A 576,716-nucleotide genomic window follows, 5' to 3' on the forward strand; every position below is an offset into this window, starting at 1 on the left:
TTTCTCTCATAAAAACGGACCAAACTACCAGGGACCAGTGGATGAAATTCATTTTTAAAGTCCCCATGAATTCAAAATTGACCATACTTACTTTGTTTGCCTAAATTGATCGTTTTGTGGTGAACAATTCATCCATGCAAGTCAATCCACACAAAAAAAATGTTTTGGCTTCATAATCTTAAATCAAAATCTGAAATTTCCCCTCCCCTCTGCGTTGGAGGACCTTCCCTGATGACGTAGGTTTCACGGTTTGGGTGTCTTCTTAACATCCGTAATCACGCTCCTCCAACTGACAGTAGACAGGCTGAATGAAAACACCTACTTTTCTAGATCCAATCAGGTGCTAGTTGGGGAAAAAGCCACGCCCACTATTTTGCCTCATTTAGTATTCCGTTTCTCTCGGAAATACGTCACAACACTGGAGAAAAGTCGTTTGCAACTTCCGGTTCACGGGGACTTTAATGACGCTGTTCCAACAACCCTATCAACTGGCTCAACGTTAGGTGTCTGCGCTAAACATTTTACACAGGAATCCACTGTAAGCTGATAAAAAAAAGTAGACTACATCTCCGTTAATGTAATCTACATTAAATAAAAGGTAAACTTATGTGGGAGAAAATAGCAACAAACGTTTTAGCTCGTTACTGATGTTAATGTATGTCTCAGTCAAAATGATTGTCTTTACCATTCAGAGACATGTTGATGTAGACGTCCTTCCATTGACTCTATATCTTCCGTTTCCAGCTCTGGTTCAGAGTCTGGCTCAAACATATATGGTTGAATTCCGTGGGTCGCGGCCAGGTCGGGTTCATTCACAACTTGCGCCATGATGTCATTTTGGAATGAAATGCTGAAGTTACCTGCGGTGTCAAGCCCCCTCCTTCCTGCCACCAATCAACGCGCCCCTCATTTGCATTATTAAAATGACCATCCACGACAGCCAAAATATCGCATCAGATCTCGTGAGACAATAATGCATTCAGAAATAAGGGTCAGAGCAGCTCTGTGTTTATTTTTTTTCCACTTTTCTTTTTTAGAAGGGCCTGAAAGACTATAATAGAGCGTGGGTATCCAAGGTAATAGTAGGTTATGACTCCTTTAAATAAAGTTTTAAAAAAGACCAAGCATTCGATCTACGTCAGAGCATCAGAGCGTCCACGAATCTTTCCACGGCGTCGCTGACAGGGCGGCGAGAGCGAATTTTGCCGCTCTCGCCGGCGGCGGTGTGAACGTACGGTTAGTTGATGAATTTATGTAGCTTATGTGTAGTTATCTTCTAGTCATTGATTAGCATATTCTGTCATGATAATCTATAAATCGCGTTCCCGGGGGCGTGGTTTATGTAAATTTTAGGGTTGGTGATGTCACTAACCCGGGAGGAATGTCGTGTAGTCCCTACCAGCCGTGGGTTGTAGTCCTTAAAAAGCAATTTCTTTAAAATAAAATATCTCCCTTTGCTTTGAACTTTGAGCGTTGTAACTTTGCAGATGTTGTTTATGCTCAAACAGCAACATTACACACTAAAGTTAGAAAAGTGAAATCATAATCAGCCACCCCTTTACTCTTCATCTTCCTCCATGTTAAGTAAGGACATTCTCATATGTCCTGACTACAACTACAAACATTCTCAAACTGCTGAGGTGTTGTGGCTGCAGTCTGGACAACAGAAGATGGAGGCTGAGGCCTGGGAGGGTTGTTTGGAGGACTAGGAGATGTGATGGGAGATGGCAGATGAAACTGATAGTTCCTCTGAGCATGAAGTTACCACTACTCCTCCATGGATGTCAATACCACCACAAATGCCATCTGAAGCACTTGTGCCAAGTATTGACAAGGCCTTTTCTTCCTCTGCTGTGAGAAGGGACTCATCACAGATAGAATTAAGTTGACAAAACTTAAATGGATTAAGTAAGAAGAACTTGATGTAATTAAGGTATGCTTTCTTCATTAAATTAAGGCAATGAGTTTGCACAATTGAATTAAGTAAACTGAACAAAATGTTTTACGGTGGGTTCACAGCAGAACTCGCACTGTTTCCCTAGTTACAATACCATTCAACCAATATTTTTGGTGCATCCATCTAGCCATGGCACTGGCCAGATGTTTGAACTAAATTTGTTGTTCAGTGAAAGCTGCAAGTCAATTTCGATAAGTCAGAATTTTGACTTTTTGTCATAATTATGACTTAAGTATGTCATAATCTCAACTCTTTATAGCCTACATGTTTTTTTTTCTTATGTGGCGGAAATGGGCTTCCATAGCTCTGACATTGGATTCCGACGCCAACCCAACTTTCATTTAAACCAACGTCTGTCCGACGTTGGATGTTGACGTCAATCTGACGTTGGGTTCCGACGTCAACCTGATTTTCATTTTCAACCAAGATCTAACTTTAAACAGTTCAAATAAAAATGACAAACAAGTCAAGGTGGCGAGAAAATCTTTATTAACTCCAAAATCAAACAGAAAAAAATCCACACAGGGGTTCTGATCTCACACCAAGCACAAAACACAAAATAACAGTCCATGAGATCTCTTTCTCCCTGTCCCATGGGGCCTACATGAAGCCGGTTTAGGTCGCTAGCCTGATATGTTTTAGTTTAGTTTGCGCCAACCCTGGGTTTTAGGCACCATGAAAGTGGTTTGGCTTTTAGCAGTGTTCATCGCCATAGTAACTAACGCTTCATGGCTAACCGGGTCCGGGGCAAGTTATGTTCCAGGTAAAAGGTTGCAAACTGAACTTGGACCAATCAGCTGTGAGCAAAGTGACATATCTGATGCGATAAAGTCACTCCACCTGTTTCTACTCCAAATTAAAGGTCACTATATAGGCTAGCAAATGATTTTTAAAGACAAAATGTCTGGCTTTTAGTAATGCTTATTTAGAATAATAATTTTGTATGATATAGATATTATTTATGATATTATTACACCCTTAAATGATGCACACATATACAATTTTAGTTTATCAATTATTATTACGCACAGTTTAAATGAATAAATATAGAAAGGTAATATAAATACGCGTTAGAATCAATAGATAAAGCTATAAAATGACTACATATTGCCACAGTCACCGTCTGCACCTTCTGTCTTTGTCATCACTACACTTCCCAGGATCCCGCTTGTCTCCTCACCTGAACTCACTTCCTCATTAGCCACCTGTTTCTCGTCATGATCATCTGTGTCACCTGTCTTCACTTCGTTAGTGTTCATTTGTGCTTGTATTTAGTTCCTTCCTGTTCAGTCTGTCCTTGTCGATCGTTAGTCATACCCTACCAGAAGTTCTTTGTTAGTCTTGCCTGTTAGTCGTTCATAGATGCGTTTAGTGTGTGTTCCAGCCTGCCTGTACCTGTGATTTATATATTGGAGTAAACTGTTTAAAGTGGAGCTTTTGCCTGTTCGTCATTCCTCAACCACACCAAACCCTGACACATATGAGCTTAAATGTTCAATTCTCTATGCTGTACCTTTATCAACTGTATAAACTTCACAACTTTAGCACTGATATAGCAAGACTTTTTCTTTTAGTTGTCCTCTTTTAGACAGATATGTTTTTCTTGCTGTGTAAATTTGTTTAAATTCTTAATATTTTTCAATCTCGTAATATTCTGCAGAAGAGAGAAGTGAATCATGCTGCTTCTCTCGCGAGAAATGAATCACAAGGCTTGTTTGAGATGCGCCTTAATTGCCTCGCCTCTGAAATGTAGAGAACAGGCGGCTGCATGAGAGGAGGAGTGAAAAAAGTGCAGGCAAGACGGACAGACCGCTCTTCTCGTAGTGGATCAGACACCTGTGGGATCAAAGACTGATATCGCAGGATTCACGCCTGAGCGGTGTTGCTAACTGGATGTAATTTAAGTTCTGTTGCTTTTATATGAAAATAAATATAATGAATCAGACACCCAAAGTAGCCTACTTGTTATTTAATTACATTCCAAATAGGCCTACGTGTTTATCAATCATTTTTTATTTAATACAGACGTGTTTATATATAGCTATATATATATATATATATATATATATATATATATATATTATATAGCTATATTATTTATATAGCTATATTATTTATATAGCTATATATATATATATATATATAAATGACATATCGCACTCACTGTCAGAGAGTTAATTCACGCATAACAATAACATATGTATAAAACATGATATCAGTTTTAAAATCAAACATTTTAAAAGAGAACACTACATCACGGTTGTTTAAACCAATGAGCATGAAGCTGTGTCGTCGGCAAGTCGTTTCCCGTCATGCTTTTGATCAGCGCAGTCGGTGGAGAGCTGCGCGCGACTGCAGAATCCGACACGTGCGCCTTGCGGTCGCGAGAGTTTTTTGACATACGTCAGCATGACATCAGAGCAAGGCGGACCGCACTCGGACACATTTCTAACCGGCATGCATCAATGATCACCGGAGATCGGTCTGCGCAGATTTTGCTCAAATCAAACAAGCCTAGTATTGGCATGCAATTTTGGACTGGAACGCAGCCGAGCCCAAGGAGGTACCCCTCGCTGCAGACTGTAGCGCGGTGACATCACGTATACACGTCACGTATGTACGTCACGTATGTGTTACCACGCATGCGCAAAGTAGACGCATGTGCGCACGCGCAAATTATACGCATTTGCGCACGCGCAGTTCATTACAATCACTTCCGGCGATGGATTCGATGGCAGTAAGTCAATAAGGATTATTTATGCTGTTTTAACAATTGTTCTTTTGTGTTAACGGCTTTTAATTGTAAGAGATTCCATAGAGCGCATCAGAAATGTTTTAGATTTTACAAAAAATGTTATGTTTTATGATCTCATATTATCAAAATGACTTCAGCGAGTTTCAGCGAGTCTTAAAATGATATGTATAAGTCTTAATTCGCCTTTAAACAAATTAAGGTTTGAAAGATGTCTTCAAATAGAGCAGAAAGACTTATGTAAGTAATGTAGTTGATTGTTCCATCCATTGCAAAAGAAATGTTGTTCCTCAGTATCAGATCGTACTGTAAAAGTTACATTCGTGAATGTAGTACACTTACAGTACGTAAGTTATGTTAAATACATTTGTGGTGAAATTAATTAAAGTAATGAAGTTGAACATTGTATTTTGCTCAAATAAGATTCATTGTTATTCTCCTTAGTTGTTTTTATCATTTAGACAGCATAACTTTTTTTTTTTAAGTAGTTTATGTTAAAGTCTCTTAGGTACTTAGGTACTTTACAGACAAAGCCAATAACTTTGTTTAAAAAAATTATATATATATATATATATATATATATATATATATATATATATTCCTTGTATGACGACTCTGTACTGTATTAATGCCTTTCTTCAAAATGATTCATATTGTTTGTTCTGTATTTTATCTAAATTAGGTGTTGTGAACTGGAGTACATTTTCCAGCAATACAAGCAAGAGTTCCGGGTGCCCTACTCGTTAACTCTGTGCTTGCACTGCAATATACAAGGACTGCCCACCTGGGGCTGGGTGTGTGGGTGATGGCAGAAGGGGAGTCCTGCGTTGATTTTATTCTGATAAGGAGGTTGAGGGCTATGCTCAGTTGATTGTTTTTTCAATGATGGAGGGGAATTTCAAGCTGAGTAGTGTGTCTGTCTGTCTCTCTCTCTCTCTCTGTGTGTGTGTGTGTGTGTGTGTGTGTGTGTGTGTGTGTGTGTGTGTGTGTGTGTGTGTGTGTGTGTGTGTGTGTGTACAGATGTATGTGATTATCTGTATTTGTACATATTTCTTTTACACAATTATCTTTGTTTTGAAATAAAAGTTATGACTGTTATGAGTTTTTTTTTGAGTTGGCATGCATAATATCGGATACAGAGATTGACAATGTGCTGTTTAACTTCAAACTACTTTATTGGAATAAATGTTTTATGATAGCCTATATAATGCACAAAAATAAACAATTATTAACTATTAAAGGGGAATCATTAAAATAAGAAATATATAAGGTGCCATCAGTGTTTACAGTAATTTTGTAATTTACAAAGTGAAGTGCAATAAAAGACAGAATGAATCTAAGGCTGCTGGTGTCCTTTTATAAATCCACCATTGAGAGCATTCTTTCATATTGCATCTCTGTGTGGTTTGCTGGGTGTTCTACTGCCAACAAAAAGGCTCTGCAGAGAATCATCAAGACTGCAGAAAACATTATAGGATGCCCTTTACCATCTTTGTCAGACATTGCACTTCGTCGCACTCTCTCAAGAGCCAAAAACATCATCAAGGACAATACTCATCCAGGTCACCTTTTGTTTCAACTGTTGCCTTCTGGTAGGCGTTATAGGTCTATACAATCCAGCACCACCAGATTCAAAAATAGCTTCTTTCCAAATGCACTGTTTTAATTCAACTTTATACTGATTTTATACTGTTTTTATGTTTGTTTTATTTATATATATTATTTTATGTACTGTAAGGATTATTTAAATGTATTTATTGTATACACCAGTGGAGAGTGTTACCAATTTCGTTGTATTGTAAAGTACAATGACAATAAAGGCATTCAATTCAATAGAATGTAAAAATAAACTTTAAATAAAATACTACACATTACACAATAATACATTCTAAAATTTCTCATAAGTTTACCTTAAATCAGGCATAGTTAAAACTATGGATGTGTGTTTTACTTCTTTTTGCTGCTTTCATTATTACTTTAGAGTTTTTTAATACATTAACATTTTTGTTAAATATTATGTCAAATTGACGCGGGACGTCAAAACACGTGACGTAACCGCGTAACGCGCATGCGCTGTCGCCGCGATATGGCGCATGCGTGGTAACACATACGTGACGTACGTACGTGACGTATTGTATATACGTGACGTCACCGCGCTACAGTCTGCAGCGAGGAGTACTTGGGCCCAAGCCCGACTCCATTATTTTTGTAAACAAATAATGGCGGCTTCCATAGCCCGTGAAACTTACCGATCAACTTAACATGATCTTTTTTTTTCTCCACGTATTGAAACCACATTAGGATTTAGGAGTCCCCTTACATAATATTTAACGATGTAGTTAACAGTTTGTAAGATCGGCACAGATTTCGGGTCAAGTTTTGTGTGATGTGCTCACTGATGGTTATGTGCAGGACATGATCATTTACTCCGGATCTACCACTGACATCCAACATTACCAAGGACTTGGGATTTCTGGGTCTGTTGTGACGACACTTATAGCACCTTACCTAAGAAAGGGTCATGTTCTTTACTGGTACACTTTTCCAGCACCTCTTGTCACTTGGCACTGGAGCTTGTGGAAAGGGATGCCAACGTTCACCTGTAAGATGACAAAAGGTGAGGTGGAATTCAAAGAAAATGGATCACAGTAGGCAGTAAAATGGCATGACAAGAGCGATGTTCATGTCCTTACCACAGTCCACCCAACTGGTATAGCAGCCACAGGGAAGCTTGATCACATCACTGGGCAACCAAAGATGAAGCCAGTCTGTGTGCTCGAGACGAGTATAACAAAAAGATCTTCTTTCACCTACTTGACACTGTTTTACTCAACAGCCACATCGTGTACTGGCAAATACTGGTGAGAAATGGATACAAATCATCTAAAAATAAATATAAACAAGATAAAAAGTGATAACATTTTCAATTCATGTAATCTAAAGTGTTAACAACTTTACAATAATAAACAGACCACACTGTCACATACTATTCTATTCTCCTCACTCCCTATTGATGTGCTCTACTATAGGAAAGGAAATCACCTCCCTGCAATTCAGATGATTCAGGCTGCTGGAGGAGTACTGCACATCGCGGTGTCCAACCAAAGGACGGCGTCCTGCCATAGACACTCCTCTGCGCCTTACAGCCAGGCATTTCCCATCTGAAGTCCCTCAGACCTCTTCCCAGGTCAGCAAGACCAGGCGTCACTGCAAGGTCTGCCTCTCCAGCACACGCAAGAGCAAGCCGAGGCGCCTCACCAAGAACATGTGTATAGTTATAGTATATGTATAGTTTGTTTTAAACAAATTTTTTTTCCAAAAGTCAGAGTATATTTATTGAATTGTTTTGTTTATGGTGATACGGTTTTGATTGTTATTCATTGTAAATATATTTGTAATATCTTTTGTAATTATATTAGCAAGTATAAACATATAATAGTTTGTTTTAAACAAAAGGCATTGCATTTAACTGCCATCACATTGTCACTAGGTGGCATCAGCTACCCTTTGAAATAAAAAACATGACAAGGTGGACTATTAAATACATCAGTGTAGTCAAAATAATAACAACTGAAAAAGATGCATTTTCGTAATTGTTGTACATTTCAACTAATGAAATGTTGTATAGTTAATCATGCACAAATGCATTGACATAACAACTGCATCTGCCAAATTTAATAAACACAAATAGCACTTAATAATATGGGCAGGTCAGCCATGTCCATCAATAATAATTACACTTTCATTTTCAGCAATATGTGCACTTTAATTTTTCTGCAGTTCTGGGCTGCCTATGGAAACTGCAGTGTGAGGAGTCAAGCTCTCTGATTTGCTCTCCATTCTGATTATACAGCCTCACATCAGTCGGAGCAGATGGACAACCAAGTGAGAGAGTACTAAATTAATTCACATATGCATGCCTGCACATATCCAGTCCCAAGCTGACTATATGAACATGCCACTGAGCTACTGCTTTCCACTAATTTAAATTAAATTTGCATACAGAGCATGAATAGTTCATCAGTTGCAGCAGTGCTCCATTTCTTTTGCACTGCACACATACTTATTCCTCTCCTTCAGTGTTTTCTTTCATATGCCTGGTGTGCATGGATCATATTCAATGGGTCAGATTCTGATGTGTGACTGTTTACATCTACTACAGTATATGTATGTAGAAGTAACCAGAGAGGAAGAATGAGCAGACACAGTATACACACACAGTGCATAAATTCTCTGTTATTTACAATTAACATTACAAAGTCAACATTCCATTCCAGTGGAAGACATTATGCAGGCAAAGTATAAAGTAGACCGGATCATACGGAATTTTCTATCTGTTTGTCTTCAACTAGCTTTGCAATAAAATAACAATAAGTGTTTCAATAGATCTCAGCAAAATGAAAAGATGTTTATTTGATAAAACTTTGATAGATTTTATTGTATATAACAGTACAGACTTCTCTCAAAATGGATAAAACACACTCTTCTCTTGATGTTAGAGGGAATTTGTGCGGTGTCATATTTATGATTCTAAGGTGGTATCCATCATTTCAACATAGCAACCATAAATTATTGATATGTTTAGTCTTATCATTTAAATCAGTATTAGTATGTCATAATAAAAGAATGTTATAATTTATCATGTAATAGCTGCACTTATATCAATTTATACATATTTAATAGACTTTATTTTTGTGTATTTGTAGTTTTCTAAACTACATACTTATTACTATTAAAATATAAAATAAATATAATTTTAAATCCAATTTTACATAACAATAAAATGTATACGAAAAGCATTTTAGTGAAAATGAAATGAAAGACAGATTGTCTTTAGCACTGGGAAAGAAGCACTACATTTTTTAGTATCAACTTGGAAGTATAAACTGACTTAAAATGATTTGAATATTGGATAACTTAAAAAAAGTTGAAAATTGCTTAACTTATTTTGACGAGTTAGAGCAATGTAAAAACATATTTTGTCATAACTTATCAATCATATACTTTTTTACAGTGCATGCACATCAGAGAGAAACTCTACACCAGCTATCAGAGAAAGATGAGTAATAGCAGAGGTAAAGAAAGACAAAGAACAAAGGGCGTTAATCCACACAATTTATTGTCTTGTTGTTCTCATCTTTACAAAGAAATAAACTGCTGTCAACAGCAAGGTCAGCCTCCACTGCTCAAAGCGCAAACCATCAGAACTCTCTGTGTCAGATTAGAATTGCAGCAAATAAGCAAGTGTAAAAATTAGGCCATGGATTTGTGTGTACCATTTCACTTGGACCCTATTACAGAGGAGCTCAGTCGGTATTGATAATCCGCTGTGTCGTTAGATTGTAATCTGTTGTTGGAATTAAGGACACTGGAAAGGACTCTTACACAGAAATAAGACCAAAAATGAACTTATGTCATTAAGTCTACTAGATTTAATATTGTAGTTGTTCATTTGGGTGATGTCCATTGGGTCGGTCTCGCCAGGGTGCGACAACAAAGAGAGCTTAGATGTCTCCTTTTGTTGTTTAAACCACATGCATTGTAGAGAAAGAGGGGTCATGTGAAGATTGAATATGGAACATTAATCTCTAATCTTAATGTTAGTTTTGCAATATTAGCAAAACACTTTAAAATAATTGTTTTTGGTTTTTTTAACCACTGATCATCTGGATTTTTTTTTAATAAAATAATTCATCTGTGTTGATCCTAAATTCCTAAATACCTAAAAAAATATTGTGAATTTGGGAGAGGAGCGGAAGGACAGACAATACAATAACAATAAATAATATAATACATAATACGAAAACATTAAAAATGTATATCTACAATGCAGAAACATAGCCATGAGACACATAAAGTGTTGGGGGTTTTTTGTGAAACAAAAATAACAGTATCTTTAATGAGAGGTTTTCAATGTGCAAACCAATGTGACTACTTTGTTCTTGAGGAAAGGTGGAGTGCAGAAAAGATGAAAGGGGGAGATTGACAATAACATTTCAATTACTGGTTGGCAAAGAACATGGCAACAGCCCATCACAGGTGCAGTTTTCATGATCTAAATGAAAAGCAGAGCTTGGAAGCACAAGACAGAGATCAAGTTTGTAAAATTGTGTATCGTGTTATTGATTGTACAGAAAATTACCTCACAGTATTAATATTACTGTACGGCAGTGTTCGTCTTGTTGCTGCCCAGCTAACAGTTCTAACAGCTAACATTCTTCTAGTAACGTTACTAGAATGTTTGTTCAAAGTTATCTGGTCTTTATTAACATAGGCTACTCAAAACAGTAGCATGTACACGACATGCGTAACCCCTCCACCCGGGTCCCACTCGACCCGCTCCGAGCGGGCCTCGAACCCGGGTCTCCGGTGTGAGATTCAGGCGCTCTAACAAGGAGGCTAAAGACTGCAGCCTCTAGCGCCTTTTGAGATCAGAGGAGTGAGGTTTACTCGCACAGCAACTACTAGCTGGCCTCCGTTACACTCACCCCCCTAAACCTCACTCCCATCCGGGTCACGGCACCAATGTAACCTCTCCACCCGGGTCCCACTCGACCCGGTCCGAGCGGGCCTCGAACCCAGCTCTCCGGCATGAGAGTCAGGCGCTCTAACAAGGAGGCTAAAGACTGCAGCCTCTAGCATCTGTCGCTAGAGAGCCTTTTGAGATCAGAGGAGTGAGGTTTACTCGCACAGCAACTAGCTGGCCTCCGTTACACATGCATCTAACATTTTTTAAAATGTGTTTGTTCAAAGAACATTTAAAAGTATCCCTAAATGTTTGCAAAATTATCAAATGAAATGTTCACATAACCAAGAAAAGAGGTTTTTAAAGCATTTTAAAAACTGGCGGGAGGATGGGCAGGGCTCCTATCCATCCCCTCGTACTCCACAATGACTCCCTTGGTTGCGCATGATGTTGCCGGCTCACACACATGGTCAGACGTCTCATGAGATCCAGGCTCCGGAACGATGGTTCGCTCGTATGCTCCTTTTTGCATCAGCTCTTCCATTGCGGCAGGCATTGGCTCTCCGTCTGCGGTGGGCTCAGGCATGTCATGTCCGGGCTGAGGAGAGGGAGAGGTGTAGGGCTGGACTCTGGGTCGGGAGTGGGGCTGGTGATGTCCTCCTCAGGGCCTATCGTGAACTTCAATCCATTGTTAACTAGCACCCACCCCACATGGGCGGCGAAATCCTCACTAGGACCGTTCGCTGGTAGGCGTGCCTTACTTTGCTCGCTGAGGCCAGCATGGTAAAAAAACACAGAGCGAGTTGTCCAAGTAGTGCAAAAGGCACGGCAGATCTAAAAAGTCCCTGGTATATTCCTCCAGCGAACTATCCAGCTGCTCTAGGCACAGGAGTTGTACGGTGGGCAGGTCCATCGTGTGGAAAAAATGGAAAAAACAAAACTAAAATCTTAATCCTTTTAGGTCTGGTCTTCTGTCACAATCATGGTAGATACAAGCACACAAATACGAAGATGAAGATCAAACTAAAGTCTTTAATATATTCCACAAGGCAAACACATAAATATTTAATTCACGTCCCGTTGACGACACTGGACAAACTCAAATGAAACAGTGACGATGACTAAAAACATACTCCTAACTGAAAATAACTGACACCCATACATTTCAACTTGTACTTCATTTACCAATCCATTACAATTTTTTAAAACTGACATGGATAAATTACCTTGCTTTGTTTCATTGAGTTCATTTGTATAGCATGTTTAAAAAACAAGGCACTGGCCTCTCTACAACATACAGTAAAAACGAATGGAATACTATATGATGAACCCAGAGAAAAAAACTTTTTTTACTTTACATGGCTGCTGAATGGGATGAAGACATATGGTCCATGTGAAACTGGAATGATTGCATTTCTTTATTGTTCAAATATATTTCAGCTGCTTAAGACTGCAAATCACTGGGTTTCTCCTGTTTGCTTCAACCAGTTTCTTCAGGTGCTTCCCTGTTTGTATGATCTCCTGAGACAGAATGGTGTTTTTTAAAGAGTGATGACAGTAAACTGTGACTCACTTGGTTTGCCTCACACATCGCCACTTACATGGCAGCTGTTGTTGTTATTGTTTAAGACAACACAGTCCAAACACTCTCTGGCATTTGGAAATAGGGCAACATTGTTGTGGCACTTAATTTGCTCTGGATACCTCACCTGGGGTTGGCGATTTGGCAGACAGTCTGACAATTCAGTAGTTGGTGTTCATCCATCCTTTCCTCTGTCATTCATGACTCTATTCAAATCAACAACACACTGCCATTCTGTTCATAACCTTCATACTTGTTTCATGTCTGGCATGTTTCAAATGGTCAGAGAATCAAGAAGAGTGGCATTTTTATAGTTTATTCCAGTGGATTTTACCTAGCAGGTCGTGACCCAAAAATGTGTTGCAGCAGATCTGTTCTGATAAAATGCAGCTAATTAAGATAGCAACAAAAATATTTTTGTGTGCAGTGAATTATTGAAGAGCATGAAACATAAAAAAAATGCAGTGCTGTTAAGAAACCAATTTGTCATTTTTCTTCTTCAGCCTATATAATAATTTTGCATACAGGGGCTGTTTGATTTCATGTGCAGTTTGTGTCATTTTTGTATGGTAAACAATTTTGGTACTGTGTTGGGTCGACCACTTGATATTTAATGTAAAATATGGTTCTTGAGGCAAAACAACCACTTCATTATACTATCTACAGTCTGAAAATGTCAGCATAACAGTTTACACAGTGCAGTGGAAAAGCCTGGCAATAGCTTTAGGGACATATTTGTTTTGATATGTATTAAAAACAGCACAATTCAGCATCACTATGCCAAGCTGAAGGTTCCCTCATTCAGGTCTAATGCATTTGGATGTTTAGAGCAGGAAGCTACTAAGTGCACATCGCATTATGAGGAACACACTGCAGACAGCAATGTAAGAAGCTTTTAATTTGGATTTTGAGGCCTGTATGAATTATTTACCCTCAATCATTAGCATTACAGTGGCTCCAGTCTTGGATATACCATGATACAAAAGCATGACGACACGTTCAGGCAATTTGCCTATACATTCTGTTCATAATAACATGTTAACATTCCCCAAAACATTCCCTTTTCTATTTCTCTTGGGCATGTCATTAACAGCTTGATTGCAGATAACTAAATGTGGATATTCTATTGTAGCTCTATTAACTGATGCCTGTGTAAAAATGTCATTGATTAGGACAAGTGCTCACTCAATGCAACTTAAATAACCTGTCCTGAATAGCCGAAGTGCAATATCATTTATGTTCAAAACATTGTAGCCTACATAGCCTACACACTGTACACAGCACCAAGAATACAATAAAAGCACAATGTTTAACAGCTAAAAAAGAGGCCAGTCACATACTTGTGCTATTTGTGTTGCAGCTAAAACATGCACAATCCAGGGGCTATTAGAAGGCTAATAGAAGGCTATTTCCTGTGGATATGTAAGACTTCTGATTTATTAGCCGCTATAATTTAAATAAGAATAACAAAGTGCAGTAAACCGTAAAATAATATAACAGATACCAGTTTGCGATATCAAGCAGCATAATGAGAGCTGTTTTGTACACTGTAAAAAAAAATATTTTCATGGTTTATCAAATTTTTTCTTTTGTCAAATCAACTTGGATAATTTATGTGGTTCAAATAATGTAATATTTTGAGCTTCTGTTGATTAAACCAATTCTCCTTCATTGTATTAACTTCAAATTTTAAGGCAACCAGGTTACTTTTTAAAGTGAAACCAACACACATTTTTTAAGAGTAAGCTATAGTAACAGCCTTTTACATTCAAGATAAAATGTTAATATGTTAAAAAGGGGGATAACCATTGATCATTTATCACATTGATTGTGTCAAACTTTGACAGTAGTCTGTTTTTCTTAATTGTGTAAGCATACATGTTAGTTTGACTGGCTGATCAGTTAATGAACTAATTTGAGTTTTTAAAGTTAAAATGTTGAAATTTATTTATAAATGTCATAATTTCTATTGGTTAACTTACGGCCCTATAGTGACAATGTGTTATTTTGTAAACATATAAAGACTATATAAGCCTCTGCAGAAAAACTACAAAGCACAGTTAAATGAACGGCAAGAGTTTCGCTTATAACGTTCCCTCAATCTCGTCAATGAATCTATTTCCAGCCCTCGATTGCGTGGCAGTGATGATGTAATAGCGAAAGGGGAACACGCACTGTCCGCTGCAGCATCCGGGTTCCAGACCAACCCATCCGCGCGGAGAGAGAGAGAGAGATGTTCTGAGCGAGAGGCTCCTGTAGCCCCCCCTCGGGAAAACAAAAACACCGGAGCCAGAAATGCCCTACAGCCCAGCTGCGGACTGCCTTAACAGGCTCATGTGACGATTTTCTTATGGTTATAATTTGTTTAAATTATTATTTTCGGCATCGATCTTTGGCCGTTTTGACGTTAGTGTACTGGCTAATTGGTTAGCCATCGATTGATGTGTGTTGTGGCTGTGAGCTGGTTTATAGTGTTTGCTATCCGGCCCAACAACATACTGCTGATAATAAGGCTCTTATCCGCGGCTTTTGTGCCTCGGAGTTTCTTCATCCAGCAAAGACCACGAAGAAACTGGGTAAGTGATATTATGTCACTCTGACGTACATACAAATGCTGGAGTTAGCCTCTTAATGCTATCTTGGCGTGGAGTATTTTGCATATATGCTGATAAGGGTAACGTTAGGGGCTTCATCAGTAAACACATCACAGTTGTTTTATATTATACAGGTTCGTATATTTTGCTGCGTTGGCGTCTGAAAAGATTTTAAAAGGAAGCTAAAATGTAAACAACCGCAGGTTTGGAGACAAATAAGTTTACTGCCTTGATGTGATTTGATAAACATTTACCTAAACGGTTTACTTGCTACTGGAAGCTTGCTGCACCTGTGGCTTATCGCATAAATGGTCATGCCATATCCATCGCATGTTTGAATATGTTGTATAAACGAGAGTCACTTATGTCATAATGAAGCACCTTTTACTCACTTTGTTTTCTGGTTCTGTTTGTGGTAGAGCAAAATAAGAAGAATGGGTGCGTTCTTAGACAAGCCAAAGATGGAGAAGCACAATGCTCACGGGGAGGGGAACAGCCTCCGCTATGGACTCAGCAGTATGCAGGGATGGCGTGTGGAGATGGAGGATGCACACACGGCTGTGATGGGGCTGCCTTACGGCCTCGGCCTTTGGTCCTTTTTTGCCGTTTACGATGGGCACGCAGGCTCTCAGGTTGCCCGTTACTGCTGTGAGCATCTGCTGGAACATATTACCAGCAACCCAGACTTCAGGGGAGGGTGCTCAGGAGGTGCGGAGTTAGTTGGTTCCGGGCCCTCTGTGGAGAGTGTGAAATGTGGAATCCGCACAGGCTTCCTGCAAATCGACGAACACATGCGGGCCATGTCCGAACGCAAGCACGGGGCGGACCGCAGTGGCTCCACGGCGGTGGGCGTGATGATTTCCCCTCATCATTTCTATTTCATCAACTGCGGTGACTCCAGAGCCTTACTGAGCCGCAAGGGTCGCGTTCACTTCTTCACCCAGGACCACAAGCCAAGTAACCCACTGGAAAAGGAGAGAATCCAGAACGCAGGTGGTTCTGTTATGATCCAGAGGGTCAACGGCTCCCTCGCCGTCTCCCGCGCTCTCGGCGACTTCGACTATAAGTGCGTGCATGGAAAAGGCCCCACTGAGCAGCTGGTGTCCCCGGAGCCAGAAGTGTATGAGATCGAACGCTCTGAGGCCGACGATGAATTTGTGGTGCTGGCTTGCGATGGGATATGGGACGTCATGGCCAACGAAGAACTGTGTGATTTTGTGCGCTCACGCTTGGAAGTGACCGACGACCTGGAGAGAGTGTGTAATGAGATTGTGGACACCTGTTTGTACAAGGTAAGGTCAGTTATAAACATTGTGAGTTGGATGCTAATGGGTCATTTTTACATTAATTATTATTTATTAATAATTCATGTTATTTTTGTACAAATACTGTTTACCGTGACCCCCCCCCCCCAAAAAAAAAACTATATGGCTTGACATTAACACCCGCCAACCCACCAAAATGCGCGTGGTTTTCAGCAGTGGTGTATAACACAGTCACTCTTACTAGCCACTTTGGCGGGTTGAATTTGATATATAATATATACGTTTTTCAATTGTAGTCTTTTTAAAAAAAGCATCTGAATTAAACTAAGTGAAATGCAGTGTTGTCAAAAACATCGATATATCTATTCTATACATATTATCGATGCTGAAATATCTGAAACTCTCATGATCTCTCCGACAGCGAGTTGACACACAAATCCGCCTCCCCTCACTCACTGCACATATAGCTAAATTCAGTTCTTTTTCGCAGCTTATAATGCACTTAAACAGTCAGATACACACAAAATAATGTCAAAATGTCGGTCTTGGCGAGTAGTGATGTAAACGCAGTCAGTTATGTTTTAAGTTAACATAAACGGTTGAGAAAGAAAATGCATGTGTAACAGTATAATGGATCGATGCGTCAGGTCTTAAAGTGGTGGTGGGGGTAAAGGTCTTAGTATACCTGCTGCTAAATAATGAGATGCATAATTAGGGCTGGGTATCGAGTTCCATACTTTTTAAGGCACCGAAAAAAATGTCTTGTCATTTGGTACCAAATTTCGATACTTAAAGGGATACTCCACCCAAAAATGAAAATTCTGTCATCTTTTACTCACCCTCAAGTTGTTGCAAACCTGTATGAGTTTCTTTCTTCTGCTGAACTCAAAGGAAGATATTTTGAAGAACGATTGGAACCAAACAGTTGTTTTCATTTTTGGGTGGAGTATCCCTTTAAGGGGTTAATCTCGTCAACGTCAGTGAACCAATAAGCATGAAGCATGATTGGCTGTGGCGAGACATCAAGGAAAAACACTAGTTTACGCCGGTTACACCCAGTGACATGGCTCACACGTGAGGCTGTAGTGTGTAAGCGTCCCAACCCCCGTATATGTAAAAGGTGTGGAAAAGATCAAAAGTGTGGCTACATTTCACCAGGCTCGATGCCAACAGCGCGCAATGCAATATTTGCGACAAGATGATTGCTGCCAAGACCGGTAACACCACAAATCTGATAGAGCACTTAACAGTTCACGGAATAAACTTTAGAGCAGAAAGTTGATCTGTCTTCGACTGCAAGAAGAACTGGAGCGCATCACATAAATAAACCGAAACTCAGCGTATAGGCTAATTGCCTCACATACATGAGAAATAGGCATACAGAAAGCTTGAAATGTCTACTTTTAAATGAACCAATTCGAATCGAAAACAAATACTCTCTGATTATGTAATCTAAATGAAAGTGGCATGCTTTTTTTCTCTTTAGGAGCGTGCGCGTGTTCACTATACTGTAGAGATGACGAGTCGGCAACATCAACTTCATCTTTGCAGCCAACACTGTCTCAGAAAACACTAGTTTATTAATAAACAATTAAAATGTCTTGTTGCTATTTTTTCCCGACACATTCATAATCATTAGGCTACTTTTGCCATTGCTTCGCGGCAGGGCTGGAGTGGGACTCATTTTCAGCCCTGGAGTTTCATGCCTTAGACCGGCCCACTTTAGTTCCCGTCTGACTATATTAAAATAATGTAATTGAAACCTCAGCATATAAGTCTGCAATAGTGCAGTGTTCTGTACAGCCTTGTTATTCATTGTATTTTAAAAATATATAAATTTCTATTCAGTGCAATAGCCGTATACAAGGTTTTATAAATACAGAGGTCCGAAAAGTGATCTTGGGGGTTCGGGGGCATATGCCCACCCAGACAAGTGAAGTAATACAAACAGTGAAAAGTCCCAGTGCTGATACTGGGGAAATATAAACACATTCGAGGTATACACATATATATATGTATACAATAACAATGGCAATATATTATATAGGTGCTTGCGTTGTTAAATTGATCTTATTTTTACACTGATGATCATCATTCATTGGCAAAGAACATATGTATGTCTGTGTTAAATAGGAATCTATTGTAATAAAGTTATTCTCAATCTGGGCACAGTATGCAATAGGCTATTCCTCTGCTCTCATTTCTCATCTCCATCTTCTCTCATTCTTCTTTTCTCAGTCTCTTTATCTTTAGGTTACCTGTAAATCTCCCCTTCCCGAAGCTGAGTTTTGATTGATACAGTCTTTACAAACTGATTATTTCTTTCGGTCGTTTAAAACTTATTTCGTAATTAAAACAGCTGTTTACGTAGTTTAGCCACTTGCATCTTATCTCGTGAAACGTCGCGTTGGTATTCGCGCGCGGCCGCGGCTCGCGCTTCTGTGTGTGAACATAAATCCCGCTTGCTTTGATCTCAAACATTTTGCCATTGCCGACGAGCGGTGTTTTAATACTGAAGCAGCTCAGATTATGAGGTCGGTTATCCTCGCGATATGCAAATCATTGCAGCGCGAAATTAGAGTTAATATTAGACAATTATTTCACAACGTTCATTATACACTCTGAAAAATATACACTCAGAAAGCTGTGACTGGAGCCTATGTAAAGCATTCAACCCAGTGCCATGACAATAAAACACCGGCCCTCCTGGCCAATAAAACAAACCATTACAAACAAGAAATAAATTCTCCCGGTGCTCCCGATTAGCCAATCCGGGCCTGCTTCGCGGCAAGCTTTAAGCTTTATATGAGGCAACCTATATGAGTCTTTGAGTCTGTAAAAAAAAAAAAAAAGCTTTTTTAGGTCTTTTTTTTTTCTTTAACAAGATTACACAAAAAAGTATCATTCAGGAACCGGTATCGAAGTCAAGGTATCGATATACATTTTTGAATGATACCCAGCCCTAGAGACAATATTAAAAATATCAGTTTTTACCCGCATGGTATCGATGTCAAAATTGTGGCCAGTGAAAATGGTGAGTGGCTAGTAACTTTGGAAAACCACTAGCCACAGTGGCTGATAAGCAAGAAGTTAATGTCAAGCCCTATTTATATATATGAAATGTGTATACTTCTGTGTATTCAAAGTGTAAGGAAAATATGTTATTACTTGGTTATGCCATTTTTAGAGTCATTGATCTAACTTAAACGTTCCTTCTGTGATTATTTGTTTATCAACAGGGTAGTCGAGACAACATGAGTGTGGTGCTGGTATGTTTTCCTGGTGCACCAAAAGTCAACCCAGAAGCCGTGAAGCGAGAGGCGGAGCTAGATAAGTACCTGCAGAACAGAGAGGGTGGAGCATGTAAAAAGGCGAATAAATAAAATGTATTACAAAGACGAAGAGAGAGAGTTATAGAAAGTGAACATTCTTACTTAATTAGGTGAGTTTGTTAGATGGCAGTTTACGCTTGCCTAATTAAGTATGCGTTACAGTTAACGTAAAGTTTCCAATTAACGAATCCCCATATTGGAGAGGAAAGACTCACTGTTACTGTATTAGCACAGTTAGGACTATTCAGGATAAATTTACCAGAGAGAAACACAACAGTGTGAATTTATTTGAGCTTGTATTGATAATTAGAGGCCTTTGATTATTTATTGCCAATATTGAAAAGCACTTAACCAATTTAGAGGTAGCCTGTAGCTTTACCAGAGATTTTATTGTAGTGTATCCAAAAATCCTCCGCTCCAGTGTGTATTAAACGTCTGTATTGGCGTATTATTAGCTACTAAGTGATGGTAAGTGCAATTGTAGATTAGGAAAAAGGAATGACAAAACCCAATAATTGGTTCTGCACTTTGTCATTAAACGCTGCTATATTTCAAGGCATCTTCTATTAAGAGAGAGACCAAATTCGAGACCTCAGTTAGAATACAATATGTTTATGTGTCCGAACAGAATTAATACAAAGTGTAGTTTTGCGTTCTATTCGTGACAGTTTGTTATTTGGATAGTTGTATTCATCAACTCGTATGAGCATGTGTTTAAGTCTAGCACCCGTTTCATTCGCATCTTTCTAAAAAAGTCGTTCTAGATGAGTGTATGTCAGGCCTCCACTGCTGATTACCTGAAATTGTAGCTGACACTACTGTACATGGCCTGATGGTGCAGTTTTGTGTCTACAGCAGTGGCCATGAGCATTTTAATCTGCATGATTCCTGTTCTGTAATATGGAACATTGTTGCCTTAGTCCTAATTTACAGCGAGTACCTTGATTAGATTCGATAGGTAAGTTAGCATTTGGTTCCCAACTCCAACTGCTTGGAAGAGTAATATTAAATCCAATGAACACATGGTACTGAAAGCATGCACAGTACGGATAGCACGATAAGTTGTGTACACCTCCTGCATGGATGCAACATTAAGAAAAAACAAGGAAAGATCTTATTTAGGGTTAAGTTGGTCTGACAGAAGTTTTATACTTTGTACAGTATACATTTGTAACCCCTGAGGAACAGCTTCCGTGTGAACTGAGCATAGTATTTGAAAGATTGTGTCTACAATTGTTTTGTGTGTTTTACAATCCTCTCAGAGTTGTTTACTACTTGTTGCCTCAAACTGACACTTTGTCAATCCTCTGGTTTGTCTATGTAACTATTAAGAAAAAATGATGTAGTTCTAGGTAGGAAATTCTAGGTACATAGAGTGGGATTCAGCCTGTCAGCACTTTCTGAGATGTAGATCCTTGTCGGTACAATGATTTAATATTTATAATACTCTTTAAAACCTACAAGATTTAGCTTTGAATTCTCTTCCTGTACCTAAGATCTTGCAAGCGTTTCATTTAAGTTTTATTTTTGAACCCCTTGGACTTGTCCTAACATGGTGCGACACATTAAGATTTCAACGCCAAGCAATTTAAGGGATAGTTCACCTAAAATTGAAAATTCTTTCATCATTTACTCACCCTCGTGTTGTGCCAAGCTCATAGAAACTCGTTGAAAGCTTTGGATCCCATTTAATTTCATAATATGGACAAAAATTGTAAAACATTTCACTTGAAAAAATAGCGCAGAAGAAAGAAAACCAACTCTTTAGTGTTTGGAGTAAATCATGACAGAATTCTTATTTTTGGCAGAACTGAAAATGGGGCATGATGCAACACAATCAATCACAAAACTCAGCCAATCAGAACAGTTCCCGGAACAGTCTTGCTCTTTCACTCTCTCGCTTTGTCATAGAATATGTGATGATTCTAACTTCCACAACCAGTTTCTCCTCATCCACGGTTGATGTTTACGGTAGTATGCATGATTATATTTGAGCAGTACTTCAGTCTAGTGAATTTTGAGTGTGGACTAGGCGACTGGCACAGAAAAAGATACCATGCTATCGACAAAATGTAGTATTTTATCTCTTCGCACCTGGTTAGGACACGGAATAAGAACAGAAAGTGATTTTCTTGGGTGCATTGGTAAAGGATGGGGTGTTCTTTTTATTGATCTAAATTTCCCCTTAAAGCCAAAAGATTCCAAATGTTTTTAGCACGTGTTGGTGTTTTACCAGAATATATATTTTAGCTTTAAGATGTGGTTAACTGAATGAAAAACAGCGTGCCTGCTCTGAGAGAAATCTTGAGATTAAAATGATTGTAGGTCATTCCTTTACCATATCAATTTCACACTGCTTGGTTTGCTGTTGTATCTCCTCACTGTTTAACATGGCTCGACACACCTGCCGATAATCCACTGTTTATCAAATTAGCCTTAATTATTTTCTTCCATAATAGCACACCTGAGGGATCTGTATGCTTTGAGACACGTCACATACCTACAAAGAGTGACTAGGTCCTTCTAGAAGAGCCTTTAATTGTGCCTACGAGTCAGTCTATGGCCAGTTGTAGCATTTAAATGAACTTTTGAGAGTGAAAGTCTTTTGAGGTGGTTTTGTTTGTTTGTTTTGTAACATTGTAGTCCACTCATGCATGATTTAAGCATAATTGCATTGGTGAGCACACTTGGCCCCTTACAAAAAGTGCCATGCGAGTGATTTAAACCATTCACCTGAAATTATCGCAAAGCACAACCCAAATCCTATGAGTCAAACATTGGGTGGGGCTCTTAGTGGAAATATTGCCTTACTGAAAAACAAAGCAGGCGTTAAATGGGCCATAAAGTATTGTATAAGACATCGCCTTGATTTCTAACACTGTAGTACCATGAAATTGAGATGTAGTTGACATTTTCTTTCCCTATACACGACTGTCCATCTCCAAAGTTCATTGGATTTTCAGTGAAGCAACCAACTGCAAATAAAATAGTCCTTTGTAACACAGGATCATTTCAAAATGTATCTTCTGGAGTGTTAAACTAGGGCAAACAGAGCCCGCGTATTGTCATGTACTTGCGCTGTGTTGTGCTTTTGGGTTCCTGTGTGTCACTTCTGTCTTTACCTCTCAGGTCCAAACTTGACAAGCAACAGAGGACACTATTTATTTGAATTATTTATTGTCTTTATTGTATTTTACCTCTTTTGAATGAAACTGTCCATGCATTCCATTTTATTTAGCCAAATAAGCACTACTAATGCAATGAAAAGCTTATATTCTTTTTTTCCTTGTATTTATTGTTATACTTCCGTGTCATGAGTATAGTCCACTTGAACTGAAAGTTATGGGAGTTAAAAATGCATCATGTCTTGGGTTCATCTACACAAAGTAGTTTCTTCTCATAATGTTCATGCTTTTCACTATTCTGTCAGAGTAGATCGGTCCAAGGTTGACGATGTGTAAGGGTTACAATCTATGATCGGTCCTTTCTTAACCCAGCAGACTGTTTGTGTCTGTGTTTGTTCAATTTTACCTCTCAGAAGGTAACAGTTTTATAAAGCTCATTTTGAAAGATTTTTCAAATACAATTTCATAGAAAAGTATTTCAATATTAGAGGGTGAGCACCCAGTATTTTCTTTCTTTAGTTTTTATTTTTGTACATTAGCACTCGGGTTTTAGCAATGTAGACAAACTGTGATCTTGTCATTCTTGGCTGTCAAAGATGAATCAAATAAAATTATTTACGGAAACCCTGAATTTGTGAGTGAGTTTTGTTTTTTTAATTCAGAGAGATCTGTTATTCAGTAAAATTGTATGAAAATGAAAGTACACCAGATTTGCCTTAAAATACTGTTTTTAATGAAAAATTGTGGTCAGTCTCAGGGGTAATGGACGTGTGCAATGGTCTGTCACTCCCAGTCCAAATCTGTACATTAATCTAAATCTTACATTCTAAGATTTTTTTTTTAGGAAAATTTACAGTAAAAAAAAAATTAGTAGCCATGATTGCCAGAACTTACCTGTAGAAAATGTAGTAGCAACATTTTAAGTTTTACAGACTTAAATTTACAGTATTTTATATATATATAGATATATATATACTTGATTACCTGCAAGTGTTAATTAACCAAATTATTAAAATCAGTTTTTAAAATACTGACAACCATTTTTAAAACACAGATGGTAAAGAGAAAGCCACATGATTAGGTTAATCAAAGTTAATCACAAGTAGTTTTACACAAGCTGAAGTACATACAAAGTTCTGTCATGAAACTCTAGATGGCGCAGGCTGATAGGTCCTTAACGCAATCACATCATTCTCCGGGCACAGCTGATTGGTTCCTGCTGTATCAGTAGCCAATGAGCTCGCTGCTCAACCTTCAAATACTTGGTCAGCATTTGCTGTAGCAGTTGCAGCGCGCTTTCAGAAACCCTCCACCTTCCCCAGCTCCACCTGTATAGATCTGCTACGGGTAATTCATGTATGCTATATTGTACAGCAGCAGCATGTCTTACTTGTATTGCTCTGCAGCAGCAATAACAGCAGTAGTGTAGCAGATCTATTTTTTCAAAACCAAACATATCAACATTATCATATCCATTACTGTGCCAAACACTCCGAGAGTTGTCATGGCAGAAATACTAATATATAGAAGGTGTCATAAAAATACAAAACATCATGGTAACAACACTAAAATAATGCAATAAACATTCATTTTAACAACATGAAATGTTACATAAAACCGTAATGTACATACATACTGTAAAGTGGGGCAGCGATAATGTCAAATTCCAGAAGACTAATTCGCCACTGGTTCCCTCGAGATTTTCCTATGGGGTTTTATTAATGGGGCTTTCAATTTATGAGTAAAATAAGGTTTGTGGTAAACAAAACTTGACGATACCTTAAATGTTTTGCTTTACAACAAATTTTGAAGCAGTTTTTTTATTTTTTTATTTAAAAATCGCATGTTTCCAATATAAGATAAGAAGAATGTGTGCATTTTATGTTGTAGAACAAAACGTCTTAAGTATCGTCAAGTTTATCGTCATATTTACCACAGGCTTTATTTTACTAATCTCGAGGGAACCAGTGGTGAATTACTCTTACGGTTTTGATGTCATCCCTGCACCACTCTATTATAAATTTTATTACAAGTTGAATTGTTCTTAATTTTTAAGAAAAATTACATAAAATGTCTCATTAGATGTAGGCTATTACAGTTTTTCACCATATACAGTAAGGGAACTCACCGTTAACCAATTGAAAGGTTTTTATTAGAGCATTTTTACTTTTACCGTTAAAATTACAATAATTGCCAAATCTGAATGAAAAGTATTATGGCCAAAAGACTTCACCCATTTGAAAAATGTCATTAATTACTCGCCCTCATGTCGTTTCAAACCCGTAAGACCTCCGTTCATCTTCGGAACACAAATTAAGCTATTTTTGATGAAATCCGAGAGGTTTCTGAACCAGCCATAGGCAGCAATGTCATTGCTATTTTCAAGGCCCCGAAAGGTAGTAAAGACATTGTTAAAATGGTGGTTCAACCTTAATGTTATGAAGCGACAATTCTTTTTGTGTGCAAAAACAATGACTTTATTCAACAATTTCTTCTCTTCTGTGCAGACTGTTGACAGCACCCACTGACTTCCGTAGTAGGAAAAAAATACTATAAAAGTCAATGGGTGCCTTCAACTGTCTGGTTACCAACATTCAAGATATCTTATTTTGTGGTCAACAGAAGAAAGAAACTCATACAGGTTTGAAAGAAAAACAAATGATGACAGAATTATCATTTTTGGGTGAACTATCGCTTTCAATCACACAGCCACTACAGACATTATTTCAGCACTTATACTGATACACATTTAACAAAACCATGAGTAAGCTGGAGAGATACTGACTGAAGAGTGCAACAAACAAGAGCGGCTAATATGTGAGTCACCGCTTCTGCGTTGCAGGAAGCCTATGAAATGGCCTCCATGACTCATACTCTCTGACTAAAATAAAGCATGTTTTTCATTCAGATTTTGTGTTGGACTTGGAAATTATTGTAATTTTAACGGTAAAAGACTGTAAAAATGCTACATTAAAAACCTATTAATTGGTTAACGGTAAGTTCCCTTACTCTATATGTGGTGGAAAACTGTAATAGCCTACATCTAATGAGACATTACATGTAATTTTCCTCCAAAATGTACTTTACAAATACTGTTAAATGTGCACGTTTTGGAAGTAAAAAAGAACAAGTCAACTTGGTGCAGTGTAAACTGCACACATTCTTATCTAGTTACTTATTCGAATTATGTTTTTTTAAAATAAAAATAGCTATGAGTCATGACTCACTATTTGCTGAGAAGATTTTCATCAATGATTCTTCCCAGTGAGTTTTATATTCTTTGTAATGACTCAGTGGCTGATTATATAACTGGGATTTTTGATTAAACTGTCATTATTTACAATGTTTAAAAAATACATAATGTATGTATTGAATGCCAGTCACTCACACTGTATTACTGAGACTTTGTGGCTATACATGATCCACATGATACATTAACCAAGTGTAATGTAGATTATTTTTTATATATTGTGACCTGTAGAGGGTTCACTCAAGCTCTGAGTTTATGTAAACACCTTGAGATGCATAAAAAATACTAGGGATGTATATGTACCATATCGATGATATGTATCATAATAATAATATTAGTTTTTTTATTTATCAGTATCAGTCAGTATTATTTACTAGTGGATGCTCTTTTTCTCCATTTCAACATTTAGATGATCTTTGCCGTCATCTAACGCTTACTAAAAATGAATCTTTAAACATCTTTAGTAAATAGAAGATCTCTATTCAGCGTTGTTTTTGCTGAGATAAAGAGAAAAAAGAGAAAGGAACGTACATACGGACTCTTGGCCTTGCTCCTGCATGCTGTCTGACCTTCCACAGACCAGTTATGCAGTGATTTACTGTATAGCCAGAGACTGAATAATAAATGAGCAACTGACTACCTTTAGACCTCCCTATTCATGCTGCAACCTCCGGCAGCATCTGTTGATTAATAATGCAGCACACTGTGACCGGCTGAATCATTTAAACTTTGACTTTGACTTATTGACCCTCTTTTTTCTTTTATAAAATGATGGGAACCAATCAATATATGAAGCGCCTGACAGAATTCTTTAAGGTTGTGTATAAAACCATTTATTCTAAGAGTGCTTGTGCATAATAATGTTTTAGTTGTTTTTCCATTTAATGGGAACTTATCAAAAGGGTGACAGGTATGGATGATTTTTTTTTTTTATCTTGATCTATTTTTTGGCCAATTTACATTCTACATATATCACATTGCATTATATTTTTTATTTTTTTATGATTAGTCTATTACATATCCACTATGCAAGAAAGCATTATATATGCAACAGTTTCTACTTCCTAGAGTTATACTAACATTGATCAGTAACTGTTGGCTGCCTCTTCAGATTTGTTGAGTGCTGGTCAGTTCAGAGCATCATAGGCATCATCCTGCATCTGTTTGCTGACCCTTTTGCTTTGAGGATCAAAGGAGGGGTCTCTGGCACAGAGAACAGAAAATAGAAACAGCTTTGCTTTGAATGTGTGCTGGAGATGTACACGTCTGTCTGAGGCTTAATACTGCATACAGCCTTTAGAAAATATGTGATATACGTTATACATAACACAGTTATTTAGTTAGAATATGAATTGCATTCACTAGGAAATGTGGAATATTAGAGAAACTTTGTGTGTGTGTGCAATACATGTGTGTAATGTTAATTCCCTGCAGGTGCACTGTCTTAACATCAACAGGATTTGGCATTGGCTGTTGAATTGCAGGCCTAAGATCGCTTTGGCATGCTCTGTCCCTTATTTGGCTGTCTGTATAGGGCCTTCCTTTTTGTTTGGATTCCAGCGAAACTCTGGTTTAGTGCCTGACACTGGGGAGCAAGAATCAGTCAATCAGCTGTGTCCTTGAACATTATGGTTTTATCTGACTAGCACATTTTCAGCATTGCATGCACTACCATGCTTCATAAATATATGGTCTATGCTTGTCTACTTCTCTCTGGGCAATGTTTGTTCACTGATTCTGTTGAAAATGGTTTGAAATATCATGGTGTTTCATGGTGACGTAATTATTATTTAATCATTATTACTAACAACAACAACAACACTATTTATTTATCTACAAAAGAGTCATCATGAGGGATTACACTGCTGAAAAACAAACCAATAATATTGCTAATAATGTGCACACACACATTACATCATTTTCTGAAACCGGTGCTTTTGTGAGCTATTGACTTCCTCATTATTTGATAGATTTAAATCTTTAAAGTGTAATTCATGACCATTACATTTTATTTTGTTATGTAGAATAAAAAAATCATGATCTAAAAAAAATCAGTTTTTTTTTCTAGAATACATTATGCATTTTCTAAGAAATTAAGCAGCTCTTGTTAAGCTGCTTTGATATTTTTACAATGATATTTATGGGACTGGCATCAGATATTAACAGTATATTGGTCAAAAAAGGTAAGTTTCTCATACAGTGTAGCATTGCACATGATTAACACATACATAAGGTTCTGTTTTTTTAAAGAAATGAATATTTAGCAACGATGCATTAAATTGATCAAAAGTAAAAAGCAAAGACTATTCATCAATGAATCCTTTTAAAAATTGTATCATGGTTATTGTTGTCACAAAGCACATATGCTAGATCGTTTTTAGTATAGCCTATATTATCATACATTTTTTTTTTTGCACCAATCTTCAACCATAATATATTTTGAATTACTTTTTTTTTTAAATATAACAAATTGTGTATTTATAATCAGCTTTACAACATCTCATTTTTATTTTTTGATGCTAAAAGAGTTTAATATCTAAATATTTAGTTTGTCAATAAAATAGTCACAAACTGTTTTCCCAGTGGCAACTATTCTCAGAACTTCATGTATAATATTAAAACCTGACTGCAAAGGTTGAATATCAATGTGTTTTGTAAGACCTAATATTGTTTGGATCCTTTCTTTCTCTTCTGCATGGTGTCTCCTGTCGTGTTTTATCAGCACAGAGCCAACTGGTCACCCAAACAAAAATGTAACTGTTTCAACTCTTTAGACATTGATGACCTTCCATTATTCCTAATTTGCTGTGTATAATATGTAAATGGGGCCCCTGGGTGTGGTGCTGTTCTCTAAAGACCCCTTTGTTTTCAGTATCACTAATGAGGATAAGATCATCAGGAGTCTCAACCACGCGGATCAGCTGACCTAGCCGTGCCTGTCTAATTACAGCATTAGCAGCTTCACCGATCGCTCATGCATGATATGCCGTGCTATCTGGAGCTCTGAGCTCCCAGGCAGCCATATGGCGGCGGCCTACTAGTGAGGGGTGGTTAGCTCGACTCGGCACTCCCCTGGAGCGATCGGAAAGGGAGAGAGAGAGAGAGCATGTAACGGTGCAAACAAACTCGCACAAACACATCTGGTGGCGTTGAAGAATGTGAGCAGGCCTTGAGATTTTATTACTGCAGATCGCTTTAGATTTTCATCTGATTATGTGTCAGATGGAACAGAAATACACATAATATATACAGAATAAAATAATATAAATTGAATAAATTACTGTATCGCTGACAGAAACGGTCATATTTATTGTGTGTTTTTTTTTAAATGTATTTACTTATAGGCCTACCGCATTTTAGCCTATAACACAGTAGGCAGAAATACACATTTCTCCTCCTAAATAGACTTTAGGAATAGCACTATCATCTACTCTGGCTAGAGGGCGCCAGAGATTTTCTCATCCCTGCGGTGCCTTTATCTTTTCACCCTGGCTCCTGTTTGTTAAATTGCCATTTGCCTCTCTCTGTGTCACTATTTCGATTTATTTTACTTTCTCATTGACACATGAAAGTGTGTTATTTTACCTGGAGTAGCCTACCATTTCATTTTCTTTCCTGCAGAAATGAGGTGACCCTCCTAATATCGTGGCTTGGTGTGATTCAATAGGCTATTGCCTACGTTTTACTTGTATAGATATGTTCAGCCTTGTTCAGCCTATTATTGAAGACTGCTACAGTAACAACCTCAATGCCTTCTACACAAATCAGCTAGTCAGATGGATGACTGTAAGAGACGGGGTGCAGTCAATAAAAGCATGTTTACATTTCACATAAAGCAAACAAAAAATATATATCCAGATATTACATTACTGCTTTTTTTGCTGGAGGTAACATTGGGATTGAGAGGGAAAGACACAAATTAGATTAGTTAAGGCTAGCACTCTCATTACACTGAACTGCTGTTTAAGAGAGTGGGCGAGAGAGGCTAATGCGTTATAATTGATGTTTACTCCACACTGTTGCTGTTATATACTGGCCACATAGGTCCTTCATTAGTTGCAGTGTATTTTGGGAAAATGGAGGTTGAGATTCCCTTATCCATATTGGATCTATGGAATGGCACTTTTGAACACAAAGCTCTTCAGGAGAGAGCTTAGCAATGTTTTATTTGCTGCAATGGGTTTCACATACTTGGGCCATTACTTGGGCTATCTATTGTCTGATTTACCCTTTTAAATTTAAATTTGAATATAAAAATGAGTTTACCCTGCACTGTTAATTTCATTTCATTTTACTTAAGGTAAGCAATGTTTTTCATAAACACTTTTTGTTAAAACTTTCTTCACATCTTGATAGCAATCAATAATAGTAGTGCATGGTCTAAATATTAAACAATGTACACATATCTTTTGTAGGAGTCTCAGGAGCAAAAAATTTTGGTCCAATCATTGCATTCGGTTGTCCTATACCAGCTTGTCACCTATGTATTTCCATACCTCCGCGCACCCTGCTCGTGCAGACATCACATGTCATCAGTGCGTTCCATCACTGTAAAAAATTATATGATCAATAAGTTATAACAACATATGTTTTTACATTGCTTTAAGTTTAACTCATCAGTCAGTTTAATGCAATTTAAGTTGAAATGACTTAAACATCCAAGTTGATTGTACTTAAAAATTTAAGGCAGCAACTTTTTTTGAGGCTATGCAGAGTTATACACAGACAGTCACCAAGCGCCAAACACAAACAGCAGCCACCTTTTACAGTTCCTCCTGAACCAAAACGACAAGCTTATGCTGGTGGTCACGCCATGCCGTATTTACCGTAATTAAAAGATGGCAACCGTTGACACTATACTCAGAGCTTTTCACGTCCTCGAAATTATGCATTTGCAACACTATCAATGGCAAAATGAATCTGCAGCAGTCAGGTGTTACAAGTCAGAGCTCTTTGTTGTTAACGTTCATTATTATTGTAATGTTATGTGCTTTGAGACATGAGGTAATTTAATGCTGTTATCGTGATGCATTTGCAGACTCTGCTCTGACTGTGCACATTCATGTGTTTTGAAGAAGGCGTGACGTTGGAGACGCTCTGAAGGGAGGGTGGGAATTGGGATCTTATGCTTTCAAAGCTAGCTTGCTATTGCTAGCCTCTCCAAAATTGCCTATCTTACTTTTAATTGTCTTATTTTGTTTATGAACGTAAAAGTGTTTGCTTTTAAACACTGCATACATTCTTAAATGGTTAGTTCACCCAAAACTGAAAATTCTGTCATTAATTACTCACCCTCATGTCGTTCCAAACCCGTAAGACATTCGTTCATCTTCGGAACACAAATGAAGATATTTTTAATGAAATCTGAGAGCTTTCTGTCCCTCCATTGACAGCCTACGCAACTACCTACGTTTACTACTAAAGGTAAAATCAATAAAATAATCCATGTGACTTCAGTTGTTGAACCTCACTTTTATTAAGCAACACGATTGCTTTAGTTGCACAAAAAAAAAAAAACCTAATGTACCATTTTATTTACAAAATATGAATCTCCGACGTGCGTCCAGCACCTCCAGCACGCTTAACTGCTTAGAAAAGTCAAAGTTTGGTGGGGCGATCCTTCCCTGCACCGCACTCTTTCAAACCAGCCATATCAGCCTTGCTGGGGCTGCATGTGTTATTTAGCCCATGTCATCATGCTCTGTTTATCTCGCTGAGGCCATTAAGTGTGACTAACGCTGCCATGCAGCAGTTAGCCTGCTCCACCCCGAGGCCCAGGGATCTGATGTCAGCCCTCTCTCCTGCAGTTTACTTCCAGTCTTGGGATATATTATATCATTTTAATGGAGGATAGGATGAATGTGTGTGTGTTGTTGCCTTTGTATATAGTCTTCTGAGTCCAGTCCACTGCCTATTGATTGACATTCAACTGTCACCCCGCCTTCAAGTCAAACACTGTAAAAAATGATCGTGATTTTAACGGTAAAAGGCTGTAAAAATGCTACAGTGCAAAACTGTTAATTGGTTAACAGAAAGTTTCCTTACTATATACGGTAAATAACTGTGATAGATCTAACGGTACATTTAATGTAATTTTACTGTAAAATATATTTACAGTTTTTGAAAGTGAAAAGAACAACTCATTGTATAATTTACAGTGAAAAACCGTAAATTGACATTCCCACAATTCCCTGCATGACACTTCACATTTGATTTATTTTTGTTGAAATAACTGTTTCTTCTTAGTTCTTTTCTAATCAGTTATGTACATTAGGGTTTTATGTTACATTTAATGTTGTTAAATTAATGTTTATTGCATTTTTAAAATTTCATGTGTGTTACCATGATGGTGTTTAATGTTTGTGCGAATAACACTGTGCAGCTTCAATATAATAGTATTAACTTTCTTGTGGAAGATTGCTTGTGATGAGCTTTGATTTATCATGTGACTCTCATCACTCCTGTGTTGGTTGTCAGTGTATTACAATGGTACAAAACAGATATTAATACTTCAATAGGTTGGTAAATTATCATTATATCAGATAATGAATTACGGCATAATACTGTAAATTTTACGTTAAGTCTGTAAAACCAAAAACGTTGATACCGTATTTTTGACGGTAAAGTTCTGGTAACCACAGCTGCCAGTTTTTTTCCGTAAAAACAACGGGATTTTTTTTACAGTGAACGTTATCAAGGACAAATTCAAGGTCAACAGTAAAAAATGTATGATTGCACCCAAATATGACCTTTTACTCTGGGGTGACCAGTTGACTTGCAGTGCACGCTTGCTCTGCTCAACAAAACATGTATGTATATCCCACATGGAATGTCTTCAATACTGTGACAAAGACAGTCAAACTGTAGCTGGCGGGGATCTCTGCTTCTGCTAATGTTTCTCTTTACAGGCATTTTCTATGCAACTGCCACATCCCAGCCTGCGGCTTCACCCAGATTGTTTAAATTGCCCAGTTCATATCTGATGTCAGTTGACCTCATTTTGCTGAGCAGGAACATAGGCTGCGTTTCTCACAGTCTAGCACTGCGTTCTTCTCTTTGATCGTTTACATTCACTTCGGCTTCCTCCGCTCATGATTTGTCTATTTAATTTTTGACTGTAGGCTAGCAACAGCTATTGTTCCGGATGATGGCCCCCGTTAAACGTGGCTGAAAGTAGTCAAGCACATTGACTTCAGTTCTTCTTTCTCTCTTTCTAATTTTCCTGTGAAGGAATTTGATGAAATATTCCTGTCAGGGTAAAATGTGACCTTCGCTCATGATTCAGGTACCTCTCACTGTGCTCTCTCTATCTGATGATGACAGAGGCTTCTGCTGCAGTACTTGTTGGGTAAAAGAGCTTGCTCCATGTTTCCCCTGAGTCACCGGGGTGCCATTAAGAGCCCTCCTCACGCATGAGAGAGAGAGAGAGAGAGAGAGTGGCTTGCGTAACATGCGGCAGATCTGCAATGCAGGCAGCTGACGAGGGCAGTTTGTCCACGCTCCACTGAACCACAGCTGCGGTCCATCTGGAGCTGGGCTGGCATTGTCTGCTCTGCCTGCATGGGCCCTCTTGAGCCGGGCTGTGATTGACAGGACACGTAAGGGTTAAAGGCCGCCTTATTGAGCATGCTGACGAGCTGGAGATGAGCAACAAATATTGCGGTTAGCTGCAGGTCCTACTGAGTAACATTACACGGGGCACATAACATGTTGACATTCTTTTAGAGGGTCTGAAAGACCCCAAGACATTTTAAATTAGGGCACATTTTTTTGTCTCAATCAATTTATTTATTAAAAATATATTTTAAAAATGCAGTTCACACATACAATGAGTTGAATACATCTTCTCTATGATGAACATGTTTTTAATGTCTGAATTAAAATTCATTTTGACAGTTTTGGGGGGCATAAAGAAAAAAAAGGCTGTTCTGATATCATAATGAGAAAAGTAGCCTAATTGAATGGCTTAAAATTCTTAAAAAGAAAGCCTTGTTAAGTTTATTGGCATAATCTTTTATTATTTCTTTAAAAAAAAAGACAAGCAGTGAAGCATTTTTTGTAATAAATAAATAATAATTAATGCTTTTGTCCACAAAGTCATGTGTTGGAACCAACATTGCAAAAATATGCAGTCTCAATGAAATAATTTAATGACTGTGTCAAGGTCAATAAAATAATTAAGGTTTAAGGAAAATATGTTATGTTTTTTTATACATGTGACATTTTTATGGTTGTTAAATACATTCATTAACAGAATTTAACAGAATTTACCTTTACCTTTTTCTGAAGCCAAATAAAGTGTAAACAATATCACACCCTTTTCTGTCAACAGCACAACCATTCAAAGTTTACCTTTTATATATTTCCAAATTTATTTTGCCATTCATATTATTTTCTATTGAATTCATCCATAATGGTGAAAATGATTTGTTCACGTTCCCCTTCTGCAGGGAGCAATGCACATTATTGACCCCCAGTGTAACAGCAATTCTGCATTAAGCATTGGTCTGGTGTATTTCCTGCTCCTGGTTAGTTAAATGCAAAGTTTGAGGGGGAAACACTCGAGTGGTCCTTGCGCTGCACAATCACATAATACATACATTTGTACGGGGTGAGCTAACCTCCAAATAAAAAAATAATAATAATTTGCTTCTCTGTACAATAAAGAATAGAGGCTGTGATATTCGCAAAGTAATTTTAATGTTTTGTAATCTCTTCTCTTAGGCATTAGCCTGCATGTAGAAATCTGTCTAACTGATGATTCGCACAGAAATTATTATGTGGCACGAATTCCTTAATTGTTAGAAGCATAGTTTAAATGATTGAGTTGATACCGCTTGGTGTTCCTCAGATTTAGCAAAAAATATAGCATTTTTATTTTAATGTTTGAAGCTCCTTCCTCCATTCAAAATACTCAAATGAATGTATTAATTATTCCAGGTGGATTTTGAGTAGCATAACTGCTAGATAGCCTACTTTTTGGCCAATTGTGGCATTCAGCGGTTTGATATTTCCTAATATTCACCATCATTATGTCATTATGGCTTGTATCAGTCCGCTCTTCCGGAAATCGGCGCTATTTTCATGTCTTGCGTTAGCCTGGGTTTCCCCATTGTCCCATACTGTATGGAATTAATTTTGTGCCAATAATAATGAACGTAACTTTGCAAGAAACTAATGCAAATATAAATTGAAACTGACTAAAATATCTGTAAACTGAAGAAAAAAGATCGCAGGCAAATGTTTTGACGTTTTTAATACACTGCATGTTTTGCTAACTGTTTTCACATCTTTCTTTTGCTGATATGAACTCACAATGGCGCTCCCATAGTTTTCATTTACGCTTGTTCTCCGATCTGGCACATATCTCTCACGGGGGCGGGGTTAGCAGCAGTGTGTTCTCATTGGCTACTGAGTTTTTGATTGACAGCTTCTTGACCTGGAAGTGAAGACGTCAGTGTTGTGTTTAACGTTACATGTGTGGATGTAAGCGTCTGTAAGCACAGCGTTCTAGTTGACTTGAGTGAGTTATGAGTTTTGTTTTTAAAATTGTATCTGTATCTGCTGCTACTACTTTGTCGACAGATCAGCTTTTAGGAGCGCAAGAGATGTATTCAGTCTATTCAGGTGTAATTTTACATTAAAGTAGGCTACTGTATATAATTCTGAAAATATTGTAGTGTACAATGTTTTCGGAGAATATTTGTTTATTCCTGATGATTCTTGCATTGTAGGCTCTGATTAGGTTGAGCTGTTACAATTAAAAGAGAATACTAGTAGGCTATGCCTGTGTGATATTCATCCCCCAAATAAGTCTTAACCGAGGTAATCAGGGTTGGTAACCATGGCCATCCCACTACTCATTGTTAGCATATGCATTTGCACCATCACAATTAATGATCATTTAATTAAGAGGAATTTAAAAAAATATGAAAATTACAATCGTGGCTTGCTGTCAGATGATACATACCAGGGCATTTCTTTATATATTTCACACAAAGAATGTTCTTGTTGCCATTTTTTAAAATAATTTTCTGATAATTTTATTTAGTTATTTCATTTAGTTAATATTATCTTCTAACATTTAAAATTAGAAATACATTTTGAACAAACATCAACAATTTCAAAAGTGACTTATAAAACCAGTTGAATGAATGTAATTGAAAATATGAATTAATTCAAATAAATATACATTCTTTATTGTCACTACAGCATACACTAGTATCAAAGTGAAAGTCTAGGATGCAATTATGTTGTGACAGGAATCATTACCTGCATATACATGTAATGCACAGTATTCTCATGATATACAATTGTTAAAAAGGCCCATGGTAACTGTATTTGTATTTGAGTCTGTGAGACTTGTTCTGGCAATCAGCCAATGTCAGAGCACGCTGTCAAAGCAGCAATGTAAAGACACTAGGCTCCGCCCATCTCCAGTAGGTGGCATTGATTAGCATTGGAAGTAAATAGCTCTGCATGGGGTGAGTGTAGCAAACAGACTCTGTGCTTTCTTGCCATTGATGTGTGCGTATATTATACAAGTAAGTAGGTTTATGTATTTCAACTCATGTTAACTGTTTGATGAAATGCATTTGTTTGTTTGATACTATTTGTATACTCCTTGTTTAAGGATACTTCACATAGAAGTAGGGATTTGATTTGTGTTCACATGATGTTGCTTATGTTTCATGGAAGCATTTCTGCTACATCTCATTGTATGTATTTATCTTGTTATTGAATTGTTATATTGAGATATATACATATATATATATATTATATGTTTTGTTTTAGACCACACCTATACTCATGGCATCACGATTGTACTCATCCGCATTTATGTGCTAAACCTTTATTTGTAACCAAACCTTTGACTGTAACCAAACCTTTGGAGCTTTATGGAATTGTTGTCGAGAAAATAAAGCTATAAAGAGAACTTTCTGCTGCTTATTCATGTCTCTAACCGGACATCTGTGGTGATCTAGTCCCCTAATATAACACAGTCTCATCCCAAGACGTCATCTGTCTGACGCTTTTGACCATACGTCAACATCCGACGTTTTAGGGTACCCTTTAACGTCAGTTAGATGACGATCCTAGGGCGTCATCTAACTGACGCTTTACCTTTAGCGTCAGTTAGATGACGCCGGTAGGTTTAGGTCTGGGGTAGGGTTAGGATTAGATAGCGTCATCTAACTGACGTTAAAGGGTACCCTAAAACGACGGATGTTGACGTATGGTCAAAAGCGTCAGACAGATGACGTCTTGGGATGAGACTGGGCTGAGTCCCCCACTGGCAAAACCAAACTAATTGAAAGTCAACTGTTTTCTATATGATCCTTCGAGCCGGAGCTAGAGTTTTCTACAGTTATGGAGAAGCAGCTATCAGCTGAAGTCCCTGTTGTGCGGCCCAGGAGACGATCGTCTTTTCCACTATACATTTGCATTTACTACACACTGCGGCTAGCCAGATTAAATTTAAGGGTAAACCGGAGGATCTGCCCCTGCGCACAGTCAGACAAGAGTTAAAGGTCCTACATGGGGCGACTGTATCCTTCAACCTTTCAGCCTGTCAGCCAGACAAGGTATATCCAGTCAGTGGAGCTTTCACTGCGCCAGAGCTGGGGCTTGGAGTGCACTGTCAACCTGTTAAGGCTTTACGGAAAAGGGACAGTCACCTTAATGGACTTCCCCTCCAAGAGATTAAAACTGGTCATCCAGTTTTGCTCATTGGATCAGACTACCCTCATTTAATTACTGCAGTCGAACCAGTTCGCTTGTGCCCACCAGGAGGTCCTGCAGCGATTAGAACTCTCCTTGGGTGGACTCCGCAAGGACCAGTTCAGGCTCTGCAACACAGTCTCCCAGAGCAACAGTGTCTGTTCACAAGTTTGTCACCTTCTGTTACTCTGCAGAAACAAGTTGAATGACTCCAGGGCTCGAATTTCGGCGCGGGATTGCAGGTATTGCGCATAATTCTAATCATTCCCGCAGGTCTCCCATTTATAATGCGGGAAATTCCCGCAATCGTAATCCACACAGATAATAAAATCAAATCATTCTTTTAACAACTCTCTGCCAGACGCAATTTCACAAACAGCGTGAGTGTTCAGCGGTGCCGCGTCTTCTATCTCTTCTCTCATAATGTGTTGTGCAAGGCAAGCATCAAGCGCTGCGGCGATAATACACACTCGCGTTTAGGAGTCGGGACATGACGGATATTCACTTGCACAATCGGGCCAGCAGTGCATCGTGACTGAAGTTTTGCACGTCTTTTTAAGTCTTACCAGTTTAAACATTCAAGCGATTTTAAACTAACCAGTGCTCGCCCGCTCTCTGAGATGATTTTCTATTCGCACATTCATAGAAAATCCGCCTCAAGAACAGCTGGCCAGTCACAAAAGTTATTTTTCGGGGATTATATTACTTTAACACGCGAAATTGTCAATTTCGGTCTTCGTGAGTATACTCTAAACATTGTCGGTTTTGTCTTTAATAAGCATTAAACGCATGCCAGTATAATGAACACAGGGTCCGTGCACTAGCTCTTAAAGTGACGGAAGCCATATGTGTCTGTCATTAATTTTGTTGCCAAAACAACAAAAGATAGCTTTAAGTTAAAGGAATCAGGATTAATAGCCTATGTATTTAATTTATTCAGGACTAAAATACTACCCAGTGTTATTTTCCATTTGATTTCTTTATTCAGTTTCTGTAGGCCCTATATGAATACTAGTGTTAGACCTATTCAAAAACGTTTCTCTTTATTTGTCTTTATGTGTATCTTTATTCTATTGTATTTATTTGTGCTACTTTTTCAATTTAATTAAACAAATTAAATCAAGCTTCCTTGTGATGTGTAAATTCTTAACAACAAAATTACCCCATTGTAAAAATGCAATGAGCGCAAACTTTTAGGCAAGATAAATGTAATAATTTTGTTTGAAAAATTATTACCAATAATAATTTTCGGTTTTCGAAATTCAGGCCCTGGACTCTGGCAAATGGGTGTCCTTCCTTGGAGGGATGAGAAGACAAGTACTAGATCAGTACGCGACCAGCAGTCACTAAAACTACTGGAACAAAAAAACTGTCAGAGTTCAAGTCGATGGGATTCTGCGATATGCTACCCCACTGCTCAGAGTTAAAAATATGCCCTCTTCATGCACCCAAAGCAGCGGTAATGCCTCATCTAAGAAGCCTAGAGCGTCGCCTCAGTAAGTCTCCTGATCAAGCAGCTATATATCAGGCTGAGATTAAACGACTGGAGCAAGCAGGTTACATTGCTGAACTGCAATCAGAAGCTGAAGACACTCCAGTAAGTTGGTATATCCCACATCATATGGTTGAATATAATGGTAAACATAGAGTAGTTTTCAACTGTTCATTCCAGTTTCAAGGAAACAACCTCAATGAACTGTAACTTCCAGGACCTACACTGACTTCCTCCTTACTGGCTGTGCTACTAAGATTCAGAGAACATTCTATCGCACATTAAAGGAATGTTCCACCAGATAAGACTCCTTCCTGAGGATCGACCCATTCTCCCGTTTCTTATGGAGAGACCAAGAAAGAGAAGTTCAGCCCATAGTTTTTGAATGGCAAGTTCTCCCCATTGGGACCACTAGTAGCCCATGTTGCGCCGTCTTTGTCTTGCAGAAGCATATCTTGGAAAATAGTCAGCCTGGTGAAAAGTTACATGATGCTGTACTGAAGGCATTTTATGTAGACAATTACCTGCAAAGTCTGTCCTCTTTAGATGAAGCAAAGCTCATGGTAGCCCAGTTGCAGAGTATCTTGGCAGACGGAGGATTCGAACTCAGGCAATGGGCCAGTAATGCGCCTTCCACCATCAGTCAAGTCAAGTCAAGTCATCTTCATTTATATAGCGCTTTTAACAATGGAGATTGTTTCAAAGCAGCTTTACAGAGATAAACATACAATTTACGGTAACAGAGATTGTTTTGGCTTTATAGCGATTTTCTGAATGTTATTTCCAGCTAAAGTTGGTTTTGATTGATTCACTTCCCACAAAATTATCATTTGTTATTACATTAGGGGCCACTAAGACGACGGCGTTCTCTCTAAACAGACTTTAAACGCGAACCTGTGACCTGATGGCGTTCACATGCGCATTCAAAATTGATTCTATAGTTAAATTCGTTATGGATTTCCTTACCAGTCACTTACCAGCAGCATCCAGATCGGACAATGTTGAGCAATCAATTGTCAAGGGTTATGCCTCAAACCATGAATCAGTGCGTGGACTGCAGTGAACTTGTCAAACTGATACTTTGTCATATAAGCTCCGTGCTGTAAAGTGCCAATAAGTTACTATGTGCAATATATATATAAGGTGCTTGCCAGTCAATATGATCATCTTGGCTACATCATCCTGTACACCACACGTGCCAAGGTGATTGTGCAGCGACAATGGGACCAAAGGAGAGATTGGGATGATCCCAGGTTACCAGAAGATTTGATGAATGCTTGGAACAGATGGGCAGAGGAGCTTAGTGATCTACAAAAGATAGTCTTACCCAACTGTCATTGTACTGCACCGAAGGATGATCTTTTCAGCCAGCGAAATATCCATATCTTCTGTGACGCGTCTGAGTCAGCTTATGTGTCGGTCGCCTATCTTCGAACAGAAGACCGGCAGGGAGAAGTGGAGATCACATTCATAGTGGCCAGATCAAGAGTGGCTCCTAAGAAACGGCTGTCAATACCTCGTCTCGAACTATGTGCAGCCCTGACCAGTGCGCAGTTGGCTAAGACTCTTCAGAAGGAATTGACTTTGCCTATTAGACAAGTTTTCATTTGGACTGATGCCACCACTGTTTTGACCTGGATTAGATCCGAATCCTGTTGATTCAAGGTTTTCGTTGGTACAAGGGTGACAGAGATTCAGGACCTTACCAGCCACTGTGAATGGCGCTATGTGGCTTCAGATAGCAACCCGGCAGATGATATCACCCGAGGGAAAAGGCTGGCAGATCTAGGGCCACAAAGTCGTTGGAATACAGGGCCCCCATTCCTTCATCTTTCACCTGATCAGTGGCAGGTTACATCCCAATCCTCTTTTATTGACAGTGATGAACTGAGAAACTCTACATTCTGTGGTCTGACTAATACTTCACATCGCTTGTCCATGCCCGATCTAAGCAAATTTCTGACCTTTCAAGAATTACTGACAGCCATCGCAGAATCTCTCAGGGAGGATGGGGCCAATCTATCAGCTGAAGACTTACAACAGGCTGAGATAGCTATCCTTCAGCAAGCCCAATGGGAAAGCTTTCCCTCTGATATGGTACAACTTACAGCAGGGAAACAACTGAATAGCAACAGTTGGCTCCTTAGACTTGCTCCCGAACTTGACTGTGTAAGTCACCTCTTTAGGGTAGGAGGTCGTCTTTGCTGCTGTGAGGAGATTGAGCCCGAATTAATGCATCCTTTTGTGCTGGATTCCCATCATCCTGTTACTAACCTTCTCATTAAGGACTATGATACAAAGCTGCTTCACCTAGGACCTGAGAGAGTACTGGCAGAAACGCGTAGAAAATACTGGATCCTTCGGGGTAGGGAAGCAATTCGACGCTATCAGCGCAAGGATTGTTTAGAGTGTCAGAAGCTTCGTAAAAATCCTCAGATACCCAGAGTGGCAGATCTGCCTCCAGCCAGACTACGTCTCTTCAAACCCGCATTTTATTCTACTGGTATTGACTGTTTCGGGCCATACATAGTAAAAATTGGACGCAGGAATGAGAAACGCTGGGGTATCTTGTTCAAGTGCATGACTACTCGTGCGGTGTACATCGACCTCCTTCCAAGACTTGATACAGACTCCTTCCTTATGGCTCTCAGGCGTTTTATAGCCCAACGTGGGAAGCCTTTGGAAGTTTTATGTGATCAAGGTATGATTTTTAAAGGAGGGGAAAGGGAGCTACAACAGGCATTTGGTGAACTAGTTCCAGAGCTTCAGGAACAGCTTGCCAGTCAGCAGATTATCTTCCGTTTCAACCCACCTCATGCCCCACACTTCGGTGGGTGTTGGGAAAGGGAGATTCGTTCCCTGAAACAAGCGCTACAGGTCACTTTGGGAACTCGGTCTATACCTGAGGAAACTCTGCTCACTACACTCATTGAGATCGAAGGGATCTTAAATTCTAAACCTCTGGGGTATACCTCCTCGAATGCCTCTGATCCAATTCCTATTACTCCTAATTCGCTCCTTATGGGGTGGCCTGATTCATCCCTTCCTCAAGTGATATACTCTCAAAGTGAAATACTGAGTCGACGCCGTTGGCATCATAGCCAAGTCTTAGCAGATTACTTTTGGAAGCGGTTTATCAAGTTCTATTTGCCTGGCCTTCAGACTCGTGGCAAGTGGCAATGAGAGTCACCCGATATCAAGGTTGGAACTACAGTTATGATTATGGACCCTCAATTTCCCAGGGCCCTGTGGCCCACTGGTCAGATCTCGCAAGTATTCACTGGGATGGATAATAAAGTCAGGACTGTTGAAATGAGAATTAAGGACAAGTTTTATGTGCTACCTGTGGCTAAGGTTATACAGCTGCCTGAGATTCCAGACTAAAATTTGACTTTGACCTTTTTTTTGGACAGATTTCCTTATTCTTTAGAAATCTGGGGGCGGCTCTTAAGGCCCATTTGTATTTGAGTCTGTGAGACTTGGCAATCAGCCAATGTCAGAGCACACTGTCAAAGCAGCAATGTGAAGACACTAGGCTCCGCCCATCTCCAGTAGGTGGCATTGATTAGCATTGGAAGTAAATAGCTCTGCATGGGGTGAGTGTAGCATACAGACTCTGTGCTTTCTTGCCATTGATGTGTGCGTATATTATACAAGTAAGTAGGTTTATGTATTTCAACTCATGTTAACTGTTTGATGAAATGCATTTGTTTGTTTGATACTATTTGTATACTCCTTGTTTAAGGATACTTCACATAGAAGTAGGGATTTGATTTGTGTTCACGTATTCACATGATGTTGCTTATGTTTCATGGAAGCATTTCTGCTACATCTGATTGTATGTATTTATCTTGTTATTGAATTGTGTTTCTGTTATGTTATATTTTTATATATATTTATATATATTATGTTTTGTTTTAGACCACACCCATACTCATGGCATCACAATTGTACTCATCCGCACTTATGTGCTAAACCTTTATTGGAACTTTATGGAATTGTTGTGGAGATATATATCTATTCATTCTATAAAAAATCATCTCAACGATGTAGTGTAGCAGCAGATGAATACAAACTATATCACTAAAATGACATAGAAAGCGGCGCTTACAGACGCTTACATCCACACATGGAAACATAATTGACGTCTTCACTTCCAGGTTAAGAAGCTGTCAATCAAAAACTCAGTAGCCAATGAGAACTCACTGCTGCTAGCCCCGCCCCCACGCGAGATGTGCCAGAATGGCGAACGAAAACTCAGGGAGCGCAAACGAAAACTTCAGATGCATAAATGAAAAGTCTGGAAGCGCATTTGTAAGTACCAAGGGGGTAATCCACCAGCCGGAAACTGAAGTCTGCCCAGGAGCCGCCATTGGCTAGCAAGCCTTCACCTGTTGTTAGCATTCCATTGACTCCCATTCATTTTGGCGTCACTTTGACAGCGAATAACTTTACATCTGAGGCGTTTAAAGACTCCATTTGTCCATTGTTTATTTCCAAAGAAACACGACAATGTATAAAAGCTTCCATTACTTTGTATCTTACGTTATGGCCCCGTAAAAGCAGTTTTTGTAAAAATAGGCTAACGATTGCGTCATACTCTGTCGCACAGTAGAGAAATGACCGTATAGACAGGAGGAGAAGCTTGCGGGCAATCGGGGGACGTGGAGGCATAAAGTCAAGGGAGAAGCCCATAGAGAGTCATAAAGTTGATCCTGCTGCTAGCTCATGGACAGCTCTTACTCACGCTCTCCGTCTCTGCAAGATTCGGAAGGGAATGATTCAGATTCCTCTTGGCACAGCTACTAGAGGACGTACAGGTTGCTCACGTTACATATACGTCGTCAAGCTCAGTTTGAGCCTGCGCAGTACACTCGGCCATCAGGAAGTGAGTGCTTCTAATTGACTTCACTTTTCTCCATTGAAGGGGTCGCTGGGGTCGCTGTCCATTTCTTTTACTGTCTATGGTAACTTAAGTACAGATCAGCGAAAGAAAGATGTGAAAACAATTAGCAAAACATGCAGTGTATTAAAAACGAAGTCAAAAAAATGTTTGAGAAAAATATTTTATTCAGTTTAAATTTATATTTGCTTTTAGCCTGGGAAAATCCAGACAACTTCCGGCAAATTTAGATTTGCTCTGAAAGTTAGTCTGGCAAAGAGCTCATGGTGCGTTCTATTACAACGCATTCTCATCCCAAAGCGTAATATATTGACTCTTTTGCCAAAGCGTCTATATCCAACGCATATGGCACCCTTTAGCGTCAATGTAACACGCTTCGGTTTTGGGTAGGTTTAGGTCTGGGGTAGTGTTAGGGTTAGACCACTAGGAGGCGCCATATATCTGCGTCTCATAAGACGCTAAAGGGTGCCATGTGCGTGGGATATAGACGCTTTGGCAAAAGAGTCAGTATATTACGCCTTGGGATGAGAACGGGCTCTCTATTATTTATTGCGTCGGAGTTCCGACTAGGAAGACAGACGTTGCCTAGCAACACGCACCAACCTGGGAAACCTTTCCTCGGATTTTCCCACTCGGATTTCGGACAACCGTGAGGACACCGAGCAAGAATTCTGATACGGAATCCAAGATGGCTGCGCCCTGTGTGACTTAGTGTGAATTGTTTTCATTGTTTTTGGACCGCTTTGGTTGTTTAAATGAAGATTTTAATCACTCGTATTACTGCAATACCTTACTGCGTCCGTATCACTGCCTGTGGGTATGGGAATCGGTCTTGTTGTGAGTGCAATATTGAATGAAGCCTTGTTTCAAACGGGTGTTACTAACGTGGCTAGCGCTGCTAACAGAAGATAAACTAAAACATGAAATAAAGTGAAAATTTTAGAAGTTCAAAATGGCTGAGTTTTGATAAGCGCCTGGTACTCGGCCAGTGCTACCATAGCAACAGCTTTCCGGGTGGCGTCCATGTTTTTTCTCCGACTCGGACGCACAAAACATACCAGAACGCTTGAAGTGTGGAAATGGTCATATCCGAGGGCCGAGTCGGTTCGTTGACAATAGGCTTGTTTGAGATGAGCAAAATCTGCGCAGAACCGATCACCGGTGATCATTGTGAGATGCATGCCGGTTAGAAATGTGTCCGAGTGCGGTCCGCCTTGCTCTGATGTCATGCCGACGTATGTCAAAAAACTCTCGCGACCGCAAGGCGCACGTGTTGGATTCTGCAGTCGCGCGCAGTTGCTCTCCACCGACTGCGCTGATCAAAAGCATGATGGGAAACACTTGCTGACGACACGGCGTAATGCTCATTGGTTTAAACAACCGTGATGTATTGTTTTTTTTTAAAATGTTTGATTTTAATACTCTGATATCATGTTTTATGTGTATCAATTATGTGTGGATATTCCCAAACTCTCTGACAGTGCGATCTATGTGATGCGCCGGCGGGCCCATTTGCCATTGCATGTTTAAAACAATAATATCTTAGTAAAAACCTAAAGTAATATTGCCAAACTATATATCATTTGAAAGCTTAAAATCTCTAGTTTTCATATTTGGTGGCTGTTATCTAAAATATATTACAGAGGAGCAGAAATTTATCAATTTGCAACAAGAATATTTCATATTCATTAGGAGTATTTAGGCCTTTATTTTGAAATAACAATAAACATGAAAAATCATGAAAGATTGGTAGAAACCTCAGTTTGTTTTCATGCCATGAGTTCAAAAGATAACACCAATTCCATTTTATGAGAAAAAAAGGTCTGAAAATGTTTTAAATATAAAGAAAAATGTATGGATTCTCGATTTGTAATGCGGCTGCGAGCTATAACGCTATAACGTAGTCTTTATGCATTTATTAGAGGTTTAATTCAAATCAAATACTGCCAAACCACCCCTACTACTTCTGAATAGGATGTCTACTTCATAAATTGTATGAAAATTATGGAAATACATGGTTCAGATCACTCAAAACATATGAAAATGGAGGCGCCCTTATATGGGCAGTAATGGATTCTGGTGTTCACCTAGTGAAAAAGTTGGGTACTGCGCCCGAATAAAATCTTACTGAAAGCTCATTTTTTGAGATATCAACCTAAAATTTGGAATACAACTTGTTCAGATATTTGACTTTATTTTTCTTGCAGTTTTAGAGTAAAATATATTTTGTAATATATATATTTTATATAAAATATTAATCATTATATTTTTACATTACACAATTTCATAAACTCAAACTTATATAACTTTTTTTTCTGTTTCATTTTTTACAATTTCTGGACTTCTACAATAATCTGGAAAATGTCTTCTTTAAAACAAGACCAGCCATAGGTCTATATTCCAAAGCATTCCTGAATTACAACCATTTAAGTTTGGATAGTGATTTTTATGTCTATGCAAAAAAAAGGGGGGTGCCAGTTAACAGGTTAAAAAATAAAAACACATGTCTGTATTAAAGAAAAAATGATTGATTAACACTTAGGCCTATTTAAAATGGAATTAAATAGTACTTTGGGTGTCTTGTTCATTATATTTATTTTCATATTCAAGCTACAAAACTTAAATTACATCCAGTTTATTACCAACACCGTGCACGGGCGTGAATCCCGCGATATCCGCCTTTGATCTCTAGGGCTGCGTTCCAGTCCACTTTTAGACACGCACTTGCGAACTTCCCTAAGCACTTCCCCTCGGGGGAATCCCTGCCGCCATTTTGAAGTGCGTTCCACTTCGTGAAGTGGACAAGGGAAGTTTATATGGACATACACTTGTTCCCTCGATTTTGTCCGAGGTAGCGAGTCTACTTCATATGTACACTTCAGGCAGCTCCATATACCACAATGCAACACGATTGTGACGTCATCGCAGGTCTCGTCTAATCACCACCACCACAAACAACTCTGATATATTAATTATATTGAATTTAAAACAACCCAAACACACCTATATACATTTGGATGCTGCATTAAACAAATTCTTAAAGGAAAAAAAAAATGTAAATAATATATCAACTCCATGGCTGATTCCAAGTGATCAAGGGCTTAGGACGTTCCAATTCAGCCAATTGCAGTTTCCGCCAGTAGTGGGCACTCGTGCAACGTAAGCAATGACGTACACCCGAGTGAACAAGACGGAGGGAAGTTAGCAAGTGAAGGGCAAGACAATTTTGGACTGGAACGCAGCCTGGGTGTCTGATCCACTGCGAGAAGAGCGATCTGTCCGGCTTGCCTGCGCTCTTTTCACTCCTCCTCTCACTGCAGCCGCCTACTATTTCAGGCGGAGGCAAGGCGCATCTCAGACAAGCCTAATAATAGAACGCACCATCATTCAAACCCATTTCCAACCCGTCGAAATCGCTGCACCAATCAGAAACGTTGGGGCGGGCTTTACACGATGATGACAGCGCTGGGATTTTGAAGCAGATTTTGTAGCCTACATTACAAAGATGGATGCCGCCGTCGAACATCACTCGTTCGAATCAGCTATCGCGTCTGTTTTAAGCGATTTGAACGTTTCCTTTTTGTTAAAAACAGAGCAAAGAAAAACACTCGGAGATGTTTCTCCGCCGCTCTGCATATGTCATTTCCTTCATCGCTCTGATTGGGTTTAGGTCTATCCGCGACGTCCGTTGGTGACGCCCCTCTGGAAATGATTTGTCTATGACGCTTTGCCAGACCATAACTCAGTTACAACTGAGAATGGTCTGGTTTTGCAGGCTAATTTGCTTTAGTTTCTTGAAAAGTTACTTTCATTATTATTGGCACAAAGGTAATTCCATAGTATAGCGCGGATATTACAAAAATCTTAGATATTGTACCTTTAAAATAGTCTACCAATGCCTCCATCTTGTGCCTCCATCTCACTTGTTATTGAGGGTTGTAAAATTACATTAGAGGACTATGTACAGTAGTGTTGCAGTGTTCTTCTTGTTTATAGGCTTACTATTTTGTAAGTTGCTATAAACATTTTTTTTTTTTTTTGCTTAGCGGAAGCTTTAAAGTCACCAAGAAATCAAAATTGACAATTCTATTTTTTATGGAATATTGCATGCGTAGCCTACACATCATTAATTTTATTATTATTGTTATTACTTTATATTTTATTGTTTTAAATTCATGTGCCCTCATAATCTTTAATGCAAATAACTTTCCCTTCCTCTTGCAGCGACATGAGGGAAGGGAAGCGATCTCATATCTTCTGTTCTCTGACGCATTTGCTGGCGCGAGGGTAGGCCTACTTTATATGTACTTTATATTTTATTGTTTTAAATTCATGTCATAATCTTTAATCCAAATAACTTCCCCTTCCTCTTGCAGCGACATGAGGGAAGGGAATAAGCGATCTCATATCATGTTTAGTCCAGTCATTTTATGAAAAAAGGTTGAACAGAAGCAAACTCAACTGATTTTGTATCCTCAATATGTCCTGAGTAAGGAAAAAAAAAGCCCCGAAGAATCCCATTAGGGGAACGTTTCGAAAAAGACCCAAATATATCCCATTCATACGCCTATTCATTCTTTTTCACGTGAAAAGGGCAAAATTTTAACCTTTAGATATCACCATGAAAATCACTGAGTTGATTACTTACATCAAGACAAACAAAAAATGTATTACAAGTTTTTTTAATTGTTTGTTAACATGGACAAACGGTGCATCATTTAATTACGTATTAGCTAATTTGCATAATTACCCAAACAGATCTAAACTGGGTATAGCAGGTGAAAATGTTTTTTTAATCTTGTTGACATATCACAGTAAAAGACTTAATGTTAAGTTCTGAATGGAACCCATTTAGGCTACCCATGAAAATTAATACAGGAAGAAGTACTTTATTAATTATTATTGCAGAGATGGGGTTTGGGCATTGAGTGCATTGTGTACGTAATTAGATTTTTTGATCCAGACACTTTTTATTTCACCTACCTTTTGTCTTCTGCATTCTCCTTACCCATGTCTCCTGTTCTTCCCTCAGACTCATCCCCCAGAAACAGTCCCACTGACCCAGTCCCACTGACCCAGCCCCACTGACCTAGCCCCAAACCCCATCTCTGCCATAATAATTAATAAAGGCTGGTTTCTAAAGTACTTCTTCCTGCATTAATGTTCAAGGGTAGCCTAAATGGGTTCCATTCAAACTTTAATATTAAATAGTTTGCTGTTATATGTCAACAAAATTCTACAAGACATTTTCACCTGCTATACCCAATGTTTAGATCTGTTTGGGTATTTATGCAAATTAGCACATATGTAATTAGATTATGCACCATTTGTCCATGTTAACAAACAATTGCAAAAAACTTGTAATTATTTTTTTGTTTGTCTTGATGTAAGTAATCAACTGATTGATTTTCATGGTGATATCTAAAGGTTAAATATTTTGCCCTTTTCACGTGAGAAAAAGTATGAATAGGCGTATGAATGGGATATATTTGGGTCTTTTTCTAAACTTTCCCCTAATGGGATTCTTCGGGGCTTTTTTTTTTCCTTACTCAGGACATATTGAGGATACAAAATCAGTTGAGTTTGCTTCTGTTGCAATTTGTTCAAGGTTGACCCCCATTTTGGCTTAAAATGACTGGACTAGTTCTCTGACGCATTTGCTGGCGCGAGGGCGGGACAGTCTCTCACATAACATCACAGAAATAGCAAACCACAATCACAACCATCCAATCAATTCCCGATGGACAAAATCAAGTTCCGCCCCATTTTTTCTTGTTCGATAATCCGTTTCCCTTTACGACCAAACAGGGAAGAAAAGGTTATCGCTACATTGCCTACTTTAAGATAGGCTACACGTAAGATTATACAAATATTTTCAACCCAAATTATATTGTATGGCCACATTTAGCCTACTTAAGCCTGTAGTTGTGTATAGTTGTATAGTAGGCTAAATGTTAATTTGTGGTACAATTGACAAAAGTTTGGGACATGCGTGGTTGCTTTGTTTCAAAACTATAAATCATCAACAGATTCCTGCAAAATGTACATGATCATTGAATTGGACAATATGTCTTTTGGTTGAGTTTGAATGCTGTCCTTGTCAAAATGTGACTCAGTGGAAAATTCCATGCCACTTCATTTCTTTTCTTTATGTATCATACAGAACTATTGATTTCTGGTATGTGGCTTTTACTTGAACTGTAAGTACAAAGTCTTTGCTCTGTGGTTGTATTGAAAGTTCTGGTTCAACAGAGGTACTTTTTCTCTCAAGGCCCTAAACTGTGGCTTTACGTCCCTTGTTTTCAAAGCTTTTATTTTGTTCCTTTCTTTAGATATAAGGAAATGTGTGATCGCTATGTGACATTAACGGTGATGTTTAAATCCCTAAGCTCTGAAAGATAGAAAGATAGTCACTGAACTTTAATATTGTTGATTCTTTTTATTTTTAATTTAAATTTTTTAGAATTTATTTTATTTAAGTTTCTGTACCTGTATGTGGCATCTTTAGTCTACAATTTCAAAGTTGGCCAACACATGTTATAAAGACATATCCTTTTTGTTGTAGGCCTATAAGAGTCTTCTTTAGGGTTGGTCCACAATTAAAGCTGAAGTCGGCAAGTCTGGTAGATTGAGTGGACTTACACAATTTTGAATGTTTACAACTCTCATGGCCCTCCCCCACTATCAACTAATACCCTCCCACCGTGACCGAGTTCATGCTCGTCAGTGCGTGTGCACCAGATTTTCAGTGAACGCGGCCGTCTCATCAGCATCCATCAACAACATGGATTATTTGGAGGTATGCTGTCCTGGATAATCTACCAATAGATTGCAATTGCTAAAGTCATACTCTAAATGAGCTTACTTGATTTTCCGCCATCACTCTTCATTACTGCGCGAACTTCAGGCGTGTGCATGTGATTGTAACGTGCGCGAGGGGTGGGGTGTGCCCGATCTGTGATTGACAGTCAGATCTCACACCCCCCTGCGCTGATTGGACATGATGAACCGGTAGCTGTGGATTTTTGCAAAACAAATAACACGCTCCAGGTGGAGTTAGAAGCTCGGGTTTTTTTCTAAAACCACTTTATTTATGTTGTTCTGTCGGATTATAGTGTCGATTTCACTGAATATGATCAAAAAAATGTTGCCGACGGCAGCTTTAACTAGATGAGACCTTTGTATAGACATACACATACACACACACACACACACACACACACACACACACACACACACACACACACATCAGTTTATTTGAGCCCGCGCCCTCCCAGGAGTATCTAGGGCTTCACTTTAAAAAAATCACAACCGCGTGCACAGTGAGATGCGGCGCCTTGTGAAAGGTCAGTATTAATGCAAACACAGCCACAGGAGAAAAAGAAAAGAAAAGTGAGATTTTGAAAAAAAAAAATATATATAGCCTATATATTTAGGCTATATTTATGTATATATTTATTTGTATTATATAACATTTGAAAAACCTGTATAAACTGAACACCAAAGAACAATATTAACTATTGAGCGGTGGTGACGCGTTGCAAATAACATAATTTGAATGTATTCAATACATGTATTTATTTTATTTTATTATTATTACAAGTTTGGAGACTGAAGCCCTGCCTTTCCCTTTGTTTGCTGACATGGAATGCGGCCGTTCACTCCATGGACCAGAGGAATCTAGGACTTAAAAACAGTAAAGAGTAGGCCTAATATGCTAATTAACTACCTAGGCTACACGAAATAATATAAATACTATATAAATGCTATGCCAAATAGATGCTAAAATACTCTATCTTGGTCATTTTCAATACTCGCAATTCCAACTCCTGACTCGCCACAGTGGTTTTGACGAAACAAGATTATTATACTGCCAAGGGCGTGGTGAGCTGGAACCTGCTTACATCACCTCCCACCCCTTATGTCACGAACCACCGCAAACATCCAATAGGAAAATTCAACTGCAGTAGCCACCGTTCAACCTAAAGAGGGCAGCACTCAGACGTTTTTACACCATATATTGAAGAATTAAAACATTTTATACCCAAATGTCAAAGAAGTTACTCGAATCAATGAACAGCACTAATAAAGCCCCATTCTTACAGATCAATAACTAAAAAAAGTTTATTTAGGGTTTAGTTACACTTTAAGGTGGAACGGATAGCGTCAATAAGAAGCTGCGAATAAGAAGCTGGATTCAGCTTCGTAGACGACGAAATTGCGTTAGGCCTACTCAGATTTGTGGTAACGTCTTTAGCCATGTTCTTCATGTACCGGCCTTTTGACAGCTTCGATCGGCTGAAGTTGTCCTTGTGTTAATGGCCATGTAATAACTTCTGTATGAGCTGGCAATACATTTTTTTTGTATGTGTGTCTATAATGTGTTTCGCTAAACTGATTTTATTTCGGGTGCGGGTCGGGTGTCGGTTCTATTTTAAGCGGGTCGGGTCGGGTGCGGATTTTAGTGCTGCTGTTGGAAAACGGGTAGAATGCGGTTTTAACCACTGCGGGATACGGGCGGGTGCGGATTAACAAAATCGGACCTCTCTGGCACAATGCCACAGATGTCGCAAAGTTTTGAGGGAGCGTGCAATTGGCATGCTGACTGCAGGAATGTCCACCTGAGCTGTTGCCCATGAATTGAATGTTCATTTCTCTACCATAAGCCGTTTCAGAGAATTTGGCAGTACATCCAACCGGCCTCACAACCGCAGACCACGTGTAACCACACCAGCTTCTTCACCTCCAAGATCGTCTGAGACCAGCCACCCCGGACAGCTGCTGCAACAACCGGTTTGCATAACCAAACAATTTATGCACAAACTGTCAGAAACCATCTCAGGGAAGCTCATCTGCATGCTCGTCGTCCTCATCAGGGTCTCGACCTGACTGCAGTTCGTCGTCGTAACCGACTTGAGTGGGCAAATGCTCACATTCGATGGCGTCTGGCACTTTGGAGAGGTGTTCTCTTCACGGATGAATCCCGGTTTTCACTGTACAGGGCAAATGGCAGACAGCGTGTGTATGGCGCCGTGTGGGTGAGCGGTTTGCTGATGTCAACGTTGTGAATCGAGTGGCCCATGGTGGGCCTTGTCCACACGGACACGGGTATTTTTATAACCTGAGTTTTTTCCTCCTGCGTTTAAAAAAAAAATCCCGTCCACACATGCTCGGTTTAAAAAAAAAAATCTCGGTCTACATTAAAACGCAAAAACACGCTATCAAGCGCTGTCAAGAGCATGCCACACCAGCAGGCGGCGATATAACCCTAACCGTAAAGCCACGTTGGCCAATCAGAAGCCTAACAAAAAGTTATTACCGGTTCCGGTAGGTGGATAATGGCGCACAATCTGACGTCAAACACAGCGGATAACGCACACTCTGACGTCGCAAGGCAAAACCCCCGGTTTTATACACAACAACACTGTAACCGGCATTTCTGAAAATCCTCACCCTGGCAGGGGTTTTCAAAAATGTTCGTTTTCAGTGACCTGATACTGCGTTTCCGTGTGGACGAACGGCCGAACCGCGTAAAAAAAGTCACGGTTATAAAAATACCCGTGTCCGTGTGGACAAGGCCTTAGAGTGGCCTTTTATTGTGACCAGCCTAAGGCACACCTGTGCAATAATCATGCTGTCTAATCAGCATCTTGATACGCCACACCTGTGAGGTGGATGGATTATCTCGGCAAAGGAGAAGTGCTCACTAACACAGATTTAGACAGATTTGTGAACAATATTTGAGAGAAATAGGCCTTTTGTGTACATAGAAAAAGTCTTAGATCTTTGAGTTCAGCTCATGAAAAATGGGGGAAAAAACTAAATTGTTGCGTTTATAATTTTGTTCAGTGTATATATACACATACATACACACTTACAGGCCAGGACACAGCTGTGCAAGAGTGTGTTCCCATTCAGTGTTGTTTTGGGAAATAAATCAAATTGTATGGAAGCAAAGCCATGGCGAATTTTCCATTAAAACCACAATGGGAGTTAAAGTGACTGGCTGATTGGGCAGACTCATGTTATATTTGTGGAAAATCAATGCTATTGTTGCAAAGGTCACCGAAAGCATTAATGAGATTAATTTTGAAAAAGGAAAATATGAACAATAAAGAAATTTTCAATCTTTTTCAAATTTCTATTCATTGGTGACTAAAAAGTAACCAAATTAATGTGATGTAATTCCTTTCACGTTGATGCAGCAAGGTCAGTAATGTTTCCTACCTTTTCTTTTCTGCACCATATATCAGAAAAGACTCAAATATTTGCCTCAGCTGTGATCATAAAACACACTCTCTGACCTTGGATGTACAAACAAACCAAATTAGCATGATCTTATTTAATAGACATATTATTGATAATGTAAGACCTCCAAGCATGCAGCCTACTCTATTTGTTTCCTCGCCATTGACTACTGTATATGCACAAATACGTTGGCGATTGAAGAAATATTTTGTATAATGTTTATTATTATTTTATAAATGTATATTTTAATATTTTTTTTATATTTTATTATAAACTATTCTATTTTAGTATATTGTCAGTAGAAGTTATTTTATGAAGAAATACTTTTATTAAAATACTTTTATAAATGCACTCTTTTTAATTATTCTTACACTGTAAAAAAAAAAAAATTCATGATTTGTTATCACAACATTTTTTCTTTTGTCAAATCAACTTAGATCATTTCTGTGAGTATTTTTGAGTTCTGCTGATTAAACAAATTAATTTCAATGAACTTAAAATTTTAAGGGAACCAGGTTGGTTTTTTAGGTTAAACCAACAATAATTTTTACAGTGAAAAATCAATTCGATCAATCAGCCTTAGAAACAATAAACGGAACATTTATATTTTTACTGAGTACTCTATTTTTACTAAGTACTGAGTAATAATATTCCATATTTTAATAGGGATTTCAGTATCATTAATATCATATTATATCAGTATCATATAAATAATAACATTATGGTGAGAATAATTAATGCAGTGATTCAACAGAGCATGAACACAAGTTAAGTGACATCAACAGGCGTAATATGCACTCAATTTTTTTAAGCCTTTTTTAATATTTACGCAATTAAATTAATACTAAAATTTAATCAAATTGAATTGAATAATCCTTACATATTTTAATTGAATAATTGAACAATATAAATTATTCAATTAAAATATGTAATGATTATTCAATTCAATTTGATGGAATTTTACTATGAATTAAATTTAGATTGTGTAAATAAAAAAAAGCTTAATTTTTTTAGCGTGGTTTTGATTATCATTGGTTGTCACTATTTTATTGCAAAATGTCTTCATTTTGACTTTGATTTCAATTTCAACCACTGAAAAGAAGTCTGCTCAAAGCATAATGACTGTTGGTTGCCTATTTTGAGATTGGCTAAGGGCCTACTTCAGTCACCTTATGCCTTTCTTCAATTTGTAATAGGAAAATAAATGATAGTCTACTGAATACTCACACATACTTCCACCAATTTTGATTTGAGCTAGTTTTAAAAATTACATCTAATAACTTTCCCACAAACAAAGCAGTATTTAAGCCTGCACAAATGCAGCTTTTATAGAATAGTTAACCCTCAACCTATTTCATAGACATCAAGTCAGTTGGCTGTCAAAACAAAGCCCCCCCCCCCCCAACACGAGTTTCTCTGCACCTGTTCCTCAATCCACACACACACACACACACACACACACACACACACACACACACACACACACACACACACACACACACACACACACACACACACACACACACACACACACACACACACACACACACACACACACACACACACACACACACACACACTGAAACAAACCTCCTCTGCACCTGCTTCTCAGGGCATCGTGATGATTCCGGTGGTGTAGCAGAAAAACTCTTCACTCAATGATTGGGGAAAAGGGGTTGGTGGGTGGGCTTGACTTCTGCAGCTGGTCAGTTACTCTTCAGTGAAGGGCAGAAAGACGGACAAAGCTGCCTAAAACAGTCAAACAAATCAACAGCATCCTATGAATTCTCATGTAGAATAAAGACTGGAAGTCTTTGCTGCCTTCCTAACTAAAGCATCAGGTTTTCACTGACCATTTTATTCATCCTTGGTTCCTGATTAAAATCATGAAAAAGGTGTATGACATTCCTCTGACAAAACCCTTGCCATAAAAACAGTCATTATGCTCTGCTGTGGATTTCAATTTGATAAAATGACAGTAGTATATGACTGAATCTAACAGAATGGATTTTTTTAAGAGCGGAGAACGAAACATCTCACAGAGCTGAATAATAAAGCTTACAATAACAAAAAGGGTTAATAAAATAAATAAATAAATGGCACCAGATTCACAATGAATTCTTACATGAACCTTGTTTGTGAATGTCATGTACAGCATCTGTCATATATCTGTTTTTGATGTAGTTTTCACTTTTTGTATGAAATAGGGGATGTTGAGTTGTCTCATAGGAAAGGTGAATTTTCCATAAATGATTGTCGCATATACTTTAATTGTCATAAATTCATGCAATATTTGTAAAAAAAACAAAAAAACAATGGTTTGATACTTTGTAAGTTTTCTTTTATATTGTTTAAAATGTCCATTATCTTCAAAATTTCTAGGTATATGTATGCCTATACAGAAATTGATTAGAATATTCACTTGAATAAAAAGTGTGACATCTCGCCTCAGTCGTTTATACTGATTCAAAAAATTTTATACCCCAACCAACTAAAACCAAAAGTATTCAGTTGCATTGTAATTGGCCTTGTAAAACAACTTTCACATTGGATAACTACACTCTAAAAATAGCTGGGTTGTTTCAACCCAAATTTGGGTCAAATATGGACAAACCCAAATGTTGGGTTAAAAGTGTAATTAAAAAATTTACAGTTGAAAGTGAAAGTTAAAGTTGGGTTAAAATTTTAAATTACATTTTTAACCCAACATTTGGGTTTGTCCATATTTGACCCAAATTTGGGTTGAAACAACCCAGCATTTTTTTAGAGTGTATTGGATGGAATAGTTCACTCAAAATGGAAATGTTGTCTTCAGTCTGACTCTGACCAGCCATAATTTTCTTTTCTTTTCTTTTCTTTTCTTTTCTTTTCTTTTCTTTTCTTTTCTTTTCTTTTCTTTTCTTTTCTTTTCTTTTCTTTTCTTTTCTTTTCTTTTTGTGTGACAAAAAATAAGATCTTAAGCAGAATGTCCTAGCTACTAGAATAAGCTTGGACATCAAGATGTCTTTTTGTGTTTCATGGGAGAAAGAAATTATAATATGGAGTTGGAACAACATTTTGAACAACAAACATATCAGGAAGTGGAAGCTAAAACCACCCAGACACTTCCAACGAAAGCTGGACCCTCGAAGCTCTCTCAAGCTGACTGAGCGGGGCCACAGAGAGGTAAAGAATCACTCTGAATGAGCTCAGAGTTCACTGGCTGAGAATAAAGGTCAACCAATCAAGAGCTCTTCATATTGCTTGCATTGGAGTGTGACACCCACAAAAAGTGTCAATGTAAATTGTATATTTCAGTTATTTTTCTTACAGAAAATGTCATTCACATGAAAAATACCAGAACCAATTTCCATTGATTAAGGTTCTGGAGACTTTGCCTAGATTTCTGTTGATTACACCATTTACAGAAATCCAAAAACTTATTTTGATCGTGGCTTCATGTGACAGAATATAAACGTATAGCACTACGAGCGACATTCACACATGCAAAATATTCTGTGTCTGATGTAATTCAGACACTGGCCTGCGGGTACTGACGTTTTGAGTGGTGAAAACACTCTTAAGAGGCCACTTGAAAGCCTTGGAGGTCATGCCCTCCCTGCTTGGCATCTGGTAACCTTGTCAGATAAGATCACCAGCATGGAGGACTTCAGCTTTCCTTGTAAACTGAGATGTAATCTCTTTAATTGGTGTCAGCTTAGAGTCTCTGCAGCCGAGAGACACATCGAGGAGTTTTGGGAGGACAGCCAGTCTTCGTGACCTTTTTTTTCCCCAAACCACTATTGCTATGCTAAGAGGGCATCCATGACTGGGCCTTCCTTTCTGGAATTTGCCTTGGGTGATGAGTCCCTGCTCTTTATCAAATCATTTAAAAACTGAAGGTGACGTGAATTGTGAATTGCCCGGGAACTCACCTCCATGCTGTGTTGGAAAACACAGTCAAACTCAAGCTCATTATTTCAAGATGGCAGCAATCCCAGAATACACTCATGAAGCATTTAAAATGTACATGCGGTAGTACAAAAACATCCCATTTTGTTAATAAATTGTATATAAGATTTTGTGTGATTTTTGCCTGTGCAAAAATGGTCCACACACAAACAAAATCGGATTTTAATATTGCAGTAGATGGGTCATTCACAGGAAGCCCTGCCATTTATGCGTCATGTGTGTCCGCATACAATTAATACACATTAGGACACTGCAGCTCATTGACTTTATTTGAGAGATTTGCCCATTTAGTGATATAAAGTGAAATTTTTAAAGGATATTTATTAAAAGAAAAATATATAAAAATATGAGTTTGTTTGTTTTAAATATCAGCAAACAGGTGTGGCTAAATTCATCATCATCTTTACATTTTAATTGCTTTTAGATTAAATAAATTTCAATCTTCCTCAATATTGTTTGCTTTGTATAGAAATAACAATTTCATGCATTTACACATAATGTTACTTTTTGTCTTCCTGAAATGCTCTTTGCTCCTCATTTAATATTCACCATCCTTATACTGTTAAAATCCCTCCTCTTCAAAATAATGCTGTGATCTTTTTGACATAATATTAAGAGAGTTACCATCATATTTATTTTTTACAAACAAAGTAAAGTTTATTTTACATTTTGTAAATTAATATTTAATTAACATTACACCTCCCTTGCCAAATTCAACTCTGTTTTGGAAGAAAAGAATCAGATTTTTCACAGAAAAAAATTAAATAAAAATAAACTGTTTTTGGCAAAAAAGCATTTTTAATGTAAATGTGGTTTGGTGCAAAGTTATTTTCCAGCTAAAGCCATTTTTAGACAGTTTTTCACCTAAAAAAAAAAGGATGAAGGTCAACATTTTTAAATTTTGAGGTGAAAAACTAATGGCTTTAGCTGAATAATAACATTGCACCAAACCACATTTACAGTACATTAAAAATTATTATTATTATTATTATTTTTTACAAGAATTGATTTACAGTTTGGGAGTTAACTTATTAAATTAAATTAAATTATTAAAAAAGAAAATTCAGGCACAAATGGCACCATCTACTAATGACCTATACATTTGCACCTTCCTTTTCTTTGACTACTGAGAGCTACAGTATGTGTCATGGAGTCTGGCGATTATCATTAAAATGAAACCATTAATATTTGTAAAATATAAATTTGTGCATTCAGTTTTGTCAGATTTAATGTTATAACCAGTGGGTGACATGTGGTTTCTTTCATAAAGCACTGCAAAAAGAAGCACCTATTTCAATCTCAGTATGATCAGGGCAAACAGGGCTTGAGGAAAAGCAGAGCAATAATAGATTTCTCAATCTTGTCATTGTTCCCTGAGCTCTTCCTTTCCGCAGCTCTTACTGCTTTCAAAATGCTTGGTGCTCATTTACAACTCAAGTTGATTAATCTGGAAAGATTTGCAACCAAATATAGCATCTCTTCAGAAGCATGCAAAAAATAAACATTTAATAGAAGTAAAATGGTTATTTAGTAGCGCAATATGTACAGTTTACTGTACATTTTCCGAATGATTTCTTATTGGACTCCCACATGTTTGCCACCCTCCTATCTGTTTCTTTTTACAGCGCATGACCCTGCATGTACCCGCAGAAGCAGAAGACAAAGGGAAGAGACAGCGCAGGCAAGCCACTGATGGAGGTGAGGGGAGAATGGTCACCAAGGTGATTCTGAAATTCAAAAGCGATGAAAACAAGTTGACCTTTGTTTGAATGTGTCTATTGTGGCACCCCGGGTGGGACCTCTGATGGCAAAGGCCCTGCAATTTGTCTGTGTAGAAGTCTGAATTGCAATGTGGCTTTTCTGATGACAGAAACCGTCTTGTATTTTGCTGCGTTAACAACATGCCACGCATTCAGTAATTTTGTTACGCTTTCAGGTACTTTTTCTCCCTGCACACTCTTAAAAATAAAGGCTCTATATTGGCATCTGGTTCCATGAAGAAGAACCTTTAACATCGATGGAACTTTTCCAATGCACAAAAGTGGGGAAAAAAGCCCCTTTAGATTGTTAAAGGGACAGTTCTCCCAAAAATGAAAGTTCTGTTATCATTTATGCATAATTTATCCAACCCTATATGAGATTCTTTCTTCTGTTGAACACAAAGGAAGATGTTTTAAAGAATATCAGTAACCAAACAGTTGACGGTAGCTATTGACTTCCATAGTAGGAAAAAAAAAATGATGGAAGTCAATGGCTACCGTCAACTGTCTGGTTACCGACATTCATCGAAATATCTTCCTTTTAGTTCAGCAGAACTAAAGCTCATCCAGGTTTGGAACAACATCAGGGTGAATAAATGACAACAGAACTTTCATTATTGAATGAACTATCGCTTTTTAAAAATAAACGTTCCAAAAGGGGAAGTTTGCAGTAAAGCCATAGCATCGAAGAACCATTTTTCATCAGTGAACACTTCATAAAAGAACCATTTTCTTCTTAGTGTGAACAACATGGATGTTAAAGCTTTATGGATGCCAATAAAGAACCTTTAGTTTTTTTCCCCTTACTGTTCATTAATGAAAGGTTCTTTTGGTTTCTTCTATGGCATCGCTGCTAAACCCCCCTTTTGGAACCTTTATTTTTTAACAGTGTATGTGAAGAGCAGAACTAATATATTGTTTATCTTTGAGCTTCCTATGCGAGCGTTAATATTTATATGCAACTGGCTACTTAAAGATGGGTCTAATAGTGGTGCACATGTGTGAGACCCCAGCGCTTTTCTGTTCTCATTGTGCAGACACTTGAAGAGGCGCTCTGAGTTGTTCCAGGCGCAATCTCAATATTTGCCCACTCTACCCAGCAGGAATGCTTTCTCCTCATTACTTGGTGACAAAGTGCTGGCTTTAACAAGCATCCTTCTGCCCCTCCTCGGCATTTAGAGCCCCCCCCCACAAAAAAAGAACATCATTTTAATTATGCAGTCAATCACAATTAGAAGCAAATGTTTTCCCTGTTGGGCCTGCCCCTCTTTTCAGGGCTTTGTGCCTTGCCCCTTTGTGCTTTGGGAGAAAGGCCTCAGCGGTCAATGGGGTGGCTGAGTGGTTGTGGGTGAGGTGGAGGCTCGCGTCCTTCAGCACATCTCGGAACGTGCTTTGTCGGGGTAAGGGGAAGCAGGAGGCGAGGGGAGGAGGTGGAGTACATCCGTAGCACATTTACTGAATTAAGGAGCACAGTGGGAAGACTTTGGAAGAGAGGCTGAGGGAACGAGGGGGGTGGAAGACTTGTTGCTAGGTGACTAACAACCGTTGCATGTCCGTCTTTTTCTTCTCCTTTATGCGTTGTTCAAATCTCCGTTCTGCTCCCAGATAGTCAGATTGCTTTTTTTTCCCCGTCTTCCTCGCTGTATCCTGTCCTATACTGTGCCACTTACTCTGAAAATAAAGACTTCCCAGAGAGGGGGAAAAATGCCTTGCCCTATTTGTGCCCTATACAGTGATTCTCAAAAAGCTATTGAACAAAAACTCTGTCTATACAGACAACTAATAGAACACCACTTTTCAGCACAATGAAGCACCAAACACTTGTAGTAACTGTATGTTTATTGTTTTCTAATGTTGTCATTACATATTCACTATATCCTACTATTTTTTTTTGCGTTCATTATTGACATCAGAAAATTAATTATCTGATAAAAAAAATCTTTAGTCTATAGTTTCACAGTTTAGTGACTGGAAACACAGAACACAGTTTATCTTCTGTAAAATCATAATTTCAATTGATTTAAGTTATAATATTAATAGAGTCAATTTTCTGATGAATCTTTTATTATTCTAATATTCATTCATTCGCTTATTGATGAAAATGGTAAGAGAAAATGACCTCTGAATCATGTGGTCCAAAAAATGTATGATGATTTATGATGTCAATTCTCAATATGTTCTAATGAAATGCATATATATAGCACAAATTGTATTTATTGTGCAATTTATAAGCAGAAATTAGTTTTTAAGTGTGCATGAAATGCACTGTGTAAACCCCTTGGGTAGGATTAGTGGTATTATATATATATAAAAAAATAATAATAATAATGATATAATTACATATAAATAATATATATATATATATATATATATATATATATATATATATATATATATATATATATATATCATATTACATATAGATATATATATCATATATACAGATACATGTGTGTGTGTGTGTGTGTGTGTGAGAGAGAGAGAGAGAGAGAGAGAAAACGAATGCATGAATGTGTAAATATTTTCTAAAAAGCTTTGTCTATTTTTTGACAAACTGCGAGGTTTTATAATGCATTCTTTCATTTTTATCAGTATTTCATTTTGATTACTTGGCTTTATCAATAGTTGAACTCTGTTAAAGAAAAAAAAGTGATTTTACACAGAACTGAAAATCTGATATCTTGAAAATCTGATGTTGTAAAGATGTTAAGATTTAATACTATCAGATTAAACAAAGGTTCGTGTTTCTGTAAAGTCTCTGCAGGATTAAATATGAATGCCTGTCTTTTGCATGCTTTAATTGCAAATCATGTCATTGAGTTCTGATTAAAGGTCATATGCTTAAAGCAGCTCTCATTTTCCAGCACATTTTGTTGAACATGATTTTTGACATCTGATTATAAGTCATCCCTCCGTACCCTGAAAAAAAGAAACAGCTTCTATTGTTGCTAGTTGGATGACAACACAGTCTTCGGTGTGGAGCCGTCTCTGAGCTCATGGCATGATATCACAATCTTAAGGCTTGCATTGTTTGAGGTCTCAGAGCACCACTGTCATATACAGAGCACCAATTCTACCCAGTCCACCCAGTGCTTAAATCAGACATAAAATGTAAGTGCTTAAATCAGACAAAACAATCCTGGGGATATATAAAGGATAATGTGTGGGGTTACAGATTTCATATGCAGGGCATGGATGATCACAGAGGTCAGAATGATTCCCCCTTAGGTCTCGCGTATCACAGTCTTCAAGCCTCCATATCTGCATGTGGACAGCAGTCCTCGCCACTGGCTCCACTTACTGTTACACATCCACGTTAAGACAGGTTCCAGAGGGACTCTAAGCTCCTCCACCCGGTCTGGTGACAGCAAGCATCTGACAGCTAAATCAACCTTGACATGCCAGCCAGCAACACAAGACTGGACCTGTGCCTACAAGTGACCTGATACGATGTAGACTGCTATGACATCTGTCCTTGCCATGCCCAGAAAATCTCTGCCCACTGAGAGAGACGCTTTAACACAAATTTCATCATTTTCTGCAACACATTCTCATCCCAAGGCGTCATCTAACTGACACTTTTGACCATGCGTCAACATGCCGACGCACATGGTACCCTTTAAGCGTCAATATGAGACGCTCATCCTCAGGCGTCATCTAACTGACGCTTTTGACCATGCGTCTAAATCCGACGCACATGGCACCTTTTAGCGTCAGTTAGATGACGCTTCCATTATGGGTAGGTCTAGGTCTGGAGTAGGGTTAGGGTTAGACCACTAGGAGGCGCGTCTCATATTGACGCTTAAGGGGTACCATGTGCGTCGGCATGTTGACGCATGGTCAAAAGCGTCAGTTAGATGACGCCTTGGGATGAGAACGGGCTGTTTTCTTCCACTGTTAAGCTTGTGAAATCTTACACAGTTCATCAACATGACCTCCTTGGCACTTCTCATTCAAATATTCAATTTAGGACTTCTAACAACACACAATTCAGTGAATATTTCAATGAATTAATAAATCAATCTTATTTAAAGACCCCCTATGGTGAAAATCAAGTTTTTAATGTTGTGTTTTAAATGTAATGTTTAAATGTGGTCTTTTTATGCTTTCAGACAAGAGACAAACCATGTGCAAATTCATGTCAACACCATTGCTGAGTATTTTCTCCTTAAAACTGCAGTGAAAAAAGACATCGCTGCTGTATCTGACTTCGCTTGTGTTTCTGACGTCACAAACTACCTTTTAACCAATCCCTTCAATTAGTGGGCGGGCTTTAGCATATCATTACTGCGAAGCATTGGAGTCTCAAGAGAAGCCAGGTTATCCCGGTATATTTTTCTGTTGATATGGAATAACGGGTAGCCTAATTTTGCCAATATACCAAGTGAATTATGTGTATGATGTACATTATGATGTTATGATGAACAAGCTCCGACAGAAGCCAACAGACTCCGACAGGGGTACGACAAAACTTCACTGATACGACAAAACCCGACGGATTGTCTGTCGGTGCAGTGTGAATTGGCTTTAAGTCGGACCACTCTTGAACACATTTCTAGTGTTTCTACTGTTCAATAAAATACCTTTAGGCTACTCACCTTTTGAGTAATAAAAACGCCATCTCTGTGACGCTTTTACAACATTTCAAATCCCTCAGTTCTCGTCATCTCTGAACCAAGACAATGTTAGAGGTTAGAGATTTAGCTGCTTCATGTCAACCTTTCTCGCTCGTTGTGACAACTAACCTATGTCTCTCCCACAGCATACAAGCGTCAAAGAATCCAAAGCAACTGTTTTCTATTTATAGTCCAGTCATTTTAAGCCAAAATGGGGGTCAACCTAGAACAAATTGCAACAGAAGCAAACTCAACTGATTTTGTATCCTCAATATGTCCTGAGTAAGGGGGAAAAAGCACAGAAGAATCCCATTAGGGGAAAGTTTCGAAAAAGACCCAAATAGCCTATTCATACGCCTATTCATTATTTTTCTCGAATAGGGTAAATATGTTAACCTTTAGATATCACCATGAAAATGACTGAGTTGATTACTTACATCAAGACGAAAAAAAAGTATTGCAAGTTCTTTGAAATTGTTTGTTAACATGGACAAACGGTGCATAATCTAATTACGTATGTGCTAATTTGCATAAATAACACAACATATCTAAACATTGGGTATAGCCAGGTGAAGATGTCTTGTTGAATCTTGTTGACATATTACAGTAAAAGATTATTGAGGCAAACAAATGTCACCATAAGTGGCAGAGATTCAGTCATTCATTCAAGGTCCACTCAACTGTCACTAAGCTGTCAGTCAGGTAAGAAAGATTTCCTTTTGTTTCTCCTACATGGATTAATTTGATTAGTTTGATCCAGACACTTTTTATTTTACCTACCTTTTGTCTTCTATATTTTCCTTACCCTTGTCTCCTGTTCTTCCCTCAGACTGTTCTTCCCTCAGATTTTATGCCAATGCTATTACGGCAAACTCACATCAGCCCAAAAAGCTATGGAAAGTTCTTAGTGATATGGCCGTTAAAGGAAAATCTAAATCTAAGTCTGGTAATATTGGGTTAGTTATTGAGGATAAAATGATTTTTGACAAACAGCAGGTTGCTTGTGTTTTTAATACCTTTTTTACAACAGTTGCTGCCAGTCTTGTTGATAAGTTGGCGAGTGTGTCAGGTAGATATGGCCCATCGTTTGTAAATTCTTTTTATAAAATAAACATGTTACTCCTGATGCTTTTGAGATTGGCCCTGTCTCAGAGGAGAGGGTGAGATTGTGTCTATTAACATTGTCAACTAACAAAGCAACTGGACAGGACCTTATTCCGTCCAGATTTTTGAGTGATAGTGCAAATGTAATTTCTAGGGTACTCACCCATATAATAAATTTGTCTTTAAGTCAGGGTATCTTTCCAAGCGATATGAAAAGGGCTAGGGTAGTCCCCCTTTTTAAGAAAAATAGTAGGTCAGATGTTGGTAATTATAGGCCTGTATCAATTCTGACAGCCATATCGAAGGTGTTTGAGCGTTTGGTGTATGAGCAGGTTGAAGAGTATCTTGTCAAACAAAATCTACTGTATGAACTTCAGTCGGGATTTAGAGCAGCATACTCTACTGAAACCTGTCTTATTCATTTATATGATTATATTCGACAAAACTTCGATAAGGGAAATGTGGGCATGATTCTTCTTGATTTGCAAAAAGCCTTTGATACTGTAAACCATGCAATATCACTATCAAAGCTACAAAGTATAGGCTTCAGAAATACTGCGGTGAAATGGTTCACCTCTTACCTCACTGGACGAACTCAAGTATGTGATGTTGATGGGACCATATCGGATCCTCAGGATATTACTTGTGGGGTGCCCCAAGGTTCAATCCTTGGGCCCCTTTTATTTTTAGTTTATATCAATGATATGCCAGCTGCAGTGAAATGTAAGTTGCTTTTATATGCTGATGACTCTGCATTGTTGGTCTCTGGGGATGATATCAGTGAGATTGAGAAGACTCTAGGTAATGAATTAAATAGTGTTAGCAAGTGGCTTATAGACAACAGACTTTCAATACATCTGGGAAAAACTGAGTCCATTTTATTTGGAACAAAAAGTAAGTTGTCTAGAAAAAATTCACTTACGGTCACATGCAATGGCACTGAAATAGTGTCTCAGAAAAGTGTTACATACCTGGGGTTAACATTAGAGCAGTCATTAAACTGTAAATCCATTGCTGACAAAATATTATCCAAATGTGCAGGTAAACTGAAATTCTTGTATCGCAGTACAAGGCATTTTTCTATCAAGAAATTACTGGTCGTATCATTGATTCAATGTCATTTCGATTGTGCATGCTCTGCTTGGTACTGTGGATTATCAGTTAAACTTAAAAACAGTCTACAAGTGATGCAAAATAATGTTATCCGCTACCTGTTAAAAGCACCCCCCCGGACCTATATTGGTAGAGATGCTTTTAAAAGGGTGGGACTGCTGCCAGTACATGTTAGATTGGAGCAGTTAAAGCTGAATCATATGTATAATGTCATTAATGGCTCTGCTCCCAAATATTTATACTCCCACATAAAAATGGTTAATACACAGCATAATCATAACACTAGGGCCAGTGTTCGTTCTTGTAAAGTGCCCAGAGTCAATAATGCAGCTAGAAGTTCTTTTTTTTATACAGGTATAATATTATGGAATAACTTACCACTTTCCCTCAAAAATGTAAATACTAGAGGGGCTTTTAGACATCAGGTTAAGGCTTTTTTTATGGAATAGAGTAGCCAATCTTTTTAATTAGAGTAGACTGATTATTTTATGTGATTTAGGAATTTATGATTTTAGAATGTTTTTTGAATTTTGGATGATTTGTGCTAAATGTTTTTGTCTTTGACTTGTAATAGGTATTTGTTTTGTGTTAAGTGTTTTAACACCAAGGACCATGTTGGAAATAAGTGTTTACACTTTAACATGTTTATCCTTTGTATTATGTTGTCTGTTAAATCCGAAATAAATCAAATCAAATCAAATCAAAGACTCATCCCCCAGAAACAGTCCCACTGACCCAGCCCCAAACCCCATCTCTGCAATAATAATTAATAAAGGCTGGTTTCTAAAGTACTTTTTCCTGCTCCTATGTATTAATGTTCATGGGTAGCCTAAATGGGTTCCATTCAGACTTTAACATTAAGTATTTTACTGTTATATGTCAACAAGATTTAACAAGACATTTTCACCTGGCTATAGCCAATGTTTAGATATGTTGTGTTATTTATGCAAATTAGCACATATGTAATTAGATTATGCACCGTTTGTCCATGTTAACAAACAATTTCCAAAAACTTGTAATACATTTTTTGTTTGTCTTGATGTAAGTAATCAACTCAGAATGAGGCATGTATGCAATTTCCTGCAAAAACCAACGCTATCTGACGACTAATTCGTACGAGGTGGCGAATTCGTAGCCTACAACTTGTCTAAACCCCAGTGATGGGTAGGTTTAGGGGCAGGGTCAGGGGTAGGTAAAATTCGTACGAGAGAGGTCGTATGAGGTAATGGTTGCACATTGGTATCGCTCTTTACAACGTCGAACACATAACGGTAATTAGTAGGCCCCTATGGTTAGACTTTTGCTTGACTACATTGTCAAACAGCTAATAATGTGTTGCTAATGTTGAACAAACCATGTTCCCCGCCATCTCAGTCGGTTTTTTGAAAATCAGAATCCGCTTTGAGCATCATAGAACGTCAGTGGAGAAAGGTATAGATTTTGGTCCCTGAAAAATATCTGTCTGTAAGTATTTGTTTGATAGTAATCTTAGCTTCCTTTAGATACCAAATTTAGTCATTTTAGCATGTTTTCGATTAATAATTTGTAAGAAAATATGTGCGGTAGTATTGTTAGCTTCCCTAAGGCATTTTTCATGTATATTAACATTGTGCTATTCGCTCGCTATGCGATCGTTTTTTGAGGGTTTTAGTTAATTCTAAGCTACTTATTTTATATTTGCATTGTATATTCACCATATTGAGATTGTAATATGCTTCTCTTTGTTTCTGTATGTTACAGTTTTACAGTCCTTCCAGTAAAACATCCTAAATGATCAAGATGCTTTCTGGTTCTTTATTGGAGACTGTTAGCTATCTGTAAAGCTAGTTTATTCACACTAATAAAGGCAGAATAGTAAAAAGATAGTTGGAAGGTCAGCCAAAAGTCGACACAGAAGACAACACTGCTGTCCCGGATCACCAAAGTACAGTCAGCAACGTTGGTGACCTGTGGGAAACAAGATCGAACTGTACCAACATCTCACGAGGCAGTCAGCGGTCACGTGTCAGTCAATGGTCCAATGCAAGCGTTTTGGCAGCAAAAGCACGTGCTAAAGCAGCTGCCGCTCAAGCACAGGCATCATACGCTGATAGAGAAGCAGAGGTGATAAAAGAAAAGGCCCACATCGAGGCTGAGGCAACAAAAAAAGAAAGCAGAGCTCAGCGGTGACCTCCTCAAACTGCGTCTACAGAGTGCAGCTGCAGCCGCCAACGCCGAAGCAGAGGTCCTAGAGGCAGCAGCCGGGGATGAAGGTGGAGATACCTGGTTTCCAAAAATCAGCAACAACGTCGTCGAGTCCATATCAGTTCCACATCCGCCGGCTAATACCCACTTTGACTCTGCACAAGCTACCACACTAGTGCTACCAGCAGCTCAGCGAGTAAAATACAGTGGTGATTTTGTGCAAAATGAAGTCAAAGAGCATAGCGTACAAAAAAGTGAGATTAGTGAATATGGGTTTCAAGAGCTACCAGTGGCGGATTCCTCACAGTATGGCATCACCAGCGTTCTTATGCCCAAAGCTTGTTCAAAAATGCCTTTTTCACATCCCACTCACAGTATCCAACCCCAGTTACTACTGACCACAGATTTCAGCCACGCTCTATGAATCAGTCTGCCCCTTTCCAGCCCAGGCTATCGTCCCCACGCCCTGTTGTCAGTGCAAACGAGTCCAATTCCCCGGCGACATCAGACTTAGCCAAATACTTGGTTCACAGAGAGTTGGTTAGCTCAGGGCTCCTGACGTTTGATTATTGGACTTGGAAGGCATCCTTTTTGAACGCTATAATAGGACTCTATTTATCCCCAAGAGAGGAGTTGGATCTCCTCTGCAAGTGGTTAGGCCCCAAATCATCAGAGCAAGCGAAACGATTAAGGGCTGTACACACCTATGATGCCACTGCTGGTGTCAAAATGGTGTGGCAAAGACTGGAGGACAGCTATGGGTCCCCTGAAGCAATAGAGAATGCTCTCCTGAAAAAGTTGGAAGATTTTCCCAAAATCGCAAATAGAGAAAATCACAAGTTGAGGGAGCTAGGTGATCTCATCTCAGAGCTTGATGCTGCCCGTGTAGATGGTCTCCTACCTGCCCTGAGTTACCTAGATACGTCTCGGGGCATCACTCCTATTGTTCAGAAACTCCCATTCCACCTCCAAGAGAAATGGATTACTTCAGCATCCTACTATAAAGAGCAACACCATGCTTCATACCCGCCATTTCCTGTTTTCGTGAAGTTTGGTTGCGACAAAGCTAAAACTCTCAATGACCCAAGCTTTGCCCCCTTGCTTTCTACTGGTTGCCCAAGTGTTTATAGGCCTGAAAGACTGAACAAGCCCAACTTCAAAACTGCAGTATCTGTTCGAAAAACTGAAATAATTGCTCCAAAAGGCTATCGTGAATCCTCTGACCAAAAGGTGGTTGACCCAGATAAACTGTGCCCGCTCCACAACAAACCACACTCCCTTTGCAAGTGTCGTGGTTTCAGAGCAAAGACCTTTGATGAGAGAAAAGCCATTCTGAAGGAAAAGAACATTTGTTACAAGTGTTGTTCCTCCATCAACCACATGGCAAAGGACTGTGACACAAGTTTACATTGCAATGAGTGTAAAACCGACCACCACACCATCGCGCTGCACCCTGGACCAGCAGCCTGGAAAACGGAAACTCCAGGCTCTACGGCCCCTAACGGGCATTAACACAGGCACCAAAGTTTACACTTTGAAAACCTGCTCAGGTGTAGGAGAGACAAGGGCACGCCAAGCTGACGGGTTCATAGTGGAGTTTCTCGACGGCAACACTAGTGTCCGGCTTCCCACATTCCCACAGTGTTGAACAACGGACGCACATCTCTTTTGGACTCTTGCCCCAACTCATTCCATGTTAAAGAAAAGGTCCTGACCTCTCACTCCCCATTTAACTCTTTGAACATGGCCAGCTTTATGGATAGATGAAAACGACTGTCTCACCAACAAATTGTTCATGAGAACCCCACATGATGACAAACCCGCCATGTCAGTGGATGATGAACTGTTCCTGGAGATCATGGATGAGCAAATGTTCATGGACGAGTCCAACAGCTGGGTGGCGCCACTACCCTTCAAAACAAACAGGCACAGATTACCCAACAACCGAGACCAAGCGGTCAAACTTCTCAATTCGCTGCGTCGCGTGCTTGACAAAAAGCCCCACATGAAAGAACATTTCTTGAACTTTATGCAGAAAATGTTTGATTCATGACATGCAGAACTCGTCCTGCCACCCGACAAAGACCAAGAGTGTTGGTACCTACCGTTATTTGGTGTATATCATCCTCGCAAACCTAACCAGATACGAGTAGTGTTTGACTCTAGTTCCACTCACGAAGACACGTCTCTGAACAACGTTTTGTTGAGCGGTCCAGACATGAACAACACACTTATTGGGGTCCTCTTGCGTTTCCGCAAAGAACCTGTAGCAATCACTGCGGACATAGAGCAAATGTTCTATTCTTTTGTCATTTGTGAGGACCACCGAGACTTTGTGCGTTTCCTGTGGTACGAAGGTAACGATCCCACAAAGGTCATCAGAGAGTACAGGATGACTGTACACGTGTTTGGAAATAGCCCGTCTCCCGCCATACCAATATATGGCCTCTGGAGGGCGGCGCTGGCTACACAAGAGGAGTAAAGTGACGAGGCCAAACAGTTTGTTCTTAAAAACTTTTACGTTGACGACGGACTGGCTTCCTTTCCTTCAGACGCCAGCGCCATCCAAACTCTGAAAAGCACCAAAGAAATGCTTGCAGACTCTAACATTCGCTTGCACAAAATAGCCTCCAATAACCCAGATGTAATGGAAGCGTTTCCATCTGAAGCACATGCAAAGGAACTGAAAAAACTTGACCTTGGAGCAGAGCCCCTGCCCTTACAGAGAAGTTTAGGGCTTAACTGGGATTTGCAAAATGACTGTGTTACCTTCCTTGTGTCAAGAGAAGACAAGCCATTCACAAGAAGGGGCATTATTTCTGCTGTTAACAGCTTGTATGATCCCCTTGGGTTTGCAGCCCCCATCATCATGCAAGGCAAGGCTCTCATCAGAGAATTGTGCTCAGAGAACTGTGAATGGGACACTACATTGCCAGCAGAAAAAGAGGCACAATGGAAATCTTGGAAAAACTCGCTTGTTGACCTTGAGAAACTACAAATTCCTAGACAGTATGTGAACACGTCACTGCAATCTACCTGTCAAAGAGAGCTGTGTGTCTTTGCAGATGCTTCTACATTAGCCATTTCAGCAGTTGCGTACCTTCGTGTCTTAGACAACGAAGGTCACGTCCACGTAGGCTTCTGCATGGGCAAGTCCAAATTAGCTCCTAGACAAGTCCACACAGTACCTCGCTTGGAGTTATGCGCTTCAGTTCTGGCGGTGGAACTGGCAGACATGTTACTAAATGAACTTGACATCAAAATTCACAAAGTGAAATACTACACTGACAGCCGAGTAGTCTTAGGCTATATCAACAACACCAGCTGAAGGTTCTATGTCTACGTAGCCAACCGTGTTGCTCGCATCAGAAAGTCATCTGAACCCAGTCAGTGGCACTTTGTGAGCACGGAAATCAATCCTGCCGATCATGGAACACGCTATGTGCCAGTTTTGGTTTGAACGGTTCTCCAGTTGGATACGTCTTACTCAAGCTATCGCCAAACTCATTGAATAGGTCAAATCTATCTCAAAAGCTCCTGAATCAAATGAATCAAAGATGGACGCTCTGACACAAGCAAAGTTAGTTATTGTACGAACTGTTCAAGGCGAGACCTTTGAAAAGGAAATAAAAATTTTGAACAAAGGAGAGGACATACTAAAACACAGTCCACTGAAGAATCTCAATGTGTTTTTGGACAAAGAAGGACTGGTGCGAGTAGAAGAACGTGTGACTTCTGCTGAAATAACTCAAGAACAAAGGCAGCCTATCGTTATTTCAAAGAAGCATCACATTGCTGCTTTGCTGGTTCAGTTCTACCACGAACAGGTTGTGCACCAAGGTAGACACATCACAGAAGGAGCCACCAGGTCTGCTGGACTGTGGATCCTTGGAGGAAAAAGGTTGGTGACAAATCTTTTCAACAAATGCACAACCTGCCGCAGGTTAATAATAATAATAATAATAATTCATTACATTTATATAGCGCTTTTCTAGGCACTCAAAGCGCTTCACATGGAAGGGGGAATCTCCTCAACCACCACCAATGTGCAGCATCCACTTGGATGATGCGACGGCAGCCATAGTGCGCCAGAACGCCCACCACACACCAGCTTACTGGTGGAGAGGAGACAGAGTGATGAAGCCAATCAGTGTATATATATATATATATGGGGATGATTAGGAGGCCATGATGGACAGAGGCCACTGGGCAAATTTGGCCAGGATGCCGGGGTTACACCCCTACTCTTTCAAAAGACATCCTGGGATTTTTAATGACCACAGAGAGTCAGGACCTCGGTTTAACGTCTCATCCGAAGGACGGTGCTCTTTGACAGTATAGTGTCCCCGTCACTATACTGGGGCGTTAGGACCCACACAGACCACAGGGTGAGCACCCCCTGCTGGCCTCACTAACACCTCTTCCAGCAGCAACCTGGTTTTCTCAGGAGTCTCCCATCCAGGTGCTAACCAGGCTCAGCCCTGCTTAGCTTCAGTGGGCAACCAGTCTTGGGCTACAGGGTGATATGGCTGCTGGCAGGAAGAGGAAATGTACAACAACAAAAGATGGCAGACATTCCATCTGATCGTCTCTTCCAAACTCCTCCTTTCACACATGTCGGAGTGGACGTGTTTGGTCCACATCAGCATCCGCCGGACAAGAGGTGGAGTGTTAGAGAACAAACGCTGGGCAGTAATGTTTACCTGTTTAGTCACACGAGCATCCACATCGAGGTAGTTGAGTCCCTCTCCACTTCAAATTTCATAAATGCTCTCAGAAGGTTCCTGGCTATAAGAGGCCCCACCAAGCTCTTTCGATCAGATTGTGGAACGAACTTCGTTGGAGCGTGCAAAGAGCTTCAGATAAGTTCAGAAGATCCAGAGCTTCAATCCTACCTCAAAAATGAGGCATGCACTTGGAAGTTCAACCCACCTCACTCCTCTCACATGGGAGGGGTGTGGGAAAGAATGATCGGAGTGGCCCGACGTATTTTGGACGCTATGATGCTGAAAGTTCACTCTCCAAATCTGACTCATGAAGTACTTGTGACGCTCATGGCAGAGGTAACAGCCATAATGAATGGTCGTCCATTAGTACCTGTGTCATCCGATCCTCAACAACCCGACTTGCTGACACCAAGGGCCCTTCTCACTCAAAAAATCTGTCCCGTCTCTATTCCACCTGGAGACTTTGATCCAAAGGACTTGTACCAGAAGCAATGGAAACAGGTGCAAAGTCTTGCCAACTCATTCTGGAAATGATGGCGAGAAGAGTATCTTGCAAACCTTCAACCAAGAAGAAAATGGCAAGCAGATCAACCACACTAGCCATTGGTGACGTTGTTCTCCTAAAGGAGCTACCGTAGGGCAATTGTTCTCCTTACAGTCCCACAGAAAGTCAAACACAAGTCAAGAGTGTTAAAGTCTGTAAATTACTATTTTGGTCCCTGAAAAAATATCTGTCTGTAAGTATTTGTTTGATAGTAATCGTAGCTTCCTTTAGATACCAAATTTAGTCATTTTAGCATGTTTTCGATTCGTAATTTGTAAGAAAATATGTGCGCTAGTATTGTTAGCTTCCCTATGGCATTTTTCATGTAGGCCTATATTAACATTGTGCTATTCGCTTGCTATGCGATCGTTTTTTGAGGGTTTTAGTTAATTCTAAGCTACTTATTTTATATTTGCATTGTATATTCACCATATTGAGATTGTAATATGCTTCTCTTTGTTTCTGCATGTTACAGTTTTACAGTCCTTCCAGTAAAACATCCTAAATGATCAAGATGCTTTCTGGTTCTTTATTGGAGACTGTTGGCTATCTGTAAAGCTAGTTTATTCACACTAGTAAAGGCAGAATACCAGTTATAGCCTTTGCTTGCTCTGTTTGCAGATATGTGTGTGCTGAGCTAACTTTTTGAAGAAAACTTTATAATAAAAAAATATTTAAATAAAAGTATCTGATACTACTACATATTACATTTACAATGAGGTTGTGAGTGGTTTGCTTTTAGCCTACTTTGCAAGGTACAGTATCTGCAGAAGTGATTAGGCTATAATGCCCCGTTTATGGTCTTATGCCTCGAGCCACTTGTGCATCTGCTTAAGAACCACTGATCATATTAGCAAGCAACGTCTTCACTCCATCCTTACAATCCATCCTTAAGCCATGTTTTCCATGTACACACCATGGTAAAGTGACAGTTTCCAGTCCAAGTTGAAGAAAGACATATGTTTTGTGGATGTAATCCCTTACAGCCACATGCACAATTAAAGGCCAGCAAAATTAAATACCACCAAAAACTCTTATTGTTTTATATTTTTCTCAATGTGCAGAATTATTTTATTTGTTTGTTTGTTTATTGAACTTAACTGTGGAGTATGACCATGTCCAGGGTTTTAACCACATTTTTTTAAATGGTCATTTTAGCTGGTGTGGATTACCAGGTTCCTTTCTGATTCCCATCTCCCCATTGGCCTGAACTTTATGAGTTTATAAGAGGCTCAGCAGCGCTAAGATGGCATTACTCTAGGCCGCCTGGACATGTGTCACACATGAGGTCAATCTGTACAGCGTTAACAGAAGGGCAGCCAGCCACCCAAAACAAATGATTAAACACTTGCTCAGCCACTGCAAGAGTCGTGTTGATGTTTTATTTTTATTCATATTTTGAAGTGAAGATATGTAGGCCTATGTTAAAATGTAAAACTAAAGTAGAATACATCTACAGATTAAAAACAAATGTTGGACAATGTCAGGATTATAGCGGTACACATACTGTGTTTGAATTAAATTTTTGTCCGAATATGTCTAGCAGGAATTTTTGTGTCACAATATAATACTAGTTCTTGACTGAATGCAGTTGTCAAGCACTTGCGCATTTAACACCTTTCTGATGTCATTATTTCCTCTAGCTATAGCAAGGAGCTTTCATGGTCTCAGTCTTTCACATACTGACACTCAAGGATGTTTGGCTCAGTGTAGCCAGAGGTCAAACAAACACATGATGGCCGTTCATATAAACACAGATGGGTATATTTGATAATTCCCCGAGAGACTTAAAACCTACTCCTAAAACACCTGGGTATACAGTGCAGATTACAGAGATCAACAGTGGATTACTCATGCAAGTAAAACAAAGTTAAAACAACCTGACAAGAGGAATCTGGGATAAGGTCAGTATTGTTTAACATGACGTTGTCTGTATTTGTGACTGTGTATATATACAGTATATGGCTTCACATGGTTTGATTTTTTGAGGAATCACACATATAAAGATCTTTCTAGATTGTTTGTCTACATTTTCAGGTCTAGCATCCTTGCATAACTGACAAATTTCACTTATAAAATCTAAAAAAATTAAATAAAATAAAAACTTTACATGCAACTGAAGCGTGTGTTTTCATATGTTGCCTGTTAGAGATCCAGGTTATGTCTTGCTAAATTCATAATAAGTCCGAGCTCATTAAGAGTATGACACACAGAAGAAAAAGAGCCAAGCAAGCACATTTATAATGTAGAAACAGGTAGCGACCGAGAGAGAGAGAGAGAGAGAGAGAGAGAGAGAGAGAGAGAGAGAGAGAGAGAGAGAGAGAGAGAGAGAGAGAGAGAGAGAGAGTTGCTCATCCGGGCAGAAATGAAAGTTCACTTGTCCTCTCAGCCTGACAAGCTGACACCCGCGAGATGCTTTCGATGCTCCCTGTGCATGGACATGGAGAGCAGGCATCATGAAAGTTGCATGGGTGCCATTGGCCTTCTTCATTATTCAAAAGCTTCATATCCACACACGGCACCTTGGTGACAGCACTTTCTTCTTTGTATTAAACATGCACACTAGATCACTGCATGGGAAGAGCTGAGACTATCACAGGACAACCACAGCTTTAAGCAATCTGAAGATTTATTTTAACCCAATGAAATCCTAAAATTAGACTACACATGTTATACCACAATGCCACAGACCCATGTTAACGTAGTGTGAGGATATCCTCTGTTATTTTATAGTGCTATGTAGTGTATCAAAAATGTCCCATGACTTATTTGTAGTGGGAAAGTCATTCCTTCTTAAAATAGATGACTTAAATCTTACTTGGTGTGGCTCTTTAATCCTGACCTATTCTTGGAAATTGGGCTGTTCTGTTTATAGAACAGTGCAGTTCTACCATACATTATTTATTTATAATTCATGCTATTCACTTGAAATATACCAAACATGGTAAATAAATCTGTAGCAACATTTCATTGCAAATATGTGTATTCTGCCATTTAACAGCTCCTCTAATAACAAAACAAACTTTAGATTTGTGACTAAATTTAAAAAAAAATGATAGTGTATTGAATATGAGATGTAGGCTAAATAATGAAAATTAAATATTTTAAAAATATTTTCATTAAAAGTCCATGTAAGCGATGTTCTATGAATAATATTCTTTCTATATTTAAAATGTGGTGTTGTTTTTTCTCCAGGTGATATTTGTGGTCGAGCACAACAAACTGGTTCCAATCGCTATCATCTTTCTTGGAATCCTCAAAGGCTGGTTATAACCCTAATCCCGTCTGCTCACAGCGCTAAATAGATGTCACTTCATCCACAGGCATCAGATTTGGAAACAAGGCCCTCTTCAGAACATGTACCTTAGAGTTGAAAATAGAGCATGATCTACTTTGGTGAACACCTCTCAGACTCAGGTTCCTCAAGGCTCCAATTGGATCAGCGGGCTTCGTGCGGAGTCTGAGGATGACACTGAGCTGTCTGTGTGGGTGTGAATCGTAGCGGTCTGTAAAGGTCATGCGACCTTCAAGGTCAAGCGAGCATGCCATTAATCTTGAGGGCAGCTTTGTACATCTTGAGTGTAAGAATTTTACAGCTAACATCAATTAAGTGCTGATCTGTGAGCAATGAGGTTGGGTGTAATGGAAGAGATTGTCGCTGAGCAGGTCATATCCGAGTGCGATTCTGACTGTTTGAGGACAGTGCAATATACTAGAGAAACAGCTTTTTTTCCACATAATAAGACCTCAATTCTAAAAGCATTAAACTAACCAAGTTGTACTTAATGCAGCTTTTTAATTACGAAATTATTATGAAGAATTAATTACTGAATTACTTAGTATCAGTATACAGAGTAGCCTACAGAGGTCAAATGCTCAGACTGTGTTGTACATTACCTTAAACATGTAATATATATATATATATATATATATATATATATATATTACTAACTTATTATATTACTACCTTAAACGTGTAATGTAATTTTTATTTAAAATATTTTGGCCCGTTGAGTGATATCTTGTATTTCGTTGTCAGGTTGTTCCTCTGCACAAAATTGATTCACTTGATTGTTGATGATCTAACATAATATTTAACATTGTAAGAAATAAAAATATCAGTTTGCTTGGAATTTAACTAAGAAATATTTTTAGATGTACTTAATCTAAATATGCAATTATAGCAAACTAATACAAAGCCATGGCAACTTCAATTAAACATTCCGTGAAAAAACGTTTTGAACACTTTTTTTTTTTACAGTGTATGAGGGATGTGTAATATGAGTGAAGCACTATGTTGCCTTGCATATCAAAACAACTTAACTGAATCGAATAACACACACACAATGCTTGTGCTTATCAGCTTTTGCCATGGAATATAACTGAACTGTGGCACAGAGTCAATGCAAAGAATTAATGTACAAAAATACAAAAATGAATCATCAGAAAAAGCGCAATAAATAAAAAAGAGAGAAAATGACATATTCTGATACCAATTTCACAAATACTGAACCATGCATAAGTCAGCCTTGTGTAAAAGAAGATCCTAGTCCTAATCCAATCATCACTTCTCCAGAATCACACTATCTCTCCTGCATAGAATGATAGCTTGACCCTCCGGCCAAACAAGTCATATTTACAACTGCGCCTTCTGAGCCGATTTAAAATTGTTCCCAATAAGCCGATTAGCCAGGGGAAGTCCTGAACTCTTGTGTCTTGTCGTGACGTTAAAGATGGTTATGTAGTCATCACGCACAGACTGCTGGGAACTCCTGCTTCCTCCCACCTTCCTCCTACCCTCTGGGCTCCTCCAACCTGCTATTCAGCTGACTGAAAGAGCACTCACTTTCACCTTGGGCTGATTGTATGTGTGTGCAGATATGTATGGAAGCTTGTTTCCGCCACTGAAAAAGAAAAGAAATAATTGCGACTTTCTATCTCGCACTTCTGACTTTCTCCCCTCACAATTCCGAGTTTGTATCTCACAATTCTGAGAAAAAAAGTCAGAATTGCTAGCTATATAAACTCGCAATTTCGAGAAAAAAATCAGCATTGCGACAAAAAAAAGGTCAGAATTGCGATAGGCAAAAAAAAAAAAAAGGTCAGAATTGTAAGATAAAAAGTCGCAATTATCTTTTAAATTGCTTTATTTTGTGGAAGAAACAAGCTTCCATAGATATCTAATAAGGTTAACAATGTGTGCATGTGAAAAGATTTAGCCTATGCAATTGCCTAGGCTGCCAAATCTAACTGCGGTTGCAGTTAAACCAAGACAACACAACCACCTCTCTGTACATTTAGAGTTTTGCTCAGAGACATCAATGTTTCAAAATCATTTCATTTTATGTGAAATCTATAGGATTATGTAGAATAGTAGCCTAATTTTATTTTTCTTAGATAAAGATTTAATTTTATTTTTCTTAGATAAAGGTCCCTACGGAGTGGATTTGATTTAAAATATTACATTTAATGATCAGTAATAGCCTAGTTATTTATCATTGTGGCCCTGAAGGTCAAACAGGAAGCTGTGATTCCAGGGACTGCAGTTTGTCTGTTCACATCAGACGCGAGTCTTCGTGTATCGCCGTCGCTTGAGGTTCCCTACTGTCTATAAAACATTCAACAACAACAAAAAAAAAATTAAACAAATGTGGCACTAAAACAAACGCTATCTCGCGACCAATTCGAGGCGGGCATACACTGTGCGATGTGATTTCCAATTTATGTATTGCATTATTATTAGTATAATTGTAGTAGTAGTAGTAGTAGTATTAGCGAAGGCCTAGGCTACTTTTCTTATTAAATTGGTAGGCTATTAATCTGCCACGCAATAATTTCATAGCTCATCACCAAATAACCAACGCGCTGTGATGATGATACAATATTAGCTACATAGAAGCTTACCCCTCCTCATTGAAAATTGTCTAAAACATTTAGGTCGATTACAATGAATTAGGCATATAATTAAAATTATTAACAGTCTATTATATGTCCGAACACTGCAATAATTAGTCGTCAATGAAAATTAAAAACAGCTTTATTTCAAAAACATTGTTTAACAAATTAATAAAAGAAGGCAGGTGTAGACACGTCGCAGGTGGCTTGGAAGGCGTGGGTAATTAAAGATCTCCCTCTTTTCGTTTTCTTTCGCTGCAGATGAAATGGTTAAACTTCTGTTTTCGCGCAGGCGCAGTGAGGGGAAAAAAAACACTGAGTTTAGGGCAATAGGTTTGTAGCTTTGCTTCAACTGTGCGATATAGTAGCTACCGAGGAGCGACCAAAATTTCTGACATGCCAGAAATTCATCCGACCACCCGATTGCCGGAGAGGTTAATCGCCTCTCGTTTCTCCTTGTACACTGCACGACAAACGACGCACGACAAACGACGCACGACAAAGCTGAAAATCGGCCCGACCCGAAAAAGAGTCGTAGCCTACTCGCACGAGTCAGAATTCGGCTCAAAATCGGACGAAAATCGCACAGTGTATGCCCGCCTTAAAATGTGCTAATTCGTACGACCTCACTCTTGAATTGTTCATTCAAATGATGTAAATTCTTTGGGAGCTGTGCCACAACCTCACAACCATGAAAAGGCCAAATGATTTCCGCTAAGGCTTTTAAAAAATATAATATAATAATTTTGATTTTCACAGTTGTATCACCCTGATTTTTGTATTTATTTAAAACTTCCCCCACACACAAAACAATACCCTATATGAATGATAATGCAGACATTAAAAATATGGAAGGGGTGTAGCAGGCCTAAGTAATTATGATATCAATTGCATTTTAGTATAGGCCATATCTACAAAAAATCGCTGTAACATCACTGACCTTTATAAAGATCTGGACATGGAGGATGACCATGAATGTTGCTGTAAGTGTAAGCCTTCTTGTTTTTCAGATGATGAATGTGTCCGCTGGCCTGTGGATATTAGATATTCTCTGTTACTGTACATCCGTAGATTATGGTTTATAAAAAGACAGAAGCCAGCTCTTAATGCTGCATGGCACCATCCGAGCAGCAGATTTATCCACTACATTATCCTCAACTGTCCAAATGATCCTGGGATCCCTGTCACTCTAAATGCCCATTTACGGCTTTACCATTGCATATTTAGATCACCAGAGGGGTTTTTAATATGACTGCTGGCATGATACCTTAATTACAACATAATCCAACCAGAGCAATGCTCTCTGGCCTCTGAGATTGTAGCCTGCTTTCTGATAAATCCATGGTGCCATGACAAAATTAGGCCTGTGTTTAATCTCCTCCCTTATGGATATTTCAAAATTCACAATCTAATGGTCACTGATCCAACATGTTTGATGAATGATAATCCTTAGTTTGACTAAACAAAGCCAGACATGCACTCTAGGCCATTTGAACAAAAGTATGATACTGTGACACTAGCTGGAGGCATGTAAAGACAGGGTGGTGTGAACGAGTGTAAGTGAAAGGGATGTTTATGATGGATTCAGAAAGAGGGAAACAGAGGTAGAGAGAGAGAGAGAGAGAGAGAGAGAGAGAGAGAGAGAGAGAGAGAGAGAGAGAGAGAGAGAGAGAGAGAGAGAGAGAGAGAGAGAGAGAGAGAGAGAGAGAGAGAGAGAGAGAGAGAGAGAAGGAGTGAGAGAGCATGAATTGTGGGTGAGGGGCCATTAGATGCCCCAGATTCCTCTGGATGTGCAGTGCAGTATGAGAGCAGGCTGCTCATTCTCTCTCTCTCTCTCTCTCTCTCTCTCTCTCTCTCTCTCTCTCTCTCTCTCTCTCTCTCTCTCTCTCTCTCTCTCTCTCTCTTTTCTTTTTCTTTTTTTTCCTTTGCTTTGGGGCATGCTGTGACCCCACACCGTGGGAATCCGTGGTCCACAACGGATGACTTTAACTGTCTCACAAGAAAAAGGTTGAAGAGATAGAGCAAGGATCTGTCTCTCCCTTATTAGACCTTTGGTTTAAAAAACAAAAACAAATATATATATATATATATATACATATATATATATATTTGTTTTTGTTTTATATATATATATATATGTATATATGTATATATATAATTATTATGTTTTTGGTAATGGCAAAATTATACTATGATACTACACTGTAAAAAAACTTAACTCATTATTTTGTGTTATCTTTTTGCATGGTTTTTTTTTAGTTTAACTAACTTATTTCGATAAGTTGAGGACAAGAAAACTTAAAATGTCTTGTTGTCTGGACAATCTAGTTATCTCTACACAAAAAAATAAGTTGAAATAACTAAATTGCTAAAATATTTTTTACTGTGTAGTAGTTATAAACATGATAAATTAGATAGTAAATTCAAACGATAAGTTCCGTGTTGCTTGGCATTTTTCTTTCTGAAAAACTCATCACAATAGAAAAAACACGCTATCAATGACAAACAATAATCTGGCTCAACTCATGCATGCATGAAAGTAGGCCTATATAAATGTATGACTTATTTTACGTTAATTGGAATGAGGCACTTGATAATAGAAATGTATGCCGTGCATTGAAGCGATTTTAACTATGAACTTGTGAATTTGACTGTTGTTTTTAATAGTTTGCCTGAATCCATCCAAAATTTCAATTAAAAAAATCTGTCAAAATATCTGTTTAAAATATTATAAAATTTGAAATGATTGCAGGAACGTCTGTAATTGTTCTTCTTGAGTCTGAACGCCAGGCCACAATGACGCTTTTCTCATTCTTTTGAGCAACACAAAGGCAATTATTCGGCTATTTCAAACTAACAAGACAGAATATGAAATATTAAACGCCCTTTAAATGTTTGAAGCCTAAAACATGTCAGGCCACTAAAACAACTTTTTTTTCCTGTTTCATATGCTCGTACAGCCCGTAGTGTGGAGTACATGGCAATAAACCCACTATAGTCAACATGTCTCCGATGAAATCCTAAATGTTTTCCAGATAAGTATAGCCAACGAACGGGCTTCCCTATCCCCCCAGTATTTTCTCTTGTTATAAATGGAAATATTCATGAACCATTGAGTAATGAATAAATGCATCCGAAGACTACATATTTGATTATCTTTTGGCCATATTAATCATAGGCCTATAGGCTCTTTTATTTGGAAATATTGCCCACATAAAGAAGTAAACGAAGTTGCTTATTGCACATTGTAATGTGTGATAAATAGCCTTGTTATTATTATTATATCTATAGTATTATTGTTATCATTTTATTGTTATTGTTGTTGTTGTTGTTGTTATTATTAGGCCTATTATTAGCCTAGCTATAGCTAATATATATATATATATATATATATATACACACATATATACACACATATATAAAGCCTATGTTTGACATATATTAGTTTCGAGCATAACTTGTTGCTAATGTGCAGGGTGCAGGTTAAATTGTGTCCGAGGTAATGGTGCAAATCTAGATGTTGATGTTGTAAATAAAGATCAGTCTCTGTGTCATGACTGCAGTGCATGAAAATGAGCAGCTTCCCGTATACAGACTGTAGTTCTATAATCGGAGCTACGGGCAGCTCATACATCATGCAAAATGGGCCCGAAGGGTTTTCTTCAAATGAACTGTCTGTGTCTGTGGAAATAATATCAGGGGCTTTCCGTCAGAATGAACTTTTCCAATGTAGCCAGCCGTGAAATAATCTGACCCGACACTTTAAACCATCTGCGCTATCCATCCGCCTTCTTATTTATTGCGAGCTGTAGCTGATACTATTCCTTTTTTTTTTTTTAATATATGATATGGCATCTCCACAATCCGCATGGCTGGCAGGTTTGTCCATTGATACCCGTCGCAAATCTTTATCAATTCGCAAAAGAATTCAAAATATGTCAGTGATGCAAATGATAGCTTAAAATAAAAATAAAATAAAATAAATATAGGCTAAATAAAAAGTAGGCTAATTAAAATACCTTGGCTTAAAATAGCCTATTTGTTTTCAGTGATTACATTTGAAATGGTCGATTATAACTGATTATGTAAGGTGTTAATAGAGTCTTTAGCCTACTGGTTACCAAGGATCAGTAGACTCGTATCCACGTGCAGCTGGAAGGCGGAATGATTTGTCCAGTTAAGACTCGTTTCATTCTAAACACCACGATATTAAATTTGACAGGCCAATGACTGTTCCGCTGAGTTGTCAGATGTTTTTATTATTATTATTTTTTTTATTATTTGTTTCCTTTTTGTGTCAGTGGTCGTTATTCTTCACAAGCGAGAGTCCGGAGCGGACGAATGACTTCACTGGAAAATCCACACACGGATGATCTTATTTAATGTCGTTTGTCATTTTAATCCGAGCCATTCTCTTGTCGTACGCTGCAGACACGTAGATATTTGGAATGATAAAAAGCCAATCATGTCCTCTCCTGTGCTTAAAAAGGCAGACGAGTGAGAGCTTAAAAATAACATTTCGTGTTAGATAAGACAACACTGTAGCCTACTTTCTATTAGGCTTTAAAATTTTCGAAAAGTTAAAATGTGCGTAAAACGCGCAGTCGAGCGTAGTAACTCGCGGGGCTTGAGTAAAAGCAGAGGTCGCTGATGTTTACATTCTAAAAGGCGCTGTCGAGATCTGGGAGGTGCTGAAATCTACTCGAGCTCCGTTCCGCGTGATTGGCACGCTTGACAGTGATTGACAGGCGTCCGTGGAAACTACGCAACCAATCTGCCAAGTCCAATAGAAAACCAGAAGCGGGCATCACGTCTTTTCCCTCCTCAAAACATATCTTCATTCTTGTGCTATAATCTCGTGCCCTCGAAATCTCCAACGGAGGCAGCCTCAGACCGACAGAGCGACATCTCTATTTCTCTGCATCGTCAAGCGTTCATCAGCTGACTCTGGAATTGCCTTTTCGCCTGGATTCGACTGGGGGGAGAGAGAGAGAGAGAGAGAGAGAGAGAAAAGCCACATAAAGCAGGAAGCTTTGAGGTAGAAAGGACTCCGAGAGGAGAAGAGAAGCCTTCATGTTTCAGTTGCCAATCTTGAATTTTAGTCCCCAGCAGGTAGCGGGGGTATGCGAGACTCTGGAGGAGAGCGGAGACATCGAGCGTCTCGGCCGATTCCTTTGGTCGCTGCCCGTCGCACCAGCCGCCTGCGAGGTGCTGAACAGAAATGAGTCTGTGCTGCGGGCTCGCGCCATCGTAGCCTTCCACACTGGGAATTTCCGTGAGCTTTATCACATTCTGGAGAACCACAAGTTCACCAAAGAGTCCCACTCTAAACTGCAAGCACTTTGGCTGGAGTCGCACTACCAGGAGGCAGAGAAACTCCGAGGCCGCCCGCTAGGGCCAGTGGACAAATACCGGGTACGGAAGAAGTTCCCTCTCCCTAAAACTATTTGGGATGGAGAACAAAAGACGCACTGCTTTAAGGAAAGAACCCGACATTTACTTCGAGAATGGTACCTCCAGGATCCTTATCCGAACCCAAGTAAAAAGAGAGAGCTTGCACAAGCTACGGGACTCACTCCCACTCAAGTGGGGAATTGGTTTAAAAATCGAAGACAAAGGGACAGAGCCGCGGCCGCAAAAAACAGGTGTGTTTTCCCGATTTTAACCATGTGGGGTATATTGAGCAAATATTTCATATTTTAGCAATAAAATGGTTATATACTAAGAAGAGATATGTCGATCAAATCTAAAGGAAAGTCTATACATATTTAATAAAGGAAAGGCTAGGCTAATGTAGCCTATAAAATAATCTGTCAATGTCATTTGTCCTGTAACAAACACACAAATAAAAATACAGTCTTTAAATGGAAAAATCACAAATGGATTCATCAAAAAATGTGAACGGTTATTATTTGTAATGGTAGCCTATAACCTAAGCGATGTATTTTTCTGATTAAAACCGAAATTTGCAATTATATTGGACATCTATCTTTATTATTTTTGTTTAACTTTTCATTTCGGAATGAAAAAAGCGTAAAAATAGTCTACACGTATAGCGTACTGTTACTTGTCCCTTTTGACCAAAAATCAATGGCTATAGCTTTTGTGTAGCTGTGTTATGGTTTGGGCCTTGCCTGCATCAAAAGTCCTTACAGATACAATATAACAATTAACGAGAGCCTAAGATGTGTAAGAAAGATTAAATTATGATTATGAAAAGCTTTCTTGGTTTCGACAGTTAAGCTGAAGAAATTCTACCGTTATGTTAATAGGCTTTTAATTTTGTTGCAAGCTGTTTGCTGGAGTAATGCAAACAAGGACAGTTTCTTGCAGACAGTAATTTACCTACTCTATCAGATTGTGTTCTATATTTTGTTGGACATTTAAATATAAAAGCTGGTATAATAACCTTTAAAAATGACCAATTCAAAACTGTTAAAATTCGATAGGCCTTTAAAACCAGCATATTGTTGGTTAAAACTGTTTAGGCCAATTCACCACGAACATATTATTCTAAATTGGAATTCTTTTTATTAATAATAGACCAGATAATAAATATAGAGAATGCGCGAATTGGCTGCAGCCTATAGATTTTATGTTCTTCCGGACGGGGGGCATTCCGTTAGTAGCCTAGGCTAAACCTGAAGCCTGAGCGGAGCATCATTTCATAATATGTGCAGATTTCATACATAAAATTTGCAGTTAAATATCTTGATTTGGCCCACATGTTTTAACATTGATTGCACGTTCTTATTTAAAAATCAAGCAACACCTGAGAACCACTGATTTAGCTAATTTAAGAGGGTTTTTTTTATAAAGAAACCCCTTCATCTAAAACCCAGCCTTTTTTTTTTTTTTTTAAGGTTGCAACAGCAGGTGTTGTCTAATGGCTCGGTTCGGTCCTTAGCTGGAGAGGATGGTGCTGTAGACCGACTGGGGAACGCGTCGAGCCCTGAAGCAAGCCTGTCGAGCAAAGCCGCTGCGTCGGCGATCTCCATCACTTCGAGTGACAGCGAATGTGACATCTAACATCGCACCGCGGGCTATATGGGAAGACTATGAGAAAATTAACACATACGAACGAAATCGAGACAGACAATCAGCAAGATAAACAAGCACATTTGTGCCTGCCTTAACGTATCAGAGGCCGTGTTTTTATTTTTATTTTTTTTATTTGTAGGCTGTTAGCCAATACCAGCCTGGAATCTTGGGATTTATGGAATGCTTTATCTTCTTTAAATTGTATTTATCTTTTTGTGAAAGCAAAGTGGGGGCAAACACGAACAAATGACATGAGAAAAAAAAAATCTGATTTAAAACTACTTTTGTAAGCAAAATCGACTGCCTCAAGCAAACAGGCCCTACGGAAATGATATTCACACTTTTTGTTCTTTTTGAAAAGGACTTCATGGTGAAACATTTTACCTCCCAGGTTTTCTAAAGTGTTTACGCATTAAATTGTTGCTCTTATGGAATCTGATTTTCATTTGCTTGGTCATTTAAAGTCTGCTCATTTTTGGTGGTAAACCGATCGACTTTTAGAGCATGTGTGCGCCGATAGTGAAGATGAATGAAAGACTTGCCGCAAATAAACATTTTAAATTCAAAGTAACCATACAGACTTATTCTCATCCATTAAAATAGGGTATTATTTCAAATTAGTGTTTATTTCTGATATACATTTTCTTTATAATTGATGATTTATTAATATTATTATTAAAATGTGTTGGATTTTGTCATCTTTACCCGGACAGCAGCATTAACATATGTGAATGCATTCACCCTTCATTTAGGCAGACAAACCACTTGAACTTTTGCCTCTGTATTCCTGGTATAAATGGTGTGAGGTTCATGCACAGCACAGCCAGTAATCGGTAAATGTAGGCTATAGTGGTGTGTTTAACCTGATCGCTTGCCGCGTGTCCAGACGCGTTAACCGCCCCGTGTGATTGGCTTTGCCGTCATGTAATGCTTTCTGACAGGAGAAGGTCAACGAGAGGGCGAAACGCATTGGTTTGAGAACGAGCAAGCTAGAGGAAAAGCATCTAAAGGCTATAATTTATTAATTTACCTACTTATTAATTTAAGCTTTAATTGCTTACATAGATACTGTGATCGTTTAGCCTACTGAAGAAACTGCAAACTATATTAGTATCTATTTATTATTATCTAATTATTATTTTAATTATTATAATCATAAATATAGCTCATTTGGTGCTATTGCGTATGTTTATTGCGGTTTTTTTTTGCGGTTTTTTTTTTCGTTTAGTTTCGTTTCGTTTGGTGTTCACCGTTAAATTCCTTTAAGGTCACTTTTGTTTAGGGAAGGAATGACAAAGTAGGCTATGTCTGTTAATAATGCTTGGCTACTGTTATTGGGGGAAAACGAGGCATGTGGTAGGGAAAAGGAGAGCAGGCTATTGAGTTTGCAAAGGGACAAAAGCGGAAAGATTAGGTGAAAAGAGTGTTTCTGGCAGTCAATAAGGTTGTCAAACTCGTCAGCGCTAATCAGCGCTAATGACCGCTTCTCAAACCCAACTGGAACAATAGTGAGCTCTTCAAAGCTCTGTTGGGGTTAAGGGGTGCTTTCTCCCAAACGAGCTCCGAAAATCCCTTTTCAGTGCATATTTATTACAATATCGAAAATTTACTATAAATAAACGTGTGTGAATAGCATTATGGTATTCTTGATATCGTTTCAGTCACAAAGACAACGCCGATAAAAGTCGTAAAAAAATGAAAATAAATATTTATATATTACATTATATTTAAATATGATAATTATTTTGTTTATGGAAAACATTCGCTAGTGCACTGGCTCGAATGAAATTTTCATTAAATATCACTTTTAAAAATGAGCAGGGGCCTGCATTCACTGACACAAAATGAGGCCATTGAGGCCATACTAATGAGTAGGCTAGTGTATTCAGAATTCTTGGGTAGCTATATAACAATCGCCATGGGTTTCAAGGCCAATCCACGAAACTGATATAGCCTACTAAAATTATGATTAAAACGTTCATAAGTATATTTTATAACCATCACGTTCTTCGTAATTGTGTCTTAAAAATATCTTTAAAATATAAACAGAACATTTATCGTGGCAAGTATATCCAAACAATACTGAAATGGCTTAATTAGACGGGGTGACGTGATGCATAATAAGAATATCATCCCATGGCCCGAGTAAGATAAGTAAAAACTGTGTTGATGAAAGATCCTGTTGGCTAAAAGACATACTGCTGTATTCCACTCATCTCCAAAAGAGTCACAAAAGTCACAAAAAATAGACTATACACAAAACAAGTCATTATTTTCTATTCTATGTCAAACTGGATGTTATAATAAATACATACAATTTGCTTTCTTTGTATTTCACTGAACTTATTCAGGCTGTTTTGTTGTGAAAAGCATGGAAAAGACAAAATTGTTCGTCGGGGATGTTGCGGACCGAATGCACAGTCCATCTTTTTTCTTTAAAAAAATCGTAATTGATTTAAAGCACAATAGACAGTGTTGTGGTGCTTTTTACAGGTAAAGTCGCTTGAGTGTTTTTGTGATAAAACAATTACACCCACGTATGTCACAATAATTTGTGGCCATGTTTGCCATTTGGCGCTGAAAATTGAAAACGTTATTTTGTCCAACGAATTTGCACAGAATTATTTTTTTTCCCAGAACATTATCTTCCTTTGTGAAGAGTGGAACAGAAAACAATCCAAATACATCAATACAACATTGCAATAACATATTCATTACAGTGTTTACAATAGGCCTGTCTGTCTGGTGATAAAAACAAGTTGTGTGCTGGCTACTGTAGGCTATACAATGAATATTTGTTTCCAATGGGTTAAATCTTGGACCTAGAAGTTTAGTTTAGTTCCTTTATTGTCCACAAGTGGAAATTTGTCTTTGACTTCACTATACACCACACACAAGGACACCAACACAAACATAAAAATATACATAAAATAAAACAGTAACATTTCCATGCACCTATGCATAGCGTACATATCCACCCCTACTCATATTCATATCTTCTCAACATTTAAAATTCGAATAGCAGTTGGCACAAATGACATCTGGCACACATCTTTACTCGCCCTAGGTTGTCTAAACCGTCTCCTTGATGGTAGCAACTGAAAGTTAGAGTGTAAGGGCTAAGTCACTGAAATGATCAATGAAATGTCTCCATTCATTTTATTTATTTATTTGAAAAGGACAAGGTCCTTTGTGAGGGAATGTATTTTTCTTTCGAAACTGGAGAAAGGAGATGTAAATATGCCTTGGATTTGTTAGAGCTGAGCGCCCTCTGCTGTTAAGACTCGTCTGCCAATCTTCCCATACCATGGCTCAAACAAACAAGCAAGCAAAAAAATCAAATAAATAAATAAATAGGCTGTGGTTAAGATCAGCCATCAATTGGGTAGTTGCATAACAACGGAAATAGAATTTCCGGTTTGTCTGCGGTGGGCTGGATCACTTCCGGTCACTGCTTCCGTCAATGGCACTCGCGACCGTTCAGCGTAGTGTAAAAAAAAAGAGTCTTTTTGGTATTAAAACAGGTGTTTTACCGAATTCCGACTCGCAGACAAATCGCTGATCCCTAACCCCACCCCTAATCCTACCCATCTCCACCCCTTAGATCTGGATCCAACTCCGCCCCCTGGATCTCGTGTACTGCAATGAGGTGCTACTGGGTTAATTTGAGTGATGATAGGCTATAAAAGTGATGTTAATTTATTGTATGTAAAACAGTTGCAGGGTTTCATTTCTTGTAGCTAATAGGCTGCAATTATTTATATATCATCCATTCCAATTGGTCAAGGCCTAACTAGTTAGCCAACCTACGATGTCTAGGCCTAACTTTAATTTAAGGCCACGTGATCTGCACAGACTGCGGAATATCGTTTTAAAGCGATATTTTTATTCTAAAATATAGTGTAGGCTACAATGGCTTTGCAATACTAAATCATTACATCATTTAATTAATTTTAAACACTTTTACGGATCGCATGGTTACATATATTGATATATTGATTGCATGGCCTAGCTCCAGAACCCTGAACGTAGATAAAGGCCGCGGCGTAAGCGCGAGCACTGTATAAGAACTATCGGCAGTAAGTGTCACACTCACACAAGACTGACTTCAAGAATGTCCATTATAGATGCTGGTAGAATTATGTTTGATGTATGGCGGAGAAAAACATGAAATCTGTACAGAGGTAGCGGTTAGTAAACAAACTTAAATCATTCACGCCAATAACCATTGACGCTTTTTGGAACGAACCGTATAAGAACCTGGGCCCGGATCCCCAAAACGTTCTTATTGCTAAGTAGTTCACGAGTTCACACTTACATACAATTAAAGGGAATAAAGTATAATGGGTATTTGGCGTGCTGTCCGGGGGAGGGCTCCGAGCTCGGAATTCGGCCCGAACTCAGAGTGCTGCCCCCCCCCTGTATGTAAAGTGGTTTAGGACTAGAAGAGTGGAGAAGGGGTGGTGGAGGGACGCTGCTAAACTGTCAGAGAATGAGGTGAGACTGCTGAGTCTACATGTTTTAATCATGATTGCTGAGTGCTCTCCACCCGTGTTAATTATCTGAACGTGCTTCTCCCGAACTTTGTTAATAAAACATAATTTCTTAACCTATTCCTTAACCTCTCTCTTAACTTTATGGCAGTAGCGGTTTTAGGCACGGGCGAACCGGGCACTCGCCCGGGGCGGCATTTTTTCATGTCACATGGGGGGCGGCACGAGCAGTTAAAAAAAATCCTCTGCGCCGCGAAGGTTTTCTATTTTCTATAATTTCAATTCAATTATTGGCAATGGCGCCCCTGCTTGCTGAGAAGGTGCCGTGCACAGAAGCGATGTCAAGGGAGTCTCCTGGTTGGAGGTAACTCACCAAGGGGCCGTTCACATATCGCGTCTTTTGCGCGCTCGAGGTCGTTATTTCAAATGTAGGCGCACGGTGAAGCAGTCGATTCTGTTCCCTTCCGGAATTCCTGTTCCCTTTACGCAATTATACTACAAGTCATGCGTAGTTGCCGAGTTACCATACGTACCACCAGAACTGAATACGAGCAAGAAGCACAACTGGATGTACGGGAAACCAAAAGGTTAAAAAAGTAAATTGTATTTTTTCCGAAACTTGAAAGTGAGTTTTCCCCTGTCAATTTAATCCATCTTATTTCTTTTCAAATTTAAAACGTATTACCAATTTCAATATAATGTTATAATGTTTATTAAGGCTTTGATTAGTAGCCTACAGATACGCCTCTAGCGCAGGACTATTTAAAGCACAATCATTTCACATGTGCTTTTAATCCGAGCCCGCTGTGTCCGAGCCCGGTCCGGCCCTGCCCGACACATTAACTGTAATTATGAGCCCGAGCCCGGTTTAAACACGACTATTATTTAATACGTGGGTCGTTATAACTGACGTTCTCAACTACTTTCTATACTAATTTCTTCCGCCCGCAACATTTATGTTTTGTCCCGCTCCCACCCGCAAAAAGACTTTTTTTCTGTACCTCCAAATACTTTCAAGTTAGCCTACGTGTCGCCACCATACACATCAGCATACACATGCTCCTGATCACTTATAACATAAAAGCAAGCGGGCTGCGTGGTCTGGCATGACTGCGCGCAAAGTGCGCCCCCTTAATAATTCCTAAAAAGCTGACATCAGTTCATCGCGATCTCACACATCTCTGTTATTATCAATGAAGCTTTCATACACTATGTTTGTTATAATTAGAGGATTTGCCAGCATACAGAATTCAGCACTGAACAAAAAGTCAGTTTTGAGCGGTGAGGGGAGTCCATCGTAAATGCTGATTGGCCATTATTGCGTTCAAGAAATCAACACATATGTCTGTGATTGGCTACATCGCTCAACGTTGCAGACATGTTAGAAATAGAAACCTGTCTGCTTGTAAACCGTTTCTATTTTGTTTTAGTTGTTCTTATTGCTTTTCTGCAACAGATGAATAAAAATGTATTCGTTTTTATGTTTTATTCATATATATTTCTAGTTTGCGGGAGTCCCGCGAATCGTTTTATTCTCCCTCAACCAGCACACACAGAGTGAGTGCATTACCGCCCGCGCTCCCTTTTATGACGTCATCACCGTAAAAAAACATGCTACCTTTGAAGAAACCCCAAGAAATGTTATTTTAACGCATTTTAAGACAGAAATATTTACATATATACACATTGAGCACTTTAATTTACACATTAATTGGTTGTGGTGGTTAACCTGCAATTTACACTTTAAGCCTTTAAATGGCAATCAATAGGCTACTACCGCATTAAACAGAAGTAACTGGAGCTGCTTGCCAATCAATTCTGATTGTAAAGTACCTTACCCTTAATATAAAAGTGTATTACATACTTTTTAGAAGTCGTTAAACCCATGTCAAGAAGCGGCACAAGTGGCACAACGGGATAAGGAGGGTGGATGATTAGCGAGGGATACCCGGTTCGTCCCGTCACAGCTTAGCCTAGGCCTATCGTGTGAACATATTACTGACAATTTGATAATTAAATTAATTGTCTATATTTTACTGATAACTTAAACTATATTAAAATAAATGTTACTGGAATAATTTGAGGAATGTTTCATTTGCATAGAACGTGTTGTCTTTCTTAACGCAGTAATGCACCTTCGCGTGAAGTGGAAAATCGATTCCTGTGCAATCGATGCCAACTAATTCAGCACCTTAACTTGTGACAGCGCCTTTGAACGTAAGAGGCACTTCGGGGAACACACTTGGGAATATAAACAACTTTGGTAAGATATCTTTCGAGTCTAGCGCGCTAAGAGTAAGCGTTATCGGGGAACCGGGCCATGGGCTGCGTTTCCCGAAATCTTCTTAACGCTATGTCGTTCTTATGTAGGCCTATGTTAGGCTATAGGCTACCTTAAGCTGTACCTTATCGTTAATACGTGTTTCCCGAAACGTTCTTAGTTAAGTGTACCTTCTGTAAGTCATACGTTCGGAAGGTTGGTCTGGATCAGCATTGTCTTATACCGCACTGTTAACAGGTGGCCACCACTGCAACAAAAAACAGTGGTAAATCTCGAAATTAAGTAAATCTCTTTACATCTCAGTATAGCCATACGATTATAATTCTAAAGTTAATACAAACAGTGTTCAATTAGGCTAATTCAAGTGATTTCATGCACAGAATAAAATTGTAATTACACTGGTTAGCTTTTTATATTATACCAATATAAACCAAAGGTACATCAGCTGGCAAACCACTAGGCAGTAAAGTCTTAGGAGTCTATTTAAAGGGAATGATTGTGAATGATTGCTCAAACTATGGCAGCGATACAACGAATAGTTGTGCTAAATGAAAGACGGCGCTGTCCGCGGAGCCCTTTCAAACACTTTTATTGGGCTATTGAAGTGCTGGAAAGTATTTACAAGAACCTTAGCGAACAAAAAGGAGAAAGAAGAAAGCACGTAAACATTAGGGCCGTTATTGTGGCAGCAATATAGGCTATGATACAATTTTAAAATATTTAGCCTAGGCTATAGTTTTTATTATTTTTTATAATATCCCATTCATCCTAACAAATGCAATTTCCACTATTTATGAAGTGATTATTTTATAAAGAACACCGCTTTCTCACATAACGCAGAGAAGCAGCCCCTGCATGAGGTAATAATTGATTCTCGAGCCATCGATATCAACAAATTCAGCACCATCGCCACGGACAGCACCTGGCAACGTCGCACATAAGAAGATATAGCAACTTCCTATAAGGTAGCCTATAGGCCATATATGGTTCTGGGAACACGCCTAGAAATGGTATAGCCATGATATACCTTTAGAGTCTTAGCGCGTTAAGAGACAACGTTATCGGGAAACGCAGCCCTGCTAAACAAGCAAAAACTTAGTGCACGTGTAGAATCAGATGTTCATCAAAATAATGAAACATTTTAAAGACTCATGGTTTTGTTTATGACTCTGCAGTTTGTTTGGATATTTCTAGAGTGACCACACCTTTTTATTTATATGTTTTTTTCAGTATTCGATGAATAGATAACGATAGGCCTTTATGATGAGTCGTCACAGAAAAACGTGAGACGTGGATTTCAACGAGATAGCAATATCCTTTTCTGAGTGGAGAGTGGTATGTGATTTATACGCTTTCACGAGTTCACACTTACATACAAATAAAGGGAATAAAGTATAATGGAGGGACGCTGCTAAACTGTCAGAGAAATGAGGTGAGACTGCTGAGTCTATATATATGTTTTAATCATGATTGCTGTGCTCTCCACCCGTGTTAATTATCTGAACGTGCTTCTCCCGAACTTTGTTAATAAAGCATCAGGAGTTGTCCTGTAGGTTCAGTTGTCATCTATCTATCTAAAAATTACAGGAACGTCTGTCTGTCTGTGTGTGTGTGTGTGTGTGTGTGTGTGTGTGTGTGTGTGTGTCTGTCTGTTAATCGCATATCTCTCGAACCGTTAGTCCGATGGATCTCAAACTTGACAGGTGTCTTGGGGCACGAGTAAGTGCAGTGCCGAGTTTGACGTTGTTTGGATTAGAAATGCAAAAGATATCGCTAAATATATCGCTAAAAGAAGCACACATTGGTTTTTGCCGCTCTAGCCGCTGGCCACTCCCCCTCTCACACTGCACACTGAGTGAGCACAGCGCAGGACCAGAGACAGAGGGACGAAGAAAGCAGATTTGCTCCCTGAATCGTCGCGCTTATTCATTTGTTAACTGAATCTGCAAGTCAGCTACGCTGTTTACTTCTTAATATTATATTTAATGCGTTCGCAGTCTCTTTCACGGCCATCATTTGTAGTAATTAACGTTATGTGTCATGCGCGCTGAAGTTAGCATGTATATGTTAACTATGTAAAGGTAGTAAATCGCCCGCAAAATAAATAGGATCTGTATTCTTCAAAATTTCATTTTTCCGCGCTTATACTTTTGGCACGGCTTTTGCGCACAAATGCGGCCAAAAGCACTGCAAGCCTGTGAACAGCAATTTGCAAACCGAAAACAACAGAGGCAGGAACTGCAAAACAGATTAACTGCGTAAAAGTTTAATATGTTTCTTTAAACCTACGCTGTTTACTTCTTAATATCTATCTATCTATAAATAGATATTAAGAAGTCAACAGCGTAGCTGTTTTTACTTCTTAATATATTATTTAATTCTGGTGCGCTTAACATTTTCGCTATCTTTCACGGCCATGTAAATATATTACTGTCATGCTTAACATTATCGCTATCTTTCACGGGCATGTATCTGTATCCACTCTAAATATATCCTCCAATGCATCATGTCAGTATCAGTATGCTTTCTACCATGCACAAATAAAAATGTCATTGAACTTTTGCTGTGTATTTGTAACAATGAGCACTCAAACACACCAAACCAACAATTGCTAAAAACACACACAAAAAAAATTATTTTACATTTGCACTAGTTTTATTTAAAGGCACAATATGTAAGATTTGTTGTATTAAAATATCCAAAAACCTCTAGAACAAATGTTATATTTGTTAACTTGTGTAGTCTACTTAGGCTAATTATCCCAAATGTTTCCAACAAAGTTTAAATCCATATAGCCTCGATTTCTGTTTTTACTTCCCAAGAAACCATGCATTTACCAAAGATGCTAGCGTTTTATTAGACAGGTGACCAACAGTTTGGATACCTTTATTGACAGAAAACTAATCATTGTTAAACACTAGCTCAACAACGTTTATTGTTTGAATCTCTTGTTTTTTTCTTGATTTACCGCTAGTGACACGTTTATACCTCACATACACCTCATTATTTTGTCAAGGCTAACATGATAGCATATCACAAAGATCTTTATTTGTAGTCAAATACAGCATTTTCTCTGCCATACAATATAAAAATACACAAAAATATAAAACATTTAAATTGCATGCTATTTAGCAAAACAAGTCATCAAGCTTTAATTAATATGATATTCTAATATCGATCTACTGCATTGTGCAACAACGCAGCGCTGTCTAACTTGATCAAAACAATAAGTATGTAGGGTGAATTGCCCTAATGTGGGACACTGCCTAATGTGGGACACCTAAAGTCTAGTGTTTGTAGGTCCCCCATAAATACATGAATGACAGTGAAACTATGGGTTAGACAAAGCTGTGGTGTCATGTGATCAAAATCACATGACCTATCAAATGTCCAATCATATTTGAGGGTGGAGCAATCATCAAACAGGAGACACCTTGTGTGAAAACCATCCGAAGGTTAATGACATAGAGTTTTAACAAATTTGATGTTAAGGAGTTAAATAGATTTTAAACAAAGCAATCCTGCTACTTTTAGCCAAATATGCTTATGAAATGTTTGTCCATCAAAAAATAGTGTAACTTTATGTGTATAAACTATATATTTTATATTTTTTATCAAATTTCCTAGTGTCCCACATTAGGAAATGTGGTTTCCAAATCCGGGACAGCATGATCAGCCTAATGTGGGACAGTACTTCAATGAGTCAAAAATGTGTGGTGGGGCATGGTTTAAACATTTTTTTTTTTAAATGTAATAAAAATATTAATAATGTTTATATTAGACAAATCTTAACTAAAGAAAAAAATGTTTCACCTAAGGCATTGATGAAATGGAAACAGGATTTTCATGACTTTTTTCAGAATCTGTGGTCAGATATTAATAAATATGTAATTCCTAAAAAATAAGTCAAAGAAACTCACTTTAAAATAATAAATAGATATTATCCATGTAATGATTTTATCAGTAAGTTTAAAGAAGGGGTTTCTCCATTATGCTGTTTTTGTAAAGAGGAAACAGAAACAATTGTACATTTATTTTTTAGTTGTAAATTATTTTGGTCCAAAGTTTATTTTTTAGGTGTTTTACAAATTCATCACTATAACTGATATAATGGTCTTGTTTATGGATTGTGATACTGGTTTACTGGAAATGGATAATACAACTAAAAAAAAAATTACTTTACATGTTTCATCCATTCATAACCAAGAAAATTACTAACTAAGATTTAAGAGAGAATCTAAAATAAAATAAGATTTTACTATTCTACATGTATCAATGTGATTTTTTGGTCTTTTATCATAGATTTTTCAGTGTCCCATATTGGGGGCACAACTGTCCCACATTAGGAAGCTGCAGATTATTTCAGACAACTTGCAATAAGATCACTAATATGTCTTTAATATCTCTTATGAATGGGTTATCTGAATTTTCTCTTTTGATTTGATTAGGACACATACTGTTTTTTTTTAAAATGGTATTGGGTGTGGATTTAATGTTTTGGTTACACATCGCAATATGTCACAGAAGTCTGAAGTGCAAAAAATGTCCCCACATTAGGGCAATTCACCCTATAACACTCTTCAAGAATTTTAATTCGTCAAATAACCTGTATGAGTAGCAATTCGGCAATTGTTTTATTATAATTAGATAAATAATGTGAATATAATTGATCAAACATAACTGTAACGAAGTTCAACTTCAAGAAAGAAGGAAGTGGACGTCAAACGTAACTTTAATCGTAAAATAAACATAAACTGCACAACAAACGAAAGGAACTCCAGCGGCCTCGTTCTGCTCCCATGGCTCTCGGCCCTGCAGCCCTGATTCATAACGTTAATAAAACTAATGTTAATAATACATTAGCTCATCCATGAACATGATTTCTGCTCGATTCCTGTCTGCTTTCCATCAGCTGTGGAGGAGGTGAAGACTAAAACTCCCATGATTCCACGCTCATTCACAGCGTCATCAAGCTACGCCTTTGTTATTGTTTTAAATAAGCCAACTCTAGCATACTGTGCCTTTTGAGGGCATATTCGTTGTATGATTTTGTAAAAAGACGCCCCCTGGGGCTAGACGTCCTCTTTACTTCTAGTTTTCCTCTTGGCCATAGATGGCGCTAAATCTCTATTAGCAGTTTTACTGAAAGGCTTCGCTCCTCTTAATTTCGACTTTTCATCTGAGCAACAATTGTGAGATTTATTCTATTTGACACAGAAATTCATTTAAATGAATAATTAAAAAAAAAAGTTGTAAAGTTGTGTGTTGCAGGTATTAATTTAATTGTAATCCTGTGTTGTTGATTTTTTGTGTTGTTGATTTCATCATTGTAAATTAAATTTGCTTTTAATATTCTACACTCATAACAATTTTTGTCCCAAAATGAAAATGGAAATATTGCATTTATTTACTCTATTTATTTATTTTTTCTAACACATCATCATCATCATCATCCAGTAAATTCCAAACTCGTATCTAAACATGTTAGTATCAGTAAGCGGACATTGTTCTTAAGGGAACCTTGTCCCTGCTACTAAATTGACCTTTGCATGCAATTAATTGCTTTACTTGATACGCGGACATTTTGGTGGTTGTTCCCATTTTTCTTGAGCTAGAGCTGCTTCTTCAATACTTTTCACTTCCATGTGCTCCAAATGGCACCTGAATTCTTTAGAAAGTTGGACAACGCTTCTCGGTTGCTCGCTCAGTGTCTTAGCTGCAAGGTTGGCCTTGTCCTTGTTAAGTAATGTAAGAAATAAGTCAAGGTTATGTTAAGAATTATAGCCTAGATGTCGTTTTAAAACATTATTGATGGGACTTAAAAGTAACATTGACTCCGCAGTTACAAATATAACATATGTATTGATTATCATTACTGCAATGTGAAGCCACATTTATTTAAAAAAAAAAAAAAAAAAAATCCATTTGCTATTTGTGAATGACTATGACCTTCCTGTAAATCTGCTCTCCCCACTGTTGTAGTTCTTTAGTCTTGTACGGTTTCAGCACCATGGCCAGTGCCTTGCATTCTTCATATGCTTTTTTTCCACAAAGTGCTTTTACAACTGTTTACATTTGTCTAACGGGGCATTACTTCTTGCTCAGTCAGTATTTTGAAACTAAGGTTGTTTTTTTTTTTAAAGACGTTTAATCTGTTTTGGAGAGATACTTGTCTATTTGGGAAAAGGTCCCTTAACTGTTAACTCCCAACATTTCATCTCAAATTCAAATGTAAATCCAGACATAGCCTGCGCTATATGTAATTTATCAGGTGGGTATTACAACTACAGTTTTAGGTATGCTCTTTATTATTTCTTTTCATTTTATGATGCAGTAGGCTATTTTTTTTTTATCGATTACAGATTAGGTTAATCATAAATAGAATAGGGGCGTTCTTATTTTACTTTTCTTAAAATAACTAGAATTTGTTATATCAGATCTGGTGTTGTATGATTAATCACTAATTAACTTATTCCCCACAATTGCAAGCGTTTAGGCAGATTGTGTTGACTGGTATACAAACTCTCTCCACTAGAGGACAGCAAATATAGCAAAATGCAGCACTTTTACACAATTTATTCTCAAACAAGCCTGGTTCTTTCATTGGCTTGCGTAATGTCAGTTTCACGTAATTAATTGAGTGCTCAATCAGAATACATGGTTTTGGATTGCATCAAAGTTAATGAATCACTTTGTTACATTCTAAAATTCTATATCAAACTCTAAAAAGCTCTGACTCTTGTAATGTTGTAATGCCCAATAATAACCAAAAGATGGAGGTCTACCAATGACTAATAACTCTTGACTGGGTATTGATGGTGGGGGATGGGAAGCTTACAATCACGTTGCATCTGTATTGGTTACATTTTGCCAGTCTATATGACATCCGTTGATTTGCTAATGGTATCAGTCAAATACATAAGCATTTTTGTGGGGGGGGTTTTACACACTGACTGTACTGACTAACCACATAGCCTACTCACACAGTCAGTCAGACAGATATGAAAATCATAAATGCCTGAATGAAAACAAACAAATAGCTATTGAAAAAAAAGTCTGGTTGTCTCTGAATGCGTCATGAGAAACAAGTGACCCACAGTAATCCCACCTGTCGATTGCTATATTATCCCATGACATGACTCCCCTAAACAATCATTTATATTCGTGCATGACATGCATGGCACGTTGCTTTTAACGAAAAGATGTAAAATGTAAAATGAAGATGTAAGATGACCAGGAGACAAACAGTTCCCCCTTTACGTATACCTCAAACCTGCAGTCCAGATGGCATGGCTTTAGTGCTCCTTGTTAATATGGCAGCGCATGAATGATGCAGTGACCTGTCCTGAAAACAAAATTGATCCCACAACAGATGCACTGATGGGAAATAGAACATAGCATGCTTTTTTTTTTTCCTTGTTTCATTATTAGCAAAATACACATGCACAAAAAATGTCATGCAAGCTAAGGACTTTTTTTTTCTCTAACCAAAATGTCTAGATTCCTCATGTAATGAATGGCACGAGTTAATAAGTGCACTTGTCTGAGGAGGGATGCTGACTTGAAATCTTGCAGTAGAGGTTTTATAAATAACTCTGGTCTCTGGTTTCTGCAGCTGTCACCATAGTTAATTCCTGTTCCTTGTATCTCTCTGAGGACGCTCTGTAAAGTCCTGGTGCTCTGGATTGCTTGTATATTCATTCAAGACCAGAAAACATGCTGTTATAATGGAAAGGCCACTGAGAGGCACCACAAGAACTGTGCAATTAGACTATTTGTTGTGGGTTTTGCCTTTTTTTATTTATTAATAAATTCCATCTTTGAATATATTCAAAGATTCTTATCACTGGAATATTCTTTGAATAGAACACTTCTATAACATCCTGCTTTTAAATTTTGAATATATTCAAAAGAGATTCAAAATAAGATGATGAAATAGAAAGGCCTGGACATCCTAAACATTGGGTTTGATCTTTTATTTTTTTCTGCTTTAGATTAAACAGTTTGTCTTTGCAGTCCCTGAATAGAATGGTACTCGACCACCTTTCATTTAAGTGTCTTCCTAATTTGAAGCTTATCTTGCAATGTGAAACAGATCCTGGTTAAGGTGTGTTAAACCCTCATGCAACCCAGTAATTCTGGTTGAGGAGCGACGGATGCAGACTGAGCCACTGAATCTCTGTCCTCTTCATTATTATCCCCGTCCCACACACTGAATCCGACGGTCCTTTAGATGAGACCGGGTGCTAATGAGGCTAAAGCGGCCTCTTCCGTGGGGCTCTGAGTGAAGAACACCTACTAGGGCGCCAGTGGCTTGTTTTCAGTCTTCTGATATTACAGTGAAGCAGCTTCCATAAATTCAGTCCCTATGATGTTAAATTAGATGAGGACATTGGAGGAACTAAGATTCAGATGAGGAAGTTAATTTTTGTTGATTGACATGTATTTAAACAAATGTGCACAATTTTTTTTTTTTTCACAATTTGTTATCACAACATTTTTTTTTTTTTTTTGTAAAATCAACTTAGATTATTTATGTGGTTCAGATAAAACAATATTTTGATTTTCTGTTGATTAAACCCATTTCCATTTCAATTAACTCAAAATTTTAAGGCAACCAGCTTATAAAAGCTTTTAAAAGTTAAACCAACAATAAATATTTTCTACAGTGAATGACAATAAAATAAATATTGATATAAATTGGAGTCCATACAATGTACAAGGAGGGATGCAGGTGGTTGGGGTTGTGTTTGACATTGGATGAGGTGTGGGGTTGATAGCAGGCCAGGGGATGAACAAAAGGAATGGACATTTCTTTGTACTTTTTAACAAGGAAAGAATAAAAAGAAATAATAGTGGAGGGGAGCGACTTAAGTAATAAAATGATATTAAAATGATATAAATAGATTTTTTAAAATTTCAAATAAACAGTTCTGAACTTTCTGTTCATCTTAGAATGTTTCACGGTTTCCACATAAATATTAAGCAGCACAACTGTTTTCAACATTGATAATAATCTTTCTCAGCATACTGATTTCCGAAGGATCATGTGACACTGAAGACTGGAGTAATGATGCTGAAAATTCAGCTTTGCCATCACAGGCATTTTAAAATATATTCAAATAGAAGGTTTAAAAAAAAAAAAAAATTGTAATAATAATTCTCAATATTTCTGTTTTTACTTTTACTTGAAATAATCTCATAAACCCCAAACTTTTGAACAGTAGTGTATATATGTGGATATGTATGATATAGAACAGGTAAATAATGTAACAATGATTACACTCAATGGACTGAGATCATTTTTCTGCATAGTTTGAACTTTGGCTTTTGCATTTTCAACTACATATATTGAGCTTATTTATGAAGACTTTGGGGCATCAGGCCAAGCGTTTGTTAAGTATTAATAAGAATTAGGAATGCATAAACTAACCTTTTGGCATCTTGAATTGTCAGAATAATCCAGAATAACCATATTTGGATTAGGAACCAAGAGATTTGCTTTTGAGCACAGAATGATAAACTCAGGATAGTGACTGATCCTTTAAATTGTTTGCCATTTCTATTAGTATACAATGCAGAGACTAGATGAAGGACTAGTGATGATATTATTCCTTACACAGAGCTGTCCAGGCTTGCCTCGGCAAAAGAGATGCGGAGGACATCAAAGGTGTTTCCAGTTTGTCTTACCTTATGACTTTATGCTTTGTCCCTCATTTAACTCTCACGATATGCTTCAGTGAAGCATGACTAGCTCTGCAATGAGCAGTGACAGACAGCACTAAACATTCCAAGCAGTGGGGAACGGGACAGCTGCGTGGACTAGAACAGAAAAGAGAAAGAGAGCTTCGCGACATGTGACTGCTGAAGTATTTAAGCTTTATTGCATGAAAACATCTAAATGCATCCCTTTTTTTTCTTCTTCACTTTGTCACCTTCTCCCTGAGTCACCTCTCCCTCCGGCATCCTTGTCTTCTTCCATCTCACTCTTCCCTCCATCATCTGTTAGGTGAACAGTATCCGCCAGGTTTGTGAGCCTCTTTTGTCTTGGAGCAGGAGATGTTGGCGCAGCCGGATCATGTTTCAAACTTTCATTTCCTGAAATGTTTGAGGGAACATCCAGGGTTTTATCAGTGCCCGTTACACTGAGTGGAAGGGGGAAGGAGCTCGAGTTACCTGGCCGGTCACTTAGCCATCAATGAACAAACGACTCTCTTTGAGCTGAGATCAGGGGGCTCATGCAGGCCCCCTCCATTATGATTCATTTTTTTGCACAGAGCTCACTCAGAAACACACATGCACATGCGAAATGTATCATGCACCTACTGTAATAACGATATATATGCTTTCAGAGCAGCAGGCAAGGTCAATAATATGGTTCCTCATTTAAACCTTATTGAGCTTGATTTTGTCTGTGAACCCAACACAGACATACAAGTAGCTACACGGTATCTTAAAAGGATAGTTCACCCAAAAATGTAAATCGTCACCATTACGGTACTTACTGTCATGTTGTTCCAACCCTGACTTATTTTCTTCTGTGGAATTTAAAAAATAATAATATTTTGAAGAAGGTTTTAACTGTTTTTGCCCATACTATGTAAATGGGGTTCAAAAACAAACATAGACATTCTGCAAAAAAAATAAAATAAATGTATGTTTCAAGAAAGACATGAGGTTGAGAGGTTGGGAACGACCTTTTCTCTTGGACACAGATCAAGATGTTATGACAGGCTGTCTGTCAGCTCTGATCACCTGTGAGTCTCCTCCCACAATGCCCCTCTTCACCTCTGTAATTGTGCGTGTCTTCACCTCTGCTCTCCACAGGAAGGATCTGTGTTTGTCAAGTCGACTTTTAAAAAAAAACAGTGTGGAAATGTCCAGCGTGAAAAGAGCACTTGGTTTGTTCAGTTTAGAGCTTCAGAATATGTGTGTAAACAGTGTTCTCACCTTGAATGATCTCTTGGTGCATCCCAATTCACATACTTGTGCACTATACTATGACGTTGTTTGTATAAATAGTGCGAGTAGTGTGTTCACACTGAAAATTCCAAATAGAAAAAGTGCACTTTAAATACCTAGATGATGCACTTAATTAACTGAAAAAAAAGGAAGTGTGGAATGTTGGATACGTCGTCTTGCACTCATCTGTCCCAGTTTTAATTAGGCTACATAGCGAAGGGGGGAGGGGCATCAGACTCCCAAGGTGAATGACAAAATAACCTTATACAATTCATTCACTACATAGTGCATAAAGTACATGCGTCATTTGGGACATTGTCTTTGTGAGACTTTCTGAGATCATCATTATTGTTGTATCACTTCTGAATGGATCAAGACCTTACTTAAGATTTCAACTAGGGATGCACATTGTTTAAATTATGTCCATGTAATGCAGATTACCGATAAATGGCCACAATTAAAAGTGTCTATACTATTTTATTTAAATACATTTTAAATAAAAAAATCAATAATTTTAGATTCTACAAGAACATTTAAGCATCTCAAAATTATAATGTATGGAATAAAAAAATAATATCCACTTCATATTTACTAACAATTCAATTTAGCAGTTTTACAGTGTTGTGTATAGATCATGTTATGTTTCTAATATCTCAGCTGGCTGGCTGAATATCTATAATGCTCACAAAGGGTTCATTTATTGATCAAATATACAGTCAAATTGTATTGTGCTGCTTAATATCTTTGAGGAAATTGCAATACATTTTCAGGATTCCTTGATGAATAGAAAGTTCAAAAGAACATCTGTATTTAAAATAATTTTTAACTTTAATCTTTACTGTCCCTTTTGATAATTTTACTGACCCCAGACTTTTGAGCAGTGGTGGTGTGTGTATTTATTTTCTAGAATTTTCCTTCCATGTATATATATATATATATATACACTCACCGGCCACTTTATTAGGTACACCTGTCCAACTGCTCGTTAACACTTAATTTCTAAGCAGCCAATCACATGGCGGCAACTCAGTGCATTTAGGCATGTAGACATGGTCAAGACAATCTCCTGCAGTTCAAACCGAGCATCAGTATGGGGAAGAAAGTTGATTTGAGTGACTTTGAACGTGGCATGATTGTTGGTGCCAGAAGGGCTGGTCTGAGTATTTCAGAAACTGCTAATCTACTGGGATTTTCACGCACAACCATCTCTAGGGTTTACAGAGAATGGTCCGAAAAAGAAAAAACATCCAGTGAGCGGCAGTTCTGTGGGCGGAAATGCCTTGTTGATGCCAGAGGTCAGAGGAGAATGGCCAGACTGGTTCGAGCTGATAGAAGGGCAACAGTGACTGAAATAACCACTCGTTACAACCGAGGTATGCAGCAAAGCATTTGTGAAGCCACAACACGCACAACCTTGAGGCGGATGGGCTACAACAGCAGAAGACTCCACCGGGTACCACTCATCTCCACTACAAATAGGAAAAAGAGGCTACAATTTGCAAGAGCTCACCAAAATTGAACAGTTGAAGACTGGAAAAATGTTGCCTGGTCTGATGAGTCTCGATTTCTGTTGAGACATTCAGATGTTAGAGTCAGAATTTGGCGTAAACAGAATGAGAACATGGAACCATCATGCCTTGTTACCACTGTGCAGGCTGGTGGTGGTGGTGTAATGGTGTGGGGGATGTTTTCCTGGCACACTTTAGGCCCCTTAGTGCCAATTGGGCATCGTTTAAATGCCACGGCCTACCTGAGCATTGTTTCTGACCATGTCCATCCCTTTATGGCCACCATGTACCCATCCTCTGATGGCTACTTCCACCATGTCACAAAGCTCTAATCATTTCAAATTGGTTTCTTGAACATGACAATGAGTTCACTGTACTAAAATGGCCTCCACAGTCACCAGATCTCAACCCAATAGAGCATCTTTGGGATGTGGTGGAACGGGAGATTCGCATCATGGATGTGCAGCCGACAAATCTGCGGCAACTGTGTGATGCCATCATGTCAATATGGACCAAACTCCCTGAGGAATGCTTCCAGCACCTTGTTGAATCTATGCCACGAAGAATTGAGGCAGTTCTGAAGACAAAAGGGGGTCCAACCCGTTACTAGCATGGGGTACCTAATAAAGTGGCCGGTGAGTGTATATATACAGTAAAACAAATTATAATAATAATAAAAAAATTATATATATATACATACAGTAAATATATACCGTATATATATATATAGACTATAGATAATAAATATGGATCTATTCATCACACAGACAATTCAATTCTAGAAAATATACAGTATATACACACCAACACACTAATTTGTATATCATTTTATATATTTAGTGTATATATAAAAGTATCAATATATATTTTATATCAACTCTCCTGTGCAGGACAGGCCTCGCATATTCTGTAAAACTTCGAAATAAGAATGTGTGTGGTATATATGAGTGAACATGAGTGTGTACATATTAATGTCAATTTATATGAGCCCGTGCACTCTACACATCGGCTCCTCCGTGGTCATCACCCCTAAATGCCTGCTCTATGAACCCTGGAGCGACTGACGCCAGGCTCACAGCAAGTCTGTGAAAAACCCCTGCCCTCTTACTCTTCAGACGCTGCTGATGGAGGACTCCCTGCCTGGGTGACAACTGCCTCCACTCGTTTATCAGTGGGGCTTGGCTTTGAAACCTGAGCCTCTGTGACCGTTTGGAAGTAATCCGTTACCCAGCGCTGCAGAACAGACCATGACCATCGAGGGTGCTGGGAAAGCGTGTGACCTTCGAGTTTTTACTGATAAAAGCGTGAAGTCATGCCAAATTGGTGGAGTAATATTGCTGTCTTTTTGACAAATCTATAAAAGATAATATCTTCCCCCAGACAGGAAGCTCATCTGAAATCAGCTGTACAGAGAGATGACGCACCGGCAGGTGTGCGGCACAGGTTCTGCCTTTTATGACGCGTGTTTGCTCAAGTGCAAGTGTCAATGCATAGGGGAACGTGGCATGTGATGCCTTTTTTTTTTACCTCCTACATTGACAATAATTTCCCGAATGAGTGTACCGAAGTCTGAAGCTCTGATTGTTTTCTCCACACCTTCCTAAATTAGATAATTACAACAATTATAATTGTATCGTTAAAGTAAACGTTGATGTCATTGTAATGGAACACAATGCTGGATGATTGGCAGCTGGAGAAACGCGCAGTCACTGTGGTGATGCCATGAGTCCTGACTTCCTGTAAGGTGATACAATGTCCTGCACTGCTCGTTCATCTTGCTTCATTCTTTTGTTTAGTTCAGGGGTGCAAAACAGGGCTACAGTCCTGCAGAGTTTAGCTTCAACTCTAATTAAACACTTCTGATCCAGCTAATCAAGTCCTACAGGTTTGTGTGTGGAGCAGAGTTAAACTCTCCAGGACTGTGGCCCTCCAGAGTTTTGCACCATGGGTTTTTGTTTGGCGGGAGAATGAAAAGGGGTACACAAAATCTTTTAAAGCTGACTACTAATTTTTTTAATTTGCTAAACATTTTTTATTTATGAAGGAATTGGTCACCCTTTCTTCTGTGGAACACAATTCGTTTTTTTATTATTTTATTTGGGCAATGAAATTCAATGGGTCCAATGTTGATTTAGACCCCAATGACTTTCATTGTATGGACAAAAACAGTAAAAACATTCTTCAAAACATTTTCTTTTGTGTTCCACAAAAGAAAGTCAGTCATAAAGGTTTGGAATAAAGGTGCACACATGATGACATCATTTTCTTTTCTTTGGAACACTATTACTTTAATAATGAAATAAGAAAATAGAATATTATTTAATAATATTGATGGATCATATGTTTCTTTGATTTATGAGTGTGTATTGCAATAAATGTTCCATTGGGATTACAGGGTCCACTACAGTTAATAAGGGATTCTCAGCGTCTCTCCAAGGCCATATTCTTTGACACACAACCATATGGAAAACCACTTTCACTTTTTTTTTTTGTGCAAATGCCTAACCATTCCTGAGCTTTCCAGTGATTTATTATAAGCTGTTAGCACAAACTAACATTTGCCGTCCAACACAGAACCGTCTTAATCTTCTAAATTCTAAGGTTTGTTTAAAGAGTTTATGTCTATCTTTTCTCAACCATCCGTTTGTTAATTTATCAAATAGCTGCTGTAGTCACACAGATTCCTCCATTTGATATTTCAAATCTTTTCGGTCTGTACAGCTTCCAAACATTTTGACGTGTGTGTGTGTGTGTGTGTGTGTGTGTGTGTGTGTGTGTGTGTGTGTGTGTGTGTGTGTGTGTGTGTGTGTGTGTGTGTGTGTGTGTGTGTGTGTTTATGCTGTTTGTTTGTCCCGTCTTGTAATCCTATGATGCCTCACTGAGCCAAACCTCGAGGCAAGGGATGACCTGAGCTCAGGTGACAAAAGGTAATACGGGGAAGGGCAGGGAGCCATGAAGCCCACCTGTTCTCCCTTACCCCCCTTAACAACTCCCAAAAGTCTAAACTATTATCTGTGAAGAAAATAGCACTCAGTCATTCCCCCTCCTAAACCCCACAAAGGCTGCTCACATTACAGCCGAACCCTTTTCTTCCCACATGAGAAACACTCTATTTGTCTCATTCCCGTTCAGCACAGGCCTCTGCTTTGTGTGCTCACCTTGGTTTACAGGGCTGTAGAGCTTGTGCTCCAAGAGGGAAAGGGGGACTGGAAACCTGAATCCTTTAAAAAGCAGCGTTAGTCCGCTATAGAGCTCCAAACAACCTGCCCGCTTTTTCCGAAGTGACTATAACAGCAAACCGAAACTTCATACCATATCTTATTTTTAATTTACTTATAGTTATTTACTATTACTTTTTTTTTCTTGACTCTTAATTGGTTGTAGCATATTGAAAAAATCTGTAGAGGTTTACTCTTTCTGTTTGAGTTCAGTATTCAGTACATAAGGGTTAGTTCACCCAAAAAGGAAAATTCTGTCATCAATTACTCACCCTCATGTTGTCCCGTAAGACCTTCGGTCATCTTCAGAACACAAATTGAGGTATTTTTGATGATTTGATGGTCCGATAGCTTTCTGACCCCACATAGACTGAAACATACTCGAGAATAAAAGCGACGAGAATACTGAGCCGGCGTTCTGACGTATAACCCGGAAGCACTGCACTGTTTACAACAGCATCAGAGACTGACACAGAAGAGAAGAAATTGTTGAATAAAGTCGTTATTTTGGGGGTTTTTTGCACACAAAAAGTATTCTCGCTTCATAATATTAAGGTTGAACCACTGTAGTCACACAGACTATTTTACCGATGTCTTTATACCTTTCTGGACCCTTTAAAATGGTGATTACGTTGCAGTCTATGTATGGTCAGAAAGCTCTCGGATTCCATCAAAAAAATCTTAATTTGTGTTCCGAAGATGAATGGGTCTTACGCGTTTGGAACGACATGAGGGTGAGTAATTAATGGCAGAATTTTTATTTTTGGGTGAACTAACCCTTTGACATTTATTAAAGTGATAACTCTCCCAAATTTTAAATTCAGTCTACTCTCTATAATGACAGAATTTAGTTTTTTTGGAGTGAATTATCCTAAGTAGCATTTTTAGAAATGTTGATAGGTTGTCTTTGATTGGTGACTGCATTTGTTAAGAGCACAGTAACTTAGAATGTTGTGTATATATTTTCTACAAATAGGCCTAATTTAATATTTCCACAAATATGTTCTCATATAAACAAACAATGTTTAAATTTGTTCAAATGATGCATCAGTAAAATACTTGAGACTATGCTTCCTAAGCCATTGGTACTGGTTTGCGTGTTTGTTCTTTTGTTTTTTGATATGAACAAGGTTGGATTGTCCATTATATCACTTTTTCGTTTTAAGAGACATCTCTGAACAATTAACTCGGTTAATAATAATAGATAATAAGTTAATTTTAGAAAGTTGGTCTGAGTAGCCTAATTCCCTAATTTGATTATCTAATAATTAAAACAAAATACAGAATTTAGATAAGAAACGAAAACATTTGAATGGTACCCGCGGCTGTCAACAAATGTTGCATTTAATGTCAAAATTGCACGATTTGGTACCATGGGGGCAGAATTGAAGTGCCCCTCTATGGGCGGTTCTGGGCCTCCAGTGCTCTAATGCGAACCTATAGCGCAAGCAACTGGTTCCGATTAGCGACCGGAAATCCTCGGTACTCTCTGTTAAAAACAATTACACTGACATGCTTGCGTGGAAGATGGGTGGGAGACTGCCTGGTTACTCGACATGTCGCTGGGCTAACGATCCTTGTAAAGTCTTTCCTTCAGTTTGACCATATTTTAAATAAGCCAACATCGGCCAATGCCAAATAATGTAGCCTAGTTAGGCTATTCTGTAAGCGTTAAAGTTAGTGGAGGACATTATTATTACATAATATTATTGTCTTAAGATCATTGTGCCAATGAAACAACAAGAACACATGTCAGCTGGGCCCGAAAGCCATGTTTGCGTTTTTGCTCAAAAGAAACTTATGAATGAAGCCACGTGAGTTTGCCTCCCGCAGCTGGTATGTCTTCTCTTTGGCCCAGAACCACCAGAACAAACATTGGGAGAGCGCAAAGTAAACACCCCACTACAAACCTAACGATGCACTGTGACCACAAAAGCAACACGAGGCTAAAGGAAAATCAACAACTCCCCGCTTTTTGTTGACCCACAATATTAAGAGGACGTTTGTGACACGAGTAGCCTACATTATATAGAAAATTATAGGTACGGAGAAGGGATATTATCATAAGAGGATAAATAGGGTCATCCAATATGTATTTTATCTACTAGGCTAATTTATTTTACCATACTTTTTACAATTCGTTATTTAGTAGCCTATTGTAAGTATTGTAATTTCCATTGGTCTGTATGTAATTTCTTGTCAAAATATTTGGACACGGGGATTTCAAAACGAATTGTTTTGGGTTAAACTTTGATATTTAAGTCAGATCTAGGATTAACATAAAGAGCGGGAAAATGTTATTATTTACAATCATTTACTTTTGAAAAATAGGCCTATAATGATTTTGTATCTTTGGTCTGATGCATGAAGAGAATATTTTTCCCCCCTGATTTTAAATTTTACTTAACCATTTTCATTATTTATTTGGAACTATTTAGGGGACATGTTGTGATACAAAGACATGGCCCTTCATCTGTGAACACTTTTTCACCATTTAATATCACAGATTTATGGCGAACTTGTATTTTAATTTTCCACTTCATCTTCGTATTTTATTGGTGCAAAACAGTGTGATGAAATGCTAGAAGAACGTCTTATGAGTTTGAAGAAAAGAATCGCTTTATTAACTGCTTTTGGTTTGTCTTCTGACCAGTTTAACGACTTGGCAAATGTCAGTCCGTAATAGTCTACCACGGTAAAGCGTACCACTGAGTTTTTCTCTGAGAACCAGAGAAAAACTAAGGATTTTTATTTAGATTTATACTGTTCATTTTTCCTTTATATATATATATATACAGTAAAAGTGGCAGATCTCAGTCTATATTTGGTACAAAATAAACAAAAATAAATAAAAGCTCAGTCGTAATCACTTAAGAACCGAGGTCCACTAGGCTTGAAGTTAAGGGTCCCAGTAAAGAATCCTGGAGTTGATGTGGGTGTCCTTGCATGCCGTGTACCGACTGCGCGGCGCCGAGGCCGGTCATGGAATACGCGGACGCGCCGGGGTGGCTCATATTACCCTGGAGCAGGAGCACGGAGTTCTGGTCAGGACTCTGCGGGGGCGAGAACTCGTCCTCCGAGCTTGACATCAGGGACTTCCCGCCGTCCAGCGGTGAAAGCTGGTTCTGTTTGTTTGCGCCCGTGTTGTTGTTTTCGCTGTTCTCTCTGTCAAAGATAATGAGATGAGGGTTACGCAGGTACATTTAACATTTGTAGATCAAATACGCTGTGTAAAATATAAATTCGTAGTCTTCTCAAATATAAATCTAATTTGGTCATGACGGATGACTGTGCAAGAAGAAGAACAAATTCTCACATTAAAATGTATTTATATACCGAATGGCCATCGAAATGAAACCTTCGATTTCACCTGAAAATATTGAGATTTTATAATTAAGTTGAAACGTTCTCTTTTATTTTGACTGCTGACAAATATAAAAATGTAAAAAGAAATGATCTAAAAAAAATGTGCTCCATCTGCTAACATGGGCTAAAATAAGGGGTTTTATCCAAGTCAACAAATATTATAACTTATGACGTGACTATATCAACCTATATTTTCTAAGAGTTAATCAGACCCTTAATGTAACAACTGTACGTTTGTACACTGATACGATGTTAATATTTTGAGGACTGACCAAAAGCAGCGCTCTTGGAATCAAACTATAGCCTAGACGTGTCAACAATAGCATCATCAGCAGTCAGCTGTGAACTAAGTGGAACGAAGGGCTGAATTGGCTGTATGGAACGCGTTTTTATTTTGTTCTCAGGTGACTGAGCTTACCTTTCTTTTGCCTCCGCTGCGCGATCCCTCTGCCGTCTGTTTTTAAACCAGTTGCTCACTTGGGTGGTGGTCAGCCCTGTGGCCTCAGCCAACTCCCTCTTCTCCCGAGGAGATGGATAGGGGTTGTGCGTGTACCACTCCCGCAGCACACCGCGGGATTTCTCCTTAAAACAGTAGCTGGTCTCCTCGCCGTCCCATATTGTGCGTGGCAGAGGAAATTTCCTGCGCACTCGGTATTTCCCCACCGCTCCCAGCGGTCGCCCCCTCAGCTTCTCAGCCTCAACGTAATGGGCCTTAAGCCACAGCTGCTGCAGCTTCGGGTGGTTGTGCGGAGAGAACTGGTGACTCTCTAGTATCTTATAAAGTTCCCTGAAGTTTCCACGATGAAAGGCGACTACAGCCTTGGCTTTGAGGACGCTCTCGTTCTTGTGGAGATGGTCGCAGGCCGGAAGAGACCACAGAAAACGGCCGAGACGCTCAAGGTTCCCCCCTTGTTGCAGCACCTCACATACACACGCGACTTGCTCCTGAGTAAACCCGAAAGAAGGCAGCATTGACATGACGTCTGACTCCCGCTACCAAACCGCTCTCCTCTAGATGCTATAAAGGAAGCGGAATGGGTGACACCTCGTTTGCCTTCGTTCAATGGGAGCGATTAGGTCGCTTGACAAAATTTTTGGGGTTGGAGATGTCCTCTGCGCGCGCCGTGAAGTTTTGGGTGTTTGTTGGAGACAGTTTGTTCACTATCGACTCATGTCGCGCTAAAAGAGCACTGCGCGACTGCTGATTGGCTCTCCAGCTGCCCTATCCCCAGCAGCAGTGCGGAGAGAACTCTGCTTCCATTTCCTCCCACGGGGACTCGGTGGTCTGAAACTGGATCCCCCGTCTCCAGTTCTACCTGAGGGAGCCGGGCACCTCGATACTAATCAATTAGCAACTGTCTGAAGGCACCCAAAGACATTAAAGCGCTTATATTTAATCCTAACATATTTTTAATGAACAATATTATGTTACGTAAACCGAGTCAAATTAACGACATTATCTTCATTTAGCCTATTAATTTATGAGGAAAAAGTCGTGCCTCAATTGCATATTAATATTAGGTAGACAATTCTGATCCGCAGCAAAGAATCTTTGCAATCATCAGCTGATTGCTGTTATTGACTCTACTTGTGCCATTGTCAAAGGCACGCGCCCTGCGCAACGTCTATGCGCGCGGAGATATTTGGAGTTCCATTAAAAACAATCAGCCTCTCGAGCTGGTTAGATAACATAATGCTAATCACTAGATAAGCAGCGCCCCCGGCTCTTCAAACTATTCTACAGAACATGCAAGGCCAGTAGAATCACTGAAATGGCGCTGGTTACACAAACAAATTGCATTTATTTATAAGGATAAACTGAGCCAAATCTAATATCAATAAATTACCTGCTTCAAGTGCAATTTGAGTTTGCGTTCAATTTCAACTTATTTGAGTTCAACAAAATCGGTGAAAAACAAAAAAATTTAGACATTTTGTTATATTTAATATATATAGCCTATTAAATTAAAATTGATCATGCTATTTTTTTTTCTGTTTTGCCTTTCTGCTTTTACTTTATTTGAACTTGAGATCAAAACATCAAACATAGCCTACAGCACTTAAATGATTTGTATTCTTTTGGCTCAGAAAAAAAAATGCATTCTTTCCAGCTCTTTCTTTCTAGTCCTCTCCCCTCTCTCTGTACAGTGAAATCTAAAACCGATGCATTAGTAAATGAGTTCTGTGTTCGTCGAGGTCTTTGCCATCCAGACGCTGTTTTAAGGCATAGATCGCGTTTCTTTATCTTCGCAGAAATCTGCAACCTGACACCGCGGCGACGAGAAACTCACAATCACTCACCCAGAATGGAGCACCTCTTTTAATTTAATTTGAGACGCGGCGTTCATTTTTAAGTCGCTCTTTACGCATGGGCCAGTTAATGTAGACTAAAGCTACTCAAGGAGCCTCCACTGTTCCCTCTATGGGCTGAAATGATCTTGCAAGCCTCAAGACACTGGGATAAAACGAGGACTTAATCGGTTTTAGCAGCCAATCCGTGCACCTGTGAAAACAACTTTTTGCCCACTGTCTCTGAAGGGTCAGAGGAGCAGGCTAATGAAAGCGGCCCCGTCCATCTGTCCTGAGGGATCACCCAAGGCACAAAAAAACTTAGCAAAACGTAAACGCTAAAGATTTACCACTATAAATATTTTCTGGGCTTACAATTTCTTTTCAAATGCAAAATAAATGGTTGTAGTAGGCTACATTTGATATTTTTAGAACAAGAAAAAACACGATTTTGTCTAATTGGCTCACTTTAAGTTTTGTGAATAATTTTGTCTCATTTTACAAAATTAAACCAAACCTTACAAAACTTTAAACGTTTTTAAATGCGTAGCTTATTCATTTTTCATATGAATGCACAGCACTGTAAAACACTTTCTGCACTTTCTTTCGTCAAATCAACTTAGATAATTAATGTGGTTCAGATAACATGATATTTTGAGTTTCTATTTATTAAACCAATCTCCTTCATTGCATTAACTCAGATGTTTTATTTTTAATGAACTCAAAATTTTAAGGCAACCATGCAGGTTAAACCAACAATATATTGTAAATTATTTTGACTTCTCTATCACTTATATCTCAATGGATTAAATGACGTTTCATACGTTTTTAACGGTGGTTTCCCAATCCATAACCAATTTTCCATTGCTGTATGTGACTAGACTTTATTGAATTTAACGACATTTAGGTCTATTTCGTCAGTGGGGTCAAGTATCAGCGTCAGTGTAACAGCACACGGGCCTGTGATTGACGGCGCTCGGGTTGTCGTAATGTCTCCAGCACATTGCCGCGCGCCCCCTCCTTAAACCTCAGAAATCGAAAGGCCGTGCCCGTTCTCAGGCCTTGATCATTTCAAGATGTGCTCTTTTATGGCCTAAAGGCGAGGGTTGGCAAGGTCGACGCGAACTCCGGCACACATACCAATGGTAAACACACCATAAACTGCTTCCCTCAAAAAAGCAATCACGGTAGGCTATACAATGAACAACAATGAGGTCATTCTCTTAAAGTAAGGTTCAGTCATGTTCATAACTCTCCAAGCGTATTAAACAGAAAATCTGAAATGTAAAAAATTATTAAATCAGTTTGACGCAGAAATTTCGTTCGTAAACACGCTATTCTTAATTTGCTGCAGGTTTAGAGTCTACATGTTGTTCTATAATGCGATGTGAAAGGCTAACATCAAAGCAATCACATTTTTCACAAAACCTATCTGAATTAATGATCAGTAAAAAAAAAAAAAAAAAAAAACACAAATCTAATTTTGGTCATTGGTAAAGAAAGAATGGGTTTGAACTGCAAGTGACATTTACATTTAATTATTGAAGTCATAGGGCGAGTAAAGGTAATCTGGGTAAAATTAGGCCTACATTAGGTCATTTGAGGCATATGCTCAATAATTTTAAGCCTCTTGGTTTATGAAAATGAGAACCTGATTGAGAAAATGAGATGAGACCCTTTATATTATTTCACACATGATTATTTTTGTACTTGTATTTGATTGTTTTGTTTTTTGTACAGATTGTTTCTTGAGTTTTTCAAGCAGAGTTTAATTTACTGTACAAGAAAGACTTTTTTTCCGTTGTGTCCTCAGTAGAGGACATCAGGATGTGTGTGTGTGTGTGTGTGTGTGTGTGTGTGTGTGTGTTTTCATCTGCTGGGAGACACAGCAGATTAATTACATAGGCCTACTATTTTTATTTAATTCATATGAAATAAGATATTTCTTTCAAACTTATTTATTTATTTAGTTTTTACAAAAGTGGTTGTGTCATCTGTTTATTATGCCCCAAACACTACTAAATAATAAATAAATAAAAATAAATAAATAAGAAAAAAAATGTTTGTTTTTCCGACTCCCAGTAGGACATGATTAGGACACTCATCACTTTGTTTGTCACATTGTTAGTGTTTTTCCCCATTCTAATCAGAAACATCAATGATAACAATAAATGCGGTTATTTCAGAAAGTAGCTTGCACTTGCTGTCTGCACAATAATGTGATAGGACAAGTTTTGAGTTGTATTTTAAAGCTTTTATGTGTGGTATCAAGTCTTTGGTTTCCTCATGCCACAAACCCATCAGCATTCATGCTTATATTTTTCTGTTTAAGTAAAGTTTGCAAAGTCAAGGCAGACCCATGCCACAAAGCTCTCAATATAGCATTTAAAACTATAGCTTATGAGCATCCCTTACATTTAATGGATTAGATATTGAAGTCATTCTGCTGACCCCTGCTGGCTTGGATGTTCTAGTGATATTAGAACATATATTATTATATTATTATATGATATATAGAATTATATTTTAAATATTTATTTTATATATATATATATACATTTAAATATTATAAAATATGTTTCATAATCCCCTTGCTTAGAATTATTATTTTTTTTGTGTGTATGAAAGTATTTGGAAGTACTTGTTCACTCAGTGTTTGCATAAAACAAACATAGATTAATTTTCTCTATATTAAAGAGGGTGTGTGTGTACAGAAGTGGTGGGTCTCAGACCCAGTTGCCCCTTGACCTCACATTAGCGCACAGTATATAGTGCTGTGGTGCAGTGGGCACAAGGGTCCGGTTACATGTGCTTCACAGTCTGCTGTGCTTCACTAAATGCCACACTTTGAAACCTCCAGAAAAAGTCAGGGGTCAGGTTCTTTAATAAGCCCACTTCTGCAGGGTTTCTTATTTTTTATGGCCTGTCTTTCCCAGGATTTATGAACATCTTCACTTTGATTTAAAAAAATTCAAATATGCTGAAAATTGCTGTCTTCTGGGGTGTGGATCTGTTATTACTTTCTTAACATCTATAATATAATCTGCTAAACCATGATTTTTTTTTTTTTTGATGTACAGTACTTTTCTCATGATATATATATATTTGTGGTTGACACTAAGTTCCTTGTACTTTGCATTCTTTTGGTGAAACTGGAGAGCGAATTAAAAGAAAGGTGTTTTTTTGTTCTCTTCTGTGCCTTCTTTTGTTATAAAAGATGAATCATCCCATTCACGGTAGGTGATGGAGTGACGTATTTTGTATTTAAATAATACAGAAAAGCAACATAACACTGCTTCCCATGAAATGGACAGTGACATATAGTCTACCAAGGGGAAATTGGGGACATAAAACACACATGTCCCTCTTTCGTGCGACCACCATTTCTTTGCTTAAAGCCCCAGACAATAGTGCTTTCTTACCCTGCAGTATTCCAGAAGGCGCCACCTGATACCTGGCAATCAACTAATCTGGTGCCCTAGGCGACAGGGTCACCTTTGGGCAGGTAACAATAGATTCTTTACCCAATGTGCTTTTTTGTCTCCTCCTTTGTGCGAGGGAGCAAATCCTACCTGGGCGCCATTCAATTAGCGCTGACTCACACGGGCTGGTGTAGACAACTGCGCGCCAAGACAAGGAAATGTTCCCACAGCAGTAGGACATTCTGGCTCCTACTTTCACACTTTCTTGAACAATCAAAATTTGCATAGATACCAGTCTCATAAATGAAAAAATCTGCTGCCTATATTGTGCTACAACACATTGATGTGCGATATGAAATTCCTGTTATAATATATATATAATGTTATATTGTAATAATATTAAGAACAGAATATATATATCTCCTGTATCACCCGTTCATAATCTACCAAACGATGAGCCTGCATTTTTGCCCTGGAGTCCTGGCCAAAAGTCTATTCCTGCTAGATCATGTGAGGACGGTTCAGGAAATCTAATAAGGATCTGTAACTTCTCCTCATATACTCTGGCTTTTTGGATGACCTTTACTTTGAGTAATGTCATGACAGGTACCATATGACACTTTAAGAGTGAGCGGGGCTTATTCAGCTGCCAGGTTTTGGCTAGAGATCACAGAGGACGCCCCTGGTGAGAACACAAGCTTGATCTCCACCGTCCTGCATATGTGTACGTCCATGCATTAGTAATGTCTGAGATCACCGCCAGCCATCCAGGGGGTCCAAGTTGTAGCCTGATCTGGTTAAATGGATAGTCTTGGATGTCCTTTAGACCGACATCATGCCTGCCATTGGTTAAAAACAAATAGCCGACTTACCTGGTGCTTCCAATAAGAGATGATTCATTGAAAGTGATGTCATTCCCGTTACTTATTGAATTATCTGGCTAGGACTCTAATGTGAAACACCGGTGTCAGTGACATAGACAACCCTCGGATCATTCATTATATATGTACAAATATAAATATTTAATAGGGTGGAAGGGTTTAGAAAAAATAGGTTTTTCAAGCAGGACTGACGTTTTAGGTTTTCTCGTGGTTCTTGAACTATATGTACAGAGCTCACTTTTGGTGTAAAGGTGTGGTCACATTAGTGAAATCTTAGCAAAATGTGGAGACAGAAAATGTCATTTGTCTATTTTCAATATTGTAGCGATGTATGAAGTACTGAAGTCACTTTCAAACAAAGCAGCTTTCTGTTGGTCAATGTAGCGAATTTGCGAGACTAATTTGAACCTGTTGTGAAATCTGTGAGGGGAAACCTTTCACCCAAATGCAAAATATCCCAATCCCTATTAAAATGACTGCATTCTGCCAATGAAATTTGCTGAACTACAATAAATGTGACCACACCTTAAGAATATTCTTCTTGTCCTGCAAGGATCACAGAACTGAGCGCCGGGCATTTTCTAAAGATAAAGTAAATAACAGCATATACGCCCAAATCATTTGAAAACAGTCTGCACACAAATCAAGAAAAACAAACACTCATACTTCAGTTATTTCTCATAAATTCTACCAAACAAATGTCTTGTTGTCTAGCCTAGCTTCCTAGTATATTTACAGTTTATGAGGAAGGCACATGTGACCAGTTGATGGTCAAGATGATATACTTTACAAAAAAACAACAACAACAACAACAACAACAACAAAAAAGTCCACACAGGGATGCATAGAAAGAGTTGTATGTTTGAATCAAAAATTTTGTAACATAAAATTCCTCAAGTCAAACATAACAAAATACGCTTTATCACATTTGCATCGTCACACTCAAAGAATTTAAATACAAAAGACCAAAAATAACAACAACAAAAATCTGTGCTTCAGTAAAATCTTATCAAATGAAAAAAGCTGCAGTTTTTTTTCATTCAGAGCACATTCGTTTTGTGCTTTTTAATGCGTCTTTTCGTACATGTTTTGAGGTGTGAGTAAAGACACTGCAGCCAAATAATCTTCAAAAGGTCAGTGCATTGCCTGGTACATTCTGCAGCCCTCTTAGTGCAAGTTGGGATATCTGAGGACAGGAAGGCACTGTTCGTATTTTATATCCATCGGGGTCATTCGAGAATGATTTGTGCTCACAGAGTCCGTAAGAGTACAATGTGGTGAGACAAAACCGCTCCAGCACGAGTGAAATGCTGCTCTTCATTTTTAATGACATCATCAGAGGTCGCTTCCATCATCGTCCATCTGCACAGTCTGCAGCTTGGCCAGCTCTTTCCCTTCCATGTCCAGATCCCCACAAACAACCCTGACTGGGCCTTCTCCTGCCCTAGAAGCAACCTGCAGGCTGTTGGGCAGCTGGACATCATGAGACCTGTAGTCTGAAGACAGGGCTACACTGTTCTCTTGGAGTCCACGTCCAGCTTGACTCAGAGCGTGATGTACCTCGGTGCTGGAGAGGGCAGAGGTGACTGTGGCTGTTACGGTAGGTTGAAGAGAACCACTAGTGGAGGAAGACGAAAGGAAAAGGGAGGCTGTGTAGCCCAGGTTGCCTCCTTGGTCCAGGGGCATTTCAGAATGATAAGTGTAGCTTCCGGACACATCCAAAGGCTCCTGCTTCACAGTCTGGGTGTAGAGCAGGGTTTGGCTCGAGTGCTGGGAAGAGTCACTGACCACATTGCCCAAAGGAGCAGAGCCTGTATAGGGGATAAAAGAGAAAATGAAATCCAGTTCAGTAAGTGTAGTTCTCCATCTCTGGTAAGCTTCATAAAATATTGAATAGGCTATATAGACGCGCATGCTTTATCTATTTGAGCCGGAAGTTGCAGCTGTTTGTGGAGAAACAGGATTATTAAAAAAATAATATACATATATATATTGTTTTTGGTGTGTCTTATATTGTTTGTAATTCTAAATTTAAATACCGGTGTTTAATGTGCCGTGGGCAGATCACTAGAGCCGCATCATTAGTTAGCCGCATCATATCATTAGCCGCATTAGTTAGCAAGAAAATGGAATTTTAAAGAAGAGCATATTGCAAAATTTGTAAATATATTGTTAAAAGTAGGCTATATTTTAAATGTAGTGTATTTTTTACATGTTCTCTGATTTCTTAATTATTTTATGCAGGCCTATGTTTGAATAAATCTCCCAATTCTGTCAAAAATGTCAGTTTCTAATCTATAGAGACCATTTTTCTCAAAAAAAGTGGACAGGATTTTAATTATTATTCTGCATCATGTAGAACCATAATATTTATATCATTAGAGAAAACAGACTTTCCCTTTTCATTCAGTCCATAAAACTTACATGGAAAACCTACTCAAAAAGTTCACACATTGAGCTGTGACTTCGAGGTAAACCCAAACACCTTTGCAGAATGGCCTGGACATCAACCTCCCAGTTTAATACAACTCATTTGAGAATGGATGAGAGAGAAAGGACAGAGGTGTGATCTGTTTATCCAGATGGGACTCCTTTGTTCGTATCTCAAGAGGTTCGCATCTTTTTCTCTCTCTTTCTTTCTCGGTCATTCTTTCAGTCTATCTTTTTGAACTTCTTTTCTTCAGAACTTTTCAAGTGAACTGTAAAATGAAACACCTTTTTCATTTTCTGTTTGCGGTTAGACTCGCTATGATTTCCTTGTAACTCTAGAATGTGGTTCTTGGCACATGTCTCTTGCAGTGACAGCCTCTGGCATTCGGCCAGACACTTTTCTTCCATTAGGCTTGCACAAATGTCTGATAAATAATCACAGAGCCCAAACTCCTCCTCCCCTCCCTTTATAGCTCACTTTCTGAAACTAGAACCAATGTTTTCTACAAGTTTTCTGTAGCTTCCCGCAGTCATTGCTTGTGAGGGTGGGCTGTTGTATAAAGGGGGTCAGGAACATGTGTTCCTTCCATCTGACTTGTACGTTTTGAAAAAAAATCTGAAATTACATCTCACTTTTGAGTTTTGACTTCGCAGACAAGAATGGCACTGCTAATGTTTCTTTGTATTTGCGAGGCAATGGAGATCAAACTTTGTGTTTTTATGAAGACATATTTTATTGAATTGCCTTGAAAATTATGGGCACAAGGAAACAGGGTTTCGGCTAAACAATTTTAATATCGTCTTTTTCTTGCTGGATCGTTTGGGCCCAACTGTTTTCCTTCTAAATCAAAAGTTCAGCCAGGGGTGGGTTTGTTTTTATGTGGCTCGTAAACTGCACATTAAAGGATAAAACAGACGAGCGAGAGAGGAGCAGAACGCAGCTAGCCTTGCTGTTATTGATGTGGCCATAAAATATTCATGGAAAGAACCATTAGTGAGTGGTTAGGGCCATGAAGGGGAGGTGGGGACCGTGTTGAGAGGCCTGCGTTTGGTATGATCCTCTAGCCAGTTGACCTGGACCCTCACATGCCTCTCACAGTTTTACCCACAAATACACTCCAACTGCCCGCGACCCACATGGCTCTCTTGCAAAACCTCTGCTCTTTTGCATCTAGCTCTGCGGTCGCTTTTGGCAAGCTTAACCGCATAAATGTTCAGTCTTATTCTCCAAAGCGATGATGTAATTACTCTGGCTCTCATGAGCTCACTAGAAGTGCTCCGACTACTTAAGGTATTGTTGTTATTGTATCTTCAAAGAGATATGCATGAGACGCAGAGGCGCAAATCAGACGTTTTAAACTGGAAGTGGCAGACACCAACGTTGCTGACATTCATTGAATGCACAAAAAGACACTGAGACAACAAAATGTTCCTTAAGTGTTCTGCAGAAGAAAGTCAGTCATACAGGTTTGTAACGACACAATTTGTATTTTTGGGTGAACATCCCTTTAAGCAATCTCTCTTAATGAATAAGGTCCTCCTACCGTGAGTGGATGATGTTGAGGATGGTGGCAGCATTAGAGGAGGAAGACCCATGGTGGTTTCATTTCCTTGAAGATTGACCACACTGTAACTGCTGAGATGAAGGGCTCCTGAGGTAGTGGATGGCGTGGAGGGGGCCGAAGCAAAGGAAACTACTGAAGAAATAATTCCATCTTCAGCATTGGAAACTAGAGTCTGCATGGCGTCAAGCTTTCCAGAGGCAGGTTCAGAAACCCCCATTGGGAATGGAGCATAAGACACAGAAGACCCACCTAACAGCCTGTCCTGACTGTGATGGGAGACCCTCTGGGGATCAAAGGTCAAGAAATGGCCACTTGTGGTGCCAAGTCCATTCAGGAGAGCATTGCTACTGTGTGATTGAACGTAGCCTCCACCGTTGATGTAGTGAGCATTCACGCTCGCTAGGTCACCGTTAAAACTCATTCCTCCAGCTGCGTGTGAGGGCATTTTTACATCTCCAATTTGTTGGATGACGGTGGTTGTTCCTCCATCCGAGTAAACTGTAGGGGGGGCTGTTCCATGTGCGACTGAGCTAGAAGAGCCGCTGGAGAGGGGACGTGGTGACAAGTCCTCCTGGCCTTTACTGGACTCATCTTCTGTACTGTGATTATCTGACTCGCTGAAAAAAAAAAATCATTGTTTAAGAAATAGACCCTTTGGTGTGTGTGTGTTTATTTATTGCTTTGATGCTGAAAATGTGTTTTGCATGAGAAATTGCTTTTTTCCTACATAGTCATCATCCATTTGCACTCTTGTGAATTTACTCTCTTCATTTTGAATTGTTGTAGTTTACTTCCTATTTTCCAGAAAATGTATTAACAATAAATTAAAAAATGTCCATACTCATTTTATAATGCCTTATGCGTTCTGTGTGTAACATTAGATCTCTTAGTTTCTTTGTTTCTCTGTTAATCAGCAAATTAAAAAAATATGAGTTTCAAAATTAAAAACGCACGTAAAGCACTAGCTGCCTATAGGCACTTGTGTAGATACACTTTAGGAAATAGACTTTATAAACCAATTGATTAACTTGTAAGCACGTTGAAATCACAAATAGGCTACTGTAAAAGTCAACCTCTTGTGCGCTTCTAAAAACAGACCGGTATAATAAAATCATTTTCTGTAAATATCTCAGCCATCATTTCTAAAGTTGACTTCTTGCCCCCGGGGGTCAAAAATCAGATAAAAGGATCTGAGCTCTTGGAGGCATTTGGAGGGTCTTTTTACAGACTATGACAGCTGCGGGTGGATCGTTCGAGCAAGTCGCATCTATATACAAAGATCTTATTGACACGACAAACCGTTGATCTTTTCTGATCCAAAAGGCTCGCATAAGGAGTTCATGGGCATCTTTGTTCGAACAATGAATAATTATCTTTGTCAGGGTGACAGTGCAACATCAAAGCTAACGCTCACTGCAGACTCATACGGGAAAACTGACATCCCTTATTTACGAGACTTAAGATTTATTATTTATGATAAAAGCAACATTTTGTGGGCGGTGTGGTTAAGAGTTACTTATTTCCACCGCATCTTGAAACTCTGTGGCATACAATCAAGGTGCACGCAAAAGGTTACAAATACAGAGCTGCTTCTTATCTGCCTCAGTTGCCTCAAGCTGTGAAGAGGATTTTGGCCACGTCAGGAGATTGAGTGCAGATCCCTCTGACTGATTATCAGGGTGGGACAATGGCTTTAAAATCCAGAAACAAACATAGACAATGGCTATGGTAATGTAATGGCTGATCATATCTAAAGTAAACCGATGGTCTGTTTTAGTAGTGTTTGAAAGCAACTACACACGTCTGTTAAAATGTTTGTCAGCTCTTTGTTTTGCTTATCCAATTAATGTGACCCTTTTAATTAAATCTGGCAATTTATCAAATGTCTACATCGTTAAAAGAGGCTTAGTATTAGTTAGCTGAACCGACTCAAAATGTTGGTTTTGTATGTCAAAGAAGAACTTTTAAACAATTCTTCAAAGAACGTTATTTTATTCTCCAATTCTTTTGAAAATCATACTTCAAAATGTACTTTAAAATTGCTTTCAACGGTTTCAGAGACGAATATAATCTGAACAACTTTTTATACAACATAAATAACTTTTTATTATAGCCAACTCAAGAACCCTACAGCCAAAATGGCTTTAAATAAGAAAATGATTCGTTGATAACACTATGTGACTTCAAAGAAGCACTGAAGAACCTTCATTTTTAAGAGTGAACGCGTCACGGTCTTTAAAACTACACCTAGAAGCGCTCAAAGCTTCGTATTTCAAAACATTGATGAAACGTGTCCTCCATTCGGTCTCGCGCATTCCATCATACGTGTCCCCCTCTCAGTCAACGATTTAGATACGACTAGGCTATAACTGCGTCCTACCTTTTTGACTGCGCCTCGGATGGATTTCTGTCTCTCTGCCTCCTGTTTTTGAACCAGTTGCTGACCTGCGTCAGAGAAAGTCCTGTCATTTTAGCCAGATTTCGTTTCTCGGCCGGAGATGGGTACCGGTTCCGCTTGTACATTTCCTTCAGTGCGTTCCTAGACCTCTCTTTGAAACAATACACGGTCTCCTCTCCGTCCCAGATTGTCCGAGGCAGCGGATATTTCCTGCGTAAGCGATACTTGTCCACGGCACCCAGCGGTCTGCCCCGCGCCTTCTCCGCCTCGGTGTAGCGCGCCTTGTACCACATATCCTGCAGAGACGAGTGGTTTGACGGACTGAAACTGTGGTTCTCTAAAATGCAGTAGAGCTCTTGGTAGCGGGCCTGGTGGAACGCGACTATCGCTTGAGCTTTCAGGATGCTCTCGTTCCCCTGCAGCAGGTCACTCTGCGGCAGTGACCAGAGGAACCTGGCCAGGCGCTCCACATTCCCACCCTGCAGCAGCGCTTCGCAGACGCACGCGACCTGCTCTGGGGAAAAGGCCAGGGAGGCCGGCGAGCAGTCCAAAAGTTCGGCATTCTCCATCTGCAACTCCGCGGGGTCCAGCACTGACAGCTTGACACTCCCACGATTCTCCCTCTTGATCTCATCGGCACTAATGACCTCGCTTGAGGAAGAAGACATTTTGAACGCGTCCTGATAAGTCACTCCTCTGGGTTTCAGGCAGCACATCAGGCGATCGGGTTTCGCCCCTCCATCCAAGCACGATCAAGTATCTGGCCGCTGTGTGGTGTGGATAAGATCTGGCGTCCCCCGTTCCACTACAAGTTTAACTCCACAACCCACGTTGGAAAGGAGTCCAAGTCCTGAGCGCATTTTGATTCGCCGCTCTGGCCCTGCGGGGTGGAGCGACTGGGATGTGAAGATAATGTTTGCGCTGGGAACGTCTTTCAAGGGTGCCATTTATAACGCGAGTACCTGCGCAAGGTAATGCAGGCTGCACAACGTCCTCACACAATACTAAGAACGGGTTTTCACATTTTCATATGTACAAAGTAGTTGCTTCCTGTTCAGATTGTGTCATCACTGACTGCTATGAGGCCAAAACATGCCTTTTCTTGAAGAATGAGTAGTAAAAGCAACTTAGACATGAGCTTAATAGGCAATATCACTACCCTCCGGAGGTGATAGAAATTATAAGACCCCCCCCCCCCAAAAAAAAGAAGTGCAATTTTATATCATGATCTGTTAATGAATATTAAAAGATTATCATCTGAATGAGCATCAAATTCACATTTCAAGTTGACTAAACTTAAAATAAAGTAGACTGGACTATAAAACAAGTGAAATGAAATGAACATATAATTTGAGTTAGAACAACTTTACATTTAAAGTTGACTAAACTGCAATGATTTATTTCAGTTGTAGTCAGCTTTATTCTCTATAACATTTCAACTTGACTAAACTTAAAAAAATTAAGGCAGCACAGTCACAAACACTTACAATTTTCAGTTCAGATTAGGTGAAGTATATATATATACATACATTTTCTAAATACGTTTTTATATACGTTTTCCATATACTTGTATTTGCCTAGAAGCACAAACACAGTGTTTTTAAAGTAGTTAGCCTGCTTTATGTATTTATATATTTGATTTGCTGATAAATTAAAATATTGACTAAATATTAACTATTTTTATTCAAATGTTTAAAGTGAATGATGGTGAAATTTTTGATTACCACAATAAATTATTAATAGACAAACTTTAAAACCCCAGTATTGGTTATAACAACAGGACTCTTTGTACTTGACATTTATTTTTCACAGTTTTGAGTTAATTTATATATTTACAAACTTCTTTCATTTATAGCAGATAAATATGAGAATAGTATTAACGTTTGAGACACAGAAAGCAAAATAAATACATTTTTGCAATAAAAAGTTCCAGAAATTGAAGCAAAATGTGCTACAACACAACACTCCTCTATTTGACTTTTAGACAATTAAATCTCAGAGCCGATGCTTTGCTCATTGTCATGCTCCGAGTATATGCTATACGTTTATTTTGGAGATATAGTGTATTGTCTAGAAAGCTTCACCTTTAACTTAAAGAAATTAAATTAAAGAAATATGAAAAATGACCAAATTGTGCATATTTATTTAGGTTGTGTAAGAAACAAGCATTTTCTGAGTCTCAAATATTGCACTGTAACTTCCAACTGTTTATGTCTGTCCATTTGTCAGACAGGCACTGACAATCTGCCTCTTGATTACACTTTTTTTCAGTTTGTCATGCTGTTTACTGGAAACTGAAGGTCTGTATGGGAGCCAACAACCGCAACAGCTGACAGGAGGCCCCAGAAGCCTTCCACAAAAGCAAAGGGAAGTTTCCCTAAAATTAAACCAGCACAAACAGAATACCTGGCAGCAACTCTGTGCACAACCCTGAATTCACATGCTCTTGGTATGAAGGTGGAATGAAGGTACGTAGGTACCAGACTTTATACTGTCCAGTGCTTAAGCCCATGCAGGGGAAAGGCAGTAAACTATGTTTGGGATGTTCAGTCATATCAGGAATGGACTATGTAATGAAGTGAGCTGTCATGAAGTTGTGTTATGGTGAATTACAAACATCAGGATAACCTTGGGAGCATGCAGCTGTATAATGGCCACAGTGCTATACCTTTATCCCTTAGATTTCCAGTTTAGATTAGGTGAAGTGTTGCCTGTTGTTGTGGGCATGGCTTTTGTTAGCTGATAATTGGGTTAAATTGTCTGTTAGAAACAATTAGAGACAATGGAGGATGATCTATAGGTTTTTTTTTTTTTTTTGCTGATTTTTTAAATAATCGTTATAAGCACTTTGTCAATCTCTACAAGGCTTGTTGATAGAAATATCAACTTTTCTTGTCCTCATTTCTCTTTACAAGCATGTTATCTCTAATCAGGGTATGATGAAATGTTGTGGTATGAAGTGTTTCTTTACAATCCATCATTGTAAATGGAGCATATTGGCTTGCACACATGCACATGTGTGCACTGCTAAGTTTTATGTGATTTATGTCTTCTTCTTTTTTTACAATTTAAAATAGTCCATTCTCATTGTTAGTTTCTGTTCACTAGCTGCTTGGGTGGCTTGTGAAGATTTCCCTGGTTGAATCAATGTGTAAGAGTGGGATGAAAAGTTTGTCATAGGGGGCTGGGTGTTGGAATTCAGCAGAGAATTTTCTGCCAGTTTAAATCCTCAGTATACCTGGAGCTCCAGCAGATGATCCAAAACACATGCAACCATCCATCACAATGCTTCAGGCGACTGAGAGAGAGAGAGAGAGAGAGAGAGAGAGAGAGAGAGAGAGAGAGAGAGAGAGAGAGAGAGAGAGAGAGAGAGAGAGAGAGAGAGAGAGAGAGAGAGAGAGAGAGAGAGAGAGAGAGAGAGAGAGAGAGAGAGAGAGAGAGAGAGAGAGAGAGAGAGAGAGAGAGAGAGATCATTCATTGACTTTTTATGTCTTGATATCAAGGTATAGAGAGTGGGTCCCTATTCCTCTAAAATATGTTCACCACCCGCTGTCTCATTCATTGCTTGTGGCATCTCCACATGTCCGACACTATGGCCATGAATGAATCCTTTGTCGCACTGCAACTGCACAGAAGCAACCCACCCCAACCCTTTTGCAACCTCCATCCTTCCCTCCATATGTTCCCAATACATCTAAACCTGGCCTGGGGGGCTACCACTAAGCACCTGCCCCTGCCTGGGCTACAAAGGGGTCTATTCTTCATGATAGATTGACACAAGCTAAAACTTATGAAGACTTAGGAACATCAGCGAGATAGGAGGGAGTGGGATATTATGTCTACTTTCATAATGTTTCTGAAGGTGATGGTCTTCGAGAGTGCCGATTTGTGCATGAGCCATTGTTTGTCTATGTGCTTTGTGCATCTGTTTGTGCATGTCTTTCTTTGGTTTCCCCCATGTCTGGTTTTACCAGTCTTACAAAGGGGATTTTTGTTCAGTTTGTTCGCACCGCGCACTAAGCTGTTATCTGTGAGATCAGCGCATGCTAAATGTAGGATAAAATGCCCTTGATTTGACTGTAATGCTGAGTTTCGGATGGAATGTAAGCAAAACGAGTCAGCGCAAGCATTTTTTTATGACTTCTGACAGAGGTTTGGCACACTCTTTGGACATGCTTGTCTTAAAGAATGATCAATTCAACTTGCTTCACAGTTTGAACAGAGTTCAGCTTCCTCACTTCACCAGAAATGACATCATCATGGCTGTAAGTTTTAAAGTTCGTTCACACCAAGGAAGATAACGATAATTATATCGTTTTAAATGAATAATCGTTCTAATTCTACGAAAATAATGTCCACATCACAACTATAACACTATCGCTGGAATCACTTTAGGAATGATTTTTATTTATTTTTTGTTCAGCTGATGAACGATAAAAACATTGACAGCCAATCAGAATCCAAACAATTTTAAAGAAACAGATGGCATAACTGCAGCGCGCTAATAGTGTTATTTTGCATTGGCTAATACAGTTATCGTTTTCTTTACAGTTACCTTCCTTATGTGAACGCGGGCCTTAAAAGGATAGTTTAAGTCCTGTAATCATTTTCTCACCCTCAAGTTGTCCCAAACCTGTATGAATGTCTTCATACAAAAAAAAAAACGATATTTTGAAGAATATGGGTAACCAAACAGTTGATGGACCCCACTGACTTCCATAGCATGGAAAAAAAAAAATACTATGAAAGTCAATGGGCCCATCAGTTGGTTACCGACTTCTTTTTAAAATATCTTATTTTGTGTTCAGCAGAGGAAAGATATTCATACAGATTTGGGACAACTTGAGGGTGAGTAAATGATGACAGGATTTAGATTTTTGGGTGAACTATCCCTTTAAGAGTGTGCATGGTGTGCATTAGCAGGATGTTTGCATTAGTGTGTGCATATCGGGTAATTCTGACAGACAGGGAAATAAACAGAAACTCAGAATACCACAAGGGTAAACTGCACACATTGGATGAGACACCCCAGTACAAACAATTTCTTCACCTTTGTCTTGTTGTCAAGGTAATGATGACAACTATTTTTGAAGACTGATGGCTCTGTATCAAATATATTGTGTAGGTGCTTAATGTAGGTGTTACATTTCCCACCCCTTTAATTGAGTTCTAAAGAAAAAAGTGTCTTGTTGTATAGGCAAACTCTCATCTTAATGCTCTGATCTCTTGGCCTGTGTGGCAGGCATACATGTGTTTAATTTAGTTGTCACTCTGCTGGAGGGGGAAACATTTATTTTAACCTTCTAAGAATGATTGGCAGTGGGACAAACCATTGTCTTGAAGAATGTGCTTTTTGTTTCAGTCATATTACCTTTTAGGTTGTTGCAGTTTATCATCAACAGCTAATCTTGCACTATGTAGTATATCAAGTTAAGAGACTTGCTACTTTTTGGCACGAGTCCTGCTTTCTGTCATCACTAATTGACCCTTAATAAATATAATTAAATGCATTTTCAACTGTCTTATCTGCGGATAGAAAGGAGTGAAGTTAGAGGTCAAACAAAAATAATTGTTGTGAGTTAGTGGAAAGGGAAAATCACTCTAGTCCCATTGTTCAGCCATATCGGATTCCACCAATGAATATGAACAGCCGCAGATGAGTTGTTAAGATTATGCCTTTGCACACTGTAATGACATACACTGACATACATTCATTGTCAAATTCAGTGTTACTTATGGCAACAAACAAAGCTAAAATATTAAAATGACAAATATGACACTTGTATTGTAGTGACTTTATCATCTGTGATGACTGTGCAGTATTTTGTATTGCCAACAAATCTTCCATTCCCAGGCTTCTCTGACCAGGGTGTGTCTTAACCTTGTGTACTGTCAACAACGGAGGAGGGTCACACACACACACACACACACACACACACACACACACACACACACACACACACACACACACACACACGCGCGTTGGGTTTTCATGTTTTATTTGGACTTTCCATAATGATTTTTATACTGTACAAGCTGTATATTCTGTCCCTTAACCCTAACACCATCACAGAAAACTTTCACAGAACACACACACACACACACACACACACACACACACACACACACACACACACACACACACACACACACACACACACACACACACACACACACACACACACACACACACACACACACACACACACACATTATTAAGTTTACTGCTGAATAAATAAATATCTATGTAAATTAAACTATAGTGAAAAAAAACTATTTCACTAGACGATAAATCCTATTTTTCCTCTACATTGCTTGTTTTTTAATATTAATGATATGAATTAATGTTATATTATAATACTAATAAATGTATTAATGTTATTTTATTATTAATAGTAATTAAATACATGTTTTTCCTGAAATGTGTTGTGCATAAAAATTAATATCCTACATTAATTGGTCAATAATAACAATAATAATAGATTTATTAGGCCCTTAATTTTGTGATTATTATTGGATATGTGTCAAATCTACATTAAATACTGCTCCTGCCACTCACATGCACACACAGTCTGTGTACATACACCTTCACACCTTCACAATGGATAACAGCTAATCTGGTTTTGTTGTTTTTTGTAATTACTTCTAAACAGTGTTGCTCAGTGAAGGAGCTTAAGCATATGGAGTTGATCTCTGTGTCTGAGAATGTAATGTTTTGCTGACATACAGGCTTTAAAAGACAGAATATTAAAGATGAAGGGAATGAGGTGAGAAGAACCCCCCCAAAAAAGTGAATAATCAAGATAAAAGGGCACTTTCACCTTCAATATTGATCAGCAAAGTCCTCTGAAAATGCATTAAAGCATCAGCTCAGACAGTAGTTTTCCTTCTAGCCCCATCAATGTGGGAAATGTCTTGACTTATCTTATCTTATCAGCAGTTGACTATCTCTTTCTCCCTGAGTTTGCAGTGTTTGCATAGGGGCTGCTGTGGAGAGCTTGCAGGTGTGAAGTTTGCTCCGTCAGGGCTTTAGCTCCTGCAGGCATAGTTGGCTCCTTTCGCTGTATTGTTTATGTGTCCCACCCTCTGGCATCTATCCACCTTTCACAGGTATTTCTCTCCATCGAACGTCATTATCAGGCATTATTGCTAAAGAAATGCTTGAGAAAATGTGTTTTTCTTGGCCTCCGTCTTCTCCCCTGCGGAGAGGAGCTCAAATAAAGAATAATCCATACCTCTAATTTTGACACTGAAAAGAACTAATGAAAGGCAAATTAGGTCTTCTGTTGTCATGATGTATAAGGTTTTAATCTGATTAAACAGGCACATCAGTCCAAATAAATTTAAATAACATAATATCAGACTTATATTTCAGGTTGTTCTTTGAAGGGATGACAAACACATCTGCCTTGACTCCAGTCTGTCACGTAGTGATCAAACCCACATTAAAAGGAATTATGGATGAGTGCCTGCATGCTCCCCATGAGGATGATTACTCTTCACCAGTATGTTACATGTTTACATAAGCAAAGCAGGCCCGCTGTTTGACAGAGCCTCCTATGGTGATAATATTGACTAAAGGGGAGTTCTACTTAATTTGTTCCTCCGAGCACCTTTGGTTTGGTACCAGTGTTGCCAAGTGAGTGTTTTTCCCGCCGAATTGGGCTACTTTTACACTGTTGCCGCAGGTAGTTTGTGGATTGAAGCGACTAAACTATGTATATCTGTGAACTATTGTTAACAGCAAATCAGCAGCTGATTGATTGGGGAAGCTTTTTTCGTTTGGCATCGGTAAGACACTTTCAGATTTTGGAAAGAAGTCTCTTATGCTTGGTTGCATTTATTTAAACAACACAGTAAAAACATTAATATTGAGAAATATTCGATTTTCAAACAACTTTTTTATTTTAATATATTTGAACATGCTATTTATTCATTCTATAAATAGATTTGGTGTTCAAGAAACATTTCTTATTATTATTATCAATGTTATGCTCAAAGTTGTGCTTAATATTTTTGTGGGAACATCATCCTTTTTTCAGGATGCTTTGATGAATATAGACCGTTCAAAAGAACAGCACTTATTTGAAATAGATATAATTTGTAACATTATAAATGAAATGTATCTTAGCTAAATAAATTAATTAAAAAATCTTACTGACCCCATGTTTTGAATGGTGTTTATATATATTATTATTATACTCATACTTATAGGGTTAGGTATTGATATAAACTCTTAAATCTAATTATTAAACTTTAATGCGTAACTCATCCTGCTATTACTTTTTTAAGTAGATGTACAAATTTTGCCTGATTGATTATAAGCATTTAAAAACCACTTAGCACACTCTAGCAACACCCTAGTAACCAACCAGAGAAAACCTTAGCGACCATATAGTAACCACATAGTAGCAAATATTAAAACAACAACCCCAATAGAAACACCCTGCCAACCAACCACAACCAGTGTTGGGGGTAACACATTACAAGTAGCCTAATGTGTGTTACATAATCAGATTACTTTTTCAAGCAACTAGTAAAGTAACGCATTACTTTTAAATTTACAACAATATATCTGGTAACACTTTATTTCGATAGTCCACTTTAGACATTATACTAACTATAAGTAACTTAGCAGCTACATGTCAACTAACTGTCATTAGAGTATTAGTAGACTGTCTGCTTAATATCTGCTAACACTTTATTTTGTTGGTCCCCCAACAGACACTCTACTAACTATAAGTAACTTAGCAACTACAAGTCAACTTGTTCTTCTAACCCGAACCCTAACACCTAACCATAACCTACCAGTCTACTGACTGTCTACTACAGTCTACTAATACTCTAATGACAGTTAGTTGACATGTTGTTGAAAAGTTACTTATAGTTAGTAGAATGTCTAAAGTGACTATCGAAATAAAGTGTAACCATATATCTGAGTTACTTTTTCAAATAAGTAACGCAAGTTACTCAAAAACAATAAAAACAGTCAAATGCAACCTCAGAATTCTATGCAAACCTGCAATAATTAAATATGTTCAATTACACAATATACTTAATGTAGCCTATTTAATCTCACTATATTAACCAAGGTCTTTGCTGCTGTCCTTCAGTGATCCAATTCAACCATACCAATAAGCAAAAATGACTTTAGACAAACATCACAGTTTCATTTTTTTTATTTTTTTTCATTGGTGAAGTAAGAGCATTAACTTTCTTCAGCAGCAGAGCTGAATGGTTTGTTTGAGCTGCGCCCTCTACTGTACAGACGTGAATTTGCATTTCCTTCAGCCTGAGGCTTATTCATTTCGCTTTTGGTGAAATGCCTTTTACATTTGCCAAAAAGTACCTTTTTTGTTATTAAAAAAACAAGTTAACATCTAAGCAAGCCCAGCTTAGACGAGGAAAAGTAACGCAAAAGTAATGTAACGCATTACTTTCCATAAAAGTAACTAATGCAATTAGTTACTTTTTAGGGAGTAACGCAATATTGTAATGCATTACTTTTAAAAGTGACTTTCCCCAACACTGCCCACAACACCCTGACATCGTGGTCGAGACTTTTGCATCGGCATGCACTACTTGCATTTTCTTCAGAAGATGCCGTTTGGTGTTGTTTGTGTAATGATGTGGAAATTATGCACTGCACCTTTAAGCTTTGCTTGTGACTCTAGAAAGGGTGCATGGCATTGTTTTTGTAAAAATAGTTGCTGCAGCCTTTAACGGATAACACACGCATGAACAGACTTACACAACAACGCTGTTAATAACCTTAATAACCATGTTATGTCCTCATGCCAACCTTAATCTGGCCTGCTCATTTGTTTGTGATCAATATTATTCTCCAGAAGGATGAGAAATGGTCATTAGAGAACTGGGGAGTGAGTGCTCTCTTGCCATTACTATTGGCCATTATCTCTGCCTCCAGTACTTTAGCCTCTCTCTCTCTCTCTCTCTCTCTCTCTCTCACACACACACACACACACACACACACACACACACACACACAGACTCACTCTTTTCTTTACTTAGGCATGTTTTTTCTGTCAGGATCTTATAATCCAGCTGCAGGGGACCGACATCGGCTCATCATAAATCACCCAGCGTATTACAGTGTGAATATGGAACTTGAACCGTAGATGTGGCCAAGGCAGCTGCCATTACTCGACTCTATGTTTATTATACCGGGACAACACTTGTCCTTCGATAAGAGTCGAAAAGAAAAAGTTTGCGCTTAAAGTTTTTATGCACAGATGTTATGAAAAGTAACAGTAAGTGTGTGTGTGTGTGTGTGTGTGTGTGTGCGCGTGCGTGTGAAAATGTCAATCATGTCAATTCAAAAAATGATATAGTTCATAGATGTGTCACTGGTGAACACCTGGATTGATCCTTATCAAATCAATGTTATACGTTTTAAGCCTATATTATTGAAGTGGAAAGCATTATGTTTATATAGTCATATGCAATTTTTCACATCAATAAGTGGTGCAAACTGTATTTGAGTGCCCTGAGCCCTGACTCATATATTCTGATTTGCTGAGATCTGATTTTCGCTGTGTGAGTGAATGTTTTCTTTACGCATATCTTGGCAGTAGGCACCATGTGGTGTATTAAGGGAGAAACAAAAAACTCATGAGGATTGTGAGAGTTTGCAGTGCAGTTCCTCAAACCTGAATTAAACCTCAAATACTGTCAGCATGAGAGAAAGAAAAAAACAGTGAGCAATCTTGCTCTTGTTGCTGTTGGCACAGCGTAAGAAAATTACTTCATCTCGGAGAGACGCAGATTTCTCAGCACTAACTGGCAATCAGGAAAAGATTCCAAAGACATTTTCCCCTTTTCGGGTTAATTGGTGGGATACCCAGAATATTTTCTGTTCATTTGTTTTACCAAGGAGCAGTTGTCGGGAAACCATCTCTCATCATCAGAGGAAGAAGAGAAGTACATGAGTGATGAGTGTTTAGTGTGCTCCCACCCTCTCTCCAAGCAACAGCAACATGACGACAAAGCAGGAAGTTCAGCCTCTGTACACCCTCCTTATGGACCTTTGGGAAGCTGAGTGGTTGGAAAAGGTCATGATTAATAATTTAATGTTTATTAGTTTAGCTAACGCCCTTGCTTCACAAACTGGGGGAGTCTCAAGTTGCTAAACTCTCTGTTTAGGACCCATATATACAAGGTTAGACCATGTTTTTGTCATGAGACATGAGACGTTTTTTTTATATATTTTTTTTTATATTAACAACTTGTGATCTACCTACTACTATTAGTCTACTGAGCTGTAAATGCTCATATCATGTGTATGGGGAACCTACCCAACTAAGATGTTCTCAGAACATTCTGGTAAGGTTTCCTCAAAGTTATCTGGTCTTTAATAACATTCTCAAACCGTTAACATGAAAACATAATGTATACATTTGTCATGGAATGTTTTTTCTGAAACACTTTAGTTGGACGTTCATCTAAAAAATCTTTTAAAAAATGTTACTAGTTCCCTTTCAAGGGAACTCGCGCTGCGTCGATTGACGCTAAGGGAACGCTTTGCGTGATGTCGTCTTGAAGCACATGTAAAATCAGTCCAATCGTGTGACGGAACGTCAGAGGCGGGTGACGTCATGAACCAGGAAACTATAAAGCCTGCCCAAAACAGAGCCGCGCTAGCTCCTGTGTCTTCAGTAGCGCTCATTGTAAAACTGTCCTTGTCTATTTGGTGTTGTTTTGTCTTTATATATATATAAAGTCATGGCGAGCAAGCAGCAGTTCAGGATGTGTGTGCACCCCTGCCTGCGTTATTTAACGGGTGGGGACACACACATTCTTTGTGTAGCTTGTTTGGGAGAGGAGCATGCACAGTCAGTGCTCGAGGGTGCTGGCTGTGAGCACTGTTATGTGCTTCCAATACGGACACTCCGATCCCACATGGCGTTCTTCAGCGAGGACGCTCAGGCTCGCGTTCCCCAGGACTCTGGGCGATCACAGACATGGGGTTCACAAATGGATCTATCAGCGGGGTTAGAGACGGGCCCAGCCTTATCTCTGCCTTCACCTGATAGATCCAGTGCCTTCTCTCAGGGTTTGGAAGCGCGCGCTGCGGTTCCTTCCGCCCCCAATGAGGCACAGACACTGCAACTATCTAGTTCTGAGGAACTGGACGTTGTCAGTGTCGATGCAAGAGATTCTGAGGATTCACCACCTCAGTCTCATGCATTTGAAGAGATGGTTGAGGTTGTGACAAGAGCAGTTGAAAGGCTGAGTATTGACTGGCCAGCAGATAAACAGGACGTTCATTTCAAAAGTAAACTGGACGAACGCTTCCTACCATCACGGTCACAACCTCAACACCGGGGCCTACTGTTTTTCCCCGGAGAAACCAGTTTCATATAGAGTGTATAGTGCACAAACATCCAATTATTCCTCTATATCTAACTATAAAGAGCACGGTTATGGGGAGATGCCAAAAGGTAGCGGCATCTTCCCTAAAGTCCCCGGCATTACCCACTAAGCCAGTCAGAACCACATCACTAGTGGGTAAAGCTTATTCAGCCGCTGCCACACCGTGCCACCCAGAAGCAGAGTGTTGCCTCCCCTGCTCTTCGAAGGGTAAGACGGATCTGAGGACCATCATTATCTCTAAGAAGGCTGCGGGGAAGAGGTCCTGACGCCAGAGGGCTCAGGCCAATGAGGGAGCGACCCGAAGCGGAGCGGTCAACATCTCATTATACGGCGCCCGTCTCCCTTCGGTGCCCTCAGGGGACCGTTCTGCCAACCCTGCCACCTCGTGTGCTTCAGGGCGCAGCGGTCTCCGGCGAGCACATATTTTAAGGACCACTCGGAAACGCAGTGGCCTTGGGATGCCCGCCCCCTCTGAGAAGGGCTCCAGAGCAGTCAGTTCGCCCCTACAGGGCGTCGGGCTGATTGCACAACAAAAACCAGAAGCCAGCCTCGAGAGGCTAGTACCACTAGTAGAATTTTTGACAGCGTGGAAGTCAAATTTCTCGCCCGCCCAGGTTTATGGGGGTCCTATCCACCGTGGTGGGCCTCGAGCAGGTTCTAGTAATGGAACAAGAAGTGGAAAACCTGTTAGAGAAAGGGGCCATAGAATATGTACCTCCCTCCAACAGGGAAACCGGGTTCTACAGCCGGTATTTCATAGTTCCAAAGAAGGATGGGGGGTTGCATCCCATTTTGGATCTTCGAGTGCTAAACGAGTATGTCATTTAACTAAAGTTCAAAATGTTAATATTGAGACAAATCGTGCCACAGATCATATCCGAGTAGAGGGCTGCATTGGGATTGAGTCCCGCCGGGTCCCGCGGGACCCAACGCAAATCTCGCGGGAGCGGGCGGTTTGAACTTTGCTGCGGGCGGGAATGGGCGGACAAATAAAACCCCTGCGGGATTGGGAGGTAGCCTAACGACATGATGGAGATGTCAATGATGTGGAAAAGAACCTTAAACGAGGTATTTACAGTACAAAACCTGAGCAAGGCAAGTCTGACATTTACTATTCATCTTCCTGATCAGTGCGTCAGAATACATGCAGGCCAGGGAAACGAAACCAACAACCCCATGAATCTCTTTAACAATAGCAATACAAATACGCGTTTTTTTCCTGCGGGACAGGAGAAGACACAAAGTCAGTGCATCTCTATTATTGTGCGGGAATACATTCTCCGAGTTTTGCGGGTGCGGGCGGGAGTGGACATACATATTGCGGGAGCGGGCGGGAGTGTAACACATACGTTGCGGGAGCGGGCGGTAATGGTCAAAAATTCGGCGGGCGCGGGCGGGAGCGGGATGAAGAAAACAGTCCCGCGCAGGACTCTATATCCGAGGACTGGTTTGTCACGATAGATCTAAAGGACGCATACTTCCACATTTCCATCCTTCCATATCACAGGAAGTTCCTGAGGTTTGCTTTTGGGGACAAAGCATACCAATATTGAGTTCTTCCGTTCGGCCTAGCACTATAACCCCACACTTTCACGAAATGCGTAGATGCAGCTCTGGCGCCTCTGCGTCTGCAGGGTATTCGCATCATGAACTACATCGACGATTGGTTGATTCTGGCTCAGTTGCACCAGTTGACGGTTCGGCATCAAGATGTCGTTCTCGCCCACAAGAAAGAGTTGGGGTTACGGCTAAACCCCCAAAAGAGTGTGCTTTCTCTACAGAGGAACACTTTTCTAGGCGTGGTGTGGGACTCAATGTTGATGCAGGCATGCCTGTCACTGGCACGCATGGAGTCCATCCTTTCAGCTGTGAAAAGAATAAAGATAGGCCAGTCACTCACTGTCAAACAGTTTCAGAGGCTGTTGGGTCTGATGGCAGCAGCGTCCAATGTGATACCTTTTGGACTGTTGTACATGAGAACCCTGCAGTGGTGGCTCAGGACCAAAGGGTTTTCCCCGAGGGGCAACCCCTTTCACATGATCAGGGTTATGCGACGATGCTTACGTGCCCTGGTTATGTGGAATAAACCAGGGTTCCTGGGTCCCATGTTGGGAGCTTCTTGTTGTCGCAAGATGCTAACGACAGATGCCTCTCTCATGGGCAGGGGAGCGATCCTAGAAGGACGCTTGTCTCGGGGTCTGTGGAGGGACAATCATCTCTCATGGCACATCAACCATTTGGAGATGTTGGCTGTATTTCTTGCTCTAAAGAATTTCCTCGCAGATCTCAGGGGCCATCATGTGATTGTCCGCACAGACAACACATTGGTGGTCGCCTATATAAATCACCAGGGGGGTTTGCGCTTGCGTCCACTCTGCAAACTGGCGCACCAAATCCTTCTGTGGTCCTCCAGGGGAATCTACTGTCACTCAGAGCGGCTTACATCCCTGGGGCCCAGAATATAAGAGCAGACATCCTGTCAAGATAGGGGCTGTTCTCGTCCTAGTGCTGCTCCTCACGATTTCACACTGGGCAGACACTTGTCGCTATGGTGGCGTTGGTATAGACCAAAAGGGAACGCCTCGGTTATGACTGTAACCTCGGGTCCCTGAAGAGAACGCTGCGTCACCTTGGCATATCTCCTACGTGTAGGGCTGGGTATCGAGTTCGATACTTTTTAGGTACCGACCGAATTGCCTCGATATACCGAGTATCGAAACATGTCTTGTTTTTCGGTACCAAATTTCGATACCTAAGCGGTTAATCTAGTCAACGTCAGTGAAACAAAAAGCATGCAGCATGATTGGCTGTGGCAGAAAAACACTAACGTTAGTTTAGGCGGTTGCCCAGAGAGACGTGGCTTATCGCACGTGAGGCTGTAGTGTGTGTGTGTGAGCGTCCCAACCCAGATAGATAGAAAATATGTGGAAAAGATCAAAAGTGTACCTACCTATGTACCACACTCGATGCCAGAAGCACGCGATGCAATATTTTCGACAAGATAAATGCTGCCAAGAGGTAACACGATAACTCTGATAAGGCACTTAAAAGCGCACAGAATACACTTGAAAGTAGAAAGTTTATCTGTCTTTGACTGCAAGAACTGGAGCGCGTCACAAATGAACCGAAACTCAGCGTATAGGATACTTGACTCACAGACATGAAAAATAGGCCTATAGACGGTTAAAATATGTCTACTTTTAAACGAAACAATTAGAAATAAATAGTTTATGTAATCCATTTAAGCTCGCGTGCGTGTTCACTACTGCAGAAATGACGAGTCAACATCGCCATATTCATCTTTGCAGCCAACACACTCAGTAAACACTTGTTTATTAATAAAAAATGAAAATATCTCCTTGCTATTTTATCGCGACACATCCATAATCATTAGGCTACTTTCGCCAGTGCTTTGCGGCAAGCTTTATGTGTGCTGAGTGGGAGGCATAATCCCGCACACCAGTTGCCTATATTTAATTCAATTCACAGTTATTTGTATAGCATTTTTCACAAAACATATCGTTTCAAAACAGCTTTACAGAAAATGCATGTGTCCAAATTTCAATTTAGAGTGATCTGTTATTGGAGGTGACTGTGTGCAATGCATTTCAATTAATTTTCATTCAGTTTCATTGTTAAACAATGCATTAGGTTAAGGCAGAAACTATGAGCTCATTGAAGCAAAGAATACATGTTGTTAAATGATTAGGAAACATTTAGCATTGGTGTTTTTTTACAGACTCAAAATATGAGTGTAAAAAAGTCAAAAAAAAAAAAAAAAAAAAAGAATTAGGAAATGTAATATTGTTAAAACGGATTTCCTAAAATAGGTATCAAAAAAAAGTATCGTTCAGGAACCGGTATCGAAGTCAAGGTATCGTATCGGTATCGAAAATTTTGTTACGATACCCAGCCCTACCTACGTGACTGTCAGCGACTACTTCAGGCTTTTACGAAGCTAGCGCGGCTCTGTTTTGGGCAGGCTTTATAGTTTCCTGGTTCATGACGTCACCCGCCTCTGACGTTCCGTCACACCATTGGACTGATTTTACATGTGCTTCAAGACGTCATCACGCGAAGCGTTCGCGACGCAGCGCGAGTTCCCTCTTCAGGGAACCGAGGGTACAGTCGTAAGTAACCGAGGTGTTTCAGAACGTTCAGAGAACATACAAATCTAACATTGCATAACCAAGAAAAATTTGTTTTGGTTCAGAGAACCGAGGTTCAGATAACATGCAGAAATTATGTTTTTATGACATAATAGGAACATTCTTAGAACATATTATTGTTAGCTGGTAAGTGTTGTAACAGAAATCATACAACTTCATTTTACCTTTTTGCGTGTTCTGAATCTGATTTTTTTCTTTTTCTAACCGTTCAACCAGATATCCTGAATGGTTTCATCATTTTTCTCTCTAGAATAAAGTCCCTTTCAGTGTTTTCCCTCCCAGTATATTGCACTCAACACAGCTGGGAACTCCTAGATCAAGTTTCACACCAAAGCATCATGATCCCAAAACTACTGATTCTTAAAAGGGAGGTCTTCGAACTGACAGCAATTTGCATTGACAAAGCAACCGATGAGATCCAGTGATTTCTGGTGACATGATGTGGGTTTGTCCAGTGATGCAACAAAGTTAAGAGAAGTTTACCTTCATATAAATGAGCAGAAACTTGATGCAGAGGCTACCAATGGGAGTGAAGTCACTGGTGATCACGTGATCTCATTTCAGTCATTACCTGCTCTATTTGTATGATTACTGTATATAACATTCAGTGATATAATAAATAAATAAAAATCAGTAGAAAACCTTGTCAAAAAATCCATATAGACAAAAAATCCAATGTAAATCAATGGGAGTGGACACTGTTTGGTTATATATTGTTGAATAATAACAGAATTTTCATTTTTGGGTGAACTATCCCTTTTATGCCTAAAGGTTAATCACACATTAGACACTTGACTCCCTTTCTTGAGCAACATTTTTGTGTCTGAAAAGTCAAAGAAAATTGTTTAATTTGTATCATCAAGTACCAAGTTTAAAAGTTACAAATTTCAAGGTTGTTCTAGGATAGTCTATGTCTTGATGTAAAGACTATTATTATTTCTGTCAGTTGTCAAGTTGTCAAGTCATTGCCTTCAGGCACAGCAAACTTGAACAGGCATGCAGTCCAGTCAGATAATGGTCTAATTCGCCTCATATGTCTCTGTCAACCATGTCACATCAAACAGTGAATTCAACCCTATACAGCCAAAACTGAGGGAACTCATTTTTGATTCATATATATATATATAAGATTAGGAAGAAAAGAAAAGTATTCACACATATTGATTATAAAAAGAAATGTTCCTTGAGCAGCAAATTAGCATATTAGAGTGATTTCTGAAGGATCAAATAGTTATTTTAAATTCTAGTAATATTTCATAATATTACTATTTTTACTGTGTTTTTGATCAAGCAGCCTTGCTTAGCATAAGAGACTTCTTTCAAAAACATTATAAAATATTGTGTTTGTCTTGGTTTATATTCCCATGTATGCATTGTTTTTATGTAATGTCAGCTCTCACCCAATCTAAATTAAACAGCCACACAAACAACAGGACAGGACACTCTGTGTTGTGACACACACGTACACAGAGAGGCCTGAAAACAGAGCTGTGTGAGGAATGTTGGGGGTGTTCAGGGGTGGGCAGAGGAGAGTTTGATTGGTGTGGGCAGCTGAGATTTGTCCCCCAGCTGTAATGACAGATTACTCAGCAGGTGTGCCTCATCCCTCACAGTAGAGCTAATACAAGTGCTGGACTGCACAACTTAGCTCTCATTCTGGTTCTGCATGCAATATATGTACAAAACATATCGCATGCATGCCTGCATATGTGTGTGTGTGTGTTTCAGACTCCTTCTGCAGGTTACGTTGTTACACCAGTATGTAGCAACACATAACTTTCTTTACGAGTGAGTCACTGAATCATTCACTTAACCAATTCGGTCAAAATCTAAATCTTCAGAGGTGGAAAGAGTAATAAAATATTCTACTCAAGTAAAAGTACTACTACTTCAATGAAATTTTACTTAAGTACAAGTAAAAGTACCGGTCTAAAAATCTACTCAAGTAAAAGTAAAAAGTAGCTCATTTAAAATTTAACAGCGGGGGTGGGGGAATCCCCCGTGTAGGGTTATATTAATGGTATGAGATTTTCACAGTATGATAACGTCTCAGAAAATATCACGGTTTACAGTATTAATCAATTATTAAAAGTGCTATATGTATTTTTTAGCGGCCTCTATCGGTGATGTTTCAGATTGCAACCAATTTTTACAAGAGCGCTCGTGCTCTTGCGCGTGCTCGAACACAAGAGCGAGCACTCATGTAGGGGTGGAACGGTACATGTATTCGTATTGAACCGAAACGGTACGGGCGTCACGGTTCGGTGCACGAATTTGCACGGAGAATACACGGTAAAAAAAAAAAAAAAAAACCCTCTTAAATAGCGATAAATTTCGCTCAATTCGCTTTTGGTGTGACTGTGAACGCAGCAATGAACAGGCTGCGATCAAGATTGCAATGCTGGAGTGTGTGTGTGTGCGCGAGAGAGAGAGAGAGAGGCGCGATTAACAGTGTGTGTGTGTGTGTGTGTGTGACGTGTGTGCGCGCGCGTGCGAGAGAGAGAGAGGCGCGGGCGCGAATCGCGCGATCGAACTGTGTGTGTGCGCGCGCGCGCGTGCGAGAGAGAGAGAGAGAGGGGCGGGCGCGAATCGCGCGATCGAACTGTGTGCGTGTGTGTGTGAGAGAGGCACGGGCGATCAAACAGTGGAAACATAAAAACATACTCCGTCATTTTTTTCATACAGGACATCATTAAAACTGCAAATTGTTTACTTATATTTGTGTATACTCGCAATAAAACACAACATTGTGCTTTTGTCACACACTAAACTCTTATCAAACTGTAACCTACAACTGTTGACAAAAGTTTTTAGTGGTAGTATTATTTTATACGGAAATCAATTATTTATAATTCAGATGAGAATAAAGTTAGGGTTAATTAAAATGAAGGAAACAAATATATTGATCTGAAATAGCAAATTAATTTTAAATTCATTCAGGTACAATTACCAAACATATCTCAAGGTCTTTTCGTCTTTTTAATAATTTAATTAATAAACTAATTATATAAAACTACTGTCAGTGCACTACAAATAAACTGGTTATATGCCTTTATTAATAAAACTTATTTAAAAAATACAAGGCTTAAGACATTTATATAAAAAGCCTTCTATATTTTTGTTTTGCTATTCACTCCATTGTACCGAAATCGTACCGAACCGTGACGTCTGAACCGAGGTATGAACCGAACCGTGACTTCTGTGTACCGTTCCACCCCTACACTCATGGTACCGGCCACACTGAGACTTTCAACACACTGGAGAAAGCATCACACAACATGCTGGAAACTCATGTAAACTCCCACTGCAACGTTACAATAATAGGCTACTTTTATCAGCTTGACGTTGAACTAATGCTCCATGCTCGTACCATGATAACGTTACATTTGTGGTGTTATCTAGCATAAGGCATTTCACTTACTATTCGTGTATCTTTCACAATCAGCAATGTCAACATAGATGAATGTGATAACGAAAACGGTTAGTGAACTAGACTGAACAATTTCAGTGTAACAGTAAGATCGTAGGAAGTAACATTACTGTACTGAACGTGTCTGGAAATGTGTATTATAAACAATATGATAGTGGGATGAGTGACGTTAGACAGTAGATCTAGTACATAAAATAAAAGTTACATCCTAAAGCACCCACTTTTTGTTATCCTGGAACAGTCTTTTGTATTAATTTCATGTCTAATGTATTTTGTAGTTTACCTTGCTATTTCATAATAGTTTAACATTATTTCAGCATATCTGAAAACTTGTAATTTATCGCAATAAAAATAGCGGAGGTCTCTCCATAATTCAAACGCTCTGCCGATGTTGATCCGTGTTTTCGTCCTAAGTCGATCCGATTCACGTTTGGCCTGACGAGCTTCAGCAGATACATTTTTGTTTTGTTTTGTTTTTTATATTTTTGTGGTGTTTGTGTTGGAGTGTGTGTTGTGCTGGAGGCAGGTCTGTTATCAGCAGGGACGTGCACAGGGGGGTTGCTCAGGTTGCCCGGGCAACTGCCCATATGCCCTTCTCACTCAAGTTGCCCTTCTCACTCAAGTTGCCCTTCCGAGAAAAAAATTAAATCGTACAATGGATGCAGAATTTCACGTAGGCCTAGATTAAAAAAAAAAAAAAAATCGCAAAGCCTCATTCACTTCCATTCGGGCACCGAAAGTGAAAGTCAGTATGAAGGGCAAACGCTGCACGCGACCATAGACTGCACGCGACCGGCGTAGGGCCACGCAAATTACTTAAGGCCACGCCTCCATCTCGTGTCATTGTCATAGCGCGCCGTCAAATGTGTAGCTACAACATCTACGACAAAATGAAGCGAAACTATCCTTCTGGTCACGAAAAGAGGAAGAAGAAAAAAACCATGAGAGTGAATTGCGGGAACAACAATGAGGTAAACTTGTGTTCTCTCCTCTCTAAGTTTGATGTCAGCAAAGTTTGATGTTTTTCGGTCTTGCTAACCTAGCTGGGCAGGCAGTGCATCTCTTGCATCACTTTGTGGCTGACAAAAGTGAGAGTAAAATACAATTATTTATTACGTTTGATTTTGATAAACGACAAAGTGCAACGGTGTTTTTTACTGCAGCTCGGAAAACGTCTCTGGTTACTCACGTAACCGTAGTTCCCTGAGAGGATGGAACGAGACATTACGTATGGGGAAATCCATTTTCCTCGAATCATGAAGTCTGATAGAATAACTCTTTTGCTTGCAAATAGCCAATGGCAGTCCCGCCATCACCTGATTGGCTGACACTGCTCAATATAGGTGACGGCGGGCGCCAAAAACCTCAGAATCTTAGCTGAACGAGAGTAAGGAACTATGAGCCCTTCCCACACGGCAGGTTACGTAATGTCTCGTTCCCTCCTCTCAGGGAACTACGGTTACGTGAGTAACCAGAGACGTTCCCTTATCGAGTCGGTCTCTCGACATTACGTATGGGGAGCAATAAAACCCCCGCCGCGTGGGAAAAACCCCGCCCAGCTAGAACGAGCTGAAGATAGCACAAGCGCTAATCCCTATACAGCTCAGGAACCGCCACCGGACCTGGTCGAAACCACCTCTTGGCATCGAGCCAAGTCGGCAACAGCACCAACGTGGCCCCTCCCACACAGTTAAGCAACACTGAACTGAATGAGTGGGGAATTGCAGCAATGTGATTGGTGCTTAGGAATACACTGCCGGCTTATGAATGCGGGCATAATAATAAGGACACAACATAGAGAACAGATAGCTTATATTGCTATAACTCACGCTTAGTCGGAACCGCGGCTAGAGTGTGCGCCATTAGGGGCATGTCTAGCCTAGTCCAATGACAGCTCAGCTTTCTCTCCATGTACTGACAGTACGTGCGGTGTGAATGAAGGAATATTCAAGTTATAAAATCTCGCAAACGTATTACGCGACGACCAGCCTGCCGCGAAGCAAATGTCCTGGATAGACATACCTCTCGCCCACGCCCATGATGACGCCAAACTCCTAGTAGAGTGGGCGTGCACTCCTATAGGGCAAACAGCTCCCCGAGAAGTATAAGCCAGTCGCACAGCCTCCACTATCCAGTGTGATAGCCTCTGTTTCGACAGCGCGCCGCCTTTCTTGGCACCCGCGAAGCAGACGAAGAGCTGCTCTGAAGTTCGAAAATGGCTAGTTCTGTTCACATAAGCACGCAGGGCACGCACGGGGCACAAAGCGTCCTTCTGAGACTCTGAAATACTGACCCCATCAGGGCAAAATGCTGGAATTGTAATCACCTGGGCTCTGAATGGAGTTGAGAGCACTTTAGGCGAGTATCCGCGCTTGGGTAAAAGTCTGACCATGCAATCTTCCGGTCCAAACTGCATACATGCACTGTTCACTGACAGAGCCTGTAAGTCCCCCACCCGCTTACCGCAGGCTAGCGCGAGCAAAAGCGCCGTCTTGAATGAGAGGACTTTGATGTCACTTGACTCAGCTGTTTCGAAAGGCGGGTCAGACAGCGCACTAAGCACTAACGACAGATCCCACACCGGCATCTGACGAAGGCGGGGGGGGAAAAGCCGCCTCGCTCCCCGGAGGAAACCCGTTATCAAAGGGTGTTTCCCCACTGAATGGCCATCCACATTACGACAAGCAGCAATAGCGGCCACGTAAACTTTCAGCGTAGATGGCGAACTGCTAGCATCCAGACGTTCCTGTAGGAAGGTCAAAATAATGGCGATATCGCAATTCCTGGGGTCCTCCTCTTTGTCAACACACCAGTTAGCAAACACCCTCCACTTTAGAGCGTATAAGCGTCTCGTTGAAGGGGCTCTAGCCTCCGCTATTGTCTGTAGCACCCGCTGTGATACTCCGTGCTGATCTGCCACACGTGCAGGTCCCACAGCTCCGGGTTGGGGTGCCATATGGTCCCCCTCGCCTGAGATAGGAGGTCTCTTCTCGGCGGTATCCGCCACGGGGGAAAAAGCGCCATGTTCACTAGCTCCGGGAACCACGGCTGGTTGGGCCATTTCGGCGCTACCAGAACCAACGCACATCTCTCTTCCCTGATCTTTTGCAGCACCAGCGGCATTAACTTGATCGGAGGAAAAGCATACTTCCGCCCCTTCGGCCAGCGGCTCGACAGTGCGTCTCCCTTTAGAGGGGCCGTCGTCAATGCAAAGAACAGCGGGCAGTGGGTGTTCTCCTGCGATGCGAAGAGATCGATTTCCGCTTTGCCAAACAGATTCCAGATCATGTTTACTGTCTGCGGATGAAGCCTCCACTCTCCGTGCACAATGCCGTCCCTGGACAGCATGTCCGCGCCGCAATTCAAACTGCCCGGCACATGTACTGCTCGAATCGACAGTAGTACTTTGTCCGTCCATAATAATAGCCGCCTCGCTAGCCCCTGCAGGGATCGCGAACGTAAACCTTCCTGGCGATTTATGTACGCCACCACTGCCGTGTTGTCCGTTCTGATGAGAACATGACGGTCTTTCACAAATGGGAGGAACCCACGCAGCGCTAGATGAACCGCTTCCATCTCCAAGCAGTTTATATGCCAGCGCGTCCGATCTCCTGTCCACGTACCGAATGCCGGTCTGCCATCGCAGAGGGCTCCCCAACCTGACAGCGACGCATCCGTAGTGACCACTACGCGTCTGACCACTCTGCCCAAAGCAGCTCCCTGCTCGAACATGGTCGTGCCGAACCACGGTGCTAGAGTCTCCAGACATGAACGCGTTATAACAAGGCGTTCCGTTCCCGCTCTCCATGCCCGCGGCTGTACGCGCCCCTGTAACCAGTGCTGAAGCGGTCTCATGTGTAATAAGCCCAGTCTGCAGACGGAGGCTGCAGCTGCCATTAGACCGAGTAGCCTCTGAAACGTCTTTAAGGGGATGGCTCTGCCTTGAACGAATAGGGCTAACACTCTCTGAATCGACTGAATTCTCGCCTCTGATAACTTCGCGATCATAGTGCGCGAATCCAGCACCATACCGAGGAATGTGATGGACTGGCACGGTTGAAGCGCGCTCTTCTGCATGTTCACAGACAGTCCCAAATCCATCAGGTGAGCGAGGAGTCTGTGTCTGTGTTCCACAAGGACACTCCTCGAACGCGCGATGACTAACCAGTCGTCGAGATAGTTCAGAATGCGCATTCCACTGAGCTTCAGGGGAGCAAGCGCTGCATTCATGCACATTGTAAACACACGGGGTGCCAGGGCCAGCCCGAAAGGCAGCACTTTGAACTGGTATGCCACGCCCTCGAAAGCAAACCGAAGGAAGCGCCTGTGATGTGGGGCTATCTGAATATGGAAGTATGCATCCTTTAGATCCACTGCAAGGAAGTAATCGTCGGGCTGAATGTGCGCGAGGATCTGCTTCACTGTTAACATTTTGAACGCGCGTTTCGCGAGCGCTTTGTTCAGTAATCTCAGATCCAAAATAGGGCGCATACCTCCGTCCTTCTTCGGTACAAGAAAATAACGGCTGTAGAAACCGGAGTTTTTCCGCTCTTCGGGAACTATCTCTATTGCTTGTTTGGCCAGGAGAGAGGAGATTTCTTCCCGAAGTAACGGGGCGCTCTGTTCTGACACCTCTGTCACAATCACACCGCCGAAGCGGGGTGGTCTGCGAGCGAATTGGAGCGTATAGCCGCGTTTTATCGTGTTTAACACCCACATTGAAGCCGTCGGTAGCGCTGACCACGTACTCAGGTGACTCGATAGGGGGGGCTTTAATGAATGCTGCGGCGGGGGCTGGGCGCCAGCCACCGGGGAAGCATTGGCCGCTATATTGAGGGCAGATGGCTCGTCCACGGCTCTTTGCACGGGGACATAAATAACCACCTTCTCGGGTTTCCCCGAGCTTCCGCTCTGCGAAACGTCTCCCGGGGGAGAGGTTTCGCTTATGGAACGGGTAATAGTGTTGGGAGGAAGAAAGCTCTTTTGCCGAGACATGTAATGCATCTTGTTTATTGAAACAGAACACAGCGGTTTCAAAATCAACACATTCTCGTCGAACTCTGGGCGGGAACACGCCCTCTTTGCAGCGGGTCCGACGAACACGTCCCGCGCTCTCTCCTCCCCGACACACGCATCAGGAATGCCGCTCCTTTTTGCCCGCCGGGCGTCCTTGGCTACTAGAGGCCGGCTTCGCACCGAAGCGGGGCTGCTTCCTGAACTGCCTCTGGCGGAAGGGGGGCTCTGGCTCGCGACGTTCTGCCGCGCTCGGGGGCGCGCGTCTGGTAGGTCCCGCTGGGCGCTGTGCAGAGGAAGATCTGGATCTCGCCGCCGGGGGGGCTTGAGACCGTTTCGGCAGCAGATGCGGCATCATTCTAGATTGCTTGACGGTCTCTGCGTACTTGTCGGATAACGACTCCACCGCAACACCGAAAAGGCCCGTGGGGCTTACCGGGGCGTCCAGGAACTGCCTTTTGTCAGTATCGCGCATCCCCGACAGCGTTAGCCACAGATGGCGATGCAGGGCCACAAGACTGCCCATATTGCGTCCGATTCCCTGAGCGACCTTCTTAGACGCCGCCAGAGCGAGATCTGCCGCCGTGCGCAGTTTCCTGAGCAACTTAGGGTCCGGGCTTCCCTCATCCAGGGACCCTAGGAGTCGCGTCTGGAAAACCTGCAGGATTGCCATCGTATGGAGGGCAGATGCTGCATGTCCTGCAGAAGTGTAGGCCTTCTCAGCCATGTGGGCAGTAGCGCGACATGGTCTGGAAGGCAGTTGGGCGGTCTTCCAGCCAGGAGAAGACGCCAGATGAGCCGCGATAGCATCCTCGACGGGAGGCAACCGAGCGTATCCCAATTTCTCAGCTCCTTCCACTGTAGTCAGCAGCTGGGTACCTTGTACATGGGCTCGGGCTGAGTAAGGGGAGCGCCATGATCTGGTGAGTTCCTCGTGGACCTCAGAGAAAAAGGGGGCGGGTCTCCGCGGGGCTTCAGCTTGACGGCCCGCGCCGAGGAAGGAACCGTCCATCCATCTTTTCGACGGCAGCTCCTTGGGCGCCGTCCACTCCAGCTCCATATCTGCCACCGCCTCTGAGAGAATGGCCATGAGCTCCGCATCCAAGGAGGCGGGGGCGCCTTCAGACGGAGACTCGGACCACGCTCCTGGGTCGGAAGCATTGGTGGACATGGCGTCGTCATCGTCGTATCCAAACGAGACCATTTCCCGCGCTTCCTGAGGAGGGCGGTAAGAGGCCTCAGAGTAGGTCACGGGCTCTGCCACGTGAGGATGGCGTGGGCCTTGGGCCGACGACAGCGCCTCAACAGAACCCGCGGACGGAAATCTCTGCTGTCTCCCGGTCCGCGGCTCGACGGCGGCAGACTGGGGAGAGGCAGGAGAAGCAAGGTCGTCGTTACGTGTAACGGCCAGCCTTGCACGAAGGATCTTGATGGGAAGCTCCTCACAGGCGGGACATCCCGATCCCTCAAGTGCCGCCTCCGCGTGGTCCCGACCCAGGCACAGCACACAAAGTTTGTGTGCATCCGGGAATTCGATGGGTCCACCACACATGCGACACAGAGACATTGTAGAATCCACCGGAATGCGAGAGGGGATAAAAACTCCTAATTTTACTCCGCTCTGAATGCGTAAATCAAACGGTGAAACAGACTCGAGTGAAGAAAAAAGATTCTGAGGTTTTTGGCGCCCGCCGTCACCTATATTGAGCAGTGTCAGCCAATCAGGTGATGGCGGGACTGCCATTGGCTATTTGCAAGCAAAAGAGTTATTCTATCAGACTTCATGATTCGAGGAAAATGGATTTCCCCATACGTAATGTCAAAAGACCGACTCGATAAGGGAACATAACCGCGTCGCGTGTGTTATCATGCGTTAATATGCGCGTTGCCTAAATGAAACTCGCATTTTTCAAGCAGAAATATGTGGAGACCAGACATACTGTACAATACATGCACGTGAATGATGCCACTCCCAATCAAAGTACACATTATACTTTTAAAACAAGACACTGATTATCAAGTCTCAGTGTAGTTACAAACTCTAAACAACTGCACTAATTATGCAAGATAGAAAGCAATGTATTGACAATTTGACATTGATTGACTATTGATTTATAGGCTATATTGAATTAAAAATGTTGATTAGCTGGACATACTGGTCAAAATGGATGCACATCCCTCAGTAAATAATAACCATAAATCAAGAATTGCTTCAACATGCATAATAAAAATAAATAAAAAAAATCATACTGATGCCGAAAATGCCCAGGCTGTAGAAAGAACCAAAGTTAATCCCAAAAGCCAAAGCTCAGGGTTATTATTTATTATTTTCTTCTTATTTATGTTTACGTTAATATTCACTTACTTAATAATATTCACTTATTATCTTAACATTCTATAGAAAATACTCTATTCAATAAATATTGTGTGTTTGAACCTCATTCTGTTCTATATTGTTGTACTTATTATTTGACTTTTTTGTTTAAAGGGGGGAGGATGGGAGTGCTGAAGTGTCAGGTGTGACTGTGGCAATGGCAAATGGTTTATAGCTCACGACATCAGAGGGCCCCTTAGCAGAATTTTGCTTAGGGCCCCAGGGAGGTCAGGATCGGCACTGGGTGTAGCAGTCGATTCTGTTCCTTACCGGAATTCCTGTTCCCTTTACGCAATCATACTACAAATCATGCGTAGTTGCCCAGATGAGCAAAAAGCACAATTGAATGTACGGGAAGCCAAAAGGTTAAAAAAGGATTGTATTTTTTCCGAAATCTAAATCGAAATCTTTTTCCCCATCTGTCAATTCAATCCAGATTATTTATTTTAAAAAAAAATAATAATAATAATAATAATAATTAAAAAACAATAAACAATAATATGAGGAACTCTTTTTCTCATGTGTATTTTGGTGACATTTAACATATTGTTAATACATTTTGTATACTGTTTACAAAGTTGTATATCATAAACCTGTCATCTTTGACGTTTGCAATCTTTATAAATAATAATAAGACCATAATATGAGGCATTGCGTTTGGAAATAAACACGATCAGATAAGGCAATTTGTATGGGCAAAATTCAACTGAATATATTCCTTCATATAGCCTGTGAGTTTTGGGGGTAGTGCCCTTTTTTCAGGTCAGAGCAACTGCCCCACAAAATTCCTGTGCACGTCCCTGGTTATCAGACTCAATGTGGTCAGCTGCAGTGCCGTCGCATAGACTGTATATAAAAAGGAGAGAGGCTCGGGAGCACACATGCACGTCACATCCGATGGCTTTCGCAGAAAATCCGACCCGGAGACTTCACATAGAAATAGGAATACCGGCCTTCAGAGGTAATAGCTAAACCCGACAAGTGGATCATTGTAATGTGTGATTACAACCCCTTTACACACAGGCAATAAAAAAAGGATTCATTTTAGAAGAAAAGTTACATATAGCACCTTTAAATAAATAAACGGTATTATTAAATTATGGTTATTATTATTATTATTATCATTAGTTAAAATGACAGTTAAATTGATGAAAACAGGTTTTTTTGGGGTTGAACAAATGCTTTTACTATAACAAACTTGAAACCATTTGTTTGTTTTGTTTATTAAAATTTCAATAAAACATGTCTAATCAATTAAATTCAATAATTGATAATGAATTAGATTAACAACTTATTTTTAACATTAATCATTTATTAAAATGTTTAAGAATAATATAGTCCTATGAAATGTATTTTATTCAGAAAATGAATGTTTCTTTTTATGATTTAATCCAAATATATTATTAAAAACGGTGGTAATCAAATGTAAATTTAAACTTTGTGTCCTTTTATTTTTTGGGGAAGCGCTGCAAAAACAGTTTTACTAAATTAAACCATGGACAAAAAAAATATATATTCCTTTAAATAATGTTTAAATAAAATGTATTATTGTTGTTATTATTATTTTGAGAAGTTCGTTCTATTGTATGCCCAGAATTTCTCCTTAGTAAAACCAAACTTTTATTTTGACAGGTTGTAGTGAAGACCCGTTTAAAAGTGTATTTGACAATGGTTTTTCTCAAATAAAATTATGAAAATGCTCATTAGGCGTTCTCTCAGAGCAGCTCTGGAAATGTTCATGTATTCATGTCCTCAAATTGTTTGTGAGACGCTGAAAACACCATGAACGTCACGCGTACTTGAGTAGGCCTATGTAACGTTAGTAGACAAAGTGGCGCAGCTCAGCAGAACAAATATGTTATATATTTACATAGCAGTATTTTTGTGCTTAAATATTCACAGACCATGTCGCGATTGGATTTATTGCACAGTTCTACTTTCCATGTATTCATCCATCCATTATTTTGCGTGTTTTACGTGACATCTGCGTTATGTGAATAATTCCATTTTCATGACTGGATTCCGGGATTCCCTCTGCATCACGTAAGTCATTCGGCCTTAAGTTATACTAATCGGGACATACCTTTATCTGCAGGAGGGATGGTGTCCTATGTATCCTCCTTTTGCAGCCACTTTGCGTCCACATTTTTTGCAAATTGGATATCTATCCTCGAGGACAACCACTCGTTTTTTCTACAAAGTATTTCCATACTGGCCATAATTCGCTTCATAAGAATTCGAGGGCGCTTTCAGCTCAGCTGGGTCTGCGTCACCTTTCTTGCGCGTTTGTTCTCCCGCCCTTCAACCAATGCAGTAGTTTCCGGAGTGTGATTTTTTTTTTCTCCCTTGTATCATTATTTTTTACTCAGTAACGGATATGATTTCAAATGTAGCGAAGTACAATACTTCAAACAAAACGTACTTAAGTAAAAGTAAAAGTACAGATTTTAAAAACTACTTAAAAAAGTAGAAGTACACAAAAAAAAATACTCAATTACCTAACGCGAGTAAATGTAATTCGTTACTTTCCACCTCTGAAAATCTTAGATTCTTTCAGAAACAAAACAAGTCTGGCCCTATCCCAACTGGCATCCTAAGCTCTTGCAGTCTTCCTCTGAGTCCACACTTTTGTGACGTAATGCCAATTTGACTGTTAGGTAGAAGAGTTCAACTCAGTGTGCGCTCTACAGAAGTGTGCATCAAGGGTGCATAGTGGTCGCAAAAAAAGCCGGTCGTGAGCACCCTTCTGAAACTTAAAATGTCAAATGGAATACCCTGTACAGTCTTGCAATACCATGGGCCCTATTTTAACGATCTAAATGCATGGTCTAAAGCGCACAGCGCAAGCGCACTTTGGGCGTGTCCGAATCCACTTTTGCTAGTTTAATGACGGGACAAATGGTCGGTGCGCGGCGCATGGTCTAAAAGTGTTGTCCCTATTCTTAATGAGTAATGGGTGTGTTTTGGGCGTAACGTGCAATAAACCAATTAGAGTCTCATCTTCCATTCCCTCAGTTGCATCGCGCCATGGCGGATTCTCTATTTACATGGCGGAATTTGCAAGCGGAAAGACTGAATGCTTCTCCAGAGAGGAAACTGCTCGTGCATCTACTGGACAAGCCGGAGTCCACCATATCTTTATACAAAAAAATTCATTTTTATTTTATTTTTTTTATTTTTAATATTTGGCTAGTTTGTGTGCTGCGGGTCCCTGTGTGTGTAATAAGCAGAGTGTACGCGCGTTGTGGACAAGCCTATGGGCACATATTACTAATGCACCATTTAAATAAAAAAAATAATACTGCACCATTGACTTTAGACCAGGTTTTTGTTGGTTAATGGCGCAGTCTATTTCAGTTGCCTCAAAATAGCAACGTGCCAAAATGCACCTGAACACACCTCGTTTTCAGACCAGCACGCCCATGGGCGCACAGATGGGTGCAAATGCATTTTCTATTTAAACAACTTGGTGCAGGACGTGAAATTGATAACTGCGTCGGGCTGAAACTAGCAAAACACACTTGCGTCGCATATGATGCGGGTGTATGATAGGGCCCCGTGAGTGCATATGATCTGTGTCATTTTGGACAGGGCCTCTGTGTTAAAAAGTGGGTCATTGAATCATTCACTTATTCAATTTTTTCATTCAGGATTCACAGTTTTTTCTTTTGTTGCATCGTTTGAAACTATTTTTGTTTGTGCAACAAAAATAGACAAAGTAACTGGCAACACTGCGATGTCCAATATTATCACATCCAATATTAACTTCTTGTTTATTGAACTATTGTATGAAAGCTTTATCTACTTGCAGCAGCAAGGTTTTATTTATATATCTATACTATATCTTAACCATGAAGATATAGTTAAATCACCTAAAATGCACAGCAAAGAATGTCGTGATATTTTCATATCAGTCAAGCACATTTAATAATTGTGGTTGTGGTTCTGCTTGAGACACAAGTACAATAGAGGGAAACCTCAAGTTTATGTCTTCATGCAGACCTGCATTTGTGTTTGTGTGCCTGGACTCTCTCCAGCCCCTCATATACCCATTACAGCCCCTTCAGTCTGTCACACTTTCGTTTGATGGCTCTTTACAGCAGGGCGGGCTCATGCCGCAGGGGGGAACTCAGCCTTTGATAGTCTTTATGCGGAACACATGTGGGACAGAACCTGAAGCAGCCCTGCTGAGAAGACCTGGCCCCCAAAAGTCACTCTCCTGTTCATCACTTGCCATCAGTCACTCACAGGCTCCTATCTTTATTCTCAAAACTTTCCATTCAAACACAACCTAAATCCCTCTGTTATAAGGCCATAAGGAATTTTTTTTAAAGCATTTTGTGAAATAATTTGGAAAATGATCCTTTGTGGATCATATTGGCAACGCAATTGGTACTCAGAGCTGTGAAATGCTAATTATCTCAGCGAGAGATCTGTATTCCCTCAGCATGGCATTCCAGCAGGAATCAGCCTCACTGCAGTGGGATTATGTGGATGAGTGGGAGGGAATGTCTCCACAATAGGATTAGATTGATTTGTATCTTCATTATGTCCTTAATGGAGCTTGAGAGTGTGTCTGCTAATGTGGGGCCAGCCTACGTGCTCTCTTTGTTTGAGTTAGACGGCTTCCTATAGAGTTGCTCATTCTCCCATTTACAGTTTAGACAAAAAGGCAATGTAATACACTTTAAATGAGACTTTCGATAAAGTATATCAATAACTACCAAAATGTATTGCAGCAGAAAGATCCTAAAAAGCTATAAAAAACACTTTTCACTTTTCTCTCCCTTTGAATCTTCTCTCCTCTAGTGCCCCCTGTAGAACAGACTGGTCATGGCAGGAGGCTCTGTATTTATCCAATAACAAGGCTCTGCTTGAGGGCCCAGATCAAGTTGCATCTAATGCTATAGCAAGGACCTGCTGCTGAGAGACATTGCTATTTGAAACGGCTAAGGTTTCAAGGTGCCTAACAAAGCCTGTGGAAAGGAAATTATATAGAGGGAGAGTTGGGAAATAAAAAGGGAGGGCAAACGTAGGGAGGGGGAAAAGAATATGAAAGACACTCAAGATGGAGGGAAAGGATAGGGAGGCGAAATGATTGTGCATGAAATAGTCTGTAAAACTGAACAGTGGGAAGAAGAATTAAATGTGAAGAATATAAGTGGAAACAAGGACAAACAGGACAATGGCTAAAATGAATGTGTGCACAAATGTGGGTGTAAATATGGTTGAGTTGGTATTATGATGCACATAATTAAATTAGCATAGTTTTGAGGAATTTATGGAAATAATTCCATGTCAAAAATACTGTATCTAAAATATTTTTAAAATTATATATGAATGTTATTATATTTAAATGTAAAATATTAGAAAAATAATTTAAAAATGTAAATACCATTTATTTATGATTACTGAGAAATGCCAAACATAAGATAATCTGTATCACCTTTTCCTTTTTCATCCATAATGCACACCACTCACACACACACACACGTACTGGTTTTTCAGGGGCCCCTGTTAGTATTTGGTTACACATTGCTCTCCATTTTCTGGAAGGAATGACCACATCGGTTGCCTAGGGGATCAGACCAGGAAGGACAGCCGCCCGTGTTGAGCTGGAAATAGCCTTGAAGCTCTGACAGAGGAAAAAAGAAACTTCTAGGCAAATCGATAAGCTGATGGCCTCTCCAAGATAATCTCCTTTTAAGTTTTGCTTACCTTCATGGCAGCATCTCCACATGTTCGATCATCACCCTGGTATATTCATCCGTATGTGTTTAGCCCCCTCTGTCAGAATGTGTTTTGGAATTCCCTCACGTCTATCTGCGCTAGGAGATGTGCAGTTAGGAACACAGGAAGTATTAGTGTAATTTGAGGTCAAAGGTCAGCTGTTGTCTGGTTTGGATGAGGTGAACCCTCGGTTTGATGTTAAGCATGTGAGGTCCCTTAGCAGCATTTGAGTATTATTCTTATTTGCACTAGTAATGTTCATTTTTATATACAGTCACATTTAAGTTTGATAGCACTTGTTGTTATATGGTATATATGGTAACGTTAGTTGGCGTATTAGGTATCATGATAACAATAATAAACAATACTTTTACAGAATTGATTAATCTTGGTTATTTTAATATTTTAATTCATATTAAAATAAAATATTATTTTATTATTTAATGTATTAATTTATTATTTATATTTGATTGTAATATAAGATATATTTATCTTATTTTTTACTATCATATGAACTAAGATCAATTACCAAAGAAATTTTTTATATTTTTATTGTTAAATTAACAATAACTTTTTTAATGAATTGAACTTTATTGTAAAATGATGCCATGTTTTTATAGTTCATGTCCGGGAACTCTTTATTTGGTAAAGCTCAAATGTTCAAAGACCCCATTTCCAAGAAAATACATATTAGATTTATTTAAACAATTAAACCCAGATTCCATATCCTGTTTTTGTAGCTATTTCTTCTGTACTTTGTTTGCTTGTTGAGTCTAGGGAATAACCGAACGATGATTATTTCCCAAGGGACATTGTCCTACTTTGCTTATCCGTTGTCTATTTTCTTTTTATGCACTCACTATTTATTTATTTAATCAGATTTGGTCATTAAAACACATTTAGACAACTCTCGAGTAAGGCAATTATGAATGTAATTTTCAAATGTTATCAAATTGATAATATTTATTCTATTTTGATAAATGAACAATAAATGATCAACTCACACATAAGAGAAGTTAGGATGTTTATTTGAGATTTTGAGCATGTATTTAAGATGTCTTCTGCTGCAAAGCTGCATGGGCAAAAAGTGCCAGCTAGTTGGTCAGATCCTGTGAATCTCTTTGCTCTCTGTACGGTGCCAACTCCATTTACACTGTACCATGCTGTTCTCGTCTTACTGCATCACCCTGTCAGCATTTTCTTCTCCCAAATACACTTCTCTCTCTCTCTCTCTCTCTCTCCAAACTCTTTCAGTTGTCCTTCGGAAGGGCAGCAGTATAGTAACCCCTCTATCCCCACATGTCAATAATTGTAAGCTTCAGAGGGCAATCCTCGTGAATGCTCTAAACACACACTTCCTCAAATTTGGCAAGGGTAGAGTCCCAAAAAAGCCATTGCTAAGCCTCTTACTCCCTTGCGGATGGTAGCCATACAGAATAGTTGTCTGTCAACGAGACTAATAACACACATCCTCCAAGGAGAGGTTGTGATAGAGGTTCTTTTATTGTACAACCGCATACCCAAATCCCAATGACAGGCAGTTGCTACACACTTCAGATACGGTTAGAACTCAAAGTCTTTCCTATCATTTTCACAACTTTTCATTGCAATAAATAAAGTTTGCTACACAAGAATATCGAGAAGGTCAATGAGGGAAAATTGTTCTTTGGAGCTGCATGAAATATCCAGCTCCTTGTTGATTATACTTTGTACTTTGTTGACCCCAACAGAAGCCTTATAAAGGCCACAAGCTTTACAGTTTATTCTGCTGACTCTACATTAAGAGGTCACCTACCTAAAAAAAAAAAAAAACTCAGAAAGCTATCCCTTCCAAATGAGATGTGAATCAAGCTCAGTTATGTCAAGGAAAAAGATGGAAAAGAAATCCAAAGAACCTTTTCTTCAAAGTCAATTCATTTGGGCCTCTGAAAAAGTGGAAGGAAAAAAGACACTGGTTAGTTATTCTGCAGTCATCATAATTTATAATATGATTCATTTGCTGACTTACAAAAACAGAAAAATACTGAACGTTGCAAAACCAGGAGCACAGAGGGCATTTCAGCCTATTGTTCTCTCCGCTCCCAGAATCCCCTTGTTCTCCTTCTTCTTCTCTGCTCCTTATAAGCTCTGCCTGAAGAATCCCTCATCTATGCTTTCTATTTGAACAATGCAAAAATGACATATAAAGGTAATCAGATGTAACGTCACATAATCAACAAGACACCACAAGCGGCCTATCCTGTGGAATTATTGCACAATAACCCCAAGGTTGCCCTGCGTGTGCTTTGCCAGAAAGAGCAGGTGTTGTGCTGGTCCGGATCTGTCCAGTTAGAGGAGGATCACTAAGTCATTCCACCCCAGGCACACAAGACAGCTGCAGGGGAGCTCGGGCCCACTGTTGGCCCCACAGCTGTCACTGTTCCCTGGGTGGATGGAAAAGAGCAACCCTGCCAACCAACCACAGTGATACTGAAATACATTGTTTAACATCAGTCTGTTTACTATTGATGCCATTAGAAAGCTTTATTTTGATTGCATTTTTATAGCAATTTGTAATAGCAGAAATTATTGTTTCTTATATATATATATAGAGAGAGGGAGAGAGAGAGAGAGATGTGCAATTTGAATTAGTGTATATATATATTTTTTTTTCAGACAAGAATGTTCCTCCAGGTCACTGTGTAATACACTCAAACACACACACACACACACACAATGTTGAGACATTTGTAGTGAGTTCTAATAAGAGAGCTTGAAGCCCCCTGCTGATTACGGGTGGATTCAGAATTCTCAAACCTCACGTCCCCTCAGGGCCGACCTGCCACCATCAGCCTGGGTAATCCCTAATAGCTTGACTGCAGACCTATCCCAAACTATCCAACAACAAACCCACCTCTGCACTTCCATCTACCAAGCTTACCATATGCCATACAATTAGCCCATGTTGAGTAAACATCACTTAACCCAGTTTAAAGCTGATGAGCTAATTGAGTTTAATTACAGTCCCACTGTTATGGCAAGACAGCCTGGAGGGAAGGCATTTGTTCTAATTAAGAGGCTGCTGTTTGAGGTGCTGGTGTGTCATGAATTCCACTGCTGGGATGAGGACCATACAGCACTCTGAGAGATGCAGCTTTTGCGCAAGTTCTGCCGGGAAGACTCAATCATTACGTCACTGTTTTACCTTCACTTTATCCAATCGTGCTCTAAATACTCATAGTATAAATACTTCGCAGATGCTGACGCTTCCATTCACCTCCATCCTCCCCTCCACCACCAAGATGTCCCTTCTCCTTCACCCTCCCCAACACCACCACCAGGATGGTCCCGTCCCATAAGGGGGGGTCGGCTGTGCCACTGCCTTCGTCTTCAGGCAGGACATGCAGATTCCGTACCCTGTAAAAAAAATCTGTAGAAATTACAGTACTGGCAGCTGCTTGCCAGTAACTTACTGTAGTTTTAAATTGATGTTATTTACTGGCAACAGTTTGTTCAAAGTTAAATGAACATTAAACATTAACAAGTCTTTATCTTTACAGAATAAAACTAAAATAACAGCCTCATGCAAAGCATTCTGGGAACCAAAATCTGAAGGAAAAAAAAACAGAAAAAGGTTGATGAAGATTTCTGGTTCCCCGAATGCTTTGCATTAGATTGTTATTTTATAATTTTATTCTGTAAAGACAAAGACTTGTTAATGTTTAATGTTCAATTAACTTTGAACAAACTGTTGCCGCAATTTTTTTTAAATACAGCAATTTTTTTTACAGTGTACCCTCGGAATGCGAACTACGGACGGGGCCTACGCCAAAGAACTTTATATCATATTATGCTTGCTGAGCTGTTAATAAATGTTTACTGGTATTGGCATTATTCTCCCGAGTCTTTCTGGAAGAACTATTGTTTTATTCATTTGATATCATATCAGGACGTTGTTGTCATCTACAGCGGAATCAGAAACTGTCACGGGATGCACACGAGAGAAGGTAAGATCCAAGAGCAGTTTATTAGGGTAATCCGTATTCGTAATCCAGCCAGGCAAAAGGTCAAAATCCATGAAAAGCAGTCCAAAACAAGAAACAGTACAGAGTGGAACAAGTAGTGCAACAAGACAGTAAAACAAGGAATCCACAATGAACACGGAAACAGACAGGGTATTTATACACACAGAACTAACAGGATGATGGGAAACAGCTGAGTGCAATGAACAGATGATGAGTGCAGACAAAGGATTATGGGAATTGCAGTTCATGATGAGTGGGAGACAATATGGGGAAGAGACCTCTAGTGGACACCCAGGGAAACACACACCAGACACTGTGACATAACCCCCCCTCTACGGAGCGGCTACCAGACGCTCCACGACAGAACCTCAAAACAAACAAGAGTCCAGGAGGGAGGTGGAATGGTGGAGGATTAGGGGGAGGGATGGGGGGCCAGGTCCATGGAGGGGAACAAGAACAAGGGATACAGGAAGGACAGACCAGGGTGGGGCAGGGGAAATGGACAGTTCGGGAGGCCAGGGCGGAAATGTCAGTCCATCTGGCGGCCAGGGCAGAGACTTTCCCTCGGGCGGCCAGGGCGGTGAAGACCCCTCGGGCGGCCAGGGCGGTGAAGACCCCTCGGGCGGCCACGGCGGTGAAGACCCCTCGGGCGGCCACGGCGGTGAAGACCCCTCGGGCGGCCAGGGCGGTGAAGACCTTTCAGGTGGCCAGGGCGGTGAAGACCTTTCAGGTGGCCAGGGCGGATCAGACCTTTCAGGTGGCCAGGGCGGTGCAGACCCCTCGGGCGGCCAGGGCGGTGTAGACCTCGGTTCAGGCTCTGGGACAGGCACAGGCTCAGACTCTGGGATAGACACAGGCTCAGGCTCTGGGACCGACACCGGCTCCGGGTCAAGGACAGGCTCCGGGACAGGGACAGGGACAGACACTGGCTCAGGGACAGACATTAACACAGACACAGTCATAAGAACAGAAACAAATACAGAAACAAACATAGATTCCGGCTCAGGGACAGATTCCGGCTCAGGGGCAAACACAATCTCCGGGATCGACACAGGCTCAGGGACAGGGACAGACACTGGCTCAGGGACAGATACTAAAACAGCAACAGTCAACATAACAGAAACAAATACAGACACAAACATATCTTCCAGCTCAGGGCCGGACACAGGCTCTGAGACAGGCACCGGCTCAGGGACAGATACCGGTTCAGGGACAGGCACCGGTTCAGGGACAGGTACCGGCTCAGGGACAGGTACCGGCTCAGGGACAGGCACCGGCTCAGGGACAGGCACCGGTTCAGGGACAGGCACCGGCTCAGGGACAGGCACCGGCTCAGGGACAGGCACCGGCTCAGGGACAGGCACCGGCTCAGGGACAGGCACCGGCTCAGGGACAGGTACCGGCTCAGGGACAGGTACCGGCTCAGGGACAAGCACCGGCTCAGGGACAAGCACCGGTTCAGGGACAGGTACCGGCTCAGGGACAGGTACCGGCTCAGGGACAGGCACCGGCTCAGGGACAGGCACCGGCTCAGGGACAGGCACCGGCTCAGGGACAGGCACCGGCTCAGGGACAGGCACCGGCTCAGGGACAGTCTCTCGCTGGGCAGACGTGACGTGGACAGTCTCTCGCTGGACAGACGGGACGCGAAAAGTCCTTCGCTGGGTAGACGGAACGTGAATAGTCTCTCGCTGTGCAGACGGGACATGAGCGGTCTCTCGCTGGGCAGAGGGGACGTGAGCAGTCCTTCGCTGGGCAGACGGGACGTGAGCAGTCTCTCGCTGGGCGGACGGGACGTGAGCAGTCTCTCGCTGGGCAGACGGGACGTGAGCAGTCTCTCGCTGGGCAGACGGGACGTGAGCAGTCTCTCGCTGGGCAGACGGGACGTGAGCAGTCTCTCGCTGGGCAGACGGGACGTGAGCAGTCTCTCGCTGGGCAGACGGGACGTGAGCAGTCTCTCGCTGGGCAGACGGGACGTGAACAGTCTCTGACTGGGCAGACGTGACGTGAACAATCTCTGACTGGGCAGACGGAACGTGAACAGTCTCTGGATCGGCAGACGTGATGGGTCGCGGGGGTAGCGCCGGTAGGGCGAGCAGCTTGAGCGGGGCTGGCAGAGCAGGGCGCCTGGGCGGTGCAGGCAGAGCAAGGCGCCTGGGCGGCGCGTCAGGGATGGCAGTCACCTCAGGGATGGTCTCTGGGTTAGGAGCCTTTCTCCTCCTCCTCCGTCTCGGGACCACCGGACTCGGGACCACCGGGACAGGGACCACCGGGACAGGGACCACCGGGACAGGGACCACCGGGACCACCGAGCTCAGGACCACCAGAACAGGGACCACCGGAACAGTCACGGAAGAAGTCTTCCTTCTCCTCCGTTTCGGGACCACTGGAACCAGCGGTGAAGGGTGAGGCGGTGGAATAGCGGTTGGAAGCTCCAGTGTGGAAACCATCTTGTCTGGTGACACCGGCGACGAGTCGGCCACTCCTTCTGGAAATCTAAGCCCAACTGAAATATCCCACCTGCTGCGGGAATGAAGATATCCGACAAAGCCGTCAAAGTACAATATCTCCAGTCCCCTCATTTCCCAGGCTGGCAAGGGATCATCAAGGCAGCAATTAAAAAGGTCTTTCAAAGCTGCATCATTATATCCCATGCCTCCTGAAAGAGTCAAAAATGTCTGAGCCAAACCACCCACGGTCTGGCCCTGCTGGCGTAGTGTCACCAAATTTTGGACTCGTCCCTTCCTCTCCTTCTCCGTGTTGGGGGAAAGGATACGAAACCCCATAATGCTGGATCTATAAATGGTGGATTCCTTCTGTCACGGGATGCACACGAGAGAAGGTAAGATCCAAGAGCAGTTTATTAGGGTAATCCGTATTCGTAATCCAGCCAGGCAAAAGGTCAAAATCCATGAAAAGCAGTCCAAAACAAGAAACAGTACAGAGTGGAACAGGTAGTGCAACAAGACAGTAAAACAAGGAATCCACAATGAACACGGAAACAGACAGGGTATTTATACACACAGAACTAACAGGATGATGGGAAACAGCTGAGTGCAATGAACAGATGATGAGTGCAGACAAAGGATTATGGGAATTGCAGTTCATGATGAGTGGGAGACAATATGGGGAAGAGACCTCTAGTGGACACCCAGGGAAACACACACCAGACACTGTGACAGAAACAGCGGAGATGTATGTGCCAAACACTGAAACACATTTGTTTCTACATTACATGATTTGTGCACTTATTGTTCTTAAGCTTTAATAATCAGATCAGATCATCACCCTCATGTTAATTGATGTTAAAAAATACTATCCCTCTGCTCAGTGCAAGAAGTAACAAAATGTTTTGAATTATGTTGAAATCAAAACAAATCATTTATAAATAAACATAATAGTTAATGCTCACACACACATCTGTCATGGACAATAATTGAAATGTTTAACACAGGCCCAATGGAAAAACTTACCTGTGTCAACATTTTTGCAATACGCAAAATACGTACCAATACGTACATATTACTGCAGTTTTCAACAGAAATAAACAAATAAACAGAGGCTGTAAAACAGCACGCTCTTTTAATCGTTTTCACACACAATTATGATTACAGGGGCAGATTATGGATTAGCAAAGACTTATTTTCACATGGCTCCTTGCACAATTATGTTTTGAAAAGTATTGATTAATTTTTAGAAAAAGTATTGATTCTTTTTGGAAATAGCTATTCTTTTTGGAAAAAGTAGCGATTCTTTTTTGAAAAAGTATAGCAATTCTTTCTGAGGAAAGTATTGATTAATTTTAAGGAGAAAAAGTATCGATTCACTTTGGTAAAAGTATCGATTCAAAAGTAGCGATTCTTTTTGAAAAAAAAATAGCGATTCACTTTTAAAAAGCTATTCTATTTGAAAAAGTAATGATGCATTTTAAGGAAAGTATTGATTCTTTTTTTTTAAGTATCGATTCTTTTTCACTTTTGAAAAAGTATCGATTCACTTTTTGAAAAAGTATCGATTCAATTTTGAAAAAGTAGCGATTCACTTTTGAAAAAGTATCGATTCTTTTTTTAAAGTATTGATTCACTTTTGAAAAGTATCGATTCACTTTTGGAAAAAGTATCGATTCACTTTTGGGAAAAGTATTGATTCACTTTTCAAAAAGTATCGATTCATTTTTGAAAAAGTATCGATTCTTTTTTTTAAGTATCGATTCACTTTTGAAAAGTATCGATTCACATTTGGAAAAAGTATCGATTCACTTTTGGGAAAAGTATCGATTCACTTTTAAAAAAGTATCGATTCATTTTTGAAAAAGTATCGATTCTTTTTTTTTAAGTATCGATTCACTTTTGAAAAAGTAGCGATTCATTTTGGGAAATGAATTCACAGGAAACGCAAAATGCAAGGGAATCCAAATATCTTTGCGAAGGGAACACAAAAGTTTTGCGAGGGATTTTTTCACCAAATTTTCTCGGGGAACTCAAAAAATGTGAAAAATATTTTTTCAACATTTTTCCACCACCACGTCCCTTTAGGGGCTCCGTAAAATATACCTAAACAACCTTAACAACTAAAATTTAAAACTTGACATATACGATGATGCATATTTAATAAGGTTTGAAAAAAATGCCCCTGTAAATCAATGTATAGGGGGAAACATCACCTATTAATAGAAAAGTTTGTTTCTGTTGTTGTCAACATTGTTTTTTGGAAGTTCAGTTAGTTAAAAAATCTGAGAGGGCACAACTGTTTGAATGGGCATGATTTAATCCCGAATAATTCCCAATTGATGACTTGTGATTAATCAGTATCTAAGAGTAGCATCTATGAAATATGCTGATTCGATTTCAAACAGAATCAATCCCTGTGCGACTTCTTGCAAAGGCACGTCCATACACCTTTTGCGTTTCGTTTGGTCACACCACAGTTTCACTGTGGCCTCAAAGCTTCAGCACTGCCACTGTGAGCTCGATTGCAGAGGAAGAAATGTATAAATAAATAAATGTGGGAATAAATAAATGTAGAAATAAATAAATGTGGAAATAAATAAATGTAGACATAAATACATATATACATAAATAAATGTGAAAATAAATGAAAGTAAAAACCAATAAATGCGTAAATAAATAAATGAAAAATAAATAAATGTAGACATAAATACATATATACATAAATAAATATGAAAATAAATGAAAGTAAAAACCAATAAATGCGTAAATAAATAAATGAAAAATAAATAAATGTGGAAATAAATAAATGTAGACATAAATACATATATACATAAATAAATGTGAAAATAAATGAAAGTAAAAACAAAAATGCATAAATAAAGAAATGAAAAACTAAATATGGAAAAAATACAATTATACATAAATAAGGAAATAAAAGTATAAATACTCATTTATTTTATTTAGTTTTTACATTTCTTCATATATGTATTTATGTATCTATTTATCCATCTATTTATCTATCTTTTTTTTTTTTTTTTTTACATTTCTTCGTATATTTATTTATTTATTTATTATGTCATCTTTGGCATTCCATAAACGAGCACGATGCAAAGTGTTTTGCAAAAATGTTGCCACAGGTACGTTTTTCTAATGAGTCTGGGCTGGAAAGTTAAACATGGGATAAAATATAGAAATGTATATATATATATATATATATAAAGAATATCTATAAATATATATATTTAAAAAAAATACTTTTTTACTTTTTAAAATACACTTTTTGCCCTCTATACACAATAAAGAAAACTTTCTCCATTCATTTTCTACAGGAGGTGCATAATCTTTACTTTCTTGCTTATCATCAATGAAGAACTTTCCAGTATCCACTTGAGTGCTAATACTTCACCAGATTTCAAAACAGATTTCATTTAAATTAGTTCACTGTTAAATCAATTTCAGCCATGAAGACGTTCTAAAAGCTGAAACATTCCTCATTTTGTTTTCCTCATTGTTCCTCATTTTGTCGTGTTATTGTCAATGTGCACTGCCATGGCAACCCATTTAACATGTGCAAATAGATGATTTCTGAATAAAAAAAGATTTTATTAAATTCTGCCATTTTGCCAAAAAGTTGCCATCATGTGGTTTGTGTTTATTTTGTTGCTGGATGTTTGTGCTAAAGTAATGCATATCTGCATTTTTAAGTTAAATCAAATCCAAGATGCATTATGAAGTTTCATTTACACTTTATTTCGATAGTCCACTTTAGACATTCTACTAATTATTCTACTTACCCGAACCGTAACACCTAACCCTGACCTAACAGTCTACTATTACTCTGAGAATTAGTTGACATTTAGTTTCAAAGAAATTAGTAAGAGTTAGTTGACATGCTTGCAAAGTAGTTAGTAAAGTGGGTAACACTTTATTTTACAGTGTCCTTGTTATATGTACTTACCATAGTAATTACAGTAAATTATGCATAATTACAAGCAACTAACCCGCAACCAAACCCTAATCCTGTCTTAACCCTATACATGTTGTTAATTAATATTACTCAGTTCTTAAATATATAATTACACTATAACAAGACACCTTAAAATAAAGTGTAACCGTAAAACGTGTAAAGTGGACTATTGAAATAAAGTGTAACCAAATGTTGTACCTTTAATATCTCACTCTTGCATTTTACATTTTCAACACACAAGTTTTTTTTCTTCTTTTTTTTTACTTGTGTCCCCCATTGTGTTATTGATGTCATTTAGGTCATTCTGCAATGGCCTTGAAACACAAACCAGGTCCAGATTGTCTGTGCTGCATGGTCCCGTGGCTGATAAGATCCCGGGGCGGCAGCTGGGCAGAGGCTGAGCTGTTCGCGAGGGTCCGCCCGGCTCAGTTTACAGTGACAGCTGGCCTGCTGATGGTGGGGAAAAAGGGAGAGGCCAGGGCGGGAGGGCTGTTTCTGAATGGGACAGTGTAAGAGGACTACTTGTTGTCTAAGGCCGGGGATTACCTTTGCCGAGACCTGGAGTAAAACATCCCTGAGGGATGCTGTGCTGTGTTGTGAAAGCTTAAGGCTCATGGATGATGTGTAGCTGGGGATAGAGCGAGAACTGACATTTAATTATGGAAATATGTGTACAGTCTCAGTAACACCAAACAAAGTGAATTCATAAATTTGCAACAATGCAAAAGAAATGCTGGGAGATTTCTGTTTTATTTGAACTTGCTCTGTCATCATTTTTTTATTTCTTCCCCTTTCCCTTAACTCCAGGAGAGGGAAGAACAGGAAGAAGCGTGAACCCTGAGCTTTGAGGCATCCGGTTGAGGCCTGGATACTAATACTCTAGGCTTTCCGAGAGATTTCCTGAATGTACTGGCCCACTCTGTGAATAAGATGCGGAAAATGAGTCTTGGCTCAAATTCAGATTTTTTATTTTGATCTTTTTCAGATGATGTGTTCTCATTAGGTCTCAGAAGAGTCGCCGCCTATTTGTTTTGGAGCAAGCACGTCAATTATTTTAGACATGTCCCTCATCTGCAGTGCTCAGTCTTCCCAGAAATAGCCATTCACCCTAAGATTTGCCCTCTCGGCCAAATTTACTGACCACAAATTCGCAGGCAACTTGCTTACCTGCATTGACGGTGAAGCATTTGTCACTGGAATGTGCCTTTCATCTGGGGTTCATAGTAAGCCGCTTTGTGAAGTCGATAGGGCTTGAGTAAATTGTGGTTAAAGTTTGCTATGCAGTGTGACTGTGATTGGATGTGTTTAATTTGATTTTGGGTCTAATCAAAGCTGAGCGGCTCAGGTTCAGCTGGTTGGTGCGTGATGCCGTGTACAAAATCACAAAAGATTCAGTATACAAAAATTATGTAATAAAATTAAGTTTTAAAAAATGATTTCTGCTCTTTTTCTAATGTTTGTTCCTGTCAGTCTGTGGATTAGTCACTTGAATCATTTATTCAATCGATTTGTGATTCATTCAGGATTTAGGAATGCCACTACTGTGTTGCTTCTAGCTTGGACAATTTTCATTGGAGGAAAAAAAAACAGTCAAAGTAACAGTCAGTATTGTGTTTAAAAAGTAAGATACTCAATATGAACTTCTTGTTCATTGAACTGTTTTAAAAGCAAACAATAGCAAAACCACAACGATCCAACCATAAGCACGTCCCAGCCGGGTTCGTCACTTATTGGGGTCACCTGGAAACATTTCCGTTGTGGTCAGTGCTATTTGCAGCACGTTTCTGTATTTGGTGGTGTTGTGAGTATTTGGAGCACACATGTGTTGTGAAACTGATGAAGATGTTTTCTTAATTTGCGGGTGTTTGCATGCGTTTTCTTCAGTTGCAGCGCCTTGAGCTCTCTCGGCCATCGTAGAAATGGCTTCTTGAATAAGAAAAAAATGCAGGGCACTAACTAGGGTGGGACTTGAATTTGTCCATCAGGAATGGATTGGATCGTTGTGGTTTTGCTATTGTTTGATAGCAACTAGTTTGAACTAGTTAGATCAACAGCAAACCAAGGAAGAGCACTAAACCAAACACCGTGTCACTGCAAGGCCAGACCAGGATTTTAGCACACCTTGTGGGATGGGGAAACGCTTATTGATATCCAGGTTGAGAAAATTATGTTTCACTCTCAGTTTCTCCCCTCTGGTGAGAATCAGTTCATGCAGTGAGTGGTTGAAGCCTCATCCTCAGAGTGGCGTGTCCATACAGCTGGGCTGAATTATACTTTAGTGGTCAAATGTTTTCCACGTGTTCCACAGTCACAGGCATACGGCTTCATCTCATAAGCGTGGAAATTGAAGCAAACAGTAAAGAAACGCAACTTTGGCTTTTAAAAATATGACCTTGCATATCCACATCTTTACATTCCAGCTCTGGATTCTCCACTTCAGTTAAATCCTACAGAGGATTTGGGTTTTAGCTACAGTTTTACATTGTCTGGGCTGTTTGGTACACAGGCCTTAAAGTCACATTAATACAGAGTTAAGCGCTTGCTTTAGAAGTTGAAAACAAACTAAGATGGATAGTGAATTCACTACTAAAGTACAGGTTTCCATTTCATGCTTACTGTATGTGCTTGTGTGTGGGTGCTAAAAGCAGAAGTCCATGAGACATAAACCTCTTTCTTGGCGTCTGCAAAATTTGTATATTGATTGAGCAGAAACTCTCATAATAATTTCTAATTTAATCATACCTTTCTCTGCCTCTCTCTCACACAGACATAAGCTACACACACAATCTTATTTGCCCTTGAAGGAATAACTGAAGAAAATAGACAAAGCTTTTATTGGGCACTCTCAATCATCTGAAAGAGCAGCGGGGAGCTAGGGTTACATGTGTCCGGATTATTTCCTAAATCGGATCCTTAACATGCTGTTTTTCTTCTTCAAAGGTGAATTGTGGTGACCTGGTGGAGAGCTTATAGATGAGGTCGATAACTTTCAAATGGGACCACTTTGTATCAGAATCTTCCTATTAATGTGATCTGCTGTGAATCATTGCCTAAAGGTCGAGTGTGACATGACTGTCATGTTCCTTAAACAGATAGAAGGTGGTGAGAGTAAACATCATTGTCCACATAAGAATGACATGCAAGGTTAAGGCCTGTTGCAACACAATAGACAGAGAATTAACAATGCTACAAGTTTTTACATGCAGCATGAGTTATTTCAGCCCACTCTAGACAAAGTCAATTGTGTTACATATGTATATTTGTAATGTGCTGTCATTGTGTTGGAGAGAAGGAGCATCACCATTATCATTTTTTTATTTCAATGAAATTAATGTACCATATGTTTTTGTACTTTTAGGGGATTTTATGGAACTATTTATGCATATTGTATTCCCTTTTTGAGCATGGACCAGAAACTTAAAGGTGCCCTATGTAAAAATTGAGGTAAAATTATCCAAAAAATAAGCTACACGCATCAAAAGAATGAGAAGAAATAAGTGCAATGATGTCATTAAAAAATTTACAAGTTATAGTGCTGCCGAGATATAAACCTAAATTAGCATGCTAAATTACTAGCGCCGGCCCGACTGGTGTCGTAATACCAGTTTCGGCCATGGGAGGCGGTATGCGGGCAACATACATAACCACCAGCCAAACTGCAGTACACGAATAACTCGCACGGCTTGTGGGCGTACTTGAACTTAAACCTGATGTCAATCGCGTCTATATGAGACCGGCCTTTATAATTTAGTGTTGAGATGTTGTTCATTGAGTCTCTAATCTCTAAAAATCTCCAAATGAACTGCGGTCTTACTATCGTGTCAATTGATTTGATTAATATGCGCGAGGGAGAGAGAGAGCAGGAGGACTGCGCTCGTGTTGTTTGAAGACGTGAGAGTGCGCGCGCGCGGCCGGGGCGCTCTCTCTCTCTGCTCGTTATAAGCCCTGTCAAGCGCAGCAGTCATTATATTCTACATCACTCACCGATCAAAATAGGCTTTGGCGGGACAAAGCGGACGATTTGACGGTTTTAGAAGATTAACAACCCGAAACTAAAAAACAGACTAGAGTAGGCCAACTTTCTGGAGGTATACTGCCCCCATTTGGTATGGAATATGTGGAGTATGAATTTATTTTTTGGCAGACATTCCACATTGCACCTTTAAACTGTCACAAATCTTGAATGTTTTGGAGCACAGACTCAAGTTTGGTCTTTTTTTAAAGAAGATTATTATTGAAGTGCAATATATATATATATATATATATATTTTTTTTTTTTAAGGAATAGAAGTTTAAATTTTTTGTTATGGGAAAATGCACAGAAATATGTAATTTTTTTATATGAAATTTATATATTTTCAAAACATTTTATAAATATATACAAGTTGTGTTTCAAATTTGAGGTTGATAAAAAGAGCGTTCAGTAAGATTTTGTTTGTGCACAGTAACAAACGTTTCCACAGATTACATTTGTTTCCCATTCATTTCCAATGCAGTCATTTAAGTACAAGTGTGGCTCTTTTTTTTTCAGGACCTTTTCAAATTACGTTCATGATTTATTTTTGTGTGTGTTCACATAGCACGTGCCAAAACCTTTACCTAACCATTCCAGTGAAGTAAAAAATTCTAAAAACCAAACATTTTTCAGTCAAAAATGACCAAAGAGCACCAGAGGGTTGTATACAAAAATATTATTTAACATGACTGATTCAACCTATACACATACATTTTTACCAACAAAAATCAGGTAAGAATTAGTTCTTTAAGGTAACAATTGCAGGTTACAACTTTTTACAGTGTAGTTTTATGTAGGCAAATGTGTAGCAGCTTGCAGGTGGATATAGTTCCTCTCGTATATATAAGTACCAGCAAAAGCTTGGGTTTGGTTTCAAACACCATATGGCACAATTAAGACTAAAGAACATGCATGAGCGATCTGCCACTTAAGAAACATATAGTCGATTCCTCAAATCAATATGCCCGGCTATACAAAGGTGTTTGAGAGAGGCTTTGTAAATCTGCAGTGTCTATTTTTATGCATGTGGTTATGGTGCACGTGTTCCCTGGGGTTCTTTATGGAGTATGATGAATGAGGTGCTATTCACAGTTTGAGGCCTGACTCGTTCGGCTGCCAATATAGAAACTCAGTAGCCCACTTGCTGACATTCACATTGCAGGGCTGTGATGGCAAAGCAGGTGTTGTGTTTTCAGTTTTCAGTGTTTTCAATATATTGTAATTTTGTTTGTTTAATGTCACATTAACAGTGTTGAGGAAATTTACTTTTAAAAGTAATGCATTACTATATTGAACTACTATACTGTTTTGTAACTATTTGTAAAATTTACTAGCAATTTGAGTGAAAATAGTACAGCACATTTTTAGTATGACTCTTAATCATTGTAATATTCCTTTTTTTTTTTTACACTTTTAATTTTTTTCCATTAGGCCTACTCTATAATTCAGGACTTGTGTAATGAATTTTATGAATCTCCATATAGTGTAACTTTGTGTAAATTCACAAGGTAGGCCATTCGACTTTCAGTGTGGGCCAGATTGTTAGGAGAAGAGGAATGAAGGTGTTCGGCTAGACCAAACTCCTGACCCCTATACCCAGGCCGCCTGTGGAGCTGGACCTGTGAAGGTCATTTCATGGGTTAGCTGTATGATTGGCCAGTAATTACTATAATTTACCCTTGTCAATTATGTCAAATAGCCTACATGTAATAATAACAACTGTGTATCCTTTGTATCTTGCCAAATAGTCACCCTGTGTGCTTACAACTGTATAAACTAGCAGGTTTAACTTGCATAAATCACATACATTTGTATTTGCAAAGTAGATCTTCAGAGGCCTAGAGGCAGTGGCAAATCCTGGCGTAGGCAATATAGGCAGCCACCTATAGGGCGACAACGCGCACAGTGCACCCACACTGTAAAACCTGATGAGTTAGTTCAACTCAAACCGTTTGAGGAAACCGATTGCCTTAAATCATTTAAGTTTATTAACTCAAACAATTTAAGCTTAAAAAAATATTTAATTTGTGTTCAAGTAACTCAATAACTTATTGTTAAGATAACTTGGGTAAATAAAGTTAATAGTATTAATTCCATTCAGTTAATATAACTTAAATCTATGAAGTACACTGTAAACCCAAATAAGTTGGCAGAACTCAAAATACTTTTATTAGTATAAACTTAGTTAGCTTTAAAAAGCTAATCTGCTAACATAGTAAATGCTAACATATTAGCAATCGTATGTTATACAGAAACACTGTATGAGCACAGCAATATAAATGGATTATTTGCTCTCAAATCAAGCTGCATGCACCACTTGTCACCATGATGGTAACTATCCTAAAGCCAACATTAACAGAAATTCTTCTAAATTAGCATAACAAAACATGAATCACTACTAAATCTCACACATAACATTAATCTTACACACAAAAAAACATTATATTACACTTAATTTTAGCATTTACTCTCCCTTTCGAGTGCCATCGGCAAAGCATGCTGGGAAATAGACATCCCAGCTGTTTCAGTTAAACTTAAGTTCGTCTAAATTAAAATAAATAATTTCATAAAACTCAAAACAATGAAACAGTTCAGTTTACTTAAAATATATCAGTTCAGTAAACTTGAAAGAAAAAGAAAGTGCTAAATACTCATAAAAGTTAATTTGACTGAACTAATTTGTTTAATTTAAGTTTGTCCTACTCAAACCAATTAATTATTTTGAGCATTAGGGTTTACAGTGCAGCTTTCAGACAATGCATCTTCTCTTCTTTATAGTTCATTTGAGGCAGTTTCTATGACTTCATTTTAATGACAGTTCTCGAAAGCGCATCTATCTAATGCGCGAGCACTAATCTCTCGCTCGCACGCAGTTTTCCTTCACTATCGTACAAAACTGGACGCGCGCTCTCAAATATGTGGTCTCATGGCTCTGCTCTCGCTCGCTCGGTGCGCGAATCTCTTGTGCTCTTTCTTAGAATTATCTTCTCTCCTGGATTTAATGTTGCCAGAAGCTATCAACCACCAGACTTCCACGATTGACTGATGAAATATCAGAAATATAGGCTATATGTATATGGGTGATTCTTCAACTATGGTACTCTTTGAGCTAGACAGTTTCAGAAAATGAAACCATTTCTACAAACAGTTTTTTAGTATCATTTGGTTTCTCAATCTGTCTAGAAACCTTCCCTTAAGTTGGCTGTGCTGATTTGTATTTGAATAATATATATATTTTGCCATTTTTATCTGACAGTCCAAGAAAACGGTCATTTCCATCACATAGAAAAAACATGTGTTTTGAAGAGAAAATAATTAAATATCTTATGTAATAAATATATTTGATTAAATAGCACACACATCTCTGATCAAATTTGTAATTGATTTTTTTTTTCCAGAAATGTAACTGTAAAGATTTTACAATGTTTACACTAAAAACACCTAAAACTAGATGCCTGGAACATTTCATTTACTTATTATAGCTCAAAATCATGTATTTCTTAAAGTGTATACACATATCTTACCCCTAAATGCACAATTATCAACACCACTGAATATAGTTGGTTTGATTGTATGTTTTTTTATATGTTTTACTTTAAAATATGTGTTGTGGTGGAAATGACATGGCGTGGCGGAAGAGACAGTGTGTGGTGGAAATGACATAGACAGGCAACTTCCAATTAAAAACTATTTTTCTAATGCTCTATGTGGTGAACCAGAGCAAACCAATAAGCAACAGCATTAATAAACAAAAACATATCAATATTTTTAAATGAAAAACAATCCAAAAAATTAAAAAACATGTATATGTGTTAAAAATCAGCAAATCATTTATTCACTGGTTTCTACATGCTGAACTTGGTCAAAGTAGTTCAAATTAGAGCAAACCCTTTATGACATCATTACCTTAATATAACCTTAATATACACAAGACACAATACACAACCCTCAGGGTCCACATCCTGTATAATGCCAGGGTAAGGATCCCCATCATACCGTACCACACACCAACTTCCAATCAGTCCCTCACTGTCAAAAATTGCTGTTAAAAAAGGGCAAAGATTTGACAGTAACATGCTAGTTTCCATTAAAACAGCAATATACTGTAGAAAAAATGCATTCTGGGTGATATATGTAGTTTTCGAGAAAGTAGCCTACAGGAATATACTGTGAATTAACAGCGCTCAAAGTCAACACTCAGAGACTGTGTTCCAAATCACACCCTATACCCTCAGTCACTATTCCCTACATTAGTTCACTAATATAGTCCATTTGACTGAGTGATTAAAACAAGTGAGTTAATTCAGACACTGATGGACACCTGCTGTTAACAAGCAGAATCACTGAAGGAAAGAGGAACAAGAAGAACAGAAAAAAGATGAAATCAACTGAAGATAAAAGACATTAAATCTGTGAAGATCTCAGCAGAGGAGGATTAAACAACTCCACAAACAGCATTTCCAGCTTCACTTATTACTAACCAGTTTGACTTTATGTCAGACGTCTACAGAAGTTATTATTAAAAGGTGACAGAGGTTTAGATGTAATTTTATTTTTATTTGATGTTACCATGATGGTGATAAGTGTTTAGTTTAGTTGGGCTCTTGACCCTTCACTTTTGAACATTAGTTTTTCTTTGGCAGTGGTAACTGTGTTTTTTAAATACATTTGCTATTGCAAAAAAAACTGAAAGAAAACAGGATTAGATGACAGTGACTATTTGTTAGGGCTGTAACGATACACCAAACCCACGATTCGGTTCGTATCACAATTTTTGACCCACGATTCGGTTAGTATAACGGGGCGGGGCTTAGGGGTGAAAAAAAAAAGATTTTGAGAGAAAGAAAATATATTTTTATTAAATAACATTTGAAAACCCTGTGTAAACTGAACACCAAAGAACAATATTAACTATGCAAATTATTATACTAAACTAAGCAGTGTAGGCTGCTGATTTTGGGTTGTTTTCTGTGCTTCAACTAAATTGATTTTGGGATGGTGCCGTAAGATATGCATCTGCATGTTGGACGTGTTGCTGGTCATTTGAGCAAGCTTCTTAAAACACTTACAGCAAATTGTGTGGGTCTTGTCAGTAGATCCAATGCTACCACATCTTTAAATTACTATTAGTATTATTTGAACTTAACATTATAAAATATGTAGACCTACACCACAAAACTATTGAGGATCAATTAAAATTGGGCAATTTCAGCGTTATGGACGTGACATTTGCAGTCAAAACTTGAAATATAAATTCTCAGAAAATGCATTTAATACCAATATATTTTTATAAAAAATAATAAAATATTTCCTTACCTTAACTTCATTAAATGATTTTTTTTACATTTAAATTTTAGTATTATAGCCCAAATAATTTGCTGTTTAGCACGAACAATGTCATTTCCACCACAACCTGTCTTTACCACCACAATGAACACCGTGGTGGAAGTGACTGTGGTGGAAATGACATTTCCCCCCTTTCCCTCTAAAATATCATGATATGTTAGCCTGCTAATATTAGTTTTAGAGTTAGCATTAAATATACACAAATTATACATTATTAAATTAAATTTATCCAGTTATTGTTACGTCCATGTGAAATATGAGCCGTTTGGAAATGACGGCCAATAAACATACTCTCAGTTTTAGTCATATTTACCTTGATTTTTCTTCTTTACATTACCCCCTAAAGAGGTCACCCTTTCACCCAGCCATGTGTTCACTGTGGAGTTTATATTGCTATGGTTACTAAGTAAACAAACCTAAAACAATGATCCCAGGATTCTATTTTGTACTGTGTGGTGGAAATGACCGTGAACCCAAGGTACAGGGGTTCTACTTATGAAAAATATAGGAAAATGTGAATAAATATGGCAATACATAATATGTATAATTGAAATAGATATTATTTTATAATTTGTACTTAAAATCTACATTATTTAAATATTTAATTCAGAATTAAGCAAGGTTGAAGGTACAAAGTCTGGCTTAGGGACAGAGGGAAAACAGTAAAAATCATGCATAAAAGGCCTCATAATATATAATAAAAAGAATGATTGAGCCATGATACATTTTTTATAAGTTCCCCTTAGGGTGAAGTAAATGTGCCAAAAACAAAAAAGAAGAAATGTTTTTTAGATTTTATTATTTCATCCAGGGACAAGAAAAGTACCATAGTTAAAGAATCACCCATATGCTATAATGGAGATATATAGGCTATAATGTGCATTAAAGGGATAGTTCACTTTGGAATTAATTGTTGGTATGTTTTTAGCTTACCTCAAGGGCATCCAAGATGTAGGTGTCTTTGTTTCCGCAGTATTTTCAATTTTGATATTTTTAGGTCAAACCGTTCTTGTCTGTCAGTCATATAATGCAGGTCTATGGTCACCACCTCAAAGAGCATGCACAGAGAAGTCCAAATTAAACATGATTTAATGACTCGTAAATGTAAGTACACATTGATGGCCTAAGACACGAAACGAGCAGTTTGTGTGAGAAAACGAACAGTAGCCTATATCGTTTTTACCTCTTGTAAACACAGCCACGTCCAAGTGATCTCTCGCGCGTGTACGTCAGTCATACAATTTTTTTTTTTTTTTTTTTTTTTACTACGGTTTAAACATCCCGGATAAGCGCAAATTAGTACCATTTTAATTAGCCGTCTTACCTACGATCTGTTCTGTGTAAACAATGAGTGACGTACACGCGGGAGAGATCACTTGGACATGTGCTATGTTTACAAGAGGTAAAAACGATATAAATACTGTTCGTTTTCTCTCACAAACCGCTCGTTTCGTGTCTTAGGCCATCAATGTGTACTTACATTTACGAGTCATTAAATCATGTTTAATTTGGACTTCTCTGTGCGCATGCTCTTTGAGGAAGTTACCATAGACCTGCATTATATGACTGACAGACAACGGTTTGACCTAAAAATATCAAAATTGAAACTACTGCGAAAACAAAGACACCTACATCTTGGATGCCCTTGAGGTAAGCTAAAAACATACCAACAATTAATTTCAAAGTGAACTATCCCTTTAACATAGCCTACTTTGGGGAGGTGGGGGGTGTTGGAGGGGCGACATGTCTTTTTTCGTCTAGGGCACAAAAATAAGCCAGAACCGCTACTGCCTGGAAGAGCATTTTAGAAATTAGAAACCTAAATTGGTAAAGGTGACGTTTGATGCCACAATGCAGCGTTATGCAACACTGCCCTCTTCTGGAAAACTGAGCATAGCACTACTGCATAACTCTTGTTTGTTTGAATCATGTTCAAACAAACAAGAGTTAAAGGCAAATATTTTATGCAAGCTTACATAAAATATTTGCCTGCTATAGGCTACATCAAAGGGGTCCAGTATTGTTATTGTTAACTAAAACAATTACAAATTTTAGTTAATTGAAATAAAGATTATTATGAAATATAAATATTATAAGTTAAGTTAAAACATTAGTATTGTGTTGTTTAAAAATGTATTCAAACTAGTTTTCTTTGCATTATTCAAGGTCTGAGAAAATGACATATAGGCCTACAGTAGCCTATATATATATATATATATATATATATATATATAGCCTATATAATGACCATTTTTGTTTTATTCTATAAACTGTGTGAGCGTGTGTGTATATGCACACACATATTGACCCTGTTGTATAGACTTAAGATTCAGATATTAGATTCAGTTGCTGACTATCACATTTAACATAATTGTGTCACAAATGATATCCCTCTCTTTCACTTTCACTTTCCTCTAATGCTAGCTGACATCGTATTAAAAGTTGTTCTGCTCTGTTTTCTTGGGAAAAGATGTTGGCCTGTTACACAGTGCAGTTAATGCTTATTACATAACGAGAGAGATTTAATTTAAGATTTAAAGCTTCATTATAGACATCATTAGAAATAGTAGCCTAGTTGTGCACTGAAAAAAAAAAGAAAACTACTGGAGTCTAGCCCTAATTGTGATTCATTCTAAATGGATTTCCATATCTCTGTTGGTAGGAGAAGCACAGAGTCAGGTGTGTCTAATCATCGACTTTGTCTTTGTTATGCTCGCATTGTCTGCATAGTTATACTAGATGACGGCACAAACACGGAATGTAGCCTACCTATTTCATGTATCTATTCGTGACGCTTCGCATAGCTCAAACTACAGAGAGAGAGAGAGAGAGAGAGAGAGAGAGAGAGAGAGAGAGAGAGAGAGAGAGAGAGAGAGAGAGAGAGAGAGAGAGAGAGAGAGAGAGAGAGAGAGAGAGAGAGAGAGAGAGAGAGAGAGAGGTTTACTCTTGACAATTTTATGAAGAACGACAGCTCAGCACTCATCTGTGGTTTCGCTGTTTCAGGTTTTTGACTGTGACTATGTCAGCTCTATGTTTCTCCAGAACGTATTATTTAGTAGTTTAGCCTATTATGATTTCGTCTTAATTGAAAGGTGAATTATTTCGATTTATTGCCTTTTCGGTATATTGCATCGAATATTAAATAGCCTATTGGAGCTACGACTATGAAATTCAACGGATATTTGAGGCTGCGTATCGGGGAGGCAGTGGATTTAAAACCAACAACTTTTTCAACTCGCCACACCTTTCATAAGAAAACCCAACTGGATCCTTACATAGTTGTTAAAGTAGATAATCTGAAAGTTGGACAAACCGCCACAAAGTTGAAGACCAACAAGCCGACCTTCGATGATGAATTCTGCCCATACATCTCGAATGGCAAAGAGCTGGAACTGGCTGTTTTCAATAACACCCCTATAGGATACGACGATTTTGTCGCAAATTACAGAATCCAGCTTGACGAACTGATAGTGCCATCAAACACAAGACAAACCTTTGAAGGATGGGTGAGTTTTCACTGTGTATAAAACAATTGTTCCTATAGCTATATAATAGGCTATAGAGGTGTGGTAACTTGGTATAAAAAAACACACACACAAGAGAGGAAGACGAGGAGTTTTACAATAGTTATTATGCTAATTTAGGGCAGACATGTTGACATGATCATCACCATAATTTACTGTTTGACGATAAAAAAAATTGATAGACATAGGCTATTGATTGATATACAATTGTAACATGTGTTTGGTGTTTTGTTGTTTATATATGTTGTATGTTTATATGGACCCATGGGTCTGAAATAAAGAAATATATAACATGAAAAATTATTTGTGTTATCGATGTAAATTATGAAACATCGATCGAGCAACTGTTGCTATGGTTACCTTACCTCATATAGCATGCGATTTTATCGTTGTGAACCTTGATACTTAAAAAGGGATAGTTCACCTAAAAATGAAAATCCTGTCATCATTTACTCACCCTCAAGTTGTTGCAAAAAAAATTTTGTAGAATGTTTGTAACCAAACAGTTGATGGGCCCCATTGACTTCCATAGTTGGAAAAAATACTATGTAAGTCAATGGGGCGCAGTTTGGTTAACCACATTTTTCAAAATATCTTCTTTTGTGTTCAGCAGAAGAAAGAAATTCATACAGGTTTGGAAAAACTTGAGGGTGAGTAAATGATGAAAGGATTTTCATTTTTTGGTGAACTATCTCTTTAAATGTTATATTCAGAGTCATTCCCTGAACATGATATTTTTACTTTTGATATTAATACTTTGATATAATTTGCATACAAAATGCAATTAAATGCTAAGTGAGAGCTGTGGAACGCATCGCTCCATTTTCTTTGTAGTTTTAGTCTTTCCTGACTGCAGGCCTTTCAGTGTTCTTGTCAGAGGGTCCTGTCGCTTTTGTCTGTGCAATAACTAGGTCGTGCTCAGAACCGCATGTTGCACCCATAGACTGTAAAAAAGGTTGCACCCCACCATGCATCACGGAAACTCTCAGAGCGTCACCTTCTCTTACATCTATTGGGTAAACGGTGATGTGTGGTTTGACATACTCGTGTCTGCCTTCCCTTTAGTCCAAGTGATAAAATGTGGTCAAATGAGCCTTTGCAGTTGTTTTTCTCGTTGTGTTTTGAAATCTGATTATGATGTTTTTTGTGGGTGTTTAAGGTTATGTTTCATAGGCTACTAAAACTTCTGAAATGTACCTTTTTCAAGGTTACAAATTCGGCATAGAACATGAAATCATTATTTTCAGTAGGCCTATGTACAGTATTAGCTTTAGGCTTCATTTGGACGGTATATTTATTTTGATGGTCCACTTTAGACATTCTACTAAATATAAGTAACTTTGCAACTACATGTCAACTAGCAGTCATTAGAGTATTAGTAGACTGTCTGCTTATCTGCTAACACTTTATACTGTTACTCCCCAACAGATATTCTGCTGACTATAAGTAACTCTGCAACTACATGTCAACTTATTCTACTTTACTGAACCGTAAAACCGGGGGGGTTTAGGTTGCAGAAAATGTGCTGGTTATTTTGCAAATGTGGTTTTATCACTCAGTGTTTGCGGGGGATGCGCTTGCAAACTCACGTACCACCAGTGCAGACATGCTGCTCAACCAAACTAGCCAGATTCCTCTCTTTGACCCATATAAACCTCCCATATGTTGTAAATCTTTAGCTTTCCACATGTACTTGCAATAGCATTCACCAGAACTCAAGTTGACATTTTGTAATGATTTGATTTCTATTCGGCTGAGTGTTTTTTCATTTTAAAGCCAGCGGCCAAACATAACTGAGTTGGTGGTTGGTTAAACCTCTGCTTTGGCTTCACACTTCACAGCTGAGAGTTTGTTAATCTTTGCATCTGTTATGCAGTTTCCTGCTTAGATAATGTGTATGTAATATGGAAAACGATGTGCGTTGCTGAGTTTGTCTCTTTACATTTGATACTTTTTAAATACTTTTCAAGTGTCGTGGGTCAATGTTTAAACCTTCCTATCCCTAAACACTTGTTGTGCTTCATGGTGCGTGCTATGGATTTAACTCCCTGAACCAGCTAGTCCTGCTTTCCTCGTCTTGCCTCACATTACAGGAATTCCTCCCACTTCACAGGGCAAGCTAAATGATAGGAAGCAAGAGAATGACTTCAAAGATCAAATAACTGAGATTGTGATTGAAGGTCAGTGTGTAGAGAGAGAGAGAGAGAGAGAGAGAGAGAGAGAGAGAGAGAGAGAGAGAGAGAGAGATGACTGTTAATATGCTGCAGTGAAATATAAAAGTTAATAAAACAACCTTAACTCATAAGACATACAGACATTGAAGAGTAATAAAAGCTCACAGCATTTTGTGACCTGTCATGGTCTTAACCACATCAAACAGTACAGCCACATCCTTTTCTCTAAAAGAAAACATGTCCATTTAGCTAAATGTATCACCGTTTAAATATTTTCAGTTTGTGTGCAGACTATCATGCTATTTTTACAGTTTATATAATCACAATGTAAACTAAAAAAGTATTTTAAAATGTTTTTTTTTTTATATATAGTTTGTTTTTGCAACAGCTAAACATTGAACACAAATGCTATGAAACTCTACTACAGGATATTATATTTTATATAAAAGTGATATTTTATCATAGTGTCAGCACTTACAGTAGGTTTTAGTGTGCTTTTAAAGTGTAATATATTGTATCTCACCGGTTATCTCTTCTTCCAGGTGAATCTGGAACCAGAGGGAAGTGTGTATGTATCCATCTCTCTCACTGGCTCCTTTACAGATGGTTAGCTGTTTTCATTAACTATAAATATGTTTAATGTTTTAAATATAAATCTTGGTCACACTTTAGTTTAGGGTCCAATTCTCACTATTAACTAACTATAAACTAAAACTTTTGCCTGAATAAACACCTTATTACGTCTTATTAACAGTTAGTAAGGTAGTTGTTAAGTTTATGTATTGGGTAGGATTAGGGATGTAGAATATGGTCATGTAGAATAAGGCATTAATATGTGCTTTATAAGTACTAATAAACAGCCAATATCCTAATATGCATGCTAATAAGCAACTAGTCAATTGAACCCTAAACTAAAGTGTTACCTACATTTTTATTATTCTTATATAAAAAGCAATTATTGATGTGTAATTATAATATAAAGTGTTTGTTTATGTGTATATATGTCTGTGACAAATCTGCCATGAACATTTACAGTAGACAGTTAAGCTATAAATAGAACCGGGTGTGCTGTTTTTCTCTTAGACTGATGGAAAAAAAATATTTCACCATTTTATGTCTTTTAATAAAGATGTTGTTATATTTTTGTCTTAGTTTAAACATAGTATTCAATCTCTTTTTTAAGTTTTATTCTAAAAAAAATGGTCAGCATCATAACCAGCTTTTCATAATTCTTTGTAAATGTCCCACTTTTATGTGTACTTATCCACAACAGTTAGTTTTAACTTTACAGTTAATTCTGTTGGCATTTTAATTGTGCTGACTGAGTGTTGCCATCAATTTCAGATGAAGCTGTGAATGGATCGAGACCCCATAAAAAACTTACAAGAGAGGGGCAAAAAGCTTTAAAGAAAAGAAAGGTCCACCAAGTCTACGGTCATAAGTTTATGGCAACCTTCCTTCCCCAGCCTACTTTTTGCTGCCATTGCAAAAACTTCATTTGGTGAGACTTACATAGAAAACACACCTTCATGCACATAGCCTCAATTAATGTATGGTATGCCATGTGGTTATAAAAATATAATCTTTTCCCAGGGGTGTTATTGGAAAGCAAGGTTATCAATGTCAAGGTGTGTATGGTTACTTATATTAGTGGAATCATCATTTTCCCATATGCATACACAACAAGGTATAGCAACCTTCACTTTTTGCCTCACTATTCTAGTGTGCGCGTGTGTGGTCCATAAGAGGTGTCATAACTTGATTGTAAGTGAGTGTCCACGAATGAAGAAAGATTTAAATGAGGTAAGTGAGTGAGTGCGTGCGTGCGTGTGTAAATGCATGTGTGATGACAAAATGATGTCTTGTGGATCCATTTGACATGCATACCGGTATTACTCTGTGTACAGGGCCAAAGGCAGGGCTTCAGCGTCAACTTACCCCACCAGTTTAGAGAACACAACTACAAAGTTCCCACATACTGTAACCACTGCGGATCTCTCCTGTACGGCCTGATCAAACAGGGTCTCCAATGCAAGAGTAAGCACATTTGCTCGACTTATTGGAATACATGTGAACACGGCTGCTTTGTAGTCAAAGATTGTTGTTGACATCTGTGTGGTGTGGATTTGTTCAGGTTGCAAGATGAACATCCACAAACGCTGTGAACAAAATGTTGCACCCAACTGCGGAGTGAACAGTTCGGAACTGGCCAGCAAATTGTCAGAGATTGGATTGCTCAACACACTCTCCAATCAAAAGCCTCAGGTATCTTCATAAGAGCCATCTCGAATATCAATAATATTTGCTTTGGTTATATGCACATTTTGATTGTCTTTGAGAGATATTCCTCCAAATGTGTGTACATTGAGTACATTTCTCCGTATTTTTTCTCCGTAGAGTTCTCTGCACATGACAGGAATAAAGAGTCAGAATAACTCCATTAAAAGCATGCCAACATCATTTGAGGAGCAAGAGGACGAGACTGTTAAAGTTGGTCTGGAAGACTTTAGTTTCTTGCAAGTGTTGGGAAAAGGCAGCTTTGGCAAGGTATCGCACATGCAACTATGCCTCCTTACCACTAATACCAAGATTACATTCCCTTGCATTTGATCATTATAAATGTTCGATATGGCTTAAGAACGTCCTGGCACTTTTAACCACAGATGTGTATATGTGTGCATCTGTAGGTGATGTTGGCTCGTCTAAAAACTGACCACAGGGTCTTTGCTGTGAAAATGCTGAAGAAGGATGTCATACTGCAAGACGATGATGTCGAGGCAACCATGATTGAGAAGAGAGTGCTGACTCTGGCCCACCAACATCCATTTCTCACACAGCTCTACTACTGCTTTCAGACTGCGGTAAGAATCCTCAAATGGATTTAAGGTGCTAATAGCATGTCATATGATGAATAGAGGTAAAATAATGACAATCAATGTACTGTAACAGATTTGATCAATCCCATATTCCATACATAAGGCTTACCCTTGAATTACCCTGAATTATGCATTACGTTGCATCGTGTTTTAGGGTAAAGGAAATGTCCGTAAACTTAACAGATAATGTCCTCACAGAAAATGACCAGTATCATTACAGTGTACATTGAAAGTTTGATTCCTTGTTCTAAGAATTAATTCATAAGACAATAGAAGAATCTAGAAATGCTTCTCATACAGCTTTCGGGAAACCAGAGTAAATGCCGTAATCCGGTCAGGGGTGAATTCGGTTCAGTGTATGATTTGTTGACATGTTATCGGGTAGATAATCTGTAACGTGAGCCCAGAAGAAATCACGCTAGACTTTGCAGTAGAGGTTAACTTATGTCATCATGGTCCCCACATTGACAAGTGTTGTTGAATGTAGACACTCCATTTCCCTCAGGCCTCACTCAACCAGGAAACACAATGTTTTTTGGCAAAACCCCTCGGCATCATATCAAAATAATTGTTTAAGTCCATGAAATACTTTTGTTTTATCTTCAATCTCCTGAAACTTCATGAGAATATTTCCTGGGGTTAAAAATCGGACAGCTTAATAGCCGTTGGTCCATTTAATGCTATCAAATGAGTGATGACAGTTGCAATACCCAATGTAAACAGTAGATGGAGCGTGAGCGTCTTGGTTAGTAATGGTATTCACTTCCTGCTCTCCATACCGAAAACCTTTATAGGAAGCGATGCGAGTTTTTTGTTGACTTACACATTTTATCTTTCTTTTACTGTGTATGATTTTATCATACTATTGATGAATTGATAAAAAGTGACAGTAAAGACATTTATAAACTTTTGAACAGTTGTGTATATTAAATAAATGTTTTATAATTGCAATAGATGTATGTGTAAAATATAATATATAAATTGTTGTTTATAGCCATTTTTACACTATTAGCATCAATGTGTTATATAACACAAGTTCAAATATTGTACATATTTCATATTTACATGTTTATTAATGCTGGAGAAGTAATAGAATGAATATATTGAATACATCCTTTGTATTTGACTCTTTTATACTTTATAACACGTTTTTCCACATTATTTTTCTCAGTATTTGCTAACCTGTGCTCTTCCTTTTACCAGGATCGGTTATTCTTTGTCATGGAGTTTGTGAATGGTGGTGACCTCATGTTCCACATCCAGAAGTGCAGGCGTTTTGATGAGCCACGAGCACAGTTTTATGCCGCGGAGATCATTTTGGCCCTGATGTTCCTTCACTCCAAAGGCATCATTTACAGGTGAGGAATACTGTGGATCGTGTTAATGTCACTTATTTTATCTTTTCTCTGCTACATTATTTTTGAGCTAGCTGTCCAAGTTAGCTTATCTTTCCTCACGATTTTAAAGTACAAAACATGTGATTCCTTTGTTGGAAGGAAAGAATATTTGAAATTCATAATGTTCTTCTGAAATTACTGTAGATTTTCACACCCCAGTGCAACTGCCTTTCAGTTGTTTGCTTTGACATGCTTGTGATCAGTCTACGCATGTCCTGACACATTTAGTCAGATTTTACAGACAGTCTCCGCCCTAGACTTAGTCTTCCTATTCCTCGTCGGAACATTGTGCTCTTCCTGGCTGTAATCACATGACCTTTGTCTACCTGAATAAGCTTTCCGATCACCCTTGTAATAGAGCCAAGCCAAGCCCAAATATAAACAGATCTGGCAAACTGCTTTCCCATTCAAATGAGGCTCGCAGCATTTACAAGCTTCCCTGTGGGGTCTTTTCTGGAATTCCAGTGAACTTTGCTGACCCTCTGTCGTCTTTACAATCATAAGGGCCTCTTTATGGCCACTCTCACCTTTCCTTTTGATTTTATTGGGCTTTAAAGCAAATTATTTTAGGGTAATTATAACGCTTCTGTGAAGTGAAGCTTATGGGGAGAAGGGTAGCGTCCTGGGAAGGATGGCAGTGTTGTATTGTAAGAGGACTATGGGGACATTTTGAGTGTGGCCTTGAGCTGACGTCACAGGCCTGCCCAGCATGTAATGGAGCTATTATTACATAAGCTGTTTACTCAGAAAGACAGAGAGAGCAAGGGAGGGAGAGTGAGAGAGAGAGGCCTGTGCACTGCTCTGATTTTATCACATGAATCTTTTTCTGTTACAAAGTGCAATATAGCATAACATGCACATATATTATTCTGAATAAATATGAAAAATCCCATCACAATATTTCAGCATTGATTTTGCAGGGCCACCTGTAACACACCTTTTATAAAACTGTCAATACAACGATTCGTTGACCTCTGTGTCATCAAGCTGTTCCTCACCACTTCACCTAGCTTAACCCTGATCTTATATTAGATGTTGCTGTAATGCTGTGTAATCTGGCTCTGCTCTAATCCGAGGACTAGACTATACTGGATTTATTCAAAAAGAATGGACAGTGCATGAAGGAAATGAAGAGTTCATTAATGACTTTAGTGTTTTAGTCTCACTTCAGCCTGTTATACCCGGAGGCTTGGATAAAGTGCAAATGCAGAGTGTTTATTGACCTCTCAAATTGTTCCACTGTTGCTAAATTATATCTGGTCTCCAAAAGGGCATCAGAAATGACGCACTTTCCTTTGTTGTTTTATTCTTTTTTAAATTAAATGGTAAATGGACAGGATTTATATATAGCGCTTTCACAGACCCAATGGCCACCAAAGCACTTTACATATTGCCTCACATTCACCCATTCACTCACTCATTCATTCATACACCAACGGCGGTGTCAGCCATCCAGCTCGTCGGGAGCAGCTGGGGTTAGGTGTCTTGCTCATGGACACCTCGACACTCGGTCAGGTGGAACCAGGGATAGAACCACCAACCTTCCGGTTTGTAGACAACCTACATGAACCTATGAGCCATTGCCGCCCCATTATTTAAATTAAATGATAAACCTTTTTTTTTTTTTTTTTCAGAATACTTAGTGTTTGAAGACTTTTGTTGCAACATTGCAAGAGTCTTGGGTTGTTTTACGTAGAGAGGAAAGCATTCGGTTACGTCAATGATGGTTAAGCAAAATGAGAGATTTGCCCATTTTGCTGGCTCTGCAATAGTTCTGCCAGTTCTCCAGCTGCAGATTCGGGCTGTGGCTGATGGCCAGGCTGGTGAGTTTGCCATGCTGTTATTTTTGCCAGCGCCAGCCCTCTAAAACTGTGAGCGTGAGTCTCTGCATGTCTCTGTGCTTGTTCACTAGGCATGAAGTAAAGGAAGTTAAGATATCTTTTTGTCTCTGTCTTTCTTTCTCTTTTCCATTTGTGTATATTACCTGATTCATAACACTTGTGAATAACATTGTACAAATAATTTGAAAAGAAACAAGTAGACACAAGTTGCCAGAAACACACACACACACACACACACACACATTGTGTTTTAATGTTTTATGGGCACTTTCCATACACATAATGATTTTTATACTGTACAAACTGAATATTTTATCCTCTTAACTAACCCTGCCCCTAAACCTCCCATCACAGAAAACTTTCTGCATTTTTACATTTTCTATACTCAATTATTCTCAAGAGATGATTTCACACAGAAATGCTCCTGTTTCATGAATGAGGCTCCAGTGTTACCCTGACTGAACGAAGTAATGGGAGATGGAACAACACGTTGTTGTAAAACACTCTATTCTTTGTTGTTTACTGAGTAATGCGGCACAGTCATGCACTTTTAACAACACAGTAAAGAGGTCACCTCTCAATGTGTTCTCTGTTAATTTTTTTCTAATGAAATTAGACCACATTTCCTTGGAAACCTTTGGCCACAAGAAGCTGTTAATGCAATTTACATTCCGTCATTCTCTTTTCCACTGGATCAGTATGGCCTTTCCTTCTCTGATGACAGACTGAATGATGCTCCTCATGCTGATTACTCTACACACTTGTGTCAAGCATGCAAGCACTGCGCTCATTTGTCAGTGCGTCAATACCATTTGACACCTCTGTGTATCTCATTTGTTATTCACTATTGTATGTTTGCGATATTTAGTTTGCATTGTTCGTGCTACCGCAGGCTGTCTTTCAGCTTGTTATTTATGACTTATGTGTAGGCACACATAAATTACAGTTGTAATGTCTTTCATTCATAAAATTATACAAATCCTTCAGCTGTTTAATAAAATATGTTGGCTATGTTAAGCATTCAATAATGCTTTTAGCTTCCGATAAGAGTGTATTACTTTTTGCTTCATTTGATGCATTTTAACGTTTAAATCCTTTCAGCAGAATTGCACAAATTCTGTCTCAAAATAAGTGAAGAAAGTGCAGAAAACATCTAATAATAATAAAAATAATAACTTTAACCTTGTTGTCACTTACTTGATGGTTACACCCAGTGCGATTTTACTATTTATTAATAATTTGAGTTTTGTCATTCTGTTTTAAAGGGACTTGAAACTGGACAATATTCTCCTGGACAGACATGGCCACTGCAAACTGGCAGATTTTGGCATGTGCAAAGAGGAAATCTTTAATGGAAAAATTACTAGCACCTTCTGTGGGACTCCAGATTATATTGCACCTGAGGTGAGCACCACTATAAGAGGATATATAAGATAATGGTTGATGTGTGTGTGCGTGTGTGTGTGTGTGTGTGTGTGTGTGTTCTCTTCCCATGTAGATGTGTTTAATGCTGTGTGTCTCTCTCAGATCATCCTGGAGGAGCTGTATGGCGTATCAGTGGACTGGTGGGCTCTGGGCGTGCTGCTTTATGAGATGCTTTCGGGACATGCTCCATTTGAAGCGGAGACTGAGGACGAGCTGTTTGAGTGCATCCTCAAAGAAGAGATCATTTATTCATCCTGGCTCAGCAACGAGGCCGAGGACATCCTTAGAGGAGTGAGTCCAGATCTGCAGTCAAAAAAACAGATTGATGACACATGATGACTTAAAATAAGTCAGACCAAAACAATTTGTCTTTATAAAATGTCTCTTCGTAAACACTGCACGTTTACATGCACGTTCTTAACCTGATAATGCTTAATAAGTCGGCAACGTGTGTGGTCATTTAAACTCGTTAAACTTTTTTCCTACGCCTTAAGAATAAACTGATCGACACAGCTAGATTTTTGCCCATTACCCCGATTTCTCCCGGCATGTAAACTCCTTAATCTGCGTTCTGTCAGCTTATTGAAGTGTGCATGAGTGATATGTGAGAGAAATGCGTCCCTTTATGGCAGATTAAGTTTCACGGTAGGGAAGTAAACTCTTGCTTTTTCTTGACCCAAGAAGTATACAAAATGTGTTCTTATCTCATGCAGCCAAAGGACAAGTGGTACAGTTTTAGAAACCTCAAATACTAGAGGAGAATGAGTCTTTCCCATTGACATTTTAAAATACTCTGAAACACTGGGGTTTTTTATGCTTTATTTAACGTCACAACTCACATAATAAACAGTGTAATACATGGATGCTTACGTTTTGACGTCACCACCAGGCAGGCAATAACCTGTTTTTTTTTTAATACATTATTGTAAACGCGGTTACGTGCATTGGCGGTTTATTGATTTGCATGTAAATCAGGTATTTCAGTCATTTCGTCCAGTATGTTTACACGTTAATTGGAATACAATTGGCCTAAGCACATGCTCCAAACAGAGGTGAGATGCATGCAAATATTTGATTTATCTAGACTGTAGCTCAATGACACAAAGAAAGGCCTGTCTCAATTAAAGGGATAGTTCACTTTGAAATTCATTTTTGATATGTTTTAACTTACCTCAAGGGCATCCAAGATGTAGGTGTCTTTGTGTCCACAGTATTTTCAATTTTGATATTTTTAGGTCAAACCGTTCTTGTCTGTCGGTCATATAATGCAGTCCTATGGGGTCCACCTCAAAGAGCATACACAGAGAAGTCCAAATTAAACATGATTTAATGACTCGTAAATGTAAGTACACATTGATGGCCTAAGACACGAAACGAGCGGTTTGTGTGAGAAAACGAACAGTATTTATATCGTTTTTACCTCTTGTAAACACAGCAACGTCCAAGTGATCTGACGGCGCCGGCGGTTCGGTCTTTTCCGGAAAGCGCCGGAAGTGAAACCTCGAGCGTGTAGGTCACTCATTGTTTACACAGAGCAGAGATTGTAGGTAAGACGGCTAATTAAAATGGTACTAATTTGCGCTTATTCGGGATGTTTAAACCGTCGTAAAAGAAAACAATTCCTAAAAAATAAAACAATTGTATGAGTGACGTACACGCGCGAGAGATCACTTCCGGTGCTTTCCGGAAAAGACCGAACCGCCGGCGCCGTCAGATCACTTGGACCTGGCTGTGTTTACAAGAGGTAAAAACGATATAAATACTGTTCGTTTTCTCACACAAACTGCTCGTTTCGTGTCTTAGGCCATCAATGTGTACTTACATTTACGAGTCATTAAATCATGTTTAATTTGGACTTCTCTGTGCATGCTCTTTGAGGTGGACCCCATAGACCTGCATTATATGACTGACAGACAAGAACGGTTTGACCTAAAAATATCAAAATTGAAAATACTGTGGACACAAAGACACCTACATCTTGGATGCCCTTGAGGTAAGCTAAAACATATCAAAAATTCATTTCAAAGTGAACTATCCCTTTAATGCTTTAATGTAAGCGTACTCAAAGACGCCACTTGAATCGAATCCATTGTTTTGTACTACAAGTACAATTATCTGACTTTTACTACACCAGTTTCTTTACTTTTACTCTAAGGACACAACCCAGAATCTTGACTTGCATCTCAGGCAGCTATGTTGCGAAATCTGTGACTTTCCTGGCAGTGACGTCTTATGATTAAACCACTCTCTTCCTCTCCAATTGTGAAAACATTTCATAAAAATGATTCTCTACTCGAGGCCTTCATGCTGAAACCTGATTTTGTTCTAATCTTCAACAAGCTCTGATTCTTCTTCTCACCAGAATAACCTCAAATCTGGCTTCATTTAAAGAGCTCAGAGTGAACATGTTTCTTGGCTGTTCTGAGGGTCTTGGCCTTTTGTTTCTATAAGCACCAGTAAAACATAATGAGGCTAATAAGGAGCAGAGAGCACAGCCTGTGAGCAGACCCCATTGCTGCTGTTTGACCCAAGATGTCACTATCAAAGGCTATCCCTGCCCTTTGTGCCTCGTTACATAAGCTCCATTGTGCCCCATGAAGGGTTAAAGAGCTGTGTCATGGTAGAAGGATTAACATCACGTGACTAAGTAGAGGTCTTCTCGTATTAGTGGAGTAATATAATATCTCCTTTCCAAGGGCTTAAGTCAGTGATCTGATCTATGCAGGGTTGTGGACAGAAAACTTTGCAGACCAGTATGACAGAGACCATTTTGCCAGTGTAAAAAGACAAAGTTGTATTTGAAAAGTGCAAGTGCAATGAAAAAGTGGTAATTTTAAAAATGGTAACATCTAAATTAACTGGTTATATTCAAGTCTACAATGCTATTTAACATAACTGAACCAACCTATATACAGTACATTTATTTATAGCAAAAACATTATCTGTGAAATCAGGTAGAAGTCCCACTTTAAGGTAACATTTGTTACCACTTCTTCTTTTCTTTTTTTTACAGTGTGGCATTTATTTGAAAGATTGAGCTAGTGCACTTTTGTGGTCAGAAGCTTAATAATGAAGATTTGTGTTTGCTATCTATCTACCCAGTTACTCACCAGAGACCCAGCGTGTCGGTTAGGCTGCATGGATAGAGATGGAGGGGCAGAGGCCATCACTGCACACCTGTTTTTCACAGGACTGGACTGGGAGAAGCTGAACAGACGAGAGATCACACCACCGTTCACACCTCGAATAGTAAGCCTAGCTCTGCACTTCTACTGTTTAATTCTCCTCTGTGTGTTGTATGTAGACATTGACCAATATTGATTCAGTTATGGACTTTCTTTATATTGAATAATCAGAGCCAATTTTTGATTACTGATTTATTTTAATTTATTTCATTTTAATTCATTTAATTAGACATTATTTACCATGAGCTACAATGAACAATACGTCGTCCACAGCATGTATTGATCTTGGTTCATGTTAATCTCAACATTTACTAATACATTTTTAAGATCAAAAGGTTTATTTGTTAACATCAGTTAATGTACTGTAAAATAACATGAACATTTTATTTACTAACATTAACAAAGGTTAATAAATGCTGTAAAAATATATTGATCATAGTTAGTTCATGTTAACCAATGCACAATAAGTCCTTGATCGCTAATTTGGATCCACCTCTCCATCTCCTTGCCTGCTCACACTGTAACAAATAGCCTTGATTATTATTATTATTTATTCCATTATATTTACAAAAATGTTTGATAGAATTGAATACATTTTACAACACTTATATTAATATATTTAATTATATATATATATACTTAAAGGAAACGTTTAAGTAATTTAAGTAAAATTACTTTAGTTACTTTACCAGTGAAATACTATTGAGTGCTATTTTTCATAGATGCACCAAATGATGCTATTTATCAGCAGATGTGACATTAAAGAACCAATATCCGATTCATTTGAAAAGTTGGAATATGGTCAAAAATAATGTTTTGGTTTTGGTTTGTAGGAATCTATTGAGGATGTGGCAAATTTTGACCCTGACTTCACCCAAGAGGAACCCTGTCTTACACCCATAGAGGACAGCCTTTTCACTTTCCACCAGGATCATTTTAAAGACTTCACTTACACAGCTCCAGAGCTGCGACGGAACCAACATTAGCCAAAGCTTATTTAGATGTTACTTTCCCTTATCAACTCTCTCTAGCGAACGTGTTGTAATAGACTCTGTTGACAGACTTGTTGCCAAGACAAAAATATGGACACGTTTCAAACTTTAGAAGAAGGCAATGCAATATGCTCCACAGCACCATCCAGACCAAAGAATTATTTGTAATGACAATGTCAAGAAGAAAATGATGTTTTCCGAAATGAAATGATGCATTTTTAAGTGGTTTTATCTGCATAAATGTCTGCATAATGAATCTTGCATGTTATTTTTAGAAGTGTATCTATTTCTTACTATGCGTATTCATTGCAGCTTTATAGTAAGCATATGAACAAATTCATTCATCATTGCATTGAGCACTAATTGAGTTGTTATTGAGTCATTGTAATGAGTTAATTTATGTATTGTAAAGTATTGCTAACTAAAGTCTGAGTAATAAACTTGAAAAATCCTTTTGTAACAGATTGTAAAGAACAATTTTGGTTTACCTAAACCACACGTAACACATATCACCTGTCCAGTATTGAATAATGAATCAGGGGATCTGTGGCTTGAGATAGAAACATGAAATTTTCATGAGAAAAACAAAAAAAACATATCCTTTACACCTCAAAGACAAACAGACCTGCAGTCATGTCACAGTTCTCTGTTGGCGTGCAAATCCTCCATGAATTATTTATTATCCTGATTTATTTGTTGTTCTCACAAGCTCACTCTGTATTTGAAGCAGTGTTAATGCACTGATAATGCACAATAGTGCTGTACACCGTGATGGGAATTAATGAGATTAAGATGCTATTATGAACATCAAATATTTAGACTCAGGTCGATTCGACACTGCCAACTCATTTCCATTTCATCAAGTGACCATATAGCATACTACTGGACTAATGGCCCCATCCGTCTGCTTTTTTCCTTTTGATTGTTTATGCTTAAATTCCATGTCTGAAAATTTGGTTGAAGGGATTGGTTTTTGTCTAGTCAAGCATTCTATTGTTAAAAGTGGCTTGGTGAATTACCCAATATGGGGTTTTTTTACACACTTGCCCTAAACCAGTTTAACTGGAAAATCTGTGGCTCTGCCTCGAACACATTTTCTTTGGCATCATGGTCTAGCAGACAATATTAGTGATAGCGAGTTAAATAATGACAAACATGTTTGCACTTCTGAGATAGTGAAGAACATGTATTGGTCTGCTTGTTTATTGTCCAGCTCTTTATTTTCTGGTAATAGGTATATATATATATATATATATGCCAGATTCAAGGAATAATGCGGGTTCAGTACAGGTTAAGATCATCAGTCAACAGCATTTGTGGAATAATGCTAATTGCCAGAGAAAATAATTTTGACTCATTTTCTGTAAAAAAAAAGAAAACAAAAAGAAAATCAAGGTTACGATAAAGCACTTAGAAAGAAAGTGAATGGGGACATTTTTTGGAGGATTTATAAGAAAACATGTAAAGCTCATAATTTTATAAAAGCACATTAATTGTTTTCAAATTTGTGTATTATTTGAGCTGTAAAGTTCTCGTGGATTTTATGATTACGTTGTCATGGCAATAATGTTGTAAAATTTAATATAACTTTACAAAGAATAGATAAGATATTATAAATTTCTTAGCACTAAAGTCATGTAAACATGTATATCATTTACTTTTGTGGCTCTACTATTGAAACAATGAGTATTTTAACATTTATGGATACTTCCATTGTGTTTCACTGTAACCAATGTGATGGTGTGTAAAATGGTTTGACTTTTTTGTTTTTTGACTCATATTTTGACGTAGTCAGGTGCTCTGGTGATTTTCCCAGTTAGGCTTATGGTGTTAAACTGCCAAAAACCAGCCATGTCTGGCTGGGTGGATGCTTCATGACTCAGACCATTCATTGAGTCAGCATTGCTGAGAAGTTCACTGGGTTCCTCTAGCAAGAAATGTGCCAATTGTATTGCATTTATTTTTAAGCAGTTCAAATTTAAAAGTAATGGTTTTGGCAAGCAGACTACACTCTTACTGGAATTGAAACATTTCTCAGCTAATTCAGGGATTTGAATGTTTTCTGCAGTCTTCAGTGGAGTTTGGCTGTTCACATTTCCAACTTCATTTCAAATGCTAATTATTAAAAACAAACATCTTGGTCAGTTACACTGTTACAGTCACTTGCACATGTTACAAAAGATGACGTTACTGGGAAATAAATGAATTATAACAGTGTTTACAGTGTTATTTTGCAGTAAAAGATGAGCTGATTGCTTTTGATGAAACCTTTCCCAACAGCAACCTGATAATTGCTCTAATCTTTCCTGAATTGCAGAGATTTTTAGAGCCTTAAGTCCTTCACCACCCAATTTGACGGGTGAAAGAGTTTAACACCTGCTAAAGTAACTTCTTTTCTTAAAGGTTTGATCAAAGCTATCAGGTGCTGGTAGTCTGAAACTTACAGCAAATTGACACACAAGCTCCAATCCTCTCTTATATCCATATATCTGGATTAAAAACATGTATCACTCTTTATACAGTCAGGTGATCTTATAAATGTTTAAAAAAAAAAAAAACTTCTTTAGAATTTTCAGGACTTCTCCATGGATAATAACTAATTGTATGAGTTCGGTCATGGACAAACAAAACCATTAGATAATTTCAGTTTTCATGGAATACTGCATGGAGCAATTTTTATCTTTAAGTGAATTTGACAGAATTGTGGGCTAAATATTTGCCTTTACATATTAATCTAAACTACCACTTATAAATTAAAAGGACCTGAGGTTACACTTTATTTTAAGGTGACATATTACATTGTACTTACTCAAATAGGCCTAAGTATTGATTAATGTACATGTACTTACTATAGGGTTACGGTTAGGGTTAGGGTTTGGTTTAGGGTTAGTTACTTGTAATTATGCATAATTTACTTTTATTACATGTTGTTACATTTAACTATTACGTCAACTTAAAATAAAGTGTTACCGGACCTGAATATAGGCCTATATCATTTAGATTGGTGATGCTGAAAGTAAATATTAATTGCAAAATTAGGTCTTACCAGCAGTAAGAAATATGCTAACATTAACACACTTGAGGAAACTGTTGAATTTTCTGCAAAACATTTCATCATCAACATCAGTACTTCCCTATACGAGCAGAAATCTTCCACCAAGAGCAATAATGAAACAGTAAGTTGGCAATATTAGTGTCCACAACAATGCACACCATCTTTCTGTTTAATATGTCATATAGTCTACCTCTTTAAATGCTTGGGTGAATTCTGATGGTCTGTTAATGCTTTTATCATTCATCAGGTGAAAAAAAAATCATTTTTGTCAGTGTTCATAGGATTTATTTAAATATTTTAATTATATTTTAATGAGTGAAGGAATGTAACCTGTCTTTATTGTGTGCATTTTAAAATAAAGATAGGCTATATAAAGCAAGATTTGTCAAGAAAGTTTTTGTTGGCTTGACAAATCTTATCTGACCATTTAAAATACTTTTAAAAGTTAAAAGCTTTTACAGTGCTGTACAGTCAGATATATTACCAGGGTGTTGCTAGGTGGTTGCAAGAGTGTTCTGGTTACCAGTATGTTCACTGTAAAAAAAAATCTGCCTTACATTTTTAAGTGCAATCAACTTGGATGTTTAAGTCACATTAAACTGACTTAAAATTTTGTTGAATCTCATATAACTTTGATTTTTTTATTTGGATGAGTTCAACCAATGTAAAAACGTTGTCAACTTATTGATCATATACTTTTTTACAGTGTTGTTCAATAGATGCTAGATGGCTGGTGTTTTGGCTGGTCGTTTATTAGCTACTATTTTAACTATTTTGGTTGTTAAGAGTGTTCTGGCTGGCTTCTATGTGTTCTGTGGTTCTTTCCAGGCAATGTTAAGGTCTTCTTGATGTAATTATTTGGAAAACAATTGTCTTCAGTTACCTGATCATTATTATAATCTCAAAAAAAGAATTATAAAATATTGGACTTTTTATAGCCTACTACACATGAAAGAAAAAAATTGGTTGTATCCAGGATAAGCAAATAATTTTAAGTTACTCGATCTGTGGTCAAATCAATAGTGGTGATTACATCACACCGTGGGGGTCGACTGAACTGCTTGGATTGATGAAAGAGTTTTTGATGCGACACTGCCGTCTGTGCGCGCTCCCGCCAGCGCCTCGTGAACGCGCGAGCCACATAGAGAGAGTAGTAGGAGGCACGGCTAACTCTTTGTACCGACCAGAAGCTGCACCGATTGGGTGCCAGACAAATGATTTGACCTTCAGCGAACCGGAGGGTTGATCTCTACCGTTCTGACGCTTTCAACACAACATACCGGACTCGAAGTGGATAATTTTATCGCGTTTGCTCGTTTTATTTTAGAGACATTTTTATTTGTTAGCAAGAGGTGGCCACGTCCTTGATTTTCTGGCCTCGCGGTTTGGAAAAACCTAACACATAGTGAGTGGTTTTACCCAGGAATGGATACTGGAGTTGTCACTGAAAAGAAAAGGTAGGGATTCCCGTTTCTGTTTTATAGAAAGTGGTTGCTGAGCGGATTTTGTTATGTCTATGTAGATAACAGACAGACAGATCTTCGTCACACCGAATGTGTCGCCATTTTGTGTTGGATGGCAAACCTAACATTTCTGAGCAAGTTTAAAGCGCTCATGCCGGCTAACTTATTTGTTTTTAAAAGCCTATTAAATACTTTACAAAAAAATAAAGAGTTATATTTGATGATTTGTAACGCAATATTTGGCTTAATTTGAGGTAGCAGAGTGTCTGTCTGTGGAAATAGGGAAATAGGCTAATAAAGTAATAACTGTTAGCGGTAACTTATGCTAACTGATTTATGGCTTAAACCGTAAAGAGTTTATATATTAGTTGTATTAGTATAGACATATTTCAGTTTCATTGGGAGTGCATAAACAAGCTGATTATATACGTTAGGCATATACATCTTTGAGCACTAATGTCAAATGAATGCCTGCAATAAGCACAAAATACATGCTCCGCTTCTTTTCCCATAGTGAAATGATCAGACAGCTGTAAAGTTAATATACGTCTATTATACTAGAGGAGAAGGTAAATGGTATAATCTTTGTTCTTAGTTCAGTGGTTTGTACTTGGTATTGTGTACTTAAGCTCTGAATGTTTTGATGCCGTTTATTTGTGAGATAAAAGAGGCATGTGCTAGTAATATGATTGATCCCTTCTTCACCCCTCAAACCACTTGACCCCAAGGGTCACACTAACTCGTTGCCCTCGTTCAGCCAGCTCGTCTGGCATATTTGTTGATATAGGACTGGAAGCTGGAATTCATCCTTGGGTTCTGCTGACAGTGTCTTATTCTTTGTCAGGCCTGTCATCAGTGTGGGCTCAAATTTTAGATGAGATGGAAAGAAGTGTTCTCATTGCTAAGTCTGGAAATAGTTGCATTGTTTTTCTGTACTAGTGAAGTAGTTAAGCTAAGATCCAGTCACAGTGTGCCACCATTTATTTTATGTTATGGTGTCAATTTGACCCTTTTTGATGTACTGGTTGATGAACTTATGATTTATATAGATATAATATTGTTACTTTTCCTCATTTAGGTTCATTAACATGGCTGCAAAGTGTCGTGGAATGTGTGTACAACATTTCTATTAAGATTTTGATATCTCATCATTAGATCCAACTGTACGGACCCTTAATAAACTTTTTTGGGGGATATATATATATATATATATATATATTAGTCTTTCATATCTACCCTCTTTATATTTTATTCATTTGGAAGATGCTTTTATCCAAAGAAACTTACACTGCATTACATCATTCAGTTCGTTGGAAATCTCATGATCTTGGTATTGCTTGCAACTTGCTCTATTGTTTGAGCTTCAGAAATAGCACACAGAACTGCTTTTTCATGTTTCTTCTGTTTAAAATGTTAAACAGTTTTTTTTTAAAGTTCAAAAGTAGCTACAGTGCTCTTTATAATATTAATTATATTATTAATATTTTTTTTTGTAATGTGTGAAGGAATATTAATGTTAAAGGTTTGCTGTTTTTAGTCATACTCATAATTTGATTTTTGGTGGATAGTATTCAATCCTATTAGTGTCAATTTGACCCAGATTTTTTGAACATAATCTCATTTTTTATTTTTTAGTTAAACCAATACTGTGTGATAGGCCCCATATAAAGTGAATAATACCCTGTTTTCAGTGGCAATATTTTCCTGACATAAGTTTGGTTGGCATCCAAGTTCAAGCAACTACATGCTCTTCTCTCAAATCTTAATCACTCTCAGCATTGACGTCAATGCAACTTCCTGCCCAGTCTTGTGGCAAGACAGCTGCAAGTCCTCTATCAGTTTGAATATTAAAATGGGTCCCTCTTATCATATTTTCTTGTTTTGGAGAAGGGCTGGGCATTAAAACGATAATTATTATCGTGATGTAATTTTCCTCGATAAAACGATAAATGTTAGAAATAATGTTTAATTATAAACTATAATTTTTTTGGCCACACAGCCCAGCCCTTTTTTGTATGTTTTTAAAATCCTCGGGTCAAAGGGATGTCTATTGATTCAGTCATTGTGTCTCAAGGTCTTATATGTGATCTCTATATGAGTCCAATTCGACTGGGAATCATATCATAAAACAGACCACCTTTTAGACTGGCATCATTTTTGGTTTACTGATTAGTGGTCAACAAGGTATTTTTAGGACCTCAAAAGCCCTGTTCTTATGGTTGGTAGGATTAGGCCTAATATACGTTATACACCATAAAGGCCTACAGTATGCTGAGCAGTTAGGGCGTACAAAGAAACCTGTATATCTTCCATACCAACTAGTCAGTAATTTGCATTATGAAGTCGCAATTGCGTGTTATAAAGTCAGAATTGCAAGAATAAACTGTCAATTCTAAGGAAAAAAGTCAGAATTGTGAGATAAATTGGCAATTCTAAGGAAAAAAGTCAGAATTGTGAATTTATATCTCACAATTCTGACTTTTTTCCTTAGAATTGCCAATTTATATCTCACAATATCTTATATCTTCAGACTTTTTTTCCTCAGGTGTGCTAATTTATATCTCGCAATTCTGACTTTTTTTCTGTCTATATTATACCATTTAAATATGTTCTGACTGTCAGAGCTGATAGTCTTGCAGTGCTTCGAGAGAGTTTGGGTGTGCTTCGGGCGACCTGAGTTCGAGTCGCAGCTCGGGGTCCTTTCTTGATCTCAGTTAGAGATGTGAAGGTGAGGAGTTTTCCCCTCTTTTTCCACCTCGCTTTTACTGTACGGTGCGTGTCCACTGGCGCAGAGCTGAGTGTGCGAGCGTTTTCAATTAATTCCTCTGGAAGCTCTGGAACTTCCATAGGAATGAACTGAAAACGCTTGCTCTGCTCGCTTCGCACCAGTGGACACACACCATAATGATCTCCTGTGTGGATTTTATTAGTGGCAATTCGGGGGCTGCAATTGCTTGAATGGTGGGTTCATTATTAATCTTAATGAAAAACAACAACAAAACAGTACAATGACAAACTCGCTTAAATAGGCACTTTTACATTTCACTAGTTTGAAACCAAATCTTCCACAACCGTTTTGTCAGGCAAGAGTTTGCACACACATCTGACACATATTTTCTCAACTCTTTACTTTAATTTAAGACTTCATTTAACTCATTTGATTTATGCCACATGCTTTCTATGCGCACGAGCCGTGTGTGTCACACCGACAGGAGATTCACAGACGCGTGCCAGTACTGCACTGCATTCTCTCTTGTGTCTTATCGCGCTTGAATGGTTCAAAAGCATTTGCATGTATAAGAGTGTGTTCATATATTGACGCGCTAGCCAAAGGATGATCGAGGAAAAAAAATGGATGCAGCGTTAATTGCATCAAATATTTTTTTACGCGTTAAACTGAAAAATATGTATCTCATGCGTTAATATGTTAATTTGTTGACATGTTAATAATGTTAAAATAATGTTGAATAACAATGTATTATTCTTTATTCAGTTCTATGCAATAGAAGCAGATTTAACAGATTTATTTGTTGTCATTTTTTTTGTCAAAACTTCTGTAAAAAAAATAACAATATAAAATGCGCTACGGTCTGATTAGCTGATGATGGGCTAATGAATATTAATCACTCAACGTTGTCTGCATTCGCTCAAACTGATTAAAACGGGGACAGTAATAGGTGAGTGCTAGCCAATGAAATTTCAATTTGCGCGTTAGTTCCGCCCACTACCGAAGAAATCGGCAGTGGCTTTTGCTTGCTTAAAGACTGAACTTAGTTATTTTAACAGGAAAATACAACAAAGAGTATAATTTACATATAGCGTGTAAATTCACACTAGAGTTTAACGTTGCATCAAATATGCTGCGCATCCATCGAGATGAATTGGAATAGTATGAAACTCTCAAGTGCTCAGTCAGAGTGTTCAGCGAGTGAAAATATGTGTTAAACTTACACTTAGCCTCCAACTCAAACACTGGCGGGTGAAATCTAACATTTTATTAGCCAATGGCTAATGATGATAGACATTATTTAGTTGCCTAGCATGAAAATTTAGCTCCATATGCAAGTGATTTACTTGCATTGTAGAGGATTGACTGGGCTTGCGATTCACATGGGTAGGGTACTTTAATTAAAAAAGAAATCAAATGGGCAATTAAGTTTTACCAGTCATTATAAACATGAGAAGCTGGTGATTGCTTTGGCAAATAGACAGAGAGAATACAGCAAATTAAATTTGCATCAACAACAAATGCCGTATCAGAACATGACGCAAGGTTATTATCAGTTTGCTTTATTTGCCATCTTGTCATCATGATGAGAAACACCTGTTTCAAAGGAAACTATTGTATTGTTCTCTTCGTATTGTGTTTTAAAACCATACAATGCAACCTCATACTTATGCATTTACAGTTAAGTTAAAAAGCTTTCCTTTGCCAAAGGGGTCTTCCAGCTACTATGAAAACAGTCAGAAATGTAGACATATGTAAGTTCCATATATGGACTTCTTAATAATAAAAGACAACCATGTACTGCGCACAGACACAAACAGGCTGAAAACTGCAATGAAATGTGCATATGAACATCTCCTGTGTACTAGAGCTGGGCGATTTTTTTTTTTCCCTAAAAAAAATCTGCGATTTAAATTTTTTTTTTTATAAAAAACTCGATTTACGATTCGATTTGATTTTTTTTTTTAAATCAAGTAGAATTTCTATAACTCTGTGTGTTGAACTGATAATCACTCGTTTGTGTGTTAAACACAATCTACTTAATACAGACAACTTCATTATAAATAAAAACAACAAATCCAAAAAATATATGATCATAATCTATGACAAAAATGTAGGGATGCACGATATAGGATTTTGGCCGATATTCGATATGCCGATATTTTCAAACTAATTTTGCCCGATGCCGATATCGATATATTTGTATTTTTTTTTAAGTGCAAAAAAAGCTTATTAAAGCTTCTATTAATGTTCTCAGTCAAGAGCAGTGAGTGATTTCCTCTGTGTTTTGTTGTTTTATTAACATTAACGGGATAGTTCTCCCAAAAATTTAAATTGTCATCATTTACTCTCTCAAGTTTCTTTCTTCTGTTGAAATTATAAAAGTTATTTGGAAGAATGTGGCTAACCAAACAGTTGCTGTACTCCAGTGACTTCCATAGTATATTTAAGCACAAGAAAGAAATGAATCCAGGTTTGAAACAACATTAGATAGACAGAATTTTTATTTCTGGGTGCAGTATCTCTTTAAAGACAAGCGGCAGAATATTATTACTGTCTCTTTAAGAACTGCACGCGAGTAACGCGACGCGTCTAATATACACGCATTTGACAAGCAGATTTTCTCTGTTTGCTTTCACTTTAGACATAACCAACTTTGTTTATGTAAACCTTGTGTGTATTTGACAGTATCAGCGCAATAAGACTCGAAAGATTAGTCCAGTATGCAGGCGCTGTGACAGGCTTTTAGTTCCTGTGAGCGTCGCGTGTACGCGCTCAGAAAAGCGGATGTTAAAACAGCGCATCAGCACGTGAATGACATGTTTACCTAGCAAGACTTTGACGCACATGCAAACAATGAACTTTTGTGAATTGCAGTGTCCCGTGAGTGTAACTCTACCTCTGCGTTTACATGTGATGTAAATGTACGTCGCGTTGTACAGTATGTTGAGATGAAGGCGCCAGAATTGAACTGATAGAATGCACAATACTATGATTTTTCTTCAAAAGCAGATCGTGGAGACATTTTAATCGTCCACGATCAAAAACCGTGAGACGCGCACCCCTAGTTGGAAGTTTAAGTTGCTGGCGCTCATGCTTCGTTCACGGTCGTCACGTGCGCATAGGAAACACGCCACCCTATCGGCAAGACTCATCGGCAGAAATATTCATATCGGCCGATGCCGATGATGGTCATTTTAAGCTTTTATCGGCCGATACCGATGTTGTCCCGATATCATCGTGCATCCCTACAAAAATGCTATTATATACTAGATTAGTGGATAATTCAGCAGTAAAATTTAGTCTAGAAAAATCGCAAGTGCACAATAATTGTACAAAATCTGAACATTTAGTGAAAAAAACATTTAGTGGGGAACAAATAAGAGCACTAAATCTGGTAAAATGTTACACATTGCTCTTTGTATTGTTGTAAAATACATTCATGAAAAACAAGATAACAAATCAATTCAAAGATCAAATATTATATAGCCTAGTCTACTATAAAATTGAGACATGTTTTAAATGTATAGCACAGCTGTTTAATGAGGCAGCAACATATGATAGATAGGACAGAACAAGAAAGGCTATTAATAATCTTTCATTGCGCAAAAGTATTATGAAAGGCTCCAATACAGTGCGGCACACAGCGCTTATGCGCATCCCGAGCGCAGAATGATGCGCTTGAAGCAACATGGAGTCACAGCGCGCATTGAAAAGTTCAAAGCACAAAGGAAATACATATTGATGCGTCGTGTATTATACAGTATCTATCTATGCAATCGTTTATTGAGCCTTTTCTTTTAACAGTTTTAAATTTCAGTTACTGTGCGCGTGAAGAACAATTCGCATAGTGCTCTGACTCTACTCTAGTTTTGTGATCTAACAGACACCCGGTAGAAAGTAACATGATTACAGCAATAAAGTCCAGTAATATAAAGTTGTTTTATGCGAAACCATAGACCTTTATCTACCGATGAAGTATAATAATAGTAACATTTAATCATCTTAGAGAGAGTTTCATCGTGTTGACTGTCGTACCCGAACTGCGCCGCAGGGAGCGTGCTACGGAAACACTGAAGGAAGATTTGGCCAATGCAAAATGTATGTACGCTATACTGAAGAGGGGGAGAAAAAAAATCGATTTTTTGAAAATATGAATCGATTTGACCTACCAACTCGATTTTTAAATCAAATCGATTTTTTTCCCAGCCCTACTGTGCACAAGGGTTTTCCTCTGTTTCTGGCCAAATGATTTCCGCTTTGATAGGGAGGATGGGAGCCTTCTGTCTCAAGATTATGTTTTTTCCTGCCAAGTCACTAGGCTGTCTTAACCGTTTTCCTTCCTTTGTCTTGCATGGCTTTGACAGTTGACACAAGGCCTGCTCATTGTTTCTCATTGCTGCTTTGACCTTGGAGCTATTATGGGGAATAGGCCTATGTAGATTTGTTGGCAGTTGCGGAGAATCCTCATTGGTCATTTCACTATTTGCTTGTCTTCAGTAAAAGTCAGAAGCATTTTTTGCAAATTCATAACAATTATTTTTGATTCAATACTTTAAAAAAACACTTTGACCTATTTAAGAGCTTCCCCTAATGTATTTTAGACTCTTATTAGCTCAACTTCCATGGGAATTAATTGAAAACGTTCGCTGTTCGCTCTGCTGCGCACCGTTATGAATGCCCATGCATTTATCACTTGCACATATTTTTAAGTCTTACCAATTTAAACATTCAAGCGATTTTAAACTAGCCTATTCATTACTCGCATGCTCTCTGAAAGATGGTTTTCTCTGTGCACATACATAAGCCACCTCACAAACAGCTTGCGAGTAACACGACTGAGTTCTTTTTCGCGGATTATATTGCTTTACCGGTCAAAAACACAAAATTGTGTCAAAATTCCTATTCTTGTCAAGAATCGTCGTAAACACAGTCAGTTATGTCTTAAGTAAACAAACAGTTGATAAGGAAAACGAAACGGTAATCCTTGCACTAGCTCTTAAAGTGACAGCAGCCTTATATATCCCTGGAGATCATTCACGAGTTGCTCGGATGGCTCTGAAAGCTGTTTGAGATATGGTGGCCAATATATCATGCATCATAAAAGCATTTTTTATTTATTATTGGCCAGACAATATTTTGAAATTCAAAATTCAAAAATAATTTTCATTCTGTTCATAATTCATGCAGAAAATACTAACTTAATACTAACCATCTAATTCAAGCTCAAGACACTTTCACGTTTAATTCTATGACATAAAATACATCAGCATTACCCCACTCGTGACTTTTTTTAAGCTGTTAAGTGTCTTGAAAAAGGTCGTTGTTAACGAGTAGCTAAATGGGACTACAGAGACTGTCGAGTAGGGCTGTGCAAAAATATCGATATACAGCTAACTATCGCGATATTTTTTTTTCATGATAGTGTATCGATACCGGTCTCTCTCGCGCACAAACACCTGTCTCTCTCGCGCGCGCAGACACCGGCCTCCGTGACGCGTCCAGTTGTCTCTCATATACGGCCAATGTCTCAGAAGTAAGGGGGAGTGAGAAAATGGCGGAAAATTTAAAAACGCCTAATAGCCGACGTGTGGAAGCACTTTGGTTTTAAAAGTAAATCGGGCAGTAATGAACTAGATAAAAACAATGCCATTTGTAAACTTTGCCTGGCTACAATTAAATTTTCAGGAAACACAACCAAATTTTGTTTTCACCTAAAGCCTGGAACACACCAAGCCGACACCGACAAACTAGCGCTGATGAAAGCCGACTGTGTTGTCGCCTCGCGTCGGGGTAAAAAGCTGCACTTGAACACACCGAGAGAACTACTGCCGACTGTCAGCTAGAATGCGCGTTCTGCGCCTGCGTGTAAATGAGACAACTGTCTATTTCTGCAGATATATTTGTCATTCAAAAAGGGAAACCGACGCTGCCGGGTGCAGATAACCAAACCATATACAAAGCAGTGCGTGCTTACCGTTTTAAATATAAATCCTGCTAAACTTTCTTTATTCCACTCTGCTCGTGTTAATATTGAAATATTCGCCAAGGAACACTCAGGTAAGATGACGTAAGAACAGCCTTCTATCTGTAGAGTTTTTACTTCTTTGCTCGCTGTTTTGCTATTATTCTCGTGCATTGACTCTTTCACTAAGCTGAACAGCCAATCAGAGTTCCCTCTTTCACCGTCGGCCCGACGCCGATTCAACACGTCGAATCGGCCGAAACAAAGCCGACGAGGACCAATTTCAGCCGACATCAAGGAAACTTAGTTGGCCGACGCACAAAAACTGGCTTGGTGTGTTCCAGGCTTAACAAGACACCACGCAAAAAGTTACAAACACAAAAAGTTTAAAAAGAGTAAAGTTACTCACATTGGAAACTTAAAATGTAATAATTTATGAGTTTATGTACATTTACTTAATGCACTGCACTTTTTTTATTTACAAGTTACAACATACTATTTCAGTTTTATAAATTTTGTTTACTTGATGTACTTTATTTTTATATAATTTGTGGCATCTACATTTTTAGTTTTTAGTGATATGCACTTCCTAGATTTCAGTGTGTTCACTGTTCAGCTGTACAATGCTATACCTTTGCGAATAAATTGGAATATACGTTTTTTTTTGTCTGCTGAGTTATCAATATAATGTGATAAACATGCCTGAATACCCCAGGTGGTACATAGCAAGTTGTATATTCAGCTCTATTTTTTTTGTTTACATTTTTGATTTAAAAAAAAATTATTGCAATATTTATCGTATTGTATCATATTGTGATATATCGTATCGTGACCCATGTATCGTGATATGTATCGTATCGGGAGGCCCTTGCCAATACCCAGCCCTACTGTCGAGGAGAAACTCAGTTTGCTTTTACAGCCTCGGTATGCTTATATTTTTGCTCATATAATCTATTCTAACTCAAACTTTCTGGAATTTTTTTTTAAAGATAAAAACTGAAAGAGTTGTCGGAAGCTTGGTGATGATATTGAAGTCGAGCGACCGTGGTGTAGTCCGTTTATAGCCTACCTTTAGCTTTTTACTTCTTGCGACTGCATTTAGGCTTCAAAATTTGTGAAAGTTGTGTTAATCTGTGAAACTTATCTTGATGGACAAAATGTGCAATCATAAACTTTTGTTGATCACAGAGCTTGTTTTTTTGCGATAATCCAAAAGCCTATGGGAAAATCCTATTGGGTTTTGTCGAGGGAACCAGTGTGATGCTAACTGCAGGTTGGCCTACAAAGTGACGTCAGACCTAGAGTATGATAATAGGCCTTAATAGACTTTTTTCTTCTTTGTTTTACCTTCAAGTTTCCTATAAAATTCTAAAAGAATTAAGAAAAGACGAGTTTATTCGGGATTTAGTCAATTTTCCTTAGTTTCATTGCAGCTTTTGTTAACAGTGAACAACTTTCTATAACAATAAATCATAAATGAACACCTGAGGGTATTGGTGTGTAAGGGGACTTTTGTTAAAGGGTGTGCATTGCAAAGCCTAGTTGCTCTTTGTTGCCCATAGTTTGGCTTGTTTTTTTTAGAGCCCCCCATTCTTGCATTTAACTGAAACACTTGTTAAATATGTGGGAGTCTGTCTTGTAGGCTAGGTCCCAAGGGTAATAGATATGCTTCTTTAGAAATCATGATGAGATGGACACTCATTTTAGCAGAAAACTTTTTCATGGTGACCTATTTGTTAGGAAAGGGTCTATTTTCTGGCCATGAACTGTTTATTGTCCAAATCCTGACCTTGCTTGTTTGTAAGACCAGATGTTTTATGGCTTATTTGTGTGTTAAAGTTTGTTCCTTGTAGGGCACTGAAAAGTTTATGCTGGGAAATCTGAAAATTGTCTGACACGACAACATTTACCACCGTTGGCTGACCTCCAAGGGCTGTAACTGTGTCTCTCACACTGTGTCCACACTCCACACCCCTTTCACCAGTCACATTGAGACTATCTGTCTGTCCTTTGACGCTGCCAGTTTTGATGCCATGCAAATGAGAGATTTAAAAAAAAAAGTAGTCCTTGTTGCTGTCCTCGAGCACTAGCGCAGGATGTCTCTCTTTTCACAAACACAGAGCCAAACTAATGCCGCAATCTCCTCCCTTATTTTTCCAGGGTGAGCTCGGAGCGCAGGAAGGAGAAGTCCAGGGATGCAGCGCGATCTCGCAGGGGAAAGGAGTCCGAGGTGTTCTACGAGTTAGCGCACCAGCTTCCCCTGCCACACAATGTCACCTCCCACCTGGACAAAGCCTCCATCATGAGGCTGGCCATTAGCTATCTGCGCATGAGGAAGCTGCTCATCTCTGGTCAGTTCGCTGATATGAATATTTGTATCTAGAGGCGCATAAAATTTACACCGCATGCAAAACGGATTCAAAACCTTGGAGATACTATAAACATGAAGCAAGGAGGGAAGTACAATCTGCAGTCCTCAGAGGGTGCATATTAGTACTAATTTGTACCTTTTAGATATAATATGTACTAGGGCTGCATGATTGATCTAAATCAAACCAAGATCATGATTATGGCCAAGCCCGATTTTAAACCACGATGTAATTAAATATACACTAGGGCTGTGCGATTTGGGGAAAATATTTAATTGCGATCAGGGCTCGAATTTCGGCGCGGGATTGCGGGTATTGCGCATAATTCTAATCATTCCCGCAGGTCTCCCATTTATAATGCGGGAAATTCCCGCAATCATAATCCACACAGATAATAAAATAAAATCATTATTTTAACAACTATCTGCCAGACGCAATTTCACAAACAGCGTGAGTGTTCAGCGGTGCCGCGCGCTCTTCTATCTCTTCTCTCATAATGTGTTGTGCAAGGCAGGCATCAAGCGCTGCGGCGATAATACACACTCGCGTTTTGGAGTCGGGACCATAGACTGTAAGGTCGGGACATGACGGAATATTCACTTGCACAATCGGGCCAGCAGTGCATCGTGACTGAAGTCTTTTTAAGTCTTACCAGTTTAAACATTCAAGCGATTTTAAACTAATCAGTGCTCGCGCGCTCTCTGAGAGATAATTTTCTCTATGCGCACATTCATAGAAAATCCGCCTCAAAAACAGCTGGCCAGTAACTATTTTTCGCGGATTATATTGCTTTAACACGCAAAATTGTCAATTTCGGTCTTTGTGAGTAGTCTATACTCTAAACATAGTCGGTTTTGTCTTTAATAGGCCTAAGCATAAAACGCATGCCAGTATAATGAACACAGGATCCGTGCACTAGCTCTTAAAGTGACGGAAGCCATATGTGTCTGTCATTAATTTTGTTGTCAAAACAACAAAAGATAGCTTTAAGTTAAAGGAATCAGAATTAATAGTCTATGTATTTAATTTATTCTGGACTTAAAATACTACCCAGTGTTATTTTCCATTTGATTACTTTATTCAGTTTCTGTATTTGAATAGTGTTAGACTCATTGAAAAACTTTTCTCTTTAATTATCTTTATTTGTATCTTTATTCCATTGTATTTATTTGTGCTACTTTTTAAAATTTAATTAAACAATTAAAATCAAGCTTCCTTGTGATGTGTAAATTCTTAACAACAATATTACCCCATTGTAAAAATGCAATGAGCGCAAACATTTAGGCAAGATAAATGTAATAATTTTGTTTGGAAAAAATGCCCCCCCCTTTCTCCCCCTCAAACAAAAAAAAATCCCCCCCATGAGAATCATCTAAGGGGGGATTTCCCCCCCATTTTCCAAAACGAAATTCAGGCCCTGGCGATTTTTCTGACAGATATTGCGATTTGATTTACGATTTCATTTTGTGAAGTCAAGATTCAGCTCAATATTCTAAATAGTGTGCAGCACACACTCTAAATTAAAGGAGTACAACATGCCTTTAACTTTAGACCCCTCCACTACCTTGTAGTCTAGCAGATGCTATGTACCTTTCTGTTAGTGTTCATTTTGTCAGCTTTTTATTTTGTCTTAGTCCTGTGTCAAATGTATTTCATCCGAATTATTGCACTTTCACTTTTAAGCACAAATCAAGAGAATGTCAACCCATACACATGGTTTATTTGACCTCATCTAGTTTTCTGATTTATTATAGGCTATTTATCACAACTACTGGTAAAACAAGAAACTTCTCTCAAAAATTAAAACAGTGAAATTGCTAGTAATCCAATAAATCCAAATTACTTTAATGTTTTTCTATTAAAACTACAGCAAAAAAGACTAAGACTAAAAAGACTAAAAAGACTACCTATTGTCATACAGAGCGGCATAAGTGCAGTTATTCAGCAATCGATTCACAATCAATTGGCTATAGTCGAGATCCATGTTAGGATTTATTGCAGTTCATCACTGAAAAGGTTCAATCACAGATTTAGTCGCAGCAAACAGCGCAAGCAGCTTCTGACAGAACACAGACCGACTGAATGACACTTTCATTTAAGCAGAACATCTCAAATGTAGAATGGAGATCGCTAAACGGCAGGTTAGAGAGCGCGTGCGCATGGTTGCCAGATTGCAAAGATTAAGTAAAACACCGGGTAGAAAACGTTCTTTAAACAGAAAAGCTCTGATTTGGGGATTTAAATAGTTGAAATCTGGCAACCGCACGCATGAATGCTCAAAAACAACGAGTGCTTTTGGTTAAGTTTATTTTTAACCACATTTAGTCTTGTATTTTTTCGTCAACGATATTGCATGTTTATTTAGTCACAGTTATCGTTTAATGGCGTTGGTGTCGTCTCGTCTTCGTCTTGTCTTAGTCATGGAAAAAAGTTTGTCAACGAACATCTTTTGTCATAGATTTAATTAACCAAATGAACACTAATTTCTATCCAGTAGCTTCTTTGGGGTAGAACAGAGGTGCACTCACTCAGTTGGTTAGTAAGACTGACACATAAAGAGGACAGTCATGCTTTTGCTCTGGGACATATTTTTCATATCGCATCCACATCGCAGACTTTTGCCATTAGCTAATCGCAACGTTTCTAATCGCGATTCGATTTCGATTAATCGTTCAGCCTGTAAAGGGCGGCACTGTGTTCCTTTACACACAAGCAGCTTATGATCTGGTGTTTTCAGTGTCTCAGAGAGACTGTTTGCAGTAAATGCTGCTCATCTGCTTCTGCTCTGAGTTTGGGTCGGGTATAATGTGCCGACATGTGCCGGTATTCTGTAATTAGGGGTGTGACGGTTATTATATAACCGTGAGACCGACGGTTATAGTTGAACACCGTCATTAGAACTCTATAACCGCCAAAACCGTGCTATTAAAATATTTTTTTACAAACATTTTTTATCATAGAGAATGTTTAAATACTAATATCAGCTTAAGAGGGAAACGGAGGCTGCTACTGCTGGAGATGATTCGGGAGAGGTCTGTCTAAACTTTACCGATCAGAGCGCGCGCTGACACGGAGTAAAGCCTTGTTTATAGGCTACTCGACGCGTCCGCACGAGCGCAAAGGTGAGCGCAGCAAAAATGACGCGTTCGGTGCGCAAGACCGGCAAGACCCCATTTGGCTTGGCTGTGTGCACGGCTTTTTTTTGTAACAGCGCGCGCGGCGCCGCGTCCGAGGATGACCAACTTCAAAGCCGAATCTGCCCGAGCATGCACGTCTCACCGCACCTGCACGCAGTTTGCGCGTCCAAATTGCAAAGTTCATTCCAAAGTTTTTTCGTTAAGGTTTTGTTTACTGTGTGTGATTTATTTAAAACAAAGCACGTTCATTGCAACGTTTGTTTGTTTGTTTTGTTTGTTAAGGATTTGTTTACTGTGTGATACATTTAATGGAAATGTATCAAAACCACGACGACGGTTATGTTACGAACCGTCACATTTGACTCGCGTCATAACCGTCATCACCAATTCTGAAACCGGCACACCCCTATCTGTAATATGATATATCACGATAATGAACATGCACAATATTGTTATCGTGGGAACTTAAAAATACGGTGAATCATTATTTATTGCTAATTATTCACATTTTTTGAGTGCATTTTAAGAATACTTTACCCATCAACGGTTTAAAATGCACAACACTGCTGAATGCTGTTTCAAAAAGGAATGCACGGACTGATGTTAACAAGCCCAACACGCATGAGAAGCACATGGCGGAACGAGTGAACGAGATGCGCTGAATGAAAATGCACATTCACTCTCTGACAGCAGAGGCGTTGATGGAACAGCAGAAATGCAGTGGTTAACCCCGTAAACAAAGCAGCTGCGCTACTACAGTATTGAAATGTGTAAAAAATGTTGCATTGTATTTGCAATGGTGTTCATCACAGCACCAAATACTTAAAGATATTTATTTTCAAACTTAAACATTTTGACATTTTAATCTGGACTACAACATCCCCTAGGTAATATTGGTTGAATAAAAATCTGATTCTTTATTGTTCAGTCACACTTTACATTAAGGCACCATTATTTAACATTAGTTAATTAATAAACTGACAATGAAAAACACTTCTAGTGCTTTTATTGATGTTAGTTCATTTTAATTTCAACATTTATGAAACATTAACTAGCAGTTGTATTTTAAAAAAGAATTATTTTTTAACAAATAATAATAACTTCTGTTGCAAATGTAGTTCTTGCTCATTGTTAATGTGTTATGCATGAACTAACGTAATTGTTTAGTAAAATTTTAATTGTTTAGTAAAATATTACAATAGTAGTATTTATTATTTTCAATTCACATTTTTTGTATAGCACTTTTCACAATACATAGTTTCAAAGCAGCTTTAAAGAAAATGCATGTCTACATTACAATTTAGAGTGATCTGCTATTAGAGGTGACTGTGTCTAATTATGCATTTCAGAAATGTACATAAAAATTACACAGTTAGCCAACATTGCATTAAAGGCAGAAAACAATGAGCTCATTAAAGTAGTGAATGCATGTTGTTAACAAATGATTAGGATATTGTCTAATATTTTTTTTATTTAGTTGTAATAATAATATTAATAATAGTTATTGTTATTGCCAAATTGTAAGTTAACACAAAATAATGCAATTTAATTTTTTCCACACCAACTGCAGCCCTATTATGTGCTTTATGTACGGGTGCCTGCCTATTAGTACCAGTATGCATGCACCCTTTAGATTCTGTGTAACTTATCTACCTCTCAAGAGTACATATTAATGCTAGGTACTATAGTGCCCCCTTTAGGTATTAACATGTACCTTATCTTCCCCTCATGGGTGCATTACAGTACTGGCATGTACATTTTATGTACTAATATGCATCCTGTTGGTGTAACTGTAAAGGTGTCATATTTTGGAGTGTGTAAAGGCATAATGTGCCACTATGACTTTACATGGTTAGATTGCTGTTGTTTGACTGTGCAGATGACACAGAGAAAGAAAATGAGCTGGAGAGTCAGTTGAACGGCTTTTATCTGAAGGCCCTGGAGGGTTTCCTCATGGTCCTATCTGAGGATGGAGACATGGTTTATCTCTCTGAGAATGTCAGCAAGAGCATGGGCCTTACACAGGTAGCCAGATGTTAACATTTTATCCTCTGCTGTTTATATTTAAAGCTTATGGTGTAGCTAACTATCTCTGCACTCTATTCTCTCAGTTCGATCTGACCGGTCACAGCGTCTTTGAATTTTCACACCCATGTGACCATGAGGAGTTGAGAGAGATGCTGGTCCATAGGATGGGTGAGTCATGCATTGGTCATTTTTTTTTATCTGCAGATAAATGCATCAGCGATTAATAACAAATGCATTCTCTGAATTCTTTGTCCTTGTTTAGGATCCAAAAAGACCAAGGAACAAAACACAGAGCGCAGCTTCTTCCTGCGTATGAAGTGCACACTCACTAGCAGAGGACGTACTGTCAATATCAAGTCTGCTACGTGGAAGGTGAGATGTCTGAATTGATGCAGTTTTCTCACTAATCTCTTAGTAGCCACAGCTTATATATGGTTTTCCCCTTTAGCTTTACCTTTTCCTGGTAGATTTTTAGGTCTTTGTTTTAGAAGATAAGATTGTATTTCCCTGACTTGATTTTAAATGGTTCTTAAACAAGAATACACAAAATGTAACGAGGAAGAAGGAAAGGAAACTGGCTTGAATCCTATTGTGCATAGAGCATCCTTTAAATTATTTTTATGCATGTCTGACTTGCTATAAATGGACTGCAATAGTTTCGCCCTTCTCTCTCCTGCTACAGGTTCTTCACTGCGCTGGTCATGTCCGTTTGCAGGAGCGCAGCGAGAGTTCGGGAGACTCTGGCTTTAAAGAGCCCCCTCTGACTTACCTTGTGCTCATCTGTGAGCCCATTCCTCATCCCTCAAACATCGAGGTGCCTCTGGACAGCAAGACCTTCCTTAGCCGTCACACTCTGGACATGAAGTTCTCGTACTGTGATGAAAGGTTAGCAGAGAGATGTAATGACTTACATACACAAAACTACAAACAAATTTCCCCCAGATTAGGTGATAGACAGATTGGCAGACATCATCTTTTCTTTCTTCCCTTTATTTTGTTTTCGTGTAAATGGTTTTGCCTTCCCCACTTCACATTTGTCTTTTCTTTTTGTGTTTGGGTTTACCTTGATGGTATCTATACCTAGCAATGAATGTTCATACCTACGAGTTGTTTACATCTCTTTGTATAAAAGCAATGCTGCAGAACTGGTCTAGCATGGCAAAGAACAAAAGCCTGCATTCTGTACTTTTACGAATGTAATTAATGCCACCTAGTGGCAGAAGCCATTGTTTTATTTTAAGCCTCTGCTAACCGTGAAGCTGTTACAGTGACTCGCCTTCGTAGTAGCTAGAAATGCAGAACTGTTTTGTTTTGAGCAGTGTTGTTGTTATTCTTACCTAAAACTATTAACTAACCATTAAATGAAATGTTTTAGTATGTAGTTTAGTAAATTCACACACAATCATCTCATTCTGACTCTTTCCCAAAGGATCACAGAGCTGATGGGATATGAGCCGGATGATCTGCTGAACAGGTCAGTGTACGAATACTATCATGCCCTGGATTCAGATCACCTCACCAAGACACATCAAAACCGTGAGTATCTGGATTTAGATACTAATTTAGAACAGGTGACAATGTCTACCTGATCATGTTAGAGGTTTTACTTCAACATGCAAAACTGCTGTCTTGTGAAATAATTCTAATTGGAGAATGTTATTTTTTTCCAGTGTTCGCTAAGGGCCAGGCTACCACAAGCCAGTACCGCATGATGGCTAAGAAAGGTGGTTTTGTTTGGGTGGAGACTCAGGCCACCGTTATCTACAACCCCAAGAATTCACAGCCACAGTGCATTGTGTGCGTCAACTACGTTCTCAGGTACAGATCCAGTTTGGTTTCATTTTAACAGGGTTCCCGCGGATCCTTAAAAAGTCTTAAATTAGATTTTTAAAATTTAAGACCATAAAAAGTCTTATAAAGTCTTATTTTTACTTATGAAAGGTCTTAAATTTTAGATGACACGTTGACTTAGACATATCTAAAAGCTTTCCAAATTAAAACCATCTAATTAGCGTACGTATTTTTATTTATTTATTATTCTATCTTTGTGGATTTGCTAGTTCACGTGACATTTCGCATCACTCACGAGTCGCGGCAGTAACTGTCTCCTGCACGCGAGAGGAGAGAAAGAGAAGAAAGGTCGTAAATGTCAGTTCAGTTGTAAGTTCATTCTTTATGTGCGTATGGTTTGCGATGTGTATTGTCTATTATGAAATTGAAATCATTGTTTTAACAATGTACGAGGCACTGCGAGCTGACATCGCATTTGTCTCGTGCTTTCACTGCGTGATGTGTGCAGGTATGTCCCCAAATTAGTTTTTGTCTTATATTTGTATCATATTATGTTCTTATATTAGAATATCACATCAGAAAGAGTGCCGTTTTCCCGTGCACGATTCCAAGTGTGATATTTATGTTATACAACTGTTAAATTAACAATAAGTTAACATTGAAACTACTTTTTAGACACAATATTGTTAATATTGTTTGTTTTACCTTTATTTCGCCGACTATAATTTCAAAATGAAACCGTAGCAGAGTCTCAATGCAACCGACAGCAATGATTTCTTGACTGAAATCCGCGTTTTGAACGAATCACTTGCTTCTTTCCCGAATGAATCAGCCATTTGAACGAATCGGTTGAATGAATGACTCCCTCAACTCACTTATTAAGACTGATTTGCCGCTGCGGTTTCATATTTAAAGTACCCTTTAAATAAAACGTTAAAATTAGAAATCATTTCATATTTAAATATTGAATATTGATTTAAAATATATATCTCATAGCTTTATTTATGCAGTTGTAAATGTAAATGCAGAGTGTAAATATATTAATGCCACTTCTGATGCCGCTTCTGTCACCTCTGCACTGCAAAGATGGATTTTGATTGAATGATTTAATTTGACTGGTAACAGTGGTACTGTATGATTATTATATAATTAAGTATTATTGTATAATTACTGTAATTTAATTTGAATGATAGTATTTGACATTAAAGGTGATGCATAACTCTAAATAAGTTTAGAAAAAATGTCCATATATAGGTGAAAATGCCCCTGAAAAAATCAATTTAAGGTGGCAAATATTGCCCCTTAATCAAAATATTAATTTCTGTCACTGCTGTGAACCGACCACTGCATAGAATATGAAAAATATGAATATCTTCGTGAGTCAGCTGTCAACAACAGACCTAAACCAGCCATGGCACCAGCACAAAAACACAATCAGTAAAATATCATCTTAATTATTATCAACAAAACGTTGAAAATATCAAGATATATTTGTCAATACTGCACAGCCCTAATGTACGGTATTAATTTTGATTTCTTAAGGTCTTAAAAAGGTCTTAAAAAGCCTTAAATTTGACTTTCAAAAGTGTGCAGGAACCCTGTTTTAAGTGGATCGGCATTTTTATAAAAAACCAAAGTGCATCTGTGATCATATTTCTAACTGAACTGTTCTGTCCCGTCAGTGGCATTGTGGAGGGGGACGTTGTCCTGTCACTGCAGCAGACCATGACAGAGCCCAAGGCTGTAGAGAAAGAGAGCCAGGAATTGAAAGATGTGGATGGACATGTGGACATGCTCAAACTCTTCAAGCCAGATAGCCTCAAGTGTCCCGTGGAGAGCTCTGACCTTTATGAGAAGCTAAAAGCGGAGCCTGAGGCCCTCACTGTGTTGGCGCCTGCAGCAGGAGACACCATCATCTCTTTGGACTTCAACAACTCAGGTGCTTTCTGGTGGATGGTTACATTTTTTAATGGAACAGATTAAGCTTTGCTCACTTTGACAGCAACTTGCAATAATCGGAGGTAATTCGCTTTTATTGAGAGCTGGCGGTTCAAGTCAACTTGAGCAAAGAGCCAAAGTGTTTATTATATTTATATTCATTTTAACTTTTCTCATCTCGTTTAGCCATAGATGATATTCATGCAACTTGTATGAATGCTTCCCCTCCACAATGTTTGTTTTTAGAGTTTAAAAAAGTGTAATTGTCAAAATAAAATTACATTAATGATATATGGTTAGTGACATTGTGCAGCCCACAAGTACTGTAATGCTACGTTCACACCGGACGCGAATAGCGCGTCAAATTCGCGTCTACCGCGTCTAGTTTGACGCTTGACCACTTTGTGTTAATTCGCGTGTCAATGGCGAAATTGACGCGCGTAAAAACAAAAGTTTGAAGCGAAATTTACGCGCGTCAGAGGCGAAAGTTTCGAAACCCGTCGGCGGCCATCTTTTTAGATGTTTATCGAGCATTAGCATTAGCATTATTCGAGAGAGTCACCGCTCGTATATGCTCTGGAGAGCAGAAACAGCTGCGTAGGGGACATCGTCGCTGTACTCGGGTCCACCAGACCCTCCGGAGGGCTTCAGGAGTTTCACCATTTGTTCCAGGAGCTAGGTTTGGTGGACCTAACGGTGAGGACGCTGACGAGGACACCGTAGGCCGTGTAAAGCCTCGGCCTCGAGTGGTCGCTGCCTGACGAGCCCGCGCTCTACAGCCCGGCGCGAGGTTCACCCTCGCCCGCACATTTATTTGATAATAAATGGAGCCAGCCTCCAAAAGTGAAACCTGTCCTGTGATTTTTTTTATTTATTATACACTATGTGTTTGTTGTTTTTACATTAAAATAATAATGTTTCATATAATCTAAAATAGATATGGAATAAATAGCATTCAATACAAAATGAGTACTATCTCTCATATATTAAAATCGAGTTTATATGTGAAAGATTTGCTTTGTTGTGCATTAGAACCACACCAGACATTTTAGTAATATTACAAAATAATTTATTAAAATATCAAACTTTCACTTCACCACGTGACAGCAGCAAGCAGGCTCCTGATTGGTTAACGCGGCGCGAATTGACGCAGAAGTTCAAATTTTTCAACTCGGGCGGCAGACGCGAATTCGCGTCAAACGCGTGAATGCACAAATAGCACTAACTAAATCATTCGCGTTCGCGCTTCCGCGCCAGACGCTTCAATTCGCGCCATTCGCGCGAACTTGACGCGCGAATGAGGCGTATTCGCGTCTACCGCGCCGCGCTCTACGCCTCATTCGCGCCGCAGGAATTTTTTACTCGCGTAACGCGTCTTTGCATTGACTTAACATTGAAATCACTCGCGCCTGACGCGCTATTCGCGTCCGGTGTGAACGTAGCATAAGACAACCAGAATTTGAAGAACGCATATTTGCGATCGACAGCTAGTTGGTGACAACAGTGTCTGACACTGACATGTGTACATATACTGCCATTCAAAAGTTTGAGGTTATTTTGTGATGTCTTTGAAAGAAGTCGCTTATGCAGTTATGGTTTCTCAAGGCTGTATTTATTTGACAGTAATATTATGACATATTATTTTAATTTAAATAAAATAACTGTTTTCTATTTTAATATGTACTTAAAATGTAATTAACTCCTGTGATGACAAAGCTGAATTTTCCACAGCTATTACTCCAGTCTTCAGTGTCACATGATCCTTCAGAAATCATTCCAATATGTTGATGTTTGGTGCTCAAGAAACATTTCTTATCAATTTCGAAAACATTAAACAACAGCATTTATTTGTAGAAATCTTTTGTAACAGTGTAAAAGTCCAAGTTATTTCCCCCAAAAATATCTTACTGACCCCAAACCTTTTGAATGGTAGTGTACCATTACATGACCAAATGTGTTTTCTCAACAGCTTTTTAATCTTTTAAAGTCAGAAACATGTACAAAGACATTACCTAATCCTCTTAGACTTTGAGAAATATGGATTCATAATCTTATTTTTGTAAGAAATGAAATAATGAATTGTTTCCTTGGTCTTCTACCAATAATAATTAACAGTATTCAATTCCCTCCAGACTCTGACATGCAGCCGCTGAAGGAGGTGCCCCTCTACAATGATGTCATGCTGCCCTCCAGCAGTGAGAAACTGCCCATCAGTCTGTCTGCTCTGACACCCAGTGACTCCAGCCCAGTTCTGTCCAAACTAGAGTCCGGAGCAGAGGACTTCCCTTTCAGCTCTGCCTCTGATTGTGTTCCAGACTCCACAAACAAACTCTCCACATCTGGACTCATCTCCTCGGGGGTAAAGACAAATTAAACACTTGCTTTTATTTAAGCTGGTATTGTTATTCATTTCAAAATGATTGCTTCTTTTTAAGGGCTAATGAGATTCTGTGACTCTCAAAGACTTACTTGAGCTATTTTTTGTTCTTAGCCCAACAGCCCCATGGATTACTGTTTCCAAGTGGACTCCGACATCAGTTCTGAATTCAAACTGGACCTGGTTGAAAAACTGTTTGCTATTGATAACGAAGCAAAGACCCCCTTTTCCTCCCAGGTAAACCTTTATCTGCCATATCTCTCTCTCTCTCTGTGGTCATTTATGCATTTGCATAAACTTCACAACACGCATTTCTGTGACCTCTAGGCCATGGGGGATCTCGACCTAGAAATGCTGGCTCCATACATCCCAATGGATGATGACTTCCAGCTGCGCATCCCCTCTCCACTGGATCCGCTCCCCTCCAGCTCTCTCTCTGTTTCAGCCATGAGCTCCCTGTTCCAGCCCTTACCCTCACCTGCATCTCCAGCCTCTTCCTCCAGCAGCGCAGTGACACAGGACCCATCATCACAGGCCCCTTCACCTCTGCATCAGCTGCAGGAGGTGTGCAGCGCTCCTGTCTCGCCCTTCAGCGGCAGTCGGGACACTTCCCCGGCTCGATCCCCCACCCCACAGAGCAGCAATCAGCTCAATAACAGGTAAAGCTCTCGTTGGCACAACTGCCTGCTGGCATCATTAACAATCGATTTGCACAGGGATCGGATAGCTGATCCGTATTAAACTGCAAGTAGATTGGAGTCGAGCCAAAACAGTTCTATCATGAGCATAAGAGCTTTGGACTTACTTTTTGATGAAATTAATTGTAGATTATCTGATCTTCTGTCCGTTGCTCCAATTTCTCAGAGAGCTGTCTCCAAAGATGTTAGCCATCCAGAATGTCCAACGTAAGAGAAAGCTGGAAGTGACATCTCTTTCTGAGGCTGTTGGACTGGTCAGTATGTTATTAGATTTTATACACCGATTGTATGTAAAGATGCATATATAAAAGTACTTTATTTTGTTAAATATTATTTACATTACATTACATTAAATTGTTTTATGCACTATATATTCCAGTTTTTTTTTTTTTTTTTTTTTGCATGTATTTTTAACTTAAAGGGAAACATGGCTGATGAATAAGTGATCTTTTTGAGATCTGTTTTCTATGTAACACCCATGCTAATGGCCACTCTACTATTTCCCGCAGGGTGCTTTGCTTCAGAGTGTGGACAGTGCTATAGAGCCTGGAAAAAGGGCAAAGGTTGTAGAAGTTAAAGGATCGAGTGTGCTCGGGGGGAACAAAACCATTCTTATACTGCCCTCTGGTGAGTGACGAGACCATCATCATTGTACCATCTATTTTGTGGAATTTTAAAGTCGGCATGAAACGGAAGTTGCGATTAGTCTTTTTGTTCCCTATTGTGACATATATAAGAGTAAAATGGCCTTTGGAATGAGAAAAAAATGTAGGGTGAGACTTGATTTCGTCCTTCGGGAAATGATTGGATCGTAGGAAGTTGCCAGTTTGCAGTCAGCTGTGGTGGATATTTAGCCCACGAGACATGCATCATGAAGAGAACAACATCATTAGGAGGTGGAGGGGAGGTTGATATTTTTGATTTAACGATTACGAGTGCACATACGTTTGAAAAAAAGTAATAATGCACGGATAAATTATTTATAATAAACAACATTCTGTAAAATATAGGAATGGTCCATTTTGGTCCACCATCATCATGGTGACTTTAAATGCGCTCTACTAATAAAAACAATACTATTTTGGTGTGTATACACAGTTATAAGTAGGGCTGTCACGATTCCACGACAAAATTTGAGTAGTCGATTTAAAAACAAATACCAGTGTCGAGGAACCAGCAAAATACCGGAAGTGGCGCCTTCCACAGACGGGAATCCATGAACCGCCTATACTATGATCTAAATGGTTTTAATATATAGTGCAGCCTTAGAAAAAGGTCTAATAAGCATAAATACATTATTAGACCTTTTTCTAAGGCTACACTATATATTAAAACCATTTAGATCATTATATAGCATACTGCTGTTATTAATTCACAAAGGCTGCTATTCAATTAAATAAATATATTATGCCCCGCTGGTTTAATATGCACTTTAATTATTTACATACATGTAGGTAAAAAAAAAAAAAGCAGTTTATGTATTAAAACGTGTTTTATTTCAAAATGTTATCAAAAGCGGTATTGTGTAACCAAGATGACGAAAGCCATATTCATGATCATGATTTAACACTAGAAGTGCCAGAATTCCATAACTACTAGAACTGCCACAAGCGGTCATTTTGACCGTTAGATTGCAATCTCTATATCTTTAATGATAAATACCCAATTGAGAGATTAATGCATTTATTGTATTAGGATATCTTTTAAAAACAAAACAACACCAAACTGTACATTTAAAAAAAGTTGAATTATACATTTATAAATAATAATATCAGTAGCCCGTAATTATCACATATTCACAACAGATAGCTATATTTCCATATCCATTCAACATAACTCAGAACAAGATAATAACAACTAAAAGTATCTTATTTAGATATTCTTTTGACAGTGAGAGAGACAATGTCACGGTTTATGAATTCGCTGTCTCCTTTCTCGTCTTGTTGTGTGTGTGTGTGTGTGTGTGTGTGGTCGCTGATCATTGCAGCTGATCAGCACGCCCCCGCTCTGATCAACGCGCCAGCTGCAACTGATCAGCATTCGACCCTTTTTAGGCCCTGTCCCAATACCCGCACTTGCGCCCTTGTGCCCCTCAATGCGCGTTCTCGCTAAGGGGTGCAAGACCGTAGGGTGTCCCGATCCTCTAATAGTGTTCTTCAGGGGTGATCATAAGGGCACTTAATGCACCCCTTTCGCAAGTGCGCATCAGACCTCACTTTGCTGTGGGATATTACCCAGAATCCTTGTAGTGTTGTGACGTTTCGAACAGCTAACCAATGGGGGAGAATGGTTGCTATGGTGCTGTTCGGGAGCGGAAACTCCGAAGATAAAGGAAGCCGGTATGGTGAAGTGTTTTTCAAGGCCGCGAAATTTAAAAATATTAGTGTTATCGTGTCACGAAATGTAGTTTTAAGAGTTTTTCAGTCGAGAATATAGTTGTTTAAAGCTCAAATCTGTGGTTTGTTTATAAAGATAGCGCCTATTTAAAATTTTGATCGGACTTTTTCGGAGTTCCAGGGATCAGCGGGCGCACAGCGCTCATATACCCCGCCTGGAACAGCCTTACCTCGGCTAGTCATTCTGACGTTTCCCGCGGGCTCTGTGTCTAGTGGTTAAACATGAGCTATAAATCGGCTTGTGTATATCTAACGGGCGATCTTTGGTCTCAGTAATCTATGATTTGTTCCCTGGCAAATCGTTTTGGCTGAGGGCAAAGTGAAGTTTCATAACTTTATATATTTATGCTATTTAACTGTAATGTTGTAACGTTAGCCTGTTGACTTATGTTTGACTGAATCTTTTAACTTGCTTTATTTCTTGACTTATATAGCTTCTTATACTTTTTAGGCTACTTATAATTTAATAATGGCTATTATTGATCAATAAAACTGAAATTTAACAAAAAGAGACAGGGTTGTGTCATTTTATTTCATATAGCCTATGTAAGACTTTTAATATAGCCTTAGCCTATATATAATATTTCACCAACACGTCATGTATTTTTTCATGTATGGGATGGGAAGAATTTCATATATCAATTTCCATAATAACATAATTAAAATTGCATTTCGAATCGCTGTGAATACGGTAAGGCAGTATAAGCTCAGGTAAACCCCAATCACAATTTATCTTAGCCCAAAACTGTTTTAATATTAATAACATTAACAGAAAGGTTGGTAGCTAAGAGTAAAAAAAGATTATTTTTTTCATTCAAAGGATTGTGTCATGTTACAGCTATTATAAGCAGCACACACATTAGCCAAATGAATGGTGTTTGCTCTCCTGATCACAACAGAAGTGACGTGTGCAAAACTGTCCCAATTCTGCTCTTCACAGCTTTGGGCCCTTGCGCACTTACTCCGCTAAGTGCACTTTCAACAAGTGTCTACTTCCAGGAAGGCCTTAGGGCTCAAGTGAGAATTGGGACTGGGCCTAAGTGTCACTGTTGTCGCCTAGTCTTTGTCAGATCGTTGTGGATTTTTCCTGCGTGTTTGTTCCCTGCCTGTATCTGTTTTCCGTGTGTTATCCCGTGTTCAGCACTCCATGGTTCTACACGCAGCGTCCCTGTGCTGCCAAGGGCTTCATACCGGACATTTACACACCTTAACTCTCCCAGCATCTGACCAGCTCTCAATAAACATATCTGTCATTTTCCAATTGAATCTTCTGATTATTTCCTAATAGACAAAGGTCAACCGCGAGAAATGTAACAAAAGAATACCGCGAAATTCAGTGCGGTCAATATGGCCGAAATAGGTAAATATGTTCATTTGTTTTTTTTGCCTTATGTGTAATTTATATTAAAAACATTTTAAATGAAAATACAGACACTTGTAGGAAAAGTCAGGTACCAGCAGGATTTTATTTATTTTTTTAACAAAGTTATTGCAGATATAAAATTCAAAACGGTCAAAATGACCGCCGTGGCCGTTCTAGTGTTAAATATCAAGATATTTGTTGAAAAAAAAAGACGTATATTTAGTATGGCAAATATTTTTATTTGAAGGTAACACTCGAGAATTTTCCTTTGAATCTTAGCGTGTTGTTATACAGTTGTCAGTATATCAGTTTGTATTCTTTCCTCTCTGACTGTAGATGTGGCCAGTCGTCTGTTGTGCAGTTCTTTAGAGAGCAGCGGCGGGCTGCCTCAGCTAACACGTTATGACTGCGAAGTCAACGCTCCTGTGCAGGACCGCCATCATCTGCTCCAGGGAGAGGAGCTCCTGCGTGCTCTGGACCAAGTCAACTGAACTCTGCTGTGTTTAGCCATTCTGGACATTGCATCCCTCTCTCGCCCCTTGACCCCCACGATCCCTGAAATCTGCCTCCATATGTCTCCTTTTATTCCGAACCCCATTTATTCTCTATAAACCCCAGTGTTTTAAAAATGTAATAAATGACCTGCACCTTCTATTGATCCCGTCAGTGATGCGAAGAGGAGCCCAGAGGGAGTCCATCCATCCCAGTGTGTAGAGAAGCGTAATGTAACTTTACAGTGGCATCACAAGAGTTAAGAGCCTTAATGTGAAATGCACAACTTGCCCCGACACAGATGCGTGCAATCTCACACACTCCCTCTGGATTCCATAAAAAAAAAAAAAAAAATGTTGTCTTTTATCCCCCCCAGAGTGTGTGTATTGTAGCTACAGTCGCACAATAATCTATTTTCTTAAGACAGAATACCAGCAGTCCATGCAATATACAAAACCATTTTTACAAATATGTACTTTTACTGAAAGATTGAACAATTATTTTTTTCTCTTCTCTGTTTTGTTGTGTAACGGTTACGTAAGAGCTCTGTGTGTGTGCACTCATAGGCTCAATGGTTAAATGCTGTTGGATGTTTGTGAGTGTTGCTTTTCATTGCATTCATATTTACTTGCATACCTTTCAGTTTTCTCTTGAACAGCACATATGAATTGTAAAAGTGATATTGAAAGTAATGGAGAATGTGCAAAAAAAAGGGAATTTACAATCATGGTATGATGTTCTCATGATGAGGTTAAAACAGATTTATAGTTTAATTATGCAATAGATTTTTATATTTTTAGTGTTCATTTTTATTTCTGTTTAGTTCCCTAGGTGGTAGATGCTTAATGCTTGTAAGAAGCAGTTTTATGAGCTGTTTTAGATCATGCAAAGCTGAGGTATCATTTGTCCCAGTTTTACAATTATTTATAATGGCATTAGAACACAAATGCTTAGTTTTAAGTAAGACAATATTTGTTTTCATTATGCTTTCAGATTAATTCAGCCTGTTGACAATGTCCTGCAAGTATTTTATGACCTTTTATCTTGTTTTTCAATAGGAAAGACATTTTCTTTTTATGTTATTGTAATCTTCTGTTCATTTATCTCTGCAGTCTCCAGTCTTCTCCTTTATTCTCTTAACACTAAATGTATTGTTTATTGCATAAATCAGTAAAAGACAATTGTGGACCAGAATTTTGTGGCGCATGTTTCAATTGACATACCACTTTATTTTATTTTTTATCTGGATCTATTAAGTTATTCAGAAGTACATTCAAATGTAATTCATATGTGACTTGAATACATTTATATGATGAACATTCTTTCATTTTCCAAATTATTATTTTTAAGTTAAAATGTAATTTAATTACATTAAGCAGTAAAACAGCTTTGTTTTAAAATATGAAATTGTTTTTCTTTGTGTTTAAGAAAAGAAAAAAGTTTTATTTTTAAATATTATAATCGTAACTATATGCTGGAAGCCATTGTAAGAAGCTTTTTTTTTTTTTTTTTTTTTTTTTTTTTTTTTTATAATTGCATACAAGGCCAGTTTTATGATACAGTTTTTCCAAATTCTCAAAGGCTTAAACTGACTTGTCGAATAAACCACTCTTTCTGTAAAACCTTAAAGAAGTTCAGGCAGTTAGACACTATTTGCAATCTCATGCACTCTTTTTGCAAAACTCTAAACACATTCTTCACTGTGATGCACTTGTGTTGCAAAATGTTAAACATGAGCGGCAAAAGTTAAACACAACTACAACACAGCTGTCATCGTTTACACACAACGGCTCAAAATTGCTGTTTCTAATGATGTGATCAAACCAACTGTACAAAATATGAGCCTGCAGCTCAGAGTGCACAGGTGACACTGAATGTTGATACCAACAATAGAAGCAAACAATCTGAGATGAAGAGGAAGAGCAAAGTGTGGAGAGTGTTATAATATGTACGTTATTTTTTAATTTTGTCATTTCATCTGAATATTAACATTTGCGAGATTTAATCAGCCGAAACAGTTTTTAGATTAATGCATTTAATTTTATGTCTGGAAAATAGTGATCTATGACATTACATTATGTTGAATATCAAATCTTTTTGTGTTTATTTGTTAATGAGGGATTTGTGGACACATCAATGTTTTGGGATTTGTGGAGTAATAGCCTATTTTTTATTTTTGAAGTAAAAAGATCAAATAAGACCCTTGGGGTAAGATGACCCCCCAGATCTGGCGCAGAAGGCCCTAAGCGGGGCATGTTGTTACTTGTGTTATTATTTTTAAGATGAGGGTTTCATTTTAACCCTCTTAATATTTTACATCTTTTGTTATAGCAACTAAATTAGCAAATGTTTCTATTTATTTCCTATAATAACACATCATCATCCTTCACATGCTAAATATATATCTAAATATGTTACAGTTTAAAAGTAAATTCACATTGTTCTTAAAGGGGGGCATCTTCCCCCATGTTATGTCCATATACTGTATGTGTTGCAAAATGACCACCAAAACCACAGAGAACCATCCTCATCCGCTTGATGAGACACCTGTAGATAATGGGAGGAAAGAGGCAGGGAGAGAGGAGAATAAGAGGTGGTATCCACTTTCATTTTTCAATTGAAGCTCTTAAAATATCACTACATTCCTTCATTCTAATGTTGATTGGTGATTCTTCAATTATTAGAGGGACTCTTTTACAATTGGTAATTTTAACAAAGAATCATTGTTATCACACAAGGCATTTTGTGACAGTTGAAAGATCAGAAATTAAATTGATTTGATCGAGAAATCTATTGATAGTTTTCGTCAATATTTGAGTACAAGAGCATACTGCCCTCCAGAGTATTTTTGACATGGGTACCACGCAAAACCAGCAACAGTGTTTTCACTAGACGTGCTCCTGCAGGCCCGGCTCTAGCCCTTTGGTTGCCCTAGGCGAGATTGAGTTTTGCGTCCCCCAAAGACAAATAATTAAACGTGTGGCTGAGGGGGCGCCTTAGGATGATCATGTTTAATAAACATGTTTTTGTTTCGCTTGTCATTCTAATTCTGTGATTAATGGGTAGGAGGCCAAGGCGACACTAGAGAGCGCCCGCGCCCCCAACACGTTTGTCGCCCTAGGCAATCGCCGGAGCTCCTGTTTCTGTCCAACAGCCTGAACCTCATCCACAATGACTGGTCCCAATTTGTCTTCTCACAAGGTGAGATGTTCATCAAAGTTTAAATATCTTTCCTCCAGGTATAATCATTTTATAATATTTTTAATGATGTAGGCTCCTCTCTAGAGTTTCGAACTAACGTTGGTCATTGTCATTGAATGGCTTTAGGTGACATTTTGTTCTCTAGCTTTTTTATTCACGTCGTTGAAACACCGATTGAGCGATTACATGAGCCTACATTTCAGAAATCTGTATCTTTCAACATGTCAATTCATGTTTATTTGGTGCTATAACTAGTAGCCTAATAAAGAGCTCAGATTGGTTGGTTCAAGACACGTGCCGCTTGAGGATACAGCGATGCCACGTCACATTAAAGCGCGCCAAAGCGGTAGTTGTATTGTTTAAATTTTGTAATAACACTGATGCTGCGTCCCAATTCGCATACTATCCGTCCTAAATAGTATTCGAAAATAGAATTAGTACGTCCCAAATCGTAGTATGTTGAAATGAGTGTCCCAAAGAGACCCGGATGGTCTACTATATCCGGTCAGAATCCGAAGTGCAGATCGATGCGCACTCTAACGGCTGATATTGCCCACAACCCATCGCGCGCTGGATGATTCGGTTAGAACTACAAACACGAGTGAAAAGTGTTCAAAAACTACAGACATGGAGGACGCGCGAGTCCGACGGTTATGAGTTTTAGATAAAGGGGTTTGAGTGATTAATTAACAGTATCTAACCTGACGAAAATGTATTTATTCAATGTTGTCCACATTATATTGCATCTGCAGCAGCACCCACGACTGGCAGATGAACGTGCCACAACATTTCTCTCCGAAATCGGCGAAATGGTAAGAAGTTATATAAGATTGAATGGAGGATTTTAACTGTGACGAGATGATTGACATGCAGGGCAGTTTACGGTGATAGGATGCACGCGACAGATCTGTCCGTTAAAGATGACGAAGTAGTATGTCCCAAAGCTTGCCTACTCTTTTGCTACACACTCAAAAGTATGTACTTTTTCTTCACAAAAAGAGTACATACTTTTAGGGCGTAGTATAAGTAGGCGAATTGGGACGCAGCATGAGAGAATGTAATAACACTCTCTTGCCTGTTGGCGTGGTGTCAGTGTCCGCTTTTCTACGCGTTGTTTTTTTCCACTGCGTGAGAAAATGGGTGATGAGAGCGTGCCTGTGACATGTCACGTGACCTTATCATGTGCAACATTAGGATACATTATAATAAAATATTGCTATTCAATAATGCTGCAAGCAACGTGTATTCATATGAATATATTTTGATTATATTTTCCAGGTTTGAACCATAAGCTATAAGCCTAACAGAACGCACCCACACAGTAGGCCTACACCCGGTTGTTAAATCACCGCGCACAGGTGCACTCACCTAATCACCATTCTGTAAACAGGAAAGTTCGAGGACGTGAGGTGATGGCGCAGAGTAAGTTACTGTAAATATGATTTCATATATGGTTGCTTGATATCAATGTTAGGTTCTCACGTAAGTGTGTGGTTGAGTAGAAAAGCAGTGCGAGTACTACGGGGCTCATTTCAAAAGCGACTGCGAGGAGCTTCTGGGCCGATTCCAGCAGACCGAGACAGTTCGGTACGAGGAGTTTTCTGCCATCTGGAGGGAGATGGACTTCTCTAGTGTTTTTTTGTAAGTAACACATCTACAGCACTGCACTTAATCGTTAAGTGGTTTAAAAGATAATTAAATTGACTTATTGCTTATCAAAATCTGCGAATCAGGCTTGCATTTGTATGGTTGTTAATTTATTCACTGCTATTGAATCCCCAAAGGTCACCCGTACAGGCACTATGATGTTTTAATATGTTTGCCACACTTAAATGGTTTACCCAACAATGAAAATTGTCATTCACTCATACTCATGTTGTTCAAACACCACTAAGTTACTTGTTGTCTTTGGAAGAAAAAACTAAAGGAGAATTTAACATAATAACATTTCATAGAGAACCCGATTGTGTGTGAGGAACAGACTTCACCCAAAAATGAAAATTGTCATATTTACACACCATAATATCGGTCCAAATCTGTATGACTTTAATTCTTCTTCTGTGGAACACAAAAGAAAATATTTTGAATAGTGTTAGTAACCAAATTTGTGGTTACCACTGACTTCATTTTAATGGAAGAACAAACCTGAGGCATTTCTCAAAAAAAAAATAATCGTATTTTATGTTCCCCAGACGAAAGTCATACAGGTTTGGAATGAAAGGTTGGTGAGTAATTGTCAGAATTTAATTTTTTGTCTGAACTATCCTTTTAAGTCAGCTGAATTGAAAAATTGGATCAAGCTGATTCTGTCAGCATTAATGAAGTTCAGCCACTCTTACTGATTTGAAATCAGTTGTCATTGGTTCTTTTGTGTCTTACAGTATGTTGGATCATAATTGATGTCAGAACTGATGACCCATATTTTAATGTGTCCAAGCACACTTTTTGTGTGTGTATTCATTACCTTTCAGAATGGGAAAACCTGGAATATTGTCATAGACTATTTTAATGGGTCTTTGTCCATTTTTGCAAAGTCTGTTTCCATTCACTTTCACGGTATGCAAATAAAAATCAGCCAGGTCATTCTGCACTATCTTTTAATTTTTAAAGAAAAAGAGATATAATAGGCACATTTTTAAACATGAGAGTGAATAAATTACACTTTTTGTTTATACTGTAATCAAGTAAACGTGAAACATGTAATGTTTTTCGGTCACTCTCCTGTTTTTTTTTCCCCATCAGTGGAACTCATTCCAACCATGAGAACAGATCCTTCACGCGGCTCTCTTTCACCATAGCCTACAGATACGTTCTGCCCCCATACAGCTTTCAAATTCGGGTTGGAGGCCTGTATATGATTTATGGCCTTTACAATACACAACTTGTTTGGCCCAAGGAAAAGGTGATCCGTGTCTATATTCTCTCACTCTTTTTTATCAAGCTCGATGATTCAGCATTACCTGTAACTTTTTTTTCTGAATATGAGAAACATAAAGTTGATTCATTGTCTGTTTTACTCAGATCAGGATTGCTTTGAAGGACTGGAACGATGTGCAGAAGCTTATCACAGAGGCAAAAAGTTGCCAGCATTTGGATGTTGTTTACATCTTAAAAAGGCTTTTGTCAGCTAAGGCCTTTTACTTCACTGCCATGCCCAAGAAGGTCAGCAGGTTCTACCTATGGTATTGTGTTTTGGGGTATATCTTCCAACAGTGTCTGAAAACTCTGAATGTGACTGACTCACAGCTGACATTTGAAGCGAGCGAACGTGTTCAGCATGATGTGAACGAAGAGTTTCGGGCCCGCAAGGACAGAGTGGCTGAACTTGCTTCCTTTGAAATGCTAGGAGTGAGTATTTAGTATAGTGAAATGTTTTTATTGTAATATTTATTTCCTATTTAAAACAGTTCTGACTTGTGTAATCTCTTAGATAATTTGAAGTTAATGGAGGATTGCAATAATTAGTAATTGATTATTTGAAATTAATTAAGTATTTTTTGAAATGCAGGAAATTGCAAACGTGCACGGTCATTATGAGAGACTGAAGAAATCATCAGTGCCCACATCATCTGGAGTGACACTGCTTAACCTGACAGATTTGCTTCGGAAATGTACTTTTGAGTACCAGCAGTGGCAGGACAAAACCACTGTGAGTTGGTGGACTTGTAATACTATGCATTGACTAGTTTTCATTTCTGAATGTCCTTGAAGTATTCTTTTTTTTAATTGTTTTTGAAACATACTTTTTTTTAATTTTTTTTTATATAGGGCTAACTGTCTTACTAATGTGCATTATTACATTTGTACTTAGGCTGCAAAGGATAACGACTCTAAAAAGGAAACCACTCAGAAATCAGAGGTGAGTTAAACCCTGCTTAGAACTTTACATTGTAAAGACACCTTTCATATGGATACAAAAAAGGTGTCTGAAACATTGTGGCATTGTTTTCTGCAGTCCTCCACTAGAGCTGATCTGCTTGCCGCCATCAAGTCAAAATCATATGGTCATGTGTCAAAGGTTTGAGATTTTCTCGTTGCTACAAATACTGCTTTGCTTGACCTCATTAAGGTCATTGTTCAGTTTTAAAGGGTCATGAGTTTTTGTTTTCCACGCTTCTGAAACACCAGGAATTTAAACGGCCTCATTTGTAATGTCACAATTTTCCTCTACATGCCCCTAGCATGAGTATGTAAATCAATCACCTTAACAACTCTTGTCTGTCCATCATAAAGTGTGACAGAGTGAAAATGTGGATGGGAAAAGATCGTTTTTACAATTACTTTAACGTTTTTTTTTTTTGACATGCTAACCTCCAGAAACCATATAAAAATCTGATAATGCATTTTCACGGCCCCTTTGAGATCACTTTTAGAATACAAATATATATTAATCATCTGTATGTTTGTTTGTTTGTTTCAATTATTTGGCTGTACAGTCAACTCTTTGTTGACAGAAAATGAGTTGTTTCTCTTTTCACATGGCTTTGGCACATGCTGTAAAGGGAACTAAATCTAGGCGCCACAGAAAGGTTGAGATGGTAACATCAGGCTCTGGAACTCAAGCCCTATCTGGTCGTAAAGGGAGACCCCCATCCCTCAGGACCAGAACCTATCAAAACTTTGGCAAACCAGGTCAGAACTGGCTAAGGCCCTCTTTTAGACATATACAACGAACACATTTTGGGTCAGAAGTTGGTGCTGATATGATGTATTTTGTCTGAAAAAGGGGAGCCAGAACAGACACAGGACTGGCTTCTGAGTGTGATGGAGGAAGACAAAAATGCATGTAAGTGTAGTTTCAATAAACAGTCAATTTTACTGGGATACATTTAAGTTGTATATTATAATTTGTGTATATACTACTTGATTATATGCATGTATGTATATGTGTACGTATTTGTTTTTCATCTTCTAGTGAGACGCAAAGACCGGAGAAGATTCAAGTGGTGAAATGGCTATATTGTACTAAGTCACTAATTGTGTGTCAGTTAAATTGCACAAAACAGCACATTTTTCATCCTAGCATCTATATGTTAAATTGAAAAGTTGTCAAACATTGCATTATGTAATCCAGTGTTTTATTTTATAAATTGAAAACTTGAAGTCTAAAGCATTTCATTATTTCTTATGTTTATTATTTTTTTTATATATAGTTACATATATTTGTGTATACATAAATACATATAATAAAGAAATCTACCCATTCTCTTATTGCATTTCTGGTATGATTCAGCTTACAAATCTCCTGCTTTCTTGCAGATGCATTGTTCATATTGGGAAAGCACAGGTGAGCATTTATATTTTTAGAAAGCCTTGATGTTCTTTGTTACACTCTTCGGCCAAATCATTTAAAATTATTATTTAAAAAATATATATATACTGGTATATATATATAATATATATATATATAATAAAATATATATATATAAAATAGCTGTGTAAACTCTCCCTCTAGTGGAGAAATGTTCAAAATGTTACTGCACCCGAGGTTCTTTTAAAAAAAATGTAAGCATCATTTTGACACCACTCCAGTGGCCACATGACGTAACCTATGATAGTCCCACAGGGTAAATGAAATCCGATTAATTTAGGGGAAACTTTTTATCTGACCACAAAGCTCCCTCTGTGTCGGGTGTGCTCCACATAGTCATATCATGTAATAATCAGCATGAGAAGGCAGTGTCAAAGGTCTAAATCCAGTGTTGTGTAGTGCTTCTCTGTCTATTTAAACCCATGAGATGCAGTTGTACCAGTGTCAGCAGAACTACTCATTACACTCGACATGCACACAAGAAACCTTATTAAATGAGAAATCTGACTAATTCTGCATTTCAATCTAAACACTCACAAATTTGATCTAGTTGTACCACATCAGTTTTGGCCACATTTTCCTTTCCCCTTTTCTATTCTTAAGATAATTGATCAATACAAACTTAACATTTTTTTTATTCTAAATTATGAGGTATTTCATTATCCAAATTAACCCCATACTCATTTAGACGACCTATAGGTTGAAATAATTGTCTTGTTTATGCTATATTCCTGTTCTGTTTAGCCAATGCATCAGTTTCTTGCTTTTTTGAAAAGTTACTTGTGAATTATAAATGTATATTGCACAGGTTAAAAAATTACAATAATGATATTTACAAAAAATAGTTAGCGCTTGACTGCTTACAAAGCCGAAAACTAAAGGCCACAATTAAATCTTAAAAATTACGTTTTTGTCTTTGAAACAAAAGTTATTTTGTTTTTGTCTTTCCGCCATTCGTGCTAATAGCAAGCAATCCCTACAAAATAATTTAGTAGGCTAGTTTATCCAAACGAGTGTGATTGGTGAAGCCTGAACAGCGAGGAGAAAAGTAACAGGTACCACGTGAAAACGCCATTAAAACGAGCTGCTTCAGAAGCGTCGATCATTTACATTTGAAAATGACAACAAAAACGTAATATCCATTGAATATGCACAGTGAATAACTGAGGAAGATTTATTATTCGGACTCATCGTTCCTGACTATGTCGAGCGACACCCATTTTCAGATCCTCCTGTTTCATGATAGTTATAACTTATTAGTGATTAAATATTGTCTGCAGACCGTAATTGAAAATAACCGGGACCTACTGTACGTCATTACCAGCGCGCGTCCCCGCCTTCAACTACGTAACGTTACGTTTTACATCATATGCCTCATCTGTCGCCCTCCCTGCTTAATAACGGACGGGTACTTCCCAGCTCCCAGTCAAACAGCCACTCTGTTTTAGCAATGTCTGTTGTGGTTTGAAGACTCGAGGATTGTAAAGCTTCGCGCCGTACAATAATCTCCCATTGTTTAGCGCAGCTTTGCACGCGCTTGTGTTTACAGCATCTCGCGCAAAGCGCGCGCGTGTGATATTGATTCAGGTAAAAGAGCCCTTTCGGTTTCACCATGGCAGGCGAGGCGCTCCACAGATTCGTTTGCCTTTGTCGATACCTACAGGATCCCTGCCATGTCGCCAGATTCCAGCAGTTTTGCGGCGTCCGCGGCACGTTTCCTAAAAAAACAACCGAGGCTAGCGAGAGTGACGCGAAGCTTGCGGTCAACGGTGTTTGCGTGGGGCAATGTCAGGAAGACCGCGCGGCTAGTGGGGATTCAGCACACGGACTCCCGGGCCAAAGGCTGAGAAAAAGTTTAAATGCCGCTGGTGATGTTGAACCGGAAGAATGTCCCGCTGCTTTTCTCAACGCACCCTCGGGGCAAGAGGCAGAGAGAGACTCCAGAGGCAGAGTGAAGCCTTTACGCAGAAACTCTTTGACTGGGGATGTTGGCCAGGAGTTCATCATCGAGAACAAGTTTCTCTTCTATCTCTTCACCATTGGCACCGAGCTGGGCAATGAGATGTTTTTCATCGTGTTCTTCCCCTTCTTGATGTGGAACGTCGACCCCTATGTGAGCCGGCAGCTCATCGTGGTGTGGGCCTGGGTGCTGTTCTTCGGCCAGTCCACGAAAGATCTGGTCCGGTGGACCCGTCCTCCCTCTCCTCCTGTGGTCAAAGTTGAGGTGTTCTACAACACGGAGTACAGCATGCCCTCCACACATGCCATGTCCGGCACCGCGCTGCCCTTCTCTCTGTTCATGCTCACATGCAGCCGGTGGGAGGTACAGAAGCCTATACTTCCACACACAAAACCAATCGATAATCTTGCCCACCTGAAGCAAGTAGAAAGTTGACTATTTCTGTTTATGGCAATCTGCTTTAACAATTTTCCTGAACTAACTAGCATTTATTTTTATTTTACGTAATGTGCATTATCACTTATTTCTATAGTGATTGGTTAGTATCGTTTCAATTAGTCTTGTACTTCATTCATTACATACTAGTATTGTTACTGCCACTGGCCACAAATTTTGTCTATCACTCCCATTAGTTATTGTTTGTAAAAAGAATAGTTCTCTTAAAAATGAAAATGATCCCATAATTTACTCGCCCTCAAGCCATGCCATCCTAGTTGTATATGACTTTCTTCTTTCAGCCAGACACAATCTGATAATATCCTCCTGGCTCTTCCCAGCTTTGTAATAGCATTGAGTAGTGTCCGAGTTTTTGAAGCTCCAAAAAGCGCATCCATCCATCATAAAAGTAATCCATAAGACAGGGGGTTAATAAAGGCCTTCTGAAGTGACGCGATGGGTTTTTCTAAGAAAAATATCCATATTTAAAACTTTAAGCTATAATCACTGGCTTCTGGCAACGGACGTTCAAAATGAGTTATAAAAAATGAGTACAATTAATAAGCTGGAGCACTAGTACAACAAAAAATAGATACTTGTAACTATTGGAAAAATTAGGAGAGCCACAGTTAGCAATTATTGTGCCTTGTACAAAACCTTCATCATGGGCCCTCTGGCACATTTGATAAATAAAATATATGCTAGTTAGTGAAAACAAATACAAGCTAGGTCTATGAGTACATGTTAAAAAGACTTGCTGTACTGTTAGGTGTGCTATATTCTTTCTGAACATCTGTCCTCATTATCAAAACAACCTGCCTTTAGCAAGCAGTCAGTGTCTCAGTAAAAGAGGCTGATAATAAGGATGTGTTCTCACATCATACCTCAGCTGCTGATGTAGCGTCAAGAGAGTTAAGCCCCGTTCACACTACACGCGACTGTCGCTGCAAGTCGCCAGTCGCTGGCGATGAGGTCGCTAGTGGGCGTTCCCACTACTGGTTGACTAGTATGACATCCAAAAGACAGTGAATCAGCTTTCTTGCCGCTAAAAAACACAATTTCTGGAGGGAAAAATACTAAATATAAATATACTCCGTACATCGTTGCGGCCGTTTATCTACGGCATAAGCGCAAACGCCGGTCTATCTGGGTTCACGATACCATTCGGGCTCGGAGACAGCACGGCGAGTACCACCGGCTGGTGCAGCAACTGCGGCTGGATGAAGTCCGGTTCCAGCAGTACTTCAGGGGCTGAGGAGAAGGATCACGTGCGCTCCACTCCTATTGGTTGTCGCTCGCGAAAATCGCTCTTCATTTGCATAAAGTTAAACATTTCTCAACTTTGTCGCGTCGCCAGACACGCCCCATCTAGTCGCCAACGGTCGCTGTCGCGCGTGGCGTGCCGCCGGAAGTCGCTTCGCTTGGCCGCATCGCTTGGTCGCCTATGGTCTCATCCCAAAAATATGTAATTCTATGTATTGCCATTTATAGAAACAGCAGAACTGTGCCAGAGGCAAAAATTCTCATTTATCGCAATCAAACTTAACCCTTTGAAGGTTTTGCAGTCTCTATACATACATACTCTCCATACATTTGATCCCAGCCTCTCATCATCCTTAGATTAAATGAGCTATTAAAATGTTTGTTTAAGTCACCATTAGTTTGAATGAGTCATATTTATTCAAGCGTCAAATTTAAGGCATAATCCCAGTTCACACCAAGGATGATAACGATAAACATAGTTCTAAAAATCGTTCTAAATATAAAAGAATAGCAGCCAGAGTCCACACCACAACTGTAACGATAACGTTACAGAGAAACAAAATAGTTTGAATCACTTTCAGAACTATTTTTTTTCCAGCTGCAGAACAATAAGAACAATGACAATCAATCAGAATCCATCCTGCTTTAAAGAGTGACATTTAAAGTGCAAGCTTTTCAAATAAACAGCATGATATCATTCTTTGGTGTGGACACATAAAGTTATATTTATCGTTCTTGGTGTGAATGGGCCTTTTATTTTTAATGCTTTGTTCTTTAAAACTTGCTACATCTTGCAGAATCAAAAACACTGAAATAAGCTGTTTCTCTTGAGGGGAAGTGATGTTTTTACTTTCTATATTCAGTTCATTTGACCATGCTTTGGGAAGTTCTTGCAGTTGAATGATGATTGCTGTCTTCAAAGTTCAAACGTTATTGATTTACAGATCACAAAAGTGGTCTGTCCTTAGTCTATTGCATTCAGTGGAAAACTCTTTTACTTTTCCATATTATTATAGAACTGACTCATCTGGCAAATCGAGGTTCCCTGTGAATGCATTTCCAGACAGGACATTAATCTCCATCTTTTTACAAAATATGCAGGCTTTGTTACTTAACCACTAAAGGTCTATGCAGTGCACTGCATTATTCATAAATATGGATTTCTCTGCTGGGTTTATTGAATCATATGCTTGTTGGTGTCAAAGAAATCATTACATTCAACAATAATTAGCATATAGTCAGAAGAGGTTGTGCGATTGCTTATGATAACTCTTTTGATACATCTATATACGCCAGAGATTTGATATTGTTCTGTAAAAAGCTTTTCTCATAGATTTTTATGGAGGATCATCCTTTTTCCCCAGCTCTTCCTCTGAAGTTAGCAGAAACTGTCGATAATATGTCTTGTACCTACTGAAGGCTGAAGTCTTAACCATCATTTTGAGCACAAAACAGAACAGTCTCTATAGATTTTCTTGCTTTCATATCCTCTTAAATTTAGCAGGAAACTAGGAACAATAGCCTCAAACATGTTTCCTCTTCTTTCACCATTGTGCCTGTCTGTTGATTTTTTGCAGATGATTGATTCAAGTATTTTGCCAATAGGGCTGCAACAAACGATTATTTTGATAATCGATTAATCTAACGATTATTAGAACGATTAATCGACTAATCGTCGATTATTTCGCAGACTAATCAGTAAGTTTGGAACGATTATTCAGCTTTTCCAATTAGTTAAAACATTGAGTTATACATATTCTAACTATAATATAAAAAAAGAAAATCACTTCAGCTTTTGAAATAGTTGTTTTAATGAACTTTGAGCCAACTAAACAGGTCATTCTCTTTAAGTTTTCAGATTTCGGTCCAACTCAAATCACACACAAATGCTCTCTAAGCATTGTTTAATAGGCCCACTGCTTTTCTTAGAACTGAAACAGAAAAAGGGACATTTACTTCAGGACACAAAGAATGGTAAAATAATAATCTGCAAACAATTATTATAAATATAAAATTACAATCTTTTTTTACATGGCAATTGAGCTGACAGAGACGTTCTCATTCCCTTTTAATTTATAGTATGATAAAGTGACTGCCGTGATATTCTTCCTATATCATAGGAAGGATATAACATCTCGTTTTGTAAGTCTTCATGATTATTGAACAAAATACAGGCAAGTGATAAGACTATAATAATACCTAATATACTAATAGTGTTACAATAATAAAAACAGCCCTGACTCCTAAGCTCGATCAAGCTTTATTCTATACAAAATAAGTCATCACATTACTGTAATTATATTACTATTGATAATATTATTACTATTATTAGTAGTATTGCATTCTCTAATAAAGAGATATTTGCCGCTGGTTAGTTAGCTCCAGCTGGAGAACACTCACTTCTCACCGGCTCCTCTTTTGCCGGGATGTTTCCTCTTGCACCCCAACATTGCACACGACAGCATTCTTGATTTGAAGTTTTGTGAAACTTTCCCAAACCTAAACCTTGCTAGTTCGGATTCGTTTGCACTGACTGTCATAATTCGCGCTGTTTTCTCTTCTACCGCAATAGCATTTGTAAGGGCTGCACTACACTCTAGCGCTACAGCGCCGTAGCGTTCAAATCGCGGGATTGCAGGCCCTTACATTAGGTCACGTGAGATCAAACGACTACTCGACAACAAAGATATTTGTCGACAAATTTTTATTGTCGACGTTGTCGACAACGTCGACTAATCGTTGCAGCCCTATTTGCCAATACCAAACTAGCAGTTTTGTATTCCTGTTTGTACTTTAACAACCACTGTACTTATGTTAAAAGAGATTTACCATTTAAGGGAAACTAAAGATTTTTAAGTGTCACCCCCCTTTTTTTGAATATACATGAAAATGCACATTTCGAACTTAAATGGTTGTAATTCAAGAATGCTTTGGAATATAGACGTAAGATTGATCTTGTTTTAAAGAAGACATTTAGCAGATTTTTGTAGAAGTGAAATAAATTGAGAAAGTGAAACAGAAACAAAGTTATAGAAGTTTGAGTTTATGAAAATGTACAATGTAAAAAATTCAATTATTCTTATTTTATATAAAATATATATTTTCAAAACCTGGGCGACTCTAAAACTGCAAAAAAAAATCAAAGGCAAAAATCTGAACAAGTTGTGTTTCAAATTTTAGGTTGATATCTCCAAAAATGAGCAAAAAATTTTGTTTGTGCACAGTACCAAACTTTTTCACTAGATGACAACCAGACTCCATTACTGCCCATATAAGGGCGCCTCCATTTCCATATGTGTTTTGAGTGATCTGAACTATTATTTCCACAATTTTCATAAAATTTATGAAGTAGACATCCTATTCAGAAGTAATATGAGAAGTTTGGCAGATTTTGATATGAATTCAACCTCTAAGGAACACATAAAAAGAACACGCATGTGCGTTATAGCTTCCTGCAACAAATGGTGAATCTATCTTTTTTTTCTTTTATATTTAAAAAAAAAAAATCAGATCTTTTTTTCTAAAATAATTTAATGGATGCTATCTTTTGAACTCTTGGCATGAAAACAAACTGAGGTTTCTACCCTTCTTTCATGATTTTTCATGTTCATCACTATTTCAAAATAAAGGTCTAAACACGCCTTAGGAGTTTGAAAATATTCTTTTTGCAAATTGATAAATTACGGCTCCTCTGTAATTTATTTTGAAAATTACCAAATATGGAAACTAGAGACTGTAAGCTTTCAAATGATATATAGTTTGTCAAGATTAGTTTAGGTTTAGTATAGGATATTACTGTTTTAAAAATGTAATGGATTTGGGCCCACCGGTGACACTTAAGGGGTTGTGGTCCTATTATGCTTTTTTACTTTTCCAACTTTAGTTAGTGTGTATTGTTGTTTGAGCTGTGAAACGAATTAAAATGAACAGCTCGTTTGGACAACAACACATTTTTTTTTCGGGCTTTATGAAGTCACAGTGTTACTCATTTAAATAATCCCCGCCCACAGAATATGCAAAAAAAGGTGCGAGGCCTGGTTGAGCTGCATTAGAGAAGACAAGAGTGTTGTCACTGTCAAAGAGAGACTATTTTTTCCAAAACTCATTTGTTTGACCTTCCTAAGGCTGATGAACTTAGTGGGTAAAATATATTTTTAAAGTTTATTAAAGTTGTAGTTGTGTTTTCTATTAACAGTTCCAATTCGTTAGCCTCATCATAGCATAATTGCCTAAGTCATGTTTATTTGAAATATGTCTAAGGCAATTATGCTATTAGGCTAACGAATTGTAAACAAAGGGAAAAGCTGTTTGGCTCTGCTTGCCTGCTAGTGTTGATAGTTTACTGTACATATTATAATGCAATCAACATTAGTGTTGATAGTGTTTACTGTAGCTTTTGTGAGCTCTTGCTCTTGTAAAACTGTTTACCGCCGCATAGGGAAATTAACCATGGTTCTGTGATCGATTAGTCTTTGTATTACCATAGTTTTTTTGACAAGTACATGATTAAATAGTGTATAACATTGTATCTAAAATGTATAAGAAAATAAAAATAAAAAAAACATTCCATGCATGAAATCCGTTCTGCACGATCCTCTTGTTTGCTAACATTTTTAATCAGGCTTGAATTGGTTTGAAATTGACGCCATTCTTAATTTACACCTGACCTGAGCAAATGAAACCCTATGGTAAGGGGTGTGACATTTCCCGAACACGGTGTCAATCACAACAAACTGGGCCAGCTAACCAATCACAGCACATTTCGTATTTCGGAAGGAGGGGCTTCATCAAAACAGGAACTAACGACGGGTTTGGGCCAGACTGGGGAGAGAGGAACTGTAATAATATAAAATATGTGAAAAATAATGTGTTTTTTGAACAATCGAGCATGAAAGCATATTCTAGTACACCCCAAAAACAAAATCAAGACTCCATAATAGGACCCCTTTAAACTTTATTTTGGAAGTTGCAGATGAGAGCCAGTGAGGTCAAGTCAGTTCAAATTTTTTACATATGCACAGGGTAGTCAATGTTGATGGGTTTGTGGGAGGTACTGGTATATTGCCCAGACTACTGGAGCGAAACAATGCATGAGCACAGAAAGAAGGTTTAGCCGAATGCCAAAAATGAATAGATCTGTTGTTGTCTGAATAATGAGAAATTCAGCTTTTCTGCAGATCAGCAGCTACTTCAATCCACTTCTCTTCCAACTGCGCATGGTCTCAATCCTTGATGGACCTTTGCCCTACTCTGTCCTGATACTGTTGCTTTATTTGTCGTTGATCATCATAGGTACTGTTAAATGATAAGCTTTTAGTCCTTTACTAAGGCCTGTTTCACACTGCACATGTAAGCAGAGCGTATTTATTTCGGCACCCGTGTAAACAGGATTAGAGCATTCAAACTGCACACCGAGGCGGTGTGGCAACACCTAGCAGGAGCAGAGTAGAAGTTGTTGTTTTTGAAGCGCTGAGTCTATTTTTGCTGCGCCGGCCGCTCACACTGAATTAAAACCACTGTGCATTGTTCTCAGTCAAAATAGTTAACACGAAAAACAACACATTTTAACATAAAATCGTATTAAGTGAGCTGTTATCAAAAATGTCTTTTGCCTATGTCACAATATGAGGTAAATCTGGCCCTGTACATATATACAGCATGTTAATTCAGATGTGTGGGACAGTAGGAGGGGAATACGTGTTCAAAAGTTAGGGGTCAGTAAGAATTTCTCGGACGCATTTATTTGTTTAAAAACAGTAATATTATGAAATATTATAACAATTTAAAATAACCCTTTCTCTTTTGAATATGTCATTTCCCTCCTTTTTATAAAATCTTGCTGATCCCAACCTTTTGAACAGTGGTGTACATTATGTTGGAAATTTACATTGGATCATTTATATTTTTATATGTGTATTTTATTGCTAAAATATAGCTTTTATACCCTGATAAGAATTTCGATTATGTTATTTAACAGTGATGAAATGACCTTACTGTCTTTTGAACTGCAGTTTCCTCATAAGTCTTTCCTCTCTGTGTGTTCAACAGTACCCGTTCATGATTGGATTGAGCTTAGCTCTGTTCTGGAGTGTCCTCGTGTGCATCAGCAGGATTTATATGGGCATGCACTCTGTCCTGGTGAGTAATGTTTTCATCAAATTTAATCATTCTTTAATCGTACCTAAAAGGGACAGTCATAGGTTTTGGAACAACATGAGGGTAAGTAAACGATGACAGAGTTTTCATTTTTGGATGAACTATCCCTTTCAAATCTATGACCATGTTAGATAGTTGCACTAGTAAGTGTGCATGGTTGTTATTTTAGAGCGTCTTAATGTTTTTTTAATGTAGTTCAGGCACATTCAGCTGTGCACTATAATTTGCACTCTTCACAGTTTTTGAGGTTGAGGAACTTTCCAGCAGCTTCGTGACTAAGGTTTTGGTAACAGTTCAAGAAGAAGCCTAATACATGCTGCTTCAGTCTTTGCAACCCTCTCCTGTCAGTAGAGCCCCTGAAACGAAGCAAATCAGTGAGTCATCACTGCTGACTCGGTATCCTCTGATCTTCGAATGCTCATCTGTTTTCCATTCTTTTCTCACAAAAGATCTCTGATCGGATAATTGCTTCCCTTGGGCTTGTATGAGCCAGTGGGGATCCATTTACATTTTGATGTGTAGACAGCTCAAAACATAAGCTTTGCTTTAGTCATCAAGATCAACATACTGTGTATTAGTCATCCGTTCTGCAGGTTTCACATGGAATAACGATAATGACCAACTTCACACACCTGTTATTTAAATAAAGGATGTCTGTCTTTATTTGTTTAAAGCTGTTGGTGAGAGCGGACAGATTTAGAAACCAGATGCTGGTTGCCTAGGTGATGGGAACCTTGTTATTTTAATGCTGTGCTCACGACGAAGGTGGCTGGATCATCTTTGTGGAAATCTGCACACTCAAGGAAGTTTAGATCATGTACTGTGTGAATCTTGTGTTCAAAGTTCAAGCCAATGAAGTCTGTGGACCGGGGCTCAGCATTAAGAGTGTTTCGATAACCCACTATATCTTATGTCGATTGATCACACAATTTTTTTTTTTTAATGATGTGTGAACATTGTTGCAAATTGTGCTGATTTATGTATGCCAAGTCAAAAGTTGTCCAAATAACTAACATCTAATGAGAATATTTCAAAATGACAAAAATATCTTGGAAACAATAGTTACAAGTTATATTATCAACAAATCAGTCATGTTTTGCACTGATGGTTTTCAGAAAAAGTATGTTAATTAATCACTAATTTAATAAATTCAATCGTAATTCATTGCATATATCAACTTTTTGTTGGACATGCAGATTGACATCTTTGGGTGTTGCATCATATCTCACTTTTTTTCAGAATCTTGCCTTTTATAAGACTTTTGTTCATCTTCGAAAAACACAAATGAAAACAAAATTTTTAATGAAACCTGAGGGATCTCTATCCCTTCACTGAAAGTTCATGCCAGAACTTTGACATTTTAAAAAGTTCATAAAGACATTGTAAAAGTAACCCGTATGAATCGAGCGGTTTAATCCAAGTCTTCTGAAGAGACGTTATCAATTTATATGATAAACAGATTTAACAGCCTTTTACAAAAAACATTGGTCAACACACATAGAGCTCATTAAATATGGTAAACAGAAGCTCAACTGTACATTGGTTCTTGCGGAAGCTCAAATGCACTTTCTTGACGCGGGTGAACCGATGTGTGCCCTGAACTAGTGAACAAACCAAGCCAAGATTGAAAAATCCTTATTGTTAAACCCCTGATGGGCTGTTTGACAGCTTAGGACTGAAAAGCCTGTGATCAGGGAGCTTTGGTAGAAAGGATTACGAAAGAAAGTCTCAAGGAGAGCTTAGATCTTTCCAGCACCCATTCAGCCCTTCATTTCAACTTCAAAAGAGTGATAGAGGGAAGGACTAGAGCAGGAGTAGACAATGAGAGACTGTGCTGGAAAGAATTTGAGTCTTTTGGCCTGCAGTATATGGAGAAGCATGTGTGTACATTTAAAGTATACATGGACAGGTCGAACAAGCTACACGTCTGTCAGATCTAAGGCTACGTTCACACTGTCAGTCCAAATCCGATTATTTATGCATCCCATTGGAATCTGATCTAACATTGACTGTCCACATTGTGTATCGCAACTATTCAGTTCTGATTTGTGTGTCCATGCCGTTCTTTCGTTTTCCGGAATATCTGCATTGGTTTCAATGGCATGGCGTTGTGTTGGTAGTAAATGCCAAAACAACACGAAGGGGTTTGCAATAGAGATGATGTCTTTTTTACAACATGACAACGTGTAGCCGCCACGCTGGACTACTGCGTCTTATGAGGCATCGGCAGACCCATAGGAGGCTCGTACGAGCTGCTTTATTCCTTGCTGTCGTCTCCGTTGGTTTCCAAACATGTCTCTGTTATATTGTCATTTTCTGCTCGTCCTGCACTTTGCAACAACACAACCTTGTTTCTGCAGCGACTTTCAGCATGTTTCCTATAACAACGTCGTGGCTTGAGAAAGTCACATAAACCATCCAAAATCCGATCAGAGGCAGTCAGACTGAAACGGATTTCCAAATAGGATTTCAAACCACATATGCTCAAAACAGATTTCGGATATGCACAAAAATCGGATTTGGACTGACAGTGTGAACGTAGCTTAAGTGAGTCAATCTCTAAAGAGAAGAGTTCATTCTGCAGGTTGCATTGACCTTTTACCCATTTTAAGTACATATCAGCATGATTGTATCACATAAAGACTATCAGATCGTAGTGTTATTGCGAGGTGTCCAAAGTTAGTCTCTAATCTTCTGTTAACCTTGAACATGCTCCACATCAGATCAGGCGACTAGGGGGAAATAAATAATTTACTGAACTGTCTCATACCTTTCAAAATCCGTTTGACATACTTTCATCTGTGGAAGATGAAAAAATGTGCAGAACTCTCTATCATTTCTTTATAATGAAACTGGGGCTGTCAAGCAAATACGAGGCAAAAAATATCATAAGTATTCCATCATGAAATTGCTGTATGGTTTGTGTGGCAAAAATGATAAATCATCATACTGTGACTGGATCATTGATTCACTGAACAGATCTGATTTCATTCAAGCCTTTATTTAACCAGTATAAAAAAAAACTTTTCAAGAGTGTCCTGGCAAGTGGCAGCAACACGATTTCAAATAGATAGAGAAACGCTTACAGGTAAATACATAGACACACTTTCACTCATCATATTCAAACAACAATGTCATCATAAAAAACCTGGGTCTTAAATCAATTTAGCAGCAATGACAGACAGACTGCCTTTCTGCAAGGTCCTTTAAAAAACCTTTAAAAGAATAAAGTGAGACAAACTCCTTCAACTGTAGTTCATTCTGAATCTGATTCAAAATTAAAAGCCTTTTTGCCAAAAACAGTGTGGGTTTTAGGGACTGTCAATAAAAACAGATCCTGAGAGCGCAGGTGAAATGTCCCTGCAGACCTCGGAAGGATGCAAGTGTTCAGATAAGGAGGAAGAAGTCCTAATACTGCCTTATAAATAAAAAGATGGCAGTGCATCCAACGCCGAATGGTGAGGGAGAACCACCCGACCCGAGAATACAGCAAACAGTGATGAGTGACAGATTTTAAGTTTGTGATGAATCTCAAGGCTCCATGAAACACAGTGTCCAAAGCATGAAGACACTGGGAGGTTGAATGCATGTATAAAATATCACCATAGTCCAAGACAGAAAAGAATGTTGCATTTACAAGTTGTTTTTTTGCTTCAAAAGATAAAGAAAAAAACTTGAAAGAACTTCAATCTCAGTTTTTTAACCAAATCTTGGACATGCAATGTAAAAAACAGTGATTGGTCAATAGTAATGCCCAAGTATTTGTGATGTGACACTTCTTGGATTTCTGTACCAGAAAATGTACAAATGTTTGGGATATAGTTTTTAGTTGATTTCCCCAGAGTGAAAGTCATGACGTAAGTTTTTTTTTTTAGAGTTTAGAACCAATTTTAAAGTAACCAGATTTACATTGTGAGATGTTAAAAGCGGATTGTAAATTTGTGATTGCTTGACCTAATGTGGACCCAGAACAATAGAGAACAGTATCATCAGCATAGTAATGATAGTTTGTATTTTTTATATTATTACAGAGGTTGTTTGTATAAATGATAAAAAGAAGAGGCCCAAGGATTGAACCTTGAGGCACCCCTTTTGAAATATTTAGGGAGGCAGAACTGGGGCCGTCTACTTGCACACATTGTGTTCTTCCTGATAGGTAACTGTTGAACCATCCCACTGCTTGTTTTAAATCTTGCTTGATTTAAAAGATGCTGGTACACAGTTCACTGGTTGTGTACTTGCTGAAAAATGCATACTTGCTGAATGAAAGTATTAATTTCTTCTTTAAAAGAAATTAATCTCACACAGCTGATAAAATATATGGGTTGTTAACATCACGAGGCCAAATAAATAAAAACACATTCAATTAAATGATGTTAAATAATGACTGTCCTTTCTTTGCAAAGAAATTACAAGGTTGCGAATTGACTTAAAATGTCAAACAGCAGGAAGTCTGAAGGAATAATGTTACAAGATTCAGTTCCCAATTTTCACAAGGCTGCAGTGTAAGAAATGTTGAGCTGGAAGACACAAAGGACGACTTTGGATGTCTACTCTCCTGTGAAATCTCACACAAAGTGGAGAAGTGCCCTGAACATGGGCTTTAACTTTTTGTGCCACCCACAAAATAAAGCAGCTAAAGTTAGTGTAAAACCTAAATAAATGGTTCCTCTTAATCAGATCTACAATATATGCTATACTCTTTCAGCTTGTTCTCAGGTCTGTTTCGGCTTATCCCAGGTGAAAAAAAAGTTCACTAAAATACATTTTATTTAAGTGCACTTAGTACACTTCCATAATGTACTTAAAGTGCTCTATTTTCGCGCACTAATTTTGTACTTAATATACTAAAAGCTTAACTTTAGTACTTCTTAAGATAAACTTAAGCTCAACTAAGTGTACTCAACTGTGCTATTTTGACACACACTGAAGATGAACTTAAATATATTTTTAATATACTATTTCAACCTTTAAAAAAAATGTATTTTGTTACCACTTTTAGTATATATAAAACCCATTTTTAATGCATTTTAATTGTACTAATAAATTATTTAAAATATAATAATGATATATTATAAATACATATATATTATACTTAAGGTGTATTTCTTTGTCAAAAAAAGTACACTAAATTACATTATTTAAGTGCACTTAGTACACTTCCATAATGTACTTAAAGTGCTCTATTTTCACGCACTAATTTTGTACTTAATATACTAAAAGCTTAACTTTAGTACTTCTTAAGATAAACTTAAGATCAACTAAGTGTACTCAACTGTGCTATTTTGACACACACTGAAGATTAACTAAAATATGCTTTTAACATACTATTTCAGCTTTAATTTTTTTTATTTTGTTATCCCTTTTAGTACAATTGAACCTATCTTTAATGCATTTTTAAATACACTTATAAATTATTTAAAATATAAGAATATATAATATATACAAATCATATTTATGTATTGCTCACATATTTTTTATATAGTAAATAATTTATTTCAAATATATTTTAACTATGTTAACAGTACCTTTATAAAACAATTAAATAATGGTTTATTTAAAAAGTAGTCAAGTACACTATTACTGTGTTATCAGTAGCATTTTCTGCCTCATTTATGCTAAAAATTATATTTGATAAAAGTAAATGTAATTCATGTAAATGTAAACACCCATAGTTAAAAGGATACCACACAATACAGCACAGGTAGGCTATGTAATGTACAAACAAACAGCATCGCTTTCTTGAAAAACACTTTAATTTTTTGAGACGTTATTCACGAACAAGTCCAAACAGACCTTATAGTAGAGGCGGGGGAAAAAGAACACAAGTGGCAAGCTTAAACTAAAATTATTAAACTACAGCATACAGTAGGCCTACGTATCTTAAATATGAACAAAACACTATTTTCTTTTCTTTTTTAAATTTTACAATCCTTTCCCAAACAAACTTTAGGAAAACAAAAACAAAAAAACAACAACAACAAAATATAACTTAGTGTTTTTTTCCACGACACAAACCTTTCGTTGTTGCATTTTCTAACAAGGGGTAATAAAGGCAAATATTGGCTAAGAAACCCTTTTCACAGTCCGTGTGTCATCATATCTGATTTGTAATGTAAAGGATGGCTACATTACTAAAGAATTCCGTTAATCTTCGAAAGAAAAACTGAGATATTGTAATGAAACCCGAGAGATGTATATCCCTCCGATAAACGATTCACCAAAACTGTTCACGTTTGAAAAAGTTAATCGCAAAAAAGCATCACCTACATATGAATCGCGTGGTTTCCTCCAAGTCCTCTCAACAAACACGATCGCTATTATACTTTAACAGTTTAAATGTAGACTTCTAAATCTAATCACATTCAAGGAACATACGCACAGGAACTGAAGCTCGAGTGAAATGAGCTCATAATCATAAGAACCAATCACAGCCGTTCAACGGCTCTGGAACCAATCAGGACTAGTCACAGGTGTTATGCATATTGTTCAAATTTAAACAAGTACAACATCTTTTATGAAAACATTTAAACATCTTTGGAAAATGTATCTATGATGCATTTCAAATAATATGATGTTAAAATCCTTGTGGGAATTTCAGTAGTATAAATGTATCGTAATGGACAACAGACTTTTAAGTAGCCTTTAATCAAGTGAAAGTGAACAATATTAATTTTAAGTAGGCTTATTGCAATGCTTAATAATAGTTGACAAATGTTTATAATACATTATAAGTTGGTACATTATAAATGTAATTTCCCCCCAAAATATTAAAATTGTAAATATATAAATATTAAAATATACTGCAGTAGGCCTAAGTGTTTAAAAAGTACTTTAAACATACTAAAAGCTTAACCATTTTGCTATGTTCTTACACAAAGAGCAGCATAAGTATGTTTTCTTTAAATACAATAAAACTTCACAAAAATTGTATGATTTAGCATATTTCTTAAAAGTATAATTAAGCATATATTTATTAGTGCATTTGTTAGAAATATATTAAAATTATGCTTGTGTTTAGCATATTTCTTAAAAGTATAATTAAGCATATATTTATTACCAATGTACTTATAGTGCATTTGTTAGAAATATATTAAAATTATGCTTGTGTTTAGCATATTTCTTAAAAGTATAATTAATCATATACTTTTTGCCAATGTACTTATAGTGCATTTGTTAGAAATATATTAAAATTATGCTTGTGTTTAGCATATTTCTTAAAAGTATAATTAATCATATACTTATTGCCAATGTACTTATAGTGCATTTGTTAGAAATATATTAAAATTATGCTTGTGTTTAGCATATTTCTTAAAAGTATAATTAAGCATATATTGAATACCAATGTACTTATATTGCATTTGTTAGAAATATATTAAAATTATGCTTGTGTTTAGCATATTTTTTAAAAGTATAATTAATCATATATTTAATACCAATGTACTTAGTGCATTTGTTTGAATATATATTAAAATTATGCTTGTGTTTAGCATATTTCTTAAAAGTATAATTAAGCATATATTTAATACCAATGTACTTATAGTGCATTTGTTTGAATATATATTAAAATTATGCTTGTGTTTAGCATATTTCTTAAAAGTGTAATTAAGCATATATTTATTACCAATGCACTTCTAGTACACTTGTTAGAAATATATTAAAATGCAAAAAAATTGCACTAAAAATACATTTAAAATATCAATGTTATTTAATATACTTTCGCAATTACACTTAAGTACTACTTAAGTAAAAATATGCTTTTAATTAGTGTATTTATAGTGCATAATTTTTACAGTTTTCTTTAGCACAAAAAGTAAGAATATACTACAAATATACTTTCTTGTATTTAAGTGTTTTTTTAGTGCACTCAAGTACACTTTATTTAGAGTTTACTGCAATTTTTCATTTCGGGATTAATGTTCTTGTAAACTATGAATGTTTTAGTTAATTCTGCACACAATTCCTGTTCCCGTAATGACTGTTTATATGCAGTTAACTTGTATCAAGCAATACCACTCCTGTTTTCACTGACCTTCATATGTTTGCCTGGCCACTGTGGCCAGTAGTAATAAACAATGAGAAATGCCAGTTTATCTATGGTAAATTGCACCATGTGTCAACAAAATCAGAATAACATTTGACTTGATTTGTATCATAACCCAAGGACCATTCTAATAAGTTTGTGCCTTCATCTTTACAGGAGGTGATCACAGGCTTCCTCTACAGTGTACTCATCCTGGCGGTCCTTCACCCCCTACTGGATGACATTGACACGTTCTACCTGTCCCACAGCTATGCCCCTCTGGTCGTCCTGCTAGTGCACGTGGGCTTCAGCTTGGTGGCTTTCTCGCTGGACTCATGGAGCACGTCTCGTGGCGACACGGCCCAGGCGTTGGCCACAGCTGTCGGAGCCGCGTTGGCATCTCGTCTGAACTACCAACTGGGTCTACAGCCAGATCCTCCTGAAGAAGCTCTACCGCTCGCCCTTCCCCTGATCGACAGGGCCCTATTGGCCCGCTCAATCTCGCGGCTCCTGGTGGGAGTGGCGGTGCTTCTGGCCGTCAGGGCTGCCATGAAGGTTGTGGCGATCCCATTGGCGTGCAAGATCTTCGGCGTGCCTTCGGATGACGTGCGGAAGGCTAGACAACATGCGCAAGTGGAACTTGCATATCGGTTTATTGTTTATGGCACAGTGGCCTACTGCTGCGTGTTCCTGGTCCCACTTCTCTTTAGCTTCCTTGGCTTATCCTGAAGAAAATCCCCACTCCATCCTTGTTATTATCCTTTTTTTTATCCTAGCTAAAATCTATACCTGACCTGGACTAGTCACGGTCCACAGCTGTTGAAAAAAAAAGCCTTTTTGGTGCAAACACGAATGATGTTCATGATGTTGATAATATCACCAGCTCCATTTCCATGATCATTTATTTGACGTGTTTTGTTTGAAGATTTTATTAATCTAATAATTTTAAGCACATTTGTTGCCATCTGTGGGAGATCAATCCGCAGTTTTTTTGTGAAAGTGAGTGCATGTGACCTGTTCAAAGCTCCTGAGTGTTTAACAGTGATGTTTATAAGCCATTCTCAGAAAGGTCTTAAATGTTTCCTGCATTTGTCTTCAGTGGTTTCTCCTCAGCTGACTGACACCCACCCATCCTGAACCTAATATGCAGGAGTGTTTCTCACTATATACAGAATTTGTCTCAGTCTGCAGTCCTGTTTTCATCCTTCGGAAACGAACTAACCTGAGTGACTACCGTTGACAGACATTTGCATCCTTGTCATGGTTTTCCCTCAAGGGCTCACTCTCATAACAATTTGTAATTTTTCGTTTATCCCAGGGCTTGTTTCTTCTGTGGATCCATTCAATGCTGTGACCCCAATGGTTCATTCAACGGTTCAGGAAGGACACTCCGAATTCTGAGAGGTGTAAAAAATTTCTGTTCTTATCTAAAAGTGTGTTGAACTCAGGCCTCACAATACGAGGTAATGCATTGAGAGAATGAGGGGAGGGAACTTCCTGTCAGTATGAATGCTGAATACATGAACTTCCTGTGGATGTGTTGCTCTGAAACCCAAGCTAGGAAAAAACTGCTCTGAATATGAAAGCCACATATCTCTCTAAACATTCTGTCATTGTCAGTATATTATTTATACACGTCAGATATGTTTTCAGGTATTACTACAGAGAGTAATATTATTTATGCAGTATATAATTTATGCAGTATAGTGAATAGCTCAGTAAACTCAAGCAAATTGTACCATTTTTAATTTAAACAAATAATTGCAACTTGTAAGTAGACTTTTGTAACATTTTCCATTGGTATTTTTCAGTTTTCTTTCATTAGTTCTCCCAAAAATGAAAATTCATGTAATGATTTATTCATCGTCACAAACCTGTAAAACTTTGTTTTCTGTGGAACATAAGTCCAGTTTTTGGACACAATTGACTGTCATTATATGGACAAAAAATACAACAAACAAAGACAAACAGAATGTGCACGAAAACAAAAAACAAAAATGTAACCCCATTCACTTTCATTATGGCATTGCATTTATATATAGATATAATTTTTGATTGAACTATCCCTTTTAGTAAGGTTGGGCTAAATTGAGTCATTCAAATTCAGAGCTGTCACGTGTTGTCAGATTGTGCTGCAGATGTTCTGCATGACTGCTTTAAGACATCCGGTTTGTTCCATACTGTCAGCAGTTTGGAGAAGATACATTGAAATCCTTGTTTCTCCAGTGTGCTTTTATTAAATGGATCGACTGAACTTCCCCGCTTTCTTCACTTCTGCAGTTTTAACCGTTTAAATATGATTATGGTCATGGTAACATGTATTTTCAGATAACAAGTTCAGTTGTCAGTATTAACCTAGGTAGTTGATATGTTGTCTGTCATTGTACTCTGTACTTGCAGTTATTTTATTAGTGTATTCAGTTTCACAAGAAAATGTTGTAAAGCCATGGAGGACGGATCGCTGATATACATACATTGCTCACTGCTCAGAAACCCCAGTGCCTTGCGTCCTTGTTTTCAGGGCAACTTTATCCTCCAACTAGGCACAAGACACCACAGCTGTCTTTCTGTAAACAGTTTTGATGGTGCAAATGACATACATATCATTACACGTCCTTAATGTTTATTTGCAAAAGGACATAGTTGGTTATGTAATTGAAGGCTTTACCTTTCACTTTTTTTTTTTTTAAATGTACATTATGTGGAATTTATTACCAGGTTTCTGGTAACGTATTTGGATGGTGACAAATTAGTAAACAATTTACCTGCTGTGCACCAGTATAAAGGAAACAGTTGAGCATATATTCAATTGTGATCAGTTATGCATATGGTAAATGTCCCATAACTGAATGATAAGCCATTTTCTACGGTCATCATTATACAGTGCACTGAGCTGAAGTGGGTATCACAGAAGGCTAGTTGAAAAAAGTAAATGCATTATGAATGAATCTTGTACATTCTACTTTGAGCCTGTTCATGGTCGTCTAAACTAACAAAATGTACTGTATCTGTAATCTATGGTTCCTCGTCTGCAATGCTCTTACCATTTTCTGTATTGACAGTGAATAGAAACTAGTATAAATTACCACTGTATTTGTGTTCTTGTCATCTGAAATAAGTTTTTTTTATTCAATAGTTCCATTACAAAGTGTAACTGAGCATTTTGTGTGATTAATTACAGCATGATGTTTGTGAAAAATGGCTTTTTGATTAGGACCAACTCAATGCACTTACAACAGTGTTTTCCCCTTATCAGCACGTGTGTGCTTGAGTTTGTTTCTCAATTTGTCAGTTCTCTGGACAAAGGTCTACTTACTGCATGATGTATTCATTTTAACCCAGTGTGTAAGTTATAGAGGACCTTGCTTATTTCCTACTGCACATATATTTCCACACTATAGTCAGCGTCTTCCTACAATCAGTGGCGGCTCCAGACAATTTTGATTGGGGGGGCAATGGGGGGTCCTGGTCATTTCAAGGGGGGTCCCATGAAAACCACCAAAAATACAGTAGACACGGCTAATAACGGCATATTACTGCTACTTAACAACAAAAACAACACCGCATATCAACTACTTTGTTTTTAATTAATTAATCAATTGCATTTTGCAAACAATATGCTCGAATTTTAATTGCCATAGCCACACCCATGACAGAAAACATATTTACAGTTATCTATGGTCATACTCGCACTTTTTGATTGCCCTACTTCTGTCCAGTCTCCTCCTGTCTTCTTCTCTGCCATTTGCCATCACAGGAATACATTTTTTTTTTTAAATATATTAAAATATAGCCTAATTATTTTAAATTCCATTGTAATATTTTATAATATTACAGTTTTTTATCAAATAAATGCATCCTTGGTGATCCATGAGAGACTTTCAAAAACATAAAAAAATATTACAGACCCCAAACTTTTGAACGGCAATGTACCTAACAGTGTTTAATCTGTGTCATAAAACAGATCACCTCATTCCTTTTTTCAAGCGTCTCTCTGTCTAATCCAGGTCTAATCTTGATGTCTCAGCCATTTCGTAAATTTTGTCTTGTGCCTGCTTAAGTTGTAGCTGTAATTACAGAATTGTCTTGAATCAGGATTGAAATACTTATACTCACAAAAAAAACCTAAAGTTTAAAGGCTTTGGTATAATGCCCTTTTCATACGATGTAAAATAAGTCGTTGGTGTCCCCAGAGTGTGTGTGAAGTTTTAGCTCAAAATAGGCTACCCCACAGATAATTTTATATAGCATGTTAAAATTGACACTTTTTGAGGAGACTGGATACAATGAGTGACCACAGATCCATGCACACTGTGAAAAAAAAAATGACGACAGGCAAAACAAAAAGCCGCGTCTTTTGACACAGAATAGCCTATTTAAGCCACTGGTACTGTTTGAATCACGAGCAACTGGATGCTAGCTGCCCCTGCGATCCAAAATAACGACGCGGGTATGATTTTAGTTGAGGCTGTCTTGGTTTCTCGGCTGGGCCATGGCTTAAATCCCCGTTAAATCCACTCAGCCGTCAGGATTCCCACCATTCGTGCCCGCTGTGGCGTAGCAGCTCTTGCGGGCTCGCGGGAGCGCCTTAAACGCTATGACGCAAGGCGCAGCGACGTTCATGGGGCGTCGCAGTGATTCTATGTTTATATTTTTGTATATGTCGAATAAATTATTCATTACTATTGTTCTGCGTAGTTTGAAGAGAAACATTTTTAAATCTTTATATATTTATTAATCAGGAAGGGAGTGGGGGGTCAAATGGGGGGTCAAAGCGTTTTTTGGGAGGGTCTTGAGACCTCCCAAGACCCCCCCTGGCGCCGCCACTGCCTACAATACACATATTTGGGCTCTGTGTACTAACTCGGGTTGTATTTTTCCACATTCACTATTAACTGACTGTGTTGTTTTTACACATGCACTGCAGAATAAAAAAATAAAATCCCATTTATTGGGAGGGTAGTTGGCATGAAATTTCAAGCATTGACATCAGTAGTGTGACATGATGTGCTTGCTCTAAAACTAATTTTAAATATCGTTTTTCCAATTCTAAAGAAATATAAATAATAGGCTAATGACATAATGAGACTACATGGAATATTTATACGTATAAAATAGGACAAAGTAAACTATTTGTAATCTACTAGGGAAGATTTTTGAACAGTTTTCATATTTTATCAAACCGCGTTCATTGAGTTCATCATACTGAACCTTCACAGAGAATGGTAGCCACAAAGTTAAGGTACTTTATCGCCATCCTGTGGTTGTAAATACAAAGTGCATCATGGGGAACAGTGGAATGGACTCTTTTGTTGAACTTTTCTCCAGTTCTAAAAATGTAAATATTAATGTAATTATCATGTAATGGTGTGGTTAACCGCTAAAACAATGTGATAACTAATCTTCATAAGAACGGACATTCAAATACAATAAGTATGGGATTTTGATTCCGAGTAGGCTAGCCTACTCGAATCTTCGTTCACCAAAAGATTCGTGCAGTTTGATTACACCAGTAGGCAGCGACTAGTGAGAATCTTGTGTTATGAGTGAATCTTTCACTCAAATGATTCCTTAATATACCGAGTCACGACCAAATTAAGCCGTATTATACTACATTCAAAATCCCTTGACAACTAAAGAGACTACAACTATTTCATAATTCTTCTCTTAATAATATTTTAGTTAAAAAGAAAGAAAAGAAAAAGTAATTGTAAGCTGTAGCCTATAAAACAACGTGGCAACTGTGAAGAATTACATTTGCTCGGTTGAGTGAAGAAACGAGAACGAATAGATGGAGATGAATAAATGAACGAGGAGAAACATCATCACTGGTCAGTGTCATTCGTGTTATGTAACATCGTGTTCAAAGTGAGGACTCAGTAATTGAAGAGAGTAAAACATCCCTCAAATCCTTTTCTAAGAATAGAAAACCTTAGTGGAATCGTTTGTCTAATTACGGCTTTCTATAAGCGTAATTAATTTGTTGTAATGAACCTAATTTGAGATAAACACAGCATCCGGAGACGAAGCGGACCGCAGCTCGGGTGACATTTCTTGCCATACGGGCATTTCAGGTCCTTGCCTTCATCATATCTCCATCTCAGACATTTACGCCGCAACCTACCTCCATAGCTCCTCGACATCAATGACGTTTGACTTTCTAGGCGTAGCTAACACTGTTTTTGATTGACAACCCCAGGAACCAATCCACACGTTTTTTGTGCAGAAACTGGCCAATCATTGGCTAAATAGCACAAACCAGCGTTCCATCATACTAGGTTTAGCGGTCTGTTTTGAGCCAGGAAAAAAATTGGCACAGAGCACTAGCACAGCCTGCTAACATTTACTTGCGATAACAGGTTAGCAATTAGTCGCTATTTGAGTGAGGTTAGCAGTAAGGAGAAGGACAATCTGACCTCAGTGACCAACATCTGGGTATGTAGTCGGTCAGCGAATGTGTATGAATGTGGCTTTTGGTGCAGGCTGGGACGGCAGCTACAGGGATTAGCTGTACGGGGAGCTCCTGCTAGCAGTGCAATGCTGACATACCTTCAGGCGGCTTGATAATTATCTCATAAACGGGGATTTTGGTGTGTCTTCAGTCGGAAAAATCCTCACCATTCACACGCGGATTGTATTCGAAAGCTTAATTACTATTTCGGTTTAAATAAGTTAGTCCGCAAGTGAAGCGTTTGAGTTAGCTGGCTAGCTGGGTCGCCTGCAAGTACAAGGTTAGCTGCTTAAAACGAGCCACCTGGACCCGAGAACCATCAAGAGAGGTAAGAAGCCCAATTGCACATCATTACTAAATTAAGAGTGATGTTAGAGTGATATTTAACAAGTGTCAGATCATTTAAAGAAGTGGACAATATATATTTTTTTAAACCAGAGGACTATGCTCTCTAAAAAATCTAAACCTCTGAGGTCGATTCGAGTTTATCTGCTTATAAACACGAAAGGACCTCATAATTTTAGATTAGAGGCACGATCGTGCTTTGATTATAATCTTGTCATTCAGCTTTTTACATGATCTGCTCACTTGATGCATTCAGCAACGCCTTCTTTATTTTGGTATGGGACACTGCTGTGAAATGAGCACCGGTTGTTCGCTGTTACTTTGGAAAATAATTCCAAATAACTGGTGTTGGGTTAGTCTCCTTCAGGTTTTCTTATGCTTTTGCTGGCTTTAACAAGTCAACCGTCTTGTTTATTGGCCTTGTCTTTCAGGCTCTTGGGAATGCAATATATTCCACACCTGTTTTTGTTCCACAGCTGCGGTCATGCGTTCCACAGACTGACAATTGAGACTTTTCAGCCACACTGATTCAAACTCTCCTGACCTTCTTGTTTTCTGTCTGATAGTGCTTATATTTTGAGGCAGGACACTTTTTTATCTCTCAAGGGCATGCGTTTAATCAGAAAGTGCATTGTAAGATCAAACCCATCACTTTTGCTGAGATGCAGAAAATGCACTTTGTGAATGAGAATAAAAAGAGTTAAATCTTGAGCAACATGAGTGACTTGTCATTACTGTCTGTAGCCTCTTGATTTAGATAGTTGAGTATTGGACTACCAAAACGTATAGAAGGAAAGTTAACTTCATAAAATTGGTCGTGTTTGCTTTGTCAAAAATAGTGTCTAAATCTAAAGGGACACCATCTATATAATGGTTGTAATTTGAGTCAGGTATTCCAAATAATGAGATGAGTCAATTGTATGTCACAGGGCCCTTCCTTATAAAACAAACAGACTCTAGCTGTTGTCTCTCAGTATGCTCTAAATTTGAGACTTGAAAAGTTTGAAATATACTAGTGAAATTTCTTTGGGGCAAAAAAAAAAGAAAAGTTGCAGCCATTATTGAAGATGCAAAGGGTTAGTCAGACGTGGCACATCGCTTAAGATTTTGAAACAATATACTATCTTGTATAATTGAATTGCTTGATTATTAAAGGTAAAAAAGTGTCAAACATTGTAGCTAAAATTGTCTAAATTTGGCCAGTCCAATGAGAACTATACCATTATCACATTTTAAAGTTAGTTCACCCAATAAATGAAATTTCTGTCATTAAATACTCAGTGTTAATAGTGCAGCACTTCCTGTTTCCACGTCAGAATGCCGGCTCACTATTGGCTGACGCTGGTCACTTGAGCACCAGGACACATGCGTGTGATGCTGACGCAGGAGCTAGCCAATAGTTAGCCGGCGTTTTGACTTAGAACCAGGAAGCGCTGCAAAGTTTACAATGCGTCAACACCAGCGTAGGTGAACCACGTGGAAGAGAAGAGATTGTTGAATAAAGTCGTTATTTTTGGGGGCTTTTGCGCACAAAAAGTATTCTCGTCGCTTCATAACATTACGGTTGAGCTATTGGAGTCACATGGACTATATTTATGATGTCTTTACTACTACATGTCTGATGTCTTTATGAGCCTTGGAAGTTGCAATGACTTTGCAGTCTATGGTGGGTCACTCAGAATGAAACCTCTCTGATTTCATCAAAAATATCTTTATTTGTTTTCCGAAGATGAAAGAAGGTCTTACGGGTTTGGAACGACATGAGGGGGAGTAATTAATGACAGAAATGTCATTTTGGGCAAACTAACCCTTTAAAGGTGCAGTGTGTGATTTTTAGCGGCATCTAGCGGTTCGGTTGCGAGTTGCACTAAGGGCTCAGCCCACCGCTCACCCCTCCCTTTCGAAGAAGGTACGGTGGCTAAAACGGGACAAACATATCGTCGCCTGAGACAGCAGAGAATAGCCAGAGTAAGCCAAGAGTGTGTAACATTGTCACTGTTTCTGTACCACAGTCCATTATAAACCACATCATGGACAAAGTTTACAAAGCCATAGTCAGGTGAGGATCAAGGGTCTTAATATATAATATAATAATAGTAATCAGCTGATTGTCTCACAAACGTAACCAGCACATTTCTCCTCACATAGCAAACCCATAATACAGCGAGCGAGAAGAACCACATGAAACTATGCAACTATATATTTTTTTCTAACAGGGTAGTAAAAGTTTAGCTGTCTAATATGAGCTGTTACTGTGGCTGAGCTGGTTAAAGCGTTAAGCCTTGTTTATACTGGACGCGTCCGCATGAGCCCAAAGGTGCGCGCGGCAAAAATGACATGATTGTAACAGCGCGCGCGCCTCCGCATCCCCTAGACACCATTTACTACACACAATAGGCTTTTTTCAACCCGCGATCGACGGGTTGGTGATTCCTGTAACATACTGTTTTACGGTCAATGACAAGAGTACTAATCAGCCGTCTCACGAACGTAACCAGCACATTTCTCGCCACATAGCAAACCCATAATACAGCGAGCGAGAAGAACCACATGAAACTATGCAACTATATATTTTTTTCTAACAGGGTAGTAAAAGTTTAGCTGTCTAATATGAGCTGTTACTGTGGCTGAGCTGGTTAAAGCGTTAAGCCTTGTTTATACTGGACGTGTCCGCATGAGCCCAAAGGTGCGCGCGGCAAAAATGACATGATTGTAACAGCGCGCGCGCCTCCGCATCCCCTAGACACCATTTACTACACACACTAGGCTTTTTTCAACCCGCGATCGACGGGTTGGTGATTCCTGTAACATACTGTTTTACGGTCAATGACAAGAGTACTAATCAGCTGTCTCATGAACGTAACCAGCACATTTATCCCCACATAGCAAAGCCATAACACAGCGAGGGAGAAGAACTAAGTTACATGAAACAATCCAACTACATATTTTACACCACTGACAAGGGAAAAGTCACTACTCACGGTGTTTATGGCTAACTTCTAGCTTTCTGCTGCTTCTCTTTCAATGTAGTGACGAAACACGCTCTGTAACACTCTTTGTTCGCTGTCGGCTAAGGTAGAAACATGACGTCACAATATGGCGACCTTCATAGAAGGGGGTGCGCGCGGTTATGTAGATATAAATGCCTCATTCTAAGGTAATAAAAACATTACGGTTTATTAAGTAAGTTCTTTATACACCACTGAAAACATAGTTATTGATGTCATATTGCATTTCTGTTAATAGATACTCAAAATTATTACACATTGCACCTTTAAACAGCCTTTCCACTATTTCTGACATTTGTATACGATTGTCACATTTTGCCCTCAGTTGCATGGAACCTACAAATCGCTCATGAAGCAGCCGTTTATTCTCCGTGGTAAAATTAGTGATTGTATGAGTCATCACTAATACGTTTGAAAGCAAAATATAATTGGTTTTCAGGGCTAATTGATGAAAATAAATTAAACATCAGTAAATTATTTTTTTGGGGTAATTCTCACTCAATATTGGTGTTCTTCGCTGATCTCGTGGTTTTGATTAAATTCTATCATTCGTTCTGGCGGTCACATAACGGTCTAGCTGCAAAAGTTACTCTACAATGGAAATGAATTGACTTTCAGTCTGTTGGTTTTCAGAGATACACTTATGCAACAAACTGTTAAGTTGTTGCTGTTGTTTTTTTTCTATATCCTTTTTTTTGTTTTACATCATGTCTATCAGTACCATCGGTTTGTTTAGCGAATCAACCACATAGTAAACACTGCTTTTAATTGGAGAACATCCAGAAAGACATTGGCCACATCCTCTTCATGATGCAAGGGAGTGTATTATTTTGGGGCTGATTTGCTTTCTTGGGAGTGGGACAGCTTTACACTTGTCTCAGCAAAACAACAAATTCTGTATTTTGCCTGGGTGTTTTACAGGAGATTGTAAGAGCATCAAGGTGTCCGTTTGTGAGCCGAAGCTTAACCGAATGTGGGTCATGCTGTACAACAATGATCCTACACTCTTAAGTAAATGTATAACCAAGCAAGCAGTTTCAGTCGAAGACATTTTATGTTTTAGAACAGCCAAGTCAAAGTCCTGACTCTTTGCTCGTCATGACATGAGAAGTTCAATAGTTCAGTTTATGAACTCTAAAGAAGGTGAGCTAAATGTTATCACAGTCCTTCTCTTACCAATGTATGCTAAGTCCTTGTGTATGAAACCTTGAACATCTAATAAACAACTTGGTATCTTGAGTGTTGATTTATAATGCTGTTAGATGAATGGGGAATAAATCCTGGACCGTTGTTAAATGTGCAGTGCTTTGTTTTTCTCTGCTTTAAATCCCAGGCTCGTACTGGCAGGCCGTTTAGGGCTATATTACAGCCACCATAATGTAAACAAATCTGCAGAATGGAAAAGCAGTCGGCTGTTCTCCAAACTCCACTTTTACGTAAGGGTCTCGTGGTCTTAAGTTCATCTCTGTTTTGGTAAGGCATCCATGGTCTACATGCAGTTCATCATATGAATAACAGATCACTGAAACCATGTTAGTTTAAGGTTGTATAGCGTTTAGTTGCTTCTTGCTGAAGAGTTTGTCATTGTAATTTTAGATTGGTGACCTTATGTTACACTTTGGGTTGACAGTAGTAGGGGTAACTGTTAAACGTAATTTACTTGTCTATAGGGCTCAACGCTAAGGATTTTTTTTCTGGTGGTTAATTTGTTTTTAGGTCAACATTAAAAACAGATGGCAGCAGGAATATCAGCCTGCTGTCACTTTAAGACCGAATGCACGGATCCAATATACTGTTACACGTGCATTTATTTTCTCATCTGTTTACGTTCAAGTAAGACATAACCGTCAGTGTTTACGTGACAGCCTTCGGATAGTCCTTATTGTCAAGCCCTTTTTTATGACTTGTTCTTGTTTTTCAATACACAAGCAACTTAAGGGATGGCAGAAAGACTTCCCTACATGGAATGGCTTTGCTTCCAAAGTCCTTTTAGTTTATGACTAGTAGTGTTATGACAGCCTCACATTTATCAGCGTGATAACTGACAGTTACACACTCTGTTAGTTGTGAAATTTATAAGCAAAGAGTATTTATTTAGCATGAGAGCTTGCTTAAATTTGTCATTGCTTTTCATTTTGGAGGCTTTTCCCTATTGCTTTGTGGATTACACAATTAGTTATATTTTTTTTGAATGCCAAGGGCATTTGTCTTTTATTACAAGGTCTGTAAAAAAGCAGATGTACACCCAGCAGCTATGCTCATCATAGCAAATGGCTATGCAAAACATCAAAACTTTTCCCTTTGTTTTGTCAAAATGAAAGGCGTTTTCACTAATAATGAAACAAGTTCAAGGAAGCCAAATATGGAGATTCAACACAAGTAGGCTAAGAAACATGAGAGATCAGGACAAGGCAGAACAGTTGTGTTGTTGGTGCGAACTTTCAACCTACCAGAAAAGTAGACTTAAACAAATATCTTATGTGTTCTTTACTCTAACTTTCAGATGAGTCTTGCTCCTTCCTTGTCAGGAGATAATGCTTTTAATTTGTAGATGTTTGTTGGTCATTGTTGGGTGACTCTTGATGATGTGAGTTGTCATAATGAGAGCACTTTGATTTGCACAGTAATCGTAACTGTGAGGACTCTGTTAGCCAACACCCGATACAGGAATCCAGAAGAAAGCGAAAGGCCCTAGTCCATTAACTTTGAACCCATGAAGGTTCAGAAATACAGTAATTTTCTGTACAATATATTGAAATTGAATAGTCTATAAAAAAGTTGAAAAGCCTTTGCTGTGTAATGCATTTGCCTATTGTATGGGTATAAAAATTATAGTATAGTGTGTGTGTTGTATATATGTGTGTATGTGTGTATCATACCTGTCAAGTTTTGGATTTGAAAATAATGGAAATGTTCCGGCGCCCACCGCGAGCAGTCCCACCACCCCAACCAAGCTCCAGTAGGCTTATCCCTTACATTTTAAGACAGGTGTTATAGCCTAAATGAAAACACACACACACACACACACACACACACACACACACACACACACACACACACATATATACACTACCGTTCAAAAGTTTGGGGTCAGTGAGAATTTTATTTTTATTTTTTGGAGGAAAGAAATCAATACTTTTATTTATCAAGGACAGTAAAGACATTTATAATGTTACAAAAGATTATATTTCAAACAAATGCTGTTCTTTTGAACTTCCTATTCATCAAAGAATCCCCCAAAAAACTGTACAACTGACAGACCAACAACTGTTTCAACATTGATAATAATAATAAATGTTTTTTGAGCATCAAATCTTCATATTACACTGATTTGTGAAGGATCATTTGACACTGAAGACACTGACACTGGTGATGCTGAAAATTCAGCTTTGATCACAGGAATAAATTACACTTTACTATATATTCACACAGAAAACAGCTGATTTACACTGGAATAATATTTAATACTATAACTGATTTTTGTTGTATTTTTAATCAAATAAGCGCAGCCATGGTTAGCAGAAGAGAATTCTTTTAAAAGTATTTAAAATCGTACCGACCCCAAACTTTTGAACGGTTTAGTGTGTATATATATATATACACTCACCGGCCACTTTATTAGGTACACCTGTCCAACTGCTCGTTAACACTTAATTTCTAAGCAGCCAATCACATGGTGGCAACTCAGTGCATTTAGGCATGTAGACATGGTCAAGACAATCTCCTGCAGTTCAAACCGAGCATCAGTATGGGGAAGAAAGTTGATTTGAGTGACTTTGAACGTGGCATGATTGTTGGTGCCAGAAGGGCTGGTCTGAGTATTTCAGAAACTGCTAATCTACTGGGATTTTCACGCACAACCATCTCTAGGGTTTACAGAGAATGGTCCGAAAAAGAAAAAACATCCAGTGAGCGGCAGTTCTGTGGGCGGAAATGCCTTGTTGATGCCAGAGGTCAGAGGAGAATGGCCAGACTGGTTCGAGCTGATAGAAGGGCAACAGTGACTGAAATAACCACTCGTTACAACCGAGGTATGCAGCAAAGCATTTGTGAAGCCACAACACGCACAACCTTGAGGAGGATGGGCTACAACAGCAGAAGACTCCACCGGGTACCACTCATCTCCACTACAAATAGGAAAAAGAGGCTACAATTTGCAAGAGCTCACCAAAATTGAACAGTTGAAGACTGGAAAAATGTTGCCTGGTCTGATGAGTCTCGATTTCTGTTGAGACATTCAGATGTTAGAGTCAGAATTTGGCGTAAACAGAATGAGAACATGGAACCATCATGCCTTGTTACCACTGTGCAGGCTGGTGGTGGTGGTGTAATGGTGTGGGGGATGTTTTCCTGGCACACTTTAGGCCCCTTAGTGCCAATTGGGCATCGTTTAAATGCCACGGCCTACCTGAGCATTGTTTCTGACCATGTCCATCCCTTTATGGCCACCATGTACCCATCCTCTGATGGCTACTTCCACCATGTCACAAAGCTCTAATCATTTCAAATTGGTTTCTTGAACATGACAATGAGTTCACTGTACTAAAATGGCCTCCACAGTCACCAGATCTCAACCCAATAGAGCATCTTTGGGATGTGGTGGAACGGGAGATTCGCATCATGGATGTGCAGCCGACAAATCTGCGGCAACTGTGTGATGCCATCATGTCAATATGGACCAAACTCCCTGAGGAATGCTTCCAGCACCTTGTTGAATCTATGCCACGAAGAATTGAGGCAGTTCTGAAGGCAAAAGGGGGTCCAACCCGTTACTAGCATGGGGTACCTAATAAAGTGGCCGGTGAGTGTGTATATATATATATATATATATAGGGTATATATTAAGAGCATTTTTTTAAAGGTTTATTTGCATATTTTCTGTTCATTTAACATTGCTTGTCTTTACATTTACATTTTATTTTCATTCCACACATTATTTTCATTTCATATTGCTTTTCTTTTGCAGTTTTTCTTTTCATTTCACATAACTTTTCTATTACTCTTTTAGTGAGTTATTGAACAAATTTGTTGCAGACTTTGTATTAACTGTTTTGGAAGGAGTGTATTTGTGGGCTGGGCCAGAGTGGTTAATTTTACATGAGAGTAGAGCAAACAGTTCTGTTGTCTAGCGTCATCCTATTCTCTGTAACAATCTTTCGTACCATGCTAAACACCCTTTCTCGTGCTGACATACATCATTCCTTCCCCGTGTGAGATGCTAAAGTCGCAGTTACAAAACTTACAAAACACGTGACTGTCCCCCACCCTGCTCCTCTTCAGAAAAGTAAATTCGCTATCCCATTGATCGCGGTATTTAGTACATGAGGGTTTTGGTTTTTTGGCAGGAGTGCTTTGCTCTGTCATAGCGTCCGACTCTGTTTTTGTTTGTTTTTTTGTTTTCCCCGCGTTGTCACTCATCATCTGACCTCACACACTAACCTCACACACTAACCTCGCGACAACTGCCACCTACAGTAGCCTACCTGTAGTTATCGCGAGGCTAGTGACAGAGGTTAGATTGGGAATGTTTTTTTTTGTTTTTTACTCCGCCCGGGGTTTTTCAATAACGCAGGTTAAAATACGGGAGATTTACGGGAAAATCCTAATACGGGAGGACAGCGGGAAAGAAGGGTAAAATACAGGACTTTCCCAGCCAAAACGGGATACTTGACAGGTATGATGTGTATATGTATGTATGTATGTATGTATATATATATATATATATATATATATATATATATATATATATGCGCTAGGGCTGGGCGATATGGAGCAAAAAATATATCTCGATATACGATATATATCTCGATTTCTTTACAGGAAAAATAACCCAACAAAAACTATTGCAAAAACAAATATGCCAAAAACCAGTCTTTTTTTTTTATTGGAGTGCAAAGAGGTAGACAGTTCATGTAGTCCAAAGTGCTTCTGCGACATAAAAAAAAAAAAAAAAAAAAATCCCTGTATACAAAAATAATAATTCAACGACGGCAATGGCCAGGGTTGCCACCTGTCCCGTTTTACCGGGATTGTCATTCTTTTTAATAACCTGTCCTGGGAAATTTATCCACTCTCCCGGGACACAGAATGTCCCGGTTTTCGAAAGGCTGTGTGAATATGTATGTTCAAACCGTGTAGCGTGCGCACGGCAGAGAGGGAGAGAGCACCGTGTAGCACACGCACGCCAGAGAGGGACAGAGAGCGAGAGACCTTGCGTGTGTTTGCTAGTGTGCGTGTGTGCCTCAAGAAGTGCATGTAAGACAGCATTTAAGACGATTTTTTTAGACTAGTTCTGTAGCCTCCGGGCTAGTTGCGGGCGCCGCCGCCATGTTGAATGAGACAACACGCGAGGCGAGGGGAGGGGGAACAAAAGCAAGGAGGCGGGGGCGAGCACAGCACAGAGAAGGCAAAGTGGCGAAATCAGAATTAAATATAAACAATATATCGATATACACGATATGTCAAAATCCATATCGTGTTTAAAAAATATCTCGATATATTTTAAATATCGAGATATCGCCCACCCCTATATAGCGCTACTGTTTGTTCAGGTTAACACTTTTGCAATTGAACAGTACAGAAACACTTGGTTTTTATGAATAAATTGTGTTATGACATTGTTAAGAAATGGTAATGTGTGTTTTAATATCTATGAAATATTAAATTATGAGTGTTTCATACTAATAGCCAATTTGTTTTCTCTGGTCTTCAGTTAGGTTTCTTTTTAATAAGCTGGACCTGAAATTCACATGACCCAAATGTAGGACATGGGGCAGAACAGAAGGTCATATCCATAGACCCCCTGTAGATTTTCTCTGGAGAACAAAGTATCTGTGCCTGCTGTGAAATTAATCAGCTGTCTGTTATTCTCATCCAGCTCCTACCATAGCAGCGTGTCAGGATGTTAACATTTTAGCTGAAAAGACAGGTGGGGTTAGGAACCAAGAACTGGTTCTTAGTCTGAATGAATGATTTTCATGAATCTACATTATGGTCTTTTTAGGGGCTTAAAAAATAAACTTGAATTCTTGAGTTATCTGTTTGAATGAGCGTTTCTCAACGGTTCTTGACTTAAAGGGCATATTGCAGGTTAGAGGACCCAACAAGTAAATGTATAGAAAAACAATGTAGTAATTAGATTTTCTTTAAAATATACTTATAAATACGTTACATTGGCTTCTGGAGTCGTTTTTGTGAGAGAATTTTACTTCCGGATCTGAAAATGGGCGTGACGGGCGTGACGTAACGGGCGGGAGAGCGGTCGATTCAAACCATTCAAACAACAGGAAAACAATGGATCGCAATGACATTTCGGACTTACTCGTATGACAGACCACGGACGACAGCCTTACAATTATGAGCCTGCTATGCTGCCGAGAGAGCAGGGACAGGCCAGGATTAAATGTTAGACAGAACAACGGTCAGAGGAGACACCCATTATTGCAAAAGTATTATTATAAAAAAAACTTGTGTGGAGTGAGTGTGCGCAGCCGCAGTTTATTGCATCACTTAATCGCGCATATTTTTGATTAGCCTAGCTGTCAGATACTGAGTAAACATTAGAAGAACAGGCCTATTCAATCTTCCCTGGATGTTTTTTTTTAAGAAGAAATTAAATAATAGCAATCAGGAGAATGGAAGCAGCAATAAAAAATGAGGACTGTAGTGCTGTCGGCAAAACATTATACCACTGCAATAAAAACTGCACTGCAACAAAAAGGTAAGGCATATGTGTTTTTATATTTAATGCTGTTCACTGTAAGTTTTAATTAATAGTGTAGTTAACAGTGCATCGTTCATTCTGTTTGGTAAAATGTGAGGTGTATATCGATTATTACCATCGTAACAGTTAATAGCAAAGCTATTATTGGTCATCTAGGAGTATTGGATTTTACCAATAACAGATTAAACTATATAGCCTAAGCTTTGATCAGGCGCGTATATGTCATGCTCATTAATATCCGTCCAGACTAACGTTACGTGATATAACTTAGCGGTTTCTCATCGAGAGACAGATAGATATTTTTATTCCTGATATACACGTTTTTGTTCCTCAGATCTGGTGTACGCTACACACGATCGCGTTTTTGGAAGCCGATGCGGAAGAGAAATCCTGTCTCGCAGCTGCACAAACTGCACACAGGCACGATAGACAGCACCGTCCCTTTTCTTGTTAGGAAACCTGACTCGATGTCCTGACAGGCCGGAGTTTTTGCAACCTCCACAAACACAATAATTTACCATGATGACGATGATAAATTAAAATATAAAAACTACCGAAAACACTGATTCACGACCGCTCTTACAGACTTTTTTTTAAATTCGATGCCACAAGAACAAGAGGTTTTACATATTCACAATATCACATTAACATTAGCTGCCAGGAAATAAAAAATACAAAAAAAAGTTTTACATAAAATCCTGTGCTTTCAAAGCATTACATGTTTTCATTGCTTTTTTGTTTTTAGTTTGTTTGTTCCAAAAGATGTACATATAATGTGAAGTCATTTATAAAACGTGAAAAAAAGCCCAATTCTTTTTATGTACATGGTATTTTCCTAATAAAACAAATAACTGTATAATATGTTGTTCTTTACATTCCAAATTGTCATTCTGAGTATAAAAAAGCAAATTTACCCGCTCTACTGAATACAAACCTATCTGCGCTGCTCAGGCTCCCTCCCTCTGGTGACGTAAAATGACGCGATGCAGAAAAAAAAACGGTTTTTACGAGCAGTCAAAGAAACACTCACTTTATCTACTAAATGTGTGCCCTTATGTCGTTTTAAAACATTTTAAATCCTGCATTACCTTTTCATATGGTATTTTCATACAAGGTTAGATATTAATTTAGATTTTTTTTTAACCTGCAATATGCTCTTTAAGGCAGGTTCACACCAAGGACGATAAAGATAAAGTTTTAAAAATAGTATTTGCAGAGTCCACACTACACCTAACTATAATGATAACAGCACAGAGAAACTATATTGCCAGCTGATGAACAATAAAAACTTTGACAGCCAATCATCCTGCTTTAAAGAGCTCAAGCATTTAAAGGGGTGGACGACTGCTGCTCATGCAGATAATGAACAGAACAGTCGTACGTTGGTGTGGACGCTAATGTAGTTGTCTCTTATTGTTATAGTTATCTTTTATAGTTATCGTTCTTGGTGTGAACAGTCATTTATTCATGCCTTTTGTTTCATTTTTGTTTCGGGTTTTGTCACCCATCATTTTTTCCAACGTGCCACTCCTCCCCTTTTTTTTATTGAAGATATGGCCTAGATTGCTAAACGTGTACAGTGTGAAGTCCCCACCTCCTCCTGCCACTCCTCTACTTCCTGCTTTGCATGGGAGGAGTACTAAAGCCTGATTACTTCCTGTCCCATCCAGCCCACGGTAATCCCAGTGCTCAGCAGTCCTGTGGGTGTGTTTTGAGCCTTTACGTAAGGCTGAGAAGCATCAGGGACACCAGCCCCTCCATTCAATTTAAGTACAATTTAACCTGTGATGGCTCGCCGCCATTTACTAACTTTGAATTTGATAGGCTGATACAGGTTCAGGTCAAGGGCTCGAGTACACATCTGTCCTGATCATGACCGAGTGAGGATTTTAATTTGGAACAGACTTTGCGTCTGGAGTGCGTCCCCTAAAAATGCTCCTCGGTAGGCATCTCCCTTGCATTTGTCCCTTAGATTAGTGTTGTCACAATACCAAAATTATGACTTCAATACGGTTATCTGATTAGAATATCTCGATACTAATACTACAACAAAAACCTAAAACAAGAAAAAGTAATAAAAAAAATAGAAGATAGAACACTGAATATTCTTTGTTTAATTATTTCAGATCAAGCTAAATTGAAGTTATTACTGACCTCAACTGCCTCATCAAACTCCAATGATGAAAAAGTTTGCTTGTCACAAAATAAATCACACTTGTTTGACATTGAATGAGCGTCATCATATAATGTAGGTTAATTATATTATCAATCACAAACCCAATTCTGTCATTTAGGGTTAAACAATTAGATCATATTTCATGAGTATTTTATTTCACAAACATGTATCAAGATAGTTATTTTTGTTACTTAATTTCTCTGATATAAAAATTTGAACAAAGATGCAAATTACAAACAGTTGGACAAATACAGTAGAAGAAAGATAAATAAATTAGCAATTTTTTCAGGTACAGACTATTTAAGAGTAGCATTCAAATTAGGGAAAACTATAGAAATTGGATAAATAAAATAAAACGCTGCATATTCTTCACTGTATAAATTAAATATTGATCCTTAAGGCTACAAAGTTATTCACTCAAGAGCAGTGAATGATTCTCACGTTTTTTGTTTGATTTAATATTATTGGCTTTAGACAATTCGGTATATTATATTATCATGGTATTGAATTAAGTTACCAAAAAGTGTTGTCCTCCTAACAGATTTAATAACTTTTCATATAACAAAAAGAATATTCAAATACGGTAAAACAATACACAAAAATGTATTAAGTAAACACATTTTCAAACAGATTAAAGTGCAAAAGAACTAGGTTATAGAGAACAAATGGTAGCACTTTATGAGGTCCCATTAGTTAATGTTAGTTAATCCAATAACCAACATTAACTAACAATGAGCCATATCTAGATTTGTTACAGTAGTTATTATTCTTTGTTAATGTTAGTTAATACAAATACAACTGTTCAGTATAGGTTCAGGTCCAATGTTAACAGATAAAACCTTTGATTTTAATAATGTATTAGTAAATGTTGACATTATCATTAAGTGAGGAATAATTGACGATGGGCCGATGAACTATCAGAAAAATGATGCACACCCCAAAGTCAATTATTCTGCTTATACTGCGGTTACCACACCTCCGAGTTTTTTGTGAAAATTTACTGGTGTGAGTTCGGTTATATAATACTGTTGTCACTCCAATAAATAACTGAACTGTGTGTGAACGTAACTGTATTAAGGACTCAAATACAGGATTGACAACTGTATTCTGCGGCTGTGTGAATGAACGTGGCCATAAAGTAGTGCAGCCTGGTTTGTTTAAGATGTTACAGGGTAAATACTACATTTCTGCTGTCAGAGAGTAAATGTGCATTTTCATTCAGCGCATCTCCGTTCGTTCTGCCATATGCGTTTACATCAGTGTGAGCATGCTTCTTTGATGCAGCATACAGGCAGTTGTACATTTTAACTGGTTGATGGAAAAGTATTCTTAAAATACATCCAAAACATCCATTTCGTAATAAGGAATTATTTAAGGTATTTTGAAGTACCTACGATAACTATATTGTGCATGTTTATTATCGCGATGTATTACCGCACATCGGCATGTCTAGATGCTAGCAGGCATGTTAGGCTTCTGTCATTAAAGGGATAGTTCACTTTGAAATTAATTTTTGGTATGTTTTAGCTTACCTCAAGGGCATCCAAGATGTAGGTGTCTTTGTGTCCACAGTATTTTCAATTTTGATATTTTTAGGTCAAACCGTTCTTGTCTGTCAGTCATATAATGCAGGTCTATGGTCACCACTTCAAAGAGCATGCACAGAGAAGTCCAAATTAAACATGATTTAATGACTCGTAAATGTAAGTACACATTGATGGCCTAAGACACGAAACGAGCGGTATTTATATCGTTTTTACCTCTTGTAACCACAGCCACGTCCAAGTGATCTGATGGCGCGGGCGCCGGAAAGTGCCGGAAGTAATCTCTCGCGCGTGTACGTCACTCATTGTTTACACAGATTTTGGAAGTGTTACCTTTCACTGTGAAGATCTAAACATATTTAGATATACAGGAAACTGCAATGGAAGACGATTTCGATATATCAACAGACAACGTTGAATTTTTTTCGCAACCGCGCGAGAGATCACTTCCGGCGCTTTCCGGCGCTTGCGCAGACCGAAGCGCCCGCGCCCTTAGGCCACTTGGACGTGGCTGTGTTTACAAGAGGTAAAAACGATATAAATACTGTTCGTTTTCTCACACAAACCGCTCGTTTCGTGTCTTAGGCCATCAATGTTTACTTACATTTACGAGTCATTAAATCATGTTTAATTTGGACTTCTCTGTGCATGCTCTTTGAGGTGGTGACCATAGACCTGCATTATATGACCGACAGACAAGAACGGTTTGACCTAAAAATATAAAAATTGAAACTACTGCGGAAACAAAGACACCTACATCTTGGATGCCCTTGAGGTAAGCTAAAACATACCAAAAATGTATTTCAAAGTGAACTATCCCTTTAAGACCTGAGGTCGTAGAGTCTTTTCACTTGGTTGCATTAAAATATGGGTCTTAATGTCTTTTTTTTTTCACGTCTAATTTTTGCAACTGGTTGTTGGGATTTTTTTGTCCAGTTAAAATCTCATTTTGTGCAAGATTTTCATTCATTCATTCTACACATTATAACTGATTTTTTCTCTGTTTGTTTCCTTTTTGTCTCTACAGGGCTATGTCTTCAGCAGCCACCACAGCCCCGTCGGTGGACAAGGTGGACGGCTTCACCAGGAAGTCTGTCAGAAAAGCCAGGCAGAAGCGAGCACAGAGCTCGTCCCAGTTCAGATCTCAGGACAAGCCCATAGAGCTGGTGCAGCTGCCTCTGCTGAAAGGTAAGTTCTGTTTGTAGTCATATGGAGATAATGGTTGGTGATGTCACAGGGCTTTGAGCTATTTTAATTGTTCTGATAGAGCTGATAAAGATGGTTGTACTAAAATAAAAATGAAAGCAACACGGAATGCAGTCAAACTTGTCACTGCGTAACTCGCGTGAAAGAAAGGTATTAATTGTCAAGACGGGATTGTTCTGTCAAGTCTGTGTCATGTTGTCCCCAGATTTAATGTCCGTATTTTTCTATTTTTTATTATAATGTTTTTGAAACCAAGTTTAAAGTCATTGCTCCCCAAGTGTAGTTCATCACATTAATCGTGAACATTTTAGACTAAAGCTCGTCAACCACAAAAAATCCAAATACATTAACTTAATTTGTGAACAGTATATCTATAGTTTTATCATTGTAAAGCCTAAAAAGTCTACTTTGTGCAGTGTTTGATTAGTGTGTGTGTGTGCGCGCTATCTTTCTGTTTGTCTAAAGTGTTCAAATACTGTCAATAAACCTATGTACCTACATGAACATTGCCACTGTAATGGTTGGTTGTGGCACATATATTACTGTCTTGAATGGCTTTTCAAACTCAAGCCCCTATCACTTGGAATATTTAGGGGTCAAATGCCAGATGGATCTCCAAGCTAATATGTGAAGTATTTTAGGCCTCCCATCAACAGTCCCGAAACACGAGACAGATTACAGTTGGAAAGTCAATGATGTTGGTATAAACCATTTGTGGAATTCTAGTACTACTGTTTTGCATTAAATCTCTCTTTCTCTCTGTCTAGATGTTTCTGCGCAGGAGCAACCAGAACTGTTCCTCAAGAAGCTGCAGCAGTGCTGTACTCTGTTTGACTTCATGGACACACTTTCTGACCTCAAAATGAAAGAGTATAAGCGGTCCACCCTTAATGAGCTGGTGGACTACGTCACTCTCAGCCGGGGCTACTTGACTGAGCAGACCTACCCCGAGGTTGTCAAAATGGTGAGATTAAAAGATCAGAAGCATGCTGTGTGATTGGAAAATGTATCTTCTGTGATCGTCTAATTTATATGCCTATATCATAGGGGTGTAACGGTACATGTATACTTCCCGAACCGTATGGTACAGACGTCACCGTTCGGTGCATGCAGTCACACGCAATCCACACTCCAGTCCAGAAGGGGGCACGCACGCTAGGGCTGGGTACCGAGTTCGGTACTTTTTAGGTACCGACCGAATTGCCTCGATACTACCGAGTATCGAAACATGTCTTGTTTTTCGGTACCAAATTTCGGTACCTAATTGGTTAATCTCGTCAACGTCAGTGAAACAATCATGCAGCATGATTGGCTGTGGCGGAAAAACACAAGTTTATGCGGCTGCCCAGAGACGTGGCTCGTCGCACGTGAGGCTGTAGTGTGTGTGTGTGTGTGTGTGTGTGTGTGTGTGTAAGCGTCCCAACCCAGATAGATAGGTACACTTTGGATCATTTCCACATTTTCTATGTGCCAGACTCGATGCCAGAAGCACGTGATGCAATATTTTCGACAAGATAATTGCTGCCAAGACCGGTAACACGGTAAATCTGATAAGGCACTTAGAAGCGCACAGAATACACTTGAGAGTAATGGTGTGTTCACACCGAATGCGAATAGAGCGTCAAATACGCGTCTATCGTGTCTAGTTAGATGCTTGAATCTTCCGCTCGAGTTCAAATTTTTCGTCTTGTGCGGAAGACGTTCGCGGCAAACGCGACGCCCAATTCGCGTCATTCGTGACGCCCGGCGGGAATGATGCGTCTATTCGCGTCTTTGCATTGACTTTGTATGTAATCTACTCGTGCAAATAATTAAATTCGCGTTCGGTGTGAACACACCATTAGTAAACACTTGTTCATTAATAAACAATTAAAATATCTCCTTGCTATTGTTTCCTGACACATCCATAATCATTAGGCTACTTTTGCCAGTGCTTTGCGGCAAGCTTCATGTGTGCTAAGCGCGAGGCATATATCCCGCCCCCCAGTAGCCTATATTTAATTTAATTCACATTTATTTGTATAGCATTTTTCACAATACATATCGTTTCAAAGCAGCTTTACAGAAAATGAATGTCTAAATTACAATTTAGAGTGATCTTATCAGAGGTGACTGTAATGCATTTCAATTAATTTTCATTCAGTTTCATTGTTAAACAATGCATTAAGTTAAGGCAGAAACAATGAGCTCATTGAAGTAAAGAATACATGTTGTTAAATGATTAGGAAACATAGAAAACTTTAGCATTGGTGCTTTTTTACATACTCAAAATATGAGTGTAAAAAAGTCAACAAACGGAAAAAATAAAAATAAGGTAATGTTATATTGTTAAAACTGGTTACATAAAATTGGTATCGAAAAAAGTATCATTCAGGAACCGGTATCGAAGTCAAGGTATCGGTATCGAACATTTTGTTACGATACCCAGCCCTAGCGCACGCGGTAATGCAATGCTGTTTGCTACCAGTAAAAAGCGCAGAAGAAGAGTCGATCGCTCTGTTTACATTTCTCAACCAGTTTCAACTGCGGAAAGATATCAATAAAACTGCTTGAGAATAATCTCATGCAGCATTACATTTACCTCAGGCATTTAGTGTCGACAGCAGGTTAGTTCGCTAGAGAAATGATCTGTAGAGAGGAGCATTTCGGATATGCACTATTTTAGCCTATTCATTATGTACTTAGTAATGTCTTGATTTATTTAATGTATGTTTAAATAAATTTGTCATGAAAACAAGTTATGACAGCGACTGTGTAAATGGTTATTTCAAAAATGAATTGAAGTAGAAAACTAACTTTAGAATTAGAAGTTAATGCAAAACCTGCCTTATGTGCAATTAACATGTTTTTATTTTATTTTAGTGTTGATTATAGCAACTGAATTTAATAATTTTGGATCTGTTGTGAATTGTAACCTTTAATATTACAGTAATGTGTAAGTAAGGGCTACCCATATAGTTTACAGCATTAGCCAAGATAGATTTTGTTATCCTTAAGAAAGTTTTAATTATAATTTAAGTTATTTAAACACAGAGGCACATTTGTTAAAAAAACAAAACAAATACAATTTAATAAAAAAGAAGCAATTTTGTTTAGTCCCATGCAGTACCGAACCCGTACCGAACCACGACTTCAAAACTGAGGTACGTACCGTCACACCCCTACTATATCAATATTTCAGATATAACTCGTGGGTTTCCTCCTTTTTATTTGTCTCAGGTGTCCTACAATATATTTCGAACTCTTCCGCCTAGTGACAGTAACGAGTTTGACCCAGAGGAAGATGAGCCCACGCTGGAGGCCTCATGGCCACACTTACAGGTACAGACTCCCGGCTGCCATCATATGCAAAAGAAAATACTTAATTTAATTTACACTTTGTCTCTTTCTACATGCATTGGTTTTCTTTTTATATTTCAATGGTCAAACATGTAAAAAACTTTTTTTAAATCTAAAAACTCTGGCGTTATAAAGGTTTTGTGTAATTGAGATATTTAAAGGGTCTCATTTTCAAGGACAAGTTTTCTGATCTCTCTCTTCCTTTTCTGCTTAAGCTTGTTTATGAGTTCTTCATTCGCTTCTTGGAAAGTCAGGAATTTCAGCCCAGCGTTGCCAAAAAATACATCGACCAGAAATTTGTATTACAGGTGAGTGATTGCCGGTGAAATGTTATGACTTCTCATCCTAGTATAAATCAAATGAAGCCATTATTGCTAGCAAAACAGCACTGATATAGCTCTCTGGAATAGTTCAAGTTTCTCCTTGGTCAGTTGTGGCAATTTGCTGTCAAATAGTTTAGAATAATTGCCACTAAACTGTACATTTTACTGTTGTCACTGATAACCACTTCCCCAAAGTGCTGTTACAGAACTAGTACTCTTCTCACATAATTTAATCTCAGATCAATGGTTTGGTTTGATTGGTTTTTGTTTCTTATTTTTTGTTTTAGTAGCTGTGTAGTTATAAAGGTAATGCATAGACGGTCTTTTTTCAAAGAGCGATACACATTGCTTATGATGAAGATCATGTAGTCAATAAAAGTCTTCCTAATTTCTAGCTCTTGGAGCTGTTTGATAGCGAGGATCCACGGGAGAGGGACTGCCTGAAGACCGTTCTGCACAGAATCTATGGCAAGTTCCTCGGCCTCAGGGCCTTCATCCGAAAACAGATCAACAACATTTTTCTTTGGTAAGTAACTGTCATGCTTTGTAGTTGTGTGTATTCAAGATGAAATATAATGGTATGCTGACATAGCTCTTTTTCCTCCTGTCCTGCTCTGGCAGTTTTGTATATGAGACAGAGCGCTTCAATGGTGTAGCTGAACTGCTGGAGATTTTGGGAAGGTATGTCATATTTTAGAGCCTATTAATTGGTTGGAAGTTTAAACTAAGAAACTGAAAGTTTGGGAAGACATAAAGGGGCGACCCACAGAGGTCACATTCCTGTTTTATCTTACTCCACCCTGTCTTAAGGCCCCGATATACTCACAGCGAAGTTCTTTTTCGTTCTTCGCTTGGGGGTAAAAAGAAGTTTGAAATACGTGAGCAGTGATATATTATTAGCGAACATCCCGACACCGCCCATGCTGCCGAGACCGGGGTTTAGATGAATTTGTAAACGTGCTGTGCGCTTTCCTCTCAATAACAAAATGAACACACAGCAAGCATTTTTTTAAATGAAGCACAAGAATCTGATCATAGCAACATGGATATGTTGGATATTGGCACACTAGTAAAGTCATGTCAGGTTTATTTATATAGCACTTCATACAATAGATTGCTTAAGCAAGCATCTTTACAGGTTTAAACATGAAAACCAGTGCCAGTCTTATTTCATCAGAATTACAACTATAAAGTAGCTTTCCAATGTGTTTTCACTCGTGGACGTCTGATCTCGACGGACTGAACAATATAAATGAACCGGAGAAGATTCATGGTTCTCAAGGTTCAAATTGATTCATGTCAAGAAGGCAGAGCCTCAGCACACACCTACCTAGTACGTAATTGCCAATGGTAGTTCGAAAAGCTGTTTACCAGATGGCAAGCTGTTTCGAACTTCATTTTTCTGATTTTGTTCGAAATGACGTCACATCAGTTCATTCTTTTGATTTCGCTTGAAGTATATCGGGGCCTTTAGGTGTCATTTAGATGTCTCAGTCTCCTGCATATTATCAGTTTTTGTCATGGTTATCAATGTCAGATCAGCGGTGAAGCCTCATACGTCTCTGGTTTACAGCATCATCAATGGTTTTGCGCTTCCTCTCAAATCTGAGCACAAACAGTTCTTGGTGAAAGTTCTGCTGCCTCTGCACACAGTGAGGAGCTTGTCTCTCTTCCATGCCCAGGTACACGCACTCAACTGTTTGTTATATCTACACGTCTGTGCTTGCTTGCTTGCATGCATTTCAAGGACAGAAGAAACAGAATCCTTGTTGTCATGATTGTTTATGGCACGGTTTATGAATCTAAACATTTGAAATGTTTTTATATTAATCTAAAGTCACCTTTTTTTGTAGCTGGCCTATTGTATTGTACAGTTCCTAGAGAAAGATCCCACGTTAACAGAACCTGTAAGTGTTCCTTGTCACCATTATCTTCCTCATTCTTCATCAAGTCCCATCTTGTTTTGGCTTGTTCCTAAAGGATTTTCATTAGTTTGCCTTTTTGTGTGTGTGTGTGTGTGTGTGTGTTTTTTTCTCCCAGGTGATCAGAGGCTTGTTGAAATTTTGGCCAAAAACCTGCAGTCAAAAAGAGGTAATGTCTTTATTTTATGGAATCATACCTGCAAGTCATTAATCAAGTGTCCATTTTTTTGTGACTTGCTCTTAAAAATAAATAGTTAGTTGTTGAATCTTCTACCAAACCATAATTTAAAAAGTCATAGAAAGTGAAGATATGATTTCTTCCACGATTGTTTTCATGCATTATTCAAGAGAAATCCTTCACATGTAAAGGTACATCCTAAACATTTCTATAACATTGACTGCATTGTTTTTTTTTTTACAGGTTATGTTTCTTGGAGAGTTGGAGGAAATTCTAGATGTGATTGAGCCCACTCAGTTTGTTAAGATCCAGGAGCCTCTTTTCAAACAGATTGCTAGATGTGTGTCCAGCCCCCATTTTCAGGTGAACACACTCCACCCTAAATCCTCCTCACAAACCTTGTGATATCTTGTAATAGCTAGAAACTTTAACATGGAAGGTATTCAAAAGCAATTTCCCAGAGAAACCCTTATTCATTTGCTCACGTCACCATTCCACTGTAAAATTCGCATGTTTGTTCATTAATATCACAAAATGCTGGGCGTAGGCACATTTGAGTGCAAGTAAATGCTTCAGGTTCTGCAGTCTAAAATCCCTGTGTAAAAATTACGGATTTTTTTTTAAACATTTTAAAATGTATATCGTTTCAGGTGGCAGAGCGAGCCTTGTACTATTGGAACAATGAGTACATCATGAGTCTGATTGAGGAGAACTCTAGCGTCATCCTGCCTATCATGTTTGCCAGTCTCTACAGGATCTCCAAAGAACATTGGAACCCGTGAGTTTCATGTTTTATATATATATATACATACTAGTGTTGTCACGATACTAGAATTTCTAACTTCGATACAATACCTTGAAAAATATCGATATTCGATACCATTTTCAATACCACAGAGATAAAAACTGCCACAATATTAAGGGGGTATTATTGTTTTATTTAAAGCTAAATATAACAAGTCTAGAACATGACAATGAGGTATATTTTACATAAACAAAAATGTCCTGAGTTCTATCTGTTAATATTTTTCATTGGACTAGAGCGAACATGATCCGTTGTATTTTTATTACCTGCTGTTATCAAAGATTGAAATATACTTTAACAAATGCATTGCTTGTCGGTCATAAATGCTGTTTTTCACCTATAAAATAATTTTAAAAAATGAGTGATGTGAGGGATATTCAATCTTTTGGGTGCCCGCAGCCCGCTCGCAGTGTGAAGCGTGTGTCCGCGCTATTCTCCGTCATGCCCGCTCGCGGTGTGTAGCGCGTGTCCACGCTATTCTCCGACATGCCCTCTCGTGGTGTTTTTTACGCGTGTCCGCACTAGGTCGCGGTGTTCTTTATCAATCAACCAAAGCGGTCGCGGGGGCGCCGCACTCGCCATCTTTCCATTCACTTCACTTTTGCTATTTAACCAGAGCGAATGAGACTAGTGTGTCACGTGTGGCGTCAACGCGCCTTTGGAGAGAAGTAAAAGTGACCGCTCGGCTAGTATCGGTGTATCGATACTTCGGGAAATTAGTATTGGTACCGTTCAGATATTTCAGTATCGATATTTTTGACAACACTAATATATACACACACACTAAATGGACAAAAGTATTTGGACACAGATCTTAATTCTTGAAATCAGGCATTTCAATCAGACCTATTGCCACAGATGTATAAAATCCAGCACCTAGCCATGCAGTCTACATTTACAAACATTGGTGAAAAAAAGGGGTTGTTCTGAAGAGCTCCGTGTGGTCCTGTGATAGGATGCCAATCCTTTGCAATAAGTCGGTTTGTGAAATTTCATCGCTGCTAGATATTCCACAGTCATCTGTAAGTGATATTATTGGAAAGTAAGAGTGTTTAATAACAGCAGCAACTCTGCCACTAAGTAGAAGACCACGTAAAGTCACAGAGCAGGGTCACCGAGTGCTGAGGCGCATGGTACGCAAGAGTCGCCAATCCTCTGCTGATGCCATAGCTGAAGAGTTCCAACTTCCACTGGCATTAATTTCAGCAAATTTCAAAAACTGTGCGCCAGGAGTTTCATGGAATGGGTTTCCATGGCCGAGCAGCTTCATGCAAGCCTCACATCACCAAGTACAATGCCATGCGTGAGTGGTGTAAAGCATGCCTCCACTGGACTCTAGAGCAGTGGAGACGTGTTCTGTGAAGTGACAAATGATGTGTTATTAACAAATGATGTGTTATTAACAAAGGAGAAGCACGTTCAGATAATTAACACGGGTGGAGAGTACTCGGCAATCATGATTAAAACATGTATATATAGACTCAGCAGTCTCACCTCATTTCTCTGACAGTTCAGCAGCGCCCCTCCACCACCCCTTCTCCACTCTTCTAGTCCTAAACCACTTTACATACATACAGGGGGGAGTACTCTGGGTTCGGGCCGAATCCCGAGCTCGGAGCCCTCCCCCCGGACAGCACGCCAAATACGCATTATACCTTATTCCCTTTAATTGTATGTAAGTGTGAACTCGTGAAATTGGGCTTCTCTGTTTGGCAGTCTGATGGGCAAGGGGTTTGGCGGATACCAGGAGAATGTTACCTGCCTGACTGCATTGTGCTTACTGTAAAGTTTAGTAGATGAGGGATAATGATATGGGGTTGTTCATAGGATGGGGTTGGCCCCTTACTTCCAGTGAAGAGAAATCTTATTGCTTCAGCATACCAGGACATTTTGGACAACGCTCTGCTTCCAAATTTGTGGTAACAGTTTAGGGAAGACTCTTTTCTATTCTAGCATGACTTTTCCCTAGTGCACAGATCAAGGTCCATAAAGACATGGTTGGATGAGTTTGGTGTGGAAGAACTTGACTGGCCTGCACACAGAGCCCTAACCTCAACCCTATTGAACATATTTGGGATAAACTGGAATGAGATTGCGAGCCACCTTCTCATCCAACATCTGTGCAACATCCAAAGTCTGCTCACCAAGGCTGCATTTATTTGATTGTGAGACATTAGTACAATGTAAAATTATATTTGTATACAAATATATATACAAATCGAAAACAGTTTTTTATTCCTGTGATGTGACAGCTGAATTTTCAGCAGCCTTTACTCCAGGCTTCAGTGTCACATAATCCTTACAAATCATTCTAATATTCTGATTTGCTGCGCATGAAACATTTCTTATACTGTTGTGCCGCTTAATATTTTTTGTGGAAACATGACAATTTTTTGATACGGTGAAATTTCAAAAGAACCAGCATTTATCTGAAATAGTTAAGACTTTTCCATTATTACAAAAGATTTCCATTATTACAAAAGATTAATCGCTTTAATGTGGGCTTGCTAAATAATAATTGTTTTTTTAAATATCGTACTGACCCCAAACTTTTAAATGGTGTATATTATTGATAATAGCAGAGTAGATACTTTAGACAGTGTTTTAATGTTTATGTCTGTTTTTCTCTACCATCAGGGCAATATCAGCTTTGATCTACAATGTCCTCAAAGCATTCATGGAGATGAACAGCGCTTTGTTCGATGAACTCGCCGCCAATTACAAATCAGACAGGCAAAGGCAAGAAACAGACAGTGTACAGTATTGTTTTAAACTCCTGCACTTTGCAAAGCAGTTCAGATAACCTCTTTCTCACTTTCCTGTAGGGAAAGGAAGAAGGACAAGGAACGGGAGGATCTATGGAGGAAGCTGGAGGACCTGGAGCTCAGACGGGGCATCCAGAACAGCGACGGTGTCATTCCCACCTAACACGGACCTCGTCTCCAACCTTCTGTTTGGCCCCAACCAATCCCTTTCTACTCTTCCACAGGGACCCCTCTTTGCTTCTCATGCTGCGTACTTTACCGCACACTCCCTCATTCATTTCCTCTCTTTCAACAGCACTGTAAATAATCCTCTCCCTCTTTCCTGTATCATACTACTACACTGAAAGGAAGAAGAAAAGAAAAAAACAGAAAATTTGAAGAGAGACTTAATGTGCACTCCTCGTTGTAAAAAATATGGTAAAATGATAATCAGCTATGGTCAAAGGATATATTTAAAAAAAACCTTTCAGTTCAGAAGTTGTTCAGTGTCTCCATGTCGATATTGTTCTCCAAGGAAGTGCCCTGGGACTTTAGGGTCTGTGCTCACCCTGCGATTAAAGATGTCTTATAAGAGGATCCCGCTGCCACCACCATTTTTTATTTATTATTTTTTTTATGAAGAGAGACCTTTCCATCTAGACATGATTTGACTCCCCTGACTCGGGGGATGCAAACTAGAAACCCATGATGTGAATATAAGGAAAACCGAAGTGGGGAGGGGAAAAAACATTATACATCCTCTCTGTGGTGTGCGTTTTTTTTTTTTTTTTTTTTACAGGATGATCAGCCTGGTCCTTTACTGTACATTATGGACAGGTGCTTTTCGCTGACCAGGAATCTGAACGTCCAAGATGGGCCGCAGTCGGCTACGGTGGTTACCTGTGCTCAATAAAGAGGACAAACCTCTCCGAGGACCTTTATTTTTTTAACTTGTGAACCAGGAAATGATCCGGTCATAGCTTCATGCTGTCTACTGTGGAGACTCTTGGGAATTCCCATGTGGAAATTCAGTAGTTGCCAAGAGTACGTCAAGCTCAGTTTCTTGGACTTGTGGAATTTTGGTGGCACAGTGTTCAGAGCTCATCCAGTGTTTTTAAAACCGTTAAGTGACATATATATTTTTCGTAAAGAATATTCTGCAAATTTTTCTCATGTTCCACCCATATTTCCACTGCTCAGTTCTATTAGTTTTCGATTTCAGGGTGGTTGGATGTCGTCTACATGACCGAGCTGAGCGAGACAAGGTTTTTCTTTATGTTCATGGAGTGTTTGAAATGAAATCCTGCTTATGTTGGGGTTTTTAGGGCCTATGTAGGTAAACGCTGATCCGGTAGGTCATAATCTCTCTTCTGAAATACCAGCCGCCAGGCTAGAACTAAAAAGCACTTCGAGCTAGATCATTAGTTGTTCTCATGGGACTTCAGCCCCCTTTCTTCTCTTCTTTTATTTGAAGTCCCAACAATCGTGGTTGTGGATTTTACATGTGAGGAGGATGTATTTTATTATATTTTATTTTTTTTGGCTTAATCACGTGTGTCTCTCTCTCTCTCTTCCTTGTTTTAACTCTCCCAAGCTCATTGTGTGTTTTATGATGGCCCAAATTTGATATGTATAAAAAATTCAAAAGAAAGGGTTTGATGAATAGAATAAATCTAATTATTTTAAAAAAAGAAAGAGATATTAAATAAACCTGTTTTTTTGTGATAAAATGTTTGCTTGGTTTTTTTTTTCTTCGTGCAGGTTTTTTTCTAGGGAGGGGCGGGGGGTTAGTTTCTAAGGTATATAGATTGAAAAGCATCTGATCAACCCATTAGATTAGGCTTAGTGTGTTCATTATATTAATTCAATATTTTTAGTTTAGACAAATTCAGAGAAAATAGGAAGGGCAAAGTGTTAAATAAATCTGTTAAGAGCATAATTGTGCCATTTTAATCCAGTAGGTGGCAGGAGGCTCATTCCAACAGCTGAAGGAAAACGGCTCATTTGAATAGAGAACTTGAAATGTTAAGCAATGAGTGCGTGTTGTGTTTTAGTTAAGCTAATGATTGGCTATGTATTGAGATTCCAGATCGACGTGTTCAAATTTATTTGGTTAGATTATCACAACAAATAATATAGTGAATTAATGATGATTTAATTGTTAGTTTTAAAAATGTCATATTTTGTGTTCTGTCTTTCTTCCACGAGCTGCATTGAACTAGAGGTTCAAATGTACCGTGGATTTGTGCTTTGATCAACTTAAAACACGCTCCACTCCAGGGAATTCATGTCATGTAAATCCTGAGTTTGTGTTTTAGTGCAATCAGTTACCAGAGCAATCGTGTAGTGATTATTTTCACCCACAGAGGGGGCTGCAAGCTACATTAATTAGTTGGTCAGTCTCGCGCCGTTTCGGCCATGACGAACTTTACCTTGAGGAGAGAAGAGTCATCGTTATCGCTTTCAAGGTAGTGATATACTAACTATTCATGACAGATTAAAGTAATACTGTTTGTATACACTTTATAAAAAAAAGGGGCCTGAACAGGGTGTGGGGTTGTTTTAAACTTTTAAACGTTCTCGAAAGTTCTGGACATCAGCATCTGGTATTCCGGACACTAGACCGTTTCCCGCAAATTCTATAATAAACACTTTACGTTCATTTTATCTATATCCATGTCATCTTTGCCTGATCCTCTTTCGCTTCCGACCAACCCAGCTTATAGTTGTTAAAATGTAGGCCTATGCGTTATATATTAGAAATGACTTCTTCTACCTGTCCGAAACACAGTGAGTAGAAATTTTCAGCCGTCCGGAATACAGTGAGTCTACGTTACTCGTTGTGAAAAATCCAGCAAATTGTAACACTTGCAAAAATTACATTCGGAAAAAGCATGTGTTTTGTGTTCAAGTAAGGTTAAATGTCCACAAAAACGCTGACTAAACACATCTGCCTGTAATTTTTAAGTCGGCATGAAACGGGGAGAGTTATTTGAGTGAAACGGCTCCTCGAACAAGAAAGTACGGCAAGATCCGAGCTGTATTTCGAAGACTGCGTCCTCCGGAGATCGTTGTTGCATTATAGACTGTATAAAATAAATTAACAAAAGATGGATGATGCACCTTCACTGTCTTCCATTGTAGAAAAGTGAAGCCTCCAATCTTCACTTTAAATGGCGCTGACATGTTGTGCTGATTATCTCTGCACAGTAGTAATTGTGCCAACAGTCCAGCCGCGGTATCAAGGCCTCGCCCACACAATTACTGCTGAACCGTGCAAAACAGCTCATTATGTTGGTGTGAAATAAACAGTTATGGAAATGTAAAAATGAAAGTTAAAACTCCAAACTTATTCTGAAGATCCCGAAAAAAGTCCGTTGGTGCCTCAGTGATTACAGTGACTGCTCAGAGAAGCTGTCAATTATGTCGTCACATTCTCGTTTTTATAGCATCTGCATCAACTAAAGCCAAACTTATTAAAAAAGCGAAAACTTGAACTTACATCGGCGTGATAAAACTACGTAAAATTACAGATTTTTTTTGTTGAAAAAAGTTATTTGAAGTGTAATTTGATTTAGTTTGTGGTCATTAGATTTCATACGCTGATTTCACGCAGCCGCCATTTTGAAATCGAAAGCTAGGCTCCGGTGGGAAGAACCCCGGAAGTACAGATAGACAACAGTGCCTTGGACTACCAACCTGAAGCTGCTGCCGCGATTTACACTATTGGATGTTAATATCCAATATAGGATATGTATATAGTTCGTTCCTGCTTCTTTTTTTATGTTCTGAATTATATATATATAAAAAAAATTTTTTTATTTATAAATGAATTTCACTGTATAGTCTAAAATATGAAAGAAATGTGTACATTTTTAGAATAACTAATTTCTACATTAAACACAACAATATGCCATCGCATTTGCTACTCTCCTATGATTAAAGGCGACACTTCCGGTTTTCTTCCCACCGGAGCCATTTCAAAATGGCAGCTGCGTGAAATCAGCGTATAGGCAGGGTTTATGACCTATACTGGGACCAACCACCTGGGGGCAAACTAAACATTTTGGGTTCACTTTTCAGGACTTGTGCGGCACATTTTGGTCATTGCTGCTTTCAGTAAACTTACCACTACATTCCAAAGTCATTAAGAAATTACAAAAATATATGCTCCACTAGTAATAACTAGGGTTGGGTATCGGTTGGGTTTTATCCGATACCAGTACCTACTCGGTATTTTTTAAACAGTTCCGGTGCTTAAACGGTTCTTGAAACGGTACTTAAGAAAACGAAACCGCACACACTTTGTCAAAAAATAATACCCCTTTATTTACAGGGCCAAACTGGACACAATATTAACTTATATCTTTAAACAATATAAATACAAGTAACATATGGTAATAATAAATAAACCAATATAAAATAAAAATTCACATTACATAATATCAAATAAAACAATATTGCATCAAACTCCAAACAGGAGATTACTACCTGGGTAATCTAATATCGACATCGCTACAGGTTCCCATGTTTTGTCTGCTTGAACCAGTCATGTAAGTTATCTGATCATTGTACTAGTTATGCAGCGCTTAGCTTGGCAAGTTTGGTATTTCGTTCCCACTGCGTCTTAGCTACGCAGCTTTGAGTAAACTTATGAAAGAGAACGTCTCTGGTTACTGGTGTAACCCATGTTCTCTGAATAGGGAACGAGACGCTGCGTTCACTGCCTAACTCCTCGCGCTGCCGACAAGCTTCCTTTTTCGGCAGAGAAATCTGAGGAGCAGATGATGCGCGCGCTAATATAATACGATGACGTGAGCATCAAGGCGGCGGCCGCGCCATCAGCCAATGGATTGGAGTGAATCGTGATTCTATATGGGCTTCAGACAATCGTTCTGACGCGTAATTTTACACGTGAAATGCAGCCAAACCTTGGAGCGTTTTGTCTTCGGCATCTTCAATAATCCCCTCGTTATCAGCAGACGTTCCGGGAGTCTCCCGCATATTGATAACGGCTCCCTGATGCCCGCAAATTAGTTAAAATCTCCTGGAACGCTTGAGGGAGCGAGCAAAAGCGCGCATGTGAGACAGAACAGACAGTGCTCCAATAAACCGTATAGTGCGTGCACGGCGGAGAGAGTGAGAGAGAGAGAGCGAGAGACTTTTCGTGTGTGCGCACCTTATGCCACAGAGACTCAGGCACCGAAATCAGGCACATAAATTTTCTTTCTTATTCGGTCTGGTTTCTACCGTTTACGTCAGAACCGGTTCCCTATTGGCACCGCGTTTCGGTACCCAACCCTAGTAATAACGGTCAATTTTATAATAGTTACTGTTCTGAAATAAGACGAAATAAGACTTTATGACGTATGTGACCTCCGGAGGACACAGCCTTCGAAATGAGACACAGGACTGGTGTTATGCTGAATTTCGAGACTCTCCCAAATTATTATTCCCCTCATTGAATCCACCTGATTGCCTAAACCTAACCCCACCCTCACACCTAATCCTAAACCTACCAATACTAAGGGGGGTTATAATCGGGCGGGGGTCAGAATTCAGCACTAATTTATTTACAAAATACTTTATTTATGAAGTATTTTGTACCAACCTAAGACATCTAAAATTTTTGTACCAACCTAAGATCTTCGACCTGAAACATGACTTAATCTGCACAACAACAAAAAAGCCAGTGACTCTGGAAAAGTGGATTCACGTGTGCTTTCTAATAACGGCCATGACTACGAAAGCGGCTTGATTCAAGACGAGCATCTGGTAAAAGATGAAGAATTTCCGCTATTCCCTGCAACTCCATGCAAAACTCCACTCTCAAAAAAAGCCAACCTTTTCCATAGTTCATGCTGGAAATGTATCTAATTCCGATGATATTATTACAGCGCTTGCTAATATCCTATTAATAAAAGAAGTGATGCCCTGCAAACGATGGTGCAAACCGCCTGTGCAGAAATAAAAGCGCTGAAAACCAAAATGCTTTACATCAAGAAACAGATGGACAGGGGCAAACGAACAACCAGAGTGTGCATGAGTTGGGTGATGGATTTGGAACGGTACAGTAGGTGCTGGAACCTGTGGCCACATGGCCTTCCAGGAAGACCAAAGTGAGTGTGCCAAGAAGTCTTACCACATTGAGCAACAAACTACCAGATTCTATCATATTTCTCACCAACTGGGAACCAAAAGTTCTAATGAGACGATGTCCCGTGCAACAATCATTCGGTTCACTGCCAGAAGATTCAGAGATGCATTATGGAAGGCGGCTAAAATCAGCGCGTTTCTCTTGAACCAAGGCATGTCGTTTAAGGAGGATCTGACGAAGGAGGACAGAGACTTTAGACAGAAGTTGTGACCAGCAACTGATCAAAAAAAGCGAGATATGATGACCAGAGGTGTTAAGTCCAGGGGTCAGAAAGTTAACTTCTGAACCTGGACTTTACACCTCTGATGATGACAAATCTGCTTACTTTGTCGGAGGTCCCAGATTTATTGAAGTAACAGAAGTTACAGGGTGAGAGGAGCAGACAGAGAAAGGACAAATTTTCAACACTTTCTCAACATTCTCATAATTTCAAGTTCCTCTGTTACACTGAATGGTATGGTAGGCTCTGGTATGCTGCTCCGAACTCTACTCTAATATGCAGCTTCTGGGATGAAGTCAATAAGGAGAATGCATTTTGTTCAAATTGGGAACTTCTGAAATTTGAGGTCACCAAATACTAAAGGAAATTTGGCAGCCGAATAGCCTGAAGGGTTGGTCAAAATCCCTTGCCTCTTCAAATACATATATAATCATATATCATTTTGAATGGTTATATACTTCCTTTATAAAAATCAATAATCAAATATATTCATTATCACATAATAATTTTTATATTCTTGTGCCTGTGAAATTATATTTTCTTAAATGCATGGATGCAAGTAACCAGTTTCTTTTAGGTGCATCCCAATCTTACTTTGAGATTGCACGTAGTACACGCAGGACACTAAGGCCACGTAACCCACAAGGCCGTTTGTCTCTTTCTCTGGGATCAGTAGAAAGGTTAGAGGGTCCTAAAGGCAGCGTGGACACATATGATCCTTCGTTGGACATATGGTCAAGCTATATTGAGCGTTACTATCAAACTTTAATTGTTGTATTAAAATGTATTCTTTCCAGTATATTTCCTTCCTTGGGAGTAAATACCAGTGATCTGTTTTTCTCCCAAACGAGTGAATGTTTTAGCAGTATGTTTTGGTATACTTAACTGATAATAAGGAGCTCAGACTCTCTTCAGCCTTGATGGGAGCTGTTATTTGCTAGTGTCTGTTATTTGTGTGTGTGTGCGTATGACATTCTATGTAGGTTCTGGACAGTCGGACCAGACACCCCGGCGCCCTTCTCTAACCTGCGAGGCCACCACAGACCTCAATCTAATGAGTGGACGACAACTATCTTGACTAATGGCGATAGGCACCCCTATCTCCTCACATGTGTTCAATTGTTTAGGCTTTCATGTTTCTTAGCCAATGAGAATCATTCAACCTGTAAGCAATGACGTAGCTTAGACCTTGGAAATGGTATAACTGCTGTGATCTTTGTAACTGTAAGCGAGGCGGCCTACGAACTCCTGTGGGAGTCTTGAAGCTGACTTCTGCTGATGAAAATGCAAACTATCTTCAGTAAAACTTTTCTTTAATTTTTTATAAGTCTGACTCCGGGTCTTCATTCTTCATATCTGGTTCTGGGTCTTTGACTGTATACCCCTTACAGTTATGGTGGAGGATGCGCAGGCAATTATTCTCGGTGACACCCCTGGCAAATCAACAAACAAGGTAGTAAGCTTTTGTTAATTGTTAGGGCTGTCTGACTGGAAGAGATTTTGAAGGAGAGCGGGAGAGCTTCACTCCGATGAGGCGAGTGAAGCTTCACTCCGATGAGGCGAGTGAAGGAGTAAGTTAATTATACTGCTGACAGTATAAGAAGTCGCTGAGAGCGTCGTTAAGGGTAACGGCAGCAGACAGCGCAAGCGAAGCGTGCTCTGTGGGGGCCCCGCTGGGCATTACTGGTGTAGCACCACCCCAGCAGAGCACGTCCCTGGGCTAGAGGTCCAGTGGCACCGTAAACCTGCTCAATCTCTTCCATCTCAGATAGGGGATCCCCGAACTTAGTGAAGTGAATCAGGCAGTTAGGGATACTAACAATAACAGGGTTGTTTGCCAGGGATGCATCAGGAACGATTCCGAGAGAAAAATTAAAAAAGTTGTGACCCAAATTGGCATGGACCAGTATATGTAACTGATTTTGGAGTATACTTTGCAGTTTCATCACGCAGAAGCCAAGCTGTGTTGTTCAAAGATCGCCGCCTCCATTTCTGCAATAACTTCAGGTGAGTATGAACCATGATTAAGATATGACAGTAACCTGAACAGTCCTGAAACAAATAGTGAGACAGGAAAGCAAACGCTGTAAGCAGCTGTGCTCTAAAGCCCTCACTTTAAATAAATTTGCAGAAATGATTAAGTAAATGGTAGTCAGGATTTTGATTCTGATTGGAAATTTAAAAAAAAAACTTGACTGGCTACAAACAAACAAAGAAACTGAAAAATTAAAATGTTTAGCCTCGTATTGCTTACGGTGATTACAAGAAGCAAGTGAAAGAAATTCTGGGTCTGGGATAATTTCCCTGGACAAGCGACTAAAGTTAAACAGGCACTTTGTGAAAACAACTTAGAATATTTTGCAGCTTATGAAAATTAATGTTCTGCCAATAATAATGATGAAGATTATGATTGGGCTATTATGATTAAATCCGCCACTGGTGGACTGTAAAAGAATACAGAGAACTGCTTAATCAGTGGCTCTGTTTACATTCCTGAATGGGACACACTGCTTCAAGGGCGTGCAGTAAGTTGGAGCCGTTGAGGCTGACACATGAACCCACCAGATGACAGAGAGTGTTTTAATGGTGGTCATCAGGACCATTTAATACGTAACTCTAAATTCCCACCGAGAAGGTGTTTAAAAATGTGATAAAATGACAACACATTTCTGGTAATAATGTGAGTTTGAAAGTAGATCAGTGTTTAAATGACGATATTAAAGTTGTCGTCTGAGAAAGAACAAGAGATAAAACAAGGTCAAAAGATTGAAGTCTTAAAGTGAATCCTTTTGAAGAAAAGATCTATAATACTAATTTTTATAAGTGAATTGATGAATACAGGTTGATGTAAAATTAATGACTCCAACAAATGTGAGTTGCAGAATATATCAAAGTAACTAAAAGGATGATTGTGTTGCAATTAAAATTTTTAAAAAGATTTTAGATGATATAGAGAGACTAATCTCACAGATGATTTACAATAACTGCAAAAGTATCACAAGCAGAGAGTGCTTGCCTCGTCAAACTTAGTGTGTGAATCCTAATTGGAGATTGATAAACTCCAAGAGAAATCTTAAGTCAAATATTAAGTTATGGTAATTGAGAACTTGACAACTAAAATTGAGATTGAGAAATGTGAAATGTTATTGAGAACTAGAATAATTACCATTATGTAAGAACAAATAAGCAGAAGCCGTACTGGATTAACAGTTGCTAAATGCTGATTAAACAAACAGCTTGAAAAGTTGACCATGAAAGAACTAGAAGCTGATGTTTTGCTTTCAAAAGATAAGTTTGTTATTGGCTGTAAGGAAACAGTTTGCTTATCTGAATCTGATGTGTGCTGTGGCTGAAACTGCCAGTGCAACAGACTCAATCTGAGTGGAAATTTGTAATGCCTAAATTTCCTGATGTGTGGGCAAAAGACAAATATAAATAATATGTTTATTTGAAACCGTATGTAATATCTGGCAAAGATGCCTTAAGCTGGGATAGAGTTAAAAGATGGTAGATAAAGTTAGAAGTATATGAGAGAGCAGTGTACCATCCAATAGAGTCTCAGAGTCTCTCTCATTCAATGAGTCAGCTAAAAGCTGTTACCTGAGTCGGTGTCATAAGTGATAATAAGCTATTTGTAGTGACATCTTTGGTTAGGTTAGGACCAGTAACTTCTTTGTCTGATCTTAGTCCCCACCATGAAACGGGGGAGGGGCCGACGGAAATGTACACTGAAAGTTGTGATCTAAATTCACTGAGTATAATCCAAGTAGCTAGGTTAATGGATTTAAGTGATTAAATACTGTTGTTCTGACCTGTCTCCCTATGTGAACACTATTAGGCAATCCGAATGGCTCTGGTGACTCTTGAACGTGCCTTTCCTAAGATCTAGAAAACAGCTGAGTTCTGTTGAAGCAAACAGCCTGTGATGGGAAAGAGCGGTCACCAGTGGGCACGAGTGGCTACTCAATGACGGGTAAGACCTTCTATTGGCCAGACAGGGGGCAACCTAAGCCAGAGTGGATCACGTAAAGTCACTGGGCATCTCAAGATGGAGGTGTTTATGTGAGAAAGGTATGAGAGTGGAGCGGATGACTGTGAGGCCAGCAGCATCCTTTATCGTTAGGGCGGATGAGCTGTGAGGAGTTACAGACAGTCTGACCCCGAAACGTGAGTGTTCCTCTAATACCAATCACCAAAAACCGCATTCATTGTATGGCTTGTTTTTTTTATTGTGACAAGCGTCTGCAAATATGCCAGGGGAAAACACCCTGATGGAGATTATAGATAAAGGGCTAACAGAAATGGGCTTTCAAGAGCCAGCTGAGGCCATGAAGTGATTCCCATTAGTTGTTGTGGAGACAGTAGCAAAACTTTTTATGTACTGGTTTGCCTTATGGGCAAGGAAAATCATAGTGATGATTTTGAACTAATAGGTCTATGACATAGTTTTAACTCCTGAAGGTCGTTAGACATGGTGGTGGCTAAAGATGAAGACAGCTTTTGTAGATTTGAGAAAAGTCTGGATAACAAGGTGAATGGTCAAAGGTTATTGTAATTAATTTAATATTACATTATGTCTAAGTTACAGCCTTAGAAGGCTGTTGAAAAAGATTATTTATTTATAGTGAGAGAGACTGCTTGAGCAGAGGAAGGGATGGTAACTGTGTCTGTCTTTCCATTATTGGCCTGCTAGAGCAAGCTGAAGCAAAATAATGATAATGAAACAAAACAACCCAGCTGACCTCGTTAAATTCTAATGAATAATGAACAAGACATGCTTTGAAACTGGTTGGGAGACCATGTAAAATTAGGTAGAAGCTACCGGAAAATGGGAAGTTTAAAATCTTATTTAAAATTTAAATCTTTTTAGCAATAACATAAAGAAAAATGAATATTGAAAATGAACAGTTAACATATGCGTGTCTAGTATGAGTGCGTATGATGGTGACAGCACTTTATGTCTTGTATGTATTAGTTTGGGGTACTATTATTTCCTGATTTTGAGGATATTGTGTCATTAACCTCTGGAATTAGTGTTTTATCATTACAGATGGGTTAAGTGAAATGACCAACTTTAGAAAAGTTGATAATTCTAAGTCAATCTGATGAAAAGACAATGCAGAACATGGGACGAGCTTTAATTGGAGTGGTTTTCCAGCTCTGTCTGCTATTGGTAATTATGAATGCTTTTGTCATTTATGATATTGAACTGAATTACTCTCTGGATTAGTATTTTATATAAATTGGAATTGTAAAGAAGATTGCCGTCCATTCTGGGGTAAAACTCTTGTCTAAATTCAACTGAGGGTCTAAATTTAAATAGACAACTAGGTGGGATCATAAGGTTAAACGTAGGGAAAAAAAAATATATATATATATAGACTTGACGGCAGAGAGACAAAGTGGCACATTGGCTAAGTCACTATCCAAATTATCCAGAGTAAGCTCCCTCATTTTTATTGAAAGGCCGGAGGGCGAACAAAGAAGGAGTGAATATAACTTCTAAAAAGAAAAGGTTTTATTTCTCAATCCCTTAAATGTATGTATGACATTAGATGTCTAAGAAAACTACAATTTAATAAAGGTAAAAAGAGAAAGCAGCTATATGGCTGTGGGCTGGGATCTGAGTAACATAATATTTTGGTTTCTGTAAAACTGTAAAGATAAGTGGAACTGAGACAAATACTGTGAGAAGTAGTTATAATGAAAAATAAAGTTGAAGTTAATGATAAGAAAACAAGAGTATTGAAGAATTAATAAAATACCATGATTCCCCTAACGAGGGAACTTTAAGTGTCACTAGGCTGACAGTGGTGAGAGACTCGGATGCAGAAGGAACTGGCATGTAGGGCAAGATGGAAGAAATATAGTAGAAGAAAATGTATGTTATGAAAATACAATTTCTGATAGGATTTATGGAAGTCAAATTAAGTTTAAATGGTATGAAAAAGGTTAGGGTTAGACATTGTATGATTGACAGGGATTCAAGTGATATAAAGATAAGGAATAAACAAAAGCTTTATTAAGCAGAATGGGGAACGATCCTATATTTTAGTGGTAAAATAATGACTGAAATGATGATGTGAATTTGTTTTATTTTATTTCTATTTTTGAAACAAACAAAAAAGGGTATAAGATGTTATACAATTAAAATGGTACATGCTATGTGACTGTAAACTGAAGGATGATTTCAGTAAAGACTTAAAGTGCTTACATCGATTATTATGGGTCTTAATTATTAATATTTTATTGTTTGTTGTTTATTTTTAGTTAGACAACCATTGTGTTTTAAACCTAAAGGGTCTATAAAAGGGGTAGTGAAAATAATGGATTAACCATCCAACTTTGTTTATAATAAATGGATTTGGAAATCATAATTTTATAAATAAATAAAAAACTAGTGCATATATTCTGGTATTCATGATTATAGACAATGTCTTTATTTAGGATCTGAGTAGTGACTGTGGATCTAGCCCATGCTAGTAGGAATACAGCAATAGGGCTTGCTTATTTAGCCTGGCTTCCAAAGAAAAAATATGTACTTGTTTCGTAATCAGTTATGTGTTTTATAAAAATTTTAACCTGACTGATAAACTGAGGAAGAATGACATTGATGTCCTGTTGTGAGTGGAAGGTGGGAGAGCCTCTTAATGGGGACTGGAATTTTTAGTATCCAGCATGTCCATGACGAGGTGAAGAGACAAGTGTGACCCATCAGGGGAGCATGCGTCACCACTCCTCCCTTCCGTAGTGACCTCACTGGTTAGACCAGACGTGGCGGTATTGGACCCCACATTGGTCTAAAACGGGGGACTGAAGGGTTGGTCAAAATCCCTTGCCTCTTCAAATACATATATAATCATATATCATTTTGAATGGTTATATACTTCCTTTATAAAAATCAATAATCAAATATATTCATTATCACATAATAATTTTTATATTCTTGTGCCTGTGAAATTATATTTTCTTAAATGCATGGATGCAAGTAACCAGTTTCTTTTAGGTGCATCCCAATCTTACTTTGAGATTGCACGTAGTACACGCAGGACACTAAGGCCACGTAACCCACAAGGCCGTTTGTCTCTTTCTCTGGGATCAGTAGAAAGGTTAGAGGGTCCTAAAGGCAGCGTGGACACATATGATCCTTCGTTGGACATATGGTCAAGCTATATTGAGCGTTACTATCAAACTTTAATTGTTGTATTAAAATGTATTCTTTCCAGTATATTTCCTTCCTTGGGAGTAAATACCAGTGATCTGTTTTTCTCCCAAACGAGTGAATGTTTTAGCAGTATGTTTTGGTATACTTAACTGATAATAAGGAGCTCAGACTCTCTTCAGCCTTGATGGGAGCTGTTATTTGCTAGTGTCTGTTATTTGTGTGTGTGTGCGTATGACATTCTATGTAGGTTCTGGACAGTCGGACCAGACACCCCGGCGCCCTTCTCTAACCTGCGAGGCCACCACAGACCTCAATCTAATGAGTGGACGACAACTATCTTGACTAATGGCGATAGGCACCCCTATCTCCTCACATGTGTTCAATTGTTTAGGCTTTCATGTTTCTTAGCCAATGAGAATCATTCAACCTGTAAGCAATGACGTAGCTTAGACCTTGGAAATGGTATAACTGCTGTGATCTTTGTAACTGTAAGCGAGGCGGCCTACGAACTCCTGTGGGAGTCTTGAAGCTGACTTCTGCTGATGAAAATGCAAACTATCTTCAGTAAAACTTTTCTTTAATTTTTTATAAGTCTGACTCCGGGTCTTCATTCTTCATATCTGGTTCTGGGTCTTTGACTGTATACCCCTTACAAGCCGAATACAAAAGAACGGAAGAAACCAACATTATTGACTAAGACAATTTCAAAAGTTTTATTACAAGCTTTAATCACTCTGTGTATATTTACAACACATTTTTAGTTTTGGCAAAGAAAGCTGTCACGTTTCTTAAGCAAATAAACCAATACATGAAATTTAAAGAAAAAAAAAAGTTCAAGTTATACCTCTTTCAACCAGCGACTGAAAACTGGTCTTCTTATTAGCATTAGACTATATAAACAATTGCATAGGACAATGCAAGGCACAGTGTTGTAAGTGCACTTAAACTGAGTGAAGAAACAATCTCTATGCTACATTAAAGGCAAGTGAATGAAGGCTCATTCTTCCTCCTCTCTGTGGAGCAGGTTTGATTCATCAGCCCGAGGAAGGTCGCTAGCACCTTGCGGGCTCTGGAAAGAAGTCCCTGAGGTCAAACTAAGGAACGACTGATGTGAAGAGCAATCACAAGAAATCAGTACCAGTTCTGGTGTCCAAAAAGCATGGTCGTCTGAGAACTACAAGTTTTTGGTAAGTGGAGTGATGATATGGAGACTTGAACTGCAAGGTTTCAGTTCATTGCTTTGGCAGATGGTTAATATACCTAAAGATTGTTATGTCCCATGTCCAAAACAAAAAGGTAAGGGCTACACATAATATTGTCCAAACGATTTGACACTTGTTCCAAAATACAGTAGGGAACGTCCTCATTTTGAAAAGACCAAATAAGGCGGGACTGCACTTTACAGCATGACCACACACTACACACATGAGGGAAAAAACAAGTTTGAAGAACAAAGCCATTTGTGTTTGAGCTGATCTTTAAAGGGGAAAATAAGGGGGTGGCTTTAGCCAGAGGAAAAACACAACAGTTAGACAGTGTACAAGCCTGGTTCTTAGTCAACACACCAGCATTTGAGCTGAAATAGGGAGTGATAGGGTGTGTTTTTTTCACAGTTGTAAGATCATAATGTGTACTATGAGTGCCACTTAATAATAATAAATATTATAAGTAAACTTTTGACATTTAATTCATGATTAATGATTAAAACTAGCCTGGGAAAACCCAGACAACTTCCGAATTTAGATTTGCTCTGAAAGTTAGTCTGGCAAAGAGCTCATTCAAGCCCATTTCCAATCCGTCGAAATCGAGGCACCAATCAGAAACGTTGGGGCGGGCTTTACACGATGACGACAGCGCTGGGATTTTGAAGCAGATTTTGTAGCCTACATTACAAAGATGGATGCCGCCGTCGAACATCACTCATTCCAATCAGCTATCGCGTCTGTTTTAAGCAATTTGAACGTTTCCTTTTTGTTAAAAACCGAGCAAAGAACAACACACGGAGATATGTCTCCGCCGCTTTGCATACGCCATCTCCTTCATCGCTCTGATTGGGTTTAGGTCTATCCGGGACGTCTGTTGGTGACGCCCCTCTGGAAATGATTTGTCTATGACGCTTTGCCAGACCATAACTCCGTTACAACTGAGAATGGTCTGATTTTAACCAGGCTAGATTAAAACTAAAATAATACATCAATTACTTTACCTTAAAATGCATTTAGAAAAAAACAACAACTGGCAATAAGAAAAGCAATTTGAACATGCTCTATAAAAAAATAATTTAAATGTTGCATTTAAAATGATTTATCAATTTATCATTACATTTTACTAAATTGTTAATTTAATTTGAAAAGTGATTTATCTATATTTAAATTTTGGAATTAGTACATTAGTGATTAGTTACTACTTTTTTTTTTAAGTGGCACTTAAGGTCCTCCATCGGCTCATTTTTAAAAGAGAACAATGAGAGCATGTTTTAAGTGTAGGCAGAGTAATTTATGATAAAATACAGAATAATCTTCTTTTATTCATTCTTATTTTAGCTGTATTTTCTACTTCAAAAATCAAAATGTAAATGCGTATGAAAAATATAATAATTACAGCACCATTATATGGCATCCTTGTTCTGCACCTACATTGTATAAAGATCAAAGTCTGATGGCTCATAAAAATGTGACTAAGTACACTTCATGGCATCTCAGTTTTAAAAACGGAAAGTTAAAAAAGTAAATACGAATGATTCATGGGCTAATGTTGTCACAATATACATTTTCCCTTTATCCTGTCACTGACAGACTTCAGTCTCCATATAGTGTGCTTGATTGTCACTCTTTTTAAAGTATTATTGTTGGTGTCTTTGGATGTGTAGGTATGCAACGGTTTATACGTTGTTGTTTTTTTGCTAATCATTAGTTGCTAATTTTAAATGACCCAATGATTTGTGGTAAAGATGCACTTCTTACACTTGCGCTCTCTCTTCTTCCTTCTGCTCTACCTCTATTGATGAGTTGGCCATCCTCCAGAGAATTTCCCTTATTAACTAGCTCGAACTGCTGAAGCATTGACTCCAGAAAGAGCACAATATTGATTAGAGGTGACTGAGAAAAAAACAGCTTGCATGGAGGAATGGATTTTCATTTTTTCATAAGCCTCGGGAAACCATATAATATATGGCCCAGAGCTAAATCTAAAACGTTTGTTTGATTGGAGATTGGCGACGTCGCGCCATGTCGGTTCAAATAACCGCAGTCCAGTCTGAAACTTCTTTGGCTTGAGAAGTGAATCCTGTAAGGCAACTTGGGGAGAAATTAAGGCTCTTGTTTTGGAAGCTCTCCACGAGACACACAAACCCGAGGGCAAGACCGCTCATTGTCCTGAGGGACAACAGGCGGATGGAGAAAGGAAGGATGTACAGCAGACTGGAGGCGGTTTAGGGTCTGTTACATTGCCGGAAGCTTTGGAGGACTGTGGGTTTTCACAGTTGGAGATGTTTTATCCTCACACGATAGCACAACATCTCATGCAGGCTGCGCAGCCCTGTTTTTGTTTCTTAGGGCTGAAGATTGTCAGGATGGCCTCATCAAACACTGTCTTTAGTCCCTTCTGAGTCAATGCCGAACACTCCAGATAGCACTGGGCTCCAATCTGGGGATCACAATATATAATAATAAGACAAAACTCAGCTTTAGGTTAAAGGTTAGTTCACTCAAGTACTCTGTCATCATTTACTCACCCTCATGTTGTTCCAAACCTGTATGACTTTTTTCTCCCATAGAACACAAAAGGAAAAGTTTAGAAGAATGTCAGAGCTGCTCTTCTACATGCAATGAAAATGGACCGCAGTGGCCAGGGGCAATCAAGCTCCTAAAATGATTATCAAAGCAGGCCTTATAACTTGTCCTCTTATAATCCCTTTGCCTTGAAAATGTGGTCATTCACTCACTGAATAGGAAAAAAAACAGCTCAAACATTCTGCCATTCTTTTATGTGTTCTGCATGAGAAAGAAAGTCATACAGGCTTGGAACGACATAAGGGTGAGAGATTTTTTTTTACAATTTTTTAGGTGAACTAATTCTTTCAGTGCTTTGACACACAGTGGTGATAGTTCATAAATCATGCTCTCTGTTTTTTTAAACCTGGACAGACAACTGACAATTAAAGGATTAGTTCACCTCAAAATGAAAATTTCCTGATACTCACCCTAATGCCATCCAAGATGTTCATGACTTTCTTTTTCAGTGGAAAAGAAATTAATTTTTTTGAGGAAAACATTTCAGGATTTTTCTTCACACAATGGACTTCAACAGTAACCAAATTGTGGAAGTCCAAATCAATGCAGTTTCAAAGGGCTTTGAAGTGCTTCAAACGGCTCTGCACGATCCTAGCTGAGGAATAGGGTCTTATTTAGCGAAACGATCGGTAATTTTCTAAAAAATAAATAAAAATGTATATACTTTTTAACCACAATTGTTCGTCTTTTGCTGGTCTGCAATGCACCAGGCATTACGTAATCACGTTGGAAAGGTCATGCTGGACGTAGACGGAAGAACCGCCCAATTGTTTACAAGCGTGGAGAAGGAGGATCGTTCAAATTTAATTGTATGTTGAATGACATATTTATGTCTTTGTGTCAGTTTATTGTTTAAAATGGTCCTTTCGTGTGCATATCCTGGATGTTTAAAACAATGGGGCGGTACTTCCGCCTATTACCAGTGTGACCTTTCCAACGTGATTACGTTGCAGACCAGCACAAGACGAACAATTGTGGTTAAAAAGTATCTACATTTTTATTTTTTTTAGAAAATGACCGATCGTTTCGCTAAATAAGACCCTATTCCTCAGCTGGGATCGTGCAGAGCCGTTTGAAGCTCTGCAAAGCCCTTTGAAACTGCATTGATTTGGACTTCAACAATTTGGTTACCGTTAAAGTCAACTGTGTGGAGAAAAATCCTGAAATATTTTCCTCAAAAAAACGTAATTTCTTTTCCACTGAAGAAAGAAAGACATGAATATCTTGGATGGCATTGGGGTGAGTAAATTATCAGGAAATTTTCATTTTGAGGTGAACTAATCCTTTAAGCCAAACCACCAAAAGTATGAAAATCCCATCACCTCTCGGGCTAGTTTGAGGCCTTGTTCATAGGTCAGGGGCTTCTCCTTCATCTGGAGCAGACGTGCCAGTGTCTTTGGGTCATCTCGCAAGTCAATCTGAATGAATTGGAACAGAATTTCAATAAATAAATGCCAGAATAATAATAATAATAAAAAAAAATGCCAGAATGTTCTGGGATCTTTTCCTGGGTTCAAGCTCCTCAGCTGCAGTATAAATATTCAGATTTTTATTTGATCTGATGCCTAATCTCAATATTTGCTCTAATAACAATTATTATTATTAATATCATTATTTATAATATTGATCTGGTTGATCTGATAATATAAATACAACAACAACAATAATTATTTTCAATAATAATAAAATGTATTATTTGATCTGATAATTAAATATAAACAACAACAACATTATTATTATTAATATTATTAAAAATAATCACATCACTGTCTGAATTAGAAACTCTTGCACCTGTGTTCCAATGAGGATGTAGGGTACGTGAGGCATGCAGGATTTGAGCTCAGGTACCCATTCCTCCTGAACATTGTGATAGGAAGCTGGATTCACGACGGAGAAGCAGATGAGAAAGACGTCTGTGTTGGGGTAAGAGAGGGGCCGCAGCTGATTGTAATCCTCCTATAACACATGACGAAGATGATGAGTGAAGTAAGACCTGCTTTAGACCCAGTTCATCTCATCAACCGAAATATGATTCCAAACATAATTTGGAAAAACGAATTACAAGATAAAGAGGGCAGATAATTAATTCAAAGGTTAAAGCTTCTAAATCAGTGTTTCCAACTGTTTTTTGTAACAACCTCATCAGTCAGACTCGGTTTACATAACAGTATAAATATATTTATTGATAATAATAAATGTTTCTTAGGCAGAAAGCTAGCATATTAGAATGATTTCTGAAGGGTCATCATGTGACACTGAAGACTGAAATAATGGCTGCTGAAAATTCAGCTTTGTCATTACAGGAATAAATTACATTGTAAAATATATTAAAATACTTATTTTAAATTGTAATAATATTTCAAAATACTACAGTTTTTACTACTTTTTTTGTTAAAAAAATAAAAATAAAAATGCAGCATTGCAGAGCATAAGAGACTTATATATATAAAAAAGAACCTAACAGACCACAAACTTTTGAATGGTAGAGTAAATGAAAACCAGTCAAACAGTAATTTAATTTTTACAGGTTTAAGTACAACTTGGTATGCATGTACCCCTGTTTGGGGATCACCAGACAAAACCACTGCATGTAAAGAAGTGTCATATCTGAATATTTTATATTGGCCATTTAAAAGTGCATATTAAAAATGAGGACCCTGAATGTTCTGGTAAAATACAAGTAACAAGTTGAGCATCATTAACATCTATGACTTTATTCTGTCTCTTATTATGAAATGCAAATGAACATCAATAATTTACATTAGGCTTTTAAAGTGTCAGTGCCAAATGACAACTCTGCACCAGCGCCAGCATCTTGTAAAAGTCAGTTCTTCTTGAGTGCAATTGATCTCTTAGTCAGTGATCAATAGAAGAGAAGGGCCAAACATCACACAAATGCTCCTCTGTATCAGTAAACTGCTTAAAGGAGTAGACGTGCTGAATTATATAACTTTCATTTATACAGCAATGTGCTGCACACTACATTAGTCAGTCTGTTCAATTCTGAAACACAGCAAATATGTATCATTACAGCTCATACTGTCCTTGCCACAGCTATAGATCCCAAGAAACATTTACATAATCATGCTGAACAGAAATACTCACACTTTAGCTTTCTTTATTACTTCAGTCCTTAAAACAAAGTAAAAAAAAATGACCCTCAGTCAGTGCATTATTGGTAAATATGTATATTTGCAAATTAGTACCCCATAGCTCTTCATGCCAGTCTAGTGCCTTATCTAAGACATCTATTGTAAAATATGCACATATTGCTATTCTCCTTGTACATATTGCATGTTTTTGCATATAAAAGAATTGTTTATTCCCTCATTATTTATTCAAATATATACTCTGTAAGAAACTCCGTACATCTTATTAAATGAATGCAGCCCCCCAGTGCAATGTCAGCAACTGCCAAAGTCAATATAGTCAATGATAGAATTTTCCCTGATAGGAATAATAGAATTCCTTATAAAGGCAATCTTAACAAGCTGACAGTAATGATCAATCATGAAAACAGAATAATTATCTGACTATAATTCAGATAATAATATATATTTTTTAATTATTTGAATTATAAACTATAAGTCAGATAATTATTCATGATAGATGAAATATATATATATTTGTATTATATATATATTTTTATTATTATATATTTTTTATAATGATCGAAATTCAGTAACAGCGATACACAAATGTCAAAAATGCCTCATTTCTATTTTTGGATTAGTGTCATTTTAGTTTCTTAAAACTTTTACTTAAACAATTTTAACTTAAAATGCGGAACAAATTGGGGGAAATGATACAATAACCAAGCCAGTGTTGATATTGTTAACTAAAACTATATTTAAAAAAGAAAAACATTTTTGGTAATTGAAATAAATTAAATGAAATAAATTGAAAATATTAGATGGAAAAAAAGGCATTAATTAGAAATGTTGCCCTTTCAACTAACTGAAATAATTACTAAAATGACAAAAACTAAAAAAAATGACAAAAACATATAACAAAATTAATAAAACTTAAACTTAAAAAAAACCCTTAAAATTAAAAAAAAAATCAAAATACTAATAAATACTATATATATATATATATATATATATAAACTGAAATAACTGCCTGACACTACATAGAAAAGTTAGAAACTAAAGCTAATTTGGATGTTACACCGGCACTGGATAGAAAGAGTGGAGGAGAGTCATAGTATGAAGTTCTTTATGTTTATGTTCAGACGTTGTAATCTGTTGCATTATATATATTCCAGGATTAACTCTAACAACTGGGATCCAATAATATGGTTATTGCAGGGACGGCTGATTCTGTGATGCCTTTGGACACGCAAGATAAGTAAACCGCTGGGCTTTGATTTAGATGCATTTCTTCAGGCTGTATCTGACTAGTCATGTGAGTTTATTTTTGAAGAATCACTGCAATAATAAGCCAAAATCAAAGTCATTATGGTGGGCTGACAGTGACAAAAACAACCCAGCCTGTGGTTTGTTGTAATTTCAAGTCACTGCTTGCAGCTTTATTTACAACATTATTCAAAACAGGCTGTACATTCTACCATTAAACGCGACTATGTGAATTTAAATTCAAAGTGATATGATGCCACAACTTCACTTAGTGATGTTTATTAAGAGTATTACTGTAAATCCCTTTGCCATTTTTTAAATGTGAAAATTACACTGTATTTAGTAGGGAATGTTGAAGTAAACCTAGTGAAAAACACCAATTTGTTTAGTGTCAGGTCGTGTTTAGTGTCAGTTCAGTGTTGCTGTACTCAGTTGTTATTTGGTAACAATAGTAAATGTATGTATGAATTTAAATGCAGTGTAGTCAGTCTTATTGAGGTTTTGTTATTGCGTGCATAATGTTTGAAATCGAAATGAAAAGATCTGAAATGCATGCTATGGATCTTATTGTGAATGATTTAGCCTTGCATTATGCTTCTTTTTTTTTTTTTTTGCCCTTGTAATTTTAATCAAAATATCATACTTAATCTTCCGGTAAAATGACAGAATTCTCTCTGGTGACGTATGCCAGACTTCTTAAATATTATTGTCCGTTGGTGTGGATAATAATACAGTTATTGTTCTTGGTGTGAACGGGCCTTACTCAGGTTGTTAAGCAGATGGGCTATTGGTACTATATAGACCTCAGAAACATTAACTTACTTGTCCAGCAGTATCGTACAATCCCAGTAAGTGCTGCCTTCCAGATACTGTTACATTCACTGTAAAAAATCAAAACAAAACAACAGATTCATTATACATGTAAAATAGAAGACCAGTGCAGAATATGTCTGCAAAAAGTGTTTATGCTCCTGCTGTATCACATCCCTCTGATGTACTTCCAGAACTCTGGACCTGCTGTTTGGTTGTGGGTGGGAACAGAGGTTGATTTGGAACAGGACAGCTGTCAACAGCAAGGGGTGACCGGTTTTGGAAAACAGGGAGGAAAGAACGGTGTGTGCGTGCATACATATTTCATTCTGTGTTGTGGATGATGAGGGGGAGAGAACGGCTGTGTTGACACAAGTAAAAGGAAAAAAACCCAGACAAGTCAAACTTTTGTCATCAAACAACATGCAATAAAATACACTGCTGAGAACAGGAAAACAGCTGGACTCAACATTTCACTGAGGTATCAAACAAACTATCAGTTACTATCACTGTGTGTCCACACTCTTCTCAAACTCAATGTTTTGAGCATGTAGTGTTTTGCTAAGGCTGATAAACTTTAAAGGAATGTGTGAGAGAAGAAAGAAAGAGAGAGTGGATGAGAGAAAAGCTGAATAGAACCAGATTCTTCAGACCTCAAGCACCTTCTGATACCTTGAACTGAATTCAATCTTCTCAACTCCACGATGGCCTGAAATACTGATGCCTGGGATGACATAATTAAAGGTGCCCTAGAATTTGAAATCGAATTTATCTTGGCATAGTTAAATAACAAGAGTTCAGTACATGGACATGACATACAGTGAGTCTCAAACACCATTGTTTTCTCCTTCTTATTTAAATCTCGTTTTTGAAAAACACCCCTGAAAAATAGGCGAATCTCCACATAACACCGACTGTGACGCAACAGTTGGGATCATTAATATCAGAGACTATTTATATAGAGACATGCCACTTCATCAATCCTTAATACAACTATATAGGGAAAACCCGTAACGCCAAAGATGGTGGTTGTATGCACACATCCGACCCCTCCCGCTGGAAAGCCAATCGTCTGCTTTTAACAGTCAAGCGGGGAAAAATTTAAAGGAGAACTCCGGCGCAAAATGAACCTTTGGTCTAATTACACATTGTTACCTAGTCAACCGTTATCTGAGATTTGTTTTCATGATTATCGAATGTAAATAGTTTTATCTCTAAAAACAGTTTAGCCTATAAAGCTAGTATAACGCTAGTATATTGGGCATAGTGTAATGACAAATAAAAATCGCTTGTTAATACCACTAACAAGGCTCAAAATAGCCCCACACTAACACGGTAGCATAATGAGGGTCCCTACCTTCAAACTGAAGCATTGAGAACTTTGTCAGTGTCCAGACAGTTTAATAAGAAGATATTTTGAACATACAGTCAACTTCGCGTATACAGGCAGAAGCCATCTTTGAAATACAGTCTCTACCAGTCGATCTACGAACGCCGATCCAAGTGCGCTGGTGAGAATGTGAATGAGCTATAAGTTGTGATAAGGTGAGCGCGAACAGCAGGCTTGGATCGGCGTTCGTAGATCGACTGGTAAAGACTGTATTTCAAAGATGGCTTGTGCCTGTATACGCGAAGTTGACTGTATGTTTAAAATATCTTCTTATTAAACTGTCTGGACACTGACAAAGTTCTCAATGCTTCGGTTTGAAGGTAGGGACCCTCATTATGCTACCGTGCTAGTGTGGGGCTATTTTGAGCCTTGTTAGTGGTATTAACAAGCGATTTTTATTTGTCATTACACTATGCCCAATATACTAGCGTTATACTAGCTTTATAGGCTAAACTGTTTGTAGAGATAAAACTATTTACATTCGATAATCATGAAAACAAATCTCAGATAACGGTTGACTAGGTAACAATGTGTAATTAGACCAAAGGTTCATTTTGCCCCGGAGTTCTCCTTTAAGCCTATCGTCCGGTTCCACTGACGCATGCGCACAGTTGAGGTTTGCGACAGCGCAAAAAAAAAACGTTACTGTTTGAAAAGGCGGCAGATTTGATATGCAGTGTATGTGTGAGTTGTGTAAATATCAGACATCAGAAGTCTCCCGCAGATTGATAGCGGCTCCCTGATGCCCGCAAATTAGTTCAAATCTCCCGGAATCTAGAGCGAGCGAGCAAGAGCGAGCACATACTGTGCTTCAAACTGTGTAGCGCGCGCACGACCGAGGGAGAGAACCCTTGCGCATGCGTAGTAAACGTATAACCTGTGGGGAAAAAGGCCTTTTAAACCTTATTTTGGGGCAAAGTCATCAAACTTTTTCAGCGATTTTTATCATATTTTACTGCTGTTTCTATACATGCAGTTTTTATGTCCCGGTGACCAGTGAAAGTGCAGTTCTGACTCTCTGCCCATTCATTTAGATAGGAACCTGGTCTTGTTAGTCCGAAATAGCTGCCCGGAGGCGTTGCCAAGATGGCGGCCGAGTGGCATGACTTGCCTAAAAGGACTTTGTTAATATGTATGCCTCCAAAAATGTGCATATGCCAGCCCATTTTTTAATGCCAGGCGGAATTGCGCAGCCGAATCATCGGAAGTTCTGTGGGTGAAGAAACAAGCGAGGATCATAGGGAAAATGGCAGATCATGGAAACAAATGTTATGTTCCAGGCTGTGCAGGGGATGTAAGGACTTTTCATACCCTTCCCACAGAAAAGAAATGTCAACAGGCGTGGTTTAATTCAACAGTTTAATTCGAAGTTGTTAGTTTGCTCTGCCCATTTCACCACGGATTATTTTCTAACCTGGGACAATTTCAAGCAGGCTTCTCTCAGCGTCTCATACAGAAGAAGGGGGCAATTCCAACTATATTCCCGCAAGCGGTAACTAGTGATTTTATTAACGATAATTTACACTGTGTTATCTAGATCCAGCGCAAGATCCTAGTACAGTAACAAATAGCAAGCTCCAAGTAACGAGCATACATAACTAAATAGTATGACAAAGTATTTACGCTGAGGTTAATATTTCTTGCCTGTGTTGTCATATAAATCTACAAAATAATACTGTAGATACATATGTAAATTCCCTTTTGTCAAATAATTTTACTTTCGTCTATTTCATCAACAACACGTCAGGGGCTAACATTAGTTTAGTTGCTCACAGATAGTGTTAGCTCACTCGATCCTTCTAGCTAATGTCACATTCTCCACCACATAAGTTGAAGCTATATTTATTTAACAAGGCATTAACGCTAGGCCATTTGTTAAAATGTTTTAATTTTTGAAAACTGACGTATGATTATTTTGCACGCTTGTATGAGCCCGCAGTGAAACAGCCAATCAGAGCAGAACTCCTCATTACTATTCATGACCCTTCCAAATAAGGCCATTTCATTGTAGGGCCAATTTCTAGAGTTGAAAATGGACCTGTAAAACCATATCTGGACATTTTAAATGCCCTTAAATAAGCCACATACCCTCTATGTAGATATCAGAGACAAAATTAAAATATTTCAACATGTTCTAGGGCACCTTTAATGCTTAGTAGGGTTTTTCCTGGCTCAAAACTAGGCGGAGACGGTAAAATCCTGATCATGTATTTTAATAACAAGATAATTTAATTTGTATTTTTCGTAGACCATCTTATAGCCTACTGTGTTTCCCACAGTATTTTTGTGGGTGAAGCTCGGCACGTCTAGGGGGGGTCCGGGGGCATGCCCCCTGGAAGAATTTTTTTATACATTTTAAAGATAAATTCATTAATCTGGTGCACTTTGAGTCACCCGAATCCGCTGTTAAAACATAATCCACCAGCCAACTACCCAAATCTATGATATTCTCTGATTTAGATATCTGCATCTGATCATCACATTACAATTATTCAAATTCTCAGTGTTAAGCATGATAATATGGTAAAATATCACATTGAAGTATAGGCCGATTTAAAATTAAGTTAAAGTTAAAGTTCTTCTTTGGGCAAAATTACATTTCCTTAATAGCCTAAACAGAGGCTTTACTCCCTTCAAACGTAAATTGTCAATGTTTCATTACATCACTGTTGGCAAACACTCTTATCAGAATTTTTTTTTTTTACCTTTATTCCGACCCACGGATTATGATCAGCGCAGCACTATCGGCAAACTATACAGTTTGAGAATGGACACAGGCCGGGAACCCCCTACGAAATTTGACGGAGGCGGCCGTCTCGTAATTCTATATGCAGGAAAAACCCTGATTAGGATCTTATCCAATTTTTGATAGCCCACAAACTGTTCTGAGCCAGATACCCATGAATGCTTCCAACATGGCCAATGCAATGACCTTCCAGTCATGAAAATTGTGGACAGAACCAAAGCACTTTCTGCAAACTATAGCTCTGGCTGCCTGGATGAGTCAAGAAGTTTCTGGAAAAGGAGAAGACAGCCAACCTCTCCAACGTTCCTCGAAAACAAGCCCAGCAAAATGTTTAGAAGAAATTCTCTACAGATGATTCAGATTAAACACTCTAATATTGTGACAATAAAATATGGCAATGCAGAGTTTGAGCATAGGTGAACACCACTGAGTATCAAAATAATTTGATCTTTAAAATCAAGGCTCTCCTTTTAGCCTGCGGCCTTCAAGCTTCAAAAATGACAAAAAGCACCATAAAAACCTATAAAAGCGGTTCATACAACTGTGTCATATCACAAGCCCACTGAAGTCATATGATTGCCTTGTGATAGTATCAATGTCAAATTCATGAATAAATTGTTTGACATGAACTGCCCCATAAATATTGTTTCTAATGCTCAAATAGCATTTAAAAAGTATATATGTCAGGTTGGTTCAGCCAATGCGCATGTCAGGACACTGACTGTTTCTGTTTCCCCATTTCTCTTGTAACAACAGATGCAGTGATTTGATGACTTGCCGTTTGGGGTGTATTCCGCCATAATGCGTGTTGCAGTTTCTTTTATTGATAATAATAATACAAGTGAATCGTCTTTGAATATTGTGATCCAGTTCTCAAGTTCAAGTCATTGATTCAATGATCCAGTTACAGCAGTTAACAGCTCATTTGAAGGAAAGATTATCATGGAATATTGAGTAAAATTTGAGTTCAGAAAGAAATGACAATTCTTTAGTACTTAGCAATTTTGAGGGAATTAATCTTTTATTTCAACTTGCAAAAAGATTGCTAGAGAAAATAATGTCAATAGCCTATGACTTTCACAATATTTTATTATGAGAAAAGTTGCTTTGTTCCCCAAACAAGGAACAGTTTCTAAACTTGGTATACTGAAAGCATAATTTGAACGGACCTAGTCAGTTATAAACAAATATAAAATCCTAAAAGACACTAAAAAGCCCTAAAGACGTGCTTATGCTTGCTTTACTGCTTCACTTGACAGGGCATAATGTTTGTTTCATAAATTATGATTACAAGAAGGGACTATGCAGCCCTTTTAAAATTCAAATCTTACACCGCTTTGAGCGATTGCTAATCTCAATGCTAATATTAACAATCATGTGCTCAACACTGGGGACAAGAGACAAATTCAAAGCAGCACTAGCCCTAATGCTCCTAGCTTAGCTGCATGTATGAACACGGGGTCACTGAGGAGCCATGTGGACAGTGGTGTGCAAGAACCTCCAGGGTGGTGTTTTGCTGAAAGAAAGGGGCGAGGTATACACTGATTTCACGCTGCCGCCATTTTGAAATCGAAAGCGAGGCTCCGGTGGGAAGAACACCGGAAGTACAGATAGACAACAATGCTTGGACTACCAACCTGAAGCTCCTTCCACGATTTACACTATTGGATGTTAATATCTAATATAGGGTATGTATATAGTTCGTTCCTGCTTCTTTTTTTTACGTTCTGAATTATATATTAAAAAATTTTTTTATTTATGAATTAATTTTACTGTATATAGTCTAAAGTATGAAAGAAATGTATGTACAGTTTTAGAATAACTTATTTCTACATTAAACACAACAATACGCCATCGCATTCGCGACTCTGCTATGATTAAAAGCGACACTTCCGGTTTTCTTCCCACCGGAGCGATTTCAAAATGGCGGCTGCGTGAAATCAGCGTATTGCAGCTGTGGGAATCTAGCCAAGCGGTGTTTTGATTAGATGTGCTTAGAAGTTCTTTCCCTGTAGACTGTGAAGATGGACCTGAAACAGTGGCCTTGATTCTGCCACTGCTTATCAGCTGTTCCTGACAAGTCTTTTTACCAGCACGATTCTCTTCCCCTCCTGGGGCCAGGCTAAATAAGGAGTCTAAACTAAGTGCAAACACACACACACAAAAAGTTTTTCCGATTATCTGACTCTTTCTTTACTCTATATGAGGAGAACTACTAATAAAAAACAAGGCTGAGGTGAAAGTTTGAGAGAAGTAAGCTGTGTAGAAGCAGGTCGGTGGAGACAAAGAAGGGTTAGTGGCTGTGAATCAGGCTCTCAGCTGTTCTCTCCTGTCAGCTACTTTTCCCCATGAGGCTCGAGCTCTCGGCAAACCCCAGCCCCCATTCTGTGGCCTGGAGAAAAATCAATATTGGGTTACAGCCTCACTCAAGACTAACCCACTGTTGTGAAACGTGATTTGGGGCGTCAGAAGCACCCACGTCCTTCCAGGCCAACTTTCTCACCTCTTTTCTCTTTCACAGACAGGCCTGTGACATTGGAGTCAACCACTATCTGCTGCATTCAAGAGATTTAGCCCATAAGAACAGTACAGCGAATTGTATAGATACTCACATGGTAATGGCAAGTGACTGCAAATTTAATTTAGACACTTTCCATTCTAGCACAGATGCATTAGGCCTCAAGCGCTAACCATTTACTGTAGGTGCTTTCACTACTCAATCGCAAATGACACCCATTCTTCCATGGTGGACTGTTGTCCACCATCCAGTCCAGCAAATTTCCCATAAAATTGTCTTTTAGAAATAAATGTATTGGTGTCTTAACTGGAATCTGGTAATCAGTGTGTTGTGCACCATTCAGAATTGAACTGAGAATGTCTAAAATTGCTTTGGCTCATTTTTTGAAACTGTCTTAACATTCTCTAGAATGTATAAGTGCAATTGTCACTGTTTTATGTGACACCACAACTTTATTGCATGTCTAAAAACATCTAGTAACTTACCCAAAATATTTCATTCATGCTTCAAAACCAAGTTATTTTGTCAGTAAATTGGCAAGTGCCACCAAAATGAGACAATGGCAATCAACCCTGGAGATGATTGTTATACAAATAAAAATGTTGTTGACACTGTAGATTTCGTCTTGCTGAATGCTATTGTGTATCAAACTGAGCTATTTAGATACTTATTTCAGCAGGTTTACTGGACAAGTCAATACTGTAGTAAACAGAAAAAGAATATGCATATTTGCATGCATTTACAGTACATTTATTTTAATAGCAATGTTACATGTAAACAAAAACATTCAATGTGAAAGATATTTATGAAATATACCTGTATGTCGGACAGATTTTGATCAATCATTTTGCATGTGATGGCTCACATGATGGAAAAAATGTTGTGAAGAGTGACTTAAATCAACTCATCAGCTTTGATCACCAAGCCATGTGCATTTAGTTACTTTGATATTGTAGACAATTGTACTTACTCTTTTGCACATATGCCAAAAGAAACACATGTAATTTGCCCGAATGAATATGAAATTCAAATCTGTTCTTGTTATGGGATTGAAGGAAAGAACCCAAACGCAGACGATATGCAGACACTCAAGATTTGTTACGACACAAAACAGAAAACAAAACCCACGAGGGGGCAAAACAGGACTGGAGGAGAGTAAACCTTGACTAAGACGACAAATAAAGACTCTGACTTGACAGGAAACAAACTCACAATTCTCTTTAAACTGGACTCAGACGAAACATTCACAGAGATTAGCATGCAATGTTTGACAATGTACCGACACAGGACAGAAGACATGAGGGGATTAAATAGGGAGCAAACTAATGACAAGGACAGGTGAAACTGACTAGACAATAATGACAAGACGAGGATAACAAGGGGGCGGGGTTACGTAACGAGACAACACAAGCACATGGCCCAAACAAAAGGCCATGTGCTTGTACACAAAACATGAGTCTGTCATGATTCTGCCCCAAGACTAAAAGAAAGGCAAGGACTAGATAGCAGAATCATGACAGAACCCCTCCCTTAAGGAGCGGCTTCCAGACGCTCCTCAAGGAAAAAAAAATTCACACACAAGACATGACAGGCTGGGACATCGACACAAACCAACAAAACATGACAAATAACAGTAACGGCAAACACGAAAACACAACAACAGGGTTAGGATGACACAATAAAAATAACAAATACAGGGGGGGGGGGAGGAGGAACATGAGAGTTCATGGGGGATTGTCCTGGGTGCATAGGTGGACAGGGGGTCCTGGGTCCTTGGGACGAGGGCTGAGGACAAGGAATCCGGGCAGACTTGGACGGGGACACACGAGGAGAGGTCTTGGGAAACAGTCCGGGGCATAGTGGTGACCGGGGCAACACACGGGGGTACTGCAGAAGGGGGCGCAGCAACAGACACCGACACAGGGGACACAGAAGGCGGTGAAACAGGAATCCGGACTGGGGAAACAGCAGGGAACAGAACAGGGCACGAGACAGGGGGTGTAGCAGGCGGCTGTGGAGCGGGACCAGGAACTGGGCTCTCAGAAGCAGCTTCAGAACCAGTGCTATTCATAGCAGACTCGGAAATATCGTTCTCTGCGTCTGACTCTGGAACAGCATTCTCTGACGCTGACTCGAGAACAGCGCTCTCTGCAGCTCTAGGCACGGGGTCTGGGGACAGGACAGGTCTGACAGGGACTTCTAGGATCTTGACAAGGCGTGATAAATAATCCGACAGGGTCTTGGCAGCAATGACGACAGTCATCTCCTTTTGGGCAGAAACTGCTTGCAGAACCTCTTTAGCGGCTTGATCGGCCGCATCTCTCTCAGCAGATCCGGAATCGGCCTCATCTGCAGCGGGCTCTGGGACAGCGCCTGCAGTAGCGGGCTCTGGGACAGCGCATGCAGTAGCGGGCTCTGGGACAGCGCCTGCAGTAGCGGGCTCTGGGACAGGCAGAGACGAAGGACGGGAGGCTCCCTTCCTCTTTCTCCTAGGACGCGGTGCGGACATCATAGCTGGACTAGTGACCGGTTGGAGAAGTTCCACGGGGATCGTAACTGATGCTGAAAGGGCAGTCTCAGACAGCGTTGACTCCGTCGAGGATGATTCCGAAGGAGAATCCCATGAAATCCGTCTCCGGGATCACTGGCAGACAGGCAGAGGGTGGAGACCCCGAGGAAGAAGTCTGCGGATCCTCCCGGGAGAAATGATCCCAGAGTCGGGCATAATTCTTCAGGATCCACTCACCCTGGGGCGGGACTGGACAGTTGACCCTCTCTCCGTCGGCGAGAGCCGACAACCACCATTGTTCCCGTTGTAGCCGGGGCCGGGAGGACATACGGTCTGCTGGGTTCGTTCTTGGTCGGTACATTCTGTTATGGGATTGAAGGAGAGAACCCAAACGCAGACACAAGATTTATTACGACACAAAACAGAAAACAAAACCCACGAGGGGGCAAAACAGGACTGGAGGAGAGTAAACCTTGACTAAGACAAGATGACAAATTAAGACTCTGACTTGACAGGAATTTGTCAAGCAGAAAAGCAGAATTTGTCAAAATGACCTCTAAATGTTGACTTTACAAATCCTTAAAAAAAAAAGTTTGAAAAGGTAGACATTCTTTAAAGCCAATTCTTTAATTCTTGTAAATCATATTTAGGACTTGTAAATGCGGTGTGTACATAATTTCCTACGCAGTATTCTATAAGATCTGATCTTCGTCCAAGAAGCAAAAGCTTTACGTCGACATGCCAAATACATCCAGTATGTGCTTGCAGTGTGATGTATAAATGGGTTTGTATGTTTTCCGAGTGGTTGGCATTCCTGAAGTGTGATTTCTAAAGAAGCTTGTACCGCTAGTGTTCATTTGAAGGCATTGGTGGGTCAAAGTCCAAAATAAGCCACAGGGTTTCATCCTAATTTTAATTCCTGTTGCTGCAGAACTCTGCCTGCCAGATGTTCGAAGTGTACATAATCTACAAATTTTGCATAGCATAATTAAAAAAATGCATTAATGTGATTAATCTTTCTGAAGCCAAAATAATCTGTAAGGCCCTTACACAGCACTTGTTATAAGATTAAGCATTGCCTGCTGGAGAACGTTTTGTGACAGTACTTTTACTCAGCAAAACATTAAATAGGCTTAACTGTACATACCCCACTAATTATGAGCTTTTATTTAATTACTTTTTTATGAACTCTCTCTTTCTTGACTCAAAAATATTGAAATTTATAATATCACTTTAAAGGACAGTTTACCCAAAAATGGAAATTCTGTCATCATTTACTCACCCTATTGTCATCTGAAACCTGTATAATTTTCTCTTTTCTGTGGAACAGAAGAAAATACTTTGAAAAATGTTTTCAGTTATGTTTTGGACCCCATTGAAAGTAGTTCTCGAGCCGTGCGCTCTCTTTTCTGTATGCCCATGTGCGGGCCGGGGCGTGGTGTTTGGATCCCGGCACATCTGTCTAGTTTGGTTTCGGTTCTGTGTAGGGATTCGGACAGTCCTGCTCCGTGTCCTCTGTTGTGAGTGCACAGGATGAGCTTACGCTCGTTCTCGCGTGCTCCGTCTTGTCGTGTGAGCGTGCGATTTCGAGTTCGCTCGGGCCGTACGCTCTTCTGTCCACGTCTGTTGTGTTTTGTGTAGCAAAAAAATAAAAAAATGGGCTCGGGGGATTACTTTTCACAAGTAAAAATTTAACATTACCATACTATTGGTTGTATTTTTTTAATAGAATATCACCAGAGAGTTGAGAAGGAGCAAGGATCTTTGATATTAATGTACTGAAATCGTAGCCAGCTAGCTAGGCTATGTTTACTGCACTGGCCGGTGTTCACCCGGCTATGAACTGAGACTTCATAAGTCATATTCCATAACACTGACTTAGATTACAACTGTCAAAAGAATGCTATTGTAGAAATAAAACCAATATTACTGGGAAAAACATTGGCCAGCGAATTTTAGAGAAAGGCGCTCTGCAGAGCAGTCCTCTTTCAGGGGTTTTAGCTCATGCAAAGCTTTCTTGTGTGTGTGTGTGTGTGTGTGTGTTGGGAGGGGGGCTACTAAATGTCAAGGGCTGCAGGGAGGAGATGGATGCAGAAGAATGTGGTAGTACAGCGCCAGTAGGCAGTAGCGGTGGATAGGGCGTCTACTCTCTAATATGTCTATGCCTGCCATGTGCTCTCCTGTCGATTGTCTTGCCCCACCCATCTTGTTACCTGATTATTGGTTCATTTGCCCCACCTGTCCTCCCTCGTTACCTGCCTTGTTTGCATCCTATTTATTCTCCCTGTGTTTTCAGTCCTGTGCTGGATTGTTGTTTCATGAGTTCACATCTACATATAATTATTATGGTTAAGGTTATGCGTACTTGGCGTGCGGTCCAGGTGGAGGGCTCCGAGCTCGGAATTTCTGCCCGAACCCAGAGTACTCCCCCCATTGGTAAGAGTAGATGGAACTAGAAGTGAGGAGATGGAACAAATACCCCTTTTCCACCAAAAAAGAACTGGTTCGGAACTGGTGCTGGTTCAAAGTTGGTTCGGAGTTGGTTCAACTTGCGAACCTTCTCAGAACCTGTTTGTTTTTCCACTGACTAGAGCGCCAGGCGAACGACGTCGTTACGTCACTGTGTACGTCGCCATACATTTTAGCTAGAAACGCTTGCAAGTACAACATTACTTTGGGATTATCTCTAACTCGTGAACCAAGAAGGCTTTAAAAACAATTGAAATATGTGAGTCTTTTAATCTTTTCCTTTGATATGTAATCTTTTCTGATTAGTTATGTACTCCTGTCTTGTGTATTTTTTTTCTTTCCATTTATTTGTTCTATATTGTGACTGTTTTCTCCTTTGTTTACATAACGTTTTCAATAAAAAAAATTGATAAAAAAAAAAACCTAGAAACGCTTGCGCCAACTTCAAGCATAACAATTACAATGGCGGACTACATCGTGTTTCTGCAAATGTTTCTCCTGGCTTTGCGATCCTATATTATGTCAGAAAATATGTTATCTAAACCCGCCCCCAGCCCCCGACGTAGGCATGACGTGGTAAAAGAACGGTTCTAGTTCAGCAAAGAGTTGGTGCCGCTTTGGAACCAATTTTCCTGGCCGAGAACCGGTTCTTTGGCTGTCGAAACACAAAGAACCGGTTCGCGCGCAGGCACCGGCTCCGAACCGGCTCTTAAAATGCGTTGGTGGAAAAGGGGTATAAGTGAGGAGATGGGGTGGAGGTGGTATGCTGATAAACTGCCAAGGAACAACGGTGGGTTCTGCTGTTATTTATCCTATCCTGAGTTGATTACAGATTGAACTCCACTTGTGCTAATTGGGTTAATTATCAGCACCTGCTCCTCCCGAACCTTGTTAATAAAACATCATTTAATGTTACCTAGTTATCTAGTCTAGTCTCTTGTTTTCCCCCTCGGGGTAGTTTTTATTTTTTTATTAAATAAAAGCCCATCAACTCTGCCCCTGAGTCCTCGCTCCTTTCAACAGCCCCACACCTGACACTTTCCTATCCTGCCCCTGACAAAAAAAAAAAAAAACTTTAGCTTTACAGCTATATGGCATTTCAGTATTGTCCATGTTGGAATATCTACAATGCAATATAATTGGCGGATTAGTTGATTTTGTTAGGAGTCTAGTGGGAGCCACACTAGACGATGACTCATCTCAAACACATTAGCAGGCACTGTGTCATGGCCCGGGAATGTCATCGGTTTGTTTTGGACAAGGGAATTCTGATCCCATGGGATTTATTGACGGAAACCATAGTCCCACATACTCCTGGGTTGAGGTCTGACTCTAATAGGTTGCAATCACAGTGGTTCTGGTGAAAAGAATATAATGTCAGTTCACTCCTGATGAATATATTATATTTGGCCTTATTTACAGAGTTATGTCAGCAAAAGTAGTCGGTATGTAAGCCACCAACACAACCAAATAAGAATAGATTGTTTAAACAACAAACTAGCTTGAAAGGTGAAATGCTTTACTAAAATATATCATCTTCAGTACACTCATGTTTCAAAGTTTGGGTTCAGTAAGATTTTCTTTTTAATTTTATCCAGCAAGGATGCATTAAATTGATCAAAAGTGACCGTAAAGACTTACATGATTAAAAAAAAATCCTGACATGAATGTATCATGGTTTTCACAAATATATTGAGCAGTTGTTTTGAACACTGATAATAATAAGAATAACTAATGTTTATTGAATTATATGTGTATTTAAATCGTTATATATACTACTATATTACCTTGATGAGCAGCATAAGTGACGACTTTCAAAAACATCACAAAATCTTACAGACTCCAAACTTTGAACAGTAATATATATATTAAAACAAAACGGTAACACTTTACAACATTAGTTAACTACATTAGTTAGCATGAACTAATAATGAACTGCTCTTATTCAGCGTTTATTAATATTTGTTCATGTTAATTTAATAATTTACTAATACTTTATTAAAATCTTGTTAACATTAGTTAATGCACTGTGAACTAACATGAACAAACAATGAACAGCTGTATTTTTATTAACTAACGTTAACAAAGATGAACAAATACAGTAACAAATGTATTGCTCAGGGTTAGTTCATGTTAGTTAACAGTGGTTCCCAAACCTGTCCTGGCGACCCACCAACACTGCACTTTTTCTTTGTCTCCCTAATCAAACACACCTGATTCAACTCATCAGCGCATTATCACATGGGTTAATGAGCTAATGAGTTGAGGAGACAAAGAAAACGTGCAGTGTTGGTGGGTCGCCAGGACAGGTTTGGGAACCACTGAGTTAATACATTAACTAATGTTAACTAATGAACATTATTGTAAAGTGTTACCAACAAAACTGTATTTAATTGATTTAAATATTTAAACAATATAAATATATATCCAAATACCTGCTGCTTGGATTCCTCAGTTCACAATTTCAGTTCATACATTTTGAAAAAGACGCATACTTTTTAATTATATTTTCACTATTAATTAATTTGATTGCAGTATTCCCAATGTGTTATATTGCAAACTGTTCAATTACTGCTGGAGCATGAATGGTATAAATGCAGTTTTTCATTTAAGACCAATTCTAGCATAGCAGCACAGTAAAGCTTTCAGTGGCCTACAATGGGAGCTCTGTGCTCTTTAGCCTGGACATTGCCACTATGTGACAATTCACTACTTTATTATGATGCAGTGTTAAGGCCCGTCTCAATGTGGAGACAGTAGTGGGACCTAATATGAATGTAAGTGATTGATTGGCACTAGAAGAATATTGTTACTGTTCTCTCTCAATTTACCTTTTACTCTCTCTATAATACAAGGAAGTGCTGTATAGTGCTGATACCAAAAAACACCTCTTTCTGGATGGGCAATATAAAAGTATTCCAAAAAATAAATTCTAATGCAAATCTCAATTGCTGATATTCAACATAGAACAACCGAGTATTTGATGGACACTTAAAGGGTTTTACCAAATTAAAACCTACACGCATTTCTACTTTCATGTACTGTAATGATGGCATTCTACCTAAAAAGTGTTTGAGTGCTTCTACCTTTTACATACCATGCATTCAATGTTTTCAGCACACTATAATGGAACCAAATAAAAATGCCTTTATGTGTCCTCTATTTTTTATGAGCACCGTTTCATTTCCTTATAGGTGAAGTGTGTAATTTATGCACCACTAACATAAGCAAAATGAATTGTAAAAAATATTGCTATAGAAGTATTAATGAAAAAAAAGGATATGAGAAAGTTTTAAACATTGAAATAAAATACACACCACACCTTTAAAAACCATAAGGTTAGATGCTGCTCTGTCTGGCTCTTCATTCCTTATTTTTTCATTAACATGTTTACATTAACATTTTTGGTCTGTGACAACATCCATTTAAGTGTCCTCTGGATGGCCTCCACATCATAACTCATCAGCTTCGTTTAACCAGAGGAGTTGACCAAGAATCACACTCCTTGAAAATCTTACAATCTCATTCAACTGCCAAGAGTTTAAAAGTTTTACTCACTCCTTGAATTAGTTTTATGTACATAGTTTTTATGTCTTGAGCCTGCAATGACCAGCTGGAGAAAATTACAACACAGGATACTATTCAAATCTCATAAAAAGGAAATTGCCCAGATAAACATGCCTTATTTGATCAAATTGCACATTAGAAAAAAAGGAAAGAAAATAATTTGACAATACCTGCTTTAAAGTTCTAGAGCTTTCACAAATGAGAGAGCCATAAAGATATATATTTTTAAATTTTCACAAAGATTTTTCCATTCATCATTTGAAGATGAAGATCGCTGGATAAGAGACTTTGCAAACATTGGAAATAAGACAATCTCTCTCTTCCTTTTTTCTCTCTAGTCTGTAAAAATGATAACTTTTCCCACTGCTAATAACACCAAAAGAAACAAGCCAAGCATTGCATTGGGAAGGTCTACTTTAGTAGCACTCATCACTTTAAAAGTGTTAACAAGCATAACAAGCAGAATTGTGGAGTGCTTGGGAGAACTGTAAGGGAAAACTGATAGTAAAAGTTCTTGTTGGTAATATTTCTTCCTATAAGTTCTTTGTTTTGGCATACATTGTATTTATGAGGGAAATGCCCTGCTGTTCTCACAGAGCTGTACCACTCTCAGAGGATGTTGAAGCTGACCTGTCTGCCACTGTGTAATTAGGACTTGACCCTCATATGATTCTCAGAGCATGCATGTATCAGGGGGGCTTTCCTTGCAAAGAAACCAAAGCCTTATGCTGAGGTCCATATGCGTGAGAGAACGAGAAAAAAAAAACTTAACAGATGGCAAACTTAATGATTGGCAACACATTTGTACAAAACACTGTGGTTCCACAAAGATGCATTAAGTACGGTATTGACGTTTAGATCTCGTCGATCTGCTCCTGTGATCAACAGGTAAGAGGTGTTGTGCCGAATTTCTTTAGTAGGCTAATAAATTAGGATTAGTTGTGGGGGAGGGGTTAGGATTAGGCAATCAGATACTGACTTCAACGATGGGGATAATAATTTGTCAGGAGGTCGAAATTCGGCACAACACCGGCACGCGAGCTCTGACACGCAGCTCGCTGCTATTTACCCCTCTCGCGGTTCACATAAAGTGTCTTTGACGTCCCTAGCACAGTTAGAAACTACCTTAACGAAGTTTTAAGCACATCATAACAAACAGTTTTATTTTTGCATTATTATATAATTGTTGATTAACCTAAATTTGCGGAGGCAGACCCTCCCCCCGTACCCCGTTTCTACTTTTTAGTCTGTCGGCCCTGCAGTCCTCGCTCTGGCAGTTGATATATCTCCTCTTTCAGACGGCTATTCTTGGGACCGTCCCTTACCCGACTGTATGGGGTAGACTATAAGGATTAAGTAGACATGCTGTAAACTTCACTTCATGAACAGGGATTGCAGTTGAATGCTTTGAGCTAGACACCAACTTACCTGCATAGTGATCGAATACAGTTGGCACATATTCCTCGGGAAAAGCATCATTTGCGTAACTCATCAGCAAACAGGTTTTTCCCACCGCTCCATCGCCGACCACAACACATTTCAACATCATCTTGGTCGTAGTATCGACACGATTGCTGTTACTGCCTCCATCCTCAACCGCTTCCACTGCATTCTGCCTACTTTTTGAGCTGAGAGTATGCATGGTAGTTGGACAAGTCCAGAAACTATCACCACAGGTAGCCAAGTCTTCTGTCGACAGAAATCTCAATCTTTGAGACGTTTATCTTGGTTTGACTAGTTTAAACAGTTTACGTGTCTTACGGTGAGCAGGCAAATTCGTCAAGTAGGTGACCGCTTTAGCTCGCGCTTCCGAAACAATCCGGCGCCATCGAGAGCAGCTTCATGAAAACTCACGATAACTCCTACAACTTGATTTCCGTCATTTTACATTTTCCAGGTCCGACGACAAAACCAATACAAAAGCCGTGTCTGTGACCCTGGTTTAGCCTACTCCCCTTCATACTCCAAACAGCTTTCCACATTCACCCCTACGCTTCTACGCATCGTCAGTGTCAGGAAAGCATTGGTTTCCTTGCGAAATTCCATATTAGGCAGGAGTGGGCTGGGAACAATAGGGGCTCTGTCCACAGTCTACTCAGACAGGGGACTTCAGCGGCACAGGAGGGGCGGGAGGGAGGACGTCCCCAATCTAACTACATTTCCGAAAATATGGCGCCACAGCCCACAGGGAAGGATGGCTTGTGTTGGATTTTCATGAATTTTTCTTTCTTTCTTTCTTTCTTTCTTTCTTTCTTTCTTTCTTTCTTTCTTTCTTTCTTTCTTTCTTTCTTTCTTTCTTTCTTTCTTTCTTTCTTTCTTCAGAAATTCAGAAGAAGAAATTCACTCATGTTTGTCAAGAATAATTTCTATAGTTTCGTTCAAATTAATTTATTCGATGTTCCTTTTCTTTCAGTAGCGGCAATCTCGTGATGATACACTGTTTTAACCTCAGGGTAATTCATGCAGAATTGGTGAACGATCATTGAAAGTTTTAGGCTATAAAATATTCACCGTTGATATTGGCGTAGTTTGGAACAATTAAGATGATATTATTAATTTATGACTGCATGGGTTATCATACCCATGGCACAGGCAATTTTTATTGACTGCAGAACACGCTCTGTGGCTCACCTCCATCATTTGAGTTGAAACCCTAAAACACCCCAGGCTTTAAATTGCACTTGGATGTTTCTGAGGCTTCTTTGTGCCTCATTTACCCAGCTCACCTGGTCTTCTCCTTTGTTTGGGGACAGTGGAGTTTGTTTGAGTTTTGTCAGACCAATTAAGGCAAACGAGACAGCCTGGACAGCCAGTCAACTTTTATAAGGCTTTAAGAAACTATCATAGACAGTTTTCGTAATTTTGAGGTCGGCAAGTCTGTAAGCAACTGAGTCTGACACCATTAAGATTGCGCGAAGATTTCCTTCCTTCACCCTGTTCATGAATTATAGCATTCCGCTGCTGTGTTCAGTTCACTTTTAGTAGGCTAACTCTGACTGAGTTTTCATGTTTCTAAATCGCGCGCAATTGGCGCCATCTGTTGCATGAGACTATCTCCATGGCATCGGGCATCGATGTCGAGATTCCTGTGCCAGTCAAATTTTATTGTTACAGTTTGCAAGTGCGCAGGCGCAGAGAAGGGGAGCGCGGAGCCTGCAGAACTGCGAGCGCTCTGTGGTACAAAGGACCCATAACAGTCGGGCACGGCGCATCGTTACAATGATCTTCTCCATCCCACCGATAGATTCCCATCCCGCCTGCATCACTTTTACGACCAGCTTCCACCAAGTCCGCGAGCCTGACCGACACTTCCCGACCGCAGAATGCACGGGGGAAAAAGAGGACTGGTGGCACCACAGAACACTTTTTTGGAAAATATTGTCCGTCGCTCAAGTGGTAAGATGATCGGTTTCTTCAGATTGCAGTACCTGATAAAGCAAAGAGGGAAAGTCTGATGTCTTAAGATATGTATTCTCTCACGCTTTCTTTAACTTTAATAGTGTATTTGCTCAGAATTATGCGTAAAACAAAGCTTGTAGGCTACGTTTCTTTCTATAAAAATGGGAATCTGATCAAAGTAAGCTTGAATATTTGCATACGACGCGACTATACGTATAGTCACTTCTAGATACTCTTCTTTATTGACAGTTTAATAAAAACTTAATTTGTAATTACATTAACTAAAATTAATGCTTATTGTTTAATAATAAAAAGAGCGAATGCGTTGGCAATACAGGTAAACAACCGTGAGCAATCGCACCATTACCATAATAATAGTAATTAAACACTGTTAATAGCACATTGCCCAATTGCTTCTCAAAACATTACCTTTCTACTATTGTTGCCCATTATCAGCAATAATGTATTAATGCATCAGTCAGACTGTTACTCATCTATTACTCAAATAATTCAAAAAAAAATAAAAAATTCCACAAAAATATTAAGCAATTACAAAATGTGTTCAACATTGAATTAATTCAATGTGTTCAACAACATCATTAATAATAATAATATGTCATATTATTTGATGACATCTACAACCTAAATTCGGGATGAATCTCACACGAGGAAACATTTATTTGCGTCAATTGACGCTTGTGAAAAGTGCGTGTATTTTGTGTGGAGTCTCGCCAACAGCCATTTCGTCACACGAACAACCTTTCCAGCTTACGCGTTAAACTTTAAACCAAAAGTTTTAACTAGCACTTCAGGTTCATAGTGTTTGATCGGAACTTCAATATTATAAATAATAAATTATATTATTTTTAAGTGAAATTATGCATTGTACTCACTTTTTAATGCATTTTCAGTTGTATTTATAATAATAGATTATATAATAAAAATTATTATTATCATTGCTGTATTATTATTATTATTCATTTCATCCAAGTAGTCAAAGAGGGTCTAGAATCATCATGGGTTTATCTACATGTTAATTTCTCAATTGCTTATATCATTAAATTATTTTTAATCATAGCAAAAGTTCATTTAAAGCTGATGCTGCTTTTCTTGGCTGCTTTGCGTGGATCTTCTCATTTGTGAAGGGCTTGTCGCCTGTAGTGTGAATTGCAGTCGTTTTGTGTCACATACATTTTCCATGTGAATCTGCCACAGGACTTCACCAGCAGAGGTCACACATGATTACTGCATCAAAAGCTATTAATATCCCTGCAAACAAATATACAGACTTAAAAGTTGAAGGCATCAATTTGGTGTTTTTGTATATTGAGACCAGACAGTTCTGTCTGATAAACTATGCGTGTGTGTGTGTGTGTGTGTGTGTGCGTGCGTGCGTGCGTGTGTGTGTGTGTGTGTGTGTTTTCATGCGGTACCCTCAGCTCATAATGCCCTGACATTTGCTGTGGGCAGCTCTCTGACCTCCAAGGGTCTCCGGATCTCCCACACACTCTTTACCAAATCTGAAGCAGAGCTTGTATCTTTTGAGAAAAAAAGGCTCTACATTATTTTATTTTTTTATATATATATATATATATCCTGAGCACAGTCACTGTTTTAACGAGATGCTGATGTTTGTATTCTCTGAGCTCCCATGTCACTGTGATCATCGTTTAATGTTTAATTAATGCAGTAAGTGAAAGAATTTAGAATTCCAGTTCAGATGAAGTTGTTAAGCTCATCTAATGTTGTTTTTGGACATCCTGCCTCATCCCATTACTAATTCAAATATGCTGACAGAATCTGAATGGGCTGGATAATTGATTCTTGCATTTAAATTTACATTTATTTTCTTGTCAAGGATTTTTAAATAAGAAAGTTCATGCATTCTGTATCTGGATGAATGAACTCTTTTACAGGCGTCAGTTGGCGCAAGTCAAAAAGAGTCAAGAAGTATGTAGGCTAATACCTGTCAAAAATAAAAATGAGAGGTTGAGTGTAAATAAAAGGGAAGGTAAGAGCCTCATCCTTCCCACAATTATACCACGGTACATTTAAAAATATATCTAAAGTCAGTGCCGATATGCTGCCAATGAGCTGCCAGCTCCCACTGAGGCTCCATGCTGATGGTGATTTTAAAATTGTATGGATAAAAAAAATCTCTTAACGTTTTAGAATTGTAGAGCTGATAATTATTTACAATATGATTTTGCAGCTATAATATGCCGGTGATGTGCAAGTGGTAAATAAAGTTAGTTAACAGTGTGATTTTTGGAATAAATTGGAGAGAGTTTTGGCAGGAACTGGATCTCGGTGTAGTTGGAATCTACAGAGGTAGTAGAAGTCTTTTATGTTGTCTTTATGAAGTTAGGATGATAAGGTTTCAAAACATATTTTCCAAAAAAGATGAGACTTGATTTGGTTTGACTTTAAAAGACTACTACCTTCTTCATCATTTTTGTTGAAACCCCAAAACACCTCAGGCTTTAAATTGCAGTTGGCTGGTTGAACGAGGCGTAAAAAGCTAAGCAATCAAAACTCTTCATTATTGTCAATTATGTAATAGCCAAAAATGATCCAATCTTTGAGCATAATTCAGTCAATTCGTCAAATCGTTCAAGCAATTTGTTTTTCATATACCTCATATATCGTCATACCCAGCATGTCCACCTCAAAATAATGAAGCCTTTGACGAGTGCAGGTGTTTCTGAGGCTTTGTGTCTCTGTCCCTCATTTACCCAGATCATCCCTGCTCTTCTCCTTTGTTTGGGGACAGAAGAGTTTGTTTGAGTTTTGCCAGTACATATAGGGCAATCGAGTCATATAAGTCAACTTTTATAAGGTTTTTTTTTTTTACCTTGTTAGAACCGCAAAAGCAGGGCATATTTCTCTCCAATTTTCTTAAGTATAGAAACAACTGTGGTGAATTCTAATTTGTTAAAGAAGCTTTTTGTAGTCAGGTTGATGTTTGGGTAATCAGTGACAGCAGGAGCTCTCACTGACTGGGAAATTAAGATTTCACAAGTGCTTTTTGACATTGAGAAAGCACATACCTGCTGAACCAGCTTTCAAGCCTGACAATTCCAAGAATAAATTGCATTTGTTTGGTTATATGGGTTAATTAAATTTTTTATTTATTTTTTATTTTATGTATTTATTTTATTTTATTCATTTTTTTATTATTTTTTATTATATATTTATTTTTAATAGTAATTCTTTTTATTGTTGTTGTTGTTATTTTCAGTATGCAGTGCTGTGTATTTTTTTCCCACTCTTGTACGTTTATTCTCTCTCTTTTCCTACCTCCTTAGAACTGTTCATTTGCGTATTGCGTATGGGGCTTATGTAATAATGTACCACAGCTCGTCTGAGCATGGTTGCCCCTGGCCATCCTCAGCTTGCTCTTTTGTAACGCTTGTCACAGTGTAAGGTATACACTACACATTCTCAAAGAGAGAAAGACACACACACTTTACAGTTTATGTTTACGGTTTAAAAAGAGAAGTAAAGTAAATAAGCATTTATTACACACGTTATATTACATACATACTTCAGCAACAAACTTATGAAAGGGAAGCTGGAGGAATTGATAAAGTAGGGTTTGTTTGGTAAAATGAAACTTTTGAGGGAACCTTAAAAATAAAACCTTAAGGAGATCATAAGACTAGTGAGGGAAAAAGATATCCATGCAGATTAGAAAACCAAAGCAGAAAAAAGAAAGTGCTAACCACTGTTTACCAGTTCAGAGAGCTGGTTGTGTTTTGCGTTCAATAAACCGGAGGGAACCAATATCTGATGTGTATCTAAACTGAAAATTCTTTTTTTTTTTCCTTGCTTGGGATCCATAATGGCTAACATAAAATCGTTTTCACAAAGATCATAGGCGCTAAGAATGGTGTACTCCTTGTAAATATAGGTTTATCTTAATAGGATCTGTTTCTTCTTCCACTTTCCCTGTAGTCGTCCTTTCACCCAGAAGCAGGTATACCAACCTGCTTCCACGTAAGCAGTGCAAGAACACACACAATGAATGCAATAGCATCACATACACAGACAAATCAGAATGCATTATGTAAATGGATCCAAAAATAGAAGAATGTACGCTTGTTTAATGGCATTACTCCTTGCTGCAGTGACCGCCAGGAGTAACATGCAGATGAGTGCTGGAGAAGACACTTTGCACCTCCTAATCCTAATGGCAGCTGTAGGGAGCATGTACTTGGTGAATTGTTTTTTACGGTCTCCAATTGCCCCACCATCTTCTTTTCTAGCGTAGAAGACTGGTAGAACATCTCTGACAGCTCCCTCAGAAAGTACAGGCTGCTCTGGGTTTTCTTCTACAGCCTCGCTGTACTGTCAGTCCAGTCTGTTGTTCGATGGATTTTCTATGTATTTGTGGCTTTGTACCGTCCCCATTTGTTCATTATGAATGGTTGCTGTATGGAAAATCCACCACCAACTCCACTGTCTCACTTAAGTTTAACTGCAGGTTGTTTTCCATAAGAAAGTTCTGTCATTATTTACTCGCCAAACCCCAACAGAATGCCATTACAAACTTTCTTCCAGGGGAGGACAAAATTAGATTTGTAGAAAGTGTTTAGATTAGAATATACCCAATATAAATAAATGGGGACTAGATCTATCAAGACCCAAAAAGAACAAAAAGTGCCATAAAATACCATAAAATGTTCCATATGACTCATGAACTCATTTGCGGTCACGTCCAATTCAATATGTCACACTAACCTGTTAAAAGTATTTGTTTTAAAAAAAAAGAAAAGAAAAAAAAAAGAACAATGCGGCTCACTACATTATCATTCAAAAGTTTTGGGTCGATAAGATTTTTTTTAAATGATCTTTCTTTTTTCTTAACATGCTGCAATTATTTGATCAAAATACAGTAAAAACAGTAATGTTGTGAAATATTATTTCAATTTAAAATAACTTCTATTTGAATATATTTTAAAAAAGTAATTTAATCTTGTGATGGCCCAGCTGAATTTTCATCTTTACTCCAGTCTTCAGTGTCACATGATCCAGAAATCAGGATCAAGAAACATTTATTATTATGTTGAAAACATTGTGTAATTGCTAATATTCTTTTGTATAAATTTTGATACTGTTTTTTTTTGTTGTTGAATTCTTTGAGGAATAGAAAGTTCATAAAAACAGCATTTATTTTAAATAGAAAGTCTTCACTGTCACTGTTGCTCAATTTAATAAATCCTTGCTTAATAAAAAACACTGTACAGTAGGCTCAAAAACTGCCACCAATTGGTAAAGCTGTGAATGATTCATGAGAGGGTTCTCCACCTGATTTGTCTTTGGCTTGATTCTAAGTCAGCTTGGCCAGATGTATTTATAGCATAATAAAATGGGCCATTTGTGAAGCTGAAATAAACATGTGGCAAATTGTGTATTATAAAAAAGAGACATATTAGCCCTCAGGAAATCTCAAAGTTTGTCAGACCTGGCCTGAACCTTCCCCATTGGAATTCCTAAGTGTACGCTTGAGATTAAATTGACAACGATCCTCAAAGCCGTTTGCTTAAGGCAGGACCTTAGGTCGGAGATTGGCAGTGGTTATTTCCTAATGCACACGCCGTGGACATCTCTCTTCTTGCTGGAAGTAATGGAGTCAAATGCTGACACACACAAAGTGTCACACCGTAATTGAATAGAGAATTATAGAGGGATAAAGAATGACAGCGAGAGGCGATGGAGCCAGTGAAAAGGTCACAAATTGTCTCAAAGCAGAGTCTATCGCACAGTGTTTAATAATCAGTGCAATTTATAAGTCTACTACCCTCTTTTGTCAAACTTAAAAGTTTTTAATCTGAATCATGGCCTGTCTTTCTTGTTAGAACACTGCATTCCAAATGTCAAAGAATAACATTTTCTATAGCATGCTTTTGAGTCACAAATGCTAAGAAATGTGAATGACTTTGGATACATAAAAACACGTGTGAGACCAATAATATTTCCCTCAAATGTTGCTGCTATAGCCTTGCTATAGAGTTGTTTGAACAAACAGTTTCAAATTGAAAAATATTGCTGACTTGCACATTCCCAGCATGCATTGCAGCAGGAATAAACTTGCATTATGATGCATCGTTTTGTCTTTTGCTGACATTATGCTGTTGAGGTGTATTGATTGTCAGCATTATTTTAGTCTTGCGTAGTCAGATGTTTGACCTGTGGCATAAGATCAGGATCCTGATCCTTAATTGTTGCAACTTTTTGCTGTGTCCGAAATCTGAGTACATATATACTGAGTAGTAGGTACTAGTGATGTATGTCTCGAGACCAGGTCTCGGTCTTGTCACGGCCTTGACGGTCTTTGGTCTTGTCTTGGTCTCGGACCTCTCGGTCTTGTCTAGGTCTCGCTGTCTCAGACCGACATAGTGGTCGGGGGATTTAGCAATACAATACTACAATATCCACGACGATATCCGCAACGGATTGAAACGCGCGTCCGAGTGAAGTGCGGTGTGCGCGAGCCACATGAGAAAACACCGTATCCGCGCCACTGATCGCAGCGGCAACGAGCACTTTGATCACTTGATTTAAAAAACACATATCATGTAGTTTTTATGTATTAATATTTAGTAAAACACATATCAGTGACATGATGGGTTTTAACTTCATTCAGGAGATTTTGGGTAACTGCACAACTGACAGATGACTTTGAGCGCACTTTGTGTGTGTGTGTGTGTAACCATAGCGACAAAACAACCAACTTTCGGATCCTGCACTTCTGTACGTTCACACCGCCACCGACTTGAGTGTCAAAGAAGCTCTGGCCGCCCTGTTAAGGACGCTTGTCAAAAAGTACGGGGAAGCTTGTTGACGCTTTGGACGCTTTGAACGCTCTGACGTTGCAGGGAGAATAGAAGTGTCACAACATAAAATGTAATAAACAGAAAAAAACAAGCAATACATTGAAGAAACCTTTTATAATGACAGCATTTTTATAACCGTTTTGGTCACATTTGGTCGGAAAAAAAGAATAGTTAGCTATTATTATTATTATTTGCGGTCAAATCGGTGTCACCGTGAGCAAATGAATTGCATTCCCGCTTTAAAACGAGTGTTCGTAAATATTTCAAATAAAAGTTGCACTCATGCGGTCCCTATAAGCAAACAGAGTCATGTCATAAATGATAGGAAACCCAGCAACGGCGATTATTAACCTCTCTTCCATTTTCTCGGAACTAATGTTTTGACAGGAACTAAAGTTTATATCGTATGTTTCTCCGGAATCAGCCAGCGCGAAGGACGTCTATATTCCAATTGGTTGCTGGCGTTTTGCCGCTGCTTGCTGCTGAACTGCGTCACAGCTCATTACCATAAAGTTGAGCTTCTTTCAACTTTCTGATTGACGCTCAAAACGCCCAAAACGCGACGCCGATGGATTTGACACTCCTTGCAAGCTGAGAAAAGCCAGCTTCCATTGAAAATGAATGACTTCCGGCCGCTTTGGAAGCTCAAGTCGGCGGCGGTGTGAACGTACAGTGAAGCTTATAATTTCGTTTTAAAAAATATAATTATGTATTTAAAAGTTGCAGAATGGATTCATTTGGAGACTTCGAAATCGGCAGAGATAGGCAGGCAATGCAAAACAAAATATTACAAGTTATTGCTTAGCTTCAACAACACTAGTCTGTTTTTTTGGTCTCGGCCTCGGTCTCGACTTGGTCTGTCTTGGTCTTGTCTTGGTCTCGATACCCTCTGGTCTTGGTAGTGTCTTGGTCTCGGTTTAGGCGGTTTAAGTCTAGTAGGTACTACATTTGGTTTCAAACTTACTTTGCGACCGTTAAAAAAGTATGTTCTATATAGTATGAATGTGTGTAGTATGAATTTAATTCGGATGTACTACATCCGCCATGTTGTCATTGTCATGTGACTTATGGCATCAGTCGCGTTGCTTCACCTCCATTCACAAATCCTCTCCCATGGCCTCATGGGATAGTTAAGTGCTCATCGAATGTGCACTTCAGAATCTCTCCTGAAGTGGTAGGTCATCCAGGTACTTTCCACCTGTTTAATGAATACTATGAATTCGGACATACTACTCAACTCACATACTGTTTTTCACCTACTATATAGCATGGGTGTTGGCATATTCAGATACAGTGAAGAACTTCCAACTTCAGCAGGAAGTGACTCTCTGATTGACATTTAAAGTGACTAACCACAGTTTGTTTGTTTTTAAGGGGTGGGTTTAAGGAATATATACAGTATCTCACAAAAGTGAGTACACCCCACACATTTCAGCAAACATTTTAGTATATCTTTTCAAGGGACATACTATAGAAATTAAACTTGGATATATTTTAGAGCAGTCAATGTGCTGCTTGTATAGCAGTATATATTTACTGTCCTCTGAAAATAACTATACATACAGCCATTATTGTTAAAATAGCTGGAAACAAAAGTGAGTACACATTAAGTGAACATGTCAAAACTGTGTCCAAAGTGTGAAAATTTTGTGTGAGCACCATTGTTTTCTAGCACTGCCTTAATCCTCCTAGGCATGTAATTCACCAGAGCTGCACAGGTTGTTGCTGGGACCCTCTTCCACACATAATGACATCATGGAGCTGCTGGATGTTAGGCACATGGCGCTTCTCCACCTTCCGCTTGAGGACGCCCCACAGGTGCTCAATAGGGTTCAGGTCTGGAGACATACTTGGCCGCTCCATCACCTTCACCTTCAGCTTCCTCGGCAAGGCAGTCGTCATCTTGGCGGTGTTTGGGGTCGTTATCATGCCGTTCGACCCAGTTTCTGAAGGGAGGGCATCATGCTCTGCTGGAATCCATGTTTCCTCAATGAAGCTCAGCTCCCCAGTACCAGCAGCCCTCATATAGCCCCAGACCATGATGCTACCACCACCATTCTTGACTGTAGGCAAGACACAATTTTCTTGGTACTCCTTACCAGGGCGTTGCCACACATTCTGGACACTATATGAGTCAAACAAGTTTATCTTAGTCTCATCAGGCCACAGGACATGGTTCCAGTAATTTATCCTCTTGGACAGGTTGCTTTCAGCACACTGTTTGCGGGCTTTCTTGTGAGCCAGCTTCAGAAGAGGCTTCCTTCTGGGACGACGGCCATGCAAACCGTCTTGTTGCAGTGTGTGGCGTATGGTCTGAGCACTGACAAGCTGACCTTCCGCTTCTGCAACATCTAAAGCAATGCTGGCAGCACTTATGCGTCTGTTTATGAAGCCAGCTTCTGCACCTGACGCACAGCACGAGGACTCAACTTCTTTGACCCTTGCAAGGCCTGTTCCGAGTGGAACCCGTCTTGGAAAACCTCGGTATGACCCTGGCCTGTACTGTAACTCAGTTTCAGGGTGTTACCAATCTTCTTATAGTCTAGGTCAACTTTGTGGAGAGCAACAATTCTAATTCTCAAATCCTTAGAGAGTTCTTTACCATGAGGTGCCATGTTGAACATCTAGTGGTCAGCATGAGAGAATTGTACTCAAAGCACAAATTTTAACTACTCTAATACAAGATACACAAATTTATATGGTCCTGTCAAGCAGACAAAAACATGAAAATGATGAATAGGACATGTGGCTTTGCATGGTTAAACGACATACAGCTATTATCACTTAGGGTGTACTCACTTTTGTTGCCATGCTATTTGGACAATAATGGCTGTACGTTGAGTTATTTTCAGAGGACAGTAAATATATACTGCTATACAAGCAGCACATTGACTGCTCTAAAATATATCATTTCTATAGTATTGTCCCTCGAGAAGATATACTAAAATGTTTGCTGAAATGTGAGGGGTGTACTCACTTTTGCGAGATAGTGTATATTTACCTAGAGGTATTTAGGGACAGGTTTAAATGAAATGTATATTTCATTAAACACGCCCCTATAGGCAAACAAACAAACTGTGGTTGGTCGCTTTAAATGTTAGTCAGACAGTCTCTCCGTAAAATATATGTGTTGTTCATTTCTGACTGATAGAAAAAAGAAAGTTGGCTGTCAATCAGATTATAACTTGCTACCGTTATTGATGTTTGTATGAGGTTTTTTTATGCAGTTTTCACGTGCATCTAAACGTAACGGTATTTCATATAATATTTATAAATATTTGCCTTGATATTCTCTTCCTCACAGTTTTTAATTTCCGTCATACACATAATTGATGACATTTAAAAATAACACTAAATTTGTTTCTGAAATTTATAAGTCATCCAGTGCAAAAAGGCTTAACATAATTGAAAACGCATCACGTTTCTCAGCATTGATGTATAACTGTTCCCAATTTCTTTTTATAGGGCATTTTATTATGTTACATTTACTGTTGTGCAAAAGAAGATGCAGCTGTTTCATGAGTTTGTGTGAGTGGGCAAGTAAAGCGGAAAGAAAATGATATGTACATATGTAAATGGCCATGTGAGTGCTGATATGAGATGTTTTTCCTGTAAACACACTGCTGTGGAATTGTAGGAGCAACCTAGCAGCTGTCTGTTGGCCTCCCACGTGGGGTTGGCACGCACATCACTAAGTCTTTCATCGCTGTCAATATGCCTCTTATTCACCATTTACACAATAAGCTTTCGGCAGCATCCTATATTACACATAAAGTGCTGATGGACTGCCGTAGGCTTCACGTGGAAGTGTAATCAATGTGTGTTACAACCACTTGGGTTATTTAAGGTCTGAATCAGCTGACATGAGCTGCTCTTAAAAACAACAAGACTAATTCAATAGAGACGCAGGTAAACCTAAGTGTTAATTTGCCTCAAGTGAGATTATAAAGATTAAAGTCTTTCTAGCCTCAATATTCCATTGATTTTACATGCCGCCAGACAAAACAGCTGTGTCCTCTTATGGCCTGTGAAATGGATGCTCTTTTTGCCTTGAGGTGGATCTGGATGTGTGCAGTCTGTGTATTGCATTGCTTTATATAGCGCAGCTTCAATTGTTTCAATTGTCTTTGTCCATATAATTTTAATTATAAATAAATAATGTTAATAATAATTTGTTTTCATTACTATTTTTTTTTTCAGCCAGTGTGGTTTTGTTAACAAAGACTGAAATAAAAACTACATGAAATTAAAAATAAAAACATAAATGGAAAAAAACTTTAACTAAAATTTTTAGCTAAAATGGCAAAAAATTATTTTAAGCTTTAGTTTTTGATATATAGTAGGCCTATATTGTAAAGCTTGAAACCTTTCAAACCTGCATTAAACATACCACTATAACAGTAGAGTGTCCTGAGAAATTTAATTGAACAATTGAACAAAATAAAAGATAGAAAGCTCTGAAAAAATTAAAACCAACATTGACAGATTGAAAACTTGTCCATAAGGGGTCATGGTGATGGATAAAGTATGAGATCAGGAGAAAAAAAATATTATTTCTTTGCTTTTGCTTTCACTCAAAATTTTGTGTTCCCAGAAAAACCTTGAATTTGCTCACAAAAGCATTTACTGCAAAAGTTTTGTGAGCCAGTGTTGTTTTGTATCAGATATCATTACAGTTGTTATTAATATTTTGAATAAATTTTTATTTTCCATTTGCAGTTAACTTTTTGTTAAAGTTTTAGTAATTTTTATGTGCTTTATGTCATTTTTATTAGTTTTTGCTTCTTTTAAAAAAAAATTGTTTTTATTTATTTTCGTTTCACTTTTAGATATAGTGAGTACATCAATTTGAACTAAATGAGAAATGTTTCCTTAGCAACTATAGCTGAAATAAAATAATATTTATTTTTATATAATTATTTTATTTCAGTCATTGTTTATTTCATTACAAGTAAAGAAAATGTTATTTTTTTTTGTATAGTTTTAGTTTCTAATGCAAACGAATGCAAAGTTTCTTGGGGGAACGCAACACTTTTGCAGGCAACCACAAAAGCACTTGAAATCAGTGGTGTAAAGTATCTGAGTAAATAAAATACTTACTGTACATTTCTGTCAGGACCACTATCGTCAAATACGATGGACAATTACAGTTTGGATTGGCGGTATGGTTCTGTTCTGGACAAGAACTCCCTGCGCATCCATGCAGCCTAGCATGGATAAGAGCAGGGAGAGCAGCAATAACCCCCCTTAGGGTAAACAGAACAGAACCAACATGAATGTATTGCAGATATCATTAATTCAAGATTTTAAAATACAACATAATTCGAGAATTTATTCTGATTCAAGGGGAATCAGAATGCCAAATGCTGACTGGGCGAGAGGAGGAGCTGGGGATGGAGGAGGGTAATTAGCTCCTGAGAAACGCGATAGGTGCTGATAATAAGGAGCTTATATTATGTATACAGTGATAGGTGTCGTATTCCTATAGACATGGATCAGCTGAGAGTCAGCTGATGCGAGCTTGACTAACGCGACCTGCCAGAACTGACGCTACGCTTGATTTTTGTATCTTTTTGTCCACTTTATACTTTGACTGAATATCAAGGATATTAGGAACTAGCTTTACTTGACTATACATTTTTGAATAAGTAGATGTACTTTACTCTTATAGATTTGTAATGAGTAAAGCAATTACACATTACAATTTGAATGGCACCTAACTTTTTCTGCAGCAGTTTATTTCTGCTACAAAAGAAGTGATATTGCAAGCGCATTGAAGGTATATCTTGTGCGTTTTGCCCTTATTACCTAAATTTGTCAACAAGGCTACATTACGTGAATGCGGGTGCATTGCAGGTAGTTGTGAATCACAGGTGTTTATATGAGATGAACACATTGCTACAGCCGCTGATGAGGCTGAAGCCAGCATATCCAGTGCAAGTAGGCCTTTTAGGCTTTAATTATATTCAAAACATGATTTTATTTATGCGTTATATTGAAGAGAACTTTTGAAGGATATTGGTTAACTTTTGTCATTTTTGAGCACTTGAGCTTAACTGAGTCTTGAGTCTTTGTAGACGTTTAAGAGGCTCTTGTGTCGATTGCAATATTGAGGAGTTCAGTTGTTTTCTGAATAAACATGATGTTCTCCTCACAAATCAACTGTTTCTTGTTTTTTAATTGGCATGTCTCTTAGCTGTCGAGGACTAGAGCATCTTTGAGCCTATAAGTGCTGTTAAAATCAGATACTCTTAAGACTTACTCAAGTGGTATTGTGACTTGTGACTTGTAATGGAGTCATGTTCGCTGTAAGGTGTCTGTACTTTTACTTACAAGTATGGTTTTCATGTACTCTTTACACCTCTGATTGAAAAAAAAAAATCCATCCCACCACATTTTTTACCCTTCACCATGTCCCTTTAGGGGCTATGTAAAAATTGATGAAAAATAATTCAAAAAAATTAATATAGATACAATGGCAATAAAAAAATGTATAATAAAAAAATCGAAACTGTTATGCCTCCCATTGCAACAACATCTCAGTCAGCCCAACAGTCATTCCTCGCAAAGACTTTGTTATTGTTATGTGGAAGTGACTGCTCCACTCGCCTGAACTCCTTTTCTGTATTAGTTATTAATGCTTGACTTCTTGGCAGAATCTTTATTAGTCTGAACGTGCTGTCTTGGGTGAGAATATGATATATCATCAGTGACAGAGCATTACATGATTATCATATCACCAAGCCCTGATCTGCAAACAGGATCTGGGTCTCTTGCATCCTCAGGGAGTACAGTACTTCCTCTCAATTGGCCCCTGATCCAAGGGCAGGGGCCATGGCGTGGAGACCGCTGTAATGAGTCTCCACTCTCCTTCCTCAAGGGGACAGCACTTCACTTTATCCTTTCCGCTTCTCCTTTCAGCTGGTCCTGCGGAGGCAAACTAAAAGAGGAGGAGGAGGAGGAGAGATAATGGAGACTATTCAATGGAGGAGAGAAGCAGCCACTTTTTTTTTAAATGGCTGTGTCAAATGCCACGTTCTCTCTCTCTCTCTCTCTCTCTCTCTCTCTCTCTCTCTCTCTCTCTCTCTCTCTCTCTCTCTCTCTCTCTCTCTCTCTCTCTCTCTCTCTCTCTCTCTCTCTCTCTCTCTCTCTCTCTCTCTCTCTCTCTCTCTCTCTCTCTCTCTCTCTCTCTTTTCCTCAGGGGGGGACTGCATGTGTCCAGAAAGAACTGTAGCTCTGCCGCAGTATAAAAGCCTTGTGTGTATATGTGAGCCAAGGTGATTCTGTTTGTGGGTGTCTTTATTTGTGTAAGGATTTGTATTGTCACAGACATTTCTGTAACAATTTGTGTCCTGATTTGTGCTGTAATGTCTTCTTTGCCTGGCTATTTTTATACCTGCGTTGGGAGGCTTAAGTCAGCTGGCTTTAGCCTCACTAAAACGCTAATGAAGTCTAGAGAGGATGACTTAGTCTCTTTAATGGCATAGTCTCACAGGAACAATGTTCAGGTCTTTGACCCACCTAGACCACCTTGCATCAATTACATTGATGTCAAGACTGCATTGCAATTCAATTTGTCAAATGAAAGAATTAACTGATTAAGGCTGTTTCCACAAATTAAGTCCAAAATAGGACTTGAAACTCAAGTCTTTTTTCTTTTCAGCAAAGTGCCATTGAAAGGTGAGAGCTTAAAGGAGTCTGTCCACCTCAGTGATTAGACTAAATGTTATATGTGCTGTTTTATTTGATATGTATTTTATTTTATCTACAAAAACTACAAATGTAGTTTAAAACCATAATTTGTTAAATAGGTTAATTTAGCAGATTTAACCACCACATGTTAGTTTGTAGTTAGTATGTTTAGTATATTTTTTGATAAATAAAATAAAATAAAATATATGTATACACTGCTGTTCAAATGTTAGGGACCAGTTAGATATTTCTTTTAAAAAGAAATGAATACTTTTATTCAGCAAGGATGCAATAGAACTGATCAAAAGTGACAGGAAAGCCTTTTATAATGATACAAAGATTTCTATTTCAAATATATGCTGTTATTTTAAAATTTCTTTTCATCAAAGAATTCTGGAAAAAAAGGCATCACAGTTTCCACCAAAAAAATATTAAGCAGCACAACTGTTTTCAACATTGATAATAATAAGAAATGTTTCTTGAGCAGCAAATCAACAAATTAGAATGATTTCTGAAGGATCGTGTGAAAGGGTTAGTTCACCCAAAAATGAAAATTATGTCATTTATGACTCACCCTCATGTTGTTCCAAGCCTGTTCATCTTCGGGCTCGTCATAGACATAAACAGAGAGAAGTAGCTCCGGCTACAATGCTACACATGCAGTTTTCTTTATTAACTGCTGGAGCGGCAAAATTTACATAGTGTACCTTTAAGATCTGTTAAACCATTTAAAGCACTAGTCTCAAACTCAGTTCCTGGAGGGCCACAGCTCTACACAGTTTTGCTCCATCCATAATTAAACACATCTGATCCAGCTAATCAAGGTCTTCAGGATTACTAGAAGCTTCCAAGCAGGTATTAGTTGGAGCTAAACTCTGCAGGGCTGTGGCCCTCCAGGAACTGAGTTTGAGACCACTGATTTAAAGTGTTTTTAATTCAATTCATTCCATAAAGCTGGTTTAACTGAAGTGCAATAAAAACCAGGACACAAACTGGTTTTTAACTGGAGACATGAATCTCTGAACTACACCCAACCATGTATTAAGAAAATAATATGAACACTAAATATACATACTGTAATAGTTATTTAGGCACAGTAATAAATGTGTCCTTCTGCCTTCTCTTATTTTTCAATGCAGAGACAAGTTTCTTGTTGGGGAATGCGCAAATCGTGGAGTGGCCTATAGTTTACAGTAATGACGGATTCTGCAAGCTCTCTGGTTACCACAGGGCAGAGGTCATGCAGAAGAGTAGCACCTGCAGGTGAGTACCTCTCCCACCTGTCTACATTCTTCAGTGAAAGATAAATGTATATTCGCAAGGCATGCAGGATTCAAAAACTCATTAGTGTGCATCATAACTAAATTATATGTTTTTACAAAATTACACTATTTTGAATATAGAAAGGAAGCCTCACACACTTTTCCAGAGAGATTATGCCTGGATACCTGAAGCTAAATCTATTAAACTGATGCAGTGCAGAATGTGAAGTAGTGGAAAGACAGGAAGGACAGAGTTTGATCGTTTTGTTTTGTTGATTTATTTCTCAAGTGAGTACTAACCTCTCTATTCCTGCCAGTTTCACTCATCACAGGAGTGAGGATGTTACTCGAATGATTTGGTGAAGTGTTAGAGACAGAAGTGTCATTTTCTCACTCTGCTTGAGTTAGCAATGCTGCTACAGCATACTTCTCACATCAGTTCAGCTGCGTTAAGCCATGGTAGAATCTGCTTGCGCCATTTAGCCACTCAGAGAGCGCATTTCTCCAGAGCCATCACTGAACACCTTGTTAGCGCTATATAAGCTCAGTAAGGTGCCAATCATCGGAGCAGAAATAGAAATACCAACTACAGTGATTTGGCTCTGCCTACATGCAGTGATATGGATCTGCCTACAGACTGTGATATGACTCCAGATTGACTCAAGGATTCAAGGGGAATTTTAGAGGTAGAATTGGCACAAGCCTTTGTCAGCTAAAGCAATAAGGGTGAAGATTTGATACTAAAAATCTTTGAGTAGCTTATAGCCACAAAACTCAAATGCTCCATAAATCTCTGTATTTTTGGTTTTATGGAAGCTGAAGTGATAATAAGATCCAAAGCAAATCTTTGGGGGATTTCTGGGGAATGACGTGCATGCTAAAGAAGTTGCAAAGTATTCTAGTCCTGGTTGTTGTAATTTGCTAAAATCACTACATTTTGGTAAAACAAATGTGAGTTTAATGTTTTATCTAATATATAATATATATCATGAACATGATCCACCCCACATTCTCACATCTTCAGCTTTGCCAATGTCTATTGAACATTTTTGTAAATTAAAATATTTAGTCAAATGATAATTTAAGCAATTTGATGTATGCCTATTTGTTATCATTAAATTGTATTATCCCAAAGTCTGAAACTACTCGTGATGCTTCCAGTTGGCATGTAATGCAATTTATTTTGTTTTCAAAATTATATAATAAGCATATACATTTCAGTGAAAAGTTGAATTGGAAAATGTTTTGTTTTGTGTGTGTGTGTATTTCTCCCTTTAATGACATCATTTGCTTATATTTGATAAGCAATAATTTTAATGATTTTTAAAATTCATTTTATGTTTCCTATAACCGATCGTATTTTTCCAGGCTAAAATCATATTTTTAATGCTAGATTTTCAAATATGATTTCAGACTTTTAAACTCCACTGTTCACAGACACCTTATTCGCAAAATTTGCAAAGACTTTTAACCCATACCTTGTTTTTGCTGCTGTTTGAAACTTGTCTGAACAAGGGCTTCGTATCTACTGTTTGACCAGCCACCATAAGTTAAATAGAGCGGCTGCAGTAACTGACAGCCCGTGTCATCAGCCACTCCCCTTGTGCACACTCTGTGAATTAACTGACAGTGAAAGACAAGGTAGAGATTGTCGAGCAGATGTGTGTGCCACACAGGTGTGTGCCCTCCCCTAACTCTCTTTTTCTGCTCTCTTTGTCTTGCTCATTTTCATCACCTGCTTCTCCCTTTCCCACCCACTTCTCCCACTCTCACACCCTTTTTTTGACTTGTACTCTTATGTCTCTCTGTCCCTCTCGGCAGTTTCATGTACGGCGAGCTGACAGACAAGAAGACAATAGACAAAGTCAGACAGACCTTCGATAACTATGAATCCAATTGCTTTGAAGTGCTGCTGTATAAGAAGAACAGTGAGTATTCCCAGCTATGATTGTTTAGCTATCCATGCTGCATCTAGCAGAAGATTGAAAGTGCAGAGATGCAATTGTGCTCTATATAAGAAGCTGAATTCCAGAAATAAATGAAAATGACTTGAGAAAATGGCTTAAGACAAAGTTTATATATTAAAATATTTGAAGTTTTAGCCATTCATGTGGATTTGAGGACCGGTTGCAATGAGCCAATCACAGTGATGTGGAGGCACCACCTTCTTATTGAAGCATTGCATGTCATTTGGAAATTAGACCCGGGACCCGGTGTGCCGAAACTGACACTACCTGTTGGAGGTGGTCTAATTTCGGTTGCACCGAAACTGTGGCATGATCTGCGTGAATGTGAAAGAAATTCGAACTCGGGTTCAATAAAACACATGCAATAATTGATGACAGTGGTGATGATTTACCTTGGATACAAGCGAGAGTGAGCGTGCAGCGTAGTCGCACATAGTGAGTACTATCAGAGCGGATAATGAATGGCCCACAATCTGCTGTCTCCTCAAGAGTCAGTTTTCAAGCAGCAGAATGCTGTCTTCATGCGACGAACATACAATAAACCCAAGCATTCCCTCTGCTGTGCATAATCAAATGATTAAAAAACATAATATATTGACCCCCATCATGTTTTCTATCATGCGCCGTGCATGTTTGTTATGACGTAAGATGAACACAATTGCACAAGGGTTCGAAAGAATCAAGTTTAAGATGTATCCCAATTCAGAGGCTGCATCCTTCGATGGCGCGAAGGTCGGACTGAGCATTGTTAAATGGGACGGTCTTGCCAACTGTCTGGAAAAAAAAAACAGTGTTCACAAACTGTCTAAATATGTTAATCTTGGTCCATTTCTGTATATAATAAAGAGTATAAACTATAGAAAACCACTTCATAGTAAGATAAGTCAAATCCTGTCGTCACTGGCACGCAATGAATTAGGGGGCGGGGGGGAGGGGACTGCAGGCTTGCCTTCAAGTGTCTTTGATGCAGCCTCTGAATTTGGACGTAGCTTTGAGTGTGAAACCCCCAGTAGTATGCTTCTCGTGAAACCTGACCAACGCTGCGGGGGCCCCTGGGAACAATCGCACTCAGACCACACCACAGCAAACGTGACCAGTGTGAAAGCCTCCTCAAAGTCATTGAACTGCGTTTAAACTTTAAAAATTGTATTATAAAAACTTTATTTTCATGGATCTGCCTGGGTGGGTGGGCAAGCTGGCAATCGTAGCTCCGCCCCTGAGCTAAAAGCAGGTAAAAGATTTCATTATGACACTTTTCTCCGCTCTTTCGCGAAAAAAAGTGTCCCACTAAAAATGGGTATGGGCATTTAGCTGTTTTGTCGAGTAGGCTTCTCGGGATAATGTGCAGATACTTAAAAAATATATTTTTTATATTCGTCACGTGGACGTTTGGTTATTATGCTACATCAAGTATGTTTTCTGTTTTTTTTTGTGATTGCGATGCGGCCCGCTTTCTGTTTCCGCCACGGCTTGCTTGCAATCAGTGTCGCATGTTTAGTAGGCTACGCAATAAGAAGTTAAAATATTATTTTAAAGACTCTGAAAAACCTGCGTTCTGTTCTGTTTTATTCAGTTGCGCGCCGTTTAGCTGTCGAGTGCGTGTGTGTGTATGCGCACACCCGGTATTCTATCCTTATCTAGATTCTGTGAAAGTCAAGTCATTTATGATCATGACTGATTATCAACTACTCGGATTATCCCTAAAATCCCAACATATTTGCTGAGTTATTTGACCATTTACACCTTGAGGCATCTTGCATTGTGTGCACAATTGCATCCTCTCTGCACTTGTATTTCTGTAATGCAGTTACTAAGATATATCACCTCATGTTGCCTCTGAAAGATAAAGCTGCCCTGTTGTAATGACTTAAATGTAATGACCCATTAGGCACACGAGATAAAAAGTATATTTCTCATATGGGTGAACTGAGGACCTTTGTAGGGAAGCCAACCAGTTGGAGTGGAAAAGGGAAATAACGTGCTGTACAAAAAAGTTGATGCAAAATCCAAAATGGTGTTTTATTGGAAGGTGCTAAAATATTTACAGTGCAGGAGAAAACAAAAATAAATAAAAACTGTACAAAAAGAAAAGAAAACTGCAACAATGTGCTAATTTTGGCTAAACCAAATGGCCCAATGTTCACAACACTGTTCAGTGTTTGATTTCTCTGAGTTCACAATCAGAACTGAAATCACCAGCAAGTCTATTTGTAGGCTGAAGCCCCGCCTATAGGGCATACCAACCACAGGTACAAACTAATAAGTTTTGTAACAATCAATTTAAATAGTATAAACACCCAACACAACACTTAAACCTTCCAAACAGCTAAAACATCAACCATTAACAGAGAGAGTTTAACAACAAATTATATGGTAAACACAACTGTTTCTAAATTCCCCCTCCTCTGACATCACACCAAAATGGTATCTTCCACAGGAAGTGATGTGGCTGTTGCTTTAAAACACAGTTTAACCTGTGAAATGGGTGTATGTTTGTAAGTCAAAGTTTATAGAGTCACCAGGTTAACCTGTGACAACCTTGGTCTGATCTTCGTGTCTTCTTTTTTTTCCTCAAATCCTGCTTTTCTCCTGCAATCTTTATTCACCACCATAATCTCATAATTTATTCCTCTCCTTCCCTTCTTTTAACCTCTTTGTCACTTTCACTTTTCCTCACTATTCTCATCATTTTCATCATGTCTTTGGTCATGACTTCTTTTAAACCCTCTATTTGCTTCTTACCCCTTTTCACCCTTTCCTTTCCTTTCATCCTGCTTTCCCTCCTCTCTCTTTTACGCTCACCCGGTGCTGTCAGGAACCCCTGTGTGGCTCTACATGCAGGTGGCCCCCATCAGGAATGAGAACGATAAGGTGGTCCTGTTCCTCTGCACTTTTAAGGATATCACTGTCTTCAAGCAGCCCATTGAAGATGAGACCACCAGAGGTAAGGACTCTAAACCTCATCTTAATTGTAGAATGTTGCTGATTTATTGTTGTAGAAATTGCATCAGCACACCAAAAAACATCTTTTAATAATTAAACATTTTAGATTTTTTAATAAAAAAAATGTCTCTTGTTTTCATGCAAACAATATTCTTAAAACAGGTTCCCATGGTCCTATCTACATGGGAAGCAATTCTTTTTGATTTCAGAGAATATATCTTGAATTAAGTTTATTTTTCATAACCTGTTAACAAATTTCTTTATTTAAATTACTTGATTTAATGATTGATTATTATTATTATTTTTTTTAAGTTTAAGTTAAAATATAGCTCACAAAAATTAGAGGTTTAAATAAAAAAGTCCCTAATATCTTACAAAATAATATTCCTAATAAATATCCCTAATATTTTATACAATATTTCAAGTAGATTGATCTTATTTTAAAGATGTTTAGATATTTTTACTGAAAAAAAGACAAAAATACTGATTACGGTTAGTTGGATGCAGTGATGAGGCCAGACATTTTAAAGGTGAGTGGACCTTGTTGAAAAAGGGTGGACCTAGGTGGATGCCTACTCTCAAATTACATCATTATACAATACACGGGATAAAAATAATTAGACAATTAAAATTAGTTAAATGTGATTTATTGTCAGCCAACAGTTTCATGAAAACATCAGAATCCATTTATGAATAAAATAACCAATGAACAGAATAAGAACAATAAACAAAAATAATCATTGAAGGAGTGTGTGTAAGGCTGGGCAAGGCTTAGGGTGCATCTCAATCTGATCCCTAGCTTCCCTAGGTTGTGAATCAGTATATTGTGTACATTAATTTGGGCTCTGGTAAGGACCCTGGCTCACTACACATTGGGACACTGATGACTCTAATTCCAGTGACATGAAAACATCCTTATTCTACAACATCACAACTGGTATTTACATATGAACATCCGAACAACTTTCGGATATTATGTTTTAATGTTATTTAAAGTATATTATGATAAATACTTTGCTTGTTACATATATGTGCAACATTTCAGCCTTTGATAAATTATGCATGTTAGCTAGATTGTTCAATTACCTGTTTAGCGATGAATGTTTATGCTAAAAATGTAATTAACAAAGGGTTTGTATTTTAAAAGAAATCTTTCAAGTGTCATTATGTGTAGTGAGTTGGCGCACATGATTTATGTTTCGCGCTTCAGAACTTCTGTTAAGGGAACATAGTGAGCATTATTGCTTCGTGGTTTTCATGGTGCATTGTGGGACTTTTTAGGGAGCAAATGTTTTAGTGCACTGGGAAGATTTTGCGATTTAGACAGCCCTTAATCAGTGTCCTGACTACTGAAGTAGGAAGCTGATTGAGACACACCCATAGTCTTCCCCTGGCAACGGACTTGAGACTAGCATGGAATTTTCTCACTCAAACCACTGCCTGCTGTTGCTTCTGATTGCTTTTAACATAACTGCTGGTCTAAGATCAGTTTTCACCGTAGCACATTGGCAGTTTGGCAAAAGATCCCTTGTGTATTAGTGTTTGCACTTTGGAGAGCATCATATGTTTCTATTTACAATGTAGACAGCTTTATTGATTATAACGGAACTTCATGAGATCGTGTCATCGCGCCTAAAATGTCAACTAAAAAAGGCTATATATAACCAATTCAGAATTTGAATGCATCTTTTGTATTTCATGCTTGACCAGCAGCCATGTACACTCTGCAAAATTTTGGGAGTGACATTTGCTTAATTCATGTATATTCATGTAATTGTCTCATTTGATTGGGTGGAACAGACTGTCAATCTGAGTGTGCCAGTGCCACCCTGGTCCTTATATAACCTCGCCACTAGTTGGATGTGTTTTACTGTGTGGAGCCTGCTTGGCACAATAGTGCATGCTAGTTTAATGAGATTGACAAGCTGTCACTTTAGGTTGGAGAGTGCTGCTTATGGGCAGAACTGCAGTCAGCCGTGGAGCGTTCCTTGTATATATGTGCATTTATGATTGATGGGCATTGTCAGATCCCACTTTTTCCTCCATTTACTCTCTCTTTTTGCTTTTCTCTCTCTCTCGATCTCTTATAAACCAGTGGCTATTTTCCTTTTCAGCTTGTGCCACTGCTAAACTGAAGCACTTGTCCTTTGACAGTGATCCTAGCCCACACAGGAGCTCTTTAAAGACACACACACACACACACACACACACACACACACACACAGGTAGCCTATATATATATATATATATATATATGGAATTTCCCCTCAGAGACTTGATAGCAGCTGTCACTTTATGGCAGTGCACCTGTGCCCAGCTGAGTCTCTTGTCAATGGGTGTGTACAGAGGGGCATTAAAGTTCAGTGAATATCACTATCTAACAGTACAGATGGATAGCCAATCAGATGGATAAACCCTCCAATGCACACGCAGGTGCAATGAAACCTCTTTGCAGTTATTGACATCTGTGATAGGCAGCATATAGTCATAGTCTAGCTATAGTGCTTGCATCATAATATACCTGCTTTGGCAATTACGGTCACGTGGTATATGAAAATTAAATGTCAATGAAGACAGTGATTTCAGTAGGACTGTGGGCTCAACCAATTACTGCATACCTTCTCCAAGTTTTTTAACCAAAAACACTACTTGCCTGGCCATATGTATCCATATGACTTTTATTCAATATTTATGAATATAGAAAATGATGCATCACAGGTGACTGCACTAACATTCCTTTGACATAGAAGGGCCTCTATTGTGGCCGTGTCGAGAATATGAGCTGCTTATCTCCACACCATACCACAAACTTTATTTAAGCATCTATCAGGCATTCAAATCACCTACAGTGATTACTTTGTAAATGAAGGACTCTTTGCCCTTATCAAAATGTTAATCTATGCCGCTCCTGACCCTTGAATCACTAATAAATATTAACAGCACAATCAGATTATTCATAGCCTGGCACGTCTCTTGAGCTTGTTGTTTGGTAAATATGAGATCTGTTGTTCTAAAGGGGCATTTGTTAAACGTCACACTCCAGGTGTGTATTCAGTGTTGCTTCATGAATAGCTCATGTGCACGTACTGATGAGAGAGTGCAGTAGGTATATACTAAGCCAAAAAATCACCAAAATGCACCAAATCAGTATATTAGAATGATTTCTAAAGGATCATGTGACACTTTGCCATCACAGCCATAAATTTCCTGTTAAAATATATCAAATATTGTAAGCAGTTTAAATTGCAAAAATATTTCCCAATATTACTGCTTCTGCTGAATCAAAAAAAAAAAAAAAAATCAGCTTTGGTGTTCTTGAACTTCCTTCAAGAACATTACAAATCTTACAACCCCACACTTTTGAACTGTAGTATATTATACACATTATCACCTTAAACATTATCATCTTCTATAATATCAGATTATTAATGTTTGTTAATGTTACTAATTAAAAATAATTTAACTAATATGAGGTTGAAGCGAACTGTTCCTTTAAGCCAGATTTTGCCTTCCGCTGTTGTTTTTTAAGGTAAAGAATTACACATTTGTGCATACTGCATAGTTAGTGAAGCTTTTAGTTTTTATTTGCATCACAGGAAGTATTTTGTAATTAGTTGTATAACAGAGATCTTCCCTAGAGCTTCGTTCCATGTGACTTTACCACCCCTGGGGAGTGGATAGAGCTAAAAGCAAGAGTACTGTATGTGTCCATGTATGCTGGGCTCAAAATCCCATTGGAATCGTGTTCCTGTCTGTAAGGCTCTGCTCTGCACTGGTGGTCCAATGAAAAATGCAAAGCATCTGCATAATAAAGCACCATTAGGCGTCAGTGCTCCCAATGAACACTGGGTTATTTTGTGTTGACTGTGTATTTGTCCCTAGAGTTTAAATGATTTGTGAATACATTTAAAACACAGAGTGTGTCCTCTCTCTGGAGACCTCTGACCTATCAGCATGATCACATTGATGGTGACTTACCCAGGGGCACAAACTTCCAATAATGGCAAATAGGGAAGGAAAACGAGGAATGGATATGGGCTCCATGGCAACAGTGAAACCCTTTGAGATTATCAGATGCTTACAGAAAGATCTGGAAGGGTTACCTGGAGAGAATTTTCAGCTCGTCAAATGTATACTTTAGGACCTCGGGATTGACAAGAGCATAAATTGAGAGCTAGCCAGTAGAAGTTGAAGGGAACATAGTTAGCAGCACTCAAAAAGGAAGAAACTGTGTTTATACAGTAGTTAGGTTCAGAGCTATAGATATATAAAAACAATTGCATTCAGAATTAGTTTGTCATGTGTTTCATTACCTTATTTGCTTATATCCTTTAGTGAATTGGGCGGCAAAACAATGCAAATATCATGTGCAAATAAATGCTGCTATCAGTGAGTGTGATTCTAAGTGAAATCTCCCTTTAGTCTGCGTTTCCTTGACTGTTGCATGTCTGCAGTCTAGCAGGGACAGTTTGCCACTCTTCTGCCAGATGTGGTGCATTTGGGGAAACATATGCTCCATTGTAGTTTAGGTCTGATAGTGTTCTATTAGGCTGTGATGGCCAAACCGAGACTTCTCTGAGGCTTTGCCATGTGGCTACTCGGCACATACTACCCAGCGCCGTTTTATCCCCTGTGGAAGGACTATATCTGGAAGACGCCTAAGGTGTCCTGTCCTGTGCAGTGACTCTTTGCTCTAAAGCAGCCAGATGGCCTGAACCATCCATTGTTTTTCTCCTTTTCTTCCTTCTGTCTGTGACATTTTTTCGTCTCTTTCCTTTCCCCCATTTTCTAAACTTTTTTTTTACAACATTGTCACTATGACAATGGTACACTCTAAACACCGTAAAAAACGAAACAATTTCAACAACTTTTCAGCTCAAATAATACACATTCAGTTACATTAAGTGACCTGGGGTTTTGCTTTATTAAAAGAAAAGGAGGGATGAGTCGAAATGACTTTTTGTGGTAAAAAACATTATTCCATAAATGCTTGACTTGTATTGATTGAGTTTAACTTGTAATGAATCCAGAAACTTCTTTTAACTTACATGTAGCCAGTTTGCTCTGACATAAATCCGTTACCCCCTGAATGGGCTTGAACAGACCAGCGTGCTATTTTCATACATCCTACCGATAAGTGCACACGGCTGATTTCCTCTCCTTATCCCTTCACTGAGTTCATTGTTCATGTGGCCGTGTAGAAAGACTTCCCTTCTATGTCCCTGTTGTAATGAGAGAGAGTGGCTGCAAGAGCCCCGATGTGCTCAGACTTTCTCTGGCACTGTATTGTTCTGTTTGTACATTCATGAGATGTGACTTAAATGGGTGAGCCGCACTGTTATTAATGTTTTACTTCTTTTCCCACCTTTTAAAAACGGTCCGTCCGTCGTGAAAGGAAAAAGGGCATGAATGAGATTAGTGGTAAAACATGGCAGTTACATTGGAATACACTTTGTAATCACTTGTTAAAGATCTTCTTGTGCAGTACTCAACTAACTCAACTGACTTTAGGGTTATTGGGGTCAAAAGAAAAAAACTTCCCATCAGTCTTCATTAATGAGAAAGCAATGACTTCAAAAGAGGCTCTCCATCGGATGCAACTTCTCCCTTCATGTCTCCAGCATGTCATGATGCTTTCATTTTAAAGTCATAAAGAAGCGTATGCCTTTGTGAAGATCCCCAAAGGTTCATATCAGTCTCAACGTGAATAGATGAGGAAAGAGTTAGGCTGGTTAAGTTTGTGACATGTTGATGGCATAGACTTTAGAAATGGGATGTGGGTACACAAAATATGGGACTTTATTTGGAAGGAAGGGATGGGGAAGAACAATTTTCACTGATGTCAGCAATTGAAGGAGCCTCAGTGGAAATCAGCATGGGCCATTGCTTTTCGGTTGTGGAGCGTAATGCCAGCAGCGCTACTAGTTGTGTGGAAAAGTGTGATTGAGTAAAGTAAACAGGAAGAAAGGAAGAGAAGAAGCAAAGAAGTGTTACAAGTTGCTGATACACCATTTTGGTGCTCTGTGTGGCAGGATGGACCAAGTTTGCCAGGCTGACCAGGGCATTAACCAATAGCCGGGGGACACTTCAGCAGCTCACGCCTATGAACAAGACTGAGGTCAGCCACAAGCATTCACGACTGGCAGAGGTGAGTGTCACGCAAAAAAAAAAAAAAATTCAACCTGTTGGGGACTTTCCATTTACTTTTATACTGAGTTCATGACATTTTCTGTCCCTTAACAATAAACTTGGCCTTTTTGCATTTTTATATTTTCATTAAAACTGCATTAAGTTTTTTTCCTTGCTTGGACCTTTGAGTGGTCAGGTTTTATGGCTGATTTTCATTACTTTTTGGAGACATCTGGGCCTCACAATGTAGGAAAAACCTGACCCACACACATATAATCTATATGCATGTACAAAAAGGTCAAAAAAATCTTAGTCTTATTTTCTAGATTTTTTTTTTATAAATACAGACATCCTTAATACAAAATCAATTGACTTTATATGGTACGATTTTTTTTGCGCCATTGAGGTTTGAGGTTTAAAGGACAAGTTCGGTATTTTACACTTAAAGCCCTGTTTTAAGATCGTTTCTGATGAAATAGAACGGTTAAGATTGAAATTTGGACACATGCTGCTGGCCCGAGAATTTTCGGTTTCTGTGGTTGGACAAAAACTACGATAAAACCTGTTGGAAAGCATCTTTTGCAGCGATTTTTGTGTGAGCATATCAGTGAACACCGCAGACCACTCGGTGAGTTTCACGTCTTTGTAAACTAAAGTTTAATGCGTTTTATGAAGGATTGTTCCAGTGAACCTATGCAACCATTGTGGAGGTGGTGGGGGTGGGGGTGCAACCACAGAAACCGAAAATTCTCGGGCCAGCAGCATGTGTCCAAATTTCAATCTTAACCGTTCTATTTCATCAGAAACGATCTTAAAACAGGGCTTTAAGTGTAAAATACCGAACTTGTACTTTAAGGCCCGTTCACACCAAGAATAATAACTATAATTATAACTATATTATTAGTGTTTACACCAACAGGCGATAATATTCTGTTTATTGTAGTCATGCACTGCTGTTTGTTGTCTGCCAATTAAATGCTCAAACTCTTTTAAGCTGTGTGATTGACTGATTGGCTGTCAATGTTTTTATTGTTCATCAGCTGGAAAAAAATTCTAAAAGGGATTCCAAAGACATCATTATTCTGTGTCGTTATAGTTGTGGTGTTGATATCACTATTCTCATAACTATTACTTTATAGTAATCTTATAGTGATTGTCATGTCCTTGGTGTGAACAGGCCTTTATGGTTAAATCAGCTAAAAAACTATGCAAATAAATGCATCTTGTTTTAAGGATGTTTGCATTTGTTTACTTCAAAACAAGGCACTAATACTGAGGAAAAAATCCAGGTGGGCCCGCATAGCATGATATAAACCAGCAAAACTGGATGACTTTTTTTTTTTAAGCAAAGCTGGTTGATAAAGGTCGGCTTTAGTCAAGCAGTTAAGAAACCATGTGGTGACACTGGAACATTAAAATTCCATTCAAAACTTATATTGGTGACTAAAAATCTCAACATCTGACCCCTTTTTCATCTCTCTCTCTCTCATTTTTTTATTAACTCATTCAGTTTCTGTCTCATTCAGGCTCTTCAGCTGGGCTCTGACATCCTCCCTCAATACAAGCAAGAGGCTCCTAAAACTCCACCTCACATTATATTGCACTACTGCACCTTTAAGACCACTTGGGACTGGGTCATCCTCATCCTCACCTTCTACACGGCCATCATGGTGCCATATAATGTGTCATTTAAGACCAAACAGAACAACCTGGTGTGGTTGGTACTGGACAGCGTGGTGGATGTCATCTTCCTAGTGGATATTGTGTTGAACTTTCATACAACTTTTGTGGGACCTGGAGGAGAGGTCATATCTGACCCAAAGCTCATACGTATGAACTACTTGAAGACCTGGTTTGTCATAGACCTGCTGTCTTGCCTGCCCTATGACATCATCAATGCCTTTGAAAACGTGGATGAGGTAAGCACATGTTTTCATTAAAGCAATATTAATTGATCATTTAAATACAAATATTAATAATAATAATCACGCACACGCACACACACACACACACACACACACACACACACACACACACACACACACACACACACACACACACACACACACACACACACACATACATATATTCAGTAAGGACATTAAATTGATCAAAAGTGACAGTAAAACTTAAAAAAAAAAAAAAATCAAATCAATGCTGTTCTTTTGAACTTTGCTTTAAAGAATGTTAAAAACAAATGTATCATGGTTTCAACAAAAATATTAAGCAGCACAACTGTTTTCACCATTGATAATAATAAGACATGTTTCTTGAGGACCAAACCAACATATTTGAATGATTTGACAACATTGACATAATTTCGTCATATGTAACGAATCATTCAATCATTCAAAGAAATCATTCATGGAACTGTTAAGGAATCTTTAAGAGTAATCCGAATCGTTACCAGAAAGGTTAAATTCCTTATGATTCCCATAGTGTATACTCTGATTCACACTCGTTTGGAGAGGATGTATGAATTATGTGATTCTGTTTCATCTGCATAGATTTGCTTTTATGTGTTGGTCTCTGCTGTGATAATGACTTAACTAAATACTTTAGCAACTTGAATGATGATTTGACTTTAAGACTTTGAAACAATTTACTCTGTGCATTATGTCTTTCATCCAAATTACTGCCAAACTAAAATCTTTTGTTTACAGTTTATTTGATCAGATGTAACACATCTGATTGTTCTCATATGACCAATTATGGTCAATAATCTTTCATCTTCTTTGCTTTTATTAGCTTTGTTCTCATGTTAATGAAGTATTCCAATCAAGTTTTCTGTGCTCAGCTCTTCTGTGCTCGCATTATAATTGATCCTCCTCCATGTTACTAAAGTTGGTTATTGTTTATCTGTGGTTCTTGTTTGTGGTAATTACTGTTTGCACAGGACTTCTCCAGCATACATTTCCATCTCTTACTGAGAAGAAACAAATGCAGATTTTGTTCTTCTGTCTTTCACTTGCACGAGAGGTGCTGCTGAATGCGTGCTTTTGTGCGTCAGTAATGCTTTATTTTTCTCACCGAATGGGAGAGCTGAAGCTCTGACATGAAAACTATATCCATTATTGCCATCTCTTTCCGTGTCAGTGGCGGCTCACTGTACTGGGCATTAGCCTACCCACCCAGACAGTTCAGTGATAAGTGAGCTGGTTGAATCCTGGAGTCTGAAGATATTTTGTGAAATGCTTTCAGTGATTTATTTTGTTCATATAATTGAATGCTTTGAATGGAATGGAAATATTAAAGGAACACTCCGACTTTTTGGGACTTTAGCCTATTCACCTTATCCCCCAGAGTTAGATAAGTCCATACATACCTTTTTCATCTCCGTGCGTGCTATAAGTCTGTTTGACGCACCCACCGCTAGCCTAGCTTAGCACAAAGACTGAATGTAAATGGTTGCAGCTAGCATACTAATCCAAATAAGTGACAAAATAACGCAAACATTTTCCTATTTACATGTTGTGATTTGTATAGTCACAGTGTACAAAAAACAAAGTCACATGAGACACAGACATATTTTAACCGTATAAATACTGGGAACTATATTCTCTGAAGGCGAACGGCCACGGCTCGTCTCAGGTGCTGCGGTTATCACTCCGCCCAAGCAGTGTTAATTTTGTCAGCAAATTTTGATTTAGTTTTAGTCTTAGTCTTTTGACTAAAATGGCATTTAGTTTTAGTCATATTTTAGTCATCTGAATTGTTTTAGTTTTAGTCTAGTTTTAGTCGACGAAATACAATAACATTTTAGTCGACTAAATCTACAGTAGATTTAGTCGACTAAAATATAATGGGTTTAGTTAAATTGTAATGCGTTAATTTAGAATTTCTCTAAAATTTCCAAACCCATTTACTCCCGGAGAAAACATCTATTAACCTATTAATATGAATGATTTTTAAGTTTGAACATGCAATACAGATACAGATTTAACTGCTGTTACTTAAAAAATATCTTAAAATTAAATAAAACGAATCGGTTACCTAACGTAACCTCGGTTCTCTCTAGAAGAGGGAACGAGTATTGCGTAAGCTAGCTTACGCTGCGGGAAAGATTCATCTTTGCTGAGATATTGAAGCCAAAAAATTATTTCATAATTTTGTATCCATACACAACGCAGTTCCTCTGCGGCAGACCTAGAGCGGGCTAGCTAGCAGCTCATTGGTTCGCTCAGAGAGAACTGCTTAAGCCTATGGGAGAGCGGGGCTGAACCCGCTTCCAATGAGAGGCGCCCGCGCGCTCATTGCGTCATGACCCGCCAGAATGGGCGTGGCCATGGTGTATATAAGGAGCTCTCCCAGGCTTATATGTTGATTTATTTCAGCGTGAAGCGAAACGCTAGTAGCGCAAGCACGGCCGGGAACGCAATACTCGTTCCCTCTTCTAGAGAGAACCGAGGTTACGTTAGGTAACCGATTCGTTCTCTTACGAGAGGTTCTCTCGTATTGCGTAAGCTAGCTTACGCTGCGGGAACACCTGGCCAACGCCGTGCGCGCTACGAATCCACTCATGAAAAAAAACCCAGGGATATACCGGGGGAATTTTTTAACGTGGAGTGAATGTACAAAGAGGCCGCAGAGCGGGCTCATGAAGTGTACACATAAGCATGTATGGGGCCAGCAGAGCGGGCACATGAAGTGTATAAGCATTACAGGAGAGCACAAGGGGCGAACCGGTTGTGAGGGACCTCCAGAAATGCAGCTTCTTAGAGAGCTGTTCGTCAGACAGCTAGTAATTTTGCCTGCAAGGCGGGAACTTCCAAGTTATAAAACCTGACAAAAGTGGACGGGGAGGCCCATCCCGCGGCCACACAAATGTCATGAACGGAAATTCCACAGGACCATGCCCACGATGAGGCCATGCCTCTAGTGGAGTGCGCCCTGATGCCCAGAGGGCAGGGCAGGCATTTAGATGCGTAAGCAGAGGCGATAGCGTCCACTATCCATCTAGACAGTGTCTGTTTTGAGGCGGCCAGACCCTTGGTGCGCCCCCCAAACGACACGAAAAGCTGCTCAGCGCGTCTGAACGCGGCAGCGCGCGTAGTGTACAATCTCAGAGCCCGCACCGGACAAAGGAGATTGGCATCGCGCTCACTATCGGATGAAGGCAGAGCCGATAGGGAGATAATCTGAGCCCTGAACGGGGTACCAATCGCCTTCGGGACATAGCCATGCCTAGGTTTGAGAATGACAATCGAATCATTCGGTCCAAACTCAAGACACGCGGCGCTGGATGAGAGCGCGTGAAGATCCCCAACGCGTTTAACTGAGGACGGAGCCGTCAGGAAAACGGTTTTGAGCGAGAGGTATTTCAGATCCACAGACTCGAGCGGTTCGAACGGGGGTGCTTTCATAGCTTCAAGGACTATAGAAAGATCCCAAACCGGAACCGACGGGGGCCGCGGAGGGTTCATCCTCTTAGCTCCCCTGAGGAAGCGGATGACTAACTCGTCTTTGCCCAATGACTGAGCGCGTCGGGGTTCCGCGAACGCCGCGACGGCTGCCACATAAACCTTGAGAGTGGAGGGGGACCTGCCCTTGTCCAGCATCTCTTGAAGGAAAACAAGCAAAGACGGCACCTCGCACGACCGTGGGTCCAGCTGTTTGTCGGTGCACCATTTTGAGAACACAGACCATTTAGACGCATAGAGCCTTCTCGTGGAAGGTGCTCTAGCCTGTATGATAGTGTTTCTTACTCCCTCTGGCAAATCAACGAATAGTCGTTGATCACCCATGCATGTAGCGCCCAGCGCTGTGGATGGGGGTGCCAGATCGTGCCGCGAGCTTGAGAGAGGAGATCTGCTCTGACTGGGATGGGCCACGGGGCTGTCTGTGACAGCTGCGTGAGCTCCGGAACCCAATTCTGACTCTCCCAACGCGGGGCTATGAGGAGCACCGAGTGGCGTGTGTCCCTGATCCTCTGAATTACCTGTGGTAACAGAGCGATCGGAGGGAATGCATAGAGCGGGCGGCGAGGCCATTCCTGGGCTAGCGCGTCCTCGCTCTTCGAGAAATATATTGGGCAGTGAGCGTTCTCTTCTGACGCGAAGAGGTCTACTTCTGCTCTGCCGAATAGTCGCCACAGTAACTGGACCGTCTGTGAGTTCAGGGACCATTCTCCTGTGGAGATGAGGTTCCTGGACAGTATGTCTGGACCGTCGTTCAGATGGCCCGGCACGTGCGTCGCTCTGAGCGAGAGCAGGCGGCTCTGAGACCAAACTAGAATGCGGTGCGTCAGTAGACAGAGATTTCTGGATCTGACACCGCCCTGACGGTTGAGATAGGAGACCACGGCCATATTGTCCGAACGGATCAGGACGTGGTGTCCCTGGAAGCGCGGGAGAAAGTGCGAGAGCGCGTTCTCGACCGCCAGCATTTCCAGACAGTTTATGTGTAATGGGCTTTCCTGAATCGACCAGTGGCCGAAGGCCGGTGAGCCCTCGCAGACTGCACCCCAACCCGTGTTGGATGCATCTGTCGAGATGACTTTTCGGCAGGAAAAGGTCCCCATCGTGACGCCTAGACGAAACCATTCTGCTACTGTCCATGGCTGCAGCGCCGTGAGACACGTTTGCGTAACCCTGATCAGCTGGCGGCCCGTGTTCCACGCGCGGTGGGGTACACGGCTGTTCAACCAGAACTGAAGCGGGCGCATGTGCAGAAGGCCCAACTGAAGTACAGCGGAGGCTGAGGCCATGTAACCCAGCATCCTCTGAAAAGTTTTCAGAGGCCTGCGGGTGCCCATCTGGAACGAGGCGGCTAGACGCTGAACACTGCGCGCGCGCTGTGTAGACAGGCGAGCCGTCATCGTGACCGAGTCCAAATCTATTCCTAGGAAGGAAATCGATTGACTGGGATGAAGGGAGCTCTTTGTCCAGTTGACAGAGAGGCCCAGCGTTTCCAAATGGTCGAGGAGAACTGCGCGGTGCGACAGAAGCTCCGTCTGTGATTGGGCCAAAATCAGCCAGTCGTCCAGATAATTCAGAATGCGCAGCCCCTGGCTTCGCAGGGGGGCGAGCGCCGTATCCATGCACTTCGTGAATGTACGGGGCGCCAGAGATAAGCCGAACGGGAGAACGGCGTATTGATAAACAAGACCCTCGAAGGCGAAACGTAAGAATGGCCTGTGACGGGGATTTATCTGGATCTGAAAATAGGCGTCTTTCAGGTCTAGAGATATGAACCAGTCCCCCTGGCGCACCTGCGCGAGGAGTTTCCTGGTAGTGAGCATCTTGAACGGTCTCTTCATGAGCGCTTTGTTCAAAGACCTGAGATCTAAGATCGGTCTGAGGCCGCCGTCTTTCTTGGGAACCAGAAAATAACGGCCGTAAAACCCCGACTCGGTCATAGATGGCGGGACTCTCTCTATCGCGCCCTTTTGCAACAGCGTCGCAATTTCTGAGCGGAGCGTGCCGGCGGCCAGCGGGCTGACAGAAGATTCGAGCTGCGCGCGCGCACGAGGCGGGCGGCGGCGAAACTGTAGCAGGTAGCCGTTCTTTATAATGCTTAACACCCACGGGGAAATGCCTGGAATGGCTTCCCACGCTTTGGAGCATGCGGCTAGTGGCCGAATGGCTGTATTGCCCTGATTGCTGCACATAGCGGGCTGGACACAGTGTGTGGGCGCGCTTTGAATGTGTGTGGCAACGGGATTTGCACTCAGAGAGGAGTCTATGGGCCGTGACACAGAGCGAGCAGAGAGGGGACACGTGCACGAGCTCGTGGGCGTGTTTATGTTCTCTGATATTAGAGCGGGCTGTGCCCGTTTCATGTGATGGGGCTCTGATAGAGACACGGGATATGTTATGCTTGTGTGTATGGGTGAACACATGATTGTGGGCACATTTTCTACACAACTGGCAAAATTTCTCTTTTTGAGATTTCTCTGGGTAGCCGTAAAAATGGCTTTTTGTCGCTCGCAAGCGGGCTGGGACACCGGCTTGTTTGTGGCGGTCAACACTACAGCAGTCGGCGAAATAACGGGGACTGGCAGAGGGCGAAGCTTTGACGGCGGTCCGGCCGCAGCGGGAGAGCACCGTCGTTTTCTTGACATTGTTAGGCAGACTTCTGATGATCAGGCTTCAGCGTGATCTTAGGTCGCGGGCCACGGGGGGGCGGCGGTCTGCGGCGGCTGTCAGAGCGAGAGCGAGGGCGAGGGCGGCCGCTCTGACTGCGCTGAGCTGTTTGAGTCTGCGGAGGGGGGCGCTGTGATGGGGCTCTGGCGGAGGGCTCGTGAGAGCGGCCCGCTGAAGAGCTAGCGCGGCGGGGTAGAAACAAGTTCATCGCCTGAGTAGCTTTCTGTACTTCAGAAAAGCGATCGACGATTCCCGTGACGGCAGATCCAAACAGGCCCGTCGGGGAGAGGGGCGCGTTGAGAAACGCGGCGCGCTCAGAATCTCCCATGTCGGCGAGCGTGAGCCATAAGTGTCTCTCAGCAACACAAAGGCTGGCCATGCATTTCCCCAGAGCTTGTGCGGCGGCGTTAGTGGCGCGAAGGGCGAGATCCGTAGCACTTCTCAAATCCGTGACGGCGGGGGGGGGTTTTCTACCGCCTTCGGCCCATTCACGGAGAATATCGCTCTGTAACACTTGGAGGACAGACATAGAGTGAAGCGCAGCGGCGGCCTGACCGGCGGCGGCGTAAGCGCGAGCATGAAAGCTCGAGGTCGCTCTGCAAGCTTACGAAGGAAGCGTGGGTGAAGAACGCCATCTAGCGGAGGGCGGGCAGAGGTGCGTGGCGACCAAGTCCTCGACGGGCGGCATGGCTGCATAGCCTTTCTCGGCGGCTCCGACCACCGAGCGCAGCGAGGCGGATATATCGGAGCGATTTCTAGCCGAGAGCGGTGCATTCCAGGATTTTGTCAGCTCTGCGTGAAGTTCAGGCAGGAATGGAGCGGCCCGGGTGCACGCGGGGGTCGAGCGCCGATGAAAAAAGCTACCGTCCATTCGGTTCGGGGCCTGCTCGGGTGGAGGAGACCACTCGAGACCGAGGCGTTCGACGGCCTGTGAGAGGAGGCGCATCAGCTCCTCTTCTATCCCGGCGCGGGTCCCCGTCGACTCTCTCGCGGATCCGAGAGATGACCAGTCTTCACTGTCAGAAGCGAGCAGTGAACAGGAGTCCTTCTCCTCCGCGGCGTCATCGGAAACAACAGAGCGGCCACTCGGCGGCAACTGAATGTCCGGCAGGGGCGGGGAGGGAGAGCGGGAAGCGGGAGGCGGCGGCGGCGGCCCGCATGTTTCCGCTGGGGGCTCCGGCGGCCTTTGAGAGCGGCGTTTCTTTTTACGCGGCGAGAGAATAGGCGGCGCGGGAGCGGTTTTCACTGCCAGAAGTCGTGCCCGCAGGGACGATAACGGCAGGCTTTCACAGAAGTCGCAACCTCCATCAGCGAGGGCGAGTTCTGCATGCTCGAGTCCCAAGCAGAGAGCGCAGATGACATGGCGGTCTCCGTCCTCGAGACGAGCGCGGCAAGAGCCGCAGGAAAAACGAGACATCTTTAAAAAGACGCTCGGCTCATTTAGATATAGAGAAAAGGATACAATCGTCGGATGGCCTAGCTTGCAGGGCGGCTGAAGGTGGCGAAGACGGCCGGCTTCTTCAGGGTCCTTGAGCTCGCTAGAGGATGCCTTCTTCGACGGCGATGGCTTTTCTCAGGAACAGCAGAAGCGTGCAGCTTGCTGAAGATGAAATGAATCAACATATAAGCCTGGGAGAGCTCCTTATATACACCATGGCCACGCCCATTCTGGCGGGTCATGACGCAATGAGCGCGCGGGCGCCTCTCATTGGAAGCGGGTTCAGCCCCGCTCTCCCATAGGCTTAAGCAGTTCTCTCTGAGCGAACCAATGAGCTGCTAGCTAGCCCGCTCTAGGTCTGCCGCAGAGGAACTGCGTTGTGTATGGATACAAAATTATGAAATAATTTTTTGGCTTCAATATCTCAGCAAAGATGAATCTTTCCCGCAGCGTAAGCTAGCTTACGCAATACGAGAGAACCTCTCGTAAGAGAACCACTTTTCCTAAAGTACAACACAGTCTTCTTTACAATGAATGATATATGCATTCCTTATAACTACTTGCATACATCATTCTTTATTCTTTCAAGCAGACATATTTATTTGTATGAATTCAATATAATTAATCCTTATTAAAGCTATTAACAAACAGTGAATGCTTTTCTCTTTTTCTTTTGTTGCTTGATCAAAATTAAGGACACGGACCGCATTATGTTTATTGCCACTGTCACTTTAAGACGTCGGATCATGTCCAATGACATGCGGATACAATTGCACTGATGCACATCCGATACACTCACAGTTTAAGACATAACCAGCATAGTTTACATGAATACTCTCTAAAACGGACATTTAGACATACTGTTGTGTGTATTTGTCCATTCAGACACGAAAGAGAGCTCAATTCAGTAGCCTACTCGCGCGCTGTAGGTGTATTGTGCATGACTGCACGCTTCGGGTTAGGTGTGTGCGCACAGAAAACCGCACCGAATAGAACTCTTTTTTGCATCGTCACTCTTATTCAGATCTATATGTCTGCTCTACTCATTCTCCCAGACGTTCACATTTTTTTACGTTTTATGACCGCGGGGTAGATCACGTTACAGTAGCCTACAAATGTGCGCATCTATCACACACGCTCAGGACATCAGTTCTGACGGATCGCTTCCCAAATCGTCACTATCTAACATTTTCGTCTAGTTTTTATTCGTTGACGAAAATGTCAATAGAGTTTCGTCATAGTCTTTGTCATTCAAAACTAGGTTTTATTTAGTTATCGTCTCGTTTTCGTCTGTGAAAAAATGTCGTTGACGAATAATTTTCGTCGTTATTTTCGTCAACGAAATTAACACTGCGCCCAAGTAGCAGTGCTTCGCCTTCAGAGAATATAGTTCCCAGTATTTATACGGTTAAAATATGTCTGTGTCTCATGTGACTTTGTTTTTGTACACTCTGTGACTATACAAATCACAACATGTAAATAGGAAAATGTTTGCGTTATTTTGTCACTTATTTGGATTAGTATGCTAGCTGCAACCATTTACATTCAGTCTTTGTGCTAAGCTAGGCTAGCGGTGGGTGCGTCAAACAGACTTATAGCACGCACGGAGATGAAAAAGGTATGTATGGACTTATCTAACTCTGGGGGATACGGTGAATAGGCTAAAGTCCCAAAAAGTCGGAGTGTTCCTTTAAATGGGTTTGGTTACCGACTGAAAGAAAGTCATACAGGTTTGGAAAGACATGAGTGATTAAATGATGATCTATCCCTTTACATGTTCTTTAAGTAAATTATAGTGTACTACTATGATAATCTACACCTGTGTTTTGAGTGTAAAGCACTTCCAGTGCTCTTTTTGTACTTCTGTGTATTTGGAGTTCCCTTTCGTAGTCACTTCGAGTTACGTCGAATGACGACGGAATGGGGGTTTCGCTTAGAAACCTATCACCTTCTAGTGTTAAAAAACGAGCCAATGGCAAAGAAATGCCATGGGTCTGCGGAATTTGCTTAGCGTAACTCCGCCTCACCTCGTGGGTATATAAGAAAGAATGCTGTCAGAATGCAGACATGTTTCTGCTTCGGAGCCAAGAGGTCCTCTTCACTCCTGCAAGCCTGATTTCTTTGACTGTCATCGAGTGTCTTCGAGACGAGCAGCTCTCCAGTCTGTGTTGGTGCAAAGGCGTTTTCCAGCGAGATTCACATTCTTGCCTGCTGATCTGTGCAGTGGTCTGCATCCAGCGTGTGTGTTTCTCCCTGGCCACTTCAGCGCAGGCTGCTGAGCGTCCTCTCACAAAAGAGCTTGCACGGGCACGTCTTTTTCAAAATGTCTAGCCCGTGTGTTTCTGGGTGCGGTCGTTCCATTTCTCCCTCTGATGGGTATGATCGCTGCCTTGCGTGTTTGGGCTTAGAACACGCTAAGGCAGCTTTCATGGATGAGTCATGTTCTCACTGCGGGAACATTACCATCGCTGCGTTGAGATCGAGACTCCATGACCTTACTATAGGTAGAGTCCCCTCTGCCACACCCCGATCTTCCCCCTCCTCGAGAGCTGGTACTTCGGCTGGTGGCCAGGGTGATCTGAGGGTGACGGTGTGTAATACTGCCCAGACGATGCTTCCTCAGGCCACACCCCCCTCACCAGCGCAGCAACCCGCGAGATCCTTGGGTGGAGCCGCAGGACCGTCTTCGGATGTGCCTCGTGTCTCATTCGGGGCTCCAGAGGAGGATTTGATGTCAATCACCGCATCACAAAGCGAGCTGGAATCTTCTGGGGATGAAGATTCGGCTGTGCTGCCGCCCTCCGGGTTCCCAGCATTGTCCAAGTCTGATCTGGAACTGACAGCTATGCTCTCCCGGGCCGCTGCGAGCATCGGCTTAGCGTGGAACCCTCCACCCTGCCCTGAGCGCTCGCGGTTGGATGATTGGTTCTTGGGGGCTGCACGTGCTGACTCTTGTCAGCGCACCCCCCCCAGTTCCATTCTTCCCGGAGGTGCATGAGGAGGTCACGAGATCCTGGAAGGCCCCGTTGTCTTCCCGCGATCGTTCGGCGATGATGAGGCCACGGTGAAAGGGTACACTGGGGTTCCCCCTGTTGAGCGCTCTGTTGCGATGCAGTTGTATCCTCAGAGCGCTTCGACATGGTGTGGTGACCCAAAGCACCCCTCCAAAGCCTGTAGGTTCTCGTCTACCTTGGTCGCGAAGTCCTACAGAGCTGCGGGGAACGCCGTTGTCTCGCTGCATGCCATGGCCATCCTCCAGGTCTACCAGGCCAGGATGCTCAAGGACATGCACAAGGGTAGAGCTGACCAAGGGCTCTTTGATGAGCTGCGTGCCGCCACCGACCTCGCTCTCCGAGCGACGAAGGTGACCGCACGCTCCCTTGGTCAGGTGATGTCCACAGCTGTGGTCCAGGAACGACATCTGGCTTAACCTGGCCGATATACGGGATGCTGAGCGGACCCGTCTGCTCAACTCTCCCATATCCCAGGCAGGCCTATTCGGCAGCGCAGTCGAGGACTTTGCCCAAAAATTCTCGGCTGCCCAGAAACAGACTGAGGCTATCAAGCACATACTGCCCCGGCGGCCAGCTGCTGCCTCCACCCAGCCGCCGGCTCAGTCCACTCAGTCTGTTCGCCGCTGAGGACACCCTCCTGCGACCCCCGGCCCTCCCGCTCGGCCCCAGCAGCAGCCTTCACCCGTGGAGGTGGTCGCAGGAAGGTGTCTCAGTCCGCTCAAGCCCCGCCGCCCGTTAAACGCCAGGCCAAGTGGCGCTCCTGATGCGGCCAGCTCAGAGATAGGCTACAGTTTTGTCGAGGAGGTGGTAGCAGGGCCACTCCTTCCCCCGGTGGAGGGCCGGGGAAGAATCTTTTGTTCTCCCGGCCAGCGGCACCCCAATGTGGTTAATGACAGAACTGACTCACTCATCTCTGAGCCCCCAGAGTGTGCGGACGACAGTGCATGCCGCTTACGAGCCTCACCACTCTCGCTCCCCTCTCACACAGAGTTCTCGGATGACAGTGTGCGCCGCTTACGAGCCTCGCCACTGGCGTCTCCCTCTATCGCCAGACCCCTGTCAGACGAGACCCCAGTGGAACGCACGTCCTTCCCTGGTCTCCTCTGTCAGGACGCGGTCTATGACTGTGCTCCCACACAGGGACGCTATGCCTCCCCAGTCCGAGCCAGTCATACCGCCTCGCTGTCTCACCGAGGGTACGTCTGTGGTCCCCATGACCCCGCTGGTACAGTTTCTGGGAACCTGGCTTCAGCTTCCCAACCTGTCCCGCTGGGTCGCCAGGACCATCAGGCTCGGCTATGCGATTCAGTTCGCACGATCTCCTCCCCGTTACGGGGAGTCCGCTACACTATGGTCGGTGGCAATGCCCCTGTCATGCGTGCGGAAGTCGCTACCTTGTTGGCGAAAGGTGCGGTCGAGATTGTCCCTCCAGCCGAAATGAAGTCCGGGTTCTACAGCCCCTACTTCATTGTACCGAAGAAATCCGGTGGGTTACGGCCAATCCTGGACCTGCGCATTTTGAACCGATCCCTTCACAGGCTTCCGTTCAAAATGCTCACGGCCAAATGCATTTTCGAATGTGTTCAGCCACAGGATTGATTTACAGCGATCGACCTGAAGGACGCCTACTTTCATGTCTCCATTCTTCCTCGACACAGACCTTTCTTTGGTTTGCTTTCGAGGGGAAGGCATATCAGTACGTGGTTCTCCCCTTTGGGCTAGCCCTGTCTCCTCGCGTCTTTTATGAAGGTCGTCGAGGCAGCCCTTGTGCCGCTTCGGGCCGGTGTGCCCCTAGATCGAGTTTCCAGGCATGTTGTTGTCTCAACAGATGCCTCCACCACGGGTTGGGGTGCCATGTGCAATGGACATGCTGCCGCGGGCTCCTGGACAGGACCCCAGCACCTTCTGCATGTCAATTGCCTCGAGTTGCTGGCAGTATGATTGGCTCTGCACCGCTTCCATGTGTTGCTCAAAGACCAGCACGTACTAGTCCGTTCAGACAATATCGCGACAGTAGCGTACATCAACCGTCAGGGTTGTCTACGCTCCCGCCGTATGTCGCAACTCGCTCGTCACCTCCTCTTATGGAGTCAGAAGCATCTGAGGTCGCTTCGTGCTATTTACATTCCAGGAGACCTGAACTGTGCAGCCGACGAGCTCTCACGGATTCAGCCTCTCTCCGGCGAATGGCGACTCCATCCCCAGTCGGTTCAGCTGATTTGGGAACAGTTCGGGGACGCTCAGGTAGATCTGTTTGCCTCCCACGACTCTTCCCATTGCAGCCTGTTTTATTCCCTGACGGATGCACTGGTGCACAGCTGGCCGCAGGGCCTCCGCAAGTATGCGTTTCACCCAGTGAGCCTTCTCGCACAGACCCTGTGCAAGATCAGGGAGGACGAGGAGCAGGTCTTTTTGGTTGCGCCCCACTGGCCCACCCGGACCTGGTTCTCCGAACTTGTACTCCTCGCGACAGCACCTCCCTGGCCAATTCCTCTGAGGAAGGACCTCCTTTCTCAGGGACGGGGCACCCTATGGGACCCTCGTCCCGATCTTTGGAACCTCCACGTGTGGCTCCTGGACGGGACGAGGTAGGTTTGAGTACCCTACCACCAGCGGTGGTGGCTACCATCACTTCCGCTAGAGCATCGTCCACAAGACATGCCTATGCGTTGAAGTGGAACCTCTTCGTCAACTGGTGCTCTTCTCACCGAGAAGACCTCACAATATGCCCGATCAGTGTCGTGCTTTCCTTCCTGCAAGAAGGGTTGGAGCGAAGGCTGTCTCCCTCCACCCTGAAAGTTTATGTTGCCGCTATCGCCGCACATCATGTTGCAGTTTAGGGTAAGTCCATTGGGAAGCACTAGCTGGTCATCAGGTTCCTGAGAGGAGCGAGGAGACTGAATCCTCCTCGTCCTCCTCTCATACCCTCTTGGGACCCCTCTCAGTGGTGTTAACTGCCCTGCGGAGTGCTCCCTTCGAGCCCTTGCAATCAGTGGAGCTTAAGTTCCTGTCAATGAAGACAGCGCTTCTGGTTGCATTGGCCTCCATCAAGAGGGTAGGGGACCTGCAGGCATTTTCCGTTGACGAAGCGTGCCTGGAATTCGGGCCGGCTAACTCACGTGATCCTGAGACCCCGGCCTGAATATGTGCCCAAGGTTCCTACCACTCCCTTTCGGGACCAAGTGGTGAACCTGCAAGCGCTGCCCTCGGATGAGACGGACCCAGCCTTGGCACTGCTCTGTCCTGTACGCGCTCTCCGTGCTTACGTAGACAGAACGCAGTGTTTCAGGACCTCAGACCAGCTCTTTTACTGACATGGTGGGAAGCTGAAGGGAAAGGCTCTCTCCAAGCAAAGGTTGTCTCACTGGATAGTGGACGCCATTGCTTTGGCTTACCAGCAGCAAGGTCGTCCGTGCCCCCTTGGTGTGAAAGCCCACTCCACCCGGAGTGTGGCTTCCTCTTGGGCTCTAGCGCATGACGCCTCGCTAACAGACATCTGCAGAGCTGCAGACTGGGCGACACCTAACACATTCGCGAGACTCTATAATCTCCGAGTGGAGCCAGTGTCCTCTCGTGTACTCGCTTCAACTAGCCAGTAACCAGGATCCGCTCAGGTGTCTTCGCTTGCTCGCCATTCCACTCCACGGACTGGATACATGTGATATTCTCCTCAGGTGAGTTTCCCCGAGAAGCCCTGAGTTCCTCCCGCACTGTTGACGTCAACGCCAAGGTTATGCCCCCGGCAGCTTTCGCAGTTGGCTAGGTGCCTCCATGTGCATGGTCCCCCCGCTGGGTGACCCCCCACGTGTGTATTTCCACTGTAAGCCTCCTTGAGCATGTGTCTTTCTCTAGGCAAGCCACCTTGCCACTCCTGGAGTTGAAAGATTCCACCCTACGGGCTGGATACTCCAGTGTTCTTCCGTATGCTACCCCCTCTCGGGCCATACGTGTATTCCTAAGACCTCCCTTCGGGCAGCCATGGTTGCTTATCTCTACTGAGATATGCTTCCCAGTGTACCTTGGTAATCCTGTGTTAAGTGGGAGTCCTTCGTCCGTGCCAGTCTCACGACAGGGAGCTCACACTTACGCAGGGCACTGGAAGACAGCTGAGAGGTAGCATGATTAGACTGGTACCCCCATTTCGTCGTCATTCGACGTAACTCGAAGTGACTACGAAAGGGAACGTCTCGCTTACGTATGTAACCCTCGTTCCCTGAGTAGGGAACGGAGACGTTACATCTTCCTGCCACCTCAGCTGTTCCGCTGGAACGCCGAGCTCAGTCTTGGCTCCTCAGCAGGGAAACATGTCTGCATTCTGCCAGCGTTCTTCCATATATACCCACGAGCTGGGGCGGAGTTACGCTATGCAAATTCCGCAGACCCATGGCATTTCTTTGCCATTGGCTCGTTTTTTAACACTTTTTTAAGGTGATAGGCTTCTAAGCGAAACCCCCATTTCGTCGTCATTCGACATAACGTCTCCGCTCCCTACTCAGGGAACGAAGGTTACATACGTAACCGAGATGTTCTTCTGCAGGATCTGCTGGAGATTTTACTCGCCATATTTTTTTATCTGTCCTGTCTGGAGGCATCAGTCCAGCTAATATTAGAGTGCTGAGAAGGAAGTGATCATCCGAAAAACTTTAAATGGGCACAAGCGTCCTAATGGATGTAGGTTGAATTGGGCTACTGTGGACATTCAGAATAAAATATGATTCTCCGTTAAGCTTCTTTACATTATTCATCTCCATATGCATGGTATGATATATTTATCCAATAAAATACCTATTCGGCTTCCTACTGGTGCCCATAAGTTCATGGTTGCCCAGGCAACAGGCATCCTCTCCCATTGTGGTGATGTTGATGGAATGCATTAGTCTCTGCATCATTGGAACACAATGAAGTCCCAAAACTGCCCTGATCTCAGTGAAGTGTTCCTGTGTCATCTGGGACTGAGCAGGCACTGCTCTGTCACTCTTGATATGGTTGAAATCTGCATGTACAGTTCAGCTAAGGTTACATCTCAGATACTTGGTCTGTAGTTAAAATAGGGGAGATTAAATGTTTGTTTGTGCGGCTGCTTTATTTCCTTAAGCTTAGTGATAATTCTGTGATCAAGCACAACTCGTATTACACTTTTAGTGAGATAGTGTATTGGACTATACAGCGGGAATGTTTTGGGTGTTATGTTCAATAGGTTTTGGGATTTTTTTTAGTTTACCATAATTTAAGGAATATTTTTTATTTTATTTATTTAACCCTTATTTAACCAGGGAAACCCTTTGAGAACAAGTCTCTTTTACGAAGGAGCCCTGGCCAAGAAGGCCGCAATAAAAGTTCCACATAAAATACAAAATATAATAAATACAATAAACATACAAGACATAATACATTAACAATACAATGAATCAGCCACGCTTAAAAAAAAAAAAAAAAAAAAAAATACAATGGCCTTACAACAGTTAGAAATACATGTAAAAAATTACAATACAATAGACTTATCCTAATTTGGGAAGCAGGGACAGGTGCCCATTGTGCCTGCTTCCCGATACTTTACTAGCCTCTTAAAGTGACCAAAGGAGACCAAGCTATCAAGTTTTAAGTCATTCTGTAACAGGTTCCACGCTGATGGGGCAGAAATTCTAAATGCTTGCTTCCCTAACTCTGTTCGGGCCCTAGGCACAATCATGTGGAGATTATCATTAGACCGCAGAGAGCGAATGCTGGCCTTGAAGGACATAAGCCTACATAAATAAGGCGGCAATGTCCCAATAATAGATTTGTATATAAACAATCGCCACCGGGTTAGCCTGCGCTGAGCAAGGGAGGGCCACTGGACCAGATCATACAGAGTGCAACAATGTGTAAGGTGTTTGCACCCTGTAATGAATCTCAGTGCACCATGATAAACTGAATCCAGTTGGTGCAAATATTTATTCGGGGCGTGCATATATAAAAAATCACCATAATCAATAAGAGACAGAAAAGTAGCCTCGACCAATTTCTTCCTTGTTACAAGAGAAAAGAAGGCCCTATTCCTAAAATAGAACCCAAGCTTTAACCTAAGTTTCCGGGCTAAACTTTGGATATGAGCCTTAAAAGTCAAATGTTCATCAAGTAAAAGCCCTAAGTACTTATACTCAGCCACACGCTCTATTAGATTTCCCTGCAGGGTTACAACGTTCGGAGGGATAGCTGTGGAGTTCCTATTATTTGAGAACAAGACTGTCTTTGTTTTGTTTGCATTCAACACAAGCTTTGAGTCAAAAAGCCAAGATTGTACAACGTCAAAGGCATCCTGCAGGTACTGAAAAGTCTGGTGAAGGGTTTCTCCACAACTGTAAATAATTGTGTCATCAGCATAAAAATGAAACAGAGCATTATGGACATTTGAACCAAGATCATTTACATAAATGGTAAATAAAAGTGGGCCCAGCACCGATCCCTGAGGAACCCCTGATACAACTTGTAAGAAACCTGAAGAAATACCGTCAAAGGTGACACACTGAGTCCTATCTGAGAGATAATTTTCAAACCAACCAACTGCAATATAATGAAATCCAAAGAAATACACTCAAGTTTAAAATCAAACAAAATTACAGCCACTTGTGTGTTGTAATCTTTGGAGTGGAAGATGTTGTTAAATAATTATTTTTTTCTATAAAAGTACTGTGTTTGCAAGTTTCAGAGCCCATGCTATTCTTACACCTTATGTCATTGTCTTGTCAAAAAACAGCCACCAGTTATTAAAAAGTTATGATTTGAGCGTTAAGCCCCCGCCCCAGAAACCAATAAGCTGAGGTGAAAAACTTGTAATGTAATATCAAAGACTTTTTTAATTTTATTTCATTGAGCAATATAGCAACTCGATACTGCAAAAAATGGTTTCTTGAACCTATGCTGCTGTAAATAACCATTTAAGAAACTTTATTATTAATAGTGTGAGGAGATGATCTCGTTCTAAGACAGCTTTAGATTAAGTTTTAATAAAGAAGGAAACCGATCAAGATAGATAATTAAAAGGATAGAGAACAGAGGAGAAATAGAATAAAGCAATAAGCCCCGCGAAGCTGTGATTTACGGTGAATTTAGAACAGCTAAGGGGCGTTGTTAGGCATGACGCGGAGCTGAGTTTTTATAAAACGGTTACTCCATAAAAATATTCATTTTAATATTTATTTTATTCATAAAATAAACACCAGCAACAAAAAATACAACGTTATAACATTTATTCCTCCGCCAAGCAATGTAGTTCCAAATAGGTTGCCAAGCAACACATGCAGCAACCGGCAGCATCAAAGAATCACAAACGGCAGTTGCGCAGTAATACTAACGTAATGCGGCAGGTCACAGGTGTATGTTTGTTGAGTAATTTACAACGGCTTCGAACGCGGCTCAACCAGATCAGAATCAAGGACCAGAACTATCCGTTTTATAAAATTTGATTGATCAAACTCAAAAGCATTAGGTAATTTAGGGAGGGAATAAAAGAAATGTTGAGTAAAACATCATATGCCAATGTGTTTATATTGTGCATACTGAATACATTTACCAGCAGAGAGTGTTTTTATGAAAGCTGATGGTCTCTGACACAGCTGCTGTTGAAATGTTATACCTAGTTTTTTCAGCTGACCCCTGATGAATTCTGTTTTGTCTCCCAAACCTGAAACAAACCACAATCTCAACAGGAGACTTGTTGAGCTGGCAGACGTTATTGCTAGATACTGAGCCCTGAAAACCAAAGAGGGTTTTGAGGATGGCAGTGCATTTTTATCAACACTAAAAGTAATTAGTATTTCAGTAACTAATAAACTAATAAAAATATATTTCATATTTTTATTATAATAATCATGTTGAAATAATGTAATGTCTTACCCCATTGGCCAACTTTGTTTTGTTTTAAGCAGAAAAGTTTGCTAAACCTGGGAAAACAAATTACCAATGGGAAAAGAAAACATATATGGATAAAAGTAATCAAAATATAAATTATATTATTTAAGAATCTTTTTTATTAGATTTTAAATTACAAAAATACTGACTGAAGAATTATTTGCGGTTTATTAAATGCTCTTAAATGCCTTTGAAACTTTAGCAAACAGAAAACTTGTGATGTCACTAACAATAAAAAAAATCGGTAACACTTTACAAGACGGTTCCATTAGTTAACATTAGTTAATACATTAGTTAACAACTAACCATGAACAACATCTCTGTTCAGCTATAGTTAATATTTGTTAACGTTAACTCACACATATACTAATGCATCAATTCACGTTAACAGCACAATTAAGTTAACATTAGTTAATGCATTAGTTAACATGAACTAACCATGAATAACAACTCTGTTCAGCATTAGTTATTAAAATTTGTTAACGTTAACTCACACATGTACTAATGCATCAATTCACATTAACAGCACAGTTAGTTAACATTAGTTAATGCATTAGTTAGCATGAACTAACCATGAACAATGCCTGTAAATAGCCTTACTGTTCTGTAAGGTTAACTTACTGTACATTTTTACATTAGTTTACGTAGCAGTTGACACACACTAAGTGTGAGCATTTCTAACTCACCAAGTTACCCTAAATGTAAAAATACTGTTGTGTACCTTATCGACACTCTTTTATAAGGCATTGATTTGTTGGTAAACATAATTCTACAGCATAAAAATACTGTATGTTGTTCATGTTTATACGCACTTTACTATCAATACTTGCATTCAAATAAGTATTTATTAATGGATTGAGTGAAAAGTGTACACTATTTCAACATTAACTGATGTGTTACTAACATTTGTAGACTCTTTATTAACATTAATTACCATTAATAAAGCATTTATTAATGGAATTTATTAACCTTATTGCAAAGTGTACACTATTCAACATTAACTGATGTGTTACTAACATTTGTAGACTCTTTATTGACATGACTTACCATTAATAAAGAATTTATTAATGGAATTTATAAACCTTATTGTAAAGTGTACACTATTCAACATTAACTGATGTGTTACTACCATTTGTTTTCCGCTGAAGCATTATGTTTACCAACAAATCAATGCCTTATGAAAGAGTGTTGATAAGGTAGACAACAGTATTTTTACATTTACATGGTGAGTTAGAAATGTTCATACTTAGTGTGTGTCAACTGCTACATAAACTAATGTAAAAATGTACAGTAAGTTAACCTTACAAAACAGTAAAGCTATTTACAGGCATTGTTCATGGTTAGTTCATGTTAACTAATGCATTAACTAATGTTAACTAACCGGGCTATTAATGTGAATTGATGCATTAGTACATGTGTGAGTTAACGTTAACAAATATTAACTAATGCTGAACAGAGATGTTGTTCATGGTTAGTTCATGTTAACTAATGGAACCTTATTGTAAAGTGTTACCAAAAAGGCTGCTCATAATGAATAAAACAATTTTAAAAAAATTCTGCTCATAATAAAATGCTGCAAAGTGTGTTATAAATATTTGAAGGCACGGGCAGTTGACAAGAGTGCAACTGTCTGTCATGGGGATTGATGTGCAACTGTCAGATGTTTTCCTATGAGCTGGAGCCTGTTCTGTCTGTGTGTCCCCGTCTATGGCTATTCTGGTCTCTTGACTTGTGTTGTAAAATACTTGCTCTTTTTCTGCATATATTATAGGGATATATATAATAAATGAAAATTCTGCCATGTACACGCCCTCATCTTGTTCCAAACTTTCTTTCTTTTGTGGAAAATAAAAGGAAATTAAGAAGCTCTTACACTTAGGAAGTAGCTCTCCAATATTTTGTTATATGCCTCCAGACACAATAACAAATATGTATATATTTAAGGAGTATAATCGCACTCCTTTCTTATATACTGTATAGTTCTTATGTCTGGAGGCATATAACAAAACATTATATATACACTCACCGGCCACTTTATTAGGTACCCCATGCTAGTAACGGGTTGGACCCCCTTTTGCCTTCAGAACTGCCTCAATTCTTCGTGGCATAGATTCAACAAGGTGCTGGAAGCATTCCTCAGGGAGTTTGGTCCATATTGACATGATGGCATCACACAGTTGCCGCAGATTTGTCGGCTGCACATCCATGATGCGAATCTCCCGTTCCACCACATCCCAAAGATGCTCTATTGGGTTGAGATCTGGTGACTGTGGAGGCCATTTTAGTACAGTGAACTCATTGTCATGTTCAAGAAACCAATTTGAAATGATTAGAGCTTTGTGACATGGTGGAAGTAGCCATCAGAGGATGGGTACATGGTGGCCATAAAGGGATGGACATGGTCAGAAACAATGCTCAGGTAGGCCGTGGCATTTAAACGATGCCCAATTGACACTAAGGGGCCTAAAGTGTGCCAGGAAAACATCCCCCACACCATTACACCACCACCACCAGCCTGCACAGTGGTAACAAGGCATGATGGTTCCATGTTCTCATTCTGTTTACGCCAAATTCTGACTCTAACATCTGAATGTCTCAACAGAAATCGAGACTCATCAGACCAGGCAACATTTTTCCAGTCTTCAACTGTTCAATTTTGGTGAGCTCTTGCAAATTGTAGCCTCTTTTTCCTATTTGTAGTGGAGATGAGTGGTACCCGGTGGAGTCTTCTGCTGTTGTAGCCCATCCGCCTCAAGGTTGTGCGTGTTGTGGCTTCACAAATGCTTTGCTGCATACCTCGGTTGTAACGAGTGGTTATTTCAGTCACTGTTGCCCTTCTATCAGCTCGAACCAGTCTGGCCATTCTCCTCTGACCTCTGGCATCAACAAGGCATTTCCGCCCACAGAACTGCCGCTCACTGGATGTTTTTTCTTTTTCGGACCATTCTCTGTAAACCCTAGAGATGGTTGTGCGTGAAAATCCCAGTAGATTAGCAGTTTCTGAAATACTCAGACCAGCCCTTCTGGCACCAACAATCATGCCACGTTCAAAGTCACTCAAATCAACTTTCTTCCCCATACTGATGCTCGGTTTGAACTGCAGGAGATTGTCTTGACCATGTCTACATGCCTAAATGCACTGAGTTGCCGCCATGTGATTGGCTGCTTAGAAATTAAGTGTTAACGAGCAGTTGGACAGGTGTACCTAATAAAGTGGCCGGTGAGTGTATACACATTTTGGGGCTTGACAGTCACTATATACTTGGTGATTGTATAGTTTTTGTTCTATGGAAAAGAGCAATATGCACATTCTGATATATATCTTTTTTTTCCCACAAAATAAAGTCATATACGTTTGAATATGAAGGTGAGTGAGTGATGACAAAATTCTCAAGTGAACTATTCCTTTAATCATTTCACACTATCCATTGTTCAGAAGGTGTATACATCATCAATTGTTGTTATATGACACTTGTTATATAACGCTTGTGTTTTTGTAGCATCTTGATTTGCTTACAGCTGCTGTTCTGTACTAATTACTTTGACACGTTCAGTGTGCTGCTGTACAGATCTAATATCTGTAAATGGGTCTCTTGAATCCTGAAGTCCATCTCTGAGCTTATTACATGCATGCGCCAGTGCAGTTTGGCGTGATGCGAAACGTCTGCCTCTGTCTTTCTGACTTAGGATCCCATTGTAGACTCTTCTGCGGTGGGCCACTTGCCATCTACAGCCCACTCTTCACGCAACGCCACACGTGCGGAGGACTCGGTGTTGCCTGTAAGTTCGCACTCCTTTCTTGTGTTGTTTATGGCCCTTCTGCACCATTTTCTAATTTGTACTGCAGTTCAGTAACCTCTCCCCTATTCAATGTTGAGCAGAGATGCACTAATGGCTCTCTAATTTATGCTAATGTTGCTCTGAATGCTGCACCCCTTAGTGTGTTTGTTTATCTAAAGTGATTTTAGATGCAAGTCAATTCAAATTAGATGGCCCAAGCTTCATTCTCCATGCCCTGACACACACAACCACACACAACATGTTTCACCAATAGGCTTTAATGTTTCTTTTCCATTATCCCATGTTATGGGGTTGTCACATCTAACTGAACATTTATGAGCACACATAACCTTCTAATGTTCACACCCTTTCAGCTATTCATCTGTTTGGCCTTAAAGACAAAGACAAAAAAACGTTATGGTTTTCTAAATGCTACATAAGCACAGTTGCAAATTAGATATAGGCCCTCAAAATGATAAATGACTTGTAAAAGTATCCATTAGGAGCTGCTCTGCCTGGGGAGTTGACTGTGTTGGCAAAATTTGCATCAGTTTTTTTGCTAGCGTAATAAAAGCCTTAGGTTTTCATGCAATATTGCAGAATGAACACATCTATTTTTACCTTCCTTCCTCCGTGTCAGTGTCTAGGGAAAATTGCTCCTTTCAGGAACATAAAGCATGTTTGAAAATTAGCCTTTTGATTATGTGACGACTGGAACAAAAAAGCAGAAATCCTCAGTGGAGGAAATGCTAATTAAACCTGTGAGGTACATATCACGGTCACTATTTATAAACAGTTCTGGGCTGACTGTCCAAAGCTGTTGAGGATGCAACAGTATACTTACTTCTCACCCCCTCATTTTCACTCTGCCAGCTTAAAAAGTGAATTCCATCAAGTGTCTGCAGAGAACGTGTTGTTCTATTTTTTCCTCCAGATAACCTACCAGTTGTCCTCTCTCTGGAAGATAGGACTAAAACATTTAGGATCAATTACAAAGTTCTATACGTACTTCTGCTCTCTCATGTTTATTCAATATTTCATTCATATTTATTCATCTTTTTTAATAAAGTTATTGAATATTTATTTTTTCATTTTCTACATTATAAAGTTGTAAAGCCTAAATTCAGTTGTAGCATTTAAGTCTGCTTTCGTTTTTAAGTGTTTTATATATTATTATTTTTTTTGTATGCAATATACGGATTTTTAATGTCGGATATTCATTGGTTATTGGCCATAATATAAATATCTAGTTAAGCCATGAATTCTAGAGTGTGCAGGCTGATAGGTACTTTACATGCAGTCAGTAAGCAATCACATCATTACCACATGGCATAAGCTGATTGGCCTCTGCTGATCCTGCAGCCAATGAGATTGCTTGTTCAACATATCAGAGTTCCTCTAAAACCCTCCACCTCCCCCCAGCTCCACATGCCTAGAGCTGCAAGTTTATTTATGCAGCAACAGCACTTCTCACATGCTCACAGCAGCGTGTCTGTGAATCTATCGTACCGGTAGTACTGGTACCAGTCGGTACTAGAAAAAAAAGTTAACACCAACAAGAGTTCTTCAGTGCCAGGTATATTTGGTACACGCTGATATGTTTGTACTCTCGTTCATGTTTGTTTGAGCGCTCTCTGAGTGTCAAAGGTTTCTATTTACACCATGTTTTTATAAGTTTGAGCATTGTAGCCAATCACAATCATATCTGTTGAGCGTGTGAACACAAGTTTGTTCAACTTGAGCTGCATGTGCGGGAATCCTTACATTATAACCAACAAAGTGCAAACACAATGTAAATAAGACATTTATTGTACAATTAAGACAGCCTTTTTATTATAACGGGTGTTTTCACGAAAGTTCAAAATTCAGTGAGCTTGCGATTTAGAGATTGACAGCCTTAGTGATTATAAAGGGATGGCTATGCTCTTGCTTTCTGTTTATTACCCATTCACAATCTGAATACAAGTTTAGTTTTGGATGCCACTAAGTACACTGCAAAGTTTCTGGATTGAAAACTGTATTTTAATGCGCGATTGAATCGGAAACTGCCATGATTGACAGTGATAACCAATGGACAGGATAAAATGAGACAATTTAAAAAAAAAACTTAATTCAGCAGTTTTTGCTCTGGTTACCAAAATTGGTACAGAGAACTGCAAATATTTACTGGTATTGGTACCAACTACTGAAATTTTGGTACCGTGTCAACCTTAGTAGCAAGTCAATACTAGCAGATCTAGTCCACCAAGGCCAAATACATTAACATTTCCATATTCATTAACATGCTAAAACTATTTTGAGAGTTATGATTGAAATAAATATAATTATGGCTTGATATAATATATTATAAACAATTATCAAAACTATTGTATTGACTAGAATTGTAATATTGGTGTGACCCTAATTTTCAGCTTCACTGGAACGAGTCTTTCATTTTCACTGGGAGTGACTGCGACCACTGGTGATGCTAAGCAATCTAAGCAAAAACTACAACCAGTAAGAGAGTGCAAGCAGTTGTCATGTGATCTGATTCCTGATACACTTTAATATTGCATTTGTATAGAAACGCCTACTAGAAAGCAAACTCCAGTGATTACACCTCTGTCACTGTGACCCTTTCTTAGTGGCCCTTTATAATTGTAGCACTTTCGTTTAACCCCATATTTAGTCTAGATCTTACCCCAAATTCCTTGCAAAAAATGTCTGCATATTTTACGTAGGCCTACCAATGAGTTAATGCTGTATTTGTGTACGTTAAGAAAAATCTAACAAATATATGTTAATCAGAGTGGTCTTTCTTTTTCTTTAAAGACCTATAATCTGCATTGGCCTGAAGTTGACAAGCAATGTTTAAGCTTTTGTTCAAAGGAATACAGTGCAAGTGTGGGCGTAGCTGAGTGAAAGCATCCTCTTTATTTTGCTTTCAGAGCCAAAAAAACTATTTATTTCACCCTTTAATGACACAGACTAGACAACATGCATCCATACTATTAGCTGTTATCTTTCATAAGCTTAAAAGAATTTGCCTGATCAATAAAACAACTTTGTTCACTCATGAGATCTAAGATTCTCTTTGGATGTGCCCTGTTGAGTTGTAGGATCAGTCAAGGAACCTAGCTATCCATTTTCTCCTGCTCCTCTGACATGAAAGGTGTCTGATCAAAGTGGCTATAGGCTAAAAGAGCAGGTCTCTGAAGCTACATGACACCCATCAACATGGAATTATTCATGTTCAAGTGAACATGGAAGATCTTACTTTGAAATCCACACCTGGCTTTTTAAAGTCATGATCTGTATTAACTAAGCCTTTCAAGTGTACCTTATGAATATAAGCCTATTTATATGTGCCTACATACATACTACTTTACGTTTAGGTTTGTAAGCTTTTTTTAAACGCAGATTGTTTTTTTTTTCAGTCTGATATGTTTGTTGCACACAGGCATGTAATCTTCCAAACCTGTGCAAAAATGTGCTGCATATCCACCTTATTTGTGTTATGGGTGTAACTTCCGTTAAGCTGTAAACAATCAGTGAAAGGCTCACTCTATGAACGCAATACGTTAAAAAAGTGTCACAGTGAGATTACATTAATCTACTCACCCCAAAAGAAAGCAGCGACTGAAAGAGCTCTTGCCATAGATATTCTTGTTATAACATGTCATGTTAAAATACCAAGTAGGCTATAACGTTATTCTCGTGAAAATAAGTAATGAAGGACAATTGACAGCTCATCCAGTCAAACTGACGGATCAGCTTTATTTGTAGGGCAACCTTATGATTTGAAATGATTCTTTTCTGCTTTTTTGAATGGAAGTTCCCCAAACCGGAAGTGCCACCCATAATTAAAAACGCAGTAAGTTCGTCAGGAATAAGGTGGATAAGTAAAATGTAAAAAAAAGTTCTTAATGCTCTTTTTTTTGTCTTGATCTATTCATTTATTTAAAAATACATAAATGTATTTTGCTACATACAATGACTTGAATACAACTCTTCTAAAAATAACATAATTCATTTTTAAATTATAATTAATTGGAATAATTTTTAGAGTCATTAAGTCAAAAATAAGGGGGATACAACTACCCAGATATCATAATGGAAAAAAAAAAGTAAAAGTAAAATACTTGCAAAGGTAAAGTTGGCTAGTTTGGGTTAGTTCTTTTATTATTATTTCTTATAAAAACAGTAAAGCAGTTTAAAAAAATATTATAATTACAATTTATTAATTTATTATTATTATTAAATATTATTTGATATATGGCGTTTGCCGAAGTCATTTGATGCGACCAGTCTGTAGTAACATGCGGGGAAAATATAAAACATAAAATTATAGAGAGAACCTGCAGACCTTGTCATTTCATGAAATAAATTCCATGTATACCCACCGAAATACATAATATTCATGAATTAATAGGTCATATTTTGTGGAAAAAAAAAGTACCTTTTGAAAATTAGGATTAAGGTGTGCACACTTGCATGTATTCATGGCAGATCTGCTTAGTCTTACTTTGGTGTTATTTTTTCTTTTGTCTGTAGGTCAGCTAGTTTTAACATGTTCTTACCATCTCTCTTTTTCTTTGCCAGGGTCTCAGCAGCCTGTTCAGCTCATTGAAAGTGGTGCGTTTACTACGCCTGGGTCGAGTGGCACGTAAACTGGACCACTATCTGGAATACGGTGCTGCTGTATTAGTTTTACTGGTGTGTGTCTTTGGCCTGGTGGCACATTGGCTGGCCTGCATCTGGTACAGCATTGGAGATTACGAGGTCATCGATGAGGCCACCAACAGCATCAAGACGGACAGCTGGCTTTATCAGTTAGCTAACAGCATTGGCATGCCATACCGCTACAATGCCAGCGGTTCTGGCCAGTGGGAGGGTGGTCCCAGTAAGCACACGCTCTACATATCATCACTCTATTTCACCATGACAAGTCTCACCACCATTGGCTTTGGGAACATTGCACCAACTACAGACGGGGAGAAGATCTTCTCTGTGGCCATGATGATGGTGGGCTGTAAGTATCACTAAATGGTTTCCTTGCTTTCATGCTTCATCAGAAAGTTGGTTAATGCATGGACATTAGGAATGTGCGATATCTTGGTGTCGTACCAGTTATTGGCAAATATTAGAGATGTTTTGGGTAATGCTCAATATTGTATATTTAATTGGACATGGTAATTTTTGATTGCCTTTGCCATCTTCTAACACTCACTTAAATTTAATGTTTAAAAACTTCAAAGCTGCAGTCCGTAACTTTTTTTGTGTTTAAAATTGACAAAATTTTGGCGCGAGTACATCATGAATCCTTTTTCCAAACCGTGTTTTTGTATTATCCTGAATCACTACGGTACTCCTATAATACGTATTTTATATTCTGGCAAATTTAGACCGGTCGGGTCGTACCACTGCGGAGTAGCCCAGTACGTGTGTGACTCGTCATAGACATAAACAGAGAGAAGTAGCTCCTGCTACAATGTTCTTCCGCAAGACTCATGCAGTTCTGTTTATTAAGCGCTAGAGCGCCAAAAGTTACGGACTGCAGCTTTAACAAAGGAATATCCATTTTTCATACTGTACATTGGGTCAGAATAAACTTAAAATACAGCTAAATTAACCTATAGCATTTAAAATAACTGATTTTAGTTTTTAATATTTTATTTTGTATTTCTTTAGACAAAATAGTGTAGAATTTGATACTGGCCAATTGTGAAATATTGGCCAGAATTTTAATATCAGTGCATCCTGTACGGTTTAAGCTAATCTTTTCAGTTGGGAATACGCTTCAATTAGCATCAGCGGAGTGCTTATTATATTCTCACCAATCAGCGCATGTCAGCAAACTTTAAGTGGAGTTTAAAAGCATTGCAGACACATTGATAGGTATCATATAACATCATATAATTTAATATAAAATAATTTTCTGCCCTTGCAGAATTTCTGTTTAGAAAAACATTTGCATCATGTCCTAATATGACCTGCGATGCATCTTAGAAAACATTTCCTGAAACTTCTCTCTCTAAGCTGCTACATTTCATCAAAAATGAATAAGCTTGTGCAGGCTTTAAACCTCCTCAGACTGTAACACCGCACTTTGCTCTTCGTCACCTAATCACTTGCTGTTATCTTCAGAGTTCTCCAAGGATCTTAAGTATTGTAGCAGTGCATGTCAGCTTTTGAGTTACAGAGAGCAGTTCCATCAGTAATCCTTTAGAGATCCACAGGTCTAACAGATAGCATGAGATAGTAAACTAAGCTGTGACTATAGCTTTTGGCTGAGATGGTGAGTGGTAGGCAGCCAGGAGTGAGTCAGTAGGGAATAATGGCGCTGATTAATACATCATTTAGGAAGAGACATATTGTGCAATACTTCTGACTAATTAAATGGCAGTTAGATTACAGTTCAAGGTGAAGTGTGTAATTTTTTTGACGCTAATATACTACCTTCTACAGTATACCAGTTTAAGATGCAGAGACAACCGAGTCAGCCTTTTTCAAAACATCACTGCAAAAAAAAAAAAAAAAAGTGTTTCTGTCTAGTTTTCTAAAATATCTAAACATCCTTACAAGATAAATAGAATTCAACAAAATAAATTGACATAAAAAAACCCACATCCATTAATTTATCCAAACCGCTTGTAGGGTCGCTGGGATCTTTTAGCAAGCAGTCTTTATTCCATGAACACACACACTTTTATTCCAGATAATCCAAACTTATTTATTTATAAAATTTACTACAGTTCTTTAGATTCATTTCTTTAAAAAATGTCAATATATTAGGGTTGTAATTATACCCTTATGTCACGATTCAATACATATCACAAACTGAACTCACGATATAATATTATTGTGATACTCCAAGACATATAGTAAAAGGTTAACAAAAAATGCACAGTTGATTAAAATGCTAAATTTGGTATTGGGTGTGTAAATGAATTGGCTTGGACTTGGTGCTGTAACCCAATGCACAGGACAATGGTGACACCAGAATAAAAATATGATTCTGAAGCTAAAAGTACAGAATTATTTTAGACGAACATGTTTGCACTCTGTCACTGGCTAGATATATTTAAAAGAATGTAGGCCACTTTTTACTGGCAACATAAGACATTTGGCATTATCAGGACCCACAAATATTCCCCCATTGCATTATTATACATTATAGCCTATTCAACATTATACACTGTATAGTAGTTTAATGCAGTACTGACACTAAAACTCTGTAAACCGGAATTTTTTCGCGCACAGAAATTTTCATTTTGGGTGAACTATACACAATACATATTGTCACTATTCACAATACATATTGATACATTATTGTATTGCGATTGTGACACGATATATTGTTACACCCCTACAAAATATATTTGAGCAGTGATTGCTGTTTATTTTAATAGTATGACACTTGTGGCTCAGTATGTGGTGTGAGATTTCATTTTTAAACTTTCAGTGATGAGTGTCACTAGTAGCGCAGAAATTACATGCTTCAGCTTTAAAGTTTTAATTAGAAAGCTGACTAAAGTTTAATTTGGCAGACTCTAGCTTATAAAGCACAGCTGGCTTCAGATCAGAATTAGCGGTAGTGGGCCGCAGTGCTAATCATTTCCTGATGTGAAGTAGTGCAGTGCTTGCTGTTGGTTTATTGCTTGGTTGTTATTGAGTTTCTTGTCATACTTCTCTATGCGAACACAAATGACAGCAGATGGGGAGAAAGTATTGTGTTTGTGGATTTATCTCACAGTGCTACAATATGGTGCATAGCGTGGTATTCTGTTTGTACTACATTAGCCAAATCCTATACTAAATTGTGATGAAGCAGACATTTTGCATTAATGAACCGTATGAATTCATAAAGACCAGCGGATTTACAGAAACTGAGTTTAATTGCCTGTTCACAGAGTCATATTTGTGCTAATCACGGACGTGTGGATGTTCTTTTTCTGTGGTCTTGTAGAATAAATGTTTAATGCATGGTATGAATGGGACTGGATTTATATCTGTAGAATTGCCATTAGACTAATCACCATGGCACAGCCAGCTGTGCTGACCTGGCCCTTTTTATTTACACTGTTTTTTACACTGTTAAAGAGTTGGATTCCCTTGATAAACATGGACAAAGTTAAAAAAAATTAAGTTGTACGTTTGATTGAGTATTTCTGTTCTCAAAATACTCCTTCCTGGTTGTCACAAGTTTCGGAAAGTTTTTTTCGAGTATGGGCGCGCATGACGTCAGATGCGCCGGGATTTCCTTATACGGTCCTAAGGGCACTTCTCTCGGAAGGGCGCGCGCGCAGCTGTAGAGCGATAGCCGTAACATATGCCCATCAAAGCGCTGTGCATCGGCTGCGCTGCAATATGTCACCAAAGAAGTGTGTTTTCGGTTGCCAAGGCAAGACAACACTGCACAGATTCCCAAAGAATCAAGCGTTAAGGGACCAGTGGATGGAGTTTGTTTTTCCAGAACATCAACACAGTTGTGCAAGTGTTCTTGTTTGTTCCATGCATTTCGAGGATGACTTTTTTTATAAACAAGGCCCAGTTCGGAGCCGGATTTGCTAATCGTTTAGTTCTCAAGGATGGAGCAGTCCCAACACTAAAGGTTAACGGTCTTGCGTTGGAACCAGCAGGCGGTGAGTAGAACTGCTTCAAATATCTGTGTGTGTCTATCGGCGTGTAACTTAAAGGTATTGTAGGTAGGAATTTTATAAAAAACTTTTTTCCAAGTTTGTTTAAACTTTCTATATGTATCAATGCATAATTAAAATGTAAGTACTCTGATAAAAAGAGTATAAAAATCGAGTGACTCTAGACCGTTTAATCTGCACTAAACACAGCTCATTATTTCCATCCGGGACGAAACAAAGGATTTGCTTAGGCAACTGTCTATCTCTCGCAACCATGGCAACCACCCTTTTGCCACACAGGACCTGCCCACTTGCGCGTACCCGTTTGATTTGAGGAATTCAAGAGGCACGGAACCGAGGAATAGCAAAACAATGGCAGAGAAAGACCAATCAAAATTCACATATGCAGTTCGCGAAGGCAAACCAGCCAAAAAAAGGAAGACAGTAACGTTACTAGAAAAGGTAATGAACAAAAAGTATTTGGATAAACAACGATTTATCTGTCCTCGAGCTGACGATGCGGTACTTGTCTCTGGAGAGTGATTATCAGATAGTCCTCATCAGAGTCAACAATGCTTTCATCATGGAAACTCTTACATGCAGAACACCATAGCCTATATGTTATGAATCTTTCACGAAATTCATCTTCATCATCACAGTGTAAATGATGGCAATGGAAAAACGTGTATCATGCAACCAGTTTTTAGCTTTGCCTTATAGATAACTAGCTCGTTAGCGAATCAATAAATATATATTTTAAACTTTACTAATATCAATATGCTAGCTTGATAGTGAGTACAAAAATAAATCTTATTTGTTTATCTTCATAATGATAAAGTTAAAAAATTTTTATTACATGTGATTAGGGATGGGACGATTACCGGTTTCACGATAAACCACGATAAAATGTCCTGGCGGTTAGTATTATCGTTTAAAATTTAATTATCATAAAAACCGTGTTTGATTATCGTGATTTTGAAAACTCGCGGTAAATCCTGTCCAGACAGAATCAGTCTGACGCAGGCGCGCAGATGCAATGTTGTTTTTTTGCGCGAGAAGACATGGCGGAAGGCAGTGACAGCGCACGGGAGATTTTTCAGCCATTAAAGAGGACAAAATCGGAGGTATGGTCGTATTTTGGCTATTACAAGAGTCCCAAGGGCAATTTAATCGAGGATGGGCACCCTTTCTGCAAATCTTGCAAGAGGAAAGTCGCTGCAAAAGGGGGAAATCTGCTAAGTCATCTAACGTTACGTGACAACCACCCACTGAGTTAATTTTTACCTTAATACCACAACTAACTTGGGTAAATAATTAGACAAATTTATTGGAGATCAATTATTTCATTATCTCACTTGTAATTATTGCAAAGCTTCCGCGAAGAGAAAAGTTTTACAGCAAGTGGATTTGAGCCAGACGAACGAACATATTCAAACTATTAAGGGTGACATTTAAGGGATAATGTATTGTATTCATTCATAGTAAACTTATTACAGTTTTATTTTTTATTTTTTTTTACCACAGAAATAATTTCAGGGACATGAAATATTGAATTGTGGTTAACTTAATGTTTTTAAATCTTACCGGTTTATAAATCCATTATACAAGTTACAGTGTCCAAATCAATCATAAAGTAAATGTGATCACTACAACAATATTGTAGTAGTATTAATACTAAATTACTCTGATTTAATTTTCAATACAATCAAAACTGAGACGCAAGACATACACATTTGAATGAAACCAGAGATTGCGTCCACGGTGCTCCGAGACATGGATGTGCGCTGTGTAGTGCGTTGCTATTTACAACAGTCATTATAAGTATTCCAGTAGTTAAGTCACCCTGACCCAACCAACATATTTTGTTCATTTAAGTGTGTGTGCGTGCGTGCGCGCGCGTGTGTGTGTGAGAGAGAGAGAGAGAAAGTGATTTATTATTTATTAATAGCCTAATAATAATATTCAGTCATACACACATCCATAAGTGTTATTATCATTATTAATGATAGGGTTTAATGACGAGTTCATTAAAACCTGCACTAGGAAAACTTATACCTCTCACTCTCAGGGCTCCATGTTAATGTTAATGTTAATATAATGTTTATGCTTAAAAAAGTGCATATAGCTGCTAATTGTATTTTTTGTTTGTTGATTTTCAAATGTTTTCAGGGTGAGCATCAGTTCTTTTTGAACATTTCCATCTCATTTTAACAAAACCGTGATAATATTGATAATCGTGATAACTTTGGTCACTATAATCGTGATATGAAATTTTCATACCGTCCCATCCCTACATGTGATTCTGACATGATGTCACTACATGCACTGCGCTCCTTCCTCTCCGCTCGTCTCAGGGAAATAATGCGTCTTCAGCTCAGCGGTCGGAGTCGCGAGTTCATGTGTTTTGGGGGCGTGGCTTTGGAAGGAGCCCAGAAGGGAGGGGGTGGAGTGAATGGAAATAATGAGCTGTCTTTAAAACAGTCGTGAGAGGTCTACAGACACTCGATTTTTATACTTTCTTTTTCAGAGTACTTACATTCAAATTATGCATTGATATATACAGAAAGTTTAAACAAATTAGGAAAAGAGTTTTTTTTTTTATAAAAATCCTACCTACAATACCTTTAAGCACAGCAAGTAGGCTAAACAACATGATCACGTATAGTATCGCGCGCTCGTGATTATTTAGCTCCGCCCACACGGGACGCCTCCACCCGCTCGGCTTTTTCCGAGACTCGGTACAGCCTATCTTTCTTTTATAAATATAATAAAACTAAAGACTTTTTGGAGATATGATCGATGCAATATTACTCTATAGGTACTCAAGATTAACATGAGATTGACTGAAACTGAGTGTTTCACCCCCCCTTTAAGTGAAACATAGAGCTACAGTTTTGACTCTTGTTCTTCTCCTTTGTTGCATAAATCTGTTCTTCTTTTTTAAAATGTAAATCCTGGGCTTCTAGGCTTGCTAAGGTTCTATGTATCTTTGTGGGACTGAGAGAGAGCAATTAGGACTGCTAATTGCTGCCCTTAAAGGGACAGTTCATCCATCATTACTCATGTTGTTCCAAAGCCATATGACATTTATTCTATGGAATTATTCTATGATTATATTCATTGCATATGTTCACTTCCAGTGAGCTGTTATCTTGAAAATTTCTGTCAGTTATTAGAACTCTGAATTGTGAATAAATCAATCACAAATTTTGATTCTGTTTCTTAATTATTATTTTAAATGATTTTTACTGTTATAGTATATATTCATGAAAAATGCTGGCGGTGGCTGACAACTTAAAGGGGTCATATAATGCCATTTTTGTACAAGTTAATATGAATGTTTAGGGTCTAAATGAAAACTTTGTAATATACTTTTATTCTTATATTCTCATTAGTATTTTCAAAAAACACTCATTTTACATGGTCAAAAACAGCTCTGTTTTCAGCACGCCGTTTCAGTGCATATGCCTTTAAATGATAATGAGCGTCGCTCACTCCCCCCTCTGTTCTGCTGGCGTTTTGATACAACGCACGTGGAGTGTTGCCTTGACAACAGTTGAGGGTATATTTTGGAGTAAGAATGGCAGCGGGAGTCTCTGAGGACACATCTGTGCAATCGTATCAGTTTGAACCGTAGTCGGACCCGGAACAAGAGGACGGCCGCAAAGAAGTTCGACATTTAAGGCTCGAACAGGACGTTTCTGAATGGTTGGTTAAGTACTGTCACTTTGATCTATTTGCACTGGCAGTGAAGAGTGAGATACGAACGCTATGTGTTTACTGATGTATACGTTAGTTCATTGACAGATTGACGTTACAACTAATGGTCATGAAAAACCTTTTTTCGCGATTTGCAAAGATTAATATAAAGGTTAACACAACTTTACACTTACTTCTTCTGGAGGTGCAGAGGGAACATACACTCACCTAAAGGATTATTAGGAACACCTGTTCAATGCAATTATCTAATCAACCAATCACATGGCAGTTGCTTCAGTGCATTTAGGGGTGTGGTCCTGGTCAAGACAATCTCCTGAACTCCAAACTGAATGTCAGAATGGGAAAGAAAGGTGATTTAAGCAATTTTGAGCGTGGCATGGTTGTTGGTGCCAGACGGGCCGGTCTGAGTATTTCACAATCTGCTCAGTTACTGGGATTTTCACTCACAACCATTTCTAGGGTTTACAAAGAATGGTGTGAAAAGGGAAAAACATCCAGTATGCGGCAGTCCTGTGGGCGAAAATGCCTTGTTGATGTTAGAGGTCAGAGGAGAATGGGCCGACTGATTCAAGCTGATAGAAGAGCAACTTTGACTGAAATAACCACTCGTTACAACCGAGGTACCACTCATCTCCACTACAAATAGGAAAAAGAGGCTACAATTTGCAAGAGCTCACCAAAATTGGACAGTTGAAGAATGGAAAAATGTTGCCTGGTCTGGTGAGTCTCGATTTCTGTTGAGACATTCAGATGGTAGAGTCAGAATTTGGCGTAAACAGAATGAGAACATGGATCCATCATGCCTTGTTACCACTGTGCAGGCTGGTGGTGGTGGTGTAATGGTGTGGGGGGTGTTTTCTTGGCACACTTTAGGCCCCTTAGTGCCAATTGGGCATCGTTTAAATGCCACGGACTACCTGAGCATTGTTTCTGACCATGTCCATCCCTTTATGGCCACCATGTACCCATCCTCTGATGGCTACTTCCAGCAGGATAATGCACCATGTCACAAAGCTCGAATCATTTCAAATTGGTTTCTTGAACATGACAATGAGTTCACTGTACTAAAATGGCCCCCACAGTCACCAGATCTCAACCCAATAGAGCATCTTTGGGATGTGGTGGAACGGGAGCTTCGTGCCCTGGATGTGCATCCCACAAATCTCCATCAACTGCAAGATGCTATCCTATCAATATGGGCCAACATTTCTAAAGAATGCTTTCAGCACCTTGTTGAATCAATGCCACGTAGAATTAAGGCAGTTCTGAAGGCGAAGGGGGTCAAACACAGTATTAGTATGGTGTTCCTAATAATCCTTTAGGTGAGTGTAAATAGTTGCCACCGATTCTTTTTTCAGGAGCAGCTTCTTAGCAAAATCAGCTTTATACTGATCCTCGTTTATAAAGCAGTCTGGTTAAAAATGATTCGCGCAAACATGAACGCATTGACGTTGATCGTGGGGAATATTACCTTCGAAAACAAAACTCAGCCACTGTCTTCAGCGGTTTGGATTTAGGAACATCAAAATGACTGCTGTGTTCGTTATTACACCCAAGAACAGAACACCACAATCGCTTAGACGCCATTCTGCTCCAGCGTATCAACAATGACAGACTTTGATGACAGCTCGGCGCTCGCTCAGGGCGGGGATGTGTTGAAACGCTGCTGTCAATCAACAATCGTGGGAGGGGCGTCCGTTTTATTGACGTCACAAAAACGAACGGCTTAATTTGAAGCAGGGAAAAACATATAAGGAGATTAAAACAAAAACACTGGATGGATTTTTATCATTATATGATGGTTGTGTACAGGCACTGCCAACACACATTTCAGTACAATCAACTTGTAAAAGTGCATGTACCCAGTGATGGAGTACTCGAGTCCTGGACTCGGACTCGAGTCCGACTCGAGTCCTTATTCTCTGGACTCGAGACTCCATGCTCTGGACTCGTGACTCGACTTGGACTCGCGGACTGATGACTATACTTGGACTCGGACTCGAGAATATATAAAATCGGACTTGAGCATTCATCAAATGAATGACGTTGTTTCTGACTAAATAGGTTATAAAAATTGATATAAGATGTTACACTTTTCCTGTTTCAGTGTCCAAGACCGGCCGTGATCTATTTTTTCCCTCACAGACACTGCTACCGCTCGCTCTCCTTGCTTGACAACACACTCACTGACGTCACTCACTTTACGCCGCATTCTCGTGAGAGAGATAACGCAACACTCATTTAACACTAGATAAGTTCCTCTACATCTAATCAGAAATTTCGATTTTGGCACGCTTTGCAGCAGCTGGGCTGACCACTAAGGAGCGAACGTACAGTGACGTGACATAACTGATTTAAACTGTGCTTTCGTGCTATGGCTGGCGCTGAGCCAAAGTCGGACGCGCTCAGCGCTTAATCCCACTTATCATACAATAACACAATTATGTTTATTTTAGCTAACAAACTAGACGGCGACCTTGACTATGTCACACATCGCAACCACTCTTTTCCTGCAGAGTTACAACTGCTTATAGCACTGCATTTTCTGTTGTTTTTTTTCGCAGTTACATTGGGATTTAGTTTGCTTTTCAAAATTTTAAAATTGTTTTTCTTTTACCATATTCGTCAAGAAGAATGCATTTCTCCTCCTCTGTCCAATTAGGCTTTCCTTTTTGTTTTATTTATCCATTTCAGTTGACTGATCATCCAAAAATGTATTTAAACAATTAAATAAATATAATCGTGCCACAGGTAGTTGACAATGATTTTATAAGGTCAAAGGCAATTCTAGTGATAGGCTATCATACACATTTCTAGCTGCAACAAGAGTGCCTGAAAAATGTTGCTTGATTTGGCTCAAGTGTATATAATTTCGACTCGGACTCGAACACGGGACTCGAGACTCGACTCGGACTTGAACTCAGGTAATGGTGACTCGACTCGGACTCTTCTTTGGTGACTCGGACTTGGACTCGGACTCGAACTCGAACACTGGGACTCGAGACTCGACTCGGACTCGACAGTTGGTGACTCGACTACAACACTGCATGTACCATTATATCACCCCTTTAAAGGGTAACTAAACCCCTGCTCAGAGCCTGACTCCACTCACTGGCGATATTTTAAAAATGCTGGAAAAGTGGGCAGAGCCCAGTGGAGAGGGGGCGTGCACCTGAGACGTGTCTCTCTGTGTAGGCAAGGGCGTGATTAGCTGGTTCCCTCTGATGTCACCGGCCACCACAACTTCCAATAGGAAAATTCAACTGCAGTAGCCACTGTTCAACCTGAAGAGGGCAGCACTCAGACGTTTTCACACCATATATTGTAGAATTAAAACACTTCAAACCCAAATGTCAAAAAATTACTTTAATCAATGAACAGCATTAATAAAGCCCCATTCTTACAGATCATTAACTAAAAAAAGTTGTTTTAGGGTTTAGTTACCCTTTAAAAAAGAAAACGCTGGCGGGGAAAGAGTTAAGCTGATTTAATTTCAGTTATTTCTAAATTTCTCTTACATTTTTTTCCATCTCATATTTATATTTTATTTTATTTCAACATTAAAAAACAAAAATGATTTTTAATAGTTTGTTAACATACAACAATGCTAAAGAAGAATTTTGAATGAGATCAATCAGTTCTTTGAAAAGAAGCAGCTCAATATAATGATTTATTCACTGATCCGGGTCTCAAGTAATTTTTGCTCACTATAAACTATTGTTGTATGTTAAAGTGTTCTGTTTTTCAGTTATTCTCCAAATTTTTTTGCGTGGACTATTCCTTTAAGACCTGTCTGAACTGATTAATAAAACATACATTACATAACAAATTGTCCGGTCCACATCTCCCTCTCTTTACCTCATGCACTCAAGCATGTTACCTCAGGGTGTAAGACACATGCGTGACTGTAGTTCAGAAGAATCCAAGCACCACAACATTTTAATACTGTCGGTATAAGAGTTATGGTGTGTGCTGACTAAGGAAATTGATGCTCTGTGTATCAGGACTCCTTGGAGCCACACTGTCATGTGACCACTGTCTTATAGGTCCTGAATCCACCGATACCTTTGGCAGTGACCAAAGTGCTACTGCAGTGAGTTCAGTCAGCAGTAATGGTCTCACCCAGGGGCTTTCCAAAGGTTTATGTGTTCCTGGTACACCAATATGATAGTTTCTCCATCTCATAGAGCTCTACAGTACCCGTAATGACCCTCAGTGGCTCGTTTTGAGCTATCTTTGAGCATCAACTGTTGTAGGGGACTGTTGCAGTCAGCACAGGGGAGACATTTGCCTTCAGTGAAGCAGACAATATCAGAGGAAACAGATCTATGTCTAATGGAATCACATCTCGTAAAGTGACATTAAAGTCAGCAAGTGTCTGTTCACTCTCAGCATGTCCACAAACAACAGGAGCATTTGTTAACAACCCCACAGCAAATATGAGCATGCATATGAGAAGATAGTTTATGCTACTTTGCTTGTTGCCTTGTTCAGAAGCTTGAGTATCTGTGCAGTAGCTTGTAATCTTGTAATGTAATGATTTTTCATAAAGGGAGATTGAGAATCCTTGTGAAAAAAGAAGTGCACCTAATTTTATTGAATTTGCATTTGTAGTGTACATCAAATCTTAAAAGTATATTGAAAAAAAAAACTACTTGCAGATAAAATAGCCTATTAATGAATTTTTTTTTAAGTTTCTTAACACATGTAAGTAGTACACTTAAAACATTAAAAAGTGCACTTTGTAATACTGTCAAATTGAAAGTTTTACTTTAGAGTACATTTTAAATCAATATGTTTTTAATAATCTTTTGTCATGCTTTAAAGTACACTTATATTTGATGTGTTGACTAACATCCTAAAGCAGATGTAAAGTATCTGATTATAATATTAACTGTGGTGTGTTATTCAATATTGAAGTTAATATATTTTAAATGTGATAAATTTCAACTTTCAACAAATATTTTAATGATATAGGTAACACTTTATTTTACAGTCTCCTTGTTACATATGTTACATGTACTTGCATGTACGTACAAGCAACTAACCCTAAACCAAACCCTATTCATATAGTAATTACATGTTGTTAATTGATATTACTCAGTACGTAAATAATTACACTGTAAAAAGTACACCTTAAAATAAAATGTAACCGTTTATATTTTAGTTTACATTAAATGCTAGTACATTCGGCAAAACACTTTGACCATATTTCAAAGACAATAGAAGAAATTATGAAATTGCATAGAAAGTATAAAGTATACTAAAACACTAAAGTTCAGCTAATTGCATTTAATATAACTTCAAACTATAATACATTTTCATTTAATTGTAATTAACATGCAATTAAGTGTCTGAAAACATTACATTCAGTTCTCTCTTATATATATATATTTTTAAATATTTCTGTAATAAGTACTCTTTTTAATAAGTGTGCTAAAGTGTACTTTTTTTACAAGGGCAATGATAAATGATAAATAATAAAGGAAATAAGCACAGTTAGATTTGTAAGATCACCATTGTTTTAACAGCTATAATTTCAAGGAGACTTAAAAATGTAAGGCATGTTAGACAGTTTAAATGTGTTACATATGACAAGATGTCCGAAACACCCCACTGGGAAAGTCATTTCCACTCACTAGTTGCACAGTATTGTGTTGGATGTCTTTTGCTTCATGCTTCATATGTCAATAAGCAGCAGTATTCACAAATCAAAGGTGATGTGTAAGCTTGTTCATTCAGTGCAGTGATGTGATCCATTCCTGTGTTTGTGAAGTTATTGATCTGCCGTCTCTGAGTAATTACTGACTCTGGCTGAGCGCTGACTGACCAGATGCAGTTTTTGCCATCTCTCTCTTTGCATTTCCCATGAAACCATGTTCTTCTGGTAGTAGTAGTGCACAAGCAGGGGTATTGACATGGATTTTTTATTTTTAAATGTTACTCGAGGTTCACTTACAATGTTAATAAAGTTTTTGCACAAAACACAAATAAAAATATACGCAGAAAATGTGTTTATTTTCAACCCTCATTCTAATCCTTGGATCCTTAAGGCTTGTCAGTAAAACAGCCACTGTTATGATTACTCACATTATTGCACGTAAGTTAGTGTTTTGAAAAAATTATCCATATAGAAGCATTATTTACAGACAGGGCATTATGAAATTGTTTACCTACGTTTTGCCTTGCAGCTGCTGTCAGTTCCAATAGAGTTGGTTGATTCCTCTTTCAACAAAAGTTTCTTTGCAAACTCTCCATTACACTGAAACCAATCTACAACCTGACTTGTGACGCAGCCTGTAATCATAACCGCACCATGTTGTTTCATTTGGCCAGAGGAGAACTGGTCCCCCCACTGAACTTGGTTTCGCCCAAGGCTTTTTTCTGCATTTCTGTCACAGAGGGAGTTTGGATTCCTTGCTGCTGTCTCCTTTTGGTTTGCTTAGTTGGGGTAATATTAATATTCGGCAACATTATTGATTTGACTGTGCTGAGACTATAGGATCAGAACTGCTTTAAAACGATCTCTATTGTATAAAGCGCTAATAAAATTGACTTGACTTGACTGTGCTTTGTTTACACAACAATCTACAGTCAAATGCTCTGAACAAACATCTAATCCTCTGACACGATTCGGAATGGCATTAAAAATAAACCATCCTCTTGTTCCAGTCCAATAGAGATCTATTTAATGATCTATTTAAACAGAGAACGTTCTTTCACTCTTCCATTTGTCCTGTTGTCGACAGGATCAAGCGCGTTGGAGTATGACAGAAACTGAACGCGTATCTGTATACTTTATCCAGTGTAGACCACGTCATTGGTTATAATTTGTTTGCTTTTGACATGACTCTTGCATTTGGTGTTGCCAGGTGTCAGACGTTAATCGATTGAACGATAGTGGGCGGGGCATATTGCGTTATAATGTGTAACTATTCGCCAATGTCTTTTTTTATTAACTTTATTCATTACAAATTCAAAACCATATACATACCAACACAAACAAAAAAAACTTCACTGCCCACACTTAAACTACACATATCCTAAAATAACATACAACATATACATTCCAAACACTCTCACCCACCCCTACCCAATAGCTGATGTCTTGCGTTAGAGGCAGTCCTATGCAAATGTATTTGCCCGTGTGAAGTCCCAGAACCCACAATATCCAGACAAGCTGTTTTTGGAGCTTGATTTAAAATAAGTGCTTTGTTTATAATAAGGAGGAAGTTTTAAGCTATGAAGCTTGCAGGATGTTTTACTGGTACAAAGACCTCTCATACGGTACGTCAAAGGCTCAAGGAAAATTTCATTTATCATGTCATGACACCTTTAATCAAATTAATTACATGATATAATGGCATTCCATCACTTACTATGGGATTTAGCATAGCTTACAGGGCATAATTACATTTCTTTTTTCATTACAAAAAATAACAAGTTGTATTGACAGCCCTACTCTCAATGCACCTGGCAAAAAGCTAATTGTTCTATTTGAAGGGCAAACGAACCCAAAGGGGAAAAAATATGTATAATTACTCAAATGAGTATTCTCTCCTGTATGCGCATATCTGATGATCATCTGTTGTTTACTTTGCAAAGAAATGTTGGTATTGCATGTATTATGCTAAATCAAATCTTTTTTTCCCCTGCTGATGTCATGGGAAAAAGAAACTAGATTGCCCATCATTTCTTACAGCAAACAGGGACAGTGGCTGTTAGTATTATGCAATGCATCATTATGTGCAGCGTTTTAAGTGGGAGCTAGAATGTGTCAGGAGATTAAGGTCCAGAGAGTTTATTGATCTTGCATATACGTGGTTCGAGCAGTCCATTCAAATGACAGGTATATTGATTCTACAATCAATATTGTACAGAAACAGAATAAACAGCTGTTTGTTGTCAAATTGTGTCTAATTTAAGAACAGCATACTACCGTGTAAATGCATGTAAAATTATTTCATCTTAATTGGAGACTCACAAGTCCCTGGGTTATTATTTCATCTTAATGGGAGACTCACAATCCCTCGGATAATATTGTGAACTTTGTAGATGTACGTGTCATGATATTTCATTGGGTCTATTGCCTAATGAGCAAGCAAAATGTTTGCGCCAAAGCTGCAGTTGAAAATGAGTACAAAGCAGCGTGCACTACTGGGAGACAGATGGTGATAGACACTATTGTGGTGCATCCTCTGCTTTAGGGAACTCTCTGAGGTGAAGTATTGATTGTTGTGATGCAGAGAGAGGAGGACGTTACTTAATGCAGCAGGCGGAGGAGGGTTCTTTTCGGGAAGATAGAGCGCACGTTTTAAATCTCTGTTCTTGTAGGTGAGAGAGATTGCTGACCTCACAATTGAGAAAGAGTGAGTGCTCCGTTAAATCCATAAATGATTATGAAAACTAGTGTCCGAAATTAGCTTTATAGAGTTGATTGTAAGTGGCATATATATTGTTTTTTATTACTTATTTGAATCTATGACTAATAGCAGACTATTAACCCTTTTCATTTCCGGGGTTCCTTAGAAGCAGAAGTCATAGTTGGGTAAAGTTTTATAGTGGTGAATGGAAACTATAAAGAATTTTTGTGTTCTCGTTTGCTATAATAACAAAAGATAAAATCAGAAAATCATTTCTATGACTTTACAAAAGAGGAAAAAAATATAGAGAGATTGAAATGGTGGTCAGAAGAGAGAAACGTCAATTTGCAATCACTTTTTTCTAATACCATCAGCTGTGGTAGAAAATAACATGCAGCAGCATTAACTAGTTTTCTGAAATTTAATTCCAAGATATTGAAACATAAAGTATAGTCTTAGAAATGTACATTCACTTTTTATAAAATGAAAAATATAAAAACATGGCTATAGTTACAATCTAATAACGGAAACGTGTCATCACGGTCTGTGAAAAGGGATTGGAGGGAAATATGTCCTGCTCTATAGCAGTATTCAAAGGACAGAGGAGGCTGTTACGGGCTACTGCGTATAATCCAAGGGACAAGGAGCGCGACACGGAATGAATGACTATAATACTTTTATTTACCATGAAGAGCATACAGTACATCAAACAACTAACATAACAATTAATACTGGACAGGAACTAAGGAAAACTCAGGGCTTAAATACACAGGGAGTAATCAATGAAACACGAGCAGGTGTGGAACATAACTAATAATGACTGGGAACACTGGCACATATTTTAGTCAGTTACAGATAGACTGTCAGTACACTAAGTCAGTTACAATCATTTAGGTCATTTGGTAGCATTTTTCCTGGAGCCCTGGTTAATTTTTGACCCTGCTGTGTGGACCTTATAAATCTTCAGCTTAAGCGACACCTTACATTGACTGTGAATGTGGCACTTGCTCATGAGCAAACCCTGGACATCTCCACCTGGATGACAGCACACAGGAGTCACAGCTGCATGCTTTATGACAGCTGTGGAGGAATGTACTGTCAAACACACTCTGCTTTTTTGACACTAATGTCATAGTCATGTGCCAAGAACTTGCTGTCAGATACAGACTAATGACCATATGACCTTTTGTCATAATGCAGTTGAAATTGTTTTTATTTCTTATTAGATTCTATTAATAATATGTTTGTCCTGCTTTATAGCAGTGTTCAAAGTTCAGAGGAGGAATTTGAAATGATATAGGAGAGAAGTACAACACAGGGAGAGAGAAATAGAGTGATGGACAGAAATGGTGTCTGCCTCCAGGCTCTGTAGTAATTGCTGAACCTGACCGGGTGTGTTAAGGCATCTATCCCTGTTGGGCTGATGCTGGAACTAAGCCAAATTTATTCCTCCAAGCACAAGAGCATTACATTAACTTACAAATACTGGCTCATCTGGGTCATCGGCCTATAAGGGCTGAAAATTACTGAATCGTATCAGAAAAACTTTTGAGTTAATTCACTAAACACTTGCAACAATTGATTGTGGTATTTCAGTGCCAAAACATGAACTTTATTTACTAATAACTACCCATAGCCCAACTTAATAGGCAGCAGTGTTGTCAGTGAAGGAATTTTCCATGCATGCTGATATGTAAATCAATATTTGTCAAAACAATGAAAGATTGCAACGCTGTAGATTTTATTATCATACTCTTTTGGTTTCACTGGTAATTAAGCTAAAGTACACAAATATTGTCGCCCCAATAATTTAAAGTATCTTGATAATTAACGACTCATTATAATCTCTTATTAACCCAACACTCGTTAGCATGGAATATTGGCAGATTTATAAATGATCCTGTCGTTCAGTCTTTCTCTTTCCCTTTTGTTACCTGATTTGCATAATGCCTTTAGTGAGCCGAGTATATGTTCTTCACTTATAAATTAAATAAAGCGTAAATACATTTTTTTTTATTACATAGGGAACTGAAAGTGACATGCCTGCGTGATGACCTGGCTGTGACTGTGCATTAAATAAGCTCAGTAAATTGCTCAAGACTGTTATATAATACAGAGAAATCATGAGATCTTGGTTTGCTTTGTCCTCTGGGGAAACTTTCTTATCTGATTCTAGCTTGCTATATATATATACATATATGACTTGGTCAAATCTCTGTTAACCTCTACCTTCCTGGTGGACCTCCCATTTCCCATGTACTGATCATTACTGCAGAGGTGTAAGGAACAACTCCTTTCTCCTCCTGAATAAATCATGCTCAGGGAGATCTCTGGGTGATGACTCATCAATCTGAAAGAATGCTAATATAAACCTCATTAGCAATGAGTCACATTATTCAGATATCTTTACCCATCACTACATCAGCAGTATTACGTCTGTACATCCAGGGAGAGGAGTGCAGCACGTTTCAGTCAGTCAGTCATGGCTTTTCTGATGGGCTCACATAACGTCAAACAGTTTCCCAGTGATGATTTATGAATAGAAGTGGAAGAGAGAGAAAGGACTGAAAATATCTCATCACATGCATCTTTTCTTGAAAGGAAGCGTGTTTTAAATCACTTTGAAGAATGTGTTTGAACATCTTCATTAAGTGGAAGAGTTTGATCTGAGAGTTCTCAATTCATTCTCGCATCGGTATTTCTGCTTTTAATCTCCATCTATGTCTGGTGGGGTTTTACAGATACATATAGTTATACTGTGGTTTGATTGGTATGTACAGGATGGTGGTTATGGTGGTTAGTACTCACATTGAGGCAGTAACAACTGTCTGTTTGTTTTTGCTGATGGCACAGAGAGTTGATCAAAGGAGCTCACTCAACTCCATTGGTAATGACTGAAGGCTTCTCTCATAGTTCTACCAGAAAGACTCGGGAGGCAAAATGACGTAACAAAGCATACGTTTATTAACGGCCCAGCAAGCAAGTATTGTGATATAAAGTTCTTTGGTGTAGGCCCCGTCCATAACTCGCAATCCGAGGGTAACGGATTCTGCATTTCCACGTAACAATTGAGTCTTCCTGGCAGAACTTACACTAAAGCTTTCATTTCTTCCTCTCATTTGGCCTTACTTATAAAGTGTGTATGGTGCACAGCTATAAATAAATTTAATGTTTGACTCTCTGTTCTTTTAAGACCCCAAAACAGCACTATTGAATAAAATTAAGTCAATCAAGTCTATTTCTTTCTTTTTTTCTGAGATCTGTCTACATATAAATGTATAGAGATGTTTCAGGGAGTGCACTGTTCTGCAGTTGGGGAAGAGATTGATAGACAAACATACAGACAGACAGGCAGATAGGTAGGTAGGTACTGTAGATAGATAGTGTATATAAACAGGTAGGTTGGTAGGCACGTATATTAGAAAGACAGACACATATTAGGTAAGTACATATAATAGATAAACACTGCAGATCGATAGAAAGACAGCCAAGTACACTCTAAACAATGCTGGGTCAAATATGGACAAACCCAAATGTTGGGTTAAAAATGTAATTTAAAATTTTAACCCAACTTCAACTTTCACTTCAACTGTACATTTTTAAATTACATTTTTAACCCAACATTTGGGTTTGTCCATATTTGACCCAAATTTGGGTTGAAATAACCCAGCATTTTTTAGAGTGTAGGTAGGTAGAAAGACAGAAATTAGATATTTCAACCTTTACTACAACTTTTACATCAACTATCCCCTGCAACAATATTTGTGTTTTTCTAAGAGATTGTGGGTGAATTTAGCAGGTATGTGTGTGCTTTGCTTTAGGGTGTGATGTGTCAGCAAACAGCGACCACACATTCACTTGAGCTAAAAAAATATGAACATGGCCTTTAGCTCTGTATATTTGAAAATAAAGTATGGAGGTTTTTCCCTGACAAGGCCACTAAATGTAGACCACTGTAGCTGCATGAATGTATGGCATGTCAACCATCGTCTCTGCTCTAAGTTTCAGACAGAGCTCCTCTCATAGACAGTAGCACTGAGGGATGAAAGTCAGATATTCCGGAAGAGGGTTGTTCTCAAATTGTAGATTTAATTGGTCCCCTTCGGTCAGAATTACATGCTCATTACCACCTAAAGTGCAGCACATGGCCCTATTATCATTATGCCCTTGAGCAAAGTGCTTAACCCCAGGTTGCCCCAGGGGGACTGTCCCTGCATTTGTTATACTTTAGATCCATTATTACGGAACAAAAAGCTGTTGAGAGACGACAAAAGTTCATTAAGGTTAAGCTAACATCATCAAATTAGTGTTAATCATTATTCCTGATTGAGAGCGAAAATGTTTTCTCCTTAGCTCAACTACTGTTTGTTTGAGATGTTGCATTAATACTCAGAATGATGGATAAACTGGCAGAAGCACGATAAACAAACTCACAATTGGCAAAATAAGCCAGAGATGCTGTGGATTCCTGCGGAAGAAACTAGAAGGGTTAAACCAGTTATTTTAATGATAATAAAGTTTATTGAAGAAGTTCTTGCGTAGATCTAAATTTGATGTCAGTATGGTGACTGCATACACCTGGCTTTCAGCACCTGCTCACTGGGGTTCAGTTCTTCTTGATCAAGCTGTCATAGAGTTACGGTTCCCACAGTCACTTCAAAGAGGCACAGATAGACTCACACAAAACAGACCATTCTGACGAAGGCCACCACATCGCGTTCATGTTCAGCTCTGCTGAGACCTTAAAGCCCTAAATGCCACTATTGTGCACTAAAATATGGCACTTTTTCCCTAGTACTAAATAATACATTGCGTTAAATCCTAATAGGATGGCCTCATTACCAACAGTACATTACAGTCTCTCAATACATCGCAAACACTGCACAGACAATGTTTTTCTGTGTGTGAAAGTTTTGGCCAGAGGAGGAATTGAATAGCAAGCTTGACTACACAGTACATTTGAGTTCCTCCGCATACATCTCAGAGCTCACAGGCCCACTTCTCGTGCGTAACAAAATGAAGACACTGTGGAGCTCTGGGACCCTGCACAATCAACTGTACTTACATGTATTAAGTCATCGCCTTCCTAATCTTGTTAATATGGCTCTGCATTGCTGCGCTTATTTTTTTGGGATGTGTTCAACACAATTACTCGCGCTGGGCTTGTGTGGACTCTGCGGGGTTGCATCTCACGACTCTGTGCCACCGGGCAGCACAGCTCACTGGAGCAACGCATGAGTCAGCCCTGTAAATATTTAATAAGAGCTTGGATATTGAGCAGTGGAGATATTACAAGGGATTCGCTTTGTAGTGCTGTCATCACTCTTAATATCACTGTCACATCCTAGAGATCGCCACCTCTTCAATGCAGCAATGAATCATTCATTTGATGCTCTGAGCGAAGGCGCTCTGGATGGTTCTGAGACTGAGCTTTTTGCAAAGTTGAGTGTATGAAAGATCTGGATTTGAATGAATCAAAACCGTTGCTATTAACACCTGCCTGAACAGACTGTTACTGTGACCCAGATGCCTTTGGGAATCGCTGTGCCTAGTGTAGATCCTTTACTGTGCTCATTGTTCAAAAGGACAGCCATTGTGATTCCACTTTTTTTCTTTCTGGCCATCTAAACATCCTTAAAATAAGGTATATGGACTTGAGATATTAGGTTTTTATTTTTAGAAAAATCTTACAATATTGAATGAGGTTCATGATTATGCACGTTAACCCTCTGGGGTCTAAGGTGTTTTTGGGGTCCTTGAGATGTTTTGACATGCCCTGACATTTGTGCTTTTTTCAGTTGCTTATAAGCATATTAATGGCACAGGTGTAATTACACTCTATTTAGCACAAACAGGGCTACCATAATATGTGAGCAACATGTATGTACATATTTGTATTTTTGAGAGAACATTGTTTATGCATGGTTATTGAAAAACTAAAAATTAAAGTTTCTGAAATAAGGCCACAAAACACATATTGATTATTTCTTCACAATACTTTTGAAAATTGTATCACATAGCCTAGAATATTTGCTCCAAAACCATGTGAGAATCATCCTGACTACTCATTCAGATAAGACAATAAAGTATTTTTACATTTTTAATGACGTGTTTTGTGTCAGAAAGCTTTATGCAAAGGGCCATGATCTCTCATTAATATGTATTTATTTCACACCTGAGAAAGACAAAGACCCTCCCATAATGGCCCTATTAGGTGCTATCAGGCCATATCATTATGAGGAGATTTAAAAAAGAATGGCTTTTAGATTGTTTGGATTTATTTACAACACAACATAATCCAAAGATACACAACAAAGGACAAAAAAGCACATTCGTAAACACACTGATCTAAAGACAGAGGCTTGCACAGTCACACAGCATTGTCCCATTCCTGAAACATAGTAGCTACATACCTGTCATTTCCAAGGTGTTTGATTTTTCATTTTACCATGTTCATGTACAGAGACTGTTGAATGTTGAAGTCAGCAGGACTCATCAGTGGCATCTCTCCCTGTAAAAAATAAAAAAAATAAACACCTTTGAACATGCTGATATCAAGAGAAACTATATGGCTGCACGACTTTGGGCATGCATTGTAGATTTTTCTGGTTAAAATCGCGATTTAATTATATATATATATATATATATATACACACACTCACACACAGTGCTTAGAATAAGTGAACACACCCATGCTAAAGTTGACTACCCTTCACAATATAGACATGGTTTTATTTCAGTTAGCCTAACTGAACATTTATACATAAATAATATATTGTATTTAGACAGTATCACATATTTTACTGGAGGCTGAAATATATTTCACTAAATCATTATATAACCTAAGCAGTTATTCGCAAACAAAATAAATTACGCATAAGGCAGTATTTTAGCATGATAATCAGTGTCATAAACTAATCTCAAAACTGAGTGAAATATATGTAGTAGGCTAATATCACATTTAAAAAGTTTACACGAGCGTATAGGCCTACGTATAGGGATATTGTGACTGTGAGGTAATCTTTCCTATGTCAAAAGCTAGTCAAAAGTAGGCAAAATATAGTCTGAAAATTCATTTGAGCTCTATAATCAGAAAAGGAATTATATAACACTAAACAACTTACTCCGAACTTGTATCCTCGGCGGGGTCAATTCGTTCTTCAAAATGCAGCCGTTCGTCGTCCGAGTTTCAAATTCCTCTGAGGAAAAGGTGAATCCTTCCCCGCTGTCCAGAATCATCTGAAGGAGTAGCGTGCCATTCTCAAAACGCGATGAACTATCAGTGAATCTGATGAAGAAACGTGTTTTTATGCCATTGATCGCTGCTGGGCGTGTGCGATGCATAACGTTAGATCAGCTATTTACCATGTGAAAAGCTCTGGGGGCGTGGCGGCCTCAGCTAATTAAAGATAATGAAGGGAGAATGAAAAAACTGTACTTCTCCTTGGTTTCAAACGGATTACATAAACTGCAAATATTTTTTTCTTCATTTAAAAGAAGAGAATTTCAGCTTCATAAAGAGAAATCTCTCGTATCTCTGTGACAAGTATTGACTGAGTTACAGTTAAATAGACCTCACTGGAGTTTCAGAATGGACCTCACTGACAGAGAGAAGGCAAAACGCGCATGTTTATTTTTCTTTATTTGACGAAAAGCACAACACTTTGTTTTTATTGTGAGTACCAAATAGACACTTAACAGGATCTAATGATGTACAACACTTATATGTAAGATCAAAAATCAACAGAGTAATTTGATTCTCTTTTGCACTGATAAGGAAAAAATCGAGCTCGTCGCGACGGCCGACCCCAGAGAGTTAAGAAAAAATTACCTCATTTCAAAGTACTTTTAAATGCGATTTTTTTACTTTTATATTGTATGATAAAATATCATGATTTCACGATTTCTACGATTATTACAAATTCACCTTTTATGCAACAACATATGGCCACTGAAAACCGTAAAGAAGTACCGGTACTTCTATTTAAAGGTGCACTGTGTAATTTTTAGCGGCATCTAGTGGTGAGGTTGCGAATTGCAACCAACAGGAGTTACGGTGGCCGACAGGAAAATATGTCGTCGTCTGAGACAGCAGAGAGTAGCCAGTTCAGCAATGAGGTTTCTTTACAAAGACAAAGTAAGAAATGATGTTTACTTAATTATTCAGTAAAACGATATGTTATTGTGAATATTACTGTTACTTGTTTATCATTGTGTCAGTATTTTGTTCGCTTGCTTCTTTGAACGAAGAACAACATAGTGACGAAACGCGTCTGTCCGTTTAGGGCTACTGTAGAAACATTTCGGCGCATTTCAGTGTAAGGGGACCCGCGGTGTATGTAGATAGAAATGGCTCATTCTAAGGTACTGTAATAAAACATAACGGTTCATTAAGTAAGGCCTTTATACACCACTGAAAACATAGTTATGTATATGATATTGTATTTCTGTCAACAGATCCTCCTAAATATTGCACAATGCACCTTTAAGTTTCCCGCCACAGAATAGGCCTAAATCATTTTGAAAAATAATTGCGACTTTTTATCTCGCAATTCCGAGTTTATATCTCGCAATTCTGACTTCTGTTCTCAGAATTATGAGATATAAACTCGTAATTGCGAGTTATAAAGTCCAATTCTGAGGAAAGAAAGACTGAATTTGAATTTAATTAAACTGAATTGAGATATAAACTCGCAATTCTGAGAAAAAAAATCTGATTTGTGAGATAAAAAGTCGCAATTACCTTATTATTCTGTGGTGGAAACAGAAATACTATACTTCCATGGTATACCCTTTAAGTAAATATAAATATAAATTAAATAAAATATAAATATAAAAATATAGATACTATAATATTATGTAAAAATTAACAACAGAGCCCGAACTATTAGATTCAATGGCTATTTACTTTCAGAAATAATCATCAGCACCGAGTTGAATTCAAGAATTTAAATTGCACATTTTTAAGACAATTTTTTTTCTGATGATATACTTAAGTTTCTACACCGATTCATTGTTAAAAATAATTATTTATCTATCTTTGTATAATGACCATTAAATTTAATGTTTTATTTTAATTTTAGGTGCTTTATTTAACAAAATGTATCAGTTTTTATGTACGTATAAAAGTTTGCCATTGTCATTTATATAAAAATCTCACAAAACCCTACAGTTCCATCACAAACCTCTAGGGGCTGTGAAACTTTGTTTGGGAAACACTGCATTAGAATATTTTGATGATTTGTGGAAGGAAATGTTTTACAACATGTTGAATTCTGTCAAATTAGAAGTACACAAAAGAAGTTTAAACAGATTGTGAAAGCTTTCCCAGTATCAATTGTAGCTATTATTAAGCAGGATATAATATATTCAAAAGTCACGCCTACTTTAAAGGTGCAGTGTGTGATTTTTAGCGACATCTAGCGGTTCGGTTGCGAGTTTGCACTAAGGGCTCAGCCCACTGCTCACGGGACAAACATCATCGTATGAGACAGCAGAGAATAGCCAGAGTAAACCAAGTTTCTGTACCACAGTCCATTATAAACCACATCATGGATAAAGTTTACAAAGCCATAGTCAGGTGAGGATGAGGGGTCTTAATACATAATATAATAATAGTAATCAGCTGATTGTCTCACAAACGTAACCAGCACATTTCTCCTCACATAGCAAACCCATAATACAGCGAGCGAGAAGAACCACATGAAAATATGCAACTATATATTTTTTTCTAACAGGATAGTAAAAGTTTAGCTGGCTAATATGAGCTGTTACTGTGGCTGAGCTGGTTAAAGCGTAAAAAGCCTTGTTTATACTGGACGCGTCCGCATGAGCCCAAAGGTGCGCGCGGCAAAAATGACATGATTGTAACAGCGCGCGCGCCTCCGCATCCCCCTAGACACCATTTACTACACACAATAGGCTTTTTTCTCTGATTTTGGAAACTCGATCGACTTAAAATGCTTCCAAGATCGACTTGTCGACCGCGATCGACGGGTTGGTGATTCCTGTAACTGTTTTACGGTCAATGACAAGAGTACTAATCAGCTGTCTCACGAACGTAACCAGCACATTTATCCCCACATAGCAAAGCCATAACACAGCGAGGGAGAAGAACTAAGTTACATGAAACAATCCAACTACATATTTTACACCACTGACAAGGGAAAAGTCACTACTCACGGTGTTTATGGCTAGCTTCTAGCTTTCTGCTGCTTCTCTTTCAAGGTAGTGACGAAACGCGGTCTGTAACACTCTTTGTTCGCTGTCGGCTACGGTAGAAACATGACGTCACAATATGTCGACCTTCATAGAAGGGGGTGCGCGCGGTTATGGAGATATAAATGCCTTTTTCTAAGGTAATAAAAACATTACGGTTTATAAAGTAAGTTCTTTATACACCACTGAACACATAGTTATGGATGTCATATTGCATTTCTGTTAATAGATACTCAAAATTTTTACACATTGCACCTTTAAGACAACTTTACATCAATGGTATTGATTTTCTGAATTACAAATGTAACAACAAGTTTATAAGGAATTGTTTACTTAACTGCCAAACTAGTTCTCTCAAAAGAGATTATATTCTAAAAGACTTTGAAAAGGAGATAATAAAAAAGATTAGATGTAAATACTTAAAATTCCCAGTCCCGTCAAATGTGAAAGAAATGCAATTTAAAATTATAAATAGGATTTATCCAACTAAAGATTTATTAAAACAGAGATTTAAAATGGATGTAGGAAACTGTAACTTCTGTGAAATTGAACCCGAAGATTTGAATCATCTGTTCTGTCAGTGTGAAGTTGTTAAAAGGTTTTGGCTGGACCTTCAACAATTGTTCGTCTCCAAAGGATTTCAGATGATGAATCTAACTATTAATGATATAAAATTTGGTATTTTTCGTAATGATCACAATGATTTTGGCATTAACAGTGTAATTTTGTTAAGTAAACATTTCATTCATAAATGTCGTTTTTATAAGACAATTCCTAACAATACTCATTGGAGAAATGAGTTGAAACTTTTTTATAACTCTTTGGTATTGATTAAGAACAAGAATGCTAAGAAACTGGCTTCTTTTGTAAACAATCTTATTGAATGATTGCCCTTTTAATTTATTTTCTTTTGAATATGTAAATGCCATTTTGCCATAACATGCTCCATGTTCTAATGTTCTTTTAAGTTTTTTTTTCCTTTTATTTTTCTAGGAGGAGCACTGTAAGCTTGTAGTAAGATTTGACATTGTTTCTGATTCGTTTGTATTTGCTTTATTTAATAAAAAAAAAAAAAAAACTTTATCAAAAAAATATATATATTTTGATGATTCTAATTAACAGTATTTTCTTAATCAGGCTGTTTCAGGTACCGTGACAACATTTTTATAGGTGGACCTTCTACATGCACTCAGTTCAAAACCCATCTTGCTGAATACAGTAAACGTCACAAGGCAAGCTTCCTCCACTGCACATGTATCATTTTACTGTAATTGCAAAGGGCAAGGGTGACTGCATTCAGCCCATGAGAAATCCAGTCCAATTGAAAATTCTCTCCAGCCCGGTACCACTCTTTCTTATTCTAACAGCCATCATCAAAAATGCATCTGCAAGGCCTTTGTTATTCCCATTATCGCCCTATAAAATGGCATAAAATTGTCTATTACCCTGACCTAATGAGTAAATGTCTGCTTCAGTGGAGAAGAGAAGACATTTATGAAAACGATGGTGCCAGAAATGACGATGAGAAATGATGTCTGGCTAACACGCAACTATTCTTTTGACTCCATCAATCAACATTTATTCAACACCCATAGGGATATAATATACCCTTCTCATGAGGGGACCACCCACTATCATGTCTTCAGTAGATTTGATTAGGCCATGAATGTGAAGTAATGCAGAATTGATGGGGCTTGATGCTCATTGAGAGCAAGTAAAACTACAGAGCTGAAGAGATGGAGTGATATCATAATTCCATGTGCATCATTCCCCTTCCAAATCTAATCATCATGATATCTTTGCTTATGGGCATTTTTCCACAGCTGTCCACTTTTGTTGAATGAAAAAAAAAAAAAAACAGCTCGGACAATTAGCTAAATATCTTCTTTTCTGTTTCATGCAAGAAAAAACTAATTTTTTATTGTTTTGCATTTTTAATTTAGCTTAAAGGGATAGTTCACCCAAAAATGAAAATTCTATCATTATTTATTCACCCTCAAGATCCTAACTTGTATGAATTTCTTTCTTCTGTTGAGCACAAAAGAAGATATTTGAAGAATGCTGTTAACCAGACAGTTGACGGTAGCCATTGCCTTCCATAGTATTTTTTTCCTACTATGAAAGTCAGTGGCTACCGTAATTTATTACTCCAGACGTCAATGTCATATGATGCTTCAGAAATCATTCTAATATGCTGATTTGGTGCTCAAGAAACATTTCTTAGTATTACCATGTTGAAAACAGTTGGTGATTAATATTTTTGTGGAAACCATTTAATGTTCCCTTTCGAGGGAACTCGCGATGCGTCGATGACGCTTTGGGAACGCCTCCAGCGTGAATGCGTCTGAAGCATCTATGTCAACTAGTCCAATGGAAAGAATGAGCGTCACGGACGGGTGACGTCATGACCAGGAAGAGATAAAGCGCATCCGGTGCAAACCGGCATTAGCTTCTGTTGCCTCAGCAAGCGATCAGTGTCTATCTGTCTGTTATATTTACTGTTGTCTGTCTGTTATATACACTCACCGGCCACTTTATTAGGTACACCTGTCCAACTGCTCGTTAACACTTAATTTCTAAGCAGCCAATCACATGGCGGCAACTCAGTGCATTTAGGCATGTAGACATGGTCAAGACAATCTCCTGCAGTTCAAACCGAGCATCAGTATGGGGAAGAAAGGTGATTTGAGTGACTTTGAACGTGGCATGATTGTTGGTGCCAGAAGGGCTGGTCTGAGTATTTCAGAAACTGCTAATCTACTGGGATTTTCACGCACAACCATCTCTAGGGTTTACAGAGAATGGTCCGAAAAAGAAAAAACATCCAGTGAGCGGCAGTTCTGTGGGCGGAAATGCCTTGTTGATGCCAGAGGTCAGAGGAGAATGGCCAGACTGGTTCGAGCTGATAGAAGGGCAACAGTGACTAAAATAACCACTCGTTACAACCGAGGTATGCAGCAAAGCATTTGTGAAGCCACAACACGCACAACCTTGAGGCGGATGGGCTACAACAGCAGAAGACTCCACCGGGTACCACTCATCTCCACTACAAATAGGAAAAAGAGGCTACAATTTGCAAGAGCTCACCAAAATTGAACAGTTGAAGACTGGAAAAATGTTGCCTGGTCTGATGAGTCTCGATTTCTGTTGAGACATTCAGATGTTAGAGTCAGAATTTGGCGTAAACAGAATGAGAACATGGAACCATCATGCTTTGTTACCACTGTGCAGGCTGGTGGTGGTGGTGTAATGGTGTGGGGGATGTTTTCCTGGCACACTTTAGGCCCCTTAGTGCCAATTGGGCATCGTTTAAATGCCACGGCCTACCTGAGCATTGTTTCTGACCATGTCCATTCCTTTATGGCCACCATGTACCCATCCTCTGATGGCTACTTCCACCATGTCACAAAGCTCTAATCATTTCAAATTGGTTTCTTGAACATGACAATGAGTTCACTGTACTAAAATGGCCTCCACAGTCACCAGATCTCAACCCAATAGAGCATCTTTGGGATGTGGTGGAACGGGAGATTCGCATCATGGATGTGCAGCCGACAAATCTGCGGCAACTGTGTGATGCCATCATGTCAATATGGACCAAACTCCCTGAGGAATGCTTTCAGCACCTTGTTGAATCTATGCCACGAAGAATTGAGGCAGTTCTGAAGGCAAAAGGGGGTCCAACCCGTTACTAGCATGGGGTACCTAATAAAGTGGCCGGTGAGTATATATCTAACACTATGGCGAAACAATTGCACAGACTCTGTGTTTCTCCCTGCTCGCGTTATTAAACGAGTGGGGACACACACAAGCTTTGTGTGATTTGTTTGGGAGTAGAGCATGCGGTGTCAGCCTTCGAGGGGGCTGATTGCCAACATTGTGAGAAGCTTTTGCTTCGCATGCTCCGCTCCCGCCTGTCACTTTTCGAGGAAAGTGTTCAGGTTCGCGGTTCTCAGGGTGCAGGACCCCTTGGGGCTGGATGCTATGGTGCAGACGTGGGTGAGGCTGCGTCTGTACGTAATTTCCCCTGTTGCTCTGCTCCCAGGAGTTCTGAAGATAATCCGCCAGGATGGAATAAGCCTACTGCTTGTAGCACCACGCTGGCCGAGCCGAATTTGGTTTGTGGACCTAATTCTTCTCCTCGACGGCCCTCCCTTGGAGGTCCCGATCAGGAGAGTCCTTCCGTCTCAGGCAGGGGGCGCAATATCGCACCCCCGGCAGGGGATTTGGAAACTGTGAGTTTGGTCCCTGAGGGGGCCCAACTCATAGAGAGTGGTCTCTCAACCGAGGTTATTGAGACCATTCTAAGCTCCAGAGCTCCCGCTACGAGGAAACTTTATGCACTAAAATGGAGAGTTTTCACTTCTTGGTGTCACCAGCATCAGTGGGATCCAGTTAACTGTTCAGTGAACACAGTACTTGAGTTTCTGCAAGAGTGCTTTACGTCAGGTTTATGTCCATCCACGCTCAAGGTATACGTGGCGGCCATAGCGGCTTTCCACGCCCTGGTGGGTGGTACATCGTTGGGTCGAGACCCCCTGATCACACGTTTCCTTCGTGGCACATTGAGGCTGAGGCCTGCAACTTGCACTAGGGTGCCGGCTTGGGACCTTGCAATAGTTTTAGAAGGCCTGTCTAGGGCTCCATTCGAACCCTTAGATTCGGTGTCAGAGAAATTTCTTACTTTTAAGACTATCTCTCTGCTAGCTATTTCATCCCTCAAAAGAGTCGGAGACCTTCAGGCCCTTTCGCTTTCCCCCACTTGCTTTGAGTTTGCACCGGGGATGGTCAAGGCATTTTTATATCCAAAACAGGGATACGTCCCTAAGGTGCCGACCATGATTCCGAGGCCTATTGTGCTGCAGGCTTTCTGTCCTCCTCCTTTTACCTCTTCAGACCAGGAAAAGCTGAACCTTTTGTGTCCAGTGCGAGCACTAGACACTTATGTTCATCGGACTTCTTCGTGGAGAAAATCCGACCAGCTATTTGTTTGCTTTGGATCACCCAAGAAAGATCTTTCTGCTTCGAAGCAGACTGTCAGTAAGTGGATAGTCGAGGCTGTTTCACTTGCTTACGAGTACTCTGACCAGCCGTGTCCTTTGGCGGTCAGAGCTCACTCTACGAGGTGTATGGCGGCCTCTAAAGCCTTATTATTTGGGGTTTCTCTCCAAGACGTTTGTGACGCGGCGGGCTGGTCCTCACCGCTCACATTCGTGAGGTTTTACAGCTTGGACCTGGATGCTGCCCCAGGGTCCCAGGTGCTTAGTGTTTAGTTGACAACAGGCTGACACTCAGGTACTTGAAAGTTTGGCGTTTCGGGTATTCTCGTTCCCAAAGCGGCATCGACGCATCGCGAGTTCCCTCGAAAGGGAACATCTCAGGTTACGTCTGTAACCATAGTTCCCTGAGATAGGGAACGAGACAATGCGTCGCCCTGCCATACTTCCTGCAACCCTGCGATCGACTTGCTTCGGCAATTTTCGAAGCTAATGCCGGTTTGCACCGGATGCGCTTTATCTCTTCCTGGTCATGATGTCACCCGCCCGTGAGGCTCATTCTTTCCATTGGGCTATTTGACATAGATGCTTCAGACGCATTCACGCTGGAGGCGTTCCAAAAGCGTCATCGACGCATCGTCTCGTTCCCTATCTCAGGGAACTATGGTTACAGACGTAACCTGAGACGTTTTCTTTTTTCAAGATTTGTTTAATGAACAGAAAGTTAAAAAAGAACAGGTTTATTTTTATTCTATTGTAACATTACAGATGTTTTACTGTAATTTTTTATTCATTTAATGCATCCTTGCACAATAAAAATAAAAATTCTTTTACAAACAAAAATCTTACAGACCTGAAACTTTTGATCGGTAGAGTATCAATATTTCTCTCTCCTTTTTTTCTTTTGTCATAGCTCTAAATTTTCAATTTACTGTGCAATGCAGTGATATTTCCTATTTAATTCGCTCATTTTCTTCTTGTACATCACATTCTTGCATGACCTTTATAATACAAGTAAACACAGCTACTGAAAAAACAGCTCTATCAATTAACTGTAAGCTCTGACTAATCCCTGCTTAATTACTAATCAAACACATATTTACATTATGTAAAACTGAACTTATTGTACTGCAATTGCCTGTGTGTATAAATGACACTGTCTTTGCCCTGTTGAATATTATTCAGGTGTGTGTTATCATGTGGGTTGGTATGTATTCGTCTTACGCGCATATTTCTAGACTAAAAGGCAAGTTTAAAATATGTCGCTGTTGATGACTCTTTATTGTGCTCATTTATATTGATTGCACTAGTAAAAACAGGCAGACGACTGACACATGAATGAATCATTGGCCCGAAATTGATCTGTATCACTGGTATCTTGGCTAGAAATGAATTGCTGCATTAGAGTGCAAACGCTATTATCATCACTCAGCCTGCGTTCACTCACATGGGCAGTTAATTAATGCTTTGGTTTGCATAGACCATTAATGTTGATAGAGCTCCCGCTGGTCTTTGGCATGCGTGTCAAAAGAGGGTGAATGCAAGGATGACTGGTGCACCCTGCTCTGTTCTCTGAATGACTGGGATCTTGTCAATCACGGATGTGATTTAAAGTGCATTACCCACACCTCTCGGTTTTCACTGGAATCTTACCTCTCTGTCGGTGCTGATCATCCTTTCTGTCTAAGCCTTTTTCCTGTCCACCCTCTGAGAACATACTGGTAACAAAATAACAATAGATTTCAGAAACTATTTTGGTCTGTGTTTCCATGGAAACACTCGGGTGTAAGTTGGGATCGGATTAGGAGGATATTGCCCATGCTTACAAATATATATATATATATATATATATATATATATATATTAGCAGACTAAAGAACTACATAGCTGGCTGTTGCTTAGAAGAGATTTCTGTGAATACTTGTAATCAAACTCATTTTTGGCTACCAAATATGTCAAATGTCAAAGAAGATTTCATGTTATTACTGTATTTAAATATTTTAGTTTATATTTTACTTTTTATTGTCTGATATATATATATATATATATATATATATATATATATATATATATATATATACATAGTATATTTACACACACACACACACACACTGCATTATTATGATATTAGTAACATACTTTTTATTTTTATTTCAATATTTTATTATTTTAATATAATAAATTGAAATGTCAGACTGTTTGTGTGTATGGTTTAAGTTGGATTTAAATCATATCATTAGTTTGCAAAAGCACATCTATTCTAAAAGTGTAAAATTATTGATGAAACGTGTGACATTTTGTGTGAAAATATTTGCAAAGAGCTTTCATCCAAAAATATGTGCATACCTACAGTTAATTATTGAAATGATTGATTTCAGCTGTCAGTCAGAATCATGTTTTTAACAGTGCTGCAGGTTTTACTTGGCTAATAGAAAATGTGATAGATAAGTGTAACAGGTGCTTCTACCAGGAACCACACGAAGACTTAAATTCAAACAAAATAGTCCACTATGTAATCCAAATATCAGAGGAGAACTCAAGGAAACAGACAAAACACAGTTTAACTTTGATGACACTGAACTATGAGGAAGACAGGACTAAATACACAGAGCTAATTAATCGGCAACAGGTGAATGGGATATACGGTCAAGGGAACAAACTGGCACATGCTAGAAAAATGGAAGCTTTAGCGTTAAGTTCTGCCAGGAAGACTCAAGTGCTACGTCACTTATTACCTTCTCATCTATCCAATCGTGTCTAATACTTGCGGTATATAAGACCGGTACTTACACATGTTTGAGTTCACAGATGCTGACGCTTTCATTTACCTCCATCCTCCCCACCACCTCCAAGATGGTTCCTTCCCCTCCCATCCTCCCCACCACCACCAGGATGGTCCCTTCCCCTACATCCTCCCCACCACCACCAGGATGGTCCCTTCCTATACCTCCCAGGGGTCGGCTGCGCCCCTGCCTTTGTCTTCAGGCAGGAAATGCAGAGTCCGGACCCTCGGATTGCGAGCTATGGACGGGGCCTACGCCAAAGAACTTTATTGCTTGCTGGGCTATCAATAAATGTATTTATTGTTACAGTATTTATTCTCCCGAGTCTTTCTGGTAGAACTGGGTCACACAGGCAAACAGGCATTGAACTTAAAAAACACTGAAACATATCAAACCCCTGACATAAGGTATATTACTGGGATTTAATACAAATTGCGTCTAATCTCTATTTCACCCACAAGCATCGATATGAAGCTCTCCTCGACCAGCGATTCACCACCCCCATTTCTCTTCACTTTTAGATACTCTCACTTCAGTCTAGCCTTTGATTTTTATATATAGCAGTTTTCTAAAGTTCCCTGTAGTTTATTCTCTCCCCTCTCTGATTTGCAGCTCTCCTGTACGCCACTATCTTTGGAAACGTGACCACCATCTTTCAGCAGATGTACACGAACACCAATCGCTACCATGAGATGCTGAACAATGTGAGAGACTTCCTGAAGCTCTATCAGGTGCCTAAAGGACTGAGTGAGAGAGTTATGGACTACATTGTGTCCACATGGGCCATGACCAAAGGCATAGACACGGAGAAGGTGAGTAAACCTGTTCCTCTTTCTGATGCACTTAACACGTCCTCTGTGCAGAGATCTAAATGTAGGGTAAAAAGTGTAGAAAAGCCCTCTTGAGGGAAATTTTCACTTATTTAATTGTATTGAATATCGATGGAGAAATATAATTTGCGTAAAAAGAAACGGAAAGTTTGGATATTTTAGTTTTGATTGAAAATAATGTAAATATAAAAGTTAGAGGGGCATTTTCACCCCACACTAAAAATGTAATCATAAAAAAAATGATTGTGTCTTTTCTTTGTGGGGTCTTTTTTTAATTTAACTGTCTGAATAAGTTATGAATTCTTCAGACATGGGCAATCATGGCTGATTCCACCATTTCTTGTTGACTAGGAAAGACACATTTTAAAAATACCAACACTTTTTATTTATTTAGTTCAGTGGGCTAAGGATTGAGTTTTTATAATGGAAGGCATTGTTTTATTACTTTCTCCTTGTTCTTTATAGTGGTAACATAAATAATGGCTCATGAGGAGATCTCTATCCTCTCTTTCTGAATTTAATTTAATTATGGACCCCAAATCAAGATATTTGGATGTAGGCAGTGATCCCAAATGCTAAACTAAAGATAAATCTTTTTTATGATGGATGCTATCATTCTGTCAGAAAAGTTAAACAAAAAATAGTGGAGGTGGAGAAAAGAAGAACATCTTTTTGTCCATTTTTTGAACCCTCTTTTTTTATTCCATTCTAGAAGAGGAATGGGAAATTGCATTATATCCCATGAGACATCAACCCTCAGGGAATATGGCAGATCTATTCAACCCCTGGTTCAAATTTAGACTTATAAAAGATTCTCATAACTGGTTTTCATGCAGCGTGGGGTGAGAAATCCTTTCCATTTATTGACATATGACAATGGGCAAATTTGAACATAGAATATGCCTGACCAGAAAGATCCTGTACAGGTGACTGAGGCACAAAGAATAATTGGTTTCTGCAAAGTTTTAATTGCATTCATATTTTAATATTTTACATGCACTGAACCTGCATGTATGTGCTTCTGCCCATAATGGAAACATTAGCTTATGAAGCGTTCAGTACATGCCAATTTTTTTATGGGCACTTAATGATGTAATATTAATGGTGTAACCCCACACACACTGACACACACACACACACACACACATACTGTACATATTCATACCTACACACACAGAATTTCTGGTCAGTGCTACACTGCTGCAATGTCTCAATCTTATACAGATGACAGCAACAACAAAAAGATTTTTAATGAATCCACATTGGTCCTGTTAGTTATTTTAGAGTGACTGTGTAATCCACTCAAATATATACTTTATATGGAATGTATGAAGACAAATAGTTATAGATATAAATGTACAGATAATAAGATGCATTTGTCTTAATATTCTCCGTAAACCCCTATTTGATATGATGTCAAATTTTGTGATTTTGCTATTGCCAAAATCTAAATTAGACACTTAATATCATATCAATAGACAGTATATACCCCCCCACACACACACAAAAACAAAACTATGATCTTCTCTCAGTAAGAGGCTGAGTCAGTGCTGCAGCCTATTCCACATTCCATTTTTTAATTTAAATTAGCATTCATTCATTCATTCATTCATTCATTCATTTCTTTTCATTATTTTTTATAAACTTTATTTTATATAATTATTTTACTTTTTATATTTTATATTTTATTTTATTTTTTATAATATTTTATATATTATATATACATTATTTTTATTTTGTACAAGTAGCCATGTAATAAGTGGGATAATGTGCAGTCAGCGGTTCATTAATGTAGAATAAACCCTGAGAGGGTGATCAGTACCCAAATATGAAGTGAAGTGCTCTGGTATCATCCAGAAGGGGTTGGTATTGTACTTTTATTCCTGATTTATTTGACTTTTTCCTTATGTTTTTAGCAAAATTATCCTTAATATGTATGCGGAGGTCAAAAATAGAAAAAATGATCTCAGCTACTTTAACAAGAAGAGTTTCATTGAACTGTGTACATACGTTTGAGAGAATGTGTCATTAAGACAATGTTTCCTTGCTTTACTCGTTAGGTTCTGTCCATCTGTCCTAAAGACATGCGTGCAGACATCTGTGTGCACCTGAACCGTCAGGTTTTCAATGAGCACCCTGCCTTCCGGCTGGCCAGTGACGGCTGTCTGCGCTCTTTGGCGGTAGAGTTCCAGACCACACACTGCGCTCCAGGAGATCTCATCTTCCACGCAGGGGAGAGTGTGGACACTCTTTGTTTCGTGGTGTCTGGATCGCTGGAGGTTATTCAGGATGATGAGGTTATTGCCATTTTAGGTGAGCTAAATTATTCTATCCACTCTGGAAATAAAAACAACAATTCAAGGGAGACGTCAGGGGTTAGTTGTCACAAGGGCTTGCACATAACTTTTTTTGGTCTGGTTCTCAAGGGAGCACCTGGAGATGCTGCTTGGTACTCACACTTTATGCGGCAGACTTGTCCTACAAGCTGTCGTCATCACTTTCCTCCTGACTGCTCTCCTCACTATCTTCTTTTCTCTCAAACATGGTAGATGATGATGATGATGATGTTTTATTTTATTAACATTAATGACACAGACAACTGCAGGAATATAAGGCTGCTCTCAAGACTGAATGCATGGACCGAATATACTGACACACATCTGGTTTCTTTCTCAACTGTTCACTTATAACATAACCGAGAGAATAATTGCTGAGATGGGTATTTTGGCATCATTTTTTGTGTATGTGTCCATTCAAGCGCAAGTAAGTGCAAAAGAAGAATCAATTTGGTGTTTGAGCGCTGTCACGCGCCTCTCTCTCTCTCTCTCTCTCTCTCTCTCTCTCTCTCTCTCTCTGCGTGCACGTGCTTCGGCTGTGTGGCTCTGTGCACAGATAACAGCGAGCGAGTCCAGATTTTCACCTCTTTTTTGACGTTTAAAATCGTTTGAATGTGTAAATTGGCAAGACAAAACACGTCCAAATGATAAAATTTCACTCTATGATGATAGAGTGCCGAACCGTGGGGCCTAGTCAGTTCGTATCACGGATCAACTGCGATCCATTTCACCCAATAATTGATGAACACACTAATCATCATGATTGCTATGCTATCTTACCAGAAATGGAGAAAAATCCTACTCCAGTAAGTAAATGTTTCCCTGTCCCCAAAAATGTTGGTAGTTTATTTTGCAGAGAGTACGTTGGTCGGTAAAATGTAGTTGTCGCATTTAGTTAGTATTCATTTAAATTTCAAGGACTTTTAGTTTCCTTTGTTCTAGTTTCCCGCCACTATCAGTTGTCATGAATACTCTAACAAGCACACCTGTTTCGCAAAGTTCGTCACATTGCGTATTTAAGTTTCTCTGTATCTTACGGTCATTAGGAGCATTTATGCCATGTCACAGTTACTGCAATTACGTGATTTCAACTTGTAAAAAGCGTTCACGTCCTCATAGAGCTCGTTATTACAGCTTGTGAGATGGGTATTGTCTGGAAGCTCCTACTTGTACCATATGACTGCTGTACCACCTGACCGCTGCAGATTCATTTAGACATTGATAGTGGTGCCATAAAAACGCATAATTTCCAGTCTGAGGACGTGAACAGCTCTGAATATGACTTCATGTGTTGTCATCTTGAGACTACCTTAATTACAATGCACTCGAAGGGGGTCTCGCCCAGGATGTAACTCAATGTAGAACCGCCACTGACTGTAATCGTCATCCATCATCAAAACTTTAATAGTGTGACACTGGTTAGTTATGGGTGATAAATAATCTTCCTTTTCCGTTTAGTTTTGAGTATTGATTGATGTCATACCTTGAATATGTTCACTAGTGGAAAACTGCTTCATGAAGCTTCGAAACCGTTGCAATCAGTGATGATTCGGTGATTTTAAAGTCACGTGATGTCAGTTACATTACGTCATAACTGTTTCGAAATTTCAATGGTTCGTTGGCTACTAAACAGTTCACACCAATGACGATTAATAATATAGTTCTGAAAGTCGTTCTCAATATTAAAGAGTAGCAGAGTTCACACCACAGCTATAACGATAACGGCACAGACAAATATCGTTGGAATCACATTCAGAACTATTTTATCCAGCAAATGAACGATAAAAAGTGAAGTGAATGCAGCAATTGTCAAGTATTGTTTGTGCATGGCACACTGTTTCATTTGTGTTAGTTATTATTCCATTGCATGAGTTTTCTTCATGTTAATTTTTTATACTAACTTTTAGATTTGTTTTTCACTTCACATTTTGATAACAAGGCTGTAATAAGCACTGTTATTTTTGTATTATCTACTATATACTATTATAGTATACTTTAATCATAATATCATAAATAATATAAGTATATTGTCAGTATTATGTTGTGTCTTGTGTTCATTTCATTTCTGTGTGTTGGTTTCATGTGCTTCAGTTCAGTCTTGATCACCTGCTAGTTAGTCTACTTGGTTACTGATTACGTTCAGCTGTCTGTCGTTAAGTTCTCTAGAGTCTATGGCCGTTTCTCAATACCAAGTACGCAAACTTCGGACTTGCGTCCTTGGTAGTTCGGACTTGCCAAGTTCAACTCAGGAGAACGAACTCCCGAGGACGAGAGGACGCGAGTCCGGTTATTCTGCAAATGGAACAGTGCGTTCTTGATCGCGTCACTCAGCACGCTCTGGCTACTCCGGTTATCTTTATGTATATTTTAGGCAAGAATAACACGAAATATGCTACAACTCTGCCTCTTTTCGTCAACAATAAAACGAAATATGTTATAAAACACCACCCTGCCTCTTTTAATTTAAAAATCTTAAACATAGTAGCCTAATGACCATGTGGTTCAGGCAACGCGTATTATCTTCACTGCATATATTTATAACAACATGAACATGATTTTTTTGTTTTCATTTTAAAAATATGAAACATTATTTATTTTTATTGACATTTAACAAACAGAGACAGGGTTGTGTCATTTTATTTTATTGTACATAGTGAAGAGAATGTTAAAATAAATATAAAAATATATATATTTTAAAGTATATAAAATAAAATTACACAACCCTGTCTCTTTTTGTTAAATGTCAGTTTTAATGATCAATAATATCTACAATGATAAATAAGGCAAACAATTCAAACATAAATAAGCTCTCTAATAGGCTACAAAGTTAAAGTTAAATAGCCTAAATATATAAAGTTATGAAACTTCACTTTGCCCTCAGCCAAAACGATTTTTTGCCAAGGAACAAACAATAGATTAATGAGACCAAAGATCGACTTATACACAAGACGAATTATACGTCAAGTTTATCCACTAGACTAGAGACATCAGAGCCAGCGGCAAACGTCAAGCACTAGCCGAGGAAAAGCTGTTCCAGTCGGGGTTGATGAGCGTTGAACACCCGCGGTGAACGCCTGGATGTCACAACTCTGAAAACGTCAGAGACATTTTTCAAATAGGCGCTATCTTTATAAATAAACCACAGATTTGAGTTTTAAACAACCACATTCTCGCCTGAAACACTCTTAAAATTACATTTCATGACACAATAACAGTAGTATTTTGATATTACGCGGGTTTTCTCCTCTGCTATTGACGCTTGCTGGTTGGTGCGAGATGCATTCTGGGATACCTGGCTGTCTCAAGTCCGCACAAGTCACCTCTCGATGCATCCTCGGTAAACGGGGCGGATCAAGAACACATCCGGGGATTTGAAATGGACTTGGCTAGATGTGAACTTTGAATTGGAACAGTACTTGGGCAGTGACTGATGACGTTTCACAAGTCCACAAGAACACAAGTACAGACAAGAACGCATATTGAGAAACGGCCTATGTATGTATACCCCGTTTCTTTCAGTTCATTGTCGGTTCTCGTCTATATGCGAGTAGTTTGTGTGATCGGTCTTGCTGCCTTCCTCTATGTATTATTTTCGTGTTTATTAAAGAAAGTTAGCATTTAATCTTCCTGATCTTCATTCTGAGAACTACCACATCAGTTGTGACAGAAGAAAAACCTTAAACATAAAGTATGGGCGTTTCCCGCATCCATCTAAACCCAACCGATCGTCTGATAAACTGTTTCCTGGATGGCCGTCCGATCGAAGTATATGTGAAAGATTTTCTAGAAATTTCACACCAGGTCAACTGGACAGATTACGTCCTAAAGAACGTGGTCGGGCTTGGACTGGACGACCCTCTGCACCAGCCAGCTTCAGCCGCAAAACCAGAGTCATTCGCACAATACCTGAATCAAGTGCTGTTTTTGAGCGGTTCAGCTTTCACCGTGGGTGAAGCTGATGATGACATCACCACTCAACCGCCATCACCAGCCATCTTCCTCGCCACACCGCCTGCATATCTTTCCGTCCCCCGCTGCCCTTCCAGAACCTTGTTCGGTCATGGCCGCCACCCTTCTAGAGTCTCGTCCCGCCGAGACCACCCTTCCAGAGCTTCTTCACATCTTGCCCATCAAGCCTGAGCTTCTTCACGTCATGCCTATCAAGCCTGAGCTTCTTCAAGTCATGTCTACCCAGCCTGAGCTTCACGCCACGCCTGAGCCCTCGTCTCCGGCCTAGATGGCCGCCGCCACGCCTGAGCCCTCGTCTCCGGCCAAGATGGCCGCCGCCATGCCCGAGCCCTCATCTCCGGCCAAGAAGGCCGCCCCCACGCCTGAGCCCTCGTCTCCAGCCAGGATGGCCGCCGCCACGTCAGAGCCTGGCCCAAGACCTGTTCCTGCCCTAAGACCTGTTCCTGTTCCCTGACCTGTTCCTGCTCCAAGAACTGTTCCTGTTCCCTGACCTGTTCCTGCTCCAAGAACTGTTCCTGTTCCTGCTCCAAGAACTGTTCCTGTTCCCTGACCTGTTCCTGCTCCAAGAACTGTTCCTGTTCCAAGACCTGTCCCTGAGTCTGTTTTCGAATCTGTTCCTGAGCCTGTATCTGTTCCATTATCTTCATGTTTATTAAAGAAAGTTAGCATTTAATCTTCCTCGTCTTCGTTCTGAGAACTATCTCATCAGTTGTGACATATATATACACTCACCGGCCACTTTATTAGGTACACCTGTCCAACTGCTCGTTAACACTTAATTTCTAAGCAGCCAATCACATGGCGGCAACTCAGTGCATTTAGGCATGTAGACATGGTCAAGACAATCTCCTGCAGTTCAAACCGAGCATCAGTATGGGGAAGAAAGTTGATTTGAGTGACTTTGAACGTGGCATGATTGTTGGTGCCAGAAGGGCTGGTCTGAGTATTTCAGAAACTGCTAATCTACTGGGATTTTCACGCACAACCATCTCTAGGGTTTACAGAGAATGGTCCGAAAAAGAAAAAACATCCAGTGAGCGGCAGTTCTGTGGGCGGAAATGCCTTGTTGATGCCAGAGGTCAGAGGAGAATGGCCAGACTGGTTCGAGCTGATAGAAGGGCAACAGTGACTGAAATAACCACTCGTTACAACCGAGGTATGCAGCAAAGCATTTGTGAAGCCACAACACGCACAACCTTGAGGCGGATGGGCTACAACAGCAGAAGACTCCACCGGGTACCACTCATCTCCACTACAAATAGGAAAAAGAGGCTACAATTTGCAAGAGCTCACCAAAATTGAACAGTTGAAGACTGGAAAAATGTTGCCTGGTCTGATGAGTCTCGATTTCTGTTGAGACATTCAGATGTTAGAGTCAGAATTTGGCGTAAACAGAATGAGAACATGGAACCATCATGCCTTGTTACCACTGTGCAGGCTGGTGGTGGTGGTGTAATGGTGTGGGGGATGTTTTCCTGGCACACTTTAGGCCCCTTAGTGCCAATTGGGCATCGTTTAAATGCCACGGCCTACCTGAGCATTGTTTCTGACCATGTCCATCCCTTTATGGCCACCATGTACCCATCCTCTGATGGCTACTTCCACCATGTCACAAAGCTCTAATCATTTCAAATTGGTTTCTTGAACATGACAATGAGTTCACTGTACTAAAATGGCCTCCACAGTCACCAGATCTCAACCCAATAGAGCATCTTTGGGATGTGGTGGAACGGGAGATTCGCATCATGGATGTGCAGCCGACAAATCTGCGGCAACTGTGTGATGCCATCATGTCAATATGGACCAAACTCCCTGAGGAATGCTTCCAGCACCTTGTTGAATCTATGCCACGAAGAATTGAGGCAGTTCTGAAGGCAAAAGGGGGTCCAACCCGTTACTAGCATGGGGTACCTAATAAAGTGGCCGGTGAGTGTATATATAGTTTGATACTTTTCATTTTTATTTGACAACATGCCCCTCTGTAGTCACAGAAGATCAGCTGTGTTTTTCTGGCCACTAACGGTGGAAATGTTCAATAGCATTTAATGGCCATTGCTATTAAACAAAATTGTCAATAGCTAAGACTTCAAGATATGTGCCTGTACAAAAATGAAGACACCCTAAGACATATTCTTTGGCGTAAAACAGGCTGATATATATATATATATATATATATATATATATATATATATATATATATATATATATATATATGATATACAGTATATATATATATATATATATATATATAAATCCAGTATATTCTGTTTTTAAGCAGGTTGGATATTCTTGAATAAATACAGAATCCTGTTTTATTTCAATATATGCTTTGAAATAATTCCTGCACAACATCCGAGCATTCTCATTAAACTCAAGAAAGGCCGATGCTGCACAAATGGGCAGTTTGTAGTACTGTAATACTTCAGAGCTCTAAAAATAACAAACTTATAAAGGACACAATACTAACGCAATGGATCCTAAAATATGGTTTTCACACAGGGTCTTGCACAGTGAACTCTCTAACATCCATTCTCTGAAGAAACATGAAAGCCCACAGTCCACGTACTCCATGTGCTATATGTGGCATTTGTTACTCTGTCCACGGCGTCTTCTTATCCTGCTGTAATGGAACTGTGGGGACCGATTCTCCGTCAATTGATTGTTGAGTCTTTTGTTTCACAGGGATGTTCACTGATAGTTCACACAGTCTCAGTTCAGCCAGTGATATAACGATGACCAGAGAAACAGGCATATTTTTAAGCACAAATACAGACTGCTTGAAAAAGATGAGGAAGCCCAAGCTTGTAAACGTCTTATTTGAATTTGTGAAAGCAACAACAATCCTGGCCTTGTGCATCTTCTAGTTCTGTTGTAGCTTTATTTCCCATCCCATGTCCACATTTTACTGTAAGAGATTTCTCTCTCTCTTTGACTGGACTATTTCTTGATCTCTTTATCTCTCGAGTCTTGCTGATGTACCGCTGCCGCAAGAATGTGACGTGCCCTTCACTGACGTGGTGTAATAGCAAATTACATGACATTAGACCTTATGAGACACCATAGAGGGGAAGTTAATGCCTCTTCTCTCTAATGGGGAATCAGATCAGATGCTCTTTTGTTTTAATGATTATGAAATGAAATAAGATGCGAGTGCTGTGAGTTAATTAGCCCCAAGGCGTTTACTTTAACCCACCAGACTAAACCTGCTGAGCTCCTAATGATGCCCCTCATCAAAAGAACTGAACACTGGGTACTTTGTACAGATTCTCTCATGAGTGTGGTGTGAGCACTTAGAAGGTACTTAGGTCCTACTGTAGGAAGATCAAGTCAAGTCTGTTTGATTCAGAGTAGCTACAAAAAAAAAAGCTCAAATACAAGCCCATAGCTAGAACTATCAACATTTACAGTTGCAGTAAAACATATTAAGAAGCTCAACTGTTTTTAACTTTGACAATAATAAGAAATGTAGCTGAACAACGCATGCTGAAGACTAATGTCTTCTAAATTCACTGGGATCATTTTATGACCAATTGCAGAAATCCAAGCAAATCCAAAGGGTTCACATGCTTTTTCTTGCAACTTTATTAATGGTGTAATTTAAAACTATAATTCCTCTCTTCTGTCCCAGGTAAGGGCGATGTGTTTGGTGATGTGTTCTGGAAGGAATCCTCACTGGCACATGCCTGTGCTAATGTGAGGGCTCTGACGTACTGTGACCTGCATGTCATCAGGAGGGACGCGTTACTCAAAGTACTGGAGTTCTACACAGCCTTCGCCAACTCCTTCTCCCGAAATCTCTTCCTCACCTGCAACCTCCGCAAGCGGGTAAGCGCCACATACTCACTCTTGTCGTGACCAAATATCACATTCTAATTGGAAAAGACTGCTGAATCCATTCTGATATTTGAAAAGCCTTGGAGAATAGAATGCAAGCATGATCGCCCACTTTTTCTCCAGTCTTGGTTCAAGAAGACTTTTTTTCCCCATTCATTTTCTGCATTGGCATTTAAAAATAAGGGCATTAAAACCCTGAACAAAATTAACCAGCTATGTGATGAATTACATGATGATAAACTTATTTAAAGCAAAAAGTACAGTATAATGAAAACCAGAAAAATTAAACAACAATCCCACGAATCATTGCGAATAACATATTTGGATAAAAAATTGCTAGGGATTTGCGGCATATGGATAGCATATTGGTTATCAGCATTATTATTTTTATTGATTTTAATCTTTTTTTTTTTTTTATCAGTAGCTATTTATCAACATTGGATATTTGTTTGTTCATGATTATTTCCTCTATTTTTACATTTAGATTACCTTTGCTGTCGTCTAACGCTTTGAATGCATATTCAAAAATGAATATGCATTTTTCATACTGTGCATTATAATGCTGTGAGGCCTAAATTCACTTTTAAAATCCATTTAAAATGATTGTCTTTTTTATTTTTCATTTATTTTAGGCAAAATGATGATGACATGCTTCATGAAAATGTTGCTGCTCTTGAAACTTTCGTTTTGCTTGTATTATATATATATATGTATATATATATATATATAAATGTGTATGTGTGTATGTATATATATATATATATATATATATATATATATATATATATATATATATATATATAAAATTATCTATTTATTTTTTTCATCTCGTATCAATCAGATTATTTGTCTCAGAGACTCAAGCACATCCTTGTGCACTTTGACCTGAATGTGTGGTGTACAGTCCTGTGTGCTGTGTTGGGATGAGTTCAGAGCTCTTTTGTGGCTTTCAGACCTGACCTCACATTCCTTAAATACATAAATGATTCATTCTGACAGACCGCCCATGGAGAACTTTGGATCTCTTGACGAAAGAAAGACCCTGTGCACTCAGCACAATTAGGAGACCTCAGCTGTGCATTTTACTGCCATTGAGTTACATAATTAGTGAGCATTGTGTAAAACTATATTTAGATGCAAAGATTTCCTCTGTTGCTATATCTAATCTCTATCATTGAGGAAACACTGCCCTGAAATTAGGTGTGTTAATGTCATCTTTAAATAATGAGGGAGGATATCTTGCATTCTCCCAAGTAAACAAGTTAAATTGGTAAATTCTTTCATAGAGCTGCTGGACTTCTTGGACACAGACAGGAATCACTGAGCCATGGTATTAATTTATTTCCTCTGGCCACAGCAAAAGAGGACCTGTATAATGAGAGGATACTTTGCTAAGGGCACTGATTAATTGATTTAAAGGTTTATGGTTCTTCAAGGTCTCTGAGTAACTTTGAGTTCATGAATTTTGCATGCAGTTGATTGCATGCAGTTGGAGCACGGCGTACATCTTTCATTAGTAGAGACGACATGGTTTATTTGAAAAATTCTTGTTGTAATATTAATTTTGTCATAGTGTCTTACATACTGTGATTTTTCTGATGGGTTTTACTGTTGATTATAATTTGAATATGCTAACTTAGGCTTACCACAGAGGTTACAGCAACCAGATAACCATCAATTATACTGACCAGGATGAGGTGAAAATAGTGTGAAGTGTTTTAAGGGCAGAGCGTTGGTTTCTTTGTCAGCGAAGTGACAGAGGCCGTCCCATTGCCCCGCTGTGCTCAGTCGACTGGTTAACGCTGCTGATGGGCCGGCTTTACTGAGGAGGAACCCCCCCGCAGCGCACACTCTGAATAAAGCATGAGTCAAATCAGCGGGAATACACGCACACACATCGACTCACACACATTTATCATGCATAATAACAAGAAGTGTTGCCTCCTACTAATACTATGGAGGTAATGTCATTATATCTACCCTACACCCAACATGACCAATGTTGTTCACGTTCTGTTGGTGTTAGTCAAACTTCGATTTGAATTGTTAAAATGAGAAGACTAATGCCGGGTTCAGACTACATAATATTTTAGTCTGTTACGAAAGTCACTGAGTCAGATTATGCAATTTTGACTCCTCAATTCTTGTCGTGTTGTGGACAAGAAACATGTCAGACTACACATTGCTTCCCGACCAGTCATCGCTTTCTGTCTTTAATGGCGTGCGTGAAGGCGAAAGGGGTCGGAAACTTTGTTAAAGTAACTTAGATTGTTTAAAATAGAGAGTGTGTGTGTGGGAATAGAATCAATTTGTCATTGCACTGGACTATGTAAATTATATTTTAAATACTGAATGAAATATATGTATTAATGTACTACCATTTCAAAGTTTGGGGTCGGTACATTTTTAAACAATATTTTTTTTAAACAAAAAATGTTTTTGAAAGAAGTCTCTTATGCTCACCAAGGCTGCATTTATTGGATGAAAAATATTCTCATTCAAAAAAACTTATCTTTCAATATATTTTAAAATGAAATTTATTCCTGAGATGGCAAAGCTGAATTTAACAACCATTAAATTAAACCATTAAACAATAAAGTGTAATCAGATACTAAGCAGACAGTCTACTAATACTCTAATGACTGCTAGTTGACATGTAGTTGCAAAGTTACTTATAGTCAACAGAATGTTCAAAAGGGACCATCAAAATAAAGTGTTACCAAAGTATTAATTACTTTTAAAACAAATCATACTGATCCCCAACTTTTGAACAGTAGTATATGTTTATTTCTCATACCTCGTCCACCATCTTGGACATTTTTTCACTGAGCTCATCATAATGGACTCTGGGACTTTGAGAAAGACAGATGTGATAATGCTTTAGAATTTGTCGTAAAAGTGTCTTGAGGCAGCATAATTATAAAAATGAAAGATTCACAGCCGAAGTTCTCGTACTTTCTTTAAACGTTTTCTCATCTATCCTTCAGACTCCCTCATTATCTCCACTGGTCAATGTCTGGACGACACACAGAGGTTCTGATTGGAAGGAAAAAAGCTCAGTGAAAGCCCTGTAAATGTCTCTGAAAGGAAAGGTCACTCAAAAGAAAAAAAAAGAAAAAAAAAGAGAGAGCTGCAGAGCCCCAGGCCTGTGGTCAATAGTGTGTTAGTGAGTGAATATTTCCACGGCTCTACATCCACTCATGGATTAGATGTGTGGTGCAATTGGCCTGTAAAGGACTGTTCCTGTGAACTTTTTTTCTTTTTTTGTTAAAGTAACTCTTGGTTCATGTTGGCTAGTCTAGATCACATTAAGCTTTGCTGAACTGATGACCTTTGTTTGATATTGACAGACAGCTTTGTATAACATACAGTTCAAAAGTAAATGCCTGAGAGGATCTATCCGGTTCCGAGGCCACATGTTCACTAGACAATCCCTTTGCTAGATCAGCAGACAATCCAAACCAATCTCAAACGAATACTTCACCATCACCCGCTGTGCTCACAACTGTTTATCTTTGGCTGCTGATTAGTGTCAGATCGGAGTCTTTTTTGCCCAAGCTGATTCATCTCAGCAGCAAACGTAAAGACAAGAGGAAACCGAATCCTCCACACCTGCCACGCTTTCCTCCTAACAAGATTTATAAGGCCTTCGGAAAGCTGCAAACCCCTGCCAATAAGGTGGGCGAAGCAACTTTATCATCCCCTCCATTACCAACAGGACAGGCAGAGAGATGCTCTCTCAGCAACAAGAGAAAGATTCACACAAAAATCATCAGCAAACAGTGTGTCCACACATAGAACAGTTCATTTGTTTGGTGCAGTGACCGGTGTGGCTATTTGTATCTGTCCCCCAGCGAAACCTTGTCAAAAACTATGACGTTTGAATAGTACATTCATTGATCTCACATTTTTTTATGTCATGTAAACATTTGGTTTTCTGTGATATACTCTACATTGTTGCTGCAAATCCTGCTGATTTGTCGATGTTATCTAGCTAGCTGACATGTATGATGTTTTGTTTAATTTGTAAAAAGGACATGTGATCGACTTGGAAGCATCAGGGGATAGAATATACAGTTTGTACAGTATAATAATCATTATGTCTATGGAAAGTCCCCATAAAACATGAAAACACAACGTGTGTTTTCAAATAAATAAATCAAGTCAATTAGTGTAGAATAGGCAAATATGAGGAAATCTGCTATTAAAGGATTAGTTCACTTTTACAAATACTTTTGCTGATAATTTACTCACCCCCATGTCATCCAAGATGTCCATGTCTTTCTTTCTTCAGTCGAAAAGAAATTAAGGTTTTTGATGAACACACTCCAGGATTTTTCTCCATATAGCTAATGCACTTTGCTGGGCACCAAACGGTTCAAGGTCCAAAAGACAGTTTCAGTGCAAACTGCAAACTGTTCAAAGGGCTTTAAACGATTCCAGACGATGAATAATGGTCTTATCAAGCGAAACGATCGCTCATTTCAAAAATAAATAACAAAGTTTAAGTTTAATAATGTCAAATGCTCGCCTTGCTCTGTTCTGTGATGCACGTTCGTGACTCTCCTGTTCGAACTCGTTCGTCAAAATGAACAAATCTTTTTTCGAGTCATTTGGTTCATTTAACGAACGAAATGAACGAATTGACTCGGAAAAAGATTCGTTCATTTTGATAAACGAGTTCGAACAGGAGAGTCACACAGAACAGAGCAAGGCGAGCATTTGAGCTTATAAAACTTAAACTTTGTTATTTCTTTAAGAAATGACCGATCGTTTCGCTTGATAAGACCCTTATTCATCGTCTGGTGTCGTTTAAAGCCATTTGAACAGTTTGCAGTTTGCACTGAAACTGTCTTTTGGACCTTGAACCGTTTGGTGCCCAGCAAAGTGCATTATATGGAGAAAAATCCTGGAATGTTTTCATCAAAAACCTTAATTTCTTTTCGACTGAAGAAAGAAAGACATGGGGGTGAGTAAATTATCAGCAAAAGTTTTTTTTAAACGTGAACTAATCCTTTAAGCTGCAGTCTGATTGTAGAACATATGGTTGTGTGTATGTGTGCATACATGGGCATCTAAAAACGTGAAACAGAGAACATTCAAGTATTAGATCATTTTGAGAGATGTTGTGGAAGAAAAGTGCTCAGTTGTCTCCCAAAGAGGCAAGACACATTTTTTCCATTTTTCTTTGGTAAATAATGAATAGAGACAATTAAAGCTGCTCTGTCTTTCTGCCAGAGGGCACAGCATCAGCAGTATGATCTATCCTATACAGATGCTTCCTAGAAACTGGGCGGGACCCAAAACAAGTAGATCACTATAATGTTTTATAGCCACTGTGGACATTATTGATAAAAATAGTAACTCTAATGGGCCATAAGGCTTCTCTTACTATACAGAATTACTTAAGGGATAGATCTAAACTTCAAAGGCAATTTCTCAGTGTACCAAAATTACTTAAAAAGTACCCACGCTGCATTTGTACTGAACTATAAAGTCTATATTAAGTTCTGTGAACTTTGTGGAGACATTAAATAAATTCTACAGATTGCACATAGGTGAAATCTGAAACTTGATATAGCGAACATGAATCCTATTGCAGTGGAAGAGTTCCTTTCTTAAATTAAACCAAGTGAATTTTGCACCCAAAAAATGTATATGCGTTTTATTTCTATGTTGTCGAGTGGTAATATCGAACTCAAGATTTGAAAGAATAATATAATAACTAATATTAGTCAACTCTTGACTGATTTTCTTCTTTGTTAGTGTCTTGAGATTTATTCCACTAGATTGTCATTAAATCTGCTGATCCGGAAATGATCCTTTAGACTTCGCAGTTTCTGTTGAAGTAGGCTGGCAGGTCTGTAGGCAGAGACATGAATTAATTAAATGCTGCCTTTTGGCTCCGAGAGCAAAGGCCAAGATGGGTATTGATCCCCAAACAGAGACTCTAATTGTATGGCTTGCAAAATGGCACCAGCTCTCTGTGACAGGAAGCATTATAGGTGAGTGAAAAGAGGCACTTGAATGTCTGAATGCAGAGAAATGGACAAGATTGTCTGAGAGGGACTATCATAGTCCTGACTTTGTATAGTGGGCAATAATCTGCTGATTGGCCGGCAGTGATTGGAAAATGCTGAGCGGGGTGTTCCCGGGCTGGTAATGCCTCAGCATTTGGGATGGGGGGTGGAGTGGACCCAGTCTCTGGCAGATCTTCAGCATCCCGCTAGACTTAAAGTAGCAAAGCGGAGGAGTGTTGAATGGGAGGGGGGCTGCGAAGGAAGGATAAATGCTTGCCAGATCCCATTAATCTACAATGTTGGATTTTGCTGTGTTGGAAGACTCAGTGCTCTTTTGTTTCAATTCCCTGTGCCTTTTGCCCGTTACACCCCTTTGCACTGCAGAAAATCATCTGAATCTTTCAAAACTCATGGGCATATTTTCTTAACATTTCGAATGTCCCACAGTGATTGTCACTATAGTTTCACACCCAAACATAATAGCACTAACAACAATAAAAACAAGTACCCTTGCTGGTCTCGTTTTTTAGTTTATTTGCCCCTTTATTTATTTACATCCTATGGCTTATTTTCAGCTGATATGCAATCATAGACTTTTTGCATTAAGCCGAAGTGCTCAGTCATCTTTCAAAATTTAGTTCCAGTCCTGCTCTAACACACATTCCTGTCATTTCGAGTGAGCCAAAATACTTCATTTGTGTTTGCTTGAACTTGGAGGATACTTCTGCAGCTTGACAGATTTCCATACTGTAAGTGCAAACAGAAATAAGCTCAAACAATCTTTTGGTTATTAGACTTTACTGTATATCATCTTTTTTCATAAGCCGCGTTTCCACCGCAGGAACTTTCTGTGTGTTTCCCTGCTCGCGAGGTAGTACTTTTTAAAAGTTCAGGAAATTTCGGGGGTGGGACTTGGGCGCTGAACATGCTGATTGGTTGAGTTCACGCAGCATTTTGATTGGTTGACTCCATGCAGCATTTTATTTCAACCATTTTAAAAGTCTGTTGCGGTGCGTGCAGTAAGAGTTGTTTGCTATTCGAATCAACAATGGAGTTTAAAAAATATGGCCGATGGGCCGACAACAAGGTTCAAGCTTTATTAAGCTTATATCCGGAGGACAAAATCCAGCGGGAACTGGAAAGTCGTGCACAGTTTTATTAAAAAAATGTATTACAAATTAGCACACCAGACTAATTTGCCTAATCTTCACGGTACTTTAGACCGCGATGGAAACGCAGACAGCAACTGGTGTGGGGGAAAAAAACGTTCCTGGGACAAATTGTTCTGGGTAATTTCGGTGGAAACTCAGCTGTAATCAAGACCAGTGGAGTATTGAGGAATGTTTTTTCATCTTGTTTAGTTTAAAGGTGCTCTAAGCGATGTCACGCGTTTTTTAGGCCAAAACATTTTTTGTCACATACAGCAAACATCTCCTCACTATCCGCTGGCTGCCTGTCCCCTGAACACACTGTAAAGAAACGCGATCTCTGTAGACAGCCCTGGCTCCACACACAGCAACAAAAACAAACTGCAGCGACCCGCTCCCCAAAACATAACAAACTGTTCTAGCCAATCACCGACAAGAAGGGTTTGGGGGTGTGGTTTGGGGGGTTAGTGTGCGGATGAGGAGGAGGGAGGGTCTAGCTAGCCTCCGTTTTGTTTGACAATAGTTCGAACGTCAACAAGAAGTGACGTCACCCAGGATCGCTTAGAGAACCTTTAAGTCACTGTAAATGGCCTTTTTCTGTTTTTGCCGTATACACATTTCAGTGGGACTGTTTAGAAGTTTTGACTAAATAAAAACCAGAATAAGTAAGTAACCATATAGTTGGATTTTGGTCATGGTATAGCAGAGCTGTGATCAGATTAGGTTCAGCTTTAAACCACTTGCCTAGACTGGCATTCCAGTCCACAGATACGTGATATATCTAATGGGTGGATTTTCAACAGTTTCTAACAAAACTAAAGCTAGAACAGGTGTATGAAAGACCACGGAGACTGGAAGGCTTTCAACAGCTGCTGTTACTACACCTCAGCAGGGCTAATGTGAGTAATCTGAATACCATGCACAGAAATAAACCCTGTGAGTTGATTATCATGTAATATACAAAAAAAAAGGTCTCTGCACCTTGGTATAATATGACTCGTGACCTTTTCAAACTGTGTCACAATGTAAGCAAGAACCAGGGGGAATATTTTAATAATTCTCCGGCAAAAGAAGTGTCAGCAGTCATGCTGTGCATTTGATTTTTTTTTAAATTCATTTTCCATAGCTGTCTCAATATAGAATGATAAACACCAAACCAGTAAAGGATAATTTAGCTACATATGAAATATAAATTACACTTACAGTACATGTGCACACAGGCACACAAACTGTATACAGTTTATCACATTTCTTCTCTTGGATCAGAATACCCAAGATAACACAGGCTTAATAAAAAAAAAAAGCTCATATAAAAGTTTGCACGGTATTTAAAACTAAAAAAAACTCTGTACTTTGTATGTGATGAGCTCCAAGGTGCAGTACAAATACCACTTTAAGTGCTTACTGAACCAAATTATATGTTTTTTTTGTTTTGTTTTTTTAAATACAATAAATGAATTAATTAAATGGAATAAATAATAATAAATAACTAAAAAAAAAAAGTTATTTATTATTATTTATTCCATTTAATTAATTAATTTATTGTATTTTTGAAAATTGTGGCCATGGCTTTTAAAGTGATTCTTTGAATTTATATTCATATATTGAACATATTGTTTGGATAATTTTTTTTTTTTTTTTTTTTATCAAGAACAGCCTTACTTCAATTTACATTATAGCCCAAACTAAGGTTTGCTTTTCTGTTAGTTTTCAAAAATATGATGTCAATATGACAACATTGTTTTGGGTAGCTTTATCATCAATAACCAATTTAAATAAAAGTAAATATTGTAAAGCTAATCAGTAGCAAAACAACTGTAAAAAGAAGATCTATTTATAGTTTACCTTAATGGATATCGATATATTCTGTGAGAAGGAAAAGGTATCCATAAAAAAACAACAGCCTGAATGAAACTAGATTTTTGTATTTCAAGGCCTTTTCTCATTATCTACCTCATCCCCAAGGATAAGGCAGGGAGGCTTAACTGTCACCGTTCCCGCTGTCTATCACTCAGTCACTGTCAGAGCATGTTATGTTACATGTGGCTCTTGTCATGAGTGATGAAAGTGTCATCTCATTCCCTTCATGTATTTATTAAAGTCATGAGAATTTTTTCTTTGGAAAAGGGGCCCCTTTTTGTTGTTTAACTAAATGTATTTATTAAAGAAATTTTTATATTTGAGAGTTTAACTTATAAGACAGCATATTGCCTGAATAGGCCTACATACGTTCTGCATGAGAACTAATGAACTGAAGGCCTGTCTTTCATGAGTATGCATCTTAAATCTCTGTCATGTTTAAAGCCATGCGAAACAAAGACCCACTAAATTGCTTCTATTTATGGCATCTATCTAATTGAATACTCTCCCCTTGTATTACTCTCCTCATTTTATTTAGTACTTAAAGGGATACTTCAGGATTTAGCATTAGGCTTTGTATCAGTAGAACACCAGTAGTATTTTCGAATTACCGTGCTCCCCCCCCCCTCATATCCTCCTGATATGAGAGAAAAAAAGATTTTTAGTCTGGAAAAAATCCTCCGATGACGGAAAAATCGTCAGTGTACCGCATGTTTTCACCACGCCCATATGGGGCGGGATCTCACTCACAGAATGTAAAGATAGTGTCAGCCATCTTTCTATAGAAGCTAAGCTAACAGGCTGTTGCCTCTTGGTCTGTGTAGAAAGTTTGTATAGTAGGCTAATCACGATGGCGGATGGTAGTTTTGAAGTTGAAATGGCAGAAGGGGATTTCGAAGATCTGTTGCGAGAATCTGATGCTCGCGGCTGCCTGTACGAGCCGCAATACAGCGATAAACAGTTGCGGGAGAATGAGGAACAAGAGGCGGCCGGAGCGAGACCTGAGCCCGGCCAGACTCAAGCTGGGGCGGACTGGCGGTGTCAGTGCTCTCGCTGTGCGCCGATGGAAACAGATATAGAGTCCTATTGCTGTCGCGAATCTCAGCGATGCCATTTTCTTCTGGACGAGATCGCTGAATCCGCAGAGCTTTGAGTGTAAAAGTGTTAATATTAATTATTTTTTTAATTAAAAGTTATAACTCACATTGGTTGTGGTTCTTTTTATAAACCTTTAGTGTTACTAGAGTATGGATTAGCCTAGACAATGTATTAGCTTAGAGAAATAGTGATTTCAATTGGAGGAAAACAGTTCATATGCAGAGCTACTAAGCTACTCTGTTGACATGGTCCTGCCTTGCATCATATTTTTAATGTGAAAGTCTAAGTTGTCTTATTTACATTAGGCTAGTACATTCCGGTACAACGCAATTTAGCACCATTTCACTGGAAATTTATCAAATAACTCACCATGTATCAAAGCAAGCCTAGTTGTATCCATTTTTCGGATTCTGCCACCTGTAACCGGTAGGCGTGGTTTGGGAGTGGCCTCGTAAGGGCAGCAAAGCAAGTGCATTCTGGGAGTTGTCTTTAAGCTACATGAGTAAAAAATAAATTTTCTGCCTTTTCTCAGTCTAGAACGCTTCAATTTCAAAAATAATTTCACATTTCTACTATATAAATGACCAAAATTAAATACACATTCATCTTCCCAGAGGTGAAGTATCCCTTTAAGTAAAGTTCAAGTATATTTTTAAAGTCCCCATGTGGTGAAAATCGAGCTTTTAATGTCTATGTGGTGTTTTTAATATGCTTCAATTTGACCCTCATAGACAGCCATTCAAAAGCAACTGTACAGACACAAAATAAAAACATTTATTTTCTGTATGTCAGGGCACTTCAACTCCAGTTCTAACGTGCAATTGCATCTAAAAGTGCTCTAACCCTAACCAAACACACTTGAAAAAGCTAAAATTACAGTGTTCAGAATTATTTGCAAATTACAGATGAAAATCTTTGTCAGACACAGATAGTAAAATAAGCTCTCATTTCAATATTCAAAATATCTATATACCTAGCTTTTAACCAAAACTTTTGTGTAGGATTTTCAAAGGCAGCTTCACAGAGCCAAAAAATAAATAAAAAACATTTATTTGATGTATGTTTTTGTTATGTTTGGTTTCTCACTTCCCAGTGAGTGAATAATGAAACTAGGAAAATAGGTCTTAGGAAACTAGGGAAAGTTAACTTAGGAAAATGAAAAATTTTCATTATACAGCAATTTTTTTTTGTTCAGTTACGATGTTCAAAGCATAAAATGTAAAAAAAAAAAAAAAAAAAGTACAAAAAAAAAAATATGCAAAAAAAATCAGTATACTGTTTATTTTCCAATTTTGTCAAAACAAAACTGTTTTAAAAACTGTTTTAAAAACATTTTCATTAATCATATTTTCAGATATAATGTTTTTGTAATGTTTGACAAATGTTGATATTAAAAGTTTACAGTTTGTATCTAAATCTTTGTTGTTTTTCATAGTGTGATTTTTGAGGAATTGCATTGAATCCAATTAGGGTCAATTTGACCCGGTCCATAAGGGGTGTACACAGAAATCGAACAGAACACAAGGGTTAAAACAAACCAAGAATAAATGCATTAGCCTGCACCATTGCTGAGTATTTTCTCTTTAAAACTGCAGTGAACCAAAGACAGTTTCAAAAACGCAGTTTGAAATCGCTGGTGTTTCTGACATCACAAACTACCTTGTAACCAAACAGGTTAATGTGTGATCATCAACAAGTGGATCTCTGAACTGGTGCGAGTGAGTGGAGGCGGGAATAATTTGCATATCCATAGAACCGCGTATACTAAATAAGGCAAGGGTGTAGAGTTATATTCAAGCTATTTTAAGGCATGAAGATTTTTTTTCCTAGGAAAAAAAACGTTTAAATATGTCATTTTGGTGATCAAAGAGGAGTTTTAAGAGATAAAATTGTTATGGGACATTAAGTATACTTTATGTAATATCAATGTACTAGTAGTATAATTGTAAGTGTACTGTTTCAATACTACTTGGGTAGTATTTGCCCACTTTTCCTCCGCCGGCCAGTCTTCTCTGGATGGCCCCCCTCGATGGCTGCGCCCTATCATACCCGGATTCCTCTCTGCACCTGCTCGGATTTACAGTCACCGTCGTCGTGGTGGAGCTAATCTTTACAATCTTCGCTCGCTGTGCCGAGAAACACAGCCAGTGACTGCTTCATCGCGACTGAAGTTTGCACTCATCAACGCCCGGTCTTTGGTAAATAAAACCTTCATCTTAAATGACTTTTTTACCTCTCAAACGCTGGATTTCTTGTGTGTCACCGAGACTTGGACAAAGCCTGGCGAGTTATCTCCGTTTTCGGAACTGGTGCCTCGCGGCTGTCATTTCTTAAACTCCCCGCGCTTGTCTGGCCGCGGCGGAGGTCTCGCCACTGTTTTTAAAAACTCACTTCATTGTAGACCTCTTTCTACTGGCTCTTACCACAGTTTTGAGGTACAACTGCTACAATTAGTCTTAGTAAACCCCATTTCCATAGCTCTAATTTATCGTCCTCCTCTGCAAAATAAGGACTTTTTAAGTGAGCTTGCTGCACTAATGGGCGATTTAGTTATCAGGCATGACAAAATATTACTGCTGGGTGATTTCAACATTCATGTTTGCTGTACTTCCAAACCATACTCAGCTGACTTTCAAAATATGATCGAGTCGTTCGACTTTACTCAGTGGGTTTCTGGTCCAACACACATCCACGGCCACACCCTTGATTTGATTTTAACCCATGGCTTCTCTATCTCGGATATAGAAATCAGCAGTGCATCTTTCTCTGACCACATGCCTGTACTTTTTACTGTTCCTCTGCCTGGACGCACACTTAAAAATCCATCGCTGGCACGTTTAACACGCTGTCTTAATCAACGCTCCAGTGAAGATTTTTCCACAGCCTATCATGATGTGCGAAACTCCCTGGAATCTAATTCTACCCTACACAACCTGGACGCTGATGCACATCTTAATCTTTTTAACTCCACCTGCTCAGACATTATGAATTCTATTGCGCCTTTGAAGTATAAAAACCACAAGCCTGCACCTGTGCCTTGGCACACTGACACTACACGTACCCTTAGACGGGTATGTAGACAGGCGGAGCGCAAATGGAAAAAGGACCATCTACAGGTTTCGTATGAAATCATGAAAAACGCCTACAAGGCATTTCAGAATGCCGCAAAGTCTGCAAAATGTAAACATTTTTCTGAACTCATATCTAACAATTGTCATAAACCTCAAGTTCTCTTTGCTACTATTAATTCAGTTTTAAATCCCTCTGTGCATCCCATTTTAGAGCCATCTACTGCTCTCTGTGACAACTTTGGGAGGTTCTTTGTTGATAAAATCACAACCTTAAGATCTCACTTGTCTAACTCTGGATATACACATGTTGATCCATTATGTCCCTCCATCTGGTCTGAGTTTAAGCCGATTGATCTGGACACATGTAACGAAATTGTTGGTAATTTAAAACCTACTATCTGTCCACAGGATATTATTCCACCTTTTTTCCTGAGACAAATCATGGCCACAGTTGGTCCTGGCCTGTTATTTTTAATTAACAAATGCCTGTCAACTGGTGCCTTCCCAAGCAGTCTGAAAGTTGCTGTGGTGACGCCGTATCTTAAAAAAAACAATCTCGATCCTTCCGCTCTTTGTAACTTTCGTCCTATTTCTAACTTACCTTTTATTTCGAAAATCATTGAGAGAGTTGTACTGATTCAACTACAATCATACTTATCTGTAAATTCCCTCCATGAAACATTTCAATCTGGTTTTAAAGCTTTACACAGTACTGAATCTGCTCTCTTAAGAGTTTCAAGTGATATTTTCACTGAAACTGACTCTGGGAAATCACTGGCTCTAGTTTTATTAGATTTGAGTGCTGCATTTGATTTAGTTGATCATGAGGTCCTGTTGCGACGTCTGGAGCTATCCGTGGGCTTTAGAGGCACAGTATTGCAGTGGTTCCGCTCCTATCTGACCAACAGATGTTTTAGCGTCCGTATAGGGCATCAATCCTCCTATAGTGTACCTTTGAACTGCGGAGTCCCACAGGGATCAATCCTCGGGCCCGTATTGTTTATTTTATATTTGTTACCTCTGGCTTCCATTTTTAACAAATACTGAGTATCCTTTCATCTGTATGCTGACGATACTCAGATTTACTTTCCTTTAAAACAAAACGATAAAAATGGTCTACAACCCCTGTTTGACTGCTTAAGTGAACTTAAACTTTGGCTTTCAAGTAACTTTCTAAACCTAAACGAAAATAAAACAGAAATAATTATCTTCGGCCCCAGGGAAAACTGCACGTATGATGTCGACCGTGGTACTCTCGCACCGTATGAAACCCACTGTGCAAGAAATCTGGGTTTCCTGTTTGACCACAACTTAAAATTTGAGAAACAGATCAGTGCCGTCGTAAAGTCATGCTTTTTTCACCTCCGTCAACTTTCTAAAGTGAAACCTTTTCTAACTCAGAGTAATCTCCAGACAGTGATTCATGCATTCGTAACATCTCGACTAGACTATTGTAACTCTCTTTATTTTGGTCTATCTCAGTCTTCTCTCTCTCGCCTACAGCTAGTGCAAAACGCAGCAGCTAGACTCCTCACTGGGACACGCAAGTATGAATCGATCACCCCTTTCTTATTCAAACTTCATTGGCTACCTGTCAAATTTAGAATTGATTTTAAAATTTTACTTTTTGTGTATAAAGCTCTTAACAATTCGGCCCCTCAGTACCTGACCGATCTGCTCCGTCTGTACAAACCTTCTCGTGCCTTGAGATCCAGTGACCACTGCCTTCTTATCGTGCCTAGATCCAGACTCAAAAAACGATTGCCACTGCTGATTGCCACTGCTGGCCCAAAACTTTGGAACAGTCTGCCTCTCTATATCAGACTGGCTCCCTCCGTCTCCATATTTAAATCTTCTTTAAAGACTTTTTTATTTTCTCTTGCTTTTAATTCTCCCTGATTGTTAATAGCTTATTTTTTATTGTCCTGTGCATTATTTTTTCTGCTTTGTACAGCACTTTGGTCAGCCCTGGCTGTTTTTAAACGTGCTCTATAAATAAATATTATTATTATTATTATTATTACTTTTAGTGTATAAAAGTAAAAGGAACCGTAATAAACTTTGAGTACGTAGTTAACAACTTAAGTTTTTCATTTGTACTGCAACTATTAGGGCTGGGACAACGCGTCGACGTCATCGATGAAGTCGACGCAAAAAATACGTCGACGCAAAATATGCGCGTCGATTCGTCAGACCCAAAACAAAGATGGCGGCGCCGGAGAGTAGTAGCTGACTGGATTGTTGACTATACTGCGCGCATAACATACATAGCGCGTGTACGGCAGAGAGGGAGAGAGCGAGAGAGCGAGAGGCACACGCAAGGTCTCTCGCTCTCTGCCGTGCGCGCTATGTATGTTATGCGCGCAGTATGTACTGTCTCGCATGCGCGCTCAAGATTCTGGGAGATTTGAACTAATTTGCGGGCATCAGGGAGACGCTATCAATATGCGGGGGACTCCCGGAACTTCCGGGAGGTTTGGGATGTCTGAGTGTGGGTTTTTTTCCCCCTGGCGTGCATGTTAGGGTGTACTCACACTAGGCACGGTTGCCATGAACCGGGCCCGAGTACGATTGTGCCCCCTCCCCACTCCCCCTCTGGCCTACACTCACATAGGGTTTCAGCATTCGTGCCGGAGCACGCTTGGTTTCGGGATAAACAAGAAGAGCGGCGCTCTCTGAACACAATGGAGTCCATCGCTCTGTTTTCTTTGTGGATAATTTTGTGTCGTTTGGTCCACGGTGGTCCACAGCTCTCTCACAGCCTGTTGTTAAACAGATGCGTCGCCTTAGTGGCGCGAAAATTTTCACGTAATCGTGCTGCTCGTATGAGGAGGTTTGCAAGGTACCAGCTGAAGTGCAGCAAGGACTTTGCAGCTTTGATTACGGACTGTGTTGGTTTTGGAGCGTCGCAAAACCATGACGTCACGCGTCCTGTTCCGTGCTCCAGCACGGTTAGCGCTCACACTGCATGCGAACCGCGCCCGAGTCCAACTGAACCGTGCTCTGGCCCACCTCTTCCAAGCGGGCCAGGGCCGGCTAATCGAGCCGCGCCCGGGCATGGTTCGGAGCACTCACACTAGTCAAACGAACCGCGCTTTGGTGGTCAAACGCACTCGGGCACGGTTCAAACTGGCTAGTGTGAGTACACCCTTAATCAATGAGTGCATTCACACCGGGAGCGGGAGCAGGAGCAGCGCGTGAGCAACAGTGAAGCGCGGGTTTCGGCGCAGAGTCTTAATTTGCTGCTGCCCACGCTCAATTAAAGTGAAAGCACACTTTTGATGGACAAAATAAATATGATTTCACCCAAAAAGTGCAGAAAATGCACATAATTTGCATGTCTGGTGTGTTTTAACAAGAACTGGAGTGGGTATGTATGTCAGAAAAGAAAATGAAGACTCAAAAATATTTATAGAATTTTTTTTATTGAATGCTAGACATCAAGTTATTATTTTCATCTTAAAGAAGAATTACAAGATGCACTTTTTTCAGTAAGCTAGGCCTATGTGTTTTCAAGGCTTTATTGAATGCTACCTCTGACTAAGAATGCATTACTTTGCACTTGTATAGTCTTTTATTTTGGAATTTTAAGAGCAATAAACATATATTGCATTGTTAAGGAATTCATGTTTTTTCATTCAGATATGTAAATCAACATGTATAAATTGCTATTAGTCAATTAATGGGGAGATAATCGATAACCGAATCGAATCGAAATCGAATCGGACTGGGAAAATGAATGGTTAGATTAATCGACGCATCGAAAAAATAATCGCTAGATTAATCGTTTAAAAAATAATCGTTTATCCCAGCCCTAGCAACTATACTACAAGTGAACTTAGTAATACTGATAGTTTACTCACATTTTTTAGCACATTTAGCACACATTTTTTAGTTTATGAAGTGTTAAGTATACTCTCAATAAACTACTAGTTTAGTTTTAAACTTCAAGTATACTTATAATATTTGAACATAACATCATACTTATAGTTTATGGTTTAAATATTATTTTTGTACTTTAAGTATACTATGTTCCTATTTATGTATTTATTTTGGTAACGCTTCCTTTTACAGTACAGTACTTACGTGTACTTACAGTGTACTTACCTAGAAAGTACTGGCTAATATAAGGTAAGTACATGGGTTAGAGGTAGGTTCAGGGTTAGTACCTAGTTATTACCCAGTAATTATAATTACTATAATAAGTACATAGTATACTTGAAATATACCTATACTTGAACTCTTTCCATTTTAAAAACATTTTATTCTAGCTTCATGCATCCTTTTTTATCAAAACTTGAATGTGGGTAAGTTTAATTAAATAAAGCAACATTTTAAGCAAAAAGCTGAGAACATTAGCCTGGTTAAAACCAGACCATTCTCAGTTGTAACTGAGTTATGGTCTGGCAAAGCTTCATAGACAAATCATTTCCAAAGGGTACAAACAGACGTAGCTCAAATGCCTCTGGGCGCAATTGGATAGACCTAAAACCAGGAGATGACGTATGCAGAGCGACCTTCGCTTCGTCTGTTATAGAACAACTTAGTTTGAATAAACGAGCAGACACTGATTAGCTACTTGCTCTACATTTATTTAAAATTAACAGCAAGACAACTAGAAGTGAATGTGCTTTCCATTAAATAAATCACACACAGTAAGCAAAACCGTAACAAAAAAAACTTTGCAATGAACTTTGCAATTTAGACGCGCAAACTGGGTGCCGGTGCGGTGAGACGTACATGCTCGGGCAGATTCGGCTTGAAGTCGTTCATCCTTGGACGCGGCGCCGCATGCTGTTACAAAAAAACCTGTGCACACAGCCAAGCGAAATGGGGTCTTGCGAATTACACCGAACGCGTAATTTTTGCCGCGCGCACCTTCGCACTCGTGCGGACGCGTCGAGTATAAACAAGGCTTTACTCCGTGTCAGCGCGCGCTCTGATGGGTAAAGGGGCAGAGATTTCAGACCTCCGTTTATTAAAGAGATCTCCAAGATTTCTCTTCTTGGGAGGGGGGGTGCACAGACAGAATCTAAATTTGCCGGAAGTTGTCTGGGTTTTCTCAGGCTATGAGAACATTGCAGTTTTATCAAAAACTATGAAGGATGATCAAAACAGATGGAATAGATTGAGTCCGTCAACATCCCCAAAGCTTCACAGTCGTTAACCCTTCCTGGGTCGACATTTTATTCAGTAACATTAGGCAGGTTTTGAACTTATATGATGGTTAAAGGGTCACTAAACCCCTGCTCAGAGCCTGACTCCACCCACTGGCAATATGTGAAAAATGCTGGAAAAGTGGGCAGAGGCCGGCGGAGGGGGGGCGTGCACCTGAGACGCGTCTCTCTTTGTAGGCAAGGGCGTGGTTAGCTGGTACCCTCTTACATCACAGGGCACCACAACTTCCAATAGGAAAATTCAACTGCAGTAGCCACTGTTCAACCTGAAGAGGGCAGCACTCAGACGTTTTTACACCATATATTGTAGAATTAAAACGCTTTATACCCAAATGTCAAAAAAATTACTTGAATCAATGAATGGCATTAATAAAGCCCCAGTCTTACAGATCATTAACTAAAAAAAGTTGTTTTAGGGTTTAGTTACCCTTTAATGGTTTGATGACTTACATTTGCATATGCAATCTTCTCTCACTTGTTTCTGCATCTTCTTCGCCTGTGTTTTTTGATCTGGAGATTCTGTACTCTTTCAGAAGATGTGTAATAGCGCTCCCTACCGTATAACAGTGGTGAGTAAAGCAGATTTGGAGTAAATTCCTATGTAATGGACTAGCCTAAACATAAATTAACATACTCAGAATTAGAAAAATATCTGTTTTCAATGTGTTATACTTACAATACTTAATTATACTTTAAGTATATCTCAATCACAAGATTGAGTATAAGTATAGGCCAAATATACTTCAACTTTTCTGTCAGTATAGGTCAAGTATATTATACAATTTAAAGTATATCTCTGAGAAGTACTTAACATCTTAACATCATACAATCTTATTTTTAGTTTAAAAGAAGTATACTAATAGCACACTTATTTTTCATAAGGGTCAGAATGGTTTGTATCTCTTTTACATTAATGACAGCAGCACTCGAGCTGCATGAACTTCACAATTTGTGTAAAAACCTAATGATCTTAGTCTCAGAACTGCACTTTGTTTTCTGTTTGATAAAATGCTGTTATGAGTTTCTTACAGTATTTCCCAGTGTTCACATTTTAGGCATATAAATGAGAAACTGTACCATTTTAGTTGGACATCTCTTGAGAGCAATTCCTAAATAGTTCAGCTAAATGCTTTGTTTAAACGTATTGTATGTGTCAGGTATACCAAACATTGTTTAATAGTACTCTAGCTACCCTCTATTTATGTCACAATACTTCTAAAGGAAAGCAACCAAAACAATCCTCCCTACAGAGAGTGGTTTATTAACATCTCTTAAGCTCACTTTGTTCCTTAATCTTAGTAATCTTGGACTAAACAGTTTTAGTCAGTTTTAAACAGTCTGTTTTATTTAAAGTCCCCCTATCATGCTATTTTAAAGGTTCCTCATTTTGTTTTGGATGTCTCCTAGAATAAGTTTACATACATCCAAGGTCAAAAACACAAAGTTTCTCATACATTGACATCACCTCATTTCTTAAATAGTATGCAAAACACTTTGTTCAAAGATTTAATTTCTGTAGTCTAAACCCTCCTTTCCATGAGCCTGCTCTGCTCGGTCAGATGGCCCAGTCTGTTGTGATTGGTTTAATGCTTACAGTCCTTGTGGGAAACAAAACACTCATTACCATATTTTAATTTCAACTCCGGATGCTTCCTCTGTGCTTGTATACACAGTGATACGAACAGTAACAATGACGTCAGTTTTACAGTATCGATTAGAGCCCGAGTCCTCATCCTTTGAAAGTTCATGCAAAGTGGATTTGCGTCTTCTTGACATGTCGACAGCACAAATCAAACTCTTCCAGGCCTCAGCTACAACTACAGTGTTTGAGGGTCAAAGTAGACATTGTTCGCGGGCAGCCAATGAAGACTAGGCTGTCATTATGCAAATTTGGAATTAAGTGAGACTGGAATTGCTGACGACTCGTTTTGGCAGTTCAGAGTCGATTTGTTCTTTTAGGTGACAATAACTTTATTTGTCATACAATTTGATCTCTAAAACTCTGCAGACCTTTTTACATTTACAAACAGATATATTACACACCGCATGAAAGGTAATAATAATTTTTAAAAAGCATAATAGGGGCACTTTAAAATCAGGTGAAGTAAGATGAAGCAAGCGCATTCTGCACAATCATTCATGTTGTCTTTTTTCCTCTGTAACCATGTAGCCTCTTTTCTGAGCTTGTGGATCTACTCTACTTCTGTCTCAAAATCAGTTTGCATCAAGTACATTCCACGTGATCTTGGTGTTTGTGTTGCACTGACAATTTCTACCTGTAAACCTTGTAACACTCGTCTGATTTCAAAGACAAAATGAAACACAAAAAATATAAGGGGGGGGGGGGGGGGGGAACCACATCCAAATTTAATTGCCAAACACCAGCTCAAAAGAAATATCAAAATAATATATCACAATACCATAAAGCAATAATACTCTACAATCACTCAAAACCAAGTCCAATGAGTCCTTTGATATTAGCTCAGTCCAAAAGAATTTAAACACCAAATCATAAAATAATAATTTGGATAATGTGTGTGTAATGAACCTAATGAACCTGTAATCCAGCGATGATCAATCCAATTGTCAGTGCATCATAGTTCAGTTCAAAGTTAGTTCAGTTGCGGCCACAGTCTCATCACAGCAAAAAACTCACTCAGTCAAAAATTGTAGTCCTAAGGCAAAGTTGAAAAAGGAAAAATATATTCCACCCAAAGAAGATTTGATGCTAGGGTTGCATCCGTGTTGAATTCGATGATTCCGGCTAGCACACCAAACAAACCCAATTGAGGAAATATATATGGTCTACATTGAGCATTGCAAACACACTGTTCCTCAATGAGTAACCATAAGAGGCATAAAAGTTGAGCCTCACTCAAAACCCCTCTTAATTTACAAGAGTGACCCAATCGAGCCACCACATGGTGTAAAAGCCAGATCACCATAGACAGTATAAGAAGTGGACAGAGCCATCTCATTGGAACTCAGTTGAGACAGTTGAAGCCCATTTTTAGCGATTTTTCCGTTCCTGACGCGCAGACTCAAACCGACTCAAACTAAGCTTGATGACATGAGCAACCTGTCTGACAGATGTTAATCTTCTAGTAGCTGTGCGTGAAAATTGCCAACGTTAATCTTGCAGAGACGGGGAACTTGAGCAAAGAGTTCTTTGGCGTGAGTGAGCAGGAGTAAGTATTCCGTTGCTTTTATGGACTCATTATCTATGGGCTTCTCCCTTGACGGGACGTCCCCCCGATTGCCTGCGAGCTTCTCCTCCTGTCTGTACGGTAATTTCTGTACAGCGCGACAGAGAGTCGAGTGGTTATGACGCAATCGTTAGCCAATTTTTACAAAATCTGTTTCTACGGGGCCATAATGTAACATAGAAGGTAATGGAGCCCTTTATACATTGTCGTGTTTCTTTAGAAATAAATAATGGACAAATGGAGTCTTTAAACGCCTCAGATGTAAAGTTATTCTCTGTCAAAGTGACGCCAAAATGAATGGGAGTCAATGGAAATGCTAACGCAAGTGAAGTTCTGCTACAACATGGCGGCACCCGGCCGGCTTCAACTTCCGGTCGATGGATTACCCCCTTGCAGATCACCCATTCTACTTCATATCCATATTCTAACCCCCTTACCTGAGGGCGTTGCCCCCTTCCTGGGTGACTAGGAAGAAAACTACAAAACAGCTATAGTCAGCCAGTAACAGTGAAAACACTCTGGAACTGTTACAACTTAAAGGGGTTAGTTCACCCAAAAATGAAAATTACCCCATGATTTACTCACCCTCAAGCCATCCTAGGTGTATATGATTTTTTTCTTTCAGCTAAACACAAAAATGTCCTGGCTCTTCCAAGCTTTATAATGGCAGTGAATGGAGGATGAGATTTTGAAGCCCATAAAAGTGTGTAAAACACACTTCTGTAAAACACAAAAGAATATGTTTTGAAGATTTTTTTTTTTTTTTTCATTCAATGAAAGTCAATTTGGTCCAAAACAACAGTCAGTAGGTATGGAGGACCAGCTCTACCATATTTAAAAATAAATACAGAAATAAATAAATGCTCAATAAATAAATAAGCATACAATTAATTGCCCCAAAAAATACAATAAACAAATAAATGTAGGTAGAAATGAAATTATACAGTGAGACATAAATGTATATATCTCTTAATTAGCTTCTTTATTTATTCACCTTTGTAATAATTACCTTATTTGTTTATGTGCATGTTATAATATTTTTGTCTGTTTTATTCTTCCTTTGTATTGTTTTATCCTATTTATTTCTTCAATGCTATTTATTTCTGCCTGTCGTTTTTACATTTCTGTATGCATTTCTGCCTCATTATGCAAATGAGGAGGGGCTGTGTCTTAAGGGGTCAACTTCTGCCCATTGGTTGGTTAGCATTTTACTGCATCGGTCGAATCTACATGCCACCGGCCACAGTCACAACAAAGATGGCTACCTACGATGAAGTTGTCAGTGAGCTGAGGCATTTAGCAACTGTTCAATGTTCAAAGGACCACAGAAAAACATTTCAGATCTCAAACTTACAGCGTTCTAATTCTTCCAGTCTATTAGCAGCTTCCCTTAAGAGGTCGGACACTGAACGTCTGCCTGCTGAGTTTGACATTACTAAACAATGCTTCTTCTTCGGATTTTAACGGCAGCTGGCATCCAATGAGTTGCATTACTGCCACTAAACAATGCTTTATGGCAGGGAAAAGCATTCGACCGATGCAGTAAAATGCTGCAATGGGCAGAAGTTGACCCCTTAAGACACAGCCCCTCCTCATTTGCATAATGAGGCAGAAATGCATACAGAAATGTAAAAACGACAGGCAGAAATAAATAGCATTGAAGAAATAAATAGGGTAAAAAAATACAAAGGAAGAATAAAACAGACAAAAATATTATAACATGCACATTAATAAATACTTAAAAAAAAATAAGTAATTAATAAATAAAGTTGAAGATTATAACGGACAATAAATAAATAAGGTAATTATTACAAAGATGAATAAATAAAGAAGCTAATTAAGAGATATATACATTTATGTCTCACTGTATAATTTAATTTCTACCTACATTTCTTTGTTTACTGTATTTTTTGGGGCAATTAATTGTATGGTTATTTATTTATTGAGCATTTATTTATTTCTGTATTTATTTTTAAATATGGTAGAGCTGGTCCTCCATAAGTAGGACCCCATTCATTTTCAATGTATTGACACAACGCCATAAATCTTTTTTCTTAGGTTCCCTGTTGAACAAGTTTGAATTGCAGACAAAATCGTCTTCCATTGGTTGGCCAAACAGATAGCCCCGCCCCCAAAGTTATGCCATTGGTTGAGCTGCTGTTGCTGCGTGGGGCTGATGTTATCTCTGGAAATCTAGAAGAAATGCTGTGTAGATTTGTCCCTGATACTCTTACTGTGACAGTTCTCTTGAATTGCAGGCTGGACAGTTTTGGGTGTTCAGACATGTAGCAACACTACTTTAATACTACAGCTCATTAGTTTGAGTTTCTGTCCAGAAATGAACTCACAGCTGTGTTAAATAAAACCAGATTGACCCGGCTTGCCTGTGTAATTACCGGGTATTCCAATTATGCAATCCGTCTTTGTTGGAAGAGAAAAAAAAAGTCACTTCACACAGGTGAAGAATGTTAGAATAATAACGCTGGCTCCAGAGAGTGTAAATGAAATATTGGATTCTTCATTTAAATTCCCCATGGATGCTAAGAGATCATTATAAATCCCTAATCAGTTTCTCTCTGCAGCAGAGATGCAGGCTTTTGACACGTGTTTTTTCTTTCTTTCTGTTTCTGCTTTTATTCAGCAGATTAGCTTGAGCGTTGTGATAATTGTCATTATCCAATAAGCTGCACAAAGGGAATAATTAAAAAGCATGTATAGCCGAGGCCAAAGAGTAAATTCTTTATATTCTGGCATAATGGCACTCCACATAATTCAGTTTTTTTTTTTTTTTTTCATGGGCACATGACATCACATCCATATATCATACACATCACTTTCACTGCATTTTCATATTTATATATGTAATGGTGGACAGGGATAATTTAGTTTTATTACGCAGCTAATCAACCCTAGGATGTGCGTTGTTTTAAAAGTTTTATAAGATACACATATGGCTGTTTTAAACTTGAGATGCATTATCAGTATCATACTGGTTAATGGCAATATATTGTTTTAATTGACTGGTATCAGTTGATAATGAATATTTAATTGTTCATGTTCATTTTCCCTCTTTTTAGATTACTTTTGTTGTCATCTACACATTTAAAGTTGATCTTTAAAAACACTAATTTATAAAAACACTGTTAAATGTAATCTTTAGCAAATATCAAAATGAATATCTATTTTTCATACTGTATATAATAATGTTATGATGCCTACTTTTTGTATTTTATATTTATTTAGACAAAATAGCATTGAAGTTTAATTTTGACCATTATTGGACTATCTGTTGTGACATAAAAAAATAATTAACGGCTTTTCAGTATTGGCCAAACTTTTAATATCAGTGCTTCCCAAATTTGAACTTCTGAATAGTGACTATTGGTTTGTTAACTTCAGAATGCAAATTAGATGTCACAACTGTTAATAGCAGTTATGTGATGATTATTGTTTCCAACAAAACATATTTAGCAGCCATCACTGCACACACCTCTGTTTCTTTTGTAGCATTCTCATTCTGCACCCTAGCGCTTATTTTGTATTGGGCTACACAGCGTTCATAGCCCACTCTCACTTTTTTTTCTAGTTTACTCCATCACTCCCATCTCGTTCTGCTCGTACTAAGCGACATTTAAATAATATGAAGAGGCAGAAGGGGGCTGGATTCATTATTTACCAGAGTCCTCCTGGGAGATGAGAAGTGACATGCGCCGCAGCACTTCAGGGTGCCGAAAGACTGCACAGGGATAACTAAAGGGCACGTGACACGCTCTGTTCTATTTTTAACACTACAGACCAATGTTTGTCCCTGAGGAATTTTTTTTTTAAGTCAGCACGGTCGCTGTTATGTTATCGCACATGACAGTGATAGTGATACAAAAGAATGTAGTAATTTGGAGTAATTGGAGTTTTTTTTACTATAATGTGTAAGTGATATAAAGATTAGACCTCTCTACAAATGTGAGTTTCACACAAAACAAAATGCGTTATTCCAGGCTGGTCTTTAAACTTGTGATGAAATCCCATTAAAACTAACAAGTCGTGTGGCCACATGACCTCCTCAGTATGTCAGGTGAGGTGGGGCTGTACAGACCTCCCTAGGGTCCTCAGCTAGGGGGCTTGGGTGGCTAATTAGCACTCTCTAATTAAAACGTACACGATCAAAGCTAGTGCCATGAGTATGCACACAGCTGAAAGAGAAGCGATGAGGAGGGAAGGAAGAGAGGCAGGCGGTCTATTTCTGCGAGGTGCCATGTTACTGCTGGGTGAAAGCTCTGAAACAGTGTACAGATCTGTGGTAGCATTAGAGTTTTAGTATTTAACCACCAATACCTCAGACACCATTGTAATTCCTGAACCTGAATGTTGACCCACCTGGCATAACTCCAGTGTTGTTAGTTTATTTTGTGTACTTCTGTCCTGCGCAATACTGTCATGCCTCAGGAACCATGTCAATGGCACTTGACCCCATGGCTGAAAGCATGAGAGCAATACTACATCTTTTATACTGATATGTAAATCATTAAGGGCTCTCGTTGAAACGAAACCCAGCTGCACAACAGAATAGCCCCCATTCCAAAATTCCAGTGATTGGTTAATTCAGTAAAAAGTTTATATCCATACAGTATATATATATAGGTCATGACCATTACCATAGAAATAAGCTGACTAACTTCTTCTAATGGTAACTTTGTATAATCATGCCATGGTTTAACACGTACACTTAGTTAGAATAATATTTTAAAACTTCAGTTGGCGTGCCCCTAATGCTTAACAAAACTGAGCGCTAGTCCATTACTAACCTGAGCGCAAACTTATGGTGTTATGGACTTAACGTAATCTACTAAAGTTAATAATGTCAGAATAAATCCAAATGTAACAATTTATCATTCGTCAGGTAAGTGTATCATGCCAATTACATAATCAAGTCAAAGATAATAATAATAATAATTCATTACATTTATATAGCGCTTTTCTCGATACTCAAAGCGCTTTACATGGAAGGGGGAATCTCCTCAACCACCACCAATGTGCAGCATCCACCTGGATGATGCGACGGCAGCCATATTGCACCAGAACGCCCACCACACACCAGCTTACTGGTGGAGAGGAGACAGTGATGAAGCCAATCAGTATAATCAATACAATAATGTCAAATGCTCAGAGATAAAAAGTAAAAGATGCATACCTGACATAAGAAAAAATACATAATGCGGAGGTCCGAGGACATTCAGCATTACGGGCTGATCTGGCTACAAATTGCGCCGAGCCTCTTGAGACATTTCTTTATACTCAGACCAAGACAGACACCTAAACATGTGCTATAACAATGGGAATTTGCATTAATCACAGTCTCCAGAGTTTACACCTTTTGAGGGCAGGATGTCATTTGCATGAAAGACCCACCCTCCTCTGTAAGCAAGATATCTCTAAACTCTTAAAAACTGTATTACTTTCTGGTTTACTACTTTGGAGATGAGACCTTTGTACCAGTCGCACTGATACATTTCAAATGATACCAAACATGTATAGTGTTGTTTGATAATTGTTCACATTAAATCATATAGATTTTTGGGTGAATTTCAGGTGATTACAGCATGAGAGAGAGAAGAGATGGGGGGAAAGGAGTGAAGGGAAAGAAATGTAAATTAATACAATACTGAAGTGATTGACTCAGTGTGAATGCATCTTGGATGGGGATACTTATTTCTCAAGAGAGAGTTAAAATGTTAATTCCCTTTGTTTTCTCAGAGAGTAGCCCTCTCTTCCAGTTCTTCCAGTTTTCCCAGTCTTACAGCATAAAATAGACATTGCAAAAAGTAGCTTTAGAAAGAAATATTTTATTTGATTCAGCATAGAATTTATTACACATACATTTTTGGACCATGAGGTTGAGTAAATGATGACTGAATTTCCATTTTTGGATGAACTATACCTTTAATGTTTTTTTTGTTTATTAATAATATGAAAATATGAAAAAAATTTTTTAAATGAAATTATACTCTAAATAAGAAACTAAAACTGCTAATAGGTGGCGGTAAATGTCTTCATTCATTCAATTTGATTCGTTCAAACGGCTGATTCATTCAGGAGTGGAGTAAATGGTTCTCTTAAGAAATGGTCAATTAAATCATTGGTTCACCCAATTCGTTCAAAACCCAGATTCAGAAATTAAATGCCGCTGTGTTGCTCTGAGACGAACAGTTCTGCGACGAACAGTTCTGCTTTGTCTTCATATTTTTGTTGGCAAAAATGAGCAAAACAGACATTATTGTGTCTAAAATAACACAATATTAACCTCTTATTTGTTGAAGAGTTGTATAAAATCAGTATCGCATTTGCACTCGTGCTATTCAGGACAGAAAAACAACACTCGCATATAGCGTAACTATATCAAATGATGTAAATATGAGACAAAAACTCAAAGGGGTATTTTTGCTCCATATTTAGGGACATTCTAATGGCATTCTATAGGGTCCATCATGCAGTGAGTTTTTGCCCTGCATCATATTTATCATCAATCAACTGTATGAAATGTCAGATGACCTACGTAGATCTGGGGTGGGGCAAGAGCATTAAATTCATTCATAATTTTGAGCAAGTATAGAGATTTGCTACTGCCAATACCTGCTGCTGCTGCGCAAATAGCTTACATAATATTACCCATAGCAATGGAAAGGAGCAAAGGAGCTGGGGGAGGTAGATGATTTCAGAGGAACTTCAATAGCACACTGTAGGACCAGCTTACAGCAAACAATGAACCAGACTATTTAAATGCTGATTAAGCAAGCTCACTTGCTGCCAATGCAACAGAGACCAATCAGCTTGTTCCATGTAGTGATGATGTGATGGCCAGCAGAATGGATTAAGGACCCATCAGCCTGTGCTATCTAGAGATTCATGACACAACTAGGTATATCTTGCAACTGCAACTTTCTTATAATTGGGAGGTATAAAGTCACAATTATAAGAAAGTTGCAGTTGCAAGATATACCTAGTTGTGTCATGAATCTCTAGATAGCACAGGCTGATGGGTCCTTAATCCATTCTGATCCATCCAATCCTATTCGACTTAATATCCCACAATGTGACTATTTCTGAAATATGCCACTTTTTCTGTCAGGACCACTATCGTCAAATACGATTGACAGTTAGCATACAGTTTGGATTGGCAGTATGGTTCTGTTCTGGGCAAGAAGTCCCTGCGCATCCATGCAGCCTAGCATGGATAAGAGCACGGAGAGCAATAACAACCCCCTTTGGGTAAACAGAACAGAACCAACATGAATGTATTGCAGATATCATTAATTAATTTTAATGTACAACATGATTAGATAATTTCAGGGGTAATCAGAATGCCAAATCCTGACTGACGAGAGGAGGAGCAGGGGATGGAGGAGGGAATTGGCAACTGAGAAACGTGATAGCTGTTGATAATAATGAAGGAGCTTATATATGAATACAATGATAGGCGTCGCATTCCTATAGGTAGACTTGGATCAGCTGAGAGTCAGCTGATGCGAGCTTGACTAACGTGACCTGCCAGCTTGATATAGTTCACAATTACAACCTTGTTTTTCAGTTATAACTTTATATCTAACAGTATCTTTCGTACCGGAGGAACCTTTTCATAGTTCCTAGAACTATTGTCGGAAGTACCCGGATTTTGGCGCGTTCGCACCGCAGGAACTAGGGACTATTTTAGTTCTAGGAACTCTTTTAGAGGAACTAATTTATTCCTACTCTACTTCGGAGTAGGGTCTAAACCAGCACTATAGAACTATCCAACTATCCACCAGAACTATCCGTGACGTTAGTGTATGCTGATTTGCCGAACGGCAAGAAACACCAGCACCCGCCATTTTTAAAAAGGCTATGTAAACACAGATTGTAAACTTATATTTACTCAACAAACTAACTCTACGAACATGGAAAACAGTGATAGATGGGCCTCTTAACCATTACGCTGAGGAGAAAATCCAACGCAACTTAGAGGGGACCAAGCGAAACATGATTATGTATTTCTGCTCAGCTAGCATCACTGGACATCAACCACACGGCATACGCTACTAACTTTTCATTACTGTCTACTTTCTATGTATAATAGTTCTATCTAATAACATATTAGACAGGACTGTTAGACAGATCGTAAACAGAACTAAAACCATCCACTTGTTCTCTTTATCCAATTCCTACCTCTCTTTTTAAATCTATCTTTAATGTAGTATCTAATGATATCCTTGAGATAGTAAATCACTCACTACAGAAAAAAAAAAAGGGAATTCAGATATTTTAACTCCTAATTATAGACCCATTTCAAATCTTGCATTTTTGAGTAAAATATTAGTTTTTTTTTTTAATCAGTTAAGTACATTCTTAAATACACATTCAAAATTAGAGATGTTTCAGTCGGGTTTCAGAAAACATCATAGCACAGAGACCACACTTATTAAAGTAGTAAATGACATAAGAATAAACTTAGATAGAAATTGGCCTTCAGTTCTGGTGCTGCTGGACTTGAGCACTGCGTTTGATACAGTGGATCACCAGATTCTCTTAAATAGACTACGCGAGTATGTTGGCCTATCTGAAACCGTTTTAAATTGGTTTTCATCATATCTTAGCGATAGAACATCTGCAGTATCTAACCTTGTCTGAACATTATGAGGTACTTTGTGGAGTTCCTCAGGGATCAATTTTAGGACCACTATTTTTTAATCTATATATGTTACCTCTCGGACGTATCATCAGGAGACATAGTATCTCTTTTCATTCTTTGACTCTTATTTTAATTTTAAAGCGCACGTATGTAATGTTACTAAAATAGCATTTTATAATTTAAAGAACATTGCTAAAATAAGACCATTTCTCTCTCTGTGCAATACAGAAAAATTAATGCATTATAACTAGCAGGCTTGACTATTGTAATGCCCTCCTCTCTGGTCTACCAAAGACTACAATTAATCAACTACAATTAATACAAAACTCTGCTGCTCGAGTATTGACAAAGACCTAGAAGAGAGAACACATTACACCTAAACTAAAATCATTACATTGGTTACCTCTTAGTTTTCGTGTTGATTTTAAAAAACCTTTTATTAGTTTATAAGGCACTGCATGGACTTGGTCCAGACTATCTTTTAAAAATGCTTACAGTTTATGAACCTGTAAGGACTCTCAGATCACCGGATTCTTTACTTTTAACAGTACCACACAGTAGAAGTAAAAGATTTGGTGATGCTGCTTTTAGCCGCTATGCTCCTCGTCTCTGGAATAATCTTCCAGAAGAAGTAAGACGTGCCGAAAATATAAATAGTTTTAAGTCTAAATTAAAAACATATCTCTTTAGTCTGGCCTTCCTATAATATTTTACAATGTTTGTAATTTAATGTTATTTTATCATTTTAATAAATCCTTCTTACCTTTTTTAAATTTTTTCTTGTATTTTACCTGTATTTGTATTTGCCTTTTTTTTTGTGCCTGTAAAGCACTTTGAACTGCATTCATTTGTTTGGAAAAGTGCTATACAAATAAAATGGGTTTGCTTGCTTGCTAATGAACACAGAGAATGCGAGCATTGTTTGTTTGCTCAGGCTCTGGCGTTTCTCAGCGCCGTCAAAATAAAAGTTAAAACAACAAGCGCAGCTTACGTCACTTCAGAGTTCCTACTGGCGGTGTGAATGCAACCAGAAAATGTTCCTAGATGAACCATTAATTCTTGGGGAACTAAGTTCCTAGAACTATCCGGTGCGAAAGCCCCTTATAACTTTACATCTCAGAAATGCAGTGTCAGAAAAAAATGTGCAAAAATGTTATCTTTAGAGCAGGGGGATCCAAACTCGGTCCTGGAGGGACACTGTCCTGCAGAGTTTACCTCCAACTTGCCTCAACAGACCTGCCTGTAAGTTTCTACTATGCCTAGTACAGGGGTAGGCAACATCGGTCCTGGAGAGTGACTGTCCTGCAGAGTTTAGCTCCAAGCCTGAAAAAAACTCACTGCCTGTACCCTTAGCAAAGATTGTCTTATAGGGAGGTGAGAGGGTCTGTATCTCTTTCCATTGGAGAAAGCGTAACGGCTAACTTGACGTGATCATGTGAGGCACCTCAGTCTGTCGTCTAATGGCAGTGACGTCAGTGGCCATCGTTCAAAGTTTGATGACAGTCAGTTACAGTTTACGTTAATCAGTTTCTTGAGTATTAGCCCATTGGTCTTGTGAATAAATGTTCTATATTTGGTTTTATATCGCTAGTAAACGTACAGTAGGACTGCATTGTTTGTGGAATGTGTTTCACTCCAGATAAAAAGAGTGTGAATATCTCTATTAGCTGAAAAGTACTAGTCAATGCAGGGTGCATAAAACTACATTTAAGATTACATTAAGATTGCACTGAAAATTTAATTGTAATTTAATATATATTTAATTGTAATTTAATATATATTTAATTCATTAAAATAAATTTTTTAAAGCATTATATCATCATTATTAGGCACACAGCAGTCATAAATTACATAAATAATATAAATTATAAATTACTGCGATAGAAAGAACACTTGATTTTTTTTTATTTTCATTAAACAACATACAATATAACACAATATTTATAATTAAAGGGGTGGTATAATGCCCTTTTCACAAGATGTGAAATAAGTCTTTGATGTAACCAGAGTGCGTATGTGAAGTTTTAGCTCAAAATACCCCACAGATATTTTTATATAGCATGTTAAAATTGTAAATTTTTGAGGGTGAGTAAAAACTTACCGTTTTTGTGTGTGTCACTTTAAATACAAATGACCTGCTGAGGGCGGAGCTTCAACAGCTTGTGTCCTTTTACCTTACACAGACATGCACTGAAAGTTTCAAAAACGTTTAGCCTTTTATGCAGAGTCAGACAATGATGGAGAGACTCAAGAAGTGATATGTAGAATGCAACAGGACATTTCTGAATGCTTAGTTGATGAAGTTATGTAACTTTATGTGTAGTTATCTTCTAGTAATTGATTAGCATATTCTGCCATCATAATCTATAAATCGTATTCCCGGGGGCGGGGTTTATGTACATTTTAGGGTTGGTGATGTCACTAACCCCATACGAATGTTGTGTAGTCCCTACCAGCCGTGGGTTGTAGTCCTTAAAAAGCAATTTCTTTAAAATAAAATATATCCCTTGGCTTTGAACTTTGAGCGTTGTAACTTTGCAGATGTTGTTTATGCTCAAACAGCAACATTACACACTAACTAAAGTTAGAAAAGTGAAATCATAATCAACCACCCCTTTAAATTATTAATTTTCTCTTTATTCATTAAAATGCATAATAGCAGCCTCATATGCATACATGCAGTTATAATAGTCATTACAATTCAAGTCTTATCATAACTGGTAAAACCTGAATAGCCAAAACATCTGTATTTTTTACTTTCTTTTGACAATATATAATATCACTCTATATTACTATTAAATACTATGGTAATGTCATAAATGAGTCCTACCTGTCACGACATTCCCTTCTCTGCCTTCTCTTATAAAATAACCTTTTTATCATAGTAAAATCTACATATCATTCCCAACATAAGTTTAGCGTAAAACATGTTGAAGATTAGTGGACAGGCAGTCGATTCATTAAATGAAAAGCTATTTCCTCACAAAAACGGTTTATTCAGTGTAGTGAAGCCTCTTTTCCATTGACATCCATTAAAAAGAACAGCCTCTGGTCTCCTTCCCTGCGTAGAGTTAGCATTAGCCGCTACGCATTTTTGGCTAAAGGTTGCAGGCTTGCCTTCTAGTGGTTTGGCATTAGTAATCCTGAAGGCATTGACTAGCTTGCTCAGGTATGTTTGATTAGGGTTGGAGCTAAACTCTGCAGGACAGTTCTCTCCAGGATCCACGTTGCCTACTCCTGGCCTAGTAAGACCTTGATTAGCTGGTTCAGGTGTGTTTAACTGGGTTTGGAGCTAATCTGTGCAGGACAGTGTCCTTCCAGGAGCAGGATTGGACACCCCTGCTTTAGGGATGCAACAGCTTGTCACTGGGGCAGTACCCTTAAAGGGACAATTTATTTACCTTATCTTCTACAAAAATTACCTTCCTTTTGTAAGGTACTACTATGAACCTTAGGGGTAAATAAGATACAAACATGCCCTTTGAGGTGACAAGCTGTTGTACCTATAAAGGTAAACATCATTTCAAAATGTCACTTTATTTCTGACTATTTTCACACAACATTTTGAGGCAGAAACTGGCTTCCATAGCTATGGGATTTACAGTACAGGGGTTATATATGGTGACCTATTCCCCTGTACTTAGTATGTAAAGTTCACGAGTGAAGAATAGTTGACGAATTTACTCTGCAACACTAGCCGTGACAAATATGTTCATTTTCGGATGTAATTATTGGATGCTTTAACCAGCATAATAATTATCTGTCTCTTCTCTCTTATGTTCATATTATCTGTAGTGCCTCTTTAGAGCTTGAATCAAGTCTTTACTTAATTCATTCAGTGCAGACAAGGACTCCAAGCATACAGATTTCTTACATATCATTGTGTCTCCACAGATTGTTTTTCGCAAGATTGTCGATGTGAAGAAAGAGGAAGAGGAGAGGAGACACCAGAAAAACGAGGTGACCCTGTCTATCCCCGTTGACCATCCTGTCCGCAAACTTTTCCAAAAGTTTAAGCAGCAGAAGGAGATGCGTACGCAAGGTTCATCCCAGCATGACCTGGAGAGGAACCAATTTCAGGTGGAACATCACCTCCATCCACTGTCCCACCAGCTTCATCAGCAACAATATCAGCCCCAGTACCAGGGCCACCATCCCCTTCAACACCAACATGTGACCACCATGCAAAACGGGACCCCTGGCTCAGGAAACGGGAACGGTGGTTCTAGCGTTGTAACAGTCTCGCAGATAACCCCGATCCAGAACGCCCTAGCCTACGTTCAGACCGAGGAACCCAACAGCGAAGGCCATGAGGCAATGGAGCTCAAGCCCAGCTTTGGCGTAGAGGACTCGAATTGTCTAAAAGTAACAAGTCCTGTGAGACCCAGAGGAGGAAGGGGACGAGGCTGGATGCGTTTCCATAACATTGCATCAGGATCATCTCCCATGCTTCCGCTGGAACTGGAGAAGCAGCCACAGCAGAAGGAAGAGGAGTGGGGGGATGTGTCCCAGCCCCTGAATGTGATCTCAGACAATGGGAAGAACCAGGAAGCAGAGGGTGGGGGATCTAACGAAATGGGTACTGGTGGAAACGGTAACAGTAGTGATGAGACTGATGAGAATACTGCCCTACACAAGACTGATTCTTGCGACAGTGGAATAACAAAGAGTGACTTGCGTATTGACCGGGTAGGTGATTCACGGAGCCCGTACGACAGGGCCTCGATAGAAAGGAGCCCATATGATCAGCCTAGTCCTGGAGTGGGTGATGTGACCCTTCGGGGGATTCAATTTCAGCCTGTCTCTGAACAGGTAGTGCTTCAAAACAGCCTGTATGAGGCAAAGCTGGAACTAAAAGGAGACATACAGACGTTAAATAGCCGGCTAGCAGCTCTGGAGAACCAGGTGGGGGAGATTTTGAGACTTTTGTCAGAGAAGAGGAAACCTTCCCCAACTCCTCAGACCTCCTCGCCAAAAACTACACATCAGTGCCAGGACATCTTTGCCCTTTCTCAGCCTGTCACTCCAGAGACAGAGGGGGATGATGGACCCCTTTGAATAGGAGAAATATATTTAGATATTGATATGCTGTTTTTATTTATCGTTTCCCTTCCCCTCACTCAGGAAGGAAAGGTGAATACTGATGATTAGGGGAAGGATCCTTGCTGTTGTAAATATATACTTGCATGTCCAGCTGGAATCTGGCCTGCCAATGAAATTTTCTCTATGGATAGTAGTTGCTTGTAAACGTATGGAATCGGTTGCATGCGGAGATGATTTTAGTCTGACATTGCACACGGAATCTTCTAACCAGGTGATATTTCAGGGCATTTTCTGTTTGAGTGATGGCTTGGTGTCCCAGATGTGGGATCTTGGGTTGCTGTAAGGCAGAATCAGGCTTGGTCAATACCTCCATCCGTCATTCTTCATAGTGAAATGGCTATTAATAGCTACAGTCATTTAAAGGAATGGCTTGCCCAAAAAAGAAAGTTTTGCCATCAGTTATTCACCCTCATGTCGCTCCAAAGCACAAAAGATGATATTTTGAATAGCATTCTTTTTTCCTATACATGATTTCTTTTTTTCACACTGTGTGACTTCTTGGTACTTTCAAAGCAAAGAATGTGTAGTGATCCAAAATTAATTTACTTCCAATTAGGGGTGGGAATCTTTAGGCACCTCACAATCCGATGCAATTCCAAAACGATCTAGATTTTATTTTCTTAATTAGTTTACCGACTTGCAATTTTTGTGTGCATTTTTATTGAATTACTTGTATAAATATAAGTATTTTTTAAAACAATACAAATTTAATTAAAACAGTTGTATGTTAAGAATTTTCCACCGACTAAATATAGCTTTAAAACATACAAGCAAATCGTAAATAATAAAGAGGAATGAACCATATTACAAGAAATTAATGATGTGCTTGAGTATCTGAATGTTTTCCAGTCAAGAGCAGTGATTTTTCTCTTTCTCGGCTTTACTACTGTTTGATTATTACTGATGTCATCATAGACAGCAGGAGATCTAATAGGCTGCAATCACACAAATGCACAGATCTATTTTTGACATATCAGATGTTTTGTCCTGCCTGTTTAATTCCTTAAGACATAACTGACCGTGTTTTACATTAATTCCGTGTCATAAAAGCAGTTTGAGATGCAAGAGCATTTAACCGCTTACTTGACAGTCGCACACTACCGCTTTCCACAAGCGCTCTTCACAAAGCCCACATGAGAATTTGAAAGCAGACATCTGCCAGTAAGTTAGTTTTGTGTATTGAATATATAGGCCAATTGCATTTCATACTATTAGACTTTCAGTGTATGGACAAAAAAAAAAAACCACTAAGGCCTTTTTTAAGATTTTGTGAATGACAGAAGAAAGAAAGTCATACAGATTTGAAATGACATCAGGGTGAGTAAATTATGACAGAACTTTAGTTTTTAGGTGAACTATCACTGATTGCTCAAATGATTGGAAGTTTGTGAAATTGTTTGCCTAGATGATTTCTTGGATGTGATTAAGTAGATAATCCAATAACTAAATTCACTTTTGATATGCGAAACCCATTTCATTACCACCGCTGTTTCAAATTCCATTATCATTATTATTGCCTTGTATTTATTTTGTGGAATTCTATTATAGATAAGAGAGAAATGACTTAGCCCAATTTTGGGGGAGCTGTTTTACATGTTTTAGAGAGATATATCTGCATGCTGGATGGATTTAGCTCTGGCATGGTAGGACTAGGGACTAATTGTTTTTCCCTTATCAATTATGCAAACATACAAAGTGCACGTCACAAAGGGGGTAGGAGGGGTGGTCTGCATTTTGGGAAAGCATGAACACATTCAGGTCATTTGGAAATTATACATGCATGCACTGAATTCTTTGCATGACATCAACATTGTGTTTCATATAAAAGGTCATGGATCCCTGGTATTGTTTCCCAATATATAATACCGACAATTAATTTCAGTCCAGATGCATATTTCCAAACCTTCATATTTTAATCCAGTACCCAAACTAAAGCCACAGTAAACTGCCTACTAAGGTGTTGTTTTTGAAAGAACCTAATGGTTGGTCATTTGAAAGTGCTGTGGGGAACTTTCTTAATATTATGTTATTATATCCACAGGCGGTGACTCACTGCATATCAGCATAAAGGGTGCTTTAGAGGGTTTATAACATAATGACTAATGCTCCTTCACCTCTTATTTCCCATCAGTTCTATTGTAATGTTATTAGTCCATTCTGATGATGTTCATACCAACACAAGGGATGTTCAGTTGTGAATGGGGTTCAGAAGAGAGACTATTAAGATTAATACTACACCAACAGGAGTGTGTTTGTATTAATTTTACTTTTAATGCCTATAGATCCTTTACAATGAAAATGTTCTGTCATAATGTAATCCACAAACAAGCAACAGTTCTTCAGTGGTACTTCAAAGCAATAGCCATTATTGTATATCCCTCTACTTATTCCCTAATTTGGTTCTGTCTTTGATAAACACACGCTCATCACTGTAAGTGCTCAGATAATAATATTAGTTCACTGCCATTGTTTAATCATCATTTCAGAGGTTATGATGTTCATGGGGACCAAAGACATTAGAACTTTTGTACTAATAGCGTTACATCAGTGTCCTGCTCAAATTCCCAATCCCATTATTACCTGTCACCAGTGGATGGTGATAAAAGCCTTATTAGGTTATACTGATATGTAAATGACATCACTTTTTTGCTACTTAAGCAAAATAAACATTTGAAAGATGACAGGATTCAGATAAATATCATTTACTGGCTGTAGTATTTCTAAACCCCATTATTTTAATATAGTTTTTTTTTTTTTTACAATCTAAAAACTTTTAGGATAGTTCACAATAACAACAACAACAAAATTCTATCATAATTTTATCACCATTTCATTTCAAACCTGTATGACTTTCTTTCCTCAGAGGAACACAAAATGAGAAATGTTGATGTACTGGTCAATTTGACTTTTTTTTTTTTTTTTTTTTTTTTGCTTGGATTCCCATAATTTAAATGTGGAAAAGATGGGCTAGTACATTCTTTAACATATCACCTTTTGTCATATAAGTCATACAGGTTTTAGTAGGGACGGGCAACGATTAATCGCGATTAATTGCATCCAAAATAAAAGTTTGTGTTTACATAATATGTGTGTGTATAATTATTTTGTATATATAAATACACACATATATTTAAGAAGAATGTGTTATTAATATATCAAATATTTATATTTATATATAATATCAATTATGTATAAATATATATATATATATATATATATATACTGTATATATATATATACAGTATACATGCAAATATTTCTTAAATATATACATATGTATTTATATATACAAAATAATTATACACACTACTCACACATATATTATGTGTAAACAAACTTTTATTTTGGATGCGATTAATCGTTGCCCATCCCTAAGAGTGAGTACAATGGACGTGACAAAGCGACCACTGCGATTTGTTCTTCATATCAGAAGTAGCGCAAGCGGCTGGAGTGCATCAGCAAGAATATGGGGCATCAGTTTACTCTCGGAGATCTGTCGTTTTGCGTCGCGCCAAATCCAGTGTAGACAGCATCACTGATTATAATGGGTTCTATTAGCTTTTGACGCGCCACGGTGCGCCACTTATGTCTGGTGTAGACGTGTTGTAATAATATCTTCTAATAATATCTCACACTTTGATCAGCATCATGAAACATAGAACACCCTTGATTATGCTTTTTTCATTCACTGGTTTCATGCTTTGAGATTTCAGTGTCCTGTGCTCCTTCATTCTCTTTGAGTTATTTTTCCTGTCATTCAGCCCAGCAGAGAGGAGCACAGACAGTGAAAGGATTATTCTTTGAGTCTCCCATGAAATTGAAGAGATGGATATAATAGATGCTAAAAGCTGTAATAGTGTGGCAGATGACTCGAGTCTCCGTAATCGAATGGAGCTGGCTCGCTGCGTGAATCCCAGGGTGCCTGTTCCGAGGATTACACACAGTTTTCAGAAAATTATTAGGGTATTCAACTCCACTGGGTATTGAAACTTTTTGGAGTGGGGTGGGTTTGGAATGACGTGCCAGGTCCTTACACACGCTGGGAGCCGATGGTGAGCTGAGCACCATGTGCCAGTGAGGCGTTGGACTCTGGGCATCTGACTGCATGCTGCATTTTTGAACTGTATAAAACTTAATGCCAATGAGAATGATATTTGCCTGCCAAAGCAGTGTTTTGCTGCGACTTTTCATGCACACACACACACATAATGGGCAGAGGCCTGGGCACTAAATCACAAAAAAACACATCACAAAATACAATATTATGCTGTTCATTAAAAGACATTACATGCCAATACAGGAAGTTTTTGATGACTATCAATACATGCTGGCCATTGCAACACAATCAGCAGATTAATAGTAGGCCTAACTGATTTTAAATTGCCATTTATCTCCAGTCTCCATAAAAGGAAAAAAAATGTAAAACCAAAAGGTGGGATGATGTTTAAAAAAAACTAAATGAAGAGAATTCATTCAATGCATTTTTTGACCTACAATAGTTTATTTAATAACATGAATATTGATTGTCTCTCACCAAATATTAGCTACAGTGCCTTTAAAAAGGATTCATGCCATCAGAAGTGTTTGTGTTGTATTGTTTTACACCTCACTGGCGTTTTTTTTTTTACACTAATATTTGATGTCAAATGTCTACATTGCCCATTGGTCAGGACTTCTTACAGTTGTTAAACAAAATTATTGCCCCATTCTTTCCTGAATGGAGGGATATCTTAAGTAGATGAGCCTTTTCAAGTGCAACCCATAAATCAAAAAAATGTTTGATTGACATCTGGACTTTTGGATTTGTTAATATTAAACATTAGCTTTATACTCGAGGTCACCATTTTGCTGGAAATGGATTCCTTTGTAGATGTCTATGCTGCATTCGTTTTACGCTCCACCTTCACAAACCTGCCACGGCCTTTTTGCAGAGAAGCATCCCCATGAGGGTGTGTTTCTGATCACGTGCAGTTTGGCTTACAACAAACATGCCGTTGAGTCTGATGGCCAGAAAGCTCAATTTTATTCTCATCAGACAACAGAACCTTCTTCCAGCTTGTTTCAGCATCTCCCACATGTCTTCTAGCAAACTGTAGACGAGATCTCATATGCAACAGTGACTTATCTTTGTCACTCCCCTATAAAGCTGTGACTAAAGCTTGTCTATTTCTTAATTACGGATTTAACTTGGAACTTTTTTTGCATCCATTTCCTGGCTTGTGCCTTTCTATTGCTTTTTGTTTGCAGAGTTGCTTGGAATATTAGTGTTTCTTCATGGTTCATGTTCTACAACCGCAGTTCTGACTCACCAAAACTTGGACCTTGCAGATAGAGGTATTTATAATCATCAGAGATTACACACAAGTGAGATCCATTTACCATACTATATGGCTACAAACCAGTTGGCTGCACCAGTGATGATTTTGACAAGTCACATTTACATGAATACTTACCATTATTATATTTATAGTTGTTTTAATCACTGTGTAAAGATCTGTTTTACCTTTTGAAATTAAAGTCCTTCTGTTGTTGTTGTTGATCACTGACAAAAAGCCAAATGATCCAGACCACCATGATTCAGTTTCGGTGCTGTACAACATAAAACATGAAAAATAGAGTGAATATATTTTATTGGCACTGTAAACGCAAAGATTAGACATTTACTTAAAAAGAACCTCGTGCTTTTGAATTGAAAAAAGCAGCCAAGGTTATAACTAACTTCTAACAGGATAGAAATAGGTGTCAGATAAATCATTTCAGTTCATTCACACACTTGAGGGAGGGTTAATCATCACTTTCTTTTTGGACGGCATTTTTTCAGACCTCAGCAGAATTTCATTGCTCTCATCTGTTCTCATAGCTGAAGTGCTGCCCAGGCTCCTCTTAGCCTTTTGGTAGCAGTGACCACTGAGTTTATTATTAAGCTCCTTTTCCACTGTAAATGAGACTGCCTTTTTATCAGTGTAAAAAATATTATGATAATATTTCTGAGGGAGGTGGGGGAAAGTGTTTATTTTTACCACACTGGCATGAATATTAATAATTTGTTTTGTATACAGTGTAGTACACTGATGTTCTAAAATAAAACTTTTATTGTGCTAATTTACTCATCTTGTCATTTTTTATTTAACTTGTATTACAATAAACATTGTTTTTGTATTAGTAGAAATGTCATTGCATTACACATTTTTAATATGGTCCACTATGTCTGTATTGTCCTGTTTCAATTATTCAGTTTGTCTCTGATAATCTCAAATGTAAAAAAAAAAAAGCACTAATGGATCTGACACACTGACCCAACTCCAACAGAACCTCCACAAGTTGCAATACAGTCCAACTGTTTCCTTGACAACTTCGACCTTGATCTCTGTGGAAATGTTTTACCTTGCCAACAGTGTTGACCTGAGGACTTTTAAATCTATTTATTTTATAATCAGATCCCTCAAGATGGACTGGAGAGTTACTCTTTGCTGAAACCATTCAGGCAAATTTCACCAATATCAAATGCGGAATGACTAGAGTTGAATAATAAGCCATCCTGACACTATACCAAGGTAAGGAAGCATTGTAAGGAGAGCGCAAGTACACAATTCAAATCTGCTACATGATGATACACAGTGATGTTTATGGATTGATTTCACCTTTTTCTCTTTATATGATTTTAAGTGTATTAAGTTGTGATACACATATATGTACAATTTTATGAATTACCATGCTTTTTTAAATATATATTATATTATATATGTATTTAATATTCTATGGCATTTTTAAAGGTTGAAAAGTGAAAAAGGAAACTCTGTGCCTCATCAGACTAACTGTGATGCTGCTTCATGTGTGTCAAGCCAGATGGTTGAGAAGTCATGTAGTGAGGCATTTGTCATAATAATTTGACAGTGCTTAGTTTACATGATATGTCTACTTGTTGTAGGAGGGAGGAAATTTCATCAAGGTTTTGTATGTTACAATTATGTTGCATCATGATTCCAGCATTGTTAAAGGGGATTCTGAATGCTCTAACTGTTTTACATTTTGGCCCAGAGATGCACAATACCAACCCAGTCTCAAGAGAAAACCTAACTGTTTTACATTTTGGCGCGTTTTTGGTGAATTCATAATTTTCATAGGAAAATGTATAATTTTGAGGGGAAAAAAAAGAAGCATGAAAGTTCACCCCTAAACTTAACCCTTAGTGGAGTTTATGCATATTGTACATATTCATACAAATTAGCAAACGAAAAACAGTTTTGAATTGCCATGAGACCTTGTTGACAATACTGTAAAAAGAATTATCCAACTATCAGATATATCCAACTTTCAGATATACTCTGTGTTCACATAATATTTTATGGTATAAAATGGTCATGGTCATTTGATATGAGTTATCTCCAAACACCACAAACCGCACAAGAAAACATTTTAAATGTCAAAATAAAACATGCACTATTTGTGCAACACAGCTATACTTAGCATGAAGCCTTCCTTGAGAGTTGAGGCTACCACCCACACAATTCTCTTCGCTTCATATAATTGTGTGAAAATAATATCAGGAAGAGACGTGCGGTTTGATATTTAATTCTTTTTGGGGGTTTTTCTTTCTGTGACAAGCTATTTCTCAGAATACCAGAGTATCTGAATATCTGTCAGTGTGTTTCAACACTGTGTGATGTCTCGCCAAAAAACACCATCTTTGCAAGAAGACACAAGGCTTATCTAAATACTTACTGGACTGAAATCAAAGTCTGCCTGCCAGCTTTCCAGGGGCTGTCGGCCAATGTTGTATTTTAATCTAATTAGTACATCAAACATTCAATGCATTTTTACAATATTTGATCATGTTTCTCAAGTCAACATATTGCTGTTGATAACATACACTGTAAAAAAAGTTGTAGTAAATAAAACAAAACTAGTGTGTTTTACAATAAAATATTATTTCAGTCTTTCTAATTTAAAATTTAAAATTTCACATTTAATTCAGTTTCTTACTTGACAATTCTTTGTAATTATTTGTGAAATTGACTCGAAATTTCTGAGAGAAAAATTGTATTGATTTATTTAACCCTTAAATGCATGAATGTTTCCCTAATTTAGCGACCCGAATATATCTAACACAGATTGAGCTCTACCTGTCATGATAATATAAAACTCTCCTGATTAGAGTAACAATTACAGAAGAATAAAATAAAGCATGTTGTGTTACCTTTGGGAGCTTGGAAGGGTTTAGTTTTTATACCATCATCACTGTCCTCGTCAAAGCTAATTTCCCAGAAGTACATTCAGCATCAGGCTCATGTTCGCCATTTCAAACATAGTCTCAAAACTATAATTTTCAACATCTTCAACAAAAATCAATATTTTGATCGCTGATAGCTTCTTCACCAGATCCACCATCAAGTGACAGCGATACTAATATTTGATTGCGTTCAGTACTTGCTTGCAGTAAATCGGTGAGCCATTTCAAGTTGAGGAATAAATGTGAATTGCACTTATTCAGTCATCAAAGATTAAAATATTGTTGCGCAGAAAAAAAGATACTTACGCTGTTACACAAATCGGGTCATTAGCGACCCTATACATTTTTTTTTACAAAAAATGAATGGGAAAACAGGCATTCTTTTATAATGTTATTGTTTATAATCCATTGGTTGAGGAATACTAAGAAGGTTGATGTTTAACTTTAAAAAATGAATGATGAGGAGGGTCACTAAAGATGTGTTTAAGGGTTAAGTAAATCCTACACCAACTTTTTTTAAGTGTAGTTGTCATCTACTCTCAGTTAGGCTAATGATAAAGTGTGTCATTTCAGCTCCACTATAGTTTCACCAAATTGTTTTCAAACAGGATTTCTGAACAAATGGTTCTCCTGTTTGCCATTGGTCGACCAAACATATAACCACGCCCCGAAACTTAAACCACAGGTTGAGCCAATGTTGCTATTTTGGTCTGGAGTGCGTTTCCTGCACAATAGCATATCTCGCTTTATTAATTAACTAGTCATGACTGTTTCCCGAAACTGAAGTAACTTTGTTGCACATCTCACCACATTGTTTCAACAATATAGAGTTGCCGTTTATGCCATCAATTTACATTACATCTGAGGAATACTTATCTTTTTTTGTTGTCCGTTGCTTTGCTTTTTGCTTACCAATGTTTGATTCAATTGTGGGTTCCTCCAGGGTACTAGAGCACATTGGCACATTCAAGCTCTTCGAAATTGGTGCTGTCATTCTCTTGACAAACTAAAAGACATAAGAATTCAATTTGTATACATGGAATAAAAATATGGATTGTACTGCATGTTAGTTTGCTTATTTGCTGAAGAGCATGATCTGTTTAAGTCCACAGTTCGTAGGCTACTGACCAGAAACTATGCTGCTAACCACAGGTTGAGAGCTGTAGTTCCAACCACACAACTTTGTGATGATGTTTGTGAATGTTCATTAGTTTAAAAAAAAACAATGAATTGAACTATATTTCTAACCATGGAACTTGTGACTATAATTGACTAAAGCCCAAAGTATACTTCGCTTCCCTATCTGTCACTCACTTCAACGTTGTGTCGATGTGATGACACAAGGGGTAATACTTGGGGGCCATGAAAGTGCCTCTGATACATCAGAAAAACCCACTAAGAATCGTCGAGTGGAATTTGCATGCCACTCCCCCGGACATATGGGTATAAAAGGAGGTGGCTTGCTCCCCTCATTCAGATTTGTTCTCTAGAGCCGAGAGAAGACGTGTCTGTGATTCTCTCTCCATTCACCTCTGCATTTCAGCGGTTTTCTCTCCCACTGGCACCATTATGCAGAAAGTCACCTCAGTTGATCCCCGTCTTGGTCCTTCTGCTACTATGCACAAGGTCACGGCAGCAAGCGCTGAGGGCGATCTGGGGTACCAATCTGAGTATTTCCACTGGGTGAAACCCCACGGCCCTTCCATTCCTCAGCACGCTCGTCTCTTCCGGTCAAGTTCATGTATTAGTTAGGCAGTTCCAGTACAAGTGAACTTAATTTCTCATTTGATGCTTAAGAAGAGGATGAGTTGTCAATCGCAGCATCGGAGGGTGAGTTTTTGCCTTCTGACAGGAAAGACTGGCCCCACCATCAGGTACAGTTGCGCAGACTGAGTCTGACGCTTAGATGGCTGCTGTGCTTGCCCGAGCTGCCATGAATATTAGGCTCAAGTGGTCCCCTCCACCCTGCACTGAGCATTTCTGGTCAGCTGATTGGTTTCTAGGGTTGGAACACCACACAGCCATATTCCGCCCCTGTACCTTTCTTCCCAGAAACTCACAGTCACAGAAGGCGTCTTTTACCTGCTTCGCAGGTTCTTCCATCCTCACTCGACCGTGGGGCTGCAGGACCCAGCTCTCATGCAGGAACTGCGCTCAGTGACCAATTTCGCACTATGGGCATCGAAGGTCACAGCACAGACAGTTGGTCGGGCGGTGTCCACCTTGGTGGTTGAGGAGCACTACCTATGGCTCAACCTAGCGGAGATGAAGGATGCCGAGAAGAATTTCTTAATGCCAATCTTCCAAGGGGTCTATTCGATGGACACTTTGGAGGAGTTTTGCAGTAGTTCTTGACGGTGAAGAAACAGACGGAGGCTATAAAATATAATTTTGCGACTCAGCCACCAGCTTAAAAAGCAGGCCGCCAAGGTCCCACACCCCATCTGCCTGCCGCCGAGGTTTTTGGCGAGGTTTTTTTCTCTCTCACGACAGCCATACATAAAACGCTTGCAGAATAAGTATTATGGAAGCGAGCCTATCGCTTCCTTGCATTCAGCTGCAGCGCACCCGCAGTCAGGTAAATGCAATGTGATACGAGGACGAGCAGCTTTCTCAGCCATCACAGACCAATCCTATTACAGGCTCTCAGAGCAAGGTATGTGTCTTAATGCCTTATGGCCACTAGATCAAGATGCAAAGCTTCCTATGTGGCAACACCTGCTCCGCCTCGGTATGTTGAAAACTGTTGTTCTCTTGGTGCCCCACGGGGAGAGCTTGGACGCATGGTTAGCACTTCCAAATCATTTTGCTGGCTCATCAAAATAATTCAGCTACTCGATTCAGTTCGCCAGTAGGTGCCTGCCCAGGTTCTACAGCATCCTGAAATCACTGATGTGCTTTTCGCGATGAGTGAAACTTTGAGGAGAGTGGAGACTCCATCACCAGGCAGTCCAGCTGATCTGAGCTCACAGTCCTCGCAACAACCCCTCCCTGGCGAATGGAAGGATCTCGTTTCTCAGGGGCAGGGCACAATCTGACAATCGAGCCTAGACCTCTGGAACCTCCACGTCTGGCCTCTGGGTGGGAGGCGGAAGACCTGAGTAGGATCACCAGAAGTGATAGACTCCATTACTCAAGCCAGAATAATGAGGTAAATATATGAAACAATACTTTACAAAATAAACCCCAAACAACAATAATATTTACAACAAATAAAAAAATATACAAAATACACACTTTATCTTAACTAACATAATACAATCAACTACTTATAGCACAATATAAAAAAACTCCAACAAACAAAACAAAAAGATAAACTAAATGAAATAGAATAAAAGATCCCCCTCCAAATAAGATCATGATGGTAAAGTTAAATTTCCTCTGGAAAAGCACAAGTTTGGAGACTGAAGCCCTGCATTTCCCTTTGTTTGCTGACATTTGGAATGCGGCCATTCACTCCATGGACCAGAGGAATCAAGGACTTAAAAACAGTAAAGAGTAATATACTGCCCTACAAAGGCAAAAAATCTTAACCCGCTAGAGTGTGGAACTGAGAAAAATGACTTTAAAGATTTTTAGTTGTTCCGCCAAATTAATTATAGGTAGGACACTGGAAATCTGGCAATTAGATGTTTTAGTAATGAAAATTATCTACATAAAAAAATCTTGAGCTCAAACTTGACTTTTGACCACTATTTTAAAGTTACTGTACTCCGCCTTTGTATTGTCAGCAAAAAGTGAGAAGTCATGCCAAGGCAAAAGGCAGTAACTTCCACATTATCAATATTTGGTTGCTGATCACGATTAACAATATTCGTGTTTGAAGGTGTCATGCTCCTCGTACTTTCACGAAAAGTAAGAAGTACGAACGCAGTGCTTTCCCCCTTGAGAGTCAGTGGGGAGCGGGCTCTGGACCACCTAGACAGACGACTAATGCATTTATAGCAAAACCTCCTGTGTTCTGCGTCTTTTCAGTAGCGGTGGTTTCAGCTGTCTGCCCTATTATTGTGCTTGTGCACTTTGCTTGTCCCGCGGATTTATTCTGGACGCTGTGATTGTAGGTACAACCCGCTTGTTGTAACAGCTGGTCTGATGTTGTATGCACCAGCACGGCTCGACCGTTTTCAGGGCGGTGCTGAAGGCGCCGGCGAAGTTTTGGCACTCTGCCAGCTAGATGCATGATTGTTTCAACCAGGTCTGGTACCTGAACTGGGTGAGGGGCTTTAGTTTTTTGTTGTATTCACCTGCTACGGCATGTGTAACATTTTTCTGTTTTCTCTGCATATATCCTTCGCGATGGATATCGGACGTTTGTCGATGAAGCGGGTTCAGACCATACTAAATGTTCTGACCGCATTTTAGCAGGACAAAGCTCTGAGGACATCAGAAGTTACAGGGGCTGATGTCAGCTGTACAAAGTGCACAGGCTACATAGTCATTTAAATTTTAATGGAGAGTAAAACAAAGGCAGAATACCGTACAATCTGAAAGGTAGCATTATTTGATAGAACACCGGCACCGTAACTTCATATTGACGCACGGCTAAACAAAGGCAGAGTACCGTAACTCAATATGAGCATTCCAAAACAAAGCCAAAGAGCCGTAACTGGTGTTCTGCCTTGGTTTCTCATGGGCTTTTGGAAGCTACTGTTCAGACAACCCATTATTTTCTCGAAAAAACAACGGAATTGACTCATGATAAAGGAGGTCTTGAATGTGCCAAAAATATCAATAACTCATTTTCGACCAAACACGCAGTTACGGTCTTTTGCCTTTGCACGGCAGTATAAGTGTGCACCTTTCTGTACATTCAAGATTTTAATAAACTTTGAACTTGTTAGCTTGTCTTGTGTTTTTCTTATAATAAGGAGATTTAAATAAAGTAACAAAACCATATTAAATTAAACTTCAAAATAACCAGTTTAAACCATGGTAGAGGTCTAATATGGTTCCTCTTGGGACCTCACCTTGGTGCTGCTTGCCCTGCAAAGAGCTCCGCTTGGAGACAGTCGTGCTTAGCACCCTCTCTTTGAAAACGGCCTTCCTGACTGTGCTCACCTCCATTAAGAGGGTTGAAGATCTACAAGCGCTCTCTGGTAGCGAATTGTGCATTGAGTCTGGCCCGGCACACTCTCACGTTGTCCTGAGACTTGCAACCACTCCTTTGTGTCGAGGCAGACCCAGCCTTATCCTTATCCTGTGTCCAGTGCGAAATTGATGAGCAACCATTTGCTTAGCAACCATGGACGTCCTTCTATTCTCCAGTACTCATCGGAAGCTGAATTCGGAATTCATCGTCAGGCCCATTACTCTGGGTATGCCCCTTTTCAGGTGAGCCCTTGTACTTGGGCTAAGTGCTCCATATATGCTGATTCCCTGATGGTAATCCCACATGATATATTCTTCACTGTTCGGTTTCCCTGAGGGTGAACCCGGTGTCATCCCCTGGGCAGAGCCTCGCTCTGCCACCAGTTTCTGTGCGTGTAGAGTTTCTTCCTTCTCAGGCAGAACCCACCACACAGACTTCTTTCCATGTTTGATACTTCCTGTTCAGTAAGTCGATGTGATGTATTCTCCACATGCTAACCCCCATAGTGTCCGTTTTATTTCATAGGAAAAAGACAATTTTACAGCGCGAACTCCTGTTTGTTAAAAAAGTTCTTATTCTTTATTCAAAACATAAGGGAACGTCAGATAACGAACGTCTTGGTTACTGTAACATCCGTTCCCTGATGGAGGAAACAAGAGGTTGTGTCCCTCCTGCCACAACACTGAACTATGCACTGAAATGGCTGGGACACTGTCTCGGCTCCTCAGCACAAACCTGAATGAATATATGCTCAGCTCACACATGCACCTTGAGGTTTTTTAGCACTAACTAGTTTTTTTTTAGTTGTACTTCCAAGGCCAGTTGTTTTACAGTCGAAAAAGAATCTAATGAGACAGAACAACAAGGATCAAACTTTCTAGTGCGTACGAGTCGTTTGCCTGTGTTTGCGCAAATCAAAACTGAAGTATACTTTGCTTAGCAATGCTTTTGGGAAACACACCACTGGACGAATGCTCAGACAAACATACCAGTGTAAGCTAATGGCTTTTTTACTTTCAGTACCTGTAGATGCCCCAGTGACACCACATCAGACTGATTTACAAAAGCCAGAGATAATGAGCACAACTCTATACACTCGTAATGCATATGCTAAAGATACCGCACTTCCCAGGGGCGAAAATTTCATCAAAATGTTGGGGGGGACAATAAACATAACAATTCTCAAGAGCAATTTTTGAAGGGGACAGCAATAATACAGGCAAAATTGTAATTGCAAGGATATGTGTACACCGAGGAAAGCCTTACTACTATTATTAGTGTGGCATGTGTTTAATGAAAAAGCTGGCTAAATTGACCAAAAAAATTCTTCAAAACCATAATTTTTTTGGTAAATAAGTTGTTTTGTGTAAACAACTTATTTACAAAAAATTTATGGTTTTGAAAAATTTTTAGCCGGGTTTTCGCCTGGAAGGCTCTATAGAAATCTGGCACCCTATTGAACGAAGTTAAACTGAGAGAACGTGCGTTCACAGACACCAGAATGAACGCGTTCACAGTAACGTTCATCAGGCAGTAATACAGCACGTTCAGTTCACGTTCGCCCAAAATATGAACGAGTTCATGAACTATCGTTCAATGAACAAGACTACAAGACTAACGTTACATCACGTATATGCGTACACTCTATGGGTGTGGGTGTGTGTGTGGGGATATACTGTATTAAACAAGCTAGGTAAACGTTATAACCGCTAACATAGCAGACTACATCAGTGACAAAAGTACATTAGTACACAATCATATATTTGTTTTTTACATGATTTATTAATGACTCAGCATCATCTATATTAAAGAGAAAATAATCACTTCATCCGATGTTTAAAGTGAATAAAATAACATTGACTTACTGGAGTTCCACAACTACTCAAAAACATAGTTCATCTCTCCCGCCACCGGAATGTGTGTGTGTCGGTGCTCGGTGGTGAGGTAAAAGGGGCGGAGGCAGTGGACCAAAGCACTGTGAGACAAGGGAGGGGGGACTCAAAATGTTTAAAAAGTTTTTTTGTTGTTGCCCCGTTTGCATTTGTGTTATTTTATTTCTTAAACAATTATTTTAAGAATATATCATTATTTTATTTACAACACACATATTTTAATGATATTTTAGGGGGGACAACCCTCAGATAGGGGGGCCAGTGACTGAGTGTTCATACTCGGAACTATAAATGGTATTACCACAGACCTGAACCATGGCAATCATTCTTGATAAGACATGGAATCGGTAGCCAAGTCCTGTGCCACCAGCACTCAACAAGAAAACTGATTGAGAATTAAGATACCAAATGTGTTACTGTAGATAGGGAACAATTTATCTATACCAGGGGTGCCCAACCCTGCTCCTGCCGATCGACTGTCCTGCACAGTTCATCTCCAACCCTAATCAAACACAAATATTATTAATTAATGTTAAAAACAGTTGTGCTGCTAATTATTTTTGTGGAAACCTTGATGATTCCCTAATGAAAGGCCTATCTGGGCCTGCTCAAGGGCCTAGGACCACAACTTCAAATTAGAAGGGGTCCCTTCCAGGGAATGTGGCTAAGGGACCCGAAGGAACCCTAGCCAGTCACTATTCGGGGAAGTACCAACCGAAATGCCACCAGGACGGCCTGACCTGGTGTCTCTTACATAGACACTTCTGTCTGGCCACTCCCTGTCTGTCCGAAGACAGAGCCTCTGGACACTTGCCTTTAGGTAAGGCATCCAACCCGAGGGACTGCGAAGCTGGCAGTGAACCACTCGGCCCGGATCTCAGAGACGGGGTATCCCGGAGAGCATGACTCAGCACAGTGCTTACAACCCTTGCTAGCAAGGGGAGTTTACTCTGCTCGATCCATGGATCTACCCTGTGCTTATGTTTCAAAGCACTGAGGAGGCCTGAGAAGGCCTAGAAACTGATCTAACTAGGAGGCCTCACGAGAGGCCTACGACCGTCTGACCAGACTCAGGAGTCCGTGTGCTCATAGTGACCCACAGTGAGGGGAGCACATGGTCCGCCTAGTAGGCAAACCAGGCTGTAGGCAAGAAAAAGAGGTTCCGGGAGGGAACCAGTATCAGAGAATGAACACTTTAGTCGAGCCAGGATACAAGCTCGCCTTCCGCAGCTGCCTGTTAAGGCCAGCTAAATGGATAGCAAGCGGCCACTAGCTTCCTGAACCCAGCACCATTGGGAAACCACTCACAGGGAGGCCTGGTGAGGCCTACTAACTGACAACCACCATATGTGGAAACTCGTCCTTCAGGGAGGCCTAGTGAGGCCTACTACCTAATAACCACAAAATGTGGGAGCTCACCTTCTGGGAGGCCTAGTGAGGCCTACTACCTGATATCCACGTTGTGTGGGGATTTGCCTTCAGGGAGGCCTGGTGAGGCCTACTACCTGACAACAACCATATGTGGAAAACTCATCTTCAGGGAGGCCTGGTGAGGCCTACTACCTGATAACCACATTTTGTGGAAGCTCCCTTTCAGGGAGGCCTGGTGAGGCCTACTACCTGACAGCCACAATATATTTAGGAGCTCACTTTCAGGGAGGCCTGGTTAGACCTACTACCCGATAGCAAGCCAGGCTGGCTGTCCAGTTGTCTGTCCTTGGGGCTTTGCCTTCAGGGAGGCCTGGTGAGGCCTACTACCTGATAGCCACTATATGTGGGAATTCAACTTCAGGGAGGCCTGGTGAGGCCTACCACCTGATAACCACTGTATGTGAGAACTCAACTTAAGGGAGACCTGGTGAAGCCTACTAACTGACGACCACAAAATGTGGGGGCTCATCATCAGGGAGCCACGATGAGGCCTGATGAGGCCTACTACCTGACAATCACAATATGTGGGAGCCCACCTTCAGGGAGGCCTGAAGAGGTCTACTACATGATAGCAATCTAAACAACTGGATGTTATGAGCCCTGAATCCGGGTGACAGTCCCAGGGCGGCCTGCTAAGGCCAGCTAGTCCTGGGGCCCGGTCTCGGAGCGGCCTGTTTAAGCCAGCCTCCTAAAAGTCTTCTCAAGAAAGAGACTAACTACCACGGACCAGAGGTGTTGGGGACTGAGCTATATGGTGGCCTGATAAGGCCAACCGCTGCTGGGGACTCGCCTATCAGGGAGGCCTGGTCGGGCCTACTAGCTGATAGCAAGTCTATTCTGCTACAACATACACTGTTGGGAACCATACTATTTTAACATATTATTGGGCCCACCCACAGGAGGCCTAATAAGGCTAGCTACCTGGTCGCGGCCATAATGTATGTCCCACAGTGTTGGGACCCACCTCCGAGGAGGCCTGTTAATGCTTACTACCCATCAGTGAGTCGACTGCCTGAACTACTAAGGCCAACCACCTGAGGTAAGCTGGCCTAAGAGCCCTCTTGGGGGCTGCCCGGTCAAGGAGGCCTGCTGAAGCCTACTACCTAACCACGCAGCCTTTGTTGGCAGAAAAGCTGTCAATACAGCGCCTACAGCATCCTGGTACCTAATCACATTGCCAGAGGCAGTGTACTCAGCAACAAAGAAATAACCTTAACCTTAAAGCAGGGGAGTACAACATACACCACTCTGCCTAGTGGAGGCCCCAGATTGAGGGGCCTACCATCTATATGCATGGGCGTCAGTTCATGGCAATGCTCTGGCTACAAGGGAGCGTAATTCAAAAACCAGAATAAAATGAAGTTTAGAGCTCTCCGCTCAGCCAGAGCCATCGTTGAGTGAGGTATATTGAAACTGAGCTGAAAATGGAGTACTCAGAACTACCAACGAGTCAGAACTACCAACGAGTCAACAGGGGAGTAACACCATCTGCACCTGATAATTCTAACAGGGTGCGGGCCTGCCAGTGGCTCTAGAAGTGACAGGGATTCCCTGCGCCCAGCCTAGGGGAGTGGGGCATGGTTGCAAGCCAACCGCCTTCAACCCATCTTTTGAGCAGTAGCTCAGCGAGCTGAGTGGAGCCAACTCTGGAGCCCCAAGTTCCATATACTAGCTCTGTACGGCAGGGTCTAGCAACGATCTCTTCGCAGAGCGAAAGATGGCCTAACCCTGCCTGAAAGACCCACGGGGTTGACGACCTACCTGCATTACTCTTAGCACCCCTGAATGCAGAGAATGTTTAGTCTAGTTAATAAAATCTTGTTCATGTCACACGTAAAGTTGTCCGTGTCTCAAGCTCATATCTGGAGTAACTAATACTAGATCTTGACTACTTGTTCTTAGTAGTACTTAGTAAGAAAGACTTTTCCCATGCCCTGGAAATGTACATTTCTATTAATCAATTAATAACCAATATTGAGTGTTCACAGGATGAACCGAGTAATTGGTTGTAATGTTAATGTAGCTACATCAAGTTAACCCGATTAACTGATCCAAATATTCATAATCAATTATAACAAGTTATGATTGATTATTAATATTTCATAGAGCTAATTTGCTACATAAAATGGTGGAGAATGCGGGCATGATTAAACAAAGGTTATGAGCTTAAACCACTGTCAACCTAAAAGTGCGAATTGAATAATTCCGGTCAGAATAGGACACGACAGGCGAAACGGCATTTGGTTCACTAGTTGCTGACTTGTTTGGATGCAGATAAACTGATCGCTTGAATTGACATCTCTTCTGTAATTGAAAGAGTCTTAACACATTTAAGCATATTTTCAAATGGTATCGGTGTACGGGTAATATGATTTTAGCGAAGAAACCCTAAGTTCAGTATTAAAGCGTAAGTCTGTTTTGATGAAGGAATCTCAGCTCAGCTGCATGTAAACTGTACCAGAATTGATTATTCTGCTTTAGTTGAAGAAATTCCAATTGCAGTATTGCTTAACCTGTTTCTGATGAAGAAATCTCAGTACAGTGTAAAATGTAGATTTGGGCAATGCTCCCCTTTTTAGAGTGTAAAGGCCCTACAAATTATAGTTAGATTGATGCCATTCATCTAAACTTTATCTGTGCATCTAAAAAGCATAGCTGCCTGGTGATCAAAACTGTGTTTCACTCACTGAAACTCTGAAGTGCATTGGTTCCCATGACAATGACTTGTCACAGGAAGTGCTTGTCACAGGAAGTGCTCCAGATAGCACATGTGTTACCTTCCAATGCCATTTTGTAAACAAACCAGCCCAGGTGGCTAAGCTAACCCAACTTAGCAGCTCTTCAGCTTAGGCTAAGCTAACTAATAACTTCAACAGTTAGCTGTTAGCATCATTTACATGAAGCCTTTAACTACAGCTTGTGGGTATGCAGAGTGAAGTGATCTAAACCATTTTCCTTTAACCCCATTACTGGTTTCTAAATTCTCACTTTCTCTTCCCTTAACTTTAATTCTTCTCATCTAATTCCTTACTGAACGCTGTTCAGCTAAATGTGCAGTTACTTTGTTAATTAAATCTAAACTTAATTACATGTAAACTGTTTAGCTAGAGAAGAATTTTTATAGTTATTGGGAACTTTCAATGGCACGTTGACTAAACTTTATGGAGGGACAAACACATGGTGTGGTCTTGAACACGCAACAGCTGTGACCAACTATAGAATGATGTCCAAAGCAAATCTAATGGTTGATCATAAGTGCTTTCGATTATTCCCAATACCAGGCTATTCTGCTGTTTTAATCACTTCTTTAAGTCTTTTTATTATTTTTACTCATAATAGAAGTCAGCTATTCATTTTTTTCATTTAACCCTCTTGGTCTAATGTGGTTTTATTTCCCCATAAAACTGCAAAAGCAACTAGACACACTTTCCTTCTTGATTTTTTTTTATTTTTAACAGTTGCTTAAATTTTATGAGCCAGCTACACAAGTAATCTAGACGATTGCTATGCCATAATTTTTAGCACCACTAATAGACACAATCTAACAGGAAAGCCCTTTTCTTCCTCTTTCTTTCTCTTCTTCATGTGTTCAGAGATCAAGCCTGTTGTATGCTATCAGTAAGTTCTGATAAATAATTTGACCCTAAGAACCATCTTAAGTCATTTATTAAATCTAGACTTACACTCTTTTAGCAAAGCCACTCAGATCCACGCAAATCGGAGCATCCTGCTATTTGCAGCTAAGATAGTAATAATCAGGTACACATTTCACTTGTTAACCACACCTGGCAAAACCTAGCTGTACATTATACACCTTGCTGTCTCACTTTGCCTTTAGCTCCAAATTCTGTTTGATCTTGCATTAGTCTCTTGCCCTTACTCTCACCACAAGTGTGCCGAAATGTTGCAGATGCTCAGCCTAACTGCCCAGATGGCAGGCCAAAAGGACTGGCTAGGTGTTTTGAGGAACACCCTTTTATCCATGGCTGCTGACGACCTTCAGTGCCAGAACCAAAAGCAACTGGAAAACGAGGGAAAAGAACTAATGACAGACGACTCAAACCAGAGGTATGACCACTAATACCTGACTGAGGTTATCTTCCTGGCCCACAACCTCACAGGTTTGAAACAGGAGGTAAACAACCTCAAACGCCAGATTACCGAGTCCCAAAAGGAGCTGACACATGCTAAAAGCCGCATAGACCAGCTAGAGATGGAGGCTCAGGACAGACACAAAGACCCTGGCAGAAGGGAGTCACAGGAGGAAATCCACAGACTTCAAATGGCTCTGACAGCTGCTAAACAACAAGAGCAGTTGGAAAAGACAGCCAGAGAGGACCTGGAAAAGGAACTCTTTCACAAAGAGTCACTGTTAAAAGCAGCAAATTCTGAACTCTTGGACAAAGATGCAAGAATTATGACCTGTGATGGTCAACTAAATGTGTCCAGAGCTGGAACTGAAGCGCTGACCCAGCAGCTGGACAAAGATGAACTTGACATGGTCCAACAAGAACTGAAACACTCTTACCTGCTGCAAAAAGAACCACAGCAGGAGAGACATCTCACTCCCCCACTTGCAGTCAGCAGATAAACCTCCCCCAGCCAAGCACAGAGTTACAAAGGGGAGAGACAAACTCCTCTACTTAAAGGAGAACTCTGGTCAATTTTAACATTGAGCTAGTTTTTTTTTTGTAAATTTGGAGTGCTGTCAGTACTGAGAACAATGACAAAAATCTGTGTTTCCTACACAGTGTTGTCCTCTTTTTAAAATTTGCACCCTGTTGACTTAAATGGGGCAAGTTTTAAACCTGCTTTTAGCCTCTTAACATCCTTGATGTGTCATTACAAGTGCACAGCCATGTGAGTGATTTTATTCAGAGTGAACACGGTGAATCTGACTGCAGTAGAATCAACTACTGTGGACTTCGACTGAAAACAGGAAGTAAATACAGGTATGTGAGCTGGCTGAATAAACATCATTTTTATTCATATCTTTCACATCTACTGCAGTCAGATTCACCGTGTTTACTTTGAATAAAATCACTAACATGGCTGTACACTTGTAATGACACATCAAGGATGTTAAGAGGCTAAAAGCAGGTTTAAAACTTGCCCCATTTAAGTCAACAGCGTGCAAATTTTAAAAAGAAGATAACACGGTGTAGGAAACACAGATTTTTGTTGTTGTTCTCTGTACTGACAGCACTCCAAATTTACAAAAAAAAATTAGCTCAATGTTAAAATTGACCGGAGTTCTCCTTTAACACGTCATCGGACAGTTTCCTTAAAGCTTCTGCAGCCGCGGAAGGAAAAGGATTGAAAAGGAAAAGGATATGTCTGGCCATTCACCTCAACCGAATGGCCAGACATATCCCTGCATTTACACCAGAGCTTGCAGGAGACCACGACGTCCACGCTTACCTGCGAGACATTGACTTTCACCTGCAGTCTTTGATGAGTGTGAACAATCAAGATAGACTATCTGATCTGGGTCACATCTAGCCCAGAGTTGCGACACTTTCTGGCTCGGCAGCCAGAAAACATCCAGTCTAACTACCAGCAGCTGAAACAAGCCATCATAAAGGAATTCTCAGAGTTTGAAAACGGACTGATCGCTGCCCTAGAAACCAAACAGGATCGGCATGAAACTCCTTATGTTTACTACCACAGACTCAGACGAGCTTACTTCGGAGCTTGCAATGAACCTGGGATGGAGGAGGACACCAGCTTCAAGAGCCTTTTCCTCCGAAACCTCCATCCTATTGTAAGTCACCATTTAGGCATTATGGCCTGCCCCCACACAATGCCTATCCAACAACTGCGTGACCTGACACAGAAGGCCTTTAACAAACACAAGGCCTCCTCAAAAAGGGTTTGTAAGACCCCAGTGATTCTGAACTGCAAAATCCAGAATCCAAAGCTGGTACCAGAAAGCACCCAGCATTGCCACAATGCAAGAGCCTTCAACCAAAAGTTACTAGCCAGCAGAGGGCAGAACCGTCACCATGGCCATATACCTAGACACAAGACCAACCGCTGAGAGGAGCCATGGAGAAGAACATCCTCACCCAGCAAACACCACAGGACGTCCCACAGCAGTCTACAACAACATCCTCCTGTAGGTGCAAAACAGGTGCGAAACAGAGACTGCACAAAGACAGCTGGAAATGCCTGTTTCTGAGTTAAAAGAGCTGCTAGCACTAGCAAAAGAGCTCCTGGAACAACAAACCTCTGACTCTTGCCCAACACAACTCAGGCAAGCTCAAGTCAGTACTGTTGCCAGAGCAGAGTAACGCTGCAGACTTGAGATGCCTGGTGACTGGGTGCAGAACCAAGGGCGAACAACCACCTGCTGCCCTTTTGCTACCAGTACTAGGTCAGTCTGAAACTCTCTTCACACTACACAACACCCATAACCACTCCCTGCAGCCCCAAACAAGCCCCTGCCTCAAACAAACTGACTTCATAATGACAGGTGACACACCCGCTGCCTCGGCACCTGCTGCAGAGACCTGGACTTGGCTACTGTCTACATCACCCATAGTGGAACAACCACCACTCCAGTAGACACAAACCAGAAGGGTGTCTGATCGTTCTGCACCTTTGACGCCGCTCGTTGTTGTCTATAGCACGGACAACAATGCTCGAAAGGGGGGAGTTGTGGTGTCTGGACCAATCAGACACACACAAATTATTCATTATATTTAATGAATCATCCAGCAAACTCACTCTCTCAACAGAGGTCTGTGGAACTTCCCCCAAATCAAGCTAACACATTGGCAGAACTCGGTGTCCTGTTACTGTTACAGGACACAGTAAGACTGAAGTTTTACGACCCAAATGAATGTGCAGGGAATTGTGACTTAATTGTTGCTGACAAGGAGAAATGAACCCTTTTAAGGCGAGACACGGCAGGCAAAAACATCGATTTTTCATGCAGTGATCAGTTTTGAGATTTTGGGCTAGTTTACTCCTTCAATATGTGTTCTTTCAAGCTGCTATAAAGAAAACGTTGAAAATATACATTAAGATGTTTATTTTATTACATTTACATTTATTACATTTACTTGCGGCAGTAAATTTCTCCCGAATTTACCAAGAAGTTAGTATTCCAAAGCGTCATGCCGCGTTCCGTCTGTTTACTGAAGTCTGTCATGACCGGTATCGTTGTAAAGCCACCTAACAGGGGGACTTCAGGGCCCTATTAATCCAAGAACTTTCTTCTTACCTTATGACGTTGGCATGACCCCCTAACTCTATACAGGAAACGAGGTCTGTAGAGTTGTTAGTTGCACACAAAAATTACTCTTAAGAAGACCAGTCAGCTCACCTGCAGGGTGCGGAGTGAAGACTCGCCAGATCGTTTTTATGAACCTGGTGTCCACCACTTTACATGCCTGAAAGAGGCCATGGAGGGGGCGCACGAGAGGCGACACTGGTTCTCTGGCCCTGTCTACGGTTGGACCGTGAAGCGCCAGGCCCTCCCGTCTGCCTCCACGGAGGTGCCAAAGAGGCCTTCTCTTTCTCCCCGATGTCGGCCAGGTTTAACCACAGATGCCTCTCCGTGGCCACCATCGCCGCCATCAACTGACCGATCGCGGCAGCAGTCTGTTTAGTAGCCCGGAGAGCAAGATCCGTGGTACGGCGCAGCTCAGTGACCGCCTCAGGGGACACCCCTGCCCACTGGTCAAGATCCCGCAGCAGGTCAGCCTGGTGCGCCTGTAGTACCGCCATGGTGTGCAGAGCAGCACCAGCCTGACCCGCTGCCGTGTATGCTCTGCCATTCAAACGTGCTGTTGTCTTTAGCGGTTTGGAGGGCAGGGTTGGAGCTCTTAGTGTCGAAGCCTGCCCAGACAAGAGATAGTTCGCAAACGTCTCGTCAATGGGCAGCATTGACACATACCCATGCTCTCTGATCCCCTCAACATCAGCGAAACTAGCCCGCTGATGTTGGTGAATACGGGCAGAGTATGGGTTCTTCCATGCCCTCTCGATCTCTGTTTGGAGATCGGGAAGGACTGGAAGGCTCACCTGAGCTGGTGGCTTATGGCTGGGGAAAAAACGATCGTCAAGCCTGCCGCGAGTGGTCTCTCCCCTAACGCGCCGCCATGGCAGCTGCAGCCTGCCGGCGGCGCGCTCCATAACATCCACCAGCTCCGCATACACAGGGCAGGATGGTTGAGAGGGCTCGAGATCTACCTGATTAACACCCTCATCAACCATCTCCTGCTCGTCCTGAAGAGCACTCGCTGCAGGAACAGTCAGAGAAAAATCTTCGTCATCCACCTGCAGCTCACCCTCGTCAGCCGTCGAATCGTCTGAGAGGTTTACACCCCTCTCAAGACGATCGACAAGCTCCATCTGGGAACCCCATGATGCAAGTCGCCGCTCTGCCTCAGCACGAGCGGGACCTGAACCACGAGGTCCAGATGCTGAGTCCTCTTCACTCGAGAAGAGGGCCAGACGAGAGCGGAGCGTTTTCAGAGAAAAACGCTCAAAGTTTGCACAGGCGGCTCCCTCGAGAACCTCCCGTGCGTGCTCTTCACCCAGGCAGAAAACGCACAGTTAATGTGTGTCACCCGGCGTCAAAAACCTTGGGCACGGGTCAGCACACTTCAGAAAACAATCAGCCTTCGCCGTGCGTTTCATAATAATTCTCTTACCGTTAATCCTCTTTAGCGTTTACAGACAGAACAGTCCCTGAAGACGAAAAGATATTGTCATGTTTGCAAGGCGCCCTAATATATATCCAGGTCGCACGTTAATCATTCACGCTAATGACAGAGCTTTATAATGTCTGCTGAGGAAGTGAGGACGACGCTGCGGCGGATTAACCCATGCAAGGCCGCAGGCCCAGATAACATCCCTGGCCGGGTTCTGAAAGAATGTGCTCAGGAGCTTTCGGGGTGCTAACAGACATTTTTAATCTATCACTCTCCCTAGCTACTGTGGCTGTTTGTCTTAAGACGTCCAGTATTGTACCAGTGCCCAAAAAATCAGTAGTGGAAAGCATGAATGACTATCGTCCTGTGGCCCTCACTCCACTGATCATGAAATGCTTCGAGTGACTGGTTCTGGCTCACATAAAAGGCACTGTTAACATCAAGGTGGACCCCCATCAGTATGCCTATAGAAGGAACCGGTCTGTGTCTGACGCAGTGTCAACTGTCGTCCACTCTGCTCTCACCCACCTAGAGAGCAGGGATTCCTATGTCAGGCTGCTTTTCCTAGACTTTTCATCTGGCTTTAACACTATCATTCCGCAGACATTAATTAACAAACTGCTGCTGCTGCTGGGACTAAGACCATCTCTTTGCAATTGGGTCCTGGACTTCTTGACAAACAGGCCACAGTCAGTTAAGATCCACGGCACCTTATCTTCCACCCTTATACTCAACACTGGCTCCCCACAAGGATGTGTCTTGAGCCCTTTGCTGGATACGCTCCTCACATATGATTGCTCTGTAACACGTCTGAGCAATCACATAGTGAAGTTTGCAGATGACGCGGCTGTGATTGGACTGATATCTCACAATGACAAGTCAGCGTATAGGCAGGAGGTGGAGGAACTCGTGGTCTGGTGCAGAGAAAGCAATCTCTGCATCAATGTGGGGAAGACTAAGGAGATGAATGGATGAATGAATGAGGCATTTATATAGCGCTTTCATATGTACTACTGTACACCCAAAGCGCTTTACAATCATATCAGGGGGTCTCTCCTCAACCAGCACCAGTGTGCAGCATCCACTTGGATGATACGACGGCAGCCACAGTGCAACGGCACCAGTGCGCTCACCACACACCAGCTATAGTTGGAGAGGAGAGAGAGTGATAGAGCTAATTCAGTGGATGGGGATTATTAGGAGGCCATGATTGGCAGGGGCCAATGGGTGGAATGTGGCCAGGACACCATGGTTACACCCCTACTCTTTTACGAGAAGTGCCATGGGATTTTTAATGACCACACAGAGTCAGGGCCTTGGTTTAACGTCTCATCCGAAGGACGGTGCTCTTTGACAGTATAGTGTCCCCGTCACTATACTGGGGCGTTAGGACCCACACAGACCACAGGGTGAGCACCCCCTGCTGGCCTCACTAACACCTCTTCCAGCAGCAACCTGGTTTTCTCAGGAGGTCTCCCATCCAGGTACTAACCAGGCTCAGCCCTGCTTAGCTTCAGTGGGCAACCAGTCTTGGGCTACAGGGTGATATGGCTGCTGGCGAGATGGTTGTGGACTTTAGGAGGAGAGGTCATACCCTACCTCGTCCCCTCTTCATTGATGGAGCAACTGTGGAGATGGTGACCAATTTTAAATATCTGGGCCTGTACATCTCCAACGACCTCACATGGGCCACCAACACAGCCAGTATTATTAAGAAGGCCCACCGACGCTTGTACTTTTTGAGGAGGTTGAAGCAGGCCGGCCTCAACCCTGCTATCCTGACCTGTTTTTACTGGTGTGTGGTGGAGAGCACACTGACATTCTCCATCAATGTCTGGTATGGAAACTGCTCTGCAGCTGACAGGAAGGCGCTGCAGCGAGTAGTTAAGTCTGCTAGGAAAATAACAACAAATGACAGCCTTCCTTCCCTTGACAACATCTATGTCAGCAGGTGCAGAAGCAGGGCATCGGATATCATGAAGGACTCCACTCACCCAGCGCATAAACTGTTTACCACCCTCCCCTCTGGCAGAAGGCTGCACAGCCTTAAAGCAAGAACCACAAGGCTAACGTGCAGCTTCTTTCCAGAGGCTATGATGCTTATGAACTCCTTGGTTTAGGGCTCCTCCTGCCCTCTGTTCGTTTTTGATTTGTTTATTATGGTTAAGACTATTTAAATGTTTTATATAGGTTTATGTTTTATATGTTTTATAAAGGGTCTATCTTAGAATTGTAATTGTTATTTATTCTGTATTTACGCTGCTGGACCTGGGAAACGAATTTCGTTTCCTTCATGTTAAACATGTTTGAATGACAATAAAGAGAACTAAACTGAACTGAACTAATGATTCACGGGCTGTCGCTGGTCAACATGATTGCCGTGATTTGATAGTGATTTCAGACACCTGTCACGCCTGAGGCGTTCCCCAAAGCGCCATTCGAAGCAGTGCGAGTTCCCTTTTGAAAGGGAACTTACTGAACCCAAACTTTTGAATGGAAGTTTACAGTATTTATTATTTAATATTCAGCCCACTATAAACATATTTCAATATTTAAAGAATATACATAAATGTAATTTTTACATTAATTCTTCCATAAAAAGTAACATTCTCAAATGATAGATAAAAATAGATTGGTGACAACTGGCTAAGCAGCAGCATGTAAACACAACACAGAGCTTTATAATGTTCAACATATGGTGGGTGTCACTTGGAGAACTGTTAATGACTGAAAATTTCTGTCTTTTACTAAAAATGCCCCAGTAGCAGCCATTACAAAATAAACTATTAATTTTCAGAGAATACTTAGAAGATTAATTAAAGCCCTATTTCTAACAAATAGCCTATGTTAACATTTCTTGTCTTGTAGCAGATGCCAGATGCCCGTTTTAAACCAGCACTCATTATTGTTTATGCGTTTCAGCTATCATCTTGTCTTCTGAAAGTCAGAGTCATAGTCACTTTGTGAAACCAATGAGGATGGTGCTGGTGGTGTACTTCACTTGTATAACACAGTCTCATACTCTGAAGGCCTGCTTTGGTATGAGGAAAACAGCTTATAAATCATTTTAAATTATGTTTTTTTGAAAATGTAAAAATGTTTTCTGTGAGGGTTTTGTTTAGGGTTAGGGCAAAGAATATACAGATTTTGGTTTTAAATATTGGTTTCGGCACAGAACATTAACATATCACTCTGTTTCTTGGGATAAATGCATTGTAAAGCATTGTTTCCCTTCTTATCTCCATGTGACGCATTCTTCCTAAGAAACACGGAAGACATGAATTTAACATGTGAGCATTTAACTAACCCTATAGTACTCTTTTTTTACTCTCTATAGTGCCCTTTAGTGAGGTTTTCTTTTCTTTTAAAGGGGCGCTGCCCTTGCTCAGCACAGCCATAAAGCATGTGTTCTGCATTGTCACAGAGTTTCCATGTGAAATGACGTTCTGACCATTTTCTGGTTGCATAACACAGGAGTTTTATTTTTTATAAAATATATATACATTTTTTTAAAGTTACATGTGATTAAGTTGTAACTATATGTGGCTGTCAAAAGAATTAAATAATCACAATTAAAATATGTGGCTGTCAATAGAATTAAATAATCACAATTAATCTCGTGTCTTTGGCAAACAGCTTGATTATCAATCAGAATAATATCAAATTTGGAAAATGTGTTAAAACATAATAGCTTAAAAATGTATTTAATTGATATCTTATGTTAACACACTTGACAGCCCCAAAAACTGTCCCCTTAAATTTTTCATGAACCCCCAAGCACCTCCTTGAGGGTCCCTAGAACCAGTTTGAAGACCACTATAACAGAAATCACATATTTGTGAACAGAATATTAATATACTTTTTCAAGCAAACATATTGTTCATTAAATTCAAAGTCAATTTAAAACCATATATATAATGGGTATTTAGATGCTGTTAAAACTTTTTATAGTCTTTTTTGGCAAAAAGTTTCATACCGTATAGGCCATTTGAATGCCTTTACCTGCAAGACTAACTTTATTATGCCCGGAGGGAAATATGGGATCTCTCGAGGACAGCCTTCGCAGCTTGACTTCTGACAAGCTAGAGGAAGAATTCATCCCTCTACTTCTAAAGCCACTCGAGCATGTCTTGTCTTTTTTTAGTGTGTTGAGATACGTAGGAAATCTGGAGGTGATCTGGAGGGGAATGAGAAATTGTGAGATACAGATAAGTAGACATTGGCAGATGAGGCATGGTGGGTCTGCTGGTTTCATTTTCATTCCTGTGGGCTGTTACCTTCCCTGCCTTATTACCCTCTGGGCAAAAAAAAAAAAAATCCAATAATAAGCCCTCCACCAGCGCACAGAGAAGCTTCTTTAGCAGAAGAGCTGAATTTATCCATGCAGGTATTTTGTTTTATACAGTACGATGGTGGGTGTATCACTGTGCTGCTTGATATATTAAGGACAATAATTCTACATGGTTCTCTATACTGAAGAACAGAAGTATGACTGAATCTGAAGGAACACAGACAGAATGCATTTTTTATATCTTCTGTGGTAAAGGTCTGTCAAGGACTGAAAAAACAAATGGGTCACTGGGAAAGTGGGCGTCTGGGTGGCATAAGGTTAAAAAAAGGAAAGCAATGGCTTTAAAAAAAATCATTTAAGAAATATCAAATGAGCAACAATTTAAATGTAAAAATATACTTTAAAAAGTTGACAGTGGTTCTCAACCTTTTTTGACTGCAAGCCCCCCATTACGTCTCGGTTACGTATGTAACCCTTGTTCCCTGAAGGAGAGAACGGAGACGTAGTCGACGTGTCGACTGATTGGGATCACACTTAGGGAGCCTGTCATCTTCGAGTATTGTTAAAATGAGCCAATGCACATTGGTGTGCGAGATCTGCATCTTACACTCCGCCCCGCGCCGGGGGTATAAATACGGAAGTGGATGCACGAACCAGTTGTTTTCCGCTGAGGAGCCGAGCGGAGCCCGGAGTCAGCGGTGGTCCAGCAATAGTGGCGACGGGACTACGTCTCCGTTCCCTCCTTCAGGGAATGATGGTTACATATGTAACCGAGATGTTCCCTTTCAGTCGCTCATGTTCGACGTAATCGACATGTCGACTGATTGGGATCCCAATAAAAATGCCACCTAGTGCTGCCACCTTCCAGTGCCTAGACAAAAGCCTTCTGATCCCCCCGGATTATTGAGGCAGAGAAGGGATAGGGCTTAGGCCAGGGAAGTCACTGCTGTTCCGCAAGACCCACTCAGTTAGACTTGGAACACTGGCAAAGCGTGCCCTATCGAAGGAAGGAGGGACGCTACGGAAGCCACATCCTGCCCGAAGGGAGGTAACGTGGAAATACACATATGAACTGAGCGGAGGCCGGGCAGTACAACATATGGAATGTCACTGGGATGGCTCCAGCCTATAACAGGGGGAGACTCAGCCGGACAGTGATGGCAGAAGAACTCTGCCAAGGGAAAGACACGGGCTCACCGCAGGGAGCCGTACCGTGGAAGAATACATATATGGGATCGCCGTAGGGATCACAACATATGGACCCAGCCTAACACAAGTTCCACCAGTGCATACGAGTGGTAGGCCTAGCATCGGATGCTCCGCCACATCCAATTACGCAGGGGTGTGGAGGAGCTCAACAGGGTTCGGTAAGGGGAACTCAACTGGAGCAAGAATGGTGCACGTATCCAGTCCACAGGAGGGGAGTGGCGCAGCAAGCCGACACTTCGAGCAGGGCTTACGGTGTTGACTGGCTTCTATGTGAAGAGAGCACACGGAAAGCAACTGGCTCGACACGTAGACTATAGAATCTAGCGAACGTGTTAGGTGTCGCCCAGCCAGCAGCTCTACAAACATTTGTCAGTGAGGCACCCTGCACCAACGCCCAGGAAGTGGCTACACTCCGAGTGTAGTGAGCTCGCAGTCCGGGGGGACAAGGTTCACCTTGGGAGTCATACGCCAAGATGATGGCATCCACTATCCAGTGGGCTAACCTCTGCTTGGAGACAGCCTTTCCCTTCTGCTGGCCTCCGTAACAGACGAAGAGCTGATCTGAGGTCCTGAGGCTTTGCGTTCTGTCCACGCATAACCGCAAGGAGCGGACGGGACAGAGAAAAGCAAGGGCTGGGTCTGCCTCTTCTGGGGGCAGCGCTTGCAGGTTCATTACCTGGTCCCGGAAGAAAGTGGTAGGAACCTTGGGCACATATGCAGGCCGGGGTCTCAGAACAACGTGAGAGTTAGCCGGCCCGAATTTCAGGCACGATTTGTCGAGTGAAAATGCGTGCAGGTCCCCTTACCCTCTTGATGGAGGCCAACGCAAGCAGGAGAACTGTTTTCAGTCTCCTCGCTCGCCTCAGGAACCTGACGACCAGGTCGTGCTTTCCCACGGCTCCCATCCACTGCATCGTGATGTGCGGCAATAAAGGCAACAAACACTTTGAGGGTAGAGGGAGACAGTCCTCGCTCCAACCCATCTTGCAGGAAAGAAAGCACGGAACCGATCGAACACCTTCGGGGGTCTTCTCGGTGAGAAGAACACAACTCAACGAACAGGTTCCACTTCAGTGCGTAAGCATGCCTCGTAGAGGGTGCTCTCGCAGAAGCGATGGTATCTACAACAGATTGAGGTAGACCACCTAGAACCTCTGCGTCCCGACCAGGGACCATACTGTGCCCCGTCCCTAAGAGAGAAGGTCCTCCCTCAGAGGAATGGGCCAGGGAGGGGCTGTCGAGAGGAGCACACGTTCAGAGAACCAGGTCCGGTTGGGCCAATAAGGGGTAACTAGCAAGACCTGCTCCTCTTCCTCCCTGACTTTACACAGTAGCTGTGCAATAAGGCTCACTGGGGGAAACGCATACTTGTTGAGGCCCCGGGGCCAGCTGTGTGCCAGTGCATCCGAGCCGAGGGTGCCCTCGGTCAGGGAGTAAAACAACTGGCAATGGGACGAGTCCGGAGAGGCAAACAGATCTATCTGTGCGGCCCCGAAGTAGTCCCAGATCAGCTGGACCGCCTGGGGATGGAGTCTCCACTCTCCCTGGGCCACAGGCTGTCATGAGAGCTCGTCGGTGGCACGATTGAGCAGGCCGGGAATATAAGTGGCGTGAAGCGACCTCAGATGCTTCTGACTCTATAGGAGGAGGTGGCGGGTGAGTTGCGAGGTGAGAAGCAAGCCAAGCGGCGTTACTGCGGCTGCGGCAGCCATATGCCCCAGGAGCCTCTGAAAAAGTTTCAGTGGGACCACCGTTCTGCTCTTGACAGTATTTAGGCAGTTCATCACCGACCGGACACGTTCCTCTGTGAGGCGTGCCGTGAGTTGGACCAAATCCAGCTCCATACCGAGAAAAGAGATCTTCTGCACGGGGGTGAGTTTGCTCTTTTCCCAGTTGACCTGAAGACCCAAATGGCTGATATGTTGGAGCAACAAATCCCTGTGTTCGCACAACTGTTCTCGAGAGTGAGCTAGTATCAGCCAGTCGTCGAGGTAGTTGAGGATACGAACACCCTGCTCTCTCATGGGAGCAATGGCAGCCTCCGCGACTTTCGTAAAGATGCGGGGGGCGACAGGGCCAGCCCGTAGGGTAGGACTTTGTATTGATACGCTCGACCCTCGAACGCGAAGCGCAGGAAAGGCCTGTGTCGCGGCAGGATGGAGACATGAAAGTACGCGTCCTTCAGTTCGAACGCTGCAAACCAATCTCGTGGACGGATGCATTCCAAAATGCGTCTCTGCGTTAGTATTTTGAACGGAAGCTTTTGAAGGGCCCTATTCAAAATTCGCAGGTCCAAGATTGGCCGTAACCCACCACCTTTCTTGGGTACGATGAAGTACGGGCTGTAAAAGCCGGTCTTCAAATCGGCTAGTGAAACCGGCTCTATCGCGTCCTTCGCCAGTAGGACTGCGGTCTCCGTGCGCATGACAGGGGCACGTTCGTTCAACACCGACGTGTAACGAACTCCGCTGAACCTGGGCGGACACCGGGCGAACTGAATCGTGTAGCCGAGTCTGATGGTACGGAGGAGCCAGCTGGACTAGTTGGGAAGCACTTTCCAGGCTTCCACAAACCGGGCCAGGGGGATCAGGGGCACCACAGACGTACCCGGGGTGGGGCAGCGAGGTGGAAGACAGGGACTCGGCTCGGAAGGCCCGGGTGCGGCCCGAAGCGGGGTCTGAGTGAGCGGAGCAACACTTACCTGTCTCCACAAGGCAACAGGGAATACGTGAGAAGGCAGATGACGGGTCCTCGAACGCCTCATGCTGCCAGCTGGCGAACAAGAGGGGGCTGAGGGGTGCAAGGCTGATCCACAGGATTGCACACCGCCAGCCTCACTCTCTTGGGACCCAGGGACAGAGGAATTTGCTCTTCTGACAATTTGGGTACCACTGGACTCCGGGGAGCCAGTGGCGGAACAGTAACCATCTGAAGAGCTCGTCCCCCCATCCCTGGGTGGCCTGTCTCAGGGACGCTTCGTCTTATGCTTGCTATGGCGGCATAATGATGTCAATAATCGCGAAAAGATTTGAGATCCTCGTGAGAGGAAATGAGATCCGCGCGCGCACAAGCGAAAGCCGCACGCGCGCATATTACTTTTGTGCGCAGAATTTCTCTGCTAGCGCGATCAGGATTGTAATCCGTGAGGAGAAAACTGTGCTTTGAGCGCGCGCAGAATCCCATGTACAAGTCCTTGTTCTGCTGCTCGCGAAACTTTAACCTGTTATTTATTATTTATCTATTATTTATTCGCATGAGGTTTTTTTTACCGAACTTCAGATAATTCGATTGACAAGTGGATGGAAACTTGACTAGTGACTGACAGGGAACATTTTACTGTACAATGAGTTTTTACACATCTATTTCTACTTCATACTCAATACTTGCATTCATGTTTTTTAATTTTACAGTATGATATTACTTTTACTTAAGTAAATTATCTGAATAGTTCTGCCAATGATTACAGCTCATGGAAATCAAAACTCTATATCTCAGAATATTAGAATAAAGAATGTATAATACAGAAATATCAACCAGGGAAGAGCTTTTAATCTCTCTACTACATGAACTTAACCCTTTAGGCGCCAGAGGTTTTTTCCTAAAACGTTCGATTTTGACATCTCAATTTCAAAAGGCTATATCTTAAAAGTGATAAAAGATAGAGACTTTCTGTAAATTAGAGAAATATTAAGGATGACCCAAAGTTTATGTGGGGGTTACATTTTTCCATCTAATTTGCATATTTTGACGTCATATGGTGGCGGCAATCTTGGATTATAGAATTTTCATGAAAAGTCACATGTTTTAATGATAAAATGCAGCACTTCTTTCCCCCCAAAATGTCCATCACCTTCTGTATGTTATATTGCACAATACTGAATGCTCAGGTATATAGTAAGTAGTAAACAAACTGTGTAAATTATTACTAATAAATGGTAGAAACAAACCGAATGCATGTAGTGGTTGCCTTTTGCTGTAGAGATTTTCCATTTACTAAATACAGTAGACACTCTGATTCCATGTATGGGGCAGATATATATTATTCATATGACATACAAACACAAGTAGACAAGACCTGTTTAGTTCAAACGCTCACTCGCACAGATCATGAGTGAGATGATACGAGCAGCGCGGCCAGATCTACCTCGCGCGCGCGCGCCGAGTGTGCACAGCTCGGACTACTGTCATTGTCATTGCGACTCCCCACCCTGCCTCCACGTTGTCTCCTAACTGTCCTATGAATACTTCGACCTCGTCTAACATACCCAGTGGCATTAGACAAAGTCTCCACCACAATACTGTCGCTGCGATTGCGGAGAGGATCTGATAACATGGCTCACTCGCACACTAGCTCCGCTTTTGATCTCACTGATTCAATGCGCTCTAACTCGAACATTTTGTATAGAAACATGACGTTTTTTTTATTCGGGGATGAAGTATGAAATGTCTGCCATCCAGTGGAGGAGAGGTCGAACGAAATTTGACACCCAATTTGACAAAATCGGCCGTTTTATTCAGTGCCTCATCTTGTCGAGTAAACTCGACCGTGGCGCCTAGAGGGTTAAGAAGTGAAATAAATTCATGTTTTATAACTGGAAATTATAAAGTCACAGTTGAACAGTAATATAAAGTTTTTCCATGTTTGAATAATTTGGCACACAGCGAAATGGTACAGCCAATCACAGAGGACAGGAACTGTAACCAATCATGTGTAGTGAAATGATGCCGACTGGATCCGCCCACCTACTGCCAAAAAGATTAACCGCGAGCGAGCGAGCAGGTTAAAGTTTCGCGAGCAGCAAAGCAAGGACTTGTACATGGGATTCTGCGCGCGCTCATAGCACAGTTTTCTCCTCGCGGGTTACAATCCTGCTCGCGCAAGCAGAGAAATTTTGCGCGCAAAAGAAATATGCGCACGTGCGGCTTTCGCTTGTGCGCGCGCGGATCTCATTTCCTCTCGCGAGGATCTCAAATCTTCTCGCGATTATTGACATTATTATGCCGCCATAGCTTGCCACCTGGTTTGACAGCGCCTGAGACAGGCTGGGCGGCCTGCCTGCGGCTTGCTCCACGCTGAGGTCTGGGTGAAAGCTGCTGCGGGACCTCAGCAGGAGCAGAAGCGGATCCCGAGGATCCCCACTCCCCGATGTAGCGACCGCCGGACACAGGTGTGCCACGACAGTCCACTCCACAGGAGGGATCACCTCGTAACCCTTCACCGCTCCTCCGTCAAGGGGAGTGAGGGGGGAGGGGCTCTCTAGGCAGTTTTCGACAGTAAAAGGTGCCGTCCACGACCTAGCAAGCTCTCCATGCATTTCAGGAAATAAAGGAACTGGGGCGGCGGGTTGAGAACCAGCACGGCCCGCCCCGAGAAATCAATCATCCAACCAAGACTGAGCGGGATACGGTGGAGGGTTCCACTCGAGCCCGACAGCCTTAGCCGCCCGTTTCAGCATAGCTGACAGCTGTGGATCTGGCTCGGGCAACGTTACACACCCCGAAGGGGATAACGCAGCCGAGTCGTCATCTCCATAGATTAGCTCACCCTCCTGCTGCAATCGACATACTGTCCTCTGGAGAAACCCTGGATGAAACATCTGGTCGATCCATTACAGATGGACCAGCGCGCTCAACAGAACATTCCACTGGCTGCGGTGTAATGGAGGAGTGAGGAGCCCACAGGGAAAGGTTTCCAGGCGAGACCTCCATCACTATCCTCCGATCACCCATCCCACACGGCACCCGGGGGTGATGCATGGTAATGGGGGCTCGTGCTTCGCGGACGAAGGCGAGTCTCGATCTCAACACCGAGACAGTCATATTTCCGCAATGAGAACATGAGCCATCCACAAAAGCTGCTTCAGCGTGCTGTATGCAACAATTGTGACCGTCAGAGGGGGACAGGGAACGACCGCATCCAAAAAACGCACGGGTGGAATGACATCTTGAAAAAGACGCAAACGCACCTGTGTTGCTCTTTCAGGATTTGAAAACTCTCACCAGTGCCGGAGCACACAGGGGAATGATCGCGCAACACTGATAGGGATGGTGCAGCCTGTACCAGTGAAGCACTCAGTCTCTTTGCCCTCAACCGGCTGTCAGACAAACAAACACACAAACAGAAATTTGATGCTGTTCAAACAGCAGTTGAGCTCGGAGACTCAGAGACTACGTCGAACGTGAGCGACTGAAAGGGAACAATAAATGAAAGCCCCATGAATTTTCCAGGTTTTGAGAATTTATTTTATTTCTTTATATTTTTATAACTGGCCCAATAATATTTTAGAGATTGGCATAAATAGAAGAATGCCTATTGAGTTATATGATTTTATTAAACATGACTTTTACATGCCAGGCCTATAAATCACACATTTAATTTTACGCTACCTCATATTGTCAGGATTGTTTTGTTTAGTTGTATTTTCGTTCCTATGTGTTTGTGTTGCGCTATTAAGAGCGAAGTGAACAGTGTTTGTGATTTGTTGCGTTTATCCTTCTGTTTTTCCTTCTGTTTCCTCTAGAGGCTCCGTGGTGTCCCGCTGGCTGCTGATTGTGGGTTGAGCAACCTCTTGTTTCACGTTCGGTGTCTCTCGCTCTCACTTCCCATCCGCTCTTACCGGCAGACGGAGCGTAGCTCCGTGGCGTCTTGCTGGCATGGCTCGTTATGGTCTTTGTTGAGGTTTTTGTGCTGATTTAATGATTTTTGTTTGACAAGCACGTTCCCGGTATGGGACTGAATTGTGTTTTCAGTTTTTAAGTTATATTTAGAGCTGGTGGGTTTTGGTGACGGGTTTTCACGTTGTTTAGTTTAGTGTAGCGGTAAGAGGACCCGGAAGACTCACAGCAAACTTGTCTTTTGATTTTTTGGTCGGGAGGTAGGCAAGTTTTACTTTCCTTGTAGATGTGTGGTCAGGGTTTTCTTTCTGTTTGTTTTTGTTGTTAATTTCTTACCACCATGCTCTGTTTATGGCAAGTCATTATATTTCATTAAATTAAGTTGATATGCACTGTCACTGAGTCTCTATGGTTTTTGTATGTTATGTTGAACCATTTCGGTTTATTTGATGGCCTCGTAACAGTTTGTTTCTTGTGCTTCAGTTCAGTTTAGCCTTGATTGTGTCCTAGTTTGTCTCCTTTGTTACTGATTACGTTCAGCTGTTGATCATTAGTCCCCTTGTTACCTCGGAGTATAAGTACTCCCTTGTTCAGTTCTTTTATCGATAATTGTCAGTATTTAATGTGGTAAGCCTTTGAGTTCTTGTGAGATTCTCCTGTGTAACTCTTTTTTGGATGGTTTCACCACACCTGACACATATATCCAGGTTCTTCAATACAGTGATTATCCTGGTTCTTTGGTGAACGATAAAACGGTTGTTGTGGGGGTGAATTAAAATAAGGAATATCTTCATTTTTTGGTGTTTTTTTTTTGTCTTATTTTAAGTTATATTTAGTCCCTTGGGAAGTTTGCCGATGCCCCCTTATTGATATCCACTGTATGCATTATAGTCATTTAGGACTACTCACCGTAAAAGCACAATGATTTTTCTGTATTCATTTTCCCCCAAAGCATTTTTTAATGCACATAATCTCATGAGCTCTTGTTCCAATAAAACAAATTTAAAACTCTTTAGTAATTCGATGCGTTTGGACCTTGAACAGGAAATGCTTGGTTGCCTTTAAAAGCCATTGCATTGCTCAACTGAGAAGATAGCTCTTTGAATGTATACCATCTGCTTAATATGTTAATCAAAATAACCATCCCTGTATATCTGAGCCATTAATGGTAAATGGAATGCATTTATATAGCGCTTTCACAGACCCAATGGCCACGAAAGCGCTTTACAATTTGCCTCACATTCACCCATTCACTCACTGACAGCGGTGTCAGCCATCCAAGGCACCATCCAGCTCGTCGGGAGCAGCTGGGGTTAGGTGTCTTGCTCATGGACAACTCGACACTCGGTCAGGTGGAACCGGGGATTGAACCACCAACCTTCCAGTTTGTAGACAACCTACATGAACCACTGAGCCACTGCCGCCCCTTTAATGGCTTTTAATGTACTGTATTGTGTAATTGATCACAATGTGGAACTTAAAAAAAATTATATGTAGGAATTTTTATGTATTCACTTTCTTATTGCCAATGTATGAAAAGCTTGTAACAAAACTTAAAAAACGAGACCTTCCCTGACTTCCTAGGTTGTTTATGAAAGACTGATTTTTTTTATGAAGGACTTCTCTTCCATTCTATGACACATGAAACAAATGCTTATACAATTTCCAGGATAATGCCAAAAGAGCTTTTCTGTACAGTAATGTCAATATGTCAAGCAAAGAAAAGGGATTAATTCAAACTAGATCTTCTTTAACAGTATTTCGCTGCAAAGGTATTTCCAACTTCTTTTTACTTCTAGCTAATAAAAAAGACCTGCGCCATGAGTATACCAGGGAATTAAATCAAGTTCAGTCTCTTGTATGTTACGTGTGCGAGCATGAGCAATAAGTTGCTGGCTGTGGTTCATTTAATAGCCAATAACAAGTCACTAATAACAAGGGTTTCTGAAATCTAAATATAGCCTCTTAAATATTTTAGCTATTGAGTGCTGTTATACCTATGTTCAGTTGACTGTCAGCTCTAAAGATGCCTGGGGCTCGACAAGAAATTTAGCTAAATCTTTAACATTTCATGGCTTTTTTATTGGTATGTGGCACTTTTTGTTTCTGCTGAAATGGTCTGTTGTGGAGAGGATTAGAAAAAGAGATGTGCTTGGTTCAGATGTAAATACCCCAGATTTCCCATCACAGAAAGCGGAGCTGTCAGGAGTAATCACTTTATGAGACTCTGTGTGTGCACGTAAATGTGTGTGTGTGCATGGATGCATGAAATAAGTGTGTGTAGGGACGTGCCTGCAGTATGGGAAGAGGGCTGTTTTGTTGTGCAAGGGTTTCTAAGTGTTTAAGTGTCTAAAAGATTTCAGTGATGACCCCAGCATTGATCAGCACTTTTGTTTTAATATATAGAAAAATGAATTTCTACTATACCCAAAGGATAACTGAGGGTCAAAAACTTTATAAAATAAATAAAATACAAGAAATATATTATTCATTGTGTGTGTTCAAATATCATCTGCAATTAGATGGTTCTGAAAGAATGGATCATTTACAGAAAGTACTGTCAGACTGTACTATGTGCATCCTGGCACTAACATCTCTATGTGTAGTCTGATTGATGATGCATGACTTTGTGGTTCCTCTCTATTTACCTGCTTCAGTAAACAGAGTTCCATCTTTATGGAGCCACTCACCCTGATATACAGAAAGGGCTTGCGTGTTCAGCTCCATTAAACGGACTCATCCCTTGAGTCAGGTTTATCTGGCCCAGAACAGGAGGCACACATGAGTAAACCTCAGGTAGAATTAATGTGCGTGAGTTGGTACATATACACCCTCTGGATAAATCAGCAAATGTTATATTACTCCAATTACAAGATTTGATTCCATTCGGATTTCAACATGATTGGTTTTGATTTGGGTATATTCAGTCATTAAGTCCATTTGCTTACATAGAGGCAGCAAGATATACAGCAGAGTGTTTCAGACTGATTTAAGCCGGTATCTCGTCTTTTTGAAATATTCATTAAAAACGGATGATAAGAGTCATTTGTCACGGGAATCAGGCTACCCTGGTAGCACGTACTGATGTGTTTGAATCACTAAAACATACCGACTCTTAAGACGCAATATGTGTTTATTTTGCTTTTAGCCCATGAAGTCAGCATCAAATTCAAGCTCCTTGAAGTAAGGCAGAATGAAGGTTAAAATTGTTAATCTGATGATATCACCTGTCAAACGTGCCCTTTTTTTCCTGTTTCAGGTTCTTTGCGAGAAGAGTGTTTTAAAATCGTCCAAACTATGGGAGAATACAGCTATGAGGGAGCTCTGGCTTTTTAACAAGCTCAGGTGTCATTTTTGTTGTGTAATGCAGCTGTAATACAGTGAACCATTAAATCATCTCATCCAATCCTGATGAAAGTTTGATATACCCAACTAACATTAATGAGGAACCCCAATCCACTGTACCACATTTTAAAGATCAACACATTTACACTGAGCCCATTTTCTGATGACACTGTGCGAGTCACTTAGAGGCAGTTGATGAATTATGAACATCAGATAGGCACAATGTGTTTCTGGGATAGTGCTGAATAGCATGATGAATCCTCTGGAAACAATGGTGACATCCTGAAGGTAAACAGAATGAAGATGGATGGCTCATTAAATGCTGTTTCTTCAGATTTTCATTCATCTCAAGCCATTATTTTGTTTGAAGTTGCTTACTAAGTTGCTAAGTTTTGAGTTGGCAACTATTTGTTCCATTTTTAGTTAACAGAGTTAACAGTGCCATGGGAGGATGCTGTAGATGAGGCATATGAGAGGAAGAAACTGCGGTATGCTCATCTGGCCACTGAAGCAGAACAGCGAGGATGGAGAGTCCAGGTTTATGTCACAAGGTGACGAACTAGAGACGGAACTACACAGCCCGCAGAGGGATGTTTCCGCCCGGAGCGGTTTCAACCGAACACCAAGCCAGACTCGGATGCGTCGCTACCATAGTAACAGCAGCCGCTGATGACGGAGTGACAACAGGTGCGGCGCATTAAGCGACTGTCTGATGATTGGGACACGCAGCCTTTTAGAAACGGATAAAAGCAAAGCTTTGAGAGACCGAGTGGTGTTGTGTTGGGTTGCTGTTGCGTCTTGACTCTTGCTCCTGTCGAGGTGGCTGAGAGGTTTCTGTGCAAATCGGCTGGGGAGATCGATCCGTGGAAAGGAATCCGCTACGAAGAACAAGGTGGCGGAGAACAGAGAGACGGAGGGCGAAGTCATCTATAAAATACCATCGAGTCCTGGGTGAAGATAAGTACTAACCTTCTCCTGGCTGTATTGCATGTGATTTGCACACAAGATACTCTATATGAGGAGAAGTGATATAGAAACCGGAGTCCAGACGCCTGAATGAGAAGACAGCTGTTATGATTTGTGATTGTAGTCGCTGAATTCTTCCGTCTTACTGCCCCTGCTGTCCAGAGCGAGGAGGTGGGCCGTGACCTTAAATTTCACGGAGTGGATGAGAGTGACGTGTGTTAATGCTGTGTCCCACTGTGTGTGGTTGAAGTGAAGTTACTGCATGCTTACTGTACAGAATTCTGTCACGTGCCCATCGGTCTTGCCTTGTGTTACAGTCCGGAGTTTTCTGAGGAAGAGATTAAGTGACAATGGATCTTAAGCCTGCTGTATTCTGATTCAATATTGATGCTGTTCTGTGGAACGGAGGAAATCCAGTTACCTGCTGTTCTGAGTGTGTACCATCTGAAGCCCGCTGCATTTCGTCTCTAAGCCTTCTGGACCCGACGTATTGGGAAAGACCAAACGTACGTGGAGTACCTATTTGCTGTCCAGTCGACGCCCCTTCACAGCAGTAAGCCTTCTGTACCCGACGTATGGGGAAGGACCAAACGTACTTGGAGTACCTACTTGCTGTCCAGTCGACGTCCTCGCCACAGCGGTAAGCTTTCTGCACCTGCTGTACTGGGAAGAGCCAACCGTACTTGGAGTACCTACTTGCTGTCCAGTCGACGCCCCTACACAGCCGTAAGCTTTCTGCACCTGCTGTACTGGGAAGAACCAACCGTACTGAGAGTACTTACCTGCTGTCCAGTTAACGTCCCCTTCACAGCCGTAAGCCTTTGGCACCTGAGGGTCTGGGAAGAGTCGACCATACTGATCACTTACCTGCTGCCCCGCTGACGTCCCCTGCAGCCATTGGATGCTGAGAAAGAAGAAGTTGTTTTAAATTAGGATTTACAAATTCTTTTAAGTCAATAAAGTCTGTTAAATTTTTACCTCGTTGTTCTGCTTGGTTTCTGGTCTGCTCCTCAGTGGTACTGGCTAAAGGGAGGGTGTAGACTGAGTCGACCCCCCGACCTGTGACATTTATCCAGTGGAAGTGGGTTGTCGAGGATTTGTGGCACACTCTACAACCCGGTTCCTCAGAGATGTCGGATTCAGTGGCCAAGAGTTGCGTCGCGCAGTAAAGAACTTATCTGAAGCAGCAGAGAAGAGCAGCAACTGGCTGTGGTTGAGACGGAAATATTCTGGCTGGCTGTGTACAGGCCGCCACGCTATGGTTTCGTAGAATTCTTGAAAAACTCGAAGAGTCTGTTGGTTTATTTGTATAGTTTGCATAATTACAGTTATTATGTTCCTGTGTATATTGCGTGAATGAGGGTTGGTGTTTGGTCAGATATTGTGTTTTGCGGTAGGTAGCATGCCATACGGAACCGTTGCCACTGAACCTACTTTAACGAAGACAGTGGGGCTCGACAGCCTTAGTCAAACGGGTTGGCGCGGATGGTTGGGTTGCGGAGAGATTGTGGTTAGGTTACATGTGAACTACGAGGAAGGAGCAACCTCAGCAGCAGGAGGGATGTAAAGGTCAGTAAGCTGGGGTGAGTTGAGTGGTGGACGGAGGGGGGTGACTCTGGGACACCAGAGTCATTGTCGAGCCCTCTTGAGGTGTCGTGGGCTAGTCGACGAAACACTGAGGACGGAAGGTGCCCACTTGAAGACCCTAGAGATGTCCCCTACTTGGCTCAATCCAGACGGTTGTCGTGCTGGTCCACTGGGGAGACCACACTGTAGTTGCAGCCGTTGTGTGTGCTGACGCGCCAAGTACACTGTAGCCGTTAACGCCGGACAGAAGGAGATTCACATCACCATATGGAAAGAAGCGTAAATGGATGGAGAAGCATAGGTTACTGTAAAGCTACGTCTTAGTTACAAGTACAAATCCGCATTAAGTTTTAACATCTACTCTCGTGTAATGGAAATCAAATAATTACAATGCAAATATTGGACTCAATTCAGCTTCTCAAATTAAAGAACACTCTGCATTTGATTCTTTTTGACCACAATTTGTATGGTTCTGTATGCAATGATTCAACACTTCACAAGATCTGAAGTGGCCACATTTATATGATATGTTTTTAAATCAAACTGTCTGTAAATGTATTGATTTTTATCATATTTTTCTCTCACAGAAATTTAAGGATGCCTTTATGCCACGTCAATATACTTTCTTTCAGTTTGGAATCTGCACTGTAAGACAAAAATCTGTTGAAAGCCAAAAAGGTAGCCTAGTTGTTATTCTGACAGAACATTATCCATTAAGTTTACAGACATTTCTTTTAACCCCAAAACAAAACCCGATGCAATGCGTAATTCAAAATACAGGAAAAACATATGAAAAATCATTAGGGTTACGGAAAGTTCCTTCATATTAACACAGTAGTACACTGGAGCCTATTTTATGGACTTTGTGTATGACTGTATCTGCTCACCAACCAAGGTAAATCTACTGAAAAAAATCAAAACAAGTGACATATACAACTTAGGTTGTGTACATGAATGATAGAAAAGAGTGTACTGGAGTCGATTCACTGGTGAAAGGTTGTTACTTCAAACATATTGCCATACAATATTAAAAGGTCTCAATCTTTCAGTAACTTTATTATTTCTCACTTTATGAAATCACACATATGCTGACTAGTTGCCCTGGCAACAAGGCACCTGGTGCCAACCAATACCTGATGCCAACCAATAGTGCTGCATTTCTATAACTAACCTCTATAACCTCAGTTTCCCAAAAGAATCAGAGGGACCTCGAGCTCAGAACATTTGTTGCAGCTATTTTTGGGGATTCTGGGTGGGGAAGAGTTTTGTGAAAAGAAAGCAGCAGTCGTTTGTGACTTTTATCACTTTTAAATCAAGAAAATTCCCTCGTAAGCACATTTTAATTTCCTTAGGTGTAAAGACTTCATAGCAAACATGCAAAGACAGCATGAAAAAGTGGGCAAATTCGCATTAACACACAGGCTGACAGTATTGCATGAGTAAGTGCTGAGGAAAGTACATTGAGAATGAAATATTGAATGGCCTTTGCCAGTGTTTGTGCAGGGGGAAATGTTTGTGTGGTAATAAAGTTGATTTACATGACAACTTGCAAAAACTCGCAAAGCTTGCAGTGAAAAGCGTGAGGCCCGAGTAAAATGTATGTGCACGTTTGCATATGTATGCTGGAACAAGAAGAATCTGAGGTGCTGCAAATAAAACAATATTCAGTGGCAGATTGGAAAAAAATATCTCCAGTGTCTTATCTGTCATATAAACTAACTAATTGCCCAGTTCTGCCAAGACAACATGCAATTACTTTCTGCAACATTCTAACAAACAACCTAACCAGTGGAAACGGACATTGTTTTTGTTCTCAGCATAAATTGCCGAGGTTGTTTTTTCAGCCATGCACATTTCGTTTCAGTAAGTAATAATGCTGTACACTATTCTTACTATTTGCAATGAATAAATAAATACAATTAGCTTAATTTGTCAGCAAAGCTTGAAATGCCTTTTTTGTTGCTACATTGTGGTAATTTTTTTAGAGTCTAAATATTAGTAACGAACAGTTACAGTGATATTTGCTCATTACCCACCAGCCACATCTGAAACATCCACACCGATAAAGCAGCCCCCCACACTGGACAGTAGAAGATCAATATTGTTGCCTCCTTAATTTATAAAGATGTCAATTCACCTTAAACTTTAATGTTATTTAATTGCAATGGGGGAGTCAGTAAGCAGTCGTCTGTGAAAGTAATCATTCAGTTTTGAGTGCTGCCCATTCATTTACCCCTGAGTGCGCAAACAGAAGGCTGGGAAGGTCAGGGACCATTGCTGAGATCTCTTGGAGACCCCAACTGTGTTTTGAATGAATGGAACAGTGGAGAGAGAGCAGAATAAGAGAAAGTACTGTACGTTTTAGTGAATAGAGAGAATCAGGAGGACTCAGTTTAGCTAAGCTTTTGGGTTTGCTCCAAATACTTCCCCGCTGACTTTGGGCTCTGCAGTGAAAGAAGAGCTGAAGAAGAAAAAAAACGAGGATATTGTAGCATTACACTTATTGCATATTGTACAATAACTTCGAAATCGAGGGGGTTAACATTTTAAAGGATTTTTTGTTAGTCAAATGTCAACTACCATAAAGACTTTGTGGTCACATTAACGAAGTTTGGGTGAAAATTTGTAGGTAAAAAAGAAAGGTCCATTGTCAACGTATAAAGCACAGCTCACACAAAAGTCACTTTCAAACTGAGAAACTTTCTTGAACAATGTGGCAAATTTGCTTAAACTTGTGTGGGGAAATACTTTTGCCATGACTGGATTTCATCAAGGAAAATTCAAAAAATGCGACCGCACCCTAACAATTGTGATATATTTATTATAAAATATTTTTGATTAAATGTAAGTGTTTGTTTCGTCCATTTTCTGATCGCTTAAGCTTCCTACTGTTGCCACGGTTACCTCCTCAGGCGAACACGATTTCTGTTCTTGTCTATTTACCATCACTAAAAAAAATGTGGCCTGAGTTGTGATTGTTTGAGGTTATACTGAAATGTTTGAAGCTCAATTGAAAAATACGTTACATATATTAAGTAAAGTATAATAAATAAAGCCTACTCAAACTTTTGGTTTTGATTTCCTTTGAGGGGGTTCATGCTTTAATTAAAAACAATTTTGGTTGAATAATACAGAAAAGAAAGAAAACGGCACAAAAGAGGTAGACAAAAAGTTATTGTGTGAAACTTGTCCAAGCTTGATGTAATTACCTTGCGTAATTGCCATGGTGTTGTTATGGTGGTATTGAACGTCAAGGTAACAAGAAATGAAAGAGATGAATATGAACAGACATGCTGTCATCATTATCAAGCGATTCCAATTTATCATTTATTATCATACATCAGGAAATGGTTGGGAGTTCCACGCTGCCTCAGCAGAGTGGGACTTTATAGTAAAGGAATATTGCAGCTGCCAGTCTCTGCTTTAACCGAGGAGTTTAAGTGTGCCAAGGTCAGATTGAAAATGACCTTAGTAGAGTCACGCGACAAATGTGTAAGGGAAGCAGCCCCTGTGTTAAAAACTGGTAGAAAGTGGCCAGCAAAGAAATCTGTAGTAGAGGCAAAGGCTGACCTTCAAATTGGGGATATCGTGGGACAGGAAGAGGGGGTTTTGGGCTCAGTTTAGGCACAAGGCAGGCCCAGCTCAAAGGAGGAACTGGTAGTCAACGAGGTGCGAAAGCAGGAGGAGAGGATGAGGTGTATAAAGCAGGGAGAGTGGATGAGATGGGAGAGTGTGGAACAACGCAAAATGGGCTGGCAAGACCTTTGGTCAATGGAAGAGAGTAGGATCAGTTTCCTTATTAGGTCAACATATGATGTTCTCCCATCATCGCAGAACCTAAACCTCTGGGTAGGAGAGGATCCCTCTTGTCCTTTGTGTTCATCACCTGCCACATTAAGGCACATTTTGACAGGATGTAAGGTGGCTCTTAGCCAAGGTTGGATTATTTGACGCCATGACCAATATTGCGATGTTTGGCTATAGCATTGGAAGGCAAGCGTAGTATGACCAATAAGTTGCCGCCTGTTCTAGCAAAACATTACACGCAGAAGACAATATTCTTTCGCCCAGGCGAGCAACCACCAAGAAAAGGTGCTAACACCAATTCTCGCCCAGGACAACTGGAAGCTGCTGGCTGATCTTGATCAACGGCTTATTTTTCCACCTGAGATTGCCACCACTAACCTACGACCAGATATTGTTTTGTGGTCTGGATCAGCACGCATTGTTCAACTGATAGAGTTAACAGTGCCATGGGAGGATGCTGTAGATGAGGCATATGAGAGGAAGACACTGCGGTATGCTCATCTGGCCGCTGAAGCAGAACAGCGAGGATGGAGAGTCCAGGTTTATCCAGTGGAAGTGGAAAGAAGCGTAAATGGGTGAAGCATAGTTTACTGTAAAGCTACGTCTTAGTGTTGCTTATCTTGGCGAAAGCCGAGTACAAATCAGCATGAAGTTTTAACATCTACTCTCGTGTAATGGAAATCATCTTTAGCAACAAATAAAGCTGCCGTTTCAGAGGTTTGACATCCTTAAACATACACAAATGATACACAAAAATGTGCAATACATACAAAGCGGAACAAAACAATTAGGCTAGTGAACAAACCTGAAGCAGGGTCAAAGACGAAAAGGGTTTACAGTATAGGCTACCGAATAAAACTAAGGCATATTTAAAACTGTCACTTTTGGTTGCAGTGTAAGTGCACGAAAACGAGGAACTCATAGAAAACAGTCTTTAAAATAATAATCCAACACAGAAAATCACTGGAGATCACGGGTAGTTAACACAACCATAAAAAGACGACACGGAAAAACGATTAAACAGAACTGAGGGTATAAATACACAGTGGAAGAAGATTTGCTGATCGGGAACAGATAAGATAAGATAAGATAAGATAAGAAGATAAGATAAGAAAACTTTATTGTCTGTCACAAGTGACAGAAATTTGTCTTTGACAAGACCGGCTCAGATAACATAAAAATACATACAAGAACATGGATGCACTCAAGACAATTTAGCCCCATTAGCTGTACAGACGTGCAAAATACAGAAATGTGATGTGTTCTATCTATGGTTGTTCAGTATAGTAATGGCCGTGGGAATGAAAGATTTTTTGTATATGTTTTTCCTTGCAAGTGGGACTCTGTAGCGTCGACCTGATGGCATTAACTGAAAGGATTGGTTAAGGGGGTGGGTGAGATCCTGTGTTATTGTAGTGGCTTTCCTCAGTACTGACCGGGTATGAAGTTCTGTTAAGGGAGTTTGAGGGGAGCCTATTATCTTACTGGCTTGATTTATTATACGTGCAAGTTTGGTTTTGTGCTTGACGGGGAGGGCATTATACCAGGCTGAGATATTGAAAGTGAGTATGGATTCAACAAGTGACTGGTAGACCCTAGTTAAAATGGTCTTGCTCACACTGAAATCTCTAAGTTTCCTCAGCAGGTGTAAGCGCTGCTGGGCTTTCTTATACACAGTGTCTACGTGCTGTGAAAAAGACAGAGATGTGTCCATCTCTGTCCCAAGGTATTTAAAAACATTGACTTGTTCAACTGGCTGACCATTGATGCTGAGGGGTTGAAACATTTGCTGTGTATTTTTGGTTTCCCTGCTCTGACAGCACAACTCCTTGGTTTTATCAATGTTAAGCTCCAGGGAAATTTCTTGGAATGTTGTGACCAGATTATTAACTGTCTGATGATAATCAGACAGTGCCTTAGTATCAGACAAGTGGGCTACCAAGGCCATATCATCAGCATACTTAAACAGAGACATTCCATCCCTGTTACAGGATATATTGTTTGTGTAAACAGAAAAAAGAGCAGGAGATAAAACACATCCTTGGGGGAGGCCAGTGTTTAAAAGCTTTTTCCTAGAATTAAACCCGTTCACACGTACCTGTTGTGGTCTGTCCTGTAAAAAGTGCTTAATCCATAAAATCAGTTTTGGGTGGACCTGAAGCTCAACTAGATGTTGCAGAAGTGTGTATATGTGTACAGTATTAAAAGCAGAGGAGAAGTCCATAAATAGAATCCTTGTGTGGGTGTGTGATGAGTCCAGCTGTCTGGTCACAGTGTCCAAGAGAGTAAGGGTTGCATCTTCCACTCCACGTTTAGCTTTATAAGCGAACTGGAATGGGTCCAGTCTTCCTGTCACAGAGCTGGAGAGGTGGTTACCTACCACTCTTTCCATACATTTGCAGAGTAGCGATGTCAGGGCAACCGGTCTGAAATCCTTGGGGTCTTTGGCATGTGTCTTTTTAGGAATTGGGATGATGGTTTATTCTTTCCACTGGTGAGGAACACAGCTTGAATCCAGGAGGCTCTGAAAAAGCTTGGTGAAAACCCCACTTAGTTGGGTGGAGCAATCTTTAAGCACTCTACCTCTGAGCCTGTCAGGGCCAGGGGTTTTGTGTGGGTTCACTCGCCTTAGGACAGATGCCACTAATTTCTCATCTATGATGAGAGCCTGGTGGGATAGACTGGGGCTGGGGGGATTCCAGCTGGCTGGTGTGCTACAATTGTCGAACCTGCTGAAGAAGTTGTTTAACTGCTCTGCAAAGGAGGCAGGGTCTTGACAGTTGATCACAGCAGGTTTAGATGTTCTCCCCATCATGGTGTTTAGCCCCTGCCATGCCACCCTCGCATTCCCAGAGGTTAATTTTTGTTCTACTTTGTCCTTGTAGTGAATTTTCGCCATCTTAGCCTTCCTTCTAAATTCTTTCTGTAGCTCCCTCACCCGGAGTGTGTCACCTTCTAAAAAAGCCTTCCTTTTTAAAACCAGACAGATTGTCATGTCCTTGGTGACCCACTGCTTGTTATTTGGATGTATTGTTATTTGTTTAGTTGGAGTTACCACGTCCTCACAGAATAAGATGTAAGAAGTTATTACATCAGTCAGTAAATTAAGATCATTCCCGCAATCCTCGAAAAACAAACCCCAATCAGTCAACTCAAAACATCCTCTCAGTGTTTCTGAAGTTTCTTCGTTCCAAACATTCATTAATTTTTTAAGTGGTGCTCCTCTTTTAAGTTGTGACCTGTACTTTGGCAACAACAGAAAAACCTTGTGGTCAGAACGACCAATAGGAGGACGAGGTTTTGATATATACGCATCTGGAATGTTGCCATAGCACAAGTCCAGTCTGTTGTGCATTCTAGTGGGAATTGTAACATACTGCTCCAAGTTAGGTAGATATGTGGTGACATCGCATTTGTTAAAATCCCCCAGCAAAAATACTGGTTGTTCACCAGATTGGTTAACAGCCCAATTGTAACTGTCTGTTATATGTTCAGCAGCAAGTGTGAAATCAGGTCCTGGTACATATACTAAAATCACAGTGATCTGAGAAAATTCTCGGGGTAAGAAGTGCGTTCTGAAAGACACAGTCATTATTTCGAAGTGCTTGCAACACTCAGTCTCTCTCACAGTGTAGTTGGTTGCCCACTTGTTGTTGACAGCTATACAGAGCCCGCCCCCAATCGACTTCCGTGTTTTCCGCACATCCCTGTCAAAGCGTATGATGTTAAAGCCATCCAGATCAAAATCCACGTCCTCAGAAAGCCATGTTTCTGTAAAACAGAACAAACTTGTTTGCCTATAGTCTGAATCCGACCTCACGAGTGTAGACAGCTCGTCAGCCTTGTTCCGTAATGATCGTGCATTTGACAGGGTGATGGCCGGTAGCGGTAATCGGCTACCTCTTCTCCTCATTCTGTTGCGAATACCTCCTCTGGACCCTCGTTTCCTCCGTATTCGCCTCCGTTTGCTGCCACGTATTAACTCCGGAGGAATCTGTGTTGTGGAAAGGGATACCTCCGATGGCTCTAAGGCAAGCCGGCTCAACTCCAACAGATGGTTCCGCGTGTAAGCAAGCCTGCCTGGGTTGACGGCGAATGGAGTATCTGGTCCTAAGAAAAGTCCGTTTACGCGACATAGACTCACGATCGCAAGCCAGATGTACGCTAAATTCAACACTGTTGTTATTGACATTTTGTCAAACGTGAAAACACACACTTTGTAACACAACACAACGCGGAATAACAGAAAAACACAGAGCCTGACCGTGTCGGGAGTCGCTTAGATGCACAGCGCCCCACCTGTATTAAGGGAATGAGGATGAGGACTAATCAAAAACCATTGACACAAACTAGAGGCAAAGACAATGGCAGCGTCAGAAAACTGAAACATGCATCAAGGCACGTCCGAATCTAAAGTTAGCTTCATTTCTTGTCTCCTGAGATACCTTCATCCGATCGATCTTTAAAGGCAGCATAGATGTATCCTTCACTGCCTTTGATATCCCACAAACCTGTGCTTTCCATTCTGTGACAGTTGAACTAAAAAATGAAGACGGTGTCTTTGACCTTGGTCAAGTTTTTGACCAATGTTTTCCAATTTTGATGTCATTTCTAGCGAGAAATTACTATTGTAGTAGTTAAATATTCGCTTAGTTTTCACCAAAGCTCTATGTTGATCTCTCTTTGCTGTAGATCATTAAACAGCTACACTGCCTCAGAAGTCTGTCCGAAATCAGTTTCGTGTGGTGTCTTCATGCGCAAACGCGGGCCACAAAGTCATTGTCTGATAGGGCAGCGAGGCAACAAGTCAGCATGCCTAAGTTTTCGGACACAGCCAACGACAAAGACCAAAAACAGAACTTAACACACTCTATTTAAGGATCACAGCGCATCCCCCAAATACAAATTAATTGCAGTTTTTAAATCTTTATACTTTGCCACTATTATTCAAACCACTAGGTTTTACCCATTAGTCAGCAAGATGTTTTTGTAAGGAAGTAAAAATAATTTAAAATATAACAAAATTTTGTATGATCACATATTCTTTTATATATTTTAATAAGTAAAGGTCAGAATAAGTATATTGCTTCATTTTTTACATATCTGTTACGCTGAATGACCATGGTTTGTTACTCTGAATGACATTTTGCAAAAGGGAGAGAATATTAAGCTTGTCACTTGTTTCTGACTTGCTCAGCCCCAAGAATTACTGCATGCAGCTATATTTATGAATACTTACTGTTTGCCAACATAAAATGTTGATATCAGGAACTTGATATCAAATGATGATATCAGGAACTATTGAACTTGTGACATAGCAAGGCAGGGACTCTCTGTTCATAAATATTGGTAAGCTATATTCTGACCATTGCAATCCTCAGTACCTTTCATGTTTCCTTGCTAAGAGTGCCGCCCAAGCTACTGGGTCTGCATTTACTTTTTTTTGGCTTTTCACAGTGTCTAGCAACCCTTTTGTGTTCATGGGCATCTAAAATAAATCAATAAAACAAATAAAATGACACAAAAATGCATTAAAAATATGAATATTTATTAGAGATGCACCAATATGAATTTTCTCAGCTATTATAGCCGATTATTCAGAATGATATCGGTCGATGCCAATACCGATAGTTTGTTTTTTCTTATGGATAAAAAATCTCTCCCAAATAATGCTGCAAACTATATGGAGAACCCTCTCATATGCTACACTATAACATTAGAGGTTAAAATTAACCACAGAGCTATTATATTCAACTGCTATTTATTTACAGATATAATATTTACACTCAAATAAAAGCTGAAATGTTTGTATAGCCTACAGCTCAATATAAGGTAGTTTTCATTTATTCACATACACTCACCTAAAGGATTATTAGGAACACCATACTAATACTATGTTCGACCCCCTTTCGCCTTCAGAAATGCTTTAATTCTACGTGGCATTGATTCAACAAGGTGCTGAAAGCATTCTTTAGAAATGTTGGCCCATATTGATAGGATAGCATCTTGCAGTTGATGGAGATTTGTGGGATGCAAATCCAGGGCACGAAGCTCCCGTTCCACCACATCCCAAAGATGCTCTATTGGGTTGAGATCTGGTGACTGTGGGGGCCATTTTAGTACAGTGAACTCATTGTCATGATCAAGAAACCAATTTGAAATGATTCGAGCTTTGTGACATGATGCAATTATCCTGCTGGAAGTAGCCATCAGAGGATGGGTACATGGTGGCCATAAAGGGATGGACATGGTCAGAAACAATGTTCAGGTAGGCTGTGGGATTTAAACAATGCCCAATTGGCACTAAGGGGCCTAAAGTGTGCCAAGAAAACATCCCCCACACCATTACACCACCAGCAGCCTGCACAGTGGTAACAAGGCATGATGGATCCATGTTCTCATTCTGTTTACGCCAAATTCTGACTCTACCATCTGAATGTCTCAACAGAAATCGAGACTCATCAGACCAGGCAACATTTTTCCAGTCTTCAACTGTCCAATTTTGGTGAGCTCTTGCAAATTGTAGCCTCTTTTTCCTATTTGTAGTGGAGATGAGTGGTACCCGGTGGGGTCTTCTGCTGTTGTAGCCCATCCGCCTCAAGGTTGTGCGTGTTGTGGCTTCACAAATGCTTTGCTGCATACCTCGGTTGTAACGAGTGGTTATTTCAGTCAAAGTTGCTCTTCTATCAGCTTGAATCAGTCGGCCCATTCTCCTCTGACCTCTAGCTTCAACAAGGCATTTTCGCACACAGGACTGCCGCATACTGGATGTTTTTCCCTTTTCACACCATTCTTTGTAAACCCTAGAAATGGTTGTGCGTGAAAATCCCAGTAACTGAGCAGATTGTGAAATACTCAGACCGGCCCGTTTGGCACGAACAACCATGCCACGCTCAAAATTGCTTAAATCACCTTTATTTCCCATTCTGACATTCAGTTTGGAGTTCAGGAGATTGTCTTGACCAGGACCACACCCCTAAATGCATTGAAGCAACTGCCATGTGATTGGTTGATTAGATAATTGCATTAATGAGAAATTGAACAGGTGTTCCTAATAATCCTTTAGGTGAGTTTATATCGGCTGTAGACAACGCAAAACAAAATTTGCAGCCGCGAGGGACTAAACACTGAGAGACTGAAAACACTGCGACGCGCAAAAACTCAGTTCCACTAAACGATCCAAGTTCACTCATTTATTACTTCCACACGTAAAAATACAACTGGTACTGCAGTTACCAAGTCATAAAAGTGCTGTGTGAGTGTGAAAGTGCGGTCAACAGAAAGTGTTCGCTCCCAGGCTCACTCCCTCTCTCTGTCAAAGCCCCATTGAACTCAGGTGAACAGGTGTAGCAAACAAATAGACCACTATCACTTCCGCCCAAACCCCGGTGGACACGCCCACCACCTACAATCCGAGTGCAGTGAATATTATGAATGAGACCTTAAACATAGAACACATGGGAGACCTACAGGTGGCTCTTACAGACATGGTGTCTTGAACCGGGCAACAGTTACTTGTGAATCTGTGATAATACAATTGGGATGTAGTACCTTATTATGCAAAACGGCACCTTGTTTCAATAACAAAAGTGAAATTGAATGGCTGCCCTTATTTCTGAAGAATGCTAGTGTGATTTGAAGGTGTGAAGCTGAGGCAATTAAAATAAAAAGCAGCTCTGTGTATTGATTTAAATTACAGTGTACTTAAAGACTAAACTAGCACAATATTATGGTTTAAACAGTGAACTTATTGCTTTGTGAAGTCGTTAAAGAACTGTGCTAATGATCAGGTGCAGTATAACATTATTATGTAGACCATTTTTATAACATCATGGGTGAATAATCTCAATTAAATGTACAAATCTGTCAAGAATTATGAAAAAACAACAACATAGAAACATTGTTTAGCTTGTGTTAGACAAGAAACATATTCTCTGTGAAAAAAAGTCACATGCTCTCACAGCTATACAGCCTTAGGAGAGAAATTCATAGAAGTACACTTTTGTGAGAAGTACGCCTCCAGACACACACACACACACACACACACTTGGGCCCTTGTGTATTGGAGGGAGGGGAATTCAAATCTGATACACATCAGTGCGTTTCGGGTCCCCTGTGCATGTGTGCGTGTCTCAAGGCATGACTGTGACAGGAGTCACTGAGTCTCTCAGCCATATTCCCTCTACAGTCTCCTGTCCCAGAAGTCCCACTACTGTCTAATCCGTCCAAAAAAGCCACCAGGACATTGGGAAATAAAACTGTTTAATATCTAGAAATTGGCTTGGTAAGGTTAGAGATTTGCGAGATGTTTGTTTAGTCTTTGTGAAAATGACTTAGGGCTAATACTTGCATGCCTTGCTCCATTTTCAAGTGTCTCTTTCTTTCAGATATGTCTGGTTTGAATACTTTCTGTATATAAAATACTTTCAACAAAAGTTTTTACCCTCGCCCTCTGTCTATCAATCTCTCTCTGTTTTTTTCGGCCTTTTCCGATCTCCCACAAGCTGTTGCGCTGTGTAGTTGTGTCTCTGTGCAACGTCTCCAGAATTAGTTGAAATGTGCAGAACAGCAACACACATAATCAGCCATGAACAACGGGGAAAAGAGACTTCACCTTGTGTCTCATTCCTGCTAACATTAATGTGGCCTGATGTGCTAAATCAACTGTGCTTTTTCAGTGTGAACCGTCTGTCCATAGGCATCTGTAATGACAGGGACATGTCAACACCTCTTTTTACCATGGCAGGTTTTGCCCCTACACTACACTTATGGCAAAATGTGGAAACTGTCAAGCAGGGATTTCCATTTTGTTTGTGTGAGGTGTAATGTGATGACCATGTGCTGGAATTTGTAGCAAATGAATGATTTACAGCAACAATTTAGGTTTAAACAGAAAACCAGAACTGTTTTTGGAAAGATGTCTCTTATGCTCAAGAAGGCTGCATTTATTTGATAAATAAAACAGTAATATTGTGAAATATTTTTCTATTTGAATTTCTTTTAAAATATAATGTATTCCTGTGATGAATTTCAGCATAATTACTCCAGTCTTTAGTGTCTCATGATCCTTCAGAAATCATTGTAATATGCTGATTTTCTGCTCAAGAAACATTTATTATTATTATCAATGTTGAAAAAAAGTCATGCTGCTTATATGATACATTATTCAGGATGTTTTGATGAATAAAAAGTTGAAAAACAAACAAAGAAAATATTTTGAAATAGTATACATGTCTTTACTCTCATTGTCGCTTTAATATATGACTATTAATATATATAGCTATACACAAGTTTACGCGGCAAATCCCGGGCGGAGCCATAACTCTACACAAATGCACTTCATTTCCGCCGGAAGTGGTTTGCACAGCGTCTGCCGGTGTAAACACAGCGACGGTTCCACTACTTTGACTGGAGATGGCGTTACTATCCCCCACCCGAATTCAGTGCAGAACTGGGAGGATAACATGACGACGTGGGCCAGCATAACGTACAGCAAGAACCTACTTCGTGCAATCCATGGCAATAGATGGAAAAGCAATGGACAATCTGAAAGCCTCCAAGGCATATCAATATCTGCACAGCAACAAAGTCGGTTGTGTCATCATGTCATACAAAAATGATCGTTTTGTTTATCTGAAAGCAAATGTAGAGCCTAGCCAGTGTTTGAACAATGCGTGGCATAATGCTTGGGTGCTGGTAATTGAAGCTGGAGAAGTCAAAACTGCGGGATGTACGTGTGTTGCTGGACCAGGGAGATCTTGTTCCCACTCAGCTGCGATCCTGTGGAAGGTAACTAGATTATTTGACCATTGTAGTCTAGGCCTATGTCTTTTTTATTGTTGGTATCCGAACTACACCATAGGCTACTTGACTAGAGTACAAAGTGTGTGTGTGCCATGATGATAATAATTAGGCGCGAGAGAGAGGCGCGGGCGCGATCGAACTGTGTGTGTGTGTGTGTGTGTGTGTGTGTGTGTAAACCATAGACTGTAGGTGTAAACAATGGAGCGCATGCTGCTTCTTCGTAGCTGGTTTGTGGTCGTAGCACTCTCTATCTAACCACTCGTTCAGGTGCTTTCTCGAGAGTTTGCAACCAACTACCGCACACGTCGTTCCCGAACCACTTTTCTTCATGTTATAATTGTTATATCCTCTTTGTCACTGCAATATCAGTGCTTTGTCAGCACAACGGAGCTAGCTAGCAAAACAAACCCAGCCCGCCAGAACGGAAGTGGGTTGCACCGACGGAAAGAGTTTAGGATGTAGAGCGGAAACGGCTCAAAAACTTGTGTATACTTGTTGATGATATGACGACGGATGAATCTTCAGTACTGATGGCGTGGAGTCTTCCGCTCTTACACACGTCACTCAAACCGTAACTGTTCCGTAGCTCAGAACACACGCAATAACTAAGAGCTAAACTGTTATTTACTGAATTATCATACCGAAATCTCCGTCAGCATGAGACCTCTTCGAACGCCGCCATTTCACTCTCTGTTTTCCTTTTTCCAACTCCAACTTTTTAGTTCCGCCCTCTCCTCTCATTCACCAGTGCACCCGCATGCAAGTCATTGATTGGCCGAGTCTATATCCAAATTCCTGTGCGCGATTGGTTGAGAGTATTCTGGGGGAGATTTCTTCATGTTATCGTAGGAGCTACATATCAAGAAATATGTGCACACTCTGGGTGTACACCTACAAATATATGGGGGCACAGAATGGGCAGTGAAAATCACTGCAGCATTTATGACATTTCTGGATTTCTGAAAGTGAATTCCCCCTTTGAATTGTTATATCCATCTTTAAAAAAAAAGAGAGAGTCAAACTCAAATTTAAATTTTAAGACCAGCCCACAGAGCCCAGACAGTCAAATTTCATGTTAATACTATAGACTGGTACATAGTGAAGGCATAGTAAATTTGATTATTAGGCAATTGTTGTGAATGGCTAGCAACAACTTCATATCACAGTTAAATTAATATTGATTCATTTTAATACTTACGTCTTATAAGAACTAATTTAAGTAGTCTACATAAATTATATAAAGTAAAATAATTACTCCGGCATTAATTAATTCAATTTATAGTTTTAGGAGAAAAGGTCCAGTAATTAAAAAAAGGTCAAACAGTAAATCTGATTAAATAATTAATGATGACATTCTTTGATATTAACACACTTAATGTATTTATTTGGTCTACTTTAATGTCAACTAATTTTAATCAAATCTTTACAATGGCTTGTCTAACAAAAAGTCCAAGGTTAAAGGCTAACGTTAGCTATCAAAGAACATACATTAACGGCTCAAATTTTGTTACAAACTATCTTTACAAATATTAAATGGACTATTCATATGTTGGTGTATCGATGAGCTATAAAGTAGTTTGATTAAAAAAGAAATCGAATGAGTATGATTCGCTAAATAAAATTGACGATACTCACGTTTCGGTTTCGGTTACTTCACATGTTTATCCGATCCAATTTGATAGGGTCTGAGAATGCGGGACTCTGGGTGGGGGACTGTAGCTGCAGGCTCCGATTTTTGCAGATCTGTGTGAATGGGGACCATTTTGACAACGTTGTCGCCTGTACAAAGGAAAAACGTTTTTGTTTTTTGTTCATCGTTGTCGTAGGCTACCCTTAGAGAGGTTTATATGCAACAACACAGATGGCAGATGTGATTGTGTAGCTCTCATTAATCCATTACTTGACATTTAAGTACACACGTGTGTGTTTGCACACAAGCTTGATGTCACTGTAATAAAGTTTAATTTAATTATGACAAAGGAGACCCAGCACAGCCCACTTTGCCCTCAGTGGTACAATGGGAAGCAGCAGTAATAGCCGGCCTGTACTCTGAAAAGCAACAAAGCAGTAATTGGGGTGTCATGAGCCACAGGTGTGATATCCTCCCACATGTTTCAATGAGCAATTTAGGATGATTCTGTGTAGACATGAGATACCTGACTCAATTAAAATGAGCCGGTTCAGGAAGAGCTCGTTATGTTTGCTTGCAGATCAGTACATGGATACTTACACATACTGTAATGCATTGTCATGTGTGCATTCATCATCCTGATCCTAATGAGAAACATTAAGCTGGAAAAAGAAATGGTGGGATTTTACAATATTTAACAGTAATTTATTACAATACAATTCTGTATTTAGAAGTTTATAGTGAAATCAATTCAGGCTTGGTCTTTAAAAAAATCCCAAAAATCAATAATATAATATAATGTATTTTTCTGCCAGGAAATTATCCATTAATTTTACGGATAGAGGAGACCACTCCTATAGGGGAGTGTTGTACTGTCATTTAAAAAAACAAAATTATTGCATAACAGAACAATAACAACATACAAATATCGAGACGTTAAACAGAGGTCCTGGCTCTCTGTGGTCACAAAAAAATCCCAGGATGTCTTTCGAAAGAGTAGAGGTGTAACCCCGGCATCCTTGCCAAATTTGCCCAGTGGCCTCTGTCCATCATGGCCTCCTAATCATTCCCATATACTGATTGGCTTCATCACTGTCTCCTCTCCACCAATAAGCTGGTGTGTGGTGGGCGTTCTGGCACAATATGGCTGCCGTCGCATCATCCAGGTGGTTGCTGCACATTGGGGGTGGTTGAGGAGATTCCCCCCTTCTATGTAAAAGCCTTTTGAGTGCAGAGAAAAGCGCTATATAAATGTAAAAGAAAAAAAACACAGAGGATCACAATGAATTACATTCATAATAGCATCAAAGCAACAACAACAACAAAAAAATCTATAGGCCATCAAATGACTGTTCCCTCAAATAGTGCCCTTTTTAAAGTTTTTTGGCTTTTAGTATGAATATGTTATAGCCTTATTAAATAACAGTAAGTTTTGTCTTAAACAATGACCAAATTCGCATTTAGAAGACCAAACTCAAAGTTGAAAATGAAAATCGGGTTGACGTCAATACGACGTCGGGTTCTGACAAATGTAGTGGTTAAAGTAAAAAGTTTCCAGAAAAAATAATACTCAAGTAAAGTACAGATACTCAAGTAAATGTACTCTGTTACTGTCCACCTCTGGATATCCCACTTAAATGGATATGGATATTCACTTAAAAATAGGTGAATGGCAACATATGACTGAACCCTGTGACTGGAATGCAGTTATTAAGTTCAGTACAAGTTCTTGCATAAATTAGTTAGTGTGATCTTATTTCTGCAAATTATTAGCCTCTCATTGTTACATCAATTCCCAGCTAGTGTTACAACTCTCACCCCAGTAGGGGGGTAGGTTGTAACAACTCTTTGTATTTGACATCAACTCACATAATCTGTGAGTTTTATTTGTATTGGACAAATGTAGCTACCGTGAATCAAAGTTTGAGAGATCTAGCACAAACAAATACCGAGTTTCTGATGTTAAAACAAAATGTGTTACTTCCATCCTCAGACTCCCCTATTTCTTTAACACAATGCAATGTGTAATTAAAAATAACGGGTAAAACAGGTGTGAAAAAATCAATACGGAAAATTCCTTCATATTAACACAGTACAGTTTTTTTTAGAGTGTGTTCACTGTGAAGTCACAATGCAGTTGTCATTTAGCTATTAAATTGGAGAACTACTTCTATGAATAAAATGATAAAGGATCCATGTAAGTTTTTTACAGTGTACCACCACGAGAAAAAGCGTGTGCACTGTGCATAGTTAAATGACTGCTTGACCCGTTTATGTCAATGTGGAGACAGAATGACAGTGAAAAGAGCAATAGGTGTGACCATCAATATAATGAGCATTTAAATGTGTCCCATTAAAGCTTCACAGTTGGAATTCTTCTTGGTTGAGTTACTTCAGAACAGGCCGCCAATGCTCAACCTCTGACGCAGGAACAGCTCTAATTTCAGTCATTATATAGTCGGACACACATTAAAGATCCAAGAATGGAACCGACTTTTAAAACTTTTAAAATCGCTGAACAAAATATTGTTTATTTACAATGTAGAAATGGTAAATCTAACCTAACTGAAACAGTAACCCTTACGAAAAAGAAGTTTATAGTAGCCTGAGCAGTTATAAAGCAGGCAGGGGTCTTCAACAGGTGATCATGACAGTGTTATTTTAGTATTAATAAGGCTATATCTACTGTTCACTATTCACCTAGATCTGAAGCTTTATTTTAATTTTAGATTTCAATCTAATTGTTGTGAAAGTGTGCTAATAGTATACTTCTTTTAAACTAAAAATAAGAAAGTATACTTTCAGTCTATACTTTTTATGTACTTCTCAGAAATATAGGCCTACTTAAAATAGGCCGCACTTAAGTATACTTGACTTTACTGGTAGAAAAGTCTAAGTATATTTGGCCTATAGGCCTACAAGTTTTTTAACTTGGCTTTTAGTTATGTTTACTCTTTTGATTGAGTATCCTATTAAATATTATTTTTTCTCATAGTTTTAAATACCGTCTTATAAACTTACATTGTTTGAAATATTGATTTTATAAAGAAAACATATGTAGGCAATTCTGAGTAGGCTACTATGTGAATTTTTGTGTAGGCTAGTTTCTTTTACTGTCTATGTAGTCCACAGGTAGCCTGGATGCCAGCCGAATTTAGCCACGCCCACAACATTTGAGGATGGGAACTTCGGTCTGGACCTTTACAGTCTATGGTCTGGACTTGATCCGTTGTGAAGCAAGTATGCCCGAACCAAAGCTGTTCGGACCAATCAAATTGTCAGGGCGGGCTTTATACGATGATGGACAGATGATCAACCGTAATGTAATCATCCACGTCACCAAAGGGCGCATGGGTTAAATTAATTTACAACAAAGATGGCTGTCGCTGGAGAATTTAGATGTGTAGATTCAGCCATCGCGTCTGTTATAGAAGATTTAGACAGCGCATTCGTTTTAAAAGAGGAACAGAGATCAAGGCATTTGTCGATCCAATTGAGTGCAGAGGCATTTTCTTTCCTGGATCGGTTGAAACACACCCCATAATCACAGCCCAATGGAGCAGTATCAGACTCACATTCTGACTAGAATCTGAGTATGACGACGTCAGGCTAGTCCACAGGTAGTGTGGTAGTAAATCTACTTTACTCTTTCCCCACCATTGACTGAATCTTCAGGCTATTCGTGCTTTCACTGTTATACGGTATAGGGGGCGCTATTACACATCTTCTGAAAGAGTACAGAATCTCCAGATCAAAAAAAAAAATAATACAGGCGAAGAAGATGCAGAAACAACAAGTTGATGTGAGAGAAGATTGCATACACAAATGTAAAATAACGCAATCATCAAACATTATATAAATTCAAACCTGCATAACGTTACCGAATGAAATGTCGACCCAGGAAGGGTTAACGACTGTGCACTAACTAACCCTAACCCCATGGGGGTGTTTGGACTCAACATAATCTTAATCTTTCCAAACATAGGCTAGTCTTTTACAAAAATGCGATGCTCTCAGCTTTTTGTTTAAAATGTTGCTTTTTTTATGGAACTTACCCACATTCAAGTGTTGATAAAAAGGATGCATGAAGCTAGAATATGTTTTTTTTTATGTAAAGAGTTAAAAGTACGTTAAAGTATATTTCAAGTATAAAAAATTTATACCTAAATAGGAGCAAAAATTATTTATAATAGTAAACTATAAGTATGATGTTATGTTCGCTTAAAGATAACTTACAGCCTATACGTGGAGTATAAAACCACTAAATGTGCTACAAGTATTTGACTAGTAACTATCAGTGTACTTATAGGTTTTGTTACTCACGGTTTTGTTCACGTTTCATGTCCTTTTGTTGCTAATTAATGTTTCTGTTTGCTTTGTGCTTCCCTTGTTTGTGCCATTAGTCATGTGATCCTGTCATGTGTTGTTCTTCTTCTTCTATGGATTTATTGGCGGGTTGCTTACCAACTTTATGGTGCATACCACCACCACCTGTGCTGGAGTGTGAAGTGATTTCAGTCTAGATGTATGTTAAAAGATGTCTATATTCTATTCCTAAGACCACTATGCTTAATGAATTTTAAAACTGACCTTACAATTTCTCCGGATCCTTGTTTTGTGTTTAATATGTTATTGATTGTAAATTCTTTGCATCCCATTTCCTGTAGCTCACTTATTAACTCCTTCCTTTCCTGTTCATACCTAGGACAAAATAACAACACATGCTCAACTGTTTCCTTTACTTGGCATATTTCGCATAAGCCTGTACCATGTTTCCCTATAATATGTAGTGTAGAATTAAGTTGTGTATGTCCCATCCTTAGTCTTGTTAAAATAACCTGATCGTCTATATTTAAATTTTGTGTCAATATACTTTGTCTTACAGTATTGTGTATATTATAAAAATGTCTTCCTGTTTTACATTCATTCCAATTTCTTTGCCATTTCTGGTTGCAAGCTTCTTTAATGATACTTTTTCCTTCCATCCTTAATGCAACTGTAATAGTAGGGATGTTTAGTTTATCAGATCCTTCGTTTCCTGGTATATCAGCATGTGCTGGTACCCAAACAAATTTTATTATTGTTCCAGTTTGCCTTAATCTATACAAAATATTCAATATTTCAAAATAGATATCATATCTAACTGTTTGATATGTTTGTAGGGTTATAAGTGATGCCATTGAATCTGAACAAATCACAACTTTATTTGGCATCACTTCTTCCACCCAACTAAGAGCCATCTGAATTGCCACCAATTCTGCTGTATACACTGAAGTCCCATCTGTTAATCTCCCATATTTTCCTATATTAAATTCTGGAACATAAAATGCTGATCCAGTACGACCTATCTCAGGATTTCTTGATCCATCAGTGTATATTGGAAGAAATGCATAATAAACTGTTCTGATATATTCAATTGTATAGCTCTTATTATCAATTTGTCCTTTTTTAACACTCTCATGAATTTGTAAATCAACTTCAGGTTGGCTAAAAAACCAGGGTGGTATTGGAGAAATGGTAGTCGTTAATGAAAATAATGTATTATTTAGCGACATTTCTGTAGCCCATTCCTTTGCATTCCATGCAAATCCTGTTCCTGTTAAGTTTATTGTTTCCCAACTATTATTGCTTTTGTAAAATGTTCCTGTTTATGCCCTAGTAAATTGATCCATTAAGTAACAGATCATTTTTGACATCTTATTTCTAATGGGGACTCTCCTGTTTCCACTTGCATTGCTGAGATTGGAGTTGTTTTAATTGCTCCTGTGATACATCTCAAAGCTCGTGCTTGAATTAAATCTAACCTTTTTAGCATATACTAGTTGATGCAGATCCATATACAATGCATCCATAATCCAAAACGGATCGTAAGAGAGCACAATATATGTTGACCATAGATTGTTTATCAGTCCCCCATTCTTGGCCTACAATACATCTATATTAGTACTTTGCTGCATTTCTCTTCAATATATTTGACATGAATTTTCCAAGTTAATTTGGAGTCAAACCATAAACCTAAATATTTAAAATGTGATACTCTTTCTAGTGGCTGTTTATATAAATAAAGTTTAATATTTTCTGAAATCCTCTTTTTAGTAAAAAACTGACAACACGTTTTGGAAATAGAGAATCTAAATCCTCATTCCACTGACCATTTCTCTACATTCTCAATTGCTTCTTGTATTTTTTTTCACTACATATTTAACATTTCTTTCCCTCTTCCACATTGCTTTAACATCAGTTTCTAATCTTATTAGTGCGTCTAAGGTGGATCTACCTGGTCGAAAACCATACTGATAAGGAGCTGTTAATCCTTTGCTTTCTAACACGTAATAAAGTCGATTAAAGGGATAGTTCACTTTGAAATTAATTTTTGATATGTTTTAGCTTACCTCAAGGGCATCCAAGATGTAAGTGTCTTTGTGTCCACAGTATTTTCAATTTTGATATTTTTAGGTCAAACCGTTCTTGTCTGTCAGTCATATAATGCAGGTCTATGGTCACCACCTCAAAGAGCATGCACAGAGAAGTCCAAATTAAACATGATTTAATGACTCGTAAATGTAAGTACACATTGATGGCCTAAGACACGAAACGAGCGGTTTGTGTGAGAAAACGAAAAGTATTATATCGTTTTTACCTCTTGTAACCACAGCCACGTCCAAGTGATCTAAGGGCGCGGGCGCTTCGGTCTTTTCCGGCAAGCGCCGGAAGTGATCTCTCGCGCGTGTACGTCGAAACATGTCAAGGTAAATAAAGTTTATAATGCAAAAAAATGTTTGCATTATATGCGGTTGGAACAGCTGTCAGCAGCGCGTCCTCATCCATATCAAGCGCCTCGTCCCCTGAAGCGGCGGCAGCGCGGGCGGGAGCCGGCGGCTGCGAGTCCGGGAGAGGGGGCGGAGAAGGAGAGATAGACGCTCGAGGGAGTCATTCCGGCGAGCATTTGCATCAGAAAACGACGGCAGTGCAGCCCGCAGGGTCAAAATCGGAAGTGCGTCGCTGAGCTCACAAACCCCTGAGGGCAAGAGCTGCGTGTTCCTGGCCCAGGCAGAGAGCGCAGATCACATGGCGGTCTCCGTCGCTGTGCGGGGCTCTGCACGCGCCGCAGGAAGTGCAAGGCATCTTGAAAAAGACGCTCGCTGCTCTTTTAGACAGTAAGTTTTGCAAGAAAGGATCCGTCGCCAGATAGCGTAGCTCGCACGGATGGCTGAAGGTGGCGAAGATGGCCGGCTTCTTCAGGCGCTGTCTTGTCGCTTCCTCGACGGCGGCGGCGGCTTCTCTCTAGATCCAGCGATGCGGCAATAATAATAACGCATTTTTTTTTTTTTAATAATAAAAAAATCGATTTTTGAAAATTTAATAATCGATTCATAATCGTCCATAACATACTCGCGATTAATCAATAATCGATTTTTTTAACCACCCCTAGTGGTGACCATAGACCTGCATTATATGACTGGCAGACAAGAACGGCTTGACCTAAAAATATAAAAATTGAAAATACTGTGGAAACAAAAACACCTACATCTTGGATGCCCTTGAGGTAAGCTAAAACATATACAAAATTAATTTCAAAGTGAACTATCCCTTTAACGATAATTTTTTCCATTACTTTACAAAGGTTAGACGTCAGAGCTATTGGCCTATAATTTACAGCTATTGCAGAATCTTTCCCTGGTTTGTGAATAGGGATTACAGTAGCTTGTCTCCAGGATAACGGTAGTTGTCCTTCCATCCAAATTTTGTTGAAAAGATCCAATATTACTTTAAGTATTACTTCATCCATCTGTTTAATCATAATATAGCAAATTCTATCTTTTCCAGGGGCAGTACTTCTAACCCTCATTAGGGACTGTTCGTTTTTTATTTAAGGGGCCACCGGAGGAGTTTTGAGATCTGTAGTCAAAAAAGACTTGACCCTCCCTTCGCCAGTAATAAATTTTTCTATGACCCTCCAAAATGATTGTGAAAAAAGGCATGACCGTCCCCGAAAATTTATTGATTAGGCCTACGTAGGCTGTTGCGCTTGGCAAAGATGTTCAGATAGCCATTGTTTTTTTACAACCATGACAAACGACTAAACTCCTGCTTTCTCATCTTACTAAGGTTGTAACGATAGACCAAACCTACAATTCGGTTTATTTTAGATTTTTTTTTTTAAATCATGTTTTCGGTGCTGATGCGGTGACGCGTTCATGTAGCCTAACAATGGCGCTCCCAATAAAGTATCTAAAAGCTGCCACAAAGAACCGGCAGAAGTAATGACTATGAATATGTCAAATATAGCAAGGAGAGATTTTAATTGTTTATTAAAAAACAAGGTTTTTCTGTGTCAGTGTGTCGGCTTCAAGATGAAGGTGAAGATGCTGACTCGCGATCTTCACAGTAATGCGCCAGAGAGAAATGCAGATTTCTTACGGATTACATAAGCAGAGAGCAGTCTGTTTTTCGTTTTTTAAATGTTCTGTTTAAAAGCAGACATCAAGCTTTCTATATATTTCTCAAGTCTGTGAGGCAAGTACATTATACGCTGAGTTTAGGTTCATTTATGAGACGAGTCCAGTTCACGCGCCGGCGCCTCCGTGTCATGATGATCTGTTTTCTGCTATATTTACTTCTTATTTATTAAATCCAGACAATTGGTTGATGAAACATTAATTAAAATTAAGATACAATTAATAAAAAACGAAATTTACTTTAAAGAAAGGCTTTGTGCTTTCTGAAGTCTCTGTGAAAGTTTTAAAGTCGCTTTCAGAGCGGTCATGTCCATAACGGAGAACTGTCACGTCCGTAACATTGTTTTTTTCCTCATAAATGCGAACACGAAAAATAAAATAAAAAAGAATATTTTATGTTCTCTGGAGGCCGACCCTTCTTCATCCGGTTAGTAGCCTACTTTTGTTTTGCGCAGTGTAATTCGTAGGATTAGCTATTAAAAAATATATTTTGCCACCTAAAGGTTAAAGATTTGTTGTGTCACGTCACATGTGTATTTCGCTCTTATTAAATATAAAACGCGTGTAGAATGATATTTTTCTAATGACTTGATTCCTATACCCTACGTATGGATATATAAACAACGTCTTACACATCACACTCCACTGTTGTGGTGGCAATTTCAGTAGATTTACTCACTAACATTGTTGTGGAAACACAATAAGAATGGAAACTAAAATATGGTAGTATCGTACAGCGCACATTCTGCTGCAGTTCTGGCGCCTCAGTCCCAATACACTCAACGTACATTCACATCACATGTTAATGCAGCGGTAGAGTAACACTCACAGGACACTGCACTTATTCGCAATCACAAAAGTTAATTATTTGCTCGTGCTTTAAAGCTATGCCGGGTAAACATGTCATTGGCGTTCTGTACATGATGCACTTTTTCTGAGCACGCACTGAAGCGCGCGCGCACTGTCAGACAGTGCCAAACTGGATTTTTGTTGGGTCAGACCCATCTGATAGCGATGGGGGGCCGAGACCGAAAGAGCTACATAAAGCCAGAGGCGGCGCCAGGGGGGGTCTTGGGGGGTCTCAAGACCCTCCCAAAAAATGCTTTGACCCCCCATTTGACCCCCCACCCCTTCCTGATTAAAAAAAATATAGAACCGGGATAAATATTTAAAAATGTTTCTCTTCAAACTACGCAGAAAAATAATAATTAATAATTTATTCGACATACAAAATATGTAAACATAAGAATCACGTTCCCTCTAAACTGCGCGCGTGCGCGGTCGTGCACTTCTGATGCCGCGGCCGCGCAGAAAAGAATAATATGCCACGCAGAGGACTGACGCGAAATGTGTGGGGAAATCCATTTGATTGTATGTGAGAAATAATTGCAGTGCTCAAACTGGTGAGTGCAGTTTACAGGTTTCAAAGAAAGAGAATGATGTGAGCGCGTGTGATTGGCAGTGAGTCGTGTGTGCGGACCAAATACTGTAGCTCAATACGAGGCGCGACGAGAAACGCAAAGACATGTGAAATAAAATCACAATATCATGTTTTAAAGAAGAGTGGTTTGATTAAAGTGGTGGAAATAACGGATGATGGACACAGAACGGTAACAATTACACATCCACCCGCGTGCAAACTCAAAATACATCATTAGTTTACATAGATTTAAATAGTTTCAGGCATGGTTAGATTAGGCTACTATAAAAGAGTTCACATATTGACTTTTCTTGAAAATATTTAGCTATTAGATCTAGCTATTTATAGTAAATGCTTCAGTTTGTTTTCATATTATAATAATATAATATGAAAACAAATTGAAGCATTTAAACTATCACTTCAAATAGTTCAATTCGTTTTTTTTATATTATATTATATTGGGCATATATTTTATTATATTATAAGCCTAAATAAAGAATCTCACAAGGGTATTGTTTAGGGCTCATTGCCATTAAAAAGTTTGAAACCCCCTGCTAAAGAAAATATAGGCTAGGAAATTCATAAGCTATAAACAATCATTTAACTTTGATGGTTTAATGCTGCCTGTACAATTAATTGACTGTACAAAAACACTTTATGGTTTTCCTAAACCATCTCAGTGTAACAGCTTAATTTTCTTTTATAATATCTTATATTATTGTAAAGAATTGAACTGTCCTGCAGAAGATTTTGTAAATAATTTTTCATAGGATTTCTTAGTAAAGACTGGAAACAGAGGACACCGAGGAATTGGAGGATGAGGAGGATACTATTTTGTAAATATGTTTTCTGTCATGGGTGTGGCTATGGCAATTAAAGTTCGAGCATATTGTTTGCAAACTGCAATTGATTAATTAATTAAAAACAGAAAACCGTCGGTGTGTGAATGGGTGAATGTGAGGCAATATGTAAAGCGCTTTGGTGGCCATTGGGTCTGTGAAAGCGCTATATAAATGCAGTCCATTTACCATTTACCATTTGCTAAGTAGCAGCAATATGCAGTTATTAGCCGTGTCCACTGTATTTTTTGTTGGTTTTCATGAGACCCCCCTTGAAATGACCAGGACCCCCCATTGCCCCCCCAATCAAAATTGTCTGGAGCCGCCACTGCATAAAGCTACATGGAAAAAATATGCACCAAACAAGCCACTTTGAAATTTTGCTGTTTTCATGAATACAAAATTTGAATGACCCTCCCCTCAACAAAGAATAAAAAGACATGACCCTCCCCTATTTTCCTCCGGTGGACCTTTCCATAAATACCGACCGGTCCCTTAATACTCTTTTAAGTTCCCACATATTAAAGGCAGCATCCAAAGCTGTTTGACTATCAGTTTTTTTTTTATATAAATATCTTGATGTTGCTTTAAAATTTCTTCCCTCCTTATGTCACGTGCTGTCATGTTCTCATTGGTTTGTTGCTTCTTGATTGTGCACAGGTCTCCCTTGTCTTGTCTTGTCTTGTCTTGTCATTAGTAGTTTGTGTATTTAAGCCCTCATGTTTTGCCATGTGTCTTTGTCAAGTGTTGTTTGTGTAAACACTGTATGGTGAGTGTTCGTTTATGTCAAGTTATGCTTAGTCAAAGTCTTTGTTTTGTATTTTGATCACGTTTGGATGTAAATAAACTGCCCTTGGGTTTTGCAACTCACCTCCAGTGGATCCATTACAATAACACAAGTAGTATAGTTGCAGTGCAAAATAAAAACTTGGCTGTAAACTAGTTGTGTACTACTGTTGCACTTAAATTATTCTTAAGAGTTTACTTTTAGGCCTACACTAAAAATGTAGTCCCAAGCAGGATTGAAACACAAGTAGGCTATATCTAGTACATTGATATTCGTAGCTTATACTTATCCTACTATAAGTATACTTAAAATATACTTTAACCTTACTTAAGTAGGCCTACACTTAATAGTATAAAAGTAAACTTATTTTTTTGTAAGGGAAGCGTGTCTGTATACTGTGATTCTTCTCAACATTAAACAGTCTTATTATTAACATCTGATCAGTGTGACTTCCATCTGCCACAGCACTGGATTCTGCAAAAGTCCATCACACATGGCTCATTCATCCTGAAGGGGTCAAGCTGTCAGAAATAAGTTTAAGGTCCATGCAGTGTCTGTGACCAGGAAATCAATTTATAGCAGACAATTTATGGTTCAATGACAAATTTGAACACATTTGTTGCAGAACTTTTGTGGTGCATTTCTGGTGCACAGATATTACAGTAATAAACTAACATATAACACATAACAGTTAGTTCCGGTGCAATAATCTGATTGGCTGACCCTGAGCAGTTATAAAGCAGGCAGGGGTCTTCAACAGGTGATCATGGCAGTGGTATTTTAGTTTTAATAAGGCTATACCTACTGTTCACTATTCACCTAGATTTGAAGCTTTATTTTAATTTTAGATTTCAATATAATTGTTGTGAAAGAAAAAAACATGTTAACGACCAACCAAAGCTAAAGTTCACCTCTCTACTAAATGTTACATTGTCGCTCCTTTATTCAAATGTGTTACATAAAATTAAAATGTCACTAATGGTTAGTTTAATGGATTTACAATGTAAACATCAGCAGTTATGTTCAGGACAGATACTATTTTGCGTCACTGTACGAAAGGGCAAAGTCTAGCCTACTCTAAAGTAACCCAGTGGTTCCTATACTTGGCCACTAGATGTCGGTCGTGTCTTATGTAAAACAACAACAATGTATTTGATGACAAATAAAATATTTTATTTCTCAGAAATGCTTAATTGATTTTTTTTTTTATTCCCTATATTTCTGATTATTCCCATCCTTGCTCATAAAATATCAGTTAAAACATATTGTGACTTTTGCAAACTGGATGGCGTTTCAAAACAAACATGTGCATATTACAATGTGAGAACGTGTTATTAGCGATGACCGTTTGCTCAGTCTCACCTATAATGGAAAGCATTCGACACTGTTAAGAAGTGCACTCAAGCGAAGGGAGTGGCTTGAACAGTCTCTCTCTCTACCTGACTCTGAGAGCTGGACTTTGACTGGGGATCTTAAAAGGAAATAAGAAAAGAAGAAGAAAAAAAAAACCCAAGAAAAAAAAAACCCAAAATAAACAAGAGCACAACTTTGCAAGGTTAGTGAGCAACTTTAATTAATACTGCGTTAACGGCGATGGGCAAACCATCTTACGAGCTGTTGTTTTTTCACTGTCGGGTCAATTTGTTAATTTAATAGTTGGAAAAGACACTCATTAAAATCACAAAACGTGCAATAGATTCCAAAGTGTTGTAATATGGACATGCTATTAATTCAAATACACAATTTTACATTACAACTCTTTTATATGCATTTACGACTATGTGTGGTGTTTTGGGAGGGCAAGTCTGCGCAGGTACGGTTACGTGCACGCGCATTCCAATGTCTTCATAGAGCATGCATTCTGGCCACGCAACCTCCTGCAATCTAGGATTTAATAGTGCGGTCTGTCTTAACTTAGTGTTTATTTCGTCTTTAGTAGGGTTTATAGTTGTCAGTTTCTTAACTAAGTAGGCTATTCACCCTTTGATAGGCGTTTACAGCAAGTCGGTACAGTAGGTTACTTCAGTTCTTTGGCCTGTTTTGGGTGAGGATGATTCAGGAAACCACACACAATTATATTATTAAATGCTAAACAAGTGCATATTTTAATATTCCATTAGAGTAGATAGTGGAAATATCAAGACTGTCAGACTTTTAAAATGTTCATTATCAGTGTCAAGTGTAAAATAACAATATAGAACACAATGTGTAGCGAAATGTGTCATTTAACCTATATAATTTATTTATTCATTCGTTCTTGCTGTCTGCTCTTAGTCAGGGCATGTGATCCACTAGATAAACAACAAAACAGAGTTATATAATTCAGTGACTTATAAAAGTGTAATTGAAAAAATGTTAGACATAAAACAAACTAAAATCTGTATTTTCTTTATTGTTTTAGAACTTAGCATTGAAATACTTTATCCAGGTTTTTGAAAATGCTGTTTGCACATAGAAGAACTCCTCCCTTGTGCTAGTTCTGTTTTTTTTATATGTGTGTGTGTGTGTGTGTGTGTGCTCTTTTGCTCTGACCTAGCGTTAGCTTGTAAAAACTACAGCCTCCAGAGGTCAAATCCCACATACTTGTTATCTGTGTTAGATTAACTATTTCAGAACAACTAGTCAAGTCGTTCTGGTTGCTACACTAATGTTTTATTCTTTTTTCAACTAACCAGACTTTAAAAACAACGTCCATTTTACTGATGTGACACTGAAACTTTAGCCCTGTGTAAACAAATGATTAGTCACTTAAAATAAAGGCTTAACTGAAACCAAGTAAAGCTGGCCCTTTTATTTAGCCCTTTATGACTCATTTTGCAACATTAACTGCAAGGGATTATTATTAATCTCACACCTAAAGAAACAGAGCACAAAACAAAACCTTTATATATGCATGCATTGCAAAGGACTGTTTCAGTTGCTTGTGCACAAACACAGGTAGCGTGGCAGTCGTGCTTGAGCAAGTAAAAAAAAAAGAAAAAGTAGCCTTACTTCTAGGAATTCATTGCCTCGGGCAAACAAAACAGCAAGACAGGCCCTAAAAGAGAATACACAGATGGTAAACATACATTTATAAACCTCCTATAAACTAGAATCGTGATGTGCCTTTAGATTTTGTCAAACACCCTCTGATAATCTCAGAACAAATCAATAATCAATATTGTCTCAGCTCTATATTCCAGAAAATACAATCACATGGGTGTGGGGACAGAGAGATGTGATTATTTGGGCACAGAAACACAACCAGTGTGAGCAAACACAGTGTAAACTTTGGTCTAACGGATTTTGAAGGATGTGGACATATAACCCATTTTGAATATGCTTTTTTCAAGTGCCTCATCATCTAATGGTTACTTAAATTTAATCTTTAAAATCACTAATCATTTAATAACACTGTTAAATGTAATCTTTAGCAGTTGTTAAAATGAAATATCCTAATGTAATTACAATTCCTGCTGTAAAATGGTAAAAATTATATAAAAGTATTATATACAATGTCATTAATTGTTAAAGCTTTAGCACATGCCACAAATGATTCATCTAACTATAAACAATGTTCTTGTTTTTTCCAAACTGGCCTTACTACCAGATGAGATGAGTGTGTAATGGTGTGTGAATATCTTTGAGGACGTAACTTGGACATGGCGAGTGATGCAAGCACCCTTTCCTGGAAGGTACCCACACAGGGCTGGGATGGGGGCATCAAAAGCCCTGACTTGGGTCCTGTTGGAGATGGTGGCCCTGTGAAGATTATCAAAGTGTGCTTCTGTAGCAGCAACAACCTCAGCAAAAACTTCAAACTGGTCAAATGTGACAGCTCATGGCAGATCAAGGTATGCATACACTGCTGTTCAAAAGTTTGGGGTTGGTAAATGTTTTTGAAAGAAGTTTCTAAATAGAAATTTAAAATAGAAATCTTTTGTTACATTATATGTCTTTAATGTCACTTTATCAATTTAATCGATTCAATGCATCCTTGCTGAATGAAAGAAAAAAAAAATGTTACTGATCCTGAACTTTTGAACGGCAGTGTATATGATTGTCAAAACGAATTCATAGTATTTCTAGTAATACAATCCCAAATGTTGGAATACATTGTCTAAACACTTTGTATTTTGCTTATCCATCAGACTATCATCCAGTCTATTCTGATCAGTGGGCGTTTGGGTCCAAATGTGCAGAACGCAGGCTGCTTTGGGCTGAGGCTCAAACACCTCAAATCTGAGGAGCTCCACTGGCTTCACCCAGACCTGACTGTAGGAGAGGTTGAGACACGCTACGAGAGCCATCATGCTGAGGCAGAGTGGAGGTGAGGGACAATGACACTGGTCAACAATTCCACTCACATCCCCAATAAACTGGCTGCTATTTTAATGTTGCATATAAATGTGTGTTTTATTTCAGATATGACCTTAGAATTCGCTACATTCCTGTTGATTTCATGAAGAGGTTAAAAGAAGACAGAACCTTCCTGTTGTATTTCTATCAACAGGTCAGCAAACATCTCCAGATTTGCTTCGTCTCTGTGGTTGTAACTTGTATGTTGTCACCTTATGTTGCTCAGTCCATGAAAATACTGTTTCTCTTGTGGCAGGTGCGCTGTGACTATATGCAGCATCATGCTAGCAAAGTTAGCGACGGCATGGCACTTCAGCTAGGCTGTTTAGAGATCAGGTAAAGAACAGCAGACTCTGTTTGTCTGTTATCGAGTGTAACTGCAGGACTTCATGAGCAACGACTGAGAATTTTTTTTTTGTTGAATTGGGAGAGGTAATGTCAAAGCATTGAATGACATATGTGGTTTGTTCTGTCTTTCAGGAGATTTTATAAAGACATGAATGCCAAAGGTCTAGAGAAAAAGACAAATTTTGACTTGCTAGAGTAAGTTTATATTTTTAATTTGTACAAATGTCATTTTAAAAAAGTAAAAAAATTTGCTTGCTAATATCATGGCTTTTTTTTATTTAGAAAAGATGTTGGTCTGGACCTGTTCTTTCCTAAGGGACTTATTGACAGTATGAAGGTTAGATTTGTTTTCTGCTTTTCAAGAGGTGATAATAGTTGATTGAATGGCCATTTCCCAAGTTAATGTTGTTTGTGTTAAATAGTACTAGTCATCATTTCGAACCAGCTGTCCGGCACAACCTATAATACCAATTGCAAAACTTTTACTGATAAGACATTTAAACTCAGCATAAATTCAGATTGGCTCATGTATTTTTGACTGAATGGATGAAGTGCAGAAAAGTAAACCCTCTCAGGGTGATCAGGACCCTGATAAAATAAAATAAAAAACAGAAAAATAAAAAAGTGGCAGCTTATGAGAGCTTAACACACTGAAATTCTACAGCTAAACTGTACAATCTTGGTTTTAACAGCCTAAGCAACTTCGGAAGCTCATCCAGCAGACGTTTCAGCAGTATGCTACACTAAAAGAGGATGAGTGTATGATCAAGTTCTTCGAGACCTATGGAGAATTCTCCAACTTTGACGAGGAAATATTCCCTTGTGAGTTAGTGGTAAGTTTCCACAAGTTCCCCAACTTAGGTGTTTAAAAATGTTGGGGATTATGCAAAGAATTGTGGCCATGTTAGAAATTGAACTCAGATTTAATTTACTACTTAATTTACTGAAGTCCTTCTTAATCTACACAGCAAGGCTGGAGTTTAGCCGTGGATTTAGTCATTGGTCTCAAAGGAATTCGTCAACGCACCAAATCAGACTCCACGGTGAGCAACGTCATACTTGGAAAAGTCTTTATTTTAATTACGATCAGTTTATTTTCAGTCTCAGGACAGTTGTCTATGGAAGATTAATTCTGCCACGCATTAAAAATATTTTTTAGAAAAAGTTTTTGGGAGTTTTTATCTTGCACACAATTCACAATTATGAGTTTTTATCGCAATTCTGAATGGCATGTTTATATCCCCCGATTGCTAGTTATATGAAGTAAACTATCGCAGAATTGCAATTGCATCTCGCAATTATTTTTTCTTCTTCTCAGAATTGTGAGTTTACATCTCACAATTCTGTTTTTATTCCCAAAGTTTTATACACCTGACCTGATCACATGCAGATGCAGAGTTCTGAGTAAAAAATTGCAGATGTAAACTAAGAATTCTGAGAAAAAAGTATGAATTGCAAGATGTATAACTTAAAAGTCAGTATTCTGCAAAAAAGTCAACATTGTGACATATAAACTTGCAATTGGGAGAAAAAAAGTCTGAATTGTGAGATAAAAAGTCGCAATTACCTTTTTAATATTATTATTTTTTGTTGAAATAAACTTCCGTAGTTGTCAGTGTCCAAATGTTGTTTAAAGTTAGTTTACAAATGGCACTTTAGGCACTCATCATTCTCTTTTACTCTCCCCAGGCTGTCTGCCTTGCTGAATTTAAACAGATCCGAAGTATCAAGTATAACACACAAATTGAAGGCAGAACATTGTTACTTATTGATATCGAGGGTGCCAAACAGGTAAGAATGTGCTCACTATGCTCAGTATTAGGTTGTTAAACTTTGTATGCACAATGCCACTCATGTACTAAACTAGCCGTGACATTTTTTCTATTCATAGCCTCTCTCTGTCAGCGTGGCGTCTCTGGCCATTGCGGAGAACATGGCTGATCTGATCGATGGCTACTGTCGGTTGCTTAACCACACAGACTCATCTTTGATAGCTGGACCAAATAAAAGTAAATCTCAAGGTAAGTTCCAATTAATGTATGTCTGCAAATGTCAATAGTCATCTGGCAAAGTGTCAATTAAAGGAGTTTGTGTGAGCTAGTTTCAGAGGCATTTACCAAGGAGATAAATGACTAATAGTTTTGTAGTTGATCTGAGAATAGAGTTTTTTCAGCTTTCTTCTGAGTGTTGTGCGTTTTTAATCATGACTTTTGTGATTAATGTGGGTTTGGGTATTGGCATATTTCTCTGTGCTGTAAACTGAGATTTATCTTTGCTATCTTAGGTGTGCAGTTGCGCAACTCTCTTCCTGAAATTCCCTCAGGGTGAGTACATCAACATTCCTCTATCTGTTTTGTTCTCCACAGAATGAATATTAATTACTATAACTCTAAAGTGATCTGACATGGAATCATTTATAATAAGTGAAATGGATCTGGACCTGCTGATTAAACTTTCACTGTCCTCAATGCTGTTCACTCTTTCCCGCTGTTAGGGAGCAGAAAGAAAGCTTCAGATACAGCAGTGAGTATCAGACCCTCCCATTCAAGAACCCAGCTTGATATTTACTGTATTATTCTAACATCTTCTTGACAATGTGAATAACATCAACTCCATGTTTCAGACTCTGATATATACTGTGAAATCGCAGATGAAAAGCCGCCACCACCTGGTATGTAAGGGAATTGTTTTTTGTATCACTGTAAAATCATTATTGTTTGTACTGTATTGATGTTCAAGTCCTCTCATAGTTTTTCACGTGTTTCGCAATAGCAAAGGTTGGCCTGTACAGGAAAGATATTATCCTGAAACGTATGCTGGGCGAAGGGTTCTTTGGGGAGGTTCATGAAGGAGTTTACCATAAAAAGGCAAGCAGTACTTCCAGACACTTTAGATGTGTTATGATGCAACAAATACTAAAATGTTTGTTTTGTGGGTCAAATCTGGATTTTTCCTTTTACATTTAGCATAATATTGTTAGATGCCTCACAATGACATCAATACATCTTATCATCAGTGAATTAACTAACATGATTATGAATTTTTTAATGGAATAATTTGAATTTTCAATAATTGTCGTGGTTAGACTGGGGAGAAGATCAGTGTTGCGGTGAAGACCTGTAAGGAGTGTGCACCTGACGTCAGAGAGAAGTTTGTGGGTGAAGCAGGTATGTGAATGTAAATGTCAAGAGATGGGTGTTTCTTCAACTGTGGGCACTTTTGGACCTGTGGACTTTTAGACAATAAATATTTAACTTGTGTGTATACAACAAGTGTATCTACATGTCAATCACCAGGGAATTCTGTCATTGTCTGTCACTCACGACTGTCAACTTTTTCAAGCATATCTCAAATGATACATTGTTTAATAACATTCACTGGGGGAAATAGCATTTGAAATATTTTTGGAATAAAATATCAGTCTCCTTTGTCTTGCTAAGGCTAATATCATAGCTAGCATTTTATGTATCGTACATACAATTAATAAATATCTTTGCATAATTTTTATAAAATTTCAGCTTGATTAGAAATGATGCACAAGAGAGAAAAAAGTTATATTTCCTTGCATTTTTGTTTTACACCAGTTGTTCTCATCCAGGGGCCCAGGGCCCACTAGGGGCCTTTAACAAACTTCCAAGGGTGCCTCAAAATGACTTAAAATTATTTCAAATAAGAAAAAGCAAGATTTAAGATAATACAGAAAAGATAACCATATTCCATTCCAATTTTAAATCACCATCTCAACAGTTTTTTATTATTATTTGAAGAACCACAGATTTTGTTGTGTGATAAATGAGGAAGCCTCATTTAAAAGTGAAAAAGTCATGTAAATTAATAATAAATTATAAAACACGCCATGTTAATTTTTTTAAATAATGAATATACATGTTTCTAGTTGTCAAACTTGGCTGAAATATTTTATCTGGTAGAAATAAAAAAAAGTCGTACAAAATGATTAAATAATATAAAAAAATTGTTTTCACACAAGAGATATTGAAGTTATATATAATGGTTTTAATGATGGATTTTCATATTCTGGGTCCACCACGACAATTATTGAAAATCCAAATTATTCAATTAAAACAAATCATAATCATGTTAGTTAATTCACTGATGATACAGACATTTGAAATCAAGCAAAAATAAACAATAAAAACATGATAAAATGTTAAATAATAATAATAAGTAACTGTATTCTTTTTTTGCATTATAACGTCCCACCCATCTAGTTATCATGAAGAACCTTGACCATCCACACATAGTGCGGCTGATTGGTGTCATTGAGGAAGACCCGGTATGGATCGTCATGGAGCTGTGTCAGCACGGAGAGGTAAGCAACAGCTCTGATGCTGGATGATATCACTCTTATGTTTATTATATGTCAAAACACGTCTTTCGGAAAATTGCAGGGCCAATAATGTTGTCACTATGAGGGATTATTTTGGCAAGGGTGGTAATATATTATATGAGATACAGGGGTTTACGTAACTTTTAAATTAAATCAATAAAATTCCCTTTCAATCCATAGTGTAATTCCATTTGGCAGAAATGCTGTGATTGATGTAGCAAACTCGTGAATGCCATAGATATGGCTCTATCAACATTTACAGGCTCTGTAAAACTGTCATAAACTGTTTACAAACTCACATGAAGTTCAGTATTATGTGAATCAACATGATTGATTCTTGTCAAGTACAGAATGACTGGCTTTGAGAAGTCAAGTAGTGGTAAGCAAACATGGTTTGGTTTAGGTACTGATTTAATACAGTAGCTAAATGCTTTAGAAACCATCATAGGGCCTGAAAAATGCCTTTCAGGGCAGCAGAAAGACTGTATTCCTATATGATGTGTAATGCTTCATTTTAATAAAGTGGAAATTGTCACACTAATCCTTTTCTAAAATACTTTCTTTTGTGCTCACAGCTGGGGAAGTACTTGACAAAAAATCAGCAGAGTTTGACCAGCGTGACTCTGGTTCTCTTCAGCCTACAGATCTGCAAAGCGCTTGTTTACCTACAGGGAATGAACATGGTCCACCGGTGTGACATTCAATTCAGTATTTTTAATTTACTTTGTTCACCACGGCTGCATTTATTTGATCAAAAATACAATAATAACAACAATATTATATTATTACAATTTAAAATGTTCTACATAAATGTAATTCATTCCTGAGATTTTCAGTCTTGTCACATGATCCTTCAGAGATCATTCTAAAATGCTGAATTTGTGTGCAAGATTTTTTTTTTTTATTATTATTATCAATGTTGGAAACAATTGTGCTGCTTTATATTTTTTTGGAAAACAGTGTAAAATGTTTGATGAGTAGAAAGATCAGAAGAACAGCATTTATTTGAAATGAATAAATTCAAATTTTACTGACCCTAAACTTTTAACTGTTAGTGCATGTACTGTAGTAATGCGTTTACATTTTTAATACACAGAGCATTCTGGGAAATCACTCAAATTGTTTATATACACACAGTGGGTCCATACTTGGAAGTAAACAAAGTTTTTAAATAATGGGATATCGTGATGTAAAAAAAAAAATGCAGCTCGAGTGCTACTGTCATTAAAGAAAAAGAAACAGACCAAATACTAAGACATTCTGAAATCTATGCATTAATCTTACATTTTCATTATTGTTGCTGTTTGTCTTATGTGTTTTTGTCATCTGGTTGACAGGGACATAGCTGTACGAAATGTTCTTGTTGCCACTCCTGAGTCTGTGAAGCTGGGTGACTTTGGCCTTTCCAGATACATAGAGGATGAAGAATATTACAAAGGTTACCTCAGCTGTTTTACACACTCATAAAAGTTGTGATTTTTTGTAATCATTGCATGATTCATCATTTTCATTCCCTGTTGAAACTGCATCTAAACTCCGCTAGTGCCACGTTATATAAATCTTCGAAAATAATTTTAGTTGTGTTGATGTTTATATTTAGTTTAGCAGGCATTGTAAATTTCTCATTACCTTGCATTATGTCTGCAGCATCTGTTACTCGTTTACCGATCAAATGGATGGCTCCTGAATCCATTAACTTCAGACGCTTCACCGCGGCCAGTGATGTGTGGATGTTTGGTGAGTGAATAGAAGGAAATCATCAGATTTTAACACAAGGCCAGTGTAGCAACCAATGACACTGTTACAGTAATATAGACAGACAATCGCTTGTATATTGCCAGTTTAGAAACAAATATTTCTATAAATTGCCTCTATCTTTATTAGTCATCGTAAAGTTCTTGGAGGGCACATCATTCTTTTTTATGAATCCAATTTTGCTGTTTTGGCATGCTTAACCATCCTCTACTTGAAAACATTATTCAACATACCCCAGGCCCACTATCAAACTTAATTTAGACAAATTACCATACAATAACTGACTTTCATTTCCTTCACAACAATTTGCCAATTTTTCATTTTAAACTAATTTCCTGATACAATTACTAAATAATCATATTGGAATAAAAAATATCTGTAATACTTTTTCTGTACTGTATTTATATTAGTCGTCGATCAACTGATATCTTGATAGCTTGAGACGTCAACATATTTTATTTTATTTCTGACACCCCTCACTGACACATGGGGTAAATAACACATGACTAGAGAGAATCACGAGCTTTCACTCAGTCTCTCTGATGCACCATCATCAGTACTGAAGCAGGGGAAAGGTGAACAGATGATCCCAACAGTTACTCAAGCTTTGGCCGCACTTTTTCAGAAAAGAGGAACTGACATTTTATTCTGAATTAAATGTCTTAAATGTCCCTTTGTATCAATTTAATGCATATTTGCAGTATTAGTTTCTTCTGAGAAGAGTAAAATGTGATTCCTCCTCATGTCCATTTTATTCTCTCGTGTTGCTCCCGTCCAGCTGTGTGCGTGTGGGAGATTACGAACCGAGGTAAACAGCCGTTTCACTGGCTTGACAATCGTGATGTGATTAACCAGCTGGAACAGGGCAACAGGCTGCCCAAACCTGAACAGTGCCCTCCTGCCCTGTACTCACTGATGACCCGCTGCTGGAGCTACGACCCCCGCGAGAGACCCACCTTCACTGAACTAGCCTGCAACATCAGGTTTCTGCCCAATAATAATCACTGTTATTGATATAATATCTAGCTTTTTTCTCTCTAAATTATATCAAATGGTTTAGAACATTGCATTAACTGAAATGTTTTCCGTTGTGTTTACATTCATTGTAACTAACGCACTCTTTTTTTAACAGTGATGTCCACCAAATGGAGAAGGAGGCGGAGGTGGAGAGAGAGAGAGACAAAGCCCGTAACACCCGGTTCATGGAGCCCAAGTTTAACATTAGTGAACCTCCACCAAAGGTAGCTGTCAGCTTTCATTGGCTTTTTTTTTGCCCTTACACTCAGTTACAGCAGCACATTCCTCTTAACAGTCAGTGTATTTTGTTTACACCTCCAGCCTTCCAGAGTCAATACTAGCCGCTTCGGAAATACCCTTGGAGTCGGCCTGCATCTCCAGGTAGTGTGTTCTTTTTGTTTAAATGTCATATTTAGGAAATGTGTAGTTTTAAGTTTAAGTACTGAATTGTTGTATAAATAGAATCAATGAATATTTAATTGAATATATATATATATATATATATATATACTGTGTATTATTATAATATTTAATATATATTTTACATAATAATAATTGTAAATAATTATATTTTATATTTATTTAATTTTATATTAATTTAACGTATTCCGCTCTTATTTTCACTAGCTTAATGAGGCTTTATGTGCCAGTTCACCAGACCTGGCCAGCCCGTGTGATTACCAGTCACCTGTGGACTCAACCAACATCCTGTCCGTTCCCAAGGCCTCGCCCCGTCGCCTCAGTCTTGGGGTAAAATTAAGCCATGATGTCTATTTTAAATGTAGTTTCATTTAATTTCATTATTGTATTTGTTTTTTATTTTTAATTTAAAAATGATATAATAATAAAATATAAAAATAATTGTAGACTTTTATTAGAAGCTATATGGGCTTGTGTTTGTGTACGGGGTAGGAGGGCGAGTTCAGCTTCGGTCCATCCAGTATGGAAGATGCCCAGAGGCTGTGGCAGGTGGAGAAGGAGCGCATGCAGGATACTATGAAGATGCAGAAAGAGCAAATGGAGGAGGACACCAAATGGTTAAAGAAGGAGGAGAAGCTACTGGTAAGGAGGAAAACCTTTTTACCAATCTCTTATGTAATATAGGTCTGTTTTTAATATTTGTTATAATACACATTGCATGCTTGCTGTTCTTTCTAAGGACCCAATGGTTCACGAGGGCACAAATATTCCTGAGGTGTGTATGCTCTTTAATTTTTAAACCCATATCACATGTTTTGTCAATTATATTTCCATTCCAGTTCATAGATCTGATGTACTATGTAAAAAAAGTGTAAGTCACCTGAGTGTAAAATTTGACAACCCCAATAATGATTTTTTTAATAATTACCAGGCACCTGAACCCCCACTTAGTTATGGTAAGTCCTCTGCATTCAAGTAAAAAGTCAAGATACGGATGTCAATCTATTGTAAATTATATCACATATTTATATTTAATGAGAAAATTAATGTAATTCTTGTGCCAGATTAACTTGTTTCCTCCTATACTGACTGTTTCCTGTTTCCACTTAAAGCTGAACTGCATCATCCTCCTTCAAAACCACCCAGAACTGCAGTGCAAGTAAAGATTTGTTTACACTCATGTACAGTATGCATGTTGTATATGTTTAATGTGTAAATAATTGACCCCACTTTCCCAGTACAATGGTAGTAACAATTATTCAGTTTAATGTGTCTTCTGTCTGTCATCTGTCTTTCAGCCTACACCTACAGCAGAGCTGGACCGCTCAGAGGATAATGTGTACCAGTGTGTCATGGACGTGGTGAAAGTGGTGGTGCAGCTGAAAAATGACATTAACACACTGTCATCTACTGAATACATCTCTTCTGTCAAAGTGAGATTAGGCCTGGGCAGTATGAGGATATATCAAAGTGACAATCTAAAGTGTCTATAAAGAGATATTTCTACTTAAGTACTAAAATTTATTGCCACTTATTAGAGTGATAAAGAGACGTGCATGAATGAGAAAATAAAGAACAGGACGTGCATGATGTTAAAAAGAGTTAAGTGCAATAAGCTGTGGGAAAAAAAGAACTAGATGCGTTACTCACACTGACTGACAGCCTTATATACCTTGTGCCGTCTGTGTCATTAGTGTTAAAACAACAAAAGACAAAGAGAAAATTACTCACTGCTCTAGACTGAAGGAATTGTGTATGTTACTGTATATCTAATAAGAATCAGTTTCCATTTAATTCATACAGTGAAAAAAATGTTTAGGCCTGTGTATTAATGAATATAATTCATTCGCAGACTGTCGGACTCTCATTAAGGAATCTGATCAACAGTGTGGATGATATACTACCAACTCTGCATGTTTCCTGTAGAACAGAGGTATCAGACCTGATTTCATGACACTAACAATATAAAGTATAAAAATACATTTTTGCGTTTTTCAAGTGAAACACTAAGTGTTGCTAAAAGTGAGTTTAATATTCTCCAATACAGATTAGATTTTAAGAGCACAAAGGTAAACTCAACATTTCTTTATCTCTGCTCTCAGATCGAAGGCACTCAGAAGTTGTTGAATAAGGACTTGGCTGAGCTCATCAGCAAGATGCGTCTGGCCCAGCAGAACGCCATCACCTCTCTGAAGGAAGAGTGCAAGAAACAGATGCTGACAGCGGCCCACGGTTTGGCCATGGATGCCAAGAACCTGTTAGATTCTGTAGACCAGGCACGGGTGCGCTCGAACCTGGCCAGACCCAAACCTGAGGACGCAGACTCACAGACTGACTAGAGGAGCAGCTCTGGACATGCCGACCCAAAGCTTGAGTGCAGGACAGATTGAATCATCTGTTTGCATAAGATTCAATTCTCATGTAATAACAGGGCAACACAAACACCAGTATGGGACATGAAACATCCACTAGAAATTCAGGCTACTGGTAATAACAGCTAACTTGCTGAACCCTCTACATGACCCAACATTCCTCTGGACATCTTGTCTTATTAATAACATTTTTATGTATTGTAGACCAAAGCTATATAAGAGTATCACATACAAGCAAATATGCTTTTTATGTTTGCAAACAGCATTAAAGGATGTTGTTATTGGTAAATGTTGTCTTCCTAAAATACCACAGATCAAAAGTGCAAATATAACCCTTTATATGTGTATGTGTATCTGTATGAAAGGGGCTAGATGTAGAATTCAGAAACCCTTGTTATTAGTGACACTGGTGGCCGTTAAGTGAACTGCAGCCAGCAACTTATTGCTTGTGCTCTAACTAACAGACTGAACATGATTCGAGGTCCCTCACAGCAAATTTCTTTTCCGATCTTGGAAATACCTTTGCAGCGATATACTGTTAACGATGATCCCGATGCCGTCCACGCTGCTGAGAGCGACGTTCAGATATGTAATGTGCTGCACGCTTTCCGCTCAATAACAAAATAAACACTCAATAAAAATGACAGCGGTAAGAAAACAGCAGTTAAGAAAGCATCTGATCATAGTGACGTAGATATGTTTGCACAAGCTCTGCAATTCACTGGCATCATGTCGACAGATGAGGTAATTCAAATTAAACTGTTGTGATAGTTTGTTTGACTAAAGTATACAGTAGGCCTATTTGAGACTATAGACTCTATAGATCTGGCTATGTGAGACTAGTTTAAATTACACCGTTTCTTTGCATGACACATTGACATTACAGTACAGAATGGCTCTTTCTGCATTATCCTGGACATTGTATAAGCATTTGTTTCATGTGTCATAGAAAGGAAGAAAGGCTATAGGGCGGCGCGAAAAAAAAAAATTTTCATTACAAATTGTTCGCATTATAAATATATTTTTTTCATATACAAGCTGTTCGCATGTTGGCAATAGGCTACAAAGTAATTAATACATGAACATTCTTACATATAGCCAGCCCCTTTAAAGGAATTCGTTTAACCACCCACATCATTCCAAACCTTTATGACTTTCTTTCTTCTCCAGAACACAAAATAGCTTAATACAAAACTGTTGCCAAACACTGAAACAGTTCTGAAAATATCTTCATGTTCCATTGAACAAACAAAGACATGCATAGAGTTTTGTAAAGACAAGTGTGAGTAAATTACTAATTTGACTTCACTTTTAGGTGAACTTAGCTGCAGTCTGTAACTTTCTTTGTATTTATATAATAAGTGTGTACATCATGAATCCATTTTCCAAACCGTGTTTTTGTATTATCCTAAATCACCACGGTACACCTGTAATAAGTGTTTATATTCGGATTATTTTAGATCGGTCGGGTCGTACCACTGCGGAGTAGCCCAGTACGTGTGTGACTCGTCATAGACATAAACAGAGAGAAGTAGCTCTTGCTACAATGTTCTTCCGCAAAACTAATGCAGTTCTGTTTATTAAGCGCTAGAGCGGTCTATATCTTTTTAGTGTGCACTCCTTGATATGAGCAGTAACAAGATATGAGAAATACCAACCGCAGTGATTTTATTTGTGTAATTGAAGTAAGTCACTGTGTATCTTGTCCAGTTGGCACTTTTAATTTGGACAATAATATTAAAGGTTATACAGTAGCTACATTCAAATACAAGCTTTTTCATATACAAGCTTACCTCCTCTTAATTTTTGTCCTAAAAAAAATCAGGCGTTTGGTGCCACATTCCTGATGTCAAACATGCATTTTCTTACCACATGCAGGGGAAATATCCCTGCTAGGATTGGCGTTGTGTCCCCATGCTGGTTCTTCCAGTGGAAGCCCATAAGTTAGAAGTCCTTATTGTTCATATGTACTCACTGGAGTGTTTTCTAGATCATGCCTGCGAGCCAGGGCGGGAGAAACAGCCCGATTGTGCCCAGCAAACACACTATGATGAACATCCATAAGAAGATTCTGTCTATTACCATAGCAACATACTTCCAGTCCTCTTTTACCTGTGTGAAGAGATAAGACAAATGATGAGTGGATTAACACAACTAGAAAATAAAAGTTGGGAGTCAAACTTTGATGTTGACTTGACTAATCCTTTCTCGGTGAAATATAGATCTACTGTAGCATGAAAGCTATGGGAAAATGTCATTTATTTTATAAATAAATATTAAAACATAATTAATTGAAAAATATTTAAATTACAATTTTATATACTACCGTTCAAAAGTTTAGGAGCAGGATTATTTATATGTGAAATGCATCATGATTTATAATGTTACAAAAGATTTCTGTCAAATAAATGCTGTTATTTTTAACTTTATATTATACCTGATATATCATATCAAGATATTACCCTGATGTAAATATATATCACAGTTTCCACAAACATATTAGGCAGCACAACTGTTTTCAACATTGATAATAATATGAAATGTTTATTGAGCAGCAAATCATCATATTAGAATGATCTCTGAAGGATCATGTGACGCTGAAAACTGGAGTGGCCTAATTATGATGCTGAAAATTCAGCTTTGACAACACAGGATTGGAATAAATTAAATTTGGGAATATTAAAATAGATTTATTTTATACAGTTATTTGAAATAGTAATACTTCACAATATAACTGTATTTTTGATCAAATGAATGCAGCCCTGGTAAGAGAATTCTCTCAAAACCAAAATAAAATCTTACACCAACACAAATCTGAAAGAAACTTACACTAAAGTCAGCGTCTTCTGCTCTCAGGTGGTCTGCTATGTAGTGGACCCCCTCCAGAGCTTGCAGGACACTGGGGGACAGAGGAAACCCTGGCTTGTCTGCTATCAGGTTGTCAGGCCGCTTCGTGACAGTAGCTCTTCCACTGGGCTGCCTGGAAGCCACGCCCATCTCCAGTCTAGGGGAAGGACCGAAATTCTGTAGAGTAGGTGGAGTTGAGCCAAGAGGGCAGGGCGAAGCAGTTTGGAGTGACAGTGAGATCGCGGAGGAGAGCGTCCCCAGTTCTAAGTCCTTATAACAGTAGCGCCTGCGGGACTCCTCCCCAGAGTTCTCCCCTCTGAACCAGCTAGTAGACGTACTGAGGGTTGAGTTTGCCGGTCCAAGCACCCGGGACGTCATTCCTTGGCCCTGCCGCTGCAGGAGGAGGAGTTTCTGCCTGCGACGGCTGTCCGGTGCAGGTCTGCGCATAAACAGCCACCGTGGGATCAAATCCAAGAAGACCGAGTGAACCCAATGGGGCATCTTATGAGTGCTGGGCGAGCGGTGATGGACGTTAAGCACGAAGACGGTGATAACGATGGACAGGGTGACGAAGATCATAGTGAAGAGCAGATATTCGCCGATGAGCGGGATCACGAGCGAGGTGGACGGGATGATTTCTGTGATGAGCAGCAGGAAGACAGTGAGCGAGAGGAGGACTGAGATACACAGTGTGATCTTCTCACCGCAGTCTGACGGGAGGTAGAAAACCAGCACAGTTAGGCAGGAGATGAGCAGGCAGGGAATGATGAGGTTGATGGTGTAGAAGAGCGGGAGACGGCGAATGATGAAGAAGTAGGTAATGTCTGGGTAGATCTCATGGCAGCAGTCATACTTCTTGGTGTTGTAGGTGCCAACAGCATTGATGATGGCCCACTCGCCGCTCTCCCAGTAATCTTTCAAGTCCACCGTGTTCTCGGTGCGCTCCAGGTCGATCTTGGCTTTGTCGTAAGTCCACGAGCCGAATTTCATCTTGCAGTTCTGCTGGTCAAAGGGGAAGAAGGTGACATCGATGCTGCATGAGCTCTTGTAGATGGCAGGTGGAACCCAGCGCACTTTACCTGTGTGGAAGAGGTGGGCTTTGGTCATGTGGGTCACTGCAAACTCCCCGTCTGCACTGAAAAGGACAACAACATCTATTTCAGCAGTTGCCGCTTTACTGCAGGAAAAGCGGTAAAATGGTTTCATGCATCTACAATTCAGCAGGATTAATTTGGCACGTTTTTAAATTTGCTTTGACGCAATTAAAACTATGCTTGCAGATACAATGACTGTTACAATGGATGTGATGTTTTATTTGCACACTAAATATACCCAGTTTGGTAATAGGACTTTTTAGACTTTTAACTGATAAAATAAACCCAAGCAATATTATTTAATTAATTAATTATGATGTAATATAAATGCATAAGTGGTGTACCAGATGAAGGAGACGAGAGGTATTTCAGCATGCTTGCAGCTTTGACAGTAACAATGGCTGATGTTTTAATAAGTTTTACAGTAAGACACTTTGATTATAGGATTTTTATAGATTTTGGTTATTTTTTCTATTTTATTTATATCACATTAATGATGCTTTAAATAAATAAATAAATTCCAAAACTATATAGTCAAACTATTTTCATATTATTTTATAAGCTATGTCATGTATATCCCTTTCACATGGAGTTTCCTGACAATGAAATCTTTTTCAGACAGGACAGAATTGTTCCCATATTTTAATAATGATCCAGCAGTAAACAGTGTATGAACTGCCTCTGCATTAACACACTCAAACAGCAGGTGGTAGTCTAAACCAACGTGTGAGTTCATTTCAGTTTAAGTGCAACTCTAACGGCATTGTATTACATAGAGTTGGCTACAGCTCATAGATCATCCGACTCTGCATTTAAAACAGCCTTTTACACTCTGGCTTGATTTCGTTGCATCTAGCTTGTGGGAAATCATGTTGAGTGTTGTTTAGCTTAGATAAATTGTTACTCACTTGTTGTACAAGACTATATCCGGGACCCAGATAAGTTCAGACGGAACCCTGATAGAAGTCACATTGTCATAGTCTGAAGGCTTCCAGCGTAGTTTATAGTCATTCCACTCCTGAGAGAGAGGCCAAAAGTATTTAAGAAATGAAAACTAATTCATTACAAAATGTCTACCACCATTATTTGCCAATTTGAGGCTGTTATTATTATAATCATTTTATTAATTAACCGACTTTGCTCTTATTTATGGTGCCAGATATTTTGAAAAATAAATAAATAAATTCTCCGTTCCTCATATTAACTTTCCTGCTGAACATACCTGCTTTAGCCAGACATTTGTTGTCATCATCTGATTCTTCTCATCCTGTAGAGGAGGAAAAGAAGGAAGGACAGTGGGTATTAGAAGAGTCAGGATGCTGGGTTTGCTCCAGCAGAAAGCTTTTGGTTCAGAAAGGTCACAAACACCTTCTAAATTTAAAGGAGCATTTCACCCATTTCAACATTAATCTTTATTGAAAGTGGGTCATATATGTAGTCGAAATGTAAAAGAAATTTTGAATTTGATGCCCTCTTGACCGAGAAAAGACAGAAAATAACTTTAGGGCGCATTTGTATGAAAGACAACAACTCCCACAATGCACCACATTGCACAGCTCCGCAAGCCACTCCCACTACTCAAGAACAGCGCAAACATCAGATAAATCACTCGTCTACAAGGCTAACGTGAGCTGCCACCAGAGTTAGAAATTCATTTCACACAAAATGTATAGTTAGTTGGCTGTGGCGAGCAGGACGAGGGCGAGGGACGTGAGAGCGGCGCGAGGCCGGTGGCGCGAGTGATAATGAACGACACCTGTGAGACGCACTTGTCTCTCTAGCGTCTCTCACCGAGGAGCGGACACATAAAACGAGGAGCGACGACAGGGCAGATCGAGTGAGGAACAGGCCTGATTTTATGTTGTGTTTTGTTTCTGTTGTGTGTGGCCAGCAGTGAGGGGCTGCTCGCTTATACTTTTGTTTTGTATTTGTTTATTTTACTATTAAAATGTTTAAATGTTCGCCGATTCCCGTCTCATTCTTCCCACAACAACGAACCCCGTTACATTGGCAAACTCATTAGCGAATTACTCCTCGTTTGTATTTCTTTCTATATGGTGAATTATTTCATGATACCTGGATGTTCAGTCAGAACAAATGCGGTGCGACACTACGATGGTTCACATCACAACACAAACGTCCGTGTGCTCGTCTGATCCAGAGATTTCGTCCAGGAGAAACTGCCTTGTTGAAATTCTCTGCAGCAGACGGACTCTATCTGTGTCCGTAGCGCACAGCGAGAGCACACGCACCAGCAGTCCGCCCAGCGCGAGCCAGTCCGGGCTCCTCGTCCGCTTCAGTCCGCCTCAGCGCGAGCCAGTCCGGGCTCCTCGTACGCGACAGGCAGCCGCCTCCTGTTCCTCCATCAGCCTCAGCTGCTCTTCACTATATTGCGGCTCGTAAAGATAGCCACGAACACCGGATTCGAGCAGCAGAATTTCAAAATCCTCTTCTTCCATATCATGTTTGTTTCTTCCGTCATTGTCATAACTTCCTATCTCCAAAGCGCTTGTTAGCTTAGCTTCCAAACAAGATGGCTGATATTGCTTTCTGTATCTGCAAGTGAAGTCCCACCCACTGATCTGTAATAGGTCTGTAGCGTGAGTGAGTCCCACACCCTGAATAAATGATGAGCTTGTGTTTGTAGTCTATACACTTTTCAATGAAATTTATCTTCCGTCCTATCGTGACGCAAAATGACGATATTTACGTCACGATAGGACGGAAGTAAAACACTTAAATCCTTTTTTCTCCCATCTCAGAAAAAAAACAAGCAAAATTCCACCATCATTATAATATATGACTGGGTTTCTAACAATACAAACCTTAATGCAAATGGGTGAAGTGACCCTTTAATCTTCTGATGGACCTGGATACTTCAAGGACCATGTACCCTAATTCTCCTTTGGCTAAGCCCCACCCCCCTTAGTTACTGTTGCTACGTCCGACAAACAAACTTCATCTGGGCTCTGGTATCAACATGGCTTATGCTGTGACAGCTCTTCCTGCTGACATTTTATCAAACTTTTATAAAGCAGCAAATAAAGTGTCCGATAGAAGTAGGCAAAGGGGGCTGCAATATACGTTCGAAGGCTATATTCACGACATACAGGTGAAACGCAAGGAACAACAAGGCATCCAAATAGAGGCAAAAGCATTAACGTTATACCGGTCACAGTCAAAAAATTAACCACCGCATATTCTACTAATCGAGACGAATGTTGGGACTAACAATATCAAGGAGCAACACTATTCATGCAAAGCTGGGTAGGTCTCTATTCACTTCTATAATCGTTATTACAAAGCAAACGGACTACGCGAGTATAACGTTGTATTTATTAGCAGCGTGTGCTAGAGTCTAGACGACACTTGTCAGGATTTGACTTCGGTTTGGGAAGGGAAAAAAACGGACACCCCCCTCCAACCTCTCTGGGAAACGCGTATCTGTGTTACAAATGCCCCAGGCACAACGTTTAACCATATTTTTGATAAAACTACGACGGTAATAGCCGGCCGAGACCAAAAATATGAGACGCCTGTGTTAAAGTCAATGGAGCGCTGTGAAAAAGTGTCGGACGAACCACTGTGGGAGCTCGTTCTTGGCTGCGCTGTGATTGGTCAATCTACATTCTAGGGTGTGGCTTAGCCAAAGGCGAATTCATCAAGATTCTAAGGTTTTAGGGCTCTTAATATGGCAATTTACTGTAGGAAGTTGGTGTTGGTGTTACTTGCACTTCCTCTATTAAATTAATATTTCATGACATATGTAACCAAAACAAATAACAACCGGCATTTAGTTATTTATCGTTATTATACACTAAGCTTTAAATGCCTTGGGCCAAAACAAACCGTTGTTCCCCAATATTGATCAAGGATGCACTTTAACTGTATATATTTTTTAAAGGTTTGAAATGAATGGAAGTCTGAAGTTGTGTAAACTAATGACAGGGACAGGGACAAGTCTTCTCAGTTTTTTCTTCAATTTATCTCAATTGCAATCTGACAAAGTACTAGTTGTATTATAGTAATAGCATAAAAATAGTATGTTTACTTACAAAAGTATAATAAGATTTCTATGAACATGAGCATATATAGGTTTAACTATAACTGTATGTAAGTCCTATATAATATAGCATAGTTAGTACAGTTAATATAATTAGTAGGAATTTCCAGGTGTTAACATGTGGAAATCATGATAATTTGGGTGCCACTGACCCACACATACTTTGTATTCCCTCTTTTCAAGATATAGCCTGTAGTACCTTACCACATCAATCAGCTGGGCGATAGATAAACCGAACTTGACGATGACAACATCAGAGGTGTTTGGTACAGGCCTTGACCACTTGTTGTAGCCATCAAAGAGCTTTTTGAAGAGATCATCTTCAGCATGTGAGTGAGTCCTCTCACAACAAGAAACTGTCAGTGGAAAAGACATTTAAACTTTTAAAGCAGTTTCACACGCTCAGCGTTTTGAACGTTTTCTTATAGATTTGAGAATGGCATGAAAAATCATTAAGCAAGTGTGAATTCAGCAAGCTAGACTCTAAATACTTAATGAACTAATGGGACAGTCAGAGAGTCTTTTAATTTATCTAGGGTTTACTGTGCGCCACTATTTGCATGTTAAATAAGTCAAACATATAGTATTAAAGTGCTTCATCAGGGGATTAACTCTCATTCATTTCTCTAATCATATATAATTACACGCACCATCACTTCTCATCCGTCGACTGGCAGTAATGGATTTGCTCAAAAATGTTTCCAGGCGAATTATTTCACACGCTTAAACTTAAGCAATATCACACGAGCAAGAGTGCTGTGTGCTTCCAAAGTGCCGCAAGTCATCCCAGCTGGAAAGAGCATGATTTGTCAGTGTAATATTACCTAAACAATAAAAAGTTAATATTGAGTAACTTACATTTTAGGCAACAATATTGCCAGTTACTTACTTTGTCTGTTGTTGATCCAACAATGAAAATACTTCCAAACAAAGAACCCCTGCACGTCTCTGAGCAACACAAAACACAGCAGGTGTTTCGTTCCTGAATTAATCAGTGTGTTTTAAGGAATTGGTTGAGTAAATGATTCAACGACCCATTCAAAATTTCACACTCTTATCACCTACTAAGTTACTCTTACTATAGCCTATCATACAAATATGTTGCAGAAATACAATTCATTTTTGCAGTCTACTGTGCTGCTGTTCTGTTGTTTTTCTGGCCTACACACTGCTGCTAAATTCGGTTGTCAATTTGAATTCACCATGGTTACCACTGTGTCAATCATTGTGCCTTCGGGAGTGAGTTGTGTTCCGTATTCATACAGAACAATTATTTCGAGGATTCACTCCTGTATTTAAAGTCAGCATGGAATGGAAGTTGCGAGTCTTTTCTTCCCTATGTGACGTATATATCCAAGTGAAACGGCTTCTCAAACAAGAAGAAATGTAGGGCGGGATTTGCTTTTTGTCATACAGTATTATTTTTGCAACCGCCCAAATTACATGGTGATAAAAGTAACATAGTGTAGTTTTAAAAACAGTTTGATAAAAATTTTTTTTATATATATATACTGTATATATATATATATATTCTAGCTCTTTTTTTATTTCACTGCAATGAGTCTCTCGTGTTTAAATGCAAAAACGAGTGACAGGCTGCTGGAATGTGCTAACACGGACAAGCGGAGTGATTCAAACTGTGAAAAGTTGCAGTGCTTCCTGGTACACTGAAAACGCTGCTTGAGAACCATTACTCTTTACTGTTCTATTTAAGTTTTCCTTTAGACCTACAGTACGAAAAAAAAGCTATCTCAAGAACATTGCTTCAAACACCTGATATGTGAAAAAGCCAACAGTTTTTAATGATATGTGGGCCAGTGTGGCTAACTGAATGAGATTGATTCTCTTCATTTTCCAGGAAGAGATGCCCTGTAATCTCTGCACTTTTGGTTGACACCAATGCAGGACAGAGCGTAGACACCATTAAGCCGGCCACCTCCGGTCTCATCTCTGAGCTGAGGTCTGAGGAGGCATTAACACAGAACCCTGAGGACAGGGTTTGCAGATAGTATGTGTCAGGCCTGCTATTTGAGTGCAGTAGCGTGGCTGGAGTTGCTCTCTAAGCACATTCATTTGCAGTGTGGTGAAGTGAGCTCCCATGGGTCATGCTGGCACAATGAGTCACACTCTGGGCGAATGACAACATGCCATTAACAAGTCAGATTTAGGGTCTGCACAACAGGGCATTAGCACAGTGGGACATGATGTGAAACCCAAGCACAGCCAACGAATACAGTCAGTGGCCTGCAGATGGGGAGGAAAATATTTTCTCACCTCTGACACATTTCTTGCTTTTTTTAAGCATATCATGGCCAGGCGGTTCAAATCTATTATTACTCTGAGGCAGGAATTTTATATTTTTAGAAGAAAACAGCCTATCTAAATATATAACCCAAATGATTAATTTATAGCTTAAAATAAAGGAGGTGTTCATTAACCAACCGGCAAAATGGTTTAATTGGTAAAAATGTGCAGACCATATATCCATTTTTTTTAAACCATATATCCACTAAAATAAAGCACAGCTAGACTGTGGTAACTTTGTATTACTCACACTGTAAAAAAAATCCCGTTGTTTTTACGGAAAAAAACTGGCAGCTGTGGTTACCAGAACTTTACCGTCAAAAATACGGTATCAACGGTTTAGGTTTTACAGTCTTAACGTAAAATTTACAGTATTAAACCGTAATTCATTATCTGATATAATGATAATTTACCAATCTATTGAAGTATTAATATCTGTTTGGCACCATTGTAATACACTGACAACCAACAATCATCACCGCAGTGATGAGTCACATGATCAATCAAAGCTCATCTCAAGCAATCTTCCACAAGAAAGTTAATACTATTATATTGAAGCTACACAGTGTTATTCGCACAAACATTAAACACCATCATGGTAACACACATGAAATTTTAAAAATGCAATAAACAGTAATTTAACAACATTAAATGTAACATAAAATCCTAATGTACATAACTGAATGCAATAAACATTAATTTAACAACATTAAATGTAACATAAAATCCTAATGTACATAACTGATTAGAAAAGAACTAAGAAAACTAAGAAGAAACAGTTATTTCAACAAAAATAAATCAAATGTGAAGTGTCATGCAGGGAATTGTGGGGATGTCAATTTACGTTTTTCCACTGTAAATTATACAATGAGTTGTTCTTTTCACTTTCAAAAACTGTAAATTTAACGGTATTTTACAGTAAAATTACATTAAATGTACCATTACATCTATCACAGTTATTTACCGTATTTAGTAAGGAAACTTTCTGTTAACCAATTAACAGTTTTGCACTGTAGCATTTTTACAGTCTTTTACCGTTACGATCATTTTTTACAGTGCACCATTGTCATAAAAATAAACAAAATGATGTAAGATCATTCTTTTACACTGCATTTTTTTAAGTGATTGTCGTAACTTTTTGTCCACTTGTTACAATAATTTCTATAATCTCGTCTTGATTTTATGTTTACAATGTTTCCACTAATTGTCTTCTAATTGTCTTAATTTTATAATAAAATGAGAAATACAATTTTGAATCTTAATTAATTAAAATTTTTAATTAAAATTAAATAGACAATTGTGTGTGCAGGCTATAGCACAACGAGATCTTTTTTTAAGTAACAAAAGCCTACTATAGAAACTATGGTTACCGTAATTTTCTTTATTTTGTGTTTAAATGAACATCAGCTTCCTAGCCTCGATCAGAATTCCAGTTTGGAATGGTGACGCCTGCGTCAGTTCTGCAGCCTCTCCAATAGCGCATCTGTTCTCCAGTCTGTGAGTGTGTGAGGAGCACAGCAGGTGGACGGGTTCGATACGGTCTACTATAGGCTAGCTAGATCAAAGCGTCGGACCTGAAATTGATTGGCAACGTGTATCTCCGTTCAACTCTGGAAACTCTCCAAAGCGCGGGATGTTCTTAAGCCAACCCGATGCAAAGAGCGGTGGTAAAGTGCATCCAGCTGCAGTTCGAGCGCTCGGGAGGTGTCAGAGTAGCCTCGTGAGACCATCCTGATCTCGCGAGCTTTCAAGGTTTCACTCGCAGATCAGTCTGGATACTTTCCGTTAAAGAAAATTTGGGAGCAGTTCACCAAACGAACGTCCAATCAGCGTTGGCTTTGAGGCGGGTTGAGGTGTGACGCAACGAGAAGCGCGTCAGTTCAGTCTAAAGAACATGTCGGCTTCAGCGGATGAAACTAGCATCAGCGTGGCTATCGAGCAAGTTTTATCGGAATTACAGAGTATTTCTTCACTGAAAGAAGAGCAAAACACTGCTCTGGAGGCTTTTCTCAGAGGAAAAGATACGCTCTGTTAGTACGTCATATGCTTCGTTGATCTGATTGGTTGATTTGGCCCGTCTATCACCAACATAGGCCAATCAGCTAACCAGTATTTTCGCCCCTTACCAAAACTACTTCAACGGAAGGTTTCCAGATGGATATGCGGAGCAAATCCATCTGGCGGAGTCAGGTTAGTGTCAGAGGCCCGCAGTGATATTCATTCATCAGGCGTCCAGCGGCTGCTGACAGCGAGCGGACACATAAATGAAGAGTGCGAGCGTAAACGTAGAGTGATGAGCAAGCCCAATAAATCTGCCTTGATTTAAGCGACATGCACACTTGGCCGTGGAGAGGACGTTTAATTTTACTGGCAGCCGTGCGTGCCATTCTAATGCATATACTACACATCTCTGAATCATAGCTGTCAACATTGAACATTGAATATAAGGGAGATTTCCCGGAATCCATCCCCAAAATAAGGGAATTTTTTTACACGATTCTTACCCACCACAAACTTTAAAAATAAAGCACTAATCATTAAAAGTCTAAAGAGTTTATAACTACAAATGAGTGAGAGAGAAAGAGACAGTGTGTGTGTGTATTAGAGAAAGTGTGTCATTTTTTAAACATTTTTTATCAGAGAATGTTTAAATACTAATATCAGCTTACGAGGGAAACGGTACGTGGTGCTTCGGGGGCTGCTGGAGATGATTAGGGAGAGGTCTGTGCTCCTTTACCGATCAAAGCGCGCGCTGACACGGAATTGTTTATACTTGACGCGTCCGCACAAACGCGGCAAAGATTACGCGTTGGGTGCGCAAGACCGGCAAGACCCCATTTCGCTTGGCTGTGTGCACAGCTTTTTTTGTAACAGCGCGCGCGGCGCCGCATCCGAGGATGAACGACTTCAAGCCGAATCTGCCCGAGCATGTACGTCTCACACAATCAGAGCGTAAAAATACGGGATATTTTACGGGAAAATAATAAAACGGGAAGACAGCGGGAAAAGAGCTAAAATACGTGAGAAACCCGGAAAAAACGGGAGGGTTGACAGCTATGCTCTGAATGTGGATGTGGGAGTCAAATAGCTACACTGTACCCTTTCGTATACCCCTCGATGATTTGCTGGTCTTGGTTTAACCACCAAAAACAGCTTAAAAAAGCAGCAGAGAAAGCAAATTGATCAGTCACCAATGCACGTTAGTAATGCCTAAAACACACATAAAGCAAACAAATATAAACTTTATAGAAAATGTATCTTAAGATGAACTTTTTTGTTTCTGGTCCTGGGTGGCTAGCGGACCAACTTAGACCAGCAACAAAGAGCTACTGACCAGTGTTTTGGGCGCATGCCAACTGTTTGACCTGCCAAAAGCAGTTTGGACAGTTAATGACCAGTTCCACGAGTCTCTCCATTTCTTAAACAATAGCTATATTTGTGGAAAAATGTGAGAAAAAACGAAACAAAAACAGAAGTGAAACTTACTTGACTCACATAGGATAGTGAAGAGAAGAGTAATCCGCAGGAAGAACCGCGGCTTCTCAAAGCGCTCCATCATACAGCCAATTCCACGCGACAGTTTCCGTATAATTCAGTTTTTCTCATGGCTTCTGTGTTTTCTGTTGTGTTGTCATTCTCATTCTACATCTGGGGCTGGTGGTTGTAGGCTATTTAGGGTGAGATGATCTCCTCTCACACAATTTTTTTTTTTTTTTATCTATTTTAAATGCTGGCAGAATTGGCGTTTGTCATAAATGTGTTTCGATTTAAGTTGCATAAATCCCGTGTTTATCCATATTTCTCCAAACTCGAAGTTTCCTGCTCTTCTACGTGAAAAGGCACGATGATAAGATTAAGTTTTGCGCACCTGTTCAGCTGAAGATCAGGTACACAGATTCCGTGCTGCAAAAGTATTATTTATTTCCATATGCATCCCAAAATAAGGATTTTTAGAAGCAGATATATCCCAGAGTAACTCCATCTGTGTCAAAAAAATGCATAGATGCACTCATGACCTGGCTCCTGCTGTTTCCAGGGTTTACTCCAGACTGAGCATCCCTCTCTCAGTCCGCCCATCCACTTTCATGTCAGGCAGAAAGGGAGGGAGGGACCTCATCACAAGTTCACGAGCGTGACCCGATTTCAAAATCAATTAGCAACTAATCTAAAGGTCATTTCTTTCTTATATAAACAGTATAATGAACACACATTTAACGGATAGCCTAAGTGCGCGAACGCGTATAACAAACCTGAGGGGGGAGGGGGATATTTCTGGGCCAAACCTCAACGGCTCTGGCCAAACCTATTGAATTTTAAGTGATTCAAATGTTATTACATCTTATGACCGCTAGAGGTCAGGGTAGCTGAATAAATGCTGAAGAAAGGCGAGAACTCAGGCAGAATTCGGTGCAAGACACGCAGTTTTCTTTTCTTTTCTTTTTTTTTCCAAGAGACAGAGACTCCATTAGAATCTATTCATAATACCATTTATGCTGATTAAACACACAGGACTCGACTGGAATACTGAAAGATTATGTGAACCGATTATGGATAGAGGAATAGCCTATTGTCACGCACGAAGACGAGGGAATATCCAACAAAACAGTCTTTTTTAGGGTAAAATGCAACAGGAATAGGTCTAAGTAGGAGATACCAGGAATGATAATAGTCAAATAACGAAAATGAATGTCAAAATAAAAGCAAACAGAACGGAACATTGCCATGACAATAGGACTAGTTCATCCAAAAATGAAGAAAAAAAAATCTTTCTTTCTACTCACCCTCGTGTTGTTCCAAATCCAAACCCGTAAGACTTTCGTTCATCTTTGGAACACAAATGGAGATTTTTTTTTATGAAATCTGAGAGCTTTCTGTCCCTCCGTTGATTGACAGCTATGGAACTGACACTTTAAAAATTCAAAAAGTTCATAAAAAGGTCGTAAAACTAATCCATATTAATTGAGCGGTTTGCTAGTCCAACATTTTCTGAAGAGGCACGATCGCTTAATGATGAACAGGCTGAATTTAGGCTTTTATTCACATATAGCCTAAACAGTTGTGGTAAGGAAAGCATCAACCAATGAGATTCATTCTCGTTTGAGCTTCCAAGAGGTTTGTTCTCGCGTGTCAAGCAGGTTCGGTTGAATATGTTAATATAAAGCGATTGAGTCTCTTCAGAAAATTTGGACTAAACCGCTCAATTCATATGGATTAGTTTTTATGATATATTTTTGAACCTTTTGAAGCATCAAAGTGGCAGTTAGCCTAGCTGTCCATGGAAGCACAGAACTCAGAAAAAAAGATCTTAATTAGTGTTCCGAAGATGAACGAAAGGCTTATGGGTTTGGAATGACATGAGGGTGAGTAGCCTAATTAATGACAGAATTGTTTAGATTTATACTTCATTTTTATTTATAGCCTATACATAAATATATTTTAGACATTCAAGTAGGCAGTAATATGTCATTTTTACATTTTGTTAATAAAAGCAGCCCAATTGTTACAATTCTGTATTGTGAGTTGCAAGCCGATCAGGGTCGGTTCTAGGCATGGGCAGGGGTGGGCTAAGCCCAAACCTGAATCATAATTTAGGAACAGATCGTGTTAATCTGTTTTTATGATTTTCTGCATTGATTAAAAGCAATCTGAGGTGGGTTCTGTATTGAAATGTTTAATTAAGGGGATTATTTAAAATGAAAATAAGATAAACATGGTCATATCATGGAGAAGTGTGTTAGAAAATGTTATAAATAAATTTAGCCTAGTTATTAAGAATATTATGCAGTCCGCAGTTTTTCCTCTTTGTCGCCATCTCTGTTTGAAATCTGCAATTGCAGTCATTCGCGGAATTATCAACTTTACGTGAGTTGTACCTCGGCATTGCACTGCAGGGATGTGCAGCTGTCAATCACCAAATACTGGCTTTAAGAATCACAGATTCTACTCTTTGGAACTATGACCAACATAATAATTTTCACCCTAAAATGACATCTGTACAAGTAAGTAAAATCCAGCAGGAAATCGCGCTGGTTAAATCTAACGATCGCTTATCATATCACGTCAAAGGTCAAACCGTGCAAATTATAGTTTGTTCTCAAATTGTTAATGTTAACAACATCAGCATTGCGTGACTACATTTAATGCCCTTCCGATATTTATCCTTGTTTTCGCATGGGCTGGTTGCAGTCTCTTTTTCCAAACTCTCAGTCCAAAGTCTTTTGCATTTTACAACAGGTGAATCTCTAGTTGTCACTGGTGATTGTCGTTTGAACCTTTCTGGATCCGCCATTAAATTAATAAGTTTAATTATATCAAGTGCTGTGAGAAAAGGCTATAAATCTCCACCTCCAGGATCCTCACACGCAATATAGCCTACTAGCCGAGACTCTTCTTTATGTGTACAGATGTGACGTAATGACGCAAAGACATGCTCGAATCTCCCGCTGAAATCCACCAGTACCACTGGAATTAAAAACATTATTACAAGCTTACCGCTTTGAATCAAGCTACGGCAAGCAGATAGTGTTGAACACTGGCTGGTTATATATTTTCTCAAAAAATTATTTTGGATAATTTTTAACCCAAAAAAGTTACGGCTGGAGCTTTAAAAAGCCGATTGACTTTTCAGTGACTTTTACTGTCATTTGTGATATCTGGATTTTATTCTTAATCCAATTAAAGAGTTTACACACACAAAGAGCCATTTATAGTTGAGGAATTACTTGAAACATCTATATTGACTATAGAAGTTTCCATGACCTTTTCATTTTTTTAAACAGTTTTACAGTACATGACTGTAGGAACCCTGCTATTCTTTTACAAAGTTGAATTTTTGTGAATATCATTTTCAACAATGGCACATCAAGACTGACTAGCATCAATAGTATTTATTTAAGTATAAAACGCTCAATATAGTAATAGCTATTTATATATTTCATGTCCCTGTAATTCATTCACTCACACAGGCTGTATCTATGACCATACAAATACTAGCATACACTCAGAATTGGGTCAAACTATGCATACAGCAAAACTGACAACAACTGACTAATACACTGAAAATGAACATTCTTTGGTCGCAAAGATTTCATACTCTTTCTTCATCTGTTTCTTTAGGTTCTGTTCTGTTTTCATTTATTCCTCAGTGACATCACTTTAATATTTTTTCCTCTTTTTCTTTCTCCGCCTTGCTTTCGCTTTCCAATGTATATGAGTTCATGCTTGTTGATTTCCAGACCCTCATACAGTCTTTTCACCATCTGCTCCCTAGCGCCAAGACAGCCAGACCATAGCTGCGGGGTTGTCTGTACTCGGAAAGAGAATATTCTTTTAAGATGTCACCACACTGCCAAGATCATTTTTTCAATTTCCTTGTACACAGAGCCATTATGTTTTCATTATGGCTCACAAATGAACATTGGACAAGAGAGGAAAAATATAGTTTGTGTTTCAGTCCTCTGACAATAATTCTGTCTCACAAAAAAAACTATGTAAGGATGGGAGATAACATATATAGACTGTTTAAAGTGATGACATTGTATCACTGTTATTAAAACATATGGATAAATACAGAAGTGACACTTTATCTATTTTTCCAGGTTGGACGGCTTCCCACCGAGTCATTTAGTTTAGCGTGGCTGTCTCATGTTCTTCCTCAGCTGTGCGATCATCTCCACATGCAGGGCTCTTGAAGAACTCTCCAGTCGAGTGGCGATGTCTGACGCGGTACGCAGCATTTCTTCAAAGGCAAGGGACTCCTCTTTTATTCTTAGATAAAGACATAAAGCAGACACAACATCAGAAATAATCCAAGACAGACAGAGAGAGAGAGAGAGAGAGAGAGAGAGAGAGAGAGAGAGAGAGAGAGAGAGGGATGGAGGAGGAAATGAACAGGGGCCTCCTCAGGGCCTCAGTTTAGTTTTTCTTAAACCAGGGGCCTCTGAGGGGCTGAAATTCGCATTCCTTCCAACTGTCCAGGCTGGTGATGGAAAACCCAGAGACCAGAATCAAAGCAGCATCGTTGTGGCTATAGTCTGAGGCTAGAGACATTATATGCAAATCTTCACTGTGTTTATAAGCATATATTTCTTGTTTAGGATCTTTTTAACAGTTTTACTTGGTTACGTATTTACTATATTTTGCCTGGAAAGTGTTTATGTAGATGCATGCAGTCAATGCAACTTGACTCTTAAAGTAACACCAGGTAACTTTTCAACCTTCATAATATATTTCCAAGTCTCTTGTGATGGTACATCGACTTACAATAGGTTGAATGACACGTCTGCCATAGCCTGACGGGGTCTGTAGCGTTTTTAATCGTACTTTTAAACTTCGGGTTTCGGGTAGTAACCGGCGAACAAAGAGAACTACAAAATTCGACTGCTTTACGGCTTATACGTCACTTCCACCACCACCCCCACTTCCTTAAAATCGGACGTGCGAGCCAAATGTTATAGTCATGGCCGAAGCAGCACAGAAAAACAAGAAAGCAAAGGTTTTATCGGAGCAAAGCAAAAAGAGAAAAAGAGAAAGTGATCGCATTAAAGGCAGAACGAGGATCAACATTGGGCCAGCATTTTCTCACTGGCGTGAGCTGAAGGAGGAGGAGGGGTGCCCGACCGATGCGGACTTGGCAAAAAAAAAAAAAAAAATCAAATGAAAGCCTGTGTCTAAACGGCGTGCACAAGTTTGGTAGGGGCTACATTCTTGCAAGTAAATATATAAGATGTACAAAATCATATTTAGGATACCTAACATGTCTGTGATATTTGTCTTGCCTCAAGCTATAATGCAAATCGATTTGTAAAATTTGCAGATTCATTTATGGTAGCTTGATATTATAATATTGACGATATATGGTTATTATCTACCACTCAAACATTGCATTGAAGTATCATATAGATCCAGTAAAACGGTAACCAATAGACTAGGCTACTATAATGACGCTGGCTTGTAAACGTGATCATCGCGATCATTTGTCGTTAGAAAAAAATAAAACCCATGAAATTATATTCATATGACATGCTGAAATATATGCCACTGTACCTGGGATGAAGACATTTCAGACAAGACGCAAGCAGAACACCTGCATGTGACCTCCTCCTACAGTGTTCAGGGCTATCATGGTTGTCAACAATTGCACGTGCATGTAGGATGACGACAGTAGTTTACGACAGTAGTAGAGGTCTAGAGGACAATACTGTTTCCCAACTGTAGGGGGACCCCACCCCGAGAGCAAAAGTTCCCTGGTGTTACTTTAAGCTGCAATATTTAGTGAGTGGTCTAAAATTTTCAGCATTGATAATAATATGAAATGTTTCTTGAGCAGCAAATAAGCATATTAGAATGTTTTCTGTAGACAGTATCAGACAAATTAGTTTAGAGACTTTCATATTGACCATTTTAATACGGGTGCATCCATACAATTTAAATAAAAGAATTCCTAAAATACAATAATAAAATAATGGCCTCTGATCTTCCATCACCATTTCTTATCTGTGAGAACCAAATCACATAATTTTAACTCAAAAATTTCTCTCCCACGTATTATTAAATATTCCCCCGATTCAGGTTTGTTGCCTTTAAGCATCTTACATTTTTAAAAGCCTTGGAGTTTTGCCTGGAAGATAAGAGGATATGACTGTCTTATTAGGATTCAACTCATCTTACTTTTGAATTCCAGCCGAAGTGTCTAGTGCGTCTCCCTCCAGCTGACTCTCCATCTCCTCTGCTGCTTTTGTCACCACGCTCTCACAGCTCACATGATCCTCCCTGATTCCAACAATGTTTTCTTGGATCACCTCCTCGTAGCGTTGATCTCCCATTTCTGCTCCAACAAACTGGACCAGATTCTCCATCACCGCCTGGTTCCCATGTTGAAGAGCCTTTAGATAAGCAACTTCCTCTCTGAAAGCTCGTAACCGTCTTGTCATGACTTGGCCGGTGTGGAAGTGGACATAACAGTCGCCGCCTTCCGTCTCTGGCAGGGTTTGAAAAAGTGGCCTGGTTCTGTCTGGCTCATCCCCGGCTGCATGGAAGATTGGAGCAGAGGAGTTGCCAGTGACCACAGGCCCGGAGACGTCACCTGATCCCAACTCTCCATCATCACCACTCTGGCAGTAGACTGGCATCACTAGGAGTGTGAAAAGCCAAGTGCTCAGTGTTGAGTGCAGCCTCATCATGACCCAGAAGAGTCCCGGAATAACCTCTATGACCTGGGACTTGATGAGTGAGTGATGGATGAGAACCCAGGCTATGAGAACCCAGGCTAAATGTGAGGTCCCCTGTTGACCCTCTCAAAGCTTTTCCACACAATCACGCCTGCTCTAAAGCTCTGACCTCATCTGTGAAGAAATAAACAGAAGCTCAAATCCAAGTCTGATTCTTAAGTCTCCTCAAGTGAAAATATACAATACTCTTCAGAAGTTTTGAGTCTATAAGTTGTTTTAACGTTTTTATAAAGAAGTCTCTTATGCTCGCTAAGGCTGGATTTATTTGATTGCGTACAGTAAAACAGTAATATTGTAAAAAAAAAAAAACTTTTCTATTTTTATATATTTTAACAAGTCAATTGTTCCTGCGATGGATAAGCTGAATTTTCAGCATCATTGCTCCAGTCTTCAGTGTCACATGATCCTTCAGAAATCAATCTAATATGCTGGTTTTTGCATTTTAAAAACTGTGATACTTTTCTTTTTCAGGATTTTTGGATGAATAGAAAGTTCAAAAGAACTGCATTTTTTCAAACAAAAAATATTTTGTAACAATCTAAAAGTCTTGATTGTCACTTTTAATTAATTTAACAAATTCCTTGCTGAATAACAATATTAATGAATAAACAGTATGTTTGTGTGCAAAAAAATGGGTATTATATTATATTATAGAACTGACTAAAAAGAAAAATACACACATCTTCCAATAATTTCCTGTAACTTAGGTTAAAATGAGACAGATCATTTAGAGGTCAGGGGATGAAAGAAGTTTCTTTATTTGTGAAACTACACTGTCTGCCAACTGTACTGTAAAAGTTAAATCAACCAGTCACTTTTACAGGGTTTTCCGGAGCATGTGGTGGGGGGCTTCCTGCTGGTGTGTGTAGTGAGCACATTCATTTATGTGAGGGCCCTGAGGTGTAGCACATGACCCTCTGAGAAAGGGAGGCTGTTTGTTTAGTCTTGCATGTACAAGGATGAGTGCTCTACTGCTCTCACTCTCTCTCATTCTTCACTCTTTCAAAAAAAAAGTCCCATTTTAGATAATACAATCTCACATAGGCTCTTGTTAATACTGACACTCTTTCCTTTTCATATTCTACAGTGTGTAGTGGACAGTGGCCGCCACTGTCACCAAAACGTTTTTACAATGGTTTCATAATCTAAAAAAGTTAAAAAAAAAAAAAATGTTGACTGTTGTTTTTGTGAGTATTTAAAGCAAATTCTCACGAAAATAAGCAAAACTGCAGATTTAAACTTACAAAGAACATATATTAAATTTAGAGAGGGTTGTGTTAAAAAAACTAATATATATATATATATATATATATGGGCTATGTTCTCTGAAAACAAGTCTTATCAATTTTGCATCTTAAGTAAAGCTTTGTTTAGTTATTTTCGCAGCAAAAATGCAGTGAAGTTATTATAGCTCCTGCTTTCTGATGTTCACCTCATCCCTCATGTCTCCTGATGTGACTGAACTGAACACACACATACACAATTTATTTCAGTGTCCTGTCTACTCCAGGGAGTCCCAACACTCCTCTCAACATCTGGAAACATGTGAAATGCAATTTCTGTCTTCATGGGTAAAAAGCAGCTATTTTCCATAAAGTGAGCACTTTGGCTTCTGCGGTATAGCAAAGTTCAGAAAAAATATTCCTGTGCATGGACGTATGAATATATATATTGCATTGGTGTAGAATATCAAATCTGCTGTCGTCTTTTTCAAAGGCTTGACCTCTGGTGTTGCATTCGGAGCACGTCCTGATTTTGCAGAGTTAGACGCGTTCCTGGGTAAACCCAAACCCTAATTTAATCTTAACCATATCCCAACCCCAATCCATAAGTTATTCCTAAAATCAGAGGGAAATGATAGGTGATTAACACAAATGTAGAAGCACCTAACCCTGGTTGTAAGCCTAAATTTAATATAAACTGTAAACTTGTCCCTCAAATCCTATTTGTTTGATTGGAATGTTGTTCCAGGATCAACAAAGATGTTGGTGAAATCAGGTTCTGCTGCATTCGGATTTTTAAAAGTCATTGGTTACCAATCCTATCAAATCTGTTTGCATCTCTTTTTTTTAACATTTAAAATAAACAAAGACAAACAGCTTGATACACAGTGTTTATCAAGCTCTTTTAGTAAACGAGTATCATCAAGAGCATCTGTGCCTCTCACTGACATTTTTTGCAGGATTTTTTTAATTTAAGTCTTAATGTGTAAAATGTATTGAGATGAGAAATATTAAAACTGTTTTTCATATCTTAGAATGATGCATATTCTTTGTAAACCAAATGCAGTCACGTGCAGACATCATTTTTAGATACTGATCAACAATGTGAATCAACAATGGCACAAATGCCTTGATTTGATTAGCAGCTCCATTTTTATCCCACACAACTGCCCAGAGAGGCACTGCCAATCCAGAGCTTGTAATTTTTTACAACGGAGAAAACAATTAAACATTTTAGACACTTAAAAATGATACTATTGGAACAATAAAAGCCCATTTAAACAGCACTTTTTTAACCTTTATGTTTCCTTCAGGAATCTTTAGTAGCATTGTTTCATTCCAAAAATGAATGCCAAACCAGTTCAAAGCAGAGGAAATGCAGCATCTTTTTAATGATAACAAAGTCTAATGCTCAGTCCAAATAAAAAGGGCACAATTAACCTTCAGTATTAATGCCAAGTGTCTGGAAGTTTTCATGTTTACCTTTGTGCTGAAACTCATCCATCAGAGCAGATGAAACATTTGCAAAATTGCAATATTGGAAGAATATGCAATGCAAATAAGCCACAAGTCTCTTTGAATGGAAAGTACAAAGTTGCTTTTACAGTTTTTGGCATAATGCTATCTTATGAAATGAAAGAGATTTTTTGTAATTACCCATAAAAACTCATCACGTGAGCCGAAAGCAAAAAAGTAAACGCACACAAAAAAAGAGTAACAGGATATATTTAAAACTGGATATATTACACAAATCACTAAAGCAATGATTCATGCAGTCAATCAGTGGTCAGTTTCGATTTTTTTAGACCATGAATGCAGAAAAAAATGCATAAACTAGCTCTGCCATATTCATCAAGACATGTCTTGTTTATCGAGGTAGAAACATGAATAAAATCAAATTCACAAAGCCAAAAACTGACAGAACTCACCAGAATCTTCTGCCATGTCACAAGTTAGAGCCATGTGTCTGGTCAAATGTTCAAAGCTCCATTCTTTACTTTGCCATTTAAAGGCAGAGAAGTGGAGCACATAACCAGCCTGCCTTAAACCTCTTTTCACTTCTTCCAACAAAGTTTGGGAACCTGAAAGTCTGTGCCCCTATTTGGAGTCTACTGGAAGGGGAGGGTGTGTTTATAAAAAGGGTGAAACTCAATGATTTCTTTCTTTTGTGGTCAGGAGAGTGAGGGAGGGAGAGAGAGAGAGAGAGAGAGAGTGCAGGAGAAGAATATTAGGGGGAGTGTGTGGTAATCTAGTTCACATCTGTACCCTGATGTCTGATAAAGTATGAGAGTTTCGTAGAAATGGGGAAAAGTCTTTTCATGACCATGCCGGATTTTCACTGGGTTTGGGCTGGGTTTGTCCATATTTGACCCAAAGTTGGGTTGAAACAATCCGGCATTTTTTTTAGAGAATGACACCTTCAAATAAAGTGTAACCTTTTATTTTTTATAAATGTTTATATATATATATATATATATATATACTGTATATATATAGCCATTCATTTCAATAGTAAGAATGTTGAGATATGAGTGAATGAAGGGAATGAAAGCTGCTAAAAACACAAAAAGATCTTTCCAAGGCTCTGAACTCCACAATATATTTCCCCCCACCTTCACAAGGGTGAAAACCAGTTATAAAAACATCAAATGAGCTTTTCAAACACAAAGTTTATCCATCATTACCTGTTAAAAGATAAGAAAGCTCTCTTTGCAACAATATTACACTGAAGGGATTTAACGCTTATTCTGTCAGCCAATGTCAGTCAGATATACCACCCTGAAATTAAATGCATTTAAACTTACAATCCTATATCAATTTCTTTGTTTCAGTTGTATATTTACTCATACGTTATTTATGACACATGGTTTGTCTTTTCTCTTTTAATGCTAATTTCCAGTAAGAAGCTCTTCAAAACACACCATGCAGTTTGCTTGGACTGGACGCAGAAACCATATAAAGAGCTTATTAATGAAAAACAAGAAAATGGACTGGAGGAACTACTTCAGAGGATAAAAAGTGATGTACTATTATTCTATCAATCGAGCTGTTCAGTCATGAGTCCGTTTTAAAATTTTTATTTGGTAACAGTTTATTTTACAGTGTCCTTGTTACATATGTTACATGTACTTAACATAGTAATAACAGTAAATTATGCATAATTACATGCAACTAACCCTCAACCAAATCCTAATCCTACCCTTACCCTATAGTAAGTACATGTAGTTACTTAATATTACTCAGTACTTAAACACATAATTACCCTGTAACAACACTCTAAAAAATGCTGGGTTGTTTCAACCCAATTTTGGATCAGATATGGACAAACCCAAATGTTGGGTTAAAAATGTAATTTGAAAATTTAACCCAATGGCTGGGTTTGTCCATATTTGACCCAAAGTTGGGTTGAAACAATCCGGCATTTTTTTTTAGAGAATGACACCTTCAAATAAAGTGTAACCTTTTATTTTTTATAAATGTTTATATATATATATATATATATATATATATATATATATATATATATATAGAGAGAGAGAGAGAGAGAGAGAGAGAGAGAGAGAGATAGGGGAGAGCCGGGACGGTTGAAACACTTTTCAGATAAACGTAGTTTTCTAAGATAAGGTTACAGATAGATTTTTTTTGTGTGTGTGATCAACAACTCACATTTGTGTTCTCTTAGTAGCATGTGTTATTCGGTAGAAATATAGAAGGATTTAAGTAAAAATTGACTTTGAACGGGAGTTGTTCTTTGTTTCAATCGTCCCTCCAGAGCGGGGCGATAGAAACACAGGGGTGGGACCAGTGGCGGCCTTAAGCATCTGGGGGCCTACCCACATAAAAACATAAATATAGAGCAGAAAAATCAAGGATTCCTGTTGGTTTGCATCAATTGTATATTATTTTATTACGTGCACTTTCAGCTTCATGAACAGGCAGCTCAACATAGAAATAATCCAACGTTATTTGATTAAAACTATATACAATAGCTTGTTTGCATATGACGTCACATCACTGCGTTGCCATGGCGCGAAATGCAAATGGAGGAAGTGATTTGCTACATTTAGGAAGCACTATAACAAACTCAAAATGCCTGTTTTGCGTCGTTTATGGTTGCTCAAACTGAGAAACCACGAGGAGTTTTTATCGTGTACCAAAAGTTGTTGTTCATAAGGGGGAAAAATGCAAGAAATTGACTGAGAAACGGCGGAAAAAATTGGCTTGTAAACCTACGTCTCCAGTCGGGACGAGCCGAATCTTAAAATGCCCGTGTGTGCAGTGATCACTTCGTCAAAGATGAGTTAAAGGGGCTCTAAGCGATGTCACACGTTTTTTAGGCCAAAACTTTTTTGTCACATACAGCAAACATCTCCTCACTATCCGGTAGCTGCCTGTCCCCTGAGCACAAGGCGCGTTCACTACTGCAAAGATCGCGATCAGCATCGTCAACTTCATCTTTGCAGCCGACAGTGACACAGAAAACACTTGTTTATAAACAATTAAAATGTCTCCTTGCTATATTCGACATATTCATAATCATTACTTTTGCTGGTTCTTTGTGACAACTTTTAGGTGCTTTATTAACATCAGCACCGAAAACATGGGGATTTTTTTTACAATATAAATTACAAGCTGTAATTTGTCTTATTAGCTAAAATAATGATCTCTTAGTTGTAAGCCCCCTGGGGCCCCCTCGTGGCACCGACCCTGCTTGTCTTGATTGCTAATCCACAACATATGAAGATTATTAGGTTAAACGTTCAGAATACGATGCATATAAGGTTATATTTCAGCACTTCGCGAATGGACAGCGACTTTTAAGTAGCACGTAGAACGCGTCCTCGCGCGTTCATGTTAAGTGCATTTTTGGGAAACGCTCGTGGAATTGCTTAACCTTGCACGTAGAGAGCGCTCCTACGAGCTAAGATACATCGTTATCGGGAAACCCGGCCCAGAAACTTTCGTTTCACAACTTCGCAGCTCGTGGTCATTCTACCTTGGATGGTTTAGACATTATGGCTGAAAATCAATATCCTACGAAGAAAATGAATGGGATTTTGCTGGTCTTTTGAGGCTCCGCTTGAAAGGCGGGGCCCGTTTCAATTGAAACGGGTGAAACATAGGCAAGGCCGCCACTGGGTGGGACGGATGAAACATAACAGTTTAAACGGTAACTATTCATCTAATGCTTGTTTTTATGAACAATACCTATAACATATTTTGTAAATTTTTTTCATTTTAAGGTTGATATTAACATTTTTGTTCTGTCGCCCAATAAACAATAGGCGATAAGCATTTGCGCATTTTGCGTAATCTTTCTAATAGGCTATTTTGAAGAAGACAGACAAATCCGTTTACAATTAATTCTTACATTTATTCCTTGAGTCATATGTGATTGAGTCATATTGAGTGTTTTCCTATGGCTATGACCAGGTTTAAGTGCTACGAGTCGCTGTTTCAAGTCCCGACAGCGCCTCCTGGCATTTAAACCTGTTTTGTCCGTAAACTAAAAAACTCTGATATTATACACTTAAGGGTGTGTTGCAGTACTAATACACCTGCCGTATTATCATTACAATGGCACATGAAACAATAAATACAACTTGTCAGTCAAAAAAAAAGTACAGCACGAAAATTCACTAACCACACTCAAAAACAGCTTTCCGGCTCTAACTTTAAAACGGCAAGACATAAAGAAGAAATGTTTTCGCAGGTCTGATAGGCATTGCGTGCTGTACGTGCTGACGAAATTTGACGCACATAACGTGAGTGGTTTTCAAGCAAATCTCAATGTTTCATCTGTCCCGCGTTTCAATCGTCCCGGCTCTCCCCTATATACAGTATATATATGGCTGAACAACTCTATTGATAGTGAGATCTATGGCAATATATAAATATATATATATATATATATATATATATATATATATATATGAATATAGGAGAGGCTCACTGCAGAGCAAATGGGTGGAGCTTACGTCTAACTCCCCCTCGCTAGATGCCCAGCGAGGTGGAGCGAATGTAATTTGGGCCTAATGGGTGGAGCTAGAATATCCAACCACAAACTATCCCTATCTACAACTCTATCCCTCCACCCCATTAGACGTCCGACTCGAAGAGGTGGACCAAGCGTGCCGAACAAGTTCTAAAAAGTGAAGCCAAAGCACGCTTTTAATCACGCTGATGTAAGTTTAAGTGTTCGTTTTTGGTCTTAGTTTGGTCTTAGTTGGTCATTTGATGCTATAAAAATGAGAATGTGACGTCATGATTGACAGCTGTGATTGACAGCTTCTCTGAACGAAGTAGTCACTTAGTAGTCACTACTTGTGTAGTCACTTTTGTCACAAAAATGGACTTTTTGGGGGATTTTCGGGAGGAGATTGGAGCTTCAACTTTAGACTGTTTATTTCACACTGACACAATGAGTTGCTCTGCAGTAAACTGCACTAACCGTTTCTGTGGAGTGAGGGCGGGACCTTAATAATTGCAGATCC

General features: G+C 39.2%; 14 protein-coding genes and 1 pseudogene across 18 annotated transcripts; 9 read left to right on the top strand and 6 right to left on the bottom strand.

The window, feature by feature from the left end:
* Positions 1–14,961: 14,961 nt before the first annotated feature.
* On the top strand, positions 14,962–21,032 carry ppm1ab (protein phosphatase, Mg2+/Mn2+ dependent, 1Ab). The gene is made up of 3 exons (XM_056264448.1): positions 14,962–15,333; positions 15,771–16,643; positions 19,856–21,032. Exons 1-3 carry the CDS (start codon positions 15,199–15,201, stop codon positions 19,997–19,999), a joined length of 1,152 nt encoding a protein of 383 aa, XP_056120423.1. The 5' UTR covers positions 14,962–15,198; the 3' UTR covers positions 20,000–21,032.
* Positions 21,033–85,220: 64,188 nt separating this feature from the next.
* On the top strand, positions 85,221–88,079 carry six6b (SIX homeobox 6b). Its single transcript, XM_056264449.1, has 2 exons — positions 85,221–86,226; positions 87,445–88,079. The coding sequence occupies exons 1-2, from the start codon at positions 85,655–85,657 to the stop codon at positions 87,608–87,610; spliced, it is 738 nt and encodes a 245-aa protein (XP_056120424.1). The 5' UTR covers positions 85,221–85,654; the 3' UTR covers positions 87,611–88,079.
* A 24,599-nt stretch (positions 88,080–112,678) lies between these two features.
* On the bottom strand, positions 112,679–114,688 carry six1b (SIX homeobox 1b). The gene is made up of 2 exons (XM_056264450.1): positions 113,869–114,688; positions 112,679–113,249 (listed from the first exon to the last, which is right to left on the bottom strand). Exons 1-2 carry the CDS (start codon positions 114,426–114,428, stop codon positions 112,955–112,957), a joined length of 855 nt encoding a protein of 284 aa, XP_056120425.1. The 5' UTR covers positions 114,429–114,688; the 3' UTR covers positions 112,679–112,954.
* A 6,195-nt stretch (positions 114,689–120,883) lies between these two features.
* On the bottom strand, positions 120,884–127,250 carry six4b (SIX homeobox 4b). Its single transcript, XM_056264451.1, has 3 exons — positions 126,418–127,250; positions 124,017–124,654; positions 120,884–121,853 (listed from the first exon to the last, which is right to left on the bottom strand). Exons 1-3 carry the CDS (start codon positions 127,149–127,151, stop codon positions 121,378–121,380), a joined length of 1,848 nt encoding a protein of 615 aa, XP_056120426.1. The 5' UTR covers positions 127,152–127,250; the 3' UTR covers positions 120,884–121,377.
* Positions 127,251–182,366: 55,116 nt separating this feature from the next.
* prkchb (protein kinase C, eta, b) lies at positions 182,367–197,011 on the top strand. Of its 2 annotated transcripts, none has more exons than XM_056264453.1 (14): positions 182,367–182,832; positions 185,567–185,630; positions 186,369–186,525; positions 186,618–186,652; positions 186,748–186,827; positions 186,932–187,061; positions 187,159–187,289; positions 187,422–187,571; positions 187,712–187,885; positions 189,104–189,258; positions 192,404–192,542; positions 192,666–192,854; positions 195,666–195,812; positions 196,582–197,011. In XM_056264453.1, the coding sequence occupies exons 1-14, from the start codon at positions 182,491–182,493 to the stop codon at positions 196,732–196,734; spliced, it is 2,046 nt and encodes a 681-aa protein (XP_056120428.1). In that variant the 5' UTR covers positions 182,367–182,490; the 3' UTR covers positions 196,735–197,011. The 2 variants fall into 2 exon arrangements, with proteins under 2 accessions (XP_056120428.1, XP_056120429.1); XM_056264454.1 differs by having other exon boundaries at positions 182,799–182,832; positions 185,567–185,592; positions 196,582–197,010.
* A 3,919-nt stretch (positions 197,012–200,930) lies between these two features.
* On the top strand, positions 200,931–228,762 carry hif1ab (hypoxia inducible factor 1 subunit alpha b). The gene is made up of 15 exons (XM_056264455.1): positions 200,931–201,252; positions 212,112–212,302; positions 217,337–217,482; positions 217,569–217,653; positions 217,748–217,857; positions 218,168–218,370; positions 218,915–219,021; positions 219,156–219,303; positions 220,959–221,215; positions 223,347–223,573; positions 223,706–223,828; positions 223,919–224,250; positions 224,456–224,543; positions 224,799–224,916; positions 228,385–228,762. The coding sequence occupies exons 1-15, from the start codon at positions 201,221–201,223 to the stop codon at positions 228,537–228,539; spliced, it is 2,322 nt and encodes a 773-aa protein (XP_056120430.1). The 5' UTR covers positions 200,931–201,220; the 3' UTR covers positions 228,540–228,762.
* Positions 228,763–233,077: 4,315 nt separating this feature from the next.
* On the top strand, positions 233,078–236,858 carry snapc1a (small nuclear RNA activating complex, polypeptide 1a). Its single transcript, XM_056264398.1, has 11 exons — positions 233,078–233,163; positions 233,244–233,382; positions 234,484–234,643; positions 234,763–234,903; positions 234,988–235,089; positions 235,250–235,390; positions 235,553–235,600; positions 235,697–235,759; positions 236,244–236,373; positions 236,468–236,527; positions 236,657–236,858. Exons 1-11 carry the CDS (start codon positions 233,154–233,156, stop codon positions 236,689–236,691), a joined length of 1,029 nt encoding a protein of 342 aa, XP_056120373.1. The 5' UTR covers positions 233,078–233,153; the 3' UTR covers positions 236,692–236,858.
* A 1,579-nt stretch (positions 236,859–238,437) lies between these two features.
* sgpp1a (sphingosine-1-phosphate phosphatase 1a) lies at positions 238,438–255,806 on the top strand. Its single transcript, XM_056264456.1, has 3 exons — positions 238,438–239,375; positions 246,759–246,848; positions 255,067–255,806. The coding sequence occupies exons 1-3, from the start codon at positions 238,665–238,667 to the stop codon at positions 255,616–255,618; spliced, it is 1,353 nt and encodes a 450-aa protein (XP_056120431.1). The 5' UTR covers positions 238,438–238,664; the 3' UTR covers positions 255,619–255,806.
* Positions 255,807–261,562: 5,756 nt separating this feature from the next.
* On the top strand, positions 261,563–288,383 carry ppp2r5ea (protein phosphatase 2, regulatory subunit B', epsilon isoform a). The gene is made up of 14 exons (XM_056264457.1): positions 261,563–261,668; positions 277,164–277,324; positions 278,110–278,306; positions 280,562–280,663; positions 280,897–280,989; positions 281,400–281,530; positions 281,626–281,685; positions 282,578–282,686; positions 282,858–282,911; positions 283,045–283,095; positions 283,348–283,467; positions 283,755–283,882; positions 286,547–286,648; positions 286,735–288,383. Exons 2-14 carry the CDS (start codon positions 277,168–277,170, stop codon positions 286,835–286,837), a joined length of 1,407 nt encoding a protein of 468 aa, XP_056120432.1. The 5' UTR covers positions 261,563–261,668; positions 277,164–277,167; the 3' UTR covers positions 286,838–288,383.
* Positions 288,384–303,083: 14,700 nt separating this feature from the next.
* On the bottom strand, positions 303,084–326,093 carry rhoj (ras homolog family member J). The gene is made up of 5 exons (XM_056264465.1): positions 325,782–326,093; positions 309,167–309,225; positions 305,778–305,942; positions 305,309–305,404; positions 303,084–303,840 (listed from the first exon to the last, which is right to left on the bottom strand). The coding sequence occupies exons 1-5, from the start codon at positions 325,993–325,995 to the stop codon at positions 303,694–303,696; spliced, it is 681 nt and encodes a 226-aa protein (XP_056120440.1). The 5' UTR covers positions 325,996–326,093; the 3' UTR covers positions 303,084–303,693.
* Positions 326,094–327,476: 1,383 nt separating this feature from the next.
* Positions 327,477–464,424, top strand: kcnh5a (potassium voltage-gated channel, subfamily H (eag-related), member 5a). The gene is made up of 12 exons (XM_056264458.1): positions 327,477–327,749; positions 343,423–343,546; positions 345,367–345,473; positions 348,328–348,456; positions 354,488–354,603; positions 356,111–356,503; positions 378,698–378,790; positions 383,372–383,801; positions 418,102–418,301; positions 420,380–420,632; positions 428,253–428,449; positions 462,592–464,424. Exons 1-12 carry the CDS (start codon positions 327,677–327,679, stop codon positions 463,753–463,755), a joined length of 3,279 nt encoding a protein of 1,092 aa, XP_056120433.1. The 5' UTR covers positions 327,477–327,676; the 3' UTR covers positions 463,756–464,424.
* Positions 464,425–490,547: 26,123 nt separating this feature from the next.
* Positions 490,548–490,664, bottom strand: LOC130097604 (5S ribosomal RNA; annotated as a pseudogene).
* A 44,711-nt stretch (positions 490,665–535,375) lies between these two features.
* On the top strand, positions 535,376–548,816 carry ptk2bb (protein tyrosine kinase 2 beta, b). 3 transcript variants are annotated; one of them, XM_056264459.1, is made up of 31 exons: positions 535,376–535,419; positions 537,454–537,697; positions 537,995–538,173; positions 538,269–538,356; positions 538,459–538,538; positions 538,683–538,745; positions 538,833–538,887; positions 539,243–539,383; positions 539,519–539,593; positions 540,240–540,341; positions 540,442–540,571; positions 540,835–540,874; positions 541,045–541,073; positions 541,174–541,221; positions 541,323–541,417; positions 541,636–541,717; positions 542,780–542,880; positions 543,474–543,589; positions 544,236–544,336; positions 544,546–544,635; positions 545,432–545,636; positions 545,786–545,894; positions 545,992–546,051; positions 546,298–546,420; positions 546,583–546,732; positions 546,830–546,865; positions 547,022–547,046; positions 547,203–547,249; positions 547,389–547,523; positions 547,943–548,023; positions 548,193–548,816. In XM_056264459.1, the coding sequence occupies exons 2-31, from the start codon at positions 537,506–537,508 to the stop codon at positions 548,427–548,429; spliced, it is 3,015 nt and encodes a 1,004-aa protein (XP_056120434.1). In that variant the 5' UTR covers positions 535,376–535,419; positions 537,454–537,505; the 3' UTR covers positions 548,430–548,816. The 3 variants fall into 3 exon arrangements, with proteins under 3 accessions (XP_056120434.1, XP_056120435.1, XP_056120436.1); XM_056264460.1 differs by lacking the exon at positions 535,376–535,419 and adding an exon at positions 537,194–537,213; XM_056264461.1 differs by lacking the exon at positions 535,376–535,419 and having other exon boundaries at positions 537,586–537,732.
* A 1,602-nt stretch (positions 548,817–550,418) lies between these two features.
* On the bottom strand, positions 550,419–562,465 carry chrna2b (cholinergic receptor, nicotinic, alpha 2b (neuronal)). 2 transcript variants are annotated; one of them, XM_056264463.1, is made up of 6 exons: positions 562,266–562,465; positions 556,671–556,822; positions 553,626–553,670; positions 553,312–553,421; positions 551,292–552,444; positions 550,419–550,574 (listed from the first exon to the last, which is right to left on the bottom strand). In XM_056264463.1, exons 1-6 carry the CDS (start codon positions 562,327–562,329, stop codon positions 550,449–550,451), a joined length of 1,650 nt encoding a protein of 549 aa, XP_056120438.1. In that variant the 5' UTR covers positions 562,330–562,465; the 3' UTR covers positions 550,419–550,448. The 2 variants fall into 2 exon arrangements, with proteins under 2 accessions (XP_056120438.1, XP_056120437.1); XM_056264462.1 differs by having other exon boundaries at positions 562,257–562,465.
* A 3,092-nt stretch (positions 562,466–565,557) lies between these two features.
* si:ch211-142k18.1 (uncharacterized) lies at positions 565,558–569,025 on the bottom strand. The gene is made up of 2 exons (XM_056264466.1): positions 568,440–569,025; positions 565,558–566,537 (listed from the first exon to the last, which is right to left on the bottom strand). Exons 1-2 carry the CDS (start codon positions 568,949–568,951, stop codon positions 566,399–566,401), a joined length of 651 nt encoding a protein of 216 aa, XP_056120441.1. The 5' UTR covers positions 568,952–569,025; the 3' UTR covers positions 565,558–566,398.
* Between the last annotated feature and the right edge of the window lie 7,691 nt (positions 569,026–576,716).

Source organism: Rhinichthys klamathensis, unplaced genomic scaffold, assembly GCF_029890125.1.
Source record: "Rhinichthys klamathensis goyatoka isolate OS25496 unplaced genomic scaffold, OSU_Roscu_1.1 h1tg000221l_1, whole genome shotgun sequence".
Taxonomy (NCBI): Eukaryota; Metazoa; Chordata; class Actinopteri; order Cypriniformes; family Leuciscidae; genus Rhinichthys; species Rhinichthys klamathensis.

Coding starts and splice junctions, on each gene's coding strand:
- ppm1ab (XM_056264448.1), top strand. CDS start 15,199: ATGTGTGTTGTGGCTGTGAGCTGGTTTATAGTGTTTGCTATCCGGCCC. Junction 15,334..15,770: donor AAAGACCACGAAGAAACTGG/GTAAGTGATATT, acceptor TGTTTGTGGTAG/AGCAAAATAAGAAGAATGGG. Junction 16,644..19,855: donor TGGACACCTGTTTGTACAAG/GTAAGGTCAGTT, acceptor GTTTATCAACAG/GGTAGTCGAGACAACATGAG.
- six6b (XM_056264449.1), top strand. CDS start 85,655: ATGTTTCAGTTGCCAATCTTGAATTTTAGTCCCCAGCAGGTAGCGGGG. Junction 86,227..87,444: donor GCCGCGGCCGCAAAAAACAG/GTGTGTTTTCCC, acceptor TTTTTTTTTAAG/GTTGCAACAGCAGGTGTTGT.
- six1b (XM_056264450.1), bottom strand. CDS start 114,428: ATGTCAATGCTGCCTTCTTTCGGGTTTACTCAGGAGCAAGTCGCGTGT. Junction 113,250..113,868: donor GCAGCGGAGGCAAAAGAAAG/GTAAGCTCAGTC, acceptor TATCTTTGACAG/AGAGAACAGCGAAAACAACA.
- six4b (XM_056264451.1), bottom strand. CDS start 127,151: ATGTGCTGCCTGAAACCCAGAGGAGTGACTTATCAGGACGCGTTCAAA. Junction 124,655..126,417: donor TCCGAGGCGCAGTCAAAAAG/GTAGGACGCAGT, acceptor TTTTTTTTTCAG/CGAGTCAGATAATCACAGTA. Junction 121,854..124,016: donor CTCAACATCATCCACTCACG/GTAGGAGGACCT, acceptor TCCCCTATACAG/GCTCTGCTCCTTTGGGCAAT.
- prkchb (XM_056264453.1), top strand. CDS start 182,491: ATGAAATTCAACGGATATTTGAGGCTGCGTATCGGGGAGGCAGTGGAT. Junction 185,631..186,368: donor CACTGGCTCCTTTACAGATG/GTTAGCTGTTTT, acceptor CATCAATTTCAG/ATGAAGCTGTGAATGGATCG. Junction 192,855..195,665: donor CCGAGGACATCCTTAGAGGA/GTGAGTCCAGAT, acceptor CTATCTACCCAG/TTACTCACCAGAGACCCAGC.
- hif1ab (XM_056264455.1), top strand. CDS start 201,221: ATGGATACTGGAGTTGTCACTGAAAAGAAAAG. Junction 218,371..218,914: donor TTCTCGTACTGTGATGAAAG/GTTAGCAGAGAG, acceptor TCTTTCCCAAAG/GATCACAGAGCTGATGGGAT. Junction 219,304..220,958: donor TGCGTCAACTACGTTCTCAG/GTACAGATCCAG, acceptor CTGTCCCGTCAG/TGGCATTGTGGAGGGGGACG.
- snapc1a (XM_056264398.1), top strand. Junction 235,601..235,696: donor AAACCACTCAGAAATCAGAG/GTGAGTTAAACC, acceptor TGTTTTCTGCAG/TCCTCCACTAGAGCTGATCT. Junction 235,760..236,243: donor CATATGGTCATGTGTCAAAG/GTTTGAGATTTT, acceptor CATGCTGTAAAG/GGAACTAAATCTAGGCGCCA.
- sgpp1a (XM_056264456.1), top strand. CDS start 238,665: ATGGCAGGCGAGGCGCTCCACAGATTCGTTTGCCTTTGTCGATACCTA. Junction 239,376..246,758: donor TCACATGCAGCCGGTGGGAG/GTACAGAAGCCT, acceptor TGTGTTCAACAG/TACCCGTTCATGATTGGATT. Junction 246,849..255,066: donor TGGGCATGCACTCTGTCCTG/GTGAGTAATGTT, acceptor TCATCTTTACAG/GAGGTGATCACAGGCTTCCT.
- ppp2r5ea (XM_056264457.1), top strand. CDS start 277,168: ATGTCTTCAGCAGCCACCACAGCCCCGTCGGTGGACAAGGTGGACGGC. Junction 281,531..281,625: donor ATCAACAACATTTTTCTTTG/GTAAGTAACTGT, acceptor CTGCTCTGGCAG/TTTTGTATATGAGACAGAGC. Junction 286,649..286,734: donor TACAAATCAGACAGGCAAAG/GCAAGAAACAGA, acceptor ACTTTCCTGTAG/GGAAAGGAAGAAGGACAAGG.
- rhoj (XM_056264465.1), bottom strand. CDS start 325,995: ATGCATACTCTCAGCTCAAAAAGTAGGCAGAATGCAGTGGAAGCGGTT. Junction 309,226..325,781: donor TGTATTCGATCACTATGCAG/GTAAGTTGGTGT, acceptor GATTTTTTACAG/TGAATGTAACAGTATCTGGA. Junction 305,405..305,777: donor ACATCCTCATTGGAACACAG/GTGCAAGAGTTT, acceptor CAATTCATTCAG/ATTGACTTGCGAGATGACCC.
- kcnh5a (XM_056264458.1), top strand. CDS start 327,677: ATGCACGGGGGAAAAAGAGGACTGGTGGCACCACAGAACACTTTTTTG. Junction 327,750..343,422: donor TATTGTCCGTCGCTCAAGTG/GTAAGATGATCG, acceptor TTTTCAATGCAG/AGACAAGTTTCTTGTTGGGG. Junction 420,633..428,252: donor TGAGGTTATTGCCATTTTAG/GTGAGCTAAATT, acceptor CTTCTGTCCCAG/GTAAGGGCGATGTGTTTGGT.
- ptk2bb (XM_056264459.1), top strand. CDS start 537,506: ATGGCGAGTGATGCAAGCACCCTTTCCTGGAAGGTACCCACACAGGGC. Junction 538,746..538,832: donor ACAAATTTTGACTTGCTAGA/GTAAGTTTATAT, acceptor TTTTTTATTTAG/AAAAGATGTTGGTCTGGACC. Junction 547,047..547,202: donor TGAACCCCCACTTAGTTATG/GTAAGTCCTCTG, acceptor TTCCACTTAAAG/CTGAACTGCATCATCCTCCT.
- chrna2b (XM_056264462.1), bottom strand. CDS start 562,329: ATGATGGAGCGCTTTGAGAAGCCGCGGTTCTTCCTGCGGATTACTCTT. Junction 553,671..556,670: donor TCGCCCAGCTGATTGATGTG/GTAAGGTACTAC, acceptor CCTCCTCTACAG/GATGAGAAGAATCAGATGAT. Junction 550,575..551,291: donor CAGAAGACGCTGACTTTAGT/GTAAGTTTCTTT, acceptor CTCTTCACACAG/GTAAAAGAGGACTGGAAGTA.
- si:ch211-142k18.1 (XM_056264466.1), bottom strand. CDS start 568,951: ATGATGAGGCTGCACTCAACACTGAGCACTTGGCTTTTCACACTCCTA. Junction 566,538..568,439: donor ACTTCGGCTGGAATTCAAAA/GTAAGATGAGTT, acceptor TCTTTATCTAAG/AATAAAAGAGGAGTCCCTTG.